Source organism: Pseudophryne corroboree, chromosome 5, assembly GCF_028390025.1.
Source record: "Pseudophryne corroboree isolate aPseCor3 chromosome 5, aPseCor3.hap2, whole genome shotgun sequence".
Taxonomy (NCBI): Eukaryota; Metazoa; Chordata; class Amphibia; order Anura; family Myobatrachidae; genus Pseudophryne; species Pseudophryne corroboree.
Genome location: NC_086448.1, coordinates 594,241,666 through 594,818,381, shown reverse-complemented (window position 1 = coordinate 594,818,381; position 576,716 = coordinate 594,241,666). Strand labels below are relative to the sequence as shown.

The following is a 576,716-nucleotide window of genomic DNA, read 5'->3' as shown; positions in this document are numbered from 1 at the left end:
CTCCCCCTTCGTCAGGATTAGTGCCAAATGTCAAACAGTGCAAATAAATACCACTTACCCCCAATCAGAACATCCCCGCATGCTGATGCCGCTGGCCGCAGCCGCCGGACCTCCGTTCTGACGGAGTTGTCCGGTTGTCCGGTTGTCCGGTTGTTCTATGGGCAGTAACGTCTCGCCCTCATTCGCCAACAGTTACATGTTGCTGGTTGAGGACGAGCTGTTCCTGTCCAATGTTACTATCAAACCTTTTGTTTTGTTATATTTGCGTTACATTGATGACCTGCTTATGCTGTGGTCTGGACCACGTAATGTACTTGAGTCATTACTTGATTCTCATAATTTGTCTGATTCCCCAGTTAAATTCACGTACACCATACATGATAAAAGTATCAACTTTTTGGATGTACAAATTTCAATAAGTGAGGGTCATATCATTACTTCTTTATTCACCAAAGACACTGACAGGAACAACCTGTTACTGTCATCTAGCCACCATCCCATCGCACTACGCAAGGGACTTCCCTATTCCCAGATGCTGCGCCTTAAACGTATCATCAGCGATGAACATCAATTTGTTGTGGAATGCGATAATATGATTACCAAATTTGAACAGAGGGGTTATAATCGATTTGAACTGTTAGCGATTAAAGAAAAGGTGCTCAAAATACCGAGAAAAGCCACTCTCAATCCTGTCAAACAAACTGATCACATTAACCGATTAATTTGGGTTAATCAGTTTAATACTTTGAGCCCTGAGATTAATAAAATCACTAAAACATTCTGGCCCATCATACAAACTGATAAGAAAATTGGCCTCCAGCCTAATACGCGGATTATGCCAGCTTACCGCAGAGGCAAGAATATTCGTGATTTTGTTGTTAAGACAAATATAGAAAGTATACCCAAAAAAATCCCTGCAACCACTTTTCTTAAGTCCTCTTGCCCAGGCTGTTTTAAGTGCCTGGGCTGCACTACATGCAGCCACATGTTGACAGGCGATTCATTCTACCATCCCTTCACGGGGAAGAAATTTAAAATTAAATATCGCGTCACTTGTACTACTAAATTTGTGGTATATACACTGAGCTGCCCGTGCGGTCTCCACTATGTGGGGAAAACGGAGTGCATGTTCAAAGAACGGATGGCCGGACACCGTGCCTCCATCAGGGCTGCCATCTCGTCTGGTCGAAGCGACCAACCTGTTGCTAGACACTTTCTGCAGGCCAAACATTCTGTCGCGGTTTTGCGACATAGGATTATTGATCATATTCCCCCATTAAAACGAGGAGGAGATAGGGCTCAAATTTTACTCAGAGCTGAGGCTAGGTGGATTTTTATACTGGATACCCTATCCCCTAAAGGGTTAAATGAACAAGCTGGGTTATCAGCTTTCTTATAACGTATTTATCATTAACTACTGTATGTTGCTATAATTATTATCAGCTTCTTACAACATTAGTTTTTTATTCTGTTACTTTTTGCTATTGTTCATCTTGTATGTTTGTCCCACTTTAACGATTTTGACATCTGATGGGTGCCACTAATTGTGTCTTGTGCATTCCTCCCATTCAAACAGTACGGGTCAAACATTTTTCTTGTTATTTATCATGATGTATCGCTCCTTATTCTAGTTGATACATAGTTTATTCGAAGTATCACTTTTACTGTGCCCGTTACTGCCTTGATGGAGTTTAAATGTGTGCTTTGCATGTAACACTTAATTGTATCTCTGTCTGTCTTAAGGTGATTTTGTGTGCTCCGGTCCGTACTCTCCATGACGCCGCGGCTGGCGTCTCGTGATGACGTCATCAGTTGGACAGAACGCGACGCGGCTTGCAGGAGGCGCCATGGACCGTCAGACGGAGTTAAAAGGGTGAGTAAAATATTGCATTGTTATCCTGACGAAAATGTTATAAAATACATTGAAACGATCGCAACTCTCAGACTTGCTTGTCTGTTTTTTCTGCGCCGTGAGTGCCGCCCAAACTCTGCATTGTATATTTGGACACAGCCTTGCTGTAACCAGGGAGGGCACCGGCCATTTACGTGGAGTCTTCAAGCACTTTTGGGAATCGGGAGTGCCGTGAATTGGGCAACTACATTTGGACCACTACAACCGTGTAGGTTTATGGTCATACTCAGGCACCCATCCCTGCTTATTATTACGTCTGGACTTTTGGTGTGGAGCACAGCAGCACGTGTCACTTGGACACATCACTATTTTTCTGCACCATTTCTTCTCACGGTGAGCCTTGCACAGACCCATGATGTCGGCACCCACTGACACAGAATTGGATGAGATGTTTTCTGCTATCGATCTGACACCAGGTGAAACCTTTAGTTATTCCGATGTAGATGCTGCCAGACTGCGTTTTAAGGAAGACCTTGCGGCCACGGGGGCCATTTCTGATAACATCCATCTTTTCCGCGAGCTATTCAAACTCAAACGCAGAGAAAAAGACTTTTATTATCATGGGGTCACCTTATCGGACTATCACCGCCAAGGAAAAATACCAAGGGGCTTCCGCATTAAGAACATCCCTACCATCGGGAGATTCAACGCAGCTTTCTGCAAAAAATGGGTCTCGATATTGAACAAGTGTTCTTATGACCTAATCCTCCTGGTCATCAAGGAGGTTACTCGTGAGCTTGCATCCATACGGGCTCAAATTGACATTTTTGAGACTGCACATAAACCAACCCTGGTAAGTGATACTTCCACGGATTGGTATGAGAAACTTACCACACAAATGGAGAAGTACCAGAAAGACCTGATTTCATACAAACGGAATAAGCTAGACATTGTAAATAACGATTATGCCAAGAGACAGGTTTATCCATGGATCTCTGGCACTCAGACCACCAAACGACCAGTGAGACGACGCCCCTTTAATCGCTTTAACGTACACCATCTGGACACTGATTCCTCCACGGAAGGCACTGCAACAGCCAGTGAAGCCGATGTTCCTTGCCCCAGCCAGGGTTTACCCCCTTTAGGGGTTCGCACCCCAGCAGCACCCACAAATCCAGGCGTCAATTCACGCGGAGAGGTGGTCAGTGCAACAGGTCGGCGACAAAGGAAAACAACCTACGCAAAACGGAGATAATATTTAATTTATCTGACCGACAATTTTCTCCTACTGAATTACAAGTATTGTCTAAAGGCCTTAATTTTGTCCCTACCACCAAACCAGATCCTTTCAATTTGAAAATTGAGCAATTCAAGCTAGAGCGACAACTTCGCCTTAAAGAATATTTCCTACAGCATCCAATTCCTCCTACTCATACAACTATGCCTCCTGCCCTTCGGGTTAAATCAAGATTTGATCCTGTGTCTCAGAATAAATCGATCAAAGTATTTTCCAGGACAGTGGACCATCAAGTTCAAAACACCTTTAAACATGCTAAGCGCACGCACCCTAATTTATCTAAGAGTGAGTGGCAAGCCCTTAATGACCTGAGCAAATATAATGACATAGTCATACGTCCGGCAGACAAGGGGGGAGCCCTTGTAATACAAAATACCTATGATTACATAGCTGAGTTGGATCGCCAACTAGCAGATCATACTACCTATCGAAAGTTACCGTCTGATCCCACCACATCGTTTAAAAATGAACTGGATAAGGTTTTGTCCCAGGCAGTCAGTGAGGGTTTCTTAACATCAGTACAGTCTGAAGCTCTAATCACCAGATTCCCTGTAGTACCAATACTGTACTCAATACCGAAATTACATAAAGACAGTAAATCTCCTCCGGGACACCCGATAATTTCGGCAAGAGGGTCGTTGTTTCAGAAAATTTCCATTTTTCTAGACCACTATCTGCAACCCTGTATTCAATCAATTGATCACTGCCTTAAGGACACTACAACACTTCTTAATAAACTTGCAACTATCCAGTCTGTTCCAAACGGCTGCTTATTGGTTACTATTGACGTTAAAAATCTTTACACATGCATCCCTCATACGGAAGGACTCAAAGCTGTCGAAACCCTGATCCGTAATAACCCTTTTTTTTCAGGACCAAATATTGAGTTGTTTATGACTTTATTACAATTAACCTTACAACGTAATTACTTTTTATTTAATAATGATTTTTATTTACAGTTGTCTGGTTGTTCTATGGGCAGTAACGTCTCGCCCTCATTCGCCAACAGTTACATGTTGCTGGTTGAGGACGAGCTGTTCCTGTCCAATGTTACTATCAAAACTTTTGTTTTGTTATATTTGCGTTACGTTGATGACCTGCTTATGCTGTGGTCTGGACCACGTAATGTACTTGAGTCATTACTTGATTCTCATAATTTGTCTGATTCCCCAGTTAAATTCACGTACACCATACATGATAAAAGTATCAACTTTTTGGATGTACAAATTTCAATAAGTGAGGGTCATATCATTACTTCTTTATTCACCAAAGACACTGACAGGAACAACCTGTTACTGTCATCTAGCCACCATCCCATCGCACTACGCAAGGGACTTCCCTATTCCCAGATGCTGCGCCTTAAACGTATCATCAGCGATGAACATCAATTTGTTGTGGAATGCGATAATATGATTACCAAATTTGAACAGAGGGGTTATAATCGATTTGAACTGTTAGCGATTAAAGAAAAGGTGCTCAAAATACCGAGAAAAGCCACTCTCAATCCTGTCAAACAAACTGATCACATTAACCGATTAATTTGGGTTAATCAGTTTAATACTTTGAGCCCTGAGATTAATAAAATCACTAAAACATTCTGGCCCATCATACAAACTGATAAGAAAATTGGCCTCCAGCCTAATACGCGGATTATGCCAGTTTACCGCAGAGGCAAGAATATTCGTGATTTTGTTGTTAAGACAAATATAGAAAGTATACCCAAAAAAATCCCTGCAACCACTTTTCTTAAGTCCTCTTGCCCAGGCTGTTTTAAGTGCCTGGGCTGCACTACATGCAGCCACATGTTGACAGGCGATTCATTCTACCATCCCTTCACGGGGAAGAAATTTAAAATTAAATATCGCGTCACTTGTACTACTAAATTTGTGGTATATACACTGAGCTGCCCGTGCGGTCTCCACTATGTGGGGAAAACGGAGTGCATGTTCAAAGAACGGATGGCCGGACACCGTGCCTCCATCAGGGCTGCCATCTCGTCTGGTCGAAGCGACCAACCTGTTGCTAGACACTTTCTGCAGGCCAAACATTCTGTCGCGGTTTTGCGACATAGGATTATTGATCATATTCCCCCATTAAAACGAGGAGGAGATAGGGCTCAAATTTTACTCAGAGCTGAGGCTAGGTGGATTTTTATACTGGATACCCTATCCCCTAAAGGGTTAAATGAACAAGCTGGGTTATCAGCTTTCTTATAACGTATTTATCATTAACTACTGTATGTTGCTATAATTATTATCAGCTTCTTACAACATTAGTTTTTTATTCTGTTACTTTTTGCTATTGTTCATCTTGTATGTTTGTCCCACTTTAACGATTTTGACATCTGATGGGTGCCACTAATTGTGTCTTGTGCATTCCTCCCATTCAAACAGTACGGGTCAAACATTTTTCTTGTTATTTATCATGATGTATCGCTCCTTATTCTAGTTGATACATAATTTATTAGAAGTATCACTTTTACTGTGCCCGTTACTGCCTTGATGGAGTTTAAATGTGTGCTTTGCATGTAACACTTAATTGTATCTCTGTCTGTCTTAAGGTGATTTTGTGTGCTCCGGTCCGTACTCTCCATGACGCCGCGGCTGGCGTCTCGTGATGACGTCATCAGTTGGACAGAACGCGACGCGGCTTGCAGGAGGCGCCATGGACCGTCAGACGGAGTTAAAAGGGTGAGTAAAATATTGCATTGTTATCCTGACGAAAATGTTATAAAATACATTGAAACGTTGATCGCAACTCTCAGACTTGCTTGTCTGTTTTTTCTGCGCCGTGAGTGCCGCCCAAACTCTGCATTGTATATTTGGACACAGCCTTGCTGTAACCAGGGAGGGCACCGGCCATTTACGTGGAGTCTTCAAGCACTTTTGGGAATCGGGAGTGCCGTGAATTGGGCAACTATATAGATAGATAGATAGATAGATAGATAGATAGATAGATAGATAGATAGATAGATTATAAGCTCCCATGGGGCAAGGACTGATGCGAATGGTAAAATATTCTCTGTAAATTGCTGCAGAATATGTGTGCATTATATAAATAACTGGTAATAATAAATAAATAATGGCTTCATTGGAAGGGGGCATTATACCACACAGTAGTGTCCATTATTCAAATTACACCACACAGTAATACACCTTATACACATTTTGCCAGACAGTAGAGCCCCTTGTACACATTACGCCACACAGTAAAGCCCCTTATATACGTTATACTAGGGTTGAGCCCCTTATACACAATACACAACAGTAGAGTTGTTATGGAAGTAGCTGTATTTAACTATTTAATCATTTAATTCAAATAAATTAAATACACTATATATACCCCAACTGACCTGACCTTTCAATCCCCCAATTCCTTAATGAAAATAAAGCACCAAATATGACCCCCCCAGACCTGATAACCCCACCAATTTCTGAATGAAAATAATGCCCTAAAACTTACCTATCCAGATATCATAATCTTCCAAGGCCTCAATGAAAATAATCCCCCAAATGTGTCTCCCCCACAGACCTGAAACTCTCAATTAAAAATAATGCACCAAAATTGCCCCCCCCCCCCCACTGCCAATTTGATAATCCCCCAATGTGATGCCTCAATGAAAACAATACTCTAGAACTACCATCCCAAACCTGATAATCCCACTATGCTTCAATGAAAATAATGTCCCAGAATTACCTGAGGGGCAAAGAGATTTATGCTGCAGTAGCCTAAGGGGCAGCTGTACCGCAGCTCCCTGATGTGCAGAGAGAGGTGCTGCAGCAGCCAGAGGGTCAGAGAGAGCATCTGCAGCAGTCTGAGAGACAGATTGAGGTGCTGCAGCTTCTAATGCAGAGAGGTGCTGCAGCAGACTGAAGGGCAGAGTGAGGTGCTGCAGCATCAATGTAGAGAATGCTGCAGCAGCCAGAGCAGAGAGAGGTGCTGCAGCAGTTGCTGCAGAGAGAAGTGTAGCAGCATCAATGTAGAGATGAGTGATGCAGCCACTGGGGCAGAGAGAGGTACTGTAGAAGCCGGGGCAGAAAGAGGTGCTTCAGAAGCTAGGGCAGAGAGAGCTTTTGCAGATCTGAAGTAGAGATATGTGCTGCAGCTTCCAGGAAAGAAAGGTGCTACAGCAGTGGGGGCAAAGAGTGGTACTGCAGGACAGAGGTAATCCTGCTGCACAGCTACAAGCACACAGTGAGACATTTAAAGAGGGCGGGCAGAGCTCTGGCATGTGCCATTTGGTATTGTCTCCCACTGTCATCTCTGGCCTGCCATGTTCCCTACCTAGTCTCCGAGTCAGTGTGCACCCCCATTGCTTCTACTCCTCCTGCTCTGCAGCTGCCAGTACAGTGTCTCGTAGTAAGGGGTAGTGGGCGGCTAAATTTTTCCGCACCCTGATTTTGCGCTCCACCCTTGCGACACGCCTGGCGCAGACCCTATGGATGTGGCCGCTGCATGCGAATGCAGTGACTGCATCCATCTCTGAATAACCCCCTATAAAGTATATTGCATGTATTTTGGGCAAATAACAAAACTACAGGGGATACTAAAGTTGCTGCTGCTATGGTTAAGGAGGTAAGTTGGAAATGCAACTGTCAAGAAAATTAGGAAATTGCTCACTTGCATTAAGGTACAGTATGTTATGCCAAGATTTGGCATGATGCTGTGTTATGTCGGCTAGAAAGTGCATTTATAGCAGACACAATTTTCTGTTGCAAGTAGAATATATTATGCAACTCCCTTTGATATTAATTGTTTTAAGGTAGCTACTGTTGTTATGTTCACTTCATAATTTAATTTGTGTTATTATTTGTATTCTAAATTGGTAAAAATTGTAAAAATACAGAAGAACTCTTCTAGGAGTAAGTGAGTCAACATTTGACTGCTCCTGTAGTTTACAAACTACTTGTGAATTTGTTGCCTTTTTACTTTTGTTTGTCATTCTTGATGTCTTTGCTGTGATCTTTTTTAACGTTAAGCTCTGTTTGTACTAATTGTGTATTCATTTGGATGAATACTTACTGACATTCTGGGAGGCAGATGTGGGAGATGGACATTATGGAGGTCATGTACCACACATTGCATTATTGTGGCCCACCCCTTGTGCCATTGAGTAAAAGACTGTGTGGATATTCTGGCACAATTCACAGTGAAATGCCAAATTAAGCCTCTGGGCCACCTGCTTCACTGGTAGATGATAGGAATCTTTGAGGTGGGTCTATTCTCTTTTGAGTCCTTGTAAGCAAAATTTCTGAATTCACTGACATTCCCTAAGAATTGACAAGTATTGTTGAGTGTGAATGATACTGAAGTTAGCCTGTTGTTTTCTGTTTACTGTGTGTTTCTTGTTGGTGATGGCTGTTCTACTCCTTCAGGACACAGGGTGCCTGATCCTGTCTTAGATGGTATTAAGTGGAAATGCAAACTGTGGATATCTGCAAACTGTGCATATGCTGTTAAAATAGGTGCTGACTGAGCATAAGCACCATGCATTCACACATAGATTGATATTAGTAGTACAGACAGATTTATTTATCATGTGTTTCTGAGTTTGGTATTTGGATGTCTCCAACCAGTGACAAAGGCACTGAAATTGGGAGTTGATCTGTATCAGAAACTAGCTGGTTTGAGGTAGATCCTACACATTGGATAGCGCTAGTCCAGCGGAGAGTCAGAAAATACATCAGCCACTAACATCAAGTAGCTGACTAGACCCAGAGCAGGGGCATGAAGTCTTACTCCACCTGTAGTCTTCTCCAGAGAAACCCTGCAAGGGGATTTTGGGTCTCGCTGCGCTCAACAGGCCGGATGTGATTTTATGTTTGGGTCACCTGGTAGTACTAGAGGTTCAGACAGAACCTGGAGGGTGAGGACTGAACTACAGAAGAAGACTGAATTCAACTGTGCATTCTGTTTGGAGTTAGGTAATTGATACAGATAATATCAGATTGGGACCGAACTGAAGTGCTGACCTAGCTGGAACCGGAAGGATGATACTGATGATGTCGGACTGGAACTGAACTTAAAGTGCTGACCAGGCTGGAACCGGATGGTGACACTAATGGTGTTGGAATATCAGACTTGCACCAATGGTCTGGAATATCAGACTTGCACCGATGATCTGGAATATTGGATTTGCACCGATGATCTGGAATATCGGATTTATACCAATAGTCTGGAATATCGGACTTGCACTTATGGTCTGGAATATGAGACTTGCACCGATGGTTTGGCATAATGGACTTGCATTGATGGTCTAGATTATCAGATTTGCAGCGGTTGTCTGGATTATATACTGGGTAAATGCTGACACCGGGTTTAACACTGATGGAGACTAGGTCATGGTAAGTGTTCTCAGGAGCGGACTGGTTCAGCAAGGGAGCACAACTACAATGCTCATACACAGAACTGTGTTACCTATGGAACTGTCAACCTTGGCCCTGTAAAGCAGGAAGCTTTATACCCAAGTATAAATGGTGTCCTCGCAGCACTCACTTTGCCAACTGTCACAAGGGTGTATTATACACAATGGTATTTTCAAATTTCAAGTATTTATATCGTTATTGTCTTTGCATAAATTTACAATCATATAAAAGTAAGCCTAAAAATGTATTAATTCTGAGCATACAATAAATGCACTGTACAAATTGTTCTTGTTAAAAAATGTAAGGATTTATTTAATTTAAAATAACATATACATAGTATGATCACATGGTTAGCTGCAGCTCTGCACAAAGATTTTACAGCACTCTTCCTAATTCTGATATTCTTTAACAGTGTAAATGGACAAACAGAAAACAACAAAACAAAATATTAAAAAAAGGTAAAAAACTGACAATGATCTACCAAAAAACCCCATAAAAAACATACATCCAGTAGGTAGGTAAAAGTAGGTAATACTTTGTGTATTTTACTCTCCCTTGTGCAAATGTGTATTATCCTCTACATAAGGTACCCGGTGTAGCTCAAGTTTAGCTCCAGTATACATGCAGTCCGCAGTGAGATGGAGTTTAGTCTCTTTTGAAGCAGTTCATGACAGAATTCTAGTTACAAAGCTGCTGGTAATATGCCTTTTTGTAGTCTGTGGTGGCTTGCCCTTTTATTCTCACCACTGGTAGTGTGGTCTTGCCAAAACTGAACTTTACTGTGCCACTCTGGGATGGAGCTTTGGTGTCTGCCGGCAATAAATTAGCTACGGGATCAATGTATTTCGTCTGGCTGAGCAGGCTTCATCAGGATGCCAGAGCCGAGTTTCAGTCCGGGGTTTTATATAATCACTTCATTGGAGGCGGCGCATCACTTCCACCCTTCTCTACAATCATGGTTGTTCGTCATTTCCCCCTCACCTAGCGCTATCACTCCTCGGATTAGGCCAAGGCACTGCTGTTTCCATTCGAGGGAAGGTACTTTTGGGTTTCTTCTATGTGCCTCTGAAACCTTGTTTTGGCAGCAGTCATTCTGGTGTACCCTCTTAGTTTCTTAATTGTTACTGGGTTTTTTTTTATATGAAAATCAGCACAGTGGCTGTATGTATATACACCAAAATAAACAACATTGATGACATACATATAACAAGTAACAACATACATTAAACAAGTTGTGCATTAATGATAGGCTATTTTAATGATAAATTTAATGTGAAATTTACATAGTATACTCATAAAGGTAAACATTGTGTAGACATGGCGCAGAATGCATATGCGTACTCTCTTGTATAATTTATATACTCCCTTGTAAAATTTAAATTTATAAACAATACTGACACCAAGGTATATAGTGAAAACAAAACAGTTTTACTAAAGCATAGGTTCTTTTCTACATAAAACAAAACCAAGTTGTTCACACCACAACTTGGGGTAACTACAATCTCCCTGGCTGTTTAACATCACACAGCCGTCAGGTGGTTATAGACACAGCATACAGTCTACCAAAACAATGAATCAAGCAGTGAAAAGCTTTTTGCCAACAGCACTACAAATAAACATTCACAACACAGTGTCTTGGGTTATAGTCACCAATGCGTGCAGCGTCCCATTTCAGTAGAAATGCGTCCTGACCGAAACCACTGATACCGAAGAACCTTCAGACATTCACAGTCTTACAGACCCGTGACACTAGCCCCCTTACAGGCCCTAGCTTCTTGCTGCTAGTCAGCATCAGTGGTCCTGCACCTGTGTAAGCTTCAGCCCTTTTAGGTATCCTACAGGTGCACAATTACTCAGCCATCCTGGCTGCAGAATCCACAAGATCTGGACTGACATTATGGATGGGGCTCACCCTCTTCTCCCATCAACCCCCAGGGACCCTTACTGGTTTTCTATCAAAACCAAACTACAGGAGCTAAAATAGTTCCTGCTGTCTCCCTGGGATTTTCTAAAGTCTGCTGTAGGCATTTTCCAGGTTGTCACAAAATATGGAACGGATCCCATTTTCTTTTTGCGAGGCTCCTTTGGACTGGTCTGGTACTCCACTTCAGACCATCTGGTGTCTCTCTCCTCACAATATATATATACACACACACACGGACATACATTAGTAAAAATTTTATATTTAGCAAGTTGTGCATTTATAATCAACTATTTAGATTGGTGTTCATAATAAAGATTTTTGTATTAGATATACATTTTACACTAAAATGTGTAGAAAAAAGATGCAGAATAAATATGTATACTGCCTTCTTTATTGGTTATTATTTCTCATATGTCTGTATACTGTATTTCTAATTATGGTAGTATGTAATCCTAGGTAAGCTGTTATAGGTATCGTGTTTCTTGTTGTTAGTTTGTCTTATTCAAAGATTGTTCTTGTTTCTTCTTTTAGGAGGTCATTGTTCCAGTCTCCTCTTCTCCAAGATTTATTTATTTGTTTTAATCTGATAAAATCCAGAACTGATGGAACACTGTTATGTTCAGTTCTAAAATATTCAGGGATGCTGTGGTTTTCCATGTTATTTTTAATATGGTTAAGATGTTTGTTTATTCTGATATGCAATTTCCAGAATGTTTTCCACAAGTAGTGTAAACTGAAGGGACAGGTTAGTACATATATAATCTCTTTGGAGTTGCAGGTGATTCTTTCCTTGATTCTAAGTTATTTTTCTGTTGTTCTGGAGATGATAATTTTTATGGGTTTAGTAGATCTACTGGAGGTTTTTTGAAGGCTGTGCAAATCTTTCATTTATAGAAACCTGGGCATGTATTTCCATGCCAGGTTACTTTTTCCTCCTTTCCTTTCTTGAGATTACTTTTCACTAAGTAATTCATGATGGTGGGTGCTCTACTATACATTATTTTTGGCACCAGTGGTGTATGGGATTTAAGTTCTTCGTCCATCGTTAAGATGTTCCAGTGTCTTTTTAAGCTCTTCTCCAAAAGTTTCATTTGGTTCGAATAGTTCGTAAAGAATTCTACGTACTGATGGCAATTTTCTCATTTGTTTTATACTGTAAAAGATAATCCCTGTCAATACTATCCACTTCTTCTTTGTTTCTGGTGAGTTCTTTCAGGTTATACTTTATTTCTTGCAATTGTTGAATAAGATTATGGATCTGTTCTTTACAGTCTTATTTTCTTGAGCAGTTTCATTTTATTTGTCTCATTTGACCTTTAGGTATATTGGACATCCAGTTAGGGTGGTGATTACTTCTCAAGTCCATATAGCTATTGCAGTCAACTGTTTTTGACTAGGTTCAATATTTCCATCTTGAATAAATATAGTTAGGTCCAGAAAATTGATTGTGGTCTTACATATTTCCTTTGTGAACTCCAGGTTTAGTGTGTTGAGATTTGTCTGCTGAATGAGTCTTTCAAGAGCTTTTTCTGGGCCCAGATTGTAAGTTTATGCATGCAAAATAAGTTTATACTTGAAATTTCTCAAATACCATTGTGTATAATATACCCTTGTGACAACTGGAAAAGTGAGCATTGTGAGGATACCATTTATACTAGTATATATAAGGGCTAGAGGGCCCCTTCCCTTCAGAGCTGCTATTTTTCAAATTCCCGAGACAAGCACAATCTTTCACCCATCTCACTATAGCTTTACACACAAGGATTGTTCTGGGTTGGCTGGATGTGTCGGCTGATCACTAGACTTGGCAGGACTGGTCAGTAGAGAGTCAGCTGACTGGAACTAAGATGGTGAAGTCCATGACTGGTTTTGGAAGGAACTTTGGTTTAGGCCCAAACACCGGGAAGGGGAACGCTATGGAGGATCACACTAGGATTATAAACAGAATGCTGAAAGCGCTGTACAGAAGCAGCATGTATAGAATTCAATGACAACCAAGCACAATGAGCAGAGAGACCAGCTGCTGAACACAGGTGACTAATCAGGAGTTTTCAGCAGTGAGTAACACAGACTGCAACTTGTATGCTGAACTGAAGGAGTGATGATAGAGCTAAGACACAAAACATGAGAAATTTAGTAAGGATTCTGACAGTTGACTTTTATTCTCATTGGTAGCATTTGGACAGCAATGGGATGCCTGCTTCAGATGGATTTTTTGCATCCAGCATGAGGTATAAGTCCCAATACTAATGTTAACAGCTGTGGACAGAAAAGCAGTGGGCAAGGGACTGAAAAACAGTAGGTGGGCTGGCCTTCTGCATGCAGACACACGAATACTCAGTATAGATTTAGACATACATAACAGGCAACTCCTCCACTTGTCTTTTTTAGAAGCTGTAGTAACTCTGCCTCGCAGTATACATACCTCACATGAAGTAACTTGAACACCTGTGGTCGAGGAAACCATACTTCGATAAATGTTACCCTTGGAACAATTTTTTATTTATTTTCAATTCATAATATTTATACATTAATGTTATTTATTGCTCCTGCTTGTGAATAAAAATTCCTGTGTTATAAAAAATAGTATTGTATTCTTTTATGCATGTAAAATAATTTTTTTATAATGAGCTTTAAGAATACTGTAGTACATTTTCAGATATATATAGAAGGATATTGTACATCATACTGTATGCATAACATCACTGTCAGCTACGTAGGAAGAGATGCATCATACACATAATTACTGCTACGATCCAACATTAGAGTCTATGCAATGCCTGTGTTAGTAGAATTTAAAATTAGGTTGGATATATTTATTTTCTGCATATGGATAAAAATGTGGTATACATTTTTACATGGGTAAAAATTGATAACAATTTTTAATAATGAGATTGATTTTATAAGCATGATTTAAATAAACATCCTGTTTTGTAATTTTTCAAAATTATTTTGCAGTGACAATTAATGGTCACCTGCTGAGAGTCTCAGGTGCGGCATTCCTATGAATCTATGCCCCATGTCCATGGAGCCACACACACAAATTCCAGGTGCACAACTACACCGTTTGCAAAGGTCCCTCTTCCTCAAGTAAAACTTGTAAGGTATGCAAATAGCCAGATAATGTCTGATCCCTAAAAATAAACAAATTATAAAGGCAAGGTCACAAGGTGCTCGTGGTGATAATAGATACAACTTATTCATCAGCACATATACAGAGGAAGAATTCTGTTTTTTTGCCTTGTATTGTGATACTGTAAACACTTATAAAAATGTGTAAAGTAGTCTCATCAATGGCTCCTAGGATGGAGTTATCATTTGTAAAACAATCTGCCATATTCACTTTGAGAAATGCAGGGCATAGTTTGCGTGAAATTGCTCTCATGGGGAAGGTTTTTCTTGGTGGCGTGCAGTGCACTCTCAAGAGTTATGCCATAAACAATAGTGTAAGTCATGGGTCTTCAACCTGTGGACCCCCAGCTGCTGTGGAACTACACATCCCAGCATGCCCTGCCACGGTTTGGCTTTTAAGGCATGCTAAAACTGAGGCAAGGCATGCTGGGCTGCATAGTTCCACAGCAGCTGGAGGGCCGCAGGTTGAAGACTCATGGAGTAAGTGATCACCCATGACCAGGACAACCATGAGTGACCACAAATAAGAAGGGCAATTTCATCAGAGTATGTTCCACTCAGCACAGATTCCAAATAGCTCATTAGATACATGCTGCTCTGATGGAAATGAGGAAAAAAAGCATGTCAAGCACAACCATCAAATGCAACCTTGTAGCTGGTGGCTTGAAGGTATCTGCTGCAGCCCGAAAACCATTGCTTAGGCCCATAAATAAAAAGAAAGGCTAATGAGCTAAAAAGCACAGGAGCTGGACCACTAGTCAGTGGAAGTTCTTTTCACAGATAAATCGAGCTTTGAGGGGTTTGGTTCCAAGAGGAGCAAGTTCTTTCACTGTGCGACAGAGGAGCACATGATTCCTGCTTGTATTCAGTCCACAGTCAAGCATGGAGGAGGTTCCATTATGGTCTGTTGATGTTTCACAAGTGGTGCGGTTGGTGAAGTTGTAAAAATAAATTGAATCATGGATTTCAAATGCTACTACAACATCCAGGTGCGCCATGCCATCCCTTCCAGCACCTACCTTATTAATTATGGTTTCACATTACAGGTGAAAGATAACAACCCAAAACATACCTCCAGTCTTTGCAAAAAGTATATTCGGTTAAAACAATGAAACCAGGTGCTTAAAAACATTGGCCCTCATTCCGAGTTGTTCACTCGCTAGCTGCTTTTAGCAGCATTGCACACGCTAAGCCTCCGCCCTCTGGGAGTGTATCTTAGCTTAGCAGAATTGCGAACGAAAGATTTGCAGAATTGCGAATAGAAATTATTTAGCAGTTTCTGAGTAGCTCCAGACTTACTCAGCCATTGCGATCAGTTCAGTCCTTTTTCGTTCCTGGTTTGATGTCACAAACACACCCAGCATTCGCCCAGACACTCCCCCATTTCTCCAGCCACTCCCACGTTTTTCCCAGAAACGCCAGCGTTTTTTCACACACGCCCAGAAAACGGTCAGTTTCCGCCCAGAAACACCCACTTCCTGTCAATCACACTACAATCACCAGAACAATGAAAAATCCTCGTTATGCCGTGAGTAAAATACCTAACTTTTGTGTAAAATAACTAACCGCATGCACTCTGCGAACCTTGCGCATGCACAGTAAGCGACTAATCGCAATATAGCAAAAATCGTCAACGAGCGAACAAATCGGAATGACCACCATTGTTTGGCCACCCCAGAGTCCTGATTGCAGTCCAATTGAGCTAGTTTTGGATCATCTGGACAGGTGTGTATAAGATATGCAAGTGATGAGCCAAAATCACCTTCAGAAGTTGCTACAAGACAAATGGGATGAAATAGGAGGTGAAACTTTAGATCTGTTGACTAACAGAATGACTCTCATTTACACTATTGTAAATGCTACTAAGGGTGGAAACTTTTATGAGCTATAAATTTAAGATAATTAAAACTTAATTTATTTGTAAACAATGTGCAATGTATATTTGCCAAAATAAATATATATTCATTACAAACTGTCTTATTTTGTTTATTATTTTAAAAAAATTCAATAATTTCAGTGGTGTATTGAAACTAGAGATGAGCGGGTTCGGTTCGTCGAGATCCGAACCCCCCCGAACTTCACCTATTTTACACGGTTCCGAGGCAGCCTCGGTTCTTCCAGCCTTAGTCGCAAAACCCGAACGGGGGAAAACGTCATCATCCCGCTGTCAGATTCTCGCGAGATTCGGATTCCATATAAAGTGCCGTGCGTCGCCGCCATTTTTCACTCGTGCATTGTAGATTGAGCAGAGAGGACGTGGCTACGTTCTCTGCCTGAATAGCCCAATATCAGCTAAATATCAGCTCAATATCTGTGGTCAGTATCAGTGCTGCATTGTGGTGACTAGTATATAGTACAGGCATTCCCAACCACGGTCCTCAAGGCACACCAACAGTGCAGGTTTTAGTGATATCCAGGCTTCAGCACAAATGGTTAAATCAAAATAACTGAGCTACTAATTAAGTCACCTGTGCTGAAACCTGGATATCACTAAAACCTGCACTGTTGGTGTGCCTTGAGGACCGTGGTTGGGAAACACTGATATAGTAGTACAGTACAGTAGTCCATTGCTGTAGTTTACTGCTCCGTGTTAGTTCTAGTATCCTGAACAGTGCTCAATATCTGTGCTCATTATCATTGCTGCATTGTGGTGACCAGTATATAGTAGTACAGTACAGTAGTCCAGTGCTGTTCTCGCGGCCCAGTGTCAGTTCTAGTATCCTGAACAGTGCTCAATATCTGTGCTCAGTATCAGTGCTGCATTGTGGTGACCAGTATATAGTAGTACAGTACAGTAGTCCATTGCTGTATTTTGCTGCTCCGTGTCAGTTCTAGTATCCTGAACAGTGCTCAATATCTGTGCTCACTATTATCATTGCTGCATTGTGGTGACCAGTATATAGTAGTACAGTACAGTAGTCCAGTGCTGTTCTCGCTGCCCATTGTCAACTCTAGTATCCTGAACAGTGCTCAATATCTGTGCTCATTATCATTGCTGCATTGTGGTGACCAGTATATAGTAGTACAGTACAGTAGTCCAGTGCTGTTCTCGCTGCCCAGTGTCAGTTCTAGTATCCTGAACAGTGCTCAATATCTGTGCTCAGTATCAGTGCTGCATTGTGGTGACCAGTATATAGTAGTACAGTACAGTACAGTAGTCCATTGCTGTATTTTGCTGCTCCGTGTCAGTTCTAGTATCCTGAAGAGTGATAAATATCTGTCTTCATTATTATCATTGCTGCATTGTGGTGACCGATATATAGTAGTACAGTACAGTAGTCCAGTGCTGTTCTCGCTGCCCAGTGTCAATTCTAGTATCCTCATCAGTGTTCAATATCTGTGCTCAGTATCAGTGCTGCATTGTGGTGACTAGAAGTACAGTGTCTTGTGCTGCATCTAGCTGCTGTAGGGTGCTGTGGTAGTGTCCTGTCACTGTGCATAGGTCATCATCATTCCAGTCACAGTGGGTTCTGGTATCTATCTAGTGGTATCTAATTCCAAACATTACTGTCGTGTAATTCCAGATATAGTACTGGAATATAATTCCGCACATTAAAAAATGGAGAACAAAAATGTGGAGGGTAAAATAGGGAAAGATCAAGATCCACTTCCGCCTAGTGCTGAAGCTGCTGCCACTAGTCATGGCAGAGATGATGAAATGCCATCAACGTCGTCTGCCAAGGCCGATGCACAATGTCATAGTAGAGAGCATGTAAAATCCCAAAAACAAAAGTTCAGTAAAATGACCCAAAAATCTAAATTAAAAGTGTCTGAGGAGAAGCGTAAACTTGCCAATATGCCATTTACGACATGAAGCAGCAAGGAACGGCTAAGGCCCTCTCCTATTTTCCTCATGACTAGTGGGTCAGCTTCACATGAGGATGGAAGCACTCATCCTCCCACTAGAAAAATGAAAAGAGTTAAGCTGTCAAAAGCACAGCAAAGAACTGTGCATTCTTCTAAATCACAAATCCCCAAGGAGTTGTGTCGGTTGCAATGCCTGAACTTCCCAACATTGGACAGGAAGAGGTGGCTTCTTCCATCATTTGCATGCCCCCTGCAAGTGCTGGAAGGAGCACCCACAGTCCAGTTCCTGATATTCAAATTGAAGATGTCCCTGTTGAAATGCACCAGGATGAGGATATGGGTGTTGCTGGCGCTGAGGAGGAAATTGACAAGGAGGACTCTGATGGAGAGGTGGTTTTTTTAAGTCAGGCACCCACGAAGACACCTGTTTTCTCCATAGGATGAATAAGGCCATTGACATGCATGGTCAAAATAAAAAAAGATCACCTCTTCGGTGTGGAATTATTTCAACAGAAATGCGGACAACTGGTGTCAAGCCGTGTGTTGTCTTTGTCAAGCTGTAATAAGTAGGGGTAAGGACGTTAACCACCTAGGAACATCCTCCCTTATACGTCACCTGGAGCGCATTCATCAGAAGTCATTGACAAGTTCAAAAACTTTGGGTGACAGCGGAAGCAGTCCACTGACAACTAAATCCCTTTTTCCTCTTGTACCCAAGCTCCTGCAAACCCCACCACCAACTCCCTCAATGTAAATGTTCTCCTTAGACAGGAACGCCAATAGTCCTGCAAGCCATGTCACTGGCAAGTCTGACGAGTCCTCTCCTAACTGGAATTCCTCCGATGGATCCTTGAGTGTAATGCCTACTGCTGCTGGCGCTGCTGTTGTTGCTGCTGGGAGTCGATCGTCATCCCAGATGGGAAGTCGAAAGACCACTTGTACTACTATCAGTAAGCAATTGACTGTCCAACAGTCCTTTGTGAGGAAGATGAAATATCACAGCAGTCATCCTGTTGCAAAGCGGATAACTCAGGCCTTGACAACTATGTTGGTGTTAGACGTGCATCTCGTATCCGCCGTTAGTTCACAGGGACTTAGAGAATTGCTTGAGGTAGTGTGTCCCCGGTACCAAATACCATCTTGGTTCCACTTCTCTAGGCAGGTGATACCAAGAATGTACACAGACCTCAGAAAAAGAGTCACCAGTGTCCTAAAAAATGCAGTTGTACCCAATGTCCACTTAACCACGGACATGTGGACAAGTGGAGCAGGGCAGACTAAGGACTATATGACTGTGACAGCCCACTGGGTAGATGTATTGCCTCCCGCAGCAACAACAGCAGCGGCGGCACCAGTAGCAGCATTTCGCAAATGCCAACTCGTTCCTAGGCAGGCTACGCTATGTATCACCGCTTTCCATAAGAGGCACACAGCTGACAACCTCTTACGTAAACTGAGGAACATCATCGCAGATTGGCTTACCCCAATTGGACTCTCCTGGGGTTTTGTGACATCGGACAACGCCATCAATATTGTCCGTGCATAACATGTGGGCAAATTCCAGCATTTCCCATGTTTTGCACATACAATGAATTTGGTGGTGCAGAATTTTTTTAAAAATGACAGGGGCGTGCAAGAGATGCTGTCGGTGGCCCGAAGAATTACAGGCCACTTTCAGCATTCAGCCACCATGTGCCGAAGACTGGAGCACCAGCAAACACTCCTGAACATGCCCTGTCATCAGCTAAAGCAAGAGGTGGTAACGAGGTGGAATTCAACCCTCTATATGCTTCAGAGGATGGAGGAGCAGCAAAAGGACTTTCAAGCCTATACATCTGCCTACGATATAGGCAAATGAGGGGAAATGCACCTGACTCAAGTGCAGTGGAGAATGATTTCAATGTTGTGCAAGGTTCTGCAACCCTTTGAACTTGCCACACGCGAAGTCAGTTCAGACACTGCCAGCCTGAGTCAGGTCATTCCCCTCATCAGGCTTTTGCAGAAGCAGCTGGATAGATTGAAGTAGGAGCTAAAATGGAGCGATTCTGCTAGGCATGTGGGACTTGTGGATGGAGCCCTTAATTTGCTTAACCAGGATTCACGGGTGGTCAATCTGTTGAAATCAGAGCACAACATTTTGGCCACCGTGCTCGATCCTAGGTATAAAGCCTACGTTGTATCTCTCTTTCCGGCAGACACAAGTCTGCAGATGTTCAAAGACCTGCTGGTGAGACAATTGTCAAGTCAAGCAGAACGTGACCCGCCAACAGCTCCTCCTTCATTTTCTACCGCCACTGGAGCTGCCATGAAAAGGATAACATTTCGAAAACCACCCACTGGTGGTGATGCAGGGCAGTCAGGAGCGATAGCTGACATCTGGTCCGGACTGAAGGACCTGCCAATGATTACTGATATGTCTACTGTCGCTGCATATTATTCTGTCACCATTGAAAGAATGGTGGAGGATTATATGAGTGACAGCATCACTGTAGGCGTGTCAGACAGTCTGTACGTATACTGGCAGGAAAAAGAGGCAATTTAAAGGCCCTTGCACAAACTGGCTTTATTTTACCTAAGTTGCCCCCACTCCAGTGTGTACTCCGAAAGAGTGTTTAGTGCAGCTGGTAACCTTGCCAGCGATCGGCGTAGGAGGTTACTTCCAGAAGATGTGGGAGAAGATGATGTTAATCAAAATGAATTATAATCAATTCCTCCATGGAGACATTTACCAGCAATTGCCTCCAGAAAGTACACAGGGACCTGAGATGGTGGATTCCAGTGGGGACAAATTAATAATCTGTGAAGAGGGGGATGTACACAGTGAAAGGGGTGAGGAATCGGAGGATGATGATGAGGTGGACATCTTGCCTCTGTAGAGCCAGTTTGTGCAAGTAGAGATTGATTGCTTCTTTTTTGGTGGGGGTCCAAACCAACCAGTCCTTTCAGCCACAGTCATGTGGCAGACCCTGTCGCTGAAATGATGGGTTTGTTAAAGTGTGCATGTCCTGTGGGTGGTAGAGCCCAAGGACAATTCCATCTTGCACCTCTTTTTTTAATTTATCTTTGCATCATGTGCTGTTTGGGGACTATTTTTTAAAGTGCCATCCTGTCTGACACTGCAGTGCCACTCCTAGATGGGCCAGGTGTTTGTGCCACCCACTTGGGTCACAGCTTAGTCATCCAGCGACTTTGGTGCAAATTTTAGGACTAAAAATAATATTGTGAGGTGTGAGGTGTTCAGAATAGACTGGAAATGAGTGGAAATTATGGTTATTGAGGTTAATAATACTATAGGATCAAAATTACCCCCAAATTCTATGATTTAAGATGTTTTTGAGGGGTTTTTGAAAAAACCCTGAATCCAAAACACACCCGAATTGACAAAAATTCTTAAGGGAGGTTTTGCCAAAACGCGTCCGTATCCAAAACACGACCGTGGAACCGAATCCAAAACCAAAACACAAAACCCGAAAAATGCCCAGTTCACATCTCTAATTGAAACTAATGAGCTGTAGTGTATGTGAACACATTTTAAATAAACATACGTATCGACGAATGTATTTTTTAATTACAGGTTGAGTATCCCATATCCAAATATTCCGAAATACGGAATATTCCGAAATACGGACTTTTTTGAGTGAGAGTGAAATAGTGAAACCTTTGTTTTTTGATGGCTCAATGTAAACAAACTTTGTTTAATACACAAAGTTATTAAAAATATTGTATTAAATGACCTTTAGGCTGTGTGTATAAGGCGTATATGAAACATAAATGATTTGTGTGAATGTACACACACTTTGTTTAATGCACAAAGTTATAAAAAATATTGTCTAAAATAAACTTCAGACTGTGTGTATAAGGTGTATATGTAACATAAATGCATTCTGTGCTTATAATTAGGTCCCATCACCATGATATCTCATTATGGTATGCAATTATTCCAAAATACGGAAAAATCCCATATCCAAAATACCTCTGGTTCCAAGCAGTTTGGATAAGGGATACTCAACCTGTATATGCAAATTTCCACATTACTGTATTTTAAATAAATTGCCTTATCAGTGAATACTGTTTTATTTGTCCTGTCTGAATTATCGAAGTTTATATGAGTATTATTTTGCCAATACATAACTGAGTCTTAGGCATGCAATTTTTGTAAAAACACAAAAATAAGTGCATTAACAAAGGCATAAGGGGTTAATATTCTTAAATCACTTTGCTATATGACTTGAGCATTCACAGTAAAATACCTACAGGGTGTAATTTTTGACATCAGTGTGACTGACTAGTCTAAAATTCTCCATATAATCAAGACAGCCCAGAGCCGGCCCTAGCCAATTTGATGCCCTAGGCAAAATTTTGTCTGGTGCCCCCTAGCTCCGCCGCTAGTTCTGCATCTGTACCTGCAACACTCAGGTAGTGGGGCCCACCGGGGGGTTACCCTGTGGGCCAGTTCAACTCTGCACAATGCCACTCAGTAATGACCATAATACATATAATTCCACACAGTAAAGGAACCTTACACATATGCCCCACATTAGTAATGCCCATAATACACATAATGCCACACAGTAATGCACCTTACACATATGCCCCACATTAGTAATGCCCATAATACACATATACTGCCACAGATACTGCCACACTTGCTGGTTATACAAAAAGACCAGTATCAAACATGTAGAAACTGTCCATTCTCTTCACTATTCAGTGTGTTTGCTGGTGTCTGTTACTGCATGCCCTTTACTTTATACTGTGGGAGCTAAATGCTCTGCCCTCCAGTCTGATGTGTCCGAAAGTCATGCTGCACTGATGTTTCATATAGAAAAGCACAACGCAACTTACTGACCACGTTACAGTGCTGGGTGGCAGGGGAATTTTAAGGCATGGACTGACTAGGAAATAAAGTGTGGGGAGAACATTGCCCATGTTATGTCCCTGCAGACACCTGGGGTTTGCACAGGGATAAGGGACACAGGATAACAGGGTCCCCCTCCCCCATGTGCACAAGCAGTATAGGTGATGTCAGGTTTCTGTGAAGCAGTCTTCCAAAATACACATGTGTTATAGAAGCCATCCAGTAATAACCTTATATAGTCAGTGAAAATGTCACAGGTCAAGGAATTGCATTTACTTGGCTTCTGCTGTCTGTCTGAGGTCTCACAAGTCAGGGGCATTCAAGCATGTCAGAGGAAGTTTAAGGCACAGTGTGCATTTTTTTTACTAATGTAAACAGCAGTGTATACAAGTACTGATTGAATACATTTGGAAAGTAACAGTTAGTTTGCGGACTGTCCCTCCCAGCATGAGATACTGCAGGGACATGCTTGGATGCCCCTAGACATGCTTGGATGCCCTAGGCAAATGCCTAGCCTGCCTATAGCTAAGGCCAGCTCTGAGACAGCCACATAACTGACATCAGACTGTACATCCATGTAAGTGTAAATATGAATCTACAGTACACTACATTTACAAGTACTTGAGTTAAGATTAACTCCTTATTGTACAAAGCTTCATTTCATTAATGTAGTGGAACTCATAATACATATTGCAATTAAAGAACTCAGAGTATATTACTAAGGATTTTCTTTCTTGTTTTCACGACTTATCTTTTCTTCGTTTCTCTTTTACATAAACAATCATTGGTCTTTACTGATAATTGTATCCACTTCAGTACTCTATAATGTAGAAAATTCATTGGAACACAATTTATGTGTGTCTTGAGTTTCTTTTTCTGCAATGTAAAAGATAAAATATGTGAATATGATTTGTGCATAGTCTTTGACACCTATTTCAAATGAATGATCCCATTTATTCGTTAACTCTCAAAAAATGTCTATTGTTGCTATTCAACTGAAGTATGTTCCAAGAAGCCTTTTATCCATGTAAAAAAAAAAAGTAAATGGAGGAAATTTTAATTCTTTCGATATTCATGCATCGTCAAACTTTTACATTGCTCTTAAAAATATGACAATAAAGAAATTAAGCTGGAAAAGAAGTTGAACATAACAATATATACACAAACAATTAAATATGTTTTACAGATTAAGATTTGGGTTTGATTCCAACCAAGGATTCTTTCTGCACAACTTTTTTTATGCTCTCACTATGTTTTTTTTCTCAGATTATCAAGACATACCTGAAGGTTATTTGGTTCATGGTTAAAAGCTACTCCTAATAAGTCATTCTATTGTCAATGTATCTCAGCAAAAACCTACAACTGCTTCATATCAAAATGCTGTGACATTTGCCAATCAAATCAGTTTACCAATCTGCACTGATCAGTAATAGCTTCTTTTGCTGTGATCGGGATGTAGTTGGAATCCCACCGGTCGGAATCCCGATGGATAAAATACCGATTCTGGAATCAAGACTGACAGAATAGACTGCACAGGCAGTGTAGCCACAGATATTCCCACTCCTGGGAGTCCACGACACCCATTGAGTGGGAATAGAACCTGTAGCAAGTGAAGTAAGCCACTGAGCCCACAAGGTACCCATTCCACTCATCCCCTTGTTGGCATTCTGATTCCAGCGTCAGTATTTTGACCGCCAGGATTCCGTACCCTACTCCTGTGATCAGTAGAGTTAAATTACCCACTTTTCAGTTTTACTTCCTTGAGATGTCTTTTCCCGTAAGGGCATGTTGAATTTCTCAACAGCAGGAGAGCAATAGGTGGTCTAAGTCTAGGTTAGATTGGTAATCTTTTCTAAGGAAGACCACTGCATACCAGGGGTTGGGGTCCATTAATATTCCCAATCCAATTGAGGTTTTTTTTCCCACCATTGGATGCTTTTTTCCAGTGATGCTTTCTTATTGTTGCTGGCATCACTAATGGTGCATAAACTAGAAAGGTGAAACTATATGTTCATAGAAGACCTCATTTGCACATGCATAAACATCAGCCATCCATTGCATATGTGCACTAGCATACCATCTACCATGCTATAGCATGGCATTTTGCAATGGTGCAATGCTGCAGCATATCATCACCACTACTGAAGGCCAATCGAATCCTGTCTAAAATCGAGGTATATTAGAAAAATAAATAATTTTGGTTTCTAGTAAGAAGACGCATGGCATGATTAGTATTTATTTAGGATATTGATTCAAGATGCTATAATTTCACAGTTTTATGCTAAGTGCCATTCAATTTACATGATGGAAACTATGGGAAAAAATATGATCCAGTGAGCAAAGAGTCTTTGAAACATTCACATTATAAATGCCTTACAGCCATCATGTGGCCATCAAGAAGCTTGGGGAGTGACAGATCCAATTAAGAGAACAGGTTAAACTGCCCTAGAATAAGAAATAACCATATGTGTCAAAGAGGGATACATCCGTTAGCATTGTTAGTCACATAGTTATATGGCAAAAAGAACAGTGATTTATAACTTCATAATGAAAAGGTGTCACACCCTGGGTCCCTGTGTACTCAACTGGTGATTCCTGGGATGAGATTACTGAATCAGAATGCCACAATAAACAAGGTGGACAAATATAGAACTTCCTCATATACCGCTAGAACCAAGTGTTGGTGAGACCTGCCTAGAGATGCAGAGTCAAACCCACTAGAATGTTTTCACCAGGGGTTAAAGTGGGCCGGAATGGGGCGGAACTGCGTTCCGTCACCTCTAATTGCAGGCGGAACCAGTTCCGCCTCCGTCCGGCCACAGCATCAGGTCCCGGCTGCATTGTAAAGTTTGCAGCGTCCGCCAGCCAATCCCGGCTTGCGGACCAGCTGCAGATCCAATTAAAAGAAGGGGCGGCTATTTCAAAAGCTGGCATGAGCCAATCATGGCTCGCGGACCGCCAGCCAATGAGAAGCTACCTAGTGGCAGTTTCTCATTGGCTAACAGTCCGCGATATGTGATTGGTGCTAGATTCAAAAGCGCAGCCCCTTCCCCTATACGGATTCTGGGACCGGCAAATCTGTCTCCCCGCAGCACAGCGTAATGGGACCGCCGGAGCCCGTGACAGTGGGTCCCCCCGCACACATGCATAGGATGATAGGTGTGCGCACCCCCCACACGTGCCCTACATTTATTGCTGCACATTCCTGTGCCCTTCTCCTGCTGCGCCCGCTGTCAGGTCATGTGAGTGAATGAGTGTGCTTTCTTTCCTCGTCGGCGGCCGCGCACTTGAATCACCCTCTTGGACTCGTCCCACGATGTTACATGATGACGTCACACCACGTGTCCTCCCTCTCCACCTGCCTGCACTCTCTCCTCGTGTGCCGACATGCGCCATGCCAATGCTACAGCCTCCCGTACCGCAGGCCTGCAGTTGAGGTCAGTTTCTGCAGGGGAAAGAGAGGGGGCCTTCCAGTGTGTGTTCCCCAAGACAGCACTCCTCATAAAATCAATATGATCATTATTTAGGCATACATGTTTCTCCAGCGGCACACAATAAGGACAAGAGTTGGCTTTAGTCACTAAAGCCAACTCTTGTCCTTATTGAGTTCTGCTGGAGAAACATGAGATATATATATTTGTTTACTTATTTAATGGTGAGCACTACTGGGGGCATTCTGTAAGCATGTGGGGCGGGCAATGTGAATAAGTTTGTGCTACAGTGAGGCATTATTTTGAATTTGGGGTACTTTTGTGTGGCTACGCCCCTTCCTTATGAAACCACACCCTTTATTGCGGCACGCGCGCCAAAGGCGCGCTAAGGGGGAGGGGTTGTGGGGGAGATGAGTTCCCCCACCTCTCCAGGACCACTTTAAGCACTGGTTTTCACCAATGACCCCCTCCTATGGGGATTTGGGCTTCAATGCTTCTGATATCCAGGTTGTTAACCCCTGGACAGATACCCGGAAATAGCTGAGGAATCCTACAAAGAAATAACTAATGGCAGAAAGAGAATGAGAGTCTTTGATGAAGCTGAACTGTAAGAGTAACTGCTGAGAAAATCTTGAAGGTTAATGAGAATAAATCAATGTAATCGATACTACTCAATACTTGGGAACTGGAGACCTTGAAAACACTTGAAGACACAAACGATTATTAACCAATGGCACTCAGTGCTTGAGAACTGGTGAACTTGAAAACACTTGAAGAAACAAATTAATTTTAACTGTTGGCACTCAGTGCTTGAGAACTGGTGAACTTGAAAACCATGAAGAAACAAATGATGTTTAACTGATGGCATTCAGCACTTGAGAACTGATGAACTTGAAAACACTTGAAGAAACAAATGATGTTTAACCAATGGCACTCGGTACTTGAGAAGTGGAGAACTTGAAAACACTTGAACAAACAGATTATGTTGACCGATGGCACTTAGTTCCTTGAGACAATGGAAAACATGAAGATAATGAAATACCAATCGATAATAACTGGAGAACACATAGAGTAATCCGATGGTAATCGGCACTGGAGAACACGTAGGGACACAGATTGGAGCCTGGAACCTGGAGCAGCAACACACAGCACCATGCACTAAAGAAATAAGTTGTACAGGACCTTTCCTGTTCCCAGGAGACCTGATTTATACCCTTAGGTAGGCTGCCATTGGAGGAAGGAGTCAGCTGAGGATTCTAGCACTCCTATTGGTAAACAGTCTGGTCAGCTGACCAGGTAACATGGCTGGAAACAATGGACAAAGAAACATAAATGCTGTACATAGGATCTACCCAGCTACTCACACAGAGGAATCCCCACACAGGTGGTTTAATCAGAAATGAGCAACACAACACATGCTGCAGCTGAAAGCTGAGAACTGCATGGCACTTTGTTGGACTGAGAAAAATCCCTGCACATCAGGGGGTAAGCTTCAGAGAACACTAGTACATGCATGAAATAGTCCAGGATCCTGACAAAAGGTAAATATATTACTATTTAAAAAGGTCATGTGGTTTTACAGCACTAATGTATAAACAATGAATGTACTGTACAATGTATGTACTGTGATTAAAAATAAAGCTGCAAAACACACACACTCCTACAGACATGCCTATCAACCTTCAATTTCTACAAACTCTTAATCTTGCTCTCCAATTTAGTCCCATCAAAGATATAAGACATTTCCCCTTGTAACTGTATTTACACCTAACTCTAAATAAAAATCATTGGATCTCAGTCATCTTAGTGCAAATAACAACCATACCCCATCTGGTAAAATCATTCCTCAGAGGAAGAAGTCTGCCACATATCCCCCCGATTAAAGAATGGTCTTTGATCACCCAATGTGGAAGATACAGTAGGTTCTCAAACTGGCCTGAACAAAAAGATAATAAATGTAAACATCCCATGCAATGCACAATGAAAGAAAAAGGCTGGAGGGCAAGCTACCATAGCATGAAATAGACAGTAGAGCCTCTCATAAAGTAGATCCACCTCAAAGAAGCATGATCTATGACTACCTCAAAACAAATCCACAATAAAAAATAATGGAGTGTTTCTGTAGCAAACTTTAACACTAGACAATTTTTCTCAACTATAGAACAACAGGCTTAATGAGAATTAAGCTTTAGGCTGAGCTGCAGGATGTTCCATACACTCAGACTCTTGACATATTACAGCACCTAAACCCACATTAAAACATCTATATTTAACACAAATTGTTGTGTAAAATCAGAAGCTTGCAACAAAGGAACCTCACATAGAATGTAACTCACAATAAGAAAAACAATGTGACATTTAAGACAATAACTTATTTGGTGACAATTTTTTATTCTGTTGCAAGTCCACCTGCTGAACAGAAACATTAACTTTACAGCTTCTTATTAAAATGTACTGAGGTGTTATTGAAGATCTGAACCTTATCTATCAGTGGCTTAAGATAGCCATTACCTACAATGTACCCCAATTATTTAGTCAATTTCTTCCTAATGGCACACTTCTTAAAATTATCTGTTAAACCCACCTCTCATAAACACTGTAACACAGTTCAGAGATGATTTAAATGTTATTTGCAGTCTACACTATAAATTACAGAATCATCTAGGTACAGGATGCAGTTATGTGACCGGTGGCCAGGAGACCGCCGGTCACAGTACCGGAACCTACATCCCACCCCCTCACAATCCTGGCAGTCAGCATGATGACTAACAGGGACTACTCCCACTCATGGGTGTTCACTACACCCATAGAGTTGAAATGGAAACTGTGTCTTTGTTGCGCTCACCCCCCCCCCCCCCACATACACACACACACCAGGCATCTCAATACTGGGATATCAGCATAGTGACTGGTGGTCTCCCGACCTCCAGTCAAACAATACACACAGTAGACATCAGCATAAATTAGTTGAGGCTATATAACCTAATCATTAAAGATACAGAAAGATCATGGATGTGAAAATACATGGTTACAAATTGGTGCAAACTCAAGGATTAGAGAACACAGCCTTTAGTTTATACATTTCAGTCATCTCTATCAATAATCTTTTGTTAGATAATTAGTAGAGATATGTTTGGCACAACACAGCCAATCAAGGAGCTCATCAACTCTATAGTCAGTAGTATAGGGTATACATTGAACTTAGATACAACGTTCACCTAATGAATTTCAACACAAAAAAAATTACTTCTTTCATACATAAGTATAAACACAATTGGGCTACATTATTTCTCTAAAAGCCCCAAAATTCAGCATTTATTGTACTTATTTCAGCACCTGTTCCCATCTTCCTACAAGAAGTATGTATAGTCTTTGGTGAACCACCACTTTAGACAGGGCAATAATGTTATGTTAGACCAAAGAACCTAATGACACTTTCTGGACTAAAGTTAACATTGGTTGAAGGCTCCAGAAGTCCTGCACTAGAACACTTTCATTGGCAAAAGGATACACAAACACCTCACATCAACTTACTCATAGGTAAATTCCCATATGTTCTAGATATCATTACCCACCACTCTATGACATTTAATACCTTGAACTCTCTGAAACTATGCCAACTCATCACAGTTGAACCTATACAGAATTACATTTATTAAATTCATGTATAAGCAACAGGAAATAAGCATCAGGGTGGCAGAAACTGAGGGTTAGGTGCCATTGTAGAGAGCATGAAGTAGATGATAGACTATGCTTGTGAGAGCATACATTCTAATGGGGAGGGGCAGACTTGTGTTAGGATCAAGTGTAGGTTTATTTAGAATGGGGAGACAAAGGCATGCTTGAAGGTAGAGATGACAGTGTCTGATGAGATGGAGAAATTGAGAAGTATGCAAGATAGGAACAGGTAGAAGGAGAGAGGTGGCAAAGGAGGTGGGAGGAAATAAGGTCAAGTGGGCAGGTGGAGGGTGGGTGGACTGGATGATGGACATGATGTCCTATCCATATACAGGGGAAAAATAAGTCTGAGTTAGTAAGATGGATGAGGAGGGGTAATCAAGGAAAGGAGGGGGCAGTTTGATGAGGGTCTGGTGGGATGTGATGTCCTGACATATGGAGTAAATTTTGTATGTGAAGTAGGTGGCAAAGTCAAGGGCAGAGTGTGAGGAGAGCAGTCAAGGTGGGCGAAAGAGGGAGTGGAAAGTGCTTGTAGTGCTGGGCTGAATATTGAATACATGCTGCAGCCTGAATTCATTATATTTGGGTAATTACATTGACAATATTTATAGCAGCAGTTATTAATTTGTACTAGGCTAAAAATGTATTTTAACATCCTGAATATTGGTAAACTGAAAACTCAATGTTTGTTTTTATTGGTGTTTTATTGCAGGTTTTGTAGATATGGGTGGGTAATTGGGCTTTGATTGGAACTACTGAGCACACATGTCTAGTATCCATTCTTAAGGAGAACTACTAAGCTGATCAGCCATTTAGTTTTTCAAGGTTTTTGGTATTAAAAGGTTTTTTTTAAGGGTTGTTACATATTATGAAAATTCAGGACGGAAACAGCTTTGCAGCTAAGGAACTACCAGAAAATCAACCCACCTTTTACCCATGCCAACTCATCTGTATTTTTAAATGTATGTTCATACAGTATATTTCAATTTGAAATCCTCAGGCTGTCTGAGAACACTATGCGACCAATTTGTATATATATGTGAAAACAGTTTGATTTGCTTGCAATTGTAAATAACTGTTTGAAATTTTGCTCAGTAATGCATAGTCTATGAAGGTATACTAGACTGATGTTTTCATAGTCATCATCTAAACAATGCCACTCTGGTAGCCTGTATTAATTAGACATAGTATTGCTTTAGATGTAATATAGGGTCAGCTGTGCTGGTCAATGTGCGTTCACATATACAAATTGCTCATTACACTAAGTGTTTGAAAATGAACAGCTGAACAACGTCAGTAAACAGGTATTTGAATCTTTTACTTTAACAATTTAAACTTCATTACGCTCTGCACCTAAATAACTTTTGTTTTATTTCAGTTTTACTTCAAACACACAATGTACCACAGATTACTTTTCTTCATTTCACTCCATGGTATTTACTCAAAAGCAATTACATACTACACTCTCCTACACTCTTCCTGCAACTCTCCCCTCTGAACACATTGCCACTTCAATTATACACTTATATACTGTTTTTAATACTTATGAGCTTTTTTACTTATCGTTATACATTAACAATAACATGCACAACCTATCACCATAAAAAACATTCACAAACCTCCTACAAGTATATTTATTTCTCCTGCTTCTATTTACTGGTTACATTTCACCAAATCCAAGCCCCAACCACTTGCCCCACTCATATTCACCTGATTCAAAGCAATATATAAATCCAGCTAAACTCATAAACATCACATGTCTCCCATCACCCTACAGATCACTAAAATGTGCCTTATGGAATGCACACTCTGTAACAAATTAACATCCATTCATGACCTCTCCATTTCTAACAAATTCAACCTGCTGGCTATGACAGAAACTTAGGTCAAATAATCAGACATGTCCTCCCCTGTAACACAGTGGTCTCTACTTCACACACACCTCTATGCCTGTAACAGTACAAGAGGTGGGGTTGTATTATTACTATCCCAATATTTCACATACACAATTCAACCATAGTTTCCATCACTCGCATTTACATTAATCTATCTATCTATCTATCTATCTATCAGGATTTACACTTCTTTCTCTTAGTGTGTTGCAGTAATCTATCACCCAACTGGGCTACATAGGCAATTTTTGGAAGATTTTTCTACTTATCTCCCCCACTTCCTATCCTCTGAGCTCTCCACCATTATCATGAGTGATTTCAATATCACTATTGATAGTCTGAAATCTGCTGCTCATGCTTCCAAACTACTCTCTCATCTCCTCCCTCAGCCTCTCCCAATAGGCTGACTCCTCTACTCATCAGAAGGGTAACTGCCTTGATCTTGTATTTACCATATTATGCTCAGTTTCTGAACTCTGAAAAACACAAATTTTCCTCTCTCAGGTCAAAAACCAACCTTTTCTCTGACGTCCTAAGTGGATGCTGGGACTCCGTAAGGACCATGGGGAATAGCGGCTCCGCAGGAGACTGGGCACAACTAAAAGAAAGCTTTTGGTCTAACTGGTGTGCACTGGCTCCTCCCTCTATGACCCTCCTCCAGACCTCAGTTAGAATCTTGTGCCCGGCTGAGCTGGATGCACACTAGGGGCTCTCCTGAGCTCCTAGAAAAGAAAGTATATTTTAGGTTTTTTATTTTCAGTGAGATCTGCTGGCAACAGACTCACTGCTATGAGGGACTAAGGGGAGAAGAAGCGAACCTACCTGTTTGCAGCTAGCTTGGGCTTCTTAGGCTACTGGACACCATTAGCTCCAGAGAAATCGAACACAGGGCCCGACCTCAATCGTCCGGTCCCGGAGCCGCGCCGCCGTCCCTCTTACAGAGCCAGAAGCATGAAGATGGTCCTGAAAATCGGCGGCAGAAGACTTCGGTCTTCAACAAGGTAGCGCACAGCACTGCAGCTGTGCGCCATTGCTCCTCATGCACACCTCACACTCCGGTCACTGATGGGTGCAGGGCGCTTGGGGGGGCGCCCTGAGCAGCAATATTAATACCTTGGCTGGCAAATATTCACAATATATAGTCCCAGAGGCTATATATGTGAAAAATACCCCTGCCAGGATCCATAAAAAAGCGGGAGAAAGTCAGCCGAAAAAGGGGCGGGGCTATCTCCCTCAGCACACTGGCACCATTTTTCCCTCACAGCTCCGCTGGAAGGATCGCTCCCAGGCTCTCCCCTGCAATTTCAAGCTACAAAGGGTAAAAAAGAGAGGGGGGGCACTAAATTTAGGCGCAGCAATATATATTTAAGCAGCTATAAGGGAAAATCACTCAGTTATAGTGTTCATCCCTGTGTTATATAGCACTCTGGTGTGTGCTGGCATACTCTCTCTCTCTGTCTCCCCAGAGGGCTTTGTGGGGTCCTGTCCTCTGTCAGAGCATTCCCTGTGTGTGTGCGGTGTGTTGACATGTTTGATGAGGAGGCTTATGTGGAGGCGGAGCAGATGCCGATAAATGTGATGTCACCCCCTGCGGGGCCGACACCTGAGTGGATGGTTATGTGGAAGGAATTACGTGACAGTGTCGACTCCTTACATAAAAGGTTTGACGACATACCAAATATGGGACAGCCGGCTTCTCAGCCTGTGCCTGCCCAGGCGTCTCAAAAGCCATCAGGGGCTCTAAAACGCCCGCTAACTCAGATGGCAGACACAGATGTCGACACGGATACTGACTCCAGTTTCGACGACGATGAGACTAATGTAACTTCCAATAGGGCCACACGTTACATGATTGAGGCTATGAAAAATGTGTTGCACATTTCTGATGTTACCCCAGGTACCACAAAAAAGGGTATTATGTTTGGAGAGAAAAAACTACCAGTAGTTTTTCCTCCATCTGAGGAATTAAATGAAGTGTGTGAAGAAGCGTGGGCTTCCCCCGATAAACTGGTAATTTCTAACAGTTTACTAATGACGTACCTTTTCCCGCCAGAGGATAGGTCACGTTGAGAAACATCCCCTAGGGTGGATAAAGCGCTCACACGCTTGTCAAAGAAGGTGGCACTACCGTCTCTGGATACGGCCGCCCTAAAGGAGCCTGCTGATAGAAAGCAGGAGGCTATCCTGAAGTCTGTATATACACACACAGGTATTATACTGAGACCAGCTATTGCTTCAGCATGGATGTGCAGTGCTGCAGCTGCGTGGTCAGATTCCCTGTCGGAAAATATTGATACCCTAGACAGGGACACTATATTGCTAACCGTAGAGCATATTAAAGACGCAGTCTTATACATGAGAGATGCACAGAGGGATATTTGCCGGCTGGCATCTAAAATAAGTGTATTGTCCATTTCTGCCAGGAGAGGGTTATGGGCTCGGCAGTGGACAGGTGATGCAGATTCTAAAAGGCACATGGAAATTTTGCCTTATAAGGGTGAGGAGTTGTTCGGGGATGGTCTCTCGGACCTCGTTTCCACAGCAACAGCTGGGTAGTCAGCATTTTTACCCCATGTTCCCTCACAGCCAAAGAAAGCACCGTATTATCAGGTACAGTCCTTTCGGCCCCATAAGGGCAAGTGGGTTAAAGGCGCGTCCTTTCTGCCCAGAGGCAGAGGTAGAGGGAAAAAGCTGCAGCATACAGGCAGTTCCCAGGAGCAAAAGTCCTCCCCCGCTTCCTCCAAGTCCACCGCATGACGCTGGGGCTCCACAGGCGGAGCCAGGTACGGTGGGGGCCCGTCTCAAAAACTTCAGCAATCAGTGGGCTCGCTCACGGGTGGATCCCTGGATCCTTCAAGTAGTATCTCAGGGGTACAAGCTGGAATTCGAGACATCTCCCCCCCGCCGTTTCCTCAAATCTGCCTTGCCAACAACTCCCTCAGGCAGGGAGGCAGTGCTAGAGGCAATTCACAAGCTGTATTCCCAGCAGGTGATAGTCAAGGTGCCCCTACTTCTACAAGGACGGGGTTACTATTCCACAATGTTTGTGGTACCAAAACCGGACGGTTCAGTGAAACCCATTTTAAATTTGAAATCCTTGAACACATATATAAAAAAATTCAAGTTCAAGATGGAATCGCTCAGGGCGGTTATTGCAAGCCTGGACGAGGGGGGTTATATGGTATCACTGGACATCAAGGATGCTTACCTGCATGTCCCCATTTACCATCCTCACCAGGAGTACCTCAGATTTGTGGTACAGGATTGTCATTACCAATTCCAGACGTTGCCGTTTGGTCTATCCACGGCCCCGAGGGTATTTACCAAGGTAATGGCCGAAATGATGATACTCCTTCGAAAGAAGGGAGTTTTAATTATCCCGTACTTGGACGATCTCCTGATAAAGGTGAGGTCCAGGGAGCAGTTGTTGGTCAGGGTAGCACTATCTCGGGAGGTGCTACAACAGCACGGCTGGATTCTAAATATTCCAAAGTCACAGCTGGTCCCTACGACACGTCTACTGTTCCTGGGGATGGTTCTGGACACAGAACAGAAAAAAGTGTTTCTCCCGGAGGAGAAGGCCAAGGAGCTGTCATCTCTAGTCAGAGGCCTCCTAAAACCAATACAGGTGTCGGTGCATCACTGCACGCGAATCCTGGGAAAAATGGTAGCTTCCTACAAAGCAATTCCATTCAGCAGGTTCCATGCAAGAACCTTTCAGTGGGACCTGTTGGACAAGTGGTCCGGATCGCATCTTCAGATGCATCGGCTGATAACCCTGTCTCCAAGGACCAGGGTGTCTCTGCTGTGGTGGCTGCAAAGTGCTCATCTTCAAGAGGGCCGCAGATTCGGCATACAGGACTGGGTCCTGGTGACCACGGATGCCAGCCTTCGAGGCTTGGGGGCAGTCACACAGGGAAGAAACTTCCAAGGACTATGGTCAAGTCAGGAGACTTCCCTACACATAAATATTCTGGAACTGAGGGCCATTTTCAATGCCCTAAGTCAGGCAAAACCCCTGCTTCAAAACCAGCCGGTGCTGATCCAGTCAGACAACATCACGGCAGTCGCCCATGTAAACCGACAGGGCGGCACAAGAAGCAGGACGGCGATGGCAGAAGCCACAAGGATTCTCCGATGGGCGGAAAATCACGTGTTAGCACTGTCAGCAGTGTTCATTCCGGGAGTGGACAACTGGGAAGCAGACTTCCTCAGCGGGCACGACCTCCACCCGGGAGAGTGGGGACTTCATCCAGAAGTCTTCCAACTGATTGTAAACTGTTGGGAAAGGCCACATGATGGCGTCCCACCTAAACAAAAAGCTAGAAAGGTATTGCGCCAGGTCAAGAGACCCTCAGGCGATAGCTGTGGACGCTCTAGTGACACCGTGGGTGTACCGGTCGGTTTATGTGTTCCCTCCTCTTCCTCTCATACCAAAGGTACTGAGGATAATAAGGAGAAGAGGAGTAAGAACTATACTCATTGTTCCAGATTGGCCAAGAAGAGCTTGGTACCCGGAACTTCAAGAAATGATCTTAGAGGACCCATGGCCTCTGCCGCTCAGACAGGACCTGCTGCAGCAGGGGCCCTGTCTGTTCCAAGACTTACTGCGGCTGCGTTTGACGGCATGGCGGTTGAACACCGGATCCTGAAGGAAAAGGGCATTCTGGAGGAAGTCATTCCTACGCTGATTAAAGCTAGAAAAGAAGTGACCGCAAACCATTATCACCGCATTTGGCGAAATTATGTTGCGTGGTGTGAGGCCAGGAAGGCCCCAATGGAAGAATTTCAGCTGGGCCGTTTTCTGCACTTCCTACAGTCAGGGGTGACTATGGGCCTAAAATTGGGTTCCATTAAGGTCCAGATTTTGGCTCTATCGATTTTCTTCCAGAGAGAACTGGCTTCACTACCTGAAGTTCAGACTTTTGTTAAGCGAGTGCTGCATATTCAGCCCCCCTTTGTGCCTCCAGTGGCACCTTGGGATCTCAACGTGGTGGTGGATTTCCTAAAGTCACATTGGTTTGAGCCACTTAAAACCGTGGAATTGAAATATCTCACGTGGAAAGTGGTCATGTTGTTGGCCTTGGCTTCGGCCAGGCGTGTATCAGAATTGGCGGCTTTGTCATGTAAAAGCCCTTATCTGATTTTCCATATGGATATGGCAGAATTGAGGACTCGTCCCCTGTTTCTCCCTAAGGTGGTATCAGCCTTTCATCTGAACCAACCTATCGTGGTGCCTGCGGCTACTAAAGACTTGGAGGCTTCCAAATTGTTGGACGTAGTCAGGGCCCTGAAAATTTATGTTTCCAGGACAGCTGGAGTCAGAAAGACTGACTCGCTATTTATCCTGCATGCGCCCAACAAGTTGGGTGCACCTGCTTCAAAGCAGACTATTGCTCGCTGGATCTGTAGTACGATTCAGCTTGCACATTCTGCGGCTGGACTGCCGCATCCTAAATCAGTGAAAGCCCATTCCACGAGGAAGGTGGGCTCTTCTTGGGCGGCTGCCCGAGGGGTCTCGGCTCTACAACTTTGCCGAGCAGCTACTTGGTCGTGGTCAAACACATTTGCTAAATTCTACAAGTTTGACACCATGGCTGAGGAGGACCTAGAGTTTGCCCATTCGGTGCTGCAGAGTCATCCGCACTCTCCCGCCCGTTTGGGAGCTTTGGTATAATCCCCATGGTCCTTACGGAGTCCCAGCATCCACTTAGGACGTCAGAGAAAATAAGATTTTACTCACCGGTAAATCTATTTCTCGTAGTCCGTAGTGGATGCTGGGCGCCCATCCCAAGTGCGGATTGTCTGCAATACTTGTATATAGTTATTGTTTAACTAAAGGGTTATTGTTGAGCAATCTGTTGAGAGGCTCAGTTATTGTCATACTGTTAACTGGGTATTGTATCACGAGTTATACGGTGTGATTGGTGTGGCTGGTATGAGTCTTACCCGGGATTCAAAATCCTTCCTTATTGTGTCAGCTCTTCCGGGCACAGTATCCTAACTGAGGTCTGGAGGAGGGTCATAGAGGGAGGAGCCAGTGCACACCAGTTAGGCCAAGAGCTTTCTTTTAGTTGTGCCCAGTCTCCTGCGGAGCCGCTATTCCCCATGGTCCTTACGGAGTCCCAGCATCCACTACGGACTACGAGAAATAGATTTACCGGTGAGTAAAATCTTATTATTACCTGCATGCTCTCAAATCTGCAGAAATATTAATCATATTCATTTAAGAAAAAAACTTTCTGCTGCGGGGTACACTGGGCTCCACAAGGATAGACATAGGGGTGTAGAGTAGGATCTTGATTCGAAGCACCAACAGGCTCAAAAGCTTTGACCTTCTTCCCAAGATGCATAGCGCCGCCTCCTATATCACCCCGCCTCTGTGCACAGGAGCTCAGTTTGTAGTTGGTGCTTGCAGTGGAAGCATGTAACAGGAAGATCTGCTCACATCAGTTCTAGAAAAAGCTTTTTCTGAGGAAAAAAGAAGACTACAAGGACTGCAGCAGAGGCACAGATTGTGCTGGATGTCAGTAGACATTGCCTGCTTGCAGCTCCATCTCTCCCCCAGCGGCGCTGTACACTCCCGTGCCCTGGTTGCCAGGTACCTACAGCTGGAGGATCCGGCTTTCTTCCAAGTTAGTCACACATGGCTGGGGCTCTCCGGGATCGTGTGGCCGCACTTCGGGAGGAGGTAAGTGGAGGTAAGAGGAGGTAAGATAAGCTCATGGGACCCACACTTTAGCGTGATCCGGCGCGGCCGGTGGGAGGCGGGCCACGTGTGCTGGCGGTGGATACTGTGGCAGTACAGGCGATCCCACTAGATCACCAGGGCATGGGTGCAGGTCAGGTTTTCTCTCTAAACCTTTTTTACAAGTAGCCTGCAGTACCCGGTGGTTTTGCCAACAGAGGGGATAAGGCTTAGACATGGAGCCCATCCCCCAGCCCCAGGGCGCCATTTCCTGCAAATGTTTCCACTCTGGAGCTGCATATCTGTCTATCCCTCACTCCCTGGCAGTGTCTGCGGTGCCATTATCCCTCAGCTCACTATTCCTGGGATTGCTTGGGCAAATCCTCCTATGTAAAGCTGCCTGGTTGTCAGTGCTGTGACTTTACAAGACACTTAAGTATTCTACCTGCCTTTTTTTAGTCAGTGTTAGTAAGAAAGAGTGCACTTAGTCAGGGTTTCCTAGTACAATTACCCTGTGATATACATCCAGTTCTTACTGTGTACTGTTATATCTATTGTTATATATCTGTGTAAGCTAGTCCAGTGCAGTATTATTGTTAGTAATAACCTCTGCATTGTACAGACTGTGACTATTTGTTTGTGCATTAGATAGCTGAGTGGTGTCCATTTCGTGTCTTTCACTCAACCTGCTATCCCTATATTCTATAACTTGAGGGGGCTTGGTGCGTCAGGTTTTATCTAATATAGGATTTTCACAAAGATATACTGTATTACGTATATTTCTCTGTGATTTAGTCACCATATCTCTCCTTTATCTCTGTTGGTGCTGACTACACTGCGCAGGGGTTTGGGCTAGAGGTATTTTGCTGCTGACAAATTGTACTGTGTAACCTGATACTGCAAGTTATATCATGTCTGCTTCTGAGGGTAACGGTTCTGGGGCTGAACACACTGCCGGTGTTGCTGAAGCTGCAGATACCTATGAGGAGAATATAGCAGCTTTTGGCTCTGGTTCTGGGGGCTCCTTGCCCCCCAGTGGGACGGTGGCAACGGGGGCAAATAATGACCCGCTGTGGGCAGCTTTATCCAGGCTTCTGCATACGCTAGTTCATAAACTAACACCCCTTATGGGACCCCCAATGCCGGTGTAACCGTTTGTGGTCCCTGCAGCTAACCTGCCATGGGCAGACGATTTATCTGCTCAAATAAAGAAGTTGAACCAGTCCCTGACTACTAAATAGTCTGACTGTTGCTCGCCTAAGTCTAAGAGGTCCTCTAAGTGAGCACTTGTCTGCTGTCACTGACACCTCGTCGGATGAAGACGGCACTTACACTGACCCCACAGGTTCTGACTCAGATACGGCTGATGGGGAGGGTGGTTCACATGTGGATGTTCCTGATCTTTTGGAGTCTATTAAGTTAATTTTACATGTACAACAAGCAGGTCCGTACTTCCAAACCTGGTAAGCCTAAGCCCAAAAGAGCCTGGGTGGCCCGTCAGCCAGCTTCCAAGACAGATAAGCCTGCCGCATGATGGGGTGGGCCTCCCTCTAGGGGATCCCAGGGTGGGGGGCCGGCTTATAGGGTATACCCAGGAATGGTTGAAGACCACTTCAGATGCCTGGGTACGGGAAGTCGTAACTCTAGGTTATGCCATAGCCTTCAAAAATCGACCCCCTCATCGATTTTGCCAGACAGATGTCCCATTGGACAAGACAAGGGCAAACACTCTACATTCGGTGGTACAGACCCTACTGGATACAGAAGTTGTAGTACAGGTGCCTCTTGCACAGAGGGGCCGGGGGTACTATTCTCCGCTGTTTCTATTCCCGAAACCGAATGGGTCCTCCTGGCCCATTCTCAACCTCAAGGCATTGAACAGGTTTGTGAAGGTTTCCAAGTTCTGGATGGAAACCCTTCGCTCTATAGTTCTGGCCTTGGAACCTGGGAACTTCATGGTCTCCCTGGATATACAGGATGCTTACCTGCATATTCCTATAGCAGTGTCTCATCAGCAATACCTGAGATTTGCAATTGGCAACTGCCATTACCAGTTTTGGGCGTTACCTTTTGGTTTAACAATGGCTCAACGAGTCTTTACAAAAGTCATGGCGGTGATGACGGTGGTACTCCGCCGTCAAGGGGTCAGGATACTGCCATATTTGGATGACTTGTTAATCCTAGCAAATTCCCCAGAACTTCTCCTGCGTCATCTAGATGTGATGGTCCAGTTTCTGAAAGCCCACGGGTGGCTCATCAACTGGAAGAAGTCATCCCTGATCCCTGCTCAGAGCATGGTGCATCTGGGAGCACTATTGGACACTCTCAACCAGCGGTTGTTCCTGTTTCAGGAGAAAGTCCTGAAACTTCAGGACAGGATTCGTTGCTTCCTATCTCGTCCACAAGTGTCAATACATTCGGCAATGCAGGTGCTGGGCCTCATGGTGTCAGCATTCGACATGGTGGAGTATGCTCAATTTCACTCTCGCCCTCTCCAGAGGCTGATTCTAGCCAAATAGGACAGCTTGCCTCATCGGATCAGGTCTCAAATGATCTAATTGACTCTGGAGGTCCATCTGTCGCTGTTCTGGTGGCTGCGGGACCAACAACTGTGCAGGGGCCGTCCGTTCTGGATATCCGACTGGGTCCTGTTGACAACAGATGCCAGTCTAAGAGGTTGGAGCGCGGTGTTGGAGCAACACACCCTTCAGGGGCGGTGGACCAAGGAGGAGTCCCTCCTCTCGATCAATATTCTGGAGTTGCGGGCGGTCTTCAATGCCTTAAACCTAGCCCAGCATTTAATTCAGAACCGTCCTATTCAAGTACTGTCGGACAACTCCACCACAGTGGCTTACATAAATCATCAAGGCGGCACTCGAAGCCGCCTAGCAATGAAGGAAGTCTCACGGATTCTACAGTGGGCAGAACGCCATCTACCGGCCATATCGGCAATATTCATTCCGGGAGTCCTGAATTGGGAAGTGGACTTTCTCAGTCGTCAGAACGTGCATGCCGGCGAGTGGGGCCTCCATCCAGAAGTGTTTCAACTCTTAGTGGAAAGGTGGGGCCTTCCAAACGTAGATCTGATGGCGTTCTCGACCCAATCACAAGGTTCCGGTCTTTGGAGCAAGGACAAGGGATCCTCAAGCAGCATTCGTGGATGCGCTGGTGTTACCGTGGAGGTTTCGGCTGCCGTACGTGTTCCCTCTGGTGTCACTCCTGACCAGGGTAATTCGGAAGTTCAAGCAAGAAAAAGGAATTCTACTTCTCATAGCTCCAGCGTGGCCCAGACGGCACTGGTTCTCAGACCTGCAAGGCCTATCGTCAGAGCGTCCAATTCTACTTCCACAACACCCAGACCTCCTCGTTCAGGGCCCCTGTGTCTACCAGGACCTAACCCGGCTGTCTTTGACGGTGTGGCTCTTGAAGCTTCCGTCTTAAGGGCTAGAGGGTTTTCTGAGGTGGTCATTCAAACTATGTTGCAGGCCCGGAAACCGGCTATGGCTCGGATTTACTATAGGGTCTGGTATTCTTACTTTGTTTGGTGCGCATCTAATGATTATGATGCTTCCAAGTTTAGAATAGCCAAGTTGTTGGCTTTTCTTCAGCAGGGCCTGGATTTAGGCCTGCGTTTGGCCTCCCTCAAGGTTCAAATATCTGCCTTGACAGTGTGGTTTCAGAGAAAAAATTGAGACCTTACCTGATGTGCATACCTTTACTCAGGGCGTGTAGCGTATCTAACCTACCTATGTCCCGCCTGTGGTTTTTTGAGACTTGTCTGTGGTTTTGGAGGCGTTACAAGAGTCTCCTTTTTAACTTTTTGGTTTAGCTGATCTTAAGTGGCATTCCCTTAAGGTGGTGTTTCTGCTGGCTATTGCTTCAGCTAGAAGAGTATCGGATTTGGGTGCCTTGTCCTGTAGTTCCCCATATCTGATATTTCACCATGACCGGGCGGTTCTTAGGACTCGTCCCGGCTATCTAGCTAAGGTGGTTTCTTCGTTCCACCTTATTCAGGAGATTGTAGTTCCGGCGCTTGGTTCTCCTGATCTGTCTTCCAAATAGCGGTGTTTGTATGTGGTACGGGCTCTCCGTATCTATGTGAAGAGTACTGCTTCTATTAGGAAATCTGATTCTCTTCTTTGTGCTGTTTGGATTTCTCAAACAGGGCTGGCCTGCTCACAAGCTAACTCGGGCCAGATGGATTAGAATGGTGATTGCACATGCTTATGTGAAGGCTGGTCTCTCTGCTCCTGATCACATTAAGGTCCATTCTACTCTGTCTGTTGGACCTTCTTGGGTGGCCCAACGTGATGCGGCCCTTGAACAATTGTGCAAGGCGGCTACATGGTCCTCTGTGGACACGTTCATGAGGTTCTATGCCTTCGATACTGCCGCGTCCCAGAATGCTTCCTTTGGACGCAGGGTTCTTGTGCCCGCTACAGTGCATCCCCTCCCACAAGGAACTGCTTTAGGACATCCCCTATGTCTATCCTTGTAGAGCCCAGTGTACCCCACAGCAGAAAATGAGTTTTATGGTAAGAACTTACCTTTGTTAAAACTCTTTCTGCGAGGTACACTGGGCTCCACATGGCGCCCACCCTGACGCACTTAGCTTCTTTGGGTTGGTATGGCATTAGCCGCAGACACTTCTCCTGTCGGGAGAGTGTGGTGCTTGTGGCAACTGGCAGTTGTCGTCTCTTTTACTTGCTACTGCATAGGGCTGGTTAACAAAACTGAGCTCCTGTGCACGGAGGCGGGGTGATATAGGAGGCGGCACTATGCATCTTGGGAAGAAGGTCAAAGCTTTTGAGCCTGTTGGTGCTTTGGATCAAGATCCTACTCTACACCCCTATGTCTATCCTTGTGGAGCCCAGTGTACCTCGCAGAAAGAGTTTCAACAAAGGTAAGTTCTTACCATAAAACTCGTTTTTCACATCTCTGCAACAAAAGCTCTCACAAATTTCTGCATTCACTACTCAGATGGCTGTTTCATACCTGAAACAGATTCTATAAATAGTCTTTGATGAAGTGGCTCCAGTTACCCATCACACTCCACATTGGCCTAGATGTCAACCATGGCACTCTAAATGAACAATGCACCTACAAAAACTCTTATGAAGGAAGAGTTGAACATTAGTGGCATAAATGTTGCATTCCAAGAGATTTAATCACATATCACATTATTTACCACTCATATCATAATGTCCTGGACTCTGCTAAACAAACTCTTATCTATGCTCAAGCCTCTAACCCCAAGAAACTTTTTAATACATTAAAATAATTTCTCAACCCTCTCTCACCCAATCCATCAGCCACTGTCAATTTGCAAGATCTTTTTTCTACTTCAAGAACAAGATTGAAAAGATCTGAGATGAAATGCATGCTCTTTTTTAGTCAGTGACCTGTTCAACTCCCTACCTGAACCCTCCGACACCTTCTCTTCTTTTGATCCTACAAATGAAGATGAAGTATCAACACTCTTATCATTCTCCTATTCTACTGCCTCTCCTCTTGATCCTTTACCCTCACAAATAAGTAAAGCTCTGTCTCCTGTGCTCATCCCATCCTTAACTAAAATCTGTAATCTCTCTCTAATGGAATCTTTCCTTCACTATTTAAGCATGGAGTGATTACTCCCATTCCGAAAAAAAACAAAACACAATTCTGACCCAAACTCTCTCAAAATACTGTCCCATCTTTTAGCTCTCATGCTCCTCCAAGCTAGTTCAGAGACTTGCCTACACTTACCACACACACTTTCTTAGCTCACACAACTTTGGGATCCAGGTTTTCATTCCTAACACTCCACAGAGACAGCACTGACTAAAGTAATGAATGATCTGGTCACGGTGAAGTCTAAATGCCATTACTCACTTCTTATTCTTCTAGATCTCTCTGCTACTTTTAACACCATTGACAACTCTCTTCTTAGAGAAACACTACAATCCCTAAGTCTTCATGGCACAGCTATTTGTTGGTTCCCATCCTACCTACTTAATCACTGTTTCACTGTCTGCTTCTCTGAATCCACCTCCTCTTTGCTACCTCTATCAGTTGCACTACCCGAAGGCTCAGTCTAAGGCCCCTTGCTTTTCTCAATATATACCACTCTCTTGACAAACTAATCAGCGCTTTTGGATTTCAGGCTCATTTGTGGATGATACTCAAATATACCTGTCCTCTCCAGATTTGTCTCCATCTGTATTGATCACTGTCGCTGAACGTCTTTCTGCTGTTTCATTATGGATGTCCTCTAACCACCTCAAACTTAATATTTCCAAAACAGAATTAATTATATTTCCACCATCCAATAGTAGTTACCAACCTGATAACTCTATCACTGTTGGGAACTCAACAATCAATCCTACCCCACAAGCTCACTGCCTAGGCATCATGCTTGACTCTGAACTTTTCTTTGTTCCCTACGTTAACTCTATCTCAAACATTTGTGCTGGCACAACCCTCCTGGGGAACACAGAACTTGTGGCAATTACCCTTGGGCTGGTTAGCATCTTGGTGTGGGGCCCAAACTGCTGGTCCCCCTTTTATAATTCCAGCAGTGTCTTACTGGAGCAGGAAGGGTCCATCAGGCAATGCAATATCATGAGCCTATGCTTAAGTGATGTGGTCATCCACCAGAGGTGGTATGCCAGCCACCACAGATGCTTGGCTAACCATTACGTTAATCTTGGAGCATTTTCTATAAAGTTTAAACAAGTCCCCATGTTTATAAGTGGTCCTGCTCCACCAAGTAACTTCTTATCATTCTAGGCATTGGTTAAAACTTTTTATACCAATACTAGTTACCAGCCTGTCAAAATGACAGAACAACATATCAGTTATGTCAGCACCAGTGGCTGTGCGTGGCCAAAGGAGCAATACTTTAATTGCTACTTTGGGCGCCATCTAGTGGCCTCTGGAATGCAAAACACATCAATTCTCCTCATAGAGGTGAGTAGCAGCATTAGCAGTTTATTACATATGATTCCAGCAGGTCCATTTCCTGCCAACAATTTTTTTATGGATTGTTAATAGATTTTCTCCTTCCATTGAATTGAGTTACGGAGGTAGTTTTACTAAGCAATAGGTTTAGTTTTTGAACAGGATTGTGGCATTTTAAAAGGTGCCATTGTCCTATTTACGGAGGCAAAATTTGCTGAGAAACCACAATTTCAAATATAATTTTTTTACCAAAGCACTATTAATGTTTCTTCTCTTATAAATATGGAAAACCACATATTTATTAATAGACCTGTTGCAGCAAATATGTCACCAAATGGGCCAAATGCACAGCAATACAGGGAAAATCCCCAGTGAATCTTACTGCCTATAGGCCCACTAGTTTCACTTATGACTTTTGTAACACAAACAGTCATAAGTAAAATGTGTGAATTAATCTACATATGGATGGACGTTTAATAAAAAAGAACACCTTCACCAAAACACAGGCATTGGGCAATATTTACTAATATTCGTGTTTGAGTCGGTTTGTGTAGTGTTTAAACTCGTTTTGTATCGGGTGCATTTTCATGCAACTTTTTGAATCCATATACGCAAAGTTACGAAGCAGTCGACTTTATGGTTTTCGTCTTTTCCGATGTCGATGCCAGTCGTTTTTTTTGGCACATTTACGGCCGTCATTGTCATTTGCGTACGTGTTTTTGTTGGATTTGCTGGTTTTTTTCCTAAGTTAAATGCGGCAGGGTTTTTTTTTCCCGCGGCCGCATTTTCACTTTCAGTTTCGATTTTCATCCCCGTTCGTGATTGGTTGTGTTTCAGATGGTAGGAGTGTCTGTGTGCAACCATATAAATACGCCCCAAACTGTCTGCACCTCGTGGGTTTAGTTAGTGGTGAGGAGGAGGGAGGTTGTGCTGTGGAGGTAGGTGAATTTGTGGTTTGGTGAGGAGTGTTGGTAGCGATTTCTGAGTGTGGTATTGTGTTTGAAAGTCGTCTTGTCATTCTTGTTGTCTTGCATTTTGTGGTTTTGTCTCATTTTTAGTCCAAGTTATTTTTCTTTATAGTCCCTTGTCAGTGTTTGTGTGTGTGTGTGTGTGTGTGTGTGTGTGTGTGTTTGTGTGTGGTTGTGTGTGTGTGTGAGCTGTGTAGTGGTAGTGGAGGAGTGTGTTTTGTCTGTCTTTTTTTTCCCTGTATTAACTGTTTAGACACACAATTATGTGTGACTCAGAGGTGGAGGGTGTAAGTGAGGGGGAGGAGGTCGGTCAGGTGGAGGAGGTAATTGTTAGTGAGGTTAGTGAGGTGGAGGAGGTGGGTGAGGTTGCTGCAGCAGCCTCAAGTGACAGTGACAGTCAGAGTGCTCCGCAGCCACGCACCACTACTAAGACTGGAATGTTAAGTTTAGTTTTGCAGAAAATGTGGCATTGGTGCGTGAGCTGATGAAGTATCAGAGGCAGCTATTTGGCCCTGAGTCTGCCAAGGTGTCAACACGGAGGAAGATGGTGTTGTGGTCGAAAGTAGTTGCTGCTGTCAATAGTGAGGGGGTGGTCAAGCGGACGGAGGACACATGCCGCAAACGGTACTATGACATAAAGCGACGTGTCAAGTCCAAAAACCGGTGGTGGCCAGCCCTATATTGCAAGTTATCTGGAGTATGAGGAGCCCATGCGGAGTGTAATACCTCCTGAAGTTGTCTCTGCAACCCATGTCCGGGATTCAGATAGGCCAAGGAAGAATGGTGAGCATGTGTATTTTTTTTTGTGTTAAAATGTTTTATTTTGTAATCTGTGTCATGTGACGTTGCATATTACTCCCATCTTCAAGTGTGTGTCAGCAAATTCATTGTTTTGGGTCATGTGTTAGCTAAAAGCCAATGTAACATCTTACTTTATTGTATGTCACGTGTTTTTCAGACAGATATTTAGCATGTGTAGTTTAGACTTGGTGTGTCTCTGATTTGTCTTGCAATAATGTTTTCCTTTTGTGCGTTTTTTTTTTTTTTAGATTATGACTATGTTTTATATATGTGTTCCATGTTTTTTTTTTGTAAAAAAAATTGTTGTCATGTTATAAGCTGGAGTACTGGAAAGTGGTTTTTAAACCACTTACATGTGTAATGTCATCTTTAGAGAATGTTATTGTGTTTTGTTTTGTGTTTTATGTTGTTTTTTTTTGGCTTGTATTTGTACCGTAACACCATACTGCATTTAAAAAAAAAAATAGTTTTGGGTTTTTTTTGGTCATATACTGGTAATGTGTCTTTGGAGTGCCACATCACAGAGCAAATTAGATATTGCATCTGTAATATTTTTTAAAACAATACAAAATGAAGTTGTGTGTTTAAAAAAAAAAAAAAACCTTTCCTTGAACTTGTGGCCTATGTCAGTGTCCTATACATGTTTGGCTGTCTTGATGTTGCCATAGTGCATATGTGTTTTGGTTGTTTTTTGTGATAACTTTATTTATTTCTGGTCCTTATGTTTGTTTAAATTAAAAACCAAGCATTTCTAAATGTAAAACTGTTTATAAGCATAATGGGTGGATGTATACACAATAGCATGATTTATGAATATATCTCATTTTATACAGTGTCTGAAAAAAGCAGTACTACTCGGCGGCCAGTAAATCCTAACACATCTGATGATGATGACACTGCGGAAGCAGGTAAAGTGTCCATTGTAGTATAGGGTATGCTTGTAAAGGAATGGCCATAACAAAAATGCACTTTCATTAAAAGGTCCATCAAAAGAAGTATGGAGCAGCAGAAGTGGCTCTTCTGTAAGACATCACCACAAGAAACCTGTGGCCGAAAAGAAAGCAAGGTCGTCTGTCCCAGCACAAACACAGCAGGCTACCCCGCCACGAAGATTATAGTCCGTATGTTCTGTCCCCCCCACTCCAAATTTTGGACACACCTCCAAGACGTCATCCACACTCCCCTCATCTTGATTGTGAGTATCAAACTGAAAAAAAAGTGAAAAATGTCAGAACATAATCATAATCAGTCATAACCGCATTAAGTCAAAACACTTCCAAAACAAAAATACTTACCGCAGTAAGTAAAAGCTGAAATGGAATCCAAACTAAATGGCCTTGTCCACATCCAGTAAAGATATGTATGTCCACTTGAGTCATACAGTATGACATTGGGTATAAGATGCTGCAACAAAAAAGCATGTTGGTTTGTTTGTAAAAAGTTTTTTTTCTTTCTGAAAATCTCATGTGTGCTTGAGGTAATATTGCAAAATACATACAAAAACATTACTATGTTTGTTGGAACAAAGCTATAAGGTAACACATTATGCATTACAATGTTTTTTTATGGTGGAGCTACAATAAAACTAAAGTGTTTGCTTTCACAATTAAGTAACCAGACACATTTGCCACAAACAGGCATATGTATGCATTTAAGCTATGAGTGATGATGTTGCTAGGCAGAATAGTTTAAAGCAACAGTGAATGACATGTGTTCCATGTGTAGTGATTTTTTTATCATTTCACAAACATATGGATAGCTAACGTAGATATGTTTAACATTTCAGCTTCGAGTCCTGGGAACAGCATCCCTCCGCAACAACACCAACACAGTGACATGGGGAGACAAACATCTTAGAAATGCAGCCATTAATGCAAGGAATGAGCCCCCCAGCACCTGTGAGTACACCACCACCACCACCACCACCACCACCACAGCAAAGCACACCACCACCACAACAACACAGCCTAACAACACCAGAAACACAAGGCCCTGATCAGTTGTTTTGGACTATTTGGGCTAGACAGCAGGCCACTAATGAAGATTGCCTGCGTAAGCAGACACAAATGTTTGCAAGCCTACCATCTCACCTCAGAAGAATCTCAAGAAATCTGAGTCGACAAAATGAGCAAACAACCAGAATAGGCAATACCATGGAAATCATGCGTACAGACATTACACAGGTCATGGGCAACTTACAGCACATAATGGAAGAACAGCACAGACTAATGGAAGAACAGCAAAGACTAATGGAAGAACAGCACAGGCAACAGCAAAGTTATATGAGCATTTTTCAAAACAGTCAAAAGATTAATGAAAGTTTATTCAGAATAGTAGACAATCAAAATGCTGCTACACGTGAACTCAATGCCACCCTCACTAACATGAATTAAACTCTCAGATGCATGCACCAACAGCAAACAACCAGCAGTTCTGGTACGACTACTCCAAATATCACGCCAGTCTCATCACCACCAAGACGGTCCACCAGAGCACGCCAACATGACAGTGCTAAAGGCAAAGGCCAGGACAAGCAGCCACCCAAAAAAACATAAAAAAACAAGTTAGACATTTGTGATAATTAACTCAAAATAGTTAGCAAGTGTTTTTGATGGTTTACAAAATATCACACTTAGCTCCTTGACCCTTTTTTTAACATCATTAATTATAAGTGGGACAACATAATAGAAAAAAATAGTACGCACATGTATTCCTTTTCATTTTTTTAGGGTATTGGAGGAGGAAAATGTTGATGTAGCCACACATACATGTTAGCAGGAAGTAAACTGACCACTTGATTTTTTTCTAATCATTACTCTTTCTAGATTCCAATCATTCTCTTTGCCTGCAGATACAATAATTGCCAGCTAGGCAGAATGTCTTTAGCAGGAAGTAAACTGACCCCTTGATTTTTTTCTAATCATTACTCTTTCTAGATTCCAATCATTCTCTTTGCCTGCGGACAATCCAAATTACAATGTTAGTGATACATATCTTAGCTATCTTATCTATACAACATTACAAGATGAACTCAATTGAGTGGCATAAAAAGCTTGTAATATGTTGCCTTTGTTTTGTTTGTAAAATATTGTCCAAATGAATGTCAGTATTGTTGGGACATGTTTCTGTGTTAAAAATTATTAAGCATGTTTTTACACATGATGCAGAAACAAACAAATATGTACTTTTAAAAAAAAAAAATGTGTGCAATAATGTATATGTGTGGCAAACTGTGTATTTACTTACAAATCATCAAGTTTACAGCATCAAACATTAGGAAATAAATTATTCCTGATTACAGTAAGTTTGTGAGTATTAAATATGATGGTGCATCACACATAGGGACACATGTATTCCTCAAGGCTAACATATTATATGTTGAAGAGTGTTTTTTGGGCACACAGATTCTCAAACTAAGCCATCAGGAACCCACACAGTGCATGTTTTGCAGGTCTACTCTCAGAATCACAAATGACATAATTAGCTCCACCTGTGAACCTTTTAACATATGTCTGTGAGTAATTCATACATCTGTGCTTCTACTGTGTTACTTGAAAAACATGCACTGTGTGTGGTCCTGAGGGCCGAGTTTGTGAACCTGTGCATTAGGACATTACACACAATGATAAAGTGAAATACTAAATGGATGATGTGGGCTTGTAAGAAATTAGCACTGCAAGATTTCGAACACTTATCCAGACTTAATGCATGCCACTCATAATCTGTTGTTTTGATATTAAAAAGACACACAATACACATGCAACATTTTTTTTCATATAGCGAGGGTATGTTTGTATGTGTCAAGGAGACACACATTCAGAGTAATGGATTTTGTCAAAAAACACAAAACATCTATTTATGAAGACACAACAAATGAAATAAGCAACCCAAGTTTACCTTAGAAATAGCGATTTATGATCTGTTGCCTAACCTGCCTCCCTACATCAGTACTCCAAGTATCAGCAGATGTCTCTAATTCCTCTGCTTGCTGGCTGCTTTCTTCCTCCTCCTCCTCCTCCTCCTCAAAATGTGGCAGATGTTGTTGCAAACACATGTTATGAAGAAAGCAGCAGCAGAACACAATTTGAGTCACCTTGGAGGGACTATACAACAAAAGGCCACCAGACTTATCCAGACACCGAAACCTAGATTTCAGCACAACAAAACATCTTTCTATCACATTCCGCGTGGACTTATGTGCATTATTGTAATTGTGTTCAGCAGGGGTATCAGGTCATGACAATGGAGTTAGAAGCCAAGAGTAACAGCCATATCCTCCATCACCTAAAAGACAGATATAGTAACGTGATTCATGATAAGATACAGCAACACATAAGTAACACACTGTGGGGCAGATGTATTAACCTGTAGAAGGCATAAGGAAGTGAAAAACCAGTGATATGTGCAAGGTAAAAAAGGCAGCAGACAATCTGTTCCTAAATGTTAATTTACATATTGGAGCAGATTGGCAGGTGCCTTTATCACCTTGCACAGATCACTGGTTTCTCACTTCCTTATGCCTTCTACAGGTTAATACATCTGCCGCTGTATTTGGACAAAGTATACGCAGGCCTACACATATCAAATTACATACCCAGCAGCCATCCATCTGGCATTTGTCCGGTCTCAAACTTATCAAAGAGGGATGACTGACTGAGGATGAAGGAGTCATGGCAGCCCCCAGGGTAACCAGCAACAACACTCATTATTTTGAGATTTGCATCACAAACCACCTGCACATTTGTGGAGTGTTGAAAATGGCGGTTAGTATATATGTGCTGCCTGCCCCTAGGTGGTCTCAGCTGAATGTGTGTGCAATCTATGGCTCCAAGCACATTGGGCATGCCAGCCAGCTCATAGAAATCTACCCTGACGGCATGCCACTGAGAATCCTGGGTAGGGAAGCAGATTGAGTCCTCGATGTGGGGCTGCAAAACAGCCAAAACCTGTGTGAACATTTTAAAGAACAATAAACTTGAGATTTTAGGACAGAACTGGCCACCGAGAAATTAAAACAAACACAAACAGAAGAGGTTGTTAGGTATACATCACCTGTGTTAAGATTCTTGAAAATGAGGGCTGTGAGATTCTTATGACATCCCCAGACACAGCCTGAAAGCTGCCAGTAGCCATAAAGTGCAACACAGCCAGGAGTTTGTGCAGGCCTGAGACAGGGCGAGAGCGTGCTGTCTCAGGGTCTAGGCCCAGTTTGACAAGGTCATACAGATGGAAAATGTTGTTACGATTTAGACGGAACATCTGTATGATCTTATCATCGGACAATGCGTTCAAGTTTAAATGCCCCCTAAAAAAATGAGGCCTGCGCAGCCTCCGCGGAACCTGTACAACCTGCTGACCATGTTCAGTTTCTTGGCCCTGGGTACTTACAGGCTGATGTCTGAGTCTGAGGAATCCCACAGCACACAAAAGATCACTGGCCCACAGTCCTGCTGCCATTTCTGAGTGTAGGTGTATTGAAATGGGCCTAACATCCTTTTATAGGCATCCTAATTCAGGTGTGAGTGATTTTTTATTTGCAACACATGTAAACACGACTGAAAAAAGCAGGTCTATTTTTTTGCCGCTTTTTTTAACGAATCGCAAAAAAATACGACCGCATTTGAGCACTCAGAGACTAACACCCAAATATGAATGAATAGTGAATTCCCGTATTCTATGAAATAACAGCCGCGTTTGACCGATGGTCTATTCATTCGTATTTCGGGACGTTGTCATTCAAACCATTATGAATAGACCAGACACTGCCGAGATTGGTGCTTAGTGAATTCCCGGATTGGGACTTAGAAAAAAAAACACAAATCGACCAAACTCGGATTTTTAGTAAATACTGGCCATTGTGTCTATAAATTACTTGCAATCTGTGTATTATAAAGAACCACAGGTATCCCAAGAATAAATGAGTAATTGAAATTCAAAACTGAATATAGTTTGACCCATAGTAATGACAACACTTAGAAGTGGCAAAAGGTTGCATAAACTAACCACCAAACATCAGAGAGAGTTGATGATTTTTGAGAATAATCAAATTTCAACAAGTTACCTAAGACTATAGACTATAAAGAACAGTATGTATAGTCTCTCAGTTAATAAATGTACCAGGCACAAACTCTAAACTAGAGCTGTCCCTAGACTCCTGTGTTTTGATTTTGGTTCTAGATAATCATTGTGTTTTGCTTTTTACAAAACCACCTCCAAGTATTTTGGCTTTGGATCTGCATCAGGATTTCTTTCAAAATTAATAAAAACATCTAAAATAATGTAATTTCTGACCAACTTTTATTCCTACAGTATTATTAACATCAATAACATTAACTTGCAGTCATTGCCAGTGTGAAATGGCATATGTAATCATGAGGGAGGGAGTTACATGCAACCCAAAACACACAAGAAAACCAAACATGCTAGAAATTAAAACTCTACCACCTCTATACATTTTGCAGTACATGGAGGCATTAAGATTATCAGCCTGTTGAGCTTGTACTATATGTTAGCTAGTCAGATGCACATTACAGTATGCAATCTACGGCCAGTGTAAGGGGCATTTCATCACTCTTGCACAGAGTATAGAAACAGACATGACCTATTGAGTGACTTTCTCAATTGGCAAGAAGAATTCATATTTTGGCACACATTTGTAAGTTTGCATTATAAGTGATGTTTATATTATACAAAATATTTAGCTGCTATAAAATCTCCGTTCCAATGAATGACATTTTTATAACAGCGCCTTAATTGTAATTAATAAGATGGAAATGTAATACAATGGATGCATGTGCTTCAGCACTGCATGCACTTAAATAAATACATATAGGGGGTCATTCCGAGTTGTTCGCTCGCAAGCTGCTTTTAGCAGCTTTGCACACGCTAAGCCGCCGCCTACTGGGAGTGAATCTTAGCTTATCAAAATTGCGAACGAAAGATTAGCAGAATTGCGAATAGACACTTCTTAGCAGTTTCTGAGTAGCTCCAGACTTACTCGGCATCTGCGATCAGTTCAGTGCTTGTCGTTCCTGGTTTGACGTCACAAACACACCCAGCATTCGCCCAGACACTCCTCCGTTTCTCCAGCCACTCCCGCGTTTATCCCAGAAACGGTAGCGTTTTTTCACACACTTCCATAAAACGGCCAGTTTCCGCCCAGAAACACCCACTTCCTGTCAATCACACTCCGATCACCAGAACGAAGAAAAAACCTTGTAATGCTGTGAGTAAAATTCCTAACCGCATAGCAAATTTACTTGGCGCAGTCGCACTGCAGACATTGCGCATTAGCGACTAATCGCTCCGTTGCGAGAAAAAAATAACGAGCGAACAACTTGGAATGACCCCCATAGTACAGCCACCTGCATTTATCATACTGTGCTCCCACACCTTATACATACTCTTGGTTTGCTACTATCATCATAATCAGTGCTCACTTACACCAGCCCTAAGGTAGAGGCAAAACAAACAAATGGTAACATATGTACAATATACAGTTTATGCTTATGTCCAACTCTACATTTTCAGCAGTTTTATGCAAATGTACTCACTATACTATGCCTACATGAGAATGTCCAGTCATGTTGCTTAAGTTGTAAGTGGAGATGCATGTGTAGCGTGAAAACATGACATGCTGAAAAAACAAGCAAACAGTTTCAACCCCATAACAGTCTGCAATAAACAAGCATACTGTAACTTTAAGATTGTGTTGTTAAAACATTGCAGCTATGTGACACAGCCAATTACACTAAGAATCTAGATTAAAGTGTAATTTTGCAGCAAAATCTCTAATTTCAAGTATGGGGCAACAAAGGCATGTTTCACTATTGTACATAAGTTACTCCAGTGTACTGTATATAAATATTACAAAATACACTTGAAATACATAGGCCTACATATATTGTACTACCAGAGGTATTGATTTAAATGAACTTGCACCATCCATTTTTTTTCTACATTTCATTTTTCATGCAGTTCATATTGCTGTTGAAGCAACTTTTACAGCTATTGGGATATAGATTTTTGAAGCAATCAATTACTAATCCATACTATAAATAACAAAGCAACCAAAAAGCATACTATAAATTGCAACAGTAATTGTGAAATGTTAACACTTAATAATCAATAGAGCCTTCAGCATTTCTGCTTCCAAAATTAATGATACAGTACCTCATCAAATCTTAGAAAGAAAAGTGATATATTTTTATTACATACGTTTCTTGGTTCGAGCTGAATAAAATAAGTAACCCACAATTTTTCATACATACTATTCTAAATTTCATTTTAACAGATGTTCATTAAAATATCTGTATTTAGGTATGAATAAAATGTACAAAAACAGATCCATCAAATTAATCACATTAGCACAGCAATTAAATATGGATTAGCATTTTACAATGTAAATAATTATATAATTGTCCTGTTCATGCAGAGAAGTTGGCATGATTTGATATATTTCTTTGGTAATCAAAACCACAAGCACTTACTTAAATGTTCTACTTCATTAACTTGAAATAAAAGACATTTTATGCAAGTAATTTCATCCAGATATTGGTTGAGATGCCTAGCTTCAGGACCCATATTTCATCCCAATTATGAGAAATAGAATATCACAAAGTTGACAAATGCATCAGATTTTTTTTTGTCATAGACCTTATTATTTATCCACAGACATTTGCAATGATGTCCCTAAATAAGCAGTTCACAGAATAAATGGCAATATTATTGTTTACAATGCAAATGCTAGCTAATTACAGTATTTTAAAATAGACAGCATATAGACCTATATACAAGCATACACATCCCAGTGAGGAATATCAATAGCAAACAATTACATAGAAAGATAATGGACTCATTCAGAGTTCTATGCAATCCTGGTGGTTTGCAAAAAGCCTATAGGCAGGTGTCTGCGTACTGTTCATTCTGGTCCTGTTCTGTGAGCTTACATGGAGTGCCCCCAAGCTACAGCTTGACATGCTGTCACCATTTAATGGTGGGAGGAGTGCAATGAAGGTGGTCTGATGCCTAGTCTCCGGATGTAGCACTCAGATCTGTGATGATATGAGGAAGGTCTTTGGTCCATGGACACCTCCTACAGCATTCAAATATTTTCTCAACACTGCTTCATTCAAAGATGCAACAGCAATGAGAATAGAGATGCGTGTTGACCCATTTTTGCTGGGTTTGGATTTGGCTCTGAATCATCGTCTGGATTTGGATTTACCAAACCACCATGACTGGTTTTGGATTTGGATTTGCATTTTTTTTAAATTGACCAAAAAAGCTAAAATCACTTTATTTGGGCCTTTTTTGTTCCTAGAGTGTCATTAACTTCAATAACATTAATTTCCAGTCATTACCAGACAATTTTGACCACCTCACAGCTTACAATTTTGTTTTCACCATTACTGGGCAAGGTCTGCAATGACCTGGTTGGTTACTAAGCAACACAAACACATGGCAGTTTATAGCACATCTTTGAAACGTTGAAACACAACAGTGGCGGAAATGAAAGTTGGTGCAATATGGAATTGCCCTTTTGGCCTCCCACCCTATGTTGGATATTAAAAAGGACAAGCACAGTTTTAGAAACCGAGCACTTCAGTGACAGGGACACTTTTGTGGCTGAAGTGTGTACTTTGTTTGGGCCTCCACAAGACAACTTTTTGGATGGGCTACCTCTGACCAATAATGAGGAGGTTGATGATGAGGGTGTTAATTATATTTTAATCTTGTAAAATACATTTCATAAACTCGCTGCAAATTATGTAATATGGAGGAGATGCCTAGATGGCTAACCACCCTACCTCTACTAACTTTGGCCTCACAAATGGAGCAGATGCCTTCACAAACATTGTCAGGATTTGGTTAAAAATAATCCCACACCACAGAGGTGGCTTTTTGGTATTATGACCGGGCATCACAATAGCTTTCTTTTTATCATAGGCAAGAACTGCAGCCGCTGGTAGCTGACTTACACACACAACATCATCAACATCCTCAGTGTCAGAAAGTAGTAGTATACACATATCCCCCTCATCCTGTTCCACTTCCACACATGAATCCTTAATTCCTTTTATGTCCTCATCACTATCTTTACGTGTACTGCTCCCCACATGTGCAGATGGTGAGAAATGGTGAAAGGAGGTGGAAGCGGCTTCTGTATGAAGACAATGTGAGAAATGTCAGACTCACACATAGCTAATGTGGATACCTCTAAATGTTCTTTGGTAATGTGTTATTTGAATGCACAGTTTGTTCTGCTGCCTTAGTGATTTTAATTTTTTGACACCTCTACTAGACTCTGAGTGAAAAGTTCTTGTATTGTCAGGAGAGGCAAAAGAAGATGCCTCACTGACAGTTGCAGAACCTCCACTCAGAAATAAAGGCCAAGTCCTGAGGCTTTCCTTGCCACTGTAAGTGGTGAATAGCATGTTGGCAATTTTTTGTTTTTCTGCACCAAACCTTCCCTTTAAATTAGGTGTCTTTTTCTTTAACAGTGTACATTGGATTTTTTATTTTAGATCCCTTGAGTTAGACCGGCTTTAGTAGATGACGTTGCTGAACTAGCATTGTCATCATGACTGGTGGCAGCAGCTGCTGTAATATTATTTTGTTGCTTTTCTCTAAATGGATAGTTATTCATTTGTCAAGTTGCAGAATACTGCGTGGATCATAGGACTAATAGATGCATCTGAACAAAGCACACTTTAGTAAAGCACAGCAACCAACCAGAACAAAACCAATAAATATATATTTTTTATTTTTCTATTTTTTAACTTGCAGCTCGATTCGAACAGTATGGTTCGCAGGGCTTATAGAAATACATGAACAAAGCACACTTGAATAAAGTGCACCAACCAACTAGTACAAAAACAATATATACAGTATATATTTTTTATTTTTCTAATTTTAAACTTTGAGCTTGTTTTAAACTGTGCAGCTCACAGGGATTATAAATACACGTGAACAAAGCGCATGTGAGTGAAGTGAACCAACCAGCCAGTATAAAAACAATAGATTTTTAGTTTTAGTTTTATATTTTTAAACTTGCAGCTCAGCTCGAACTGTGCAGATCACAGAGCTAATAGATGCATGTGAACAAAGCGCACTTGAGTAACACACACCAGCAACCAGTACAAAAACAATATATAAGTAAATATTTTATTTTAAAATTTTTAAATTTGCTGCTCAGTTCGAACTGCACAGATTACAGGGCTTATTGGTGCAAGTGAACAAAGCGCACTTGAGTAAAGCACAGCCAATACAGCAGAGTACATCACAACACACAGCAGCATGCCCCAATATTCCCATTCACTATACTGCAAAGCCACAATTAGTCTGGAGTTTCTGGATGGACTCACAGCACAGCCTAAAAGCATAGTACATCACAGCATGCCCCTATAGTCACTATTTACTGCACAGTTGCAATTATTCTGGAGTCTCTGGATGGACACAACACAGCCTAAACAGCAAAGTATAGCACAGCATTTGTAAGTGCGCATTAAATGAAATGGTGCCAAGACCTGGCCGAGGCACCTCATATGGAATCCAAGTACCGCAAGAATCTCAAGTCGGGAAGATGGTGTTCGTTCTCGACGTGGAATCTGAGTAGGGTGGGAACACCAGAGCTGCAGCTCAGCTGGACTTGGATTAGCAATGTTTGGCGCAGTTTGTATTCCAAGCAATCTGAACTGCTCATCTCTAAATGAGAATAGTGTCCATCTCTGAATCAGGCCCTAAATTATTACTGTATTTGCATATGATTTACTGTATTAAAATACACAGCAGGGACAGAGGCTCTGAAAGGATCATGTCCCTGCAGTGTGTTACTGCAATCTTTTAACTTCTCTATAGGGACCCCACAGTGCTAATGTACATGCACAGTCTGCTGACCATGTAATGTGCAGCATCCATTGCTGAGGAGTGTTCTTACAGAACCATCTCTTGGTATCTTTTGTGGCATGCATCCTATATGTTACAGAGGCAAACACATTCTGGAGCTTGGTAAATCTGACAGCCCAGCAGTCTCCATAGAAGCACGGGGGGCTGCTTCTGCTGTTGGAAATAATAACAATAAATAATAAATAAAGTGGGCAAGGTTAAGTAGATGTTAGAGATAACTGCTGCAGTCCCTCTTACATCTTAAGGATCCTTAATATTTACAGGTAAACAACTCCCCCCCTCACATACAAACATATGGGTGTTTTCAGGGGATATCCCACAAATATAATTAAATGAAAGACAGAAAAAATAGAAAAAAAAGTCAGTACATTAACCTGCCATTACACAAACCACAAGTATATAACTCCACTGTTCCCCTAGTACAGCAAACAGATATTCATGAAAATTTCATCTCAGACCATGCTACTGTATTAGTTTACTTAACGTCCTTTTGTTTGCATGCTCCTGATTGTCTTTGGTGCTTTCTGCATTGTTTATCTAATACAGAGAACTTTAAATCTTCTATACATTATTGTTGGGTGGATCATTGATCATTGGGAAAATCTGCATCTTCTCTGGGAGACCTCTAAAGCAGCCATGCAGCACCATATTATTAATTATATTGGCAAAAATAAAAAAGGTAACTGCAGATGACTCCAGGTGTCTATTGCAGAATTCTTTCATGCTTACATTTCTCAGCCAAGTAACAACTCCCTCCATGCTTATAAACATGCCAGGCAACTTTTGGCCAGGACATACAGTAGATATTATAGATGGGATAATAATACAGGTAGATTACTGGCAGTTATGTCCAGACCTGAGAGGAAAAGGCATTATATAGTGGTTATTAAAGACCCTCCTACACACAAAGTCCAGACTGATTCATGAGATATGGATATTCTTTTTCTTTTTCAAAGCTATTGTAAAAACTTTTATAAAGGAGCTTTGATAGGCAACACAGCACAGGCACATCTTCTTAGGGAAGAAAAACTAACTTTAACTTCCTGTCAATGGGAATTTCAATGGGAACTTCTATCCCAAGACATATCTTGGTCGAGACCGAAGTCATCTTCCCGGCGTCAGATTCTCGCAGTACTTGGATTCCATATGAGGCACCTTGGCCAGGTCTTGCCACCATTTAATTTAATGCACACTGACAAATTATGTGCTATACTCTGCTGTTTAGGCTGTGTTGTGTCCATACAGAGACTCCTGTAGGAGGCCTACAGGAGCAGAGACAGGGATCAGTACAAACTGACCAGAAATTCTCTGTCACGTAAAATTAGGCAGGCAAAAAGGCAGTTTTCCAACAAGCTGACAAACAACCTCTCAACCAATGACCCTGCATCAGTGTGGAGAAGCATGCAGGCCATGACTAATTACAAGAAACCCCCAAACCCCACTGTCATACAGCAAAATCTGGTAGATGAGCTGAATATCTTCTATTGTAGATTCAAGTGGAAAGCCCCCAGTCTCATTTCTATTCAGGATCTGAGCACAGCACCCTCTGCATGGCTCTCCAGGAAGACACAGTAGAGGTAGAAGTAATATTCAAGAACAAAAAAACCCAGGAAAGCCACAGGCCCAGATGGTGTGTCGCCATCTGCCATGAAGACCTGCGTGTTCCACTTTGCACCCATGTTTACCAGGATCTTTAACACCTCTCTGGAGATGTGTAAAGTTCCCTCCTGCTTTAAATGCTCAACAATTATCCTGGTTCCCAAGAACTAAACCGTAAAAGATCTGAATGACTAAAGGCCAACTGCGCTTACATCTGTGGTCATGAAAGCATTTGAGCGACTGGTGCAGAACCACTTGATAGAAGCAACTAACTCTCAAATGGACCCCCTGCAGTTCACCTACCATGCTAACAGGAGCATCGAGAATGCAGTCAACTTGGGGCTGCACTACATCCTACAGCACCTGGACTGCCCAAGTACCCACGCGAGGGTCCTATTTGTGGACTTCAGCTCGCAATTCAACACAATAATCCCAAGTATCCTGCAGCCGAAACTTCTCTCCTTAGGTGTTCCTGCACCAACATGCTCCTGGATCGTAGATTTCCTGAAAGCAAGGAGACAGGTGGTGAAAGCAGGGAAGCTTTCATCTGATGTGTACTCGATCAGCACAGGAGCCCCCCGAGGATGTGTCCTTTCCCCCCTGCTCTTCTCTCTATACACTAATGACTGTACCTCGGCCGAGCAATTGGTAAAAAATATAAAAATTTGCTGACATCACCATCATTGTTCTAAGTGAAGATGGGGATGAGTCTACATACAGACGTGAGATTGAACAGCTAACACAGTGGTGCAGAATGAATAACCTGGACCTAAACCCCCTCAAAATGGTAGTGGACTTCAGATGGAAACCTGCTGCCTAGCCCCCACTCGTGATTGCCGAATGAATGGTGTTGTGGGTCGACTCCTTTAAATTCCTAGGGTCAAAAATATCCCATGACCTTAAATGGGGTCCAAACACAAGCGCCATCACTAGGAAGGCGCAACAGTGAATGTTCTTCCTAAGGCAACTCAAGAAATTCAATATCTCACAGAATCTGCTGCATATCTTCTACACAGCCATCGTAGAGTCTGTCCTATGCTCATCGATCACAGTCTGGTATGGATGGAGCTGCCAGAAAGTGTGAAAGATGAAGGCTACAGAGGGTGGTGAGGACAGCTGAAAAGATTGTCAGGACCGAACTCTCCACTGCTCAGAGTCAAAAAGCGTGCAGGGAAAATTCTGGCAGACAAGCAACACCCTGGCCATGACCTGTTTTAAATGCTCCTATCAGGCAGGCGTTACAGGTCCATTCCCGCCAGGACGACCAGAACCACTAAAAGCTTCTTCCCACTAGCTGTTCATCTACTAAACGATGTCTAAAATGTCTGGTGCTACATATTGAGATGCAATTTTACACAGTATTCCCATAGTAAAGCATGTTATGTATGTATGTATATATGTATGTATGTTATGTATCATGTTTGTATCTCCCCTTTATGTTGTTATTTGGTGATGCATTATAACCACAAACAATTCCTAGTATACATGAGTATACCTGGCCAGTAAAGCTGATTCTGATACTGATTCTGATTCTGATCAGTAGAGAAGGTTAATATGGCAGTTGCAAGCTTACAGCTTCATAAATCACCTGGACCTAACAGACTATCAGGTGATTTCTATAAACTTGTGCACTAAGATATCGCCCCAACTCACCTTTTTTCCACCTTTAATGATTTCCATACTGTCTTGATACCAAAACCTGTGGCAGATTATAAACTACATACCTCTTATCAATTTACTAAATACAGACTTTAAGGCTCTTGCCAAAATCATGGCCTGCACAAGTGGCTAGGAACAAATAGTATAAGTACAGATGTGCGGTGGACACTTTTTGGGTTTTGTATTTTGGTTGTTGATCTGGATCTCTGCTTGTGTTTTGGATCTTGATTGATTTTTCCAAAACCACCCTTTCATGTTTTGGTTTTGGTTTTGGATCTGGATTTTTTTTAAAACATAAAAACAGCTAAAATCACAGAATTAGGGGGTAATTTTGATCCTACGGTATTATTAACCTAAATATCATTCATTTCCACTCATTTCCAGTATATTCTGAACAACTCACACCTCACAATATTGTTTTTAGGCCAAAAGGTTGCACCGAGGTCGCTAGATGACTAAGCTAAGCGACAAAAGTGGACAGCAGAAACACCTGGTCCATCTAGGAATGGCACTGCAGTGGCAGACAGGATGGCAGTTTAAAAACAGTTTTTAAAACAAGGCCGCAAAGAGCACTTAATGCAAAGAAAAAAAGAGGTGCAAGATGGAATTGTCTTGGGGCCTCCCACCCACCCTTATGTTGTTTAAGCAGGACATGCATAGTTTAATAAACCCATCATTTCAGCAACAGGTGGTCCCCCTGGAAAAAGCTCACCAAGTTCTCAGAATCATAGCTAGCTACAAACATACCACCTCCATATTTGATGACTTTTCATATTATGAGAAGAGGCAAGAGGAAGAGGAAAGTGTCAAGAAGGTGATTAAAAATTAGAGAGGCACACGCAATCAGGAACTACACACAGGCTTTTACCTCCACTCCTATATTGGTATGGAACGGAAAGGACTTCAATCAAGCAAATATCTAAATACCGCATTACTGGAAAAAAAACTGAAAAACTAGGGGCCAAAGCCTTCAAATTTGTATCCCCTTCTCCATGTTCAGGGATTAAGATAATCTCAGATTTAATGCTGGGATGCAAATACACTGGTGTATACCACAGGATCAAGATTGGATATGTTCCCCTTCATGGAGTCTGGAGACGTATTTTGTGAAAATCTCGTGTGTTTCTTTTTTCCATTTTTTTATTGCATTTTTATTTACATATTTTGTGACAGATGCCTTATTTTTGTTTTTCACAGCTCCCAGTTACACGCATGTGAGCATACCTGTGTGTCTTATTTATTTTATTGATATTTTATTTTAAAATAAAGCAGCCCCTTAGATGTTTTAGCAGCCCCTCCTGAGCCCCCACAGCAGCCCTGGATGGGGCAAGTTGAGTTCGGGTGTGTTCGGTAAAGTACTAAGCAGGACTGTGCAGTGATTTTTTTTTGTTATTGGGCCCCTGCCCTAGTGGAGCTTACCACTCTACAGTCGAAACTTATTTCATACTATTTATCTTCTTGATAAAGCCCTTTTGATGTACATAAATAATAGAAAATATTATGCAATTCGGTCTTTGACAAATTTGGTAATCAACATCCAATAAGTAAACTCGTTTATGAGCCAAGCAGTTCTGGCTCCTTGATTGGCTTACGTAAAAAGTTAATGTTGGCTGAGTTAAAGTATGTGGTCTGCAATAATTTGTCTGTAATGCAGGTATTGTTAAACATGTCTTGTAAGGTGTCACATATTCTACCAGACAAAATCTTATAGAATTCCACAGATAATCAATCAGGCCATGGAAAAATGTGAGATATTTAATAAGAACTGCATCACTCCCAGTATGTACAATAAGCAGTGACTCTTAAGAACTGAGTAGCAAAGGCAGGCAAACCTTTGTATTCATAAAATGACTAATATTTCCTTAGCATCCAGTGCTTTCCACAATTCTATACTAGCATTACAGGTTTTTGGAGATGTTAACAAAATAGATATCAGGTTGTCTTGCCTAGCTTACAATACAAAGTTGGATTTTTTTCTTAATAAAAAGTGTACTAAGTACCCAGTAGGTGGAGTATGGTATAAAAGTAAGTTTTAGATTTAAGTTAAATCCTTCAGTGAGTCAGATCAGGAAGATTTAAAACTCATTTATGTCTCAGTCAACTCAGACTGGGTTTGCATACTTTATACTATATTTCTAAATAATGTATCTAATGCTCACAAACATAAGATAGATATTCACCCACATAACTGATTTAACAGCTTACCAAAATAATAGTGAAGACAAATATGCCAACTAATTATGTAAATATTAATGCCACTTGAATTCCAACATACTGTATTAAAAAACTTAAGGGAATGGGAGAGGTATGAGGAAAATCAACACTGTTTAAAAGAATACCTATCAAGATATGTAGAGCGTATAAGCATATTAAAATATGCTTTGAAATACTATTGCTGGCTCAGTAACTCAGGGCAATACTTTATCCAAGGAGGTAATCGATATGTGATAGCTTACCAGCAGCAGCAGCAACAGCAGCAGATAAACATGTACGTTCCTTATGAATAAGAAGATGTATCTTATTATAATCCATCAAATGTAGTTGCTTAGCAAAGTAAATACTTCCTAGAAATAAGAGGAAATAGCAAATAGAGACAACGTATATCTTTCTCTCTATGGGTTGATACATGTCCCCCATACAATGAGATTTCCAACACATGAAATTGAAAGATTAAAATGCATACAGATAGGCCAACAATCATTGAAAAAATTACTTCTTATATACTGTATATTTTTTGGTCATATAAATTACAGAAAGTAAACCTTCCTCTCAAAACTGAAGGTCTAATATAACACTGGTTAGTGCTAAAAGTCCAGGAAAACATATGAAGAGAAAGTCAGGTATCTCTTATAGGAGTATCCACAACTGAAAGGGGTGACTCAAAAATCCATCATTGATTTTGTTTCACATCTAGTTGTCCAGCTTGATATTACAAGTTTAACTCCTGTACCACACATTCTATTAAAATGCATGCACTATAGACTTTAATAAATAAATAACTTTGATTTAAAAAGAAATATGTGATAAGGGGTATCTGGATGACAGATCTACACTGTCTAGTTAGACAGACAATATGTTGACACCATAAGGTAAATACAGTAGCTGCAGAAGGTTGACAGATGAAAATTAGACAGTGCTTAAGGTTGACAGGTACAACATGTCTACAGGTTCAAAAAGTTGACATGACATGACAATGGTCAACACAAATGGTTGACACATTTTTAAGGGGTTTTCACATATATTTTCCAAACATTTGCTTGATTTTCTATTCACGTGGACAATGATTTGGAATAGTAACTTTGCTCGAAACGTGTTGAGCCAATGTTTCTACTGATGGTGGTCGCAGAACATAATATATAAAATATTGTAGCCAAAAACAAAACACGTGTCAAACATTTTTGTGTCGACCACTTTCATGTCAATCTTTTGACCCTGTCAACCTTTTCTACCTATCAACCGTAACCACTATCAAACTTCCATCTGCCAACTTTTTGTACCTGTCAATCTTTTGTACCGTCAACCTAATGCATGTCAACCATATGTTGTCAACCCATTGACTATCTAGATAGTGCAGATCTTCTATACCACATCTGTGATATAGAAGATAAAATCAAAAAGACAATACTCTTAAGTACAATATAAATTAAAACGTGTCATACTGCAATTCTGTAATGTTTGTGTTCTAACTAAATTTTCTGGTAAATTACTATGTAATTATTATTTCATCTCAATAAATTTCAATCTCCAAACTGATTTTTATTTAGTATTGCCATGCTGTCGCATAGTGTTAGCGTAATGAATGTAGCACATTGCACTTATTTAAACGCATCCTGTGTTAGTTATTAAACAGAATAATGGTTTTGTTCAGTGTTTTAATTTTTGTTTGTTTTTTAAGACTTGCAATGCTCCGGGTCTGATTGAGTGTAATGTCTGTTGCACAGTATACAGTGCTGTATTCAGTGTAGGCACTTCATAAATAAAGAATAATGATAATAATTGACATGTCAAAACAAAATAATTCTTTATGCAAGAGTAGCTGAACATGGATAAGTAATGCAAATGGGGTTGTTGAATAGTATTACTTATATTAATCATTCAGCTTGGAATCTTATCATACATTATTACCCAAGCTTTATAATGTCTGTTTAAACATCACTGAATACTTTATTGATATCATTCATTTTCTGCCATGTTCACATTTCTATTATTTATTTCTACCTGTGTTCAATAAATTAATTTGGTGTAACTTAATAAATGTTTAAGTGTCATTTTTCTTGTATCTTGCTTTTAACTGTCTTGTAGTTTGTATTGCCATCATGGTTGCTTTTCAAAAGAAAATGCTTTAGTCTAAAGTGTATCAAATCAGATCTTATGGTTTATTGTAATAAGCCCCAGTTGGTACTTTTCTAAGGTTTTCGTCCCCTTCTGAAGAAAAAAAAATACACTGACACTCTGCTGGGGGTTTGCATCATATCAATTTGTGATGGCAATTAGAGGCAGCTGCTCCCTATGAAAAGAGTCTGGACCACTGAACAGAGCATTAGGCCTGACCTCAGGCTGAATGCAAAAGACACAGTCTATTCAGTAGGGTCATTCGAGCATATGTAAACAGATTTTCTGAAGTTGAAAATGGTCCAGCGAATTCAAGTTTACTTGATTCTTTTTATTCTGCCTTTTCAATGTGTACTATTTTGAACAGGAATAAAATAACTTAAAAGAAAGACTGCTCAGAAACTTACAAACATCTGTTCCTTTTCATCAAGCTGTTTGTAGAGAACAATATCTTTAGAGAGAAACAGTAACATTTCAATGAAAGAGAAAGTAAAGTTTGAATAGAGAAACATTTTGGGCATGTTTCCCGACAAGCAAAGCTAACGCTTTTTGTAGCTGTCAGTAAGAATACATTTTAATAGACAGTACATTTTTTTCTGGTAATAAAATTATCTGAAAACAAATATGCTGATTTAATAGCTTACTAAACTTAAAACCAATTAATGCATAGTAGTTCTTTTTGAACTGGATTTTAATCCTAGAAGTAACACTTTAGAGTATGATCTTGTGTAGAGGATTGCTTTCTTTTATCATTTATTTGTTCAAAGTCAAAACATTGTATGCATCTTATACCCCTTCCCGGATCCAACCAGAGAATTTGAACATGGGTACATCTGGGCATCCACCTGGGTCAGACCGCTTTCACAGTGCACTTCAATCTGGGTTATTCCCACATTAACCCCTTTCACACTGTTAACCCGGGTCAGCCATGCAAATCCAGGCTTTGACCAGGATGCTGGCTGCTGACATCATCAGAGAGTCACAGGAACATGTAACATGTATCAGAAGTGTCTTGTGAGTCCCAGGTTAGATAACACGGGTAACACTGCATTACGACCCAGGTCAGACCTGTGTATAATCCTGCTTTAAAGTTGAAATGTCGGGTTGCTTGACCCAGGTTATTTTACTTTGGCACTTTCACACTGCACCTCGACCTGGGTCAAACCGGCAATAAGCGAGTTATTTGGTGATGTGAAAGGGGTATAAGTCACATCTACCATTGGGTTTGCACATAGGAAAAGCATCATGTGAGTGTGCCATGGACATTTGGACAGTGTTGCCACCTATTTTGAGCTGAGTGTATGCAGAGTTCACAGTATGTGTAAATGTTGTTACTAGTGAATATTGGTATTCTGGGGGTGGTGCTGTTGTATTTCACACAGAATACAGTCAAATGAATACATCATTCTTCTGATGAGTGGACATGGCCAGAATTGTGCCTGTATCACATGCAAATTAGAATCAGACTCATAATATGTAAGATTAATTTACTTCTCAGAAACCAAGCACCAAGTGATCTATTGCTCCATATTCCTTACAGTGTATGCTATTCACATGGATCTTTATTATTATTATTATTATTATTATTATTTGGGAAAACTTCATTAAAAAAAATAATGGTGAATTTACAGCACTTGATAGATTTAAGTTGGTTCTCTTGTTGTCCCTAGAAGATTATACCAAAATGAGGTGTCCTTCCTCATGTATTATTTTAGATATAAATTATTGATTTGACACTCTGGGTCACAATTAGCATGTAAAGGGGGGTACTCACGGAGTGATCGCTGCTTAAAATCTAAGCAATCTGACTAGATTGCTTAGATTTTAAGCAGCAATCACTCCATGTGTACCCCTCACAGCGATAGCGATGCGCAGCCCCGCGCATTGCTATCGCTGGTGCTAGATTGGCCTGCATGCAGGCCAATATAGCAGGTCGCTCTCTTCACCCACTGGGTTAAATGAGCGCCCCCCCCCATCTTCCCCCACATGCTCAGCACACATCGCGCTGTGCTGAGCGGGGGGAGAGATGTGTGCTGAGCGAACCCAAATCGGCCCGTGAATATGGCCCTTAACTGAATCTCTTGCAATGTTTTGTTTAAAAGTATATGAAAAGTAGGGAAGAAAAAAAAAGAAAGAAGTCTCTTTTTTTCTAAAGTTAGTTGAAAAAAAAATCCACTGTATCACCCAAGAAGTCAGATTGCAATATTTCTTCTGAATATAAAATAGCACACTTATTCAACACAGTGAATCATTTGCCTTTGTACAGTAATCCACGGTGCTCCTAAATATGTTTATAAGGTCTGATTCAGAAGTGGACACAGTCTGGGTTGGTGATCACAGTGGACATGAGAATTTATGCAAATGCCGCAGGAAGTGTTCTTTCTTAAAAAGATGTCCACTGATGGCTTCTCAGATCAGCTGCTTGCATCCAAAGATGCAGCATTGGATCACCATCATGACCACTGTATGGGCCATTGGACTTCTGCTAAGGTTGCTCAGGATGCCCAGCTACCGAGGTCACTAAATCTGCATCTGCTGGATTCAGCATGCTTCAAAAAGGTGACAACATGTTCCCATTTTCATAGATGCTCTCAGTCTATGTATCCCAAATACTTACTGCCTGTCAATCAGGCTATGGATAATGCAACACTGTGGCCAGAGCTACAGCATCATCACTGCACATGCACACAAAAAAATAAAAAGAATAAAACATTGGTCAGTTGGTCCGAAGCATCCAGAGCATCCGTGTCTGAATCAGGTCTTGTTTAGCTCTTTAGTCCCCTGAGATTTTCAAATTCCCATTATTGAACCTCAAATATCACAAATATTGCAACATCAAGTACTTCTAAAACACAATTTTGATTTTAGTTAAGATAATGTTACTTACCTGGATTCTACAACTCAGATTTGCTGGTCCTTGAAAGCAGAAAATTGCTGCATTGATGTGTGTGCTACAGTATAAAAGAGCTGTGTAGTAGGAGTGTTATACAATAATACATGATTTCTTGACTTGATGTCCTTTATAATAGGTATTTTTATTGAATATTTTCCAGAAGCAAACAAAGTAGAACAGAAAGAAGATATATTTGTATAACACATCATAGAATATATCTACTATAAATATAATCAACATTTTACGTGAACAGTGGCACAACATAATGTATATGGAATGTGAGTACATATAAATATAACAGATCATTCATGCATATTAAAAAAACTACAGTATATACAGCAGAAGAGGTAACATGGACTCTGAACTCACTAACACTCCTTTCCATCTCTCAGATCACAACCTTATCACCTGCATGCTCTCCTCCATTGCTTCAAACTCAGTGTCCCTAAAGTCTACAAGGACACCTCTTACCCACAGAAATATTAAAGCTATTAATTTTCAACAACTATCTACCTCTCTGCAACCACTACTCTCACCAATTTCTACATTCACCTCTCCTGAGACTGCTGTGTCACACCTTAACCAAACTCTAGAAACAGCACTTGATGAAGTAGCTCCAGCTACCCATCACACTCCACGTAGACTTAGATGACAACCGTGGCACTCTAAATACACTATACACTTACAAAAACTCTCACGTAAAGTAGAACGCCAGTGGCGTAAATCTCATAGTTCAAGTGACTTTCTCACATATAAGACCACCTACCACTCTTATCGTAATGCTCTGGACACTGCCAAATAAACATATTTTCAATCTCTCATCTCTGCTCAAGTCTCTAACCCCAAGCGACTTTTTAATACATTTAAATCACTTCTTGTCCCTCCCTCACCTAACCCACCAGCCACTGTTAGTGCGCAAGATCTTGCTTCCTATTTCAAGGACAAGATTGATAAGATCTGAAATGAAATGGTATGCTCTTCTACAGCAAGTGACCTGCTCAACTCCCTGCCTGAACCCTCTAACACCTTCTCTTCCTTTGATCCTACAAATGAAGATGAAGTATCTGCACTCTTTTCATCTGCCTATTCTAATACCTCTCCCCTTGACTCTATACCCTCACAAATTAGTAAAGCTCTGTCTACTGTGCTCAACCCAACCTTAACGAAAATCTGTAATCTCTCCCTGTCTACTGAAAACTTTCCTTCTCTATACAAGCATGCAGTGATTACTCCCATTCTGAATAAAACAAAACTCTGACCCAAACTCTCTCTCTAACTACCGTCCCATCTCTCAGCTCCCATGCCCCTCCAAGCTACTTGAGAGACTTGCCTACACTCGCCTCACACACTTTCTTAACTCACACACCCTACTGGACCCACTTCAGTCAGGATTTCGTGCCCTACACTCCACGGAGACAGCACTGACTAAGGTAGTGAATGATTTGGTCACTGCTAAATCTAAAGGACATTACTCTCTACCTATTCTCCTTGATCTCTCTGCTGCTTTTGACACTGTTGACCACTCTCTTTTCATACAAACACTACAATCCCTAGGTATTCAGAACACAGCCTTTTCTTGGTTCTCATCCTACCTATCTAATCGCTCCTTCAGTGTTCGTTTCTCTGATTCCACCTCTTCTTTGGTACCTCTCTCAGTTGGAGTACCGCAAGGTTCAGTCTTAGGTCCTCTGCTATTCTCTATCTATACCACATCTCTTGGCAAACTAATCAACTCTTTCGGATTTCAGTACCATCTGTATGCAGATTATACTCAAATCTACCTATCCTCCCCTGATTTGTCACCATCTGTATTGGGCCGTGTCACTGAATGCCTTTCTGCCATTTCATCTTGGATGACATCTCGCCACCTCAAACTTAATATTTCCAAAACAGAATTATTATATTTCCACCGGCCAATAGTAGTTTCCAACCTGATATCTCTATTACTGTTGAGAACTCGGCAATCATCCCTACCCCACAAGCTCACTGTGTTATGATTCCAGCACTCTGGTCAGAGGAGATCTTATGGCAAGGACCGGAGCACTGGAACGGAATGCTGGGGAAGGGAGCAGGACAGGAAAATAGCCCCTTGCGCCCTAACTCTGTTGTCTCACCCGTGTTGTCAGAAATCCCCTGCGAGACTATGGTTTCTTGAGCCCTTGGCAGCTGCGTTTGAAGGGCGGATTATGTCTGCCCAACTTCGATGCCCCCCAGTCTTAATGAGAGACAAAGGGAAACCCGAGACAGGGTGATAACAAGAGGCCCTCTAACTAAACAACCAGGCCAGGGGCTAAGCAAACTCAAAACTATAATATGTGCGGAGAAACCGCCAGGGAAAAGGACAACCAAAATATCCACTTGTCCAATTCTCCTACCCGGCACCGCCGAGTACCAGAGAGGACTTGTGGAAGCGGAACCCTCCGCAAATGCTCCAAACACAAAATATAAAAGGTAAAGCGGCTGAGCCGCGACACACGGCAGAGCCGCAACTCACGAACACCACTGGATATAAAACGGTGATCAGTCAGGACTCCAGGGAACCAAACGACCTCTTGGGATGAGATGACAACTCCCAAATACCGGACTTCTGAGGACTGGAATGACCGGATACAGCAGGACTGGAAACAGACTCTCAGCAAACAAAGGCAGCATGCAGGAAGCTATTACCGGCGTCTGTGAGAAGCCCTGGGAGTGTATTTAACAAGGAGTCCTCCAATCAGCTGCTAAAGGCTGATTAGAATAAATTCCGTGCAGCTGCCTTGCTGCACGGCCAGAGAGCAGGTGAATACCTTAATTTCCTAAAGCCTAGCAATGGGGAACGTGGTCCGCCAGTGGCGTCCCCGTTGCTAGGGTCCGTGTGGCTCAGCGCGCCTGGCGTCTAGCGTTGCTAGGGAGCCGGCGGCTGTACGCGCACGGCGTCTCTAGTTGCTAGGCGCCGGGCCGCGCAGACAAGCGGACCCCGGCGCCTAACAGTACCCTCCCCTTGAGGAGGGGTCAAGGAACCCCTAAAGCCAGGTTTCTGAGGAAATTCCCGAAAAAATGCCCTCTTGAGCCTCGGGGCATGAAGATCCTTTACAGGACCCAAGACCTTTCCTCCGGACCATAGCCTTTCCAGTGAACTAGAAAATACAGCCGACCCCGGGACAATTTGGAATCGAGAACCTTCTCTACCAAGAACTCCTGTTGTCCCTGTACATCCACTGGAGATCTACCCTGAGAGATCTTCCGAGGAAATCTACTGGAAGAAACGTATTGTTTCAACAGGGAACAATGAAACGTATTTCCAATCCTGAGAGATCTTGGTAAACGTAACCGAAAGGCAACTGGGTTGACTCTTTTAATAATAAGAAATGGCCCAATAAATTTGGGTCCCAGTCTAGCCGAGGATTGTCGAAGCCTGATGTTGCGAGTCGACAACCACACCCTATCTCCCACCTTAAAAGTGCAAGGACGTCAGAGCCTGTCAGAAAATTTCTTCTCTCGAAAGGCCGCTTTTCTGAGAGCAAGGTGCACCTTTTTCCAAATGGCTCTGAGATGGGAGGTTAAGGTTAGCGAGGAGACTGAGGAATGATGAAAAAAAGAATTAGCTCTGGGGTGAAAACCAAAAACTGAAAAGAATGGAGACTCTTTAGTGGAGGAATGACAAGAATTATTGTAAGCAAATTCAGCCAACGGAAGAAACTCGGACCAATCATTCTGGAGTTTGGCTGAATACAAGCGCAAATATTGTTTCAATGATTGGTTAACTCGTTCGGTTTGCCCGTTGGATTGTGGGTGGTAACCGGATGTTAACGACAATTTCATCTTCAATGAGGCACAAAAACATTTCCAGAATTGTGCAATGAATTGTGGACCCCGATCAGAAACAATATCAGTAGGCAACCCATGAAGCCTGAATACATGGCGGAGAAACAAAACTGCCAACCCTTGGGCAGAAGGCAATCGGGGAAGAGCAATAAAATGAGCCATTTTACTAAAACGGTCCACTACCACCCATATGACTCGGAATCCGGCTGAAAGGGGAAGGTCAACCACAAAATCCATGGAAATATGAGACCACGGCCTGAGAGGAACATTTAAGGGCATAAGTTGCCCGATGGGCAAGGAACGGGGAACCTTATGCTGTGCACAAACCTGACATGAATAAACAAATTCCTTGACGTCTTTAGAAAGACCAGGCCACCATACTGAGCGAGAGACTAACTCCAATGTCTTAGAGACTCCTGGATGCCCTGAAACTTTGTTATCATGGAATTCCGTTAAAACAGTAGCTCTCAAAAACTCAGGGACGTAAAGACGACCAGCAGGAGTAATTCTAGGAGCTTGGTGTTGAAGCTGTTTTAACTGGGTAAATAAATCTTGTGTGAGGCCCGCCCAGATGACCGAAGATGGAAGTATGGGGGTAACAGGATTGTTATTGTGAACCGGAAGAAAGCTACGTGACAGGGCATCAGCCTTAGTATTCTTGGAACCAGGCCTGAAAGTGATTATCAATTTGAAACGCGTAAAAAATAATGCCACAACGTGCCTGCCGGGCATTAAGCCGCTTAGCCGATTCAATGTATTGCAGGTTCTTATGGTCAGTCAATACCGAAATAGTATGTTTTGCTCCCTCCAGCCAATGCCTCCACTCCTCGAAAAGCCCACTTTACCACCAGTAACTCCCGATTACCAACGTCATAGTTGGATTCAGCGGAGGAGAATTTCCTGGACATAAAGGCACAAGGATGTAACTCCAGAGACTCCGGATCCTTTTGAGAAAGGATAGCCCCCACTCCAACCTCCGAGGCATCAACCTCCACCACAAAGGGCAATTCCGGATTAGGATGTCTGAGGACTGGAGCTGAGATAAAGGCTTGTTTCAAGGCCCGGAAGGACAACTCAGCTTCACGCGACCAGTTGGTAGGATCCGCTCCTTTCTTTGTCAGAGCTACAATGGGAGCAACCAGGTCAGAAAAAGAATGAATGAACCTCCTATAATAATTCGCAAACCCTAAAAAGCGCTGAATTGCTTTTAAATTGGTGGGTTGCGCCCAACTAAGGATGGCCTGGAGTTTCTTTGGTTCCATGGAAAATCCCTGAGGGGAAATTATGTACCCTAAAAAAGATACTTCCGTGACATGAAACTCACACTTCTCCAACTTGGCATATAATTGATTCTCACGTAACTTTTGAAGAACCAGACGCACCTGGGTAACATGTTGTTCCTTTGATTCAGAAAAAATCAGGATGTCGTCTAAGTAAACGACCACAAATTTCCCTAGGAAGTCACGGAGCACATCGTTAATGAGGTCTTGAAAAACTGCCGGAGCATTGGACAGGCCGAACGGCATCACCAGGTATTCGTAGTGACCCGACTGAGTACTGAAGGCCGTTTTCCACTCATCTCCAGATTTAATTCGGATGAGGTTGTACGCTCCTCTAAGGTCAATTTTAGAAAAAATCACAGCAGAACGTAACTGATCAAAGAGTACAGAAATCAATGGCAAAGGATAGGTGTTTTTAACTGAGATCTTATTCAGGGCTCTAAAATCAATGCAAGGTCTAAGCGAGCCATCCTTTTTCTCCACAAAGAAGAAGCCTGCACTTAAAGGAGATTTTGATGGTCTAATAAATCCTTTCTCAAGGCTCTCCTTTACATAATCATTCATAGCCGCAGTTTCTGGCCCGGATAATGCATATAATCTTCCCTTTGGCAATGCGGCACCAGGAATTAACTCAATAGCACAATCATAAGGCCGATGGGGAGGCAGAATGTCCGCATTGCCTTTGGAGAAAACATCAGCAAACTCCTGGTATTCCACCGGAATGAGTTCTGGAATGATAGCTGCTACTCTGACTGGAAACGTGATACATTCCTTATCACAAAAAGTACCCCAATGTGAAATCTCCCCCGACCGCCAATCAATGGTGGGATTATGAAAGGCCAGCCAAGGGTGACCCAGAACAACTGGAACTGCTGGGCAATGTGTAAGAAAGAACTCGATTTTCTCGGAATGTAGAGCTCCTACTGTAAGTAGTACAGGGGGTGTACGGAGAGAAATAATCCCATTAGACAGCGGACTCCCATCTAAGCCATGCATGGTGACACACCTACCCAAAGGTAACTGAGGAATGCCTAAGGCCTTAGCCCAAGTTAAATCCATAAAGTTTCCTGCAGCTCCACTATCAACAAAAGCCGACACCGAAGAACTGAGGCTGCCAAAGAAAACTTTAACTGGGACTAAAAGGGAGTTATTCGAGGAGATAAGCTGCAGACCTAGGTGAACCCCCTCACAATTCACCTGGTCAAAGCGTTTCCCGACTTGTTCGGACAATTACGAGCAAAATGTCCCTTACCCCCACAGTACAGACAAAGACCAGAATTTTGCCTTCTGGCTCTTTCTTCAGGAGACAGCCGGGAGAGACCCATCTGCATGGGCTCCTCTACGTCTTTAGGAATGGAATATACACACGGACTTGACCTTACAGGTGCTCCTTTTTCAGCCCTCCGCTCTCTGAGACGACGATCAATCTTAATAGAAAGCCCCATGAGTTTATCGAGAGTCTCAGGAGCGGGGTACTGAAGGAGACTGTCTTTTATAGACTCTGATAAGCCGAGGCGAAACTGACTGCGCAGGACTGGGTCATTCCAGCCACAGTCGTTCGACCAATGGCGAAACTCCGTACAATAAACCTCCGCAGGATTTCTACCCTGTCTGAGAGCGCGCAACTGACTTTCAGCGGACGCCTCTCTATCAGGGTCATCATACAAGAGCCCTAAAGACTCAAAAAAAGCGTCAACTGACAACAATGCCGGATCCTCTGCTCTTAAACCAAATGCCCAGGTCTGAGGATCCCCCTGGAGCAAAGAAATAATAAACCCGACCCGCTGAGATTCAGTACCCGAGGAAGTCGGTCTTAAACGAAAATAAAGTTTACAGGATTCTTTAAAATTAAAAAACTCTTTTCTATCACCAGAAAAACGGTCAGGCAAATGCATCTTTGGTTCAGGGATCACCCTTGGGGAAGCTCGCAAAAGATCTTCCTGCGACTTCACCCGAAGAGAAAGATCCTGAACCATCTGAGTAAGTTATTGAATCTGGCTGACTAAGAGCTGACCAGGATTTGGCCCTAAACCTGTTGGATTCATGAGGCCGATAAACTCTCACAAAACTGAATGAGAAAAAATTAAACCCCGTTTAATTTTAAGTTTTGGTATGGCCGGTAATAATGTTATGATTCCAGCACTCTGGTCAGAGGAGATCTTATGGCAAGGACCGGAGCACTGGAACGGAATGCTGGGGAAGGGAGCAGGACAGGAAAATAGCCCCTTGCGCCCTAACTCTGTTATCTCACCCGTGTTGTCAGAAATCCCCTGCGAGACTATGGTTTCTTGAGCCCTTGGCAGCCGCGTTTGAAGGGCGGATTATGTCTGCCCAACTTCGATGCCCCCCGGTCTTAATGAGAGACAAAGGGAAACCCGAGACAGGGTGATAACAAGAGGCCCTCTAACTAAACAACCAGGCCAGGGGCTAAGCAAACTCAAAACTATAATATGTGCGGAGAAACCGCCAGGGAAAAGGACAACCAAAATATCCACTTGTCCAATTCTCCTACCCGGCACCGCCGAGTACCAGAGAGGACTTGTGGAAGCGGAACCCTCCGCAGATGCTCCAAACACAAAATATAAAAGGTAAAGCGGCTGAGCCGCGACACACGGCAGAGCCGCAACTCACGAACACCACTGGATATAAAACGGTGATCAGTCAGGACTCCAGGGAACCAAACGACCTCTTGGGATGAGATGACAACTCCCGAATACCGGACTTCTGAGGACTGGAATGACCGGATACAGCAGGACTGGAAACAGACTCTCAGCAAACAAAGGCAGCATGCAGGAAGCTATTACCGGCGTCTGTGAGAAGCCCTTGGAGTGTATTTAACAAGGAGTCCTCCAATCAGCTGCTAAAGGCTGATTAGAATAAATGCCGTGCAGCTGCCTTGCTGCACGGCCAGAGAGCAGTTGAATACCTTAATTTCCTAAAGCCTAGCAACGGGGAACGTGGTCCGCCAGTGGCGTCCCCGTTGCTAGGGTCCGTGCGGCTCAGCGCGCCCGGCGTCTAGCGTTGCTAGGGAGCCGGCGGCTGTACGCGCACGGCGTCTCTAGTTGCTAGGCGCCGGGCCGCGCAGACAAGCGGACCCCGGCGCCTAACACGCTGCCTAGGTGTCATTCTTGACTCTGAACTGTCCTTTGTTCCCCACATTCAATCTGTCTCAAGATTATGTTACATACATCTAAGAAACTTATCCAAAATATGACCATATCTTACTCAAGACACAGCAAAAACTCTAATACATGCTCTCATTATCTCCCGCATTGATTATTGTAATAGTCTCCTGACCGGTCTTCCCAAACATAGGCTCTCACCACTACAATCCATTTTGAATGCAGTTGCGAGGCTAATCTTCCTCGCCAGACGTTCATCGTCTGCAGATCCACTCTGTCAGTCCCTCCATTGGTTACCGGTATTCTACCGTATTAAATATAAAATACTTTTACTCACATACAAGGCTATTAACCAAACTGCACCAACATACATCTCTTCACTCATCTCAAAATATCTCCCTACCCGACCTCTCCGCTCTGCACAAGATCTACGTCTCTCATCCACACGCATTACTTGTTCACAATCAAAATACAGGACTTTATCCGGGCTTCACCCACTCTGTGGCATGCCCTCCCATGCACAGTAAGACTCGCCTCTAGTCTCCAAACCTTTAAACGTTCCCTGAAAACTCACCTCTACAGACAAGCCTATCAAATTCCAGACCCACCCACATAACCTTCAGTGCTTCCCTGTCACAACTGAGGGCCTGAGCTGACGGGAGGCAGCCTCAGTTGTAGGGGCTGAGATGTACCGGAACCTGGGAGGTTGTATCAGACCCCTGGACATGTAAGTAACATGAATAATAACTGCCCGAAGGCGTGACCACGACAACTTAGATAAAAGTCAATGATGTTTATTATGACAACTCCGCATCACAGCAGCAATAAAGAAAACGTAAAAGTCAGCAAAGAATAAATACAGTTCCTGAGTACTACAGCATGGCAGGAGCCACAGGGCACTGGTAGTGTGAGATAGTTCTTATGATCTTCTAGATGGAAAGTCCTTACCAGGCCCGGCTGTAGCAATGGAGATAACCCAGGATTGTACCAGCTGGTGTTCCAGGAAGAGCTGGGTTGCTGAAGGTAAAACAGCTGCTGTGGATACTGGCTGGAACCAGACTGTTGTTAGCACGGAGTGGATACTGGCTGGAACCAGTTAAATAATAAATGAACTTTGGGAGCGATGAAATGTGAACTGAAATGTAGAACTTGAGAGCGGAGAAATAATAATTCCGGTGGAGAGTGGTAAAGTGTAGAAAGGACACCGGCCCTTTAAGGGAAGCTGTATTCTGCTGGAAGCTGAGGCTGGAAGCAGGTAGTGTTGTAGCTGGAAACAGATGAATCCACAATGGATTGGAGTGTCAGGCTACACCGCAGGTGGAATGCTGGTGCGGGTCTCTATGGTGGAAGTCTTGAGACAGGAGCTGGAACCTGGAAGACAATCATAGAAGAGAGACAAACAGGAACTAGGTTTGACAACCAAAGCACTGACGTCTTCCTTGCTCAGGCACAGCTTACTTATACCTGCAGCAAGGAAGGGGTTGGCTAGGCAATTATGCAAATCAACAATACAAACAGCAGATTGGTGGAAATGATCAGATGACAGAATCCAAGATGGCTGCGCCCATGCAGACACTTGGAGGGAAGTTTGGTTTGTAATCCATGTGGTCTGGGAAACAGTAATGGCGGCGCCGGCCACCGGAGACAGGAGACGCCAGGCTGATAGATGCACATTTAACCACGCGGGCACAGCGGAGGCCGCGGCTGATGAAAACACCACTCTGACACTCTGCATGTGGAAACTCAGGAACAGCGGAATCTGGTCCTGGAACGCTGAGCCCGCCTTAGGAGGCATCTGAAGGGTAAGTAATGGCGTCCAGATACCCGGATCGTGACAGCACCCCCCCCTTTAGGAGTGGCCCCAGGACACTTCTTAGGCTTTAAAGGAAACTTTGCGTGGAAATTTCGGACCAAGGCAGGAGCATGGACGTCAGAGGCATTGGTCCAAGAGCGTTCTTCAGGACCATAGCCCTTCCAGTCAATGAGATACTGAAGTTGACCGTAACGGTGACGTGAGTCCAGGATCTTGGCCACTTCATACTCAACGCCTCGTTGAGTTTGGACTTTCGGAGTTGGTGGAAGTGAGGAATGAAACCGATTCAAGATTAGCGGTTTCAACAGGGAAACATGGAATGTCCTGGGTATTTTTAAGAAGGGAGGTAACTGGAGTCTGTAAGCAACAGGATTGATGACTTGATCAATTTTAAAAGGACCGATGTAGCGAGGTGCAAACTTCATACTGGGAACTCTTAACCTCAAATTCTTCGTGGATAACCATACCCGATCACCCACCTTGAGAGCAGGAACTGCTCGACGCTTCTTATCCGCAAACTTCTTGTACCTGAACGATGCCTTGAGCAGAGCTGATCGTACGCTCTTCCAGATATTGGCAAACTGATGCAAGGTGATATCCACTGCGGGAACAGAAGTTGCTGGAAGCGGTTGGAACTCAGGGACTTTAGGGTGGAATCCAAAGTTGGTGAAGAATGGTGTTGAAGAAGATGAAGAATGATACTGGTTGTTATGACAGAACTCGGCCCAGGGAAGTAATTGAACCCAGTCATCTTGAGAGGAGGACACATAGATGCGGAGGAAGGCCTCCAAGTCCTGATTCACCCTCTCAGTTTGACCATTGGTCTGAGGATGGTAAGCCGTGGAAAACTTTAGCTTGACTTGGAGGACTTGACATAAACTTCGCCAGAATTTGGCTGTGAATTGAACTCCTCGATCTGAGATAATTTCTTCTGGAAGACCGTGGAGTCGGAAGATCTCTTGTATGAATACTTGAGCCAACTTGGAAGCTGACGGAAGACCGGTGAGAGGAATGAAGTGTGCCATCTTGGTGAACCGGTCAACTACCACCCAGATGGTATTGAACTTGTTGCACATGGGCAAATCTGTAATAAAATCCATCGACAAATGGGTCCATGGTCGACGGGGAACAGATAGTGGAACCAGTTGCCCCGCAGGCGACTGGCGGGATACTTTATGTTGAGCACACTTTGGGCAAGATGCAATAAACTCCAAAACGTCCTTTTTCAGAGTTGGCCACCAATAGGACCTAGAGATAAACTCCAGGGTTTTTTGGATACCTGTATGTCCGGCAAAACGGGAAGCATGGGCCCAATGCATGAGCTTCTTCCTTAGTGTCGGCTTCACAAAACTTTTCCCTGATGGGGGCGTAGAGTCCATCCCTACCGTGGAGAATGCCAACGGATTTATAATAGGATGCTTGTCTGAAGACTCTGACTCATTTTCTTGCTCCCATGAGCGGGAAAGGGCATCGGCCTTGCGATTCTGAGAGCCCGGACAGAACTGGAGTTTAAAGTCGAACCTGGAAAAGAAAAGTGCCCATCTGGCCTGACGAGGGTTGAGACATTGTGCGCCTTTTAGATATAGAAGGTTCTTGTGGTCTGTAAGGATGGTGATTGAATGAGAAGCTCCCTCCAACAGATATCTCCACTCCTCTAGAGCGAGCTTGATGGCTAGCAACTCCTGGTCGCCAATGGCATAGTTGCGCTCCGCTGGGGAGAACTTCCGTGAGAAGAAACTGCAAGGATGTAAATGACCATCTTTAGCCCTCTGAGATAACACCGCTCCTACTCCAACGGAGGAGGCATCCACCTCTAAGATGAAAGGAGAGTCGACGTCAGGCTGTTTCAGGACAGGTGCAGAGATGAACCTCTGTTTTAAAAGATGAAAAGCTTGCATGGCTTCTTCAGACCACTTGGACGGGTTAGCACCCTTCTTGGTGAAAGCAGTAATAGGCGCCACAATGGTGGAAAAGTCTCGTATAAACTTTCGGTAATAATTGGCGAACCCTAAGAACCTCTGGACCCCTTTGAGGGTTAAGGGTACTGGCCAATTCTGGATTGCTTGTAGTTTCTCAGGATCCATCTCTAGTCCGGAACCGGACACAATGTACCCTAGAAACGGAATGGACTTGACTTCAAAGGCGCATTTCTCTAATTTGCAGTAGAGATGATTGACACGGAGACGGGACAGAACCTCCTTTACCCAGAAACGATGTTCCTCTAAATTGTTGGCAAAAATGAGGATATCATCTAGATAGACCACGACATGACGGTATAGAATGTCTCTGAAGATCTCATTGACGAAATGCTGGAAGACAGCTGGAGCATTGCTCAATCCGAAGGGCATGACGAGGTACTCATAATGTCCGTCACGGGTGTTAAATGCGGTCTTCCACTCGTCACCCTCACGGATCCGGATGAGATTGTATGCACCTCTCAGGTCCAGCTTTGTAAAGATGGTAGCTCCGCTAACTCTGTCAAAGAGCTCAGTAATCAGGGGTAAAGGATAGCGGTTCTTGATGGTAATGTCGTTCAAACCTCTGTAGTCGATGCACGGCCGCAGACCACCATCTTTCTTCTTTACAAAAAAGAAGCCTGCGCCGGCTGGAGAAGAAGAAGGTCGAATGAACCCCTTTGCTAGGTTCTCTTTTATGTATTCCTCCATAGAATGCGTCTCGGGGAGAGACAACGGATAAGTTCGGCCTCGAGGTGGAACCTTCCCTGGAACGAGATCAATCGGGCAGTCCCATTCTCTATGAGGGGGAAGGATATCAGCAGAAGCTTTACTGAACACATCCGTGAAATCTTGATATGGAGGAGGTGGAACATCAGACGACCTGGGGGAGGAGGAACAGACAGGCAACACTTTAAACAAACATGTCTTAGTACAGGAGGAACCCCATGCCAGGATTTGCGTAGTCGTCCAATCAATTGTAGGATTGTGAAGACGGAGCCATGGAAGGCCCAGGACCACAGGATGTGTGGCTCTTGGAATCACTAAAAGTGAAATAAGTTCGGAATGAAGAACTCCCACTCTCAGACGAACTGGTAGAGTCCTTAGAGAAATAACTGTATCAAAAATTTTACTGCCATCCACAGCAGTTAAGGAAAAGGACGAAGGAAGTCTCTCGGTGGGTAGGGACCACCGTTTAACATAGGCTTCGGTAATAAAGTTCCCAGCTGCTCCGGAATCCAGGAGGGCAATGACGTTCTGATAACGTTGAGCAACTTGAAGCGAGACTGGGAGGTTACAATCTTGAGGAGATGGAGAGGAGATCATTACTCCTAGCCGGCCCTCTCCTTGGCGAGCTAGGATTTGGAGTTTCCCGGACGTTTGGGACAGGCATTAATGGTGTGAGACGGAGCTGCACAGTACAAACAGAGAAACTCGGAGAGACGTCTTCGGCGCTCAGCAGGAGTTAAACGGGAACGGCCAATTTGCATGGGTTCATCTTTAGTTGGTGACAGTTGGCGAGGAGGAGGAGCAGAAGATTTTGGAGCAGATGATCTTCCACGCTCAGTTGCTCTCTCTCTGAAACGTAAGTCAACTTTCGTACAAAGTGAGATTAACTCATCTAACTTGGAGGGTAAGTCTCTGGTAGCTAACTCATCTTTAATACGCTCGGATAAACCATGCCAGAATGCAGCATACAGGGCCTCGTCGTTCCATGCCAGTTCGGATGCCAGGATCTGGAACTGTATAAGATATTGTCCTACAGTACGTGATCCCTGGCGTAAACGGAGAATCTCAGACGAAGCTGAAGTTACCCGGCCTGGCTCGTCGAAGATGCGCCTGAATGTTGACACGAATGCAGTGTAAGAAGATAGCAGGGTGTCGGACCTCTCCCATAACGGTGATGCCCAATCGAGGGCTGAGCCACTGAGAAGAGAAATAATGTAGGCAATTTTTGTACGGTCACTGGGGAAATTGCCAGGTTGTAGCTCAAACTGAATCTCACACTGGTTGAGAAATCCCCTGCAGAATCTTGGAGATCCGTCAAATTTTGCTGGCGTTGGAAGATGAAGACGTGGAGCAGGAATGGGTAAGGTGGGTGGGGTTATAGCTGGAGTCACTGTGGTTGACGCACCAGATGCGCCTGATCCACGGAGAGTGGTCTGAATCCCATCCAGCCGAGTAGAGAGATCCTGGAGACAGCGGATGATGTGGCCCTGTGCAGCCTCCTGATGTTCTAGTCGGGCTGCCAGTTCTTGCATCGGCCTGGCCGCTTGATCCTGGTCTCCGGCTGGATTCATTAGGTCAGTGCTTACTGTCACAACTGAGGGCCTGAGCTGACGGGAGGCAGCCTCAGTTGTAGGGGCTGAGATGTACCGGAACCTGGGAGGTTGTATCAGACCCCTGGACATGTAAGTAACATGAATAATAACTGCCCGAAGGCGTGACCACGACAACTTAGATAAAAGTCAATGATGTTTATTATGACAACTCCGCATCACAGCAGCAATAAAGAAAACGTAAAAGTCAGCAAAGAATAAATACAGTTCCTGAGTACTACAGCATGGCAGGAGCCACAGGGCACTGGTAGTGTGAGATAGTTCTTATGATCTTCTAGATGGAAAGTCCTTACCAGGCCCGGCTGTAGCAATGGAGATAACCCAGGATTGTACCAGCTGGTGTTCCAGGAAGAGCTGGGTTGCTGAAGGTAAAACAGCTGCTGTGGATACTGGCTGGAACCAGACTGTTGTTAGCACGGAGTGGATACTGGCTGGAACCAGTTAAATAATAAATGAACTTTGGGAGCGATGAAATGTGAACTGAAATGTAGAACTTGAGAGCGGAGAAATAATAATTCCGGTGGAGAGTGGTAAAGTGTAGAAAGGACACCGGCCCTTTAAGGGAAGCTGTATTCTGCTGGAAGCTGAGGCTGGAAGCAGGTAGTGTTGTAGCTGGAAACAGATGAATCCACAATGGATTGGAGTGTCAGGCTACACCGCAGGTGGAATGCTGGTGCGGGTCTCTATGGTGGAAGTCTTGAGACAGGAGCTGGAACCTGGAAGACAATCATAGAAGAGAGACAAACAGGAACTAGGTTTGACAACCAAAGCACTGACGTCTTCCTTGCTCAGGCACAGCTTACTTATACCTGCAGCAAGGAAGGGGTTGGCTAGGCAATTATGCAAATCAACAATACAAACAGCAGATTGGTGGAAATGATCAGATGACAGAATCCAAGATGGCTGCGCCCATGCAGACACTTGGAGGGAAGTTTGGTTTGTAATCCATGTGGTCTGGGAAACAGTAATGGCGGCGCCGGCCACCGGAGACAGGAGACGCCAGGCTGATAGATGCACATTTAACCACGCGGGCACAGCGGAGGCCGCGGCTGATGAAAACACCACTCTGACACTCTGCATGTGGAAACTCAGGAACAGCGGAATCTGGTCCTGGAACGCTGAGCCCGCCTTAGGAGGCATCTGAAGGGTAAGTAATGGCGTCCAGATACCCGGATCGTGACATTCCCTATCTAATTACATCCTCTGTACAGTATTCATAACATCACATATCTTGTCTTTCTTTAGTCTCACACCCTCCTGACACTTGGCCAACTTTGAGGGGTATCATCATACAACCCATTAAGAACCTAGCAATCTGGTTGACCATTTTGCAATAGGTAGCATCTATCCTTGTGTATCTATGCCTATTTTCCTATAGATTGTAAGCTTGCGAGCAGGGCCTTTCTACCTCTATGTCTGTCTGTTTTTACCCAGTTTTGTTCTATTACTGTTGTTCTAATTGTAAAGCGCAACGGAATATGCTGCGCTATATAAGAAACTGTTATAAATAAATAAATAATGGACACCAAAAGACTATGGCAGGTTCCGGATCCAAGCAAAATGAGAAGACTGTCCATCAGATCAGACCACACTTTATCAAATTTGGCAAGAATTTTTCACTTAGTGTACATGAAACATTCATGTGAGACAGTGAAATTCACCAATCCAATCCAGGCAAAAAAAAACAACAACAACAAGTTTTGTGGAGCCATCCAAATTCTAGCAATCAGCACTTTGGCTAACATTAGGACAGCAGAGACAAAGAATTGTAAATAATGATTTAATGAATCTCTAAGAATTTATCCAAATATGCTGATTTTCAGCTACAAAAGATGAACCCTCATCCCAGTCCCACCTACACATTGTACTACAACAGACGAAAACTCTGATAAAGCTAAATATTTATCTTACTTAAAACCCTTTAAGAGGCCAAAGAACACAGTACGCTATTGGCGTATGGAATACCGTAAGGGTACGCACGTTGCGTAACAATCGCTTAGCCGTAGTCGAGACGCTCAAGCGTCACGTTCGCTCACGGCCAAGAGATCACAGGTGGGCATGCTATTGGCTGCCGACTATTGTAATGATACGCTATTAGCGTAGCGGACGCTTGGGACCACGAGGAGATCACAAGCGGCGCTGATGCTCACAATGTTAAACCTTTATAACTATACCATAAACAATGTATCTATGCAATAAACCTTGGTGTAGTGATAGGGTGTAAATGTAACACAGTGTAACCTTATTAACTTAAAAGCTGTACGAGCGTCTCCGACGCTCAGAGAATACTTAGAAATATAAGAAATACACAGATACCGATCTTAGGTTCTAACACCTTATATGAACGTTCTATTTGCAAAAGAATAATACAATACAAGTCATACACTACCAATATAACATAGACTAACTAACCAGATAACTACACATGAAATACAATAACAGCACAATAACACTTTAAGAGGAAAAGAGAGAGAAAAGGGGAGAAGAGAGAGAGAGAGATATGGCTCACAATAACAACAAAGACAATATGATTGCGGAGAAACTTACGCTCAAGGGAAACAATCGCATGCGCCTCTGGATATCCAGCTCCCGATTATCAGCAATGAGAACCGTTGAAGAGAATAGAGAGCTGGCCCAGAGTGGCTTGTCCTTTTATACCCTACACATAATACAGTACAATGGTCCCTATATTCTTATTGTTCATTGGACACAGGAATTCGTCTTCGCATTATAACAAAAGGTCATAGGTTGATTCATACAGGTGGGCTGTGACTATTTCCAACTGCTCAGGTGGGTGGGAAACTAGGTTTTCCGCCGCATGGATAATAAAGTGCAAATAATAGTAAAAGTCCATAAACTACTTATGTCCATAACTATTCGCACGAGCGATTAATCCGCTTCAAACCAACACCGGAATATTGCTAATTAAATACTCTTCCGATGGATACTAAACACCACTGTATAACCCTTGTCTGACCCTTCGTGTCAAACAAAGAGGGTTCTCTTTGTCTATGAATATGCTACCTTAACTAAACTTTCAGATTCTATCAAAGGGACCATAATCTACAAAATACATTATACAGTTAAAATATGTTATGAACGAGTCGCCCGCTAGACGCACATAAACTTTACCGTAAATGCGCACACTGTGCGCCTGCGGGTGCCCGCAACGGCGAGTATGCGCACGCACGGCAGGGCTCATGAACGTGCAACAGTCACTCGCATGAGGTGCAAATATGGCAGTGTGTAGCGTGATATTTTTCAGACTTTGACAGTCCACCCTTTGGCAGTCACCAATAACTGCTACTTCCTAAAACATTTCAAAAAGAGAAAAATATATGTCATGTGTAAATACATTTCCATGGTTGGGTAGGGGAGGAGAGAAGAAGGTGTGAGAAGGGTATGACCTAGTGAGATAGCAGAAGCATGTGTGTATGAATCCATGTTTGGGGGGTCATGTATCATCGTGCCGTACGTGTTGTAAATCAAGCTTCGAGGTATTGCGAAGTATACATTTGAATTCCTTCTTATCCTGTGGTACGGGTCTGTGGATGGGCTGTCAAACTTTACCGAGCTCTTTTCGGCTTTTAGTTGCAACAAAATGGGGGAGCACATTTTAGTTGATGATACATGAATGGGGGGGGAATATGTGAATGCTGATATTTGTGCCTGTATTCCCTATCGACTATGTGTGTCATTACCTGAAGGTTGTAGAGATGAAGATAAGAAACAATTATGGTAAATGCAGTGGTATTCTATGTGAGGTTAATATGCATTTGTTGGTTTAAGTCTTGTCTGAAGTCTTGTCTGAAGTCTTGTTTGAAGTCTCCTTTGGGCTTTTGCTATTAACGGTAAGCAAAAAGCCTTGTCAATGTCCATAGACTTACAAAAAAAGTTGGGCTAGCATAAATTTAAAATTTCTAGGGAAACTGGGGGTCTATGGCATAGTCCATCTGTTGTTTGTGTACAAGGTTGTCAAACTTCTTCTTTAATCCATCTGTTGTCTGTATATAAGGTCATCAAATTCCTCTTCCAAGCGGGTCTTTTTATCTTGGAGAAAAGGAGAAACAGGTGAAAGAAACGGACCGTAGAATCACATTTTCATCACATCATTGTCTCTATCGTTGGGTCATAGATCAAATCCATTGGAATTACAATTTCCTCACTCCTTAGACTCATTACCCTGGTACTCCGTTTGCACTTCGTTAAAGCCTGACCGCATCTAAATATCAAGCCAATCGATATGACAACACCTAAGATACATAGAAGAAACTTCCCTACATCCATTATGACTCCTTGAGCCCATTCTCCTAAACCAGAGAACCAATTTCGCGGGTTCAACCATGACACCCAACTGGACAGCTCATTACCCACAGCAGCAAGGGTGAGATTGTGTCTCCTGCGGAATTCCCACTTTAATTGGAGAATGTCGTCCATCTTTTGGTCTATGACCTCGACCGGGTCCTCGGTGCTATTCGTAATATAAGTGCAGCATTTTACGCCGTACTGCGTTGCCAGTGTGACACAATATTCGCCTGTCACTGCTGTGAGATAATTGAGAATCATCCTATGCTAAACCAGTTCTGTTTTATAAGCTTGGAGCTCCCTTCCAGTATACCTGAATGTGTCACCATACATTTCAGTGATATTGTCTAATAAATTTGCAAGCGCTGATATATATTTATAATTTATCACTCCTCTGGCGGTGCGAGTGATATCTAACGCGATTAGGAATTGAATCCCGGTGGATTCACTGATCAGGTCAGAGGCCGGATGCTCTGTTCTCTCTATCAGGTGCCGTTTAACGATGTGCTCGTAATGAGTGTGGGTATAAGGAGCTTGGGCACTGCGGTGAATATCTTTCATTTTAGTATGTGATACAGTCATTACCTCAGGAAGTACTTTTCCAATATAACACAACCCTTCTGAGTTTGGGGCAAGCCATTTATACGCCTTCCTCCCGCATATGAAATATGCATCATCGGGGAGAACATATGGGACGGAGTAGGACATAACCATATTACACATCTTCCATGTGAAATTTCCTAACCCTAGATCTCCCATCTGTTTACTACACGTATCAGTTTGTATGATATGTGCACAGTATCCTGGTGATACCTCTCCAACTCTCATGGACCTACTTCCTAGGGTATACCTATATCGGAAATATTTTTCCCTACCGGCTATGTGGCGTATAAGCTCTGTATCTGTAGGCATTCTATCTGCTCTATATGAAAAGGTCATGGTTTGGTTACTCCATGACACTTCCCAATTTCCCGGCTTTCAGGGATTGGAAATGTTGAAACATATTAGGGACCTATCCACATGATATTGGTGGAGCTTCAAACTAGGAGGGCTGGAGATATTAAACCTCCTGTCCACCGGCCTCCCACCACTTAGCTCAAGTACCTCCCCTACCGTTAAAGGGAATGGTACTAAGCCTGATTTACTATGGCCTTGAGGTACTTGAGAGCATACCCAACAATCTGTCTGATTTAACAATTTACCCACTAAGGGGTGGTAGTCACTCAATGGATGCCGGTCCATGTGGATATTAAAACTGGATTGGCATTTATTGATACACCCATCCTCAACTACACTGTCACAGAGCCTACAGATACAGTTCTCCTCAGCTAACAATCCTTCACAATTTCTTCTATTGTCAATGCTACCAGATCGTTTTCTGATACTCGCCTTTACTCAGTGATTATGTTGTTCTTGGAAATCTACGCCTCCATCTCTGTCATCAGAACCCATTCCAGAACCTCTCTCGACCTCCATGGTACTCTCGCCGGAACAGACTGCTCTGGTCAACATCATGGTCAACAGAAAAATCCGAATCACAGTCTCTTGGGGAAAGTCCATCTTATAGGAGGAAATGGAGAAGAATGAGAAGGGGGAAAGAAATACTTGAGGGAGATGGGATGGGAAGTGGAGAAAAACAATAAAAGGGAACAGGGGATCGACAACTGCCTCCGATCTTATTATTTTCAATGCTCAGGTGCCGTCTCAGTTCTCCTGAAACAGACACTCCAGTGATACAACTTCCTCTACCGTCTGTTCTTTATCACGAGACCTCTCTGGATCAGCAACCTTCTTACAATGGGACGAATGAACCCAAGTCTCTCTCTCGGCAACCTTCAATGCTGTAGTGCTAGTCAATAAGACTTGGTATGGTCCTTCCCATCTGTCAATAAGGCAACCTGAACGTAGAAAATTCTGTATCATTACATAATCCCCAGGTTCAATGTCATGACAATTACTATCTGGCAAATCAGGAATCACTAACTTCAGATTGTCATTTTGATTCCTTAGCTGTTTACTCATGTTAACCAGGTATTTTACAGTCACTTCATTGTTACACTTCAAATCATCCTGAGGGTTAATCATAACATGCGGTTGTCGACCAAACAAGATTTCAAAGGGGGACAGATTAAGAGGGGACCTGGGAGTGGTTCTGATACTGTATAGTACAATGGGTAAAGCTTCTGGCCATGTCAATCCTGTCTCTGCCATAACTTTACTCAGTTTATTTTTAATAGTGCTGTTCACTCTTTCCACCTTCGCACTCGCCTGGGGGCGGTATGGAGTGTGCAGCTTACTATCAATTCCCATCAACTTACACATTCCTTGAAAGACATCACCTGTAAAATGGGTACCCCTATCACTTTCAATTATTCTAGGGATACCATATTTACATACAAATTCCTGCACAATTTTCTTAGCAGTAAACATAGCGGTATTTGTGGCCGCTGGAAATGCTTCGACCCAATTTGAAAACACATCTATACAAACAAGTACATATTTCAAATTTCGACAAGGGGGTAATTGTATAAAGTCAATCTGTATTACCTGAAAAGGGCCGCTTGTAGGTGGGATATGAGATGGTTCTGTTGGTATTGCCTTTCCGATATTCTTCCTCAAACAGGTAAGGCATGACATTGCTCTCTTACCTGCATGAGATGAAAATCCTGGGGCGCACCAATATGCTCTTACCAACTTGCACATTCCCTCCTTGCCCAGATGAGTCAGCCGGTGTGCTGCCTCAGCTAAGCATGGAAGATATGCTTTGGGGGCCACTGGTTTACCTTGTCCATCCGTCCAGAGTCCTGAGGACTCCTGGCCATATCCTTTTGCCTTCCAGACTGCCTTTTCCTGTGTGGAACACAAATTTAGAATTTCACACAACTTCTGTGTGTTGATGGTATTAAATACCATCAGTTGTGTGGTGTCTGTCTGTCTGGGGGTACCGGCTGCTAACTTAGCAGCTTCGTCTGCTTGGCTGTTACCAAGTGATACTGGGTCTTGGCTATATGTGTGTGCTTTACACTTGATAACAGCCACTCTGTCGGGTTCCTGTATCGCTGTTAGAAGCCTTTTGATGTGAGCTGCATGCGCTACCGGTGTACCAGCTGCCGTCATGAAATTTCTGAGGCGCCATAGGGCTCCGAAATCATGGACTACCCCGAAGGCGTATCTAGAATCGGTGTAGATATTGGCTGACTTGCCCTTAGCCAATTCACATGCTCTGGTTAGGGCAACCAGTTCAGCAACCTGGGCTGAGTGAGGTGGGCCTAGCGGTTCTGCTTCTATGGTGCCTTGGTCATCTACGACTGCGTATCCAGTACACAAGTCTCCCGAGTCCGACTGTCTGTGACAACTACCGTCAGTGTAGAAAGTAAGATCTACATCTTCCAGTGGGTTGTCACTGATGTCAGGCCTTGCCGGGAAATTTTGGGTCAAATATTCAATACAATCATGCATGTCATCCTTTGTATTAAATCCTCCTTCCCCATAGCTCTCATCCTCCACCCTTTGTGCCTGTGCAGGCACACCTGGGAGATATGTTGCAGGATTTAATGCACTGCATCTCCTTATGGTGATGTTTACGGGGGCCATTAGTGCCAATTCCCATCTTGTAAACCGCGCTGATGAGACGTGCCTGGTTTGGGCAGAATTTAGCAAGGCTGACACTGCATGTGGTGTATGGATTGTGAGGTTGTGTCCTAGCACTACATCTTCGCTTTTCGTTACTAGCAATGCTATCGCAGCAACGCTTTGCAAGCATGTGGGGAGGGATCGCGCTACCGTGTCTAGCTGAGCGCTGTAGTATGCTACCGGCCTGCTGGCATCACCGTGCTTTTGGGTTAGGACGCCTGCTGCGCAACCAGCACTTTCTGTTCCGTACAGCTCAAAGGGTTTCCCATAGTCTGGCATACCTAATGCTGGTGCCTGCGTTAGGCACTGTTTGAGTTTCTCAAATGCCATCTTGGATTCGTCTGTATGCGAAATCCGATCAGGTTTGTTTGATGAAACCATCTCCTGCAAAGGTAATGCTAGAATGGAAAATCCTGGGATCCAGTTACGGAAATACCCACACATTCCTAAAAATGTTCTGATTTGTTGCTGGGTTTGTGGCAGAGTCATGTCTCTAATTGCTTGAATTCTATCAGCGGTCAGGTGTCTCAGTCCTTGTGTTAGACAGTGTCCTAAATATTTTACTTTAGTTTGGCATAATTGCAACTTGTCTTTGGAAACCTTGTGTCCTGTGTCTGAAAGATGAAACAGGAGCTGTTTCGTATCCTTCAGGGACGCTTCCAATGAATCTGAACACAGTAGTAAATCATCCACATACTGTATCAATATTGATCCACTCTCTGGTTGGAAAGACTGTAAACAATCATGCAAAGCCTGGGAAAATATGCTTGGACTGTCTATGAAACCTTGTGGTAATCGAGTCCATGTGTATTGGACTCCTCTGTATGTAAATGCAAACAAATATTGGATGTCAGGATGCAGGTGTACCGAAAAGAAGGCGGAGCAGAGGTCAATAACAGTGAAAAATTTCGCAGTGGGAGGGATCTGCATAAGGATGACAGCTGGATTTGGCACTACGGGGAATTGACTCTCAACTATTTTGTTAATCCCCCTTAGATCCTGCACTAGCCTGTAACCCCTCCCCCCTCTCTTTTTCACAGGGAAGATGGGACTATTGGCAGTGCTGGATGTTCTTACCAGAATGCCCTGTTGTAGCAAGCGCTCTATTACTGGGTATACTCCTAACTCCACCTCTGGCTTCAGAGGGTATTGTGGGATTTTTGGAGCTATCCTACCATCTTTTACTTGTACAACTACTGGAGCTACGTTTGCCATTAATCCAGTGTCTTGTCCATCTTTTGTCCAAAGTGACTCTGGTATTTGGGATGTCATTTCTTCTACCTGGGATGGATTCCTATTTAATATAACTGTGTGGGACATTAATTTTGATGGGGAGTCTAACATGTCTCGCACTTCCTGAGCGTGATTCTCAGGTATGTCTAAGAATACACCTTCAGGAGTACAATAAATGACGCACCCCATTTTACACAATAAATCTCTTCCCAGGAGATTAGTCGGTGCCGATGCCGCCAGCAAAAAGGAATGCTTGGTATGCAAAGGCCCTATTGTAATCTCTGCTGGTTTGCTAACAGGGTAGTGCTGGACTACTCCCGTTACTCCCATGGCTGGAATTGTCTTACCAGTGGTTCTCATGCCCACTGTCGAATTTATCACTGATTTGGCCGCCCCCGTATCTACAAGGAAGTTTAATGATTTACCAGCTACATCAATTGTGACCTCGGGTTCACTTCCAAGGCTTGCAATCAATTTCACTGGCTGCAGATTACAGGTGTGGCCACACCCCTATTGGGTATGGTGACCTCCCTAAATCCCGCTGGCAGCAACTACTTGAGAAGGGGTTAAATGGGAACTGCCTGAAGCTTGCCAGTCTCCTTTTGGGGGATATCTTTTTGTTTCCCCTGTATGTGGCTCATAACTCCGTCTCTGCGGACCCTGATCCCAATTCCGTGTGTCATGTCATTGTCTAGGGGGTTGGTATGATTTTTGTGAATTTTTCGCTCTACAGTCTCGTGCCATGTGTCCCTGTCTATGACAAAAATAACAAGTTACCACATTTGACTTACCCACAGGGGTCGGAGGTTTATACGAAGGTTGCCTTGTGGTCAAAGCCTGTATACTTACGGCCATTAACTTATCACCTTGTGACTCCCTGTGTCTGGTGATATTTCGATCATGATCAATAGCAGCCTCTCTCAAAGTAGCCACCGACAGACCTCGCCAACATGGTTGCGTGGTCTGTACCCTTGCTTTCAATACCTCTTTTAAACCATCCATTAACACAGATACTGCTACTTCTCTATGATTTGCATTGGTCTTAATGTCTTCTATGCCTGTGTATTTTGCCATTTCTAGTAGTGCCCGATGAAAATATTCAGCAGCTGTTTCTGACTCTTTTTGTTTAATGGAAAAAATTCTATTCCATTTGACTACAGCTGGAAAATACTCCTTCAACTGTAAATTTATCCTCTTTACATTGTCTGAGTTGTACACATCCGTAAGGGGTACCTCTCCATCTAATTTACAGTCAGCTAAGAATTGTGCTGAGTCGACATTGGAGGGTAAACATGCCCTCAGCAATATCTGCCAGTCTTTGTTATTGGACTCTACCGTATTCCCTAGGTCTCTAATGTATTTCTGGCTAGCAACTAGATCCTTCCTAGGATCAGGGAATTCAGACACTATTGTTCTTAATTCCATTCGGGAAAATGGACAGTGCATAGCAATGTTTCTGACAGGAGTGACTCCTGAAGTGTCCGTTTTCCCATTTGGCACTGCTATTACCCTAACGGGATTAAGTCTGCTTACATCATTCTGAATAGATTCTACAGCTTGTGGTGACATGGTTTCAGCATAGTGTATGGTGCCGTACTTACCCGTTGATACGACCTCACCTGTCCCTTCGCTAGGGGCTTTTGATACTAATCTCGGGGGTTGGGACGTGCCCACTGCTGTTTCTGATATGGTGGCTGCTAGAGAGAGCGCCGATATTGTTGCCGATTCTTCCTCTTGATCACATTCCTGGGGAAAGTTTAAAACAGGGTACAACTTGCATGGGTTAATATTTGCATTAGTTAACTTATTAACATTATCCTTAACATTTATACAGTTGCTAAGTGCCTGTTTATTGCACCCTAGTGCGTCATTCTCCGCAACCAATTTCTCTCCCGTTATGTAAGGTGGCGGTGGTGCCGTAGCTATCAGTTTCCTGATAGGGTTAGATCCCGCCGTCTGAGCCAATCCTCTCTGTATTTCACCCTCCTGTTGCCATAACTGTAAATAATCATAATGTTTGATCCGTCTCTTTGCTGATTTAATGAGACATATCCTTCTCCATAGATTTAGTAACACATCTGGGCTAAAGCTGCCTACTCTTGGGAACTTCTCCCCGTCATGTACAGTCATTCTTTCCCATTCATCACATAAAACCTCTGTGTGTGAACCGTATTTTTCACACATTACATACCTTGCCGACCCGATTGGTCGGTTTACTGAATCAACCCGAACCGAGGTTGATCGCCCCCTACCTGAACAACTGGCCCCCATAACTTGCAGGTGTTGCTTTCACTACCTCTGACCTTTATATCAGGGTCTTCAGCGAACCCTTACAAAAACCAAGATGTTCAAGATAGGCCGACGGTGGCGGTTTACCGAGTACCCCACTCACTCGCCCACGCCGACCAATACGCCCACACACTGTTTTAGCGCTGGCGTACTCGACCCAGGGCCCCTATGAACCTTTGTTTACTGGAACATGCGAGTGTGATCCAAAGAGCATTAACCCTTTCCAGTAACTGTTGGTTGTTGGATAATTCCTGAGTGACCAGCGAACTTCCCTTAAAAAAATAAAAAATTACACAAATCACGTTAGAATGTACAAATAGCGTTTATGACCCCTTCCGTACGCAAATGGTACTGGGTCAAATTACTAACTAATGCACACAATTACGTGCGGTACAATCGTTCAGCACATAAGCAACTAATCTTATGTGCGGAGCGACCAGTGGAATTGAAATTTAGCAGCTGCGAATTCCTTCAGCCTGAGCTTTATGGCCTATATGGGTTCCGCACCAACCCTTCCTGGTGTTGTGCTACTTGTCTCTATAGCGGCTACTTGTCTCTATAGCGGACTTCTTTGTCTGCTGTACCTAGACCTCCTGGTCTGTTCCGGACCTCCTGGTCTGCTACAGTATGACCTCCTGGTCTGCTACACTCTAATGCTCTTTATATGTTTAACAAGGGATGCCTCCCTAGCCACCATGTATGTCACTTACACGTATGTACCTCATGAGAACTCAATGATTTCCTGTGGTTCAATCCCAAAAATTGTAGAAACTTTATATATGCAAACACTCACTCACCACATGTACACTTTACTTTTGTTTCTATTTCTTTCTATTTCTGCGCAGAAATTTCTTCCCTTTAGACCAGATGAGTCGTAAATTGGAGAAGGATCTATTAGCTTAAATTTCGGACACTAAAATCGATTTGCGCTATTTATCGCGTTGCCACCTTTTCGCCTGTTTAAAATAACACTATCGTGTGATTTGTTACGTGGGCGTACCCAGACGCTCCGTTGCGTAATATACGCTGCGTGCGTCGGCCTTTGGGTTTCGCACGCGGGTCTCAGCCTTTTGTTAGAGACACGTGTACGCAAGGCAGATATCCACCGTAACACAATTAACACGTTTATCAATGTAGGTGATCCTCGATCATCTACCGAGCACCACACCGGTCTCTCCTTGTATCCTTAGGCAGAGCTGTGTGCGTGCTTTACAATTTACCCCTTAATGTATTACTTTTACTTTTTAACTGTTAATAGCGACAAATATCTCTTAGCACGTTTATCAATTATAAAATGGCAAACAGGAGAGTGATATGAAAATACACGAATAAAAAAGAAATGCAGATATATGCGTGCGTGTGTGCGTACGCAAAACAGAAAAAAACAGTCTTAAAAGACACTAGCGTGTTGTTCTTACCTCCGGTTCCGGATTCCTTCAGCACCCTTTACTAAGCGAAGCAGACGCTTATCCAGGCAGCACTACGAGGAATATGATCTCCCGCCCTTTGCTGATGGATAATGTCTGCTGAAATTACCTAGTACAGATATGTGAAGGACGGACGAGCCTCCAATTGATAAAGCTAAATATTTATCTTACTTAAAACCCTTTAAGAGGCCAAAGAACACAGTACGCTATTGGCGTATGGAATACCGTAAGGGTACGCACGTTGCGTAACAATCGCTTAGCCGTAGTCGAGACGCTCAAGCGTCACGTTCGCTCACGGCCAAGAGATCACAGGCGGGCATGCTATTGGCTGCCGACTAACGTAATGATACGCTATTAGCGTAGCGGACGCTTGGGACCACGAGGAGATCACAAGCGGCGCTGATGCTCACAATGTTAAACCTTTATAACTATACCATAAACAATGTATCTATGCAATAAACCTTGGTGTAGTGATAGGGTGTAAATGTAACACAGTGTAACCTTATTAACTTAAAAGCTGTACGAGCGTCTCCGACGCTCAGAGAATACTTAGAAATATAAGAAATACACAGATACCGATCTTAGGTTCTAACACCTTATATGAACGTTCTATTTGCAAAAGAATAATACAATACAAGTCATACACTACCAATATAACATAGACTAACTAACCAGACAACTACACATGAAATACAATAACAGCACAATAACACTTTAAGAAGAAAAGAGAGAGAAAAGGGGAGAAGAGAGAGAGAGATATGGCTCACAATAACAACAAAGACAATATGATTGCGGAGAAACTTACGCTCAAGGGAAACAATCGCATGCGCCTCTGGATATCCAGCTCCCGATTATCAGCAATGAGAACCGTTGAAGAGAATAGAGAGCTGGCCCAGAGTGGCTTGTCCTTTTATACCCTACACATAATACAGTACAATGGTCCCTATATTCTTATTGTTCATTGGACACAGGAATTCGTCTTTGCATTATAACAAAAGGTCATAGGTTGATTCATACAGGTGGGCTGTGACTATTTCCAACTGCTCAGGTGGGTGGGAAACTAGGTTTCCCGCCGCATGGATAATAAAGTGCAAATAATAGTAAAAGTCCATAAACTGCTTATGTCCATAACTATTCGCACGAGCGATTAATCCGCTTCAAACCAACACCGGAATATTGCTAATTAAATACTCTTCCGATGGATACTAAACACCACTGTATAACCCTTGTCTGACCCTTTGTATCAAACAAAGACTGTTCTCTTTGTCTATGAACATGCTACCTTAACTAAACTTTCAGATTCTATCAAAGGGACCATAATCTACAAAATTTATTATACAGTTAAAATATGTTATGAACGAGTCGCCCGCTAGACGCACATAAACTTTACCGTAAATGCGCACACCGTGCGCCTGCGGGTGCCCGCAACGGCGAGTATGTGCACGCACGGCAGGGCTCATGAACGTGCAACAGTCACTCTCATGAGGTGCAAATATGGCAGTGTGTAGCGTGATATTTTTCTGACTTTGACAACTCCAACACTCATGGACATGACCATAGCAAATGCCGAAAGTCAGCATAAGAAATTCTACATTTAGGACAGCAGGTAGAGGTCCATCATCCAAGCTGAGCAAGGCAACCAGAGTCCAGTAGACCATGTGTAATAAATATAGTTGTATCTGCTGAAATGAAACATAAGTTGTGACCACACGGGGAGAGCCAAGCAGAAATATCCAATCTTCATCTGAGAGGGGGACCAAATCACTCTCTTACCACAATCTCAGAGGCTGCATCTTCCCAGCCTCAAAGTGTAACACCAGTTAGGAGTAAACAAAGTACATTCACTTTCTTGAAGCAATTTTAGGAGGCAAGGTATGTACAGGAGACCCAGATATAACTAGCACAACAGCCCTCCACTGAGCATAAAGGGCATGACGGAGCTGTAGAAAACTAAATAATAAAACCTAGCATTCATGAGACCAAAGTCAACACTGAGCTGAGAAAATTACTGCAATACACAATCCTACTAAATCTGACCTGCAGTTCCCACCCCACAAGACAGCCAAAGAGACCTACATTTAAGAATAAGGAATTCTCCCAATGTCAGACCCACGTCTTGCACATAAATAGGTGGACAGCATCTTAAGGAAGATGTAAGAAGTAAAATTTGAGTATGTATAACTGTAAATCAGCCCCATATTTTGGTTCAGAAACACATTCTTGAAGGTGTACCAACTGAAAAGCCAAATATTATAATCTCATACCAGGAAGCACCAGGCTCCCTGGGGCTTACATAAAATGAGCACGCTTATTTTCCCAAATAAAGGACATCACAGAGCGAGCTCTAGAGGAGTATAGGAAAACAGGAAGGTAAACTAGAGAATGTTGCAAAAATGTTTTGCTTGAATGACCACTTTCACCAAGTTTACTCTACCAGTGACTATCAGAGGAAGACTCTATCACACAGGTAACCTAGTCTTAATTTAGGGGAACACAATATGCTGCCTTATGTGTAAATATTTAAATTGCCAGCACAAGTAAAGAAGAAAATTACAGGACTACTTCATAATAAAAGAAGAGCAAACAGTGAAGACTACCGCATGTCTGACCTAAACAGCAATATAAATTATCATCAGCACAGAGTGCAAGTTTTTCCTCATGACCCAGGTTTATAAGCCCACAGATAGTGTGACACATTTAGATGGCATTGGCTAATGGCTCAGTGGCAACAGAAAACATGGAGGGAAAAAGTAGGCAGACCTGCCTGGTGCTGCTCCCCAAAGTGAAGAACTGTATCAAACCCATTTACAGAGTCTCTGGAGGTGGGACAGAAGTACAGCACAACAATCTATAAAACCATCTCCCACCATAAAATTTGAAAACACAGCCCACAAGTAGGCCCATTCAACTGCGTCAAATGCATCAAGAGGCATAACCAAAGTGTCCAACACTCTTTCATGAATAAGTAGCAAACATGTAAATTAACAACAGGAATTAATGACAGTCACTTTACCTGGCATACATCTAGATTAGTCAGAGTCAACATATTCTAAAAATCACCTAATTTAAATGAATAGATAGAATTTTGGCGAGTATTGTTAAAAGAGTGGATAACAGGGTAACTAAACAAAAGTGGATGGAATGAGTCTCCAAGAGACAGGCAATACTTGGATCATGTGCTTTAACATGGCACAGAAGTAAAGAGTGCTTTATTTTTACCAATTAGGCCATTACCAATCCATGATAAAATCTTCAGCATAGAGAAAAGATAGGACAAGTAATGGAAATAGAGGAGACAAAACCTGTTCCCCAAAAAGTAATGGATGAGAAATGGGCCTGCAGGTGTCCTGCCAAGCTCAATAACAATTGTAAAAACACTGTTATGCAAAACAGAAAAATAAGTATAACATATATATAAAAGCCCAGCAGAGGTTGTACTTCTTACGACAACTTAGGAAGTTCAAATTTCCGCAGGAACTTCTGATCCTCTTTTACTTGGCAATTATTCAATCTGTTCTCTGCACCTCGTTAATAGTGTGGTTTGACTCGGCCCCAACCCATGACAGGAACAGACTACAGCGAATCGTAAAGGTAGCGGAAAAAATAATAGGGACAAACCTCCTAGCCTGCCCTTCCTCAAGCGGGTGAGCAGGATCATTGATGTCTTCTCCCACCCCGCTCATGTCCTGTTCCGTCAGTTGCCATCTGGCAGATGGTACAGCTTGAGGTTGGCGAGAACTGCTAGACACAGGAATAGTTTCTTCCCCCAAGCAACTATTTTGGTTAACTCGACAATTGCCTAGCCCATTTCATGTCATATATGTAACATGTACTCAAGTATCTGTCATGCTTCTCTTCCCTATGTTATGTCATGTGTTGTATCTTGTCTGAGATGTGGTCATCGGAAACAAATTCCTTGTGTATTATGTACTGATATACTTGGCAATAAACTGATTCTGATTCTGATTCTGACATACTGTACTGTACTGTACAAGAAAAATAAACAATCCAGAAGCAATGAGCCAGCTGGAGTCAATCTTGATAAATGTCAGGCTGAACTCTGGAGATGTAGGCAATACATGTAACACCAAATGGCAGTGACACACATGCATTTTTGCCACCACTCCCCTGTCCACAACCACAAATGGTGCCTATCAAGCAATCTGCATAAAGATAAGTGCTGCAAGTGGCATTGCTATTAGACTTTGGCACATGCACAGTGCAAAACATATGCATGTGTAATTTACCAATAATTGCTCAATTGCAAAAACATCAGCATAGCATCTATCTTTTCTACTTTTATAGGCATCTTAATGAAGGTTTAGGAAATAGAATATTGTTGATGCTAAAATTGCCTTTCTGTGATTAGTCTATTATTTTGGGGATTTATATGACTATTTGGTGTTCAATTTTCAAATTGAATCTTAGTAAATCAGGGTATTCTATATTCATTTACAGTATGTAAAAGTACCAATGTTTTACCGATATTCTATTTTGTATGGCGTTTGGTTTTATATTAGATTTTACATCAGGTTTTGCCTTAGTAAATTTCCATATCGCAAAATTGAATGCAGATTAGAGATGTGCACTTGAATTTTTTCGGGTTTTGTGTTTTGGTTTTGGGTTCGGTTCCACGGCCGTGTTTTGGGTTCGACCGCGTTTTGGCAAAACCTCACCGAATTTTTTTTGTCGGATTCGGGTGTGTTTTGGATTCGGGTGTTTTTTTCAAAAAACCCTAAAAAACAGCTTAAATCATAGAATTTGGGGGTCATTTTGATCCCAAAGTATTATTAACCTCAAAAACCATAATTTCCACTCATTTTCAGTCTATTCTGAACACCTCACACCTCACAATATTATTTTTAGTCCTAAAATTTGCACCGAGGTCGCTGGATGACTAAGCTAAGCGACCCTTGTGGCCGACACAAACACCTGGCCCATCTAGGAGTGGCACTGCAGTGTCACGCAGGATGGCCCTTCCAAAAAACACTCCCCAAACAGCACATGACGCAAAGAAAAAAAGAGGCGCAATGAGGTAGCTGTGTGAGTAAGCTAAGCGACCCTAGTGGCCGACACAAACACCTGGCCCATCTAGGAGTGGCACTGCAGTGTCACGCAGGATGGCCCTTCCAAAAAACACTCCCCAAACAGCACATGACGCAAAGAAAAAAAGAGGTGCAATGAGGTAGCTGTGTGAGTAAGCTAAGCGACCCTAGTGGCCGACACAAACACCTGGCCCATCTAGGAGTGGCACTGCAGTGTCACGCAGGATGGCCCTTCCAAAAAACACTCCCCAAACAGCACATGACGCAAAGAAAAAAAGAGGTGCAATGAGGTAGCTGTGTGAGTAAGCTAAGCGACCCTAGTGGCCGACACAAACACCTGGCCCATCTAGGAGTGGCACTGCAGTGTCACGCAGGATGGCCCTTCCAAAAAACACTCCCCAAACAGCACATGACGCAAAGAAAAATGAAAGAAAAAAGAGGTGCAAGATGGAATTGTCCTTGGGCCCTCCCACCCACCCTTATGTTGTATAAACAGGACATGCACACTTTAACCAACCCATCATTTCAGTGACAGGGTCTGCCACACGACTGTGACTGAAATGACGGGTTGGTTTGGACCCCCACCGAAAAAGAAGCAATTAATCTCTCCTTGCACAAACTGGCTCTACAGAGGCAAGATGTCCACCTCATCATCATCCTCCGATATATCACCGTGTACATCCCGCTCCTCACAGATTATCAATTCGTCCCCACTGGAATCCACCATCTCAGCTCCCTGTGTACTTTGTGGAGGCAATTGCTGCTGGTCAATGTCTCCACGGAGGAATTGATTATAATTCATTTTAATGAACATCATCTTCTCCACATTTTCTGGAAGTAATCTCGTACGCCGATTGCTGACAAGGTGAGCGGCGGCACTAAACACTCTTTCGGAGTACACACTTGTGGGAGGGCAACTTAGGTAGAATAAAGCCAGTTTGTGCAAGGGCCTCCAAATTGCCTCTTTTTCCTGCCAGTATAAGTACGGACTGTCTGACGTGCCTACTTGGATGCGGTCACTCATATAATCCTCCACCATTCTTTCAATGGGGAGAGAATCATATGCAGTGCAAGTAGACGACATGGCCGTAATCGTTGGCAGGTCCTTCAGTCCGGACCAGATGTCAGCATCAGCAGTCGCTCCAGACTGCCCTGCATCACCGCCAGCGGTTGGGCTCGGAATTCTGAGCCTTTTCCTCGCACCCCCAGTTGCGGGAGAATGTGAAGGAGGAGATGTTGACAGGTCGCGTTCCGCTTGACTTGACAATTTTCTCACCAGCAGGTCTTTGAACCCCAGCAGACTTGTGTGTGCCGGAAAGAGAGATCCAAGGTAGGTTTTAAATCTAGGATCGAGCACGGTGGCCAAAATGTAGTGCTCTGATTTCAACAGATTGACCACCCGTGAATCCTTGTTAAGGAATTAAGGGCTCCATCCACAAGTCCCACATGCCTAGCGGAATCGCTCTGTGTTAGCTCCTCCTTCAATGTCTCCAGCTTCTTCTGCAAAAGCCTGATGAGGGGAATGACCTGACTCAGGCTGGCAGTGTCTGAACTGACTTCACGTGTGGCAAGTTCAAAGGGCAGCAGAACCTTGCACAACGTTGAAATCATTCTCCACTGCGCTTGAGACAGGTGCATTCCACCTCCTATATCGTGCTCAATTGTATAGGCTTGAATGGCCTTTTGCTGCTCCTCCAACCTCTGAAGCATATATAGGGTTGAATTCCACCTCGTTACCACTTCTTGCTTCAGATGATGGCAGGGCAGGTGCAGGCGTTTTTGGTTGTGCTCCAGTCTTCTGTACGTGGTCCCTGTACGCCGAAAGTGTCCCGCAATTCTTATGGCCACCGACAGCATCTCTTGCACGCCCCTCTCGTTTTTTAAATAATTCTGCACCACCAAATTCAAGGTATGTGCAAAACATGGGACGTGCTGGAATTTGCCCATATTTAATGCACACACAATATTGCTGGCGTTGTCCGATGCCACAAATCCACAGGAGAGTCCAATTGGGGTAAGCCATTCCGCGATGATCTTCCTCAGTTGCCGTAAGAGGTTTTCAGCTGTGTGCGTATTCTGGAAACCGGTGATACAAAGCGTAGCCTGCCTAGGAAAGAGTTGGCGTTTGCGAGATGCTGCTACTGGTGCCGCCGCTGCTGTTCTTGCGGCGGGAGTCCATACATCTACCCAGTGGGCTGTCACAGTCATATAGTCCTGACCCTGCCCTGCTCCACTTGTCCACATGTCCGTGGTTAAGTGGACATTGGGTACAGCTGCATTTTTTAGGACACTGGTGACTCTTTTTCTGAGGTCTGTGTACATTTTCGGTATCGCCTGCCTAGAGAAATGGAACCTAGATGGTATTTGGTACCGGGGACACAGTACCTCCAACAAGTCTCTAGTTGGCTCTGCAGTAATGATGGATACCGGAACCACGTTTCTCACCACCCAGGATGCCAAGGCCTCAGTTATCCGCTTTGCAGCAGGATGACTGCTGTGATATTTCATCTTCCTCGCAAAGGACTGTTGGACAGTCAATTGCTTGGTGGAAGTAGTAAAAGTGGTCTTACGACTTCCCCTCTGGGATGACCATCGACTCCCAGCAGCAACAACAGCAGCGCCAGCAGCAGTAGGCGTTACACGCAAGGATGCATCGGAGGAATCCCAGGCAGGAGAGGACTCGTCAGAATTGCCAGTGACATGGCCTGCAGGACTATTAGCATTCCTGGGGAAGGAGGAAATTGACACTGAGGGAGGTGGTGGGGTGGTTTGCGTGAGCTTGGTTACAAGAGGAAGGGATTTACTGGTCAGTGGACTGCTTCCGCTGTCGCCCAAAGTTTTTGAACTTGTCACTGACTTATTATGAATGCGCTGCAGGTGACGTATAAGGGAGGATGTTCCGAGGTGGTTAACGTCCTTACCCCTACTTATTACAGCTTGACAAAGGCAACACACGGCTTGACAAATGTTGTCCGCATTTCTGTTGAAATACTTCCACACCGAAGAGCTGATTTTTTTGGTATTTTCACCAGGCATGTCAATGGCCATATTCCTCCCACGGACAACAGGTGTCTCCCCGGGTGCCTGACTTAAACAAACCACCTCACCATCAGGATCCTCCTTGTCAATTTCCTCCCCAGCGCCAGCAACACCCATATCCTCCTCATCCTGGTGTACTTCAACACTGACATCTTCAATCTGACTATCAGGAACTGGACTGCGGGTGCTCCTTCCAGCACTTGCAGGGGGCGTGCAAATGGTGGAAGGCGCATGCTCTTCACGTCCAGTGTTGGGAAGGTCAGGCATCGCAACCGACACAATTGGACTCTCCTTGTGGATTTGGGATTTCGAAGAACGCACAGTTCTTTGCTGTGCTTTTGCCAGCTTGAGTCTTTTCATTTTTCTAGCGAGAGGCTGAGTGCTTCCATCCTCATGTGAAGCTGAACCACTAGCCATGAACATAGGCCAGGGCCTCAGCCGTTCCTTGCCACTCCGTGTGGTAAATGGCATATTGGCAAGTTTACGCTTCTCCTCCGACAATTTTATTTTAGATTTTTGAGTCCTTTTTTTACTGATATTTGGTGTTTTGGATTTTACATGCTCTGTACTATGACATTGGGCATCGGCCTTGGCAGACGACGTTGATGGCATTTCATCGTCTCGGCCATGACTAGTGGCAGCAGCTTCAGCACGAGGTGGAAGTCGATCTTGATCTTTCCCTATTTTTGGAACCTCAACATTTTTGTTCTCCATATTTTAATAGGCACAACTAAAAGGCACCTCAGGTAAACAATGGAGATGGATGGATACTAGTATACTTATGGATGACGAGCGACTGCCGACACAGAGGTAGCTACAGCCGTGGACTACCGTACTGTGTCTGCTGCTAATATAGACTGGATGATAATGAGATAAAATTAAAATATATATATATATCACACTAGTACTGCAGCCGGACAGGTATATATTATGTAATGACGGACCTGCTGGACACTGTCTGTCAGACTCATCACTGCAGACTCCTAAAGTAAGCTACTAGTATCAAGAAGATAGAAAAAAAAACACGGGTAGGTGGTATACAATTATGGATGGACGAGCGACTGCCGACACAGAGGTAGCTACAGCCGTGGACTACCGTACTGTGTCTGCTGCTAATATAGACTGGATGATAATGAGATAAAATTAAAATATATATATATATCACACTAGTACTGCAGCCGGACAGGTATATATTATGTAATGACGGACCTGCTGGACACTGTCTGTCAGACTCAGCACTGCAGACTCCTAAAGTAAGCTACTAGTATCAAGAAGATAGAAAAAAAAAACCACGGGTAGGTGGTATACAATTATGGATGGACGAGCGACTGCCGACACAGAGGTAGCTACAGCCGTGGACTACCGTACTGTGTCTGCTGCTAATATAGACTGGATGATAATGAGATAAAATTAAAATATATATATATATCACACTAGTACTGCAGCCGGACAGGTATATATTATGTAATGACGTACCTGCTGGACACTGTCTGTCAGCACTGCAGACTCCTCAAGTAAGCTACTAGTATCAAGAAGATAGAAAAGAAAAAAAAACCACGGGTAGGTGGTATACAATTATGGATGGACGAGCGACTGCCGACACAGAGGTAGCTACAGCCGTGGACTACCGTACTGTGTCTGCTGCTAATATAGACTGGATGATAATGAGATAAAATTAAAATATATATATATCACACTAGTACTGCAGCCGGACAGGTATATATTATGTAATGACGGACCTGCTGGACACTGTCTGTCAGACTCAGCACTGCAGACTCCTAAAGTAAGCTACTAGTATCAAGAAGATAGAAAAAAAAAAAACACGGGTAGGTGGTATACAATTATGGATGGACGAGCGACTGCCGACACAGAGGTAGCTACAGCCGTGGACTACCGTACTGTGTCTGCTGCTAATATAGACTGGATGATAATGAGATAAAATTTAAATATATATATATCACACTAGTACTGCAGCCGGACAGGTATATATTATGTAATGACGGACCTGCTGGACACTGTCTGCAGAATGCGTTTATAAAAACACCACACGACGAGTGTTTAACTTTTTCAGGCAGACAATCACAATATACTGGTGGTCAGCAGACAATCACAATACTGGTGGTCAGTGGTCACTGGTCAGTCACACTGGCAGTGGCACTCTGGCAGCAAAAGTGTGCACTGTACTTAAAATATGTACTCCTGCTATAACTGCTCCCCAGTCTCCCCCACAATTAAGCTGTGTGAGCAGTGAGCACTCAGCACAGTCAGATAATGATATACAGTATTACATATGATGCAGCACACTGGGCTGAGCACAGATATGGTATGTGACTGTGTCACACTGTGTATCATTTTTTTTTCAGGCAGAGAACGGATTAATTAAACTGGTGGTCACTGGTCACACTATCAGCAGCAAGTAGTACTCCTCCTAATAATATGCTCCCCAAAATTTGTGTCTCTCTCTCTAGTACTCTAGTCTAAACGGAGAGGACGCCAGCCACGTCCTCTCCCTATCAATCTCAATGCACGTGTGAAAATGGCGGCGACGCGCGGCTCCTTATATAGAATCCGAGTCTCGCGATAGAATCCGAGCCTCGCGAGAATCCGACAGCGGGATGATGACGTTCGGGCGCGCTCGGGTTAACCGAGCAACGCGGGAAGATCCGAGTCGCTCGGCCCCGTGTAAAAAAACCTGAAGTTCAGGCGGGTTCGGATTCCGAGGAACCGAACCCGCTCATCACTAATGCAGATTGAATGTAAAATCACCAAAAAGGTGATATCTGTTCAACTAATGGACTAGTGGTGTGCACTGCTCATGTTTTCACCTGATTGGTAGAAGCCAGTATAAATTACCATTCACCTGAGAGTTCATACTGTACTGAACATTAATGCTTTTTTATAAACTCCTGTGAAGGGGAAAAAAGCGTCAAGGATCCATAAGAAGTTTTTTCATTGTGAACTGCCTTGTCTTATTGCCACTATCTGGACAGCTATTATATGCTGCTTGCCTCTGCTACTGATTAACTGCAAAGTACGGACCCTGTCCCTATCAGAATTGATCCAGATATTGCCAGCATTTGATCTCAGGCAGAAGGACCATACTACAAGTTTTGTTCTATCAGCTTATACACATAGCTACTCCAGCCTTGCTATTTAATGGACAGCCTGAGAAGATTTGCTCACCGGGCTCCCATCTGTCCCAGGTGTAGCCTCTCTTACAGAGAGGGGAGGGCCCAGGCCGCTCATGGCCTAGGCCATCCACCCACCGCCATCTGTCCCCTCCATACACCTCTGTTTGCACACAGCGCTCTATTGAAAATGTCCCTCCCAAAATGGCCACCACCTGAGAGGAGACAGTTATTCAGAGATGAATAAAAAATAAAAAAAACTATTTGTAAGCCTTGTTTTTATTTAAAAATTATGTATTTAGAGATGGGGTTGCCTCCCCATTCCTCCAGATTATGAGAAAAGAGATTTTAAAGTGTTTAAATGTTAATTTTAAAACTAATTACAGACAGATGCTGATCATGCTAATGTTGCAGGATATTGATACCCTTATATAAATGGTGTATGGGGCACACACTGACATCTTTGACAAAGCTGGCAAAAGACAGTGAAAATCGTTAGATGGCCAGTCCCTGACCTCGGGCATAGCCAGAAACTTCACCTTGGACATCTGCTTATATATCCAAAATGCCATTGGGAACTCCAGCCACAGCATTTGTGGGCAAAAAGGAACATCCAATTCTCCTTCTTTGGGCTCCACCATTGGGATTTGGACCATCGCTATTTAGAACAACCAGCCACATCCACAGAACTGATAATTATATACCTAAAGACTGGATTATTATACCCAAAAATGCCTTGTTATTTTGCACAAAATTGTTCATTTCATAACTGGCAGGCACTGTGCCCAAAGGGTCAATCAATCTCACTGGATCAGAGACTGGCCAAAATGCTTTTAGTTTTTAGCCATTTTATCTAATGTTCTTAGATTACTGTATTTATATTAATGTTTGCATTTATTCATCTATTACCATTGATGTGTGAATAAACTTTCCATTTAATTTTTTAAAGCACCTTTCTGTTTAGTCTTAGCACTGTTCTTGTATATTTGGTTGGTGTTTATGTGTAGGAGAGTACCTATCTCCAGTAAACAGCAGTTTGGGAAAACAAGCCCTGATAAATGCCGGATTATGTTTTTTGAGGCCTCTAGTATCTTTGGTAACTGTCTCCTCTGAGTCAGTGGCCATTTTGGGAGGGTCATTTTCAATAGTTTGAAGCAGGCAGGTGCAAACAGTGGCCCCCGCCTTGATGGCAGACTAACAACGATGGTGACAGTAGCGGCAACAGCGGTGGTGGAAGCTGTGGTTGGGGGATATACCCTGACAATGAGCAGATCCCTTGAAAATGAACAGCTTTACATCCGTGAGCAAATAAAGAGGATCATTTACATGAGGTGGGGAACCCCACTACTATTGTTTTTGCAAAGACTTTTACTACGGTTTACATCAGCTGGATCCTACATATGTGTCTTCATACATATTTTCTGCATTCATGACAAACAGCCCCATCTTGGCAAACCAAGGTGCGTGAGAATATTCTAGCATTAGGCATCTTTTTTGCTTCTTTTTTTTTGTTGCTGAAAGTGCACTTATTTGCAATGCAATGTGACTGGGATGCACATAGAGACTGTGCTGATTAATTTAATATACAGTATGACACTTGTATATCTGTGTGCGACTGAGTCTTTGTATCTGTACACAACATGCTACAATGTAGCAGCTGCAGCTTTTTGCAATACAAGTTCTGTTCTGCTCCATATACAGTATAAGTCACACAAAATATACAAGTGGCATAAATCAAATTAATTAGCACAGTCTGCTGCATGTCAAATAAGATATATATTTTTTTAGGTAAGAAAATAGGTCCAACGTTAGCAGAGTTACACGGAACTTTACAGCTCATTCACGCCAGGCATTTTGTGGTGCATGGCTTATTGAGGCTGGATGAATGAGGACACATCTGTAATTAGGTGTTGGATATATATATATATATATATATATATATATATATATACTGAGATGACTATATCCACATGAATATTTACTAGTGGCTAGGGTGCTATTTGAAATCATTGGAAGATAGTTTAAATGCATGTTGTGTAAGTAATGAACTGCAGTTTAGTTTTTATTGCTATTTTTAATAAATTGTTACAGTAACATCCTTGGTGTTTTTGTTTTTTTGTGTTATTATAAGCACAGACATCTAGAACTCTTTTTCCAGAAATAACATAGAGTAGGGTAATTGTAATCCCACAAATGTATCACCAGCACAATTTGTGATCTAATTTTATGTATATGTGCAGGAAAGTTTTGGAAAAAAAGCAACTTGCTGTCCATTAAATTTCAGAAGGCTTTTGGTCCTGCAGGCCATAAGATTGTATCATGGTATTTCTAGTGCAGAACCTTAGCAATGAATATCTTTGGAGGAGCCCATAGGGGAAGAGGTCTTTTGGGTATACAGTGTACTGTTTCAATGCTAAACAGAGTTTTTGACATTGAGAGAGCATTGCAACTAATTATAGCTTTGTAAAGATAAATGCTTAGATAACCACATTTCAACTCTTTTGCAGAGCATTGCAACTAATTACTGCTTTGTAAAGATATATGCTTAGGTAACCACATTTCAACACTGCTATACCGTAGGTATCAGACATCTGCTATTGACCAAATGTGCCTTTAAATTTTAATTGGCAAATCTACTATTTGCAGACTCTTGTCTGCGTGCAGGGATGAAATTATTTTAATTCTTAGATATACAGTATGGTATGCTGAAATGCCATGGTTGTTTATTTAAGACATAAAATGCATTGTGTGTAGAATCCAATTATTGAGAACACATGCATTGTATCTCTATTTAAGTTTCATTCTATAGGCTGTGACTATTTAGGCTGTGCATATTTATCAAAATGTGATTAAAATTGAAACATACCTTTAGCATTATACTGGCTTTAAACTGAAGGAAAACAAAATTAGAACATTCCATCAACAACCAGTAATACAGAAGGCCTGACTTAAAACCATGAATGTGAGATCACTTACTTTTCACAACAAACACCTTGGGAGGAATGTAATAAGGCATGAGAATCCGAAAGTGAGGAATTTTGTGAGAGTTCTCCTGCTTTTTTTTCCAAAGTGGCAATCATTTATATGTCAAAACCAAGTTGGTTTTACCATGTAAATGATTGCCACCTTAAGAAAAGGTGAGCTCTCACAAAATCTCTCACTTCCTGATTCTCATACCATATTACACTCCCCCCTCCTGTCTGTGTAAACTGGACTCTCAGCACTGAACTCCCTGCTTTGACTCTACAATAACTTTCAACTCCACTAGCAAATACTTGTATTTGTAATTCTGCAAATCTACTGCTCTGTCTCTCTCTTACAGCCTCCATTTTTACTTCCAGTTTTCCTCCCCCTATTTACCTCATCCACACTACAATACAGTATGTCTAGGTTTTCTTCAACTCCCCCATCACTCAGTGTCTACCAACATCTTTATTTTGCCCCCTTTACTCATCTATATCCCCATAGTCTCCTCCAACTTTTCGCACTCTCTCTCCCCTCCCCTGTCTGCCTTCCTCAGGGTATATTTACTAAAGTCCCGATTTTGGCAGATTTTTTTTGTTTCACAAGAGTGACCCCAATTAACTTTGTGGTTTACAGCAGACTGCAAAGTTCCCACCATTGGGTAGAATGGAGCTGTGCTAAGCTCCATTCTAGCCAGTGCGCTTCTCCTGATTGACATGCTAGGAGCGCACAGCCAATCAGGAGAGTGTCATGACGTGGCACTCCCTGATTGGCTGGTGGGACCTTCAGTGACAGAAGTCACAGGGGGTCCCGGCATTTGGGGAAGGGGGTTCCATGTGTAAACATGGAACCCCTTTAGGTGCGTGGATCGGGTTTTCGGGTTCTTATTTTATTCAAGTCCCTAGATTAGTTTGTGAAAGAAGAGGACAGATCTTCACTGGATTGGGTGTAAATATAATTTTATTTTTACAGGCACCCCATGGATTCTACACAGACAAGTGGACATGATGTTCAGCGTTGGATGTAGGTAAGTATGTGAGTGTGTAAGTGTCTGAATAAAATTTTACTTTCACGGTGTGTGTCTTGTGGTTTTTTGGGGGTATTTTTCTTGTTGTAGAACTACAGGTACCAGCGGGCCTATTATTTCCCCACATGCTGGTACTTGTGGTTCTCCAAGTACTGGATTGCGGGGGAGGCTTGCTGGGATTTTTAGTTCTATGACAAAAAACAATATTCTCTTTTTACACAAACAAAGGCTATCAGCCAAGCACCCACCGCCCATGGGTGCCGGAGACAGCCTCTGGCTTCACCCCTGGCCCTTGGGTGCCTGGATGGGGGATCCATTGATTTAAGGGGTCCCCACTCCTCCATGGAACCCCAGCCAGGGGTGACTAGTTGGGGTGGTAATGCCACAGCTGCAGGGACCTATATAAAAGTGTCCCCCAGCTGTGGCATTATCTCTCTGGCTAGTGGAGCCCGGTGCTGGTTTAAAAAATATGGGGGACTCCTACATCTTTTGTCCCCTGTATTTTTTGAACCAGGACCAGATGCAGAGCCCGGTGCTGGTTGTATAAATATGGGGGGACCCTACGCATTTCTTACCCTGTATTTTTTCAACCAGGTCCGGCTCAAAGAGCCCTAGGCTGGTTATGCTTAGGAGGGTGAACCCCACACAATTTTTTTAATTTACTTTAACACTTTAAATACTGTACACAATGAAGCTCTGCACGGATCTCACTGATCTTGCTTGGCTTCATTGTGTGATGTCCGGCAGTGTTTTACTAATCACTTCCATAAAACACTGCCCGACAATTTGAAGGACATCGACATCGGTGAGAAAAACTCAGCAGCTTAGTAAATTCCCGGAAATTAGTTCAAAAAGTTGTTGTAAAATACTTCCGATAAAATTCAAGATTAAACTCCCATCAAATTGGCACAAACACAAATTTTAGTAAATATACCCCCTCCACTTTCTTCTCTTCCATTACCCTACTTTCATTCTGTTCTGCTCCATTTGCTTCTTAAATTGCCTCCCGGACCCTCTACTGCCTGTTCCCTTCCCAGATCGGGCACCTGCACCATCACTATACTCTTTTTGCCATCCAAATTAATTTAATCTCAATCCTACAGCAACCCTGATAATCTCATTCACAGCTCTCCCACAAACTTTCTCCCTATGTCCTGAGCCCTCAGGAATGACAGATCTGTTTGTAATAAACTGGTCCCCATCCATTAGCATTTCATCTCCAACTCATTGAATCTCCTAGCCATTACTGAATCCTATATTTCCCCTTCTGACACTATTTCTCCTGCTGCTCTCTCCTCTTGGGGCCTCACATTCTCACAAACATCCTGACCCGGGGGTCACCATGGTGGTGTTGTTGGGGTATTTCTAGTCTCCAATTACTTCTACCAACTCCTACCCTCAGAAACATCCCTAACATTCGGGTAAATTTACTAAGGTGCGAGATTTTTTTAAAACTGGTGATGTTTCCCATAGCAACCAATCAGATCCTAGCTATTATCTTTTAGAAGTAGGTAGATAAATGTTACGTAAAATCTTATTGGTTGCTATGAGCAACATCACCATTTCTAAAAAAATCCCACCTTAGTAAATTCACCCCACTCTCTACATTTGATGTCCATGCTACAGTCTACAGCTCTTCTAACTTGTTCACCTTTGAGTAGCTGTCATTTATAGTCCCATTGGCACTCTCCCAAAATTCCTCACAAATTGTGCTTCCTTACTTCCTCTTTTCAGATCTTCCCTCCATCATCCAAGGTGACTTCAACATCCCAATTGATATCCCCACAGAATCCTCTGCCTCTAAACTCCTTACCCTCACATCATCATTTGGTCTCTACCAATGAACCTCCTCACCCTTCCATATGAGTTGGCACTAATTTGATCTTGTCTTCACTCACCATTGTGATATTTATGACTATGACAATTCCCCATTCTCCCTCTCTGACCATCACCTGCTCTCTTTTAACTAACCCCTTTCCCACCTCTACCTCTTAAAGCTACAATCACTATGCATCACCATCACTATGCATAACATTGAGGCCATCAACAATATTTTCTTATACTCCCTGCTTGATTCATTTCTCTTTACTAATTTATCTTCTGCCCTTAACAATCCACTTCCCTATACTCTATGCTCCAGCAACCACTATTCACCCTCTCAGATCAACACCTTAACCCTGGCATTCCAAATGTACCTGTTATCTGCAAAAGTGTTTGCAAACTGCTGAGCAACAGTAGAGGAAATAAAACTCTAAAGCAGACTTCCTCCTGTTCACATTTTTTCTCTCATCCTACAGTGCTGCCCCTTCCCTCTTTAGACAGTTATACACTATTTCATGAAACTCATCTCCTCCAAGTCCTCAATCCCCTGGCATCTCTTTCTTACTTTCTTTTTTTTTTATAATCAATTTTTATTAAGGGTTTTAAAATACATATACAAAGAAAGGAAAACACTTGTGCAGTTGCAAAAACGGAAACACCAATACAAATACAACTGATAAACACAGATCAAATTGTACAGATGTCAAAAGGAAATTTAGCAGCCCTGCAGAAGTGACTGAACGCGTCAGAGGTAATATATACCAAGTGTTTAGAGAACTGTGTTGCACAGCAGTAGCTAAAGGTGTTCTCATACATAAAGAACAAGAAAATTAATAGAGGAAAAGAATAGGAGCGCCGGAAGGCAACAAAGTAGAAGTGAAGAGAAGTAGTAAGTAAGAAAGGGGGAGAGAAAGAAAAAAAAGGGGGGTAAGAGAAGTGGGAGGTACCACTTAGCAAGTTTATGGGAGACAGAGACATAAGGATTTTAGTTACTATCCATGGGAGTGGCTAAGTAGGCCCGGGAAATCTTGTATTCCAGCCAGGGGGACCATGTGGAATCAAATTCACGAGATTTGCCTATCGATGAGAGGAACAGATCCTCCATTCTCATGAAATAATCTAGTTTAGTGAACCCTGCACGACTCGTAGGAGGGAGGTGGGACCTCCACATGGATGGGATCACAGCACGTGCTGCGTTGCTTAAATGTCGCAAAAGGGAGTGTTTGTGTTGGGACATTGGAATTGTGGAGTGATTGATAAGCCAGAATACTGGATCATGTGGGACTTGAGTCTTAAGGATGAACTGAGAGATATGTATAACTTCTCGCCAGAAGGGTTGGATCAGTGGACAAGTCCACCAGATATGTAGAAGGGTGCCAGATGGGGAGGAGCAACGCCAACAGAGGGCTGATGAGGAGGGATACATAGCATGGAGAAGAGAGGGGTGCCTGTACCACCTTGTCACAACCTTATATTGAGTCTCTCTGACCTGGACACAGACAGAGCTCGTGTGGGTTTTTAAGAATTTTTTTCCCCAGTATCTAGGCGACAGGGAAATGCCAAGGTCCCTCTCCCACGCCGCAGCAAAGGATGGAGCATCGATAGGTTGGGAATGGCAAACAATCTTGTAAAGTGTGGAAATAGTGTGGGTCGGATCAATTACAGCAACACAGAGTTTCTCAAAGAGGGTCAATTCTCTAGCGGTGTACTGGAGTCTAGTGCCAGTTATCAAAAAGTGTCTTATTTGCAGGAACTTCCAAAAGTCCTGTTGGGGGATGTCCCACTTTGCCCTCAGGTCTGAGAACTGTTTGACTACAATTGATGACACCATCTGACCGACCCTGAAAAGACCTGTTAATGCCCAACGTGAGAAGTGGGCAGGGTTGACACCCGGGGAAAAGTCAGGGTTGGCCAGAAAGGACGTCAAGGGACCGAATTTAGAAGAAATATATGGTAGTGCACGCAGTGACTTCCAGGCGGCAAGTGTAGGAGTTATAGTTGGGTGGGGAAGGAGCAGCTTAGGGGAGGAGGGGAGCCAAGGAAATATTTCTGGGAATTGCTGTACGTACAGGCTTTCCAGCTCCACCCATTGTTTAAGCTCACGGTGTCTCGTCCAGTCTAAAATTCTACTCAAAAGAATGGCATGGTAATAATTTTTTATATCAGGAAGCTGAAGTCCGCCACTCACAATCGATTTGGTCAACTGGGAGCGTCTAATCCTAGGCCTCCTCCGCTGCCAGATGAACTGCTGGATCAAGAGTGAAATAGATCGGAACCAGGACTCCGGGATGTGGATCGGGAGGGTCTGCATTACATATAATAATTAAGGGAGGGTGTTCATCTTAACTATGTTTATCCTCCCAAACCAGGATAGATATTTCATATTCCATCTAGAATAGTCATTCCGAATCGTTTGCAAGAGAGGCAAATAATTCAGTGGGAACAACTGGGAATCGTTAGCACTCAACTTAACACTGAGATAAGTTATGTGGGAAGATTGCCACGAGAAAGGGAAAGAGCGTTTAAGGTCCGCGACAGAATCCACAGGGGTGGAAATGTTAAGAGCACTAGATTTAGCATAATTAATTTTAAAATTGGAAAGGTGTCCAAATAGATCTAGTTCTTTCATTAGGTGCGGAAGGGAGTCAGTGGGATGGGATACTATGGCCAAGAGGTCGTCAGCAAACAAGGCTAGCTTATATTCACCATCACCCACGGTGAAACCCCGGATGGCTTGATTGGCCCGAATAGACCTGGCCAACGCCTCAATACATAGCACAAAAATCAAAGGAGATAATGGGCAGCCCTGCCTGGTACCGTTGCTTATGGTGAATGGATCAGACAGGGTGCCATTTACACGGACCCTTGCCGTCGGGGAGTCGTACAGGGCCATTATCCTAGTAAGTGCATTGGGACCTAATCCTATATGCTCCAAAATGGATTCCATAAACTTCCAACTGACCCTATCAAATGCCTTTTTTGCATTGGTAGAGAGTAGAATAGTAGGGGTAGTACTGTGGGATGCTAAATGGATGAGGTTGAGGATTTTGGTAGTGTTGTCTTTGGCCTCCCATCCTATCACAAAACCCACCTGGTCATTGTGAACCAAGAGAGGGATCAGCCCACTCAGTCTATTTGCCAAAATCTTTGCGTAGATTTTAAGATCTACGTTGAGGAGGGAGATGGGTCTGTAGCTGGAGCAGGCCGAAGGGTCTTTGCCCTGTTTCGGTATCACCGAAACATGGGCCTCCAGAGAATCCCGGGAGAAATGAGAACCAGATGCTATTTAGTTAAACGCACGAAGGAGAAGAGGGAGCAACCTATCCTTAAACACCTTATAGTATGCGATAGTGAATCCGTCAGGGCCAGGACTTTTTCCCGATGGCATAGAGGAGATGGCCTGGTCTATCTCTTGGGCTGTGAAAGGGGCTTCTAATATACGAAGCTTCGAGGGTGGGAGAACAGGGCATTCAATGGACACTAGATAATCCCTTATTTTTTGTAGTGAAAGGTGGGGATCTACAACAGGGGAAGCACTCTCTAGGTTATAAAGCAAGGTGTAGAATTGTGCGAAGCAAGCCCCAATCCCAGGTGATTTAAATTTGGGGACCCCTATGGCGTCCTTCACTGAACCAATAAATGAAGCCGAGTGTTGGGCTTCTATAGCGTGAGCCAGGACTCGGCCAGGCTTATTGCCCCATTGATAGTATTTCTGTTTACATTTACGGATGGAATGAATTATATTGTCAGAGAGGAGTTTATTCAGCTGAGAGCGGGCTTCCGACAATTCTACTAGGGTCACATCTGACAGTGATACTTTGTGAGATGTCTTGAGGGCATGAATTTTAAGTAAAAGTCCTGAGATCAGAGACTGCTTCTGTTTCTTTTTGTGAGTGCCCAGTTGTATCAACTTGCCGGGAAGGACACATTTATGTGCCTCCCACACAGTGAGGTGGAGACATCATCCGTAACATTCGTGGCAATATAATCGTCTAGGACCTTGTCTAAGGCATCCTTACAGAGTGTGTCATAGAGAAGAGACTCATTGAGTCTCCAGGTCCATTGTTTATGGGAACCAAGAGGGAGGGACAAAGTCAAAGTTACCGGGGCGTGGTCAGACCAGGTGATAGAGCCGATAGTGGCATCTATAAGAAGCGGGAGATGTCTATGGCTAAGGAATAAGTAATCAATGCGGGAGTAAACCCGGTGAGGTTTTGAATAAAAGGAGTAGTCATGTCCTGAGGGGTTAAGGGTTCTCCAGGAGTCAGCTAGTTGTTGTGTGTGAAGTAGGCGTTTAACACGGCGATATTTGGATGCAACAAATCTAGAGGTTTGGGATGACGTGTCAGTGCTAGGATCTAATGTCCAGTTGAAGTCACCACCTAAAACAGTGACGCCCTGGAATAGAGAGTCTAACCGCGGGAGGTGGGAATTAAAGAAAGACAGTTGGGCCTGGTTTGGGGCGTAAATCACTGCAAAAGTGAACAGTTGCTCATAGATTTTGCAAGTCAAAAGAAGGAGTCTACCCGGTACCAACCTATGTACGGTAACGTCCGAAACACGCAAGTCCCTGGAAAAAACAATAGCCACTCCCCTGGATTTGCTACCTGGGGTGTTACAGTAGAACGCTGCGGGGAAGTAGTAATTGGTAATAGAGGGGTTGCGAATTCCAACCTTAAAATGGGTCTTCTGCACTAATGCTACATTTGGTCTTTCAGATCTCAACAGACGTAGAAGGCTAGACCTCTTCTCCGGTGAGTTGAGACCACGCACATTGAGGGACAGCACTTTAATCTTCCCCGGATCACTCATGGTGGAATGAAGTAAAACGTGTTCCTACAAACCTGAAAGTGGAGGGAAAGAGAAGGGGGAGAAGGAAGAACAAGCATGGAAAAAGAGACAAAAAAGAAAGGAATACAAAAACAATGTAATAACATCAGCAAAAGACCCGCAGGAGAGAGACTGAACTGTATCACCGTCAGTCTCCCTACCGGTATGGAGCCAAAGGCGGGTATAAAGGGGGGGAATGGGAGTGAACCACAACAGGAACCATGATAAAAGAAAAAACATATTTAAAACTGACACAAGAAAAAAGGAGAGGAAAAAATCCTACAGTAAGAAAAGTGGCCAGTGGGGGGACCAGGGCAGCAGAAAAGTCCACAGCCCCCCCCCCCCCCCACCGGCCAACATGAGCACGGATATTAACCATTTATCAATAACCTCCGTAAACAGCTAGAAGTTAACACTTAACATGTGTGAGAACCCTTCGAGAAAGAAAAAATACCCTCCAACATTGCGTTGTCAGCAAGAGTTTCTGTAGGAGGAAAAAAGAGCAGGGACAACAATATCAATCAGAAGGGTCTTTTACAGCAAATCGGTCTTGGAGGGAGATGTAGTTAACTGGGCTCCCCTCCAGGCACCCCGAACCTCATGCCATGGTTGCGAGCTAAGAGCCCGCTTAGGGAGAGGAACATCAGGAAGAGGAAACTCCCAATCTGGAATAGACAATGGAGGTAGACCTAGTGAGATGCAGAACAGGGTGAGGTCTGCATGGGAAGATAGGATATACCATTTCCCGGAGGAACAGGCTTGGAGGTTAAAAGGGAAACCCCAACGGTAGCGTAGCTGACGTTTCCGTAGCTCGTCCGTCAGGGGCTTCAAGGATTTCCACTGCTGGAGTGTGTACCAGGAAAGGTCTTGATAGAGGCTTATAGCACAGCCATTGAAGTCGATACCATAAAATTGCCTAGCCTTGGACATAATCTCCTCCTTCTGGGCGAAGTAATGGAGCCGGCAAATGACGTCACGAGGCCGGTCAGTGGATAGGCCTCTCGGCCGAAGGGCTCTGTGGGCTCTGTCAAAAGTGATGACGTTATCCGAATCCTTTTTCAAGAGTTCGTTGAATATCTTGGTCAGAGCATCCACTAGCCCAGATTGGGGGACTTCCTCCAGGAGACCACGGACACGGATGTTTTTCCGCCTGCCCCTGTTGTCGACATCCGTCATTCTGGACTGCAAAGCTCGGATTTCCTTGGATTGAGCAAGGACAGAGTCCCTCAACAGGGACACACAGGAAGCGCTAGCCTCTTGGTCTTCTTCCAGAGTTACCACGCGGTCAGACAGGTGTGAAATGTTGTTTTTGATGGAGGCAAGCTCATTCCTAATAGTGTCTTGGAGGTCTTGCTTTGCAGGAAGGGACCTCATGAAGGTCAGGATTTCACGGAGCTCGCGACCGCCAGCTGATGCAGGGTCAGCCATATCATCAGCCGGATTCGAAGTCGAGGAAGCAGAGGGAGAGGTCGGGGGCGGGGGGAGGAACGGTTCTCCAGCTGTGGGGAGGTCGTGGGGTGGAGGAAGGGCCTCAGGTCTGCTTGAGACCTCGTGACTTTTCGAGGTTGGTTGTTTTTGCTCCGCCTAGAGGATTTCGAGGTACGTCTCATATTCCGGGGGGACAGTGAAGAGGATGTTTGCAAGTAGCTCAAGATGTGTCAGGATCAGCAGGATACATACAACAGCATAGTTTCCAGGGAGCGGTTACCCCCCGTGGCCTGGTCTCAGGTGGCCATCAGGTGGCCCCGGGTAGATTAGTAGAGAACGAGAGTTCAGGGCAATGCATGTCAATGCGAAGCAGTAACGTTGGCAACTAAGAGCAGCGCCGCAGATAGCACGGGGTGGGGGGGGACGAAGCGCCAATCAGCAAAGAGGAGCAAGCAGGAAGGTAGGGGGCCCCTACGAACGGGAAGGGTTTCTGTGGTTGTAAGCGGGAGTAAGCTGCTTAATTATATCTCACCTGGGGTGGTCTATATCGTGACCCTGGGAGATCCCCTGGCCCAGCACAGGGCAGGGGAACAGGACCCCCGTAGATCTGGCCTGCACAGACCCAAGTGGGGCCTTATCAGTGCCCACAGGGGCAGTTTAGTGCATTAAAGATGGACTAAGGGCCACAGTTAAAAGGCCTCCGGGCTGTGAGTATTCGCCACAGGGGGCGGGGAGTAATTATGTGGATTGCAGAGAGGCAATGAGGAGAGCCCCCAGGAGCACAGGGGGCGCACCTCCAGAACACTGCTTTATTCAGCTAGCAGCGTGGTGCGCACCTCTACACAGGGATCGTGAGGGGGAGAAGAGGGGGAGAGCAGTCACCCCAAGCAGGTCGGCGCGGCTGGAGAGAAACCTCCGAACACCGCTTATCACCGCCGCCGGGTCTCCGACCACTCTCCTTCCGCCTGCCACTAACCAAGATGGCCGCCGCTGTAACTTCGGAGCTCCCGGCCCGGCTCCAGGCGGGTCCTGAGTCGCTCCTCTCCACTCGGCGAACACAGCAGCGACGGCCTGAGCAATCCCAAGGCAAGGGCAAGGTGAGAGCAAGGTGTGGGATCAACGGCGCTGCAGCCCGGGGAACCCTTCTCGCGGCAGGGGGACGTTCACAAATTGAGGCCCCGGCTTCAGGGCAGTCAGTAGGCCGCAATCCGCAGGAGTCAGAAAACCGGCTCCCTGACTCCGCGGCCCAACTCACTGCTATCCCAACCTATAAATGAAGCAGTCCAGGGCTTTCAAATTAGGCAGCAAGCGTGGAGAGGCCGTTTTAGGTTGTGAAAACTCCCAGGTCACTGGGAGCTCATAAAAAGCACTGCCTGCCTGATCAGCCTCCAGGCCACGCCCCTCTCTTTCTTACTTTCAACTTTTTCACTGCACACTGCCACCACCTTTTCTCCCCTCTTTAAACTCTACCATTGTTTTTGCCACCTACATCACATCTAAGATTTTCTCCACAACTCAGAACATAACATCCCTCCAGGCACTCAGCACCCCACTCCCTCCTGTTCCCATCTTGCCCACCTCCTCATGTCTCACTTTCACCAGTCACTGTCCCCTCTGCCTTCAAGCATGGCCTTGTCTTCCACATTATTAAAAAAATCTACCCTAACACTCTCTTTTACTACTAATCCATCTTTCTCATCCTTTTTGCCTCCAAACTCCTTGAGCATATTTTCTACAACTATCTTGCTGCCTTTCTTTTCTCACATTCCTTGATTGATCCATTTCAGTCTGGCTTCCATCCACTGCACTCCACTGAAAGTGAGCAATGACCTTCTTGCTGCCAAGTCAAAGGGCCACTACTCTCTACTCATTCTCTTCGACTTCTCTGCTGAATTTGACACTGTGAACAACCCTCTCCTCCTGAAAATACTTTACTCCCTTGAATTGTGGGATACTGCTCTCGCCTGCTATCCTCTTACCGTTCTGACTGTTCTTTCTCTGGCTCCTCTCATGACTCCACTTCACCCCCACTTCCACTGTCAGTAGGTGTTCCACAAGGTATTGTTCTTGAAACTCTCCTATTCTCCCTCTTTGCATCCTATCTAAGTAAGCTCATTTGCTCTTTTGACCTCTAATAGAATCTCTATGCTGATGAATTTCAGATCTACCTGTCCTCCCTTGATCTTTCTCATCTCTTTTAAGTCATGTCTCTCTGCTATCTCTTCCTGGTTGTCACAATGATTTCTAAAACTTAACATGTCTATAACTGAGCTGATTATCTTCCCATCCTCCTCCATAAGCTCATTTCCCACAATTTCATTATCAATTGATGGCTACTGTATCTCCTCTAGCCCTTAAGAGTGCTGTTTTGGTTTTATCCTTGAATACTCCATCTCCTTCAAATCACGCTTTCAGCACCTTTTACAGTCCTGCCATTTCCATTTCAAAAATATTTCCAGGATCAGGGCCTTTCTCACCCAGGATGCTACAAAGATCTGTATCCACTTATACCTAGGATTGGTCACGGCAAGATGGAGGAAATATCTTGCTGAATGGGATATAAACTTGAAGGATAATGGGATTTCTTTGGGGTACATGGTGGATATATTGTTCAGCACAGTGAGAGCGAAACTGGCAGAGAGGATGCAGTTCCATTTACCGTTTTCCTTTACCAGATCTGTTCTGTTGGGATTTTAATCTGTACATTGATTTATATTTTATAAGAATGATTTCTATTTCTTTTATCCTACTGCCTCAGCTGTAAGTTAGGAAGCTAGCAGTGTTATCCAGCCTGAAACATACAATCAATAAGGTAGCTTTTGTTCTTTATAGCTACATACATGGGCTACAGACACTTCTGTATTTGCTTACCCCTTTAAGAAACTCACATTTTAAATTGGTTTTAATAAAAAGGCACGCTCCTTGGTCAAGGTATCAAGAAACAGTGTGACTAGCTTTTTTAGTATTAAAAAAATGAAAATTTTGACCATCTAAACACTCCCCCTCCATAATAAAAGAAATAATATATACAGTTTTATATATAGCAAAAAAGTATCATTTGGCACTCCGTGGGTTAAAACAGATCAAGGGTACCCAGTTCCATCCAATGCAAAAAGAAGCTTAGATAGTTTGGTATTTCTGGTGGCACTCATAGGACTTTTGTAAATAAATCACAGGCAGTAAAAAACCCTGGACAGTGAAAGCAATGTTTTGATTTAATGAAAATCGTCATCAGGCAATAGTGATAAATAAAACATAACATACCTTTATAGAGAAGAGCTGACACCCAGTACACGAGTTTCGCCCGTTTGGCCGTTGTGAACTTTCGTTTTCGTCATCAGCGCAGGTCACTGCTGCTGACTAACGTAGAGAGAGAGTGAGAGAGGTCCATCTCCATGGAAACCCTACAACAGATAGCAAGCTGCGTGGTAACAAGTCTGATAGGGAAACTAACATCTGGACAAATGTATCAAATATCAATATACAATAGTTAGTCAGTTGATGGTGCTGTGATTGCAACAATTAGATAGTTTAAACAGGCAACTATTATCTACTGTATTTTTAGTTACATGGCACTTTCATTAGTGAACACAAGAGCATAATATGCTATATATAGAATAAAGAGCTGATTTCTATCACTTATGAGCATTAGAAATGAAAAAATGACTAGTACATTAACGCTGTGTTAATATCAAACAATAAGGAAGCAGCTTAATCAGAACCAAATTATATAAGTGTCAATGCTTAAATGAAGCAATTTAATGAGAGTACTTCATTGAGGTCATGTGGGGGCAATGGTGTTTAACCAAAAGATCCACTGTGCTTCTAACTGAAGCAAAGTCCTCGCTCTGTCTCCTCTTTTTTTTTTGTTCGGGTGCATGATCCAGCATCTTGTAGCGTAAGGAAGCAAGGCTATGGTTGGCCATCTTTAAGTGTTTGGCCACGGGTTGGTCGACAGATTTACCCTCTAAAATAAGCTTAATGGCACTCCTATGTTGTGCCATCCTCTTGCAGAACTGGCAGTTGGTCTTCCCAATGTAAAGCAGTCCACAAGGGCAGCGTATGCAGTAAACTACAAATCTAGAGGTGCAAGTCAATGGATAATTAATTTTAATTCTCTTACCCGTCTGTGGGTGTAGAATCGAATCTCCAGTCTCCAAATATAAACAAGTAGTACAGCCAAGACATTTGTAGTTGCCATTCCTTTGTGTCAAAGAAATGCTTAATCGTAACAGCTTTCAAGTTTGAGATGTCAGTGTGTACTACTTTGTCTCTGATATTTCGGCCACCTCTAAAGCATGGCACTAATTAGGCTCCTAAAGGCGCTGGTAAATCAGAGTCATTTTGGATGACCAGCCACAATCTTTTTGCTCGAGACACAATGTGTTAAGATGCCGTGGAGAAGCTGTTTACAAAAACTAGAGGGTTAGGGCCCCCTACTTGGTTTATCATGCTCAGTTATCACTGTGTCGGTAGTGATTCTTGGATTATCTATGGTTCGCTTTCTTGCTGTCATGAAAAGGGATTTAGGATAGCCTCTCTGTAGAAATCTATTAGTCATCATGTCGAGTTGTTGAGCCTCATCAATAGGGTCACTACAAATTCAGGGCACCCTGAGAAATTGAGAATAGAGGAGTCCTTGTATAAGTGGAGCTGTTGATGGCTGGATGCTAAAAAAAGATTGTTACAGTCTGTGGGTTTGCTGTAAAGTGATATCTGTAAACGACCATTGAGGTTTGTGACATGAGGAAGTGGATGCTCTGATCTTGGATCTCGTAGTTGAATTTAATATTGGGGTCTTGTAAGTTCGCATCCATCATCATAGATACAAAGTCTTCCTTGGTACCAATCCAAGTGATTAACACATCATCTATGTAATGCGTATAAAATGCTATTTTGCGTTTAAAGTGTACATTATTGAAGATAAGGCTCTTTTGGACAGCAAACATAAAAGAGTTCACTCTGTGAATGCGGGTGTAGCTATCTGCGCAATGTCGGGTGGAGATAGCCAGCCATGTGGAGAGAGTTAGAGCTCCCAAAATGGCTCAAAAGGAGGTAAGTCTGAAAAAATATGTGCTCTATCCTATTTGGCGCTGATCTCTGAGTTTGACCTGTGTTTGCTTAAATCAACAGGTAGGTGGGTGTATAGTGAAATACACTGATGTCGTGCTTATAAATAAAATACAAAATTTAATAAAACACAATATTCACATGGATAAAATAGACTGAAACAAGTTGTAAGGGAGAATGAAGTCCTACCGATGTAGGTGGAGGAGCCACAGGTGTGGAAAAGGCAGGGTACCCTGGGAAAATACCCTGCTAGTGGCTCCTCTGATCAAATTCCCTCCAAGGCAAACAGGAAACAGTCCAACAATGTCCGGCCGTATGCAACGCCACAAGGTATTTCCAATGCATTTCGGGACAACCTGGTACCTTCCTCAAGGCTGGATACCTTTGTGGCAGTATCCTGTGTTATTTAAATGTCCTTTAGACAATGGAAAACATCTGGGAATTGTGGGAAATTGACTTCCGGTCCAGACTGAACCGGAACTGGAAGTGACATATGCATTCCAACCGGCGGATGTTTTGACCTGAAGCGGAAGTCTTAATCGTTGCACAGCATTCATTACTGTTCCATAAAGATATAATGACTGGAAAAATGTCCAAAAATGAAGAATAAGTAGATATTTTTCATGATAGTTGCTAGAAGATGCCCACTTGGTGAGGATGAAGTCTTTCCAAGGTATTCCCAATCATGGAAAAAAAATAAAAATAAAAATGAATTAATGATACTGGTGTATATATGTAATTAGTATAAACAGATGATATTTTTAATTTTTTTCCATGATGGGGAATACCTTGGAAAAACTTCATCCTCACCAAGTGGGCATCCTCTAGCAACTATCATGAAAAATATCTACTTATTTTTAATTTTTGGACATTTTTCCAGTCAGTATATCCTTATGGAACAGTAATGAATGCTGTGGAACGATTAAGACTTCCGCTTCAGGTCAAAACATCCGCCGGTTGGAATGCATATGTCACTTCCGGTTCCGGCTCAGTCCGGACTGGAAGTAAATTTCCCGCAATTCACGGACACTTTGGCTAAATGACATTTAAATAACACAGGATACTGCCACAAAGGTATCCAGCCTTGAGGAAGGGACCAGGTTGTCCCGAAACGAGTTGGAATACCTTGTGGCGCTGCATACGGCCGGACATTGTTGGACTGTTTCCTGTTTGCCTTGGTGGGAATTTGATCAGAGGAGCCACTAGCAGGGTATTTTCCCAGGGTACCCTGCCTTTTCCACACCTACATCGGTAGGACTTCATTCCCCCTTACAACTTGTTTCAGTCTATTTTATCCATGTGAATATTGTGTTTTATTAAATTTTGTATTTTATTTATAAACATGACATCAGTGTATTTCACTATACACCCACCTACCTGTTGATTTAAGCAAACACAGGTCAAACTCAGAGATCAGCGCCAAATAGGAGAGAGCACATATTTTTTCATAAAAGAGTTTGCATATACAGGTGCTGCAGCAGAACCCATGGCACACCCAAGGGACTGAAGAAAATCATTTTTTTTTTACAGAAAATACATTTCTCGTTAGAACCAACTCAAGGAGAGAAATGAAGAACTTTGTTTCTGGTCATTTATAATGAGGGTGATCCATGATCAGTGCTTCCACCGCAGCAAGACCTCTGTCATGTGGGATGTTTGTATATAGGCTAATGACATCAGCCGTGCATACAGAATGAAGACGGGAAGTTTTTTAAATTACAAAGTTTTTCAAGAAAAATGCCAATGTCCTAAAAATAAATGTCCTGGCTTTGCACCACAGGTTGTAGGAAAAAGTCAATATAGTGGGATACCACTTGAAGAATAGAATTATGGGCTGAAATAATGGGACGTCCTGGCAGTTTGACCCTATTCTTATGCAGCTTAGGTATAAGGTAAAATTCTGGTACACGTGGTTCAGTGATTAAGAGCACCCTTTTGGTATCAGTATTAATTATGCCCCGGTCACACACAGACATCAACAAAATCTGTAAATTCCTTCACATAGAAATTCGTTGAGTCCCTAGATAGTTTTGAATAAACTGTCTCATCATCAAGGTGTCAGTGAGCCTCCTGTTTATAGTCATTGAAGTCCTGTATAACGATACCTCCCCCCTTGTCCGCGGGGCAGATAGTGATGTCAGTGTAAGAGGAGAGGTTCTTCAGGACAAGGGATTATTCCTTAGACAAATTATAGTTCCTTTTAGGAGGGTTTTTTTCCAATGATTCTATATCATGTAACAAGGTTTTAGTAAACATTTTAATACCTAAATTATTGCACATTGGGTCAAAGTTGGACTTAGATCGCACAGGGCTTTTTTTCAGTACAGTAGAGGTGATGCTAAAATATTCTTTAAGGTGTAATTGACTACTAAAGCATGTTAAGTCAATGTGGCTGGTCAAACCGTCAGACAGTTTTATATATATATATATATATATATATATAAAACGTCACTTCATAATTGTAACGTGCAATACTACTTTCTGTCCACCAGATGTTGCTTTTTCTAAACTGTACAGTGCATGCCTCAAATAGCTAATGGATCCTTCCTAGCACTTCCTGCTGATTGGCTGACATTTATTGTGACAATAAAGGACCATTATTCACTTCTCTTTATAAAAAAATATCTTCTACAAAATACAATGCCACGCTGCCGCCCTATTCATTCATTTTTTCATTACATAGCAAACTAAGTTCTGGATTTTATTCACATAAACAGCTTTATTATTTCAGAAAGCATTCCAAGTTTCGTTCCTACAAAATTTATAGAAACATGTAATCCACTGTACCACTTTGTTCCCATCTCATTATTATGACTTCCAGATGATCTCCATTGTTGTGCCACCATTCACATTATGCTGTATACTGTAGTACACAGGACCTGGAAGAAACCGCATTCCACACACAGGACATGGGGTGCCTACTCCTATCACAGACAGCTGTGGCCTAGCGGATATAGTGAGCGGCTTGCAATGCGTGCTCCCTCGGGCTCCCCAGTGGGGCACACAATTATTTTGGGTTTTTTATGTATTTATTTATTATTTTTTTATTCTTAAAGTTATTTGGTGTGTCGCTTCTTTCCTTTATAAAAAAATAAATAAAAATTATCTTCTACAGTACTCAATGCCACGGTATCCCTAGGCGCTATTCACACTGAATTGTTCCCGGTCTAGGCAGCTCCGTACACTACAGTATGCAACTCATTGCAGGCTTCTGCATTACCCTCCACGATCACTCATTAGTATTTATTCCAACTGATCTCAAAAATGAGTCTTCCTATTGGAATATGGTTCTCACAGATTTGCTAACTCTGCAGACAAAGCGGCCACACACTTACAGACACCTCACACAAAGCCTCTTTAGATACCAAGACTCAATATACAATGTATCTACAAAATCAATAGTGTGATAGGGCGGCAGCGTGGCTAGGGGAGGTGCTTTGGTACAGGCATACAGTGAGCTCAGTGGGAATGCAAGTGTGCACTGTGTTTTTTTATGTGCGTAGATATTGATGTGCTGAAATGTTTTTAGATTATTTTTTTATTATTATTTTTTCCTATATCTATCCACGTGCTTAATGGATAACAAAAGATACCAAGATAGGAACACGAGTCAGAAATAACATGTCAGTGTATCTCTAATTGAGTTAAGTGTGATGAGTTACCAAGGTTTAAGAAATTGCTACACGAATGAGAGGTAGAATTTTAATGTGTGAGTCTACTAAGAGATAGAAGAAACCAAATCAACCTAGGAGGAATATTTCTCATATGGCTATATAAAACAGTCGCACTTGTTATTCTATAAAAAAAAATTCTCTGTGTACATTCCAGGTTTTCAGGTGTAACCTTTAGAACTGAGCAGCAGCTGTGGTTGTTTAAAGACAGCACAAGGTTAAACTTTTCTCTCTGTGAATGCCAGTTGTTGCTTGTCTCCCACCATCTGAGACTCCAAGGAGGTCAGCTTAACAAGAAAGGGTTCAGTAATATTTTACTGCATGCAAAAGATGCAGAGATGGGAATCAAGAGATCCAACAATATAGACCCATACAACAGAGGGGAAAAGTCATGGCACAGACCCAGAAGTAACAGATGAAAGAGTAGGCAATCAAGCAACACCATAGAGTAAGTGGCTTCAGACTTGCAGGTAAGAATCTAGGACAGAGCGAGGCAGGCAGAAGATCATTGCTGGTAGCAGGAGCTAAGAACTGGATTATTTGGCTGGAGAGCTAGAGTATACATGTCTTAATCCATTACCAACCAGCCCATGCCCTTGACTTGATGTCCAGGCTTTATTTGTCAGTGGTGTCAGGTGCTTACAAATCTGTAGTTGTGGTGTACCTATAGTAAAAATAATATGAAAACAAATGTTTGTGAGGCTGATTCCATCTCAGATCTCCTGGTTCATAGCCTTATCAGAAGACAGCTTTTCCTTTTTGTTAAATTAGGCATTTCCTTGTTTCATAATTAGAAAAATAAAAGCAGCAGTGTTTTAAAGATTTAAAGTTTCATAGTACTCTGTGGTATAAAGGGTATACCCATTGCATTAAAGTAACATGGTTATGACCGTGTGATCTCTTGCTTAATAACTACATACTCAATGTTAGAATACAAAGGTTATAATATCTTTATTGGTTGAATCACTCAATTTGAGTGTCTGGTGACCCATTAATGAGTACCAGGTACATGGGTTTACCATACTATCCCTTTAAACTGGGACACTCTTTAATTACACATGTTCTCTAGGTGATAAAAAACCAGGTGAAATGCAGGCTTGAAGTTACAGATGTAGCCACCTTCATTGTGGCAAGGTCAAGGGTGCAAATGCAGCTCATTTACTGCAACTTGCATGAACGTCACTGTGTGTGTGCATTCTAGATGCGCCCCGCCCAATACAAAGTATATGGGGTGGCAAAAGATGGTACAGCTTAGACCAGGTGCGCCGAGCTGGGAGTGCAAGTAGCGCTCATAGCCTCAATGACTTTGTAGCTATCCTCAGAACCTGTGTAATACCCGGTTTAAACGGATATTATGGTAAGCCTACATGCACACATTGTTCCTAATGTGCTCTGAATATATTCTAGCACAGAAGTTCCCAAACACAATCCTCAAGGCATCCTGTCAGTTCCAGAATTTATGGTGGTTGGATCTCGTTCCTTGTGGTAGGGCTGTGTGGTGCTGAGTTTGAGGGTGGCATGAAGTTTGGAGGCTTTATATATAGCAGTTTCTTTGCATCAGACATTGAATTGCTAACTACTATGTTGAAGTAGTAGACCGAGTACATAAACTAACACCAGGTAGTTGACTAAGACTCAAGACAGGGGCATTGAGTCTTACCCCGTCGATGGTATTCACTACTAGATTGTTAGCACCTCAGAGCAGGGCCCTCTTTCCTCTTGTAATCAAAACCCTCTTCTTGACACATTTCACTCACAGCCCTCTCCTACTCAGCGACCATCTTTACCCACTTTTTCTCCTGCTGGTAAAGGCTCATCTCTATCTATGGCCACAAGCTCCTAGTAGTACGCTGATCCCTCACTCGCTACTTACATCTAAGCTGTATTATGTTTTGAGAATTGTGGTGCTCTTTGTTACCTGTTCTCTTTTTTTTATTTACTGTAATGTTAAGATTTGTCTCCCTGTGCTGTAATTTGTATGGTGCTGTAAAACACTTGTGGCGCCTTATAATTTTTTTTAATAATAATAATAATAATAATAATAATAATAATAATAATATACCTGCAAGGGAATTCGGCCTTTGCTGTTCCCAACAGGCCTGTTACTATCCAATCTGGGTCACCATATCCATGCTGATGGTCTGGCAGGAACTGCACCATGTGGGTCACCAGCAGAACACTCTGAACACCTTTATGCACATATACGTGCACCATGCGAGGTCATCCTGGAATCCTGCTCTGTGCACCACAGCGTGGCATCCTGGCTGTAGAAGCAATCACTGCTGCATGGATCCTGCATCTTCTGGTTGTTACAGTGCACCGGCGTCTGACCAGAGACCAAACAGGTAAGAAAAAGGTTGGATTTTGGGGGCATTATCCTGAGCTGTGACAAACAGTTTAGGTTTTAAAGATACTGTATTCATGCTTCGGCACAGATGGTATATTCAAACTGACTGAGGTAATAATTAAGTCATCTGTGTTGAATCGTGGATATATTTACAACATTGGCTGTAGGGGTGCCTTGAGGAATGCATTTGGGGACCACTGTTCTAGTTTACAGATATTCTCCCCTTGTGATCTTTCAGGGTTGCTCAGTACAGCATTGCCTGCTTTTACTCTATCTGTGACTTCTGACATCTGCTAATACCTGAGCCTTTGTGCTTGATATCTTCCTGGGACATTAGACTTATATCCTGGCCTATTGTTTCAGGCTTTTGATATTGTATATGGCTTTATAGTTCAATAACTGCATGTAGTGTCAAACTTTTGGTTTTTGGTTTTGACTGCAAACACTTGAGATATTTCAAGATTATGTTTTGATTGTCTAGTTATAATTTGTTTACTGTGTTTATTGTGTTTTTTTGGCAACCAGATGAAGAAATAACCCCTGTTTAATTAGTTCTAGTTAGCTACCCAAATATTAAATGAGATTTAGAACATAATTTCTCGTCAGATACTGTAAAAGATTTTTAAGTTGGGACAGTTTGACTATGTGACAAAATCAGTTATTTAATTTTGCTATGACATTTTGAGCAAGTTGTTTGAATTCTTAGACACATAACTGGTGTAATCCACTGAGGCTAACAAGTAATTGAAAAAAACTTGATAATGCCTTCTGGCTAGATCTGGACTTTAGTGAGCTAGCATCCATCATCCTTTAAAAATCGGTTCTCAAAAGATCAAGGTGCTTAATTTACTTGTCTCTGTTTTAAAGTACAAGCAAATTTTGTAATTGTCAGTATCATTTAATAACTATATTAAGAGTTCTTTATCTGATGTCAAACTCTTGGGATTATAAGATTTGTTGTCTACATGTAATGTGTTGTTTGTTTTGTGAATGCATTCCAGAATAGGTGTAAAGGCTTCTAACATGACATTAGACTGCATTCATTTTACTAAACTATAGGTACCAGAAGTCTCTAAAATCAGCTTAAAATAATTTAGACTAAACTAAGCTATTATTTTAAGCAGTGCTCCTCCTCTTGCAAAATGATATTTGACTGTTCTGCTACCTTAATATGTCTTGCACTTTAAACATAACATGTAATTTATTCCTTGCTTACAAATAGTAGTTTGCATTACTCACCTATGGGTACAAGTATTTGCTGTATATAGCAGAATTTCAAGATTTATATTCCAGTCCATACTTGCCAACCCTCCCTGAATGTCAGGGAGACTGCCTGAAATAGTAGGAATATCATTGACTCTCTGAAGAATGAAGCAACCTCTCTGATTGTACCTTACCCCCATTATACAGCTGTTATGTAATTTTAAAAAAAATCAGATCGACATTCAAATGGGATCATCAGTGCAATTTCCCTACATTATTTATAAATAAGGATGTGCACTGGCCCTTTACTCAGGTTTTCATTTTGGATATGCATTTGGTTTTGCCCTTGGATCTGTATTTTTTTTTAAATCATAAAAACATCTAAAATTACAGAATTTTTACCTGTTTTTGTTCCTAGAGCATTTTTAACCTCAATAACATTAATTTTCAGTCAAATTTTACCACCTCACAGCTCAGAATATTGTTTCCATACAGTTTAGGCTAAAAGGTTACTTGAAGTAGCTGGATGACTAAGCTAAGCTAAGGCAGTGGGTGACACAAACATGTGGTGCTCAAACTTCCAACATGACACATTTAGTAGTGGCACTGCAGTGGCAGACAGGTTGGCAGTTTCATAAACTATGTAAAATAAACAGTCAGCAATGCTCCAAATAACACATAATGCAAAGAAAAGAGGTGCAAGATGGAATTGTCCTTAGGCCCTCCGACCCATTCTTGTTTTATATATATTAACAAACTAGTCACTTCAGCGACAGGAACTGCCACTTATGGCTGAAATGATTGGTTTGTTTGGCTCCCACAAATCAAGCTGCCAATGGTCTCTGCATACACAAACTGGCACTACATACTGTAGAAAAGATGATGTAATTGTCACCATCATCTGATTCATCATCCCCATCAGTGTGTACATCCTATTCACAAAACATTAAATTTGTCCTCGCTGGAATCCATTGTATTAGGTGGCTCTGTATATTGTGGATGTAATTGTCGGTAAATGTCTTCCTCATGGAATTAGTGATTCATTTTGGTGAACATCACCTTTTCCACATTTTGGGGAAGTAACCTCCTACGCTAATCGCTGATAAGGTTCTCAGCTGTGCTGAAAACTCTTTCTGAGTACACACTAGAGGGTAGGCAACTTAAGTAAAGCAAGGCCAGTTTGTTCAAGAGACTCCAAATTGTCTTTTTCCCTGCCAGTATAAAAAATGGGCTGTCTGACATGCCTATTTGGATGCTGTCACTGAAATAATCATCAACCATTCTTTGAATGGTGACTCTACCATATGCAGTGATAGTAGACATGTCAGTAATTGTAGTCAACTCCATCAATCCAGACCAGATGTTAAAAGTTTTTACTGACATCTGCATCATTGCCACTGGGTTTATTCGGAAAATTTAATTTATTCCATGTAGCTGCGGTTGCCGGATAAACTGAAGGAGGAGATATTGCCGTGTCATGTGCTGCTTGAGCTGACATTTTTCTCATCAACAGCTCTTTGCATCTCTGCAGATTTGTGCATGTTGGAAAGACAGATACAACATATGATTCAGACCTAGTATCAAGTATGGTCTTTAAAATAAAGTGAGCTGATGACCTTTGAATCCTGGCAAAGAGAATGAAGGGCTTGATACAAACATACTTAGCAGAATCACTCCATTACAGCTCCTCCTTCACTTTTTCCAGCTGCATTTGCAAAAGTCTGATTAGAGGAATGACCTTATTCAAGCTGGCCATATCTGAACTAACTTCACTTGAGGCAACTTTAAAGGGTTTGAGAACCTTACATAATATGGAAATTATTCTCAACTGCACTTGACTAAGGTGCACCCCAGCTCCATTCCCTGTGTCACGTCAATGTGTAGCTTTGGATGGTTTTTCTCTGCTCCTCCATCTGCTGAAGAATATAGATGGTTGAATTACACCTTGTTACAACCTCTTGCTTCAGATGATGGCAGGGCAAATTCAACAGTTCTTGCAAGTGCTGCAATCTTCTACATGCACTTGTAGAATGACAAAAATGTCCCAAAAAGCCTCTCCTGTACACCCATAATTTTACACAAAATTATGCACCACCAAGCTAATTGTGTAAGCAAAATATGGGACATGTTGGAATTTGCCCAGATATAATGCTCTCACAATAGTGGTGGCATTGTCAGATATCACAAATCCCGAGGAGAGTCCAAGTGGGATAAGCCATTTTGCAATGATTCCCCTGAGTTTTTCTAAGAGGTTGTCAGCAGTATGCCTTTTAGTGAATCCGGTGATACACAGAGTAGCCTGCCTCTGAATGGGCTGAATTTGTGAGATGTTGCTGCGGTTGGTGCTGATGAAGGCAATACATCTACCCAGTGGGCTGTCACATTCATGTAGTCTTCAGTTTGCCCTGTTCTGCTTCTCCATATATCCATGGTTAAGTGGCCAGTGGGTACAAAAACATTTCTGAGGACACTAATAATGCTTTTTTTAATGTCCTTGTACAAGCTAGGAATTGCTTTTCTAGTGAAGTGGAATCTAGATACGATTTGGTACCAGGGACACAAAACCTCAATTAGCTGTTTAAAATCCACTACATTAATAGCGGATACTGGATGCCCATCTAATACCAGCATAGTTGTTTGGCATCAGTAATCCACTGTGCAACTTGATGACTGGTGTCATATGTAATCCCCCTTGCACAGGATTGTTGAACAGTCAATTGTTTTGTTAAACTGCTACAAGTAGTCTTTCTTGTCCCCTTCTGTGATGAAGATCCCCATCCAGCACCAACAGCAGCAGCAGAAGGTGAAGCACTCAAGCATCCTTCTGAGGAATCCTGGATAGGAAAGGTGTCAGTCATGATTATGAAATGTTGATGCAGGACTTTTTCCAATCATGATTGAGGATATTGAGGATTAGGGCATTAGTGGTGGAGTTTGCAGGTGTTTGGATCTGACAGAGAGAATGGAGCTAGGTGACACTGGACTGGTTATGTTTTTAGCCAAAGTTTCTAAATTTGTCAAAAACTTTTGATGAATGCACTGTAAGTGACATAACGGAGTGGAGGTTCCTTGGTGGTTATGGTGCCTACATCTACTTACTATGGATTTACAATGGCTACATATGGATTGACAGTTGTTGTCCAGAAAGATGTCCACACATAAGAGGTGGATTTTTTTGTCTTTGCCCAGGCATAACAATGGGCTTTTTCATATCATAGGCAAAAATTGTTTCCACTGGTGCTTAATTTATAGAAACAATATCCTTATTATCAGGGGCAGTGCTAGGGTGTTCGGCGACCCCCTGCAAAATATAAATTTGCGCCCCTTCCATACTTTACAAAGGGACAGCGCACATAATGCTTTTACACATAATGCTCTCTGTAGTAGTGCCACTTACACTTGTAACGCCCCCTGTGGTAGTGCCACTTATACACAATGCCGCCTGTAGTAGTGAAACTTACACACGTAATGCCCCCTGTAGTAGTGATGCTTACACATGTAACGCCCCCTGTGCCAGAGATGCTTATACAAGATGAAGCTATGCTTACACACGTAATGCCCCCTGTGCCAGTGACGCTTATACAAGTTGCAGCAACACTTATACATGTAACACCCCCTGCAACAGTGACGCATATACACAAAACACCCCCTGCAGCAGTGACACTTACACTTGTAACGCCCCCTGTGGTAGTGCCGCTTATACACATTTCCCCATGTAGTAGTGGCACTTACACACAGAATGCCCCCTGCAGTAGTGATGCTTACACATGTAACGCCCCCTGTGACAGAGATGCTTATACAAGATGCAGCTATGCTTACGCACGTAACGCCCCCTGTGCTAGTGACACTTTTACATGAAAAGCCCCCTGTACCAGTGATCCTTGCATACGTAACGCCCCCTGTACCAGTGATGCTTATACAAGATGCAATGCCCCCTGTACCAGTGACGCTTACACACATTATGCTGCACAGTCACACATACAAAGATATATATACACAGATACTGTATACATATATACACACACAGATACTGTATACATATACACACACACTTTCACTTATGCTTTCCAGCCACTTACATAAATAAATCTGGCAACTCATCCTTCTGTGTTGCAGGCAGCAGCCTGACTGTGTAGCTCCACCCCTTATCCCTGACTAGCTCTGCCCTTTTTAGATCCTCCCAGCACACTGCACTCTGAGGCGAGTCTGTGAAAGGGGAGGGGGAGAGGAGGCTTCATGATGCCGGCACCACTGCCTTTCATAGAGTGTGTTAGGCGCAGCAGCCGGCATCAGCAGGGGAACTCTGCCAAGGGATTCAGAGCAGGGAGAGCACCTCTCTAGCCTAGCTCCTACCTGCATTGCATCCCTTTGCTGAGCGGTAAGTGCCGGGCCTGCTTATTATCAACATCCTTTATAATGTCAGCTATAAAGGTTTGGAGAGAAAAAGAAACAGAGGAATCTGTAATGTTGACGCACTAACTAGAACTAATATTAAAATATAACCTTTATTAGATATACATTAAATTGTATTATGAATAATTGGTCCAGACTACAGTGAAACATAGAATTAAAAAATTGACAATGACTAACATATATGTGAATTAAAGAGATGAAAAGATGTGAATAAAGATTTTTTTTTAAAAAGTGTGTCCACGTGTGTTTTGGTATAGGATCTTATTTGGTAACCGTATGGGCATATGTATTGCCAAAATCTATGATCTTTATTGTCCCAAATGATCTATCCCCACTGAGTCCGTATTTCTAGATCATAAATCACTGGACTGCCATTTAAGAGTGTATTAATTCTATTTTTACATACATATATATAATAATAAATGATGATTAGGATCCTGAAATTGAAGTGATATTTCTTCACTTTGAGCTGATGGGAATATGGCAGTTCCCGTTTTCAAGTCTCACAGCTCACAATTATACCTGTACTTGGCTAATGTTCCATTATGCTGGGAGTATCAGCACTATATATTGCTTTCTTTAGAGGTATGCCAACCCCAATTGTATTAGAAAGCCAACTGTCTGTCAGCACAGAACATCACTTACATAGCCCACACTGTTAAAGGGAGTAACCCTTATTTTTTACAGTGTGATTGGACTACCCCGTAGGGATATAGTGATCCTACTTCTTATATATATATGTATGTATATAGTGATGATGATCTTGGTTCAGTGGTTAATAATATGGATAGGATCATTCATTAGATGGCAACATATGCCCTCCCACTTATGTAAATGAGGAGGATTTTATTTAAATTCTAATGCCAGGTAATTCAAATCTGTACACATTGAGTATAATAGTATGTGGAGAAATAGATCTAACCTATCAAAAAGGATGTCAGCTATACAAATATCGTCCTCATCCTGGTGCAATTCTACAGTAGCATCCTCAATTTCTATATCAGCATGTTAACTTGTGCTACTCATCCACATATTTGCAGATGGCGCACAAAAGGTGGAAGGAGCCTCCTCTTTCAGTACAGTATTGGAAAGTTTAGGCTCACACATGGTACCTGTGGACACGATTTGACTCTCCTCAGTGATTTGTGATGTTTCAGAGCACACAGTTGGTTTCTGTGCCTTAATAAGTTAATTTTTTCTGACACTTCTACAGGTAGAAGGGCTTACATCATAAGAGAAAGAAGCACCAGTCATAAATAAAGGCCAAGGCCTCAGCCTTACCTGGCCAGTGTGTGTGGTGAATGGCATGTTGGCAATTGTATGTTTTTCTGCACCAAATATTCCTCTTATTACATGTATTTTTTCTTTACAACTGTATTTTGTTGTCTTGATTTGAGATGCACTGACTTAGATCCTTTATTCCCTTGAGCATCAAATTTAGTAGATGGTGTTTAATGACTAATGTCATCATCATGACTGGTGGCAGCAGCTGCAGTGACAGCATTTGGTTGGTCTTCTGTAAACTGGTTGTTATCCATTTTTCAATTTTCAGATCACTGCGTGGAGTCACAGGGCATTTAACAAACTGCACTAGGGTAAAGCACACAGTGCAAACAAAACAATAGAAATATTTTTTTTTCTATATTTTTAACTTGCAGTCTGGTTCACACTGCATGGAATCACATGGCTTATAGATTCAGGTAAACACAGTGTAATAGGGTAAATCACACCAAACAGTGCAAACAAAACAATACAAATAAATATATATATATATATATTTAGATTTTTATAATTTTGATTTTAATTTACAGCAGAGGCACAGTACAATATACAGCCATGTTCCCCCTATACACAGTGGCTACTATACATGCACAGCCTTATGTGAGTCTGGAGTCAGACACAGCACAGTTGTACAGTATCTGCACTGTGGGCACATCTACTGGCACAAACGTATTGCAGCACTCAGCAACCTTGTTAGTGTTATGTCACACAGATTGCTGGGTGCTGCACACTTGGTGGTAGCTACTCTCCCCCAAGGCACCGGGCTACTGGTTTATCAGCATGCCCACCTGTTGAAGCATCTGGCTGCTGCTCAGGGAGTGTGCTCCCTTTGGTGGGCTGCTGGTTCCTGAGTGTGCTCCCTTGCTGAGGCAATTGGCTGGTGCATAATGCGGCTCTTCTGATGAGTGGTGGCTCTGCAGTGCTATGGGCTCTCCCCTTCTGAGGTAAAATACACACTCTCACTCTCTCTATCTCTCTCATTCACTCACTTGCTCACTCTCTCTCACTTTCTCCAAGGTAATTAGACAGACACAACCCCTCCTCCCTCCCTCTCTCACTCTCTCTCTACCTAGCTCAGTATGTCTTATGGGCTCTACCTGGAATGGTGTATCTAAGGGGCTCTACCTGGTGCAGCGTGTTTAAGGGGCTCTATCTGGTGCAATGTGTTTAAGGTGCTCTACCTGTGGCAGTGTGTATAATGGGCTCTACCTGGCACAAAGTATCTAAGGGGCTTTACCTGTTTGCAATGTGCCTAAGGGGCTCTACCTGGCATAGTGTGTCTAAGGGGCTCTACCTGGCACAGTGTATCTAAGGGGCTCTACCTGGAACAGTGTGTCTAAGGGTCTCCTCCTGGTGCAGTGTGTGTAAGGGGCTTTACCTGTCGCAGTGTGTATAAGTGCTTTACCTGGTGCAGTGTTTAGAAGTGGCATTACTGTGTTGTGCAATGTGAATTGGTACTATTATGTGGCCATGCCCCTTACCCATGAAGCCACACCCGTACATTTTGTTGAACGCTGAAGGAGTGCACTGTCCCTGTTTTATGTACGGGAGCACCAATTTTTCCCTTTCTGGCACAGGGCACCAAAATGTTTATTAACGGCTCTGAATATGCCCGAATAATAAGTACACAGCTATGGCTTGTGAGTCTGGAGTCAGACACAGCACAATAGTAAAGTATGCCTCAGTATTAAGTGCACAGCTACTGTATGGCTTGTGAGTCTGGAGTCGGACACAGCACAGTAAGCGTGCCTCTTAAACACAGCCACTACAGCAGAGTAAAGCCCAGATCCTCAGAATCAGTATGTTCATGTGGGTTTGGTTTCCAAGAAACCGAACCCGCTCATCTCTAGTTATAAGTAGGCTATACTATCTCTTTAAACTGGGACACTAATTAATTACACAGGTTCTGTGGCTGGCTGACTTCAAACCTGCATTTCACCTGCTTTTAATCAGCTAGAGAACCTGTGTAATTCATGAGTGTCCCAGTTTAAGGAGATAGTATGGTAACCCTAGTTATAAACACTAGATACTTCAACACTGGTAGTAACTGAAACTAGAACTTCTGGCACTGTTAGAAATTGGCATACAGAAATATATATATATATATATATATATATATATATATCTATACAAAAAATGTCTAAATCTTGCGCTCAGAACACTAGCAGCAATTTGGAAGGAGCCCCTGTTAGTGGACTCCTAAAACTTAATTTCTACAAACAAAAACCAATTGCGCTTAGTATATAGCCTTAAGATATACTTGTATTCAATTTCTTAGTTTCATGTATATTCTAGAGAATTTTCTTCATGATGTGGGTTACTTTGTGTTAATGCCTGTAAACATACCCTCACACTAAGAGATCACTGAAAGAGATGGCCAAAGGCCTAATTAATAAGATACCAAATAAGCTTTTTATTAAAAGAAATACATATACAGTTAAAATAACATCACAATACAGTTTAGCAAATCTGTCAAATCTCAACAGTTGGAACAAACACCTTCACCTTCACGGGTGTGAGCTCAAAGGTGTAATGGTGAACTAGACAGAAGAACGTAACTGATTTGACCTAATGCGTTTCGTCAAGGTGACTTCTTCAGGGGTTAGCATATGGTATCACTACAACATAAAACGGGTGATCAGATGATTTACAAAAAAGATGTATATTTATAAGTATAATTTTTCCTTTTTTTTCCATATTAGGGGAGGAGGAAGATACATACCAAAGGGAAAAAGATCCCTCACAAATGATGGCATCCATATTCCATGTATATAAATTAAAATTGATTGGATCAGTTGGTTCACCCAGAATTGATAATAGGGCAGTGGAACCTATAAACATTATTTTTATATTAGTAATCAATCATTTTTCTGGGAGCTATCAGATACGGTGTCCTTCACAGCATTAATACATACCAAGCAACATAGAGCTTTCTCTTATGAGTATTTGGCTATACATATCTGTGAGAGGGAGAACAAATATTTATGCTAACATTTACTCTGAAAGCTTGTATATTATTTCTTGTGACTTGTTTTGTGCAAATGTGAGTTTTATTAAATGTGATTATATTATATGGGCCTTCTTAAATATTCTTATTAATTACTACATTTGGAGGACCACTAGTTTTATTAAACAACATTACATCTAAATACAACATAAAACCTATGAGAAATAGGTATCCACAAGTGCAGTAATTACACACTTGTAACCTAGTTATAACCCTTTCTCTGGAATTCTTTACCTCTCCCCCTCAGACTCTCCACCTCTCTACAAAACTTCAAACGGGCTCTTAAGACCCATTTCTTTACCAAACCCAGCCAAATCTCAACATAACCCTCTGTTCCACGCTCTCTATGTACCCCATCTGTGTCATCCCTGTCTGTCTACCCCTCCCCTTAGAATGTAAGCTCTCACGAGTAGGGCCCTCTTCCCTCATGTGCTTATACTTTTCTTACTTTAATAATCCTCAACTGCCCAGATCCCACAGTTTTTTGACCACCTGGAACTTATCTCTATGTTTACTGGTGTAGTTATGCTTAGTTGCCCTGTACTTGTCCTATATTGTATTCAACTGTAAGTCACTGTTTTCCTATTTTTTATGTGCATTTGTACTCTGTAATTGGGCGCTGCGGAACCCTTGTGGCGCCATATAAATAAAGGATAATAATAATAAGGCACAATTATCCCTGTTGCTACATGCATTTTCAAGTAGGTATTCTTGTGGACACTTACTGGATATGGTATCACATGTAATACATCATGATACATGAGCAAGCCCTGAATGTATCAGTGTCTTTTTGTAAGCAAGTAAATTTGACTGGGCAACAATGCAGCAATGCTCAGATGCAGCATTAAATGGGCACTTTAATATTGCACTCATAGGAGGTCATTCCGAGTTGTTCGCTCGCAAGCTGCTTTTAGCAGCTTTGCACACGCTAAGCCGCCGCCTACTGGGAGTGAATCTTAGCTTATCAAAATTGCGAACGAAAGATTCGCAATATTGCGATAAGACTTCTCTGTGCAGTTTCTGAGTAGCTCGAGACTTACTCTGCCAGTGCGATCAGTTCAGTGCTTGTCGTTCCTGGTTTGACGTCACAAACACACCCAGTGTTCGGCCAGACACTCCTCCGTTTCTCCAGCCACTCCCGCGTTTTTACCAGAAACGGTAGCGTTTTTTCACACACTCCCATAAAACGGCCAGTTTCCGCCCAGAAACACCCACTTCCTGTCAATCACACTACGATCACCAGAACGAAGAAAAAACCTCGTAATGCCGTGAGTAAAATACCTAACTGCATAGCAAATTTACTTGGCGCAGTCGCACTGCGGACATTGCGCATGCGCATTAGCGACTAATCGCTCCGTTGCGAGAAAAAAATAACGAGCGAACAACTCGGAATGACCCCCATACTGTAGGTGTTGCTTTCACAATCTCCCTGAAATTTCAAAATTTCAAAAGTAAGCAAGTATTTTCCAGCCCTTTGCTGATCATCTTTGGCACTGCTCGGCTCTTTCTGTTTTACTTGAGAGATCTGATATAGAGGTTCTATTGCATTCAGCATGGTGGAAAGTAGGCCCTGTACTATCCTTCCAATGCCTTTTAGCACCTTTAAATGGTAAAGTGTCTTTTAGTAGCATGTCTACCAAGGCAATAAACACATTCAAACATACTGTATGATAGCGACACATGTAACAAGCACATTGCAAGTGTTCTCTAACTGGCATGATTTAAGTCCTACTGTAAGTGACGCTTAACCTCTCTGTTAATCTAAATCTCGCTGTACATGTTACATCTGCCTTACCTGCAGTGCACATGGTTTTGCCCATTTGCTAACTTTTTTGGTTTGCTATCAAATCTGAACAAGGCCTTCTGAATGGTTATTTTTACTCTTTTCCATTTTCACAATGTTCTTTTTCAACTGGTAACCATTCCAAAAACTGGAATGAGGTTGTGCTTATTACTCAAGGCAAACTATAAAGCATATTTGCCCAAACCAAAATTACCACCAAAGCCAGTTTGTTAATTATCTCCATTAAATTAGCAAAACTGTTAGTTCTATTATAGTATGAAAAGGAAGGTTTACAGAGTAGTTTATTGGTGCATTACCTTATTAAAAGTTCAAATTTAAACAGTGTAATCTGAAGAGTTCTGAAAACCAGACGAAACTATACATTTGTATTATTGTAATGGCAAAGGCACTACTGTTTGCAAACAAATACAATTATCTGAAAATAGCAAACTGCTGGTAACAGGTGCAAAATGTTCAAAGGTCTTTGTTCCCACTAAGTACTGCAGATTGCTATTGGGCATGACACAAGTGCATGTATATTGATTTTAAAAATAAACTAAAAAGAATATGCCATTTAAATTAAACTTGTACTGTAAGATAGCAGAAATCAACTTCACAAATAAATATATACAGTAGCTTTAAACTGTACTCCTAAAGGTATCATTTTTTATGATTTATATTTTACTGTAATATGTTTTGACAATATAATATATTTACAGTTCAGTATTCTTAGTGAAATAAATATAAATTACAGACAACAACTCTAGTAATGAACAGCTACATAAAATCACAGTAAACACCACCAAAAGGGTCATAAAGGCTGGAAAACATTTCATATCTGTCAATGGTGAGGTGACATTATCATGTCAAAGTGTCTTGAAAAACATACACACAAATGTCAGCCTTGGAACCCCTGGAGACTGGAATGTCCTTTCTCCTTTCAACCTATTCCTCTTTCAAGAAAAAATAATGTGTTTACTGTACGTAATATAAATGCACACATTTGTTTTAAACGGAACCTTGAAACTAACATATTATGCTAATAATATTTATTTTCTAAATAGCTATAAAGGGGCTGATATAGAGTTGGTAGAACAATGGAAATAAAATAACTATTGATATGAACACAGCTCTACATCTATGGATTATTCGCTTAGATAACAATATCATCATCATCATCATCATCATCAGTATGTACAGTACTAGCACCTGCCCTGTGTCAAGTACTAAATAAATGCCACCCAACAGGCATGACCAGACCGCAATCATCTGTGTCTTGAAAAAGACCCACAACAGGGTTGAAACGCGTTGGCTTGAGGTGAAAGCAATCGTTAATAGAATGTTTTTAAACATTTTTTAATTAGTTGGATCTCCTTCTGAATGTGAAATGGGAAAAGCTGCAGTACGGAGCATCAGAGAGCTGTGGTGGGAGTGCAGTGGAAGGATGCATATACCGCACTCAGAAGGGCTATAGGAAGCAAGACCACTATATTGCATGCCGCGGTGAGAGAGCAGCTCCATCTTGTGGTCATACGCTAAACACCGGAAACCCAGAAAATCAGTGGTGCAGCCTAGCAGGATCCCAGGTTTACATCTTGTTCTGCAGAGCATGGTAATATCACATATAGAGAAATTCCAGAGGTCCGGTGAGCCCTCTCCTGTTAAAACTTGCTAACCTCGTTGCATGTCATATACAGAAAAGAGACTACATGTACTGAACAATTTAAAGTGTTTTATGATGTAGGACTTTGCTGATCTTTCATGAGTTTTATGGGAATAAAAAAAAAAAATAGGATTCTAAAGGATGTTTTTTTTTCTGTGGATGGCAAATTGCATAAGGTTTTATTCTTAGAAAGTTACTTTGGAAATTCATTTTTGCCACATAGGAGCAGATACAAAAGGAAACATTGTTGTCATAACTTGTTACAAAAAAGGAAAATTATGTCCTTTTACTGAACATTAACGTCAGCGCTGTGGGAATCTCTATTGCTGGCCTACATCATGTGTCTTTGTGTAAATATGGTTTTGTTGAACTTTACTGAAGTAAAAATGCTCCTGCCAATGCACATTGGGGGTCATTCCGAGTTGATCACAGCCAGCAACTGGGGGAGTGTATTTTAGCATAGCAGGGCTGCGACCACTTGTGCATCCCTGCTATGCTTAAAAAGTTTCCTGCAAAACAAGATTAGCCCTGCTGCTACTTACCCTGTGCGATGGATCCAGCGATGAAGGTCCCGGTCCTGACGTCAGACATACGCCCTCCATTCGCCTGGACACGCCTGTGTTCTTCTTACCACTCCCCGAAAACGGCCTCCAACGGTGAGTATCCGCTCCGGAACACCTCTCCTCTGTCAATCTTCTTCCGTCCAGCGCTGCGTCTTTTTTTCTCGCTAGGTGCTCTGTTGTCTGGCAACGTCTGCATGCGCAATTCTGATCCGTTCGCACCACAGCGAACAACCGCCGCGTGTGAATGGGTCAGAATGACCCCCCATTTTGCCTTTCTGGTCATTGAGTTTGGTACTTTGAACTTGCCTGCAGGTTGGCAGTCACATACAGATGTGTCCCCTCTCATTATTTCTGTGATGAGCATGAATATGTGTACGAATCACGTTTGCGACTTTCTGCAATCAGGTGTGAATAGTCACACCCACAATCGCATAATGCATTTTCTATGGATCGCGGGTTCAACTATTCACATGCGCCTGTTCTCAGGACAAAATCGTATTATACAAATTTAAGTGTTATCAGGCTTAATGAGGTAGGGCATATCTGTGTGTGTGCACTTTGTGTATATGCAAATAAAATCATGTAATATACACTATGCAAGCTGGAGTGTATTGATTCTGCGTCAGTCGCTAAAGCTTCTATCTGGAATGCTTGTGACCAAAGTTTTTCATTTCCATTATTTGATGAGCTATGCCGAAAAAGATTTAATTATTACTCTTTTCATTCACCCAGACATTCTCCTCCTAATTATTTTGTATAGTAGCACTGCATTGAAGAACGCACTTATTGAACATACAGTATCTATGTATATGATCTTAGCAACAAGCAGCAGAAATAACTTTCCTTTTTCTTTCTGATATTCTGAACTTTCTAGATAATGTGTTTGTCAAATAGAGATCCTATAACAATGTATCAAAATTTATGTGAAACAGTTTAAAAGATAAAGTTTTATTTCTAAAACAGTCTTCATCACTACCTGTACTCTCCTGCTTTAAATTAGCAGAGGTTGTGCTGGCCTTTAATTCCACGTCCAGAGATGTCACAGAAGTATCTATTTAAATACCAGGCCATTTACAAAATGTCTTTCTATAAAACCAAAGATGGATTTGGAGGCTGCATTACCCAGTCTATGAAAATCATCAGATAAAATCATATTCCAACAAGAGATTCTCTTGCATGGATCGTTTAGTTATATTGTCCTCTGTGATACCTACTCTAATACAAGGAAAATGTATATTGTCATACAAACATGAACTGATCTTTCAGCTGCAATCATGCATTTGGAGGACTTTGTAACCCCTAAGTGATATTGACAGTGAAAACATTATCTAGGTGAAAATTAGAAAATACTTTAAATATTTTTGAATTAATTTATTCTGAAGTCTTTAAGGTTATTTAATTAAGATAACTTCAAACCTTACCCAAAAATGATAATAAAAAGACATTACGTGCTGTAGATTACTAGCCAACAAGGATTTCAGTTTTGTTTTGGTTTTTTTAACCCAGCAATTTTAGAAAAAGCTTTTCCCAAAAGCAAATTGTATCTATACATTACACACATTGCTAAGAACTAATGATTATTTGGATTGCAATCTGGAAAGAAGTGAATATTAAAATACAATTACTGTAACTGTTACACTGTGATTAACAGACAAAAAAAAAAACAGATGTTTGTATACAACACATAATGGTGCCCCTTTTATCAGACTGAATTCTAACAAGTCACCCAATATGAACAAAACAATGGATTCCCATTGTACAGTCACATGGAATTAGCAAGAAATAAAAAAAAAATATCACATGTCTGTAGCTTTGATAACATGGCTCATAATGTAATGCTAGCACTCATTCTTCCTGGATTCATTTTTTTTTTATATAATTATCTTTATTAGACAGCCAAAGGGTCACAACACAAGGTACAAGAGAACAACATAATAGACATGCAGCGGTGACAGACAATCATGTGTCAATATATGAAATGCAAGATAATAAAGGCTGCACAGGTTTTTTTTTTTTTTTTAATTTGTGCCAACAATAAAAGAAAGTTAACAGTAAGTCACATCAAGTAATGCAAGCATTGCTGACTAGCAACGGTGTAAAGGGGCATAAGTCACCGAGGTGCACCGCTGTCCCAAATAGTAAAATTCACAATCATAAACAAAAAGAAAAACAAAATAAGCCAAGTCACGCAGCTGGTAGAGAAAAAGAGAAATAGAAAAGGAAAGAAAGAGAAAGAGGTAGAGAAGAAAAAGAGGCAGTATAGGATATTGTAGGTAAGTGAAATATATTGCCGGGGGGGGGGCATTTTTTTCTGGGGGGGAAAGATGAGTCCTGGTTCTGGAGTGAACACGGTGTCAAAAGGTGGGGAGTCGATGTCATGAGAAGGGACTACAAAGTCAACTGACACGTCGAGTCACACCCAGTCAAGTGATGGTTCCTGCTATACGGCTAGTCAAATACCATGTTGTATCCCTGAAAACTTTCCAGATACAGTCCCGTCTATCTATAGGTAAACTATCTATATAGATACCCCATTTTTTATGGAAAAGCATCACCCCAGTTTCAATTTGGAAAGTGGCCATTCGCCTCTCACAAAATAATACATCTAATAAAGCTGATTCCCATTCTCCCAGCGATGGGGCCGTTTTATATATCCAATGTCTTAGTATCACCTTCTTTGCTACCGTGACCATCACAGTCAGCAAAGGAATCACAGGAGTGAGGTCAGATCGCAACCCCCAGGATGAGAACTCCGCGAAAAGTAATGGACCCACGTCTCTAGCGAGGTTTATTTTGAGTTAGCGGGATAAATATTGGAGAATCTTACACCAAAATCGCTTAATTTTTCCACAGAACCAGAGATTATGCGCAAGAGTAGCTCCACTCACTCCACATTTAGAGCAACTTCACGATTCACCAGGGCGGAAATGTTGCCTTTGGGAGGGGGATATATACATTCTATTCACAATCCGCAACTGTATTTCCTGCAACGCCGCAGATTTTAGAGCCTTTAAGACTACCTCGGTGTTCGCGGAGATCTTGCCCATTGTGGGTGCCCCTGGGAGTTCCCGTTGCCATGTCTCAGAGAGGCGTGTCCATGAGGGGGCTGACACTTCGATTAGGTCACTGTACAGATAGCGAATCTTGAACGGATTATATCTACAAAATGTAAGAGTATCGAGGATAGCTCGATTAGAGATCCTCTTACCCAAGGGGTCACCAAGTGAGTGGATATAATGACGTGTCTGGAGATACATAAAAAAGTTGGAGTGGGGTAAGGAGAATTTGTTTCGTAGTTGCATGAAAGAGAGCATCTGTCCCCCAGGATCAAAGACATCCCTAATTGCTTGTATACCCTTAGATTTCCATGTATAGAAATATCGATTATCTAAAGAGGAGGGGAAATTGGGATTGCCCCATAGGGGTATGTATGGTGAATCAAAGGGATCAGTATTAAACATCTTATGAATGGAGATCCAGGCCCTATAAGTGTTCCAAAATAAAACATTAGTCTTAAATTCCTGAGGGAGTTTAGATAGGGGGGTGTGAAGCAGTGCTGCTGGGGAATAAGGGGAAAATAGTGCCTCCTCCAGTTCTAGGTTTGTAAATAAATCTGATCGAAGCAGCCAGTCTGAGGCAATCTTAAATAGTGCAGATCTAGCAAATATCGTCACATTAGGCATACTAAGACCACCTTTACGCTTGTTGAGGAAGGTTCGGGCTTTGGGCATACGAGGTTTAGCATTTTTCCAGATAAATTTAGAAAACAGTTGAGAACAGAGCAGGGAATCCTGTTTGGAAATTGTAATAGGGAGCATTTGGAGTAGGTAAGCCAGTTTGGGAAAGATAACAGCCTTTATCACCGCTATTCTGCCCAACAGAGAGAGTTTGAGGTCCTTCCAAGTTTCTAAACGTGTTTTGATTGTTTGGATAATGGGAGTATAGTTAAACAGATATAACCGGGAGAGTTCCGAAGGGATATATATACCTAAATATTTTAGTTTATCTTGGGTCATAGTAAATTGTGAAGAGAATTCAGCGTATAAGAGGGGGTCATTAATATTAGTCAAAGGAAGTAGTTCGGATTTATGGGAGTTTATACGATAACCAGCGAAGGTGCTAAAACAATGACTAGTATCGAATATAGCCGGGATGGAAGTACGGGGGTTGGAAACAAATAAAATCATATCGTCTGCGAATAATCCAAGTTTAACCTCCCTCCCTCCCACTGAAATCCCAGAGAAAGCCGGTAACTTTCTCAGCGCTATCGCTAATGGCTCTAAAGCTGCCGCAAAGAGCAAGAGGGATAAGGGGCAACCTTGCCTGCTTCCTCTATGGATCACTAAGGGTTGAGAAAGAAATCGATTAGTAAAAATTTGTGTAGATGCGTTATGATATATGGTGTGTAGTATGGCTACAAATTGGTCGGGAAATCCAAAACGTCTGAGTGTCTCAAACAGGTGGTCCCACGTCACCAGGTCAAATGCCTTCTCAGCATCTAGTGATAGTAGAAAAGTGGGTCCACCTGTTTCCATACCGCCCAAGGACTGGAGAACTGTCAGAACTTTGCGAATATTAGTCACTGAGTGCCTGTCCGAGATAAACCCGGTTTGATCTTCATGGACTATCTCAGGCAAGATATATTTCAAACGGTCCGCCAACAGTTTAGTGAACAATTTGTAGTCCACATTAAGTAAGGAAATAGGGCGGTAAGAGGACGGGAGGAGGGGGTCCTTACCAGGTTTGGGTATAACCCTAATCAGGGCCGAGTTAAAGTAATGCAGGATCGTAAGAGTAGAAAAAATAGAATTAAAGAAGGCAGTCAGGGAGTCGGTTATTTTAGGGGAGAGCAATTTAAAGAACTCCCCAGATAGGCCATCAGGGCCCGGGGTCTTCAAAGGCTTAAGTGCTTTAATAGCTTCCTCTACCTCAGTGGCAGTAACAGGAGCAGTCAGGGAATCGGATTGAGCAGAAGAAATCTGGGGCAATTGCAATGTGTCCCAGAAGGAGTTCTTATTAATTTGGTCAACCTCACTATGTGAATAAAGGTCATTGAAAAAGGAGTAAAAAATATTGGTTATCGCCTTTCCCTCAGATTGTGTTTTAGAGGTAGTGTCCCCCAATGCCGTCACATGATGGGGGGCCCTGTCAGATCTGAGTAAGTTGGAGAGCATGCGGCTAGGTTTATCCCCTTATTGGAAGAATTTATGTTTTCCCGCGATAAGGAAGCTATTATCCATATTTGTTAGAGTATGGTCAAATTGGGTTTTAGCATCTCTATACACTTGTTTGTTAGCTGGGGTAGGTGAGGATTTAAAACGTTGAAACGAGGATGTGAGTGTAGCTTGTGCTTCTCTATATGCGATATCCCGATCTCGTCTATACTTCGACATGTATGCAATTATGTCTCCTCGCAAAACTGCTTTAGCAGTCTGCCAAAACAGGGCAGGGTCAGATATGTGATCAGAGTTGTTAAGAGAGTAAGAGTCCCAAGAAGCTAGCAGCATGTTTTTAAAGTCTGGGGAAGCCGCCAATTTGGCAGGGAATCTCCAATGTGAATTAGTACCTAAAGTGAATTTACCTTGCAATACAATCGGTATAGGTGCGTGGTCTGAAATAGTTATAGGGTTGATAGTTGCCTCAATGATCCTGGGGGACAGGTCAGTGGATACAAGAAAATAATCGATACGAGAAAAAGAATTGTGAGTTGAAGAATAATAGATGTATTCTAATTCTACAGGGTTATGCCATCTCCATACGTCTACCAAGCCTTATTGCGTAGACATATAGTCCAGATTGATCTTGGGAAGCCGGGACCTCTGAGAGGAAACACCCTTCCTGTCCAAAATCAAAGAGGACACCAAATTCATATCCCCTCCAACAATAAGAGAGGTCTGAGAATAAGGTTGGAGAAGATTCGTCATCTCTAAGTAAAATGTTTTATCATAAACGGCCGGGGCATAGACATTACATAGGGTCAGTCTGGTTCCCTCCAAGGTGACATCTAGTACAATATATCTACCCAAGGGATCAATAATCTGATGATGGATGTCAATCTCAACCCCTTTACGGATGAGGATCGCAACCCCCCTCGCCTTAGAAGAAAATTAGGAAAAGGCTACAACTTCTTGTTTAAGCATAGAGAGCTTACCATGTTCAGCAGGGGTCAGGTGCGTTTCCTGGAGCAGAGAGACATCCGCTTTCACTTTATTCAAGTAAGTGAGGATATGTCTCCGTTCAATAGGAGAATTGATGCCCCTAACATTCCATGACATTATGCTAAGATGGGACATCTATCCAACAATAGGGGAATACAAAGAGCCAATAGCATTTCTTGAAATGGGGAACATTAAGAAGTATAACCCGGAGTAACAGAGACATAAATGCTCCCCCCCTCACCTGGCGAGGCAACTGCAGGAAGGACAGAAAAGAGAAAGAAGTAGGAAAAGACAGAAAAGAGAGGAGAAAATAGAAGTAAGAACAAAGACAAAAACAGTACATGAAAACATCTACAACGGTAAACATCGGTAGAAATAAGCAGCCTGAACCAGCTGCAATGTAAAGCAAAAAAAAAAAACAGTTGAGAATTAAAATGAAATAACCAACGGGCAATACCGGGTTAGTATATTTAAACAGACAACATTTTGACCCTTACGGAAAAAGAATGGAGCATCATCTACACCATCGTGTTAGGCGGCAAACCAAATCAAACCCACCCCGCAATAAGGTAGAAATATTAACAATATCACCCAGTAGAGAAGGAATGGACAAATCACGGTATCAAGCGTCACTCATCCTCGGCTCTGGATGGGGAGGATGGCTGCGAAGCCGAGGGTAATCGTATGGTTCCCTAGAGTTCCATTACAAATTCTTTAGCAGAGTCCACTGAAGTGAAGTCCTTCGGACCTTGTGGGGTGAAGATGCGCAGCCGCGCAGGGTAGAGGAGAGAGAATCGGGTACCACTTTTCACTAATTGAGAGCATATTGGAGACATTTCTTTCCTAGCTCTAGAGACTTCCGCGGAATAATCTTGGAAGAGAAACAGCCGTTGGCCATCCCAGTGAAGCGGACCTTTGCTCCGATCCGCCGACCATACCATTTCTTTGTGTCGGAAGTTTAAGCATTTAAAGATAACCGGGCGGGGCCTGGACTGGTTAGAGTTCCGTGGCGGACCCAGTCTATGCGCTCGCTCAATTTCCAATGAGGAAAGGTCTTCCGGGATACCTAGGAGATACGGTAAATCAGAGAGGAAAAATTTTAAAAGGTCGGGGCCTTTCAGCTATTCTTTAAGGCCTACGATTCTCATGTTATTTCGCCTCGAACAATTCTCCAGGTCATCTATCTTCATCATCATGTGTTGGCGAGAAGATGTCAAGGATATAACCTGTTCTTTTAGATCTTCAATTTATTTAAAATTAGCTCCTATCCTATTTTCATTTACTGAGATTATGCGTGTCATGGACCCGAGTTCCGATTTCAGGTCCGATACTGCTGTCATGAATTTATCTGCCTGAGTTTGTAGCAGAGGTTCCACAGTCTCCTTAATCGCTTTCACTATATCCGAGTAAGAAGGAGGTGCGGGGGGAGCCTTCGAAGGCATGGTAGGTGGGGAGTCAGCTGTAGTGTCCAGAGAATCAGAATTAGGTGACGGTAATGGAGAATCAGGGCTTGGTTCACCACGCTTACCACCACTTCTATATCTTTGAGGTTTCGGTGCAGAAGAGCTTAAGAATTTGTCCATAATAATTATTATGAGCTGATGAGGGTCAGACAGATGAGGCGGTATGCCGTTGGTTAGAGAAGCAGGGGAAGCTCTACATCACAGCCGCGTGAGGTGAGTATTCACATATTGCAGACAAATGTTACCAGTCTGAAGAGGCTGAAATCAGACGTAGCTTACTATGCCGTCAGAAGGACAAAGCTGTGAGCAGCAGGTATAGTTTCAACACCACCAGCACATATGGGAGGGCGGTCAGCCAGATGAAAAGAGCATGGCAAACAGTAATAATAATATTGTAGTATGTCGAAGATTACGGCAATCCGACCGGCGGCATCACCGTGTAAGCACGCCAATTGAGGGTATATCAATAAGTATTGGGATAACAACTCTCGCTTCCCACATGCGGTGGTAGGAAGGGGGGTTAGGAGGTGTAATTTACTTTGTGGCAATGGACTGGAGAGAGAGTCACCGGCATTGAGGGTCAGCTGTAAGGGTAGTAAAGGTGTTCAATCCCACTGTTTTACAGTCCACCAGATAATAGGCGTAGGGTGAGGAGTTGTCCCACAGGGGTAGGGGGAGGAAGGGCTCAGTATGGCTGTGGGGTCCCTGTAGGTGGGTGTTTATTGATATATAATGTTTAATGACCCCCTCACCTCCAGCTCTCACTCCTCCGTCCTCCAGGTCCAGTGCGGGATGTGTGCTGTGGGTAGAGTGGCACAGGGAGAGTTGCTCCGGCGATAGAGCAGGGAGCAGCAGAGATGCGCTGGCGCAGCACCGGAAGTGCGCATCTTTCCCCAGCTGCGGGATCCAAGCTCCGTTCCACAGGCCACCAACGTTGTTGCGAGGGGGTCCCAGAGGGTAGACAGCAGGCCCCGAGGTAGACGAGGGGGGATGAAGGAGCTCCGATGGTTGCAGGCGTCTCCGTATTCAGTAGGCCCCACGGAGCTTCTCGGCGGACCGGAAGTAGAAATTTAGTCTGTGGCTTCGGCTCCCGGCACAGGCCGCAACCCGCAAAGACCGAGGAAACGGTCTCCCGGCTCCGCGGACAGGCGTACAGGTACCTAGGGCCGTCGGGGGTACAAATTGGGCACAGAGGGGGCAATATCTCCAGCGGCAGCCGCTATTTAGATGTGTGGAAGCAGGAGCTCTAATTCCCTGCATCCAGCCGCCTCTCCAGTCAGGCCACGCCCCTTCCTGGATTCATTTTTAATAAACTGTAACCCCCTTTTTTATGGACTGGACATCTGATTTGGTTTTCCTGCTTTTGGTATAATGAAACCTTGATGCGAGTACAACAGTTATTAATACTGTGAGTTGGGTATGCACATCTTTATTGAATACCATTACCAATCATTTCCAATGTAAGGGGACTAAAGATACCTTTATGGGCCCATAGCTACAGTGCTAATGTATGCACATGTATACACCCTTCATTACATGATTGGGGATTCATTACATCTAAACCAGGGAGCTATCCATTTAAGAGTGGGTCTGATTTAAAGACACCGCTTTATATTTAGTTACCCTTTCATTTGAGTGAATACGGTATGCCATCTAGAATTTATTGATTTTCTTCATTCAACACGAACCATTTGGAGTCATATATGGGACATTTATGACTCCAAACTTTATCATTCATGTTGTGGACATATTACACTATGATGTGTTTCTGTTCTGTTTCATATCTTTTTGAGCATTGAGGACCTCATCCCAGGTTGAAATTAAACACAAAGAAGAATTATCTTCATTATATTTACACCACCTTCTCCATACCAGAGGGAAGTATTATCCTTTTAGAGCACCTGTGACTTTTATCCACTGTATTTGTGTATCATTCTTACTGTATTTAGCCTTATAGTGACCCAGGGGTATATTTACTAAAGTGCAGGTTTTTAGAAGTAGAGATGTTGCCCATAGTAACTAATCAGATTCTATCTATTATCTTCTAGATGGTGATAGACAAATGATAAGTAGAACCATATTGGTTGCTAAGGGCAACATCCCCACTTCTAATATCCCGCACTTTAGAAAATATACACCTCATAGTCTGTTGGAGACTTAAACTTTTGTGCAAGTTGTTTTATTTGATGGTATATATTGTAACATTTTCAATTCCATTCTATTTCATTCAGTATTGTAATATTGCAAAATTTATGCTTCCATATTCATTCTTACTAGAAAAGCCAAAAGGGTTTCAGTAAACTTGAAATTCAACAGCCTTAAATGTATTTTGTTTGTTCCTGATTTGGGACCTGTTAATTTGTGGTTCCCCTTAAAATGAATATGCAAGCAACAAGTCAAAAAAAGGATAATTGAAAGTGTTGTTTGAACATTGTGATTGATTTTATGTGTATTCATTAAAGGCACTCAAGCAATTGGGAATGGGTTCAATGTTAGATATGACTTACAAATACATAAAGTGCATAGAAGTTCAACAAATGTGTTACACTTTTGGGGGAAAAAAGCAACCAACCACTATAATGTTAAAAAAATATATAATAATCAACCATGGTCAGGCTTGCAATAATACCTGCAAATTTGTAAACTTTTTACTAAATTCAATAAATTAGGTTGTGAACTCATTTATAAATGGTTTAAAGATCTCCATCCTTATTATATAGGTGTACATTGCTATACATTCCTTGCTATCACCCACAGCTTTATTTATTACAAACAACCACCAAGAAAATTCACTCTATTCAAAAAACTGAGAACCATACAATCAGAAAGACACCATTGCAAGATAAAGATTGTCAGTTTGAAAAATATTTTAAGATTTACTAGGATAAAATGGCACTACTAAAATGCATAGTTTGCATTCATGGTCAAGTCAAGGTCACCAAGAAAGAAAAAAAAATGTCAACCTTGATCCAACATACATATAGTCATATTAGTTTTCTATGAGCAAAACTTGACAAACCAAATGGAAGTTTAAATAATACACATGTAATAATGATAATTTAAATAATACAAATGTAATAATTCCAAAAGACAATTTCACACCAGTCAAGACATAAGCCACCAACTACTACTGTTGTAAGCATGAGACATGTACAGCAGTGCACATCTAAGAGCATTCACCATAAAAATACATTTAACAAACTTGATCGTCTTAGAAATAAATGCTTTCTGGTGTGTTGCATCCTATTGAAGAGACAGCTTGTACTGTTAAGTGCTCTCATTTTCTTTTTACTGTTGTGTTGTCCTGTCCGCTGCTACACAGATATTGTAGACTAATGATCTGACGTAGAAGGGGCAAGTTAAAATTGTAATTAAAATTTGAAGGAATGAAAGCAAATTACAACATACTGTACTAGGAGAAATTAAAAAAGTAATGAGTAGAAATCATGTGTATCGAGGAGAAGAAAATATCTGGATGTTACTGTATTTAATTCTACCTTTAACCACGTAATATGTTCAAAGAGATAGGTATCATATTAAGGGTCCCCCATTCCATTTATATGTAGTTTTTATGAATTAGTACTGACCAACAATCTTGTTCAATACTGTGAGTGTTATTATAGATGTATTCTTCCTCATCATTGCTGCAGTCACATTAAACAGCCTTTCTAGTTGTGACTAGTCGTGAGTGCATTTATAAATGCTGAGTGTCTTTTTGTCTATCCCTCCCTCTCCTCCAAAATGTGTCTAATTAGCATTACTATGCAAATAAGACAAACAAACAGACTATGATGATTAAAATGATATGACTATAATCTGTGTGCAACTGCAACAATATCCGCATATGAAATTCTACGTTACAGTGTTTTCAGGAAAACCTTGTCAGTAAAGTTCTGGCTGTGGCTGGTGGTTCCAAGCTGGGTTGCGGTTGGGAGTCGGACTCTCTGGGATGGAAGTGACCTGGAGGGTTAAAGTTCTTAGGTGCCCCTGAGGTGGCTACTGTAACTGGGATAACTGATCTGAGTTCCAATTGGGATGCAGTCTCTCCAGGATGGAAGCGTGCTGGTTGAATAAAGTTCCTTCGCATGATGTACTAAAATACTTGAAGATGAGGATAATGAAGAAAAGAAGACTGAAACGGGTACTGATGATCTGAAAGAGAATCCCTGGATGACCTGGAACACCAATATGTTGTGATCTAGAGCCGGATCACCCCCTCACAGACTGGAGCCGTGACAGAGACAGCTGTAGTGGAGCGGCATTAGTGGTTGGACTTACACAGTGCCAGTACAGGACAGGGAGCATGTGAGCTTAGACAGATGGAGACTGTGAAAACAGAGCTGCAATTAACAACAAGAACCAGGAGCGAGAGCACACTCTGGAAACTGGGAGCACAGAGCACTATCATGCAGACTAGGCTGTGTGAGATGTTGCAATGGAGTCAGAATGCCGCAGAATGCTCCCAGAAATTCCATGTACCCTCCTGGGATGGGTGCACCCGAGATGACCTGAATTAGGGCTCTGATTGATCCCCCCAGTTATGTGATAGAACCGAGATGGCGGCGCTCTGAACCTGGTGCCGACAGGACTCCAGCCACATGGAGCTCCCTTTTGCTACCTGCTTGCCCCCACCTGCCTCCTGGACCTTCAGCCACACATCCGCTGCCCGCTCCCGCTAGCCACAGCGCTTGGACTGGTAAGTGCCGGCTCCCTTCGGTCATGCTGCCGCTGGCTGTGACAAACCCTTTAATTAAGTATTTTGTTTGTGGATACTGCTACAGTCACACACAGAATATAGTCCTGCCACATATCATTTTAATCAGAAAAGTCTGCCTGTGCATCTTATGTGCAAAATAATAGCTGTTTAGGCTAAAAATTTGTAGATGAGGCCTTTGCATTATACAGAATGCTCTAGACATTTACAGTAAATTTACTTAGAATCGCATTTGGCCGAGATCAAAACATGCTGGGCATTGTTGGGCTGTGTGTAAGTTTTTCTCAAATGCTCTCATTTATAAAACATCATGTTTGATAGAACTGGGTCTTTCCTTGTCTAAAACAAACAATAAAGTGCTTCACAGCGCTGCTCCTACACCACGTCTCACAGGGAATATATAGAAATAATCCATATACTCTGTCCACTTCAGTAATGAACCTAGTTCTAAAAGCACTTCACAATGTTGTTTTTATACCCCATCTCCGGAGCATACCACGCTCATCATAAAAGAAGCAGTCTATTTGTATATCCACTGCAATAAAGGATTTTCCAGTGCAAGTGTAAAAGAACACACATTTTATTCAAAAGGTCCACTGTTAAAAAGTTCACACTCTTAAAAAGTTCACTGATGGAAAAGTTCTCCTCTTTTTTTTATATGTAGCAATTTTAGTTACATTTGGTTAGCAGTTAGGTCTGGCATAGATGGATGTTCCCAGGTGGGAGCTCACCAAATCCGCAGGATGCCGATATTTTTAGAGGGGGCTTTCTGATCAGGAAATGCGTTACCCGTGTACACTACCGTTCCCTCCGCTGGCTGTCCTCTGGCTGTGAACCTCCCAGCGCTGCATGCGCTTCCAACCGCTCTGCTCTCCTCCCGTCCCTGACTGCTCTCTGCTGTTTTACAGATAGTGACCACGTCCACCTGCTGCCGCCGATGCGTTTCTACCCTAATTGGGTCTTTGTCAAGGCACAGGTGGGCATGGTCTGGTCACTCCCTTTATACTACTTACAAAGTATTTCCTATACTCGCTCCTGGGTACATCCATCCATAATCCAGGGTTCTATTAAAGATACATAACTTGTAACCGGCACAAATTTACCAATTAGCATTAATCAATCCATATAATCCTTGGTCTATGGAATCATGTTTAGTCATATCATTTAGTTGCTACAAACTCTGCCAAACATCTCTGTTTATGATTCACTCTGCAAAACCAAAATACTGTACAGTAGAACATGAGCAAACATGAGCAAACACTAAAACCACATCCTATCATTTTTTCATTGGTAGAAGGATAACATATAACAGTCATAGGAAAACCCATATAAATTTGCCCCAAACTGATTGGACCTCGTGGGTTTTGGAGTTACAGTTTACATTGGTATAGGAACAGCTAGGAGTATTGGTGGTTTTGCAGGAAGTTTTGTGGTTATTTTTTGCTTCATTTTTCAATCTTCATTGTCTTTTTTTTTTGTCCATACATTGTATGGATTTTCTTCCATACAATGGAAGCAAATCCATTGTTTCTGCCACCTTGGTACTTATTTCACTGTCCTGTCCCCTGATGCAGAGATGTTTATATACCATGTAATTGTCCTACATTGTCTTGTACTGTAAGCCATTGTTTTCTTGCTTTGCTCATATTTTTATGCAGGTTGATAGATGTTGCGGAACCCTTATGGTGCCATATAAATAAATAAATAAATAAATAATAATACTACAATGCAGCAGTCATGTTCTGTTGTGTTTTATATACAGACTTAGCCACAAGTTAATCAGTACAGTCTCCTAGTTGTGACTAAGATGCATTTTTTGCACTAGTGGGATTACACATTACCTGTCAGCTCACTTACACCATGCATTTACTGCTGTTTGGTGTATTGAGACTAGATGTATAAGGGAACATCTGTACACAAGCTACTGGTCCTGTATCTTGTGTTTCACCTTTGTCACTGAATGAGGGCTTAGAAACTTTCCTATGGCAGGTGCATTTTCTCCATCTGAGTATGGCATCCTGTATAAATGGTTGAAACACTTTCACCCAATCATCTATATGCTAACCCAAATCCCTGACACTATCCAGGAATGCCCACTACATTTTCCATACAGCTCTCTGTACATGCTTCTTAAATTGTGATTCTGTATGGACTCAATTGGGATGCAAGTGCAGTGCAACTTTAATGCATGTACTCCATTAAGTCCAACTGTGGCAGTGCATCCACATCTTAATCAGACATTGGGTGTCATCCTATGTTTAAAAGGAATGCATACTATACCTTCTAGCTATGAATTTTCTTATACTGTACACTTTGACCTACAGTATATGATAAAACATTCCAAACTAATCACCTTTAAAACACAAGGTAGGTTTCTAGCACTCAATAATAGTTAATAAACAGTGATCTAACAGTTTCTTCAGAGACTGGGTTCTAGAGCATATATGAAAACAAAGACAAATGTGTGTTGCAATTTCAAAAGAAAAAAGAAAACCATACTCAGATTTGCACTCGGTTTTTCTGGGCATGGTGGCATGGCACGAAATGTAGGACCAGACTTAAGTTTAGAATTGATCCTACAAGCCTGACACAGAGCAAAATGCTCCCAAAGCTTTAATCAACTGCACCCCCACCCCTCATAGTGATATCATCACTAAGTAAAGTCCCTGATGACTGTCTGGCTTGTTATTTAATCGATGGAACATACCAAGACTCTGTAATATTCACATTTAATATGGTATCCTCACATTTCTACTATTTAAGCAATCGAAATATTTTAATCAAGACTGTTCTGGGAGGTGTGATTGATTAAAGACTTAATTTCTCTTAAACCATAAGACACAGATGCCCTCAAATAGCACCAAACCAGCACACAAATGACAGGTATAGTTCTATAATTTCAGAAGCTCCTAGCCATTGTAGCAATATTAATTTGACATCAAAGTATATAACATATGGATTTGGTCTTTGTTTGGTCTTTCTTCCTGTTTAACGTCTGAATTAGTGATGAGCGGGTTCGGTTTCTCGGAAACCGAACCACCCCGAACTTCACGCTTTTTACACAGGTCCGAGGCAGACTCTGATCTTCCCGCCTTGCTCGGTTAACCCGAGCGCGCCCGAACGTCATCATCCCGCTGTCGGATTCTCGCGAGGCTCGGATTCTATCGCGAGACTCGGATTCTATATAAGGAGCCGCGCGTCGCCGCCATTTTCACACGTGCATTGAGATTGATAGGGAGACGACGTGGCTGGCGTCCTCTCCGTTTAGAATAGAAATAGATAGTGAGAGTGAGACACTTGATTTACTGGAGCTTAGGAGTACTCAGAGAGTGCAGAGTTTACTAGTGACTGACCAGTGACCACCAGTGCAGTTTGATTATTATTTAATATAATCCGTTCTCTGCCTGAAAAAAAACGATACACAGTGACACAGTATACCATATCTGTGCTCAGCCTCAGTGTGCTGCATCATCTATGTATATCTGACTGTGCTGAGTGCTCACTGCTCACACAGCTTAATTGTGGGGGAGACTGGGGAGCAGTTATAGCAGGAGTACATATATTTAACAGTGCACACTTTTGCTGCCAGAGTGCCACTGCCAGTGTGACTGACCGGTGACCAGTGACCACCAGTATATTGTGATTGTCTGCCTGAAAAAGTTAAACACTCGTCGTGTGGTGTTTTTATTCTATAAACGCATTCTGCTGACAGTGTCCAGCAGGTCCGTCATTATATAATATATACCTGTCCTGCAGTAGTGATATATATATATTTTTTATATCATTATCATCCAGTCTATACTAGCAGCAGACGCAGTACGGTAGTCCACGGCTGTAGCTACCTCTGTGTCGGCAGTCGCTCGTCCATAATTGTATACCTACCTGTGGTGTTTTTTTTTTTTTCTATCTTCTTCATACTAGTAGTTAACTTTAGGAGTCTGCAGTGCTGACAGTGTCCAGCAGGTCCATCATTATATAATATATACCTGTCCGGCTGCAGTAGTGATATATATATATATTTTATATCATTATCATCCAGTCTATATTAGCAGCAGACGCAGTACGGTAGTCCACGGCTGTAGCTACCTCTGTGTCGGCAGTCGCTCGTCCATCCATAATTGTATACCACCTACCTGTGGTGTTTTTTTTTTCTCTATCTTCTTGATACTAGTAGCTTACTTTAGGAGTCTGCAGTGCTGACAGTGTCCAGCAGGTCCATCATTATATAATATATACCTGTCCGGCTGCAGTAGTGATATATATATATTTTTTATATCATTATCATCCAGTCTATACTAGCAGCAGACGCAGTACGGTAGTCCACGGCTGTAGCTACCTCTGTGTCGGATGTCGCTCGTCCATCCATAATTGTATACCACCTACCTGTAGTGTTTTTTTTTTTCTATCTTCTTGATACTAGTAGCTTACTTTAGGAGTCTGCAGTGCTGACAGTGTCCAGCAGGTCCGTCATTATATAATATATACCTGTCCGGCTGCAGTAGTAATATATATATATTTTTTATATCATTATCATCCAGTCTATATTAGCAACAGACGCAGTACGGTAGTCCACGGCTGTAGCTACCTCTGTGTCGGCAGTCGCTCGTCCATCCATAATTGTATACCACCTACCTGTGGTGTTTTTTTTTTCTATCTTCTTGATACTAGTAGCTTACTTTAGGAGTCTGCAGTGCTGACAGTGTCCAGCAGGTCCGTCATTATATAATATATACCTGTCCTGCAGTAGTGATATATATATATTTTTTATATCATTATCATCCAGTCTATACTAGCAGCAGACGCAGTACGGTAGTCCACGGCTGTAGCTACCTCTGTGTCGGCAGTCGCTCGTCCATAATTGTATACCTACCTGTGGTGTTTTTTTTTTCTATCTTCTTCATACTAGTAGTTAACTTTAGGAGTCTGCAGTGCTGACAGTGTCCAGCAGGTCCGTCATTATATAATATATACCTGTCCGGCTGCAGTAGTGATATATATATATTTTTTATATCATTATCATCCAGTCTATATTAGCAGCAGACGCAGTACGGTAGTCCACGGCTGTAGCTACCTCTGTGTCGGCAGTCGCTCGTCCATCTATAAGTATACTAGTATCCATCCATCTCCATTGTTTACCTGAGGTGCCTTTTAGTTGTGCCTATTAAAATATGGAGAACAAAAATGTTGAGGTTCCAAAAATAGGGAAAGATCAAGATCGACTTCCACCTCGTGCTGAAGCTGCTGCCACTAGTCATGGCCGAGACGATGAAATGCCAGCAACGTCGTCTGCCAAGGCCGATGCCCAATGTCATAGTACAGAGCATGTAAAATCCAAAACACCAAATATCAGTAAAAAAAGGACTCAAAAATCTAAAATAAAATTGTCGGAGGAGAAGCGTAAACTTGCCAATATGCCATTTACCACACGGAGTGGCAAGGAACGGCTGAGGCCCTGGCCTATGTTCATGGCTAGTGGTTCAGCTTCACATGAGGATGGAAGCACTCAGCCTCTCGCTAGAAAAATGAAAAGACTCAAGCTGGCAAAAGCACAGCAAAGAACTGTGCGTTCTTCGAAATCACAAATCCACAAGGAGAGTCCAATTGTGTTGTTTGCGATGCCTGACCTTCCCAACACTGGACGTGAAGAGCATGCGCCTTCCACCATTTGCACGCCCCCTGCAAGTGCTGGAAGGAGCACCCGCAGTCCAGTTCCTGATAGTCAGATTGAAGATGTCAGTGTTGAAGTACACCAGGATGAGGAGGATATGGGTGTTGCTGGCGCTGGGGAGGAAATTGACCAGGAGGATTCTGATGGTGAGGTGGTTTGTTTAAGTCAGGCACCCGGGGAGACACCTGTTGTCCGTGGGAGGAATAGGGCCATTGACATGCCTGGTGAAAATACCAAAAAAATCAGCTCTTCGGTGTGGAAGTATTTCAACAGAAATGCGGACAACATTTGTCAAGCCGTGTGTTGCCTTTGTCAAGCTGTAATAAGTAGGGGTAAGGACGTTAACCACCTCGGAACATCCTCCCTTATACGTCACCTGCAGCGCATTCATCATAAGTCAGTGACAAGTTCAAAAACTTTGGGCGACAGCGGAAGCAGTCCACTGACCAGTAAATCCCTTCCTCTTGTAACCAAGCTCACGCAAACCACCCCACCAACCCCTCAGTGTCAATTTCCTCCTTTCCCAGGAATGCCAATAGTCCTGCAGGCCATGTCACTGGCAATTCTGACGAGTCCTCTCCTGCCTGGGATTCCTCCGATGCATCCTTGCGTGTAACGCCTACTGCTGCTGGCGCTGCTGTTGTTTCTGCTGGGAGTCGATGGTCATCCCAGAGGGGTAGTCGTACTCGTAAGACCACTTTTACTACTTCCACCAAGCAATTGACTGTCCAACAGTCCTTTGCGAGGAAGATGAAATATCACAGCAGTCATCCTGCTGCAAAGCGGATAACTGAGGCCTTGGCATCCTGGGCGGTGAGAAACGTGGTTCCGGTATCCATCATTACTGCAGAGCCAACTAGACACTTGTTGGAGGTACTGTGTCCCCGGTACCAAATACCATCTAGGTTCCATTTCTCTAGGCAGGCGATACCGAAAATGTACACAGACCTCAGAAAAAGACTCACCAGTGTCCTAAAAAATGCAGTTGTACCCAATGTCCACTTAACCACGGACATGTGGACAAGTGGAGCAGGGCAGGCTCAGGACTATATGACTGTGACAGCCCACTGGGTAGATGTATGGACTCCCGCCGCAAGAACAGCAGCGGCGGCACCAGTAGCAGCATCTCGCAAACGCCAACTCTTTCCTAGGCAGGCTACGCTTTGTATCACCGCTTTCCAGAATACGCACACAGCTAAAAACCTCTTACGGCAACTGAGGAAGATCATCGCAGAATGGCTTACCCCAATTGGACTCTCCTGTGGATTTGTGGCATCGGACAACGCCAGCAATATTGTGTGTGCATTAAATCTGGGCAAATTCCAGCACGTCCCATGTTTTGCACATACCTTGAATTTGGTGGTGCAGAATTCTTTAAAAAACGAGAGGGGCGTGCAAGAGATGCTGTCGGTGGCCAGAAGAATTGCGGGACACTTTCGGCGTACAGGCACCACGTACAGAAGACTGGAGCACCACCAAAAACGCCTGAACCTGCCCTGCCATCATCTGAAGCAAGAAGTGGTAACGAGGTGGAATTCAACCCTCTATATGCTTCAGAGGTTGGAGGAGCAGCAAAAGGCCATTCAAGCCTATACAACTGAGCACGATATAGGAGGTGGAATGCACCTGTCTCAAGCGCAGTGGAGAATGATTTCAACGTTGTGCAAGGTTCTGCAACCTTTTGAACTTGCCACACGTGAAGTCAGTTCAGACACTGCCAACCTGAGTCAGGTCATTCCCCTCATCAGGCTTTTGCAGAAGAAGCTGGAGACATTGAAGGAGGAGCTAACACAGAGCGATTCCGCTAGGCATGTGGGACTTGTGGATGGAGCCCTTAATTCGCTTAACAAGGATTCACGGGTGGTCAATCTGTTGAAATCAGAGCACTACATTTTGGCCACCGTGCTCGATCCTAGATTTAAAACCTACCTTGGATCTCTCTTTCCAGCAGACACAAGTCTGCTGGGGTTCAAAGAACTGCTGGTGACAAAATTGTCAAGTCAAGCGGAACGCGACCTGTCAACATCTCCTCCTTCACATTCTCCCGCAACTGGGGGTGCGAGGAAAAGGCTCAGAATTCCGAGCCCACCCGCTGGCGGTGATGCAGGGCAGTCTGGAGCGACTGCTGATGCTGACATCTGGTCCGGACTGAAGGACCTGACAACGATTACGGACATGTCGTCTACTGTCACTGCATATGATTCTCTCAACATTGAAAGAATGGTGGAGGATTATATGAGTGACCGCATCCAAGTAGGCAAGTCAGACAGTCCGTACTTATACTGGCAGGAAAAAGAGGCAATTTGGAGGCCCTTGCACAAACTGGCTTTATTCTACCTAAGTTGCCCTCCCACAAGTGTGTACTCCGAAAGAGTGTTTAGTGCCGCCGCTCACCTTGTCAGCAATCGGCGTACGAGGTTACATCCAGAAAATGTGGAGAAGATGATGTTCATTAAAATGAATTATAATCAATTCCTCCGTGGAGACATTGACCAGCAGCAATTGCCTCCACAAAGTACACAGGGAGCTGAGATGGTGGATTCCAGTGGGGACGAATTGATAATCTGTGAGGAGGGGGATGTACACGGTGATATATCGGAGGATGATGATGAGGTGGACATCTTGCCTCTGTAGAGCCAGTTTGTGCAAGGAGAGATTAATTGCTTCTTTTTTGGTGGGGGTCCAAACCAACCCGTCATTTCAGTCACAGTCGTGTGGCAGACCCTGTCACTGAAATGATGGGTTGGTTAAAGTGTGCATGTCCTGTTTATACAACATAAGGGTGGGTAGGAGGGCCCAAGGACAATTCCATCTTGCACCTCTTTTTTCTTTCATTTTTCTTTGCGTCATGTGCTGTTTGGGGAGTAGTTTTTGGAAGGGCCATCCTGCGTGACACTGCAGTGCCACTCCTAGATGGGCCAGGTGTTTGTGTCCGCCACTTGGGTCGCTTATCTTAGTCACACAGCTACCTCATTGTGCCTCTTTTTTTCCTTGCGTCATGTGCTGTTTGGGGGGTGTTTTTTTGGAAGGGCCATCCTGGGTGACACTGCAGTGCCACTCCTAGATGGGCCAGGTGTTTGTGTCGGCCACTTGGGTCGCTTATCTTAGTCACACAGCTACCTCATTGCGCCTCTTTTTTTCTTTGCGTCATGTGCTGTTTGGGGGGTGTTTTTTGGAAGGGCCATCCTGCGTGACACTGCAGTGCCACTCCTAGATGGGCCAGGTGTTTGTGTCGGCCACTAGGGTCGCTTATCTTAGTCACACAGCTACCTCATTGCGCCTCTTTTTTTTCTTCTTTGCGTCATGTGCTGTTTGGGGAGAATTTTTTTGAAGGGCCATCCTGCGTGACACTGCAGTGCCACTCCTAGATGGGCCAGGTGTTTGTGTCGGCCACTTGGGTCGCTGAGCTTAGTCATCCAGCGACCTCGGTGCAAATTTTAGGACTAAAAATAATATTGTGAGGTGTTCAGAATAGACTGAAAATGAGTGGAAATTATGCTTATTGAGGTTAATAATACTTTGGGATCAAAATGACCCCCAAATTCTATGATTTAAGCTGTTTTTTAGGGTTTTTTGAAAAAAACACCCGAATCCAAAACACACCCGAATCCAACAAAAAAAATTCGGTGAGGTTTTGCCAAAACGCGTTCGAACCCAAAACACGGCCGCGGAACCGAACCCAAAACCAAAACACAAAACCCGAAAAATTTCCGGTGCTCATCACTCGTCTGAATACACCTTTTAGTCACATGGCTATTTCAATAACTCTGCTGTTTTGGTACCCAGAGAAAGCTTTCACGTACAATCTAATCAGCTCCTCATCACTTACATGCAGACATGGATGAAAGGGCTTTTGTTCACCCATTTCTAGCCAAGGTAATTGCTTTTCCTGCTCACATGGTCCAATCAGAGATGTACATACTAATGACTTCACAAGCTCCCCTCAGGCTTCATAAATGTAATTAAAGCTCCTGTTTATCTGTGTGAACAGAATTATAAAGAAACAATATAACACAACCTGCAATATGCCCTGATACCTATAATCTCTACATTACCTATTGCACTTAGAGGGCCTGGACAGGATATGAGGGGCAGACTGGGTGCAAGAATCATGAGCATGGGAAAATGGGGCATAATCCACAAATCAAGTGAGCTTTCTGCAAGCCATGGCAGCACGGACTTACAGCCGACCCCATATCAGCATGGTGGTTGAGCATAGCGCCATGAGATGGAGCTGTTTGGCCAGACCTTCAGAAGTATGCCTGGCACATCAAGCCATCTGCCCTTCTACCATTTGACAGAAGTGACAGATGGACTGTAATTCCGGTTAGAAGACAGATATTTTGTAGTAGCTTAATCCTTGGGGCAAAATATATACCAGTGATCATTAACAATTTCTGATTGGTTGAATGCATCTGAATCCATTCTATTTATTCTAATACTATAGTAGTTTTGCTCTTTTGATTTATTCACGTTATAATAGTGACTTAACTGATTATTTCACAGTAATAGAGCACAATTATATTTGATACAATAAAGGTGAAATATGCTCTTATAAAAGGTGAAAGATATATGTATTGATGTGAAGTTAATAAAAATGATAATTTTTACTTTGCAAGTTCTAACTTATTTGTCATGGTGAATGCAACTGTTTTGGTTATTAATAACAATGTCTTACCATGTACTGTGCTTTGCAGGCCCGCCATCAAGGGGATACGGTTGGGACTTCCAGTCCAGGGCCCGGACCGATATGGGACCCAGATGGCAGCAGTGTGGATTGGGGGCCTGGCCAGCTTCACACTTGCAGGCAGCAATGGAGGGACAGAGCCTCAGTGGTATTATGATATTATGGTATTATGGTATTAGAGCTGGCCATGCACCAATCAGAGCTTGCGGACTGACAGCCAATGAGGAGCAGTGAGCATAGTCACAGGGCTCATTGTAATAGCCTGCCTCCTGCACATTTTTCTCTGCCTGCTGACAGAGTAAGCTGAGCTGAGACCCAGCAGTGTGATCAGCTATGTCTGTCCAACGGACAAACAAGCTGATCACAGTGTTAAAAAAAAAATTATATTCACCTACAGTACATATAGGGACCTATGATCAGAGTTCTGGTGAGGGCTGCCAGTCATCAGGTTCTCCGGCACTGCTGCTCACTTTACAGCATCAGGGGTCACAGCAGAAAGAGGATCTGAAGACCGGCAGTCCTCCATTCACCAGTCCCTTGTTTGGTGAGTATGAGCAGCGGTGGGGGTGTTGCAGTTTGGTACACAACCGACACCACATACTGACATCACACACACAAACAAATATCAATTTAACAGCATACTGTATGATTTTATTATATTGTATAAATAGCAGAATCTGTGTTTAAGTGGCTGGAAGGAAAATATATGTATTGTGTATATGAGAGTACAGTAAGTCACATGTCTAACTGTCTAGCTCTGTTAACTTAGGGAAGAAAATGTATTGTATTCATTGGATTAAATTGGAAACTACCTGAATAAGTAGTTAATAATCAGATCATCGATAAATAGTTATCAATGATTATAGCACATTTGCCTAATTATTAGACATACAGGGTGGGATTCAATTATTTTCACCCCTTTCCACACTCGTTCTGTTTCCGCCTTCAGGGACGTCGTACCATTATTTCAGCTTGCTACCCCCGGAGTAGCGAGGCACCCAACCCTTTACACAGCTAAACCTGATTACTATGGGCGCAATATGTGCAATAACGGAGATCATTTTAGAAAGGAAATTGGGCGTGATATATCATTTGAATCTCATCCACAGTGTAAATTAGAACTTTCTTTAACATTATCAATTTACAATGTTAGTAGTTACTCACCTGTAGCTTTTACTGCATCTGATCACCGTGGAAAATTATAATGAGGGCATTTTATAAGATTGGCCAAGGTGCAGGGTAGTAAACCAGCCAAAGCTGTATGACCTTGGCAATAGATAAATCCATCTTTGGCATGAGAGGTTTGACCTAAACCTACGCTTTTTATGTAAAAAGTGATCCAGGTTAGGTATTAAAGAATGGCAATGGGTTATGAAATTTGGGCCATATCTTACTTACTTTATAGAAAATGACCAAAACATTGTTATAGAGACTGATGTTAAGATTTTGTTTGCATGACAAAGTTTTTTTATTTTATAATAATTTAAGCTACTAAGAAAGTAGAAAGAGGAGATACACCACCCCAAACAATAAAAATGTTCTTCATCAAATCACTACAATTTACATCAGCTCAAAAGCAACAAAATAGTATAGTTTATTGCTATCTATGGTGACTGTTGACTAAATATGCTTCATAAAGTTCATATCAAATAGCATTGAAGTGGTTAAGAATGTATAACTTTTTTATATATAATCACTTCAGGTGCAGATGTCTCTAATAGCGCTTTATTGATTGAAAATTGCTATACATTTACATAATTTGTGTAACAAATATCTAGGCAACTGACTGCATCCCCTAATGACATATGAATCATGCTGTATGTGTTGTGAAGATACAAGATGCCTGCTGAAAAACTGACATTATATTAATTGGGAAGATTTGAACAATTTTCTCCTAAAGCAGCAATTTTCCTTTCTGCAATGAAAGTGAAGTAAACGCATGAGAAAAGTATTTCCAGATAAAACTTGTTTTATTTTTGTTTTTGTAAACTTCAAGCAGCTACTTCATCCCATTTCATGCAGTTTCAGTTTACAACTATTTTTTGGCATACGCAATTCAGACCATTTTACTATGCTGCCAGAAATGTACTGGTACTTTAATGGGCTATAAAGTATCTTCCGTTATTTTAAATTCTCATAACACAGTACAGCTTTAACCCAAACATGCATTGTATGGATTTATAATTGTATTAAACATAGCTGAGCTAATGAATATTTATTTATCCATTTTATTTACTAAACAGCAGGGTGAATTTTATGTTTTACCCTTTCCTTTTCCTACTGAGAAGAAGACTCCGTTAACATTTGTTATGATTGCTTTTAAGTGTTTGAGGGGGTATATATTTTTTTGGCTAATTTCTGCCCTCTTTTCTTAAATATATAGCTTTATCTTTGTTGTTTAGTCATTTGTTTGTACCATCAGAAACTGACGTTTTTGTTGTCCTCCAATGACCCATTTCTGTTCTGATCTTTTCATTGGATGAATTTGTATTTGTTTGCAGCATTGAGTTGTATCCCATGGTAAATAATGTCTAATGATATAGGCAGTGATCTACTGTATCAAGCATTGGAAACAGTGGAGAACTGGGCAGTGTATACATTTATTTTTCATTTATTTATTGTTATTTATATAGTGCACACATATTTTTCAGCATTTTACAGAGAATTTTGACATACGTTTGTTGTGACACAATGATGGGTATATTTGTCAAAGGAAGAATTGCTATTTTCTCTGTCTATCAAAGACTAAGGGATTGATGTACAGTATGTATCAATCAGGGTAAAGAGTGGAGAAGTTTCCCATAGCAACCAACAGTAGCATTTATTAAGCACATTCTATAAAATGATCAATAGATGTGATTTGTTGCTACTTGCTATGCACATCTTCTCCACTGGTCCTCTCCTCCACTCTTTTCATCACTGCTTGATACAACAACCCCTTAAAGATATATATGAAAAATAAAGATGGAAGCTAGAAACAAAAGCTATTTTTTTTGGTAAAAGTTGCAGTGGGAAATGTTTGAATAAAGGGCACAATTCATGTTTGTAATTAAAGCAAAAAAGCACACAACTGGGAAACCATGTTGCACAGCTGGTGGGACTGACGTGCAGAGAGTTATAGAATTGGGTGGATTATATTGTTTCTTTGCAGGGTAAATACTGACTGTTTTTGCATGTAGCCCATAAATGTTAGACAGCTTTATTATTACACTGCAATTTTAATTTCAGTATGAACACACCCCACCCAAATTTAAATCTCTCTGCGCATTATATCTGTTCGACCTGCAGTGCAACATGGTTTTGTCCAGTTGTGTGCTCTTTTGCTTTGCTTACAAATATGAATCAGGCCCAAAGTCATGTAAATATTAGAGATGAGCGGGTTCGGTTCTCTAAGAACCGAACCCTACTGAACATCACATCCTGAACCCGGATTTGAGTCCGGCTCGGGTTTTCCCACCAGACTCGGAAACCAGAATGAGGCAAAACGTTATCATCCTGCTGTTGGATTCTCGCGGGTTTTGGATTCCAAATAAGGAGCCGCGCGTCGCTGCCATTTTAACTCCAGAATTGGAGAGTGTAGCGAGAGAACGTGTTTCTGTCCTCAGTGTCTGTGCAGGAAAGTGGGGTGGCGATTCCAGTGCTGTCTTGTGCTGCTCAGTCCAGTCACAGTGGTGGTGTCCTCTGCTGCCATATGTCCAGTGTAGCTGTATAAGTCCAGTGCAGTGGTGCTGTGTTGTCCTGCATCAGTACAGTGGTAGTGTCTTGTGCTGCATCAGTCCAGTCACAGTGGTGGTGTCCTCTGCTGCCATATGTCCAGTGTAGCTGTATAAGTCAAGTGCAGTGGTGCTGTGTTGTCCTGCATCAGTACAGTGGTAGTGTCTTGTGCTGCATCAGTCCAGTCACAGTGGTGGTGTCCTCTTCTGCCATATGTCCAGTGCTGCTGTATAAGTCCAGTATATTGAAGTGGGGTTGTGTTGTTCTGCATCAGTACAGTGGTGGTGTCCCTTTGCTGCCATATAATCCCAGGGGTACTGCCGTATAAGTCTTGGGGTACTGCCGTATAAGTCTTGCGGTACTGCCGTATAAGTCCAGTACAGTGGTGCATCTGTATAAGTTTAGGGGTTCTGCCTTATAAGTCTAGGGGTACTGCCATATAAGTCTTGGGTTACTGCCATATAAGTCCAGTACAGTGGTGCAGCTGTATAAGTCTAGGGGTACTGCCGTATAAGTCCAGTACAGTGGTGCAGCTGTATAAATTCAGGGGTACTGCCATATAAGTTATGGGGTACTGCCATATAAGTCTTGGGGTACTGCTGTATAAGTCTTGGGGTACTGTCATATAAGTCCAGTACAGTGTTGCAGCTGTATAAGTTCAGGAGTATTGATGTATAAGTCTGTGGGTACTGCCGTATAAGTCTTTGGATACTGCTGTATAAATCCAGTACAGTGGTGCAGCTGTATAAGTTCAGGGGTACTGCTGTATAAGTTCAGGGGTACTGTCGTATAAGTCTTGGGGTACTGCCGTATAAGTCCAGTACAGTGGTGCAGCTGTATAAGTTCAGGGGTATTGCAATATAAGTCTAAAGGTACTGCCATATAAGACTTGGGGTACTGCCTTATAAGTCTTGGGGTACTTCCGTATAGGTCCAGTACAGTGGTGCAGCTGTATAAGTTCAGGGGTACTGCCGTATGAGTCTTGGGGTACTGCCGTATAAGTCTTGATGTACTGCCGTATAAGTCCAGTACAGTGGTGCTGCTGTATAAGTTCAGTGGTACTGCAGTATAAGTCTAGGGGTACTGCCGTATAAGTCTTGGGATACTGCCATATAAGTCTTGGGATACTGCCATATAAGTCCAGTGGTACTGCCATATAATTAAAGTGATACTGCCGTATATGTTCAGCAGTACTGCCGTATAAGTCCTGTGGTACTGCTGTATAAGTCCAGTGGTACTGCCATATAATTCCAGTGATACTGCCGTATATGTCCAGTGGTACTGCTGTATAAGTCCAGTCCAGTGGTACTGCCGTATAAGTCCAGTGATACTGAGGTATATGTCCAGTGGTACTGCCATATAAAACCAGTGGTACTGCCGTATAAATTAAGTGGTACTGCCATATAAATCCAGTGGTACTGCTATATAAATCCAGTGATACTGCCGTATATGTCCAGTGGTACTGCCGTATAAGACCAGTGATACTACCGAATAAATCCTACCCAGTGGTACTGTTGTAAAAGTCCAGTGATACTGTCATATAAATCCAGTCTAGTGGTACTGCCATATATGTCCAGTCCAGTGGTGCTGCCATATAAGTTCAGTAGTGCTGTCCTGTGCTATATATAATTTACTCCAAATAAAGAGGTTATTAATATTTAATCCAAATCATTTTTACAGGGTTTGCCCTGTGTAGTGTACAGGTACACTCTCCTGTGCTGCATTTTGTTATATAACTCCAGAAAAATAATGGAGAACAAAAATTTGGAGGATAAAATAGGGAGAGATCAAAAACCACTTCCTCCTACTACTGCCGCTGCTGTTGTTGCTGCTGCTGGGAGTCTATCAACATCCCAGAGGGGAAGTCGGAAGACCACTTGTACTACTTCAACTAAGCAAATGACTGTCCAACAGTCCTTTGTGAGGTAGATGAAATATGACAGCAGTCACCCTGTTGCTAAGCGGATAACTGAAGCTTTGACAGCTATGTTGGTGTTAGACATGCGTCCGGTATCCGCCATTCGTGCAGTGGGACTGCAGTGCCACTCCTAGATGGGCCCGGTGTTTGTGCCACCACACTTGTGTCGCTTAACTTAGTCCTACAGCTACCTTGGTGCAACGGCCTAAAAACAACAGCTACCTCTTTGCACCTCTTTTACTTCCTTGCATGATCTGCTGTTTTGGGATTCGTTTTTTTTAGTGCCATCCTGTCTGCCACTGCAGTGCCACTATGAGATGGGCCAGGTGTTTGTGCCGCACACTTGTGTCGCTTAGCTTAGTCACACAGCTACCTCATTGCACCTCTTTTACTTCTTTGCATGATGTGCTGTTTGAGGACTAGTTTTTTTAAAGTGCCATCCCGTCTGCCACTGCAGTGCCACTCCTAGATGGGCCAGGTGTTTGTGCCGCACACTTGTGTTGCTTAGCTTAGGCATACAGCTACCTCGGTGCAACGGCCTAAAAACAATATTGTGAGGTGTGAGGTGTTCAGAATAGACTGAAAATTAGTGGAAATTAATGTTATTGAGGATAATAATACCGTAGGATCAAAATTACCCCCAAATTCTGTGATTTTAGCTATTTTTATGTTTTTTCAAAAATCATCAACATCCAAAACCAAAACCCGAATGGGTGGTTTTGGCAAAACCTATCGAGATCCAAAACACAAGACGGGATCCAGATCCAAAACCAAAATACAAAACAGGAAAAGTGCCCGCCGCACCACTCTATTAAATAGCAGACACTTCCAAGTAGATTAACTGTAAAGTTCAGCCTTTACCATACCTCATTCTGCTCTTAACTTTCATTAACTTTGATTCTGAAATATACAGAACACAGTACAGTTTAGTACATTTATCTGCAGATATTAAGGAGGTTCTGTGGATGAGGCTTAGGCACACTTATTTGGCAGTCCACAATGTTTGCCAGTCCATCCTTTATATACTGTATAGTATGCAGCAGGGTTGGTTGGTTTTGGAGCTTATCTTGCGGGAATGTAAACAGTTTTTCCTTGGCAGAAGTTCTGGAAATGAGAATGATTGACAGCAGTTGGACTTTCATGTTAGTTGTTGCATTGGAACTGCTATCAGGCATTTTGAATGAGGAAGCTATTGTTTTCTGGTAGTATACACTGGAGTTATTCATGTGGTCAAAAAAAGAGAGCTTCCTGTCCTCTATCACTAGTCACTAAGGGGGTAATTTAGACCTGATAGTAGCAACAAATTTGTTAGCAGTTGGGCAAAACCATGTGTACTGCAGGGGGGGGGGGCATATATAACATGTGCAGAGAGAGTTAGATTTGGGTGGGGTGTGTTCAAACTGAAATCTAAGTTGTGGTGTAAATATAATGCAGACAGTATTTACTCTGCACAGAAACAAAATAACCCACCCAAATCTAACTCTATCTGCAAATGTTGTATCTGCCACACCTGAAGTGCACATAGTTTTGCCCAACTGCTAACAATTTTGCTGCTACCATCAGGTCTGAGTTATCCCCGAAGTCTTCTCCAGTATTTAGTGAAGCTTTCTCCAAGGGTAAATAGGATACATTTTGTGCATTTGCAACTGAGGCCAAAGCTCAACCTGCCATTCCTATATTTGGCATATTATTAAGGATTAGCAATCATTTGTAGCTAGTCAGGACCAAGTTGGTAAGACCACTCACAAGCAATTTTTTTTTGTTTGTTTTTTGAGGCATTATGTTCTGGGCTCGTCGATAATGGCAATGGCTTTTGTCTTATCTGATATTTTGTATTTTTCTAAATTCCATGGGGAGTGAGACTTAACCAAGTTGTCCATCTTGAACAAGGTCCCCCATGAATGGGCTAGGGAGTGGGAGGTTCCACTGAAGGCCTATCAATATTGGAATGCTGAAGTCATAGAAACATAGAAACTCATGGCCCACCTAGTCTGCCCTTTTTCATTTATCCTTTGGCAACTTCAACCTTATTTTTTCCTTAGGTTTTGTGAGTACAAAGCAGACCTATGATTACGACATTACACTGACATTATTTCGAAGGAAAACAGAAGAACACTCTATCCACAATCTAGAACACTAAATGGACTGCTTTCAAACAAATGTGAGTCCACTTAATCTACACATCAAACTACTTCAGTGTGAGTAACCTGAACACTTATAATTTAAATCTGTATATGGGCCCTTATTCCGGGTTGCTCGCTAGCTGCCGTTGTTCGCTGCGTAGCAATCATTTAAAAAAAACTGCAAAACTGCGCATGCGTATGCACCGCAATGCGCACGTGTTGAGTACGGGTACAAAGAGCATTGTGGTTTTGCACAGGTTCCAGCGACGCTTTTAGTCGCACTGGCGAACGCAGGGAGATAGACAGGAAATGGGAGTTTCTGGGTGGCAGCTGACCGTTTTATGGGAGTGGTTGGAAAAACGCAGGCGTGGCCGGGTATTTGCTGGGCGGGTAACTGACGTCATTACCGTGTCATTCGTCGCAGCAATCATCGCACAGAATAAGTAACTACAGGGCTGGTCTTGTTCTGCACAAAATGTGTTTGCAGCCGCTCTGCTGCACAGGCGTTCGCACTCCTGCTATGCTAAAATACACTCCCCTTTGGGTGGCTACTATGCATTTGCACGGCTGCTAAAAGTAGCTAGCGAGCAATCAACTCGAAATGAGGGCCATGGAACGCTGCAAAACCTTTCCACTTCATCTGCAACTACTCACATTTATGTTTTTAGCTTACCAAACACATCTGATTTCTAACCTGTACCCATGTAATTTTACTTTTACATATTCTTGTAAGTCCTGTCTGAATTACTGTACCATTGCTTTTTCCCTACTCTTACAACCACTCTCAATTCTAGCAGTCTACTTTAAAACTCAATTTATGCAATCTTATAATCTTCACTTCAAATTTTACTTTTATATCAATTATTGTTGACTAACCTACACATTTACCAACACAATACTTTTACCTGAACCCTAGCAATTCTACTGCTCTGTCTTTATCATACAGACTCCACTTCTTTTTCCAAAATAGATATTTATATATATATATTTTTTAATGTTTTACACCCATTTACCTGACCCATACTATGTCCTATTTTCATCAGCTGCCTTCATAACCCCTTGTCTACCAAATCCTTTATTTCCCCCCTTCCTTCTGCCTCTGTCACTCCCCCCAGTCTTCTATATCTGCTACTCTTTCCCCTTCTCTGTTTACCATCCACCCCTCTGCTTCCCTTACCCTCCTCCCTTCCTGTCACCCTACTTTCAGTCACTTCTGTCCCACCATGGTCCTACTACCCCACCACTTAGCCCAGTTCTCTCCCTCCATTCTCTGTCACTTCATCTCACCTACATCTGCATCACACTGCCCTCCCTCCCTGTCCTCCTCCTGCAGTTCCATCTCCTAGCTTAGAAGCCAGCACAAACACTATGCCCTCCTTATCCCTTCCATACAAATATCACCTCAACATAACAGCAGCCCTGATAATTTCATTTGCATTTCTACCTCAAACTCACACCCCCTATCCTGTGCCCTATGGAATGCCAGATCTGTTTGTGAAAAAAAGGTCCCCACCCATGACCTTTTCATCCCCAACTACCTGCATCTTCTGGCCTTTACAGGAACCTGGATTTTGTCCTATGACACCACCTCTCCTGCTGCTCTCCCTGTGGGGGGCCTCAATTTCTCACATACACCCCATTTCGGGGGTCACCAAAGCTGTGGTGTTGGGATCCTTTTCCATCTAGCTACTCCTACCAACTCATACCTCCATAACTATCCCTTACATTCTTTACATTTGAGGTCCATGCTATACACCTCTTCCAAGCTGTCCATCTTTAAATAGCTGTCATTTACCGCCGCCCTGACATGCCCTCCAAATTCCTTGACAACTTTGCTTCCTCTCTTCTGAAATTCCCTCAATTTTCTTAGGTGACTTAAACATCCCAATTGATATCCCCAAAAAATCCCCTGTATCAAAACTCCTTAATCTTACATCTTTGCTTGGTCTCTCCCAGTGGAGCTCCTCCCCCTCCCATGTGAATGGGAGCTCACTATATCTGGTCTTCACTCACCGCTGCTCTCCTTTAACTTATCTCTCTCTCTCATACTCCATCTCTACCTTCTAAGGCTACCGTAACTAAACATAACATTGAGTCTATCGACACCACTTCCCTATCCTCCATGCTAGAATCAATTGTCTCTCCTATACTGTATCTCTCATGCCCTGAACAAGCCACTTCCCTATACAATGCTTCCAATAATTCAGCTCTTGTCACTCCACTGACCACTATTCACCCTTGCAGATCAACACCTCAACCCTGGCACTCCAAATGCACCAGATATTTAAAAAATGCTCATGTACTGCTGAGTGACAGTAGAGGAAATCAAGCTCTAAGGCAGACTTCCTCCATTTCAAACTTATGCTCTCATCCTTCAGTGCTGTCGTTTCCCTTGCTAGTCAGTCATACTTCAATAACCTAATTTCATCTCAGTCATCGAACCCCCTATTTGCCACTCTAAACTCCCTCCTCTGACCACCCCTACATCATCTTCCCTCCACACTCTCTGCTCTTGGCTTTGCCACTTACTGCACATCCAAAATTGACTCCATATGTCAGGACATCACATCCCACCAGGCCATCAGCAACCAGCCACCTCCTTTCCCTTACCAACACTCCCCATCCCTCTTACCAACTCTGACATCTTTATCCTATGTATCTGGTGAGGACATCATGGACCTCATCCATTCCTCACCCCCCACCTCCCCACATGACCCTATACCCTTCTGCCTCCTCCACTACCTCTCTCTCTGCCTGCTTCCATCTTGGCCATCCCCTAAATCTTTCCCTCTCATAATGCACTGTCCGCTATGCCTTCAAGCATGCACTTGTCTACTCTATTCTTTTGCACGTGCTGCACACTTTCTCTGGAATTCTCTGTCTCTTCTCCTCAGACTTTTCCCTCTCTAAAAAACTTCAAATGAGCTCTCAGGATACACTTCTTCACCAAACCCAGCCATCTCTCATCCTAAGCCCCCTGTGGCCCACATTCACTTTCTACCCCATCTGTGTGCCACAAGCAGGGCCCTCTTCCCACATGTGCTTTAACGTCTCTTAATTAACCTATTTTCTTTTTAATATTCCCTTTGATGGCACCATATCGCTCAGTTTTCTGCTGGCCTGATACTTATTTAAGTGTTGTCTGCTAATGCAGCTTTGTTTATATACCCTGTACTTGTCCTATATTGTACTGAATTGTAACTCATTGTCACTTGTTTTGATTATATATTTATGTACTCTGTAATTAGGTGCTGCAGATCCCATGTGGTGCCATAGATTAAAGGATAATAATATTAATTCTGATGAATTTGTGAGTACTGGGCTCACCTATGTCATCCCAATTTTAATGCCATTTTTGGCACCTTTCGGATTTGTTAGATAGAGAGAGTACAACTTGCAGCTCACATTGTGGGTGTAAAGGTTTTGTACCCTAAAGGGAGACAAATAAAAAAATTGTTAACCTACCAGTGGTGTTTGTGAGCTTTCTCCTTCACCAGTTTAGTTTTATTTTCTTTCTCCTTCCACCTTTGTTGTCTGTTTTTAGTTCTGTGGTTGTTGCTTTCTGCTTTACTCTGATTGATTTGATTGTTGTGCTATGCTTTTACAGAATTTTCCTGGGATTCATAGCTCTCATGGTTGTTGAGCCATGCTTTTATTTTTGTGGCTGAATAAAATGTGGAGGGCATGGGAATTCATTCCTGGCCCCAAATGACTCAGTTCGCTGGCAGCGGATCAGTGGGATGAGATAGCAAGGTATGTTTGATTATTTGGCTAGAAAGATAATTAGATGAGATTTCTGGGCCAACCATTATTTTGTATTTGGGGGGTAATGCTTGGGAACATGCTGGCGCATTGACTTAATCATGTGGTCAGACCTGTCCAACATTTCTGTAGGTTGGTTTGGTCAGAACTTGTCCCGAGAAGGGTTTGGAGGGGTTCTTATGGGGTAATGGCAATGAATGGTGTGAATAAAACAGTTAACAAGGTGGTCTCCTGAATTTCCTGTCCATCAACAGGTCTCAAATTTGTTTGTGCATGTTAGGACTGGCAGGTTTTGCACTTGGCAGGTGGTGGTCTGGGGTATTTAAAAGACTCTGGCAGTGTCAGGAAACACTAGTTGCCAGTGGCCATTGTGGGTATTGTGGCGCCTTGTCTCTTGCTCCTTTGCAGGTTTGTTGCATCCATCTGAGGGATCGGTGGAGACTTGAGGTAAAGGTTCAAGATAATTTGAAAGAGGGAAGTGTATTTAAGTGTCTTAGCCTTACCAAGGAACGTACAATGAAGGAGTGCACTATATGGCATAGTAACCATTGCTTGCAGCATCCCAGGTTTGCCCTACTAGGCAGCAGCTAACTCAGGTTGAAACAAGTGAATAGTATTGAGACAGAATTTTCTGACTTTAAGCAACTATAGATAATCAGTAGGTAAATAGTATTAGCATACAAGGTAGTCAGCAAACAATCTGAGTTAGTAACAAGTGAACAATAACATACTGTAATATTAGTTATACGATTTACTCTAAATTAAGTGGTCTTTTGAATCAAGTACCTATTAACATGAACAGATGCAAACCCAATGTCTGAGCACATATCACAAGCACAAGGTAGAAGATGTGTGGGCATGTCCAAAGTTAAGATCTCGGTCACCCAGAAAGACCATATTGCCTAAAAAGTGTATGCAGAGTACATAATGACCACTCTACTCACTAGTAGGCTAGTGATTATAGACAGGCTATTTATGGTTTTGGTCTTTTGCAGATCTCTAAAGTGAAGCTACAGTACTGTAATCCCCAAAAAAAATATGACTCACACAGGAAGCAAAACTTATAATGGACATCGAATTTATGCCAGTCCAAACTTGTATAATACATAATGTACATGTTAATATTTTTGAACACATGTACACACTCAAGAAACTGTGCATGCAGGATCCAAATGAGGAGGACTAGCCACAGGTCATGAGGAGCAACTGACAATAATCTAGACATATATTGTCTATATTTGATGGATCAAAGGGGTGATATGACTATATGTCTCTTCCACTTCTTAAAATAACCACTGCATATCCAATTTCTGTATTTGTTATCTATTAATCTGCTGCTAAATAAAAGCAGGGGGTAAATGTAATAGGGTCCGAGATGCCGGAGGTACAGGAGTTTTCCCAAAAATGGCCACATTTTTATAGCAGCAAACACTTACAAGGCAAAACCAGGTTGGTTTTACACTTACCACTTAAAAAATATGACCATTCTCGGATGAAATACCAAAACTCCGGCAACTCTGACCCTATTACATTTACCCCCAGGGCCTGGAAACCCCAATTACTATATTACTATAGTTCTCTAATAGTGACAGAACATCACTTCAGACCATTCATTCAGTTCTGTTCATTTCTTGTACAGTATTATTTCATCTTATTGAGTGTAATAAAGGGCTTTGACTTTTTTTGTTGCTTTTTTTTTGCAAAAGCAGAAGTACAATACTTGCATTCAGTGAATTGCTAAATTATCTATAGTTAAGAAGAAGTAGTTACAATCCCATGTTATATAAAAATGGCATTTTTTATTGTGAAACCTTTTAAAAAATAGTCTGGTAACTTTCAAAATTACGTCTCTGAAGCTCTGTATAACTGAGATTTATAACACCTTAGAACTTAATGAATCTTCTTCCTTTTCTCTATTTAAATCTTATATCAGAAATTGTTATATCAACGTAACAAGTACATTATAATCCTTTTGCTGAAGAAACAGGATCTCAGACATTTGCAAACTTAAAGGGTTGTGCTGATTTGCATGTATTGTCATTACCTGCTAGATGAGAAGGATAGAAGCAGACTATCAATCTAGACAAGATGTTTTATTTTTCTATTTATCATAACTTTGGCATATATCTGCATGGGTATGGATCATAGGGTCGACTTGCATTAGGTCGACAGTCATTATGTCGACCACTATTGGTTGACAGTGACTAGGTTGACACCTGAAATAGGTCGACGGTCATTAGGTCGACATGAACATGGTTGACATGGAAAAAGGTCGACATGAGTTTTGTTACTTTTTTGGTGTCATTTTCATCATAAAAGTGACGGGGAAGCCCAATTAGTGCACCGTGATCCCTTGCAAGGTGCATCGCTCCGCTACCGCTTTGCTCAGCACAGGTTACTATTCCCAATCGTAGTCCACGTAGATTGTAAAGTATGGAAGAGTTCAAAAAATGAAATAAAAAAATGGGAAAAATGCATGTTGACCTTTTTCCATGTCAACCTAGTACATGTCGACCAAATGCATGTGGACCAATAGTGGTCGATCTAATGACTGTCAACCTAAGGGGGTCATTCTGACCCATTCGCTCGCTGCTTTTTAATGCAGCAGAGCGAATGGGTCCCTACTGCACCTGCGCCGGCGCCGTAGTGCGTCGGCGCATGACAGACGGCCAAAGGCTATAGCAGGGATACGATCGCCTCTGCCTGATTGACAGGCAGTGGTGATTGCTGGGTGGGAGGGGGCGGAGCGGCGGCGTTCAGCCACCGTTTCGTGAGTTTGGTCCGGCCAACGCAAGTGTGGTTGGACCGAACGGGGGGTGGGCCGCAGTGGCTGCGTGACGTCACACGCAGCCGCTGAGGGCCGGGGAGCGATGAGTAGCTCCCAGTCAGCACGCTAAAGCTGCGCTGGCCAGGAGCTACTCTTGAAAGTGCAAAGGCATCGCCACTGTGCGATGCCTTTGCACTTCTGCGAGGGGGGGCCGGACTGACATGCGGGGCAGACTAGCCCTGTGCTGGGCATCCCCCCACATGTCAGGGAAAAAGATAGTAGCTGTGCTAAATTTAGCACAGCTACGATCAACTCAGAATGACCCCCTAATTGTGGTCGACCTAATGACCGTATCCCATCTGCATTATGACAAAATAGATTACAAACAACAAATGAAATTTAAAAGTTTAACTACTTTGTGCATCGAACAGGTTAAGAAAACTGTGTGCTGTTGCATTTGTTTTGTTTACAACCACAGGAAGACAAGTGATTTGCTCTTACAACATGAAGGATCCAATACACTTATTGTTGTACTGCCTAAAGAAGCACCTGTTGTACTTATCAATAAAAGAAAACTATTTGTTAAGGTACTGTTGTTTGTGTCAGCTTAAAAAAAACAAACTTGTAACATCACTAAGAAAAAGTAGATGTGAGCTAGCCGGCAGTATTACACTTTTGAATTTGTACAGCTCTATCAATAGCGATACAATAGGAAACTGGAGCAATGGTAACTGTGTTTCCAGCAACACTAGTACATGTAACCTATCTATTGTGCTATCGTGTTTGGATGCAGGACCCCCTCTTCAAGATGAGTTTCACACTGAGACTAAATCATACACTGGGATTTTACTCCAGATAACACAGCGGGGTGGAGAATATACAGAAGTAAAGACTGTGTAACTAGGGCATGCTGGAGAGATTGAAAGGGCAAAACTATAAAGCAAGAAAACTCTAAGTAGTGATTCGCTCTGGCTTTGTGCCTTGGGAGCTCAATTGATCATGGTTCCTAATGACAAGCTAAAAAAAAAAAAATCTTAAACTCTCTCCTGAAGCTCTTTCAAATGCAAATGCTTCAAAGCAGATAGACTGGTTGCCACCCCACCCCCTTTTCATAGCCCTTTTCTGATTTTATACTGAGGACTCCATCTGTACCTCCTGTCAAGAAGGATGTTCTCATTTTGGATTCCTTTTTAATAGCAGCTGTGTTATCCAGCAGAAACAAAAAAAGAGAGAGAGAGAGAAAGAGAGAGAGAGAGAGAGAGAGAGAGAGAGAGAAAGAGAGAGAGAGAGAGAGTGTGTCACCATGCTGCTTTTTCCTATTCTCAAATGAAGAAGTGAACTAGTCAGAGGCCACGGAGCATGTTCTCATTGCAGTTCAGAGCCCCAGAGACCCTCATATCACATAGCTGCTGCTACTACTGCACAGTCTGCCCAAAGCAGAGCTCCGCTAACTTCTCTCTCTGACATCGGAGGAGGCACATGTCTTCAGGAGCAGGTACCAGTTTAACATAAGGCACGGGAGATTTGCATAAATCTTTCTCTGGCTACACAAGGAGAGAATAAGGTAATATTCTTCTGCTATATTTTAACTCTTTTGTGCAGTGGATTATTTGTAAGCAATTTATTCCAGGGAATTGTATCCTAGGTTTCTGTCTACAGCCACAGAAAGATGTATCATTTGCATGCTGCATCAATGACATTTAGAAGTTACTTCCATTCTAATCAGAGGTTGCTTTGAAAAGAGATAAAAAGACCTGCTGCCAGTAAGCATATAAAAAGGCAAGTCTGCAAAAAAAAAAAAAAAAAACATGCTTCAAATGGGAAAGCGCAGAAGGGAAGGAGGGATAGACGGGAATAAGAAGATATCAGGAGAATGCCTTTCAGGCAGAGCAGCCAATTTAAACAGGACTTGCAAGGATCCAAAATTAGGAGTAAGGTAAATATTCCTACTGCAGTGCTATTGATGCCTGGCATGTGTATTATAAGGTGTGTGACTGACTTTGCCTTAGACTCTACTGTTTCTCTATTGACTGTGTGTGATAGCTGTCATTCTAATGCTCATCATATAAAGATGCAAATGTTAATGATCCAGTGTCTTGCTTGTCTTACATAGGTTAGGTGATATGCTTCATGACTCCTGTTCTCTTAAGCGATCAGGGTTTCAGTGTGTGTAGTATGGTACTTTATCACTGTGTTCCAGGCAATTCAAGCTGTAACTAAGGTCAGTGAGGGCTATGTTAAGCATGACTCTACTAGGCAGTGTCAGGACTTGGAGACTTGGATAACACATGCTATGCACTGATCTCATCAAAGATGGCTTGTGGAACATGTGCATGTATGTATGAATGTATGAATGTATGTATGTATGTATGTATGTATGTATGTTTGTACATATGTATGTACGTACGTGTGTGTGTGTGTGTGTGTGTGTGTGTGTGTGTGTGTGTATGTGTGTATGGGTGTGTGAACATCTAGCCACTACAGTAGTTAATTGACTATCTGGCCATACAAGTGAACAAATTCATATTCCCTGTATGACAACCAGGTAATGAATTCATAAGGAGATTGCAAAAGAAAAAAATTGCTCTGCTAGCAAATTTGTTAAGAATACAAATGACCCATTCTATCAGATTATAAAGGTCATGTGCATCTGCTCTCTATTTTTTTTAAACAAAATTGGCTTGACTTGCATGAGCAATACTGAAGGTATTATGTTTCATCACATTGGCTATTTATTATCAATGACATCTCATATTTACAGTCATTGTAGAAGATGCTTACTAGTAAAACACCTTGATCAGGTCAAACATTATGTCTCATAAAGCATTGTGTTACTGAGGAAATCAATGTTGAATGCATTAAGCTTTATCAGACTTCTTGATAATGACTTAGAAGGAACAGGTAAATAAGATAACATCACAACTAACTTGCAGTCGCCTGAGCCAAACTTGCATAGTACCCACAGTTTATCCACTTATAACTCTACCCATATTTGTATTTCATTAGATAACGTTATTTACCCATAAAAGAGGAAACTAGAGAAAATTTTGATAAAGTGATAAACTATATTTCATCCCGGATTCATTTTCAAGCAAAGGTAAAACACAAGAAACAAGGACTGAACAGTGTGACTCTACTAAAGTACATATGTAAATATGATAATAGATGTCTAACAACCAAAATCTTATGTTTTACCATTTGCCATTATGGCATATACATTTACTATAACCTGATAATCCTGTTTATGCCACCTTTACATTGTTATGCAACTGTTGCATGACAGAACAGTGCAGATACTGGTTATATAATGAAAATATAATTTTAAGTTGTATGTAAATAGTGACAACACAGTTGTATATTATGCTTGTATGCCATACAACACAACACAGACCTGGGACACTGATAAATAGCAAAGCACATTTTGGTTTCAGGTGTTTTTTGAGGAACAGTAGGATGCTAAATAACCTTCAGTGTCACATTAAGGTTACAGCAGCATAGGAAGCATCTATAGTATCCTAATATTAACAGTGAACACTGAAAAGTCTGTTAAGTCTTAGAATTTGGCATTTTTCCACACAGTAAACTACATCTACATTTATTTAACCAGTAATTGTAAAGACAATACCTTTGGTTGTATGTTTTTTATTTGTATGCGTGTGTGTGTGTGTGTGTGTGTGTGTGTGTGTGTGTGTGTGTGTGTCTGTGTGTGTGTGTGTGTGTATAGAAAGTTTTTTTGTAGTGTAGAATATTATATGTTATGAGCATAGCAATATGGTCTAGAAATAACTGCATTATGACACGTAGAATGTCATTTCCCTTTGCTAATGTGAATGTCAATTTGCAATAAAATAATTGACTTGGACAGAACTGCCAAGTGTCATAACCTATTAATCCTTAGTGAGTAGTGTGAAAGTAGTAACCTGATTACAAGAATATTAGAATCCTGTGTGATGTGTAATATATCATACAGTACTGTGGATTTGTAACAGATGCTGATTATCATGTGCTTGTGTTATAATTGTTCATACTTTCAGCTTTTCTATTAGCAATGACCTATACAGATATATAGATATTTCAAGCATCTTGAAGTGTTGCTATATTTATACCAGAAACAATAGGTAGCTGCTGACCAGTTGGCACACCATGCATCATTTGCCTCCTTACTCTACAGCTACTGCATACAGTATGTTAGTTGTAGATTACCACTTTACTTTGTTAATTATCCTGGCCCATTCATCCTTTATTTGTCCCCAATTATTTATAAAGTGATAAAGTGAGCAATAAGTATGTATATTTATATACAGTACTAAGAAAGAGTAAGAAAGAAAGAAAGAAAGAAAGAAAGAAAGAAAGAAAGAAAGAAAGAAAGAAAGAAAGAAAAAGAGAGAGAAAGAATGAAAAAGAGAAAGAAAAAGAAAGAAAGAAAAAGAGAGAGAAAGAAAGAATGCAAATAAAGACAAAGAGGGGGATGCATTATAAAGACAATTTGCTCTTAGTTTATGATTGTAATTCAGACTTTTTCCCAGAATTATCAAACCTTGGAGAGTGATAAATTGTGCGGTGATAAAGTACCAGCCAATCAGCTCCTGTCATTTTCAAACACAGCCTACAACATGGTAGTTAGGAGCTGATTGGCTGGTACTTTATCACCGTGCAATTTATCACTCTCTAAGGCTTGATAAATCAGGCAAAAATTTGGATGTACGAATACCTAATTGGTTTTTGGCTTTTTGCTGAATTACTTTATTCCTAGATCATATATAGTCTGGTGTGCTAGTGTTTTAGATATTTATTTGTATTCAAGAGACATACTGTATATACTTTTTAAAAATATTTCCAAACTGGAACAGATACTAAATGCAATTCTGCATAATGATATAACTAGCACAGTACTGATTCCTGATGTTGAATGTTTTAGACACATCTGAGAACCCTAACCCTATGAAGTCCTAACGTAACGCTTTACATTTTGATATCTGTTTTTAAATGTTCCTTGGTTTTAAGAAAAGGTCATGTTAAACAGTTTCAGCATACAAATGAAATACCAAGACCTGAGAAACGACTGCATTAGGTAAAGTCCAATTATGTTCAGTTCCTCTCTTCATTATAAACTTTAGTACAGTGGTTCCCAAACTGGGTGCCTTGGTACCCTGGAGTGCCTCAGAGGAGTTGCAGGGGTGCCCCAGGTGGGTGGTCTAGAATAAATTCAAATTATGGTTAATGTAATAGGCAAAACCCATGCTTGTGGCTTCCAATCATAAAAATAATAATAAATATGTGGACAAACAGAGGCAAATCCTATCCATCATCACGTAACTAAACCTAAGGATGACATAAACACAATGTATTTAAGTAAATATTCTTTTCTGAATATCTCAATAAGAATCTTTGGCCTAAGTGTACCATAAAAATTTTCTGATACCCTAGGGAGCAACGGTTCAAAAACATTTGGGAACCACTGCTTTAGGATATAGGAATGTGCACCTTGAAGTGAAAAAGGTAACATTAGGTAATTACTATTAGTTACTGGGCTCTATGTGGGAAATGTAATAGGGTGTGAGAATCAGAAAGTGAGACATTTTGGTAAAATTCTCCTGTTATTTTAAAGTGGAAATCATTTACATGGCAAAATCAACCTGGTTTTCCATGTAAACGATTGCCACTTTTAAAAAAAGGAGAATTTTTCCAAAATCTCTCGCTTTCTGATTCTCACACCCTATTACATTCCCCCGTATAGCTCTAAAATTTGGATCAGTGCAGACATATTGTAGCAATTAATGCAATGTACTAAAGATATACTGTATTAACCAAATTTAAGCAGTAACTTACTTTGCATACTCAGCTTTAAATTTTGCATGGCAATCACATGTGCATGTATTTCTATGGTTGTGGTGCTACATAAAGTTGTTGTAGTATTCATTTTGTTATCATTGATTTGTACAGCGCCACAAGTTTATGCAGTGCTTTGCAGAGAATATTGAATCATTATGGCCTATTTTGTCAGAAGTCAATTAACCTACCTTGGTTTGTGGTGTTAACTCACATACACAAGGACTGAATATTCAAACTTCATAGAGATACTATCCTGATCAGAAATTAATTAGTGGCCCAGTACTGATACGCACCAGTGCTAATTATTGTGCCAAGATATTGTTTATGGCAGATTTAACAGAGAACTTCAACTGCACTAACTTTTGCCAGTTTTTATACTTTCTTGCCCATAGCTATACTATAGATAAGCTTTGGTCTTTGTATTGGACAAAAATTAGACCTTTTTTTTCCAACCAAAAACCTTATTGTGGCCCATATAATACTTATTGCAAATTACTTATCATGCAATGTTTTATCCAAAACAAAAGGTGTAGTTAAAAAAAGCATTACACAATATTATGCAATTAAAATGAAGCATTGAGACATAACAATCTTTTTTAAAGAAGTGATGCATTTTTTAAATACACAGTTCATATATTTATATTTATTTGTTTAAAAATGAAAATTTGTAGTTTGTGTTTGCGATGCCAGTCTTATTATTGTGACCTGTTGAATTTTAATATCCACTCTTAAGAAGCAAAAGCCATGGAAAAATATGCTTAGTTATATTTTAACAGAGGCCAAGATTTTATAACGTATGTTTAGCAAAAAACTGTTTAATGCTGATCGAATAACTGTATCCTAAAGATCTTCCATAGCCAGTAACTTACAGAGTCTCTGGCTGATCAGGACTGTCAAAGCTAACCAGTGGGTGTCACTGTCGTACTGGCAAAGGAGACACTAATTGAGCAGAGAAATAGGTGAGGAAATAATATGGTTGTGCCTCCTACACATGCAGCATGTATTGGCTCCTTTAGTAATTTCTTGTTTCTGAGCTTAACTCTGCTTTTGAACAGACCATAGTTCAGCAGCGAAAAATATCTTATTGGATAAGGGCTTTATTGGAAAAATACTGCTGTTCAAAAAGTTATTTTTTTTAAGAAATAAAATGGAACATTACAAATAAAAGTCTTACCATTAATGTAATAGAGCAATGTGCAGGTGAGAGAATTGGGGAAATATAGCTGTTCACTATATGATGGTGCTTTATGCAACATCGCTTTGTTCCCAGATGTGTTAAAGACATATTTAAACAAAAGTTCTCCAAAGAATGAAAATGGGACATAGCTATTACGATAATGCAATGAAACATGTGATTTTGTATTAACTATGAGCAAAATATGACACAGATGAAGATAGAATATGCCTTCTGCCCTTCGCACTTGCTGTGTATAAATCAAAGTACTTGACAGAGTTACATACTGTATTTTAAGTATTATATTATGATGTTAGTATATCATAAATATTCTTAGAAAATCTTTGGATGACAGAATTTGCTTTTAGCTGGCAGTGTATGCTGTGACTTGTAGTTCTTGCTCAATATTAAGAAAATCTTTCAGACTCTCCCCAACCTACCATACCTGTAAATTTACATGAGAGTATGAAAGGCAAGGCTGAGGCAGAGTTTAACACAAGTCAGTTGGAAGAGTTTCTTGCTTATTTTTGCTCTGCACATACTCCAGTACCTTTAATATGTTATTACAAGCAATGCTAGTTGTACGTATCTCTGTAGCATCCCCACTTGCAGATGTGTGTAAGTGGGCAGTTACATGGCATACAGTATTTACATAGCAATCTATGGTTAGAGCTGTGCATAAGCATAACGATGCCTGTTTTCTGATAGCTCTTTTGCACCAATCATAGGGCTGGTGTAAGTGGTTGCCGATATGGATGAGTGCTATGAAACCAAGTACATGAATAGGGGCGGTCTAGCTGTAGAGAGAGATGTATGCAACATTGCTTATTGGTGAAAATACACTGTAAGTTGAATGCAAGCAAATAAGGGATCCATTACATCTGACTTTAATTCTACTCTGCCACAAAGGGCGGTATTCAAATGATATATCACGCCCAATCTCCTTTCTAAAGTGATCCCCGTTATCGTGCCAACAATAATCAGGTTTAGCTGCGTAAAGGTTTGGGCACTACCCCAGGGGTTGCGAGCTGAAATGATTATACCACGCTCATCAGCAAAAACAGAACGAGTTTGGAAGGAGGTGAAAAGAATTGAATACCACCCAAAGTGTGCAGGACACTGGCCTAGGAAGAGATACCACATCAAAATATGGAACTCACATCTCTAATTTCTCAGTAAAGAAATTACTCTGCTGTCACTATACTGTAGTATTTTATGCTACTTTTTTGTGACAACAAAATAATTTTTAATAATAATAATAATAATAATAATAATAATATAATTAGACATTTTAATGGATAGCTAGAAAAGTAAACATAAATGTAATTAGAATATGTAAGATTCCAGTACACTTTAGTTTGTAAAATGTTCCTTAACTGGTAGAGTACAGTACAGTATATTTTGTTTATGTGCAGACTCTGAATAACTAGCTAATCAATTCTGGGGCTACAATTAAAGATGAGTGGTTCGGATTTTAGGAAATCTGAACTGCACTGAACTTCCGGGATCCGAGGCAACCTGAGCCAGAGATCAAATCAGCCCTGCTACCTCAGATCCCAAACTGAGGCAAAACCCTGTACTCTCACTGTCAGATCTCAGATTCCAAAGTTCCATTGAAATCAATGGGCTGACCGCTGATTGGCTGAGAACATAATCTCTCATGGCTCTCAGCCAATCAGCGCTTCCGCATTGACTTTAATGGGCACAGCAGACAGAGCAGCAATATTTCGGCATCCCCCCACACTGCTGACACTGCCGGCACCCACACACTGCCAACACCAACTGCACCCCTCGCACTGCAGGCACCACCAGCACCCCTGCACTGAGGACACAACCAGCACTCCTGCACTGCTGAAACTGCTGGCACTCCCGCACTACACACAACTGGCACCCTCATACTGCTGACACTGCTGCCCCCCCACTGCTAACACCATTGGCACCCTCGCACTGCCACACACCTTTACCCCCTCATTGAGAAAACCATCAGCACCCCTGCAAAACTGACAATGTTGGCACCCCTGCACTGCAATCACCACCTACAGCCCAACACTGAGGACATCATCTGCATCCCCGCACTGAGGACAACTCCTGCACCCTCTGTCACAGTAAGTATTGGTGTATATAAGCTGCACTGTATCCAGCCCTCAATGTATTTGTCCTGCACTGTAAAATGCACTGTCTCCATTCTGCACTGTAAACTGCACTGTAACTGACCAGTGCTGTATCCAACCTGCACTTTAAACTACACTGCATCCAACCAATACTGTACCCGATCTATAGATCTGCTCTAAAAAGGTCCACGGCCAATGTGTAGACCACTAATGGTCAACATATAAGCAAATTGTCGACAAGAAAGGAAGATCAAAAGTTTGACAGGTTCAAAAGGTCTATTAGGTCAAAAGGTCAATATGACAATGGTCAACACACATATGGTTGAAACAAGTTTTTTTTATTATTTTTATTTTTTTTCTGCCTGTCATACTTTACCATACACATGGACTACGATTGGGAATAGTAACCTGTGATGAGAACAGTGGTAGCAGAGCGAGTCACTTTGCCTGAAGCATGACGAGCAATATGAGCCATGTGAGGGGATGCGGCACACTGATGGGGCTTGCTTGTGGCAGAAAAGTGACAAAACACCCCCCATAAAATTGTGTCTAGCTTTGTTGTGTCAACCATTTCCATGTTGACCTTTTGACTCTGTTGACCTTTTTTACTGTATCTATTCCTTGTAGACCTTTTGACCCTGTCAACCCCTTGCATATCAACCCATAATGTATCCAATGTGAGCAATGTCCGACTAACACTGTAACAATGCTGCAATGTATCAAACCCACACTGTAACCTGCACTGTATCCAACCTGCAGATTGGGCACTGAGAATAGACATGTGCTTGGGGCATTTGCACTTGTGTAGGGGGCATCCACATCTGCTGTTGCTATGTTACACATGTTGTTTTTTTCTTTGCTGTTTTGTTAACTACAGTACTACTACTTTAGATCAATGAAATTCTGCACATGATGCTTAGTAAATTTCTTTGTTGTTTTGTTTTCTATTAAAAGTACTTGCAAGTTTGTTCTATTGGTTATTGCTAATAGATTACTAATTTGCAAAACATTTTAAACAGAAATAACTGTTGTGTGTTTGTGTTGCTGCTCTGTTGCTTAGTTTAACCAGCCAGCCTTTGGCCTATGTTGGTGAACAATATTATGAGCTGTGAGGTGGTTAGTTGAGTGGAAATGACTAGTAATTAATGTTATTGAAGTTAATAATGCTTTAGGACAGTAGTTACCAAACTGTGCACTGTGGCACCCTGGAATGCCTTGGGGAACTTGCATGGGTGCCGTGGATTGGTGGTTCAGGTCAATTGAAATTATTTATGGTCAATGTAATAAGCAAAACCAGTGCTCGTGGCTTTCAAAACGTATCTGGACAAACAAAAGCAATTCCAGTTCCTCTTGCTACAGTAATTGTGTGAGATTAAATGGTATGGTAAACTTGGACAAAATCAGTATGTTTTTTGTGTATTTGTTTTACAAAGGGAAAGCTTGAGGTTTGTCATAACTGGTCCTGTAACCTCAGAAACTGCACTCTAAAACAGTTCTTCCTCAAATCCAGCACTGTGTGCACAGCTTATTAGGTTATGACTACATGAACAAATAGGAAGCTATAAACCTGAGTGGTTGATCTTACCAAACCAGTCGATTAAGCCAGCCCTCAATTTACAGAAATGGAGAAGACCAGATAAAACCTGCATCAATACTATAGCACTTCCCTGGGCTCTGTTGAGAGGAAACAGCAGCTCAGTTAAACTAATGTTGAAATAGGTGTTCTCCTTTAGGGGCAGATACTAAGCTTTAGGGAGTGATAAAGTGAAGAGAGATAAAGTCAGTGGTGTCACAAGAGGGGTGCTGCCTGCACCTGGTTGTCACCCGTTGAGGGATGACACGAAAGTGCTAGCTCCTGATCAGTGACAGGAGTCAGGTTCTGCACTGTAACATTATGTGCAGCAACCCGGCTCCTGTCACCCTGTAGAAGCCAGCACAGCAGGCACACCAGTCTCAGGGGGCAGGACGCATCTCCTGAACCCCAGAGTGACAAAAATGGGGGGCAGGATGCTTAGCCTTGCCCCTCCCACAAAGCTCCACCCCCATAAACCATGCCCATTTTGCTTCCGCAGCCACACTGCATGTCATTTGGGTGACTGACACTTCTGGATAAAGTACCAGCCAATCAGCTCTTGTAATGTTTTCAAGCACAGCCTGTAACATGGCAGTTAGGAGCTGATTGGTTTGTAGTTTCTAGTTCTCCACTTTATCTCTTTCCAAGTTCTAGTACTTATCCCCTGTATGTTTTCTCATATACTGCACTCATATTAAAATATGTTAAATGAGTATGAATCCACCAACCTCAGTGTGTCTGTGATAAACTCAGATTCTCCGTTAGCAGTTATAAAGCGTGTGTGTGTTTGTGTGTATATATATACCCAATTGCAGTACAGCACTCTTCTTACAAATAGCTCAGGTCTCTTGCCTCGGTGCCTTTTGATGTACAGTAATGCATATTCAAAAAGAAAAAAAGAAACAGCGTTACTCAAAGGCTTGTGAAAATGGCAAAATCCCGTATTAATAGCATCACATTGATTCCAATGATTAAGGGCATATAGCCCCTTTGTCAAGGTGTCAACAAAAGTGCAAAGTATATAATTCTTACCTTACAAAAGTGAAAAGCCCACCAGTGTGAAACAGCATTGCCTGTGCTGTTTTACACTGGTCGACTTTTCATCTTCATATGGAAAAATTTATTCACGTTGCACTTTTGTTGACACCTTGGCAAAGGACTACATGTCCCGAAACATTGGTATCAATGTGTCACTGTTACTACATGACTTTGGACATTGCCATTTTCACAAACCCTTGAGTGACTCTGATTTCTTGTACGAGTATATATATATATATATATATATATATATATATTAGAGATGTGCGGGTTTGGTTTTACTCGGATTTACTCAGGGCTCGAAACGGCATCTTATTGGATCAGGATGTAACGCGTTTTGGATAGCTAATAAAAAGCAAAACCCGAAATACCTGAGTAAATCCAAGTAAAACAGAACCCGCTCATCTCTAATATATATATATATATATATATATATATGTATATATATAGTCCAAAGTAGAGATACGGTACTCCGGGGCTTAATGAAACATGCCAGAAGCAAATTCAAAGAAAGCTGTCAGCACAGCATAAATAACTTGGTCAACGTTTCATTTAATTTCTTAAATTTCGTCAGGACAACATAAAATAACAAACAAAAGTGCTTACCTTATATAACAACACCACACACAGACTTGTCCACGCAGCATGAGTGGGTCCCGGACGGGGACTGATGATGTCACCGTCAAGCGATGTGCACTCTCCAGCGCCGTTGTCATAGTAACCCGCCGGGCTTAGCCGCACCAATGCTGAGGGTCAACAAAGCAAAATTCAATAAACACATAAAAAAGGAAATAAATAATTTCAATATAACTAAACATGAGCAAATGTGACTACATTACATAAACATCCCTAGGATTTATATCAAAGATTATATGCATCTGGAGAATGCACTTTTTATGTGCCAATATCCCAAGACGCATACAATGAAATAATTATAAATAATGTATCAAACAATTATCAATATAATGTGCAAGAGATCAATATCAAAGGCTGCTAAGACACAGAAAATTAGGCATAAAGACAGTCACAGAATTAATCACAAAAAACATCCCAAATTAATGGATTCATTGAGCCCGTACGGGACAAGTGTGCGAAGCTCAAATATCCAGCGAGCCTCCTTACGAAGTAGAAACGCACCTCGATCACCCCCCCCCCCCAAAGATTGCTGGGGACATGGTCAATGACCTTATGACGCAAACTGGCTAAAGAATGTTTAGTCTCACGGAAGTGACGGGCTACGGGTTGTTCTTGAGGGGTACCCTCTAGGGCAGAATGTATGGCCTGGGGATGTAGTGCCATCCTTTCCCTGAATTGTCGAATGGTTTTGCCAATATAGAGCAAGCCACAGGGGCATTTGATATAATAAATGACAAAAAAACTCTGGCAGGATAAGACATGCTTAATCCTGATCTTAGTGCCTGAGTGGGGGTGATTGAAGGTGGGACCACATTCTATCGACCTGCAGGTAGTGCAGCCCAGACAATTGTAGCAACCCGGTTGCCAAGTCAGGAAGGTCTTGGGGGTTGCAGTGTCCATATGTGAAATGTCATTTTTGACCAAAATGTCTCTAAGGTTTCGTTTTCGTTTGTAACTAGGCATTAATTTGCAGTCCTTGATGGATTTAAGGTCAGGATCCGCTGTAAGTATGGGCCACAGTCTTTTACCCATCTGCATATTTTTATGATTGAATTGATGATACTCCTGTACAAAGGGAACCCTATTGTCACTACTGTGACCTGTTGACTTGGTGGAGAGAACCTCATGTCTTGGTATATCCAGGACCTGCTTTTTAATAGCTCTCAAACGGGCAATCTCATAGCCACGAACCACAAAGTCCTGTATCATAAGATCAATGCGTTTTTCAGCCTTTTCCAAAGTGTCGCAAGTGCGGACAGCCCACAGAAATTGTGATTTTGGTAAACTGCAAGCGACAAAACTAGGGTGTTGGCTATCTGCACTCAAGATTGTGTTGCAGTCTGTAGGTTTCTTGAAAATATCAGTGGTGACCTTTCCACCTTGTAGAGATACCTCAACATCCAAATAATGGACCATTTTATCACTTATATGATAGGTGAATTGTATATTTGCATCCATCGTGTTGATGTGCTCCATCGCTAAACTGAATTCCTGGCTGGTGCCAGACCAAATGATGAACAAGTCATCTATGTAATGTGTTAGGTACAACATTTTTGATTGCATGCTGGGGTTTAAAAGGAAAAGATTTTTGTCAATATCAAACTTAAAAATATTAGCCAGGGACGGCCCCATGCAAGACCCCATGGCACAACCCCGCAGTTGGACATACCATTGCCGATCAAATAAAAAATAATATCTCATTAGGGACAATGTCAGTAGCTCACAGAAGAAATTAATGTCAGGGCCCCGGTATGCCAGATTACTTGTAAGGAATCTACGGACAGCTTGCACTACTCTGGTGTGGGGAATGTTGGTATATAATGATACCACGTCTAGTGTGCACAAATTACATTCATCTGGTAGAGTAGGTAAGGTGACCAGTTTTCTGAGAAAAGTAGAAGAGTCCTTGAGATAAGTTGGTTGATCCTGAATAAGTTCCTGAAGGAAACTATCAAGATACTGTGAAATAATATAGTAGATAGAATCCCAGGCACTGATGATGGGCCGCCTGGGCGGATGTGTAGAATTTTTGTGCAGCTTTGGAATTGAATATAAAACAGGAGTCCTGGGGTGGTTTATGGTCAATGCTTGACATACTTTATCTGTGATATAGCCACTGTGAACAGCATCTAGTAAAACAGTGTCAAGTTCCTTTTTAAATGTCATGGTAGGATCCAACGTCAGTCACCTGTAAACCTCTGTGTCGTTCAATTGCAGTAAAATTTCTTGTCGATAGTATTCCAGATCCAAGACGACTACGCCTCCGCCCTTATCAGCATGGCGGATGACTATATCCTTATAGCCTTGTAGGTTCTTTAGAGCTGCTTGTTCTGCTCTAGTGAGATTGTTCCTAGGGGGAGTAGAATTGTTTGCCTCCTCTATGACACATTGATTAAGAGTATATATATATATATATATATATACAAATCCACAGAATGAGAGGCATATCTCATAGGAACAGTTTATGCAGGTGCCAGGTCAAAAATAATTTTTAACGAAATATCCAAAACCAGAGAAACCACCAGGGGGCTCAAGCTCAGAATAGACCAGCACACCACTTGCTGATCAAAAATGCTTTACTTATTCCAACATAGGTGAAATTTAATATGCAAGCATAAAGCACAGATATGAAGCAGAATAATGTAAATAAACAACTGATACTTAACATCCCAACAGCTGTTTAGTTAGCCTTTGTCACGGGTATAGTTACAGCGTCATTGTGCAAGCGCACTGCTCACTCAGAAGTGCAAGACTGCAAAGTGCCATGTGCTAAACAATAGTACCAAACACAACCATTAATAGTGTGCAAAGTGTTACCTGAGAGCTGTTTGTCCTGCCCAGCCGCATTTGGATGCCAGTGACATCACCCGGAAGAGCTGCTCAAAGCCGCACACTGGAAGTGATGCCAGGAAACTGGCATGTCAATACTCTACAGTGTAATACACCATGTGGAGCAGGTTTGCACAAAGCCTCCGAGACTGCAGACACACAGCGCATGACGTTACACCCTGTACACCGCTGCTACCAGCACACAGGAAGCAACGTCATATAGGGGGTGTGTCACCTGTCACTGGTCGACAGAGAGAAAGTTGGTGACTGGGAAGGCAGGGGTGACAGGGAGCTAGTGGGTGACTGGGAGATAGTCTCTAATTGGAGGGATAAGTGACAGGGACAAAGTGGGTGACATGGATATAGTCAGTAACTGGGGAGGCAGGCTGACACAGCATACCTCCCATGGGGGTGAACCACAAGACCATACCCCCTTCCTCTGAGGTCTCATCCCCAAATTTAATATTCAAAATGGTGAAAAGAAACATGGATTTTGATGGCAGATAAGAACCACTTGGCCTATCTACCCATGTACATGCACAGACTACATACTAGGGCTATTTCTTGTCCGAAGCTAATTTACCTACCAGTATATTTTTGGAGTGTGGGAAGATACCGAAGTACCCATAGAAACCCACACAAGATCAGGGACAACATCCAAACTCCACAAATTTAGGGCAATGGTGGGAATCAAACCGAGGCCCTCAGTGCTGTAAGGCAGTAATGCTAACCATTACACTATTGCACTGCTATGTAAGTGCATGTATAGGTGTCAGCAGGGACATAACTACGTGCGTGTCAGCAGTGCCTGGCACAAAATGCAGTCACCCTGTAGGCTCAACTGCCCGCATCCCCATTGTGCCAGTTATTGAGCCAGTGGCTGAACTTGCCTAGCGCTAGTAAGGGTCCCAAAGTCTGTGGCATTGTAATGAGTCAGACTGACTCATTACAAGCTGCTTGTGCTGTGTTGCTGCCAAAGTAAGGAGAGTAGCAGAGATGCCTCTCCAGGGGCAGGGGAGGAGGAGGAGGAGGAGGAGGAGGGAGGGGAACCTGGAAACCACAGCAGCTCACTGTAATTGTCGACAGTGCTGCTGCAGCTGTCCCTCTTATTCCATGTTGGCTGGCTGCCTCTGCTGTGAATTCTGGGAGGTCGTAAGGACAGACAGGATCTGCCAGTAGCTGCATCGAGGAGACTGAGCCAGTGGAAAGAGAGAGACATTAAGTTACTATCTATCTATATATGGGGGTCATTCCGAGTTGTTCGCTCGCTAGCAGATTTTAGCAGCATTGCACATGCTAGGCCGCCGCCCTCTGGGAGTGTATCTTAGCTTAGCAGAATAGCAAACGAAAGATTAGCAGAATTGCAAATAGAAATTTCTTAGCAGTTTCTGAGTAGCTCCAGACCTACTCACAGATTGCGATCACCTCAGGCCGTTTTGTTCCTGGTTTAACATCACACACACACCCAGCATTCGCCCAGCCACTCCCCCGTTTCTCCAGACACTCCCGCGTTTTTTCCTGGCACGCCTGCGTTTTTCCGCACACTCCCAGAAAACCGCCAGTTTCCGTCCAGAAACACCCACTTCCTATCAATCACACTCCGATCACTTCAACGATGAAAAATCTTTGTTCGGACGTGAGTAAATCTACTAAGTTTTGTGCTAAAATACCAACCGCATGCGCACTGCGCACCATGCGCATGCACATTTTTGCCTTAATCGATCCGTTGCGAAAATCGGCAACGAGCGAACAACTCGGAATGACCATCTATCTACTGTATATCTATCTACCTACTGTATATCTATTTATCCAGAGCCGTAACTAGGTGGCACACAGTGCATATGCCTACCATAATGTGTAAAAGGGGACTCTGCTGCCATAATGTGTAAAAGGGACTCTGCCTGCCCGAAAATGTAAAAGGGGACTTTGCTGCCGTAATGTGTAAAAAGGGACTTTGCCTGCTATAATGTGTAAAAGGGGACTCTACCTGCCGTAATGTGTAAAAAGGTGACTCTGCCTGCTGTAATGTGTAACAAGGCACTTTGCCTGCCATAATGTGTAAAAAGGGGACTCTACCTGGCGTAATATGTAAAAGGGACTCTAACTGCCATAATATGTAAAAAGGGTACTCTACCTGGTTTAATGTGTGTAAGTGGTGCTACTGTGTGGCGTAATTTGAATAATAGAATCTACTGGGCAGCATAATATGAATTGGTATTATTTTGTGGCCACAGTACTTCCCCATGAAGCCATGGCCCTATATTTGTGGGACACGCTCATGGCATGCACGGGCACTATTTTAAATAGGGGAAGGGCTGATGCTGTTTCTTGCACACAGCACTAAAAAGTCTAGTTACGGCACTGGGTGTCAGTGTATGCATAGGTGTCATTGTATGTATACAGATGGGTCCTCCGTTATCTTGGCTGGCTGAGGTGTTAGCCACAATCAGGCATATGTTGCATACCGGGGCACAGGTAAGCGTGCCTAGTCACAGAGAAGCGTGCCTAGTTGCAGGGAGGCGCATAGAGCGTTTGTCGTTAGCTTTAAGTGTAATACCTGCGATCATCCACCAGATGTCGCCTTTTACAATCACCACTACGCATGTGTGTGGTCTCCCGTAAAATACAATACTGAAATACATAGTAAGAACTACTTTACTAGTGCGTCTCATTACGCGACATTATTTCATACAGTATATAACAGTATATACAGTATAGACGCAAATAGTACAGCATATGCAGATGCAAACAAACATGATAAAGCCACAGTATGGTCCATTTAAAGTTCTTTAGGTCAGATAAATCAACATTAAACCAGTAGTATACACAGATGCAAACAGACGTCTTACATGCACATTGTTGCCTATTGATGTTAGGGATATTGTATGTTAGCGTCCTAATCCCATAGTCTTTACGGCATAATCAAAACCAATGGACTTATTCATCTGTTGGTGGTGAAGTGTCCGAGTGGAGAAGTGTTCCGCATCCTATGCTTAGAGTCCCGGGTTCGATTCCTTTAGTACGAATGCATGTTAGTTTCTTCCAGACACTTTATTATTATTTTTTATTTTTATATCTATCGTACTGTAGTATACTTTCACATTCAATACAAGTGTGCACAAAAGTTTTACATAAAGCAGAGCAAATCTGCAGGAGCATTTCTACTGCTAAGGTTCTATGCACTGTCCAGTACACATACTGTACAATTCTGTAGCAGGTCAGACTCAATTAAAATGGCTACCGCATGTGACTCCTTGCCCCATGGAGGCACTCGGCTACGGAGCAAGTAACAGCACAGGTTTTGCAGGCTCTGGGCTGATGCTGAAGAAGCGTCACAATCCCCAAGCTAAAATACAGTACACAGGGGCAATAGGGATAAACGAGGTCTATGCACATAACGATACACCGGGCTCGATCACATCGCAAAGTGACAAAATGTCCGAGACACGTGATCCCCCGCCTTGTGGCCGCACTCAGCTATGGAGCCAGCGACGGCATAGGTTTTGCAGGCTATGGTCCAATGTTGAAGGAGCGTCACAATCCCCTAGATAAAATACAGTACACAGGGGCGATAGGGATAAGCAAGGTCTATTCATATAACGATACACCGGACTCGATCGCATTGCAAAGTGACAAAATGTCCGAGGCATAGGTTTTGCAGGCTATGGTCCAATGCTGATGGAGCATCACAATCCCCTAGCTAAAATACACAGGGGCAATGAGGTCCCGTAGAATGATCAATTAATAAATACTGTATAGTGTACAGTATATAGATGCAAAACAAGGAGTTTAAGCAACAGTACGGTCTATTGAAGTCAGGGATACAGTACAGTACAGTAAGTGAGCGGCCAAGTCCCCTAGCCATTAGGGCTTAATCCAAAACCAATGGCAAGGGATCACTGCTTACTGTACTGTACATTTAGACATGAGCTTGTGTATCTGTCATGAGGTGGTTTTTTTGCATGACACTATTTTTTTCTATTGTAATATACCGAGATGGCCCTAGGCATAGGTAAACTAGGCAAATGGGGCACAAGTAGCTTCTGCTGATTAAAATGATATGCAGCATGCCTGTACTCTGTGTGAGACTGCGGCTCTATGAAATGAAATATGAAAATTGAAATATGAAATGCATTACTAATGTGCAGCATTATGTGTAAAAGGTGTACTATAGTACTTTGTGGCATAACGTAAAGAAAGGGCACTACTGCATGGTTTAATGTGAATAAAGAGCAATATGGTGTGATGTAATGTGAATAAGGGGCACTACTGTGAAGAGTAATGTGGTACTACCATGTGATGTAACGAGAATAATAGACACTATTGCATGATATAATGTGAATAAAGTTGCAGTACTGTGTTGTGTAATTTCAACTGGGGGTATTATTGTGTGGCCATGACCCTTCACAGCAAGACCATGTACCATTTTGGGCTGGCACTGAATGTGCACACTGTTCCTATTTAAAATATAGGAGATAGGAGCACCAAAATGAGGACAGCTATGGGTTAGGGGTGATGATTTGTTACGTCAGTTCTCCTTGTTTTTTTTAATGCCTTTTCTTTGAACACAGTATTTTCCACTGCCTCACCCTTCCCTGATCCCACTTTCCCCTTTCCCCCTGGGTGCCTGCACAGTTCATGCAGTAGACAAGGAGGGAGCTCAGATCAGGTTACAAGACATGTGCAACAGTATACTGTGTAGGATAATAACATAGAGAACTGCAGTCACGTTGATACTTTGTAGATGTGTAAATGGTAGCAGTGATCCCTTCTCATTAAGTACAACACAGATTCTCACAACACAGATTCTCTAACGCCGAGGATATACAGTACTGTGTTGCTCGAACAGTTAGCTGCGTCAGAAAACACTAATTTATATTTACTGGTACTATATGTCTATGGGTGTTCATTACCGCTGTGTATTGTATATAGTGGAATGAGTCGATCCTGCAGATTTACTCTGATTTATGTGAAACCTGTGTGCACCCTTCCGTTGAATGTGTTACAAAAATCGCTAGCCCACAATGCTTCATGTGAGATTGACAAGTTCATGTGTAAAAGTACTGCAAAGAGCGATTCCTTCCCATTGGTTTTGGTTTATGCCGTAGGAGATTCGGACGCTCATACAGTACATGTATTTCAAAGGCACGGTATTTATCACCGCCTCCCCCTACCCCCATCGCCCTTCCACCCTGGGAGCCTGCACAGGTCATGCAGTAGACAGGGAGGGAGTTCAGGTCAGGTACAATACACAAACATCGACGATCTACAGTACTGTGTTGCTCAGTTAGTTGCATCAGAATACACTCATTTATACTCATTACCACTGTGTATTGTATATAGCGGAATGAGTCGCTCCTGCAGATTTACTCTGATTTATGTGAAACCTGTGTGCACCCTTCCATTGAATGTATAGCAAAGAAAAAAAATAAAGTGAATGCCACAGGAACACATTTAAAAAAAAAAGTTGGCACTTTGGAAATCGAACCCAGGACTCTCAGCATGGGAGGCGGGAGCCTTTATCGCTAGCCCACAATGCTTCATGGAAGATTTACAAGTTCATGAGTAAAAGTACTCCAAAAAGCGATTCCTTCCCATTGGTGTTGGTTTATGCTTTAGGGCAGTGGTTCTCAAACTCTGTCCTCAGGACCCCACACAGTGCATGTTTTGTAGGTAACCCAGCAAGTGCATAGGTGTATTAATTACTTACTGACACATTTTAAAAGGTCCACAGGTGGAGCTAATTATTTAACTTGTGATTCTGTGAGGAGACCTGCAAAACATGCACTGTGTGGAGTCTTGAGGGCCAAGTTTGAGAACCTGTGCCTTAGGGGACTTGGATGCTCATACATGTATTTCAAAAGCACGGTATTAAGTGCACTGTACATACTTTAAAGTCAGTGAGCTACATTATTCCTTTCACACATTAGTTGCATCTGCAAACACAATCTTGTGTCTGCATACATAAGTGTTTTAACATGTTCATTTGTGTCTGTATAAACTATTTTTTTTAACTCTCTCCGTCTGACCATTGGTCACCATCTATTAACATTACAGTTGTCATTGACCATTTGCCAGAGCTTGTAGATAAATCCGCTGCTATTCGATCTAAAGTACTGGATTAGTGGAGCATTAGCTACCCAGTGGTGATGTGTATTGCATGCTGAGTATCTAGTCACGCCTCAACGCGCCTGTCCGTGATTAAACTCAGCAACCTAAGCTATCGCCTAGGCATGACTAAACCTCCGTCTAGGTGCAGAAACAGTCAAGATAACTGAGAACCCATTTGTAGGTGTCAGCATGTGTATGATGGCGTATGTATAGGTGTCAGTTTGCATATGTAAGTTGGTGTATGTATAGGTGTCAGTGTGCATATAGGTGTCAGTGTGTGTATATCAGTGTACAGATGTAGACACGCTCCTCCAGTCTGCAGCATGGCTGCATGGGCACAAGTGCCACTTCTAGGCATGCATGCATCTTAGTATTCCACCAATGTATTCCTATTAGAGTGCGTACTTATACGAACGTGCTAGTTGTGAACACGTGAATATAGCAAGCTACAGACTAGATGAGCCTGGCTACATCTGTATGTACAGGTGTGAGTGTGTGAATGCCGGTGTATGTACAGATGTCAGCATGTGTATGTCGATGTATGTACAGGTGTCAGCATGTTTATGTCAGTCAGGGCCAGATTAAGGGCCACATGTGCCTGGAGCTGAAAATATTCAATGGCCTATAGTGAAAAATGGGGGAGGTGTGATCACTGCTGTGTGGGTGTGACCAGAACCACGTGGGCATGTTCATACCCTACACTATCAGCTCCAATGTCTTCCTAAATACTGTATGTAAAAATATAAACAAATTGCATAATTTTGTAAGAAACAAAGGCCCTCATTCCGAGTTGTTCGCTCGTTATTTTTCTTCACATTGCAGCGATTTTCCGTAAACTGCGCATGCGCAATGTTCGCACCGCGGCTGCGCCAAGTAAATTTGCAAAGAAGTTTGTTATTTTACTCACGACTTAGCAAAGATTTTTCTTCGTTCTGGTGATCGTAGTGTGATTGACAGGAAGTGGGTGTTTCTGGGTGGAAACTGACCGTTTTATGGGTGTGTGTGAAAAAACGCTGCCGTTTCTGGGAAAAACGCGGGAGTGGCTGGAGAAATGGGGGAGTGTCTGGGCGAATGCTGGGTGTGTTTGTGATGTCAAACCAGGAACGAAAAGGACTGAACTGATCGCAGTGGCAGAGTAAGTATCGAGCTACTCGGAAACTGCAAAGAAATTTCTGATCGCTATTCTAATTGCAATTCTGCAAATTTTTCATTCGCTATTCTGCAAAGCTAAGATTCACTAACAGTAGGCGGCGGCTTAGCATGTGCAAAGCTGCTAAAAGCAGCTAGCGAGCGAACAACTCGGAATAAGGGCCATAGAAATTTAATCTTAATAGCTATGATTTGTGACTGACCATGTGGCCAGCTTGTAACTTTTGATCATCATACTGCCATAATAATGGGCCTATTTTTAAAGGGGGGCTGGAGCTGTAGCTCCACCTGCCCCATTGTTAATCTGTCCCTGATGTTAGTGTATATATAGGTGTCACTGTGTGTATGTCAGTGTATAAATAGGTGTCAGCATGTGTATGTTAGTGTCTGTATAGGTGTTACTGTGTGTATGTGGTGCTGTGTTACGTGTGTGTGTGTGTGTGTGTGTGTGTGTGTGTGTGTGTGTGTGTGTGTGTGTGTGTGTGTGAAATATACAGTGTACTGTATAAGGGACAGTAACACAGGTATGTTATACACAATAACAGCCCCCCGCAGAACATTATTACATATGATATAAGAATCCCCCTCACAGGGAGCCTCATAGATCCCTACAGTGCAAAGTACATCTTATGCATATTATCTGTCTTTTTAAACTATGATAAGACATCCTCAATCTGCTCACTACAGTTTTGTTTTATGCAAACTCATGTATGTTTTTTGATGTAATGATTTGCTTGTAATTGGCATTGCATGTGTGGGGAAGTTGCTCAGTGAAACATAGTTTATTACTGCATGCTGTCTGGTGTTTACCTCCTTAGATCATTTGGCCATTGTGGTCAGGTGTACTACATCTTTACATTTAGTGAGGTGTAGTCGGGGTGTAAAGGACAGAGTGTGATTTCTGATTAGTAAAAAAAAACACTGAGCAACGTCACCAAGCAGATAATTTCAACTTTAAACTTGTCATTTATTTTGTTCTGTCTGGACATGGCTTCTAATAACAGATACACAAACAAAATTTTTAAAGCTATGTGTGAATATGCTAGGAGCTTAGGAGACAAGATTCCAGAGATAATTGCGATAATGACAAGGAATAACCTGGATATTGTGGCAATTGCAGAGTCATGGTGCAATGAGAATCATGACTGGGACATAGCTACACCAGGATACAATTTATTTAGGAATGCATATTTTCACTCCAGTCCTGGAGAGTGTAGGGAGAGGATGTGTCTCTCTTCTCAGTGTCTGTCAGTGTCTGTCTGTGGTGTGGAAACCTGCTCTGTCTTATGTGTGTCATTCCAGTGCTATGTTGTGCTGCATCAGTCCAGTGGTGGTGTCTTGTGCTGCATCAGTCCAGTCACAGTGGTGGTATCCTCTGCTGCCATATGTCCAGTGCTGCTGTAAAAGTCCAGTTCAGTGGTGCTGTTTTGTGCTGCATCAGTCCCGTGGTGGTGTCTTGTGCTGCATCAGTCCAGTGGTACTGCCGCATAAGTCCAGTGATACTGCCGTATATGTCCAGTTATACTGCCATATAAGTCCAGTGATACTGCCATATAAATACAGTCAAGTGATACTGCTATATAAGTGCAGTGATTCTGCCGTATATATCCAGTGGTACTGCCGTATAAATCCAGTGGTACTACCATATAAATCCAGTCCAGCGGTACTGCCGTATATGTCCTGTGGTACTGCCATATAAATACAGTCCAGTTGTACTACTGATACTGCCGTATATGTCCAGTGATACTGCTGTATAAGTCCAGTGATTCTGCCGTATTAATCCAGTGATACTGCCGTATAAGTCCAGTGATACTGCTGTATAAATCCAGTGATTCTGCTGTATATGTCCAGTGGTACTGCCGTATAAGTCCTGTAATACTGCCATATAAATCCAGTCCAGTGGTACTGTCGTATAAATCCAGTTCAGTGGTACTGCCATATAAATCCAGTGACACTGCGGTATAAATCCAGTCCAGTGGTACTGCCATATAAATCCAGTGATGCTGCCGTATAAATACAGTCCAGTGGTACTGCCATATAAATCCAGTGAAACAGCAATATAAGTTCAGTGATTCTGCCGTATGTCCAGTGATATTGCCGTATATGTCTAGTGGAACTGCCATATACTGTAAGTCCAGTGATACTGCCATATAAATCCAGTCCAGTGGTAGTGCCGTATAAATTTAGTCCAGTGGTACTGGTGTATAAGTCCAGTTATTCTACCGTATTACTCCAGTGATACTGCTGTATATGTCCAGTGGTGCTGCCGTATAAGTCCAGTGATACTGCCATATAAGTCCAGTGGTACTGCCGTATAAGTCCAGTCCAGTGGTGCTGTCATATAAGTTCACTGGTGCTGTCCTGTGCTGTATATTATTTACTCCAAATAAAGGGGTTATTAATATTTAATCCAAATAATTTTTACAGGGTTTGCCCTGTGTGGTGTAGAGGTATGCTCTCCTGTGCTGCATTTTGTTATATAACTCCAAAAAATAATGGAGAACAAAAATTTGGAGGATAAAATAGGGAAAGATCAAGAACCACTTCCTCTTACTGCTGCCGCTGCTGTTGTTGCTGCTGGGAGTCAATCATCATCCCAGAGGGGAAGTCGGCAGACCACTTGTACTACTTCAACTAAGCAAATGATTGTCCAACAGTCCTTTGCTAGTAAGATGAAATATGACAGCAGTCATTCTGTTGCAAAGCAGATAACTGAGGCCTTGACAGCTATCTTGGTGTTAGACGTGCGTCCGTCATCTGACATTAGTGCAGTGGGACTGCAGTGCCACTCCTACATGGGCCAGGTGTTTGTTGCGCACACTTGTATTGCTTAGCTTAGACATCCAGATACAGTACCTCATTGCACCTCTTTTACATATTTGCTTGATGTGATGTTTGGGGTGTAGATTTTTTTAAGTGCCATCCTGTCTGCCACTGCAGTGCTACTCCTAGATGGGCCAGGTGTTTGAGCCGCACACTTGTGTCACTTAGCTTAGTCATACAGCGACCTCAGTGCACCTCTTTTAGGCCTAAAAATAATATTGTGAGGTGTTCAGAATAGACTGGAAATGAGTGGAAATGAATGCTATTGAGGTTAATAATACCGTAGGATCAAAATTATCCCCAAATTATGTGATTTTAGCTATTTTTATGGTGTTTTTTTTTCAATAATCACCCAGTTCCAAAACCAAAACCCAAAAGGGTGGTTTTGGCAAAATCTATCCAGATCCAAAACACGAGCGGGGATCCAGTTCCAAAATCAAAACACGAAACATGTCTAGTTTTAACAAAGTTCAGGAGGAAAACATTCTTCAAAGTAAGAGAAGTATTTGAACTCGAGGACATACACTGAAACTGGAGGGAGGCGGGTTCAGGGGAAATTTAAGGAAAAATTACTTCACAAAAAGGGTAGTGGATAAGTGGAATAGCAACCCATCAGAGGTGGTAGAGGCTAAGACTGTAGATCAATTTAAACATGCTTGAGATAGGCATATGAATATCCTCACAAAGAATGAAGGTTCAAAAAGGGTTGAGATTACCTAAAGGATAAAGAAAAGGGGTAGAGTAGATGGGCCAAGTGGTTCTTATCTGCCATCAAATTCTATGTTTCTATGTTACATGAGACACACATACACACACAAACAAACAAACAAACATGATATATACATTACATCACACGTAGTACATGATACATACAACATACATGATACATACATTACATACACATTTTTGATAAATGCAGGAGGCACACACATGTGACAGACCTGGGCTGGTGATGAGGCCACTGGCCTCCATGCAGTGCTTTAGGGGCCCTCTCCAGTGCTGAAGTCGGCAACACTCACCCTCAGCTTGTCCAGTCTGAACCAGGCCTCCAAGTAGCGGGGCTTATTCCCCAGCAGCAGGGCCACCATGTCCCTGGGGCTGAAGCCGGCCAGGAAGAACACCGCCGCAGCTCAGGAGTTCACCACCTCCAGCAGCTTTTATGTCCAGAAGGCTGCAGAGCTGCAGTAGGAAGATACGTGGGAGGGAGAGCGCAGCCTACCCATCCAACGCTGCACACTCCCTTCAGCCAGGAGGCACTCAATGCACTCTGCACATCTTCCAGCAGCAGCTGCAGTTGTGCCTATGGCCAGAGCAGTAACAGGAGGGAGCCCAGCAATGCAGAGCAATGGCCCACATCTACATATCTGTGCCCAGGCATTACCAAATATGAATGTGGTCAGTACAGTACAGCTGATGTTGTAGACTTCAGCTATGTTCTGCATTTTAGTGCTGAGTGCCAAAGCTCAGTGACTGTTTGGTGGCGGAATCCTCCAGCGGCTGGGGTTATAATGAAAAAATGCTTAAGTGGATACACTGTCCTTTTGGTGCCCCCCTCTGCTGGATTTGCCATGGCACCCAGGGCATGTGCCCTGATCACACACTGCTAGTTATACCACTGTGTACTGACCTTTCCTTTCCATGATTTAAATACTACTGTTTTGTTCATTTTCTAAATGGTATTTCTGACATAGCCTGGAGGTATGTTTGGGTCAATATATTGCTGTATGAGAAACCACTGACCAACTAGGTGTAAACCAGAGGGTATTGCATTGTACCGCAAAATGCTGTGATGCCATTTTTCCTTCAAGCTGTAAGTCACTTTGTGCAATCGCTGACTCTGTATCCAACCAAAGAGCCCCAGTCTGCCAATCTTCCTCCTCCAAGTTTTATAGTTGTTGTCACAGTTATTTACTGATCAACATTTTGCAAAATCTGTCACTTCCATACTTAAGCACAAAATTTAAAATAGGATTATTTTAATAGCTAATCATTGAGTACTTTACTATTAAAATCATTGAACTTTGAAATTTTGGGCGTAAACATTAAAGTTTATGAGTTGCCACTTTCAGATGTATCCTCATACATATAAACTAAATATGCCACGCAGAGTTAGATGCCTGCCACTAGTGACTCACCAGGTCCCATGCAACTCTGCAAGAATAGGACTTTTTTTTTACTGAAAATGCATCTTAAGGTGCATACACACTTGATGATGCCCTCCAAAAACGATGTCGCTAACGATTTCCCTTGAACTGAAGGACTGAAGGAGTGTCCCTGAGCAAATCATAATGAGCATACACACTGAACAATTTGCAAATGATGAACAATCATTGTTCAGGCACCAAGCTAAGCAGATAATTTAAATTGTATGCCGTTCATCGTCCACAGCGTACACACAGAATGATGTGCACAGTGTCATTAACTTTGTAGCCAAAATTGAGATCCATGCACAGGCGACAGTGAGTCTCTTTAGCAACACGTTGGGCTGTGTATCGTAAGTTGTTTGTGCATTGTTGGGAGCATATACACTGGGCAATATAGTTAACAATATCGCTCATGAAGGTGAAATTGAGCTATATATTTAACTATCTCATCAAGTGTGTATGCACCTTTATGCAACATGATGCAGCTAGGATGCACCAGGAGACTATGCTGATTCATTTGATGTGCAAAACTTGTATATTGTGTGTCACTGAGTCTGTATACGGAGCACATTAAAACTTGTATTGGAAAAAAGCTGTTGTTGCTACATTGTGGCATTTCGTATACAGATTCAGAGACTCAGTTGCACATAGATATTCAAGTGTCACATGTCAAGGTTTATTAGTACAGTCTCCTGGTATGTCCTAGCCACATTGCATTGTGACTTAGATGCATTTTTTGAAAAAACACAAAAAAACTGTGCACTGCTAACTGCAGTTTATGGCTTACCATTGCACCATTTCAGGATTTTCATCTGACTTGAATTGCTTAAATTTCAATGAAAACTGGAAAAATGGGGGTTTTCTTTTGAATTTTTGATGGGTCACATTAAATAGTACTAAAGAGGTATGCAGTCAATTTGCCTGCTGTCAGGATCCTGGCGGTTAGGATACTGACGCCGGAATCCAGACAGCTTGAAATGCCACCAGCCGGAACCGTGGTGCAGCAGAACTATTCCTACTCGTGGGTGTCCATGACACCCGTAGAGAGGGAAAAGATCCTTGCACTTGCTGTCAGGATATGGACAGCTGACATCCCGTCCACCGATAAGGCATACTGAATCCGCTAAAGAAATGTTAGTAATAGAGTTTCCCAAATGCTGCCATTACAGTCAAGGTTTTAAGGATGGCCATGCTTGAGCATAATTGACTTAATCAGTACCTCTGTCAATTTGATTGTAACTATCTAGCATCAAGCATGGAAATCCTAAAACCTGGACTGTAATGTCAGAGTTTGGGAAACTGCAGTAATATATTTACTGCACTTGACTAGGAATCAGATTTATATATAAAGAGTAATTAACACAACATTGTTTTAAATACTATTATTTTGGAACTTTATGTACAGATTATCTATACAAAATAAAACTGTAATGGTTGTGTCTGTAAATAAAAATTGTATGGAGAAATATACTTCTAGGGACTGTTTATGGCGATAGAAAAGAAAATTTTAGAATTTGTGTCTGTCTGTTCATTTCTGAATCATGCAAAAACTACTGGATGAAATTGGATCCCGTTTTCTCGATTGTATATCTTGCACCGCATCAGATCGCAAACCCAGGATGGACCCATCTTTTAAACCCAGGTCTGACCCGGGTCTGAGCAGGCTCATGCGCTTTCACATTGCAGTTTCGACCCGGGTTGGTGCCTTACACACTGAACCCGCTTCACCTATGTTGACCACTGTGATGTGATTTTAAATGGACTTTTCTTGCTCACATTGATGAAGTTTCAAAGGAAATAAAAGGAGGGGCTGGGGACTGCTCTGAGCAGACAAATAAACAGCCAATCAGCACCTTTTTTTGAGACCCGGGATAAATATCTCAGGTCAGAGGCTTTCACACTGCACAACAACCTGGTTCCGAACCCATGTTTAACCCTCTTTAAACCTGGGTTGAAATGGTGGGTTGCTCGACACGGGTTATTCACTTACACACTGCACCTCAACCCGGGTCGACACAGCAATAATCAGGGTTATTTGGGCAATATGAAAGGGGTACTAAAAACCTAGAAAGAAACTGAGGTATGTTTGATCTCGATGTGACATCAGGGAGTGGAGCAGTAAAGGAATGCTTGACACTTGGCATGCAATGTCCAGCCTCCTCATGTCTTTAACCACCTAACTGACGGGTTTTTTTCCTCTCAGAAATTGTCAGGTTATTTATAAGTGAAATAGGTGAAGAACATGTATTTAACTTATACAAACTGATTTTAGTTAAAATCACCATTGGAACATTGGAAACATCACAACCATTGCGCTTTTCATTTTAATAGCCCTAGCAGCCACCAGGTATACAGGGGGGCCTAGGGGGATTGATTTACACTTCCCCTGCAGCTGATATAGTCTGCAGATGCTGGGTGGGGGGTCCAGCTGTGTTGACCAATCAGCAGTGATGCAGGGAGTGTGCAGAGAGGCAGGGGGACCTTTTGGTCCCTCTAAGAGCAGCAGCGGAGGGAAGTTTCTCTTCCCTACCACTCCAAACAGTCTCTATCTGAGTGGTCATATCCTGCACGACCAGGTCAGATTAAGCACTTGCTAGTGTGGTCGCATTTGATGCGACCATGCCAGGAAAGTGGTTAATGACTATATGTATATAAATATATATGTATATATACAATATATATATATATATTACACACACTGAACACAGAGTTATATATGTATGCATATATAAACACATAAATATATAGATCTATTTTGCAAGAAAATCCAACTATGGGCCTTATTCAGCTGCAGTTGCAGTTTTTACTATTTTAGTAAAACTGCAAATGCTTGCGATTGCATGCTGGGGGCTGCTCAGCACAGTTTAAGGCCACCCAGCATGCAAATGCCCAGTAGTGATGCAATTGCAATTCAATTGTGATTGCTTCACTGTATTGTGGATGCCCCCCTGCCTCCACAGCCTGGCTGCGAAGGCAGGTACACAATTACCATTTTTCATGTTGCAGCATCTGCAACGATACTGCCCCCTTTCTGACAGGATGCCCTTGCAACACCAAGTCAATGCCCCTGCAACACCGCATTTCAGCCCCAGATTGGCCTGTGAACACCTCTGCCTGTCAATCAGTAAGAGGCATTCACATAAGTGAGATGCAATCTCATCTCACTGTTGGGGTAATTCAGAGTTGATCGTAGATGTGCTAAATTTAGCACATCTACCATCATTTACTCTGACATGCGGTGGGATGCCCAACACAGCAGTGACGTGCGGTGAGGTAAATGGCTGGGGAGGCACTGGCTTGTATCAGAGCCAGATTTACACACGCATATATGAGCCCAATAGAGGAGTACTGTACCCTAACCCTAAACCCTCTTCTGACGGCTAAACCTAACCCCCCCTTTCCCCCCTCCCACGTGATTGCATCCCGCTGAAAGAAGGATCAGGATTACGGGCATCGGTATTTAGATGCCGGGATCCCGAGTCCTGTCTGGATGTCAACGCCGGTGTTCTAGCTGCGGACGGGATTCCGTCGTCAGTTTTTCCAGTGCCGGGATCCCGTCAGTCGGTATCCTCACTGCATCCCTTTTACCAAGCATGTTGTGTATGTATTACAGTCAATGTAACATTTTGGAGGGTTTGTCTGTCACTTAACTTGCAAGCTGGTATCGCTGTATGGTCAGAACCGAAACCTCAGGATGATTTACAGAATTAAAAAGTCTGGGTAGCAATAAATATGTAAAGTCTGTCCTGCCTCTGACGTTTACTATAAATCATTACTGTATTTATCCGGTTACCAGTCTGACACACATACAACTTTTTCACATAAAACAACTGCAGCATACCTAAATGAACACACAAAACTAGATGTGACCTTTTTGCAGGCTTTGTAAGAGAAGAGTATACAGGAACCTACACACACTTTGGAATCTGGAGAAGTAATCATTAGACAGCAATATTAATGACCCCTGAAACACCCAGTGAGTGTACAGCACATCAGCAGCTGATCATCTCACAGCCAGCATGCAGTGATACCTACGCTAATATAATACCAGACAGAAAATGAAATTACCGGATGAAGCAGTTCCACCCGGTAATTTCATGAAACACCAGGGTCCTTTTTCTGTCTGAAAGGGTCGACCCGTGTAGTAATTCCCGAGACTTCAACCCTGGAATCTACCAGGGTCGGAGACACTGGAATTTCGACACGGGTTGACCGTTTCACACAGACAAAATACCCGTGTTGATCTACAAATTACCGGGTTGAAATTCTCGAACCGGTAATTTGCACGTCTATGTGAAAGGGGAGTCAGGCAGGTCCCGGCAAAATGACCCGGCACTGAAGAGAGGAGGAGGGAAGAGGGAGCATACAAAGTAAAGTTACAGTACTTTTTATTCCAGTACTGCTGTGTAGATTAAAAAAACAGTACATGTTGGCAATTATGTGATAAAACCACACACAAAACTAAAAATAATACCAAAAATTGCAGTTAATGTTATTCCAGTTTCAGAGGGCAACACTACAAAACAACAACTTAAAGTGTTCTATACACACAATAACTGCATTCTATATTAAATACACATACTGTAGCTAAAGGTCCCACCTGGGCAATTCAGATTGGTCACTGCCACTAATCACTTACAGTATAAATGTGCAAAGTATGCTACATGTAGTACTGTATATACCAGATTACAGTCAGGGCAGCTCCTGATGTGCAGATTTTTATCAAAATAACAAGATGGGTGAGTATGATATTGCAGAGCCAAAGTCCTGTGGTTCCCCTGTGCAGAGCTCTCAGCCAGCAGCATCACACAGAGACTGCTGCATGCTGTGCACAGGGGTGGGCTGTCAGTGCCCATGAGCCTTGACCTCTGCACCAGTGTAGGGCAGCAGGCAGGCTCATGTCACAGAGGAGAGAATGATTGATCAGCTGTGTGCTAACAGTGCACAGCATACTCACTCACTTTGGGGAACTGTGAGTACACAGAACTGAGGCACACAAAATGTGTTACAGGACCTTACCTAGCCAGGGCACAGGAGGCTTAGGAGCATCACCGCAGCAGCAGTGCTCTGTCTCTGAAGTGAGCTGTCTGAAGTCTGAACTTCCTGGTTACGTCCTGGACAGGTCACCTGATCATCATTGAGGCAGATGTAGTAGCTGCCTCTAGTGGTCCGTTTTCTCTGCGGGATTATTGGCTGCTGTGGAGCCCCGCCCCCCCTGCACCAGGCAGTTCTTATTATCACAGTGGAGGCTCCGCTGGATGTTGCCTCACGACTCTCTGTGTCTTCCTGGAGCAGTGCAGCATTTGTGAGTTTACACTATACAAATGATTTGAAGACTACAAAGATTATATATGATTATATTTATAATTTAGAAATAATTACTTTGTATTTTCCAGATTATTTTTATAATAAAAACTGTGTAGTATGACAGGTGAGGCACTGCCTCCCCTGCCTCCCCTGACTGCACGTCCCTGCAACACAGGGCTAGTCCTCCACGCATGTTAGGCCCTATCTCCCCCCCAACAAGTACAAAAGCATTGCAATGCTTTTGAAGTTGACAAGTAGCTCCCTGACAAGGAGCTGGCAGGGAGCTACTTGTCGCATACCCGGTCGCAGCGGCTGCGGGTGATGTCATGCAGCCGCCATGGCCCATCCCCCATATAGTTCGGGAATGCCTGCATTGCCCGGACCGCACCCCAAAAACGGCTGCCACAAGCCACCAGCCCATCCCCTCTGGCCCAACGAATGTCTCTGCTTGTCAATCAGGCAAAGGCAAACGCTGGGCAGAGATGCCGATAGCATCTCTAGCATGGACATGCACACTGCGGTGCATGTGCAGTTCAGATCTGATCACCCGCTGTGTGAAAATGCACAGCAGCAATCAGGTCTGAATTAGCCCCTGTGTGCGCACGCGCAGTACATCTCCTGCACGTGTGCACTGGGCATAAAGAGTTCAGTATGTGATCACAATGCTGATACGATCTATACTGAATAAGGCCCTTTGTATCAATCAATAATCATGCAGGTTATGTTGACTCATGAAGTTTTAGTTTACACGTCAATCCAGTAGATGGTGCGCCAAGACAAATACTACATGCTATGGTTACACACAATGCAAGCTGATATAAAAGGTGGTCCATAAGTTTGGAAATACCCTTATAAAAATAAATGGGTATGGAAATTTTAATCCAAAAAAATGCAAATGAAAGCTCACTTAAACTTGAGAATAAATAAAGATTTGTTAAATGAAGAATAACACTGTTTTTCTTATGAAATTCTGCATATGTTTGATATGTCATATGACTACCTTCCCAATTAAAAAATTAGAGTTGTATCCAAGATGGCTGACTTCAGGATAGCCACCATACATACCCTAAAAAGTTTTCTCCCACTCCTATATCATATATGTAGACACTGGAATAATATTTCCTTACTCATTTTCTTTTTATAAGGGTGTTTCAATACATATGGACCACCCTGTATATCATAGTGTTGCTGGTCATGTTGCTCGCAACCATTTAGTGTTAGGTTAATTACTGTACAGTAGCAATGGATTTTTCATCTATAAAATAATATTTGTTTAACTAAAGTGAACTGGTCTTTGTAAAATTAGTTCCGCTGAGCAATATAAGACAACTACAACAGTAAAATAAATAAATTATTCAAAATGTTTTCTAGAGTGTTAATGAACCAGCAAGTTTGTTACTAAAATCAATGTTAAATTAGTAGGTACCTGAATGTTTGTTGGAGGGAATAATAATGATCAGTAATAAATTGCTCTAGATTGGCTTTTTTTGTTGAAATAACCATTTTTTTGTTCATGAAAGCTTAGGTTAGTTCCTTGATTTGTCCTTTGAATGTTTGAAAAGACACTGCAATTTAAAGCAGTGATATGGTCAGAGGGGTTCGGTATGATTTACAGAAGGCCAGGATGCCGGACGTCAATAAACTGACAGCGGCATCCCAGACACCAGTATGACGGCAGCAGGGCAGGTGCAAAGAGTGGGCTCACCACAGGTTCTATTCCAACTCTATGGGTGTTGTGGACACCCATGAGTAGGAATAACCCCTGAGCGCTGGGATTTTGGATGTTGGAATTGTCGGCTGACAGGATTCCTGCACCAGTATCCGAATTTGCAGACAGCAGGAAATTTAACTGCATCCCGGTCAGAGATGTATTTTGGCAGTACAGTAACTGATGAATGACAAGGAAAACTACCCAGATAATATAAAATTCAGTACATTTCCATAACATATATTGTTGCTCACATCAGGAACTGTACAGTACTACACGTCTATACGTACATTTACAGTAAATGTTGAGTAAGCCATGGTACTGTACGTACAATTAGATAATTAACTGCAGGTTTTCAAATGTCTTTTTATTACACTAATAGTATACCCACAAATATTTCTAGTGAATCATTTTAACGCCTTCTTAAGTTTCATCTTTTTTCCATTTACATTTCTATTTACAGTATTTACAGAATTACTGTAATTAAAGAGCGACTATTGGCTACACAGAAAAAGGAGGCAGGCAAAGTGGGCTATAGCAATATTCAGGAGAATGAAGTTCAATATTAAAATAGTAATAAGAGCATCATTGTGGGTATTGGCATTTGGAAACAAAATAGTGCTTAGTCAATCAATAGCCTGCAATTCTTAAAAAATTTTTCACATTATGGGGGTATTCAAATTGTGAGGTTTTTTTTGACTAGATAAAAATAACAGCACTTTTTGCCAGTTTGCAGGTCGAATTTACATCCAACTATTCAAAGCCCTGCCTGGTTTTTCGACTGGTCAAAAAATCCAGCCGGGAGAAGACCATGTGGATCGACAAATTCACGGGCATTTTCGATAGTTTTTTGGTCCATTTTCACCCATGCAGATTTGATTTTAAAAAATCGAAAAGACATGATGATAATGGATCAAAAACCTGGCGAAAACGGCCACTATTGAATAGTCAACTGTCAAATAAGTGCCGGTTTTCTGACTGTCAACAAACTTGGCACAGATTGAATACCCCCCAATGTAGGAATGAGGGCTCGTTATAACATCAGTTGATTACACATTACATTATCGAAACAATAATTGTTATTAATTGTATACCAAACTGAATTAGTATATTCTATACTAAGTACTGTGTGTTTTGCACAAACACTGAAAGTTGTGCAAAGTCTTTCTTACAACGTATGTTTTTTGTAACATTACTCTTGTTTGTATGGACGTGTGAATTTATTATCATGGCTGTATTGTGTGGATTATAGAAGGCTCAAATGTTTGCTTTATCTAATGTTTAAAGCAGGTCAACTTTAGTAGGATTGGACATGGCAATATGACATTGATTGTGGTAGAATCAAATGTTTGCTCCTTATGATGGATAAATCTAATCACTCATGGGAGTATTGTGTTGTTCCAAGCTGAATGTGGATTTCTTCAACATTGCAACCATTTTGGAGCCATAATTCAAAAATAGAATTTTCTTCTTGAGCATTCAATTCTCCAATGAACCGCATATTTGATTATGTAAAAATATACAATTCAATATGACGAAATGCAGTAATTTGAAAGTATCTGCATAGTCAGAGCCATGAAAATATATGTTGCCCTAATGTTTGTACTTAATTGAAAGTAGATTTATTAGTGCAATAGAAAATATAATTGATTAAATTAATACAATAATCAAACTATTGTCACAATTCTTGTCAAGTTTTTATTTTATTTGTGAATTAAAATCAGAGATGTGCAGTTTGATTCTCTAGAAATCAGAATCCACACAAATTTTGGGGATCCGAAATTAACTAAAATGCGATACAGATCTCCCGTGGAGATTCAAATGGAGTCCTGGATGGGATCTACCCACGGTTCGAAATTCAGACTTTAAATCTAAAATTTGGGTTTTGTATTGTAAAAATTACATGATTTTAGCTGTTCTTTTTATCAATTAATATTTTTTTTTATTGATTATTACTGAACCAGAAATTTAATCTGAACCAAAACCCATGAGGGTGGTTTTAACAAAACCAAAGCACAGGGGTCTGTGCACATCTCTAATTAAAAAAATGACAACCATCTCCAATATCTGTAATGACCTGCAATGAATAGCGCTAGATAGAGTATTTGCTGTTATATAGCAAATTCATGCTTAAATATTTTGCAGATGTATAAGGCCTCCCAGATTATTTATAATGTTTATAGACATGTTATTTTAAGTATTTTCTCAATAATGATGAAGAAAAGGAACTGGAGTCAATTTTTTCATGACAGTCAATATTGCTGTTGGTAAAAGTATTATGCAGAGAAATTGGAAAGTGTAAATGTTGCCATCATTACTTTGGGGGCAGTGGCATAACAAGGGGGTTGCATATAGGGCTCTTTGCTCTGTGTGCCATTGCAGAGGGGGATTGTCATCAGTCCTACATGGGTGCAGTACTGTATGTGCAGTGTCCAGCAGGACGCACACGGTGCACCCGGTTTTATAATACTTAACCTGCAAAGTCCCACGTCGGTGGCAGCAGCCCTGCAGAAACCACTGGGAAAATGGTGCAGCTGCAATTTTCCCACAGTTTTGCACATGTTTTGCACATGTGCACTATACTCTGGGACAGCACTAGCATCTTCTAGTGACCCTAGTGCCCAGAGTCTATATGGGTAAGTATAATAGCACAAAAAACTATGTGTGACATCACATGCTACAGGGGGGAGCTGTGAACACTGCATGGGGGTGCCACAAGTGCTGCAGGGTGAGCTGGGTATCTGTGGAGTGGTGGCCCCCCGGTGTGTCCTCTCTTTCTGGAGTCCCTATTTGATAATCTGCTGTGCTACCTCTCACTCTGTCACATGATCCCTGGCTTCAGATGTATGGCCAATGAGGTCCATGGGGGGAGGGTCTAAGCTGCATTGTAAAGGAGAACAATATGAATACCCTTCAACAGAAAACAGCTCTCTAATTCATGGCACTGTCAACTCCAGTCAGTGGCGTAACATGCCAGGTGTGGGGGTGCGGTCCACACCTGGGTGTCACCCTCAAAAGGAGTGACACCAAAGTGACAGCTCTTCTGCAGTGACAGGAACTGGGTGCTGCAGTGTGATATTCTCCTGCAGCACTCGGTTCCTGTTACACATGAAAAGCCAGCACTGCCCTCAGCCCAGTCTTTGGGGGCAGCCATCATCTTTGAGGATACTAGACACACCAAAAGATGCTGAACACACCCCTCGGAGTGAAGATATGGAGACCTCAGTGAGACCATGCCCCCTTTTGTTAGGCCACATCCCTTTTTATGGCGGCTGCGCCGGAGGTGCGGGGGGAGCAGTGCAGAGTGCCCACCGGCTGTCACCACACCTGGTGATACCTCTGACTTCAGCACTGCTGATTTGGAGAAATGTCCCCCTCTGCAGTCCGGGCCCATATAAACAGTACATGCTCACCCCTCTTGCCTACTCTGATTGGGACTCAAAGGTACAGTAAGCAGGAGATATCCATGTATGTTAATTTTCACCTGTTTTTGTAGAAATAAAGGGATAATGACTATACCCCTAACTGTGGCTGTAGTTACTATGTTTAGTTGACTGTATTCACTGGGTTCAGTAGAGCAGCTCCCCCCTGTGAATTGAGGGGAAGATAAACTTCTGCTGCTGCTTCTTCTTCCTGGCCAGGTGGATAATTGTCTGAGTGCAAGCAAAATATTAATTCCCTGGAAACTATGGAGGTAAGTGTCTCGCTTGATGTTTTAATAGATCAGATTTATTGTTTGTTCAGGTGTTAGTAAAAGAATGTATTTTAAATAAAATGATTTTTCATTCCCTGAGGTTATGTCTAGGACTGACTGTGGTTGTTTTGATGAAACATACAGTATGTTTGAGTGGGGTTGTGTATACGTGACCAGAGGTCAGGAGACCACCGGTCACCATACTGACGCCGGGATCCCAGCTTTTAAATATCCATGCGGGGGGGGAGAAGCGCAACTAAGCCCCTTGCAGGCTTGCTGCACTATCCTCACTGTGGACTCGGTGGTGAGCTGAGCTTGCCACAGGTTATATTCTTGCTCCATGGGTGTCATGGACACACAAGTGGGAAGAGTTCCTGTTAGTTGGCATGCCGACTGTTGGGACTGTAAAGGGGCAGGATTCTGGTGCTGGTATTGTGACCGGCAGTCTCCTGACTGCATTTCACATAACGACATCCCTTTGAGTGTTTTAGGTTGAATATAAATGATTTAGGGTTGGTAGAGGAACATAGAGATGATCTGGTGTTTTAGGGTGACTTTGGAATATAAATTTTGGATAATTTGAGATTTTATTATATTATCTATTATTTCTATAGTTATTTTTTATGTAACACTTTACATAGAATACAGATGTATCCACATACATATTTGCTATTTTGCTCAATTTGGCACAACATGCAAAACAAGGCTAAGCTATTTTCAGCGAGTAGCGAGTGGATGGATTTTAAAAATTTTATTTGCCATATTAGAATTACAGATGTGCAGTGGGAACTTTTCGTGTTTTGTGTTTTGGTTTTGGACCTGGATGCTTGCTCATGTTTTGGATATGGATTGGTTTTGCCAAAACCACCCTTTTGGGTGGTTTTGGATCTGGATGATTTTTAAAAAAAAACAACACAAAAACAGATAAAGTCAGAGAATTTGGGGGTAATTTTGATCCTACAATATTATTAACCTCAATAACATTCATTTCCACTCATTTCCAGTCTATTCTGAACACCTCACTTCTCACAATATTGTTTTTAGGCCAAAAGGTTGCACCATGGTAGCTGGATGACTAAGCTAAGCGACATAACTGTGCGGCACAAACATCTGGCCCATCTAGGAGTGGCACTGCAGTGGCAGACAGGATGGCACTTTTAAAAACTAGGCACCAAAGAACAAATAATGAAAAAAAGAAAAAGAGGTACAATAAGGTCAGTGGGTGACTAAGCTAAGCGACACAAGTGTGCAGCACAAACACCTGGTCCATCTAGGAGTGGCACGCAGTGGATGAATGTCAAAAGTGGCCAGCAATTTTTCGGGCCACCGACAGAATCTTCTGCATGCCCCTGTCATTTTTCAAAAAATTCTGTAACACCAAATTAATTGTATGTGCAAAACATAGGACGTGCTCGAATTTGCTCAGATGTAATATATGCACAATATTGGTGGACTTATATGGCAGTACCCCTGAACTTATACGGCTGCACCACTGGACTGGACTTATATGGCAGTAACCCTGGACCTATACGGCAGTATCTCTGAATTTATACGGCAGTACCCCTGAACTTATATGGCTACACCACTGGACTGGACTTATATGGCAGTACTCCTGAACTTATACGCAGTACCCCTGGACTAGACTTTTATGGCAGTACTCCTGTACTTATGCAGCAGTACCACTGGACTAAAATGGCAGTACCCCTGAACTTATAAGGCTGCACCCACAGGACTGGACTTATATGGCAGTACCCCTGGACTTATACAGAAACAGCACTGGACATATGGCAGCACAGGACACCACCACTGCACTGGACTTATGGCCGCACAGGACACCACCACTGGACTTATGGCAGCACAGGACACCACCACTGGACTGATGCAGCACAGCACCACAGCACTGAACTTATACAGCATCAGCACTCGACTTATTGCAGCACAAGACACCACCATTGTACCTATGACAGCACAGGACACCACCACTGGACTGATGCAGCACAACACATCTAAACTGCATTGGACTTATACAGCAGCAGCACTGGACTTATGACAGCACAGGACACCACCACTGGACTTTTGTCAGCACAGGACACCACCACTGGACTGATGCAGCACAACACAGCTACACTGCACTGGACTTATACAGCAGCAGCACTGGACTTATGACAGCACAGGACACCACCACTGGACTTTTGTCAGCACAGGACACCACCACTGGACTGATGCAGGACAACATAGCACCACTGTACTGGACTTATACAGCAGCAGCACTGGACTTAAGACAGCACAGGACACCACCACTGGACTTATAGCAGCACAGGACACCACCACTGGACTGATGTAGCACAAGAGAGCAGCACTGGACTGGACTTATAAAGCAGCACTGGACTTATGGCAGCACAGAACACCACCACTATGACTGGACTGATGCAGCACAAGACACCACCACTGGACATGCACCACAAGACAGCACTGGAATGACACATGAGAGCAGGTCACCACCCCACGCACCACACCATTTTCCCGCACAGACACTGAGGAGACACATCCTCTCACTACACTCTCCAGGATTGGAGTGAAAATGTCAGCGGCGCATGGCTCTTTATATGGAAACCAAAATCCGCGAGAATCCGACAGCAGGATGATGACGTTTTGCCTCATTCTGGTTTCCAAGTCTTTCGGGAAAACCTGAGCCGTACTCTGATCTGGGCTCGGGACGTGATGTTTGGTAGAGTTTGGTTTTCAGAGAACCGAACACGCTCATCTCTAAATAGAATATGTATAAAGTAACATATTAAAGAAGCAAATTAAGAAAAATCACAAGGCATGACCATGCCATACATGGCGGGATATAGCAAAGATGATTGTTGACACATCTTTATTTGTAATTTACAGTTTATGTCCTATAGAAACTTACAGTTTAAATTCTGTTACATTTCGTCAAGGTTCATGACTTCAAGCTCCTGGTCTGAGCATGGCACTACTGCACCCTGATCCTCATTCAGATGTGGTTACTAAGTTGCTGAAGTACTGTATGCAAATTGGTCAATGTTTTCTGACTGCGCATATGTCTGAGCTTCACTCTACATGCACAGCAATTGAACTGCAATTGTGGTCACAATAAGGGATTATTTTTGAAGTGAGTGACAGGTAGACGGTGTTTGGGAGTGGTAATAGTGAGTGATTTGCCAAACACAGGTGTGTCATGGCCATTCCGACAGCATTTTCTGGGTGTGCAGATGAGATCTTGCTACTGGAGAGAACTCTGCATCCCAGCAGAGCAGATCAACATACAAGTCAACAGATGCCGGCTGAACTCGAACATTTTTTAAAACGGGCAAACATGTACAAGGCTAAACCATTCCTTGTACATGATTGACAATTTAAAAAACATCCAAGTTTGGCTTGCATTCCACAAGCCTGACAAACTTGAACTTTATTACATCCCAGCCAATGTCTGCATTTTAGAGTATCCAGGCATTTTAATAACAGGAAACTGCAGCAGTTAGGAACTGCAAAAAAGCCACACTAACCAAGTTTTACAGAGCTTGACCGTACTAGCTAACACAATATTGTAATCTATAGTCTAGAGGAAAACTGATGGCTAAGCACACTTACTGCATTGAAGTAGCTGGGTTTGAAACTGGAAGTATAATCTATACTTTTCAAATGAAAAAAAAACCCCAAAGTAATGTTACTTATTGGGGTATTACTATTTATTCATAAATGGGATCCTACATTTGACACTAGATAAAAGGGCAAATGTGTGCAGGCAGACAACCTCATGTACCTAGCTACTGTATATTACTTAAAAAAGATTCTCAGTAAGTATCAGTGACAATAAATATGGAATAATATGAAAAGTTTTGTTAAACATTTTCTATTGTACATTATGCAGAGCAACCTGACTGCAGATTCTGATGACAACATCACAAAAATGAGATGAAAAACAACAGACATTGTCTATAAACTTCATGTGAAGAAGTTGTATCAAGCGGTGATGATGAAGACAGAACAAAATGAGAAACAGCAGGCACATGATAAGCATAAATATTGCATGATCCTCCAACCTCATCTGAGAAACAAAAATAAAAAACTAAATTCTTCCCCCAAATGTCAATAAAAAAACTTTTTTATTGTAAGTGAAACCAGTGATCCAGCTCCACAGAGTTCCATGGATCCTATTGTACTACTCTAATTAATTTACATTACATACAGTAAATGCAGTGTTGGACAAGGCATCAATGACCCACAGGTGGAAACTAAGGGCAGGGGCTCATGGAATAATGTGTGTTCTCGATTTAGTCTAATAACAATATGCACCCCCTTTAGTTTTGTAACAATAACATTAAGTTTCATAAGAAAATATGTGCCACCGTTAGTGGAATAATAATAATAATAATAATAATAATAATCACCCCTTTAGACCACTAACACTGCTCTGTGTCCCTATTAGTAAAATAATAAAAAATCTGTGCCCCTTAATAAAATATTAGTAAAACTGTATGTGCTTTTTATAGTCAACTATTTATAAGAAAATTAAATATTATGTGCTCCCTTTAATAAAGTCATATTAATCATTGCTCCCTTAATTCTAGAATAATAATATTTGCCCCTTTGGTAGAATAATAATTATTTGATCCATAAATATAATAAAAACAAAATGTTCCCATTATTATACTAGTAAATACAGTATATTGTGTCACCTATTTTTTTGAAACATTTAAATAAATAGTGCACCAATATTAATAATAAATAGTTCCCCTCATGATTTCTGTTGTTTAAGGCAGAGGTTCTCAAATGCGGACCTCAAGGCACCCCATCTGTCCAGGTTTTAAGTTAGCTATGCTTGGCTACCACTGACTTAATTAGTACCTCAGTTAACCATAGGTGTTGAGCCATGGATATACTGTGCCTAAAACCTGGACTGTTGGGGTGGCTTGAGGACCACATTTGAGAATCTTTGATTTAAGGGGTTACCTTGAACATCTGCAGTAAATTACCTACCTTAGGGCCTCATTCTTCTGAATAGAGTCTCCTGCTGCACAGTATGTTAAATGGTCATACTTTGGTCAGCTGTTTTTAGCCACTCCTACCCTTTCCTGGATTTTTCTATATATCTCACTGCACCTACTGCAGACATGTCACCCATCAGTCACTGAGGTGTCGTGCAGTAGATCTGGGCCACCATGTAGACAGTCTATTTCTCCTGATCTGTATTAGTGGGTAGAGCTTTGAAACAGTAGGGCCCAGCAGGAGTATCCCTGTCTCCCTGCCAGGCCAATATGAACATCCAAACAAGCACCATGAAATAAATAAAATCTGTTGATTATTTACAAGGACAGTCAACATCCTTATTGGAAGATTGTTGCTGTTGCAAACATTGTCATAACTACATTTATTATAAAGCAATTGTGAAGTACATTGTGGGTTCAAAAAAGGGTCAGTCAAGGTTGTCATGAAATAAAGATCTTACAGTCTGGATAGCAGTTCAAAAAATTGATAATTGTACACCTAGGGCAAAGAAGCTGCATGCAAAAATAGCAATGTTGAGGAGTATACAAAGAAAATACACCGGTTTATGGGTCTAATTCTGACCTGATCGCTTGCTAGCAGTTTTTTTGTAGCGCTGCGATCAGATAGTCGCCGCCTACAGGGGAGTGTATTTGAGCTGTGCAAGTGTGCGAACGCATGTACAGCCGATCAGTACAAATAAACTTTGTGCAGTTTCTGAGTTGCCCAGGACTTACTCAGCCGCTGCGATCACTTCAGCCAGTTCAGGACCATAATTGAAGTCAGACATCTGCCCTGCAAATGCTTGGACACGCCTGCGTTTTTCCAACTACTCACTGAAAATGGTCAGTTGCCACCCACAAATGCCTTGTGATCGGCTATGCGAATGGATTCTTCGTAAAACCCATCGTACAGCAACTATCTGCTTTGTACCCGTGCGACGTGCCTGCGGATTGTGGTGCATACGCATGCACAGTTCTGACCTGATCGCAGCATTGCAAAAAATTCTAGTGAGCGAACAGGTCTGAATTACCCCCATGTCAGGTAATAAGCACTTACCACATTTTAAACCATTTGTTTTGCTTGCAAAATATTCATTCGCTATCATGTTTTCTATAAAAATTACAATCCTCTCTAATGTAGCAAGTATAACTCTACATTTCTTGTATGAAAAAACTTTTTAAAAAGGGCTGTTTTATGAGTAAGCACAGAATCATTATTGGCTTTACTGTATATACACTTATGTATGTTCAACTTAATATCAACTCACTGGTGTTGTCATTACTGATTGTAATTATGGTGTTCTTGATGATTATGATGATGTAAAGAATATGTGCACTGTAAAGCCGCAACAGATGACATGCAAGTTGTACGTTCTCAGTCTTCTACATTTAATGTTCATATTAATTCCACATGAAAATTCAGTCATGGCTACTGCTGCCTCTACTCTATGCATCATATTCAATTAGCCATGGTTTTTTCCCACTCACTAATTGTTAGCACTGCCCGATTCAATCAGCTATGGGGTGGTGATGTTTGGTAAGTTAAATGGCTGGGGAGGCACTGGCTAGTATTAAAACCAGATTTACACACACATATATAAACCCAAGAGTTCTTGTGAGCATTATACAAAGGTGCAGCAATATAGTATATAATGCTGGAAATTTGATACATTTTGATCAAAGATATGTCGACAAGGTAGACAGAGTAAGCACTGCCTCACATGTCACAGACCAGTGTACTCCAGAGTTTTGTCAATAAAAATTATTAAAATAATGATAAGATATTTATAATATCTACTTTGTATTTTTAATTAAATTTTTATAGTCAAAACTGGAGTATACTGAAGTATGACAGGAGACACTCTGCATCACCTGCCTCACTGCACGTCACTGCTTTGGGAACCCCGCATGCTAATTACAAGAGACAGAAATATTTCTGCATTTTAACATGCAGGTAAATACATTTATTATTCATTTTACATGGATTCAATGTGTTAGCACACATTATCCAAGTGATTACTGTGCGTCAAAAGGCATATTAATTGAATATATTTCCCCAATGTAACATGATAAACTGCAATGTAAATCCTGTGGCTAACTGAGTATGCCCCTATGAATTTTTTGTTAGTAGATTTCAAGTTCAATCCCTCCTTCAAGCATGCATAAATAATGAAAAAAATATGGTAATTTCTGACAATGTTTTGTGTATATAATTTATTCCTAGTACAGTAACAATCCAATAATAGCCAAAACTATAACAAACATGCAGATACAGCAATATGTAAATTGTTTTTGGAAAAATGAGCCAGATGAGAATCTTTCTGGACTGGGAGACCTGGCAATTTGATTGATACCTAAGAATTAGCAAGTACAATAAATACACTTGCACAATGGAGTAAAAAAGACACCCCTTAAGAGCAAAGAAGGATAGTTAATGAATGCAATTAAAATAACAGCATAATGTGAACCACCTGTAATAAAATAAAATAACTACTGTATTTCATATGCAGTTCATGTTATATTAACTTAGGCTAATACAATTTTTATGTTTCATTTATGTAAGTTAAATGCTTTGGAATTTTGTGATTTTCAACCATATGCATATTTTCACAAAGGAACCCACAACCACAGTACTGTGAGGCTGCAGCGCTGAACACAGTGTCTCAGTTCTTAGACAGGTCCACACATGAGGATAAAAAGTCACTTGCCAGATATTTGGATTCCCTCTTCTACTGGGCCCAAAGCCCAAATGTTGTACTGTAGAAAGACACCACAGATATGAACCATAAAGAGTAAATAAAATAATTACAAAATTGTTACACTGCATGTGCAAATTCAGTTATTCCATTGAACCTGACATCTTTGAAGATCAGTTGAGTCACATAGGGATTCTGCATTTGGGAAATAAGTGAAAAGAACTGTAATATATAATTATTTTAACATTTTATAAAGGTCATATTGGAAGCTTTAAAACTAAGTTGAATTTGTTCTTTTACGAGTATGTATTCACATATGTAAAAAACATTCACCCAAGAGTAACTTCTTATAATGCTTCCATTATTAAATAACTGGATTTATTAAATACAGAATTTAGATGCTGTGGTGTAAGTAATAGGATAGTTTTGTCCATTAGTGCCTACAGTAAATGTTAACATGAAAAATTCACATGTGTTGCTAATTGATACACCTGTTATTCTGCACGTACAGTATGAAACAATTACATAATTGTTTGGCAATTTTAGTGCCATTGAAGCCCACTTTAATAGCTAATAAAGGTTTTATCTGAAATGTGAAGCTTTGATATAAAAGGCCAAATAGAACCAGGTCATCCAAGAGATAGCTGTCTGGTTATTAGCTTAACACTGATCTTCTGGCTGTATTGATCTGGTCTTAAGTAATGAAAGGATAATAAAAAAAAAAACTTTAAACCATTTAATTAATTAATCCAAGATAAATCATTCAGCAATGAAATTGGTCAAGTTGACAATTCAGTATTATGTTTTCCAGTGCCCTGGATCTCTTTTTGCACTTCATTATACATATATACCTCTAAAGAGTGAGATGTTTCCTGCCTTGATATAATACAAGATCAAAACGTTTTTAATAGTGGCAGTGAAGGAAATCTCAAATATCTATTTGAATTGTTTGCAATGCCTTGTTTTGCCATGGCTCTTGGGTCAGCCATCCAGTAACATATGAAGTACACATACTCTACTGCAAATACACAACATCAGTGCTTCACGTTAGAATGGAAAACTCTGTCTAAATCTTTTTTGTCTTCATTTAGATCTAGCACTTTAGCTTACTTATCAGAAAACATTTAAAGCATCCTTTATAGGTAATTGTTCTTGAATATGTATATAATGTAATATAAAATTATAGCATTTAAATGAATAAATCTCAAGCAAAAAATACTATTTAATCTACATTAAAACTGAACATACTGCAGTGTCTGGCTTAAATGTAATTTCACATTCCACTGGTGCCTATTGCTCTGCACCAATAAGACATATCAACACATACTGTATATTTTACCAATGTTATTAATCTGTTAATGTTGAATAAAATTGTAATTATACAACGTTGTTGCTTTACTGTAACTGCAAATACTGTGATGAAGTAGGAGAAGCAATAGTAATGCTTGTAGTTAATCCTATAATTGGTTTTACAATAAAAAATAGCTACTACAAAGCAATTCTTATCTTGACCCCTTCTACTATAATTTATTCCCCAATTTAATGCTTCCAAAATGGTAATTAGGTAAGTTTTTCTTTCTGGTTGAACATGCTGCTACAACCATTGTAAGCCAAATTCCTGCTGACACATGATGGACCTGTGTCGGATATACTGTACTGCCAATGTCTGATGCAGTTCAGTGATGATTTTTTTTTAAATCTGTGCACACATCTAAGTCTCACTGCCCATGCATCCAGAGTCCGTGCACACAGTGTCACAGTTGCAATTGAGACACGTGAAAAACACACGGTCCCAGAAATGCCATGAAAATGTATTGGTCATTCTTGCACAGTGACAGGGAGATAGCTAAGTTCATACACAGATATGGTTCATCCCATGGGCATGTTATTGGTGTGTCATAGGTGTGTTGCTGTAGTGGCTGTGAAAGATTTGATAGCACGGCTGTAGTGGCTAGTTTCGATGATATGGTGCACCAAGTGACATTTGTTCATCTAAAGATGCTCAAAGTGGGCATCTCAGTACTTGCTCACTTGTGCACCAGGGGAATGGCTTTTACTAGCATTCGTGTATAGATGCAGTCGTAAAAGCAGAATGCGACTCAGAAATGGCCCCTACTGCATGTTGGTTTGTTTTCATTTCTAAAAGCTGCACTACTACATTAATCTACTGTATGATATGATCTACTGGAAACTGCAGAGTAGCTTTTGACATAAAGGAGTTTCATTGGTTAGCTGAAATGTTATTTTACATTTTGCAACATGTTGTATTTGTCTATCTCTACCTTGCAAGGCTCGCTATTTGTATTACTAGCCCATCTATATACATCTACAGTATGATGAGAAATTACACCAGAACTTACAGTAGATGTTTTATATTTATCTTGTGCTAGATATACAGAAAATTGAATAACTATTTTGACAAAGCTTCCTGTCCTTTTTCTTTTTTTTCCCTTAGGCATTTAAGTCTTTTTCTGTGGATATATCTTTCAAGTAACTTTCCACCTTCGACACTAAAACTCTGTCTGGAACAGTATTGGATTTTCTACTAAGACATTTGGGAACTGTTTAACACTTTTATTTAAAGTCAGAAAAATGAAGATGGGCAAACATGAAATGTGTCATTATCTTCAGCTTATAGCTATTTTATTTTGTCTTTCTGGAATAAGCCAAGCTGAGCTCTCAATGTCTACATCTAAGCCTTACATTCAATCTGGGAAATCAAGAACAAAGCGGAGCTGGGTGTGGAACCAGTTCTTCGTACTGGAGGAATACACAGGAACAGATCCTTTGTATGTGGGGAAAGTAAGTACCATAAACATATAAAATACATACTGTAAATAGATAACCTATCTTTCTTTATCTGTATTTGGATAACTGTGTTAGAGAACAGAGCACTGAACAATATTGGTGGGATATTCAAAATAGAAAGTTCATATATCCTGTATCTAATCTTCAGATTTGTCACTGACAAATCCATCTCAACAATAGTATAAACTACAATTTAACATAAAACTATTGTTTTGTAGTGTTTTTAATGCTCTTGAATTAATAAAATGCAGTATTAGCTAATGAAATGAAAATGTACAATATCAGGAAATGTTCCAAAATAAATATTTTTAGACATCCATACCCATGATCAACAAGTCTAATGTAAACATAAAAGCTCTTCTAAAATACCACTAACCATCAAAGATTTACATTCAGTACAGTAGAATAATACATAGGTTAACCAGAGACATGCACCTAAGAAAAATAGTGTATAAATAAAATTAATATAAAAATAAAGGCAAAAGTTATTTTAAATATTTTGCATGTCATATTAAAGATTTGTTTGAGTAATATGTAAAAACAGTCAACATATGATGAAAACATCCTGTTTAGTACTGTAAATGTAAAATATCATAATGTGCATGTACTAGACACAGTATGTAAGTGATGTTTATGATGTTATTATAACATATATTTGTATGCTAATGAATAATGAAAGGTAGTCTGAATTATATATTTATTTATATTAAAACTTTTAATTTTAATACCCCTAAATAATTTCAAAGTGAATACTTACATCTGTACTAACTCTATATTGGAAAGGAAAGCGTTGTATTACAAACTTTGTAAAAAAAAATCTTAAAATTTTTTGATATTCAATAATAGATTTTATATGTGCAAAATAAATCTGATGTCAAAAATGTATTATTGTATGAATGTACTTTGTATTTAAAAAAATTGCATAAAGTGATATTTCAGAGAATAGTCAGAGGAAATTAATATGTTACATTTGGACTGCATAAATAGCCACATTGACATTAATCTATCACTATTTCTATTTTGTTAAATATAAATCCCATAATTTCATGAGATACAGTAGAAAAACATTATTTGCATGGTTGAAGCTAATATATATATACATATATATACACACACACACACACACACACACACACACACACACACACACACACACCCCCACACACATAAATTGCATATGGATACTAGTTACACCTATTGTAGAAAAACATAAAATGCACCCTATTATTGTTTATGAAAGAAAAGGAGAACATTTATAAAACATACAAGGAAAAAGTTTTTGTGATACTCAATTCTTCATTTATAATATGAAATCCATTAAGATCACTGGTGACCTACATATTAGTGGTGAATCTGGTATGTTGTTAAGGAGACTCGATAATCTAACATATTTTAGATTACATATCTAACTCGTGTTTCCTTTACGCTACTATTAGTAATATTTTTTTTTAAGTCTACATACTGTATATTCCTTTATGCTCTATATCTACTCTACTAATATGAATAATATATAAAACACATCCCTCGTCATGTGCTAAACAAGTTTAATAAAGTATTAATAACCATATGAACAACTGCTCCTCCTGTTACATCCAAACATGGACAAAATCTTGAAATGAACAAAAAACACAACTGGAAGGCACTGATAGTGGAATAAATGTAGCAACAATTTTAGTGATTTGATTCCTGAAGAAGTTGCCTAGGAGTGAGCTATGGTGCTGTCCTTTCCAACAAAACACTTTGGAAGGATAGATTTAATCATGGATGGACCTCAGTGTGACAGCGTGCACTGCAAACTCACATCTGGAATTATGTGACTGCACATTCCAAATGCATAAAAGGGTTGATACTACCAAATGATTGAAAACATTGTTTTTATTTTGCAAGGATTTTCAATATATTGTTTTAAAACAGTAAATCTTTCATACTACACAATGGTTGACTTAGAGGACTTTTTTTCTTGAATGTGTTTACTGTATGTGGTTAAGTTAATATATAGCAATTATAACCTTTGTTCAAGTCTGATGTTTCATATGGTGATTTGATAAGCTGTTTAAATAATATCAAATACTCATACATTTAAATTCATGTGTAATTTATTGCTACACTATCAGTGTTGTGTTTGATAGAGAATATATTGTTAAAATTCCCTTTGCATTTTGAGACAGTAGTAATATTTACATTTTTTCTATATTATGTGCTTTCAAAAAATATCTTTAATGGATTGTATTATTCCAAATTTAAATAGTTTAGCAAATGTGAAATCGGTATATTATGGGGCCGATTCTGTGTCAATTGCATCTGCATTTGTTTTTTTTGTATGGCCATGGCAGCCTGCTTACTAAGTTATGTTTATGTGAGAACACACCTTTGTAGGAAGCCTGTGTGGAATCCCACCATCAACAGCCACAGTCATCATCCTTAGCATTAGGACACACACCAGCCCCAAGCTGTATTCAAAAGATGCAACTGAAACAGACTTCCTATCTCTGTCTGCATGTTATCAGTGAGCAAGAAAGATTGTTTGCATACCTATGACAATGCCATGAGACAGAACAGTTCAGTGTTACTGCATGGTTTCCACTAAATTACGCCTCAGAAACACCCATATCACGGAAACTGTGGTATGTTGACAGACAGATCAATCAAGTGATCTCCATCTGCGTGTGCATACCTGATTAATCACATGTGCAGAAGTAATTTCTTCCTTTAGTACAGGCGTACCATGTTGAAATCCACAAAAGCTGTGTTCATTTTGACTTGAGAATCAGTCCCATATATTTTGATGCACACTTTCAATAATCTGTTTACAACAAACATACAAAAGCCTCAGCGCAACGCCATATTAACTAAATAAATAGTGTTGACCATACACTTTAAAAATACAGATATGGCTTAATTGATCCTGTGTTTACTGGCAGCTATTAAATAAACCTCTTTGGGGTTTAAATAGATATCAGAACATAGATAAATAAAAATAATAGTGCCTGAATGCACAAGAAAAAAACCCCAATATAAATCAAGGACTATATATATAGTATGGCCTTCGTCCAGATTATTTTTCCACATAGTCCACAAGGTTGTCCAAGCATTTGTTCCAGTGGTACACCAAGGCTTCTATTCCAGCATAGAAGAAATGTGTCAAGTGCCTGAAGCCAGGACATGATGGCAACCGTTAATTGTGATTTGCCAGGACATGATGGCAATTGTTAGAATATCATAATTCTGACCCAGCGACATTGTGTTTTAAAGCCATTGAGCATATATGTATGGGACCGGGATAAAAAAATGGCACGAAGGGAGATGTATTGGAACTATACTCTAAACACCATGGGACCACATGGGTTAAATGAGTCATATGAAATTATACCTTTCCTCTAATTAATGGTCAGGGAATATGTTGTGCCCTTTTAGCTTATTTACTTAAGATTATGTATATAAGTCTCTATTGTTTGTTTATTTTAACTGTATATTCTAACAATTTACTGTTTACTGGGTCTATACATATACTGATACCATCCTTAGTAAATATCTCTGTACATGCAGTGTTTTTAACTCTTTTTGGAAACTTATAAAACCTACTTTCAATATATGATTGTATCTTAAAAAATATCTTATTTATATGTTATACATGAATTTTTAGTCCATATTCCTGTGAATGCTGTCTGACAATGGGGAATAATAGACCCCGAAATGCTGCAAAGAACCGAACCCTACTGAACTTTGCCTTCCGAGCCTGGATCAGAGTCCGGCTTGGGTTTTCCCGCCTGACTCAGAAACCTAAATGCGGCAAAATGTCATCATTCCGCTGTCAGATTCTTGCGGGATTTGGATTCCATATAAGGAGCCGTGCGTCACGGACATTTTCACTCCAGTCTCAGAGTGTGTATAGAGAGGACGTGTCCTCAGTGTCCAGCTCCAGTTCATAGTAAGTCCAATAATTGAGTCCCTGGTTATAATACAGTGTGCATCTTCACTCCAACCCATGCAGACCCCATTCAGTCACTGTTTTTAACTAACCATATAATCCCTCTTCAATGGGTTGCTCCTCGATTTGTCTCATGATGTCAGCATCATGGAGAGATATACAAAGGAGCTGCCAGCAGACGCGATCTCAGGTCACCTAAGGGGAACATGGGGAGCAACTTCTCCAGCAACAATTGCCACAGTGCTTATTTTAGCAACAATGCCAAAAGTGACTTGGATGTGGGGGAGGTGGGTCCCAGAGTCATGCACAATTGTTATGCCACTGTATATGTGTGCATTGTAAACAGGAATATTTGGCTCGATCAATGTAAGTACAGAATAAGATTGTGTTGATATTGTGCTTTTTTTGCTATTTGACCAATTTTTTTAATTAAAATGGATTGACAGCGCTGTAGTTACTGTAGCACGATAAGGTGCATCCTCATCATATCAGCAAGGATTGAATTTTGCTGTTAATTCAAGTATGTATCAATCTGAAGCAAATTTACTGTGAACATTTCCTACTTGTGGAATAGCATTTTATATTAATTTGTTTTGCTTTCAGGTGTTGGACTTCATTTAACATTTCTATTATTATGCAGTTTTGGTTATCATCATCATCATTGTTATCATCTACACGTATGTATATTTTGTGTGTTTTATCATCATCTACACGTATGTATATTTTGTGTGTTTTTTTCTTCTTAGCTGTGAAAATTATTATTTCATTTGTCAACTGTCATTGTCATTATGTAATTTTAGAATTGTTATAGAACAAATCTATCTCTGCTCATCATTACATAGTAACTGTCAGTTGTGATTCAACAAAACTGAAATATAACGAAAGCAAAACAAAAGGCTAGGCAGCTCTAGTACTTCTAAAATGTTCTTAGTATAAAATCATCAATACTTCAGAGTGGTCTCACATAAAATCACATACAAATAATGCTTGGGTAAATGCAAATGTATTGCTGTCCCTAACCATTTCTACTGTATGTACACCATTTAGTTATGTTTAAAATGTGCCTCCTACACTATGGGATGTATTCTGAGTTATAACAGCCTGCATCTTATGCTAACGCAATGGCCGATATCATTAGTACTGAGGCACCCACTTGCTGCACCTTGCAGTGGTGGAGTTACATCATGGTGCATATTTAGATGCACCATCAGTTTATAGTGGATGCAACATCAAAACTTTCACCAGTCCTATGGAGGTGAGGTTTCACCGTCTGACCATGGCCACCTGTGTTAGTGATTGTGCATACAGTACATGGGTGCAGTTGTTTACAGCAACACACTGCGACTTACCAGCATCTAGTTACCCACCCCTCTGCCATTTTCTTACCAGACTCGCTGCTATTTGCCATCCCATTTTTTTTACATTGCAAATAATGAGAATCTGCTCCTGATTGAATGCCAATCTATAAAGTAAGTGCTCTTGCCAAAGGTAAGCTTATTCTCCATACCAAAGGGTCCACTCTGCTTGCACTGGAGATATTTTTCCCCCATTGGAATATATTGTATAAAGTCACAAAGACAACAAGATGGAAGGTAAGTATTTTCTGCAGAATATTACAGTAGTTGTTTTTTTTAATTGCAAATATTCATTATTATCATTATATAATTTAAATGGTCCACACAGATTATGTATTCTGTGGGGGGACATATTTTATAAGATAAAGGTCATACATTATTTTTAATAATTTAGTAAGTGGGCACACATTCATTTAAGCAAACTATAGGGCATACACTTACTTTAATTTTACCCCTTTTTGGTTTAAAGTTTTTTATTCATTTCAACACTTATAGGCATTATATAATACATCAAGAGAGAGCTATAAACAAAATTGTCCATGTGGACAGATGTATAGTGACGTTGCAAAGTGAACATTCATAAAGTTATACAAGAATTAAACATTTCAAACAAATATATAGGTATTTGTACAATGCCATAGTAATCGGAACTATTTGAGTTATACATTAATGAAGTAACATGGGTGGGTGTATTCAATAAAAGTCATAAACAGAAAAAAGAAAAGAAAACCAAATGGGAAAAGACGAAGACAGTGAAGGGGGTATGGGAGGGGAGAAGGGAGAGGAGTAGAAGGCCATGTTGCATTTACAAGCATATATGTGCACAACAATCAAGAGAGTAGGTGAGACTATAGTTGTGGATTGTCTGGAGTAACAGTAAGATTATACCAAATACCTTTTCTAGTCTCAGCATCAAGAGAGGAGATGTATCTTCCCCATTTTTGTGTAAATTAATTGACTTGACTATTTGAATTGAGAAGAAGGGCTCTCTTGTCAAAATAGATCAGTTGTAAGAGTTTATGTTTCAGTTCTTGGATGGATGGAGAGGATTTCTCAATCCAGTGAATTAGGATGAGTTTCTTTGCCATAGTTAAAGTGATAATAAGAAAAGGAGAGAGATTGTGATCTTTTGTAGGAAGGCGCCAACCCTCGAAATTTAGACATAAACAAGCTAGAAGATTCAACTCTAGTTTCACTTGAATAGATGAGTTAAGGAAAGCTAGAACTTTACACCAGAATTTCAAAATTTTTACACAGGCCCAGAAGGAGTGGAAAAATTTTGCATTAGTCATAGAACATTTAGGGCATATGCCAGACTCTAAGTTTGATAGATGTATTCTTTGAGCAGGTGCTATATATATTCTGTGTAATGATTTGAAGTGAACTTCCTGTAGATAAACTGACTGGAGAATGCTCATTATCTTAGGGGTCCGAGTGTTGAATAGATCATTTCTTGATATTGTAGGAATATCAGCACTCCAGGCACGGGTTAGTGCGTAGAGATTATTATCTTTTTGGGGTGTTGTAAGAATAAGATAGAGTGATTTGGACTTAAAGGCATGTTTGGAGAGGGAGTTGAGAAATGTGTCTAGAGGGTGGGTTAGAGTGAGCATTGAGTTATTTGGTTTTATAGATTGGGCAAAGTGTCGTGCTTGTAAATATAAATAAAAATGGGAGTTAGGAAGATCATAGGAGTCTTTGACGGAGGAAAAAGATAGAACAAATCCTCCTGGGTCAAATAGTTTTGTGGCTAGGTTAAGACCTTTCTCGGACCACTGGTGAAAAGTAGAGTTAGAGAGGGACGGTGTGAAGTTAGGGTTACCCCAGAGAGGAATGAATGAGTTCTGGTATATGAGGATTTAAGGGTTTTATTTATTTTAATCCTGCTATTATAGGTATCTCGAAATAAAATATGATGTAACATATGTTTAGGTATAAGACTGGTTGGTGTATGGAGAAGTGCTCTGGGAGAGAATGGATGGAAGATATGTTGTTCTAGGGTTTTATCTGTGTGGGTGGATGTTTCCATGAGCCAATCAGCAATATAACGGAAATGGGTGGTGAGAGCATATAAAGAAAAATTTCGGAGATTTAGGCCACCTGAGGTTTTTGATTTATAGAGTTTTTTTAAGGCTAATCTCGATCTCTTACTATTCCATAAGAAGGTGGAGATAGCTTTTTCCAGATTGCGTATATCATGTTTAGTAAGAAGACACGGCAACATTTGTAAGAAATAGTAGATTTTAGGAAAGATAACGCTTTTTAAGACTGCTGCTCTACCAAATAGAGATAACGGAAGTTTAGACCATGACTCTAGTTGAGAAAAGATTTTAGAGAGAAGAGGGGTAAAATTAGCTGAGTAAAGTGTCGATGGGTTATTAGTAATTTGGACTCCTAGATATGTGACTTGTGAGGGTTGAATATGAAACTGGGTCAAGACAGAATGGGAGCTAAGCTTGGGGGATAAAGAATGGATGGGCAAGATCACTGACTTGGATATATTAATTTAATATCCTGAGATGGGACTGAAAGAGGCAATAATGTCCAGTATTACTGGGTGGGATTTTATCGGATTAGAGATAAAGAGGATCATGTCATCCGCAAATAAAACTTTTAACTCTGAGGAGAAAATATGTATACCAGAAAATTGTGTGGCTGAGCTGAGGGCGATTGCAAGGGGTTCGATTGCCAGGGCGAATAGAAGGGGTGAAAGGGGGCAACCCTGTCGTGTTCCTTTCTGTATTGGGAATGGAGGAGAAAGGAACCCATTACAGGCTATTTGAGAAGATGGTAAAGAATAGATTGTCTTAAGGAAAGCGATGAAGGTGGGAGGAAATCCAAAGCGTTCTAATGTAAGGAACAGATGCGTCCAATGTACTAGATCAAAAGCCTTCTCAGCGTCTATGGAAAGGATGATTTTACCACCGGACGCATCTGTTCCCTCCCTTCCAGCCTTGACTGCAGCCAGAACCTTGCGAATGTTCGTGACTGAATGTCTGCCTTTAATGAATCCTGTCTGATCCGGATGGACCATTGCGGGAAGGAGTGGATTTAACCTAGTTGCAAGAATTTTAGTGAGAAGTTTGTAATCACAATTTAATAATGAGATGGGTCTATATGATCCTGGGAGAGCGGGGTATTTTCCCGGCTTTGGTAGTAATTTAATTATTGCTGAATTGAAGTATAAAGGAAGAGAACTATTAAATAGAATATAGTTAAAATGACGTTAATATTGGGCTGAGACGTTCGATAAATAGTTTATAAAAATCCCCGCAGAATCCATCAGGACCAGGCGTTTTAGCTGGCTTTAAGGACTTGATAGCCTTTCTAACTTCTTCAACAGTAATTGGCTGTATTAGTGATGGGATTAGGTCTTGAGGAACTTGGGGGTATGGCAACTCATGCCACATGGATTGAGAAATATCTAAGGAAGAGGAGGAGATAGAGGTAGATGTATCAGGAGACATGTCAGAAGGATTAGAGGGAGGGGTGGGCTGGTTAGAGGCATAGATATCTGCAAAAAAGTCTCTCATTATTTGGGTTATCTGTTTATTCGAGGAAGTGTGTGTTCCGTCAGGAAGGAGTAATGGGTGGATTCTCATTGGGGGTCTGGTACCATTTAAAATATTAGTTAAAAGTTTGCTGGTCTTATTTCCGTATCTATGGAAACGAAAATTAGATGAGAATTGATACTTATCTGATAGTGATTGTAGTAATTCATCAAACTTTACTTTAGCCGCTAAGTATAAGGATTTATTGGTGGTGGAAGGGTTTAAGCTATATGAAGAATAGGCATTGGAAAGTGTTTGTTGAAGAGATATATATGACTCAGAATTTCGTTTCTTTTCCTGAGATTCATATGACATGATGGATCCTCTAAGAACTGCTTTCGCAGTCATCCAATAAAGCGACGGATCTGAGGCAAGAAAGTGTTTGTTGTGCTCATGGTAATCTTCCCAAGCTTTGTTTAAGTGAGAGTTAAATTTAGGAGAATTACTCAGTTGTGCTGGGAATCTCCAAGTTCTGTGTGTGGAAATTTCATTTTGAGATTTTAATGTTAGCCATACCAGAGCATGATCCGACACTATTATTGGCTCAATACCAGAGTCTGTGACATGGGTAAAGAGGGTATTAGATAAAGTGATATAGTCTATACGGGATAGGGTATTGTGAGCGGAGGATAAAAAGAGCTCTCCACACATCAACCAGTTGAAGCATAGATAAATAGCAGGGTATACCTAATTTAGGTAAAGGCTGGAGAGATTTCTTATAATGGAATTTGTCTAGATAAGGGTGAGATATTAAATTAAAATCACCTCCTAAAATGATATTAGAGGAGGCATAGGGTAATAACTTCTGAATTAAAGTGTGAAGGAAAGGTTTGGGGTAGGAATTAGGAGCGTATAGGGAACATAAAGTGTAGGTGGTGGAGTATATTTTAGCCGAGACTATGACAAACCTACCCTCTGGATCTATTTCAGTGGATAAAACTTCTAATGGGAGGGTTTTAGAAATCAGTATAACAACTCCCCTAGATTTAGAAGTAAAAGGAGAGGAGGCTAGGAGTCGCCAATTTAGCATCTGTAATTTGACAGTTTCCTTTGCAGTGAGGTGAGATTCTTGAATGAATACTATATCTAATTTCTGTCTATTTAGATAAACCAATGCCTTTCGCCGCTTTGCTGGAGAGTTGAAGCCTCCCACATTGATCGAGCCAATCTTTAGAGAAGTCATGTTAAGTCGTTGATAGAGTACTTCAGCTGCACAGTATATACTTTAGTAATCTTGCTGGGAGACCTGGAAGTAGTGGAGACACACAAAAAGGGAAGACAAGAAGGGGGGGGGGGTAAACAAGACAACAAAGCAACAAAAGAAAGTACATTTTTCATTGGTATGGACCTCATGACATATGAAGATTCAGAATGCCATGTGGCATATTGCTTCCGCAGTATGTGAAAACATAGAAAAAAACAAACAGCACTTTTTAAAGTGCTTAAATAACCAGAATTAAACATATCGGAACATGACAGGTGTTCTAGCACCGTGAACAATAATTGAAAAGACCTCTTTGAACTTATAATAGATGACAATTGAGTAGTTTAAGTATGAGATTAGATAGACATCAGTAAAAAAAAAGGGGAGGGCGGGTGATACAGTGTATTCTGTAAAGCTAGTAGCAGTAGAAGGCATTTAGTATAGGATAAAAGAGGGGGGAGAGGGGGGGGAGTGTGTGTGAGGGGGGGATGAGGGAGGGGGGGTGGAGGTAGCCTAGATATTCAGAAGACCTGGTGGTTATGTAATAGTGAGGGTAACCTGCCTTGGGAGGATGTGTAGAACAATGTAAAGAAGGTTTGTTATAAGAACTTGCTTAAAAAACAAACAAAAACAAAACAAAGCTGAACATGGGTAAAAGAGCAAAGTCTATTTTTGTGAAGGAGGTGGGTCTGAGATATCTTCAGGCATCAGGAGACTCTCTTCTCTCAGAAAGGCTTGAGCATCATCTGGGGAGTTAAAGTCATAGTGCTTGTCACCAACAAAGATGCGTAAGCGTGCCGGGTACATGAGAGCAAATCTTCTTTTCTCTGAGACGAGGGATGAGCAGATCTGAGAAAAGGCTTTTCTCGCCGTGGAGAGCTCGACTGAAAAGTCTTGAAAGAGACGAATACGTTTGCCCTCCCATGTCAGATCTTGAATCTGTCTGGATGCTTTCCAGATAGCAAGCTTGTGTAGATAATTTAGGCATTTGAATATAATAACCCGAGGCCTCTTGTCATGTGGTTTAGGCGGGGGACCAACTCTATGGGCCCTTTCGATCACTAGGTCTTTGCATTCAGCTTCTATCTTCAGGAGTTTTGGAAGGGTGGTGGTTATAAAGGATGTTATAGCAGGACCTTTTACTGACTCTGGGACTCCAACTATTCTGATATTGCAGCTTCTAGATCTGTTCTCAATATCATCAACTTTATTCCAAAGCTGGTGATTTTCTTTTTGGAGCCTTAAAATATGACACTGTGCTTCAGATAAATCATGGGATATTGTGCCAATATGGTTTTCTGTATCAGAAACCCTTCCCTGTAGATGTTGTAGCTGCTGAGTAATTTCAGACACTGAATGTGTCAGTAATGGGGTCATGGTGTTTTGTATTGCATCCACTATATCCCTGTAAGTAACAGAGGAGTAAGGGGAGCGCTGTACCTGAGGAGAATCAGCATCCCCTGTTGCTGCAGCAGCAGCTTTCTGATGTGCAGGGACACTGGGCGCTGTGTCTGTGTCCGGCGCCATGATGGGTTCAGCGCGGCGCTTCTCCTGGCAGGGCTGCAGCAGCTTGGCAGCGGGCGGAGAAGCCAGAAACTTCTCCATCTGGATTCACAGCAGACGTGTGCAGCAGGGGGAGAGGTGTTGGAGGCTTTTGACTGCCTTTTAAAGGCGAGATCGTCGGGTGTAGAACGGAGCAGCGAAGTTAAGCTGCGTCCTGCATGGATCCGGAAGCGGAAGTCTAGTTTTACCCCTTTACCCATTGACCAGGGAGAAGAGTGGCTACGAATTATGTTTGCCACCCCCTTCAGTTTCTGCTATTTCCCATAGACCACATGTGTTCTACCTTAATCCTCATCAGGGATTGAAATAGCCAGCAATTTAACTTTTAACTCTCCAAACCTATGAATAATAAATCCATTATATTTTAATGTACCATCAGGACTGTCAACATTGAAGTCTGTTTTTTTTGCTTTCTACAAAGATGTTTTCACATACTATACAAAATTACCAAACTTTACAAATTTGGTCAATATTAAAATATTTGATTTATGTTATGCACCAAATTTCTTGAGACCTTATGATTAGTCATTGGTGAGTACAGACCCGTATTATGCAGAATATTTAGTAGATAAATCTAACAATGTTAAAAAAAATATGGGTAGGTCTTTTGAAAAATACATTTGGTACATAGATTTGATAATCAAACTGCAAGGTAATTAAGGTGTAGAAATGAAATGTGCAGAAAATATGAAAATAAGTTTAGTAGCTTGACAGACAGCATCAACAAATACTTAAAGTAATATTTTTATTTGATTTTCCTCACCTATATTGTTATTCAAAAGTACACTATACAGTACAATATTATATTACTTTTTGGAATATTTTTTCTATTGTAAACTTAGCAATGCCACAGAGCACAACCAGTAGCAATTAGATTTTTTTTTAAGAGTGCCTGAGCTGCTAAACACTGGACATTTCTACCAAGTTGTTCGTAACTACCATGAGGTTATGACATTCTTAGAGTCAAGCATTTTCTAAGCATTTATCAAACTCAGCAATCTTTATTTTTAGAAATGCTTCCAATTCATTATACAATTCTGTACATTTCTGATGAGTTTCTTCTAACAAGACATTTCTCCTGGTCTTCAAACACAGGAACAGTTAATAGCAGAATGTATTCATAATACTAGTCTGATTGTACAATGTACAGTATGCTTACACAGCTATTTGTATTCATGCACAAACAAGTCTCCTATTTTTTATTTATTTTCATTAACTGAATATTTATTGACTGATATGAATAAACAGAAAAAAAGCAAAAACACACTTGAAAATATGGGGAGAAAACATGATTATCAAATAATATTTGAATGTTATCATAAATGCTGCTTTAAGATTAATAAAATAATCTATTTAATTATTGAAATATAATTTCTTAATACTTTTGCAGTATTCTTGATGAGTGTGGTACATTACATTGATATTGAGATTGTTGGTATTCAGAAAGTTGACACCAGAATATTGAAATGGTCTGAATGTTGACATTCAGGATGTCAATGTCATGGCATTGTTGACAATATGAATTTTGTCAGTGACCAAAGACTAACCCTAACCACACTTAACCTTAACTCCAGCTTAACATTAACGCAGAGGTGTAGTGTGGCGTCATGGTGCTCAGGGCTAGTGTATACTATGGAGCTCCCCCGTAGTTACCCTTATTCATATTATGTGACACAGTAGTGCCCATAATTCACATTATGTCTACATGTATTGGACTCTATACACATTATGCCACAGTAGTGCTCCTTATTGCCATGTGGCGTCATGGCACTGTGACCCAGGTTCCAGCAACACACCCTTCTCAGACCTCCCATAAGCAGAGAGGGACACAGCCGCCATGTTCTGTCCTTCTGCATGACTGATGCTCAAACCATGCATCCTGGATTGGCTGACATCAGGTCCAGGGTAGAAAGTGGGACCTAGCTCAGAGGAGGCAAAGAGGGGGATCTTGATGCTAGTTTAATCCTTACACGATGCAGGTATGAAACAGCGTGGAGAAAGGGGGTGCACTCAGTGCAGAAAGGAGAAAACTGAGAGCTGCTAATTTATCTGCTCAGCTATGATTTAGACTCACAGTTGAGCAGTAGCCTGTGGAGCATGCTACAGAGTGGCTGGTCCCTAGAGTGTGACCGTCAGTTGCTCCACCCTTGTTAGGCATAAATCTAACTGTAACCATAACCCCTAACCCTAAACTCATGAGTTCATAATGTAAATATGCATAAAATGTACATTTTAAACATGTCAACCTTTTCAATTGTCATTATCAACATACTGAATATATATGTTGACATCCTGAACCTGCCAACATTACAGTATGACATTCTGAATGTCATCATTCTGAATGTCCTAGAGGCATAGCAAGAAGTCACTACACTTGGAGAATATGTATGCTGTGGATCTCCTCCAGTGGTACACCTTATTCAAGTTACACCACACAGTAGTGCCCACAATTCACATTATACCAAACAGTAGTGCCCCTTATAAACCTTATGCCACAGTAGTGCCCCTTATTGCATGTGGCTTTAGGGCAGTCACTTTGAATTGACATTATAACTGACTAATACAGTATATTGTCATTCTGAATGTCATTATTCTGAATGTCGACACAATAACATGTATTTGGAAAGCAAATATAGAAATGATAGAATAAAATAAGAAACTCTAATGAGTGGAGAACAGTTTTTAAACTGTTAAATGCATATAGTCAATAATGACTATTACCCCAGATGTGCTTTCCATGCAGTAAGCTATTATAAATATACATAATCAAAATACAATTTGCAAAGACTTCAAAGTTTTTATCTTCATTTTTTTTCTTCTCTCTTTGTTGAGGTAATTTTTTGCCAGACATTACAATTCAGTCAAAAGTGTTATCAAACATACGACAAATTTGGTTGTGGGTGCTTAGGACTCTATTTATGAAAAATAGCTGCACGTGGCTACTATATTATTATTACCAGTTATTTATATAGCGCACACATATTCTGCAGTGCTTTACAGACAACATTTGACCATTTACATCAGTCCCTGCCCCAGTGGAGCTTACAATCTATATTCCCTACCGCATGTATGTGACACATATTCATGCTAGGGTTAATTTTGTTGGGAGCCAATTAACCTACCAGTATATTTTTGGATTGTGGGAGAAAACTGGAGTACTCGGAGGAAATCCACGCAAGTACATGGAGAATATACAAACTCCACACAGTTAGGGCCATGGTGGGAATTGAACCCATGACCTCAGTGCTGTGAGGCAGTAATGCTAACCATTACACCATCCATACTGCCCCATATATAATGTATTGTGTTGCTGCTGCACAAAATACAAATACCAAATGCCTTAGGATGTAGCACCAATTTCCTTGCATTCATGTCCTGTATTATCAAAAGTATATGCAGGTAATGGTCATACATTACTTTGCTCTTATGATATGGGAAGATAAACTAGGCAGATTTTCAACTCACAAGCAGGCATGCAGTGCTTTCCCGGAAAGGTAAGAGCTGTCTTGATGCAAATACTCTATTTATAAATCATAGTTATCTACAGATATGTTTGTGCATCACTTGTATATATTCATATATGCCTTTTATCACAGGATGTCAAATACACTCCCAAAGTAAGGTAGATACCCTTTAGTAGTGTTTCATAATATGCTTGGTAGACTGCATGCCTGCCTTCAATGGGGGTATAGACATAGGGCCTGATTCAGAGTTGGATGCTGTTTGCATTGTTGCTGTGTCTTTGGATGCAGCAGCGATGCAAGAACATACTAATGCCACAGGAGGCATCGGAGGACATAATGTGTCCATTGTGAGCTTCGCAGATCCAAGTGCTGTATCCAGAGATGTAGCATTGGATAACTATAGTGACCATCGGTCACAGAATCAGCCATCTATGTGAGCCTAAGGCTACACAGAAAGGCTGTCTCATCTCTGTAACAGAGGTCAGTAAATCTGAATTGGAAGACACAGACATTGGCCTTCCCACTGTCAGAAAACAGGGCTAACAACCACCACTTTTGGAATACTGGCCATCACCACCCATTCCCTGCCCCCAAATGGACACAACATTTCAGTCATCAAACCAACACTATTTTTTGCAGTACCTGTGTATAATTAAAAAAGACAATGTTGTTTTTTGGACCTATACTATATTGTCCAAAAAGCTAGATGCAGTACTTGGTATACGTTCACCCCTATATAGGAGTTGTGTATTGCTCCTAATATAGAAAACTAAACAAGAAAATATTAATAGAGGTGCTCATATGTCCATGTGTACTGGGACCCATCATTCGTTAACATACTCAGCGGCTTTAACGCTTTGATAACAAATACGGTCCGAATACTGTTCATATCAACAGCGCTGAATTGTCGGGTTAATTTCCTGTAGGATACAGTTGTACACATCTGTGGGGAGATCTACATCAAGCTTATTATGGCCCCATAAACATCAGAACAAACGGCCTATACTCCTGCAGCTTCATGCTGATATCCACCTGAACTTGGTAACTATAAGCTACCTAATGTTAGCGACCAGTTTAATTGTATTCATTACCAGCAGCTTACAAAGCCAATTGAATCTAAATTCTGGGGATGCCCGGTATGGTTCATTAGTCTTATTGTTTCTGAACATTATATTGTTACTAAATATTATATTGACATACAGACTTGGTTTTTTTGAATGTTGAATTTTTATTATATTATTGCTATATATCTATATAAGAATATCCATAAACGGTTATTATATATACCTGTAGTAATAAACAAGCAAGAGCTTGGTTTTAATAAAGTATATTTTTAATTTATTAAATTGGACTCCTTGGCTATTATATTTGAGATACAGTACACATGGACATATGAGCGCCTCTATTAATATTTTCTTGGTTAACATTTCAGTCATGCTGCAGCTTAGGGGCACTTGTGACATAGTCGCAGAAAAATACCTGAACATGTAACCTAGCACAGCTCACCTCATTGGACACCATGCTACCAGTGGCATAAAAAAGGTATTAGCATCATTATACAGTATGTTTTAATCTACTAACTAGAGCAGAAAAAAAGGTAAAAATGTGTTTATTACATTTTATTTATTTGCATGTTTACAATCAATAAAATATCATAGAGCAATAATTTTCATGAGAATTACAATATACATAGACATTTCAAAATTATAGACAGGACACTGGAAGACAAATTAACCATTAAATAGGTAAACCAGTGGATAGGTAAAACAGATAGGTTGTGCTTAGAAAAACGTGGCATATACAGTATGCATTGGGTCTACATATGTTTAGCTCTTAAAATGATATGAAAATTGAAGACCAAAACACAGTAAAATGTTTGTTCTTTCTTATTGCCCAATTACTTAATGTGTTTAAATTGAAGCACATAAACAGGCTCTCACTTCTGCACTGTACTTGTCATGTTGACCTAGAACTGTGACTTAAGCTCACATAATTGACACTCTGTATAGTACTTAGTATAAGAGTCATTTCACAATGCAGCAACACTTTACATATTAACTAAAACATGTGTCGCAATTAAAATACAGAGTTGTAAACTAGTCTCAAAGATTAAAGTTGTTGCTGTTTCAAGAGGTATGGGTTCAAAATAAAAAAAACATGACTTCAACGCATATTTTTCCAGCCTCTAATGCACTGTGTCATCTACATGTGTAAGTATTAAGTGAAACAATATATTATTAAAGACACCTTTGCTGACAATGCTTTGGAATTTACAGTGAAATTACAAGAGGCTCAAATACAACCAATGGGGGTGGGGAAGGGGGGAGAAGAATAAAAGCTTTTAAATTATACTGGAAAGGGAGTTGGTGATAAGATATTAATTAATAAAAATCCCCAGTCATGGGGTATTGGGTGGGAGGGGGGGGGGAGATGGTATTTTAATGGTGTGTGTTTGGGGTGGGGTAGTTATAAAACATGTTCTGTGTTTTTTTCCTACTAAGGGGTTGTGGTATTTGAGACCAGTGGGGGTCTATTACTAATGGGGACTGATAAGTTATTTTAGAATATGGCCTGTTGATGTGGGGGGGTACACAACACCCCAATATATTTCTTTCTTTTCATATTTTAAAATATTATAAAAAAAATTAAACTCTAATAAGTAATTTAAAAAAAAACATATTTCTGAGCAGTTTTATAGGGGAAAAATTTCAGTAAAGTGGTTAATAGGCATCACTCCTGAATTCTATTAATAAATGTAGAGCAGTTATACAATATATAGTCCATTATCGGCTTAAACAACATCACAACAGACACTGAAATACTATAACTGTTGCACAGTTTCTTCTTGTAGCAGACAGCTAAAGCATACCTCCCAACATGACCCTCTCCAGCAGGGACAGAATGCTCTGCTCCTGGACTTCCCTAATAATGTTTGATTGCCAGCACCTGTGGTGAAACCACTTTCTTATCCATTTACCTGTTCAACACAGGTGCCGACAATCATAGAGAAAGAGAAAGTCCAGAAGCAAAGCATTGTGTCCCTCCTGGAGAGGGTCATGTTGGGAGGAAGGTATTATGGATATAAAACATACTTGCCTACCTGACCCTCTCCATGAGGGAGAAAATGCTCTGTTCCTGGACTTTCCTGGTAATGTATGATTGCCATCACCTGTGGTGAAACACCTTTCTTATCAATTACCCAGCTCACCACAGGTGATGACAATCATACATTAACAGGAAAGTCCAGGAACAGAGCATTTTCCCCCTCATGGAGAGGGTCAGGTAGGCAAGTATGATATAAAATACCTCTCAAAACACATTTACTGCAGGCAGGTAAATGCTGTTATGTTACAGATGGCATTGCAGGTGCCAGTGAGCAACTTTGGTGCTAATACTGTACTTAATGGAATCTTTCTAAAACAAAACAAAAAGATCCAACAAAGTTATATGTGTTGAAAATTATATAATTTGCATTACAGAACTTACTAAAAGAGTAGTTCTGCTGCAAAATGAGCAAATGTTTATGCCAAACATGAAATGACAGTGTGACTGCAAGAAAGAGCTGTACGCTTGTTATCAACACTGAAATGGTGCTGAAAGAACACAAGCTATTTCTTGCTGTTATGGCAATACTTGCCATGGAGAGAATAGCAGAAAAAGAAATTATTTTCTGAATAAACAGATCTTGCCTTTCAGTCAAGAAAAGGTGAGATAGTAAAGTGCACATTACATGTAACGCCTTGCAAAAGAGTTCACAGCTGAGAAGCATCACCATTATAATTAGAAATGAAGGCTGATACAAGCACTCTTCACTCACCATTGACTTCTTTCTACTGTATGTACAGGTGTGAAAGTGGATGTACTATGTAATTGTCCTTTCTGTGACTTAACAAACTTACTTCTAATATATCAGGGTATTGATTTCATAAGCGTTCTTTACATATCCTTTAAATTGGTTGCATTAAACTAACTTTTCTCATATTCTTCACAACTGTCTTGCTTTGTTTGCAGTAGTTGGCACAAAACTGTAGTAAACTCCATACTGATTCTTTTTTTAAGGCACAAAATGCGGTGATTCGGTTCATCAATATGTGAAAAAAGTCCTGCTAAACTTGTGAGCAATCTAAGTACCAACAGATGCAAACAAGTGATTACATTGTTTAGCAATATAATTAACTTCAGAGATTATTTTTCCTTCAGTTGTTAAGAAGGCAATCTGTTGGTTTGGGTAATGGCTTAGTGGTATCTTCTGCCTTTTTCTATGCAAATTGTCGTAAGTAGCAGCAAAAGTTTTGTGAGACTTTTTTTAAGTGGTTGGCAGAGTTTCAAACATCAAGAGACAAACTTATTCCCTGCCAATTCTTTACAAATTAGAGTACTATGTTTAAAGTATGTTGTTATAAAAGATACATTCTGCATACCTACTGTACATGTATCAAATATATTATTCCGCCTTCTGTGTGGTTCTACTTAGAATGATGAATCAGGGTTTTTTTTTTTAAATCAATATATAATCTCTTGCAATGGTACTGAGTATATTATTAAGTAAAGTTTGGGCTTTTTTGGCGCCATTTAATAAAATTAAGGAAATGTGATCATGTCGTTTTGTTCTGTATTACACGAACAACACTGTTACACTATTACAAGCAATTTAGCTACAAAATACAAACATTAGCAAAAGGAATGTCAAAAAATATTTCTGAATAGATCATTTATTTTATATCTCTGTATGGGAAGGATATAAATAAATAAACAAACCACTACTGTAAACAGCTAAAAATCCACAATAAAGTGCCACTATACATTTTGAAATCAACAGTAATAAATAAGGTGATTTTACATTTGAGAAAACAGAATTTTATTTATCCATTTGTATAATAACCCTTTTCCAGTACCGCTAAATCCCAGGTTATTGCCATGTGTCAACCCAGGTCTGGGCTCAGTGAAAACAGCTCCCCCCCAAAAAAAAAACTTGGGTCCAGTTACCAAGCAATCCTTCCCAAATAGCCACCAAGGTTGAACACGGAAACAACCTGGTAATGCTGCAGTGGAAACAGGGACAACCTGGGTTTACTGGGGTGCTCTGACATGATGTCATCTGCCAGAGCCCTGCAGAGCAAACGCAGCAACAGCATGGCTAATTGATCAGAGGAGGAGATCAGAGAGCTTCTCAATAACCATTGGGGTGGAGGAAATCAGGCTACAAGTGACTGAAATAGTAAAACGTGTCACTGTCTACCATAATATCTCAAAGATCCTGAGATCCAAGGCACTCAAAAATTACAGCAGCATAGATAATAAACTAAAATCGCTGCACAAGATGTTCACTAAAGTCCATGGCCATCAAAGAAAAATATGGTGCTGCAAGGATAGACTGGCTATACTATGACATCTGTTACAGCTAGGGATGAGCGGGTTCGGTTCTCTGAGAACCAAACCCTACCGAACTTCACGTCCCGAGTCCGGCTCAGGACTTCCCACTAGACTCAGAAAGCAGAACGAGGCAAAACGTCATCATCCCGCTGTCGGATTCTTGTGGGGTTTGGATTCCATATAAGGAGCCGCGCATCACCGCCATTTTCACTCCGAAATTGGAGAGTGTAGCAAGAGGACATGTCTCTGCCCTCAGTGTCTGTTTGGGAAATTAGGGTGGCGATTCCAGTGCTGTCTTGTGCTGCTCAGTCCAGTGTAGTGTATTATGCTGCATTAGTCCAGTCACAGTAGTGGTGTCTTCTGCTGCCATATGTCCAGTGTAGCTGTATAAGTCCAGTGCAGTGGTGCTGTGTTGTCCTGCATCAGTACAGTGGTAGTGTCTTGTGCTGCATCAGTCCAGTCACAGTGGTGGTTTCCTCTGCTGCCATATGTCCAGTGCTGCTGTATAAGTCCAGTCCAGTGGGGCTGTGTTGTGCTGCATCAGTACAGTGGTGGTGTCTTGTGCTGCATCAGTCCAGTCACAGTGGTGGTGTCCTCTGCTGCATATGTCCAGTTATGCTGTATAAGTCTAGTCATTGCAGTGGTGCTGTGTTGTCCTGCATGAGTGCAGTGGTGGAGTCCATGTGCTGCTGTATAAGTCCTGTGGTACTGCCGTATAAGTCCAGTGATACTGCCGTATATGTCCAGTGATACTGTCGTATATGTCCAGTTATACTGCCGTATAAGTCCAGTGATACTGCCGTATAAGTCCAGTCCAGTGGTACTGCTGTATATGTCCAGTAATACTGCCGTATATGTCCAGGGATACTGTTGTATTAATCCAGTGATACCGTCATATATGTCCAGTGGTACTGCGATATAATTACAGTGATAGTGCCATATATGTCCAGTGGTACTGCCATATAATTACAGTGATTGCCATATATGTCTAGTGGTACTGCCATATAATTACAGTGATTACCGTATATGTCCAGTGGTACTGCCATAAAAATCAAGGGGTACTGTCATATAAATCCAGTCCAGTGATACTGCCGTATATGTCCAGTGGTAGTGCCATATAATTCCAGTGATAATGCCGTATACGTCCAGTGGTACTGCCGTATAATTCCAGTGATACTGCCGCATATGTCCAGTGGTACTGCCGTATAATTCCAGAGATACTGCCGTATATGTCCAGTGGTACTGACATATAATTCCAGTGATACTGCCGTATATGTCCAGTGGTACTGCCATATTAATCCAGTGGTACTGCCGTATATGTCCAGTGGTACTGCTGTATAAATCTAGTCCAGAGATATTGCCGTATAAGTCCAGTGATACTGCCATATATGTCCAGTGGTACTTCCATATAATTCCAGTAATACTGCTGTATATATCCAGTGGTACTGCAGTATAAATTCAGTCCAGTGGTACTGCCGTTTAAGTCCAGTGGTACTGCCGTATAAGTCCAATGGTACTGTCGTATAAATCCAGTCCAGTGATATTGCCGTATAAGTCCAGTGATACTGATGTATATATGTCCACTGGTACTGCCGTATAAATCCAGTCCAGTGGTACTGCCGTATAAGTTCAGTGGTACTACCATATAAGTCCAGTGGTAATGTCGTATAAATCCAGTCCTGCGATATTGCCATATAAGTCCAGTGATACTGACGTATATGTCCAGTGGTACTGCTGTATAAATCCAGTCCAGTGGTACTGCCGTATAAGTTGAGTGGTACTGCCGTATAAATACAGTAATACTGCCATATATGTCCAGTGATACTGCCATAAAAGTCCAGTGGTACTGCCATATAAGTCCAGTGGTACTGCCATATAAGTCCAGTCCAGTGGTACTGCCATATAATTCCAGTGGTACTGCTATATAAATCCAGTTGTTCTGCCATATAAGTCCAGTGGTAATGCCGTATAAGTCCAGTGGTACTGCTGTATAACTCCAGTTATTCTGCTGTATAAATCCAGTGGTACTGCAGTATAAATCCAGTGGTACTGCCATATAAATCCAGTGGAACTGCCGTTTAAACCAAGTCCAGTGAAACTGCCGTATATGTCCAGTGGTACTGCTGTATAAATTCAGTCCAGTGGTACTTCCATATAAATCTAGTGATATTGCCATATATGTCCAGTGGTACTGCCATATAAATCCACTGAAACTGCCGTATATGTCCAGCAGTATTGCCGTTTAAGTCCAGTGATACTGCCGTATAAATCCAGTTCAGTAGTTCTGCCATATAAATCCAGTGATACTGCCGTATATGTCCAAAGGTACTTCTGTATAAGTTCAGTGATACTGCCGTATAAATCCAGTCCAATGGTATATATGTTTAGTGTTACTGCCATATAAGTACAGTGGTACTGTCATAAAAGGGGTTATTAATATTTAATCCAAATAATTTTTACAGGGTTTGCCCTGTGTGGTGTAGGGTTACACTCTTCTGCATTTTGTTATATAACTCTAGAAAAATAATGGAGAACAAAAGTTTGGAGGATAAAATAGGGAAAAATGCAGAGCCATTTCCTCCTACTGCTGCTGTTGTCGCTGCTGCTGTTGTTGCTGCTGGGAGTCGATTGCCATCCCTGAGGGGAAGTCGGAAGACCACTTGTACTACTTCAACTAAGCAATTGACTGTCCGACAGTCCTTTGTGAGGAAGATGAAATACGACAGCAGTCATCCTGTTGCAAAGCAGATAACTGAGGCCTTGACAGCTATGTTGGTGTTAGACGTGCGTCTGGTATCCACTATCAGTGCAGTGGGATTTAGACAATTGATGGAGGTAGTGTGTCTCTGGTACCAAATCCCATCTAGATTCCACTTCACTAGCAAAGCGATTCCCAGACTGTAGGGGGACATTAAGAAAAGTGTCCTCATTGTCCTGAAAAATGCGGTTGTACCCAGTGTCCACTTAACCACGGACATGAACAAGTGGAGCAGGGCAAACTAAGGACTACATGACTGTAACAGCCCACTGGGTAGATGTATTGCCTTCCTCAGCAACAACAGCACGGCACCAGTAGCAGCATCTCACAAACACCAGTACATTCCTAGGCAGGCTACACTGTGTATCACCGGTTTCCGTAAGAGGCACACCACTGACAACCTGTTATGGAAACTGAGGGATGTCATCACACAAGGGCTTACCCCAATTAGACTCTCCTGGGCATTTGTGATATCGGACAATGCCACCAATATTGTGCGTGCATTACATCTGGGCAAATTCCAGCACGTCCCATGTTTTGCACATACAATTAATTGGGGTTGCAGAATTTTTTGAGAAATGACAGGAGCATGCAGGAGATGCAGTCAGTGGCCTGCAAAATTGCAGGCCACTTTTGACATTCGGCCACTGTGTGCCGCTCCTAGATGGGCCAAGTTTGTCGCTAAGTTTAGTCATACAGCAAAATCGATGTACCTCTTTTTTTTCTTTGAATCATGTGGTGTTTGGGGACTAGTTTTTAAAAGTGCCATCCTGTCTGTCACTGCAGTGCTACACCTATATGGGCCAGGTGTTTGTGCCACACACTTGTGTCGCTTAGCTTGGTCATACAGCTACCTCATTGCACCTCTTTTACTTCTTTGCATTATGTGCTGTTTGGGGTTGTTATTTTTTTTTAAGTGCCACCCTTTCTGCCACTGCAGTGCCACTCCTAGATGGGCCAGGTGTTTTCGCCATACAATTGTGTTGCTTAGCTTAGTCATACAACAACCTCGGTGCACCTCTTTTTTTGTTTGCATCATGTGATGTTTGGGGCCTAGTTTTTTAAGTGCCATCCTATCTGCCACTGCAGTGCCACTCCTAGATGGGCCAGGTGTTTTTGCCACACATTTGTGTCACTTAGCTTAGTCATACAGCAACCTCAGTGCACCTCTTTTTTTCTTTGCATCATGTGCTGTTTTGTTCAAGTTTTTTTAAGTGCCATCCTGTCTGTCACTGCAGCGCTACTCATAGATGGACCAGGTGTTTTTGCCGTACACTTTTGTCGCTTAGCTTAGCCATACAGCAACCTCAGTGCAACTTTTATGCCTAAAAACAATATTGTGAGGTGTGAGATGTTCAGAATAGACTGAAAATGAGTGGAAATGAATGTTATTGAGGTTAATAATACCGTAGGTGTGCAATGACCATGAGATTAGGATTTGAAACCTTTTCCAATAGAATATATTTTCAGTTGGAAATGTAACAATATTTACAGGTAGTCATATCAGCAATTAAAAATATATACTGCGAAATACAAATACTGGGCATTATCTAATTTTCTATTTCTAAGTAATAAAATTCAATACATTTTTTACCTAAACCATACAAATTTTGGTATTGTCATTTTGATCAGTTATGGACATAGAATGTGTACTGCATGAAAGAAGTGCTGAGATGTTTTCTAATACATTCTGCCATATAATAGTGCCCCAAAAATTATTTTGAATAATTGTTGGGCTCAACACAGATACAACATTTCTGCATATTTTTTAAGTCAAAGATATTGACAATCTTTACTAAAAATAGCATATACAGTACTTTGCATTCATTTATTACATACTAGTGTTTGCCTGTAGCTTCACTCACGTGGATGTCTGTTATTGCTTAGTAGAACTCATTTTACAAAGACAGTAGTGACATATAATATTGTGATGTATATTTTATATGTATATGTATATTGTGATACACGTTCCCACTTGACCCTTTCCCCTCCTGCCTCCTCTGTTACCTATCTCTTTCTGCCTGTTCCCATCTCCTCAATATCTCCTATCATCTGGCACTGTCCACTCTGCCTTCAAGCATGCACTCATCTCCACTATTCTTAAAAAAAACATTTCTCTTCTCCCTTTTGCATCCAAACTCCTTGAACATATTGTCTACAACCTCCTTACTTCCTTTCTTTCCTCCCACTCACTGCTTGACCCATTCCAGTCTGGCTTCTGTCCTCTCCACTGAAACTGCCCTAACGAAAGTCTACAATGACCTCATTTCTGCTAAATCCAAGGGCCACTACTCTGCTAATTCTCCTTTACCGCTCTGCTGCTTTTGACACTGTGGACCACCTGCTTCTTCTGCAAATCCTTCACTTCCTTGGTCTGCTTGATACTATACTCTCCTGGCTATCCTCCTACATCTCTGATCGTTCCTTCTCTGTCTCCTCTCATGACTCCATCTCCCCCCACTTCCACTAGCTGTAGGTGACCCCAAGGTTCTGTTCTTGGTCTGCTCCTTTAATCTCTCAATATGTCCTCTTTAGGTGAGCTCATTACCTATTTTGACTTGCAATATCATCTCTATGCTGATGACACTCAAATCTACCTTTTCTCCCCTGCTATCCTCACTCATGTATCCAAGTGTTTCTGTGCTATCTCCTCCTGGATGTCCCAGCACTTTCTAAAACTTAACATGCCTAAGACTTAGCTTATCTTCCCATACTCTCGCACTACCTCATCTCCCACAATTTCATTATCTATTGATGGCACTACTATCTCCTCTAGCCCCAATCCTTAACTCTTCCCTGTCCTTCAAAACACACATTCAGCACCTCTCTAAAACCTGTCATTTTCATCTCAAAAATGTTTCCTGGGTTAGACTCTTTCTCACTCAGGATAACACTGAGATCCTTTTCCAGTCACTGGTCATCTCCAGACTGGACTACTGTAACCTTCTATCTGGCATCCCTGACAAATGCCTCTCTTTACTCTACTCTATCCTCAATGCTGCTGCCCGGCTCATCTTCCTCACCAAACATACTACATGCACCTCCCCTCTTTTGGACGCGCTTCACTGGCTCCCCTTCCCCTTCAGAATCCATTTCAAGCTTTCCACACTCAGCCTAGAAAGCCCTCATCTTCTCCTCTCCCACTTACCTCTCTGACCTTATCTCCGTTCAAAATCCTGCCCGTCCTCTTCGCTCAGCTAATGCACATCGCCTCTCCTGCCTACTGATTACCTCTTCCCACTCCTACCGCCAAAATTTTGCATGAATTCTGTACCTGTCCCTCTCAGACTCTCCACCTCTCTACAAAACATCAAATAGGCTCTCAAGACCCACTTCTTCACCAAAACCAGCTGTCTCTTATCCTAAGCCCTCTGTTCCACGCTCACTTTCAACCCCATCTGAGTCACCCCTGTCTGTATACCCCTCCCCTTTAGAATGTAAGCTTTTACGAGCAGGGCCCTCCTCATGTACTTTTCCATCTTTGGCTTAAACTATCTTCTTTTCAATACTCCCTTCAACGGCACCAAATCCCCCAGTTTCTGCTGCCCTGATATTTATTTCAGTGTTGTCTGCTGACACAGCTTTTACATACCCTGTACTTGTCCTATATTGTCTTGAACTGTAAATCACTGTTTTTTTGTTTTGCTTATTTGTTGATGTACTCTAACTGGGCACTGTGGTTCCCATGTGGCGCCATATAAATAAAGGATACTGCTAATAATAACAACAATAATAATACTACTACTACTACTACTACTACTACTACTAATAATAATAATAATATTGTAGGCTTTGATCACAAACTGTCTTTTTAAACAAGATTTGCAATTTTCCTTCAGGGATTAACAAAAAAAATGCTTGGGGTTACTAACTCGTGAGGAAGCCACATAAAACTGCCCATAGGAGAAGCAGCCAGTCCTGAAATCTACTCATTCAGCCCTGAGCATGTGTCCCTGTGACAGTACACCAATAAGCAATAATCCACAGTTTTCTATTTTTTTATGTAAATGACAAAATTAAATTCAAGGGGCAATAAATCTTACAGTCCAGTCTAAGTTTACTTTAGTCAAACAAATATTATCTTGTAGATTCCAAATCCATTGCTACTTAACATACACTGAAAGGTTGCAAGTAACATGACCAGTAACTCTAAGATATGTAATTTTTGTATTGGTACGTTATCTACTTGATTGACATGTGATTTCTACAAACTTCATAAGCTGCCTGACAAGTTATTAATATATAGTTAGATTTTAGTGCAAAATAGAGATATAGAGATATAGCTATGAATTTATATATAGGCATACAGTACATATATAAATGTGTCTTTGGGATGTGCAATATATGTATATATTGTATATATCTATATATCTATATATCTATATATATAGATAGATAGATACATAGGTATATATATATATATATATATATATATATATATATACCTAACACATTGGAATAAATAAAATTCTTGCATCTTACCCGCTGTCACAAGTCTCTGAGTGCCGCCGCATGCTGGTATTTATGTATATACATGTGTGTGTGTGTATATATATATATATATATATATATATATATAGTATATACATATAGTAATTTTGAACTTGAGGAGCTTGTGCTGCTGTATCTGAGAAAGGGGTGCTCTGCCTGCTGTATCTGAAAGGGGTGCCCTGTCTGCTGTATCTGAAAGGGGTGCTCTCTCTGTTGTATCTGAAAGGGGTGCTCACTCTGTAGGCTGTATCTCAAAGGGGTGCTCTCTTTGTCTGCTGTATCTGAAAAAGGGGTGCTTTCTCTGTCTGCTTTATCTCAAAAAGGGTGCTCTGTCTGCATTATCTTACAGGGGTGATCTTCTGTCCATCCAGGGTCTCTGCCCTAGTGTAAAATTAAAATAATAAAAAGTAAAAACAAAATGCCTAAAATTAATATTATAAAATATATATATATTTTTGGTTGTGCTGTACCCCAGTGTACTTAACAATTTTTATTTTATTTTATTAAGTACTGTGACACTGCCGGTCAGACTGCAGTATATTATTTCCTACTCATACAAGTATTGTGCAATGCTGTTGGTGAATGTCAACTGCAGTGTTTGACTACCATTTCTGACTCATTCACATATTGTGTGATGCTGTCAGTGAAGCTAAACCACAGTGTGTAATAATATATATTTCTGACTCATTTGTGCAAAACTGTAACCCCGATGCATGATATAAAATGTAATACATATTTCTGACTCATTTGTGCAACACTGTTAGTGAAGCTATACCACAGTGTGCAAAAATGTATATTTCTGACTCATTTGTCCAATAGAACCGTCAGTGTGTGATATAAAAAATATGAAAACAGATTTCTGACTCATTTGTGTGACACTGTCGGTGAAGCTAAACCGCAGTGTGCAAAAATATATATTTCTGACTCATTTGTGCTACACTGTTACTGTCGGTGTGTGATATAAAAAATAATAATACATATTTCTGACTCATTTGTGTGACACTGACTGTGGAGCTAAATCACAGTGTGTAAAAATATACATTTATGACTCATTTGTGCAACACTGTAACCAAAGGTGTGTGATATAAAAAATAATAATACATATTTCTGACTCATTTGTGCAACACTGTTGGTGAAGCTAAAATGTAGGGAATAATAATATATATTTCTGACTCATTTGTGCAACACTGTAACTGCCGGTGTGTTATATAAAAAATAATAAAACATATTTGAATAATTTGTGTGACCCTGTCAGGGAATCTAAACCACGGTGTGCAAAAATATATATTTCTGACTCATTTGTGTGACACTGTAGCCACTGGTTTGTGAAATAAAAAATAATATTACATAATTGTGACTCATTTGTGCGACACTGTCAGTGAAGGTCACCTGTAGTGTGCAATTATGATATATTTCTGACTAATTTGTGTGACACTGTAACCGCAGTGTGTGATATAAAAAATAATACATAATTTTTAATCATTTGTGTGACACTGTAACCGTAGTGTGTGATATAAAAAATAATATATATCTTTTGATTTAAATTGTGTGTTGTGTAATTATTGTGTTAATATATGTTGCATCAATATTTTGTGCTGTGTCATCACATTATACATCCAGAAACTGCAGCTGCTCCATTCATCTAGGGGTGTTCTGTCAGTCCACCCAAAATAAAATACTTTTTTTTTTATATTTTGTGCTGCAACTTCCCAGTATACAAGCAGGCATGCTCCGTCCAATTCAGGGTGCTGTGTCTGTAGCTTATATTCTTATGTTATAACTTATTGTCCTATTTTCATAATTCTTATCACAACATTGTAATTTATTCAAATTAATATTATGAATAATAATTATAAATTAACTAAATTTAAATGAATTTAACATAACTAAACTCTCCACACTTGAATAGCGAACCTTCCGCATGTCGAATATATCTTTGAGGAACATAAGAACTTGATCTTAATTTTAAAATAATTTTAACAGATGATTACAACATTTAAAAATATATTGTTAACTGCCACGTGTTTGCAGCCCACTGCTGTCACTTAGCTTAGTCATCCAGCTACCTCGGTGCAACCTTGTAGCCTAAACTGGTTAAAAACAATTTTGTGAGCTCTGATGTGTTTAAAATAGACTGGAAATGAGTGAAAATTAATGTTATTGAGGTTAATAATACTGTAGGAACAAAAGCACCCCCAAATTCTGTTATTGTAGCTGTTTTTATGTTTTTTCCACAAACATCCAGATCCAAAACCAAAACCCACAAGGGCAGTTTTGGCAAAACCAATACAGATCAAAAACACGAAGGAGATCCAGATCAAAAACCAAAACACAAAAACCATAAAATGGCCCGGCACACACCCCTAATATAAATGAATGTTAAAAATTTGGTAAATATATAAAGATGTAAATGTAAGACATCTTAATGTAAGTAATTATTGATCCATGGTTCTTGGCATTACCCAAGGAGCAACCATAGCAAATATGGTAAAAAACAGGACCATTTTTGTAGTTTATTAAATTCTACACACTGGATGTGCAATCCAAATTATTGATGCGATTGTCCGTTGGGTGTTATCATTCACACAAAGCAAGCCATGCCTTGGTAATTACATCATTATGTCAACTCCCTTTTCATCCACTTAGGGGAGGTTTATTAAAATTCTAATTAAGTAGTTTTCCTATTTTCCACCATATCGGGAAGTAAGAGAATTAGTGAGGAGTCTGTGAGTGAGTGAGTGAAGGCTTTCACACATATATGACAAAATGTATTTAATAAATGAAACGTTGACTGGGTTGAAGTTGCCTGACTGCTGTAACCAAGGTTTTATGCTGCAAGACCCGCGAGTGCCTCCATCACCTCTGCTAATGTGTGTGTGTATATATATATATATATATATATTAGGGTTCCCTGCAGTGACCCCCTTGCCTATTTTAAAGCTAAGTTTTTTACCTTGTTACCTTTTTACCTGATTCGGATATTTTATGACCTTTTATGTATTTTATCCATATGTACTATTAAAACTGTTTGTTCGATTTTATTTAATTTTTGGCTCATGAATCATAAGCTTTTAACAATAACTATTTGCACATTTACACAACAATAGTCGCCGGTACCCTTATCCCTCCACTATATATATATATATATATATATATATATATATATATATATAAATATATAAGTTCCAAACTGGTAGGCGCTCCCATTCATGATAGTCATCTTCCATGGTGCCAGAAACCAATAGGATGATACAGTAACAACAATTCGGCACTCAGCGGTCTTGTGGTCAAAAGAATAAATCATGGCAAAAGCATCTGAATTTGCAACGTTTTGGGTATTTTATTACCCGTCGTCAGGCAGCACATACAGATATACATACAGTGTATTATTACCTTAACTAGCCCCTGAGGTCCCACCATCCGTTGCCGGTCCGCTACGCTTCCCCGCTGTCAGAATTTGGATGTTCGGGAAAGACGCAACTTCCGGTAAGCAATGGCATCAGGGTTGCCATTCATTGGACCACAAGAAAGACCACTGAGTGCTGAATTGTCATTTCTATGTATAGTACTCTGAAATCACCCCCATTTTATGTCATCTCTTCTAGCGGTAGACTATTCCACTCTGGGTAATCCTACACTGTGCGCCCAAGATGGCTGCCGCACCTGGTACCTTGTGAGGGTGGAAAACAAAACCCTTGGAAGTTATTACCCAAAATGCCTACAACAATCATGCATTATGCTTTCTGTGTGCTTAAGGTTTTCTTTTATGTCTGTGTTGCTTATCTATTGCTGTATTACTTAGATCATCTGTATTATGGCCCTCATTCCGAGTTGTTCGCTCGCAAGTGAATTTTAGCAGATTTGCTCACGCTAAGCCGCCGCCTACTGGGAGTGAATCTTAGCATCTTAAAATTGCGAACGAAGTAATCGCAATATTGCGATTACACACCTCGTAGCAGTTTCTGAGTAGCTCCAGACTTACTCGGCATCTGCGATCATTTCACTGCTTGTCGTTCCTGGTTTGACGTCACAAACACACCCAGCATTCGCCCAGACACTGCTCCGTTTCTCCGGCCACTCCTGCGTTTTTTCCGGAAACGGTAGCGTTTTTTCCCACACGCCCATAAAACGGCCTGTTTCCGCCCAGTAACACCCATTTCCTGTCAATCACATTACGATCGCCAGAACGATGAAAAAGCCGTGAGTAAAAATCCTAAGTGCATAGCAAATTTACTTGGCGCAGTCGCAGTGCGGACATTGCGCATGCGCATTAAGCGGAAAATCGCTGCGATGCGAAGATTTTTACCGAGCGAACAACTCGGAATGAGGGCCTATGTGCAATGTTTTTGATATCTGTAAAGCGCCTTGAGTCCTGTTGGAGAAAGCACAATATAAATAAAATGATTATTATTATTATTAGTATATATCCATACAAAATCTAGAAATGGCCCCCAGTGGTTTCGGGTTCATAAAAATGAATCACGGTAGCAGCATCAGAGTTTGCAACATTTTGGGTCCTTAATACCCATTGTCAGGCAGCACATACAAAAATACAGGGCATTCATACAAAAATAATAACATCAAACGTCGGAACTAATCATCAGGACAGAAATTAAGTTCCCAGGTGCCAATAACTAGTTCCTGTAAGTGAAAAAAATCAGTTGTCCATAGATACTATACGAAAACAGTGTGCTGCACACACATAAATCACACTTGCTTGTAATTAAACCTGTTCTATGCAACTATGTGTAGATTATATGCAGCTAATGTCAAATGGCCATCAACCATAAAAAAAGAAACAGCAAAACCACCTAAAGACAAGAATACATAAAGTGACATCAAGAAATTTCCCATTAATAAAGTCCACTGTATAATAAACATCATACCTCTAATACATAATTCATATATGTACTGGATTCATCAGGTATATTTAGCAACTGCAGAAATTCCTCAGTTAGACCTATTGGTGACATAGAACTTAAGTTGTAGATCAGGGGTGGCCAACCAGTCAGAGGCAAAGAGCCAGAAAAGATCCATAGGCAAGGGCAAGAGCCACTATCATGTGCAAAAATGGGTGTGTGGCCTAGTTGTCACAAAGCAACGCCCCATTTTTGTGTGCACACCTTTCGGTATGACGTTTGTAGGAGTGTGACCTTGTGTCATAACCCCGTTTAGTCATGTTGTACAGTGCCACATACATATAAAATGCTAAAAAATGGGTGCCCCCACAGTACTAGATACATATATGCCCCCACAGTGCCAGATAAATATATGCCCCAGTGCCAGATGCACATGCCCCCACAGTGCCAGATACATATATGCCCCCAGTGCCAGATACATATGTCCCCACAGTGCAAGATACACATATGCCCCACAGTGCAAAATACATATATGCCCCCGCAGTGCCAAATACATGTATGCCCCCACAGTGCCAAATACATGTATGCCCCCACAGTGCCAAATACATATGCCCCACAGTGCCAAATATATATGCCCCCACAGTGCCAAATACACATGTCCCCACAGTGCCAGATACATATATGTCCCCAGTGCCAGATACACATGCCCCCACAGTGCCAGATATGCCCCCAGTGCAGATACACATGTCCCCACAGTGCAAGATATGCCCTTAGTGCAGATACACATGCCCCCACAGTGCTAAATATGCCCCCAGTGCAGATACACATGCCCCACAGTGTCAGATATGCCCCCAGCGCAGATACACATGTCCCTACAGTGCCAGATATGCCCCCAGTGCAGACACACATTCCCACAGTGACAGATATGCCCCCAGTGCAGATACACATGTCTCCACTGTGCCAGATATGTTCCCACAGTGCCAGATACATGTCCCCACAGTGCCAGATATGTCCCCAGTGCAGATACACGTCCCCACACAGTGCCAGATATGCCCCCAGTGCAGATACACTTGTCTCCACTGTGCCAGATATGTTCCCACAGTGCCAGATATGCTCCCAGTCCCAGATATGCCCACACAGTGCCAGATATGCCCCCAGTGCCAGATATGCCCCCACACTGTCAGATATGCCCCCAGTGCTGATACACATGCCCACAAAGTGCCTCATCCACCCCAAAAAAAAGTGCTGCTCAGCTGCTGCTGCTATGAGAGAAAGGAGTGCGTGTGCCTCTCCTACCTCTCGGTCTCCGGAAGCAGTGTCTATTTTCAATTCAGCGCCAGCCTGTGAGCCAATCAGGGCTCGCGGTCCGGCAGCCAATAAGGAGCCTCAGCTGCCCATCCGTGAGCTCTGATTGGCTCATGGGCTGGCGGCAAATTGAAGATAGACACCGCCGCTTGAGACCTGTCTGTGCGCCAGCCTGTAAGTGTCAGGCAGCAGTGGCCGGGAGAGGATCAAGCTGCATGCGGAGGATGAAAAACCTGCATGCGGCTCGAGAGCCGTGGGTTGGCCACCACTGTTCACTGAAATTCAGGCTTTAATAAAAAGTTATGTCTATCTCTGCCTCTACAAAGCAGCAAAATATGATTAATGGCATGAACAAAAAAAATCTTTCATTGTATGTCTATGAGATGCAAAGTGTCTTGTGACTGGTGGTGTGCTATTTTCAATCAATATTACTGCCTTTTTGATCATGGACCAGTGCATATCTATGCATTCCTTTTGCAATTGCACTGTCTTGCCTACATAGAGGCATTTACAGTCGCATACGATCATGTATACTGTATAATGTATTTTGTTTTGAAATTCATTTGATGTTTCAGTTGGTATTCATGTCCTGCTGCTGGGTGTTATATACTGCTAACTGTAAGAATATAATGGCAGTTCATGCAACCCGTTCTTTGTTTCAAATTATTACTGCATTTATAGCAGAACAGTGGAGCATGGCCACATGCTTCACCAATGGCAGGATCAGTTTCAATGATATGCCAGTGTTTGAGTATGGTTGTTCTTAAAGCACCTCAAGTGATGGAGTAAGTATTAGTGAACACTAGCCATCCCGGTATCCTCAGTTTTTTTACTAGACATCAGCAATTGTTTTCTGTCAAACTTAGGCCATTTTTTTTTGCATCATGAACCTCCTTAGCATCATATTCTCTATCCAGGAAATTTTTGTCCGTATCATGTATGGCTCTAACCAATTAGTCTGGATTAAATGTGATTTTCGATGCACGAATAAGCTGTGGGAAGGGGAGTCCTTTTTTAAAGGCCACGGCTTGAAACTTCATGCTTGGAGTAAGGTGTTTTTGTCCTTTAAATTCTTAAACAGTCTACATTTGCCACCAAAATGTCCACAAATTGAATTGAGTAAAAACTATAGTTACATGTAAACCTTATAGATGCAGGGTAAGGCATTGAGTGAGTCAATAAAGTCCTCTAGTTGCCAAACAGTGCTGGTCCACACAAAAAATAAGTTGTCTATATATCGCATATATCTAATCACATATTTTGAATACATAGAATCTGACATACTGTAATACATGTTCTTTCATATTGATACATACATACATACATACATACAGTAAATTGGCATATGATGTGGCCATGTTTGACACCCATCATGGTGCCCTTTAATTGAAAAAACAATTTCAAAAAGAAAGTAATTCTTATGTAGAATTACCTCAATTAGCAGCAATAAGAATTCAATTGGAGGGCCCTTATAGTGTGGACTTGCACTGATAACCTCTTGAACTGTCTCAATGACTTCCTCATGCTTTACAGTATATTGGTATGTAGACTGGTGACATCAAGTGTCACCAGCAGATAACCAAGTAATTAAAAAGTCATTTGTATCCCGCAACCAATACGGGGTATTCTGTACTACAGATTGTAAAAAGAAATCCACATATTGCGAGATAGGCTGACACAGTGATCCCATAGATGATATTATTGGTCTCCCAGGAGAGAAGAACACTGATTTATGGATTTTGGGCAACACCTAGATTAAAGATATTTTGGGGAAATCTTGTGTTAGAAACTGAACCATATTTATGTCAACCAGCCATTAGTGAACCCTAGCTGTATAATGAAGTCAATTTCCCTTTAGTACTTGTTAGTTGCATCAGATAGTAATTTTGTATAACATGATAAATCTGATAGTTGCCTTATAATCTTGCTAACGTAATCATGGTGACTCAAGATTACAATTCCTCCGACCTTGTCGGCGGGTCAAATTATAATCTCACTGTTGGTTTTTAATGACCGTTTCACCAACAATTCATCATGGGTCTCATTGGAATGGTACATTTTAGCCCTGTTGATATGTGGGGTAATATCTCTCTTTACAAGCCTCATAAATGTCTCAATATAGGAGTTGGTAGATAGGGGATCAAAAGTACAGTTGTTTAAATGGAGCAATAGTAGTATGGGTAGCTGTACCTGGCTGTCTGGCAAAGAAATCTTTCGGTGTGAGCTGTATGTGGAACTTATAAAGTTCTACTTCACAATCAAAAGGTTTTTGCTTATATGTTTGTACAAAGCTCATACCTTTATTCGAGATGTAGTTATGTGACCGGAGGTCAGGAGAACCCCTTAGAATCTCGATAGGTGCCATGCTGACTAGCAGGGACAATGCCTACTAGTGGGTGTCCATAGCACCCATAGAGTGGGAATAGAACCTGTGGCGAGTGCAGCTTGCAACCGAGTCTGCAAGCGGCTTGTTGCGCTTGCCCCCTGCCCACATTTTGCTGCCAGGATCCCGACCGGCGGACGCATACCCAACCCCTTTATTCAATACAGACTATTCAAGGACAGTGGGGGGTGTAGTCTGATAAATTTAAAACAACTACTTCCTTCCTCCTTTCTGCCCCCTTCCTTTTTCTATATTTGATGCCCACTCTCCTACAAGGTTTTTTTCTTTCCGTCTGCTCCTTGCATGTATATGTTCTTCTCCTAAAAAAAAATAATTTTAGTCATTTTGAGACATACAGTATAAGAGACTATATCAGTCTATATTTATACTATATATATATATATATATATATATATATATATATATATATATATATATAAATGCAAACATATTATAGTGGCACTCCCATAGACTTTTAAAGACAGCTTTATATTTACACTGAAATTTAGATTTCAGTTTGAACACACTCCACCTATGGGGTCAGTCCAATTTAAATTTTGAGCAAATCCAGGCAGAATTCAGGCTGCGTAGAGTGCGAGATTAAAACGCTGCAGTACCGGCACTTTGCACCATTCACAGCTAATTGGATTGACCCCCAAATCTCTCTGCACATTTTACATCTGTTTCACCTGCAGTGCAACATGGTTTTGCCTGGGTGCACAGATATTTGCTTTTTATTGCTTTTCTTACAAATTAGAATCACAGTGCTGCTTTACTATGTTTAGTTCTCTGCATGGATTCTTCCATTAATAGGGCAACCAGGCAAGGTTGTTCTGATGTGTAGTGATGGTTCTCACCTAAACATTAGGGATCCAAGGTGATCTGAGACACAGCTCAGATCTCTTTGCCTGCCCTGGATCCCAAATTGATAGCCAGTCCAAAGTGTCATGGGACTCAGCCAATTAGCGCTTGCCGCAGAGTTCAATGGGAACAGAGTGAAACATACCGGCCGCCACCTTCCCCACAGAGGACACCACCAGTACCGCCACGCTGCCAACATCGCCAGCAGAGGTTAAAGTGAGCCGGAATGGGGCAGAACTGCGTTCCATCAGTTCCAATTGGAGACAGAACGCAGTTCCGCCTCCTCCGGCTTACCTAACCCAGAACATGAGCCCGAAGCTGCATGGGGATGCTGGGTGCCCGCTGAGGTTGTTTTACCACCGGGCGCTGGCACCTTCTCCTCAGCGGCAGCCGGAGCTCAGTCTGAGCTCCAGCTTCCGGTGTGTGCAGCTGTGCGCGGCTGTACGGTGGTATGGGAGAGACGTCATTGCAGAGGTCAGCGGTCCGGAAGCAGAAGTGGGGCTGGTGAGTATTGTGTGTACTTTTTTTTTTGTGTATGAAGCTGCGCTACTTGGGGGCAGCTTCTACTGGTGGCAGCTGTACTGGGGTCATAACTATGGGGGGCATCTGTACTGGGGGCAGATTCTGCTGTTGGCATAACTACAGGGGGCAGCTTTTACCAGGGGGCAGATTCTACTGTTTTTGCACAAGCCTGGAGTCGGTCGTTGGTGGAATTTTTGTAGCAGAGCACATTATAGGAAGACTTGTGTTGCAATATCTATATATATATATATATATATATATATACAGTATACATACGTACAGTACAGCATATATATATATACATATATATATATGTGTATGTATATATATATATATATATATATATATTATAGATAGATAGATACGCGCATGCAAGGTGCTCAGTCATTGATTTCGGATCTGTCATTAAGCTTCATATTTAAATGATTGTAAATGGCTCAAATATGTACAGTTTTTATATTCTGCATACAATCATTTGTGTCTTGTTTTTCTGTTTTTTATTCCTGTATCTATGGAAGGTTTCCTCTGAAAAAGAGTGACGTGACCCTTCACATTCCACTTTGTATAAATCTGTCAACATAATTGAATGTCATGCTTTTTATTCTTTGTAGCCATGTTTTCACCATATAATCAGTGTATTTGAAAAGCAAACCTATACATAATTCATGCTATGCCTTTGGATTTACTTTTTCCCTTTTGATAATTTCAAGTTATGGACTTCTTATGCATTTCAATAATGGCAGTAATGTGACTGGTTGAAAGACAGCAATGCTTGTAAAAGGACATATTCTGCTGAACTAAAGGTATATAATACTGTTTTCTCTGCAATTTAAAAATGCTGTTTATTGAAAAGAGATATATATATATATATATTAATAAAGAAATGAATATATATATATATATATATATATATATATATATATATCTATCTGGGAAGGGTGACAGTAGGCGCTACTCCTTTCTCTGTATATGGATAATCCCTTTTAGTATATCGTAAATGTTGAAATTCTTGAAAACACTCCCCCTATCCTTTTTAGGGGTGGCCACCTTTTTTCCAATAGGTATGTTGTTCAGACAGTACCTCCAAATGTCTGAAAAAAACAAATGAAAATAGGCGCCTCCTAGTGTAATATTGTCAAATCTTAGGTACCCTTCACCAATAGCCACACTCTAGTGTATTGAAGGAGTACCGTATTAGGTGGAATTCCAACCACCTGATGATAAGTTGTGTATCACTCTGTCATGAATCTGTTATCTCCCTTGGTATCAGTATCATCTAGGCAGGAAATAACTTGGTGGTGTTCTGACATATGACCAGTCTCATGCATAAAAGATAAAAAGCAGGAGTGCCAATAGTGTAATACGTTTAAAAACACATTTATTGAAACAAAATTCCTAGGTATGTAGTTGCCCGTACCATATGAAATAATAAAATCAGCTTATCTGTAAAATGTAGTCTCAGTCCACAGGATAAACCTCACTCAACGCGTTTCGTCCGATGCATGTAGCTGGACTTCCTCAGAAGTGTAGTGGACTGTGTCCACTGTGCATGTATTTATACCCTGTTAATTAGTCCTAATAATGGGCTGGACCAGAACCTTCATGTTACAGGACGTGACATCACTTCCTGCCGGGAGCGACATCACTTCCGGACGGAATTAAAATAATATGTGTATAGGAATAAATTGAAAGGGAATAGATAAATGTATTCGAATAGACATTAGGTATCCCATGGCGCTAGTGACCCGCGCCGCACTACTCTGTAGCCATCAGTGTGGGCGATCATTTCCCCTGGCCCGCCGCGACTGCCGGAAGTCACGGCCGGGCCGTACGTCACTTCCGCCCCCACTGCTCCCGACTTCAGAGCACCCATGGCGCATGCGCCGGTTCGGCCGGTCACAGTGCCGCCTTACCTCGCCGCGCCCGGACACTTCCCCGGAAACAGGATAGCTCAGGATGTGTGTCAGCACAGGAACAGCGTCATGTTTTTGGAGACCAACGAAACATGTTAGAAACACTAATAGGATTGGGCAAAAAATAGCAGTGCTAATTTGACAGTAGTCACCGTAATTGTTTAAGTAAAGAGATGCCCAAGTTCAATTATATACTGTAAACATAGATACTCATTATTGTGCAAAATAACACATGAAGACTATTAATTAAAACAAGCTGAAAATTTGCTATGCAGTAACCTCAGTAAACATTAAACAAGACAATATTGTTGTGTAAATGCATTGATCCTGAAATATGTGTACTCGCACAGTTCTAAGCTTGGTTTTTCATAGATTAATGGATGTAATGTGTCAAGATGAAAAATATTATAATAGAGTGAAATATAAAAATATGTAATAATGTAGAAAGGAAGCATAATTAGTTAGTGAGACAATACATAACATATATAGGTTAGTGAAGGTAAAAATATTAGTGGATGTATAAACATTCAGGCAGAGTAAGAATTGATCACAACTAAAAAGCCAGGCACATAAAAATACATATAAAATTATATGAATATATAAAATAAACATATAAGATCTGGATAAAATTTATAAAAATGGAGCAATTTCATAATTGTCATTTAGTCCTGTAGGCATTAGGGTTTTAAGTTTGTGTATCCAGAACATCTCTCTCTAAGACAATTTCTTCTCTCTGTCGCCTTCTCTTGGACCCAATTGGACATTTTCAAGAGTTCTGACTGTAAAGCCCTTGACTTCTGAGCCGTGGAAGAGTTTAAAATGTTTTGGGACAGAGTGAAAGTCTTGTTTGTTTTTAATGCTTCTTACATGTTCCTGTATGCGTAGCTTTAACTGGCGTAGGAGGCAGAGTGATGTTGAAGAGGGAAACACTGAGCAGCACAGAGAGAAGGAAACTGTGGTACAGACAAGGCACAGGTGCGGAAAGACAGATGGTACAGATAAGTTAGTAAAGACTAGCACAGATGGGAGAACACAGCAGTAGGGATTAGGGAAGACAGAGTAGCATGGGGGTGTATAGGGGAAGTAAGTGTAGATGCATAGACCGTAGATGGGGTATTATAGTTTTAGCAATTAACCAAGATGTTTGAGGGAGCTAAATGTGTATACTAAATGAGATGGATGTATGGAGTTAGAAGGATGTTGTAACAAGGTGGGATTGTTGTGGTGACCGAATGGGATGGTTGTGGGCACTGTGTGGGATGGGAGCACCACAAAACTGCTCAGACCTTCAGTTGCATAGACTGCATGTGTGTATTCCAATGAGCACACAAATCTGTGAATTAGCAGCTCCACCATTGTGTGAGTGACAGCAATCTCACTCTGTGAGAGTGCTGAATCTGCACTTACCCACAGGCTGTGATGGCATACCATATCTGTATTGCACAAGAAACACGTCCATTAAGGCGTCAGCCTTAATGATCGGAATTTCATTGCTTTTTGACGTTTGATTGGAAGAGTTACAACAGGTTTCTGAAATTTTGATCATGTCTAAGAAGCCTTAATAGGACATGTGAAACCGTAAGGTTTTTTGTCTATGAAATTTCATAGCTTTTTTTCAATTTATTTTTTTAAATTCAGAAATGTAAAAATTTCACTGTAAGAATAAACATGTGATTTTTTAAATGTTTAATGAAAATGTTCGTGTAACATCACTGTTCAATACAAAATGCAAAAATAATTTTATTTACCAAACAGAATTGTTATACTTTTAACTTCGGTCAAAAAACTTTGCTGCCTTTGCGGATGATGCAGGGAGGGAGTAGACGGCAGCAGTCTGTGACTGAGGCTAGAGGCATGTGTGAAATGCATTGCGTGTACATGTGAGGTGCCATGCGTGTACGTGTGTGTGTCAGGTGCCGTGCTTATATTTCTATGTGTGTTTGTCAGGTGCTGCGCGTATATATGTGTGTGTCAGGTGCTGTGCATATATGTGTGTGTGCTTCAGGTGCCGTGCGTATATATATGTGTGTGTCAGGTGCCGCACGTATATATGTGTGTCAGGTGCCACATGTATATATGTGTGTGTCAGTTAGCGCACGTATGTGTGTGTGTGTGTCAGGTGGCGCGCATATATATGTGTGTGTCAGGTGCCGCGCGTGTACATGTGTGTGTGTTTGTTAAATGCGACATCTGTGTATATGTGCATGTGTGCCAGGTGCTGCGTAAATGCTATGTGGGTGTGTGTTTCAGGTGCTGCGTGTATATGTGTGTGTGTGTGTCAGGTGCTGCATGTATATGTGTGCGCGCGTGTGTGTGTCAGGTGCTGCGTGTTTGTGACGACCCCGGGTTCATGTGTGCATTATTCTCGCCTTTTGCTATCTCTGCCTTGAGAAGGCAGCGTTTAAAGCTCTGCACTGCGCCCCGAGGTCGCTACCGAGTTCCCAAGATCACACAGTAAGAACGCAATAGCAAGGTACAACGGTACCTTTATTTTCATACACACTAATTATACAGGAAATTCCGTAACACACTTTGTACAATATATACAGGTAGCATTAATAATGATTACGATTAAGATTATATCACAGAAAGAACCACACACAGCAACAACTCCTGCCCCTACACAGTCACTAGCCACCTCAGGGAATACTTGCGTTTGGTGACTCCTTGCGGATACTGGTTTGCTGATCCCGGCCGCATGGCCTGATGGTCCTCTACCATGCAGAGGTAGGGTGTGCTGACCAGTCACACACCTGGGACAGCTCCCGATGGAGCTAACGCTTAACTGTGTAGACTGGACCCTCTCCGCAAAGCCAGGTGTCCACACAAACAGGCTGACAGGATCTCTCGACTCCTGGCAACAGCCTGCGTTTCCTTAGTCAGAATCCCCCTCCAATCTCTCTGCGGGCCCTTTTGAAACCTCCTAAACTCCCACGATGCTTTGCTCACCTGGTGATGCGGCAGGGTGCCCTGATTGGAGGGATTTTCAATACTAATATTTAAACGTGTCCAGGGACACCAGATGGCCCCCTGTGGCTTTGGAGTCACTAAGTCTACTGGAATGCCATCCAGAACAATGGGCACTAATTATGGAGATAAGAAGGTTGGCCGCCCTAAGGCTATAACCTGAGTTGAATTTAACCCCGTATAATCATTTGTGATGTCACAGCCTCCTCAGCTAAGTGATGCTTCCTGTGAAGGGGGGCTGTGACAGGGGGGGGGGGGGTCAGCCCTGCACTTTTGGTACAGCACATAGCCAGATGTCCTTGACCGTTTACCTGGCTGGGCACGCACCTGACACCAAGCACGTACCTCCATTAGTGCAATACAATACAATACAATCACACATATACATTTCATAGGCATTGTGTAGGGAGCAAATCAGGGCTAGAAAGATACTCACAGAGAGTCACAACCCTATAAAGAAAAGGGACAATTACCTAAATACATATGTCCATTGCATACAGTAGTATTAGGGTATACAGCTCAGATACGGATAACAACTGGGTGTTAAACAGGATAAAATACAGTTATCTCTGGCATTCTGCCATCACTACTGAAGCGCAGGACCAGGCTGGCCAAAAAATACGCGATGTGACGTGGGTATGCCCACGTTCCGTCACACACTTCCCCATTTTTTTCCAGCCACTGCGATTCAGTGACCACAGCTACCCAGTGGCCCTGGGTAAGATTTACACCTGGAACTCCTATGTTCAGCAACCGTGGGCTCAAAGTGTCCTCTGGGTCTGGGCTCCGCAGTTCACAGTTCTTAGCACAACCTCCAGTATCCCAGGTACTCGGTTTGTCCCCTTCCTGGGGAAATTGTCTTTCCTTTATGGGTGATCGCCCTCCATTCGCCTCTGGCGCAACCGGTAGGGGCCGAATCTGCGCATGCAGACCAGCAAAAGGGAACCTGGCTGGGGACTCTCCTTCTGCTCTTAATGACAGTGCCGATGTTGGCTGCAGGGGAGCAGTGGGTATTAACAATGCGTCTCCCCATGCTCCCCCCTCAACAGCCTCTACTCCCTTTCAGGGGCTTACATTTACTGACCCCTTAAACAATAATCGCTGGGTCTCACCTGGGCAACTCTCCATCTCTTCCTGCTCACCCACCTCCCAGGGTCTGAGCATAATCCGCAACCCCCTGCCACCCATCATAGGCAGTGGGGGGTGGGCTCCTCCCACACTGGGCAGCAAGGGGGACAATGGCTGCAGAGGAGCAGGGAATATCAGCAAATCTCCATGTGCTCCCCCCTCAAAAGCCTCCCCAAATCCCTCACTTGGGCCTAGCTCCTCCCCTACCCCCTTAAACAACAACTGTAGGGTCTCACCAGGGGGACCTTCCATCTTCTCCAGTTCACCTGGTTTCCCCAGCCTGACTGGCATAGGGACTGGTGGGACGACACGGTACATCGGTACTACTGACACCTTCCGGCCGCCTCCAGGTGCATCCTCCCCTTCTCTCGCTGGAGCAGTGCTGGGTAGTGAGGAGTCCTCCTCTGAGAGGCAGGGGGATTGTGTCCTGTGCCTCTTACCATCCACTTCTGGCTCCGATCTTGTATTAGCCATCTCTGGTACCCATGTCTCTTGTAGCTTCCCGAGTACATACCATGTCTCTGATTTCAGCTCCTCATTGTCTGACTCACTAAATGGGAACAATACCGCAGAATCCTCCTGGGTTGTTAGGGGGGCAGAGTACACACAGGGCACCTCCATCTCCTTCTCTCCCAGCCTAGTACCTGGGGCGACAGCTTGTAACAGCTGCAGGCAGAAGCCCTCTGCCTCTTCTGTATCTGGCGCTGGAGTCTCTGCAATAACAGGCACATTCTCTGGGCTCTAGTCAGCTATGGGGCTATATTCTGGTGCAGCACTCACCCTGGACCCTGGCTCTGCTTCATCCATTGCATGCTCTGGGTGCATCGGTCCGTCCTGCAGGGTCACAGCGTCCAGCTCCACCATACTCTCCGGCACCATGTAGGGCGAATAAATATCCTCTCCCAGACTTTTATCTGCCCCAGCCCCAGTCTCTGATGTTAGGGCTCCTTCTGAGTCACGGGGTCCTGGTGTCACATGGCAGGGACACTCCACAGCTAGCTCCTCATTTTCCAATTCACTAAATGGGAACAGTTCTGCTATTTCTCCTTGCGTCAGTGGGGGGTCTAGTTCTGCCGCTTTCTTAGTGTGCATAAGCTGTAGCAGACGGCGCTCCTCAGATTGCCCCCTGCGACACTGGTCCAGCCAGTCTTGGGAATTCAACTGTCCCTGTGCCGCTGCGACCTCCTCCGCATCCTCAAAGCATTGCAGGAGACACTGCAGCTGCTCCCAGACACTTCTCAGTTCTCCTGGACACAGGACCCATTTCCTGTACACACTGAATGCATGTAGTGGGTCCTCCTGTTGCTCATACACCCATCGGATAAGGGTGAGGTGTGAGCCGCCTTCGGTGGGGGTGCTGCATCGTAGCTTCCATTCTGCACGTAGGTCCTCTAGACTCATTCGTGTTAACGGATCTCCCGATTCTGCACGCCACATTTCCTCTGCGGTGGACCCCTCGGTCGTCCACCCAGATGGCACCATCAACTCCTCCTCCCTCTGGGTTCTCTTCACTGGCTCCTTCCCAGGAGCCAGATCACCCGGTGCTGGCGCGCTGGCCTCAGCGATCCGGCTTCTCTGCATTAACTGCGACATGGAGTTACTCACTTCTGTAACTAATGCTCTCCACTCCAGAGTTCCTAGCAGATTGTCCACAGCAGCATCACTTTCATACTGCAGAAATTCCTCTGTCAGGTAGGCAACTTTCTCCTCTGTGGTAGCTCCGGTCCACAAGCTAGTCCACAGGCATGCTGCCTTCCAGTGCTCCCAGAAGCGCTGCATCTTTGTGGATGGACTCCTCAGGTCCCATTCCTCAGCCAGCCGACTCCATGATGATTCCTCATCCACGAGTTGTCCTGCTCTGGGAGACTTTGGGCACTTCTTGCCTCTCCGAAGGCGCTTCTTTCCCGGCGCCATTCTTCCAACGGGCTGCACTAGTAGGGCTCGGTCAGCCTCACTTGCTGGACCCCCCTCACTTCAGCCTCCGTTTCTGGGCTACAGCACACACTCTGCTGCTCCCTCGCTTGCAGGGAATGTCCCCCTAGACAAGCGGACACTTAAAAAGAATTTTGCCCTCGCTTAACGCCCTCACACATGATCCATTTACTTCTCCCTGGCATCCCTGCTAGGTTTACAAGAGCTCTTCTCTGTGTGGTTCTATACTACTGGGTTACGGGCTATTGTGCCTTCAGAGCTTGGCCATATATACCGTTACGGACCCCTGGCTCTGCCTGTACGTCAGGACTGTATGATCACACCGCTTGCCACCATTGTGATGACCCCGGGTTCATGTGTGCATTATTCTCGCCTTTTGCTATCTCTGCCTTGAGAAAGGCAGCGTTTAAAGCTCTGCACTGCGCCCCAAGGTCGCTACCGAGTTCCCAAGATCACACAATAAGAACGCAATAGCAAGGTACAATGGTATCTTTATTTTCATACACACTAATTATACAGGAAAATCCGTAACACACTTTGTACAATATATACAGGTTTCATTAATAATGATTACGATTATATCACAGAAAGAACCACACACAGCAACAACTCCTGCCCCTACACAGTCACTAGCCACCTCAGGGAATACTTGAGTTTGGCGACTCCTTGCGGATACTGGTTTGCTGATCCCAGCCGCATGGCCTGATGGTCCTCTACCATGCAGAGGTAGGGTGTGCTGACCAGTCACCCGGCTCCAGCCGGCACACCAGTCACACACCTGGGACAGCTCCCGATGGAGCTAACGCTTAACTGTGTAGACTGGACCCTCTCCGCAAAGCCAGGTGTCCACACAAACAGGCTGACAGGATCTCTCGACTCCTGGCAACAGTCTGCGTTTCCTTAGTCAGAATCCCCCTCCAATCTCTCTGCGGGCCCTTTTGAAACCTCCTAAACTCCCACAATGCTTTGCTCACCTGGTGATGCGGCAGGGTGCCCTGATTGGAGGGATTTTCAATCCTAATATTTAAACGTGTCCAGGGACACCAGGTGCCCCCCTGTGCATATATATGTGTGTGTCAGGTGTCGCGCGTGTACGTACACGTGTGTGTGTCAGGTGTCGCGCGTGTATGTACACGTGTGTGTGTGCCAGGTGTCGCGCGTGTACGTACGCGTGTGTGTGTCAGGTGTCGCGCGTGTACGTATGCGTGTGTGTGTCAGGTGTCGCGCGTGTACATACGCGCGCGTGTCACGTGTCACGCGTGTACGTACGTGCGCGTGTCAGGTGTCGCGCGTGTACGTACGCGCGCGTGTCAGTTGTCGCACGTGTACGTACGCGCGCGTGTCAGCTGTCACGCGTGTACGTACACGCGTGCGAGTCAGGTGTCGCGCGTGTACGTGCACGCGCGCGTGTTAGGTGTCACGCGTGTACGTGCACGCGCGCGTGTCAGGTGTCGCGCGTGTACGTACACGTGCGCGTGTCAGGTGTCGCGCGTGTACGTACACGTGCGCGTGTCAGGTGTCGTGCGTGTACGTACACATGTCAGGTGTCGCGCGTGTACGTACACATGTCAGGTGTCGCGCGTGTACGTACATGCGCGCATGTGTCAGGTGTCGCGCGTGTACGTCAGGTGTCGTGTGTGTCAGGTGTCGCGCGTGTACGTACACGCGCGAGTGTGTCAGGTGTCGCGCGTGTACGTACATGCGCGCGTGTGTCAGGTGTCACGCGCGTACATACACGCGCGCATGTGTCAGGTGTCGCGCGTGTACGTCAGGTGTCGTGTGTGTCAGGTGTCGCGTGTGTACGTACACGCGCGTGTGTGTCAGGTGTCACGCGTGTACGTACACGCGCGTGTGTGTCAGGTGTCACTCGTGTACGTACACACGCTTGTGTGTCAGGTGTCGTGCGTGTACGTACATGTGCGTGTGTGTCAGGTGTCGCGCGTGTATTTACCTGCGCGTGTGTGTCAGGTGTCGCGCGTGTACATACACGCGCGTGTGTGTCAGGTGTCACGCGTGTACGTACACACGCGTGTGTGTCAAGTGTTGCGCGTGTACGTACACGTGCGTATGTGTCAGGTGTCGCGTGTGTACGTACACGCGCGTGTGTCAGGTGTCGCGCGTGTTTTTACACGTGTGTTTGTCAGGTGTCGCGCGTGTACGTACACGTGTGTTTGTCAGATGTCGCGCGTGTATGTACACGTGTGTTTGACAGGTGGTGCGCATGTACGTACACGTGTGTTTGTCAGGTTTCGCGCATGTACGTGTGTGTGTGTCAGGTGTCGCGTGTGTACGTACACGTACGTGTGTGTGTGTGTCAGGTGCCGCGCATGTACGTACACGTGTGTGTGTCAGGCGTGTACGTACACGTGTGTGTGTGCCAGGTGTCGCGCTTTTACATGCACGTGTATGTGTCAGGTGTCGCACGTGTACATACACATGAGAGTGTGTGTGTGTGTGTGTCAGGTGTCGCTCGTGTATGTACACGTGTGTTTGTCAGGACTCGCGCGTGTACACGTGTGTGTGTCAGGTGTCGCGCATGTACGTACACGTACGTGTGTGTGTGTGTGTCAGGTGTCGCGCGTATACGTATGTGTGCGTGTGTGTCAGGTGCCGCGCTTGTACGTACACGTGTGTGTGTCAGGTGCCGCGCGTGTACGTACACGTGTGTGTGTGTCAGGTGAAGCGCGTGTACGTACACTTGTGTGTGTCAGGTGTGTACGTACACGTGTGTGTCAGGTGTCGCACATTTACGTACACATGTGTGTCAGGTGTTGCGTGTTTACGTACACTTGTGTGTCAGGTGTTGCGTGTTTACGTACATGTGTGTGTCAGGTGTCGCGCTTTTTCGTACACGTGTGTGTCAGGTGTTGCGCATTTACGTACACGTGAGTGTCTGGTGTCGCGCGTGTACGTACACGTGAGTGTCAGGTGTCGCGCGTGTACGTACACGTGAGTGTCAGGTGTCGCGCGTGTACGTACATGTGAGTGTCAGGTGTCGCGTGTGTACGTACACGTGATTGTCAGGTGTCGCACGTGTACGTACACGTGAGTGTCAGGTGTCGCGCGTATACGTACACGTTAGTGTCAGTTGTCGCGCGTGTACGTACACGTGAGAGCGTGTCAGGTGTCGCATGTGTACGTACATGTGTGTGTGTGTCAGGTGTCACACGTGTACGTACACGTGTGTGTGTGTGAGGTGTCACGCGTGTACGTACACGTGTGTGTGTGCCAGGTGTCACGCGTGTATGTACACGTGTGTGTGCCAGGTGTCGCGCTTGTACATAAAAGTGTGTGTGAGGTGTCACGTGTGTACGTACACGTGTGTGTCAGGGGTCGCGCATGTACGTACACGTGTGTGTGTGCATGCTCATCAGGGGTCACGCATGTACGTACACGTGTGTGTGCGCACGTCAGGTGTCGCACGTGTACGTACATGTGTGTACGCGTGCGTGTCAGGTGTCGCGCGTGTATGTATACGTGTGTATCAGTTCTGTGAGGTGCCACGTGTTTGTCAGGTGCCGCGTGTGTATATGTGTGTTAAATGCTACATGCATGTATATGTGTGTGCCAAGTACTGCATGTGTATAACAGTGTGTCTGATGCTGTGCCTGTATTTGTGTGTGTCTGGTGCTGTGTGTGTATGCATCAGTTGCCGTGCGTGTGTGTGTCAGGTGTTGTGCGTGTATATATGTGTGTATAAGGTGTTGCGCATGTATATATGTGTGTGAGTGTCAGGTGCTGCGCGTGTATATGTATGTGTGTCAGGTGTGTGTGACTCGCAAGGTGCAGGATGCATGGGACTGTACGGGGTGGTGACACGCAGGTGCAGGGGACAGTAACGGGTGTAAGCGACATGCTGGGTGCAGGGGACTGTACTGAGGGGGTCGACACGCAGGGTGCAGGGGACTGCACAGTGAGGGCAACATGCAGGGTACTGTAAGTAGGGCAACATGCAGGGTGTAGGGTACTGTGAGTGCGGCAACATGCAGGGCCAGGGGACTGTACAAGGGGGGGAGCGGCGACAGAGAGGGTGCAGGGGACTGTAAAGGTGTGGGGGCAACATACACGTGAATGTACGGTGGTAGGGCGACCTGCAGGATGCAGAGTACTATACGGGGGGGGGTGACTTGAAGGATGCAGGGGACAGTATCGGGTAAAGCAACACGCAGGGGACTGTACTGAAGGGGGGGGGCGACATGCAGAGCGCAGGGGATTGTACACGCAGGGTGCAGGGGACAGTACCAGGGGAAAGCGACCCTCAGGGTACAGGGGACTGTACTGAAGGGGGAACTGTACGGGGGAGCGGCATGCAGGGCGCAGGGGACTATGCGGGGACTGACACGCAGGGTGCATGGGACTGTACATGGGACAACACGGAGGGCGCAGGGGATTTTACAGGGAGGGGGGTAACGCAGGGCACATGGCGACTATTCGGGGGAGGTGACACGCAGAGCACAGGGGCCTGTACAGGAGGTGACATGCAGGGCTCAGGGTACTGTACGGGGAGGTGACATGCAGGGCGCAGGGGACAGTACCAGAGGAAAGGAACACACGGTGTGCACGGGACTGTACTAATGGGCACGACACAGAGCACAAGGGACTGTACTGAAGGGGTTGACACACAGGGTGCTGACTGTATAGGGGTGGGCAACATGCAGGGGACTGTATGGTGGGAGTGACACACATAGGGTGCAGGGGACTGTACCAGGGGAAAGGGACACGCATGGCACAGGACTGGGTGAAAACGACATGCAGGGGACTGTACGGGTGGGGTGACAAAACGCAGGGGAGTGTACGGGGTTTGGGCGACATTCAGGACGCAGAGGACTGTACGTGCAAGGGGTGGTGGCACGCAAGGGACAGTGCCGGGGAAAACAACACGCAAGGCACAGGACATGGGGAAAGCAACACGCAGGGTGCAGGGGACTGTACTGAAAAGGGGGCCACGCTGGCTGCAGGGAACTGCGTAGGGGGGGACGACACGCAGGGAGCAGGGGACTGTATGGGGAGCAACACCTAGGGTGCAAGGAACTGTATGGGGGCAACATACAGGGCGCAGGGGACTGTATGGGGTTGGCCAACACGCAGAGGACTGTATGGTGGGGCAACACACAGGGACTGTACAAAGGAGCGTAACGCAGGGCGCAGGGGACTTTATGTGGGTAGTGACACGCAAGGAGCAGGGGATTGTACAGAGGGCGACACACAGGGAGCAGGGGACTAACTGGGGGAAACATGCAGGGGGCTGTATGGGGGGGTCACATGCAGGGCGCAGGGGACAGTACTGGGGGAAAGCAACATGCAGGGTGCAGAGGTCAGTAGAGGGGGAAAGGGTAATGCAGGGCGACATGTAGGATGCAGGGTACTGTACTGAAGGGGGTGAAACACAGAGCACAGGGACCATACAGGAGGGGAGACATGAATGGCACAGGGGACTGTATGGGGGGCAGCATGCAAGGTGCAGGGGACTGTACAGGGGGGTAACATGCAGGTTGCAGAGGACTGTACTGGGGAGTGACACGCAGGGGGCTGTATGGGACAACACGCAGGGCATAGGGGACTGTACTGGGGGGCGACTTGCAACAATCTGGGCAGCACTCACCTGGTGAGAAGGAGCAGGAACAGGCATGGAGGAGTACACTGATGGTCATCCCTCTTTAGAGTGATCCCAGGCGCTGGGTACACAGACAGAAAGGGGAGGCAGTCAAAGGCGAAGGGCTGTCAATGAACATATCCGAGCGGCTGCAGGGTGGAGCTGGTCACAAAGCACAGGGGGAGAAGCGGGGGAGCCGAGAACTCAGAACGAGGGCAGGTGCGGGGGAGCCGGGCACACAGAACAGGGGGGGGGGGTTGGCCGGACACACAGCGGGGGGAGGTGGGTGGCCGGACATACAGCAGGAGGGGTGGCAGCCGGGCACACAGGGGGTAATTCCAAGTTGATTGCAGCAGGAATTTAGTTAGCAATTGGGCAAAAACATGTGCACTGCAGGTGTGGCAGATATAACATGTGCAGAGAGAGTTAGAATTGAGTGGGTTATTTTATTTCTGTGCAGGGTAAATACTGGCTGCTTTATTTTTACACTGCAATTTAGATTGCAGATTGAACACACCCGGCCCACCCAAATCTAACTCTCTCTGCACATGTTAAATCTGCCTCACCTGCAGTGCACATGGTTTTGCCCAATTGCTAACTAAATTCCTGCTGCGATCAACTTGGAATTACCCCCACAGTGGGGGGGGGGGGGGGGTGCTGTCAGAACTCACCCAGTGCTGAGCTACTGGTACTGTGTCTCGATGTCCTAGGACAGAGGTTCTCAAACTCGGTCCTCGGGAGCCCACACAGTGCATGTTTTGCAGGTAACCCAGCAGGTGCACAGGTGTATTAATTACTCACTGACACATTTTAAAAGGTCCACAGGTGGAGCTAATTATTTCACTTGCGATTCTGTGAGCAGACCTGCAAACCATGCACTGTGTGGGCCCCCGAGGACCGAGTTTGAGAACCTCTGTCCTAGGACTTCCGGTGTTCGAATCTAGTGATGTAGTGGGTGCTTGTTCTAGCTCTCTCGCTCTTCATTGTGATGGTGGCAGAGTGCGGCTGTGTCACACTGCAGTGCCGGGCAGTGGAGACTCTGTGCCTGGTAGAGTGCACTGCAGATATAGCATGGGAAGGACACAGCGGGAGGAGAAGGGCTGGCTGGACACATAGCGGGAGGGGAAGGGATGGGGGGTGGTGGCTGGACGCACAGCGGGAGGAGGGGGGGGTGGCCGGACGCACAGCGGGAGGAGGAGGGGGGTGACCGGACACACAGCGAAAGGGGAAGGGAGGGGGGGTGGTGGCCGGACGCACAGTGGGAGGAGGGGGGGTGGCCGGACGCACAGCGCGCAGGGGGAGTGGCCGGACTCACAGCGGAAGGAAGGGGGGGGTGGCCGGACTCACAGCGGGAGGGGGAGAGCCCCTGTTGAGCAACACGTAAAGAGACCCTCGGAGGGAGCAGCTGCTAGGGAGACCCGTGTCGGACAAGTTGCAGCAAAGAAGGGGGAGGAATGTCACAGAACAGCACCAGCCCAAGTCAGAGGCAGAAGGGAGAACCAGGGAGCAGGAATTGAATGAGGGGAAATAATTGATGGCTCGCATTTATTGCGCAATCGTGTCCAGTCTCCTGGCCAACTCCGAGGAACAGAAAGCTGATTCATGGATCACTGGTGGCTTACTGTCTCCTCCGTACCTCCCGCATAGAATGCTGCCTGAGACTGTGCTGTGAGCCAGCGCCGCGCTACCGTAGGCTCCTGTCTTAGCAGTCACCCTGGCGGCTTGGGAGCCCTGGATGCATCGCTGCGCCTGGGAATCACTGTGCTACTTTCTGGGGGTGTAGCAGGGGCACTCAGGGGAGCAAAAACTGGGATGCTGGGACCTTTATTCTGCACAGGATAGCGTGCCCTGTTTGGCGGAGCTGCAGGGACGGCACGTCTGCTCTGGTATAAAGCTCGGCATCGCACCACTTGGATGTGCCCTTGAGCATTGAGATCCCCACCGGGGATCTGACATCACACTAGTCCCCGGCGGCAACAGGCACACAGCAGCTCAGACTGGAGGAGTGGAGCAGGGAGAGAAGGTGCACGGAGGGACCCGCAGCCGCCGGCATTCCCCATTATACTAATACAGGTCGAGTATCCCATATCCAAATATTCCGAAATACGGAATATTCCGAAATACGGACTTTTTTGAGTGAGAGTGAGATAGTGAAACCTTTGTTTTTTGATGGCTCAATGTACACAAACTTTGTTCAATATACAAAGTTATAAAAAATATTGTATTAAATGATCTTCAGGCTGTGTGTATAAGGTGTATATGAAACATAAATTAATTGTGTGAATGTATACACACTTTGTTTAATGCACAAAGTTATAAATAATATTGTCTAAAATAACCTTCAGGCTGTGTATATAAGGTGTATATGTAACATAAATGCATTCTGTGCTTATATTTAGGTCCCATCACCATTATATCTCATTATGGTATGCAATTATTCCAAAATACGGAAAAATCCGATATCCAAAATACCTCTGGTCCCAAGCATTTTGGATAAGGGATACTCAACCTGTAATGAGTTAGTGACTCATAGTGCACCGAAGCCAGCCACGGGCAGTAACAATGAGGGACGCAGAGAAATTAGACAGCCTGGTCCGTCTCCTCCAACCATACTGCTTAATTTCTCTGCTTCCCTCATTGTTACTGCCCGCGGCTGGCTTCGGTGCACTATGAGTCACTAACTTATTATTAGTATAACGGGGAATGCCAGCGGCTGCGGGTCCCTCCGTGCACCTTCTCTCCCCGCTCCGCTCCTTCAGTCTGAGCTGCTGTGTGTGCCTGTAATTGAGAATGCTGGCGGCTGCGGGTCCCGTCTTTATGGTAAGCCTAGGGCTCAGCAGTGCGGCAGTCTACCGAGGGGTCTTGGCTGGCTTCAAAGTCGGACATATTTGTACACCCATATGAGGCATCTCTGCGTACACCCCCTGCTGGCAGCCACTGCGCAGGCGCAACAAATTGAAAAGCCCTATCTTTAAAATGAGGCATATTTTCCTAAATTAAAAAAAAACTATAACGTTCTGAAAAACCTTAACCCCAAAAGGCACTACACTGGGACAAGATCTATCTAATAAAACAAACCCCAAGTCTTAATTCGTCCTCTATCCTGAGTTATGCCTTCCCAAAAAAGTTTCCATAGACTACATGGGAAAATCATCCTCAAAAGTGCCCTGCAGTGCGGATATCCTGGCCCTTAGGATTATATTCCGGCACATATGCAGGTGAGACCCGGGCCACATTTCCAACTGGCCCCGTGAATACCACTCTGGCATTTGACCAGCTCACCGAAAAAAAACCTCTTAGGCCGCACCAATCTTCTTTATCAACAGAACATATTGATGGATTGTCACTGCAAATCTGATCCGACTCCGGATCCTCAGACCTCTTTCCACAGGAACACACAGGACTTCAACCGTTCTGTATCTACTCTGATATTCCCAACGACGCAGACGTCGGAGGTGGGTAACAGGTTTCCCCTGTGTTGAAGAACAGTCAGAGAGAAAACAACGATTTGCACCACTTGTGTCTTGACCTCGCATTAATCAGGAGAGTGTCCCAATACAAAGTAACGACGGCTCTTACTATTGAAAAAATACCATCCTACTGCCATCACTCCGGTGAAATGGCAAAGACAATCCTGGATATCCACCCATGTAAGCTGAATGCGGAGAAAACGCATTTAAACCCCTTTCTATCTTTACGTGCTGGAGCTCCCTGGTCTGAGAGATTCCATCCTGTAGTTTAACTTCGTAAGGAGAAATCTTTGTTTTCCTTTCCTTTTTTTTTTTAAACAGGGACAGCAGGACAATGCCCTGAACCTGACGCAACTCTGGTATGGCGTTGCGTACTATCTCCCCTTCCAGAGGAGAAACGGCAAGATCTATTTGAAAAATCAGTGAGGGGAAACATCTGTAAACGCCAGAATGTCCCCTTTGGATTCTATAATTAACTCACAGGTCCTAGTCCATTCCCGGACTGACTGACAAGTAGATGAGTACCCACCGGAGTGGGCTCCAGCCAGATAGACCCAGTGACATGTGATGGATGTGGTAGAAAAAGAAACAGTGATCGCGCTGAGCCAAAAAAAAAAGTGGGTCCCAGGGACCCCTCACTTTTGAAAATTGGAGTCCTACCGGTCTTTTTCTGGGTCCCATCGGAATGAAGGTTCTTTTAAACTTAATCTTGTTTGGATACTACAAAAGTGTTGCAAGGTGGGGAGGATGGGGTGACAATGCTGCTGGGCTGTGTAGCATGCAGGACACCCTGCACCAGAGCTGTAAATAGACATTTTGTGGCCTTAGGCAGAAAGTGAATTGGTGTCCCACCTCCCAGAACGCAAAGTATAGGCAATGGGCACCAAAGGCGCGCCACAATATTTAGGGGCGTGGCTTCATGGGGAAGGGGCGTGACCACATAATAGTGCCAATTCACATTACACCACACAGTAGTGCCGCTTATACACATTGCACCAGGTAGAACCTCCTATGCACACTGCGCCAGGTAGAGCACTTTATACATATTGCACCAGGTACAGCACGTTATACACTTTGCACTAGGTATAGCACGTTATACACTTTGCACCAGGTAGAGGACTTATACACTTTGCACCAGGTATAGCACGTTATACACTTTGCACCAGGTACAGCACGTTATACACTTTGCACCAGGTACAGCACGTTATACACAATGCACCAGGTACAGCACGTTATACACAATGCACCAGGTACAGCACGTTATACATAATGCACCAGGTACAGCACGTTATACACAATGCACCAGGTACAGCACGTTATACACAATGCACCGGGTAGAGCACGTTATACACAATGCACCAGGTAGAGCACGTTATACACAATGCACCAGGTACAGCACGTCATACACAATGCACCAGGTACAGCACGTTATACACTTTGCACCAGGTACAGCACATTATACACTTTGCACCAGGTACAGCACGTTATACACTTTGCACCAGGTACAGCACGTTATACACTTTGGACCAGGTACAGCACATTATACACTTTGCACCAGGTACAGCACGTTATACACTTTGCACCAGGTACAGCACGTTATACACTTTGCACCAGGTACAGCACGTTATGCACTTTGCACCAGGTACAGCACGTTATGCACTTTGCACCAGGTACAGCACGTTATACACTTTGCACCAGGTACAGCACGTTATGCACTTTGCACCAGGTACAGCACGTTATACACTATGCACCAGGTAGAGGACTTATACAAATTGCACCAGGTACAGCACGTTATACACTTTGCACCAGGTACAGCACGTTATACACTATGCACCAGGTACAGCACGTTATACACTTTGCACCAGGTAGAGGACTTATACAAATTGCACCAGGTACAGCACGTTATGCACTTTGCACCAGGTAGAGGAGTTATACAAATTGCACCAGGTACAGCACGTTATACACATTGCGCCAGTTAGAGCGTGTTATACACATTGCGCCAGTTAGAGCGTGTTATACACATTGCGCCAGGCAGTGCGCGTTATACACATTGCGCCAGGCAGAGCGCATTATACACATTGCGCCAGGCAGAGCGCGTTATACACATTGCGCCAGGCAGAGCGCGTTATACACAATGCGCCAGGCAGAGCGCGTTATACTCACTGCGCCAGGCAGAGCGTGTTATACACAATGCACCCGGTAGACCGCGTTATACACAATGCGCCCGGTAAAGCACGTTATACGCAATGCGCCCGGTAGAGCAGGTTATACACAATGCACCAGGTAAGAGCACTGAGGCACACTGCACCAGGTAAGAGCACTGAGGCACATTGCACCAGGTAAGAGCACTGAGGCACACTGCACCAGGTAAGAGCACTGAGGCACACTGCACCAGGTAAGAGCACTGAGGCACACTGCACCAGATAAGAGCACTGAGGCACACTGCAGTAATCACCGTCGTCGTCCTCCTCTCTACCCCCCCACCCCACGGGCCGTAGCGGACACAGGGACACGGACAGGGAACGCACCACACGTGCAGGGATCGGCGTCCTCCGTGATCTAGTGGGTAAAGCTGGGCTTTGTGACTGGGGCTTCCCGCGGTGCCATCTGAGGCAGTGGCCGCGCTGCCGCTCTTGCTTCGAGGGGTTGAACACCTCAAAGCAAGAGCGGCAGCGCGGCCACTGCCTCAGACGGCACCGCGGGAAGCCCCAGTCACAAAGCCCAGCTTTACCCACTAGATCATGGAGGACGCCGATCCCTGCACATTGCCAGCACCCCCCAAGAGACGCTGTGGCTGGCAACCCCCCCCCCCCGTAACCCATCCACCAGCCGCAATATTCACTCACCGACACAGAGTCACCCGGCCTCTGCAAGCAGCCAGGCGCCAAAGAGGGGAAACTGGCTCCACCTCCTCTTTATATCATTCAGCCCGAGGCCAGCGTGTAAGTTAAAACAAATCCCCATTAGGGATTGGCTAATGAGGAGCGCGTCCCCGGGGACCCTCCCACTTTGTAAACTGGAGTCCCATGTCTTCAAAAATGGGTAAAAAACGCACCATAGCGCGTTTTTGCGATCACTGAGAAAACGACATCCGCTTCTGCAAACCTAACAAGGCTGCAGAACTCTTACCTTTTCACCTTCCACTATCTGCACCGAAAGGGAAAAAAGAACAGTATCGAACCGGTTTAAATGACTGCATCCCACAACAGAATGCGTCACCAACCGTTGTGAAGGAGTCTAACTCACGAAGTTAGATTTACCAGTGGTATCTGCCGAGATTGACTGAACTGAGGAATCCCCAAACAGCTGTACACCGTCCCAGGAAGAAACTCCAGTATCTCTTGGAGTCAGCCTCAGCATTCCTCCGCCCACACCTCCCTGCTGCAATGTTATAGAGAAGAACCAACATAAGGAACATCCCCTCTCTCTTTGGGGTAATTCTATCGGATGCCTTTCCGAATATAAACACTCCCCCATGTGCATGTAATGCAAAGAACTCCAAAGCATAGAAATAAATATCACTTAGCTTCCTGTGTACGATCCTTTGTGAAAGGGCCGCGTGTCGACCAGGAGTTTACTTTCACAGTATTCTATCCGCAGCGGGAAAAGAATCAACATTCGGACCAACTCGTCACGGCCGACCTAGAGCTTTATCAACAGAGCGACCAGCACATGAGAAGGAATACTTTTATTATAAATCATAATATGAATATACATAATGTAATACACAAATACACATATATCCTATATATATATATATGGAAAGGGTGTAGACCTAATTATGCGCTACGTGAAAGCTCCAAACCTTAATGACGTACTCCCTGTTAGATAGAGTACAGAAAAGGGATACAGATACAAAATGTCAAAAGGGAGCTAGATGTATTGTGTACATACAATATCTTTCCAGATTATGACCGCAAAGTGATAAAAACAATGGATTTTATTCACATATTCTCTATGCACAATATACTTTTAGTGAACATAGATTATCACATAAAAAATTCAATGGTGAATATAATAAAAATGCAGTTTACAATTTTGTTGAAGACATGATATAGACAGTATATCCCATCAAGTAGTATATTATATAGGATGTCTGATGTTTTCACAAGAAACCATACCCGACGCGTTTCGTCCCCACGGACTTCATCAGGGGTTCATGTCTATATAATAGATATGAATCAAATAAGAAATTTTTTCTCAATATACCATGGTGATCATAATCTGAAATGGTGTTTATATACATACCAATCAAAGTAGGGGCCAAAAACCGATTTTAGCGGTATAGTTAGTCCCACAAACAATTTCTGAAAGAGCCATATCATAATGAAAATTAATTAATTACATAATAAGAGTAATTAAGTAATCCGCTACTATAGGGGAGGGGGGGAGCGGTAAGTAAACTTTAAATGGATCAATTTAGATTGAATAGATCTCGTTAATATTCAAGGGAACAATTATATATGGACATAGGTCTCGTTAATATTCATGGAAACAATTATATATGGACATCATCAACTTGATAATGAATTACCACCAACACATATGATATTACCTACAATTATACAAATATTGGAATTCCTAAGGTTGATATAAGAGACCATATATATTGGTAATGCATTGTTACCAGTGTAAACAATGATGACATTATTAGAGGATTTCCATACAAATTGTGCCTCATATAACTACAGAATAATTACAAATGATCCAAACTGGTATTAAAATATTCATATGTACATACCAAAAAGGATTTAAAATCAAATGATCACGCTGAATGCATCAGTATTCACCATAGGTCCAGCCTATAATATAAATATCAGCTTCATAGGTCAATTAGTCCTCTATATAAATAGGGGATGACTCACTCCAAAGGAGGGCAAGAAAAATAATTAATTATACATACCCTCATAAGAGTGCAAGCTGTAAGTTTGTGCTGTTGTGATCCCTAATTTATTATAACCACATTTATAATGTTCCAGCCTATAAAACAATTAATAGTGATCTTATACTATTTTCCAAATGTATCTCAGGCTCACACATTTCAATGGAGCTACATTCGCATCATTTCATATGGCAGAGAATGATTCATTGTTATATTACATTATATAATAAACTGGGACATTAAACATAAAAAAATTTCCATGATCTATCCCAATTGCTACATGATAACAAACATAGTTATTATGAACCAACATCTATGTATCAACTCAGCCCTCCAGTGTATAAATTCTCACTAAAGAAAAACTGTTACAGAAACCAGAAAGCAACATTGTAACTTACTTTGAATAGTGACAGGCTCTCCTGAACAGCAGTGTAACAACGTGCTGGGTAGGGGGGTTTAAATACCCTAAGCCTGATATGCTCACTTCCTGTGTATGTCATAGTTGTTAATGCTTAATATCATCGTTCTACTTTATTTTCTGTTAGTCAGTTAGAATCAATGGATAGATGTCCTCATTTCCAATTGACCAGAAATCATTTCTTTTATTATATATTGTTTTTCAGTAACTGCTGCCCAGGGCGCTCCCCCCCAGCGCCCTGCACCCTGTTAGTGCCGTTGGTGTATGGGAGCATGGAGCGCAGCACTACCGCTGCGCTGTACCTCCTTTACTGAAGTCTTCTGCCGTCTGAAGCCTTCTGTTCTTCTAATACTCACCCGGCTTCTTTCTTCTGGCTTCTGTGAGGGGGCTGACGGCGCGGCTCCGGGAACAAGCAGCTAGGCGCACCAAGTGATCAAACCCTCAGGAGCTAATGGTGTCCAGTAGCCTAAGAAGCAGAGCCCTTGAACTAAGAAGAAGTAGGTCTGACTTATCTCCCCTCACTCCCACGATGCAGGGAGCCTGTAGCCAGCAGGTCTACCTGAAAATAAAAAAACCTAACAATAAAGTCTTTAGAGAAACTCTGTAGAGCTCCCCTAGTGTGTGTCCAGTCACTCCTGGGCACAGAATCTAACTGGAGTCTGGAGGTGGGGTATAGAGGGAGGAGCCAGTTCACACCCATTTAAAGTCTTATAGTGTGCCCATGTCTCCTGCGGATCCCGTCTATACCCCATGGTCCTTACGGAGTCCCCAGCATCCTCTAGTACGTATGAGAAAAGGGAAATGGAATATTTTTAGACCTGCTGGCAGAACATAAGACAAGCCGCACTGTGGGGAAGATGTATTAAGCCTGGAGAAGTGATAAAGCAGTGATGTGCAAGGTGATAATGCACAAACCAATCAGCTCCAATATGTAAATTGACAGGAGTTGATTGGCTGGTGCGTTATCACCTTCCACTTATCACTGCTTTATCACTGAATTATCACTTCTCCAGGCTTAGTACATCTGCACCTGTGTGTTCTACGCTGTCAGTCATTCTAGAGCACAGTATAACTGCCCTTCTCACCACCTATATCCGCTTCCTCAGGCAGACAAGTGTCTGGAAGCTCACTCATTCCCTGGTGATAACTGCAGCTTGTCTACCTTCTAGGGGTATTGCCTATTAGTGTTCCAATGCTCAGAGACCAGAATTCACAGGGAAGAGGAGTCACGGACCGGTGCTAGTGCTACTAGTGTGTGGAGCATGAGGTTGACAGTGTAGGGAAGAGCAGGAGAGGTATGGGGGATCCGAGGGGAGAGCAAAGGTGCAAGGGATAGCAATTATGAAGGAGGGTGCTCAGGGGAAGGGTCACAGTGAGGGGGATCAAGGGAGAATCAGAGCCGAGGAAGAAACCAGTGTGGTGGTAAATGCATAAGACTATAACAGTTTAGAGATGGGCAACTCGGCTCTTTTCCGTGAGCGGCTCTGAACGGTTCAGCTCATGGAAAAGAGCCGGTTCTTTTGAACGGCTCATGGCTCACTAATTACATTATATTGGTATTTGGTATTAAAAAAAAATTCTGTTTGGTTTTCTTACAAGACCTTACATTTGTGCACCTGGGAAACCCAGACCAAATTGATGGGAAAGTGAACTTCTCTAAATGGTCACGGTGGCAACAGCTCAATTAGAGAAGTTCACTTTCCCATCAATATGGTCTGGGTTTCCCAGGTGCACAATATCCTGACCTGGACAGCATGAGACCTTGAGACGTTTCTAGCAAGTGTAACTAGTGATATGTATTATTATTACTTCACTTTACACTATTACCTGGCTGCTACTCGTAATAGCGTAGCGAGCACGGCGTCAGCGGGGAAACTGCCTGCGTCAGTCACTCACAACACCGGTGGCGGAGGCGCGCATTCTGCCCTGGCCTGTTGAGAGATCATGATGACTCATGAGAAGAACGGACTCTCAGCGCTCCTCCCGGCTCCAGGCAGGAAGTGGAACAGAGCCGGCGCAGTGAGCTGTGGTTCTTCACTGAGTCAGTGTGTATAATGATACACTGACTCAGTGAAGAACCGCAGCTCACTGCGCCGGCTCTGTTCCATTGACTCAGTGAAGTACCGCGCAGCTCACTCACTGTGCCGGCTCAGTTCCACTTCCTGCCTTGAGCCGGGAGCGAGTCACTCACTCTGTTCTTCTCATGAGTCATCATGAATCAATGTCATGCAAATTAGCTACAGACAGATGGAGGGGAGCTGCTCAGCTGACACACAGCCTGGTGAACTGGTGAGTGAACCGCCGCTCACTTGAAACGGCTCACGGCTCACCCAGCTCACTCCGTAGAGCCGGCTCAAAAGAGCGGCTCAAGAGTGAGCTACACATCTCTATAACAGTTACCAGCACCAGAGCTGATGATGCCTGCAGTGCCCACACATCCTTCCCCAACCAGTGACACAGAGCAAATAGCGCCCATTAGAAGTATCTGCTGCTGCCCGGCAGCCTGCCACACAAGCCCTCACATACCTCGCTGATGGGGTGACTGAGGTATAACTAGTACTGTGATGGTATCCAGGCCAAGAGAGCAGCGTGACTCGGTGCAGGGGGAGTGGCGGGCACCTATGTCAGCACTGGCTGAATGTGCCGGGAACTGCGCGTAGTGATGACACCCAGAATCCATATCACAGAATCCTTGTCACTTGGGTGTGCATAGAGCCCCGGCTGCTGATGCCGCTGCTGTTCCTATCTCCCCGACCCCCCCCCCGTTACCGTGCTGAGGCCGTGTCGTGTTCCTGTCTGCTGATCCGGATGTCTTCCTCCGTGCGGCGCAGCTCCAGGTACCTCCTCTCCTGCCGCGGGTCCCGCTTCGGGTAAGGGGGGAAGCGCTGTCAGGACCAGATGTCTCCTCCTCCTGCGGTGCTGCTCCGGCCATTCCTCCTGCTGCGGCTCTTGTCCGCTCTGTAGGGACTTGAGGAGAACGCAGCAAGCACACACCCAGGGTACCGCTGCCTCTCCTCCCGCCACCAGCAGCTACTTTTATAACCTCTCTTCTGCCTGCAAGAGACCCCTTCCCTCACTCTCGCTCTCCTGGCGGCCACTGCGCAGCCGCAACAAATTGAAATGCCCTATCTCTATAATGGGGCATATTTTACTTAATTAAAAAAAACTATAACTTTCTGAAAAACCACAACCCCAAAAGGCACTACACTGGGACATACTCTATCTAATAAAACAAACCCCAAGTCTTTCTTTGTCCTCTACCCTGAGTTATGCCTTCCCAAAAATCTTTCCATTGACTATATGGAAAACCATGCTCAAAAGCCACACAGGAAGTCGCAGTAAAAAACTGACAGTTGGAAATTTAGGTTACTCCCAATTCCTCATTTTTTATTATTTTGCCCTGAAATTTGGCATGCAGCACCGGGTGACGATTCTACGCTCCCATGCCAAATTTCAGCTCAGTACATCCAATCACTTTTGAGGTGTAGCCCCTCAAACACCATGCCCCCATCTCAGAAGTTCCCTATGGGAGAATTCCGTTTGTTCGATTCAGCCTTAATATAAGGGCACGACCGTGCCCTTATAAAATATATATATGTATATATATATATATATATATATATATATATATATATATATATATATATATATATACAAACAGAAAATTCGGTACACACACATATATATAACAGAAAATTCAGCACTCACCATAGCAGGCTCACTTATTCTCACAACATCAATAAATAAATTATGGGGGCTTTGTTAGTGAATTGGCCAATGCACGGAAGCCTGCAAACCGATCGCTAAGTGGGCATATTTGCAGTTATATTATGTGTGATACAGTTGCCAGGTTTTAATTTTTAAAACTCTGTGATAGTGTAGGACCTTCAAGAAGGTGGGGTACCTTGGCGATCGGTTTGCAGGCTTCCGTGCATTGGCCAATTCATTATCTAAACCCCCATCATTTATTTATTGATGTTGTGAGGATAAGTGAGCTTGCTATGGTGAGTGCTGAATTTTCTGTTTATATATATTTAAGTAGGTGGCCATGGGCTACATGCACCCCACCCTATACGTGGTGAGTGCAGACATTACACCCCGCTTATGGGGTGGCGAGTGCTGTGGTTTTATATTTGTTTGTGTGCGTATACACACATATATATATATATATATATATATTCTACACCCCCAGGGCGACTTCTTTTGCCACTCCTATAACTAGCAGCTTACTTTTCCAAGTCTCAGCAGCCATTTGCAGAACATTGTGCAATATGTGAGATTAGACTATTTCCTATCTCTCTACTGACTATACTCCTCTCAAGCTGTCAGTCACCCTACTAAGGTAATTGTTAAAAGGAGTGTTGGTTGATGCTCCTACCAGTGATTACTGTTACATGGTTACTGACAGCATGAGAGTAATCAGTTATCAGTAGCTGCTGGACAGAACATTGTGGTGAGGACAGTCAATTTAACAGACAAGATTTGAGGTGAGAAACCTTTTTCTGCTGTACCTTGACCCCTGGCAGAAATGAACCACTTTAAAATTTAAAGTCATTTTGAAAATGCATTGTTTGCATTTAACTTACCAACATAGCAAACAAATATTATTTTTACATCTACAGTAACTAAATACTGTATTTTGGTAAAAAGTATTTACCAATACTGTAAATAACAACTGGCACCATATGGAAAAAGACATCTAATTCACTTGTTTAATACCTACAGTATGGTTGTTTTCAAATTACCATTAAAATAAATCGGTCCAAAGATACCAATTTGAACAGTCACTATTTGGAAACTTGCAATTTCTTTAAATATTCTGTTGACGTTGTCATCTATTTACATCCTATAACCAAATAACCCAATGATAATCATAAATATCATAAATGTTGACACAGACACAAAGATTTCACCCTTATGCAAACTCATCTGTCCATTTAAATGTATGGTCTTAGCTTTCTCTCTGACATCCTCATGCAGTCTAAGAACAGAATGCAAACATTTTTTATGTATGAAAATCAGTTATTATTTTCAGTCACAAGCAAATCATGATATAGGATTTGCTTGCGATTGTAAATATCTGGGTTTACAATTTTGCTCAGTTATGCATAGTTAATGAAGGCATGCTGGCCTGGGTTTTGCATAATCATATACAGTGTAATTTTTCACCTTTCACCAACCAAACATTTGCCTCACTGGTAGTCTTTATTAATTTGCCAAGTATTCCTTTAGATGCAATCTAGGGTCAGCTGTGCTGATCAATGTGCGCTCACATATGTAAATTGTTCAAAATATGAAATCTTTGTAAATGAAAAGCTGAACAACACCAGGAAACAGGTTTTTGAATGTTTAAATTTAAATATTGCAAATTATTTACACTCTAAGCCTGCAGAACTGTACTTTTATCTCAAATAAACCATGTACCACAAATAGATTTTTTTCATTGCACTCCATAGTTTTTTCTCAAAAACAATGACATCCTTCATTCTCCTTGAAGCTCACCCCTCTGTACACATTGCCAACTCAGTTATCTACTCCACTCTTATCAACACTCTTGACATTTTTACTTATCTTTCTACTTTGACAATGACATCCACAATCTGTAACCATAATGAATATTTAAAACCTCCCACAACTGTATTTATCTCTCTCTCTTGCTTCCACGTGCCCCAGTCACATCCACCTGATTCACAGCAACATAGAAAGCCAGTCAACCTCATAAACATCACATGTCTCCCTACACCCTCTAAAGCACTAAAATGTGTCCTATGTAATGCACACTCTGTTTTTAATAAATTAACATTCATACATGACCTCTTCATATCTAACAACTATAATCTGATGGCTATAACAGAAACATGGCTCACACAATCAGACACAGCCTCCGCTGCAGCACTGTCACATGGTGGTCTCCACTTCACACACACCTCCAGGCCTGGTAACAGTAAAGGAGGTGGTATTACTTTCCCAATATTTGAAATAAACAGTTCTACCACAGGATCCATCACTTAAATTCATGTAATTTGAAGTACATTCCATCAGGATTTACATTCCGTTCTCTCTGCATGTTGCAGCTACAGTATCTATCACTCACCTGGGCAACCCAAACAATTTCTGGAAGATCTTCCTGCCTGGATCCCTCACTTCCTATCCTCTGACATCTTAACCATCATCATTGGTTATTTCAATATTGTAATTGATATTCTGAACTCTGCTGCTCACGCCATCAATTTATTGCCTGTAACCTCCTCTCTTTGCTTCTCCCAATGGACTGACTCCTATACACATCAGGTGGCAACTGCCTTGATCTAGTATTTACCAGACTATGCTTAGTTTTTGAATTCACTAACATTCCTTTCCCTCTCTCAGATCACAACCTTATCACCAGCATACTCTCCACCATCAAACTCAGAGTCATTGAAGTCCTCCAATCCTCCTCAAACAAACAAAAATATTAACGCAATTCATTTTCAAGAATTGTCCACCTCTCTGCCACAACTGCTCTCACTTATTTCTGCATTTACTTTTCCTGAGACTGCTGTATCACACCTGAACCAGACTCTAGAAATAGCCCTTCACCAAGTGGCTGCAGCTACCCATCATATTCCATGTAGTACTAGATGTCAACCATGGCACTCTAAATTAACAAGACACCTACAAAACTCTCATGGAAAGTTAAACATCAGTGGCTTAAATCTTGAATTCCAAGCAACTTCATCACATATAAAACTGTGTACCATTCTTATCATAATGCCCTGGACCCTGCAAAACAAACTTATTTCCAAACTCTTATCTCTGCTCAAGCCTCTAACCCCAAATGACTTTTTAATACATTTAAATCACTTCTGAACCTTCCCTCACCCAACTAATCAGCCACTGTCAATGTGCAAGATCTTGCTTCATACTTAAAGGACAAGATTGATAAGATCCAAGATGAAATGGTATGCTCTTCCTCAGTCAGTGACCTGCTCAGTTCTCTACCTCAACCCTCTGGCACCCTCACTTCATTTGATCCCACAAATGTAGATGAAGTGTCAATACTCTTCTCATGCTGCTACTCTACTACCTCTCCTCTTGAACCTATACCCTCACAAGTTAGTAAATCTCTGTCGCCTGTGCTCATCCCAGCCTTAACTAACATCTGTAATGTTTCTCTCTCTACTGGTATCTTTCCTTCACTGTTCAAGAATACAGTGATTTCTCCCATCCCATCTCTCAGCTCCCATGCCATTACAAGCTACTTGAGAGACTTGCCTACACTTATCTCACACACTTTCTTAATTAACACAACTTATTGGACCCATTTTAAGTCAAGCTTTCATTTTCAACACTCCACAGAGACAGCACTGAATAAAATAGTGAATGATCTAGTCACTGTAAAATGCAATGGCCATTACTCACTTCTTATTCTTCTAGATCTCTCTGCTACTTTTGACACTGTTGACCACTTTCTTCTCATACAAACACTACAATCGCTAGGTCTTTAATACTCAGCACTCCCTTGGTTTCTATACTACCTATCTAATCACTCCTTCAGTGTCTTCATCTCTGCATCTACCTCCTCTTCACTACCTCTATCAGTTGGAGTACTGCAAGACTCAGTCTTAGGTCCTCTGCTTTTCTCATCTATAACTCATCTCTTGGTAAACTTATCAGGTCTTTTGGATTTCAGTATCATCTGTAAGCAGATGATACTCAAATCTACCTATCCTCTCCTGATTTGTCAGCATCTGTATTGGTCTGAGTCACTGAATCTCTTTCTGCAGTTTCATATTGGATGTCATCTCGCCACCTCAAACTTCTTATTACCAAAACAGAGTTAATTATATTTCAACCGGCCAATAGTAGTTACCAACCTGATATTATATCTGTTGAGAACTCAACAATCAATTCTACCCCACAACCTTGCTGCTTAGGTGTCATACTTGACTCTGAACTGTCCTTTATTCCCCACATTCAATCTGTCTCAAAATCATGTTACATGCATCTAAAACAAACTATCCAAAATATGACCACACCTTACACAAGACACTACAAAAACTCTAATCCATGCTCTCATCATTTCTCGCATTGATTATTGCATAGTCTTCTTACTGGTCTTACTAAAAGACTCTCACCACTACAACCCATTCTTAATGCAGCTGTGAGGCTAATCTTCCTTACTAGATGTTCATTGGCTGCAGATCCACTCTGTCAGTCCCTCCATTGGTTACATGTATTATACCGCATTCAATATAAAATACTTTTACTCACATACAAGGCTATTAACTAATCTACAGCAATGTACATCTCTTCGCTTATATAAATATATCTTCCAACCTAACCTAATCGCTCTTAAGAAGATATTTGTCTCTCATCCACACTCATTATTTGCTACCATTCACGATTGCAGGACTTTCTTCAGGCAGCACCCACTCTGTGGAATGCCCTACCATGCACACTAAGACTCTCCACTAGTTTTCAGACCTTCCAGCGTTCCCTGGAAACTCACCTCTCCAGTATACCTTATCACATTCCAGAACCACTCACTCAACCTTCATAAGCTTTCCTATCCAGTTACATCCCCTCTGTACAGTCCAACCATATCCTCACATATTTTCTCTTTCTTCACTTTCCCATCCTCCTGACACCAGGCCAACATCACTGTGTGACCTTATCATACAGCCCACCAAGAACCTTTTCAATCTTATGGACAACTATGCAATAGATAGGCACTGATACACAAGGATAGGTGCTATTTCCAAATGATTGTAAGCTCATGAGCAGGGCTTTTCTACCTATATGACTGTTTGTTATTACCCAGTTTTGTTTTAGCATTGTTTTTTTCCAATTGTAAAGCGGAACAGAATATGCTGCACCATATAAAACTGTTAAGAAATAAAATTTTGTCGAAAAATTATGTGAGCTGTTTATTTAAAATATATATTAAAGACAGAAAAGGTATGGTGGCAAAGAAAAGATGGTCAGCATTAGCACAATCCAACAATCAGCACCATAACAGGGTGGCAGTGCGCCTTGTGCAGGTCCCTCCTCCTAACCCTATGACATCATTATGTCACATCTAGGGGGCAGGCCTAACAGACTCTGGGAGCTAAAGCTCTACCCAGAGCAGCTCCACAGGCTGCACCCTGCCTGGAGTATTGTTCTGAGTGGCTCTGTGGTAGTACTAATGGTTGCAGGGTGCTATATCAGGCACCCTGCAAGGAACATGTAGGTGCCATACAGGGCTGTTTCTAGCCAATTTGGCAACCAGTGCGAGATTAAAAAATGCACACACCCCGCTCCATTGACAGAAAAAAATGCGCCCCCCCATAGATATAGAAAGAAAAAGGATGCGCGCACCCCAGTTTTTGACCTTGCACCAACAGATCACGGCCACCACAGGAAAAATAGATATATCTATATTATGCCATACACTGCAATGCCCTTGATACATTAAATCCCCATTTTACACATTACGGCAAGCAAGTGTCCCCCCCATTTTACACATTACGGCAGGCAAGTGTCCCCATTTTACACATCACGGCAGGCAAGAGTCCCCATTTTACACATCACGGCAGGCAAGAGTCCCAATTTTACACATCACTGCAGGCAACAGTCCCCATTTTACACATCACGGCAGGCAAGAGTCCCCATTTTACAATTAACAGCAGGCAAGTGTTCCCATTTTACACATCACGGCGGGCAAGAGTCCCCATTTTACACATAACAGCAGGCAAGTGTTCCCATTTTACACATCACGGCAGGCAAGTGTCCCCATTTTACACATTACGGCAGGTAAGTGTCCCCATTTTACACATTACGGCAGGCAAGAGTTCGCATTTTACACATTAGGCAGGCAAGTGTCCCCATTTTACACATTAGGCAGGCAAGAGTCCCCATTTTACACATTAGGCAGGCAAGTGTCATGTGGGCAGGAGGAAGGGGGAGAGAGAGAGACTTATTTACATGCTCACCCGCCCCAAGAAACGGCACTGGTGCCATAGGGCAGTGATGGTGCTGCTCAAGGTACCTGCCAACAATGTACGGTAACCAACCAAAACAGTGCATTACAGGCAGATAGCAGCCAAGGTGCAAAAACACAATTAGAACACAAACAGATGTAGGGTGGTGATACCGCACCAGTTAGGGTGGTTTAGCCAACTAAATTTTATACAATTTCAGTTTATTTTATATATGGAAGACAAAACATACAGTATATTCTATGAAGCTGAGAGGAGTCACACAGTATGGACCAGTATGAATAGAAACAAGAATAATAATAATAATAATAATAATAATAATAATACAGCATCAATCATTAATTAATAATATTAAATAAATGAAACAACTCACTGTGGAATAACATAAAGGGATTTCACAACATTAATTTTTTTGATCTTACCTTGTTTTATATATAACATATCCCCATTTCTGCCAATATACAGGTACTTCTGTTTGTATTCTCTCATATGAAACTTTTTTCCCTATTTTAGGTGGTATAATTCAGCTGCAGGCAATTACAATATTGAAAGGTATATCAAACATAGAAGGTAGAATATAGCAGAAAATATAAGGCAATACTAGTACTTGGAAATATCCTGTGTCTCTGTTGGTGTTTAGAAATCCAGATTAACTAGACAAAAGGCCCAATGTATTTCTCAATAATGTGAAACTGGTTTTGAAGTAATGAAATCTGCTTGCTAGTATACTTCAATCAAAGACTCCTGATTCACATAGTAACAGTCCAGTGAAAGAAGGAAGCATGTTAACAGTGCGTATGCTTAAGCCGCTAACAGTTCTTTCAACACTCCTATACTTGATAACATCAAATGGATCAAGGGCATTCACAGACAGAGATAGCATCCCATATAATGATAATAAAATTAGCATTTAGCTATCTTTCAAGCAACGTAACATGTTTAATTGAAGTGCATACAATTTCATCACAGGGATATAAGGGGTTATTCAGGGATGGATGCAGATCTTGCTTCCGCAGTAAGATCTGCGTCCATCTACTCACATACTGGGGGCTGCCCAGCACAGGGCAAGCCACCCAGCATGTGTGCTGCATTGTTCTGTGATGCGTTCGCAATTTAATAAAGGATGACCCCTGCCTGTGCACGCTGGCTGCGCTAGCAGGCGGTGTGGCACCATCTTCTGTCTTGCAGCGGCTGTATCTGACATCATCTGGACACGCCTGCGTTGTCTGGACCACATCCACCAAATGCCTCGCTGACATCCCCCCAATGGCTGCTGCTGTCAATCACTATGTTATCGCACTCTTCCATCCATGTTGAGGTGTCGCACATGCGTACTATGGCCGTTGCGTGTTCCCAGACCATATGGACACGGCTGCAGCATACAAATGCAGTGACTGTATCCATCTCTGAACAGCCCCCATAGAGTCCATACTGATAGGATTTAGCCATGTATGTGTACAGGTATTACATTAAATATTGTCATTGGCAGGTGAAGAAATCAGAGTAGCAACTTATGCAATCAGCAACTTGCAAGATAATTACACATACAAAATGTTAAAGCAAGTAAAAAAAATATATTTAATTTTGTTTATTCTTTAATATAAAATGTAAATCATAGAGAAGACAGTAATAAGAAGGAAGAGCTATAGATATTTTTAAGTAGGTCACAAAAAAATGAATGTGATCTTAGTTTAATATAGCCTTTCATGCACAGAATAACCAGCTATAAACTATAGTTTCATTTAATCATGCCCAAATTGTGAATGTGTGGATGCCAATACTGTATATTGCAGTCAAATTTGTCCACAGACATAATTAAAAAATAAAAATAGAAAAAAACTATTATTACAGTACCATCAGTAAAAGTATCAAATAACTGATATCTCTTAGTATATGATGACAATGATGAATGAACTACTGTAGCTCATTGTAATGATTAGTATTTAAAGATAATAAAAATACCAGAACAAAATCAAATCCAATCACAATATATTAATCAGTACTATACTGGTACTATAAAAACAGTATCTAAATTAGAGATGAGCGGGTTCGGTTTCTTTGAATCCGAACCCGCACGAACTTCACTTTTTTTTCCACGGGTCCGAGCGACTCGGATCTTCCCGCCTTGCTCGGTTAACCCGAGCGCGCCCGAACGTCATCATGACGCTGTCGGATTCTCGCGAGACTCGGATTCTATATAAGGAGCCGCGCGTCGCCGCCATTTTCACTCGTGCATTGAGATTGATAGGGAGAGGACGTGTCTGGCGTCCTCTCCATTAGAATAGAGATAGATAGATTAGATAGAGAGAGATTGTGCAGAGTCGCAGACAGAGTTAGTTTACCACAGTCAGTGACCAGTGCAGTTGCTAGTTAACTTTTATTTAATATAATATATCCGTTCACTTCTCTCTGCTATATCCGTTCTCTGCCTGAAAAAAAAACCGATACACAGCACAGTCAGTCACACAGTGTGACTCAGTCTGTGTGCACTCAGCTCAGCCCAGTGTGCTGCACAGTCATCAATGTATAAATTAAAAGCTTATAATTAATTGTGGGGGAGACTGGGGAGCACTGCAGGTTGTTAGCAGGAGCCAGGAGTACAATTATATTAATTAACAGTGCACACTTTTGCTGCAGGAGTGGTGACCAGTGCCTGACCACCAGTATAGTATTGTTGTATACTACTAATATCTCTTTAAATATCAACCAGTCTATATTAGCAGCAGACACAGTACAGTGCGGTAGTTCACGGCTGTGGCTACCTCTGTGTCGGCACACGGCAGGCAGTCCGTCCGACCAGAATTGTATTATTTATTATTATATACCTACCACCTAACCGTGGTTTTTTTTTCATTCTTTATACCGTCATAGTGTCATCCTAATTGTTACGAGTATACTACTATCTCTTTATCAACCAGTGTACAGTGCGGTAGTTCACGGCTGTGGCTACCTCTGTGTCGGCACACGGCAGGCAGTCCGTCCGACCAGAATTGTATTATTTATTATTATATACCTACCACCTAACCGTGGTTTTTTTTTCATTCTTTATACCGTCATAGTGTCATCCTAATTGTTACGAGTATACTACTATCTCTTTATCAACCAGTGTACAGTGCGGTAGTTCACGGCTGTGGCTACCTCTGTGTCGGCACACGGCAGGCAGTCCGTCCGACCAGAATTGTATTATTTATTATTATATACCTACCACCTAACCGTGGTTTTTTTTTCATTCTTTATACCGTCATAGTGTCATCCTAATTGTTACGAGTATACTACTATCTCTTTATCAACCAGTGTACAGTGCGGTAGTTCACGGCTGTGGCTACCTCTGTGTCGGCACACGGCAGGCAGTCCGTCCGACCAGAATTGTATTATTTATTATTATATACCTACCACCTAACCGTGGTTTTTTTTTCATTCTTTATACCGTCATAGTGTCATCCTAATTGTTACGAGTATACTACTATCTCTTTATCAACCAGTCTACAGTGCGGTAGTTCACGGCTGTGGCTACCTCTGTGTCGGCACACGGCAGGCAGTCCGTCCGACCAGAATTGTATTATTTATTATTATATACCTACCACCTAACCGTGGTTTTTTTTTCATTCTTTATACCGTCATAGTGTCATCCTAATTGTTACGAGTATACTACTATCTCTTTATCAACCAGTGTACAGTGCGGTAGTTCACGGCTGTGGCTACCTCTGTGTCGGCACACGGCAGGCAGTCCGTCCGACCAGAATTGTATTATTTATTATTATATACCTACCACCTAACCGTGGTTTTTTTTTCATTCTTTATACCGTCATAGTGTCATCCTAATTGTTACGAGTATACTACTATCTCTTTATCAACCAGTGTACAGTGCGGTAGTTCACGGCTGTGGCTACCTCTGTGTCGGCAGTCGGCAGGCAGTCCGTCCATCCATAATTGTATTATTATTATAATATATACCACCTAACTGTGGTTTTTTTTGCATTCTTTATACCGTCGTCATAGTGTCATACTAGTTGTTACGAGTATACTACTATCTCTTTATCAACCAGTGTACAGTGCGGTAGTTCACGGCTGTGGCTACCTCTGTGTCGGCAGTCGGCAGGCAGTCCGTCCATCCATAATTGTATTATTATTATAATATATACCACCTAACCGTGGTTTTTTTTTCATTCTTTATACCGTCGTCATAGTGTCATACTAGTTGTTACGAGTATACTACTATCTCTTTATCAACCAGTGTACAGTGCGGTAGTTCACGGCTGTGGCTACCTCTGTGTCGGCAGTCGGCAGGCAGTCCGTCCATCCATAATTGTATTATTATTATAATATATACCACCTAACCGTGGTTTTTTTATACCACCTAACCGTGGCAGTCCGTCCATAATTGTATACTAGTATCCAATCCATCCATCTCCATTGTTTACCTGAGGTGCCTTTTAGTTCTGCCTATAAAATATGGAGAACAAAAAAGTTGAGGTTCCAAAATTAGGGAAAGATCAAGATCCACTTCCACCTCGTGCTGAAGCTGCTGCCACTAGTCATGGCCGAGACGATGAAATGCCAGCAACGTCGTCTGCCAAGGCCGATGCCCAATGTCATAGTACAGAGCATGTCAAATCCAAAACACCAAATATCAGAAAAAAAAGGACTCCAAAACCTAAAATAAAATTGTCGGAGGAGAAGCGTAAACTTGCAAATATGCCATTTACCACACGGAGTGGCAAGGAACGGCTGAGGCCCTGGCCTATGTTCATGGCTAGTGGTTCAGCTTCACATGAGGATGGAAGCACTCAGCCTCTCGCTAGAAAACTGAAAAGACTCAAGCTGGCAAAAGCACCGCAAAGAACTGTGCGTTCTTTGAAATCCCAAATCCACAAGGAGAGTCCAATTGTGTCGTTTGCGATGCCTGACCTTCCCAACACTGGACGTGAAGAGCATGCGCCTTCCACTATTTGCATGCCCCCTGCAAGTGCTGGAAGGAGCACCCGCAGTCCAGTTCCTGATAGTCAGATTGAAGATGTCAGTGTTGAAGTACACCAGGATGAGGAGGATATGGGTGTTGCTGGCGCTGGGGAGGAAATTGACCAGGAGGATTCTGATGGTGAGGTGGTTTGTTTAAGTCAGGCACCCGGGGAGACACCTGTTGTCCGTGGGAGGAATATGGCCGTTGACATGCCAGGTGAAAATACCAAAAAAATCAGCTCTTCGGTGTGGAGGTATTTCACCAGAAATGCGGACAACAGGTGTCAAGCCGTGTGTTCCCTTTGTCAAGCTGTAATAAGTAGGGGTAAGGACGTTAACCACCTCGGAACATCCTCCCTTATACGTCACCTGCAGCGCATTCATAATAAGTCAGTGACAAGTTCAAAAACTTTGGGTGACAGCGGAAGCAGTCCACTGACCAGTAAATCCCTTCCTCTTGTAACCAAGCTCACGCAAACCACCCCACCAACTCCCTCAGTGTCAATTTCCTCCTTCCCCAGGAATGCCAATAGTCCTGCAGGCCATGTCACTGGCAAGTCTGACGAGTCCTCTCCTGCCTGGGATTCCTCCGATGCATCCTTGCGTGTAACGCCTACTGCTGCTGGCGCTGCTGTTGTTGCCGCTGGGAGTCGATGGTCATCCCAGAGGGGAAGTCGTAAGCCCACTTGTACTACTTCCAGTAAGCAATTGACTGTTCAACAGTCCTTTGCGAGGAAGATGAAATATCACAGCAGTCATCCTACTGCAAAGCGGATAACTGAGTCCTTGACAACTATGTTGGTGTTAGACGTGCGTCCGGTATCCGCCGTTAGTTCACAGGGAACTAGACAATTTATTGAGGCAGTGTGCCCCCGTTACCAAATACCATCTAGGTTCCACTTCTCTAGGCAGGCGATACCGAGAATGTACACGGACGTCAGAAAAAGACTCACCAGTGTCCTAAAAAATGCAGTTGTACCCAATGTCCACTTAACCACGGACATGTGGACAAGTGGAGCAGGGCAGGGTCAGGACTATATGACTGTGACAGCCCACTGGGTAGATGTATGGACTCCCGCCGCAAGAACAGCAGCGGCGGCACCAGTAGCAGCATCTCGCAAACGCCAACTCTTTCCTAGGCAGGCTACGCTTTGTATCACCGCTTTCCAGAATACGCACACAGCTGAAAACCTCTTACGGCAACTGAGGAAGATCATCGCGGAATGGCTTACCCCAATTGGACTCTCCTGTGGATTTGTGGCATCGGACAACGCCAGCAATATTGTGTGTGCATTAAATATGGGCAAATTCCAGCACGTCCCATGTTTTGCACATACCTTGAATTTGGTGGTGCAGAATTTTTTAAAAAACGACAGGGGCGTGCAAGAGATGCTGTCGGTGGCCAGAAAAATTGCGGGACACTTTCGGCGTACAGGCACCACGTACAGAAGACTGGAGCACCACCAAAAACTACTGAACCTGCCCTGCCATCATCTGAAGCAAGAAGTGGTAACGAGGTGGAATTCAACCCTCTATATGCTTCAGAGGTTGGAGGAGCAGCAAAAGGCCATTCAAGCCTATACAATTGAGCACGATATAGGAGATGGAATGCACCTGTCTCAAGTGCAGTGGAGAATGATTTCAACGTTGTGCAAGGTTCTGATGCCCTTTGAACTTGCCACACGTGAAGTCAGTTCAGACACTGCCAGCCTGAGTCAGGTCATTCCCCTCATCAGGCTTTTGCAGAAGAAGCTGGAGGCATTGAAGAAGGAGCTAACACGGAGCGATTCCGCTAGGCATGTGGGACTTGTGGATGCAGCCCTTAATTCGCTTAACAAGGATTCACGGGTGGTCAATCTGTTGAAATCAGAGCACTACATTTTGGCCACCGTGCTCGATCCTAGATTTAAAGCCTACCTTGGATCTCTCTTTCCGGCAGACACAGGTCTGCTGGGGTTGAAAGACCTGCTGGTGACAAAATTGTCAAGTCAAGCGGAACGCGACCTGTCAACATCTCCTCCTTCACATTCTCCCGCAACTGGGGGTGCGAGGAAAAGGCTCAGAATTCCGAGCCCACCCGCTGGCGGTGATGCAGGGCAGTCTGGAGCGACTGCTGATGCTGACATCTGGTCCGGACTGAAGGACCTGACAACGATTACGGACATGTCGTCTACTGTCACTGCATATGATTCTCTCAACATTGATAGAATGGTGGAGGATTATATGAGTGACCGCATCCAAGTAGGCACGTCACACAGTCCGTACTTATACTGGCAGGAAAAAGAGGCAATTTGGAGGCCCTTGCACAAACTGGCTTTATTCTACCTAAGTTGCCCTCCCACAAGTGTGTACTCCGAAAGAGTGTTTAGTGCCGCCGCTCACCTTGTCAGCAATCGGCGTACGAGGTTACATCCAGAAAATGTGGAGAAGATGATGTTCATTAAAATGAATTATAATCAATTCCTCCGCGGAGACATTGACCAGCAGCAATTGCCTCCACAAAGTACACAGGGAGCTGAGATGGTGGATTCCAGTGGGGACGAATTGATAATCTGTGAGGAGGGGGATGTACACGGTGATATATCGGAGGGTGAAGATGAGGTGGACATCTTGCCTCTGTAGAGCCAGTTTGTGCAAGGAGAGATTAATTGCTTCTTTTTTGGGGGGGGTCCAAACCAACCCGTCATATCAGTCACAGTCGTGTGGCAGACCCTGTCACTGAAATGATGGGTTGGTTAAAGTGTGCATGTCCTGTTTTGTTTATACAACATAAGGGTGGGTGGGAGGGCCCAAGGATAATTCCATCTTGCACCTCTTTTTTCTTTTCTTTTTCTTTGCATCATGTGCTGATTGGGGAGGGTTTTTTGGAAGGGCCATCCTTCGTGACACTGCAGTGCCACTCCTAGATGGGCCCGGTGTTTGTGTCGGCCACTAGGGTCGCTTATCTTACTCACACAGTCAGCTACCTCATTGCGCCTCTTTTTTTCTTTGCGTCATGTGCTGTTTGGGGAGGGTTTTTTGGAAGGGACATCCTGCGTGACACTGCAGTGCCACTCCTAGATGTGCCCGGTGTTTGTGTCGGCCACTAGGGTCGCTAATCTTACTCACACAGTCAGCTACCTCATTGCGCCTCTTTTTTTCTTTGCGTCATGTGCTGTTTGGGGAGGGTTTTTTGGAAGGGCCATCCTGCGTGACACTGCAGTGCCACTCCTAGATGGGCCCGGTGTTTGTGTCGGCCACTAGGGTCGCTTATCTTACTCACACAGCGACCTCGGTGCAAATTTTAGGACTAAAAATAATATTGTGAGGTGTGATGTGTTCAGAATAGGCTGAAAATGAGTGTAAATTATGTTTTTTGAGGTTAATAATACTTTGGGATCAAAATTACCCCCAAATTCTATGATTTAAGCTGTTTTTTAGGGTTTTTTGAAAAAAACACCCGAATCCAAAACACACCCGAATCCGACAAAAAAAATTCGGTGAGGTTTTGCCAAAACGCGGTCGAACCCAAAACACGGCCGCGGAACCGAACCCAAAACCAAAACACAAAACCCGAAAAATTTCCGGCGCTCATCTCTAATCTAAATACTTCTCTATGCACAGACATCATGTAACTCAAAGCAAGCATTCATAACATTTGCAAGAGTGATCATATAAATTGCAGTTATTTGTATAAAAATATGAATACATTAATTGTTGCTTTCTAATTTTCATCATTTAACTATAAAAATTGTTAAAATAGCCGACTAATAAATGCAGATACATTAATAGACAGTTGAGCAGTTCTGTAATGGTTATATAAGGCAGTCAGTCAAAACAGAGATGAGTAATTTATCTATTATAATCTAAGTCTTATGTAACAATAGAGCTGGCATATATTGTTATAATAACTCCTCTTTAGAGGAAAGGGAGAAAAAATGTTTTGATCTCCTGCTGCTTATATGTAGTAATGCCTAAAATCTGAGTTTGAAAAAATGCTCATAAGGTTCCAATGCATCATTATGTTGTAGACGGCTGCTTACCTATCTGGCCGGAGGGGTCTGTCTGCTGGCTCCCTGTCCTCACAACGATTAATGGCTGACATCACTGGGAGGAGGGGAGGAGGGGCTTTAGTCCAGTGTCATTAGAGCGGGGCTTAAGTCTGGAGCAAGGCATAACCCTGGCACTGCTTGCAGACAGCTGGGCTACTATGGACTGCATCATCTGCAGCCCATAGAATCCAGGAATGGCTGACGTATTAGCAGGGGAGTGGCTTCTTATTGGAAGTGCTCTCTGATATCAAAGTCTAGACTGGCAGTCCCAAGAGGAGAAAACACCTCTCCCTGTGACTGCCTGTCTGACTATAATTAGCAGGGACTGCTTTCTATAGACAGGGGTGGTTTAAGGGGTCAGGCCACCCCGAAACACATTATTGGATGTCACCCCCCCCCCTCCCCATCACGTCATTGCCCTCTTAATTTTGGGGACAGTCTGAATGCCTTGAGAACACCAAAGCAGCTCCAACCTCACCCTACTACCACCTCCTGAACCACAATTTGCTGCCTATTGTCCTACTCCCATCATTTGTTAAAGAATATATAAAATAAAAGTCAAAATGACAACATGACACAAAAAAAGAATCACCTGGCCTCATCAGCCTGGTGTGCAGCCCCCATCAAGTGCCAACCCTAGTGCCTCACGTGACTAGTGGGAAATCCAACACTGACTATAGGAAGTCACTGCCTCTGCTAGTCAGTCCCTGGTGTGGCAGATTTTATTCTGGTGGCTGCAGTATTACAGTCCCTAGGTAGAATCCACCATTTAGTGACCATACTAAAATCAAATGTATAAAATTTTATTTAGATTTGTTGATTTCATAAATCCATCAGAATATACAGAAAACAGTTGTTACACAAAGTACCCTTCTTAACCTCAAAGATGTCTGAAACCAGCCCACTCCTGGCAGTTACCTGTATATCTCCAATGCCAGTGCCCTTCACTATGGTCATAAGTGTACAGTAGATTATTTTAAAGTACATCTGACTGTGCATTTCTCACATTTACATGTGCTTATTTTCTGAGCACAAAGAGAGCAAATTGATGCAAGGTGCGAAACAAAAATTCTTGACTATTCCACTCTGCACCAGCCCCTTGTGTTTAGTGAATCTCAAGTTTACTGTACTGGTCTTGTGGCTCTGACAATGTACTATACAGTAGATTCCAGCTTCATTATAATAGAAAAATTATAAACTTTGTGGTATAATTAATAAAAAATACTTGTACAATTTAAAATATATGTATACAATGCTCTCTTAAATCACAATAAAGCAATCTGATGTGAAAATCATATGTGCTCAAATGCAATATGTACACATACAGTATAAACATTGGTGGGGAAAAAAGAGAGAGAAAATATTACATCCATGTGGCTGTGAATAAACCCCAAAGTGAACACACAGTACTCTTTGTAACTACTGATGATATTGGTAACAAGTAATTACTTACAGTACATGGTATTCTTAAGTAGTATACTCTGAGAAAAATACATTACATAGTGTGCTACTGTATAAGGTATCTACCATGGATCTAGTCAATATGCCACTACCCATTAAGCAGGGTATATAGTGTCTCAGACACCACCTTGGAAATAAGGCATCCAACTGTAGACAAACTTATTTATTCACATAGAGTAATATTGTTCCCACTATTAGGTATATTCAATCAGTGTTGGTTCCACTCTGACAGAGAGGATCTGACACTTCACTATTCAATTTGCGGGCATTTCCAACAGGTTTTTGCCCATTTCCGACAATGCTGATGCAACTTTTTTTGAAATCAAAACAGCATTATTGAAAGTGGGCCAAAAACCTGTTGATAATGTCCGCAAATTCGACAAACCAGGTGTATCGGCAGCCGAATTCGCTGATCCACCTATATTCTGACAAGTCGGAATTTCCGACAAGTCAGAAAAAAAGTGCTGGACTTGAAAAAATAGTTTTTCCAACTTGTCTGAAATTCAGACAAGAATTGAATAGACCCGTATGCAGGAAAATTAAAACTTCTACCAGATTAGAGTCTCTAGATATTTCCGATTAGCTCTCCTTAGGGTATCTGGATTATCCCAAAGTGCCATCTTTCCTCAGAGAACTCCAATAGCAATGTCCAGAAAAGTAGCAAGTTCTGAGTGCTCCACCAATGCATTTCTACTTTGAAAGGCTTTGCAAGGTACACTGTGGGCTCTGCATTCTACTTTTATACCTCCAGTTCTTATCCCCCTCCTCTATGGGAGCAGGGTTACAAAATTCATAAATTGCTGTCTAAATTTAAAAAACAACTTTAATACTTTATTATACATTCAGAACAATTCTACCAAAATATCCCAATTCAAGACCTTTGTTTATATTTATAGACCTGTTAAAACTTTACAAAACCACTAATTGTTGCCATGGGTTCCATCTCTGGAACGCATTGTATTTCCGCTGGAATTAGTTTACCGTAAGTAGGAAGTAAAAGTTTTCTCACACTCCGGAATTCTCTGATGGAGATATACTGTTAGTTCCGCCTTTGGGAAATAGGCAATATATAAAATAGGGAAATAGACTCTCCTAAGTCTAAAGCATCGTGAAGTACCAAGTGTGTACTCTTGGAGCTTCTGTGTCCCTTTATGTCATGGCCCTCCTGCAGGAATGCAGTGCACATGTGCAAAAATAATCGTGCATTCCACCGGACCCTGCTATACTGTTAGGGAACTCCAGCACTATGTGTGATAGAACCCTAGAGCTGGTGAGAGGGTCTTCTACCAAAAACAGCCCCCCGCTGTTCCCTTAGTGCACAACACAGACACCGGTACTTAGGGGCAATCTAGGCTTAACCCTCTAGCAGTAGGGGCTCACACAATAGGCTGGTGACCACAAGGTAATAAACCTGGATTGTTTCAGCTGGCAGGGCAAGAGTTAATTGCAGGCAGACAGGATACTAAAAACAACATACAATTTGTCGGGCGCTAGATTAAATACAGATGTACTGATTAAAATTAAATAAAAAGACAATTATTTGACTGCCTTCACAATGACAACCTGGGAATCCACCTGGAATGTGTAAATAAACAAATAGAATTAATGAAGGCACACAGAAAAAAAATCATCAGCTGCTGTTTTGATACAAATGCATATAGCAATTTTAATAAAAAGTACAATTAAGAATTATTTTAAAATGATCAATCTACAACATACAGTAAGTAACGTGTGAAACATGGAAAAGCATAAATGTTAGTGGCTCCACACAGACTGACGCTTTAGTTAGTGCAAGAGTTCTTCAATAAAGAGCTGAGTAGCATGTGCATGCATAAATCACGCGTTAGTAACTCCACACAAACTGACAGTTTTGCTTAATGAAGAGGTTCTTCAGTCAGAGCTTATTAGCATAAATATGCGGCCAGTGAAAGGGGATAATTATGGTTATTTCTCATACACAAAGTATGGGGTGCTGGAACTTATACTTCACCCTTCCAGTGTGTGTAGGAGTGCTCCTGTAAAATGTACAGTCTCGTGTATCCTCCTATGTGTCCTCCCTCTTGATCCACTATGGCTTAAGAATCCCAGTGCTGGGTGCAGGGGGTTGGGGACTTTAGCTGTATCCATGGGACGCACACTTCGCAGTGGCTGTGTGAGGAATGCCTGTGTGTGTCACGTGCCGCGACTTCCGGGTTCAGGCTTCCGGCTTCCGGAGTGTGCGTTCCATATGCGGTCCACCTGTGTGAAAGTCACTGATGCATTTCTCCACCCACAAAGGTGGCGGTTTTATCAGAGGGTGAGTTACTCGCTACCATAGTCTCTTTTTATCCCCATAAGGAGATACCACTAGGAAAACCTTTAATCCATCTCCTGGAGAATGCATTAGATGATACCAACAAGAAAGATAGATGTGCGCTTCTTACTGGGAATAGAAATAAGAATAAGGATAGAAATACAAATAAAAATGCTATTCAAAACAAAGATGAACATACAAGAGGTAAAGAAGATTCACCCAAAGATACATTAATTTTTATGACACAATACAACACCCATGCCATGGATATAAGAAGAATAGTTCATCAAAATGTGTCTATTCTTAAAATAGATCCTTTATTAAACTCAGGATCCAATATGAGTCTCAAAGTGGTATATAGGAAGTCTGACACTCTACAATATAAACTTGCTCCTAGTCTGTTTAGTAAAAAGTTGACAAAACAAGAAGCTATGAAAGAGAAGAATATAGGTGCTTTGGATTGGAAATTAGAAAAGCCAAAAGGTTTTTTTAAGTGTGCTAAAAACAAATGCCTCATTTGCAAATACGTTGGTTCAACAAAAATTAAAAGTTATCAGTCGACAATTATAGAAGTGTTCCCTATAGAAAGTTTTGTTAACTATGAGTCTTCATATGTTGTATATCTCATTGCCTGTGGGTGTGGCCAACAATATGTTGGTCGCACCATCAGGAAGTTTAAAATACGCTTTCTGGAACACAGACGAAATATTTTGAAGAAAAGTTCACTACATAGTCTGTCTAGACACAAAAGTCAATGCAAACAGGGTGAATTAATTAATTTTAAAACATGTATACTTGAACAGGTTAAGGTAACTGAAAGAGGGGGGATAGGTTCAATCTGCTATGTAGAAGGGAAGCTTATTGGATATTTCAATTGAAAACATTGGAACCCTTGGGACTTAATGAGAATATTGAATTAAATAATATATATAGGAATTGTAATATTTTCTTATATATTAATTATCTAAAAGACTGTTTGTTGTTTGTACTCTATATTCTTTATTTTAATCTGCGTTTTCTCAATGAATTATATTCACCACAGATCATTATAAACGGTCATTACTGAATGTGTGTAATTATTTACAAATGAACGTATGGTGAAAACAAATAATCAGCCTCCTTCACACTATCTCCTTCTGTTTAGAAGAGAAAAACATCTCTTTATATATATATATATATATATATATATAGAGTGCATTTATGCACGATCTCTGTCTCTATCTCTATAGGTTCTAGCTATAAATATTTCTGTCTCTATAATTTTTAGATTTCTATATATTTTTATTTTATATTGTTTATTTTTTGTGCATATATAAATTCTGCGAAATGTGTGATAGTATCGATATTTGAGAATCTGAAACTTTCCGATATATTATTTTGTTATATTGTTATTTTATTATTCTATTATTATTATCCCTAAATGGACTTTAGAGTATATACTTTTTGATCTTTAATAAAAGCCAGGCACCTCAGAAATGACATTAGTTCTGTATGGGCTACATGTTCATAGAGAACATAGTAGTTTTTTTTTAAATTACTTATTTAATAATTGAATGTTGCTGCTATAGAGCAATGTTGCTGAGTTATAATGGGAACATGCCCCTAATCTGGATTATTAAGAGTTAAAAAAGATTCATCCAATCAGGAGCTCCTTATTGGGATAAAAAGAGACTATGGTAACGAGAAACCCACCCTCTGATAAAACCGCCACCTTTGTATGCGGAGAAACGTGTCAGGTGACTTTCACACAGGTGAACCGCATTTGGAATGCAAAGTCTGGAAGCCGGAAGCTCGAACCCGGAAGTCGCGGCACACGACACATACAGGCATCTCCATTCCTCACACTTACGCTGTGAAGTGTGCATCCCATGGATACAGCTAAAGTCCCCCACCCCCTGCACCCAGCACTGGGATTCTTAAGCCATAGTGGATCAAGCAGGAGGACACATAGGAGGATACACGAGACTGTGCATTTTACAGGAGCGCTCCTACACCCACTGGAAGGGTGAAGTATAAGTTCCAGCACCCCATACTTTGTGTATGAGAAATAACCATAATTATCTCCTTTCACTGGCCGCATATTTATGCTAATAAGCTCTGACTGAAGAACCTCTTCATTAAGCAAAACTGTTAGTTTGTGTGGAGTTACTAAAGCTTGATTTATGCATGCACATGCTACTCAGCTCTTTATTGAAGAACTCTTGCACTAACTAAAGTGTCAGTCTGTGTGGAGCCACTAACATTTATGCTATTCCCTGTTTCACACATGTTACTTATGTTGTAGATTGATCATTTTTAAGACAGGATACTGGAATGGTAACTGCAGACAGGCTTGACAAGATACTGTATGGTGACTGAAGACTGCAGGATTGGAGATAAACTGGTAGCTGAACAATGATAACTGAAGTAACAAAGTGTTTTTTGCAGGTGAACACAGCCAGGCTATGGTTAACTGCTGGGAAGCAAGCAGATGCTGGGTGTGTACTGTGATTAAAAGCAGAGTGCTGGCAGCATGAACCTAGTTGCAGAGAGACATGCTGGATGAATAGTGACTAGGCCACAATCTGTTATAACACACAGTAGCAAAGCGGTGACTTGGGTACAGGTTCAGGTCTAGTGGAAATACTGCATACTTGCAACTATTGGCATGACTAGCATGAATATATTTTGCTGAAATGGGAAACCACAGACACACAGACTGGATCTGCACAGATTTAGGGCTGGCAGTATATATCCACAGAGAGTTGCTGGTACTGGAAATGGAACAAGACCATACAGAAGAGTATTTAAAGGGCCACAGCAAAGCAAGGACACAGAGGAGGGACATACACAGGATAACAGGTACTAGGCAGAATCCTACAGGGCACAGGTACAGGACTAGCAGGTACAGCACACTGAGGACTGTGGTAGTGGTTATAGTGGGATACAAGGGTGCAGGAACACAATGCCAGGACACCAGGACACAGGAACTGGGAGACTGGGAATTGTACAGGAAACAGCGACCGCGTGACAAGCTCACTAGATGCTGGAGCAAGGGAATATCACTGGCAACAGGAACTGGCTTGAGTGCCTAAATAAAGTGGGAGAGACCAATCACAGGAATAATCAGGCTGGAGTCAGGTAACAAGGCATTCCAAACAGGTGTGCTGCTGCATGGAGAAGCCAGCATCCTAGTTGCTAGGATACAGTCAGAATACATACAGGAATGAGCCACAGTGGCGACTCATAACGTATACAAAATAGCAAATATAAACAACAAGGGCCAAATGTAATAGAGGGAGAGTTTCAGAAAGTGAGAGATTTGGTAAGGTTTTTCAGTTTTTTTTAAAGTGGCAATCATTTACCAGGTTGATCTAGCTGTGTAAATGATTGCCACTTTAAAAAAAACTGCAAAACCCTACCAAATTTCTCACTTTATGAAACTTGCACTATATTACATTTGGCCCAAAATGTGCTTTCCTCTACTGATACTTTAATAAAATGTCTGTGTGTTTCAACTAAAAAAATACTTTTTATAATATCAATCTATGCTTTAATATAAACTTCAATGTAAACTAAAAAGCTAGTACTTGGATATATAAATACATACATAAATACATATAAGAAATGTTAATATGTAAAATTCCTTTTTTTTTTTTTTAAATACTGTATGAAATTACTCATGCATAAACTGTACTAAAAATCTTACAAACTATGTGAATTTAGAGAAGCCATTTTGCCTCAAAATATAAATTCTCTTAAATCATAATTTAAGTAAGTTCAATACAATGGGAATGTGAAGGAGGGCCTAATTCACTAAGGAAGGAATGCAGCAGCTTTGCAAAAGTAATCCTTTGCAATGCAAATGCAGGAGGCGGTGCGTACCACCTCCTTTGTAAATATGCAATGCAATCACATATGGGATGACCATCATGACCATCAGTCGCAATGTTCATCTGCGATTGCAGGCATAGTAAGCCTGAGCTTACTCAGACTTGCCGTCTCAGGGTAGCTTGCTAGGCCAGGGAAACTGCATCTTGCTACAGAGTCCTTGGCCTCACCACTCTCTGAAAACTGGGGGCGGCACATTCCTATATCCAGAAATGAAAGCCGGCCCTGCATCTCCCCCCAAATGCCTCTGCCTGTCAATCATGTACAATACAAACCTACAGTACCTACACTATACTAATAAATTTTACATGGTACATGTTAAATGTGGTTTTATGCTCACGAATTAGGAGTAAATATCTTAGGGAGACTGCTGTTTTTCCCCATTGAATATTGGGTGGAAAAACAACCCAAGTGCACCCATTCCTCTACTGGCACATATATATATATATATATATATATATATATATATACATACACTGCTCAAAAACATAAAGGGAACACCAGTGGCGTAACTAGATATTTTTCTCCCCCAAGCCAAAAAATTCTTCGGCGCCCCCCCCCCCCTTCATGCTCCATAATTGGGAGCAAGAAAGGGCTAAATATGCGCACGCCGAAGGTGCGCGCGCCAAAAAAAGGGGGCGTGGTTTTGTTGGAGTGGGCGTGGTTTCGCATAAAGGGGCGTGGTATTGCAGGAAAAGACTTCCTTATACCCAAGTTTTGCAACCTGCACGCCCAGACGTTAGCCACCACTGGAAAGAAAAATAATCCTGATTCATGCCCCTTACATTATTTGTCATTTTTCCTCCTTATAGTAATGCCCAGTATACATTATGCCACATACTGCAATGGCCCTTAGACATTATGCCGCACACAATAATGCACGACACAATATGCACACACTGTAATGCCCCCGACACATTATGCCACACACCGTAATGTCTGTGACACATTATGCCACACACCGTAATACCTGTGACACATTATGACAGGAATCGCAATGCCCGTTATACATTATGCTACACACTGCAATGCCCCTGATACATTATAGCACATACAATGTCTGTGACACATTATGACACACACCGCAATGTCCGTGATACATTATGCCACACACTGCAATGCCCGATACATTATAGCACATACAATGCCTGTGACACATTATGCCACACACTGCAATGACCTTGAGACATTATACCACAATGCCCGTGATATAGTATACCATACACCGTAATGCCTGTGACACATACCGCAATGCCCTGCCCGTTATACCCTATGCCACACATCGCAAATGCCCGTTATGTATTATGCCACACTGCAATGACCCTGAGACATTATACCACATACCACAATGCCCGTGATATAGTATACCACACACCGTAATGCCTGACACATTATGACACACACCGCAATGTCCGTGATACATTATGCCACACTGTTGAATTCTCTTGGATTAACTAAATTAACCATCTTGTTGCTGTTTGGGTTGTTAGGTAAAAGAATGAATTGAAAATGGATTTATAAAAATCAATTATTATTTATTCAAAGGGCCACGCCCGTATACAGGGGAGAGGTAGCATTCTCTCGTCCTGTGTCAAATCATTTAACAACAACATACACGTATCAACAATGAGTTTTATATAATACACAGTTACGCCCCTTTTGTATATTCCTCCCATATGATTTCATACCTCAGGAATACAATGTTAGGCAATAGAGTTATGCAATATTGGGACAATTGTCAAGAATACTAAAAAGATACTCGTGAGCTTCAACTGTGTCCATATTAGGAATTACATCTGTACTCTATGAGCTTTTAGAAAGTGCATATGTGGAAACAATACTTAGCCAACAAAGTTGTTTTTCTCTCAGGGTGTGTATAAAGTTCAAGATTAATTTGCTATATCATCTAGCTAGAATCAAAATGGATTCTGTTATGCTTTCATATTATACTAGTGAATATGAGAACCCTTTGCTTATTGGACGTATACATAATATACGTACTATCCCGTAGTGCACACACATAACAGTTAGGCCTTCAGCAGGTTGCCCCAGTCACAGTATTCGACAGCTCCACCCTTTGATCAGGGACATTATCCATGTGCCCTGTCATCTCAGGAGAATTTCTGGGAACGTATAGGTCACTAATAATCATTTCATGTAGTATTGCTATTCTGCGTCTGACAGTAGCCTTCTAAAGACAACATAGGCCGCACCTGTAAACAGTGAACATCAAATGAATGTCTATAATCACATCGGGGTTACCAAAGAATAAGCCTCATCACAGAATACATCATCATATACAATCACATACAATGTACTTAAAAAACATTTTCCTAATCCTGAAAATTGAATACTAGGATTTAAACATTTATCTTTTCCAGTCCATATCATAATGCCTTGGTTAAAGTTCTTTTATATCATGGAACTCCTTTATATATTTGGCAATACACGTATCAGGATCCGTAATGTCTTTGGTCAAATAAGCACAGCAGTGAGCTCAAAGTGCTGTTTCCTGAAATCAACAATATCCTCCAATTTGTGGTATTAAAAAAATGTAGAACAATATGGTATCGTAATAGTTCATGTCCAATGTCCTGGAATCATCACAAATGTCCACAGTTCTGGAATATCCTATCATAAATATCAATCATGTTATCAATAATTTAATTAAAATAAAACGTCAACTTCCAGTTGATTAATCATACGACTTCATTAGCCATAGGAGAACTTATTAGCCACCTTTACCACTTCGAGGTTTTATTGATACTCTGGTGGCAGGAACATGTTTCCTGATTACTGAGTCAATTACTCTTTTTAGGAATAGTTCATCCTGCAAGAAAACTTTTCTCAAGTTAATATATGTTTGTTTGTTTTATAAAATTGCTAAATCAATCTTCTTAAATAACAAACATTTTTAGAATTAATAGGTAACCAATTATATATCATATCCTAAGGACATGGTGACAACTACCATTCCCCGTTATGTATGATATCTTCTTTTAACCTTTGAATCTACTCCTAGTAAAATACATATTACATCATAAACTTTAATGAACATCATATGTAACCATTACTATATATATACCTAACTCATTATATCTAGCACATCTAGAAACCTTAAGTTAGTATATTGTAACAATCCTTTCACATTCCCTTAAATCAACCTTTTCTATCTACATAAGATAATTTTTTTTTCCTGTATTATTGACCTATTTTATTTCCACTAACTGAAATACACCCGATATGTGTAGCTAATATTATCACCAGTGGTTCTTTCTTGAGATACTGTTGTATCTATACACATGTACCGTGTTTCACTATTATCACGAGTCACGACTCTATAAAGTTTTGGTAATCACATCAAATGTAAATTGCATAGAGAACTTTGGCCTGCTAGTGTCTATGTATACATATCTAACAATTATAATAGTCTTAAATAATGATTAGCAATACAATTTATATAGCTGCAGTACTTAAAATCTTTCCAACAATTAATGGTATTGCTGGACTGGATACTCCTCAGAATAATATCCTAAATTATTTAAATTATCCATGCATTAATCTATACATCTGTCTTCAAGTGGAGTATAATACTCACAACCACGTTTTTCAAAGTGTGTGTTCGTTACACCGGTCATAAATCCCTCTGGATTTCCTGCTTAGAAAAGAAAAGAGGAAGGAAGGGTCTTATTGAAATAATTCCCATCCACAGTAATGGATGAGTACTCATACCTACACCACACGTTTGCTTGCTCTCTCTTCAAAGAAAAATAAATAAATTAAGTCCTAATGCTGTTATAAATAACGTCGCTCCCGTATACTTTCAGAAATGTTAAAAGTTCTGTAGGATATTAGCTTATAAGCACATAGTCTATAATCAATGATCATAATCATCTCTATATTGATTGAAGGGTTCATTCAAATACAACTCTGTGGTAGTAACAGTAGTAACAGTCTCTGTATTGTATCTCCATACAATAGTTTTTTAGCTTTAGGTTCCTTTAAGCTCTGGTCTCTGACCTTTTCATTTCATTGCAAGCTCATGGATTTAGGTGTCCTTCTTCTGCAGCCTTTGCAACGGCTGTATCAGAGTCAGCGGTACTTGCCAAGGACCATCCTATGCGATCTGTAATGGAACCAAAACATAAGCAACTTCTCACCATAACACCGTCTTCACTCTCTTAGTGATTGTCCTGTGCCGGACTGTGTGTTTTCGTGTTGGTTAAATATCTTTCCAAGGTTCTTGCAGCTTTTGATATTCTTGTAACTGTTTAAATAATTTGTGTGACACATTTGAATCGTCAAATCATTTTGTAGTTTTGAATCAGTCTCTGGATAATATATCTTTGCTGGATAACATATCTTTGCTGGATTCCAAAAAGAATAACAAAAAAATGATATAGAAGAGAGACTAAGCAGAGGCTTAGGTGTAATTCTACCACTATTGAACCAACGATTGGACCATGCCATGATTCAAATTCTGCCTTTCCTGTCTCTTTTGTAGATTAATAATGCTTAATTCTTTAACTTTCCTTGTCACATTATGACTTTTTATTCTCAACATTACACATATTAAACACAAAATATTCTTCAAACTCCTATAAACTCTATCTATCAGTAAAGAAACTTTACTGTCTTTGAAACAATAGCTCACACCTCTGGCCTTATTATTCATTTCTCAAATAACCCCTTAACACCTGTTACACATACTATAGTTCCTTTTTTTTGCATTAAACTATGTTGTATTAAAACAATGTTGTTTTTAATCAACCCAACCATCTGCAGTAAACATGCTATAGCTTTCTTTATCACCATCACGATCCCTCTTATTATCACATAAATTATTTTGGTCCCATGCCAAAACACAATGTACACTTCTCCATTAAACTTCATCCCACCATAGAAAGCTTGTGAATCTATTTCATGTTAATTACCCTTAGAGTTGCATAACTCATGACATTTCCCCTTAATTAAAATTGGCAACAACACTTTATTATTAATAATACTAATTCACTAATTCACCATCCCATTATCCCCTATGGATGCTCAAGAAATGATTCTCCTGTTAATCAGTTTTTTTTTTTTTTTTCAATTCCTTTAAATGCAATGTAAAATGCGATGTAATCATTATAATTGTCTTACTCATCCACATTATATTCCTTATACTCCCCACTTTTGGGGGTGAGGAAGACAAGTATGCAGCTGTATCTAAGTTGTGGTGGATCCTGTGACTCATCAGCAGGAAACACTCTGAGCTGGGCATCACTGTGCCACCAGAGGAAACCCTACCAGGATAGGTTCTTGGACAGGGGAATCGGGTGACGAGGGTCAGTGAAGCAAGTAAAAGGACTGATACGCTGAATAAACCATCTGCGGTGGTGCCTAGGCTATTTTCAGCCTCGGACCCTTGTTGCTTCTTTAAGCTAGCCCACCGCAATCCCATTATATGGTGAGAGATTTACATCTATTGCACGGTCACTTTAACTGGTCCAGATTCACCCATGCACTTTATGTATGTAGTATGTCAGTGAGTTTATGTGTCCTAATAAACACATTTTTCATGGAACAAATCATTTGTTACAATTTCCCTGTTGGTTCATATATCCCCTATTGAATGAAGGGATATATCTTTAAATCTGAAATCCTTCCGTAAGCTACACTATTGCTATATTATATCTAAGTTGTATACTATCAGAGGTAAAATGTACACATCATATAAAATCTACTGCTTAACCTCAGTATTAAACCTATATACTCAGTATTAAACATATTTGTTCTTGCTTATGCATAAGTGGATGGTTTGGCTCTGACTGTGTATCTATAATGTTTTATTCATGATAAAGTGTAATATTGTATTACCTTCTATAATTTCTTTGGTTATGAACTTGAATGTATGCATATAGCATTTCCAAAAAAAATTACTGTATCTAGAGATTTATCATCTGGTCATACATATCTATCTATCAATAAATGTATACCAAGGCTCCACCCTCTAAGGGTTTTAACTATCTTTGGCCTAGCGCCAAATAATGATCTAGGTAGTTAACTATGTCAGCACACCGTTGACTTTTGTCTTGCAACACCTTGTGGTCTTTTCTGTAAGAAAACACAACTGTTTAGTATCTGACACCAATACTTCAAATAATTTATAACACAAAGGTATATCATCCACATACTGGTTACATTTCTTTACTTATCTCAACATATCATTCAGACTGGCCAGTCCACACAAACTCTAAGTTTTTTTTTTTTTTTTTCATGCACACTCTTATTTGCTTCCAAGCAAACTTTCCTTGGACCGTATCCATTTTATGGATTGTCTTGGCACATATACGTATTCACAGAAAACTTACAAACTTAACAACGCTCCTGCTCACATTTCTATCTGTATAACTATTCTATACAATCATATCCCCACACTTCCTGGCTACGGAACCTGGTTCATCACTGCATATTGTGCAGTCCACTAAGAACTTTTGGAATGTATTATATCGATGCCTATACAATGAGATGGATTTTAGCAAGCATATTTTTTTACCTCACGAACCCAGGGTAAGTGATATATAGATATGCTATGCATCCAACTTAATCTGTTCCTACTTTATTCTTCCTGGAATCTTTAGAAATACCTCATCCGTAATGTAGTATATTTTACACTGTAACTTTTACATTAGGTTTCTTCCAAATAACTTTGAAGAATTGTCTAAAAGTATGTTAATACTGGAATCGTAGTGATTAATTGCTTGTCGCAATGTTTGATTTACAGCATATACATTAAAGAATACGTATTCCTTTATCTTTCCCTATGATTTTAGCTGCTGCTTCGAAAACTCTTTTTTTTTCCCGTCTAGCCCATCAGAGAGAGGGCGTTGTCTTCTTGACTGTCTGCCAGATGCAAATCTGTTAGCTTTAACGCTGTTAGCGCATCTCTAGCCCATATCTGTTGCTGGGATTTTTTTTTTTTTTTTTCTGATTACAGTTATGCTGTAGAAAGAAATTGGCAGCATTTTCTACAGGTTATCTGGTTAAGATATTAGTTCTTATATTAAACTAGAGTAGATAGTTTGTATAACAAACATTTCTAGAGTATTGCTTATGCAGAGGTTCCCAAACTGTGTGCCGTAGCTACCTGGGGTGCCTCGGACACTTTCAGGGGTGCCCTGGGTTGGTCGTCCAGGCCCAATTCAAATTATCCAGTGCTGGTGGCTGCCAGTCATAAAATATGTGACCAAACAGAAGCAAATATCCCTCACCACACAACTGACTCTAAGGATGACATATAAATGCAATCTACTTAATGTAATATCTATTTTTACATTTCTCAATAATACATATTTTTCCTAGGGGTGCCGTGAAAAAAAAATTCTGATATTCTAGGGCCACATGATTAAAAAAAAAATTTGGAAACCACTGACTTATGCTTATTATGATCCATCTTATTAGATGAAAAAAATCAAAGCTCACTGAACACTTTTTTTTTTCTTTACTGCGTCATGGCTTACACTGCTGCTGGAAAGGAGGGGGCACGTTTCTGCGCTTTTGCAGCCCACTATCTCTCCGTGCTACACAGCGTTGGAAACTGAAGGGGTTTTCTTTTTTTTTTTTTTCTGCTGGCAGACCTTCTCACAATATATTGCATTAAAGAATATTTGCGTATTAAACAATACCATATGGAAACTTCACTTCATAGTTAGATAGTAACATTAGATAAACACATATTTTTAACTACGGATCTGCCAAAAGCCATTTGAACATGGACATCAACTTTTGTTTCCTCCGTTCACAAATATATATATATATATATATATATAAACCTTATTATTTCAAAACTTGTAACCATGCCAATCACAGACAGAAGGTTTCCATTAGACACAGATCTGAGAATATACTTAACTGAACATTATGTTCCACACACAAAACCATAACACAAAAATTTAAACACAGTTTGCAAACTTCAATTTCTTGCAGATTTCAACAGTTTTGCCGATTTCAAAATACGCTTAGTATTGGTTGATCAGGCCAATATTATACAGCATGATTGAAATGCAAAACATATACGGTACCCTTTGTCACAGTACTATACAAAATTTGTGCTTCTATGGAATATTTCTTCCATACATGATATGCACACTTAGGGTTAATCCTCCCTGCCCTTCCCATACGCTGGAAAAATTCGCAATCCCTGCAATTTTTCACACACGCGACACGTCTGTCAACTGGGAAGCTGCAGTAGATCCTCTTATCACAACTACTATCACAAAGCAACATGCCATGTTATGCTTAAAACAACCAGCAGCTCTTAGCAGCTCAGTATTGCAATATATAGTTACACTCAAATACATATAATCCCTATAACCTCGGGTTGTTCACTCTATTTATTTAAAGTACTCTTCATTCACACGTGTAGCTGACTAACAAGGGGAGGTGGTCTATGTGCTTTTTACTTTATTTGGCTCTTGGTCCAAAGTACTTATTCACGCAATCATTCATAGAGTGAAAAACACAGGTCACTGTTTCTTTGCTCAAATCTTTGAATTAATTTTGGTATTCTTATTTACATGCAACAGCATCTGTCAATCATCATTTCCGAGTTACTTGGTCCTTCAACCGATTTGGACATAATTTTGGTATTAATTTTACAAACAAGCAACAACAAACAGGTCCCTGAGTTATTTTACTAGTTTTGCCAATCTCTCCACTCCTATTCTCATATTATAAAAAATACAATCACACAGACAGCTGGCAGGTATAGAAACAGCATGTACTGGAATACAGCACATACCATGGTATTCTATACTTACCAGTGCTGTAATGACTTGGGATGTTCCTTCCATCATCAGCTGCTGGCTGGCTGGCACACCCCTTTGAGAATTTGATGAAGAGATCGAGATCTATAGTTCCAACGATTACGAGCCCCCATCTGTTGAATTCTCTTGGATTAACTAAATTAACCATCTTGTTGCTGTTTGGGTTGTTAGGTAAAAGAATGAATTGAAAATGGATTTATAAAAATCAATTATTATTTATTCAAAGGGCCACGCCCGTATACAGGGGAGAGGTAGCATTCTCTCGTCCTGTGTCAAATCATTTAACAACAACATACACGTATCAACAATGAGTTTTATATAATACACAGTTACGCCCCTTTTGTATATTCCTCCCATATGATTTCATACCTCAGGAATACAATGTTAGGCAATAGAGTTATGCAATATTGGGACAATTGTCAAGAATACTAAAAAGATACTCGTGAGCTTCAACTGTGTCCATATTAGGAATTACATCTGTACTCTATGAGCTTTTAGAAAGTGCGTATGTGGAAACAATACTTAGCCAACAAAGTTGTTTTTCTCTCAGGGTGTGTATAAAGTTCAAGATGAATTTGCTATATCATCTAGCTAGAATCAAAATGGATTCTGTTATGCTTTCATATTATACTAGTGAATATGAGAACCCTTTGCTTATTGGACGTATACATAATATACGTACTATCCCGTAGTGCACACACATAACAGTTAGGCCTTCAGCAGGTTGCCTCAGTCACAGTATTCGACAACACACTGCAATGACCCTGAGACATTATACCACATATCACAATGCCCGCGATATAGTATACCATACACCGTAATGCCCGTGACACATTATGACACACACAGCAATGTCCGTGATACATTATGCCACACACCGTAATGCCCATTACACACTAAGTCCTACAGTAAGGCTTCTAATTACTTTTCAATTACCTGCTCGTTGCCAGGGGTTTCATGCTCTTGGTTCCATGCACGGTGCCAGGGGTTTTCATGCTCAGGGTGTCATGCTCGTTGCCAGGTGTTTCATGCACTGGGTGTCATGCTCGTTGCCAGGTGTTTCATGCACTGGGTGTCATGCTCGTTGCTAGGAGGTAGTCCTTGTTGCTAGGGCTGTGCTCCCAGTGCCACATATGTCCCCAGTGCCAGATATTCCCCCACGGTGCCAGGTACTTACATGCCCCAGTGCCAAATATAGTCGTCGTCCCCATGTGCCAGGTACACATATACCCCCCCAGTGCCACATATGCCCCCAGTGCCAGATATTCCCCCCCAGTGCCACATATGCCCCCAGTGTCAGATATGCCCCCAGTGCCATATATTCCCCCCCAGTGCCAAATATGCCCCCAGTGCCATATATGCCCCCAGTGCCAGATATTCCCCCCTAGTGCCAGATATTCCCCCCGTGCCATATATGCCCCCAGTGTCAGATATTCCCCCCCAGTGCCAGATATTCTCCCCGTGCCATATATGCCCCCAGTGCCAGATATCCCCCCAGTGCCATATATGCCCCCAGTGCCAGATATTCCCCCCCAGTGCCATATATGCCCCCAGTGCCAGATATTCCTCCCCAGTGCCATATATGCCCCAGTGCCAGATATCCCCCCACCCCCCAGTGCCAGATATTCCCCCCAGTGCCATATATGCCCCAGTGCCAGATATCCCCCCCCAGTGCCAGATATTCCCCCCAGTGCCATATATGCCCCAGTGCCAGATATCCCCCCCCAGTGCCATATATGCCCCCAGTGCCAGATATTCCCCCCAGTGCCATATATGCCCCCCGTGCTAGATATCCCCCCCAGTGCCATATATGCCCCCAGTGCCAGATATTCCCCCCCAGTGCCATATATGCCCCAGTGCCAGATATCCCCCCCCCAGTGCCAGATATGCCCCAAGTGCCAGATATTCCCCCCAGTGCCAGAAATGCCCCAGTGCCAGATATTCCTCCCTCCCCCCCCCTGTGCCATATATGCCCCCAGTGCCAGATATTTGCCCCCCCCCCCCGCGCCGTCGCTTTTTGGAGGGACACGAAGGGCACACAGCTCGTCTCTCCTGTGTCCCTCCTGCTGCATCATCTCCGGCGGCCGCGGGTCTAATAGGGGGAAGTGCCGGTTCGTGAGCCAATTAGAGCTCACGGACGGCACTTCCCCCTATTAGACCCGCGGCCGCCGGAGATGATGCAGCAGGAGGGACACAGGGAGGCACGCTGTGTGCCCTCCGTGTCCCTCAAACAAGCGGCGGAGGGAAGGAGACTGCAGACTGACATGCGGACGCTCGTCCGCATGTCAGTCTGCTGTAAATCAGTGGCGCCCCCGCAGCCCCTCGCCCCCAAGCCACCGCGAGGACTGCGGGGGCAGTAGTTACGCCACTGGGGAACACTTAAACAACACAATGTAACTCCAAGTCAATCACACTTCTGTGAAATCAAACTGTCCAGTTAGGAAGCAACACTGATTGACAATCAATTTCACATGCTGTTGTGCAAATGGAATAGACAACAGATGGAAATTATAGGCAATTAGCAAGACACCCCCAATAAAGGAGTTGTTCTGCAGGTGGTGACCACAGACCACTTCTCAGCTCCTATGCTTTCTGGCTGATGTTTTGGTCACTTTTGAAAGCTAGCAGTGCTTTCACTCTAGTGGTAGCATGAGACGGAGTCTACAACCCACACAAGTGGCTCAGGTAGTGCAGCTCATCCAGGATGGCACATCAATGCGAGCTGTAGCAAGAAGGTTTGCTGTGTCTGTCAGCGTAGTGTCCAGAGCATGGAGGCGCTACCAGGAGACAGGCCAGTACATCAGGAGATGTGGAGGAGGCCGTAGGAGGGCAACAACCCAGCAGCAGGACCGCTACCTCTGCCTTTGTGCAAGGAGGAACAGGAGGAGCACTGCCAGAGCCCTGCAAATTGACCTCCAGCAAGCCACAAATGTGCATGTGTCTACTCAAACGATCAGAAACAGACTCCTTGAGGGTGGTATGAGGGCCCTACGTCCACAGGTGGGGGTTGTGCTTACAGCCCAACACCATGCAGGACGTTTGGCATTTGCCGGAGAACACCAAGATTGGCAAATTCGCCACTGGCGCCCTGTGCTGTTCACAGATGAAAGCAGGTTCTCACTGAGCACATGTGACAGACGTGACAGAGTCTGGAGGCGCCAAGGAGAATGTTCTGCTGCCTGAAACACCCTCCAGCATGACTGGTTTGGCAGTGGGTCAGTAAAGGTGTGGGGTGGCATTTCTTTGGGGGGCCGCACAGCCCTCCATGTGCTCGCCAGAGGTAGCCTGACTGTCATTAGGTACCGAGATGAGATCCTCAGACCCCTTGTGAGACCATATGCTGGTGCGGTTGGCCCTGGGTTCCTCCTAATGCAAGACAATGCTAGACCGCATGTGGCTGGAGTGTGTCAGCAGTTCCTGCAAGACGAAGGCATTGATGCTATGGACTGGCCCGTCCATTCCCTAGACCTGAATCCAATTGAGCACATCTGGGACATCATGTCCTGCTCCATCCACCAACAGACAGTTGCACCACAGACTGTCCAGGAGTTGGCGGATGCTTTAGCCCAGGTCTCGGAGGAGATCCCTAAGGAGACCTTCCGCCACCTCATCAGGAGCATGCCTAGGCATTGTAGGGAGGTCATACAGGCACGTGAAGGCCACACACATGACTGAGCCTCATTTTGACTTGTTTTAAGGACATTACATCAAAGTTGGGTCAGCCTGTAGTGTGTTTTTCCACTTTAATTTTGAGTGTTACTTTAAATCCAGACCTCCATGGGTTAATAAATTTGATTTCCATTGATAATTTTTGTGTGATTTTGTTGTCAGCACATTCAACTATGTAAATAAAAAAGTATTTAATAAGAATATTTCATTCATACAGATCTAGGATGTGTTATTTTAGTGTTCCCTTTATTTTTTTGAGCAGTGTATATATTTATATATATATATATATATATATATATATATATAAATCCAAAAAATGAGGAGCACTCACCAGTCTTCAAAGCAGCCTTTTTCTTTATTTTCAAGAATTCATAAGAAAGGGGGTGTCGATGTTTCGGTCCCAGATGGGACCTTTGTCAAGATCCCATCTGGGACTGAAACGTCAACACCCCCTGTCTTATGACTTGTTGAAAATAAAGAAAAGGGCTACTTTGAACACTGGTGAGTGCTCCTCATTTTTTGGATTTACATTGGAATTGATGGGTCAGGGTTATCTATCAATACATGGAAGTCACCCCAGCATATATTAACAAGGCCAGAGTGTGGACTGTTTGAAATTATATATATATATATATATATATATATATATAAAAACAGATAGGATGGCACTCACGAAGTTTGTCAGATGAATATAGGGCCTACTTCAGAGTTGATCGTAGCAGCAAATTTGTCAGCGGTTGGGAAAAACCATGTGCACTGCGGGGGAGGGGGGCGGTTGCAGATATAACATGTGCAGAGAGACTGTTTATTTTAACTACTGCAGTTTAATACACTGTGACCTAACCCCTAGCATTACAGGGGTTCCACAAATTACTGTAAGCTCAATTTAGCATTATTCTCAAGGAGTACACATTCCATCCCATACATAGACATTGACACAGAGAACTTTCAAAACTAATAATTTATAGGCCCCAAATTAGTAGCCGTAATCACACACATAACTCTACAAAATAAAACTAGAAATAATTTCCCATTTCATTATGTACAAAAATAGGGACCCTGCACACAATTACATTTTCATCAATCATCCTCAAAATTCTTATAATAGCAATATCCATAATAGATTAAAATATTAAGCTCAATCATTTAACATTTATAAAATCACAAGAAGCACCAGATATTCCATATCATATATACAGTAGAACACCCCTTATAGAAATAAAATGTACTGTAATATAATACTGCACAGCAAAACCATTTACCATGTATACATTATGGAAAACCATGTGGCTATTACAAATACGATATTAAATGTGTATTTACAGTATAAAGTAAATTGAATACCCTCAGATGTTATTAAGCTCTATGCCCAATTAGACTTTTGGGAACAATATCCTCAGGGCCGGCGCTTCCATTAGGCAGCTTTAGGCAGCTGCCTATGGGCGCCGGGACCTGAGGGGGCGGTACGCTGAGGCTTCCAGGAGCATTTTGGTCATTTTGACAGTAAGCCGCCCCCTCCCTCTCCCCCCACTCGGCCCTGTAGCCATGCAATAGCAGCAGCAGCAGCAGGGCACCCGGCGGCATGGACACACATAGCAGCGCTGCGGGTAGTCCTGCAACGCTGCTAAGCTGACTGACAGTGACAGGCAGTTGATGCACTACCCACTACCCAGAGTCCCGGCCGGGATCCACCAGTGAGTCTTTTTTAATTCACCACCGCACCGCTATTATGCAGGGGAGCAGAGAGGTGGTTTCCCCCTCGCCCGGTCCCGTGTCCCCTCTCTGCCGGGCCGGCTCCATGCTGCTTGATGCTTTTTTGTTTTTGTTTTAAAGGGGCGTGGCCACACCTCCGTGATTAGGCCACGCCCCCAAGTATGTCAGGTCCTCGACGGTCTGTCTGTGGCTCTGCTGCCTGGCATGCCTGCTCTTTCAGAGACTGGCTCTTGTGACTTAAGCTGGAGGTAACTACTGTGGTAGACTATCTGTGTGTCTCAGTATGAGTGTCTGTGTGTCTCAATATCAGTGTGTGTGTCTCAGTATGAGTGTGTGTGTGTGTGTGTGTGTGTGTGTGTGTCTCAGCATCACTGTGTTTCTCAGTGTGTGTGTGTGTGTGTGTCTCAATATTAGTGTGTGTGTCTCCATTATGAGTGTGTGTGTGTGTGTGTGTGTGTGTGTGTCTCAGCATCACTGTGTGTGTCTCAGTATGAGTGTGCGTGTGTGTGTGTGTGCCTCTACCTCAGTATGAGTGTCAGTGTGTGTCTCAGTATCACTGTGTGTGTGTGTGTGTGTGTGTGTGTGACTCTGCCTCAGTATGAGTGTCAGTGTGTGTGTGTCAGTATGAGTGTATGTGTGCCTCTGCCTCAGTATGAGTGTCAGTGTGTGTGTGTGTGTGTGTGTGTGTGTGTGTGTGTGTGTGTGTGTGTGGGCCTCAGTATCACTGTGTGTGTCTCGGTATGAGTGTGTGCCTCTGCCTCAGTATGAGTGTCTGTGTGTGTGTGTGTGTGTGTGTGTCTCAGTATGAGTGTGTGTGTGTGTGTGCATTTGCCTCAGTATTGGTGTCAGCGGGAGTGTGTCTCAGTATCACTGTGTGTTTGTCTCAGTATGAGTGTGTGTGTGGGCCTCAGTGTGGGTGGTTGTGTGTGTGTGTACTACAGGGCTCATTGTGATACATCCAGTACCTGTATTGCCATACCTCACACCCTGTTAAAAAAGTTCCCTGCACACATACTGTATCACTAGAGGCCTGCAGTTGGGGAGAGTATAGGCAGATTCAATGGCAGCACCGAGCACCCCCCCTCCCCCCTGCTGTTTAGGAGGATCATTTTATTTTATTTTTGTAATTTTTAATACAGCAACAGGCTGCTCGGGGTGGGGTGTAGGGGGGGGAGCAGGATGTCACATACCCCCCAGGCCGCTCTGTCACTTATGTCCTGGGCCGCCTCATCTAGAGGAAGTGCCCTGGTAGTCCAGTGGTTTATGCATCTGCAGCCTGCTCCCACCATCACTGTGAGACCAGCACCAGCATGTGATACTACTACAGCCTTTTTTTTTTTACTTTGTACTACAGAGCTACGGAAGACCTGTAGGTCCATAGACTGTGATGGATGCTGACTTATTGCCTCTCCATCTGACCGTTTCTCCTCCTTGCAAGTAGGTAGTGTTTTTTTTTCCATGTGTCACCTGTAGCTGATATGAAACTACATTTTCCAGTATGACATGCTACTTTTTGGCAGGATATGCTTGGACTTGTAGTTCCACATTTCCCTATATTTGCAACATAAAAACTGTTTGTTAACGAACCAACATAGTACATCACAAGATAGTGTACTGAACAAGACATCCGTACCTGCTGCTCAGAAAAAGTATTTGTCAGTTTGTCATGTTCTATTTTTTTGCCATATATTAGTACTGAAATCTAACGGCACACACTAAAAACGCGCTGCCCGGCAACGCTCAGAATCCCGATACCGGAATCCCAAGAGTCAGCATACCGAATGTAAGTGTGCCGGGGAGGGTTTCAGTTAGGCGGTGGGGGGTATGGGGAGGGGGATAGGGTTAGGAACCAGGGGAGGTTTAAGGTTAGGTTGTAGGAAGGGAGGGTTAGGCTGCAGGTAGGGGAGGGTAGAGGGTTAGCATACTTTCCTATGAGGTGTTGGGATTCTAATCAGCAGGATGCTGCTGTCACTCTTCTGACTACTGGCATCCTAACTGCCAGGATCCCTTTCCCTACCTGCTGTAGGGTGTATTCTCCATACAGCCTGCAACATTTTTTATACGTTATAATCCAATCGGTGGGTCAGTGGCATAGGGTAAGCATTACTGCCTCACAGCACTCAGGTCATGAGTTCAATTCCTGGTCATGGCCTGTCTGTGTGGAGTGTGCATGTTCTTTTTATGTTTGTGTGGGTTTCTTCTGGGTATTCCTGTTTCCTCCCAGTCTCCCACACTCCAAAAACATATGTGAAGGTTATGTGGATATATGTGTGTGTGTGTGTGTGTGTGTGTGTGTGTGTGTGTTTGCTTTTTAGGGACTATCACTCCCATTCCAGTGGAACAGGGAGTGATATGAATTCTGATGTTATGTGTACAGCGCTGTGCAAATTAGTGGCACTATATAAGTAAACAATAATAATCATTTTAATACTTTAAGATAGGGCCTTGCGCATATGTTGGAGAAGCCATCACATTTCCCCTTTGTACTTAGCAGGAGCACATTAATTTGCTATTCTGTCAGTAATAAAGGGGTAAATGCTAATTATGTACTGGGGAGCATAGTGGGGTTTTTTCCTGTCAGGGCAAATGTGTGTGTTTTTTTTTACCCTGTGGAAGCCAAAGTGTTTTTTTTTCTTTTTTCCTGAAAGGGGCCAATGTGTTTGTCATTATTTTTCCTGTGGATGCCAATGTGTTTTTTTTTTAATTTCCTGTGTTGGCCAATGGGGAGGGGCGTGGAGGGGGAGGGAGGCTGAAGTTTTGCCTAGGGTGCTGAGAAATCTTGCACCGGCCCTGAATATCCTCATGGTAAAACTACAGTTAACTTCCCTTTCACAAAGCATCTGAAAACTTTCATCCACTCCAGGGGGTTATTTACTGAATACCTGGTTCTCAAACTCAGTGCTTCTGATCATGTTCATGCCTGAAATGTAAATGCTGTGTTTTGCTAGTAAAACTATTGTTTTAGAACCTGATGCTCTGTAAATAAACCCCTGGTTTACTTTGAATTTGCTAAAACAAATTTTAAATCCAAGGTCAGTAGCCAAGACAGGTCTGTCTCTCACTGACTAATACCCCTTTTACACTGCCAGCTTTGAACATGGGTTATTGCTAGAGATGTGCGTCAGACACTTTTCGTGTTTTGTGTTTTGGTTTTGGATCTGGATCCCCGTTCATATTTTGGATCTGGATTGGTTTTGCCAAAACCACCCTTTTGGTTTTTGGTTTTGGTTTTGGATCTGGATGATTTTTGAAAAAACATAAAAACAGATAAAATCAAAGAATTTGAGGGTAGTTTTGATCCTACGGTATTACTAACCTCAATAACATTCATTTACACTCATTTCCAGTCTATTCTGAACACCTCACAACTCACAATATTGTTTTTAGGCCAAAAGGTTGCACCGAGGTAGCTGGATGACTAAGCTAAGCGAATCAAGTTGGCGGTACAAACACCTGGCCCTTCTAGTTGTGGCACTGCAGTGGCAGACAGGATGGAAGTTTAAAAACTAGGCCCCAAAGAGCACATAATGCAAAGAAGAAAAAGAGGTGCAATGATGTAGCTGGATGACTAAGCTAAGCAACCCAATTGGGCGGTACAATCACCTGGCCCATCTAGGAGTGGCACTGCAGTGTCAGACAGGATGGCACTTTTCAAAACTCAGGGACATCAGTCAAGGGAGGCAGGGGAGGCAGTGCCTACCCTATCATTAATGATGAAAATAATACAAGGAAGATACTTATGACACAGAATATGTGTCATAAGTATCTTTGTTATAGTATTATATTAATTTTAGGACCTGAAAGTAGTTTAGGAGGCACTGATAAGAGTGCCTCCAGTTGTGAATGGGATTGGGATAAAGTGGGGGGCGGGGCCAAGGAGTGGGCTGTAAAAGCCCATTGAAAATCAATGAGAAAGCGGCACTAGTATAAGTGCCTCATCGATAGGGCCAGATGTGATTGGACAGTGGATCCAGGGCTGGATCCGCTAGTCCAATCACCCAGACGCTGATACATGAGTGCTCACCTCCCTCTTATCCCGGCACTGTAACCCCGTACCCGAGGCGGCTGCTTCCTGGTCACCCAAACCTGCCGCATGTTACCCCTCTTGTGTAGTTCGCTCCCCGCGCCAATGCTCAGAAGAGATGCTTGCAGACCTGCTCCCTCCGGCAAGAGAAGGAGCAGCTGGAGGTCGATAGCTGCAGCTTTCTCTGAGGTTCGTGCTCTCTCACTCTTCCCTTGCCCCCTCCAGTGGATTACTGCAGAAACAAAGTTTCATTTTTACAGGTACCCCTATTGGATTCTACTGGACAAGTGGACATGATCGACGTAGGATGTAGGTAAGTAATCTCTCTCTCTTTTTTACAGGTACCCCTATTGGATTCTACTGGACAAGTAGACATGATTGGCGTAGGATGTAGGTAAGTAATCTCTCTCATTTTTACAGTTACCCCTATTGGATTATACATGGACAAGTGGACGTGATCGGCGTGGGATGTAGGTAAGTATGTGTGAGTGTGTAAGTGTGTTTTAATAATTTTTTACTTTCAAGGTGTGTGTGTTGTGTTTTTATTTGGGTATTATTTGTTGTTGTAGAACTACAGGTACCAGAGGGCCTGTTATTTCCACGTATGCTGGTACTTGAGGTTCTCCAAGTACCAGCAAGTGGGGTAGGCTTGCTGGGACTTGTATTTTCACAACAAAAAACAATATTCTATTTTTTAACACACTTATGGCTATCAGCCCGGCATCCACCACCCAGGGGTGCTGGGGACAGCCACGGGCTTCACCCCTGACCCTTGGGTGCCTGAAGGGGGGGACCCCTTGATTTAAAAGGGTGCCCACTCCTCCAGGGAACCCCGGCCAGGGGTGACTAGTTGGGGGGGTAATGACACGGGTGCAGGGACCTACATAAATGTGTCCCCAGCTGTGGCATTATGTCCCTGGCTAGTGGAGCCCAGTGCTGGTTTTAAAAATTCGGGCTACCCCTACATCTTTTATCCCCCATATTTTTGGGACCAGGACTGGACTATGAGCCCAGTGCTGGTTGTCTAAATACGGGGAACATCTGTCCAATTTTTTCCCCAGTATTTCAAAAACCAGGACCATCTCAAAGAGCCCAAGGCTGTTTATACTTAGGAGGGGGGGCCTCACACTTTTTTTTATTTTTTTTAACCCATTCAGACCCTTTTCTATTAAGTTAATGGAAGCCATGGACAACAAAATTGCATTGATGTCCTCCTCCCACTCCCTTCCCAGTCCCAAACACTAATTTTTATTTTTTATCTATACAAACTTAAAATATATCACAAGTATGATGAGCAGGCAGGCAGCAGGCATTTGCAGCATCGGACTGAGATTCAAATTAGTGGTGGAGGGCTGTGTCAGTTGATGGTGGGCGAGTTTGTAAACCATTGGTGGTGGCAGCGAGCATCAGCTCAGGGGCAGTAGCAGCCATTGGCTCGGCGGAGGTAGGGGTCATCGGCAGGATTCGGCGGACATTATGGTTGTAGTGCTTCACCAGCCACTGACCTCACTGCACTCCACTGTAAAAACTAGGCCCCAAAGAGCACATAATGCAAAGAAAAAAATGAGGTGCAATCAGGTAGCTGGATGACTAAGCCAAGTGATACAAGTGGGCAGCACAAACACCTGGCCCACCTAAGAATGGCACTGCAGTGTCAGACAGGATGGCACTTTTAAAAACTAGGCCCCAAAGAGCACATAATACAAAGAAGAAAAAGAGGTGCAAAATGGAATTGTCCTTGGGTCCTCCCACCGACCCTGTCCTTGGGTCCTCCCACCCACCCTTATGTTGTATAAGGACATGCACACTTTAACAAACCAATCATTTTAGCAACATGACTGTGGCTTGAAATGATTGGTTTGGTTGGGCCCCCAACAAAAAAGAAGCTGGCTCTACAGTGGCAAGATGTCATCCTCATCCTCAGATTCCCCCCTCCCCCCTTCAGTGTTTACATCCTCATTCTCACAAAGAAATAAAATTCAAACAAACAAAACCATATCATTTAGGTGTCAGTGGACTGCTTACGCTATTACCCAAAGTTTTTGAACTTGACAATGACTTATGATGAATGCACTGCAGGTGATGTACAGTATAAGGGAGGATGTTCCAAGGTGGTTAAAGTCCTTACCCCTACTTATTATGGATTGACAAAGGCAACAGATGGCTTGAAACCTGTTGTCCGGATTTGTGGAGAAATAATTCCACACCGAAGAGGTGGATTTTTTGATATTTTTCCCAGGCATCACAATGGGCTTTTCATCCCATGGACAACAACTGTCTTCCCTAGTGCCTGATTTAAACAAACATGACCATTGGAATCCACCTCATCAACTTCTTCCTCAGCACCAGCAACACCCATATCCTCATGCTGGTGTACTTCAACAGTGACATCTTCAATTTGAATATCAGAAACTAGATTGTGGGTGCTCCTTCCAGCACTTGCAGAGGGCATGCAAATGGTGGAAGGAGCCACCTCTTCCCGTCCAGTGTTGGGAAGGTCAGGATTCGCAACTGCCGACACACTTGTACTCTCCTTGGGGATTTGTGATATCATCTTAGAACACACAGTTCTTTGCTGTGCTTTTGCCAGCTTAACTCTTTTCATTTTTCTAGTGGGAAGATGAGGGCTTCCATCGTCATGTGAAGCTGAACCACTAGTCATGAACATAGGCCAGGGCCTTAGCTGTTCCTTGCCACTCCGTGTCATAAATGGCATATTGGCAAGTTTATGTTTCTCCTCAGACGATTTAAATTAATTTTTTGGGGTCATTTTCCTGAACTTTGGCTTTTTGGATTTTACATGCCCTCTACTATGCCATTGGGCATCGGACTTGGCAGATGACTTTGATGGCATTTCATCGTCTATGTCATGGCTAGTGGTAGCAGCTTCAGCACTAGGGGAAGTGGTTCTTGATCTTTCCCTATTTTATCCTCCAAATTTTTGTTCTCCATTATTTTTCTGGGAGTTATAGTTTATAACAATATGTGGCACAGGAGATCATTGTCCACACAGGACAAACCCTGTAAAAATTATTTGGATAATAACTAGAGATGTGCACTTGAAATTTTTCGGGTTTTGTGTTTTGGTTTTGGGTTCGGTTCCGCGGCCGTGTTTTGGGTTCGACCGCGTTTTGGCAAAACCTCACCGAATTTTTTTTGTCGGATTCGGGTGTGTTTTGGATTTGGGTGTTTTTTTTCAAAAAACCCTAAAAAACAGCTTAAATCATAGAATTTGGGGGTCATTTTGATCCCAAAGTATTATTAACCTCAAAAACCATAATTTCCACTCATTTTCAGTCTATTCTGAACACCTCACACCTCACAATATTATTTTTAGTCTTAAAATTTGCACCGAGGTCGCTGGATGACTAAGCTAAGCGACCCTAGTGGCCGACACAAACACCTGGCCCATCTAGGAGTGGCACTGCAGTGTCACGCAGGATGGCCCTTCCAAAAAACACTCCCCAAACAGCACATGACGCAAAGAAAAAAAGAGGCGCAATGAGGTAGCTGTGTGAGTAAGCTAAGCGACCCTAGTGGCCGACACAAACACCTGGCCCATCTAGGAGTGGCACTGTAGTGTCACGCAGGATGGCCCTTCCAAAAAACACTCCCCAAACAGCACATGACGCAAAGAAAAATGAAAGAAAAAAGAGGTGCAAGATGGAATTGTCCTTGGGCCCTCCCACCCACCCTTATGTTGTATAAACAGGACATGCACACTTTAACCAACCCATCATTTCAGTGACAGGGTCTGCCACACGACTGTGACTGAAATGACGGGTTGGTTTGGACCCCCACCGAAAAAGAAGCAATTAATCTCTCCTTGCACAAACTGGCTCTACAGAGGCAAGATGTCCACCTCATCATCATCCTCCGATATATCACCGTGTACATCCCGCTCCTCACAGATTATCAATTCGTCCCCACTGGAATCCACCATCTCAGCTCCCTGTGTACTTTGTGGAGGCAATTGCTGCTGGTCAATGTCTCCACGGAGGAATTGATTATAATTCATTTTAATGAACAACATCTTCTCCACATTTTCTGGAAGTAACCTCGTACGCCGATTGCTGACAAGGTGAGCGGCGGCACTAAACACTCTTTCGGAGTACACACTTCTGGGAGGGCAACTTAGGTAGAATAAAGCCAGTTTGTGCAAGGGCCTCCAAATTGCCTCTTTTTCCTGCCAGTATAAGTACGGACTGTCTGACGTGCCTACTTGGATGCGGTCACTCATATAATCCTCCACCATTCTTTCAATGGGGAGAGAATCATATGCAGTGCCAGTAGACGACATGTCCGTAATCGTTGTCAGGTCCTTCAGTCCGGACCAGATGTCAGCATCAGCAGTCGCTCCAGACTGCCCTGCATCACCGCCAGCGGGTGGGCTCGGAATTCTGAGCCTTTTCCTCGCACCCCCAGTTGCGGAAGAATGTGAAGGAGGAGATGTTGACAGGTCGCGTTCCGCTTGACTTGACAATTTTCTCACCAGCAGGTCTTTGAACCCCAGCAGACTTGTGTCTGCCGGAAAGAGAGATCCAAGGTAGGTTTTAAATCTAGGATCGAGCACGGTGGCCAAAATGTAGTGCTCTGATTTCAACAGATTGACCACCCGTGAATCCTTGTTAAGCGAATTAAGGGCTCCATCCACAAGTCCCACATGCCTAGCGGAATCGCTCTGTGTTAGCTCCTCCTTCAATGTCTCCAGCTTCTTCTGCAAAAGCCTGATGAGGGGAATGACCTGACTCAGGCTGGCAGTGTCTGAACTGACTTCACGTGTGGCAAGTTCAAAAGGTTGCAGAACCTTGCACAACGTTGAAATCATTTTCCACTGCGCTTGAGACAGGTGCATTCCACCTCCTATATCGTGCTCAGTTGTATAGGCTTGAATGGCCTTTTGCTGCTCCTCCAACCTCTGAAGCATATAGAGGGTTGAATTCCACCTCGTTACCACTTCTTGCTTCAGATGATGGCAGGGCAGGTTCAGGCGTTTTTGGTGTTGCTCCAGTCTTCTGTACGTTGTGCCTGTACGCCGAAAGTGTCCCGCAATTCTTCTGGCCACCGACAGCATCTCTTGCACGCCCCTCTCGTTTTTTAAATAATTCTGCACCACCAAATTCAAGGTATGTGCAAAACATGGGACGTGCTGGAATTTGCCCAGATTTAATGCACACACAATATTGCTGGCGTTGTCCGATGCCACAAATCCACAGGAGAGTCCAATTGGGGTAAGCCATTCCGCGATGATGTTCCTCAGTTGCCTTAAGAGGTTTTCAGCTGTGTGCGTATTCTGGAAACCGGTGATACAAAGCGTAGCCTGCCTAGGAAAGAGTTGGCGTTTGCGAGATGCTGCTACTGGTGCCGCCGCTGCTGTTCTTGCGGCGGGAGTCCATACATCTACCCAGTGGGCTGTCACAGTCATATAGTCCTGACCCTGCCCTGCTCCACTTGTCCACATGTCCGTGGTTAAGTGGACATTGGGTACAGCTGCATTTTTTAGGACACTGGTGACTCTTTTTCTGAGGTCTGTGTACATTTACGGTATCACCTGCCTAGAGAAATGGAACCTAGATGGTATTTTGTACCGGGGACACAGTACCTCCAACAAGTCTCTAGTTGCCTCTGCAGTAATGATGGATACCGGAACCACGTTTCTCACCACCCAGGATGCCAAGGCCTCAGTTATCCGCTTTGCAGCAGGATGACTGCTGTGATATTTCATCTTGCTCGCAAAGGACTGTTGGACAGTCAATTGCTTGGTGGAAGTAGTAAAAGTGGGCTTACGACTTCCCCTCTGGGATGACCATCGACTCCCAGCAGCAACAACAGCAGCGCCAGCAGCAGTAGGCGTTACACGCAAGGATGCATCGGAGGAATCCCAGGCAGGAGAGGACTCGTCAGAATTGCCAGTGACATGGCCTGCAGGACTATTGGCATTCCTGGGGAAGGAGGATATTGACACTGAGGGAGTTGGTGGGGTGGTTTGCGTGAGTTTGGTTACAAGAGGAAGGGATTTACTGGTCAGTGGACTGCTTCCGCTGTCGCCCAAAGTTTTTGAACTTGTCACTAACTTATTATGAATGCGCTGCAGGTGACGTATAAGGGAGGATGTTCCGAGGTGGTTAACGTCCTTACCCCTACTTATTACAGCTTGACAAAGGCAACACACGGCTTGACAAATGTTGTCCGCATTTCTGTTGAAATACTTCCACACCGAAGAGCTGATTTTTTTGGTATTTTCACCAGGCATGTCAATGGCCCTATTCCTCCCACGGACAACAGGTGTCTCCCCGGGTGCCTGACTTAAAGAAACCACCTCACCATCAGAATCCTCCTGGTCAATTTCCTCCCCAGCGCCAGCAACACCCATATCCTCCTCATCCTGGTGTACTTCAACACTGACATCTTCAATCTGACTATCAGGAACTGGACTGCGGGTGCTCCTTCCAGCACTTGCAGGGGGCGTGCAAATGGTGGAAGGCGCATGCTCTTCACGTCCAGTGTTGGGAAGGTCAGGCATCGCAACCGACACAATTGGACTCTCCTTGTGGATTTGGGATTTCGAAGAACGCACAGTTCTTTGCTGTGCTTTTGCCAGCTTGAGTCTTTTCATTTTTCTAGCGAGAGGCTGAGTGCTTCCATCCTCATGTGAAGCTGAACCACTAGCCATGAACATAGGCCAGGGCCTCAGCCGTTCCTTGCCACTCCGTGTGGTAAATGGCATATTGGCAAGCTTACGCTTCTCCTCCGACAATTTTATTTTAGATTTTTGAGTCCTTTTTTTACTGATATTTGGTGTTTTGGATTTTACATGCTCTGTACTATGACATTGGGCATCGGCCTTGGCAGACGACGTTGCTGGCATTTCATCGTCTCGGCCATGACTAGTGGCAGCAGCTTCAGTACGAGGTGGAAGTCGATCTTGATCTTTCCCTATTTTTGGAACCTCAACATTTTTGTTCTCCATATTTTAATAGGCACAACTAAAAGGCACCTCAGGTAAACAATGGAGATGGATGGATACTAGTATACTTATGGATGGACGAGCGACTGCCGACACAGAGGTAGCTACAGCCGTGGACTACCGTACTGTGTCTGCTGCTAATATAGACTGGATGATAATGAGATAAAATTAAAATATATATATATATATATCACACTAGTACTGCAGCCGGACAGGTATATATTATGTAATGACGGACCTGCTGGACACTGTCTGTCAGCACTGCAGACTCCTAAAGTAAGCTACTAGTATCAAGAAGAGAGAAAAGAAAAAAAAAACACGGGTAGGTGGTATACAATTATGGATGGACGAGCGACTGCCGACACAGAGGTAGCTACAGCCGTGGACTACCGTACTGTGTCTGCTGCTAATATAGACTGGATGATAATGAGATAAAATTAAAATATATATATATCACACTAGTACTGCAGCCGGACAGGTATATATTATGTAATGACGGACCTGCTGGACACTGTCTGCAGAATGCGTTTATAAAAACACCACACGACGAGTGTTTAACTTTTTCAGGCAGACAATCACAATATACTGGTGGTCAGCAGACAATCACAATATACTGGTGGTCAGTGGTCACTGGTCAGTCACACTGGCAGTGGCACTCTGGCAGCAAAAGTGTGCACTGTACTTAAAATATGTACTCCTGCTATAACTGCTCCCCAGTCTCCCCCACAATTAAGCTGTGTGAGCAGTGAGCACTCAGCACAGTCAGATAATGATATACAGTATTACATATGATGCAGCACACTGGGCTGAGCACAGATATGGTATGTGACTGTGTCACACTGTGTATCGTTTTTTTTCAGGCAGAGAACGGATTAATTAAACTGGTGGTCACTGGTCACACTATCAGCAGCAAGTAGTACTCCTCCTAATAATATGCTCCCCAAAATGAGTATCTCTCTCTAGTACTCTAGTCTAAACGGAGAGGACGCCAGCCACGTCCTCTCCCTATCAATCTCAATGCACGTGTGAAAATGGCGGCGACGCGCGGCTCCTTATATAGAATCCGAGTCTCGCGATAGAATCCGAGCCTCGCGAGAATCCGACAGCGGGATGATGACGTTCGGGCGCGCTCGGGTTAACCGAGCAAGGCGGGAAGATCCGAGTCTGCCTCGGACCCGTGTAAAAAGGCTGAAGTTCGGGGGGGTTCGGATTCCGAGGAACCGAACCCGCTCATCTCTAATAATAACCCTTTTATTTGGAGTTATTATACTAATATGCAGCACAGAAGTGTGTACCCCTAAACCATGCACACAAGGCAAAGCCTGTAAACATTATTTGGATAATACTCCTTTTATTTTGAGTTATTAGAATAATATGCAGCACAGGAGAGCATACCCCTAAACCACACACAGGGCAAAGCCTGTAAAAATTATTTGGATAATAACCCTTTTATTTGGAGTTATAATAATAATATGCAGCACAGGAGAGCCTAACCCTAAACTACACACAGGGAAAAGCCTGTAAAAAATATGTGGATAATAACCCTTTTATTTGGAGTTATTATAACAATATGCAGCACAGGAGAGCATACCCCTAAACCACACACACGTACAGCAAAGCCTGTAAAAATTATTTGGATAATAACCCTTTTATTTGGAGTTATTATAATAATATGCAGCACAGGAGAGCATACCCCTAAACAACACACAGGGAAAAGCCTGTAAAAAATATGTGGATAATAACCCTTTTATTTGGAGTTTTTATAATAATATGGACAGCACCACTGGACATATATGGCAGTACCACTGGACTTATATGGCAGCACCACTGGACTGGACTTATATGTCAGTACCGCTGGAGTTAAACAGCAGTACCGCTGACTTATTCAGCAGTACTGCTGGACTTATACGGCAGCACCACTGGACTGGACTTAAATGGCAGTACCACTGGACTTAAACAGCAGTACCGCTGGACTTATGCAGCAGTACCACTGGACTTATATGGCAGTACCACTGGACTGGACTTATACGGCAGCACCACTGGACTAGACTTATATGACAGCACCACTGGACCAGACTTATACAGCAGCACCACTGGACTTATGGCAGCACAGGACACCACCACTGGACTTATGGCAGCACAGAACAGCACCACTGGACTGGACTTATACAGCAGCACTGGCCTTATGGCAGCACAGGACACCACCACTGGACTTATGGCAGCACAGGACACCACCACTGGAGTGACTGGACTGATGCAGCACAAGACACCACCACTTGACTGGACTTATACAGCAGCACTGGACTTATGGCAGCACAGGACACCACCACTGTGACTGGACTGATGCAGCACAAGACACAACCATTGGACTGATGCAGCACAAGACAGCACCACTGGAGGGACTGGACTGATGCAGCACAAGACACCACCATGCGACTGATGCAGCACAGAACAGCACCACAGGACTGGACTTATACAGCAGCACTGGACTTATGGCAGCACAGGACACCACCACTAGACTTATGGAAGCACAGGACACCACCACTGGAGTGACTGGACTGATGCAGCACAATACACCACCAGTGGACTGATGCAACACAAGACAGCATCACTGGACTGGACCTATACAGCAGCACTGGACTTATGGCAGCACAGGACACCACCACTGGACTTATGGCAGCACAGGACACCACTGTTTTTTTGCAGCTATTCACCACTCAGCTTTGCAACCTGTCACTGGATTTGAAAAACAAAAAGTACTGGTTACTGTCACTTTGTCTCAACTTAAAGTATTTTTAATTAACTAAATATGGAAGTGTATTTGAGTATTACATATGATAGCAAAAAGAATTTCCGCATAAACCGTATCAGTAATAATTTTAAATGAATCCAGTAACACTAAATCCTTTATTATTCATAGGTTTAATGTACAGGATTTCATTATTCGTAAAGCACATAGCATTGCTCTAATGCAATAAAAATTGGCATAGCATATTGCCTAAATTTTAAAATGAGCAGCTGGTTACAAACAGGGCAGTTGAGAGCCTGGCTGGGCCCAGGTACTTTTCAGGGGTGTGATCTAATAACAGGAGGCATTGTCATGCACCCTTAGAAACAAATACTGAAAAAAAAATGGTATTTTAAGTGCCTTCATGGCCACACTGCAGCCCAGCACACAGCAGCATGTGCTGGGCTGAAGAGAAGAGCTACAGCTTCTGCTACCAGGTAAGGGGGAGTGGGCCCGGGCCCCCACTGGGCCCCTCCATCAGACCTAGGCCAGGGTAATTTGTACCCCTTCTCCCCCTCTCTCAGCACCACTGGTTACAAAAAGTAGCTAGTGTACCTCCCTCTTCTGAATATTACTTAAGTATATAAAAAGCAAAAGCCAAAAATGAACATGATGACAATAAAATGGCCGATGACATATCATACAGTCTTTAGATATTTTATATTTCTCAGGCTACAATATAGAGAGCAAAATGAAGCTTTTGTATTGTAATGTACTACTAGTACCTTTCTGAATGTGCCAATACAGCTAAGAAGAAAAAAGCAAAACAAAATGTAGTAATGTTTAGAGAGCTTACATTAACAACTTCTGGGATTGCATCTTATTATTCCAAACTATTATTTCTTATTTAAAGAAAAAAATAAATCACTTTACTAACTGGTATGTACAGATGGATTAGTCTAGAAGCAAATGTGGTGCCAAAATGAAATTGGGATCTGTGCCTGTTATCTAGTAAGGAAAACATGTGGGATACTGTCTAAGTTTAACAGAACATTTCTTAAACTTTTATAATCTATTCCCCATGCCTTGGTTGACATTTAATTAATATAACAGAAAATGTAAAAAGGTTAGTGGAAGTACTATCTGAATTAAGGTATGTATAATATTATAATAGACTTTAAGAAAAGTTTGAAATAAACCGTTAGGTAACACAAATGTTTGATAATAATACAATTAGCATAAATAAATATTAATTTATGAAAATTGTTATGTCAGGTACAGTAAATCAGCTTGTATTTTATGACTGAGTATAACTTTACACAGTAAAAGAGCAGTGGATATGTTGCAAGTTCAAAACCCATTTAGTGAATAGTATGGAGCATTACAGTACATAAACTGGACAAGAAGTTTAGATGATGAGTCTATAGTGTACGGTATTAATGTGCACACTCCTGCACTAGTAAAGAAATATCACCTCCAGTTCCCAGCTCAATCTCAAGCCAAGTGTCCTGTGGCCAATCCTAGAAAGGTGTTACTGACATACACTAGACTCTGGTGCCCTGTTACCAGGTCTGCTGATGACTGTTGCTGTCTCCAAGCCAACCTTCCCACATACCTTTGAAGTTCCATGCTGATGACTGGATGGCATACTTAGGTACTGCTCCTGTGGCTACAGATCATAGTCACCACCATCTTAAAATTTTGTTATGCCAGTCTGAAGTTCCAATGTCCCGGTCACATAATTAGCCAGTCCAATTAGCTACAAGAGTGCCCTATTTAAACTTGCTAGAGCTGGTAATAGATTGTCAGTACTAAATATTTCCTCACTGGATTGTGTGCCTTGGTTTCAGGTTCCAGATTGCTTCTTGGATTTCTGTATCTCTGTGATTCTCCATTGTTGGTCCAGCTCACTGTGATTCCTACTGTAGTTCTACAGTATTGTTCTAGCTCACTCTGATTTTAAATTACCCATTATTTTCCAACTCACTGTGATTCTGAATATTTCAGCATTGTTCTGGATCACTGTATATACCACCCACCATTATTTACCAAATCACTGTGTGATTGATTTTCTAAATCTTCTAAAAATGAAAATCAGTGATGTTACCCATAACATCCAATCAGATTATGTCTATAATTTTGTAAGATGCAATAGAGAAATTATTACTCAAATATGATGTGTTGCTATGGGCAACACCACTGCTCTTTATAATTATAAGGTTTTGTAAATCTACCCCTTTGTGTTCACTCTCTAGAATATACCACTTATGTGTGATTTTCAGTTGCCAGTATAATGCATCCTCTCTACATATCCTCAAGCTGCTCTCCTTTTTGCAGCCATATACAGCAGTATCAGCACTTGTGCAGTCATTTGCTGCTTCTGTCTTCCTCGGGCAACCTGTAGCTTGACAGCCACTGTGATCAGCAGTCTACAGTGCAGTCATCTGATTCATCCACTCCAAAAAAAACTCTTCCAATTCCAACTGTAATCAACAAGCTTAATGTCCTACAACAACTGTTTCTACATAATTTACATTATTTCATTAGCCAAAGAAAGCCTTAGGTGTCCTGACCCAAATCCCAATACTTCTAATACCATATAGTAATGGTCAAGGATTTAGCATGACAACTAATCCCAAAAGAGGAACCAGTCCAGTACTTGGTTAGCAGACTGAAAAGTTCAAACAAGGCCAGTTCATGTAGTTACTTCAGAACATATCTAATCCCATGTAAGGTATTCAGGTCACATTGGCAAAACAAGCATCATCGACTCCTATACAAAGGGCACCCAATATTGTTCTACATTTGCCAACCCCAGTAAGATATGACAGAGACCCTAAAGCTTGTTGGGGTTTCCTAAATTAACATAGAATCCATTTTGATTTACAGTCTGGAAATTTCCCACTGGCAGGATCAAAACCGCCTATAGCCTCTCTTTCCTCTCTGGGTATGCAGTCTCACCCCAAACTTACAAATTATGCTGACTATCCATCTTTTGAAGAATCTTTAGGGAGATTGGCAGATGATGTTCTCAGATCTTCTGGCAAGGATTATCTGATAGGGCAAAAAATTAGCCATTTGTGAACTTCACAATAACATACATATGCTAGAGATGAGCGGGTTCGGTTTCTCTGAATCCGAACCCGCCCGAACTTCATGTTTTTTTACACGGGTCCGAGCGACTCGGATCTTCCCGCCTTGCTCGGTTAACCCGAGCGCGCCCGAACGTCATCATCACGCTGTCGGATTCTCGCGAGGCTCGGATTCTATCGCGAGACTCGGATTCTATATAAGGAGCCGCGCGTCGCGGCCATTTTCACACGTGCATTGAGATTGATAGGGAGAGGACGTGGCTGATGACCAGTGACCTGACCACCAGTGCAGTTTTATAATTTATTATTATTTAATAATCCGTTCTGTTCTTGTTCTCTGCCTGAAAAAAACGATACACAGTGACTCAGTCACACTCACATACCATATCTGTGCTCATCCCAGTGTGCTGCATCATCTATGTATAATATCTGACTGTGCTCACACAGCTTAATTGTGGGGGAGACTGGGGAGCAGTTATAGGTTATAGCAGGAGCCAGGAGTACATATTAAACAGTGCACACTTTTGCTGCCAGAGTGCCACTGCCAGTGTGACTGACCACTGACCACTGTGACCAGTGACCTGACCACACTGACCACCAGTATAGTATATTGTGATTGTCTGCCTGAAAAAGTACACTCGTCGTGTGACTTGTGTGGTGTTTTTTTATTCTATAAAAATTAAAAAACTCATTCTGCTGACAGACAGTGTCCAGCAGGTCCGTCATTATATAATATATACCTGTCCGGCTGCAGTAGTGATATATATATATATTTTTATATTATTATTTATCATCCAGTCTATACTAGCAGCAGACACAGTACGGTAGTTCACGGCTGTAGCTACCTCTGTGTCGGCACTCGGCAGTCCATCCATAATTGTATACCACCTACCCGTGGTTTATTTTTTCTTTCTTCTTTATACATACTACATCTCATTATCATCCAGTCTATATTAGCAGCAGACACAGTACAGTACGGTAGTCCACGGCTGTAGCTACCTCTGTGTCGGCACTCGGCAGTCCATCCATAATTGTATACCACCTACCCGTGGTTTTTTTTTTCTTTCTTCTTTATACATACTACATCTCATTATCAACCAGTCTATATTAGCAGCAGACACAGTACGGTAGTTCACGGCTGTAGCTACCTCTGTGTCGGCACTCGGCAGTCCATCCATAATTGTATACCACCTACCCGTGGTTTTTTTTTCTTTCTTCTTTATACATACTACATCTCATTATCATCCAGTCTATATTAGCAGCAGACACAGTACAGTACGGTAGTCCACGGCTGTAGCTATCTCTGTGTCGGCACTCGGCAGTCCATCCATAATTGTATACCACCTACCCGTGGTTTTTTTTTCTTTCTTCTTTATACATACTACATCTCATTATCAACCAGTCTATATTAGCAGCAGACACAGTACGGTAGTTCACGGCTGTAGCTACCTCTGTGTCGGCACTCGGCAGTCCATCCATAATTGTATACCACCTACCCGTGGTTTTTTTTTCTTTCTTCTTTATACATACTACATCTCATTATCATCCAGTCTATATTAGCAGCAGACACAGTACAGTACGGTAGTCCACGGCTGTAGCTACCTCTGTGTCGGCACTCGGCAGTCCATCCATAATTGTATACCACCTACCCGTGGTTTTTTTTTCTTTCTTCTTTATACATACTACAACTCATTATCATCCAGTCTATATTAGCAGCAGACACAGTACAGTACGGTAGTCCATGGCTGTAGCTACCTCTGTGTCGGCACTCGGCAGTCCATCCATAATTGTATACCACCTACCCGTGGTTTTTTTTTTCTTTCTTCTTTATACATACTACATCTCATTATCATCCAGTCTATATTAGCAGCAGACACAGTACAGTACGGTAGTCCACGGCTGTAGCTACCTCTGTGTCGGCACTCGGCAGTCCATCCATAATTGTATACCACCTACCCGTGGTTTTTTTTTTCTTTCTTCTTTATACATACTACATCTCATTATCATCCAGTCTATATTAGCAGCAGACACAGTACAGTACGGTAGTCCACGGCTGTAGCTACCTCTGTGTCGGCACTCGGCAGTCCATCCATAATTGTATACCACCTACCCGTGGTTTTTTTTTCCTTTCTTCTTTATACATACTACATCTCATTATCATCCAGTCTATATTAGCAGCAGACACAGTACAGTACGGTAGTCCACGGCTGTAGCTACCTTTGTGTCGGCACTCGGCAGTCCATCCATAATTGTATACCACCTACCCGTGGTTTTTTTTTCTTTCTTCTTTATACATACTACATCTCATTATCATCCAGTCTATATTAGCAGCAGACACAGTACAGTACGGTAGTCCACGGCTGTAGCTACCTCTGTGTCGGCACTCGGCAGTCCATCCATAATTGTATACCACCTACCCGTGGTTTTGTTTTTCTTTCTTCTTTATACATACTACATCTCATTATCATCCAGTCTATATTAGCAGCAGACACAGTACGGTAGTTCACGGCTGTAGCTACCTCTGTGTCGGCACTCGGCAGTCCATCCATAATTGTATACTAGTATCCATCCATCTCCATTGTTTACCTGAGGTGCCTTTTAGTTGTGCCTATTAAAATATGGAGAACAAAAATGTTGAGGTTCCAAAATTAGGGAAAGATCAAGATCCACTTCCACCTCGTGCTGAAGCTGCTGCCACTAGTCATGGCCGAGACGATGAAATGCCAGCAACGTCGTCTGCCAAGGCCGATGCCCAATGTCATAGTACAGAGCATGTCAAATCCAAAACACCAAATATCAGTAAAAAAAGGACTCCAAAACCTAAAATAAAATTGTCGGAGGAGAAGCGTAAACTTGCCAATATGCCATTTACCACACGGAGTGGCAAGGAACGGCTGAGGCCCTGGCCTATGTTCATGGCTAGTGGTTCAGCTTCACATGAGGATGGAAGCACTCAGCCTCTCGCTAGAAAACTGAAAAGACTCAAGCTGGCAAAAGCACCGCAAAGAACTGTGCGTTCTTCGAAATCCCAAATCCACAAGGAGAGTCCAATTGTGTTGGTTGCGATGCCTGACCTTCCCAACACTAGACGTGAAGAGCATGCGCCTTCCACCATTTGCACGCCCCCTGCAAGTGCTGGAAGGAGCACCCGCAGTCCAGTTCCTGATAGTCAGATTGAAGATGTCAGTGTTGAAGTACACCAGGATGAGGAGGATATGGGTGTTGCTGGCGCTGGGGAGGAAATTGACTAGGAGGATTCTGATGGTGAGGTGGTTTGTTTAAGTCAGGCACCCGGGGAGACACCTGTTGTCCGTGGGAGGAATATGGCCACTGACATGCCTGGTGAAAATACCAAAAAAATCAGCTCGTCGGTGTGGAAGTATTTCAACAGAAATGCGGACAACAGGTGTCAAGCCGTGTGTTGCCTTTGTCAAGCTGTAATAAGTAGTGATGAGCGAGGTTCGGTTTTACTCGGTTTTACTCGGTTTTACTCGGTTCTCAAAACGGCATCTTATTGGCTATCCAAAACACGTGACATCCGTGAGCCAATAAGATGCCGTTTTGAGAACCGAGTAAAACCGAGTAAAACCGAGTAAAACCGAATCCGCTCATCACTAGTAATAAGTAGGGGTAAGGACGTTAACCACCTCGGAACATCCTCCCTTATACGTCACCTGCAGCGCATTCATAATAAGTCAGTGACAAGTTCAAAAACTTTGGGCGACAGCGGAAGCAGTCCACTGACCAGTAAATCCCTTCCTCTTGTAACCAAGCTCACGCAAACCACCCCACCAACTCCCTCAGTGTCAATTTCCTCCTTCCCCAGGAATGCCAATAGTCCTGCAGGCCATGTCACTGGCAATTCTGACGAGTCCTCTCCTGCCTGGGATTCCTCCGATGCATCCTTGCGTGTAACGCCTACTGCTGCTGGCGCTGCTGTTGTTGCTGCTGGGAGTCGATGGTCATCCCAGAGGGGAAGTCGTAAGCCCACTTGTACTACTTCCAGTAAGCAATTGACTGTTCAACAGTCCTTTGCGAGGAAGATGAAATATCACAGCAGTCATCCTACTGCAAAGCGGATAACTGAGGCCTTGGCATCCTGGGTGGTGAGAAACGTGGTTCCGGTATCCATCATTACTGCAGAGCCAACTAGAGACTTGTTGGAGGTACTGTGTCCCCGATACCAAATACCATATAGGTTCCATTTCTCTAGGCAGGCGATACCGAAAATGTACACAGACCTCAGAAAAAGAGTCACCAGTGTCCTAAAAAATGCAGCTGTACCCAATGTCCACTTAACCACGGACATGTGGACAAGTGGAGCTGGGCAGGGTCAGGACTATATGACTGTGACAGCCCACTGGGTAGATGTATGGACTCCCGCCGCAAGAACAGCAGCGGCGGCACCAGTAGCAGCATCTCGCAAACGCCAACTCTTTCCTAGGCAGGCTACGCTTTGTATCACCGGTTTCCAGAATACGCACACAGCTAAAAACCTCTTACGGCAACTGAGGAAGATCATCGCAGAATGGCTTACCCCAATTGGACTCTCCTGTGGATTTGTGGCATCGGACAACGCCAGCAATATTGTGTGTGCATTAAATATGGGCAAATTCCAGCACGTCCCATGTTTTGCACATACCTTGAATTTGGTGGTGCAGAATTATTTAAAAAACGAGAGGGGCGTGCAAGAGATGCTGTCGGTGGCCAGAAGAATTGCGGGACACTTTCGGCGTACAGGCACCACGTACAGAAGACTGGAGCACCACCAAAAACTACTGAACCTGCCCTGCCATCATCTGAAGCAAGAAGTGGTAACGAGGTGGAATTCAACCCTCTATATGCTTCAGAGGTTGGAGGAGCAGCAAAAGGCCATTCAAGCCTATACAATTGAGCACGATATAGGAGGTGGAATGCACCTGTCTCAAGCGCAGTGGAGAATGATTTCAACGTTGTGCAAGGTTCTGATGCCCTTTGAACTTGCCACACGTGAAGTCAGTTCAGACACTGCCAGCCTGAGTCAGGTCATTCCCCTCATCAGGCTTTTGCAGAAGAAGCTGGAGACATTGAAGGAGGAGCTAACACGGAGCGATTCCGCTAGGCATGTGGGACTTGTGGATGGAGCCCTTAATTCGCTTAACAAGGATTCACGGGTGGTCAATCTGTTGAAATCAGAGCACTACATTTTGGCCACCGTGCTCGATCCTAGATTTAAAGCCTACCTTGGATCTCTCTTTCCGGCAGACACAAGTCTGCTGGGGTTGAAAGACCTGCTGGTGAGAAAATTGTCAAGTCAAGCGGAACGCGACCTGTCAACATCTCCTCCTTCACATTCTCCCGCAACTGGGGGTGCGAGGAAAAGGCTCAGAATTCCGAGCCCACCCGCTGGCGGTGATGCAGGGCAGTCTGGAGCGACTGCTGATGCTGACATCTGGTCCGGACTGAAGGACCTGACAACGATTACGGACATGTCGTCTACTGTCACTGCATATGATTCTCTCAACATTGAAAGAATGGTGGAGGATTATATGAGTGACCGCATCCAAGTAGGCACGTCACACAGTCCGTACTTAGTACTTATACTGGCAGGAAAAAGAGGCAATTTGGAGGCCCTTGCACAAACTGGCTTTATTCTACCTAAGTTGCCCTCCCACAAGTGTGTACTCCGAAAGAGTGTTTAGTGCCGCCGCTCACCTTGTCAGCAATCGGCGTACGAGGTTACATCCAGAAAATGTGGAGAAGATGATGTTCATTAAAATGAATTATAATCAATTCCTCCGTGGAGACATTGACCAGCAGCAATTGCCTCCACAAAGTACACAGGGAGCTGAGATGGTGGATTCCAGTGGGGACGAATTGATAATCTGTGAGGAGCGGGATGTACACGGTGATATATCGGAGGATGATGATGAGGTGGACATCTTGCCTCTGTAGAGCCAGTTTGTGCAAGGAGAGATTAATTGCTTCTTTTTTGGTGGGGGTCCAAACCAACCCGTCATATCAGTCACAGTCGTGTGGCAGACCCTGTCACTGAAATGATGGGTTGGTTAAAGTGTGCATGTCCTGTTTATACAACATAAGGGTGGGTGGGAGGGCCCAAGGACAATTCCATCTTGCACCTCTTTTTTCTTTAATTTTTCTTTGCGTCATGTGCTGTTTGGGGAGGGTTTTTTAGGAAGGGCCATCCTGCGTGACACTGCAGTGCCACTCCTAGATGGGCCCGGTGTTTGTGTCGGCCACTAGGGTCGCTTATCTTACTCACACAGCTACCTCATTGCGCCTCTTTTTTTCTTTGCGTCATGTGCTGTTTGGGGAGGGTTTTTTGGAAGGGCCATCCTGCGTGACACTGCAGTGCCACTCCTAGATGGGCCCGGTGTTTGTGTCGGCCACTAGGGTCGCTTATCTTACTCACACAGCTACCTTATTGCGCCTCTTTTTTTCTTTGCGTCATGTGCTGTTTGGGGAGGGTTTTTTGGAAGGGACATCCTGCGTGACACTGCAGTGACACTCCTAGATGGGCCCGGTGTTTGTGTCGGCCACTAGGGTCGCTTATCTTACTCACACAGCTACCTCATTGCACCTCTTTTTTTCTTTGCGTCATGTGCTGTTTGGGGAGGGTTTTTTGGAAGGGCCATCCTGCGTGACACTGCAGTGCCACTCCTAGATGGGCCCGGTGTTTGTGTCAGCCACTAGGGTCGCTTATCTTACTCACACAGCTACCTCATTGCGCCTCTTTTTTTCTTTGCGTCATGTGCTGTTTGGGGAGGGTTTTTTGGAAGGGACATCCTGCGTAACACTGCAGTGACACTCCTAGATGGGCCCGGTGTTTGTGTCGGCCACTAGGGTCGCTTATCTTAATCACACAGCTACCTCATTGCGCCTCTTTTTTTCTTTGCGTCATGTGCTGTTTGGGGAGGGTTTTTTGGAAGGGACATCCTGCGTGACACTGCAGTGACACTCCTAGATGGGCCCGGTGTTTGTGTCGGCCACTAGGGTCGCTTATCTTACTCACACAGCTACCTCATTGCGCCTCTTTTTTTCTTTGCGTCATGTGCTGTTTGGGGAGGGTTTTTTGGAAGGGACATCCTGCGTGACACTGCAGTGCCACTCCTAGATGGGCCAGGTGTTTGTGTCGGCCACTAGGATCGCTTAGCTTAGTCATCCAGCGACCTCGGTGCAAATTTTAGGACTAAAAATAATATTGTGAGGTGTGAGGTATTCAGAATAGACTGAAAATGAGTGGAAATGATGGTTTTTGAGGTTAATAATACTTTGGGATCAAAATGACCCCCAAATTCTATGATTTAAGCTGTTTTTTAGGTTTTTTGGAAAAAAACACCCGAATCCAAAACACACCCGAATCCGACAAAAAAAATTCGGTTAGGTTTTGCCAAAACGATGTCGAACCCAAAACACGGCCGCGGAACCGAACCCAAAACCAAAACACAAAACCCGAAAAATTTCCGGCGATCATCTCTAACATATGCTAATATCTTTATGTAACTGGGTATATCTACACTTCAGAGAAAGGGGTCAGGAGAGGAGTAGAGTGAAGCATCTCAAGATCTGACTGGATCCATGTTTGCAGCCTCCATCAGCCAGCACAGAAGAAATCATGCAAGTTAGATGATCTCACTTTACTCTTGAGGAAAAGAAGCATCATTTTTGAGACGCTATACCTCTACTGTGCCAGCTCCAACCATCTGATAAGTTCATGTTGTAAGAGGTCAGGAAATGCCTGTTCCTAATTGATGACAGAGAGATCAAGCTAGAAGTGTTTATTCACTCCTGTACTCCCATCTAGCAAGATTGTGACATACCTATGTATTTGCCTATTTTGATTGACTCTGGAATAGCAGGCTGTTTCATTTCAGCCGCCTAAGCAAGCAAGTTAGTGCTGCCTCTGACCTATATATATATATATATATATATATATATACTCCCATTTATCTCACAGCAGTGGACATTCACCAAATACATCATTCTTCAACAAATCCTTCTGGTAAACCCCTCTGTAGGAGCTGTCCACTCCCAGTTTATATATCTTCTAGTTATTCCAATGGCCTCCAGTAAACTCAAACTTGGACTGCCATGACTGCAGTTACATAATCTGCAAATTTACTGGGCATCCCCTCAAACATTTTCCTGGGGATACTGATTGGAAGTCAGTATCTTCAACCTGTCCTTCATCTTCATTCAGCACCTGCATTTTCTATGAAGAAGCCATCCATTCCTACCACTTTTGCAGAGTTCCAGGATGTGTGTAATAAACAAGCTGCTGCACTGTTACCTCCTAACCTTGATTAGAACTGTCTAATTGATTTAATGGAGGAAAATGTCCTCCTGAGGAACGTTTTACCTGCTATACCTTCCCAATACCCAATCCATGTCAGAGTACATTAAAGAGAAATTTGAGGGAGAGTTAATTCACCTATACACATTCAAGGTTATTTCACTGTGGTCTCCTCATCATATCCTTCACACAGAAGGGTTCCTACACTCTATGGTGACCAAACAGTAATAATGCAGCATTTATTCGACTTATTTCTGCACCCATACTTAAGCAGCCTGACATCTAACTTCCATTTTACTTATAGGTTAACAAAGACTCTATTTCTCAGAGGGCTTTAGATGGCAAGTTTCACCTTTGCGAGTTCTTTTCTAAAACATTTCTTCACCCTTAAAAAAACATCATTGGTGAAAATGAGTTGCTTTCCATAGATTTAGTTTAAGAAGAATTAAGATATTTAATTGATAGTGTTTAGTTTTCCATAACCTTCTACATTTGTAAAGGAAAGAATACGTGGATTTTTTTGTCCAGAAGCGCTGTCAAAGCTGCCAGTAATGGGGTTGTCTTTTCTAATAAGTAACAACCATTAAAAAAAGAGAACGAACTGGTGCTGAGTTGTATTTCCCAATTAAAACATTAGATGGATGGATTGTTTTAAGAAAACATATAATATAAAAATTACTAAAATCAATACAAAATAAACATATAATGAATGATGCTGAGAATCATGCGAATTGAACTCTCTGCCAAATAAATGTTTCCACAATAAGATCCTGGACTAAAGGTAAATCAGGACTCCTATGAAAAGCACTGCAAATGATTAGCTGGTGTTACCCAATCGTGACTGGTGTAGATCCAAGAAATGGAAGTTCTTTTGAGTCTTAACGTGTTTACCTGGACATGGTCAACCAGCTTCATCAGAAGTGATTCTCAGTCTTAGCAGAGGGTCTATTTAAACCTACCTAACAAGCTAACTATTGTCAGCTGATCACATAATAATTAGATAATCTCTCCATCAAAATACTATAAAAAAGTAATATAAAACTAAGTATATATAGAGGCAATCTTACATATATTGTCACATAGTTAATCCCATATTATTATGGGTAATAGTCAAAGAGAATTGCATAGACAAAACTATTAAAAGAGGTCACATGACCGTATCAATACTCACTCTCATTATTAGCTGTTTATGCACCTGGTGTGCAGCCCTGGTTCACATTCTAGCACTGAGCGGGCGCTCGGGTAGCCAGAAGTTCTAAATTGATAAGAATGTTCTGTATCTTAAGTCAACCCAATTCATGAAGCCTTACCAAGTGTGCTGGTTGTGGTTGCTTTTCTTCTCGTGCTTTGACTTCCTTATCTCCATCCATCCAGACCACAAAAACTGCAAGGCGGATGCACTCTCTGGTTTAATGCATAACAATGAAGAAGAAACAGCAGAAGAGAGAAAGCCCATTATCAATAAAAGTGTGTGGCAACTAGATATTCAGAAAATAGATAGACAGTGTATAGTTTGACAGTCAATAGACCTATACCATATGGTCAAACATTCAAGATTTGACAAAAAAAAACTTGTGTCGAACATTTGTGTTTTGACCATTGTCTTGTTCAAACTGCCAACCTTTTGTACCTGTTGACCTTAACCATTTTGTACCTGTTGACCTTAACCATTTTTGATCATTTATCTGTCAACCATTTGTACATGTTGACCTAATGCATGATGACCATTTGGGGTGGACCTATTGCCTGTTGACCTAAACACTGTAGATCTTCTATACCATACCCAGCAGCCATTATCCAAATCTCCAGCCCTACTCTGTGTAAGACCTTCATCTCTACAAAGTTCTCTAAAAAGGTCCTTCCATAGGCATACTGGTCTCTGTATTTAGTAAATGAGGTGTGGAAGACTCTGGAACCTATCCTTTGGGATAATTGATGGCCATGCTCACTTGCCGCTTGCTCCATATGTGATCAACACAAGGTACCAGGCAATCTCCTGTAAGGCAATTACTTCTTTTATCCATTCCCAGTATACCCTGGACTCAAATTGGCATGGACTTTTAACTGATCTGCCCCTTCAAATAAACACACCACTTTCTGGGTAGTGGTAGACCATTTTCTTTAAGATGGCAAATTTCAAACCACTCATAGATCTTTAATTGTTTCAGACCTAGCTCAAATTTTCATCAAAGAGATATACCGTCTCCACGGTTGTCTATTTGATATTGTTTCTGACAAAGTAATGCAGTTCGTAGTCAAGACCTAGAGATCTATGTACAAGGCTATCTCAGATTGTCTTCCACTTGAAATCCACAGGCCAACATCCAAAAGGAGCAAGTTAACCAAGACCTCAAAACCTTTGTTCTTACTGTATGTCACCTTAATGGCCTAACCTCCATCCATGGGAAAAATGTATCCATAATAATCACTAACACAAGTCTTCCTCTTCAACTCCATTTATGTAGACTATTGTTTGCACATTTTGGTTTTTTCACTCTCATATTTACCTACTTCATCGGCTCTGGCAGTTGTATCCTTACTCCGGGGCTTTGTAAAAAATTTGCATCAAGTTAAAGCTTGCTACAAATTCTATGCTGACAAGCAAAGGAAGATAATCCCAACCTGCAACCTGGAATCACGTCTGGTTATCCATATGAAACCTGCATCTTCTAGTAATCAACCTTGTTTCATACAATCATCTCTTATGTCCATGCAGCACATTCCTATTCTTTACATATTCCACATATCTCTTCTCAAATTACTCATAATTTTACTGGATCTACAATCAAAATCAATGCTCTCCTAAAATTCTAACTAACTATGAGAAGCAGTTAAAAGAATCCTGGACATTGTGCATGTTCCTGTACTAGTGATGAAATTTCACCACCAGTTTTCAGCTAAACATCAAGCCTAGTGTCCAGTGGCCTCTTCTAGTAGGGAGCTACAGTACTATCCTGCACCTGACTCTGGCCCTCATTCTGAGTTGATCACTCGCTAGCTGCTTTTAGCAGCTGTGCAAACGCTAAGCCGCCGCCCTCTGGGAGTGTATCTTAGCTAAGCAGAAATGCGAACGAAAAGTTAGCAGAATAGTGCTGACATTTTTTCAAGCAGTTTCAGAGTAGCTGCAGACCTACTCCTTCCTTGCGACCACTTCAGACTGTTTGGTTCCTGGTTTGACGTCAGAAACACGCCCTGCGTTCGGCCAGCCATTTCCCTGTTTCCCCAGGCACACCTGCATTTTTACCTGACATGCCTGTATTTTTTAGCACACTCCCGGAAAACGGCCAGTTACCACCCAGAAACACCCACTTCCTGTCAATCATTCAACGATCAACAGTGCGACTGAAAAGCGTCGCTAGACCTTGTGTGAAATTGCATAGTTTTTTGTGAAAGTACATCGTGCGTGTGCACTGTGCCCTATACGCATGCGCACAAATGCCGATTTTTAGCCAGATCACTGCACTTTGAACAACGGTAGCTAGCGATCAACTCGGAAGGAGGGCCTCTGTTGCTAATGGCGTAACTGTAAATTTTGCTCCTCTCTGCCAAAACAAGTTTCTGGCTCTCCCATTTCCCCCCTTATGACATTTTGGTAAAAAAAATGAAAAAAAATTATTGTGATAAAAAATTTTTAATATGTTTTGAAAAATAACATTTTACTCATACACTGCTACACATTTCCTTCCACAGTTACACTTTTGACTTTTGGATAACTACAGTATCTGAATTTCTTTTTCCATGCTTCAGATTCAGTAAAGTCATCGAGAACTTTCTCCATGTTCATTTTTCTAGCCGCCTCATATTTGATGCTTAAGATTAATGGACCTTGCAGCTCCTGAGACATGTTGCTTTGAAGGTAATTCTTGACTAATTTGAGCTTATAAAATTATCTTTCACATGAAGTAACTGTCACTGGTATGGTCAAGTGCAATAGAAACGCTGTACATACGTTAAAAAAGCAGCATATGTGCAAAATCAGTTATGTTGTTTATCTCCTGAATGTTCACCTATAATGCAGTTATCAAGGTTAGCAACTCTTTGGCAATTTTTTTAACAAAAATTTTGTATACAATGCTACAAACTTGTTGGCCGACTTACAACTTCTTCGCCTTCAACATGTTGGCAAGTATAAGAATAACAAACCTGTCTACAACTTCCTTCATATCTTTAAACATATTTTAGAGTTGTGTGTTAACTTCATCAAATGCGGCATAGAATCCATTAACTCTAAAAGCATCTTCAGGGTCTTTGAAGGGCTCATGTTTGGCCAAATCATCAAAATGTTTTAATACAGCAGTTTTTGCAAAAACTGGCATCAATCTTCTAAGTTTTTGCTAATGCCACAGCTTCCTCCTTGGTTGGCTGAAAATTCTTTCTTAGTTCAGTCATGTCATTGGTAGACTGTGCCAGAAAATGCACAGTTTTTAATAAGTCCACATCTTTTGCCTGAAAGGAGTTTGAACTGATTTCAGGATCTTGTACAAAATGACAATGATGAAAATAAATTCAAAAGATTCAAAAGCTTTTTTCAGGCTGCTAGCCTCAGCTCTTTCATTTGTTTTTTTATTCCAAAATTATCTTTGTTATTGCCTACATTATTGCAGCAAAGTGATGCAGCAATGTCATTACAGCATCAAATATACTAGCCCACCGAGTAGGACACAATTTGTTCAATGACACATTAGGATGACCCTGTACATTCAAGTTTTTAAATGCCTGGTATGGTTGTAGAAGGCTCCAACACTTGCAGCTAAAAAAGTGTACAACTTCTGCAAGATGTCAAAGACGTTTTGAACATCTGGAATTACAGCATCATTCGCACCCAAATTCAGATTATGGGATGCACAGTGGACATACAGTACCTACCTTTTTAATCTTAGTTTGGACATCATTGAAGATGCAGCTCCATTGTACTCTTGGCCAACACATTTTGACATATCACAGTTTTTTGTTGTAAACCATTCAGAATTTTGTCAGACAGCCCAAGGCAGTTTGATCAGTGATCCATCAAAATTCCAAAAATATATCTTTAGTCAGTACTTCCGTTGGTCTGCAACTCTCATCCATATTTACAGTTACATGTCTGAAAATGTCACTCATCTGATCACACTTATAAATGTCTTGCCTTGTGCCCATACAAATTAAATAGAATGGTTTTTCAGCAATCTCATTCACCAATATCTTCTCCAAATGTATGGAAAGCACCATAATTGTTCCCCAAAAGTTCGATAAGAACAGGATCGTATCCCACAAACAGCTCAACAATTGCAAGAATATTTCACTGTGCAGAGCTGCCCAATAACTTCACGATGATCATGGAATGGCAAATTACATACTGCCAATGTCAATGTTACATTTAGCAGACAATCCAAGACTCTCTTTCAAAAGTTTTTCTCATTATACATTCCTCTCTTTAATTATGTGTCTATTCTTCAATGCAACCTCCATTGATGAAACTTGCAACAGGCACTTGTAAGTATGGAGCTATGTGCATGATCTGTCACTTTTTGAGACAGTCTCTTCTAATCAGAAATTCCTGATGCCCAGCTTTCTTTGTATCCTTTCTAATTACGTTCCGCAAACAGCCAACAAGGTTCACAGTCCACCTAGTTTAGTATTGGTGAATAACATAACCACATTCTTGGTATTATTAATCCACAATCTGACAGTTTCTCATAGTAGAACTCAGAAAAACTTCTACTGTTTTTATTGCGTGGAAATGGCCCCACAGGTCTGCAGGATCCATGTGCAATGATAAATGCATTAATGTCTGGATCAACAATGTTTACAGGGTAGTGTGCTTTGTCTGTGGGATATGCTGTAGTAACTGGTAATTGAAAGACTATATTGTCATCCTGATGAGGCTGTGTTTGTTCAGGAACTTGACTTATTTCTGAATTTGTATGGCTAATTGCTGGCAGCGGCATACGGGTGTCTTTATTATTAATATTATCTGTGACTAAGGGTCTAATGCAGACCCGATTGCTGCAACGGCAGCGATCGCAGCCTGAAGCCTGCACGTGCGCACTCAGTGCAATGCAAAAGCATCTCACTGCTGCGAATGCCTCAGACTGATTGACAGGCAGAGGCGGTCGCTGAATGGGAGGGGGCTTGCCTGCGGCATTTCAACGCCTTTGGTGGGGTGCGGTCCGGATAATGCAGACATGTTCGGACCGTTGCTGGGGCAAGTTGCGGTGACTATGTGACGTTTTCCATACACTCTGTACTTTCCGATGTTTTCACATTTTGTGTACCCGAAGGTTGAAAAAACCTATACAATTTGAGCAGGTTTTTTTAACAACTTCTTGTTCCATCTTGCATTTTTGTCTATTCTGTGCTTCATTCAGTTTTTTTGCTGATGTGCAACATTTTCTATTTGCTTCATCAGAGGACAATGCAATCCTGCAATTGATTCTACTTTTGCCTGCAATATCAAGCCATATACTGCTGTGAGCAGGGGGCTTAGTGAAAAATTACCAGCCCTCTGTATTGTTGCCAACTGAGAATGAACTAAATCTATCTCCTCTCTAATGCTTGTTCTAACATGCTGTGTTGTTGCTGCATCTAACAGGAGGACAAGTGCAGGGGAGTCACTGCTGGGACTTCTCAGAAAACCATGGCGTTGTTCTTCATTTTAACCACTTCACTGCCAAAGACACCTGCCAACAAATGCTCATTACACATGGAGAGATATGCACTAACTTTCTGAGCGATTTTGACTATATAGTCAAAATCACTCAGTTTTATTTCTCTGTGTGTATGCACCTTTAGTGTCAGAGATTCCCATTAGGCTTTGTACTGGACATTTGTTTATTCTTTGACCTTCACTAAATTTGTTTCTTAGTGATACTGGACAATCTTTAACAGGTGGAGACCTAGAGATCACAGTCTAACCATATATACAAAAGTTCACACAAAAGCACATTCTTCACAATGTGAATAATATACTGTACATGTGCTGTTATTTTAACAAATGTCAGTTCTTGATAACTAAATACAAGTGTTCAGCAAATATCTACAAAATCTCTTAAGTAATATTATTCTAATAATTGCTTAGCAATGTTATTACTACCCTTTTGTCTTAAGTATAGGGACATGGTCACCTTAAGGATAACGCAGACCTTATCAGGTCATTATTTATGCTGGTACAATGATATTACAACTGCGTGTGAGTAGTCAGGAGTTAGGCAGTACAGGATATGCTGGTTTGCCCATGGATAGGTGGTGCAAAAAGAATGTGGCAAAGAAGGCATGGCCCCCCTCCATGCACTCTAATAGTGGGTCACCTGGTCAGGACTAACTTTTAGACCAAACAATTTGAAATCCCACCAAGTAAGGACTCTTCATTATTTTCCTTTACAATATTATGTCCTAGTAATAAACCCCAGGCTAGACAAGTATGAAAATGAGAAAAACTAATAATAAGGACATTGAGAACCCTTACTAAAATTATGTTAGAAAACTGGCATTGTCTTATATTACATAATTGTTTCCCTATAGAAAGTGTCTATTCATTGCATCTCAGTCTCACAACACGATAAGCTTGGATGAAATGCTGTTATGCGCAGAAAATCCAGTTAGAAGATACTCAACATCTATATTGGATTGGCATTTTCTGTTGCTTTTCATACTAACAAACCGCCATGGGACAATATGAGCACCAAATATCCTGTTTCTGTCTGAACTGACCTCTCTAATGTGTAGCATAAGAACAGATGCTTTTGGCAGAAAACATCACAGGCATGTGTGTGTGTGACCAACAGTTCCCCTTGATATCTATCACCAGATGTAGCCAGGCATCCATCCAATCCTAGCTTTAGTGGAACCAAGGGACAGGGCTGCAAGTGAGCTCGACATTATAAGGGATATATCTGTAGTGAGATCTATTACTGATATGCTTCCTTATAATCTGCACACTTGCATAAGCTGGTATTATGCTTACAGGTACTAATCAACGTATTAAAAATGTCATGCCAACATGCCACACTATGGACAAGGCTCAGGGGGCAATAAGGAGTTAAAATTGCACAAAATCTAAATTACATACTGTACATATATACTTACTGCCACTGAAAGGACAATAACATTCCATGCTGTCCAGAGTTGCTCAATTACTGGGTGGGTTCTTACCTAAAAATAAGATGTCACTTTACCAGCAGAAACTTTTCAGGCCCATGAGCAGCAGCACTTCCTCTCACCCCTTGATAGGTGCTCTTCCTGGTCAATGCAAAGCAGCAGCAGACTGTATAGCTCTTTTCATTATCCCTCTGGACTCATCTAGTGCCTTTTCATCACCTCCAGCTTCCAGAACTGGGGCTGTCACAGGCTCTCCCTCCCCTTTTTTTATTCGTGTGACCTGGAGGGCTGCTCACTTCTATAGTAGTTGGAAATGGTTAATCCTATATGGGAGGCATCTAGGCCACCTCTGCTGTGTGGACATTCTCCGGTGCGCTGCAGTCTGAGCAATGACAGAGGCACAAGGAGGAAGGCGACACTGGAGAAGAGACTGCAAGAGACAGAGCCTTGTACTTTCATAAAGTTAATCAGGCAGCAGCATGTCAAATCAGATGCCAGCAGTAGCACTCTCTCTGCTTCTCAGTAAAGTGGCGATAGTCTCTGCTTAGCAGCCAGCACCCACCTGCCTGTCCTCTAAGCAGCATCCTGGCTTCCACATCACATTATTCTCCCTTTCCCTCATTGAGGACCAAATAGAAGCAGACTCTGCCCTCACCTCTTGCTGATTCGGTGTCACTCATGGCTGCTGCTCTTGTGCCACCAAACCATGGCTGGGTTTGCAGTAACCAATGTTTTGCCACTGTCTGTTGACATATAACCGGGTCCAGAGGTGTTTGGTTTTGCCCCCAATCACCTGCTACTATTTATCTTTGAAGTGTTTGTGGGGGCTGAGCTAGCCTGTGTTTCCAGATTGTGGGCACTAGCATCTTGAAATTACATCAGGTGACCGACCAACCAATCTGAACACTTAATTGTCCAAGCCACCTCGGTCTGCCCAAACCCCACCCACCCAGTGCTTGCTGCACCTCTTGCTCCCTCTGGGCCCACCCTCTATTTCATCTGCTCTGCACCTGCACAGACTACTGCTTGTCCTGTCTCTCCCCACTGCTCCGCCCCCCCCTCCACATTGCAGCCCTCTCCCCCAGTGTGTCTAGCTTTTGTTTTGTTCAGTGATCATAGTATAAAAATGTTGGTGTTTCTGACTTCATCTGGCATTTACACAATTCATTAATGTTAAATATGTAAATACAAAAGACTAGAAACCATATTCCGATTTCTCAACCCTAGGACATACTGTACACGTAGACCACTTTTTAATTAAATCTAATGCGTAATTAGTTATATGACCACTCATGTTGTAGAACAGACAGGCTGATGAAGCACAATGTATGCCCAGTGTTCCCATGGGTCCACTGGAAACCTCTAGGTTTTTATTTTTTAAAGAGTGTTTTTTTGTGTCATTTATAACTGTCCCCTGAATGTATTATTTTTTCTAATGCATCTAAAATGCACATATAATACATTAAAATAATGACCATGTTTCTTAATCTGACAAACACACTTGCAAAGTGCAATACTTTTCATGATTTTTGTGTGAAAATAGGGTGTTAGGCATCCTTAAGAGAACTGTAGGACTTAGGCATGATATGGAGGAATCATTGGCTTGACTTGAGTGACACAAATTTACAGTTTGTAATGTTGACAGGCAGTTGACAGTTATGGTTGCATGTAGAGATGCTTGACCCTCTAACAAGCCATTGTCAACTATACTGGAGTAACAAGTGAGATTGCAGATAATGTTCTCTAGTATTTGTTTAATACTTCTATTAAGTGGTTGCTTCTTGCTGAAAGCAATGGTATGGTTGCATTTTAATCTCAACATGTTGTTAATACAGTATATGTTTTTACAGTGCAACCTGATTTGTATTTTAAGTTTTGAAATTATGGCTCAGATTTATCAAGCCTTGGAGAATTATAATTGCACTGTGACAAAGTACCAGCCAATCAGCTCCTAACTGCCATGTTACAGGCTGTGTTAGAAAAATGACAGTTGTGAGCTGATTGGTTGATACTTTGGGGGGTAATTCAGATATGATCGCTGGGATACATTTTTTGCTGTCCTGCGTTCAGATAGTCGCCACTTGCAGTGGGAGTGTATTTTCTGTGTGTGCAGTCTCTGGCAGCCCAGGACTTAAGGGCCCCATACACTACAACAATATGTCTGAGGTTGAAGTCGGATGCAATTTCCCTTGGGACCTTCCCAGGAGTGATTCCATACGATTTTGTACTTTTGTGCTATTTTTGCATAAGATATATCGCATGCAATTGATCTAGCCATGATATTTTGCAAGGCATACAATTGTACCATAAACTATATCTGATGGGCTGGGTTAAGGGCCCCATACACTAGGATGATTTTACACGATTTCATACAACTCCGATATATCTGTCTGATATATTATATGAAATTGTTTACAATTGTATGTGTTTTAGATCATATCCAATCTGATGCACGTCCCCGTGGCTTTTGGATAGGATCCCCTAGGTCGTTGGTGCTGCACTAATGATATATCGGAATTGGATGGAATCGGATGAAAAAAGTGTGTTTTTTGTGCATGTGATATATGGCATGCGATGTATCACAGGGAAGTTTTACTGGCATTCTCAGGACACTCCCAGCCGCCGTAGCCCTTTATCCAGCCCATCAGATATATCTCATGGTACAATCGTATGCCGTACAATATATTGCATGCGATATTTAGTGGCTTCATCTATCGCAGGCGATATATCTTATGCAAAAATAGTACAAAAGTACCATATCATATGGAATCACTCCCGGGATAGTGCCTGGGGAGTTCAAGGAAAATTACATCTGACTTCAGCCTCAGACATATCGCTGTAGTGTATGGGGCCCTTTACTCTTCCATTGCAATTGAATCAGGCTGACCGGGGCCGGAGCTGATGTCAGACACCCTCCTTGAAAATGCTTGGGCATGCCTTGGTTTTTCCGGACGCTCTCTATAAACGATCAGTTGCCACCTACAAATGGCCTCTTCCTGTTAATCACCCTGCGACTGCTCGTGCATTTGTTATTTTTGCACCATCCGGTCGCCGACAGCGATGCCTGTTGTTGTCTGACACTCATGCACATTGCTTTGCATGCACATGTGCTGTTATGACCTGATCGCCCGCTGTGCAAAAACGCACAGCAGCGATCAAATCTGAATTACCCCCTTTATCACAGTGCAATTTATCACTCTCCAAGGCTTGGTATATATGGACCTATTATGTGTTTTCTACGGTTACCTACTACAGTATGCTTATGATCCAGTTCCACTTACCTAGTACTGTAAATCTCTTTCCTTTTATTTTTTAATGTTACTTCATATATACCGTAAGACTTTCTATGTATTATATAGACCCCAGTGCTTAATAGAATTGACATATATTCACTATAATAAAAAGCTTAATGTGAAGAAAAGAAATCATTGTTGAGCATATACCCAATGAGAAGGACACACTATCCAAGCATTGTATTCATTAAACTGGAATACCCAGGTGTAACACAACAAAGGGCCTTATTCAGACCGGATCGCTTGCAAGGTTTTTTTTTCACTGCTGCGATCAGATAGTCACCGCCTACAGGGGTAGTGTATTTTCGCTTTGCAAGTGTGCGAATGCATGTGTAGCATAACTGTACAAACAGATCTTGTGCAGTCTCTGAGTAGCCAGGACTTACTCAGCCACTGCGATTACTTCAGCCTGTCCGGGACCGGAATTGACTTCAGGAACCCTCCCTGCAAACGCTTGGACACGCCTGCATTTTTAGAACAACTCCCAGAAAATGGGCAGTTGCCACCCACAAACGGCTTCTTCCTGTCAATCTCCTTGCGATCGCCTGTGCGAATGGATTCTTCGCACAAACCCATCGCTGAGTGGCGATCTGCTTTGTATATTTGCGATGCATCTGCGCATTGCGGTGCATACGCATGCGCAGTTCTGACCTGATCGCAGCACTGCAAAAAACGCTAGCGAGCGATCAGGTCTGAATTACCCCTAAAGTTCACTATCCTTTCAGTGCTGAATAGGTCAAATCTATTAAATCCAGGCATAAAAAAGGACTGGGATTTAGAACATTTGTAACTTTCTTTGAAGGAAACATATGTATCAAGCACACGTGTACTGACAGGAATCCTGGAAATAGAAACATTTGTATCTTTATATTGTTGCAGAATATATATCTTCTGTGAGGAAGAATACTACCGATACTCGTGTGCTTATTCTTGAGATAATCCTGGAAATAAATACATTTATATTTTTTTAATGCTGCAAAATAAATATCCTTTGCTAGTGAGGATGAATACTACCAACACTAGTGTGTTTATGTATATAATAACAGAAATACTAATCTGCATATAAAGTTGAATCACTATAATATAAATACATTGTTATAGTATAACACAAGTTTGTATGTGTGATAATAACAATTTACTAAACTAACACACTTATATATTTATAATTTCATGTGACAAAAACGTCCTGAGGGAGTAATACCCTCAATGGTAAATACAAGGTAACATTATAGCAACACTGACAACCTGGAATGAAAATATGCTAACCTTTATTAAAAGGTCTAATATTGGAATATAAACACTAATGTGATAGTGGAACTCACACACATCTGTATGGAATTGGGAGGATGTACCATATTCCCAATAAGAAGGTCACGATATCCAGGCATAATATCTATTAAAATATAGTATCTAGGCATAATATAATAGAGCTCACTCTCCTTTCAGTGGAGAACAGGGGGAATCAATTAAATCCAGGCATAGAAAGAAGACTGGGATTTGGAACACTTGTAACCTTGCCTGAAGGCAACATGTATCAAGTGCATGTGCACTGAAGGGAATTTTGGAAATAAATACACTTGTATCTTTACATTGTTGCAGAATAAATAGTTTCTGTGGGAGAGGATGATTACTACCAATACTGGTTAGTTTGTTCTGGAGAAAATCCTGGAAATTCACACATTCATACTGTTACAGTGTTGCAAAAAAAATCCTTTATAAGAGAAGAGGAACACTACCAATACTTGTGTGTTTATGTATATAACAACAGAAATATTAGTCTGAAATCAGTATGGGATCCAGATGGTCGGGATCCCGGCAGTCATACTACCCATGCTGAAATCCTGACATGCGGGATCCCGATGGTGAGCACAGTGTGTCCACTCGCCATGCTTCAGGCCCATTGGTGAGCGTTGCTAGCCACCCCCCGAGTGTGGATTTGGGACCCTGGTCGGGATTTCAACCAGGATGTTAGGATTCCAGCATTAGTATTATGACCACTGGGATCCCAACCATTGGGAAACTAACTGCTTCCCATTAGTCTACATATAAGGTTTATTCTCTATAATATGGATACTTTGGGGGGTATCCGTTTGGATAGAATTGAGCAGATATACGCACAGATATTTAAGAACTCTAAGTTGAATAGGCGAAATAGTACCAACATACTAAACATAAAAGACCAACACTCAGCACTGATTTTATTAACTCTTTATTTCACAAATATTTTTCTTTTTCATTTCACATTATTCTTTGATCTATCTATTTTATACTTTGCTGACCATTAACCCTCATACAGGATAAATATATTCAATAAAAAAGACTTTGTTGCAAAAGAACATGTAAGATTTGATACCTGGATTTTTAAGAATGTTATAATAAAATTTGGTTTTTACAACACATTATGATAGGGAATTGGTGCATCCTGAAAGAGCTGATTTCTGTTTTCTCCTGTTGTGTATGCATTTTTCATATCAGCGGGTAAAGACATACTGAATATTGTGATGTAGGTATCCATTTCATGATAGGTATTTAATATTTAATGCATTTCCTTGGTGTCTAAATATTCCTTGGTACGGGAAACTCTTTCCATAGAAATGTATTTAGATCTGATTATAATTTGTTTTATAATATACTGTATTCTGTGCAGGAATCACAAGTTTTGTGTCTATGCCGACCATGTTACTCTTTCAACGTGTACAGTACATCTTATTCACATAAAAAAAAACAACTTGGAGTGACAAAACTACATCACTAGATTACACTGATCACTTTGATCATACAAAAGCAAAGAAAATTTGGTGCTTCAAAACGGAGTGCAGCTCTATCTTAAAAGCCCACCAGTAGGGCCACAATGTAGAAATATAGAAACATGTAGATACAGCGCAGACTCCTATGGGAATAGAGCAGGGTATATGTAAAGTTAATTCACCAAGGGTGTTCGTCTCAGTAAAAGTGTCAATTCAAACTGACCCAATTATGGTCACAAAATCCATGTAGATTGTCCTTAAATTTCAAAGTCAAGCCCAAGAAATCTTCTATATCCTCAACTTTTGAACTGTATAACTTCTCCACTCTCTGTTCCAATACTCTCTGTGATTTATTATCTCAGATAGGAAAAACAGAGGGGACAAACATAGTGTAATACAGCTTTTATTGAGGAAAATTTAAAAACATAACCTTTAGCAGCGTACCTTAGGTGGCGATGTATAACGCATACCAATTCACACAGAATAATGTAGATTCTTTTCTGGTATCTCCCGCAAGCAGGGATCCCCCCTCAGAGTCCTAGGTAGGCAGCGGTTAGTATCCTTCACCAACCTGTTTCGGCTCCTTGGAGCCTTTGATGTTTGACATTTGTTCATCTGTGTGTTGTCTGAGCCTGAATCTGTGCAAAAGCAGCGGCCGCAGGTAATTATCATGCCAAGTTCTTAATCTGTGACTTTGTGCATGTCTGATAGCAATTTCTGTGCTGTTAATGCCACAGCCCAGTGTCTCCAATACACATATTTAAAAAAACAAACATGCAGTTTCCCCCCCGTACCCCCTCCCAAAAAAAAAAAAATTGAATAACTTGTATTCAAAGTTAACACAGAAACCCATTTCCAATTACACTAGCTTGACATTAATAAATGTATTAATAAAAGTAGTTAAGTACTCTCCACCTCCAAATTAATTACTTTACCACAACAAACCCCCCTGAAATACATAAAAAATCCTATCCAGCCCACCTTAAATAAACTGGAACCACCACCATGTCACTATTACGTTAAATTATCCCCACCAGCACCATCAAATAAATTACACCCACCAATAAAATAATATGTCCCACCAGTTAAAAAAATAGCATACACCCTCACCATTAAATTAGTAATACTCCCTGTCCACCCCCACAGTAATTCCTTATGAGCCTTCCCTCCCACACTTACCTTTTACCTTGGTGCTCGGTGTTGAAGAGCAGACTTTTCTAACTGCAACTAGAGTTAGGTAATGATTATTGTTTCACAGATAAGATGTGCAGCTAATTGGAGGATTGGGGGATGGGTACTCTCAGACTGAGGGCAACAGTTGGTGGAATGGACCACAAAGATTTGTTTCTCCCATCACCTGTGGCCTCTGGCAACATAAGTATCTGGCAAGGAGAGGTTCATCATGGTGTCAGCGAAGGAGACCCCACCAGGTGCCATCCAAAACAGCTATGCATGCCACCCTGTGTCACGTGTGCCAAGGGTTGTCAATCCCTCTGTTATCTTCACTTTACATGGCTGATTGCAAATATACAATAGCAGATATATTATAATTCAAAAATATTTTATTTATTAAAATATTCTATTTTACTGATTTCACACAATCTTTTCACCTGCCCCCTTATGCAGTGACTTTGTTATTTAGCTAAATGTAAGCTACTGACTTTTGATATGTACTGTAATCTTACATTGTAAGCCTTGAGTGGCAGTTATGATCTTACTTCATTATTATGTGGTCTGAGGTTTCCTGGGTGTATCCTTTCAGTCTCTGTGCACATTATCCTGGTAATTACTGATAAAACTACTTATGGCAAGCAGTGCCATTCAGTGTTTACAGGTTTGGTGTGAAGGTGAGTTTGTTATTGTATATAATAAATTGTTAATCTTTGGTAGGTTTGCAGAGCAAAATCTTGTTTTTTTATATTTTGTATGGGGTGGCCAAATAAAGCTGAATTAATGCCACAATGGTTTAACTCAGTGGCACTATCAAAATAACCAATTAAGAACAAGTACTGTACAGCAAATACAAGTAAAATCATTAAAAACATATATGTACTGTAAATGATCTCAATAAGTAAATCCCTGTTTGTCTGATAGATGGTATAGAAGTATTTCTCAAGGGCACCTACTTCTGAAAAATCTTTGGTTCCTCCAAATGGCTTTAGCTCAGTCTCTCTCATTTCAAACTTTGGTGGTTATGTCAGCAAACAGTACATGCACATTTTTATTTAAAAAAAGTAAATATATAGAACATTAAGGGGAAGGATTATGGGATTGCTGATGGTATCCGGACTCCAGGTCGACAACAAAAAGGTTGACACACCTTAGGTCGATGCCAATTGGTCGACACACCTTAGGTCGACATGAACAAAAGGTCGATAGGAACAAGGTCGACATGGAAAAGGGTCGACATGAGTTTTTCACAATTTTTTTCTTTTTTTGAACTTTTTCATACTTAACGATCCATGTGGACTACGATTGGAATGGTAATCTGTGCCGAGCGAAGTGGAGCGGAGCGAAGGCACCATGCCCAAAGCATGGCGAGCGAAGCGAGCCATGCGAGGGGACGCGGTGCACTAATTGGGGTTCCCGGTCACTCTACGAAGAAAACAACACCCAAAAAACATAAAAAACTCATGTCGACCTTTTTCCATGTCGACCTTGTTCCTGTCAACCTTTTGTCCATGTCGACCTTTTGTCCATGTCGACCTAAGGTGTGTCGACCAATTGGCGTCGACCTAAGGTGTGTCGACCTTTTTGTTGTCAAACTGGAGTCCCAGACCCTTGCTGATTATGATACTGTACATTGAGCATAGGATAGTCAGAAGAAGAATGATGTGTGACAGTGCTAGATGTACAGCAGGGACATACTTAATTCTGCTCAAGCACACATCTCTAATAAAACTATTAAATACATCAGATATACATTGAACAGTCGGACAGAATGCCTTTTATCCTGGGGACCCGTGATACATTTAAATTATAATTACAATTTACAACTAGCAATATGAATGATATTTATTTCAAACATTATGCCATCATTTATAAATAGGCCCCTGTATTAGGCCCTCTGTCACATGACATACTGCACTGTGACAATTCTAAAATTCATATATACAGTATATTTAATCAGCACACAAATGATCGCTGTAGTTTTGCACTGGTACTGTATGTATAGATTACACACAAAGTACCATATTCATGTTGAATTGCAGACTCTGCTAAAAAGCAGAATTCGCAATGCTTTCTATCACATGCTGCGGGCTGCCCAGCGCAGGTCAAGGCCACCCGGAATGCTGACCATCCTGCCCAGTGGCTGTGACCGCAATTTAACTGTGGTCACAGCAACTGTGGATGGCCTCCTGTCTTCGCAGCCTGGCTGCATGGGCAGGCACACTGCCGTCATATTTTCATTTAGAGCAGCTGCATGTGATGTCACGCAACCACCCAGAAAATGGCCACACCCCATCCTCATTTGTAGCATCCTGCCCCTGCAACGCTGTGTCACTGTCCTGTGAATGCCTCTGCCTTTCATTCAGGCAGAGGCATTTGCAGCCAATGCAATAAAATCGCAATTGGCCGGGCGCGCAGGGTGGGACCTGTGTGTGCACATTGGCACTTACTCAGGCAAATTACTGTGTCTTTACGATAGTGATGCGACCTGTATAAGGCCCAAAGTGCACTTTAGGGAGAACAGCTAATTAGTGCTCTTTAGAAACACTACAAATTTTCTATTTTCCTAATTAAACACTGACTGTGTTAGCCTCAAATATAGCTGTAAACATTTTTCAAAGTGAGGAATCATCATGGTTATATTTATTATATGTTGTATGTGTGAAATATTTGTTTTTGAATTGTTCTAAAAATACAGTGTGCAGCTAGATGGTGCTAAGTGCATAACATTGAAAATATAAAATACTGCCTCCTGCTTTGAACTAGTGTAAAGTGCTTTTAGAGATTGAAAATGAATGTTCTTAAAATTGTGCTAAGTCCACTTCTGTGCTATATTTCAAAAATCTTGCTCCACAAATGGAAATGTAATGTGTGCACTGCTTCACAAAACTGGACAAATCATTGCCCCACTACATACTTAGGGGTCTTTATATTAAGCCTTGGAGAGAGATAAAGTGGAGAGAGATAAACTACCAACCAATCAGATCCTAACTAATGTGCCCACGGCCATGCGTATGCACAGTGCACACCCGCGATCGAGAAAAGGGTTGTAAGCTGGCACGGACAATTTTATTCGCAATGTGGCAGAATTTGCAACCTGTTCACAAGTAGGATGAGCTAGAACACATCTGTATGTACTAGGGGCATTGATTTGCCCAGTATTTTAAAGTAGTACAAACATTAGATTTTCATTTGTGGAGTAACATTGCCTGACAAATGTTGACAATGGGCCTTATTCAGGTTTGTTAGCAAACCAAAAAAGCACTCTAATGAGCAAAACTATGTGCACTGCAGGTGGGGTTGATGTAACATGTGCAGAGATATTTAGATTTGGGTGGGTGTGTTCAAACTGAAATCTAAATTGCAGTGTAAAAATAAAGCCACCAGTATTTACCATGCACAAAAACAATATAACACACCCAAATCTAGCTCTCTCTGCACATGTTACATCTGCCCCCACCTCCAGTGCACATGGTTTTGCCCATTAGGGTACTTTTTAGGTTTGCTAACAAACCTGAATAACCCTAATGACTGCTACTTAACAAACACTTCCATCTTGCTCAATAAACCCATGTGCTTTTCATGAAATCATGGTACATCGTTAAAAAGTGTAATGAAAAAGGTTTCACAGTGCACTTTGGCTACCTGTACAGTGTACTTCATCTCCATTGTCATATGTGAAGTCTCACATAATGGCTGTAAACATGTCATACATGAAAACAAAAAGTGTATTTAATATAGCTATAAATGTGGAAATGAAGCAATAATATTCTGAAATGTAACTGGTTTATAAGACTTAATTAGAGCTCTTGATATGACTAATTGGAGAAAGTTGTTTACAGACAGTATTTGGATATTATAGAATAATTAATGAACTGGCCAATTTAAAATATTAAAAATATTTAAATTAACAACATGGGAGGAAAGCAAAAACCCTGAAAACAATATAGGGGAATGTTAGAAAATTATTCAATTACTTCTGATGTTCATGCATGTGAATGAATGGACATACTGTAGTTTGAGTGTTGTGCCTGGTTATTCAGAAAATACTGGGGTGTTAAAGTGGCAACAGCTTATTCTCTTGCTGAGTGCTAAATGTGGGTAGAGGATGAAAACAGTGGGAGAAATTCTTGATAAGATTATGTGGTCCCAAGTAAGGAACAAACTGTATGGGGTACTAATCCAATAGCAGAGCAGTATGTGAACTGCTATGCAGCAATGAATGCAACACATGGCCATACCACCAATGATGAGTTAATAATAATAAAATTTCTATTTATTTAGCGCTCTTTCTCCAATAGGACTCAAGGTGCTTAACAGATACATAGCATAATATAGTAAAGAAAATAATGAAGTACAGAAAAGCTTTTCATAAAATACAGAAGCATGAAGATACTAAAGGGACATTATGGAAATTCTTGAGTAAACAGGAAAGTCTTGAGTCTACTTTTAAAGGATTCTATAGTTGGGGCCTCTCGCACTGCATGGGAAAGTGAGTTCCATAGAGTCGCAGCCGCATGACTAAAAGCTCGACCCCTAGATGAATTATGGGAGATTCTAGGTACTGCTAAAAGTCCTTCATCTGCAGATTGCAGTAATCGAGTGGGGCAGTATGAGGTCAGAAGCTGCTTCAGGTACCTTGGGCCCTGGTCATGTAGTGCTTTGAAACTCAGTAAGCCAATCTTGAAGATGATTCACCATCTTACAGGCAGCCAGTCAAGGGAGTAGAGTATGGGTGTTATGTGGCTAGAATGGGACTGGTTGGTAAACAGCCTGGCAGCTGTGTTTTGCACCAGCTGTAAGCAGTGCAATTATTTTGCTGGGAGACCAAGGTAGCGGGCATTACAGTAATCTAATTGAGATGATACAAATGCATGGATGACTTTTGGCAGATCATTTGAGGGAATTAAGTGCTTGATTCTGGCTATGTTCCTCAGGTGAAAGAATGAGGATTTGATTATGGCTGATATCTGATGTTTTAGTGTAAAGCCACCATCCAGGACAATGCCAAGATTTAGCACATGATCAGTGGTTTTTAATTCTGAAACCCCTAAGTGTAAGTCCAGTTGGCTAGCTATGCTGCAGTCTTGTCCTTTGATGTTGCAGTCCTATCATATGGACCTCTGTTTTATCCAGGTTCAGTCGCAGCCAACTGGCACTCATCCACTCCTGGAGTTCAGCTATACAGCCATTTAGGGTTGCTATTGGGTTATCAGTGCCCGGAGCAAAGGACAAGTACAGTTGTGTATCATCTGCATAGCAGTGGTAGACCTGCCCATGGCAGCTGATTATTTCACCCAGTGGGAGCATTTATACTGAAAAAAGTACGGGGGACAGTATAGAACCTTGTGGGACACCACATGGAAATGGCACTGATGGTGATGAGCATACTCCAGATGATACTCTCTGTGACCTGCCTGTGAGAAATGATTTGAACCAGCTTAGGACTGTGCCATCCAGTCCATGAAAATGTATCAGTTGCTCAATCAGAGGCCCATGGTCCACGGTATCAAATGTTGCAGAGAGATCAAGAAGGATTAATATTGAACAGTCACCTCTGTCAATTGCCATCAGAAGATCATTTAACACACACCACAGGTCTGTTTCAGTGCTATGTCTTCTCCTGATTCATGATTGGAATGGATCATAAATATCCATTATTTTGAATGTGGCAACTGTGTTTGTGAGGGAGCTATCAGGGTTTACATGCATGGGCAGAAAACCTTGGATACAAATTGCATAATTCCTATCGTATGGGCTACCTTTGTGTAGGTGAAGAATCTATACCAATGTAGGAGTGTCTGAATTGTGGATGAATATAAGGGTCTGTGTGATAACAGCATGAGGATTCTTTGTACAGGGCTGAGGAGATACAAGAAATTCCATCCAATAGGACAACCAGGGTCTTATTCAGAGTTGCAACTTATTTGGCTGTAATTTGCATGTAGTATCCTTACATACATGTCTATACATCTATTAAGCTTTTTAGGCATACACTGATCTTCTTTCCATGCCATTACAGATGCTAGAATGGGTGTAAAGATCCAAGTGGCCTACAGATGCAGCTAAAGTACAATAAGGGCATGGTGAGGGTGTGTAATTGCAAATTGTGGTCAAAATAACACTAAAGAAAAATAATAAGCTTAGCTGACTGGAGTGTTCTGACTTACGAGTGCTACAGCCCTGGCATAAGTTACACATAGATGATGACAACTGTGTCTGATCACAAAAGTAAAAATGTATGCAAATATCAATTTATGCAAATACAGTTAAATTTTAGGAAAGTATACTTTAAACTGCAAGGAACACAAATATGGGATGTTTTGTACTCAGATGGGGACGGAGAAGAAGGAGAAGTCTGCACATATGTTAATAAGTGTTTTCAATATATATATATATATATATATATATATATGTGTGTGTGTCTATATATTATATATATATATATGTACATATGTATATATATATATATATCCACAGTTAGGGCAGCACTCCCAGTAGAAAATTACATCTGCTCCGGTGCCCTCCAAGGAACCCCAAATAGGCCCACAAAATACAACCTGGTATGGCGGCACTCAGATAAATTCACAGCTCAAGGCAGAAGTACAACGTTTCGGAGACTTTATTCACACTCCGTCATCAGGTAAGATTACCTGATGACGGAGTGTGAATAAAGTCTCCGAAACGTTGTACTTCTGCCTTGAGCTGTGAATTTATCTGAGTGCCGCCATACCAGGTTGTATATATATATATGTGTGTGTGTGTTTGTGTGTGTGTGTCTATATAATGTATATATACAGCAGTGGGACTCAGTAAAAAAGACAAGCAGAAAACTGGTCTCCTGGTCAACATTTCAATGAATGTATCATTTTCGTCAGGACGCTCATTGAAAGCTGACCAGGAGACCTGTTTTCTGCTCGACTTTTTTCCTGAGTGCCGCTGCTGTGTGTACAGTTTTTCCATAATACTTTTTCTACTGTGTGATTAGAGGGCACTGGGACTTGTTTATAACTTCAAGTTCACCAATTGAATGCCAGATTAATATATATATATATATATACATATACAAGACTGGTATGGTCGGCACTCCCTATAATTAAAAAGCTGCCCCGGTGCCTTCCTACTGTAAGATATATGGAGATGATGTTCTTCTAGAGAGGGGTGTTCCTCAACCCACACTCAATCCTGAAAGAACAGGCGGCACTCCAAGGACTTGATGCAAACATGTGTATTAAGCAAAAAAGTCAAACAAGTGGCATAACTGCGCCAACGTTTCAGCGCCGCGCAGGGCGCTTTTGTCAAGGCTGTATGCAAGTGACACAAAACAAACCAAAACAGTGTAAAGACGTACCTTATATCTTTGTGTGAGAGAGAGAAAAGACCGCATCTCGGAGCTGCGGGAGCTAGTGTCCGGCGGGGTTTCTGGTGGGTGTGCCCGTCGCATTGCCAGGAAGTGATGTCACTGGTAGCCAGGCAACCCCGGGCGTCCCGGCCGCTGCTGTCAACCCGCTGATCCTAGCGGAAGTAAAGTGAGAAAGTGTAAACAAACTGAAAATGCTGTGCACTGTGAAAATATACTTGCTTGCACAACTGCAAATATTGCGCTCAAATGTGAAATGAGAATGTGAATGAATTGTACCCAGTGTAAGTGCATGGGAAAATAGTGAATGATATGGCACAGAGTGATTAAAGGCTGTATATACAGTATATACATATTATTCGGCACTCTGTCTGGTATTCAAACAATAGCCAGAGGTGCCTTCTTTGTGTGAGTGATATAATAGCGATGGTGTTTTCTTGTATTTGACTTGATCCGGACTTGAAGTTCAATTTACGTATTGATGCATCTGGTTAGCTTCTAATTTCTGTGTGCTCCAACTCAATTGCGTACTTAGTATTTGTGTACTGCAATTTTTCTTATACACACAGTGAAGCCACACCTCCAGTTGAATTTCAGCTATATCCAACCCAACAACATTAAGGGGAGCCACCCACAGTTGCAGACCTGCATGTGCAAGCAACTCTGAATTTTGCATTTTTTGTTTTAGTTATAGTACTTTATTTCAGTTTACGTCAGTTTATTTCAGTTTATGACCAACTTTGAACAAGGAACTCCATGTTTTGGAAATATTCTAAATTTAAAATAAGCATAAATAATGTGATTTAAATATATCTGTAATTTAGTCAACATTTAGTTTGAATTAGTTTCTGCAATCCAGAAGGAGATGTATCACCCCGGCAACAGTTGAAGCATAATAATGAAATGCTTACTACTGTATAACAAGGTGCATAACATCATTATACATCTCTATTTTATGCATACCAATATTTGCAAATCTAACTCATCTCTTTTTCCTTACACTTCTAACAACTTTAAAGAAATAATTAGGTTTTTTTCTTCTTTTCTTTTGATTGTTTTATTTTTCCTTTTACAAAAGTAGGTTACAAAAAAAATGTGGTTTTAAAAAATTTATTTTATTTTTTACTTGAGGGAATAAATGTCAGTATATATATTTAATTGGTCCCTTAGTGTTACATTGTAACCTATACAGCTGATGGCTATAACCTATTAAATGCCATTTGAGAAAGTTTGAAAGTTTCACAATTGCAGTGAAGCCTTTGTTGATTTTTATGACAGGGCATTTTGTACTGAAAAAATGAATTTAAAAATTGTGAAAAAGTTATTATTAGTAATGCTTACAAATCAAATAGCCTACAGTTTTACTGCCTGAAAATCAAATATATCAATATGCTGACGAGAATGAACATCCAAAAAATGATAACAATACAAATGAAGCTTTGGGAAAATGAACGCCTCCTACCTGACCACAGGATGGTTTAGATGGCATAGGCTCCTTTGGTTGGTAAAGGGGAACTGCACCAAGGAAGTTAGAGCCAGATTCAGACATGGATGCAGGAGACACATCAGCTGCATCCTTGGACTGTTAATATGTTAATGACACTTCTGGCATCTTGTGTAAAAACACCTCCTGATGGCTTCTGTGATCCACTGCTGCATGTGATGATGCAGTATTGCATCATCTGCATGATCAAAGGTCATCTGAGTATCCCTAAGGTATTTTCATGCTGCCATAGTGAGTGAAGGTGTTTCCAAGGATGCAGTCACTGGCCTCAGCATGCCAATAAAATGTATGACATACCACAATTTTCTGAAACATTGACCATACCCGCCACATATCCATCCCCAAACGTCAAAAAGATGTCCATCATGCTGCAGCTTAAGGATCACTCTGACCATCATGCAGACATAGATCTGCACACGCGCATTACAGGTTCTGCACATGCTCAGAGCTATGACCATTGTACATGTTTGCAAACCATTGGCTTTGTGTTAATTTCTACATTAGGCTATTATTCCAGTAGTTAAGTTATCAATACAGTTGCTGTAGCTGTTCATTTGGTTAAATGCAAGTTTACATGACTATACAAATAGTGAACCACTGCACCCTTGTGGCTGCAGTGAAGGTCGACTCTGGGTGTCACTCAACACCCCAAATTACAGATCAAAAAAGAAAAGATGAGTGTTTCCTCAACTGCGCACAACCTACTGTCGCAAATGAATACCATATATGTGGGTCCAGATGAAAGTCAATCTACTGTGGAATCAATGTGATGGATTTTATTTTCCAAATTCTTTCAATCATTCTCCGATGACGTTTCTTTTATATTAGCCCAATGTCCCTCAAAAGAAGAAGAGATGGAAGAACAATATCGTGTGATTTGTTTCTACTCCAATGATATTCCAATATAGGTCTCTGAAGTGTGTGCAGATGGTTCGTACCATACTCATGTCTTTGTATGTAGCTTTCCTCACATAAAGGTTTCTTTTCCATTCAACGTCCTCCTATCTGAATGGATGATATAATTCTCAAGATACTGTATTCAAAGAGGGAGAATGTAAAAGGAAAAACACCCAATGTAAATGAAGACACAGAATAATATGTCATAAATTCTATCACACAAAGGGATCTTATTTGGCGTACCTTACTTACAGTCCGTAAGTACTGAGAAAACTCATAAAGGTATCTTTAAAACTCCATTCAATATATATTCCTAAAATTGCAATGAACCCTGGGTATAGAAGAGGCACTGTGAAAGGTGAGCGTACCCCACTTACAGTGTTCCTATTGGTGATGTGTCCATAGCGGTTTCTTTAAACTTGATCCTGAGTTGTGGATCATCAATAGCCAATATTCCCAATCTCGGTGTAAATAAAATTATGTATCAGGAATGGGAATATAGTTAAAAATAAATGTATTCTTTAAAAAACATCAACATAGAAATGTGTGTATCACTGGGGCAGGAACTGATGAAAAAGGGGCAAATATTATCTGTAAAGCTGTGCAGAATATGTGTGCACTATATAAATAACTGGAAATAAATAAATTAATTAATTAAAAAAGGTAAGGATTTATAGAAGTGGAGATGTTGCCAATAGCAACCAATAAGATTCCAGCTGTTATCTTCTAGAAGGTGCTTTATAAATAGGCAGAATCAGGTAGCTATGAGCAACATCTCAACTTCTATAAACCTGCACTTAAGTAAACATACCCCCAGTTTTCTTGACATACTGAAAATAAGATCAAAAATGATCTGTTAGTAAATGTGGAATTTAGACCCTGATAAACATAATCCATCAAAAATCGACCCAACATTGTACCTCATTCCGAGTTGATCACTAGCTTCCATTGTTTGCTGCGTAGTGATCAGTGAAAAAAATGGCTAATCTGCGCATGCGTATGCACCACAATGCGCACGCACATCGTACGGGTACAAAGTCCTTTGTGGTTTTGTACTGGTTCCAGCGAGGATTCCAATCGCATAGTCGAATGCAAGGAGATTGACAGGAAGTGGGAGTTTCTGGGTGCCAACTGACCGTTTTCTAGGAGTGTTTGGAAAAACGCAGGTGTGGCCGGGCGTTTGCTGGGAGGGTATCTGACGTCATCACTGTGTCATTCGTCGCAGCAATCATAGCACATAATAAGTAACTACAGGGCTGGTCTTGGTCTGCACAAAATGTGTTTGCTGCCGCATGTCTGCTCAGGCGTTCGCACTTCTGCAAAATGAAAATACACTCCCCCGTGGGTGGCGACTATGCATTTGCACGGCTGCTAAAAGTAGCTAGCGAGCTATCAACTCGGAATGAGGGACATTGACCAAAATTTACTCTTAACAAATATACCCCCAGATCTCTGCAAGATGCCTAATTGAAAGCTCTTCTTGTCCTAAACTATCTGTTACCAGTGTACTGTACCATTTTATGTGTATTATAAAGTCAGCATGCACAGTGAATGCATCCTAACACTCAGTTTAAATTGTTTGACACTCATTAGTACAGGGATGTGCGGTGAGGAAAATGGCTGAGGAGGCACTGGCAAGTACTAAAGCCAGATTTACACACAATACAGTATATGAGCTAAAGGGTTCATGTGGGCAGTATACACAGGTGAAGCAGTATACACTGCTGGAAATTTGGTGATATTTTATCAGGGATGTGCATAAAAGATAGGCAGGTGAGGCACTGCCTCACCTGTCATAGACTTTTTACTCCAGAGTTTTGACTATAAAAATGATTAGAATAATACAAAATAGATATAATATAGGGTGTGGTATACATGACCGCTGGTATCCTGCAGTGGAATGCCAGCGGGGGGCGAGTGCGCAACAAGCCTCTAGCAGTCGCCACGGGTTCTATTTCCACTCCACAAGTGGGAATAGTCCCTGTTGGTTGGCATGCCGACCATCAGGATTTTGAGGGATGGAATGTAGAGGGAGGTATTGTGACCAGTGGTCTCCTGGCTGCCGGACACATAACTACATCCCATAATATATTATTTGTCTTTTTCAAATACTTTACATAGTCAAAACTCTGGTGGAAACATTATTATGACAGGAAATGCTCTGCTTTGCCTGCCTCGCTTCACCGCACATAACTCATTAGTACAGGTTCAATGTAAGGTTTCTTGGTGCCCTAGACAAAGCTTCAGTCTACTGAGCCTTCTTCCTCCAGATCCCACTTCCCAGTCCCTCACACACTTAACTTTTGCAAAATGAGAACTATAATTACTTCCTGTTTCTATCTGGCTTGCAAGGCTGTGGTCCAGAGGCACAGATGTCCAGAAGCAGTGACCTCTGATAGGGAATGTTATCAAGGATCCACTGCTAATAAGGCGCAAATGCTGGGTTTCAAGAAAAAGTTGTGTTATTTACGTGTACGATTTTGAAACAGAGCAAAAAAAACTGCACTTTAAATTGCATGTTTACTTTAAATCAAAGAAAAAAATTGTGAAAGCAAGAATGAAATACTGCATTTAAATCAGCTGAAGGACATACAATACCACTCACAGGCCCTTATAGCTAAGCACCTTCTCTGGGAGTAGAGCTTTTCTGGATGGGAGGGGTATTGCTAAACTATACTACACACCATACAACAGCAACATACTCTTACCATACTTCACTACATAACACTATAGCATGCACCATACTACACCAAACTTCTTACTATACCATATATGACTATATTGTATTATCACCAATTTAGAGCACAATACTGCAGCCATGCTACATGATACCTACACCAAACATTACTATATCACCATAATTGTGTGAAATGCTAGAAGTGTACTACACACACACACACACACACACACACACACACACACACACACACACACACATACTACAGTATTTCACTACATTATTTTACCAGCCATACAACACAGAGTAGTGCCATACAATTAAGCGTGTATCCTAGTGCCCAACATAGGATAGAGTGTATTCTACTGGATTGCAATAAATAGAACATCTAAATGACAAACAAAATATAAAGTGAGTATCCATATAATACAGAGAACATTATGGTGTAAAACATAAAGAGAACAGGGACCATCCCCTGGTGAGACAGTCAATAGGATTTCTCCTCAAAAATGTCTGCTTGCACAAGCATAGTCGGCAGATCATGTATGCTCCGTAACAAGGCTGAGTCTTGAACCAGGAAGCAAAATGATTGCATTAGCGATCTCATACATTGAAGGAATGGGCTCTTATCAGAGCCCTTGTCCCTCTGTCTGTTTTTTCATACTGTGATGAGGAGTAAAAAGAAATTATAATTATCAGAACCAAGCTCCAATAATTAATACATATGTCCCTTAAAATTGTGTTCAAAAGATACTGGGGTCCTGGAGCCCCTGGCAAAGTAAAGAACTTGACATCACCTTCCACACCTCCCCATAGTCCATATAATAATATTTGCTAATAACTTGACCATATGAGTGGTATAGGGTATATTATTGAAGATCCCATCAATAAAAATGTAATACAGTAAGTAGAAGTAAACTAAAATACATTAGGGGGTGGTACAGTAAAGTTAGTGGTCCTTAAGGGAGATTGAGGAGGCTTAGACTGTACAGTAACAGTGGTAGGAAGGTTAGGGTGTTGGACAGAAAAAATGGGAAAAAATGCTACTGGAGACCTTGTGTCCCCTCCACCTAAAATGACAGATGACATACAGTAATGCCATTTTATACTCCCCCTAAACAATATTCTGCAAGGTATAGTCAGTACAATATCAGCTTTCTCAATACTAACAATACCAATACAAAATCATTAGTAAGTAAGCTCTCCCCCATTGTAGTGACAGGGTGCAGCTCCTGGCATACACTGTCCACTTCTAACAGTGACAAGGTCCCAGATAGCAAGCTGCTGGCTTCTTATTTCTATATCTTCAGTGCTGATGTCCCTTCCATCATCATTGACAGAGCCTGACCTCCCTGTGATGTGCTGTCTGAACACAGAATCTGGACACTGCTGAAAGCAAATGAAGCTCAATGTAATGAATGATAATTAAGGTTTAGCATAGATCACCCAGTTTGCAGACTGGGCAATTAGGGAATGGCAGGCTAAACCAGGTGGTGGCACCCCCATGACCAGTGCCCTTGGTGAGTGCTATCCCGGCCAACCCTTATAGTAACAGGTCTGCTCTCTAACTCAAGCTGCACACTGCACATCAGCAATATATCTCAACAAATCTCACAATTTCTTTTCATTTCTATCAGTCAAGGTGAAATACTACATTTAATCCAGATCACTATAGAAATGTGGCTAGGAATAATTACAGATTAAGACAAATGACTTAATTTACTAAATGACAGATTGTTAATCCTGGAGGTTCTGTGGTGCTTCTGCTGACAAAAAAAACTAGCATCAGGCACATGTGTTTGCTAAAAGACTAGGTCAATTGATTTTAAAAGCAATATCTGTTTAGGAATATCATCTAATTGGGCCATGGACTATTATGATGTGTCTCACCAGGCATGACTGGTCTTTAACAGAAATACACAAACAGAAATGTAAAATAAGAAAAATAAAGTACACATACACTACACTCACAAAAACATAACAAAACAAATCACACACATGACTTTAAAAAGAAAATAAGATTATGGAAAACAAACCTCAAATCGACAAATACAGAACAAGAAACATAACAACTTACATACAGTATAACAAATTTGGCAATTGTTAGTAATCAGTAATCACTTTATATATTTATACTTTTCTACAACTTTCTCCTTCTCTTCTTAAACTCCCCAAAAAACTAAAATAACTGTCTATTCTATAATGTCAGGTGAAATTTGTTTCTATCAAAGCAACATTAAATACTTTGGACTATGTGTGTCCACGGGTAGCGGTGTTATGGCAGAGTATATGTACACACCAGTGAATGCCCTGAGACAATTAACAGCCAAGTACTTAACAAAGAAGGTTGTTTATATGGTAGCAATATGACAATACAGCCGAACTTAAAATTTTGAGCAGTACTAGGTTTAGTGGCCAACTTGGTAAGGGATTGAAGCCTCCCTAAAGGATCCAACATGGAGTATGCACAGTAGCGCTTTCCATCTTCAACATCCCCCAGCATTATCAGAATCTCTATGTTACACAAATGTATACTTGAAGCTTGATTTTAGCAACCTGAAAGCATTACATAAGTAAGAAAACATCTACAGTACATTTCAAGTGACTTTAGTCTACTCTTCTTGGTATTTGCATTTCAAAATACATCTTTTCTGTGATTTGAAAGGTATCTTTAAATATGACATCACAAGACTTCTAGTATTTGGATTCCATAATCTGTAACCTTTACTTTTATGATTATTGTTAAGCATGATGCACTTTACGGATTTGAATCCAGCTTACATCTTCTTTCCTTTGGTATATACACAAAGACAGTACTTTCAAATGTTCTGAGATGTTTTACACTTGGTTTTCTCTTTGACCGTATAGATGTTTTACCCTTCAAGGTGACTGTGGGTGAATGATTTTTTAAGTAAGCTGCTGTGAAAATGTCTTCTGCCCAAAACTGTTTCTCTATGCTTGTGTCCTTTAGCATCTTCCTTTCTGCACTAGTACTGTGTACAGTTCACTCACTCTCACCGTGATACTCAGTAGTATAGGCAATGGACAATTGATGCTCAATTCCATATTTCTTTAGGTGGAAGTCAACCTACATATTCTCCATGAATGATTATCAGATCACAGAGTTTTGAGTCTGTGACCGGTTTAATTCTACTGTATACATGTTTCTTGTAGCATGCAATCTTCTTCACTACTACAGACTTCTCTTTGATTAAGTGTATGTGTGTCATTCTGCTGAAGTCATCAATGAATGTCATGAAGTATCTGTAGCCACTTATTAATTTGACTTCCTTTGGATCACATACATCCATATGTACTAACTCAAGTGGTGATTCAGGTATGCTTACTGACACATGAAATAGCTGATGACTATCTTTTCCTGATATACAGTTTTCATATATAGGTTTCTCTGTATCAGTCACTTACTTTCCTGTGAATATAGTGTTCAGTAATTTTTGCACACTGTCATATCCATGGTGACTAAACCTTCTGTGCCAGAGATCTGCAGCACCTTACAAAGTACATACACAAATCAGTTAAACAAGAAAACCATGACTTACAGTACAAAAAAATGAAGTACATGTTTTATAAACATGACAACATCTGTGGTCATAACACTCAAGTAATCAGCAGGGGGCAGCAATAAAGGGTTAGGCACCATTGTAGGGAGTATGGAGTAAATGATGATAATAATAGGGAAGGAAAGCACATAAAGAGATTACATTAAAAAGGGGAGGGACTGACAGGCAGTGGTGACACAGTGGCATAAACAATGAGGAGGAAGCAAGGAGCAGTGTGTAGGATAAGATCTGGATTGCAATAGCTGGTGGGTCTTATTCACTGAAGTTTTGAAGAGAGGTGAGGTGTATGATGGGGATATTATTTCAGAAGTAGGCAGCAGCACAAATTAAATCTTGGAGGTTGGAGCAGGAGGAAATAATCTGTTGGCAGAAGAGGCAGAATTAATTTGTGGAGCAAAGTGGTTGGGCAGGAGTGTGAAGGGAGATTATGTCAGGTATATCAGTAAATAGGAGAGGACATGGTGAGGGCTTTCTTAGTGAGATTTGAAAACTTAAATTGAAGTCTCACAGACAAGGGAAACAAGTGTAGTGAATGGGGGATATGCTTATATAGGAAGTTGAGCTTGGCAGCAACATTAAAAATTGAATTGAGTGCAGAGAGGTGGGAGTCTGGGAGGCCAGTTAGAAGGTCAGTTAGGAGGTGGTTACAGTAGTCCAATCTGGAGATGACCAGTGGATGGATGACGATCTTAAAATAAAGAAATGAATACTACCTCAACTCACATCCATTTAAATAGGTGAGGTAATCAGGATCTATCTTATCCTTTTTGACTGTGTTAAACAACTTTGGATGGTCCATTAGGGTTTTTGCCCATTTGTTTATTGGAATGTTACAATAAAAATTCCCTTTTACCTACTTCCACTCCTGATACATATTTTATTATACCGAGATTGGAAATACTCGATTATTGGAGATTATTGGAGTTCCACTCCCTGGGAAGGAAGTGGTGAAAGAAACTGCTATTACAAGTCAGATGACTGTAAGTGGGTTACGCTTGCCCTTATATTTTCTGACATTCATTGGTTTGTCTGATTGTGGTAAATTGTTAAAGATACCTTTGTGGGCTTATTCAACATTCTTGGCGTGTAAGTATGGTATGCTAGTCTATCTTCTTCGCTGTCAGTGGGATTGGTGGAGTGGATTCCACTGTGGTGTAGTAATTCGGGCTATCTTTTCCCCATTATTCTTTTACATTGGGACACCACTCTGGGAGAAATCCATAAAGTGTGAGCAACACTTCCACCCAGTTAGAAGAGGTTCGGACCAATAAAGATACCTTTATGTGTGGAAACTGATCAGATTTAGACGTGAGTACGGTACGACTCAGCACGATCAACCACGAAAGCGATATTGACCTATCAACTTAACATCTAGGATGTACTACACGATATTGTTCTTTTACTTTCTCTTTTGAGGAACATTGGACCCACTTAGAGGGATTTCCTCTACCTAACAGACCAAAGGGAAAAAGATTGGAAGATTACCTCCTATCTTTTTAAAGACTGACACGTTCCGGATTTTGTAAGACAACTGAGTGGACATTTTAAGCTGTGCGCAGTTGAGGTAATACTCATTTCTTTATTTTATGTTCATATTGCCGGGTGTTGAGTGACATCCAGGGTCTACACAACTGCAGCCGCATGGAGCGCAGTGGTTTACTATTTCTATATTTTCTGGATGACAGTCATAGTTGTTTCTATGGTGAGAAAGTGTCTGACCCTAGAAATATTTATGAGATTGAAACAACAGGACTGTGAGAGGTACTAATTGTATGGATTGAAGGAGAGAGAGGAGTCAATGATAACTCTTAGACTGCACACTCAGGGGCTAGAGGAAATGGTTGTGCTGTCAACAGATATTTAAATAGTGGGAGGTAAGGTTATGTGGGAGGGTGGGATATGATTATCTCAGTCTTAGACATGCTAAGTTTAAGAAAGTGCTGGGACATCCAGGAAGAGATAAGAGAAAGGCAGTTGAAGATATGAGTGAGAACAGAGGGGGAGAGGTCAGGGAAAAAAGGTACATCTAAGATTCATCAGCACAGAGACAATATTAAAGGCAGACAGAGCTGATTAGCTCACCTAGAGAATATGTATAGAGGAAGAATAGGAGAGGTCTCAAATCAGAACCTTTGGATATTACTACCTTAAGTGAAAGTGGGGGGAGTGGAGTCATGAGACTAGATGGAGAAAGAGCGGTGATAGGAGGACAGCCAAGAGAGGACAGTATCACACAGACTCAGATAGTGTAGGATTTGCAGGATTTGTTTTTTGTGAGGGCTGTTTGAGTGAAGTGGAGAAGACATAAACCTGTTGAAATGGGTCATGCAGTAAATGAGAGGATAGAATAGAGTTAAGACAGTTGTAAACAATACAGAAGTTTGAAGGCAAATGGGAGGAGAGTTGGGTCAATAGTTGAAGAGAGTGCTACAATCATGGATAGGTTTTTAGGAATGGGGCAACAAGGGCATGTTTGAAAGCAAAAGGGACAGTGCCTGATGTGAGGGAGAGATTAAAGAGATAGGAACAGGCAACTAAAAGAACAGGAAACAGGTTGTGAGTGCAAATGTGCTGCAATTGCCACTATTTACACCTGTCTGCGATCCGTTTGTGGAAGTGAGATCCTATGAATCGTGCGTGCAAGTGCAGTGCATGCACACATCCATGGACACTCTATTTGTGGTAAATGTTTGCCACAATTAGACTGTAAGAGCCCTGTCACATCTGTACAGCCTAATCAGCCTACAGTCTATTTAATGATATTTTAGTAAGGATGACAATTGGTGCCTGTAGCTTTTATGGTCCATTTCCGCACAAAGAAGTATTCTTTAGCAAAATGGACACTGATGCCTATAAAAAATGTTCCCATCTCTGGTACATACCTTGGATTTTTGTAACTTTTGTTCTAGTACCAATTTTCAAGAGGGCATAATTGTTCCAACTTTTGAACCACTCCTTATTACAATTCAGATGTCTTTTTGCACCTGATACCTACAATCCTGTCTGTGGCTTTTTGTGACACTTATGGCTGATTCATCTTTAAGGTTACACTTCTTATTCTGTATAACATTCACATCCTTTTGCTTGCAATAACATGCTTTGTGATCTATTTTATGTCCTATGTAGCACTTGAACTTGAATTTTCTGAGTTGTTCACACTTTATGTGCAATACAGTACTCTCAGGGGTCAGCTAACAGGGCAAAAGTTCTTGGAACTTCAGTAACTTTTCTCTGATGGTGTCTGTGGTCAGCTTGGATGTATGTGCTTCCAATGTCACAACTTGGAAGTCAAACTCAGGAATTAAGTTCTGTAACACCTCTGTAGCATTTTCTTCATTATCTACAAAATTCCTACATTACTATATAAAATAGTCACTAAAAAATGGACATCATTTTGTCAATGTACTGACTCATATTGCTGCATTAATATAACTTGATATTGTATAATACAAATTTGAGATTCATTTTTCTCATAAGATCCCTTTTGTTATGCTGTCTGTAGTGCTATTCATGTGTCTTTTGCAGACACCTTTCCATGTATGATAGAGTACACCAGTTACCAGACACTCAAGCCAATTATTCCCATGGTTCTCTCTATATCATGTAGGTTTGGACTGTTACCAGGATCCCCTGTAACCTTCCACAACCTTTCAATCTTTAGATGCATCTTCATAGCAAACTTCTATGTGATATAAGGCTCTACACTTTTTTGATTTATAAACTCCTTTATGGTTGTAGCTTCTGTGTTCACACTTCTCACATGCATATTTGTACAGCCATTGGGGGTAATTCAAATGTTTGAAAAGTCAGTTGGGTGTCTGTTTTTTCCTATCTAATAGACAGGAAAATACAGACACCCAACCGGCTTTTCAAACATTTGAATCTCCCTCTTTGTGCTCTAATTAGCTTATGTGCTGACACAATGCACTGGAAATACTCCATGCTGTCTTCACTCTGTGTTTGATAGCAGATTATGCATTGCATGTGTCTAAGATGGCATCTGTGTGCTGCTTGGCATAATAGTATCTTGGGGCCTGTGTAAAGTACTTCTAACATGTGTGCCTGGGGATATAACCTGTTGGGATATGTATGTACAGTTCGCAGTGGTATGGCAGAGTGTTTGTGTATTCCCTTGCTTGCCCTGAAACTACGTACAGCCTAGTACCAAACCAGTGAAGTGGTTTATTTGGTGGTAAAGTGACAGTGCAGCCATACTCAGAGTAAAGGCCCATATTCATGGGCAGATCTAGGGAGAGATGTGTGCTGAGCGAACCGCTCAGCACACATCTCTCCCCCCGCTCAGCACAGCGCGATGTGTGCTGAGCATGCGGGGGGAGACAGGGGGGCCGCTCATTTCACCCAGTGGGTGAAGTGCGACCTGCATGCAGGCCAATCTAGCACCAGCAATAGCGATTCACGGGGCTGCGCATCGTTATCGCTGTGAGTGGTACACATGGAGTGATTGCTGCTTAAAATTTAAGCAATCTAGTCAGATTGCTTAGATTTTAAGCAGTGATTGCTCCGGGAGTACCCCCCTTTAAACACACACTGATAATTGAGAAGACACGGTAATTGACTGAGGATATAGGGTAGTAGAGCAGCATCTCAAGAAGGTTGTATATAGCAGATAATCACAAGTCTATTGGTGCTAAGTGGAAGATATCATCTTCCACTGTGGTGCTCTAACACAGTCACAAGATTGTGCTGCACATGCACAGTTCAAAATTCATGGTCATCTTGGTACGTAAATGAAGCCTCTGTTGAAGTTCCGACATGGAGTGTGTGCAATAGTGCTCTCCATCTTCAACAAAATGTATATTAATAGCTTCTAATATGCAGTGGTTTCAATAGAAACCACCACCAAATAGAGCGTGCCACAGAGGATTGTCATTTAGGTGGATTAACGACCTAATTCAGACCTGAGCGCAGCAGCAAATTTGTTCTCTAATGGGAAAAACCATGTGCACTGCAGGGGTGGCAGATATAACATATCCAGAAAGAGTTAGATTTGGGTGGTGTATATTGTTTCTGTGCAGGGTAAATACTGGCTGCTTTATTTTTACACTGAAATTTAGATTTCAGTTTGAAAACACCCCACCCAAATCTAACGCTCTCTGTACATGTTATATCAGCCCCACCTGCAGTGCACATGGTATTGCCCATCATGTCTGTGATCATTTGGAAAGGGGGATTTTGAGATTATGAGCAATAAAACCTTCAAGTGCAGCTACACTCAGTGCAGAAATGGAAATCCACAACCACTCAAAAGACAGACAAAAAATAAATAAAGCACAAAGTGATATAGCGCGCTCAAAAATAACATGCATCCAATTAGCCAATAGTCACAAACAAATGATAACATAAAGGATTCACCTTTTGTTTTTGCTTGAGTCAATAAGTTATTAAACAGTATCAACTTGGTGTAGTCCAAACTCCAAAGGATCAGATCTGAAAAATTAGTGTTTCTCTTGTTCCACACTCTCTCACAGTGTTATGGATCAGAGAAAAACAAAATTAAACAAATATAGTGTAGTAATCCTTTTGGAACCAAGTAGGTATAATTTCTAATTGCACATACAAAGTACAGGAGAAATAGGCATATGGTGTAACATCGCAATAGGCAATAGCTGCTCCCAAATGTTGTCTTCCTCCATATACTTGTATCTTAGTCAAACAAAGACCTAGGATGATATAAACTTCTAATCTCTGGACACTGCTGAGTGAGCCAGAGTTTAAGAGGTATAAAAGATAATAGTGCAGTAGTTCTTAAAAACATAACGAGCTTTAATAACAATTGCACTTACAAAAAATTAGAAAACAACAGCATGATAAAATACTCCATCAGTGATAACACAGCAGACAAGGTAGAGCTTCTGCCACCTTCCCAGTTGGAACAACAGTGAGGAAAGAGGAGGTGAAGTCCGGAATTTCAGCCCTTGGAACAGAATATCATGATGTCCGCTAGTTGCCTGGAGTCACCCCGGTAAACTGTCCTGCTTAACGTGTTAAACAAGTGTCTCTATAAACTGTATACCCTAACCAGAGAAATAGCGCAGCTGTTATCATTCACTGCTAACCGGCATTTCAATGGGCGTGCATGTGCAGATCAACCAGAACCCAGAAACCGGTAGTTGCATGTGTTCCATCTGCAATCCAGACGGCGAGGAATCCGGAAGTTGAGAACCTCACTTATTCCTCTCACATATGTTGTCCTCAGTACAATATTTCAGTACAAAAATTATCTCAAAATCCCCATTAAGTCCCTTGGGAACAAGGGTTCTTAATTCGTAAATCCACTTCATTTCAGATTGTGACAAACGTTTATCTATGTCCCTGGTACACCATTTTGGTAATATTTGCTGGGTTCCACAGAAGTTTTTAATACAGCACTCTTTACTTTATGTATTTATTTTAGTGAGCTGACACTGTAATGGTCTCAAGGGAATTGTGGATATTATATACATGCTCCTCAAGCCAGACCTTGAGACACCTCAAGGTTTTCCCTACATACATAAGACCACATGCACACTCCAGCACGTAAACTACATTTCTGGAGTTGCATGTGATAAATTCCATAATTGAGTATGTCTTATTAGTAGCCTCAAAAGATTTAAAGGTGCTCTTATTTGATTTCACTGTTCTACATAAAAGGCTCATGCCACATCTGTGGAACCCCTTAGTTCGTATACTTTGTCTAGGTTCACCATCAAGAGTACTTGATATCCAATTTATCCTTTAAGGCAGGAGCCTTTCTATAGATGAATACTGGTAGTTCTGGGATTGCAGTTCCTATCACAGGATCTTGTCTCAATAAATTCCAATTATTTTTAACAACTTTCTACAGCTTATGGCAAACATAATGCTAGCTTTTTGTAAAACATCAGGCATATAACCTCTTGCTAAAAATCTCTTGTTAAGATCGTATAACTGCTGTTCACAGATAATCTGTTCCGAACAGTTCCTTTTTATACGAGAGAACTGGCCAAAAGGTATGCCATCTAAACAATTAGCGTAATGATGGCTAGTCCGCTAAACCCATTTGAATCAGTAGGTTTTTTGTACGTCTTAGTATTTAGCTTTCCATATTATATATGAAGGTTTAAGTCCAGAAAAGATACTTCATCTTTACTATAGGTAAAGTACAAATTTATAGACAAATTATTAGAGTTTAAATCAGTGCAAAATTTTAAAAGGGAGGTCTCATCACCATGCCAAATAGATTGTCATCAATAAAGCACTTCCAGGACACCAGGTTTGCCACATGACCATCATCTTTCCATATCTGTTGATCTTCCCAGTATGCCATAAATAGATTTGCATAACTGGGAGCGAACCTGGTGCCCATGGCAGTGCCCACCAAATGAATATAAAAAGAGCCATCAAAAATAAAAATAGTTGCTTTTTAAAATAAACTTAATACTTTCCAAAATAAAAGATTTTAATTGGTCACCCAGGTTACTTTTATCCAAAAAATATGATACTGCCAAAAGACCAGCATCCATCTCTATGATGGTATAGAGGGTGCTTACAACTGCACTACACAGCAAGTCACCCTTCCTCCATTCATAGGTGGAAAATGTTCTTAAAATGTCACTTGTATCCTTCAGATAGGCTCTATTAGTGTTAACTAACGGCTGTAAATAAAAATCTACTAATGCTGATAAGTCACTTATTAAGATATTGCAACCCAATATTATTGGGTGCCCAGGTGGGTGTACAGGATCTTTGTGCATCTTTGGTAAGACATATATAGTTGCTATTGATGGCTGTGGAATATTTAAAAAAATCAAACTCATTTTGAGAAATAATTTTATTTTCTAATGCTTTTTTGGTTAGATACAATAGATCTTAAGATATCCTTACAGTAGGGTCACTTTTGATTTCTGAAAGGTCTTACTATCGTTAAGTTGCTTAATTTTTTTTCCATATATATATATATATATATATATATATCTTTATCCATCAAAACCACTCCCCCTCTCTTATCAACTGGTTTTATAATTAAATCAACATCATCCTTCAATGCTTTTACAGCTTCTACCTGTTTCTTTGTTAAATTTCACTGTCCTTTTTTCCTATCCCCTTTTGGTTATCATGTCTATTTCTTCACAGACTACCTTATTAAAACAGTCTATACAGCTTCCTTTTGACTGTATAGTGTAAAAAGTGGATGGTGCTCTAAAATTAGCTTTAATCTATGTTTCCAAAGGTGGATTACATTTATACATTTATGCTTTTTTTATTCACTGCAATTTAGATTTCAGTTTGAACACACCCCACCCAAATCTAACTCTCTCTGTACATGTTATATCTGCCCCACCTGCAGTGCACATGGTTTTGCCCATCATGTCTGCAATCATGAATTAGCTCTGAGTTTCAACACCAAAACCATTGCTTAGTAAATTCTATCAATAGACACAGAAACCACCATCAGTTTCCATCGATTTCTAAATGACACCAAGACTGCTGCTTACTAAAATAATATTTTCCCAAAATGTACTGTATACAAGTGGTCATTTGCAGGTCTTACGGTCCTGACCCAGTCAAATGCAAACACTGTAACTTCTTATGGTACTTCACTAATGAGAGCCAAATTCAAAAACATTCCTTAAGCTTAATGGAAATTATATGTACAGTATGTCATTGACAATTTCACTGTTTCACATATTTGTAGCATAGAGAATAAAAAGTTATGAGGTAAAATGCTCTATTTTCTTAAGAGTAAATTCTTCTTAATGAAAGGCATTGCTTTGAAAGTTTATACATAATAATTCTGGAAACATAGAAACATAGAATTTGTCGGCAGATAAGAACCACTTGGCCCATCTAGTCTGCCACTTATTTTTTTTTTTATATTATTTTTTATCACTAACCTTATTTGATCCTTATTTCTTTGTAAGGATATCCTTATGTCTATCCCATGCATGTTTAAATTGCTCTACTGTTTTAGCCTCTACCACCTCTGATGGGAGGCTATTCCACTTGTCCACTACCCTTTCTGTGAAATAATTTTTCCGCAAATTTCCCCTGAACCTCCCCCCCTCCAGTCTCAGTGCATGTCCTCGTGTCCTATTGCTTCTCTTCATTTGGAGAATGTTTCCCTCCTGGACTTTGTTAAAACCCTTCATATATTTGAAAGTTTCTATCATGTCTCCCCTTTCCCTTCTCTGCTCCAAACTATACATATTGAGATTTCTTAGTCTTTCTGGGTATGTTTTGTGATGTAGGCCATGCACCATTTTAGTTGCCCTCCTTTGTACAGTTTCTAATGTATTAATATCCTTTAGAAGATATGGCCTCCAGAACTGAATACAGTATTCTAGATGAGGCCGTACCAATGACCTATACAGTGGCATTATTACTTCTTTCTTTCTGCTGCTGATTCCTCTCCCAATGCAGCCAAGCATCTGACTAGCCTTCCTCGTTGCCTTGTTACATTGCTTACCTGCTTTTAAGTCATCTGAAATAGTGACTCCTAGATCCCTTTCCTCCTCAGTAGTTTCCAGTATAGTGCCATTAATACTGTATTTAGCTTTAGGATTTTTGAGACCCAAGTGCATGATTTTGCATTTTTTGGCATTAAACTGTAATTGCCAGACTCTTGACCATTCCTCTAGTCTACCTATATCCTCAATCATTTGTTTTACCCCACCTGGTGTGTCTACCCTGTTGCATACCTTTGTGTCATCTGCAAAAAGGCATACTTTCCCTTTAATGCCATTTGCAATGTCACCAATAAAGATATTAAAAAGCACTGGTCCAAGTACAGATCCCTGGGGTACTCCACTGGTAACATTTCCCTCCTGTGAATGCACTCCATTTACCACAACTCTCTGTTTTCTATCCTTCAACCAAGATCTTATCCATTCAATAATCCTAATATCCAATCCCAAACTTTCAAGTTTATTTAGCAGTCTGCGATGTGGAACTGTGTCAAAAGCCTTACTAAAGTCTAGATAAGCTATATCCATGGCTCCACCTTTATCCATCACTTTAGTCACACAATCAAAAAAGTCAATAAGATTTGTTTGACATGATCTCCCCCCAGTGAATCCATGCTGTTTGGGATCCTGTAAATTGCCGGATTTGAGATAATCTACAACTCTTTCTTTTAAGAGTGTTTCCATCAATTTCCCTATACTGATGTAAGACTCACTGGTCTGTAGTTGTTTGCCTCTTCCTTGCTTCCACTTTTGTGCAGTGGGACTACGTTTGCTCTTTTCCAGTCCCCTGGAATTTCTCCTGTAGCTAATAACTGGTTGAATAATTCTGTCAATGGTGCTACCAGCACCTCTTTAAGTTCTTTTAATATCCTTGGATGTATCCCATCTGGCCCCATAGATTTGTCCACTTTCAGCTTTGAGAGTTCTGTTAGGACCTTCTCCTCTGTAAATGTACTTGTTTCATTTTCCTGACTATCCCTGCAACTTAACTGTGGCCCCTTTCCCTCTCTTTCAGTAGTAAATACTGAGCAAAAATAATCATTAAGATGATCTGCTATTAAATTGTCTCCTTCAACAAGACTCCCAGTGTCCGTCTTTAGTTTTATAATTCTGCCTTTTGTTTTTCTCTTTTCGCTTATATACCTAAAAAAAGTTTTGCCTCCTTTACCCACTGACTGGGCCATTTTCTCCTCAGCTTGTGCCTTTGCACATCTGATTACCTTCTTTGTCTCCTTCTGTCTAACAAAATATATCTTTTTGTCTTCATTATTTTGTGTCTGCTTATATTTCCTAAAAGCCATCTTTTTTGCTCTCACAATATTTGCTACTTCTTTTGCAAACCACACTGGCTTCCTTTTCCTTGTGTTTTTCCTAACAGTTTTGATACAAAGGTCTGTTGCCTTCAATATTGCACATTTGAATGTTTCCCACCTCTCCTGCACTGTTTCCAAGTTCCTCCACTCTGCCAAAGAATCACTTACACATTTTCCCATCCCTACAAAATCAGCCTTCCTAAAATCCAACACCTTTGTTTTTGTATGGGACGAGTCAGTCTCTGTCTTAATGCTGAACCATACTGCTTGATGATCACTGGATCCCAGGTTTTCACCCACTTTTACGTCCGATAATCTGTCTCCATTTGTAAGTATTTGTAAGTATTCCATTTGGAATATAGTATACTTTACATATTGGCCGACATAATAGGATCTACTTCTTTCTAAATTGGTCATTAGATGTGGGTTTAATTGTAAACTGGTAAAATCATGGGGCTGCATTCATTATTAATCAGAATGTGTTGCATTATTTTACTTTATATGTCTTTTAATTTTTAAGCACTAATATTTGCTTAACTATTGTATATCTTAGAAATTAATGTGTTTTATGCTTATCTTCATTTTTGTATTTAATAAACTCTACAATGTATGAAAAATGAGATACAGTACTCTGTAGCATACCGTGGGCATCCTGCTGAGTAAATGTCCATATGATTAGTGTAAAATCTGCAAATTGGTTTTGTGCATGTCTACATCTGTATAGACATTTGGTACTTATGCCTTCTTCTTGAGTACAGTAAGGACATTATCTTGTAGTTGTAAACTGTGCACAATTGCAGAGAGACACAGATGCACCCATCAGTAGCCATATCAATTCTGCATGCCTCACAGTATATTGGAGTAGGGAAGAAGGACCACCTTGCACATGCTGATGGCACATACCCAAAATGGGAAGTGGCAGTCAAAGTGGCAAGGTCTTTTTACAATCACCCATTCCCATTACTCTTGGGGTGTGCCCAGTGCTCCCCTGAGCAGCTGAGCTGTCCCCCCAGACTCACAACAGCACAGTTTAAATACTGTGTGCATGACATCTGTTCCCCCTTCACCTTTGGATACTGCAGCCAGCAAGTGGGAGGACAGGACAATGCCTGAAAAGTGGGACTGAATCACAAAAAGACGGACAATTGGGGGTATGTTTCTGTCTCTGAGTCCTAGTGCATAGTATATTTTCTGATAATTATGATGTTTAAATGTGTTATCTAGCATCTGATTGGCTGATTGCAGGTTCACCTATGAAGTTGAAAGATTGCTACATGATTTTTTGAGCATATATAAGAATTTATTTTTTGCTACTTTCATTTATACTTTACATGTAAAGGAAGTTTATTTGTGCTATATTATAGTTACAAAAAATAATAATAGTGAATGTGTTTTTCACTATCAAAATAAATGTAAATGTTCTGTAAACCTATAGGTATGTAAGAGTGCTTAACATTAGCCTGGTGCAATTTCATACTAATTCAGAGCTATCTGGATGTATTGTGGATAAGGAAATATGTGTATAAATGTGCTATATTTATGAGTATTTTTTAAAACTTATTTTTTTATGTATATGGTGGTATGCAAAGTAAGTACTATATCAGTATGTGTAGTCAGTGATGTGCAGTCAGAGTAGACAGGATAGGCAGAGCTTCCCATGTCATAATCCCTGTCAAACTCCTGAGATTTTATGTAAAATGATTAGAATAATACAAAGAACATATTATAAACATCTTTTTTATAGTTAACACTAAGCAGCTTTGTGGAGATCCCTGGAGCTGCAGGGAGATGAGTTGTGACCAGGACGTGCACTGTAGTGGGAGCTCAGACAGTGCAGCAATAGAAGACAAAGGGATGCAGTTAGGAGTCTCAAGGGATATTGTAGCTTAGTGTACAGTAAGGGGTGAGACAGGCTCCCAGCATTCAGACCCATCCCCATGTGAGCCTACCCAGCCATTCACCTCACCACACATCACTGTGTATAGTGTATATTGGGTACAATCACTCTGCACCAGCTAACTTTAAATAAAGACAATAGACCTCCGCATGAGCGCTTCCAAGTTCCTGCTGCTGCAACTCTCCCATTAAACAGTTAAACTTTCTGCTTAAAATAGCAGCTATAATATTAATGGAAATTAGAGTTTAGACAGCGCTGGTACTTCAGATTCCGCGGTATAAGTTCATCCACAACATAAATGGGGAATGGTCAAATATCCTTATTTACTCATTTGCCACAACGTGTTACAACTAAAAATAGATTCTAAATCCAAACATGAAAAGGGAAAGACTCCAAGATACTTCTCCAAACTTATGAGCTCTGTCTCAATCAGAAATGCATATGAGTTAGAAAAACACAGTCCTCCTCATTAGGAATATAATATATTTTTCTTTAGTCCAATAAAAACAAATGTAGTCAGTTTCCATAAAAAATACTCTCAATGAGCATCCAAATTGCCAGTATAATGGATAATCAATTTTTATTATTCCTAAAATGTTCCATAAAAAGCATCTCACTGAGAGCACTTGTACTCCACACTTGAGCAAGTATTTTGAGCCAGAATATATTAAAAGAGCTCAAGAACCTTTGGAAGACAAATCAGTGTGGTATATCACAGCTTACAGTTTTCTGACATCCCATGAACTGCTAGTATTCTGATATGATATGATCACCCCAAGCGCATAGGCACCGCCAGCTATCCCATTCCTTCTATGGGATTCCTAAATCTCTATTGTCATTAATGACCATTTCTTCTGCTGCTGATGAATTTTAACCCTGAATTGGGTCTTTGTAAATGCACAGATGGACTTGGTCAAATTACTAATTTATACAGTAGGTCTACAAAGCTCCAGGATGCTCATTCATGGCTCCTTATTACATATTCACATTCACACACAATAAAAAACATTCTGATGACAATAAAAGGGTGTGTAAATGTAAACAATATTCTGAGTATTTAAAGAAACCATTTTAATTCAAACTCGCCATTCAACCCTTTTGGCTGTAAAGTATCTAATTTGTATATCCAAAGCATCTCAGCTTGAGCCAATGCTGAGTTCACATAACATTCCTCCAGTTCCCCCAAATTTACTCAATTACTGTAATGCTCACCATATCATTAACAGAACATGCATATTGAGCCTTAAAATTAACCAACATGCAACGATTTTCTACAACATTCCAGATATTTCTTAAGTGCTCCCCCAGACACACTCTGAAAGGTCTGTGAGTCCTACTCACGTACTGTTTCACAGTGCCGTAACTAGGCTTTTTAGCGCTGTGTGCAAGAAACGGCATTGGCGCCCCCCACCATATGGAAAACATGGGCAGTGCACACCTTAGGCGCGTGCAAAAATTTAGGGGCGTGGCTTCATGGGGAAAGGGTGTGGCATGGCCACAAAATAATACCAATTCATACTATGGTGCACAGTGGTCTCCATTATTCAAATTACACCGCACAGTATAGCCACTACACCAGGTAGAGCCCCTTTTACACCTTACAGCAGTCAGCATCCCATTTTTATACATTACGGCAGACAGCATCCCCCTTTTTACACATTACGGCAGACAGCGTCCCCCTTTTACACATTACGGCAGACAGCGTCCCCTTTTTACATATTACGGCAGACAGCATCGAGAGAGAGAGACAGACAGACACTTACCATCTCTCACTTGGATCCTGAAAACTATGTCTTTTTACATGTCACCCCCTTCCCAACCACACCCTTAGGGATGGTAAGAGTGTGTTTCTCCCACAGTATTTTTTTCCAGATTGTAAGTCATATGTGTACCAAGTTTGGTGTAAATTGCTCCAGGTATACCAGATTTATGCCCGAAAACTATGGATTTTTACATGTAACCCCCTTCCCACTACCACCCCTAGGGGTGCTAAGGGTGTCTTACCCCCACAGTATTTGTTTCCAGATTGCAAGTCATATGTTACCAAGTTTGGTGTAAATTGATCCAGGCATTCCAGAGTTATGCTGGAACATATATACACAAATACATAGACATCTATATATATATATATATATATATATATATAATATAAAACAATTCAGTACATGTAACAGTTACAGATGATGTAAGGCAAATGGACAGTGGAAGGGCAGATTTGACTATGGTGTGCATCATCAATATCTGGGTAATAGAGCAAGCATTCATATAGTACAGTATATGTATTTATTTTATCAATAAACCTGTTAATCTCCAACCATGACAAAATTCATGCTATTAACGTAAGTGAAAAGTTGAACATATTTTAAAACGCTCTATTTAGTGCAAGCTGTGAATCACCAAATGCTGTATAACCTTTAGAAGTTTTCTCTTATTTTTCTTTTAGTAGCTTATTCCTGTTTTTTGTACTGTAGATTACATTAAAAAAAATATTTTTCACAAAACAATATTTCACTCTTGTTGTATGTTTGTCAGTTTAATTATATGTATTTAAATTTGTGAAAATGTGAAAATGTTATATTAAACAACTGTACCGTAATTTGTATTTTTACTTGCAAAAGTTAAATGTTAAATGGCTTTTATTTCCAAGTTTACAGCATAAATATCATAGAAAATATAGACAAAATTATAATTAATGCGCAATATAAATTTAAAAGTAAGATCAATTGTTAAAAACAATCGTATTGAAATCTTAACTTTTGTACAGATATTTTTATTTTAGAAACTACCCATATCTCTTATAATTTCAGAATAGAAGACAAGACCGAATTAGGACATACACGTAAACATAGTTCTCAAAAGCAGTTACTACTGAAAAGTTTACCTGTATGTTTTGAGCTTGGGTTGCTTAAAAACAATACATATAAATAATACCAGAATAATCACAATAGTTCAAAAGATTATCATTTGAAAAAGCTATGTCTTCAAAATAATTTAACTATTCCGTCAACTTTTAAGATATAGGAGGAGACATGTCAAAGCTTGGAGAGAGATAATGTAGAGAGAGATAAATTACCAATCATGCAGCTCCTAGCTGTCATTTTAAAACACAACCTGTAAAACGGCAGTTAGGAGCTGATTGGCTCTCTCTCTGCTTTATCTTCTCCAATCATTGATACATCTCCCCCATAGTCTACCATAGTCTATAACCAATGTCTACTACTTGCATGAGAATGCAGAAAAAAAGCATCCTTTGCACAGAACATCATATGCCTTACTGCTTTGCAGAACATTTCCGAATAATATTATTAAAATTAGATATGAGCGGGTTCGGTTCCTCGGAATCCGAACCCCCCCGAACTTCAGCCTTTTTACACGGGTCCGAGGCAGACTCGGATCTTCCCGCCTTGCTCGGCTAACCCGAGCGCGCCCGAACGTCATCATCCCGCTGTCGGATTCTCGCGAGGCTCGTATTCTATCGCGAGACTCGGATTCTATATAAGGAGCCGCGCGTCGCCGCCATTTTCACACGTGCATTGAGATTGATAGGGAGAGGACGTGGCTGGCGTCCTCTCCGTTAGAATAGATAGAGACACTTGAGTTGATTACTTAGTAATTTTGGGGAGCATTAGGAGTCTCAGAGTGCAGAGTTTTGCTGATAGTTACTAGTGACTGACCACCACCAGTTTTATTTATTATTTAATATAATCCGTTCTCTGCCTGAAAAAAAAACGATACACAGTCACATACCATATCTGTGCTCAGCCTCAGTGTGCTGCATGATAATATCATCTATATGTATATCTGACTGTGCTGAGTGCTCACTGCTCACACAGCTGAATTGTGGGGGAGACTGGGGTGCAGTTATAGCAGGAGTACAGTGCACACTTTTGCTGCCAGTGTGACTGACCAGTGACCACCAGTATATTGTCTGCCTGAAAAAGTTAAACACTCCTGTGGTGTTTTTTTTTTTATTCTATAAACGCATTCTGCTGACAGTGTCCAGCAGGTCCGTCATTCATTATATTATATAAATATTTACCTGCAGTAGTGTTATATTTTTTTTGTTCATCTCTATCATCTTTATCATCTCTATATTAGCAGACGCAGTACGGTAGTCCACGGCTGTGGCTACCTCTGTGTCGTCAGTGCTCGTCCATAATATAATTTTTCTATCTTCTTCATACTAGTAGTTTAGGAGTCTGCTGACAGTGTCCAGCAGGTCCGTCATTATATTATATATACCTGCAGTAGTGATATATAAATATTTTTTATATCATTATCATCTCTATACTAGCATACGCAGTACGGTAGTCCACTGCTGTAGCTACCTCTGTGTCATCCATAATTGTATACCTACCTGTGGTGGGTTTTTTTTTTCTATCTTCTTCATACTAGTAGTTTAGGAGTCTGCTGACAGTGTCCAGCAGGTCCGTCATTATATTATATATACCTGCAGTAGTGATATATATATATTTTTTATATCATTATCATCTCTATACTAGCAGACGCAGTACGGTAGTCCACGGCTGTAGCTACCTCTGTGTCATCAGTGCTCGTCCATAATTGTATACCTACTTGTGGTGGGGTTTTTTTTTCTATATTCTTCATACTAGTAGTTTAGGAGTCTGCTGACAGTGTCCAGCAGGTCCGTCATTATATTATATATACCTGCAGTAGTGATATATATATATTTTTTATATCATTATCATCTCTATACTAGCAGACGCAGTACGGTAGTCCACGGCTGTAGCTACCTCTGTGTCGTCAGTCACTCGTCATCCATAAGTATACTAGTATCCATCCATCTCCATTGTTTACCTGAGGTGCCTTTTAGTTGTGCCTATTGAAATATGGAGAACAAAAATGTTGAGGATCCAAAAATAGGGAAAGATCAAGATCCACTTCCAGCTCGTGCTGAAGCTGCTGCCACTAGTCATGGCCGAGACGATGAAATTCCATCAACGTCGTCTGCCAAGGCCGATGCACAATGTCATAGTACAGAGCATGTAAAATCCAAAACACAAAATATCAGTAAAAAAAGGACTCAAAAATCTAAAATAAAATCGTCGGAGGAGAAGCGTAAACTTGCCAATATGCCATTTACCACACGGAGTGGCAAGGAACGGCTGAGGCCCTGGCCTATGTTCATGGCTAGTGGTTCAGCTTCACATGAGGATGGAAGCACTCAGCCTTTCGCTAGAAAAATGAAAAGACTTAAGCTGGCAAAAGCACAGCAAAGAACTGTGCGTTCTTCGAAATCACAAATCCACAAGTAGAGTCCAATTGTGTCGGTTGCGATGCCTGACCTTCCCAACACTGGACGTGAAGAGCATGCGCCTTCAACCATTTGCACGCCCCCTGCAAGTGCTGGAAGGAGCACCCGCAGTCCAGTTCCTGATAGTCAGATTGAAGATGTCAGTGTTGAAGTACACCAGGATGAGGAGGATATGGGTGTTGCTGGCGCTGGGGAGGAAATTGACAAGGAGGATTCTGATGGTGAGGTGGTTTGTTTAAGTCAGGCACCCGGGAGACACCTGTTTTCCGTGGGAGGAATATGGCCATTGACATGCCTGGTGAAAATACCAAAAAAATCAGCTCTTCGGTGTGGAAGTATTTCAACAGAAATGCGGACAACATTTGTAAAGCCGTGTGTTGCCTTTGTCAAGCTGTAATAAGTAGGGGTAAGGACGTTAACCACCTCGGAACATCCTCCCTTATACGTCACCTGCAGCGCATTCATCATAAGTCAGTGACAAGTTCAAAAACTTTGGGCGACAGCGGAAGCAGTCCACTGACCAGTAAATCCCTTCCTCTTGTAACCAAGCTCACGCAAACCACCCCACCAACTCCCTCAGTGTCCATTTCCTCCTTCCCCAGGAATGCCAATAGTCCTGCAGGCCATGTCACTGGCAATTCTGACGAGTCCTCTCCTGCCTGGGATTCCACTGATGCATCCTTGCGTGTAACGCCTACTGCTGCTGGCGATGCTGTTGTTGCTGCTGGGAGTCGATGGTCATCCCAGAGGGGAAGTCGTAAGCCCACTTGTACTACTTCCACCAAGCAATTGACTGTCCAACAGTCCTTTGCGAGGAAGATGAAATATCACAGCAGTCATCCTGCTGCAAAGCGGATAACTGAGGCCTTGGCATCCTGGGCGGTGAGAAACGTGGTTCCGGTATCCATCATTACTGCAGAGCCAACTATAGACTTGATTGAGGTACTGTGTCCCCGGTACCAAATACCATCTAGGTTCCATTTCTCTAGGCAGGCGATACCGAAAATGTACACAGACCTCAGAAAAAGACTCACCAGTGTCCTAAAAAATGCAGTTGTACCCAATGTCCACTTAACCACGGACATGTGGACAAGTGGAGCAGGGCAGACTCAGGACTATATGACTGTGACAGCCCACTGGGTAGATGTATTGACTCCCGCCGCAAGAACAGCAGCAGCGGCACCAGTAGCAGCATCTCGCAAACGCCAGCTCTTTCCGAGGCAGGCTACGCTTTGTATCACCGCTTTCCAGAATACGCACACAGCTGAAAACCTCTTACGGCAACTGAGGAAGATCATTGCAGAATGGCTTACCCCAATTGGACTCTCCTGTGGATTTGTGGCATCGGACAACGCCAGCAATATTGTGCGTGCATTAAATATGGGCAAATTCCAGCACGTCCCATGTTTTGCACATACCTTGAATTTGGTGGTGCAGAATTATTTAAAAAACGACAGGGGCGTGCAAGAGATGCTGCCGGTGGCCAGAAGAATCGCGGGACACTTTCGGCGTACAGGCACCACGTACAGAAGACTGGAGCAACACCAAAAACGCCTGAACCTGCCCTGCCATCATCTGAAGCAAGAAGTGGTAACGAGGTGGAATTCAACCCTCTATATGCTTCAGAGGTTGGAGGAGCAGCAAAAGGCCATTCAAGCCTACACAACTGACCACGATATAGGAGGTGGAATGCACCTGTCTCAAGCGCAGTGGAGAATGATTTCAATGTTGTGCAAGGTTCTGCAACCTTTTGAACTTGCCACACGTGAAGTCAGTTCAGACACTGCCAGCCTGAGTCAGGTCATTCCCCTCATCAGGCTTTTGCAGAAGAAGCTGGAGACATTGAAGGAGGAGCTAACACTGAGCGATTCCGCTAGGCATGTGGGACTTGTGGATGGAGCCCTTAATTCGCTTAACAAGGATTCACGGGTGGTCAATCTGTTGAAATCAGAGCACTACATTTTGGCCACCGTGCTCGATCCTAGATTTAAAACCTACCTTGGATCTCTCTTTCTGGCAGACACAAGTCTGCAGGGGTTCAAAGAACTGCTGGTGAGAAAATTGTCAAGTCAAGCGGAACGCGACCTGTCAACATCTCCTCCTTCACATTCTCCCGCAACTGGGGGTGCGAGGAAAAGGCTCAGAATTCCGAGCCCACCCGCTGGCGGTGATGCAGGGCAGTCTGGAGCGACTGCTGATGCTGACATCTGGTCCGGACTGAAGGACCTGCCAACGATTACGGACATGTCGTCTACTGTCACTGCATATGATTCTCTCACCATTGAAAGAATGGTGGAGGATTATATGAGTGACCGCATCCAAGTAGGCACGTCAGACAGTCCGTACGTATACTGGCAGGAAAAAGAGGCAATTTGGAGGCCCTTGCACAAACTGGCTTTATTCTACCTAAGTTGCCCTCCCACAAGTGTGTACTCCGAAAGAGTGTTTAGTGCCGCCGCTCACCTTGTCAGCAATCGGCGTACGAGGTTACTTCCAGAAAATGTGGAGAAGATGATGTTCATTAAAATGAATTATAATCAATTCCTCCATGGAGACATTCACCAGCAGCAATTGCCTCCACAAAGTACACAGGGAGCTGTGATGGTGGATTCCAGTGGGGACGAATTGATAATCTGTGAGGAGGGGGATGTACACGGTGATGAATCGGAGGATGATGATGAGGTGGACATCTTGCCTCTGTAGAGCCAGTTTGTGCAAGGAGAGATTAATTGCTTCTTTTTTGGTGGGGGTCCAAACCAACCCGTCATTTCAGTCACAGTCGTGTGGCAGACCCTGTCACTGAAATGATGGGTTGGTTAAAGTGTGCATGTCCTGTTTATACAACATAAGGGTGGGTGGGAGGGCCCAAGGACAATTCCATCTTGCACCTCTTTTTTCTTTCATTTTTCTTTGCGTCATGTGCTGTTTGGGGAGTGTTTTTTGGAAGGGCCATCCTGCGTGACACTGCAGTGCCACTCCTATATGGGCCAGGTGTTTGTGTCGGCCACTAGGGTCACTTATCTTAGTCACACAGCTACCTCATTGCGCCTCTTTTTTTTTTCTTTGCGTCATGTGCTGTTTGGGGAGTATTTTTTGGAAGGGCCATCCGGCCTGACACTGCAGTGCCACTCCTAGATGGGCCAGGTGTTTGTGTCGGCCACTAGGGTCGCTTAGCTTACTCACACAGCTACCTCATTGCGCCTCTTTTGTTCTATGCGTCATGTGCTGTTTGGGGAGTGTTTTTTGGAAGGGCCATCCTGCGTGACACTGCAGTGCCACTCCTAGATGGGCCAGGTGTTTGTGTCGGCCACTAGGGTCACTTATCTTAGTCACACCTCATTGCGCCTCTTTTTTTTCTTCTTTGCGTCATGTGCTGTTTGGGGAGTATTTTTTGGAAGGGCCATCCGGCCTGACACTGCAGTGCCACTCCTAGATGGGCCAGGTGTTTGTGTTGGCCACTAGGGTCGCTTAGCTTACTCACACAGCTACCTCATTGCGCCTCTTTTTTTCTTTGCGTCATGTGCTGTTTGGGGAGTGTTTTTTGGAAGGGCCATCCTGCGTGACACTGCAGTGCCACTCCTAGATGGGCCAGGTGTTTGTGTCGGCCACTTGGGTCGCTGAGCTTAGTCATCCAGCGACCTCGGTGCAAATTTTAGGACTAAAAATAATATTGTGAGGTGTGAGGTGTTCAGAATAGACTGAAAATGAGTGGAAATTATGGTTATTGAGGTTAATAATACTTTGGGATCAAAATGACCCCCAAATTCTATGATTTAAGCTGTTTTTTAGGGTTTTTTGAAAAAAAACACCCGAATCCAAAACACACCCGAATCCGACAAAAAAAATTCGGTGAGGTTTTGCCAAAACGCGTTCGAACCCAAAACACGGCCACGGAACCGAACCCAAAACCAAAACACAAAACCCGAAAAATTTCCGGTGCACATCTCTAATTAAAATACATCCTACTTAATGGTCATAGCAAGGGTGTTTCTGTCATCAATATATTAAAATACAGACCCATCACTCTAATGGCATTATGGAGAGGCATTCAATGCAGTATTGGACTGGCCCACAGGGGAACAGGGGAAACCACCTGGGAGCCCACCTCTTCCTCTAGGGATCAGGTTCCAAACTGTGTACTTAAAATACTCATTATATATGTTACCTTATACTGCACAGGACTATGGTATATTTTCTACAGTGCATTACTGTTAATAATCTGGTACATTATCATGCATGCACTGGTGGTATTTACTATATATATAGTTTATACCACCCCTGACGAAAACCACGGAGAGTTGAAACGGACGTCGGGCTGTAGTACTAGGATCATGTCCAGATGTTTCTTCTGTAAGGAATAAACCCCTTTTTTCTTTTCATCATCAAAACGTGAGTGCTGGTATTTTTTTTTTCTTTTGCAAAAGTGAGTGTCTATATATATATATATATATATATATATATATATATATATATTATCAAGGGGCCCTGACCATGCACTCTATAATAGTTAACCAAGGCTATGTGGCAACTGGCTACACCCCCTCTGGAGATTGGCCACACCCCTAAACATGGGCCCGTACTATTGCATTTCCCGGGTGGGCCCTTCATGCCCCAGTCCGACACTGATTCAATGTCAGCTTAATGCTAAATATTACAAGTACACTGTCATGTCTTTTGACTACAAAGGTAGCTTACTTTTCTGTAATCAATGAAATATTAATAGGAAATAAAATTGTGCATGTCATCTCTCAGCACATCATTGTAGCTTTATTTAATCATATACTGTTTAATTAATATAATGACTGTTGCTTAAACTACTGTACCTGGACTATTATCAACTTGGACTCTCACCCACACATTTTCTTTACTTGTCATTCTTATTTTGAATGTTTTGGGACACTGAAATATAAATTACTGGCCCCTCAGAAAGCCAATCAATTTGTAGAATGTATTACCCTCAAATACTGTATATTAAGCAACCAACTCCATTATCTAGATTGGTTGTGTCATATACATCTGCATTGTTTCTGCATGTTATTGCATGTTCTACTGTATGCATACATTTTAAGTGACATGATTAGAAATTGCATTTTAATATGTATACCCATATTTACATATGTATGCTAGTTATGGAATATCTGTGTACCCCAACAGTACCCCAACAGCTTGAGCCTTGTATTGACCCTTTTCTTTTGCATCTGTTTCAACTGTATGATATAAACTAGTGATAACAAAACAGCCTATTGCTCTTATCAAAGTGGAAAATAACATTGCATCCTGCTGATTTACTGAAGCCCAGACTAACGGCAATCAGCAGAGAATCCAAACTTTAGAATATAATAGCATATTAAAGCACCATTAAAGTTTTTACTGTTGATAGTATTAAAAAACTGAATAAGCAGCAGCTATAGAAACTGCCAAAACATCACTGACAAACCAGCCTCAATAAATGATCTGCCTCATGGAGGTATGTTTTTAGAAATTACTGCTCAGATCTCTGGGGTATGTGCTAAACAAATCCACAGCTGACTGTAGGAAATAAAATTGTAGTGTCCTCTTCAATTGATATCCTGCTCTAGGCATTTATGCCTAGATGCAAAGGAAAAAACACTGGTGGTGGGCAAACGAGTGTGGGGTCCCCATGATTTTTTTTACCTAGCAGCACTAGGTTTGACCAGCCAGAACTGGTGATCCCATAATGGTTAGACCGATGGTGCTGGGTTCCCTTTACCATAGTTTCAATCAGTCTCAGGCCAGTTGGCACCAGAGCTATATTCCCCTAAGGGTTTAGGCCAACATACAATTGTGTTGGACCCCTCCTGTGTGTAAACAGCCTCACTGCCAATAGCTCTAGGGCTTTTCCAGCACTTGGGTAACTGGTAGGTGCTGGGCAGTGTTGGCTCCAGAGGTGGGGCTGCAGCGCAATCTTCAAATAGAGGAGCCATAACAACTGTCACCCCACCTTTGGAGCTGCCACTGGTGCTGGGTAATAAAGTTTTACTAAAATTATTGATATTTTCCTTTGCTTGTGAATTACAGGTCCTGATAAGCACTTTCATGCCCAATTTAAGGGGTGCCTGGAAATGCTGACACTTAGAGAATCACAAGTGCCAGGAATCCTTGGCAGACATGGCCTGCTGACACATGTGGTGCACTTGAAAGATAGTGTGACCATTCACACTTTATCCCCCCAATTCTTTTCACTTCAAGCCTAAGCGTATAGTAATGGGTCTGGTTAACATTAAAAAAAGAAAAATCACTATTCATTCATATAAAAGCCTGCCAGAGACTGTAGGGAATTGTGCAGTGCTTGCAAACTGTGGTGGATTTGTGGCAGATCTGCAGCAGGTTTACAGTATTTTGAGGCAGGATAGGGGGTGAATAATATAGAGGTTTATGAGCATCTACTACAGTTTTCAACACACAGTACAAAAATGCTGCTTGGTTTTGAGCACTGTAGATGTCCAATGATTTTGAAGGGTTGACAAAAACATTGCTTAGCAAATTTACCACAGAGTGGTAGACTACAGCTGTATTTTTATCACAGGAAATATTTTTTTTTAATTTAGATCAGTGTGCTTACTACCATGTACGATGCTGCCACCTGATGTCCTTCCGGGATGCGGTCAAGATGCCGCCGGCCAGAATCCCGGCGGTCGAAATACCGACGCCGGAATCCCAACCTCCACAATCCCGACATATTCTCCCTCCGTGGGTGTCCACGACACCCATAGAGGGAGAATATAATAGTGTGCCGAGCGTAGCAAGGCACCGAGCCCGCAAGGGGCTGCGTTTTGCTCGCCACCCCTGTCGGGATTGTGTGGTCGGGATTCCGGACGGCGGCATTTAGTCCCCCTGCATACATGCGAAAGCATCACACAGTGGTGGTGCTTTAGAATGTTTAGGGTAGCCCTCTGCCTATGCAGCCTAGCTGTGAAGACAGGCAGCTACCCGCAATGTTTCGGGTCACAGAGGCTGCGTGTGCTGTCACGCAGCCACCACAGCCCGCCCCAAAAACGGTCCGTACACGCCTGCATTGTCCGGCCCATGCCCCCCCAATGCTGCCACAATGCAGTAGCGCACATATTATGCATTAATTAATCAGTGAGTATTTAGTGTGTTCCATATGTACCTTACATATTATGCATTAAATCATGGGTGGAACTTTACAACTGACAGCATTGCTCCAGACACTACAACTAAATATTTTAACCTTTTAATTCTATGCCATTATTATTAATAGAAAAAACACTTAGAATCAACAGAAATGGAACCATTCATTTATAATACTGTATAGAACTACAAGTACCCAGATTTCCAAGTGTATTCAGTGTCCATGTACTAGGGATGGCCATCGTCCAACAATTGTTGTCAAACATTAATGGCTGACTACCGATGGCCGATGGTTTTAGCATCAGTAGTTCTCTGCCATCAATGGCTGAGTGGAACCAATTTTTTTTTCCCTGCACGGAGTTTAGCTCCTCTTCTAGCTACCCACTAAGCCCCACCCCCATTTTTTATTGTCTCTTGGCAATGCAAACCATTGATGGATTATCACTGATGGTTTATGTGCCATCAATGGTTATTGCTGATGGCACCATTGCTGGTAACCATCAATGGGCAGCCCACCGATGACCATCCCTACCATGTACTCTTTTATATTGTTCTAACGTGCAACATTTAAAAGCATTCAGAATAGTTTTTTTAATCAACTTGAAACGCCATTTGTGATTCCGTGACACTAGTGACCTCTAATTGGCTACTGGAGATCATTAAATAAAAAATGTGGTGCATATCTGACATTACTTGTTACTTGCAATTACCTGTGTGATCGAAAGATAGGAGTTTGAATTATATAAAATATGCAGAAGACACGCAGCATGTGGTGCTCAGGAGACAAGGAAAATGTAGGGTACAGTACAGTTTGTGAGACTATAGAAATCTAGAAGGAATTTAACATAGAGAATAAAATAGGCAATTTGTATACATAAATGTATTTTGCGTGATGTATAGTAGAATACAGCTCAACTGTAGTATCCCTTGCATTGCATATACAAAACCAATTGCATATACAGGTTGAGTATCCCATATCCAAATATTCCGAAATACGGAATATTCCGAAATACGGACTTTTTTGAGTGAGAGTGAGATAGTGAAACCTTTGTTTTTTTGATGGCTCAATGTACACAAACTTTGTTTAATACACAAAGTTATTAAAAATATTGTATCAAATGACCTTCAGGCTGTGTGTATAAGGTGTATATGAAACATAAATGAATTGTGTGAATGTAGACACACTTTGTTTAATGCACAAAGTTCTAAAAAATATTGTCTAAAATGACCTTCTGGCTGTGTGTATAAGGTGTATATGTAACATAAATGCATTCTGTGCTTAGATTTAGGTCCCATCACCATGATATCTCACTATGGTATGCAATTATTCCAAAATACAGAAAAATCCCATATCCAAAATACCTCTGGTCCCAAGCATTTTGGATAAGGGAGACTCAACCTGTATTGACTCATAAGCAAAGTTGTACACATCTCTCTGACAGGTCTGTCACTTTCCATACCCTTGGTTTTATAGCCATCATAATTATTGGTGCACTATTACACAAGCCTAATATTGGTACAAAAGAAACATTTGAAAAAAGGCAAAACTATGCCTATTAGAGATGAGCGCCTGAAATTTTTCGGGTTTTGTGTTTTGGTTTTGGGTTCGGTTCCACGGCCGTGTTTTGGGTTCGAACGCGTTTTGGCAAAACCTCACCGAATTATTTTTGTCGGATTCGAGTGTGTTTTGGATTCGGGTGTTTTTTTCAAAAAACCCTAAAAAACAGCTTAAATCATAGAATTTGGGGGTAATTTTGATCCCAAAGTATTATTAACCTCAAAAAACATAATTTACACTCATTTTCAGCCTATTCTGAACACATCACACCTCACAATATTATTTTTAGTCCTAAAATTTGCACCGAGGTCGCTGTGTGAGTAAGATAAGCGACCCTAGTGGCCGACACAAACACCGGGCCCATCTAGGAGTGGCACTGCAGTGTCACGCAGGATGTCCCTTCCAAAAAACCCTCCCCAAACAGCACATGACGCAAAGAAAAAAAGAGGCGCAATGAGGTAGCTGTGTGAGTAAGATTAGCGACCCTAGTGGCCGTTTTGTCTAGGAGTGGCACTGCAGTGTCACGCAGGATGGCCCTTAGTTTGGTGGGGTGTGGATTGGTGCAAAGAAAAAAAGAGGCGCAATGAGGTAGCTGTGTGAGTAAGATTAGCGACCCTAGTGGCCGACCAAACACCGGGCCCATCTAGGAGTGGCACTGCAGTGTCACGCAGGATGGCCCTTCCAAAAGCTGCGCATGGTCAGTCAGCACATGACGCAAAGAAAAAAAGAGGCGCAATGAGGTAGCTGACTGTGTGAGTAAGATTAGCGACCCTAGTGGCCGACACAAACACCGGGCACATCTAGGAGTGGCACTGCAGTGTCACGCAGGATGTCCCTTCCAAAAAACCCTCCCCAAACAGCACATGACGCAAAGAAAAAAAGAGGCGCAATGAGGTAGCTGTGTGAGTAAGATTAGCGACCCTAGTGGCCGACACAAACACCGGGCCCATCTAGGAGTGGCACTGCAGTGTCACGCAGGATGTCCCTTCCAAAAAACCCTCCCCAATCAGCACATGATGCAAAGAAAAAGAAAAGAAAAAAGAGGTGCAAGATGGAATTATCCTTGGGCCCTCCCACCCACCCTTATGTTGTATAAACAAAACAGGACATGCACACTTTAACCAACCCATCATTTCAGTGACAGGGTCTGCCACACGACTGTGACTGATATGACGGGTTGGTTTGGACCCCCCCCAAAAAAGAAGCAATTAATCTCTCCTTGCACAAACTGGCTCTACAGAGGCAAGATGTCCACCTCATCTTCACCCTCCGATATATCACCGTGTACATCCCCCTCCTCACAGATTATCAATTCGTCCCCACTGGAATCCACCATCTCAGCTCCCTGTGTACTTTGTGGAGGCAATTGCTGCTGGTCAATGTCTCCGCGGAGGAATTGATTATAATTCATTTTAATGAACATCATCTTCTCCACATTTTCTGGATGTAACCTCGTACGCCGATTGCTGACAAGGTGAGCGGCGGCACTAAACACTCTTTCGGAGTACACACTTGTGGGAGGGCAACTTAGGTAGAATAAAGCCAGTTTGTGCAAGGGCCTCCAAATTGCCTCTTTTTCCTGCCAGTATAAGTACGGACTGTGTGACGTGCCTACTTGGATGCGGTCACTCATATAATCCTCCACCATTCTATCAATGTTGAGAGAATCATATGCAGTGACAGTAGACGACATGTCCGTAATCGTTGTCAGGTCCTTCAGTCCGGACCAGATGTCAGCATCAGCAGTCGCTCCAGACTGCCCTGCATCACCGCCAGCGGGTGGGCTCGGAATTCTGAGCCTTTTCCTCGCACCCCCAGTTGCCGGAGAATGTGAAGGAGGAGATGTTGACAGGTCGCGTTCCGCTTGACTTGACAATTTTGTCACCAGCAGGTCTTTCAACCCCAGCAGACCTGTGTCTGCCGGAAAGAGAGATCCAAGGTAGGCTTTAAATCTAGGATCGAGCACGGTGGCCAAAATGTAGTGCTCTGATTTCAACAGATTGACCACCCGTGAATCCTTGTTAAGCGAATTAAGGGCTGCATCCACAAGTCCCACATGCCTAGCGGAATCGCTCCGTGTTAGCTCCTTCTTCAATGCCTCCAGCTTCTTCTGCAAAAGCCTGATGAGGGGAATGACCTGACTCAGGCTGGCAGTGTCTGAACTGACTTCACGTGTGGCAAGTTCAAAGGGCATCAGAACCTTGCACAACGTTGAAATCATTCTCCACTGCACTTGAGACAGGTGCATTCCATCTCCTATATCGTGCTCAATTGTATAGGCTTGAATGGCCTTTTGCTGCTCCTCCAACCTCTGAAGCATATAGAGGGTTGAATTCCACCTCGTTACCACTTCTTGCTTCAGATGATGGCAGGGCAGGTTCAGTAGTTTTTGGTGGTGCTCCAGTCTTCTGTACGTGGTGCCTGTACGCCGAAAGTGTCCCGCAATTTTTCTGGCCACCGACAGCATCTCTTGCACGCCCCTGTCGTTTTTTAAAAAATTCTGCACCACCAAATTCAAGGTATGTGCAAAACATGGGACGTGCTGGAATTTGCCCATATTTAATGCACACACAATATTGCTGGCGTTGTCCGATGCCACAAATCCACAGGAGAGTCCAATTGGGGTAAGCCATTCCGCGATGATCTTCCTCAGTTGCCGTAAGAGGTTTTCAGCTGTGTGCGTATTCTGGAAAGCGGTGATACAAAGCGTAGCCTGCCTAGGAAAGAGTTGGCGTTTGCGAGATGCTGCTACTGGTGCCGCCGCTGCTGTTCTTGCGGCGGGAGTCCATACATCTACCCAGTGGGCTGTCACAGTCATATAGTCCTGACCCTGCCCTGCTCCACTTGTCCACATGTCCGTGGTTAAGTGGACATTGGGTACAACTGCATTTTTTAGGACACTGGTGAGTCTTTTTCTGACGTCCGTGTACATTCTCGGTATCGCCTGCCTAGAGAAGTGGAACCTAGATGGTATTTGGTAACGGGGGCACACTGCCTCAATAAATTGTCTAGTTCCCTGTGAACTAACGGCGGATACCGGACGCACGTCTAACACCAACATAGTTGTCAAGGACTCAGTTATCCGCTTTGCAGTAGGATGACTGCTGTGATATTTCATCTTCCTCGCAAAGGACTGTTGAACAGTCAATTGCTTACTGGAAGTAGTACAAGTGGGCTTACGACTTCCCCTCTGGGATGACCATCGACTCCCAGCGGCAACAACAGCAGCGCCAGCAGCAGTAGGCGTTACACGCAAGGATGCATCGGAGGAATCCCAGGCAGGAAAGGACTCGTCAGACTTGCCAGTGACATGGCCTGCAGGACTATTGGCATTCCTGGGGAAGGAGGAAATTGACACTGAGGGAGTTGGTGGGGTGGTTTGCGTGAGCTTGGTTACAAGAGGAAGGGATTTACTGGTCAGTGGACTGCTTCCGCTGTCACCCAAAGTTTTTGAACTTGTCACTGACTTATTATGAATGCGCTGCAGGTGACGTATAAGGGAGGATGTTCCGAGGTGGTTAACGTCCTTACCCCTACTTATTACAGCTTGACAAAGGGAACACACGGCTTGACACCTGTTGTCCGCATTTCTGGTGAAATACCTCCACACCGAAGAGCTGATTTTTTTGGTATTTTCACCTGGCATGTCAACGGCCATATTCCTCCCACGGACAACAGGTGTCTCCCCGGGTGCCTGACTTAAACAAACCACCTCACCATCAGAATCCTCCTGGTCAATTTCCTCCCCAGCGCCAGCAACACCCATATCCTCCTCATCCTGGTGTACTTCAACACTGACATCTTCAATCTGACTATCAGGAACTGGACTGCGGGTGCTCCTTCCAGCACTTGCAGGGGGCATGCAAATAGTGGAAGGCGCATGCTCTTCACGTCCAGTGTTGGGAAGGTCAGGCATCGCAAACGACACAATTGGACTCTCCTTGTGGATTTGGGATTTCAAAGAACGCACAGTTCTTTGCGGTGCTTTTGCCAGCTTGAGTCTTTTCAGTTTTCTAGCGAGAGGCTGAGTGCTTCCATCCTCATGTGAAGCTGAACCACTAGCCATGAACATAGGCCAGGGCCTCAGCCGTTCCTTGCCACTCCGTGTGGTAAATGGCATATTGGCAAGTTTACGCTTCTCCTCCGACAATTTTATTTTAGGTTTTGGAGTCCTTTTTTTTCTGATATTTGGTGTTTTGGATTTGACATGCTCTGTACTATGACATTGGGCATCGGCCTTGGCAGACGACGTTGCTGGCATTTCATCGTCTCGGCCATGACTAGTGGCAGCAGCTTCAGCACGAGGTGGAAGTGGATCTTGATCTTTCCCTAATTTTGGAACCTCAACTTTTTTGTTCTCCATATTTTATAGGCAGAACTAAAAGGCACCTCAGGTAAACAATGGAGATGGATGGATTGGATAGTTTACTAGTATACAATTATGGACGGACTGCCACGGTTAGGTGGTATAAAAAAACCACGGTTAGGTGGTATATATTATAATAATAATACAATTATGGATGGACGGACTGCCTGCCGACTGCCGACACAGAGGTAGCCACAGCCGTGAACTACCGCACTGTACACTGGTTGATAAAGAGATAGTAGTATACTCGTAACAACTAGTATGACACTATGACGACGGTATAAAGAATGGAAAAAAAACCACGGTTAGGTGGTATATATTATAATAATAATACAATTATGGATGGACGGACTGCCTGCCGACTGCCGACACAGAGGTAGCCACAGCCGTGAACTACCGCACTGTACACTGGTTGATAAAGAGATAGTAGTATACTCGTAACAACTAGTATGACACTATGACGACGGTATAAAGAATGGAAAAAAAACCACGGTTAGGTGGTATATATTATAATAATAATACAATTATGGATGGACGGACTGCCTGCCGACTGCCGACACAGAGGTAGCCACAGCCGTGAACTACCGCACTGTACACTGGTTGATAAAGAGATAGTAGTATACTCGTAACAACTAGTATGACACTATGACGACGGTATAAAGAATGGAAAAAAAACCACGGTTAGGTGGTATATATTATAATAATAATACAATTATGGATGGACGGACTGCCTGCCGACTGCCGACACAGAGGTAGCCACAGCCGTGAACTACCGCACTGTACACTGGTTGATAAAGAGATAGTAGTATACTCGTAACAACTAGTATGACACTATGACGACGGTATAAAGAATGGAAAAAAAACCACGGTTAGGTGGTATATATTATAATAATAATACAATTATGGATGGACGGACTGCCTGCCGACTGCCGACACAGAGGTAGCCACAGCCGTGAACTACCGCACTGTACACTGGTTGATAAAGAGATAGTAGTATACTCGTAACAACTAGTATGACACTATGACGACGGTATAAAGAATGGAAAAAAAACCACGGTTAGGTGGTATATATTATAATAATAATACAATTATGGATGGACGGACTGCCTGCCGACTGCCGACACAGAGGTAGCCACGGCCGTGAACTACCGCACTGTACACTGGTTGATAAAGAGATAGTAGTATACTCGTAACAACTAGTATGACACTATGACGACGGTATAAAGAATGGAAAAAAAACCACGGTTAGGTGGTATATATTATAATAATAATACAATTATGGATGGACGGACTGCCTGCCGACTGCCGACACAGAGGTAGCCACAGCCGTGAACTACCGCACTGTACACTGGTTGATAAAGAGATAGTAGTATACTCGTAACAACTAGTATGACACTATGACGACGGTATAAAGAATGGAAAAAAAACCACGGTTAGGTGGTATATATTATAATAATAATACAATTATGGATGGACGGACTGCCTGCCGACTGCCGACACAGAGGTAGCCACAGCCGTGAACTACCGCACTGTACACTGGTTGATAAAGAGATAGTAGTATACTCGTAACAACTAGTATGACACTATGACGACGGTATAAAGAATGGAAAAAAAACCACGGTTAGGTGGTATATATTATAATAATAATACAATTATGGATGGACGGACTGCCTGCCGACTGCCGACACAGAGGTAGCCACAGCCGTGAACTACCGCACTGTACACTGGTTGATAAAGAGATAGTAGTATACTCGTAACAACTAGTATGACACTATGACGACGGTATAAAGAATGGAAAAAAAACCACGGTTAGGTGGTATATATTATAATAATAATACAATTATGGATGGACGGACTGCCTGCCGACTGCCGACACAGAGGTAGCCACAGCCGTGAACTACCGCACTGTACACTGGTTGATAAAGAGATAGTAGTATACTCGTAACAACTAGTATGACACTATAACGGTATAAAGAAAGAAAAAAAAATACCACGGTTAGGTGGTATATATTGTAATACAATTATGGATGGACGGACTGCCTGCCGAGTTCCGACTGCCGACACAGAGGTAGCCACAGCCGTGAACTACCGCACTGTACTGTGTCTGCTGCTAATATAGACTGGTTGATAAAGAGATAGTATACAATACATACAACAATATACTACTATACTGGTGGTCAGGCACTGGTCACCACTAGTCACACTGGCAGTGGCACTCCTGCAGCAAAAGTGTGCACTGTTTAATTTTAAATTAATATAATATTATGTACTCCTGGGGGCTCCTGCTATAACAACCTGCAGTGCTCCCCAGTCTCCCCCACAATTATTATAAGCTTTGCCTTTTATACATTGATGTGCAGCACACTGGGCTGAGCTGAGTGCACACAGACTGAGTCACACTGTGTGACTGGCTGCTGCTGTGTATCGTTTTTTTTCAGGCAGAGAACGGATATAGCAGAGAACGGATATATATTAAAATAAATAAAAGTTAACTAACAACAACTGCACTGGTCACTGTGGTAAACTCTGTCTGACTCTGCACAATCTCTCTCTCTCTTCTAATCTAATTTCTAATGGAGAGGACGCCAGCCACGTCCTCTCCCTATCAATCTCAATGCACGTGTGAAAATGGCGGCGACGCGCGGCTCCTTATATAGAATCCGAGTCTCGCGAGAATCCGATAGCGTCATGATGACGTTCGGGCGCGCTCGGGTTAACCGAGCAAGGCGGGAGGATCCGAGTCTGCTCGGACCCGTGAAAAAAACATGAAGTTCGTGCTGGTTCGGTTTCAGAGAAACCGAACCCGCTCATCTCTAATGCCTATAGACATCAGTGCATAGACTTCAAATATAAAAAACCCTCTCTGGAAATGCAACATTATTGACTGTAATTGTGTACACTCAGCTCGGGAACATGTGCAATGTGAAAACACTGATACACAGAATCTTAGTTTCTGAAATCAATTTATTTGCCCATCATAGGTGCATTTAAGGGAGGAGTTGATCTAGGCTAGAAAAAACAGTTTCCCCCAGCACACCACAATGTACCAGCAAAAGAGACATGCATCCTACATGATAATAGTAATGCAGAGATCTTAATTACATACATTTGCCAACATATGGTAAGCCACCAGCCACAAGGAACAAGTAACTTTGCAAATTTGCAATATCATGTTGAACTGAAGGTACAGTTCTGTGGGGAGATTTAAAATGTGCACTAAGATACAGTGAAATCTAAATTGCAGTATAAGAATAAAGCTGTCCAGCATTTGTGTACTACATGCAAAAGCAGACAGTATTTACCCTTGTAGGCAGAAACATACAGTACATGTATTTTCACCACCTTGCATTGCAGCATGGTTTGTCCAGGTGCAAAGTAACTTGCTTTTTCTCCGTAGCTCCCAACTCAGAATCAACCCTATAATGTGTAGGAATAATATGATAGCCCATCTAGGCATACCATACTGCATCAAATGAAGATATCCCTGTGTATATTGAAGCTGGAATAGGGAAGGTCTAGGCATTAACCCCCATGCCTGCAATACTTAAAACCTTCTGTTGTTTAAGGTGTTATTTCTTAGTATACACCTGCTTATACTATAGCTACAAGTGGACACATCGGGACATATGTAATAGGGTCCGAGTTTGCAGAAGGTGTGGGATGCCAGCCCAAACATGTATTAAATGCACCAATCATTTACAATGCATGGTTTTACCTTGTAAATGATTAACACTTTTAAAAAGACTGAGATTGTCTGGCATACCGCACCTTCGGAAAACTCGGACCCTTTTACATATGCCAAATAATCTCTCAACTGAGTATGCTCCCATGATGGGGAATATCAGGTACTTTTAGTGCCCTTATTCCCTTCCCTTGCTCTTTTAGTATTTCTACAGTACAGAATATAATTGTTACCAGACAATAACTACAGATGTGTCCTCATACATCATTGCTACAGTTGCACCAAACAGCCCCTCTCAGTCTGCCAAGTCCCGTGAAACTCTGCAAGTCTCAGACATCTTTTTTGCATCATTTTTGCAAAAAATGAGTCTTAGTCACAACGCAATATGATTAGGATGCAGCAGGAGACTGGGTTGATTAATTTGATAAGCAACACTTGTATGTATGTGTCTCTGCATCTATATTCAAATTGCTGCCAAGTTCAATACAAAAACAGATATACATATCAAATTAATCACAACAGTCTCCTGGTGTATCCTAAGATGCATTTTCAGAAAAAAGAAACCAAACCAACCGACGCTAGTAGAGTTTCATGTGACATAGGGGTACATTTACTAAGCAGTGATAAGAGTGGAGAAGTGAGCCAGTGGAGAAGTTGCCCATGGCAACCAATCAGCACTGAAGTAACATCTATAATTTGCATACTATAAAATGATAGAGAGCTGCTGATTGGTTGATGTGGAAATATCTCCACTGGCTCACTTCTCCGCTCTTATCACTGCTTAGTAAATGTACCCCATAGTGGCTCACTCTTGCTAGGCATCTTGCAATGTGTGGTGTGCTGAGGCTAGATGACTGAGGACATACCTGTGCTATGGTGTTCTCTCATTTTAAAGATGGGACTCACCTCTTTCAAATAAGGGTGCCCATGAGCTTTCTGATGCCAGGAATGATCCTTCCTAATCCTTGCGTTTCTAATGACTTGTGTAATGTATGGGGTTGTAAACACCAAGAGGATGATTCCGCACCAGCAAAAGAAAAACATTTTTTTTAAGAAATAGTCAATAGCCAGAGATATCAAATCAATGAGTATAACTCATAATTATCAGTTCTGGTGGTGCACCCAAAGTCAAACGGTAGGGTTACCATGAAAGTTTTTAGAGAAGAATGGGGGGGGAATCAAACATTTTTAGTGTTCTCCACCATCTTCAGAATCTGCACTATTCTCTGTAGTCTGTAGTAGAGATCACTAAGCACCATCAAGTTCAGTGACATCTTCAAGCAGGGGCATTTTAACAGAGGAGGAGGAGGCCCGTGTGCAACCTCCTCCCTCAGCGCCCACTCCTCTGCTGTGGGCACCTGGTAACCACAATAGAGTCTGAGCACTAGAGGGGCACAGACTCTATTGCGTATGCACACATCTCCGTGTAAATGGTGTGGCACCCATTTTCCCAAAGATTTCCTTACTGCGCATGCACAAATATCTGGGAAAATGGCCTCCGCACCATTTACACAGAGATTTGTGATAGATGCTGCCACCAGCAGGGAACTTCAGACAGGTGAGTTTTTAAAAAATGGGTACAGGGTGTGTGGTGTGGGGCCCCCTGGAGCCTGGGAACCAGTGTGTACAGCACACTTTATAGATATGCCACTGTCTTCAAGCAATGGCATAATGATGTCATGATTTTGTATCTTTTTACCATTTTTCCCCCCTGGAAGTCATTAATGGGGAGCAGTTACAGTAGAACTCATAATTTGCTAAGAATTAGTGGGACTGTGGGGGAGTATATCTAATACATTCTCTAAAATGATAGGTAAAATGTGTTTGGTTGCTATGGGCAACTTTTCCAGTTATTCAATTTAGTTACATGAAGAGCTTATCCTTTTCTTACTTTAATAATCTTCGACTGCACCAAATCCCGTGGTTTTCTTCCACCCTGATACTTATTTCAGCTTTGTTTATTTACCTTGTACTTGTCCTACTGTATATTGTGTTCAACTGAAAGTCACTGTTTCCTTGTTTTTATTATTTGTTTATGTACTCGGTAATTTGGCGCTGCGGATCCCTTGTAGCGTCATATAAATAAAGGATAATAATCATAAATAGTAGGTTTTATACATGTAGCCTGAGTCCAGCTCATCCTTAGCACTGAAGAGGTTAAGCAACTTTTGCCGGATGGTATAAAATGATGCTAAAAAGCACAGAATTAAATCAAAGAGATAAAATAAATTATATAGAAATAATACAAGTAAGATATATATAAGCTAAGTTAAAAAGCACAATTTAGTTTAGATTAATACTATTATAAAGTACCTGTCAACAGACTCACTAAGCATGTTTTCCTGGAAAACACTGTAACGTAGAATTTTGTATGCAGATGCAGCAACAGATGCACACAGAAAATAGGGGGACATGTACTAAGCGGTGATGAAAGTGGAGAAGCGAGCCAGTGGAGAAGTGGCCCATGGCAACCAATCAGCATTGATGTAACATTTATAATTTGCATACTATAAAAGTATACAGAGCATCTGATTGGTTGCCATGGGCAACTTCTCCACTGGCTTACTTCTCCACTTTTATCACTGCTTAGTACATGTCCCCCATGGTCATGCTGCATATAATTTTAAACAGCAGAATCTGCTTGTGTATCTTATTCATATAGTGATGCAAATAAGATGCATCTTTGTGGGAAAAATGCACAAAAAGATGTCTGCTGTCAGTAAACATGCTCACAGATAGGCGTGACTAGAAGGGCTATTTAACATGACTGCAGTAACAATGTAGGGGGACACATCTGTAGTGTATTTTTATAATGGTAAGGGTGCACAGTAATGTGCCATAATATGAAATAGGGCACTGTAATGTGGCATCATTTGAACTGGAGGGCACTTTAATATGGCACAGTACGAACAGGGATCACTGTAATGGGGCATAATATGAACTGACAACACTGTATATCATAATGTGAATTGGGGACACTGTGTCATAATGTGTAACTGCAGCCCTACAATGTGACTTCCTGCAAACTAGGGAAATAATGGTGGTTCATAAAAAAACTAAGGAACTATTATGGGGCATGATATTAACTAGGCCACTATTATGGTTTAGAAAAATGAGCCAGGGCACTATTATGCAGCATAAACTTAATAACTGCTGCAGAGGAGTGTCTCTCAAGAAGCATTGTCACAGTGGCCCCTTCAATATGTTGCTCTATGGCCCACAAAGTATTGTTTACACCCCTGATTACTGTGCATGTGCCCAGGGTTGTATTTTAGTATGGACTCAATGGGCCCTAGGCTGATAGCTTAGGGTCCCCTTTTTCCAGGGGTACCAGATTTTTTAAAATTGGCTCTGGGCAGCCGGAGGTGTCCGACTTCAAAGCAGTGGTCCCCATCTGATGCTGTTAATTGCTCTTCCCAGCCAGATATCTCGGGTTCTGTCTGACTTATGAGGATAATCTCCAGGAGCTGGGACTTTCCTCTTTCAGTTGACACTGGCATCTTGTTTCTACTATGCTCAGAACCATAGATATCAGCATTCTAGTAGCTGGTCCCTACTCCAGCTCCACACACCTGGTATGCAGTTTTATATTTTCATTGTTGGATTGCTCTGGCTCCTGAACTCTGATCCCCAAGTCCCCAGTACCTTCTTAAAGGTCGTTTTTTTATCCCATTGAAAGCTAAGAAATCTACTTCCAGTAACTAGAGATATCTGCAGTCAAGCAAGCTGCCCTCCTACCAGAAAATGATTACTTATTTGCCAACTCCACTATCCACTCCTCCCCTGCATATTAAACACCCCCTAATACCCTGGAAGTCATGTACCAGGACCCCCTTATTCAGCCCAATGCCCCCTTCTACAGATTAATGTTCTCCCTTCCGCCCCATCTCCCACCATCTGTGCAGTAAGGGAGTAATTAGCAGAAATAACTGCTCCAGGTCCTACATGCTGAGAAGAAGGCAGAACACCCCCTACCATCTGCAGGATATCAAAGCTGCTGCTGACAGCACCCCCACCCCTACTGCTGGAGAATGGGTAGGGGCCCCAGTGCATTGCCTTGCCCGAGGGACTACACTGCTGTTAAGATGGCCCTGCATGTGCCACTGGTTACCCTCCAGTGCTCTCCTCTGCCTCCAGTGTTCTCCCCTGCCACCACCACCCCACTGCGCTGCCATCCCCCCTGCCTTTTCTCCATAGTTAGAATTAATAAAATTAAACTTACTTGCCTCAGGTTCAGTGATTGTTGTCTCCTCTGTGACCCAGTCAAGTGATCTGAGGTGAAGTGCCTGCCAGGGCCTCAGCTGACTGCACAGATCAGGTGACCCAGTCACAGAGAACAAGTTCACCAATCACCTACAGTATCCCTGGGTGCAGGTAAGTTTTATTATTTTATTTATTTTCTATTTTAGATATTTATTTTCAGTCAATTTTCAGTCAATTAAACCCCAGAAGCAAGCTCCGGGCTCTGTTCTGCATGTCAACAGAGTAAGAGGAAAGCCTGCATAACGCCATCTGAATATGGTACTATAATTGCAATGCTCCCTTACCCCCCAGTATTAGTTTTCATTTTTATGATCACATTTCCCACTACAAGTATTTATGTGATCCGCTCACTAAAAAAATGCAAATTTAAGGGCTTGAAGGAGTGTTTTTTTTTACAAACATTTAGGTGATACTAAAATAATGTACAAAGGGTGTGAAAACACACATTTTCACATTATTTTAGTTAAAAAAAATGGTAAATAGGTCACAGCGTTTACCTAGCTGTAGCAATATTCTACAAACTTATATAAATAAGATGATGATTATCTTGTTGTTATTACACAAAATTTTACAAAGTGCTGTATACTGTACAGAGATGATCATGATACATACTACAGTAATTACAGGCAATTTACAGTACAGTACATAAAATATAGTAGAAGCCAAAGATGGCCCATGATATATTATGATAATAACAAGCTTATTCCACAGGACCAAATATCCTATAGATTATGTAAATTAGCCGTGTCTTCAGTAAGTTATTGTTAATATGTGGTATTACATGTGACAACAATATGAAGTTGCACAGTTTACTAATTAGTCCATGGCTCAGTAATAGACATGTTGTGGATCATTAAATAGCTGTGCAATGATGTCTGCAGCTGTGCGATATGAAATATATGCAAATGACTTGTTATAAATGTAGCATGCAGAAATGTCAGTATGATAATAATGCAGCTGAGAACATATTTAGTGTACTTGGCAGAGCACATGTTACTTATAAAGACGTGGTGCTGTGTGATTAGTGGGATGTAAGCCAGGTGGTAACACTTATCTACTGAAAACGACCATGTGACTCACTAAGGGTTATTGCAATCAATTGCGATTGCCTAATTAATATGCTAGCAGACACAATACATCACCTACATGGGTAATTACTGTACAATAAAACTTCATTGACTATTTCAAGGCTTCTTATATGTAAGCAGTTAATTAACACACTTCTTGGCTTGTAAAAAACTTATAATGATAACTGCAACCAAGCAATATAAAACATTGCAAATAGTAACACAAAAGTGAAATATGTATAATTGCTAAGCTGGGTAAGTACTGTAAACAGGAAATCAGATCACTTCTTGGTAGAAACATTGCACTTCTTTGAAACAATTTATGTAGGAATCAGCAGCTCCATACCTACTGTTAAAATATTGTAAATCTAAGAAGCTGAAAGGGTACAGTGTACAGGGTTGCCTACCCTCCTGCATTTAGCGGGAGGCTCCCGATTTTTAAGTGAGCCTCCCGCTGCCCCGTTTACCTTGCCTGCCCTCCCAGTTTTTAAAGCAGCTCTCTGTAAATCCGGACAGCGCATGCGTGAGTCAGGAAATATGGGGGGGGGCCTGCACGGAAGAGGTCACAGATGGCCACCATGGGTTGTGGATAGCGGTGGCCTTACTGCTGTGCACACTGAGCTGGGCAGCCTGAGCAGAGGCAGGAGAGTGATCAGCAGAGCAGCTGGTCTACTGACAGCCAGTGCTCTGCTTCACTGCTGCGGCTGGCACCGCCCACCTCACTCAGAGTGGGCTGCATGTAACACACAGCCCAGCTTACCTTTTCCTGGTCCTGCAATCTTCTCCTTATGTGCCTGCACAGTGCTGCCTACCCCACCACACTGTCCTGGGACAGCTCCCTGCTCTACACAGGAAAAAGCAGCAAAGCCGGCAGGTGGGTGCTGTATGTACTAGGGGTTTATATGGGGAAGGGGGGATGTTTGGGCTGTGTATAATACAATGTTATGTGGTACTTTGTGTAATATGGGGGAGGGCTGTGTATAATGTGGTATTATGAGTAATATTGGGTGGGGGCTGTGTGTGCTGTGCATAATGTAATGTGGTAGTGGGTGTAATATGGGGAGGGGGGCTGTGTGAAATGTAATGTGTTACTAGGTGTAATATTGGGGGGCTGTGTATAAAATAATGCAGGCTTGCCTTCCCTCCCGTTGCCCCGCAAACCTTGCTACCCCCCCCCCCCCCAGTTTTCAGTGTCCCACCATGAGAAATCTGGACTGTGCATGCTGTAATCTGGAAATGCCAAAGGTGGGGCCTGTATAGGAAACTTCATGATGGATGCGCTATTTTACCCTGGATGTATGTGCTCCAGGAGAGAGGGTCAATCCGGCTCCTGCAAGTGTGCTGTTTCCTAAATTCCATCCTCAGTGCTGGGAGTTGCTGGTGAGGGAAGGGCATTTGTCATTTATCCCAGGCACTCAGCGCCACCTTCCCCATCACCTTCCCTCCGTGCAGCCAGTGCCTGAGCAGAACACTGACAGCTGGCACTGTTGCTGGGCACTCTCACATATAGAGTGTTACCCGCTCACACCAATCACACACCCCAAGCCTGAGGCATTACTGCTGGCTTCATTAAAGCAAGCTATTGTATGTGTATCGCAATTGTGTGTCACTCTGATGTTATACAGCAGCGAGCATTCTACATTCCACCAGATACAGAAGGGATGTAGTCATGTGACCAACGGTTGCATAACCTCCCCTACTTCCCGCCCCCTCACAATCCCGATGGTCGGCATGCTGACCAACAGGGACTCCACAACACCCATAGAGTGGGAATAGAACCCGTGGCAGGATCCCTTCTGCCTTGCAAACCTTGCTAGCCCTCCTGGTTTTTCAGTGTCCCTCCATAAAAATCCAGACTGCGCATGAGCGAGTCTGGAAATGCCAGGGCATGCATGGGTTGTGGGTAGCTGTGGCCATCTCGCAGTGCATACTCAGAGAGGCAGTCTGAGTGGAGGCTAGTGTGCTCGGTGGTGGCAGCAGTGGCAGTATTAGCAGCAGAGGCGGCAGTGTCAGCAACAGTGGCAGCATCTTCTCCCCCCACAGTGGCCTGTCAAAACGTAAGTGAATTGAATAAACTACACTGCATCTAGGTACCATGGTGTCTGGGTTTGGCATGAGAAAGGGAAGAAACTGGGTGCTGGGTGTCACAGACAATAACTGCACTCTGAAAGTGCACTCACTGACAGCCAGCTATAGCTGTCAGTGAGTGCTCTCTCTGGTGGTAGGTAATGTCTGTGACACTCAGCACCCAGTTTCTTACCTTTCTCCTGTCAGCATTTAGGTCTTGGGTTAGTGTAAAAGGAACCAATCTCACAGTGGCCTCACTTAAAAGGAATAAATGTTATTTGTAAAGTTGTATATGCAAGTTCTCATTTGTTGTGTATAAGTTACCAGGGTAGATACAGGTAGGAGCAAAGGTGTCCAAGGTGATTTTTAAATTAAATTAAGTGATCTCACATTGCCAACAAACCAGCAGCCCAGCTGCAGGCCACACCCCTGAGTGGCAATATATACGCCCATAGGTGGAGCTAGACATGCCTTTTGGGTGGAATATGACAATCCCCTTCAGCGTTGCATGGCGCATTCTGCTACCGGGTGTAGTACTGGTGACCGGCGGTCTCCTGACCGCCGGTCACCTTACCGACGCCGGGATCCTGGCAGCATACCGACGCCGGGATCCCGGCGGGGAGGGGCGAGTGCAGCAAGCCCCTTGCGGGCTCGGTGGCGACCTGTGGTCGCCACGGGTTCTATTCCCACTCTATGGGTGTCGTGGACACCCACGAGTGGAAATAGTCCCTGTTGGTCGGCATGCCGACCATCGGGATAGTGAGCCGTCGGGCTCACGGAGGAGGTCATGTGACTGTCGGTCAGCTGACCGGCGGTCACATGAATACCACCCCTGCTACCACCTGCAATCTCCCTGAAACTAGTTTTCAAAAGTAGGTAAGTATGGTATAAAATTACCACAACTTATACCAACTACAATGTAGACTAGTAAGAAAACTGTTAGAATTAGTAAAACCTAATCACCAATCGTACTACATAAAATTCTATATTGTGTTTTACCTTAAAATTTCAAAAGTGTCACTTATCTACAAAAAATATAGAATGATTAAATATTCCTCTATCATGAAAAACATAGCTTAAAATTCCAGTATTGATGCTTCCCGTAAAATATCAAATGCAAATTGAAAGATGATAATACATTTAAACATTGGGTTGGATGTATTTCCACCCAGGTTCAACAGCCGTTCGGCACAGTCATGCCTTGTAAATGATTGCCCCTTTAAAAAAAAAGTCTGAGTTCGTCCAACAACTCGGGTGGCATTACTGCATTGTTGGTCCATACTCTCGCTAAGTCTAATAATGTTAGTTGTAAAATTGACAATTGACCATGACTTGAATTTGTCATTTTACATTTATAGCTCACAATTATTGATCACAGTTCTGATGTGTGGATTATAGTACAGATTTGTGGTTTGCATTTACCACTAATTTTTTTATGTTTGTTGCTTGCTTTTATTGTTCACTGTTCATCATTCACCTTTTAGGTTTACCATTCTTGCGCTGCAGAAAAATTAGTGTTAAATATTTTTATTTTTAAAAACTGAATTAGATTTTTTTTCACAATAGTTTTTATTGAATTTTAAGAGACAAGTGGGGGTACATAAAAAGGGGGAAGGCGTAAAAACAAGGTTAATAACACATGAGCAGGGACATAACCCAGACAAATACTACACAGCTGGAACAAATAGACAAGCAAAAATACAAATCATCAATTAGTGCTGGATTGAACACACAAATCAGATTGAGATGAACATAAAACCATCATGTTGTTCATAGTGCTTCAGATGGTATTAAGTCCTTGATCCTCCCGATACTCTTCCAATCAGAACCATTTTATGTGGATGGAGGAAGCAGAAGGAGAATATTTTAGAAATGAGCGGGTTTGGATTTAATGCCAGATTTAACGCTAGTTCAGTTTTATCCGGATTTTTCCTATTGGCTATCCAAAACACATAACATGCGTGAGCCAATAAGATGCCGTTTTGAGAACTGAGTAAATCCAAGTAAAACTGAACCCGCTCATCTGTAGAATATTTACACTCCGTTGCTTCAAATAGAAAATGCTTGTGATCTTTATTTTCAATAGTGACAATACTAAGCAATAAAGCATTCTTTCACAACTAGACAATGGAAGCTTTCGTAGCTATCAAGATATGACTCATAATAATTCTAACTCCACAAGATAATTATCCAGGGTAAAAATGAAATAGAGCAGTAAAAGGGTCTTCAGGGATATTCACCCTCAGCACTACACTGATGTCCAAAAGATATAATAAATACCCCCTCCTGTTCACAGTTCCTCCAACAGTATTGGGAGACTGAAAGCCAAATTTTATGCTGCCATTCTGGAGTGAAGTAAGCCCTCTGGACCAGTTTATTAAACATCTCAGAATTAATAATACACTTGGAAATTGCAGGGGCATAAAATTATATTCCAGTCCTCATCGGAGAGTCTTAGAAAGGTTTTTCATCCATTTGATCTGATATTCCAGTTTTCCCTGTTTGCTTTCCAATACTTGGTATTGGCACCACCATGTAATGCACTTTCATGAGTAGAAGAATGAAAATTGGATTTCAATACCTGGAGAATGGACAGTTTCCTAGCTGAGGAGGGAAGATGACTCTGTAGCCAATGTCGCAGTTATAGTTACTTATAAAAATCTTATTTTGTGACATCATAAGCTGTCCTCTAGCATAATGTCGCCAAGGGAGGAGAGGTCACCCCTGTTTCAAGACTCCAAATGCAAATCCAGAATACGATTAGCTATGGCTGTTAGGGACAGGGCAGGGGAGGGTAAAAATAGTCCCTCACTGCAGGATATGAATCTATGCCAAACTAGTAATGTCATTTAAACTGCCTTACAGGGACCAGACAGGGAGAAATTGCAGAAGCTGGTAACCAATACAAATCAGAAAGAGCAAAGGGGCACATCAAATCCCTTTTTTATAACCAACCAAGGTTTCGGCATGTCAAGTTCAAACCAATCCCTTGCCTGACTTAAAAGACAAGCTGTGTTATACTTTTCAAAATCTGGAAAGACTACTCCACCACCACATTCAGGAAGGGAAAGAATACCTCTAGCAATATTAAGTTTAGATCCCATCCAAATATAACATACAAGAGCCTGATAAAATGTATTACACAAAGACTTAGGTAGGTGTCTAGGTATAGTATGAAAAAGATACATGAGTTTGGGGTGAAGTACCATTTTAGCTGTAGAAAAGTGATCTATCCAGAATATCTAATGTAACATCCACTCCCCAGTAAACCTCTCAAATGCATGCAAATGGGGGCCATAATTACAATTAATAAGGTCACCATCTCTCGCTAAACTAACCCCTAAGTATCTAATGGACCAGGAATGCCAGGCATATCTATAATTTTCCTTCAATGTCTTTAAGGACTCTCCTGGCACATGAAGAAGGAGAGCCTCAGTCTTTGTAGCTTTCAGTTTATAGTAAAAAAAACTGGTGCATTATTATCCAGAATAGAGTGTACCACTGGGAGAGAGGGCTCTGAATGGAGCAGACATAATAAAATATTGTCTGCAAATAAGCTATTCTTATGTGACATGCCTCCAATAATAGGAGTACATATAGAATCCAGGGTCCTAATCTTTTCAGCCAAAGGCTCATTTGCCAGGGCAAAAATAAGTGGTGAAAGGGGACACCCCTGACAAGTGACATTATCAAACCCCAAAGAAAGGCAACCATTAATAAAAACTATAGCTGAGGTAGAGGTATACAGGACCAAGATAGAGTCTAGAATTCTACCTACCTTCAAAGCCAAATCACCTTACTGGCTTGCAAGTTACCCCAATGGAGTCTGTCAAATACCTTTTCGGCATCTAATGACAGAACTAACACAGGGGCCCATTGGTGCTCACAATATTCTATAACATTGATAACTCTGCAAGAGTTGTCTGGGGCCTGCCTGCCAAGCACAAACTCCACCTGTTCTGATTTTATCAAAGTAGGCAATAAAGGGCATAAATGATTTGAATCTATCTTAGCAAACAATTTGACATCTGTATTCAAAAAGGCTGCAGGATAATATTTTTGCACAGAGGAAGGAACTTGACCCGGTTTAGGAGTAGCCACTATCCAAGCCTCCAACATCTCCTTTGGAAACTGCTTATATTCCAAGGCTGCATTAAACATGGTCAAGAGAACCATGGCCAGATCAGCTTTATACATCTTAAAAAATTAGAGGGATAGCCATCTGGTCCAGGTGTTTTATCAAGCTGCAAAGAGTCTATAGCTTACCCGACCTCTTCTAATGACCAGGGAGAACCAAGGGACAGGCAGGCCTCTGGATCCAAATAAGGAAGTGAAAGGCCATGTAAGAATGTACCAAAATTAGACACAGTGAACAGGGGGATAGCTAAATCATCTTTAAGGTTATTCAACTGTAAGTAGTATTTAGCAAACGAGTTTGTAATCTCTACCAGGTCAGACACCTTAACCCTATTTTGAAGGTATAAACATTCTGAACCCTACCAGAGCTACAGCAAAATCATACGGGCTGCTATTGGAGACTGTTTCAGGGACACCACATATTTAATGTTGTTGCAATGGGATCTGTCCTATAAATTGGTGACCTTATCCCTGAGACCTGTAACCTTCACTTGTAAAGTCTCTTCTGATAAGTCTATAAGTCACAGGGAGCACAAAGAATATCTAGCGCACTCAAAGATAACATGCATCCATACATCAATTAATTTAACAATAAAGTAAAAAAGGATTCACCCTTAGTTTAGGCTTGGGGGTGTCAACTTGGTGTATTCCAACTTCCAATGAATCAAATCTAAAAAATGTGTTTCTCTTGCCCCAAAAACTTCTCACAATAAAGTGGGTTTTAGAGAAACACAGAAATAAAGAAATATAGTGTAATAATTTTTTTTACAACATTAATTCAAGATTCCAAATACACACTTACAAACGTAAGGAGATAATCAGCATATATAGAAGTATCCAAATAGGCAAACTGCTCCCAGATGGTAGGTTCCTCCTACTTCTCAGATATTAATCCAACACCAACCTAAGAGGATATAAACCACTAATCCCTGGGCACTTTGCAGTGTATCCAAGTTTAAGAGGGATAAAGAGATAATAGTGCAGCAGTTCTGAAAACATAGCAAAATTAAATACCAATTGCACTTACAAGAAAAACATAAAATGACAGCAGATTAAAATACTCCACTAGTGGCAAACAGCAGTCAGACAGGGCTTTTGTCACCTTCCCAGATGGAACCAGAATGGGAGAGAGTGGATGAAGTCCGGAATTTCAGCCACTCAGACAGTATCTCCTGGTGTCCGTTTTCCGCCTGGAGTCACACACATAGATAGTCCCCCTTAATGTCAGACCGTGAAGGTGTTTCTTCAGAATACTTCAGATTTCAGCCTGAGGGAGAAGCTGCAGAGTCCACAAGACAGCTCTCACCTCACACCCTGCACCAGGGAGTTTTCCCAAGTATGCAGCCATCTGCTTTAAAGCTCTGGTGACACCCCCAGCTAAACTCAGTCCCAGATGGTCATGGAGCCATGCACCAACAATTTCAATGTTTATGGAGGCCTACTTGCAGAATTCACAGCATCCAGAGCTAAGCAGCCGCGGACAGGTCATCAAAAAAGGCTGCAGTCTCACCATGCTGACTTGGCTGTAGCCTGAGGAGGGTCACAGGGAGCGCCAGTGCCATCAGAACCAGAACTCTATGAACACTGGAGGCAGAAGAGCACTGTGGGAGATCAGGAAAATGCTGCATGACCTGCCACTATGGTTGCATTTTGGACTCCAAATGAAATACTCCTAGGGTAAACTGTCATTTAAAATCAGTTACAGTACTTGACTATGTTGTGCTCTTTACAAACATTAGTTACTTTATGTTATATTGCCCAGTTTCTGACATTGAGCTTAAAGGACCGAAATGTGATCAAGTTCTTTTCTTTAGAAAATTCAGCATTTTTTTTGGGGGTATGTTCCATGTTGTAAACAGGTTCTAGTGCCTTCTAAATTGAACTTGAAAAGTTTATATTTTAACCTTTTATTTAGTAAATAAAAATGACTACATTCCAGATTAGGCAATCTTTCTTATATAATAAATCTTCCAAAATGTAAATGTCCTTGCAGTGCAAAGCATTAACAATAGTTATAGTATTACATTAAAATGGTTATGGTCCAGTAGTTTATAGTGTTATATAGTGACAATTAGTCACAGTTATTAGTTTAGCTAGTTTACATCTTCACCTTTTAAAGTTTGAAGTATTTTATGATAGCAATTATTCTTTCCTCTAGCAAGAGCTGTGATGTAAAATACAGGTATAATGTATTGTAGTTGGGACTTCAGATTTCACATGAAAGGAATAACCTTCAAGAAACTCATCAATATAACCACTTTAAATTATTTGATTAATGGTAATATTTGAAGTGAATCATACCTGAAGCCTTTACTTTTTAACATTTAAATTATAACTGGCGTGCAGTATTGGAAGGTTATGAAGAACTGCAGTATATAGTAGTAGTGTCATTAGGGTCTTTAAAAAATTAGACAGTTGACAATTTGTATAACATTTTTATCATTGTACAATTCTGCAAATAGTACACAAACAAATTAAGTTAGTAAAAACACTGACACCTACAATGACATCTTTCAAAGACATAAACTAACCATCAGAGGAAATAATAAGAGATTAAAGGGAAACCTATAAACGCAAATTTTTGTCTTAATGGTTTCCCAATTGTGATTAAAATACTTAAACTGTCTGCCCTAGTGGAAATTCAAGGAGTGACTATCGACCCATCATATCTCTCAAAATACTAAAGACCAAATTTGAATAGTCTTGGTGGTTTATGTACTAAGCCTTGGAGATAAATAAAGTAAATGGAAATTAAGTACCAGCCAATCAGCTCCTAACTGCCATTTTTCAGGCTGTGTTTGAAAAATGACAGGAGCTGGTTGTTTGGTACTTTACCACCATCTACTTTATCTCTCTCCAAGTCTTATTACATAGACACCTAGGTCTTGTTTCTTATTGTGATAAGTCTATTCTTAAGTACATATAATATGGATCAGTGCTCGAAGTGGGCCGTTATACAATGGTATGGCATACATTCACTTTGAGCACTGACACCCCCTGTCCTTTGATGCCACTGCCACATTTCAAATTCTGCGCTGTCAAGTGCTGGAACTGGCAGCTTTTAAATGGTAGTGCCGCGGTCATAGGGACCGCGGTGCTGCCCCAGGCTTTCTCCTATTCGCCGCTGCCACTGCCATCCACATCCTCCACCGCTGCCGCCCATGTCATCCTCCGCACCACCACCCAGGGCCTTCTCCTGGTCACCACCACTACCCAGGACCTTCTCCTCACCGCCGCTGACTTCAGCCTCTGCACTGCCTCCGACCACAGCCCCGTCCACTGCTCATTAGAACTGTCACTCTGTTACTCTTCTGTCCCTCTGTTACTGCTGTCACTCTCCCTGTCCCTACTGTCACTCTCTCTGTCACTGTACCTACTGTCACTCTCTCTCTCTCTCTGTCATTGGCCCTGCTGTCACTGTCACTGTCCCTGCTGTCACTCTCCCTGCTGTCAATCTGTCACTGTCCCTGCTGTCACTCTCTCTGTCACTGTCCCTGCTGTCACTCTCCCAGTCCCTATATTCCTGCTGTCACTCTCCGTGTACCTGAATTTTGGCTCATACTGTGTGGTATAATGTAAATTCCGACTCATTCCATATTGTATATTGTGAATTTTGGCTCATTCTGTGTTGCATAATGTGAATCTTGGCTCATTCCATGTTGCATAATGTGAATCTTGGCTCATTCCATGTTGCATAATGTGAATTTTGGCTCATACTGTGTTGCATAATGTGAATTTTGACTCATAGTGCATAGCACATTGTGAATTTTGGCTCATTCTGTGTGGTGTAATGGGAATTTTGGCTCATTCCACTGTCATTTTTTCTCATTCAGTGTGGCATAATGTATAAGGGGCACCAGTAATAGATATTGTAAGGGGTCCTACTATTGTGATGCATAATGTATATAAGGGGTATATAATGTGGTACACTACACTTAAGGACATGCCCTCTTTTGAGTGGCCATGCCCTTTTTTCTGGAGGACACAATCGCCTTCGATGCAAGCATCATTATAACCTTCACTTCCTCATACCCCCACTTCAAAATTTCCACTTCGACCACTGATATGGACAATAAGATCATGCAGTAGGGGAAAGCGTTGTAAAATACAGTAAGCCAGTTTTTAATGATGTTGTCCCCTAGTCAAGGAAAAATGGGGCAGAAGTAAAAAAAAAAAAACCCTTTATTTCAGGATGTCTCCTATCAATCAAAATGATAAGACTGTATCTATAACAAAGGGCTGTGAAAATATTACTTCTCAAAAAAAGTGGTCTTGTGGCTCAATTTACCCCAGAATAGGGTTAAGTTGATCCAAGTAAATTGAGCCATCTGTGGGTAAATTTACCAAGTGACTTTTTAAGGTTTAATTACGAGCATAAATAAATAACAAAAAAACAAACATATTTTCTTAAAGTTAACTTTAGATGTGATAAAACCAACCAAGACAAGTTTACCATTCAACAATGAAACAATCTTCATACATCATCTGTTTGGAATTTCACTGACTATTCAACATTTTACCAAACAATGTTGCATGGAATACTGTATAAAGTGCTTCTCCCTCATTGCTGTTCCTTTAGCATTTTGAGGTTGAGGTACAGTAGCTTCTTCAGCAAATCACTTCGGGGGAGATTTCTCAAAACTTGGAGAGAAATAAAGTAAAAAACTGTTTTCTACCTGTCATTTTACTTGTTGTGTTTGAAAAATTACAATTAGGAACTGATTGGTTTGTACTTCATCTCTCCCCTCTTTATTTTCTCTCTGAGCTTTGATAGAGCTCCTCCTTTCACATAGAATTACATTTCTCTTTGCCAGTGCTCCCCTGGATTCTTCTGAGAAATCATGCATTCACTTTGTTGGCCCTTAATTTCCACAGCCACCACTCTGGAATACATCTGAATAGTTTAGTCATTCAAGCAAAACTTCAGCTAAATGATTCACATGGTATTATACATTTGCAAATGAAGAACACATTCAGTATGATATATATCTTTAGACCTGGATAAATTTGCTTTGACATAACAGTCATTATATCTCACATGTAGAAAAACATATCTACCATTTTACATCCATCACAGCCATATATATATATATATATATATATGTTGGTTGGTTCCAGAAATAATGACAACATAAGTGGAACAGTTGCCTAGATACAGAGGGTGGTTGAACTTACGTATTGGCCACTCTCCCTTATACAGACTCCAAAACAAGGGAAGTCTAGTATATTGTACAATAAAAATAGCCTGATTTTTTTTTGTCATTTTCTATCACATTTATCTCTCCCCTGCTTTTATGGGAAAACAATTGTATTCAGCACTTGGAAAACAAATCTAAGTTCAACTTTACATGCTACAGTATTAAAAAAATATTTCTCTCAATATTAAAATATTTTTACATCACAAATTTGGATTAAATGCATACAAATCCCTCTTTCTCACCTTTGTAGATAATCCTGAATTTCAGAATGGGCAGGCTTCCCACTTATTTTCTGGTTGGCAGGCCCGGGGTGTGAAGACGGTGAGAGATTTAGTCTGTGCAACGGCAAGGAGGCCTTCCACGTTCCGGGATGCTGGGGAACGCCATTCCTGGATGGCGGCCCACCCCATTGCATTCTTGCAGGCCCAACATTATATTAGCTTTGTTATACGGCCCCTCGCATCGTCGGACTGGAACAACCCATTAGACACATTACTACAAAATCAAAGCTTGACTCAAAAAGCCATTTCCATAACGTATAACTGCATAAGGCAAGTGTTTATACCAGACAAATCTTCTACGAACCTAGCCCCATGGCTTTCCCGAATTCCAAATATATCATCAAACGATATACTTCGCTCTCACACTAGAGCATGTGCTCTACTGCCTTACTCTCCATATACAACCATGTTTCTAAACATACTGCATAGAGCTTACTTGTCCCCTAACAGGAGATTCTTGATAGGTGATTCACCAAATTCCAATTGTTACAAATGTGGAGCTAACTCAGCAGATTTATTTCATTGTCTTTGGGATTGCCCCGTAATTCGAGGTTTTTGGACTCAGGTCAGGAAATATTCTACCGATGGGTTGATCAATTACATCCCTATGACACCTGAATGGGCCTTGTTTGGTATGCTTCCCCCTAATATCCGTACATCACATGGGGGTAAGAGGCTCTTGTTGGCTATAGGAGCAGCAGCCTGCAAAACCATCTTACAAACTTGGCTACAACCCACTCAGCCACTGTTGGCACTTTCCAAAGCTAAACTACACTACCTATTTAGGATGCAGTGGGTGGAGGTGGTGCTGGATAGAGAGAACAAAGTTGAGAGGTTCTTTCTAACGTGGGAGTCATATATAGCTACCTTGTCACTTCCATTAAGGACCCAAATCCACAATAGCTTTAAGGATACAGTCTGGTATATGTCTCAGGTGGTCGCTAATGCTCCTCCAATCCCTCTGTGATATTAAATTTTAGTTAACATTAGATCTCGTCTGGGGTGTTTTATGTTAAACATGCGGTGGTCGGGGAGGTGGCAGGGGGGAGAGGTGGGGCACTGGTGGCACGGCAGGCATTCACCTTGATTATATTTGACTTGACTTTTGTTGTCATCGGAAACGGGTGGACAAATGCAAATGTACTCTACACCATTACTGTGTAAATGTATTATTCAATGACACAACGATAATTCGATATATGTGGTGCTGCATGTTTGTGGACCTACCTTTTGACGATGTTAAACTGGCTTATCACAATGTTGTTGAACTGACATGATGATGCTTCAATAAAAATGTTTTGAAAAAATAAAATAAAATATTTTTACATCACCCTTTTGGATTACTAACCTTGGATAATTGCTACATAGAGGTATGCAATATCTTCTCCAGAAATCTGTTATAAAGGAAGTTATAAAAAAGAACTAAACTTGGTGATCCACATGAAAATACCTCCATATAGTCTATATAATGGAACCCATATTTGTTCACTTAAATAATGGACTGTTGCCAGTGGTGTCAAGAGAGGGGGGGGGAGGGTACAAATTACCTGGGCCCAGGTCTGATAGAGGGTCCCAGTGGGTCCACGCCTCCTTTGTTTAGGCCATGCCCCCTGAAAAATACCTGGGCCCAGACAGACTCTCTACTGCCCTGACTGGGAGACAACATTTTCCTGCATGAAATGTTATCAACCAGATGGAAATGTATTAGTAAGGATTGAAAACATAAGTCGAATAGAGGCCACATCTTAAGTGCAATATCAAGAGAGGTTTATATGCAAGTTTTTTTCTGGCTATGCTCCGAAAAATGCATTTGTTCTGAAACGTGCAAAGTCCTACACAAAGAGGAAGGGAGAAAATGTACATCTTTATATATATTTTTCTTTGTGTCTGTAGTGACCAGTAAAAGTGTGTGATTTATTTTTCTACACATATTGATTTATACTTTATCTTAAATTATATTACTTTTTTAATTTTATGTAGTCTAGATTACTACTTGTAATTGGCACTTTAACACTGTTGTAATAAATATCCGTAATACTACACTCATATTGTGTTAATTAGTTCAACCTAATTACTACTCAATGTAATCATCTGAGTATAACTTTGAGAAATTGCATCCATCAAGCAATAGATTCACCACTGTTGTGTATACGTTCATGCTCTAATATACGCACATGGCTGAAAGCTCAGTGCATTCAACCACCCAAGGTGAAACATCCAAGAATGGTATAGCTATCTTATAAAATTTCTCCTGTTGTGAAAAAATAGTTCTATGTGTAGATGATGTACTGTAAGAAGAAACAAATACAGAATAGAAGGAAAAATAGTGCATAATAGGCTGTTTCATTTGAATGAATTTTAATGAGTAATCACTTAACTGGATAAAATCATTGTACCAGTCATCTTTGGAGAAGATTGATGTCAAGTCCTTAAAGTTATGTGGTAATTATACCATTTTTTACATTTTTCATTCAGATATTTGTATTTCTGTCCGTGTGAGTCAATGATTTGTTTCATTTCTTTAAGTTGTGACTCTAGGAGTGATGGTATTGTTTACATTTGTGGAGTGATGCTGGAGTGATACTGCTGTGGCTTTGTAATTAGTCACTCTAGTCATTGGGAAATAATGCACGGTTATGTGTTTGAGAGTGTCCAATTATGTTAGTGGGATTTCTGTCATTTTAACACACCATTTTATAATGATTGATAAAATGTACATATTGTGCTGTATATGTGCTTTTGAACAACCATTCACACCAAAGTTTGTGCAATCACCAACTGCGAAAAACTAGCACGGTGCTTGTAATACATAAATGCTTGAAGCCATGAATTAGCACAATACTTGTAATAACAACTGCCAGGAGCTAGCGTTAGTGCATGCAGGCCAGGTACACATAGACCCGGTGACAGGGGGGGATAAAGGGGACACCCGTATGGGGCCCCGAGGGTCAGAGTACAGTACCGTGATTTTCACTGACTTCACGGTCTGTCATTAACAGACGGTGATAATTAGTGTTGAGGACCTGTGCTCCCCCCTCACCTCCTCTGCATATGTAATGAGCGGCAGAGAGGAGTAACATCACGCGCCCCGCTCATTACATATGCATAAACTGGTCTGGGGCGGGAGGGATAGATGCCACTGCCACATGGTGCCGGGCCGGCATGGAACCAGACACATTGGCCAGCCAGGGGTGGGGGTGTCGCATGATGAGGCTGTCTCCAGCAGCCCTGATCAAACAGTCCTTCCCCCATGCCTGGAAACAGGGGGAGGGACTGGGGGATGCAGTGCAAGTGCAGCAGCATCTAAATGAGGGTAAGCTGGAACTGCCCTGTGACAGAGAGAGGAGATTTAGGAGGTATGTTTCTCTGCCTGGCAGACAGCTCCCCCTGCCCAATTGTGTGTGTGTGTGTGTGTGTGTGTGTGTGTCAGTGTGCCAACATACAATCTGTGTGCCAGTGTGCCCCTGGTCCCTGTGTGTGTGTCAGTGTGCATCTGGTACAGTATATGTTTGTGTGTGTCAATGTGCTCATATACAATCTGTTTTTCTTTCAGTGTGCTCTTGGTCTGTGTGTGGGTGTCAGTGTGCCCCCTATACAATCTATGTAATAAGCATCTCCTCCTCTGTGGTGTAACGTGTATAAGCATCTCCTCTGTGGTGTAGCGTGTATAAGCGTCTACTCTATGGTGTACCATATATAAGCGTCTCCTCTGTGGTTTAACGTTTATAAGCGTCTCCTCTGTAGTGTGACATGTATAAGTGTCTCCTCTGTGGTGTAGCGTGTATAAGCGTCTCCTCTGTGGTGTAGATTGTAAAAAAAGCATCTCCTCTGTGGTGCAGTGTGTATAACCGTCTCCTCTGTGGTGTAGCGTGTATAAGCGTCTCCTCTGTGGTGTAACGTGTATAAGCGTATCCTCTGTGATGTAACATGTATAAGCGTATCCTCTGTGATGTAACGTGTATTAGCATCTCCTCTGTAGTGTAACGTGTATAAGCGGCTCCTCTGTGGTGTAACGTGTATAAGCAACTCCACTTACTCTACTGTGGTGTAACGTGTAGAGATGAGCGGGTTCGGTTTTACTCGGATTTACTTGGATTTACCCAAATCTCCTTATTGGCTATCGGACATCACGTGTTTTGGTCAGCCAAAAGAAAAATCCAGAAAATAAGAAATGGCGATAATTCTGGCATAAAGAACTGAGTAAATCCGAACCCGCTCATCTCTAGAAACGTGTATAAGCGGCTACTCTGTGGTGTAACGTTTATAAGTGACTCTACTGACTCTACTCTAGTGTAACGTGTATAAGCGGCTCCTCTGTGGAGTAATATGTATAAGTGGCTATACTGTGGTGAGGAGCAGCATGTATAATTGGCTTTCTGTGGTGTAGCATATATATTGGGCTCTGCGGTGCAGTGTATATATTTCACTAATGGGTGCCAAAATATATATTTGCATGCCTAAAAAATTAGGCTAAGGCTGGCCCTGGATCAGGGACACCTAATACGGAACTGCAGCTCCTATAACTACTTTTTAAACTGCTCTCCTGTCCTCTGCCAATTTTGTAAAAAAAAGCTAATTAAAGACTTTGGATGAACCATCCTCCCCCCTTCCCCCTGCCTGTCACTTGGTCCAGTCCATCCAGTGGCATGTGCTGGTATCGCAACATCATGATGATGACGCTGTGCCAGCCCTTCCCCATCTCTTGCCACGAGGAGCATCCCAGCTTCTTGCTGGCACCGGACACAAGAGTGTGATGGTGCCATTTACAGACTGCAGCAGCCACCTGCAACCCCACAGCTGTGCTGCCTACAAACAAGAGAGCTTGTAGTGATGGTGAGTCCCTCCTGGGTCCTGTCACCCTCCATAACCATTGTAACTTACAGATTGTGTTCTGACATTGGGGTTGAGGAGGGGGAAAAAGGGGAGAGTTGAGCAGGCCTCCAAAGATATTGATGTACGGGGCCCCATGATTTCTGTTATCAGCCCTGGGTACACAATGTAAACATCAACTACCTAGGACCAGTGACAAGAACAGTACCTGTTTCTGGAACATATACTGTATCATCAGCAACAGCCACAATTGTATCACGTGTAGTCCATACCTCTTAGATTGCAAGCTCATAGACATTTGTCCATCTTTCCATTCTGTTTCATGTAATTTTAGTAATTTGTTTGTATCAATGTTCAGTACTTATACTACTACTACTATTACTACTACTACTACTACTACTACTACTACTACTACTACATAATAATAATAATAATAATAATAATAATAATACAGGTTGAGTATCCCATATCCAAATATTCCGAAATACGGAATATTCCGAAATACGGACTTTTTTGGGTGAGAGTGAGATAGTGAAACCTTTATTTTTTGATGGCTCAATGTACACAAACTTTGTTTAATACACAAAGTTATTAAAAATATTGTATTAAATGGCCTTCAGGCTGTATGAATAAGGTGTATATGAAACATAAATGAATTGTGTGAATGTAGACACACTTTGTTTAATGCACAAAGTTATAAAAAATATTGGCTAAAATTACCTTCCGGCTGTGTGTATAAGGTGTATATGAAACATAAATGCATTCTGTGCTTAGATTTAGGTCCCATCACCATGATATCTCATTATGGTATGCAATTATTCCAAAATACGGAAAAATCCGATATCCAAAATACCTCTGGTCCCAAGCATTTTGGATAAGGGATACTCAACCTGTAATAATAATAATAATTTGATGAATATTGCTATGCAAATGAAAGTAAGTTACTTATCTGGAAGCTATTTTGCGGACCTAAATGTGCAACTGTTAATGCTAAGAACATGAAGAGTTTGTTGCTCATTGGGCAGGTACTATTATAATGTATACCAAATGTTCACATATATTGCAGTAAACAGTCAAAAAGTGTACATAATAAATAGCTAAGTCCTATGGATTACTTTACAATCAACTAAAACAAGTTGCAAACATAAAATTGTTTATTTTTTAAATTGTACACTATTAAAATTACCTGCAGCCTTTTACTTCAGAAACTCAATAAGAAACATGCTTTCTTAAAAAAAAATAATAATAATAATAATAATAATGATAGTAAATGAGGTATAAGTAAACTGTTATCCTACTATTAGATTGATAGCAGCCACAGTAATTATGCTACATTTTCATAATTGGGCGTGTCTTAGATTTGTTTGGTGAATCAGATGTAACCCATGACTGTCAACATCAAGAGATTGTAACTGGCACCAGTGCTCAAGTATCCGCAGGTCTTCATACTCCAAACACATGCATTTGCATCTGTTATGTGGCCATCTCGATATGCATTTTGTGTCTACACACCCTTCCCATACTTTGTCCACGTCTGCTTGCACTGTTCAACTCTCAGACTGACTCCCTTGGTACACGGAGCTGTAAGTGTAAAAAGCAGCCGAGTTGTCAGTGCAAGACACAGATGTGTCCACTTACATCTTTGCTTTTTTACATCAATGGCACAACATGCAAAACACGGCTAAGCTGTATGCTTACATACTTAGGGTCTAAATCATATTTGTATATAAATCCAATGGTTTATGTACATATATGATGGCGTAAGACCCAATCTGCACATGTGCAGAATGGGTCTTGTGATATTGCTTGCAACCCCCTGTCAGCCACAGAATTATTGACCTTCTGCAGCATTTGGGGGGCAGAGCGGGGGTCCAACCCAGCACTGTTTTTGAAAACCGGTACGTCACCCCTTTTTGAAAGCATGATGAGTCCAGAGTCTGCATTGTCGGATGCAGACTTAATGGACCAGGGTGTCTGGATCTGACATCCAGCCTGAGAAAGCTTTAGCTTATGCAGGCTGACCAGTGCCTAAAAACAATGTAAATCGCAACCGATTGTCACAATGGTGATCCAAGGCTGCATCCTATCTACTGCATTTAAATTTTAACTACTGCACATGGATATGTCATTTATTCCAAACATGAATTAGGCCCTTAATAAGCATAGAGAAGCAATGGGACATGTAGACTGAGAACAAGCACCATATATGTAAATAAAAGTGTAAAGACCAATTGGGACATTTCAATAAATATTTAATGTAATTGGTGATTCAAGTAAATATTGTATCGTAATGACCAAAATGGCTACATTAGAAAGAATTGTACTGTAAATATTAAAGAAAATTAATAATTTAAAGACAGGAAATTATTCAATATGGATACACAAGCTAAAGTTTTTAGCATGTACAATTGAATCAAGCTCGACAAACTGAAGCTGACAAATGGATTGCTAAAGAGGGATGCAGTCAGCATCCTAGCGGTGTAGAGATCAGTGGTCATGTGACCGGAACCAGAATCCCGACACCACTCAGAATCCCAATGCCAGAACCCGAAGGTAAGTATTAGGCTGAGGGTCCCCTGATGGCATTTAAAAAATTGGGATACCGTGGTTGGTCACGTGACCTCCGGCATCCCGATTGATGGCTTTTTCATATCAAACCCACTAAATATAGCAAAGCTTGTCCCAAAATGTTTTCAAGGGGCCTTTAGAAAACTTTGCTATGGGGCCACATAGGCATAGTTATGGCCCTGCCTATAAGGGTGGTTAAGATAAATTATTCCTGACCTAGTGATGTGATAAGTCTAATATACAGAAATAGCATAATTTCAAAATTGGATGCCAGTCTTTCAAGAAATGATATATAGCTATAATTAGTAGCGGGTAATGCCTGTGATGAAGGGGATGATTGCCAGTAATTGAGTCAGGAGAGATTTTTGACTCCCTGCAAGAGTAATATGGAAATTACAGTTTCATACTGGATATTTTGCTTTCCCTCAATACAATTATAATTTATGAAATGATGAACTTGATGGTCCTTTATATTTTAACAACCCTACTAATTATGTATCTATATAATGGATGAGCAATATGCCTCACTATATGCAGACATGACTTATTCACTGTGCATATAATTATTTCTGAATTATATTTCATTTACTGTTATCCTCATACAGTAAATGAATGTAGTCATGAATTATTGCAGATAAACAAGTAATAGCAATCTATATTCAGGTCAGGACAAAAAAGATTGGGCAAATCGTGAAAATATTGGTCTGTCTTTAGAAATTAGAAATTATTGTTTCCATATGTTTACAATATTTGTTAAATGCAATAGAAAAAATGTACTACCACAGTGGTTTCCAAACTTTCTTGAATCACAGTGCACTGGAGTATCAGCATTATTTTCATGGCACTCGTAGGATAATAGTTTTTTTATTGATAAGTAAATTGTGCCTACATGTCATCTTTAGGTTCAATTACTGTATAAGGTGAAGTACAGTTGTGCTACTTTTGGTCCACATGTATTATTTTTCTAATCACTTTGACCATATACGAGTATGTTGACCAAATGTGATTCGATCCCATGCAAGAGCATTGCGGCACACCAGGGTACCTAGGCACACAGTTTGGGAACCACTGACCCAATGTCACACATAAAAAAGACATCTTAATTTGATGCAGTTTACCTTTCAGCAAAGCGGGGAAAACATAATGGAGTAGTAGTGTCATCACAGCCTCACAGCACTGAGGTCATGGGTTTGATTCCCACCATATCCTTAACTGTGTGGAGTTTGTGTATTCTCCCCGTACATGTGTTGGTTTCTTCCGGGAAATCCGGTTTCCTCCAAAAATATACTGGTAGTTTAATTGGCTCCCAACAAAACTAACCCTAGCGTGAATGTGTGTTTGTGGATTGTAAACTCCACTGTGGCAGGGAATGATGTGCATGGACAAATATTTTCTGTAAAGAGCTGCAGAATGTGTGCACTATATAAATTACTGGTAATAAATATGGCTATACACACGAGGGCACACCTTTTGCCTTGGCCAAATCTAGGAAGCATTATAATAACCACACCAGAAAAATGATTAATAAACTACTATGCATGCTGCTGCACCATGAGGGGATATAACTGCAAAGCTTGCTTTCACCAGCTGCACCCCTCATACAATTTTAGACCGAGGTAAATAGTTTCCCTTTCTCTGTGCTGCTTGCTGTAAAGTATGTTACAAAGTCAAATAAGATTTTGAATCTTGAATTATTTTTTGCTAAATTCTGGATACACAGGCTGAGCAGTAAGGCTACATGGGAACCAGTAAGTGTGATCCATTTGTAACAAATATATTAGGTACTGTGCTTGTTTAAAGGTCACACGTTTGATGTAATAATCAGATGGCACCAATGCTATTTCCATGTACAGTATGCGTCCAATTGAATTACAGTTTGGATTCATATATTATTGTTCATATTACTGGTGTTTAATTAGCACTTTTTGCTTCTATTGTTTGTTTTATAAAACAGTCATTTTTGGTGGCTATCAAAAATTCTGCTCCTGGTACGAGTAGACATACAGTATCCCTGACATGAATAGGTCTGTCCTTGTCATGAGTATTCTGAGTTTGGTGATAGATTTAAGGGTCTGAGAGCCCCTGGCAAAGTAGGAGACTACTGCCCCCCACCCCATACTCACTTTCCTACATTTTTCACCTACCACAGGGTAAAAGCCAAATACTTAAAATACTTCCTCAAATGGAAGATATAAACAGTGAGATATACCATAGGTCAGAGGATATGATGGAGCGGTGACTCCTCTGAAGACAGAAGATATGGGGCATCAGGAAAAGAAGTGAGTAGGGACAACTTCTCAGCAATTCAGCAGTGAGACCTAGAATATGTCAGCTACAGCATGTGATCCATCCCTTAGAGCAGTGGTTCTCAAACTCGGTCCTCAGGACCCCACACAGTGCATGTTTTGCAGGTAACCCAGCAAGTGCACAGGTGTATTAATTACTCACTGACACATTTTAAAAGGTCCACAGGTGGAGCTAATTATTTCACTTGTGATTCTGTGAGGAGACCTGCAAAACGTGCAATGTGTGGGGTCCTGAGGACCGAGTTTGAGAACCACTGCTCTAAGGGATGGATCACATGCTGTAGCTGACATATTCTAGGCCTTAGAGGAATCAGAGACACATACCTGTGTCTGGGTCCAATTGAATTACAGTTTGGATTCATATATTATTGTTCATATTACTGGTGTTTAATTAGCACTTTTTGCTTCTATTGTTTGTTTATCAAAAATTCTGCTGCTGGTACGAGTAGACATACAGTATCCTTGGCATGAATAGGACTGTCCTTGTCATGAGTATTCTGAGTTTGGTGATTGGTGAGAGCCCCTGGCAAAGTAGGAGACTACTGCCCCCCACCCCATACACTCTTTCCTAAATTTTTTCACCTACCACAGGGTAAAAGCCAAAAACTTAAAATACTTCCTCAAATGGAAGATATAAACAGTGAGATATACCATAGGTCAGAGGATATGATGGTGCGGTGATTCCTCCGAAGACAGAAGATATGGGACATCAGGAAGAGAAGGAAGTAGGGACAACTTCTCAGCAATTCAGCAGTGAGACCTAGAATATGTCATCTACAGAATGTGATCCGTCTCTGAGAGGAATCAGAGCAAGGTGAATTCAGGCAGTGAACACCTTTTTTTTTTTTTACAAGGACAAAAAAGATTCCTTAGATCTTGGGGCCCCCTGTGCTTTTCCTCCCTTAATCTGGCCCTGCATACGTGCAGAGAATCTTCTGCTGCACAGAGCAATTTTCATCTCAGTCAGAGATGGTGATATGGGGAGGAGAGAGCTGGCCCGAGGGGTGGGTACCCATGCTTCTAAGCAGTGCATGCCAGTGCATACATGTTAATGCCACAGCTGATTACATTTGTACAGAGATAACGACTTGCTGAATCTCTAAACCACCGCGTGCATACAAAGACACACAATCAGTCGCAGCATCAAACATCTAAGCATCCCTCTATTTGCCCAGAATGTCTTTTTGAACTAAACCACTGTCTCCAGAGCAACATACCTGTGTCTGGGTAGCCACTCCCCTTTAAAATACAATAAATGACCACTAACTGTCACTCTTTCTGCATGCAAAGTTTTACTGTGACAGCCATCTGTAAGCATTTGCGATTCATGCACAGTAGATGCACGTGCATTGTAAAAATGTCCAGCTGCAGAACATATGCATTGCATTAACCTCTGAATCAGACCCACTTTTTTATATTTAAATATAATGACTTAATAGTGGTTATTCATTATGTAGTACTTTATCCAACTTGTTTCTTCATAACAACAATGAATCTGGCTGCATGTGAAACTAATTTGTTATTTTCAGTTGTTAATGTCAGGAGTTAGAGCCATGGAATTTTTTTTCGAAAACTATATTGTTAGCTTTCATTTTTTCTATATTATTAAAATGAAAAAAATTAAATTTCACCGCTATAAATATATATCTTAATTGAATTTTTTCTTAAAAAAATGAAGGTAAAATAAAAAACCAAGCAAGATGGTTTAGCTCTCTATTGTACTGTACTACGGAGAAGCAGCAGAAGCAATGTAATAATTATAAAGCATAGGAAACAATCTCATCCTGCCCATTTAACCTGCACTTTGTCCTCTGTGCAAAGCAAGGAGATAGAAAACAAGCAATAAAACCTTTTTTATGAAATCCATCAAGCCATCTGGAACATGTGTTTCCAGTGCTTTGTTTTTGAGAATAAAGGTATCGACACTTTGTAAAAGATGCCATACTCACCTAATGTTTTGGTGTTCATATAAGGGTGCCATGGCTGGGACTTGTTGCCATTTGACTCCAGGCACACTGCTGTACACGGCGCTGTACTCTGCTGGCTAACTGGTTAAATTGTCTGTGCTGTCCAGACTCATAATGGCTATGTTGTGCATGTGAGTGGCTGTGCTATGGACTCCAAATTCATACAAATGGCTGTGGCTGTGCCATAGTATACAAGTGGCTGTGCTCTGTCCATACTCATAGTAGCTGTGCTGTGTATATTGTTCTAGTTTTTGTACTGATCTGGGACATTTTGCTCCTGTGCATTTGTTATTCACACATATAAAAGGAATACATATGAATTTCTCAGTGGATGGGATGCCGACACCGGCATCCCGATGGAAGAATCTTAACAGGGTCTGGATAAGTATGCATGACCTTCCACCTTTCCCCCCAACCCTCCCTTCCCACAGCCTAACCCTACCCCCCCCCCCCCCCCCCAAAAGAAAAAAACAACTAAAACCAGTCGCAGCGTTTAGGCCAAACAAAAACTAGCAAAAATTGTCTGCCGCACATTTCTAATACACTGTGTGTATGTACAAATACATATGTATATATATATATATATATATATATATATACTGTATATATACACAGTATGTATATATACAAACACAGACACAGAACAGGTTGGATATGAGATCCCGGTGGCTGGGATGACAGCGGTCAGAATACTGATGTCAGCATCTGGATATTTAAGATGCTGACAGGGGTTACAGATGGGTCCACCGTTATCTTGACTAATTTTCTGTGCCTAGTCACAACATGATTTATTAGCATAAACCCTTCATCTATTGTTCTCAGCTGCAATACAATACAGAGAACAATACATCAGGGGATTAAGTCATTAAAGGAGGGGATTAAATCCGACTGGCCAGTCTCACTTAATCCTATTAAAACTCAAGATAAAGGGGGACCCAACTGTAGTTAAGTCTTCTAAATCCCATCTCTACACCACAAACCCTAACCCTCCTTACTGCAGCCTAACCCTAACCTCCTCCCTTAGTGTCTAAACCTACCCCCTTCCCTTGGTAGTGCCTAACCCTAAACCACTCTCCCCACAGAATAAGCCTAACCTCCCACCCCCTGCAGCCTAACCTTAACCCCCCTTGGTGGTGGCTAAAGCTAACCCCTCCCCCTCCACAGCCTAGGTGTCAGGATTCTGGCAACTATATTTAGGCTACTAGGATCCTGACAACCGGGATCATGAACATAATCTCTCAGAACACATACAGATACACTCATATACATGTACACACACATAGAAAATAAACACACACATAGAATATACATACATATGCAAACAGACCTAATACTGTACAACACATACATATAGATACACATAGAAAACAAACATATACACACTTAAACTGACTTCTGGAGCCTGCCCTGAGGAAAGAGGATGCTGCAGCAGCAAGTCATTGACGTTGAGTACTTTTCATCATTAGGCCTTTCACCCACAGCTTAATGCCATGATTCTCATGTTGATAGGGAGGGGGCTGAGCCAATATGATGCGATTGTATGACACTCATGTTATTTGGCTCTGCCCCCTCACTAACAACCAGTGAATCATGGCATACAGCTGCGAGGGAGTGGAGCTCTGAAAACAAGTCATGGAACTAAGCCAAAGTAAAAAAAAAAATATTTGGTCCATCAGGAGTGGTTTCTGGATACTCAGACACCCCTTGTGTGTGCTAGTGGGGCCCACATGCACCATATACCCTCTGCTCATTATACAGTATATATACCAGTAGGTATAGGGGTACATGCAATACCGGTTCTACACAAGTAAAATATAATAATTCCGACTTTTTTTTAATCTATAATTTTTCAATAACAATATTTTTCCACAAAGTCTGCTGGTCTCTTTTAATAAACACTACATACGCAAGTGGTAAATTAAATCAGGATATAGGCTGTTTTAAGAAATTACAGTGCATCCGGAAAGTATTCACAGTGCTTCACTTTTTCCACATTTTGTTATGTTACAGCTTTATTCCAAAATGGAATACATTCATTATTTCCCCAAAATTCTTCACAAAATACTCCATAATGACAATGTGAAAAAAGGTTTTGAGATATTTTGGCAAATTGATTAAAAATACAAAACTAAGAAATCTCATGTACTGTACTGTACATAAGTATTCAAAGCCTTTGCTCAATACTTTGTTAATGCATCTTTGGCAGCAATTACAGCCTCAAGTCTTTTTGAATATGATGCCCAGCAATTTTCAGATCTCTCCAGAGATGTTCAATCGGATTCAAGTCTGGGCTCTGGCTGGGCCACTCAAGGACATTCACAGAGTTGTGCTGAAGCCACTCCTTTGATATATTGGCTGTGTGCTTCGGGTCGTTGTCATGCTGAAAGATGAACCATCGCTCCAGTCTGAGATAAAGAGCGCTCTGGAGCAGGTTTTCATCCAGGATATCTCTGTACATTGCTGCATTCATTTTTCCCTCTATCCGGAGTAGTCTCCCAGTTCCTACTGTTAAAAAACATCCCCATAGCATGATGCTGCCACCACCATGCTTCACTGTAGGGATGGTATTGGCCTGGTGATGAGTGGTGCCTGGTTTCCTCCAAACATTACACCTGGCATTAACGCAAAAGAATTCAAACTTTGTCTCATCAGACCAAATAATTTTGTTTCTCATGGTCTGTGATTCCTTATGGTGCATTTTGTCAAACTTCAGGTGGGTTGCCATGTGCTTTTTACTAAGGAGTGGCTTCCGTCTGGCCACTCTACTATATAGGCCTGATTGGTGTATTGCTGCAGAGATGGTTGTCCTTCTGAAAGGTTCTCCTCTCTCCACAGAGGAATGCTGTAGCTTGGACGAAGTGAACATTGGGTTCTTGGTCACCTCCCTGACTAGGGCCCTTCTCCCCCGATCACTCAGTTTATACGGCCAGCCAGCTCTAGGAAGAGTCCTGGTGTGTCCGAACTTCTTCCATTTACGGATGATGGAGGCAACTGTGCTCATTGGGAACTTCAAAGCAGCAGTACCCTTTCCCAGGTTTGTGTCTCAAGACAATGTCTCGGAAGTCTACAAGCAATTCCTTTGACTTCATGCTTGGTTTGTGCTCAGACATGCACTTTCAACTGTGGGACCTTATATAGACAGGTGTGTGCCTTTCTAAATAATGTCCAATCAACTGAATTTAAAACAGGTGGACTCCAGTTAAGCTGTAGGAACATCTCAAGGATTATCAGTGGAAACATGATGCACCTGAGATCAATTTTGAGCTTCATGGCAAAGGCTGCGACTACTTAAGTACATGTGATTTCTTAGTTTTTTATTTTGAATACATTTTAAAAACTCTCAGAAAAACTCTTTTCACATTGTCATTATGGAGTATTGTGTGTAGAATTTTAAGGGAAAAATTAATTTATTCCATTTTGGAATAAGGCTGTAACATAACAAAATGTGGAAAAAGTGAAGCGCTGCAAATACTTTCCGGATGCACTGTATTTGGAATACATTTGATATAAATGATAAAAATATATGTTGCATAGTGATATCTGTGTTGACTTTTCTGAATATATTTTTGGGAACATTTGTCAAAATTATTTACAGCATGCATATACAGTATGAAAAATATAATACAAATAGCATGGTTTAGATACTGATTATTTGGATGGTTTAGTTGCAAATAAAAATTAGGAAGCACACAACATCTGTCACATACATGAGTGGCTCTCAAGAACAGAATATTAAACAAAAACTGGCTTTGAGAAGGTTAAACTTTTGTTTTTTTTACCAACCTGGTGGAGATACGTGTATGTGCAGAATTGCATGAAAAATTGTGGCTGGATGCAAAATAGGAGTGAGGATCCCAACTCAGAGTAGGTGCTTTCCTTTGAAAGTAGAATACACTTTATGGAAAAACTATGGTATATATGGTAGAATTGTATCTTACTGCAGGCACATTAAAGTACGTAAAATGTGTAGCTTTAGAGGGAGAATAAATTACCTACAGTACTTTATTTTCCAAAATCAATAATTTTAAAGAAAAGTTAGCTCTATTGTATAAATGAGACACGTCACAGATTACTTGGATATTGATGGATGGAGTGTATGTTTCTGATATCTTTCCAGCATTATAAAGGCTACATAGATACCACCCACCGCCCCTTTGGCATACATGAATTAAGCAATGGAGTAAAAATGCAGCTTTTTTTGGCCAAATGTATTCATCAGCCAATGAGAAATGTATATATCCCTTGCTGCCTATAGTACATTTTTTGCTATATGGCTAATAGCAGCCTGAGACATATCCGACACCACAGCTATTGTGATATGTTTAGTGTTGTGTTAATATGACAACAAAGAGCAAAGGAGTCATTTTTAAACTCCCAATATATCAGTGGTTCCCAAACCTTTCTGAATCACGGCTCCTGAGTATATCAGAATTTTTTTCATGGCACCCCTAGGCAAAAAGTTACTTATTGGGACATTTTGAAAAAATATTAAAGTGAATAAATTGTTTTTATACAGTATGTCATCCTTGGTTTCAATTATGTGGTGAGGAACAAGATTTGCTTCTGTTTGTTCACATATTTTATGATTGGAAACCACCAGCACTGGTTTTTATCTATTTCATTCACCACAAATAATTTCAATTGGCCCTGGACCACCAACTCGAGGCACCCCTGCAGGTGTCCCAATGCATCCCAGGGTGCCACGGCACACAGTTTGAGAACCACTGCAATATATCCTTAAATATGCCTGTGAGCAGAGAAAAAAAAATCACCTGGGAGGTGATTCTTCAATAATTAAACAATAAGCAACTACCAAAAGTTGCCAATCATCAATATTGTCAGTCCTCCAGTATGCACTGTTAACTGACAGGTATGTATGAATCTACAATATTTCCATGAAAAACTGCCTCAATTTTAATAAAGACACACATACAATAGTTGGCCTAGGTTAGACTCTGCCATCTGTTTGAACCCACTAAGCATAAACTGCCACAAGTCTTGGATCTGCATGCAATCATTGGCATTTGTGGGAGCAGCACAAATTTGGGTACTTTTGCATCCAATTTAGCATCAGAATACAGTATCTCTCTGGTAGTTCACCTTGGTCAGCTAAATCACATAGGAAACCTTTAGACAAAACTACAAACCCTAACCATATAGCATCAATGCAGAATCCAGATCTGATTGCTTAATTTCCTCTTGTACTGATTTTGCTCAATAAAATTGTCACGATACAAAAATAACAAGGTTCATTCAAAATATCTCTACTCTTCATGCTCCAAACTTTAATTATTTTTAAATGGTACAATAAATATTTTAAAAAAGGCCTTAATTATTCTATTATGGATTCAGTATGCCATAATATTGTCATTAACCTCTTAAAATATTTATTAGGACATTGGTTCTGTAGATAATAACTGGTGATGAGATGGATAGACGATTACCATGAGGCAGAACAGCAATCGTTGTATTTTCTCAAATAACTAAAAGCTGTTGTTTTAAATGATAACTGATTTTTATTTTTTATCAGAAAAAAAAGGGTCCTGTGCATTCTTAATAATAACAATAATATTTTGGCAATGTAGCTTTCACACAAAACAGATTCTGCAAGTTCTACAATAGTTCTCTAACCACTTTATATGCTAGCGAACAGGTTTAGCTTGGCACCCAGGGGAACAGAGAAAACCCCAACAGTGGGTCCATCTCCTCCTCCAGTAATCAGGGTACAGACTGTGCATGCATGCTTTAGCAGTATTTACAACAGTATATATATATATATATATATATATATATACTGTACCAATATCCTTATAACAAAGGAAAGGCAGCACTCATCCGGCCTTGGAGTGAAATGAAATGGTGCTGTTTATTCACAACGTTTCAAAGCTAACAAGCCTTTTCATCAGATGCACCTGATGAAAAGGCTTGTTAGCTTTGAAACATTGTGAATAAACAACACCATTTGATTTCACTTCAAGACCGGATGAGTGCCGCCTTTCCTTGGTTGAAAGGATATTGGTACAGTATACATTCTCATTTGGGAAGGCACCCCAGCATTGCTACAGCTCCCAGAGTGCCACTTCTACATGCCTATATATATACAGTATATAGGGGCCCACATCATGCACTCTCTAATGGTTAGCCAAGCCTCTGTTACAGCTGGCCACACACCCCTCTGGAGATTGGCCATACCCCTAAAAAGAATGGCCCCCCAGAGGGACTTTCATGCTCCAATCTGACACTGCTAATGAACAAGCATCATGGCTCTAGATGACATGGTTACTGATCTAGAATTCTTAGAGTTGTATTTTTAAATTTCTGCAAATATTTTTACTTTGAAAATTGACTAGCAATTCTTAAGCAAAAATGAACATTTGCATGCATTACATCAAGAACATCATCCTTTCACTTAAATTGTTAAAATTCATTATGAAACTCCACAAATTGATGCTGATTCATCTTGAATTGTATTGGGTGATTCAATAGATTTACTTTGAGATCTACTTGTACCCTGGCTATTCTTTTATAATATGTACCAGCCTATTTATCATCACAAATATAAAGGGGTACTATCAACAGCAATTGAAGAAGTGTATATATTGTATATTTACTACATGCTTTAATAAGGTGTTCTGTGGGGAATATATAACAATATTTCTGTGGGGAATATATATAATTTTCAATTCTGACAATAGTGTTGTCAAAATAAATTATATTATTTAGTGGATCTGCAGCTGTTATCAATATAGCATTTTCCTTCTGTTTGGCATGTAACTTTACATTACTGAGAAACTAAGCCCAGCAAAAAAAACTGCTCTAGGTGATCTACTGTACATCTAGCCACACACTACAGTATTGCAGCAAATATTGGACAACATGAATATATAATATATATTTTAAAATGGGCAGGATCACTTCAAGGTACGTGGTTAATGCAGCCAAAAAAATTACAGCCATCAGCATGTGTGTGAAGTCATTTTTTCAATACCACTACCAGGCCAGAGTGAAGTCAGTAGTAATTTCACTTGGCTTTTGAAACGAATGGATGGAATATGTCCAATTTGGCTAATACCATAAAAAAATCTGGACTGAAATATGACCTTGTTATGTGATTCTCGTGTTGAGTTGCAGGATTGACCCATATGTGGGCAATCTAACAGCTGTTCAAAGCTCTTTTGATATACTTTTTGTCTGCATGCACAGTTATTCCAAATCAATACAACAAAAAGAAAAATATTGACTTGACATTTTATATTTGTAACATTGATTGGAAGCAATTACTTTATATTTATTAGTACAGAACATAACAGCATGTTTTCTATTTTGTTTTCTTTGTAATAATGTATCCATCCTCAAATAGTTTACATCTAAACAAATATATACTTCACATTTTTCCATTGATAAACTGATCCCTTTGGTGTATAGGGGGTCATTCCGAGTTGATCGCTAGCTGCATTCGTTCGCTGTGCAGCGATGAGGCAAAAAAACGGCACTTCTGCGTATGCGTATGCAGTGCAAAGCACATGCACGACGTACTATTACAATGGATGATGTAGTTTTACACAGGGTCTAGCGAAGCTTTTCAGTCGCACTGCTGACCGCAGAGTGATAGACATGAATTGGGCGTTTCTGGGTGTTAACTGACCGTTTTCAGGGAGTGTTCGTAAAATGCAGGCGTGCCACGAAAAACACAGGTGTGGCTGGGCGAACGCAGGGCGTGTTTGTGATGTCAAAACAGGAACTGAATAGTCTGAAGTGATCGCAAGCGCTCAGTAGGTTTTGAGCTACTCAGAAACTGCACAAAAAAACTTTGCCACCGCTCCGTTCGTTCGCACTTCTGCTAAGCTAAAATACACTCCCAGTGGGTGGCAGCATAGCGTTTGCATGGCTACTAAAAACAGCTAGCGAGCTATCAACTCGGAATGACCGCCATAGTAACAAGTCCAGTTCCCACTGAGTTGCAAATGATTATCTTACACAGGTTATACAGACAAAATAAAGATTTATTTAGTATGCAAGGAAAACTGTGTGATGTCTTGTACCAGTTGCAGTTTATTTAAGAAAAAATAAATGACTGTATTTCATATGCTGTTTTTTTTTTCAAAAATGTCACCATAGGAAATAAATTGTAAAGTATTTACAAGTCATATTTTTCTACACATTCTATACTACAATGCTTCAAACTCTAAAGTATGAATGTGCTTTTGAGAACAGTATGAAATGAGTAGTGAGTTCATATTGTTTACCAAGAGATATAAAAATCAGTTTGCTTCCAAAAGCAATTGACAATTCTTCCTCATATTTTACAGAGAACAAGAAACTTTTGAAGATTGTTTTTAGAATAATGACAGCCTTTTAACTTAACATCAACTCTTGTCAATTTTTTTAACAGCTTCACTCTGATGTGGACACAGGAGAAAGTGTCGTCAAGTATGTCTTGACAGGGGAAGGGGCTGGTTCCATTTTCAATATTGATGAAAATACTGGGGACATTCATGCTTCAAAAAGGCTGGATCGTGAGGAACAAGCCTACTACACATTGCGAGCACAAGCTATTGACAGACAAACAAATAAACCAGTTGAACCTGAATCTGAGTTTGTCATTAAAGTACAAGATATAAATGACAATGAGCCAAAATTTCTGGATGGACCTTATACTGCTGGTATTCCAGAAATGTCACCTGTTGGTAAGAAAATAAAACATTTTTATACCATAAAGGATTTTATTATTAAATGTAAATGTATTATGTGTTATCTATCGATCTATCTATCTATCTATCTATCTATCTATCTATCTATCTATCTATCTATCTATCTATCTATCTATCCATCTCTCTATCTATCTATCTATCTGTCTGTCTGTGTCTATCTTAATGTTTTTTTTTTCAATCCATTCATTTTAATCCATTTTCAAGTATTGACAATAAGTGAAACAAAATCCTATTCCAACCTTTCCTCATTGCAATGGCAAGAAAAACTTTTTTTATTAACTTACAACTAATCAAATACTGTCCCCACTCCTGTCATTGCCAGTGATTAACCCAGTGCTTGAACAGAAAGCACATCAGATTTAAATATTAATTCATTAGTAGATTGCTCACATCGAAGCTAACATTTGGGAGATATTTTTTTCTTTAGAAAGCTCCAATTCCTACAACCAGTTATTATGTTTATCAATAGGGAAAAAGAACAGAGAGTGCTGCTAAATGCACATTTAGATAGAGATTAAATATAATAGAGCTACTGTATTTGACCGTTTCTCAATTAAAATACATTTATTAAGATACATATATAAGAATAAAAACCATATACATGCTGTAAAAACATATAAATTATGGTAACAATTCTGGCATTCATATTTTTAAGCATCCTGGACTCCCATACTATCAGGGTGTAAATGGACAATGTCTGGAGTGCATGATATTACCCGTATGGTGGTAAAAGGGTTAACTATAATGGTGACTCCAATGTATAATGTTCAGGGTGCCCCAAGGTCCAATTAATTGTGCAGAGCGTTATTTACCACAGGAACGATTAAGTAGTTCCAAAGCAGCGCAACATCAGATTTAAACAGTAATTAATGAGTAGATTGCTCACATCAAAGCTCACCTTGGGGAGATATTTTGTGTTTAGAAAGTTCCAACCACTGCAGCCAATTGTTATGTTTATAGTGGTGTGAAATAGTTTTTGCCTCTTTCCTGATTTTTGCTAATTTGTCACACTTAATTGTTTAAGAAAAAATATATTCAAACAAAATATAATATAACGTAAAGACAACCTAAGTAAATGCAAAATTCAGTTTTAAATGATCATTTTGTTTATTGAGAGAGAAAGGATATCCAACACCAACTGGCCCTTTGTGAAATAGTAATTGTCCCTTAAGTTACTCATCCAACCAATGAACCAAACTTAATTGAATTGGGTTTAATCAGACTACATACAATTAGTCTTTATTATTACCAGCCCAGTGGACTCTAAACATTAAAAGAGAACCTTTTCAGCAATATGAAGTTGGTTGCAAGGTCTCAACAGCACAGTATTCCATGATCAAAAGAAATTCCAGAAGAGATGGGAAAGAAAGTTGTTGAAACCTATCAGCCTGAAAAGCATTACAAAGCTATTTCTAATGCTCTGGGACTTCAGCAAACCACTGTGAGAGATATTATCTCAAAATAGAGAAAACTTTAAATGGTGGTAAATCTTCCCTACAGAGACCAGCATAAAAACATTCTTTCAGGAAGTCACAAAAGACCCCAGATGAATATCTTAGGAACTATAGGTCTCACCCACCTCAGTTAATGACAGCATTTATGATTCCACCATAAGAAAGATACTGTGGAAATATGGTAAACATTAGAGAGTTGCAAATTAAAAACCCATGCTTACCAAAAGGAACACAATCTGGACTATAGGTTGGCTGTGTCTAGACAGACAATCAATAGGTCGACACCATATGGTCAGCATGCACTAGGTCAATAGGTACAAAAGGTCAACATGGTCAAAAGGTTGACAGGTAAAAGGTAGACAGTGCTTAAGGTCAACAGGGTCAAATGGTCGACATGATAATTGTTTAGACACGGATGGTCAACACGTTTTTTTGGGGTTTTTCATGTTTTTTCAGCTTTTTCTTCATTGACAATCCATGTCAGAAATTATAATCTATAGTAACCTTGTGGCAAGTGAAGCAAGTCAACATGCCCAAAATGTGGCAAGAATAGCAAGCCCACGAGGGAACACGTTTCAACAATGGAGGTCACAGATGAGAACTAATTAAAATGTAACCCCCCCCCCAAAAAAAGGGTGTCAACTATTTGTGTGTCAAAGAAAAAATAAAATAAAAAAACAAGAATGTGCTCTTCAATCCGATGTACAATTTAATTCATCAATAAGTAATCAACATACAGATACATTATTGATACCAGCCAGCATCACATAAAAAACATCAAAAAATAAGAATTTTTTATATAAAAGCTCCTCTATAATAAAAAATAGTAATATCACAGTATACAATTTTGTACAACAGACTAGCATATATATTCAGTGCTGCTTCTTGTGCACAGAATTATGTCTGAGGTAGACTAAATATCACAACTATATATCAATCTCAATTTGTGTGTCAACCATGGTCTTGTTGACCTTTTGTACATGTCAACCTTTTACATTGTCTAACTTTTTCATGTCAACCTTTTGTTGCTCTCGAACTTTTGGCCATGTTGACCATATGCATGTTGACCAATTGGTGTTGAGCTAATGACTGTTGATCATTTAGATCTATTGATCCATAACCGAAAGGAACATGGAGGGTTGTTTCACATTTGCAAATAAACACATTGACAACTCCCAAAACTTTTGTGCTAACTTTTATGGACTGACGAGCTAAAAATTGAACTTTATGGAAGACATGGGTCTTGTTACATCTGGTATGAAGCTAAAACAGCATTCCACAATAAGAACATTATGCCAACAGTCAAACATTGTGGTAGTAGAGTGATGATGTAGTGATGCTTTACTGATTTTATGACCTAGACAGCTTGCCATAAGACAACAATTTGTAGTACAAGAGCAAGTTCAACTCTGAATGGCTCAAAAGAAACAAAATGATGGCCCAGTGAAAGTCCTCACTTGAATCCATTTTAGGTGCTTGAAAACTCCTCTGGTTTGGCTGAAATAAAGTCATTCTGAAAGAAGAGTGGGACGAAATTCCTCCACCATTATGTGAAAGACTGATAGTTATTGAAAGTGTTTGGTAACAATAGTCGCTGCTGAAGAGGGCAAAACCAGTTATTTGGTATAGGGGGGCAATTACTTTTTTACATACCTGATATAGGTTTAACACTTTTCCTTCAATAAATAAAATGATGAATAAAACCCTGTATTTTGTGTGTACTCATGTAGTCAGTCATATTATTCAGTTTGGTTTGAAGATCTGAAACAAATACTGTAGGTACGACAAATATGCAAAAAGAGAAGAAATCAGGAAAGGGGCAAAAACCTTTTCATGCCACTGTATTTTGTTAAACATTTCAGGGCTGTTTGTCAAAGTATTATTTTATATTATATATTTTGTAAATTTTATAGAAAAGATGACAGTCCTCAAAGTGTGGTTTGTAGCTGAAATTATCCAGTTTGCTTTAAAGCTATATGCAGAAGTTTAACCGTACACCAATACTACTTGCTGTTAAAATCAAATCCGTGAATTTATAAATATTTTTCATATCAGAGGTATTAGTAATATATTACTGTACAAATAGAAACTGGAAATGTTGCATAATGTTTTTTTTTTGCCAAAGAGTTGTTTATTTTCATAATTTTATTGACTTGAGAGCATACAAAAAAGCAATTAAAATGAACATTTAGGTATTTTAGTGACATACTGTACATTGTGTATATTACATCTACTGTATGTTGTTTTCTTGAAAGTGAAACTAAAACTAGCGACTTCATATGACTTAGGGCCTGATTCATGTTTGTACAGTAAGTACAGTAAAGCAAAAAAAAAAAAAAATGCAAATAACTGTGTCTGGAACAAACCATGTTTCCATGCAAGGAGAGCAAATACATATTTTTTTCTGTGCAGGGTAAATACAGGCTGTGGGCCTCATTCAGGTCACATTGCAACCGCAATTCACTCGCATTATGCCAGTTTTCCATGTAGTGCGCATGCACAGGGCCCAATCTAATTGCATCTCATTGATGTAAACGCCTCTGCCTGATTTACAGGCAGAGGTATTCGCAGCGTGGGGCCATGGTGCTGCGGGGGCAGGATGGTTAAAACAGGGGTGGATCGGTGCCAGTTTCAGTGCTGCAGTCTGACATTACATGCATCCGTAATGATAAAAATATGGCAGCAGTGCGCCTCACTTCACAGCGAGGATTCGCAGGCAGGAATGCGATGTCAAACTTATTGCTGTGCGTTCGCACTTAGATTGCGATCACCTGTCAGGGCAGACCTTCTCATGCCGGTCGGCCATGCCCTGCATTGGGCAGACCCCAGCTGAGATTTTTCAGTCGCAGTTTCAGCTAAGATTGCAGAAACTGCGACTGATGCTGAACAGGATCATGTTTTTGTATGCAGCCCACAAATGTTAGACAGATTTTAGTTTTTACACTGCAATTCAGTTTGAATACACCCCTCTCATATCTAAATCTCTTAGCATGTTACATCTGCCCCACCTGCAGTGCAACGTGATTTTGCCCAGTTGCTTGCTCTTTTACTTAACGTACAAACACGAATCAGGCCCTTAGTTCCATAAACAGTAATAAGGGAATTAACAGACTAAGGGGGGTGTTCAATTAGGGACGTTTTTTCATCTAGGCAAAGAACTGGCACTTTTCGCTATTGTTTAGGGCAAATGGGGTTCCAATGCAAAAAATTCATCAGAGCAAAAAACATGTGGATTGGTGAATCCATGTGTTTTTGCACCTACACCGGCAAAAATGCGGGCAGTTTTTGCAGATTTTGAGGCATTTTTCGCCAATACCTTTTCACTAAAAAAAGAAGTGAAAAGGCATTGGCGAAAATGCCTTAAAAACAGGTGAAAAATTGCCCGCAGTTGAACACGCAGGGGGTTGAATTTCATAGCTCCACAATTGTAGGAGCTAATTGAATACCCCCCTAAGAGGATGCATTCTCTTGACTGTTTATCCAATGCACAAATAGATGCTGGTATTGAGTGACTGATGGGAACTAGTTTTTTAGACAAATATTTCATGTCCCTTTAATGAAAGTAATGTTTTCAATTATTCAACTACCATGGTATCAATTATATCTGTCTTATGTTTGAAGTCATTTTTGTAAATATTTTGAAATGAATCAGATTTTGAAAGCCTTTGTTTATATATACAGAGCATATTTGAAATTAATTTGTACATTTCTGCCATAGTAATTTTTCTAGAATTACAATATTATAAATGTTTTACAATGTACTGCTATAGGTTGAAATCTGCTTAACTGAAAGCCAATACCATTTTATTAAGGAACATCAGTGCTGCAAGTAAAAGCAACAGATGCAGATGATCCCACTTATGGAAATAGCGCCCGAGTTGTCTATAGCATTCTTCAAGGTCAACCATATTTTTCTGTGGAGCCAAAGACAGGTAAGATGATAAGATATTTAATCTCACATATAACATTGCATTATTTGTAAATAACTTACCTATATTTGTAGAAACAAATTTATATTACATGCTCACATTAAATTCGTAAGAGCTATATCTAGATAACATTTTAAATTTTGTGTTTAATATTTTTTAACTGTTATGTGTTAGTTTTCAAACTGGTATTTTGTAAGGGTTGCATAAAGGATGCATCCTATTTAATTTTCTAAAAAACAGCCACTTTTGTTGTAAAAAAAAGTCTAGTTTTAGACAAAAATCTTTTTTACTTTTACCAAAATATTTCTGAAAGTCAAATGTTTAATTTGTATAAAATTTTCAATGAAAAAAAATATTTCTTTCTTATTTTTATTGAACTAGTAGAAGGCAGTGGTTGATTGTACAGGTCTGACTTGACAATAGATATGTACAGTAGATCAAGTCAGATGATTCTGAAATTCAGCTGATTTGTGGGTGAATTAATTTGTAAATGAATCCCTAAACTCCAAAATTTTGGCTAATTCATGCTAGAACTTCAAATCAATCTCAAGAAATGATTGTCTCATTAGAGAAATCGATTAATAACATTACATTGAATATAAAAAGCCAATTACCAAGTATCAACAAATTAAACTTGTCAATATCCTTAGTAAAGATGTTTACAGTTGCTCTGACACTTGTTCTTTATTTGATTGTGTCAGGAGAAAACATCTGTCTATACAGTCTTTGACTTATAGTATAATGAATGTTGTGACTGTCAGTGGCTCTATTAGCTACAAAGCTGTAAAAAAAACACAGTCAATACATAGCATTGTCAGTTCGGTATTTTTTATAACACACAGTAGGCATAATCAGTACTAGGTTCTAGTGAATTCTAGTGAAATGGAATGAATCCTCGGCATAAACAGAAAAATGTGACTTTCACAGTAATATGTGACTTTAGGCTGAATGCAAATGACATACAGTGAAATAATATTAAGGGTCTTAAACATCTCCATATATGAGAGTCTGGAGAATACAACACAATTACGCATTAGGATAAGTGACACGAGACATGGGTATGGATGCTTGTATTGGAATTCTGAATTGTTTACTCAGGTTTTATCCAGATTTGCACACAGAAGTTCATGAAAGAGCAGCACTAGTAGTCAATGTACACTTTCATTGTTCTTTTGTTACATTAGTGATGCAAATAAGATAAATAAGTTGAAAAAAAGATTCTGGCAGGATGCTTGGCATTTTAAAGTTATGGTTTAGTCCATGGTACACCAAACAAGGCAGTCTGGCACAAAACAAAGTGTGCAGCTGGTGCACAGGTTCACCTTGATCTGCAGAGTGGTGCAGTACTGAAGGCCTGATTCATAGATTTATTATTTATTTATTTATTAACAGTTTCTTATATAGCACAGCATATTCCGTTGCACTATACAATTAGAACAACAGTAACAGAACAAATTGGGCACAAACAGACAGACATAGAGGTAGGAAGGCCCTGCTCGAAAGCTTACAATCTATAGGGAAATAGGCATTGATATACAAGGATAGATGCTACCTATCGCATAATGGTCCACCAGATTGCAAAGATTCTTAATGAGTTGTATGATATGATCACCCAGCAATGTTGGCCAAAGCTCAGGAGGGTGTGAGAGTAAAGAAAGACAAAATATGTGAGGTTATGTGTACTGTACAGAGAGGATGAAATTAGATAGGGAAGCATTGAAGGTTATATGGGTGGGTCTGGAATTTGATAGGCTTGTCTGAAGAGGTGAGGTTTCAGGGAATTTTTAAAGGTTTGGAGACTAGAGGTGAGTCTTATTGTGCATGGGAGGGTATTCCACAGAGTGGGTGAATCCCGATAAAGTCCTGTAAATTTGAGTGGGAACAAGTAATACAGTACATGTGGATGAGAGACGCAGAACTTGTGCAGAGAGGATGTAATGTCAATGTTGTACGCAGTTGAGTGATATTTTTGGCACTATGCATATGCCATGATGGTCTTTTGATGTTGGTTGCAGTGTGTGCAGTGAATAATAGTCAGTAAGCATTTGTGGAAGATGGTGACTAGAGCACAGACGTGTCATGAATGTTCGGGGAGCATGTCACAGATTGCAATTGCAATACTGTATGCAGTGAACATTTCTCCAGTGCCTTACTCTGACTGCCATGCATAGCTACTAGGGACGTATCTACTCATTGGCCATGATGGCACTTGCCAGGGGTGCTGAGTGATGGGGGTGCCATCCAATGTTGCCACCAGTGGGAAGGGGGTAGAATCACATAAGAGTTCTGTGACAGAACACCCACCGCACCCCTGCCCAGCTAAACGTCACTGTGATTAAGCAGCTGGGTAAGCTCTCTTAAAGTGACCGCAGTGCGGCTTACTTCCAGGCATCACTATGTGTTATGAGCCACGGCTGTGGCTCATTCCTGTTTTGCAGTTTTGTTCTGTATTTCATGTTATACTTCTGTTTATGTTCCCCGTGGGTGTCATGGGGTGCTCGGAGCTCACCCTTAAGGAGGGGATACTGTTATGAACCACAGGTAGTGGTTCATTCCTATTTTATGTTTATTAAGTTGTCTTGCATGCCAGGATTTCCTGTTGCTCTGTTTTAGAATACTCTTGTCTGCTGCCGCTGGTGAGTCTATGTAATTGCAGCTTGTTCCCATGTGTTCAGCCTCACCTGGCTGCTAATTGCATCTTGTCAGTTTGGAATCATGCAACAGGGCAGCTGCATGGGATTATTAATTAGGCCTCTCTGTTATATGCTGGCTGACTGCAATTCACAGATGCTGGTGATATTCCTTGGTTTGCAGTCTGCTTGAAGTTTGAGCTGGTTCCTGTCAGTCCCTGTGTTGATTCCAGTGTCAGTCCCTGTGTCGATTCCTGTGTCAGTCCCTGTGTCGATTCCTGTGTCTGATCCCGTGTCCTGCTGTGAGGCGTTCCTGCCCTGAGTTCCAGTGGCTTTGCCTGTCCCTGGTCAAGTCTTCTGGCTTCCTGGTGTCCACCGGTCTGTCGTTTGGGATTCTGCCTGTCCTCCAGTTCTGAGAGTCGGTGTTGGCAGCATTAGAAGTTCCTGTCCGTTTGCCAGTATTCGTACCGGTTCCGTGAGTAGCGGCTCTCCCGCGTCCGTTGGCCTAGGCCGCTGTATTCCATTATTGTTTCTGTCCCTGGTGTTTTGCAGAGGGTTCTGCTTATGCTGTCACCGCCGGTACACAAAGGTATTGTGTCGGCGTGTGATCAGCATTTCCTTTGTTGTTCTTTTCCTTTGGCGGTTTCTCCGCACATACTTTAGGTTTTTAGTTAGCTTGTAGCCCCTGGCCTGTTTGCTTAGTTAGAGGTCCTCTTGTTATCATTCTGCCTCGGATTTCCCTTTGTCTCTCATTAAGACCGGGGGGCACCGGAGTTGGGCAGACATAATCCGCCCTTCAAACGTGGCTGCCAAGGGCTCAAGAAACCATAGTCTCGCAAGGGATTTCCGATAGCACGGGTGAGACAACAGAGTTAGGGCGCCAGGGGCTATTCCCTTTCCATTCCCCTTTCCCAGCGTTACGTCCTGGTGCTCTGGACTCACTTCATGAACATCTCCCTTGTTCTGAGCACCAGGAACCTAACATTATCACCAGCCATACCACAAAAAAGAAATAAAACTTTTTTTCTTTTTTGGCCCAGTCCAGTGTCTAGTCTAGAATCCAGTCTTGTCTAGAATTCGGTGTTTAGAATCCAGTCCGGTGTTTAGAATCCAGTCCGGTGTTTAGAATCCAGTCCGGTGTTTATAAAAAAAAAAAAAAGCTTGTTTTGTTTAGCAAAATTTAGTCTTGCCTTGTCTTGCCTTGCCTTGTCTTGCCTTGTCTTGTCTTGTCTAGTTTTAAATCCTCCTATGTCTACTATGCAAGCCCTGCAGGCATCTCTCGCAGCCCTGAACTCTGTATTCAGTGCTTTGAGACCAGAGCGACTAGAAGTTTTGCAGCAATCCCTAAAGCAACTGCAAAACCTTCTGACTAAAATCTTGCTCATTTTGCCAGAAGTCGTTAAGAGTACATCTATCTCTAAAGAGACTCTTGTTCACAGTATGGTGACAAGAGAATCCTCTGGTTTAATTGAAGAGAAAAGGTTTAAAAGTTTTCTGCGGCCCAGGCTCTCAGAAGAGGAGCGTCTGCGTCGCAGAAACTTAAACTTATGCCTATATTGTGGGGGTTTAGGCCATTATCTGCAGACCTGTGAGTTGCGCAAGCCAAAGTGTGGTGACGAGTCTTGCCCTCTGGCCAAGTTGAGTCATGATACAAGACCTACTCCTGTCTCTACTGTGGCAGAGGTACTTGTCACACAACCCACACAAAAAAACTCTCTGTCCTATAATTGGGGTCCTTGGGCAAGGGAGCCCCATTATAGATTCAGGAATCAAAAGAGAATGTTTCTCTCCTCTCTTGAGGTTCCTGTGGAAGCGGAGTTGCAAGTCCCTGGAGTGGTGCCCGATGCCCAGGTTCCTGGAGTGGTGCACGATGCCCAGGTTCCTGGAGTGGTGCCCGATGCCCAGGGTCCTGGAGTGGTGCCCGATGCCCAGGGTCCTGGAGTGGTGCCCGATGCCCAGGGTCCTGGAGTGGTGCCCGATGCCCAGGGTCCTGGAGTGGTGCCCGATGCCCAGGGTCCTGGAGTGGTGCCCGTAGCCCAGGGTCCTGGAGCGGTGCCCGTAGCCCAGAGTGCTGGAGCGGTACCCTATGCCCAGAGTGCTGGAGCGGTACCCGATGCCCAGAGTGCTGGAGCGGTACCCGATGCCCAGAGTGCTGGAGCGGTACCCGATGCCCAGAGTGCTGGAGCAGTACCCGATGCCCAGAGTGCTGGAGCGGTACCCAATGCCCAGAGTGCTGGAGCGGTACCCGATGCCCTAGCTTATAGAGGGACATCAAATATTATAGTTCAGGTGTCCATACCGGAAGGGGTCTCAGAAGCTGTTACCCCAGGTAGGGACTTGAAAAGCGCAACCCTAGATAGGGTCTTTAAAACCATAGTTCTTGAGGGGAACTCGAGAAGCAAAACCCCAGAAGGGATCTTTGAAGTAATATCCCCAAGTGGGGTCTCGAGAGATGCAGCCCCAAAGAAGGGTCTAGAAGTCGCTTCCCCAGGAAAGAACTTAAGAAGCATAGCATTAGTGGAGGATCTGAACATTATTGCTTCAGCAAAAGTCCCGGAAGTCATAGTCCCGGGAGAACTTTCGATAATTATCGACTCAGAGAGGGAGGCCGATGGCCCGATCCCAGTCAGGGAGGCCAACGGCCCGGTCCCAGTAAAAGAATCCAAGGTGCTGGCCCCAGCGGGGTTCCCGGAGGCCACTGCCCCAGCGGGGTTCCCGGAGGCCACTGCCCCAGCGGGGTTCCCGGAGGCCACTGTCCCAGCGGGGTTCCCGGAGGCCACTGTCCCAGCGGGGTTCCCGGAGGCCACTGCCCCAGCGGGGTTCCCGGAGGCCACTGCCCCAGCGGGGTTCCCGGAGGCCACTGCCCCAGCGGGGTTCCCGGAGGCTACTGCCCCAGCGGGGTTCCCGGAAGCCACTGCCCCGGGTGGGGTTCAGAAAGTCACTGCCCCGGGTGGGGTTCAGAAAGTCACTGCCCCGGGTGGGGTTCAGAAAGTCACTGCCCCGGGTGGGGTTCAGAAAGTCACTGCCCCGGGTGGGGTTCAGAAAGTCACTGCCCCGGGTGGGGTTCAGAAAGTCTCAGCCCCGGGTGGGGTTCAGAGAGTCTCAGCCTCGAGTAAGGTCAATAGTGACCAGGTCCTAGCAAAGCACTCCAGTCAGTCAGATAAGAAGGAAACAGATCCTGATATCTCAACATCCATAACCTTTGATGGGGACTTCGCCCAATTTCTGGCGCTTTTCAAACACTATTACACTATTATGTTGTCTAGACCATTTCTGGGCATCACTTCAGAAAACCTTGGGCTCTATCTGATTTATTCTTTTAGAGGAGAGCCTTCTGAGTGGGCGACCAGCCTAATGAAAGCTGAAGATCCCATTCTTCAGGATCCCCTAGCATTCTGTGATGCAATTGTTAAAAGATACGGTTCCAAAGAAATTGGTTCAGGTTCCTCTAAGTCACCCATCTTGTCTGCTGAGAGTCCACCAAATACTGTAAACTCGGCACAAGAGTCCCAGCCCGTTGTTTTGACTGCAGGATGTGCTTTTTTGACTTCTTCTTCTAATAATAGTACTTTACCAGAAAGTTCAGCTCCCAAGGGTAAGAGACCTGTCTCTGATTTGAACGCAGCCTTGCTGGGTGGTACCATCAGTTCAGACAATGTTTGGGGAATTACCTTGGTCAGACCTAAAGAGCTTTGTAAAAAGAAGAAGAAGAAAAAGAAATAATTTTTGACTCTTGCCTTGATAAAAAAAAAAGAGAGATTTTTTTCTCTCCTTGTCTTGTGTCCAGTGGCCACCATCAAGGGGAGGGCACTGTTACAAGTTGTTGCTACAGCTTGTTTTTTGTTTTCTTGTCTGTTAGACCAGTGTGTCAGGTTTTTTTTTTTTTTTGTATCCTTTGTTCTGGATAGTCTGAATTTTGGGGTCTTTTGACCCCTCCTCAAGGGGGGGGTAATGTTATGAGCCACGGCTGTGGCTCATTCCTGTTTTGCAGTTTTGTTCTGTATTTCATGTTATACTTCTGTTTATGTTCCCCGTGGGTGTCATGGGGTGCTCGGAGCTCACCCTTAGGGAGGGGATACTGTTATAAACCACAGGTAGTGGTTCATTCCTATTTTATGTTTATTAAGTTGTCTTGCATGCCAGGATTTCCTGTTGCTCTGTTTTAGAATACTCTTGTCTGCTGCCACTGGTGAGTCTATGTAATTGCAGCTTGTTCCCATGTGTTCAGCCTCACCTGGCTGCTAATTGCATCTTGTCAGTTTGGAATCATGCAACAGGGCAGCTGCATGGGATTATTAATTAGGCCTCTCTGTTATATGCTGGCTGACTGCAATTCACAGATGCTGGTGATATTCCTTGGTTTGCAGTCTGCTTGAAGTTTGAGCTGGTTCCTGTCAGTCCCTGTGTTGATTCCTGTGTCAGTCCCTGTGTCGATTCCTGTGTCAGTCCCTGTGTCGATTCCTGTGTCTGATCCCGTGTCCTGCTGTGAGGCGTTCCTGCCCTGAGTTCCAGTGGCTTTGCCTGTCCCTGGTCAAGTCTTCTGGCTTCCTGGTGTCCACCGGTCTGTCGTTTGGGATTCTGCCTGTCCTCCAGTTCTGAGAGTCGGTGTCGGCAGCATTAGAAGTTCCTGTCCGTTTGCCAGTATTCGTACCAGTTCCGTGAGTAGCGGCTCTCCCGCGTCCGTTGGCCTAGGCCGCTGTATTCCATTATTGTTTCTGTCCCTGGTGTTTTGCAGAGGGTTCTGCTTATGCTGTCACCGCCGGTACACAAAGGTATTGTGTCGGCGTGTGATCAGCATTTCCTTTGTTGTTCTTTTCCTTTGGCGGTTTCTCCGCACATACTTTAGGTTTTTAGTTAGCTTGTAGCCCCTGGCCTGTTTGCTTAGTTAGAGGTCCTCTTGTTATCATTCTGCCTCGGATTTCCCTTTGTCTCTCATTAAGACCGGGGGGCACCGGAGTTGGGCAGACATAATCCGCCCTTCAAACTTGGCTGCCAAGGGCTCAAGAAACCATAGTCTCGCAAGGGATTTCCGATAGCACGGGTGAGACAACAGAGTTAGTGCGCCAGGGGCTATTCCCTTTCCATTCCCCTTTCCCAGCGTTACGTCCTGGTGCTCTGGACTCACTTCATGAACATCTCCCTTGTTCTGAGCACCAGGAACCTAACACTGTGTTGACAGTGGCATCAGATATAGGAGAACACAGTGAGATCGGATGTGTGTGCACAGTGCAGGCAGTCGCCTAGGTCCTGGTAATTATAGGGAGCCCAGCTCATGCATGCACACACCCCTTATTTCATCATATTCTACTATACCTGCTGACACTGTTCACATAGTGAGTTCTGGAAGTCAGCTGCACATTTGTCACTTTAAGTGAGCTTTCCCAGCTACTAAGTCGAAGTGAGTTTCTTGGACATACAGTGTGTCATGAACGCTAATGTAATGATGACATAGCCACTGGCAGTATCAGATACTGTACTCTCTGGTGGCTTCTGTTAAAGGGGGAGTGCAGCTGTTGTAAAATTGTGAGTGGAATTAAGAGAGGTGTGAGGGCTACTTGTGTTGGAGTTGTGGGAGGTACGAAGGTTTAAGTTGATGGAGGTGTGAGGGTTAATATTAGGGGAAGTATGAGGAATAATGGTGGTGGAGTTGGGGGAGTTGTAAATGGAGTTTGGGTTGGTGTGAGGGCTAATAGTGGTGGAGGTGTGAGATGAGTTGAGGGAGGTATGAGGGCTAATAGTGGTGGAGAAATAAGGGTTAATGTTATGGGAGGTATGAGGGCTAATGTTGGTGGAGGTGTGAGAGTTAATGTTGGGGAGGTGTGAGGGCTAATGGTGGGAGAGGTGGGAGTTGTGTTTGGGTGGAGCAGTGAGTTGATATTGGTTAAATCAGAAAGTAGAGTTTGGAGGATTGAATGTATTTAGCAGCAGCAATCATGTAGGTATTTGTAGTGTGTGTGGGCAGAGTGTGCACTTCAAGCATCAGTTGGCCAGAGGGAATCTGGTTGTTGTGTCGAAACAGTGGCTCGTGAAAGTGCTCTGCAGCACCTGTGCTTGAGAGGCAGACTGACCTAAGTGGAAAGGAGGGGCGAGTATCACTGACCAGTGGGAGACCAGCAGTGGGAGACCATGGTGTTGGATGTGCTGGCTGATGCATCACAGGCCAGGGGATGGGACACTGAAGAAGCTGCTGCTGGACTACTGGAGCAGGTAAGCAGAGCAGAGTTAATGGAAAGCTTCATTCAACAGGCAGCAGGGAATACAGCAGGTGGGTAGGGTGACATGGTGGCTAAGAGAAAACACAGAGGGTGTGAAATAAAGAAAAGATGCAGAAAGGGAAAACTTGTAGAAAGGGGGTACAGATAGAGGAACAGGGACAGAAGTGGGCTATGTTTTTAACCTATGGTAGGGGGAATAAACAAAGGGAAGGGAGAATATATTGGGCAGGGGGAATTGCCAGTCCCTTACAATGCCTGTGGTGCTCATACCTCTAGATACACCCATGATACTACCATAGGGTGATTCAGAAAGTCTTAATACAAATCCCAGTGGAAGCAACATTTGTATATTTTACAATATATAAACAACTTGGAACTCCACGTGGCGCTACTTAATCACCTTCAGAGAAAGCTTACATAGTAGGCATACCAAATTTCAGGTCTCACAGCTGTCTTGATTTGAAAATCAACTACAAGACATAAAATATATACAACACATAGTGCAATACTGTAAAATAATTATTGGGTATTTTATTAATGGTCCCACTCACATATAAATGTGAAATAAATTGCATGTAGAAAATCACAAGACACGGAGGGTAGTTTTCACTCCACGACTGAATCCTCCTCCATAGAACTCTTGAAATGAAAAAATAGGGATAATAGTGCAACACCGTCTTTTTTAAAGACAAAAATTTAATAAGGAATGCACTCACAAAACATCTAATTAAAATCAGCATAAAATATCCACATAGAACTGCAAGCCTGATAGGGTCTCCCGGATATAATCACCGCAAAGTCCTCAAGTTCCAGCGTCTCCACCGGTCCCAGGTCGCAGCTCTAATCCTCGTCTGGCTCGTTTGTCATTTGTATATTTTAGCACAGCTGCTGCATATTGTGGGCCTGATTCAGATTTGTATTGAACTGGAATTGCACAGCTGCAGGGAGGCAATGCAAATGCAGCAGGAGACATCTGTAATGGTGGGTACACACTGATAGATATACCTGCAGATCAATGGATCTGCAGCTATATCTACAGTCAGAACAGGCAGTGTGTTGTGCATACACATTGTCCGATCCACTATGACTGACATCACAAACTGGGCAGGCATTTACAATTGCCCAGCCAGTTGAGCCATCAATCACTGCCGGCTGGTGCAGCATGTATATGGGCAGTCGGCTGACCGCCCGTACACACAGATTGATGCACCAATAGATACAGTGTATTGGTCATCGTGTGTGCTGCAGGGCCAATGCGATATTTCTGTGAACGATGGTGCAGTGGCTGATGGACCAGTGATGCATTGGCCATTCAATAGAATGGCCGATATATTGACGAGTGTGTATGCACTTTAAGAGATAGACGCCTCCTGCCAACATCTGCAAGATCCGAGTGCTGCATCTGAGGATGTAATATTGGATCACCACCACAAACTTTGCAACCATCGGTCATAACTCACAATGGTAGCAGACCACAGTTAGTCTGCGTAAACTAAATCTTAGTCAGACTAGCAGTGGGATTCGATCTGCTCCTGTTTTGAAGAACCATCTCAGTTGCCACCCCAGCTTCACCCCCAAATGCCTCAGCATTTCAATCATGCTGAGGCTAAGGGGAGAAGCTGCAAGTGATATTCAAATGTGCAGAATGTGAATGCCCATTTGAATGCACACACCACTCACATGCATAGACCACTCACCATCGGACTTGTATGTATACCATCGCTTTTGCATACAAATCCGAATCAGGCCCTGAGACGCAGCTGCAGTGACATTTCGCAAATTGAGACTGATGAAAAGAGATATAAGGACACATTTTGCAAACAGATGTACTAAAACTGTGCTTACTCAAATTCTATTGCACCAATCGCATTGTGTTTCTTGTCTTTTCATTGTACTGAAAGTACTGTAATTCATAGCAAATTATATTAACCAAACATTTTTTATATTGAATAATAGCAGCTAAAATGTAATATTGTATCTACTTTTTAATATTCTTTTTGTAACTGAAGATTATGCAGGTACAGAATAGTTCATGTTGTACCACAGAATAAAGTACAAAGATATCAGCATCTCTATAATGTTAACCTGGGTTATGTCATGTGCTCTGCATGTCAAGTGACTCACTGTTGTATTGGGTCAAGAAGCCGTTTTATACTATCTTTTCAAACTGTATATTCTGTTAAAACTTACATCATATCTAAAGTTCCAGTTTCCTAATTAACCTTTACCCATCAGATAGAGCCCACAAAATGGGATTTTCATTAACATAGCAGGTAATACTTTTGGTATAATTGATGAGTGTTGTGTGTAGTATATAGATGATATGGTATTTTGTTTGTGTAATAAAGACAATTGTATTGTCTACTGTTTAAAAGGAACAATATTTGTCATGGTACAGTATATTTTTTTAAAGAAGACTTATATGCCATTTAACTAGTCTGCTATGCAATGGGCTGCCATTGTACCACATTCAAAATATTTTTTAATGGTACTGCAAACTCTTACATTGTCAGGTTAGGATGCCTTTTACACACCTGAGCTAGAAAGACCTGCATTGGCAACTGTAACTTGTATTGGGAAAGTCACCACCTATATATATATATATATATATATACAGATTTCCATTACTCTTTTGATAGCTCCAGTAAATGTCCCAAAGTACTCAAAATACTGTATAAGCTATGTAAGAAATGGAAGAAATTTTTTTCAGACCGTACTGTGATTGATAGAAGCTCAATCAGAGACTTTATATAGTCTTCTGAGAATCAATGATTTCTATGCCAAGCTCACGATAAGATACAGGGATGAAGGGGAGCTCTAATAGGTTTTATTTGTGCTACCACCAATTTACCAGAGTGGGTGGTTAGGCAAATCCATCAGATTCTAACTGCACTAGAAGACACTGAGTGCTTTATGTAATTATGTAATTTTTATTTCTAGCACAATTTCCAGGTTCGGCAGCTGTGTTATGATTTATAGTGCAGTTTAGTGGAAGGGACTTCACAGATGACCAGCTTTTATCAAAGTTTAATAAAAAAACAACCCAGTTTCTTTAGCAGTTAATGGAGGGAGACCCAATGATAACCAACCAGCAAATCCATCACTGGTGAAAAAGCAGGCTATATTATTTTATTTTACATTATTTTGTTTTATTAAAACTTTTTAATTCTTCTGTTTCCTCCCCCCTTTTATTTCCCCCCCCCCTTTTGTAGTTTTGCAGACTCAAAAGTGGCAGTCCCTGTCACCGAAGTGCTTGGTTTGTTAAACTGTGCATGTCCTTCATAAAAGTGGGGAGGAGGGTGCAAAGACAATTCCATCTTGCATCACTTTTTTCGTTATGGGCTTTATTTTTGGGGGGCATTGGGGACAGTTTTTACTTTACTAATTTGCATCACATTTTTATCAAGAAATTATGTAGTGACACAAAGAATTTTATTTAATCAATCCTTTAATCAATCGATCATTCTTGTATTCTTTTATGTCCTTTTCTCTTTTAAGATGCTGCAAAATAGAAGTTCGATATATAGTCCATTATTCAAATATTTTTTTAAATAATGAATGAATCAATTAATTGATCATGATTTTACCTGCCTTCAACTATATACCATATATACCATGTGCCAAGTTAGACGGTATACTGCCATTTTTTTTGTGCCAGCCACTGCTGTTGCTTAGCTTAGTCAGCCAGCTAGCTCAGTGCAACCTTTTACCCCTTAACTAGATGAATACAATATGTGAGGTGATTAAAATTGTCTGGAAATGACTGGTAGTGAATGCTATTGAGGTTAATAATACTCGTAGGAACAAAACTAGGCCCAAACGATGCAATTTTAGTGGTATTTTTTACATTTAAAAAAAAAAATACAGATCCAAAACTAAAACATTTGAGGGCAGTTTAACAAAACCAAAACCAAAAGACAAAGTTACTACTGAACCAAAACCAAAGCCAAAACAGAGGGGTCAGAACACATCTTTAGTTCTTACTGATGCTTTGCCCCAGGTGAAAAATTGGCTTTGCCATTAGCTACCTAAATAACTTTGTGGGATGCTACTCTTCAGTGTGTGCTAGAAATGTGGCTAGAATTGAAGTACAAATCAGTAAAGCAAAATATAGGAAATTCTGTATTGTAGAGGAATGTATTTATTCTACAAAAATGTACGGGCCTGGACAAATTTTAACATTCAGCTGGGCAACTAGTACAGTACCAAAGTTAAAGTGGATTTCCAAGCACAGGCTTACTGTATGTAGAATATTTGGAAACAATTATAAATCACAGCACAGAAGCATCTTGTATAAAGTATCTTGTATGAGCTAGTGGAAAATAGCCAAGTAGAATTGCCTTACTTCCAACTACTGTAGAAAGGACTTTTAAATAGTAAGGTTTTTTGTAAAGCAGTCTATATGGTTTGTTGTATAAGGTGTTTTCCACAGTTTTAAGCATAGTTGAACTTTGATAAATTATAGGTAAAAAAAAAAAATAACTTTCTACACTGTTCCTAGGCATTTACCAACTCATTACATTGTGGAGTGATCTTCTTACTGAGCATGGTCAAGACATTATTACCAAGCATCATAAATTATTTTTGTCTACTAAAATACATAATGGCACTTCATTTTTGTCTTACATCAGCCAAGAAGCATCTAGACATCTTATGTTAAGATGTCACTGTTAAACATTTGAATATTTTCTTTCTATTGATACTGGCATGCCAAAAGTTTTCTTTCCCAAAGAAAGTGCTCTTGATTAGTGAACATTGTGTCATATTTTAATTTTATACTGCCCCTTGAATTACCATGTCCAAAGACAAGTATACAGTATATCAGGGGGTCACTTATGGGATTTGTTAATGTTATTCTAGAGCCACTCCTCTTTTACTTAGGATCTGTGCTATCAAGCTGAACATTTACATTTCTTCACATTTAGTTTTAGCTAAGTGCACAATTTGTACATCTTGAAGCTCATTTTTATATCTCTTCTTGCACCACTATATAAGATTATTGCATATTGTGAGTGATGGACTTTTTTCTGTGCATAGACTGAATTTAGCATAGACACTCATATACAGTATAAATGACACATAGACACACATAAATAATATTTCATAGCTTTTATTTTGCAGATAACTGCATGTATGATAGCAATAATAAAATATGTGAGATTGGTGCAGTATATAGGTTCATTCTAAAAAAAAGATTGCATGAATACAGTATATGTATGGCTGAATTGATTTTGCAAATTACAGGGTTTTAATTTTTTTCCTTCAGTTGAAAAAAGCATTACATGTTTGAAGGATATAATATACATTATGTCAATAAAGGATATAAAAAGACATGATATTTATTAATCTACATACAGTAAATTACTTAATATATATTTGGTGACATGAGCATTAAAAAACCTTACTGCTCTACAATGTGTTACTTTACTTTTATAAGTTTAAAACTTTGACAAGTTCCTTTGACATTCACACAAGGTCTGTTATTCTGCTATTTTTTTGTGTCAAGAGGCTTTTAGTATGACAATCTTAGTCTGACAATTGCCTTGTATGTAGTTTTCAGCCTGAGACCTGAATTTACTAATGCATGGTTTTGAGGCTGAAAACCTAAAGTACATGTGCAGCAACCCCCTGTTACTGTACACTAGATGCAAGCAGGGGAATAAATATAGGAGACAATGGAAGGCAGTCACCTCTGGGTGCCAGCCCTGAAGAGGATACCCTGATTTCCGCCATTGTTCTAGGATCTGCTTTATGAGGCCAAGAGAATGAAAAAGTATGTGCTGCAGTCCTCCCTCTCACAGGGCCCTTTATCTCCGTCCACTTTATCTCAGTCCAAGACTTAAGGGGGGTACACAAGGAGAGATCCGTGCTTAAATTATAAGCAATCTGACTAGATTGCTTAGAAGTTAAGCATGGATCACTCCATGTGTAGGCAGAGGTGTAGCTAGGCGCCATGGTGCCCGGAGCAAGGGTATGTTTTGGCACCTCCCTTCTCTGTACTGAATTGGGGGCCTAGCTAGCATGTGGTGGCATGTTACATTTGAAAAGAATCAATATTTCAAAATCCTAAATTGGTGACAGGGCCGGTTCTAGACCATGTGGAGCTCAGGGTGAAAGTTTCCTTTGGGTGCCCCCATGTTTAAAATAAGGTCAGTGCATACCAAAGGCTTACAACAACATATAGGAGCATGGCTGTATGGACAGTGTAATGGTTAGCATTACTGCCTCACAGCACTATAAAGAGGGTGGGCAGAACTCCGGCATGTGCTGGCTGTCAGTGTTTTCTGCTGTCACCTCTGGCCTGCCCTGTTCTTTACCTAGTCTCCTAGTCAGTGTGCTTCTTCTCCTCCTGCTCTGTGGCTGCCAGTGCAGTGACCGGTGGGAATGGGTGTGGCAGGCAGCAGCATGCCCTCTACATTTTTCAGCACCAGAACCTTGCACTCCACTGGAGCCACCCTCGCTACACCCCTGTGTGTAGGCCTCACAGCGATAGTGATGTGCAGCCCTGCACATCACTATCGCTGGTACTAGATTGGTCTGAATGCAGGCACAATCTAGCATGTCACTTATTTCACCACTGGGTGAAATGAGAGGACCCCCTCACTCAGTACACATCGCGCTGTGTGCTGAGCAGGGGAGAGATGTGTGCTGAGTGATATTGACAGATCGCTCAGTGCACATCTCTCCCTGTGTGTATGGGGCATTACATATATAGACCTTTGTATCAGAAGGGTTAGGAAAAGCACCAGGAAAAGGAAGCCAGTGTGGTTCACAAAAGAAGTATCAACTAGTGTGAAAGCAAAAAAGATTGTTTTTTGGGCAATACAAACAGACTCAAAATAATAACGACAAAGAGGAGTATCTTGACAGACTGAAGGATGCTAAGAAAGTGATCAGACGTGCAAAGGCAGAAGCTGAGGAGAAAATGGCCCAGTCAGTAAAGGGGGCAAAACTTTGTTTTAAGTATATAAGTGAAAGGAGAAAATCAAATGGAGGAATAATAAGACTTAAGACAGAGAGTGAGCATTTGGTGGAGGGAGACAAGGCAATAGCAGATCACCTAAATGATTATTTTTGCTCAGTATTTACTACAGAAGAAGGGATGGGGCCACAGTTAAGTTGCAAGGACATTCATAAAAATAAGGTATATGAAAGTACATTTACAGAGTAGAAGGTCCTAACAGAGCTTTCACAACTAAAAGTGGATAAATCAATAGGACCAGATGGGATATACCTAAGGATACTCAAAGAGCTAAAAGATGTGCTGGTTACACCTTTAACAGAATTATTTTACCAGTCACTAAATACAGGTGCTATTCTAGAGGACTAGAAAAGAGCAAATATAGTTCCACTGCACAAAAGTGGAAGCAAAGAAGAAGCAAGTAACTACAGACCAGTAAGCCTCACATCAGTAGTAGCTAAAGTAATGGAAAAATTATTAAAAGAAAGAGTTGTGGAATATCTTAAATCAAACAACTTACAGGATACAAAACAGCAGGGATTTACTGGTGGGAGATCATGCCAAACAAATCTTATTGACTTTTTTGACTCTGTGATGAAAATAATAGATCAAGGGGGAGCTGTAGATGTAGCATATCTAGACTTTAGTAAGGCATTTGACACTGTCCCACATCGCAGACTGCTAAATAAACTTGAAAGCGTGGGGGTGGATTATAAAACAGTTAAATGCATAAGAACCTGGTTGCAGGATAGGAAACAAACAGTTGTAGTTAATGGAGTGCAATCTATGGAGGGAAATGTTACCAGTGGAGTACCCCAGGGATCTGGACTTGGTCCAGTTCTCTTTAATATCTTTGTTGGTGACATTGCAGATGGTATTGAAGGGAAGGTATGCCTTTTTGCAGATGATATAAAGATATGCAACAGGGTATACACACCGGGAGGGGTAAAACAAATGATTGATGACCTAGGTAGGCTTGAGAAATGGTCAAGAATGTGGCAACTATAGTTTAATGCCAAAAATGCAAAATCATGCACTTGGGTCTCAAATACCCAAATGCTAAATATAGTATTAAGAATACTATAATAGAAACTACTGAGGAGGAAAGGGATTTAGGCATCACTATTTCAAGTGACTTGAAGGCAGGGTAGCAATGCAACAAAGCAATGAGAAAGGCAAGTCAGATGCTTGGTTGCATAGGGAGAGGAATCAGCAGCAGGAAAAAAGAAGTGATAATGCCACTGTATAGGTCATTGGTGCGGACCATCTGGAATACTGTGTCCAGTTCTGGAGACCATATCTCCAGAAAGATATAAATACATTAGAGAGTGTACAAAGAAGGGAAACTAAAATGGCCTACATCACAAAACTTACCCAGAAAGGCTAAAAGATCTTAACATGTATAGTTTGGAGGAGAGTAGGGAAAGAGGGGACATGATAGAAACTTTCAAATATATCAAGGGTCTTAACAAAGTTCAGGAGGGAAACATTTTTCAAAGGAGAAATATTAGAACTCAAGGACATACACTGAGACTGGAGGGGGGGAGGCTCAGGGGAAATTTAAGGAAAAATTACTTCACAGAAAGGGTAGTGGATAAGTGGAATAGTCTCCCATCAGAGGTGGTAGAGGCTAAGACTGTAGAGCAATTTAAAAATGCTTGGGATAGGCATATGAATATCCTTACAAAGAAATAAGGTTCAAAAAGGGTTGAGATTGCCTAAAGGTTAAAAAAAAGGGGCAAACTAGATGGGCCAAGTGGTTCTTATCTGCCATCAAATTTTATGTTTCTATGTTTATATGTTTAAATACACCCCTATGTCTGGATGCAGTGTTGGAAGTGAAAGCAGAGGGAGGAGAGTGTGTGTCTGGGTGGGTGCTGCTGAGGTGTTGGCAGTGAAGGTAGTGAGGGCATGTATGTCTTTGTGCTGCTGCGGTGTTGGTAGTGAATGTGAGTTAGGTGGAGTGTGCCTCTGAGTGCTGTGGAGATTTGGGTGTTGGTAGTGAATGTGAGCAGGTGGGAGTACAGAAACTATTTTGCCTCTGGGCACCTGGTGTTAATTTATGCCCCAAGGTGCAAGGTGTATATGTATATATTGTAGTACACCTTCTCTCCAATACATTCTTCTCTCTGGCTTGCTTGTAGGTGGGCAATAAGTGAACAAGGGACCCCCAAACAATGTTATACCATTGTTATTTAAACTATTAACACAGATGTAATTGCAGATGTCCTGTACAATGAACGCAGTACAGCACAATAGTTCTCACAATTTGGAAATCAGACTATCTCCTCTAACAAAATAAACTCTATTTTTCTTCCAGCACAATTCTTTGGTTTCAGAATATAAAATAATTATTATAAACTCCTACTTCCTCCTGCACACCATGGTACATGTTTTTAACAATCAGCAGCTCAGATGTGGTTGGGATGTGATAGATACATCCAAATTCACATTGCAATATTTGAATACATCACAAGAATGTATCAAATATCGCATGCAGAGACAGAGCTTATGAGAAAGCTCTGTCTCTGCAAATCTCTTCCCCGCACTTCTCAGGGTATTTTTCGCAAAAATTACTGATAGTATGACTGCACACGCAGCCCTTTTGTAAGCAGCATTGTGCAATAGCAGCAGACTCAACAATCTCAATAGAGACATCTAAATTTCCTGTCTTATTCATGGTCATTTTATATTTGGCATTGCACAATTTGTATTCTTAATCATTAAGGGGCAATATACATGGAAATTTGCTAAGGTGCATTTTTACATGTAAAATATGAGAAGCAAATTGTGCAATACCAAACTATTATTATAATTATCTGATACATAATAATTAATTAGAAAAAAAAACCCAAATGGATAATGTATAGGTTTGTATTTTGTAACACTGATTAGAACATAATAATGTTTACTTAAAGGCCTGTGTATTAAATATAGCTGAATATCTGGGAAAATTAAATATAATATTGACTAGCATTTTCTACATAATGTTGTTATAGATCTATCAATAGATTTTAATAATGTTATGATTTTCTGTGTAGTAGTTCTTTACACCTTCAGATGAACTATAATACTAACAGCAAAGTTTGCAAAAATTGTTATTTAAATATCTTTTATGTTTTATATTTGGATAATCTCTAAAACAATATAATATAGGTGCATGTTTAATTCTTGATCTTTTTTCTATCAGGCATTATAAGAACAGCCTTACCAAACATGGACAGAGAAGCCAAAGATCAGTATCTTCTTGTAATACAGGCAAAGGATATGGTTGGACTAATGGGTGGATTATCAGGCACAACTTCTGTCACAGTCACGCTTACCGACGTCAATGACAACCCACCAATATTTCCACGAAGTAAGTTCTCAATTAAATATTTGATTTTCATAAATTAATTAATTGATTAAAATATTATTCAAATGTTTATATTAAAATTGAATCAGCTGCAGGGTTTTACATATTATGGGACAAAAATTACTAAATGAAATAGGTTACCCACTTACCAAATTTGTTAGCAAAACCATGTGCACTGCGGGGGACAGATATAACGTGAAGAGAGAGTTAGATTTGGGTGGGTTATATTGTTTCTGTGCAGGGTAATAAGCTGCTTTATTTTTACACTGCAGTTTAGATTTCAGTTTGAACACACCACACCCAAATCTAACTCTTTCTGCACATGTCATATCTGCCCTCCGTGCAGTGCACATGGGGGGTAATTCAGAGTTGATCACAGCAGCAAATTTGTTAGCAGTTGGGCAAAATCATGGGGTTCATTCTGAACCAATCGCATGCTGCAGTTGTTCGTAGCAGTGCGATCGGGTCTGAGCTGCGCCTCGACCATAATGCGCAGGCACGTCGCTGCCTGGCAACGGGAAATGCGGGCAGCGTGGGACCTTACGAAGAATGTGATCGCAGCTGCGATCACAAGGTGATTGACAGCAAGAAAATGTTTCTGGGTGGCAACTGGCCATTTTCTGGGAGTGCCGTGGAAAACGCAGGGGTGTCCAGGTGTTTGCAGGGCCGGTGTCTGACGTCAATTGCGGGACCTGACAGGCTTAGTGATCGCAGTGGCTGAGGAAGTTCAGAGCTACTCAGAAACTACACAAAAACGTTTTGCACAGCTCCCCTGCACAAGCGATCGCACACTTGCTAAGCTAAAATACACTCCCCCATAGGCGGCGACTATCTGATCGCACGGCTGCAAAAAACTGCTAGCATGCGATCAACTCGGAATGAGGGCCCATGTACACTGCAGGTGTGGCAGATATAACATGTGCAGAGAAAGTTAGATTTGGGTGGGTTATTTTGTTTCTGTGCAGGGTAAATACTGGCTGCTTATTTTTACACTGCAATTTAGATTTCAGTTTGAACACACCCCACCCAAATCTAACTCTCTCTGCACATGTTATATCTGCCCACCCTGCAGTGCACATGGGGGGTCATTCTGAGTTGATCGCTCGCTAGAAGTTTTTAGCAGCCGTGCAAACGCTATGCCGCCGCCTATTGGGAGTGTATTTTAGCTTAGCAGAAGTGCGAACGAAGGGATCGCAGAGCGGCTACAAAATAATTTTGTGCAGTTTCAGAGTAGCTTCAAACCTACTCAGCACTTGCGATCACTTCAGACCACAAAAACACGCCCTGCGTTCATCCAGCCACGCCTGCATTTTTCCTGGCACGCCTGAATTTTTCCGAACACTCCCTGAAAACGGTCAGTTGACACCCAGAAACGCCCTCTTCCTGTCAATCACTCTGTGGCTGCTTGTGCGACTGAAAAGCATCGCTAGACCCTGTGTAAAACGACATCGTTCGTTGTAATAGTACGTCACGCGTGCGCATTGCACCGCATACGCATGCAAAGATGTGCCATTTTTTTGCCTCATCGTTGCACAGCGAACTAATGCAGCTAGCGAATAACTCGGAATGACCACCATGGTTTTGCCCAACTGCTAAAAAATTTGCTGCTGCGATCAATTCTAAATTACCCCCATGGTTTTGCCCATTAGCTAACACATTTGCTGCTGTGATCAGATCTGAATCTACTCCAGTGTAGGTGTCTTCTTTAACCTTTAATGCTAGTTGATTGAACTGCTTGTAATTAGAGATGAGCGGGTTTAGGTTTTACTTGGATTTACTTGGTTCTCAAAACGGCATCTTATTGGCTATCCAAAACACGAGACATCCGTGCAGGGCTGGCTCCAGACATGTGGGGGCATTTATGTATCTGGCACTGTGGGGGCATTTATGTATCTGGCACTGGGGGCATATATGTATCTGGCACTGTGGAGACATATGTATCTGACACTGCTGGGGGGCAATTCATGTGTAGCTGGCACTGCCTGGGGGCATATCATGTGTAGCTGGCACTGCTGGTGGGCATATCGTGTGTTGCTGGCATGGCTGGTGGGCATATCATGTAGTGTTCCCGCTAGGCATCTTTCACAGGGCACTGCGCCCTGCCCCTTTTTACACTGCTGAATTATACCCTGCCCATTTGTGTGCACCCTTCCATTTACTACTGACCTTTGGACCCCACCACGACGACGGACCCAGCCGTGCGCCACCAGACCAAGCCGTGCGCCACCAGACCAAGCCGTGCTGACACAGCACGCTGTCTCCCTGCATTAAAGTCTGCCGCTCCCTGCCCGTTGCTGTCAGACACCACTGTTTCAGCCTTGCTGTGCTGACACGATGACTGACAGCAGCTACCCCTCCTCTGTGTGCAGACTATAGGTCTGCTGATGACCTGATGAGACCCGCTCCCCACCTGTTGCTGTCACACAGGAGGGCCAAGGCAAACCCAGCCCTCCTGCATGTCTGAATCTTTAAAAGGAGATGCCAGGGAGGATCAATCAACAGGTTGCCATCTTTACAGCAGCTCCGCAAGTGTGTGGTGATCAGCGCTCCCCATATTTTAAGTGCGTCACCCCCTCATGTGTGTCCTGGGATAAAGCATTTTACCTTGTAAGTAGCTGTAAACTTTGCAGAGTCAGCTGTTAGCAGTTTAGTTTAGTGCTGCCAGAATAAGTTATATAGAACGCCTGGTGCAATGTGTCTCAGTGAAATACCTGGTGCAATGTGTCTCAGTTCTCTACCTGGCTCAGTGTGTCTCAATGCAATACCTGGCACAATGTGTCTCAGTGCTCTACCTGGCGCAATGTGTCTCAGTGCAATACCTGGCACAATGTGTCTCAGTGCTCTACCTGGCGCAATGTGTCTCAGTGCAATACCTGGCGCAATGTGTCTCAGTGCAATACCTGGCACAATGTGTCTCAGTGCTCTACCTGGCACAATGTGTCTCAGTGCTCTACCTGGTGCAATGTGTTTCAGTGCAATACCTGGCGCAATGTGTCTCAGTGCTCTGCGTGGCGCAATGTGTTTCAGTGCAATACCTGGCACAATATGTCTCAGTGCTCTACCTGGCACAATGTGTCTCAGTGCTCTACCTGGCGCAATGTGTCTCAGTGCTCTACCTGGTGCAATGTGTCTCAGTGCTCTACCTGGTGCAATGTGTCTCAGAGCAATACCTGGTGCAATGTGACTCAGTGCTCTACCTGGTGCAATGTGTCTCAGTGCTCTACCTGGTGCAATGTGTATAACGTGCTTTGCCTGGTGCAAAATGTGTAATGTGCTCTGCCTGGCAGAAAGTGTATAACGTGCTCTGCCTTGCGCTAAGTGTATAACATGCTCTGCCTGGTGCAAAGTGTATAACGTGCTCTGCCTGGCGCAAAGTGTATAACATGCTCTGCCTGGCGCAAAGTGTATAACCTGCTTTCTGGTGCAATGTGTAGAACGTGCGCAATATGTATAACGTGCTCTACCTGTTGCAGTGTGTATAGGAGGTTCTACCTGGTGCAATGTGTATTAGCTGCACTACTGTGTGTTGTAATGTGAATTGCCACTATTATGAGGCCACGCCCCTTCCCCATGAAGCAACGTCCCTAAATTTTTGCTGTGCGCCTTCGGTGCGCACTGTCCATGCTTTAGCACGCAGGAAGGGGAGAACCAAGCATTACAGTAAGTACATAATTTTGCCCTTCTAACTTAAAAATGTGCCCTCCCGAATGAAAAATGTGCCCTCCCAAATGAAAAATGTGCCCTCCCCGTGATCAGCACCCTGACCTAAACAAATCCTAGAGTGAACACTATCATGTGTAGCTGGCACTGCTGGGGGGCATATCATGTGTAGCTGGCACTGCTGGGGCGCTATCATGTGTAGCTGGAACTGCTGGGGGGCATGTCATGTGTAGCTGGCACTGTTCGGGGGCATGTCATGTGTAGCTGGCACTGCTGGGGAGCATGTCATGTGTAGCTGGCACTGCTGGGGGGCATGTCATGTCTATCTGGCATTGCAATACTGTAAACATTATGTGTATCTGGCACTATACTGGAGACATTATTTGTATCTGGCACTATACTGGAGACATTATGTGTAAGGAACACTACTGTGGCTGTTATTTGTAAGGCTGCTAATTGTATTTTCCAGGCACGCGCATAGGGTGTGGGGCACTTTGAAATTTTCTCGCTCAGGGTGCTAGTAGTCCTGGAGCCGGCCCTGCATCCGTGAGCCAATAAGGTGCTGTTTTGAGAACCGAGTAAATCCGCGTAAAATGGAGTAAAACTGAACCCACTCATCTCTACGTGTAATGCAGATTATTTGCAGTGGGGAGTGAATTTACTGGGTTTATTTATATTATACAGTATAAATGTTAGTAAATGCTAATGTTAATCTAATTAACATCATTAGTGTTTATTAATGTTAATAAATAATATGTAATAGCTATATTAACTTTACACAACTAAATATTGATATACAGCCTGACTTACACTGAAAAACATTTTATTCAGGAAAAGACTGCTGTAGTATTCTAAATATGTACTGAAATTGCAGTTTTAGGGTATTGTGCCCTACATCCCACATAATCAACTTTCCATCACGTTGAAACAACTAACTGCAATGATGACTAGTGTCATTTCACCAAAAAAGGACTGATCCACAGATATATGATTAGTCTCAGACCAGCTGCTAGAACCAGAGTGTTTAACTGCATATTGTAGCTACAGTATTACCATCTCTGTTCCTCCTTTGCTTTCCGTTGCCTACTTGGGGTCAGCAGATACCGTCATATCTGCTTCAAACATGGGGAACAATTACTTTACCTCATCTCTCGTGAGAGCTTTGGATCCCAGGAATACATTGCATAAATATATCCTGAGTTTAGTTAGCAGCAGTTTCTATATATGATTTATGTGGTTGTCAGAGAGCTGGTGGCAACATTGCCATCACATGGGGGGGTAATTAGGGATCAAATAGGGTTGAGGTTGCCTTAAAGATAAATAAAAGGTGCAGACTAGATGGGCCAAGTAGTTCTTAATTGCTGTAAAATTTGATGTTTCTAATTCAGATGTGGTTGGAGTTGCTTTGTGTGCTGATTATCTGTGCTTTGTGCATGTGCAGTCCTGCGACGTCGGAAGCAATCTGGCATCAGACTGTCAGTGATTGACAGTCTGATGCCATTCGGGAGGGGAGTGGGTGGCAATGGCCTCCATTTCAACAGAGGCATGTCACCGATGTTTAGAGGGAGCAATGAGGCCAGAATCTCCGTCAGATGATGGAGATTTCTTGGCCTCTTGGTAGGTATTGCAGCGGCCAGCTTGCGCGACCCCATGGGTAATGCAGGCAGTTGATAGTTCCGGGGAAGATCCAATACTGCATGATGTCGCTTGTTGCATTACCATATTAGAGAAATCGCTGCTGTATGTAAGCAGCAGCTATAGCAACTTCAACCACATCTGACCTAGCCCCTTGGTATAATTCACATAAAGGTATAGTATATTGGGGCTAATTCAGAAGTGGTTGGAGTTGCTATCACTGCTGCTTACAAGCAGCAGCGATATCACTACATGGTTTCACTGCAGGAGGCATTGTGCCTCCTGTGTGCATTGTTGATCCAAACTGTGTCTTAGGATGCAGTATCAGATAATCTCTGACACCATCGGCCAGCTGCGAGACCCATGGGGTCATGCAAGCAGGCCACCTAAGCTGCTACCTAGAGGTCAGGAAATCTCCATCATCTGATGGAGATCCTGGACTCTTACCTCCCCTGTAATGGCAGCAACATGACTACATTTGGAGAAACAGAGGCTGTTGCCAGCCCCGCCCACCCCCAAACAGCATCAGACTGTCAATCACTGATCTGCATCCATTGTCACAGGACTTCTACATACATGCGCAGAACGGGTCCTGCACATGCGCCAAGTACCTGATAATTGATACTTTAATGCATGTAATGCTACTCCAACCACATCTTAAAGAAGACAGTGTTGCAAAATCAGTGGGAACCAGATTGCACATTGCAGTATGTCTAAGTACAACATCCTGCATGTGGTAATATTTGTTGACTGTACACGAAAAAAGTTGTAATGGCCAGACATCTGGATGTGCATTTTAAGAGAGGACTTTGGTTTAGAACATCTCTGAATTGGCAGGTCTTCTGGGTTATTTCTGGTATGTAGTGGTTACTACTACCAAAAGTGGTCCAAGAAAGGACAACTGGTGAAACAGCAACAGGGTCAGCTGTGCACAAGGCCCACTGATGTGTGTGGGGAATGAAGGCTAGCCCGTCTGGTCCACCAAAAAGGGAACTGTAGCACAAATTGCTCTAAAAGTTAATGCTGGCTATGATATAAAGTTGTCAGAGCACAGTGCATAGCAGCTTACTCCATATAGGGCTGCATAGCCAGACCAATCATAGTGCTCACACTGACCCCTGTCCACCAAAAGCACCTACAATGGGCACGTGAGCATCAGAATTAAAAAGATCAATGGAAGGAGGCGGACTGGTCTGATGAATTATATTTTATTTTACATCACGTTGATGGTCGAGTGCATGTGCATTATTTACCTGGTTAAGAGATGGCATCAGAATGTACTATGGGAAGAAGGCAGTGTGATTTTTTTTCAATATTTTGCTGGGAAACCTTTGGTCTTGAAATGTATGTGGATGTTACTGTGCACAAGTACACCACTTCATGACAATGGTATTCAATGATGGCAGTGGCCTCTTTCAGCAAGATAATGTACCCTATAATACTGCAAAAAAGTTCGGGAATTGTTTGAGAAAATTGACATGGTGCTCATGATGTTGATTTGGCTTCCAAATTACCGAAATCTCAATCTGATTGAGCAGCTGTGGTACAGTATGTGATGTAAATACAAGTCTGAGCCATGGAGGCCTCACCTTTCAATTTACATTAACTACTGCTAATGTTTTGGTGCCAGATTCCACAGGACACCTACAGAGATCTTATGGAGTCAATGCCTTGAGCTGTTTTGGTATATATAAACAGATAGGCAACTTCTCATGCAGAAAATCCCCAAAAAGACACAGTGTAACACAAATTGCATAGGTACATAAAATGAAAAGATTTCCAAATATCCAATGGATTAAAAATAAGGAAACAAGAAAATCATATTATACCAAGTTTATCAGATACAATGTATTACTACTGTAGATAAAAATGTAAATGCACAGTACAATAGTCAACACCAAGTGAAGAAGTACTGTACAGGAGACACCTATAGACTATTAATTGCCATACACTGAATCAAGATATATATGCACTAAGTAGCCCATTATTATGACCACTAGGTGATTTTATGCAAAGTAGCTATTCCACAAATAATGCTGGCATTAAGTCTGAATCTGTATAAGTATAGGAAGGCAAAGTTATACAGAGAATAATAAAGTATATCACTCATTGGCCCTCATTCCGAGTTGATCGCTTACCAACTGCTTTTAGCAGCAGTGCAAACGCTAAGCCGCTGCCCCCTGGAAGTGTATCTTAGCTTAATAGAAGTGCGATTGAAAGGATCGCAGAACTGCTCCAAAAAAAGAATGTGCATTTTCTGAAACTTACTCCTAGCTAGTGATGACTTAAGACTGTTCAGTTCCTGTTTTGACGTCACAAACAGGCCCTGTGTTCGGCCAGCCACTCCCCCATTTCCCCAACCACTCTTGCGTTTTTGTCGGGCACGCCTGCGTTTTTACACACACTCCCCAAAAACGGTCAGTTTCTGCCCAGAAACTCCCACTTCCTGTCAATCATTCAACGATCAGCAATGCAACTGAAAAGCGTCGCTAGACCTTGTGTGAAACTGCATAGTTTTGTGTGAAAGTACGTCGCTCGTGTGCATTGCGCCCCACACGCTTGCGCATAAATGCCGCTTTTTCACCTAATCGCCACGCTGCGACTGAAAGCAGCTAGCGATCAACTTGATTGTTAGAACTATAGTATATCTAACTTGCGTTGTCGGCCTGCAGTATGATTCCTTGACACCAGGGGTTGCCAGTTCTCTGGTTATGTAATTTGCAGTTCTGGAAAGTTCTACAGATGCTGAACTTACAGTCTTTTTTGTGGCCAGGGTTCAGATGTTTAAAACTAATCACTATTATGGTTTTCACATTACATCTTCTTACAGTATTTAAGTGTGCCTGGTTACAGCATTTTTTGCTGGGTCATTAATGTTTCTTAAAGTTACTGTCATGTTTCTGCCTGCTAAGCTAAGGAACTCTTTTCCTGTTAGCTTTTTTATTCCATGCCAAGCCAAGGAACTGCTGTCATTAATCAGGTTACCATTCTGCCATTGATTGACTCACATACATAATGCTACTGAGAGTTACCTGCTAAATCCCAGTGTTTCCCGTGTGCTGCAATTCTTTGATTTATGAACCTTATGCTACAGTGAACTATAGTATCTGCTATGCTTTAGTGTATACACAGAGGGGTGGTTCAAAAAGGATTGGCCAAAAGCTAGTCGTACACTAGGTTCCTTTTGAGGTTCACTTTTAAATGGAATATATTTAAAACATAACTTGTAAACATTAATTGTAACATCAATTACATGTTTTTTTTTAAATAATTATGTATAAATATTTGTGAAAGCAATATTTATAGTACAACAGTATAGGTGTCAATTTCAATATGCGTGGTTAAGTTCTTATATTAAATAAATGGTTAAAATATCATAGAAATATAGTAGAAAACTTTACAGTGTAATAATAATAATCATGTAATATTAACTTTTCAGTGTAATATTAAATTGTATAAATCATTACAGGTGTTCATATCAGAGGATATGCAGCTTAGGGATAGTCAGTTAAATGTAATAATTATACTGTAACTCACACTTTGTAATAGCATCTCAGAGATACTCATGCAGCTCATAATATATGCAAGTATTGGCTGTGGTCAATAGACTAGATACACAATAAAAAGTAAAAAGAGATCCTTAGCCATATGACAAGGTTTACTTCTACTGTTAACTTGTTTGTTGTTAAAGCAGTGAATGAATTAATGAGAGCGTGATTCTGTCATTGAAGATAGAAGGGAAAAGACCAGTAATACTGTATACACTTCTACTTTCAAAACTACAGTCGGCCTGTTGTGTATTCATATTGCAGGGGCAGCATCAGGTTTAACATTTGATCAGATGATGCACTGAATACCTTTAGATGCTGTCTCTAGCAGACAGTGTGATAAAATATAATATGATCCCCTCTGTTATAGCAGGCTATCAAGTAGTGCTGTGGTAACTCCAGAGCTCTGTCCCTCAGATGCTGGGTCTCGTGGATGCTGCTCGAGAGCCCATAAGTGACGCTTGCTGATGTACGTTTCACCAACAGCTTGATAACATCAAGCTCACAGGATATATTTAGAGTTATTGGTTTGATTCCTGAGAAATAACATTAAAAATGATAAAAAAAATATCCATTGCATCTTGGATCTATACACTTCCTTGTCTACCTACTGTATGTATTAGCCTTCCATTCTTCTAGTGTATGTATCAACTGCAAGAATCCTGTATACTCCGAGTCGAGTGCCTGTGTTAACTGTATAAAACCTGCTTCACCTAGCACCACCTTGTGTGTTTTCAATAAAGCCATCAGCTCCCTTATTTCTGTGGTGCTTGCATGCTTTCACCATTAAACACACATACACACATACACACACACACAGTATAAATTCATTGTAAATCATAACACTTGTGAAATAATGGATAAATTACATTGACCTGATTACCTTTGAACATGGAATGATTTTTGGCACTCTCAGGGTGGAAGTTGTTAAAGTGTACACAGAGTGGACCAGCAGATAAGAAAAAAACTGTGTCGGAAGCAGGGCCTGTGTTTGTAAATGGCTACTGGATGCTCGAGCAAAACCCACAGAAAGGTGACTGCATCAAACTATGGTTAATCTGTATTTAGGGTCCAATTCATAGTGAAGCTCAATAAAGACTACACAACGTACATTACAGTACAGTGTATGGGCCATAGAAGTCAAAGGCCTGTCTGTTCACCATTTCTGACTGCTGCAAACAGGGTTAAATGCCTCCAGTTTACTCAGGAACTATAGAATTGGATAGTAAATTATTGGAAATGGGTCATGTGGTCTGATGAATCACTTTTTTTTTTAAATATGCAGATGATAGGGTGAGGATATGAAGACAACAGCACAAATGCATGGATCCTTCTTGCATTGTCACAACTTTTCAGGGTGGCTGCCATCAAACCTTTTGAAACTGTAAGATACAGTTCACCAAATTTGGTATAATATTCCCCATCAAATACCATCAATAGAATCCATGTTTGTTAAACTGCATCATTGGGTGAGTGACAGTCTGCAACTGTTTTGGGGCAGGGAGGGGTCGGCGAAGGAGACCATTTTACAAAACAGTGGCATGTCAGACCAATTTTGAAGGCATGCCAAAGCCAGGGTTTGAGAATTCTGATGCAGCCCCGTCAGCGTGAAAAAAAATGGGCAACCTTATTAACCTGGGGGATACTCAAATGACCAATATTCTCACAGATGTCTCAATGCTGTATCTTCAGATGCAACAGCAGATCACAGAAGCAATCAGGAGGCATCTTTTTACACAAGACACCTCCTGCAGTTTTAGCATATGTAGCACAGCCACTCTGTCTAATGATGCAGCTGCTGTACTGTATGTTCTGAGTTCATCTCTCATCAGGCTCATATTCCATAACATAATATACAATCTGCAATAAATCATTATCTGTTACAAGAAAAAAAACTATGCAAAATGTTGTTTGGTAAATTAGAAAAAAAATGAAGTTATAATTGATGAAACAGACACAAGAAAACAAAACATAACAAAATACCTGATCATGAAGGTTGTTGTAATAATAGTTTGGCCATGAAATAATTAATATGGTACATAAAGTCTGAGGAGTCATTATTATTTTTTCCAGTTTTACTGTAACTAAACGGTCTTGTATGGACAAACATTTTCCTCATGTCCACATGTGCATCATGCATAGAGTGAGAACTTGCCATTATGTCAAACGGAACTTATTTGCATCATGTCAAAAAAGCTTCTTTATTGGTGCCCCTATGGAAAGCTTACCATACTATCCCTTTAAACAAGGACACTAATAAATTACACAGGTTCTTGGGCTGACTGACAATGCCTACATTTCCCCTGGTTTTCATCAGCCACAGAATGAGCATCCCTGTTTAAAGGGATGTTATTGTAAGCCTATCGTACTGTATGTTAAAGCATACAGTACTTGCCTACTTTTGAAAAAGTATTTCAGGGAGATTATGAAAGTAGCACCTATTAGCGCGGATGTGTACTGCTGCATCTAAGAGGCACGTCATGAAAATAACTTGTATCCAAATATAAATAAGCCCCAAAGTTCATAAGATCTAACGGTTGATATAAAGACATTGATATTTTGCAGGAGTTGTTCGTGTATTGTGGTTTTCAAGAGGTTCCATATACTGTAAGTGGCCATGAGAAACCTTATTTAAAATGGATGTAGCCATAGGGATCATTGTGCCTTATAACCAATGCAGGGAAATGTCACTGATGATCCCATTTGAATGTATATATCTTTAATTTATTTTTTTTTACCCCCAAGAATGTAACAGCTGCATAATGGGGATAATGTGCTATCAGGTAGATTGCTGGTCTATTCAGGGAGTCAGGGAGATTGTTACTATTTCAGGGAGTCTCCTGCAGAATGAGGGAGGGTAGGCAAGTATGTGTTAAATATAACTTCTAATTATACATAATGTAAAGCTACATGTATAGTTAAGTTAATACTGTTGAATATTTTGTGGCAGGGAAATATACTGCAGGCTCTATTCAAAAACTTTGGCAATCTTAACTTTTAGCTGCAATATGGAAATCTGTGATGAAAACTTTTGTTATAATGGATAATGGACTTAGCTGTCACTAAAAGGTCAAGATGAAAATACTGAATTCTGCATATTCTTTTGAAAAAATCCTTGATAAAGAACATAGTTGCAGGGATTAAAAATAAAAGGAAAGACAGTGCTAACAATGATTGTAGGGCATATTGAAATGCAGATGAAAATGCATGTAAATGTGATATTAGAAAGTGCTATGAATACTACCGTAGGTTTTCTGAAAACTATTCAATTCTTAACAACTGAAATAATTAGAAAAATAGTGCTATTTGATATTTAACAACAGCTCTTACATAGCATTTTCATAATATTCATTATTGTGTTCCATAATATGAGATAGCACCTTGTAAGATTGCTACATAGTGTCATTTTTAAAGTTTCATGTAATGAAGCCATAGATAATTTCATATTGTAGCTGAATGCCCTGTAACTGAATGCAAACTGTTATTGGTTTGTAGTCCACCACAATGACTTTATAGACTTTTTTTTTATAGGCGAGGGGGAATTCTCCAGAAATGGCCTAACACATTATAGCCATCTTATATTGTAGATGTTAATTAATATGCCTAGCCTACAATTATATATTACAGCAAATGTGAGCTCTCCCATGGCTTGCCTTTGACCTTCTAAGTAAGCTCAAATTTTCTCAAATATTTAATTTTATCATCTAACACAGTTACATACAGGGACAAATGGTTGTAATCTGCCTTACTACTTCATTTTTTATTATACATCCCTTGTGTTTTCACTTTACATTGGCTCCCCTAAGCATGCAGCAATCATGCCCTCTCCCCCCATGTGACATCAAGTTCCAAGAGAGTACTGGAGCAGCAAAATGGGTACTGGATATGCCCTATACCTTGCTATGTAGTGCGAGACCTCCTGGCACCCTACAAGGTAGGGCTTCAGTCAGGGCAGGAACATTCTACCTTCTCAGTCTTACACTTTAGGGTGTGGCACCAGTCACATACCATTTGTTATGGCCCTGAAAGTAGGTTATCAGTTATTTGTTTCTTTACAGATGTGTACATATACACCTATCCTCAAATTGCACCAAATAGACATTTTTGACTCCCCACAGACAATGCACCTCAATATAAACTATTTTACCAAATGTCTTATTGCTAATGTGACAAAATGACAATGTACATTGGACACTAGCACTTGCAATACATGAGCTACTGTATGTGACTCGGATGGAAACACGTGTAAAATGGCAAAAGATGGACGTCCATTATGAGTGAACTGCGTCATGCATTGTGTGCTTAATCTGAGGTTTTATACCAATTCCTTTGCAACTAAAATACTAATCCTAAATATCTAGTACACAGTAGGAGACTTTGTATGCAGCTACTATGCTAATAAAATGCTAAATTTAGGAAAGTAAATCTCAAAATTAATACCTGTGGCGGGGCATCTAAGTCACGTCATGTGTCTTGCATCATATAGCACCAAAAGAATAGGTGTATACAGACAAATCTGTATCTCATGTTCTTCTTATATCTGTTTGATACTAGATGTTCCCACTTTTATTTTACCTTTAGGTTATTATAAATAGAGATGAGTGGGACTGGTTCTCAGAGAACCAACCCCAGCCAAACTTCTGGATCACAAGGAGATCTGAGACAGGGTACCGATCTTCCTGTCTACCTCAGATCCCAAAATGAGGCAAAACGTCATCCTCCCCCGGTCTGCTCTTGCGGGTTTTGGATTTGGCACCAATTTCATAGTCCCATTGAACTCAATAAGATGACCATTGATTGGCAGAGAGTGCCATCTCTCAAGGCTCTCAACCAATAAGCACTTCCCCATAGATATCAATGGGCACAGCACGGCAGAGCACATGGGAGATATTGGCCACCCCCAGCACTGCTGACACAGCACAGAGAACACCACTGGCACCCCACCACTGTACACACTGCTGCCACCCTCGCACTGAGAACACTGCCGGTACCCCTGCACTGAGAATACTGCTGGTACCACTGCAGTGTCGACACAGCTCATACCCCTGCAGTGGCGACACTGCCAGCACTCCCGCACAGAGGACACCACTGGCACCCCTTAAATGAGGACATTGACAACACCCCCTGTCACAAAAGTGCACTATTGGTGTATCCAACATGCACTGTATTAGACCCACATTGTATCTGACCTGCACTGTATGCCGCACTGTATCTAACCCACACTGTATCTGACCTGCACTGTAACCTTCACTGTATCTGGACTGCACTGTATCTGACCCGCACTTTATCCAATGAACACAGTATCTGACCTGCACTGTATACTGCACTGTATTCAACCCACACTGTATCCGAGGTGTATTGTATCTGACCTGCACTGTGACCATAAATGTATCCAACCCGCACTGTATCTGACATGCACTGTATCCATAAAGCACTGTATCCCGCACTGTATCCGACTCACACTATATACAAGGTGCATTGTACCTGACCCTCACTGTAACTTGGACTGTATCTGACCTGCAAAGTATCCCGAACTCTATCTGACCCACACTGTATACATCCTGCACTGTATCTTACACTGTATCTAACCTTCACTGTATCCCACACTGTATCCGACCTGCACTGTATCTGCCACACATTGTATCTGACCCACACTGTATTGAACCTGCACTGTAACCCTCACTGTATACACTGTATATGACCCACACTGTATCCGAGCTGCACTGTATACAATGTGTACTGTATCTAACCTGCACTTTATCCGGTCCACACTGTATCTGAGGTACACTGTATATGACCCACACTGTATCTGACCTGAATTGTATCTGACCCATACTTTCTCCAACCTGCACTTTATCCAGCACTGTATCCAACTCATACTGTATATGGCCTGCACTGTAACTCTCACTGTATCCAACCTTTACTGTATCCAACCCACACTGTATCTGAGGCACACTGTAGCTGACCTGATCTGTAACCCACACTGTATCTGACCTTTTTCAGACCTGCACTGTATCCCGCACTGTATTCAACCCACACTGAATCTTACCTGCTCTGTTTCCTGCACTACATCTGGCCTGCACTATGTCCTGCAGTCGCAGAACTTTTAGTGAGCAGCTTAATAACAAGGGTGATTGATCAGGGCTTTACAAGAACACAGAGTGCCAGTCATCATTGGCACAGGACCCCCAGGAGGAAGGAACAGTTTGGGCACAAGAATAATGCCTATTCTCGGTGCCCAATCTGCTCCTCCCTCCTGGGGAGGGGGGCATCCACGTCTGCTGTTGATATTTTACACATGGTTTAGGGTTTTTTCTTTTCTGTTTGTCAACTACTACTACTACTTAAGAGCAATGATATTCCACACATGATTCTTAGTAAATTTCTGTATTTGACTGTTTTCTATTGAAAGTACCTGAGAGTTGGTTTGATAGGTTATTGCTAGTACATAACTAATTTGTAAAACATTTTTAAACAGATATAACTGCTAAGTGTTTGTGCCACTGCTCTGTTGCTTAGTTTAGCCAGCCTTTGGCCTACAGATGTGTCCACTTACATCTAGCCTCCCTGCATGTTAAACAGCCCTTCAAGTCACGACGTACTGTGGTGTAACTTGACAGCACCAGCCTCTTTAGGTGCAATTTTTTCCATTAAAATGTATCTTATTTGTAAAATGATGCAAATCGGACACATAAGTGGCTAATTTAATTGATATGCGGGATGCCTATAGTCTGTGTGCGACTGTGGCTGCATCTGCATATGAAATGGTACAAACCCGAATCCAAAACCCAACAATGGGCTAGAAACAAAACCAGCAAAATGGGCCAGCACACATCTCTAGTTATAAATTGTATGATTTTTTAAGATGTTACTCTTAATTGAGCATTATTGTATAACACATAGGTCTTCAACCTGTGGCCCTCCAGCTGCTGCAGAACTACACATCCCAGCATGCCCTGCCTCAGTTTTACCATGCCTTAATAGCAAAACTGTGGCAGGGCATGGTGGGATGTGTAGTTCCGCAGCAGCTGGAGGGCCACAGGTTGAAGACCCATGGTATAACAGATCAATATGTGAACCTCATTTATTTCTATTTAAACTACATGTAGGATTTATATGTAAATTAGATTATAATCTAGGCTTGGTTGCACTTTAGCTGAAATAGAATGCACATTTGAGAAGTGCAAAATAATATTTGATAGGAAACCAATGAGTGTTCTCTAATCTTCTCAAAATGATAACTCACCCATACAAACCTAAGAAGTTTTTACATTGACATTGCATTCATTATATTGATTTAAATATCTGGGTAAAGCATTGGCAATGTATTATATTGTCTTATAATGGTATGATTACATTTATAGACAAGAGAATAACCATAAAATCATGTATTTCTCTAATTCCCTGAAATCTAGGAATGCCTAGTATGGTTACTTTTCATACGGACAAGGCTGGATAAAGGCATCTTGGGGCCCAGGGACAACAAAATTGTGGGGGTCCCTTCCAATAAAAATTACCCCTTTCCCTGTCCACAACCCCCTCTTTACCCCCTCCCCCCACATGGCACAGTGCAAATCTAGTGCCCCGCCATCTCCCCTCTCCACACTATCCCTTACCTCACTTGCTTTGCAACCTAAGCACCTGGGACAATACCTGCCACTGCATACAGCACAGCGTAGAGTGGATCCTGAGTCCTGAGTGATATGTCATGTGCTGCTGATGAGGGGACTCGGAAGCCGCTCTGCTCTGCGCTGTGCTGAATGCAGCCTGAGTGGCTGCAGGTGTTGTCCCAGGTGCCAGGTCAAATAACATAGTAGGTAAGTGGTGGCATGGAGAGGGGGTGCTGCTTTGTATTACCCTGCTGTGTGGGATCCCCCTTTCTCTGGTGACCTGGGTGACCACCCCTGTTGCCCCTCCCATAATCTGGCTCTGCGTACGGAGGGCATAACATTTCTGTATTGGACTAACAACTATCCAATCTGTACACTGTTTAGATCACTAGTTTGGAATAGAAAAAAAAACCCTACCCTACACCGAATATTGCTACAGAGATTTGGGATTGTGTAGGAGAAATTAGTTATAAACTTCATATTTCACTAAGAGATAAAGAAATGTTAACATTTTGATTATCTTTCCTTCTTTCTTCCTTCAGAGTCTGATCAGTTCTATGTTCCTGAATCTTTGCCTGTGGGCTCAACAGTGACCAAAATAAAAGCAGCAGATGCTGATATTGGACTAAATGCAGAAATGGAATATAAGATTGTTGATGGTGATGGACATGGAGCATTTAAAATTTCAGTTGATAAAGATACCCAAGAAGGCATTATTGCCATTCAGAAGGTAATACTATGTAAATGTTTAATCAAAATAACACAACAAAATAATTTTAGCAAATTTACTAATCATAGAAAGCTGACTTACCCTACTTTCATGGGTCAAAGAGTTAGATTAAGGCCCTCATAGGATAGAGAATAAAAATGATGATTACATTGTTACCCAATATATCATCATGCTACAAACAAATATTTATACACACAAAAATCAGGAGAGTAAAAGGAGAAAATAAACTACTATAATTTAAGAATTAAAGAATTGTTCCACAGAGACACATATAGGTATTAATAATTCCACATGTACTTACCCATCATAAATTATTTTGACACATACTAATTAAGTGAGTTTCAGCAGAGGCAAGTCTTATGGGAAAAGCATTCAGAAATATTACAATTTTATATTTTTCATGGGTATACACTTTATGTAAATCCACATAAGTACTATTTACTTGTATCTTTACTCAATAATAGCAATCTCTTTTGCCATTCCCAAAATACATGAATGCATTTAATTCCATTCAGCCCCAAATGAGCGTATGTCTCAGTATTACTGTAAAACTGCAAAACAAATCTAAATAATAATGATAATACTATAATTGGATATAAAAGATTATTTCCCATTTTCTGCTGAGAAAGCATATATTTTCTTCAGCTGATTAATCAGAAATATGAGTTAGAATATTTTCCTCTCTAAATGCCACCTGTAATTACTTTTTACAATTTAGTCAATTGTTATCACAACAGATTCTAATAAACTGTACTCAGCAAACAAAAAAACATAAATATGCACTGATTTACACCCAGCTATGAAGAACATATATGCAATGGTAGACTGATCAAATTTAACAGATCTTAAAGGCTTGTTTATTTTGAGCATAGTATTTATTTAATTGACAACCTGGAAGAAAATTAATGTAAAAGCAATTACTTTAGTCATATTATTTTTACTACTAAATGGAATAACTCCATAAAATGGACACCTTCGTTTAACTTTCTTTACAGAAGAAGTGTGACTAACTATGAAACTTTATATTATTGTAGCCAAGCAAATTTTACCGTTCATAAACCATACAAGACTAGATTGTTTATCAAGTGTATTTGTCTACCATTTATGAATTGATGACAACAGGTTCTGTGTATGAGATTTTGCTAAAAGTATCTAATCAGCCAATAAATCTGTTTTTTTTTAAATTCAGTAATAGATATTTGTTTACTTTAATGGTAATGCATTCTGTCAATACATTTCTGTTTAGTTTATTCTATAAGTTGATTTTTTTTACTGAATTCTTCTGTCCTCCTGTGGCAATCAGGAGAAAGTCTTACATATCTGAACACATATTTTCCTTGCTAAATCATTAATTTACCATTGTGATATTTTGGGTGTGGTTTGGATAAGTATTTACAGATGTACTTTGCTTTGTTTCTGATATTGAGTCTGCCTGCTATTGGACATGTCATTTATTTTTGAGTCCTTAAACCTGCTTAGGTATACTCATTTAGTACAGTACATTGGGGGTCATTCCGAGTTGATCGCTCGCTAGCAACTTTTTGCTGTGCTGCGATCAGATAGTCGCTGCCTATGGGGGAGTGTATTTTCACTTTGCAAGAGTGCAAATGCTTTTGCAGCTGATGGCACAAAAAAGTTTGTTGCAGTTTCTGAGTAGCTCTGGACTTACTCAACCGCTGCAATCACTTCAGACGTTTTGGTCCCGGAATTGATGTCAGACACCCACCCTGCAAACGCTTGGACACGCCTGTGTATTTCCAAACACTCCCAGAAAATGGTCAGTTGACACCCATAAATGCCCTCTTTCTGTCAATCACCTTGCGATGGGCTGTGCGAATGGATTCTTTGTTAAATCCATCGCCCAGCAACGATCCTCTTTGTACCCTACGACGCGCCTGCGCATTGCGGTGCATACACATGCACAGTTTTGCCGAGTTTTAACCTGATCGCAGCGCTGCAAAAAGTTGCTAGCGAGCGATCAACTCGGAATGACCCCCATTGTATTTTCTCTGATACGTAAAGCTGGGTTTCCTCCTGAATATTTTTTATTGATGATATACTGTGTTTTGTTACTTCAAGTCCTGTTGCTTTTTTATACTGCACTCTGAGGGTGATTCAGACCTGATCGCTGCCCGCAACTTTGCTGTCCTGCTTTCAGATAGTCGCCGCCCCCAGGGGGAGTGTAAATTCACTGTGCAAGTATGCGATCCAATGTGTACACTGAGCTGCAAAAATCCACCATGTGCAGTCTCTGCGCAGCTCAGGACTTACTACTACAGTGCGTTGAGAACAGGCTGATCAGGATGGGAGCTGATGTCACACACCGTCCCTAAAAATGCTTGGGCATGCCTGCATTTTTCCGGACACTCCCAGTTAAACGGTCAGTTACCACCCACAAACAGCCTCTTCCTGTCAATCACCTTGCAAATGCCCGTGCGATCGGATTTTTCGCACAAATCCTCTCACTGACTGTCGATGCCCGTTGTTGTTGTCCGACACACGTGCACATTGCGGTGCATACTCATGCGCAGTTATGACCTGATTGCTTGCTGTGCGAAAACGCACAGAGTTGATCAGGTCTGAATCACCCCCTTTGTCTTCAGTGCATGGCTGCCAGTGTGAATCCAAGGGTCTTTTTTATTTTTTTGCTGGTGGCACATACAAAGCCCTTCTTAATAGGAAATATGCTCTCATAGTTACAGGTAATCTTACAATATTAATGAAGGTTGAATTTTAAAAATGTATAAACACCACTGAAACTGGTATTATGCAGGCTAGATTTTGGGCTTTCAATATAATAAACATGACATACATTATGTCAGATTGTTAAATGGGCTGCAGCCAACATTCTGACCTATCCAAGATATGGTTTAACATTTTTGAAAATTGTCCAATGACAGAATATTTTCTACTTGCAAGAGCAAAAAGATCTGCAAGCATTATGCAGTTCAGAAAGGGATATGGGTCAATGGATGAATATAAATTCATATTTGACTCTTCAAATAATAAGTATTACAGCTTATCCAAAATTCAAAATCCCAAATTTTTGGGTCCCCTACTGATATAATGACATATATATTATATATTATGTGTATATATAGATATATTATATAGATATATAATATAATATATATGTATATGTGCCACTATCTCAGTAGGGGAACCAAAAATGTGGGATTTTGAATTTTGGATAAGGGATACTCAACCTGTAATAAGTCTCTAATTAAATAAAGTTTCCTTTCTACAGGTAAGCATAGCATATATTATATAGGGTAGCAACATTTCCATCTGACTGTTAAAAAATAAGGTTTGGCCATCATTATTTTATATGGGTTTAAAGGATAGATGTTTAGCCATTGTAACTGGGTACTCAGTACCTGTGATGACTGCCCTATCTACTGTATTTCTAACATTTGTCTTGTGTAGTGTTTCCACCCAAGCCTGCAGTACCATTGCTTTCCTGGAGTAGACTTGCAAACACTCCTGAGTAGGCAGGTGCCCTGAACCTGGTATGGTAAATCACCAAATGCATCCGTACACTTTCCCAACAGATTTACATTAGCAATGATACGCTCAATGGCAATAGTAATACATTCTTCAATAATTTAAAACAGCAAGATTACTGCATCATGTCTTCAAGCTTTAATTGAACACGGTTATAACAGTGCAAGTATAACACAATTACAAATAGTTTAATACACTCTCTCTACAACAATGAAAAGGACCATGTCTATACATTCCTGTTCTATATTTTTGTTACATTATTACTTATCCCAGTGATGGCTAACCTTGACACTCCAGCTGTTGTTAAACTACACATCCCATCATGCCCTGCATCAGTTTTAGCAAGGTCAAATAGCAAAACTGTAGCAGGGCATGATGGGATGTATAGTTCAAGAACAGCTGGAGTGTCAAGGTTAGCCATCACTGACTTATCCTAACTATAATCCAAGAACTTTGAATACATTAGTAATGTTACCCCCAATGACCTGTGTTGTAAAGTTACTTTAAAGTTTTAACCTACTTAGTTACTCCTGTAATGTTTAACTGTTCATAGTTTTTGTGCATGGCCATTTTACAGTGGTGCACATTCTTATTGATCAAAGCAATGAGCTAATATATTACTGTAGTAATATAAACCCCTAAATGCAATTTGATGCAAACAACAAAGTTGTTTTAGCATGTTTGCATATTTCTTATTTCACTACTCCTCTTGAGTCAAATCCTGATTATGCACATCCTGTCTCAAATGATATGCTCAGCTGTAGTTCAACTGGTATATACTATATGATGAACAACTTTTTCCTCATGGAGAGAAAGTATAGTTCTCACTTGAATCTGCATCAGTGTCCAAAGAGACTTTGGGGGTCATTCCGAGTTGATCGTAGCTGTGCAATATTTTGCACAGCTACGATCATCTTTCCTGACATGCGGGGGGACGCCCAGCACGGGGCTAGTCCACCCCGCATGTCAGTCTGGTCTCCCTCGCAGAAGTGCAAAGGCATCGCACTGCGGCAATGTCTTTGCACTTCAGGAGTAACTCTCGGCCAGCGCAGCTTTAGCGTGCTGGCCGGGAGCTACTCCTCACTCCCTGGCCCGCAGCGGCTGCATACGACGTCACGCAGCCGCTGCGGCCCGCCCCCCGTTCGGTCCTGCCACGCCTGCATTGACCGGACCGCACCTATGAAACGGCGGCCAAATGCCGCCATTTTGCCCCCTCATGTCCATCGATCACCTCTGCCTGTCAATCAGGCAGAGGCGATCGCTATCCTGCTACGGGCTTCGGCCGTCCCGCGTGCGCAGCAGGGACCCGTTCGCTCTGCTGTGTTAAAACGAAGCGAGCGAACGGGTCGGATTGACCCCCTTTAAACATAGTTATGCAATTTATTTTAATTAATAGTTATGCTCACTGATAACCCCTCTCTAGCTGGCTGGTACTATAACATTAACCATTTTACAATAAGTTTAGGGCTAAGATGGCATTAGTAGCCAAAATCTTTTTGTATTCTGGGTCAGTAGAGCTTAAATATGAGCTGTCGTGTGGTGCAACAGCTTGTATCATTCTGACAGGAGCAATCTCTCACACTTCCTTTCTCTCAGATTTTCTTTAATACACTCCATCCATATCAGTAACCTCAGTTGCTTTCCAATCTAATTATTACTGCACTTTTGGTTGTGTGCAAATATAATGGTGCATAATAAGAGTGTAGGGATGCATGTGGTCCAGAATAGAGATTGCTTCAGAATGATTCTTTCACCTGAGTGTTATGGTGTTTGATGGGTTAATGCTGGAGTTGCAGACTACAGATGATAGGATGATGGTTACACGGATAAATACAGGAGTTGCACAGATCACAGGTGATGATGGTTTAAAATAAAACTGTATTGAAGCATAATTCCAAATAAGGAATACAGGATAACTGAAGAAACATGACATAGGCATACAGAATCAGGTTAACTTCACCTGAACACATGGATGGCAAGGAAAACAGTCACTGAAATTAGGTGCAGGCAAGGTTCAAGACTTTGGTTACGGCAGGGATTCCGGCACAGGACCAAACAAACAAGGACTCCAAAACTGTGACAAATTAACTGGCTAGGAACAGACTAGGAACAACATAAGTTAACATGAGCTGTAACAAAACTATAGCTGGCCCTGACTCTCAGAACTAGCTCATACTTAACATAGGTCAGGGCCAATCACTAGAGCACACACACATACACACAATGTGCTGCAGCTGGAAAAGGTAATCAGGAGAGAGCATGTTCCACCTGATTACCCCAGCTGGGACTGCTCTTCCAATAGCAGCACCTCTGGCTGCTCAGAGGTACTGCAGGTGAGAGACATAACAGCAGCACCACTGGCTGCCCAAAGGTACTGCACTCCAGAACATCATAGATGGCAGCGTCGTAGCATAGCCCCCCCCTTTAAGGAGCGGATTCCAGACGCTCCTCCGAGGCAACAGTTCACATATTGCTCCGTTGGGACAACAGTCAATTCAGATAAAGAAAAAAAAAACCTCGGGTAGAACAGAAATCTTTGATCTCCCAGGCACAGCGGACCTCGATGAACCCCTCGGGCTCGGCAGACCTCGGTGAACCCCTCGGGCTCGGTAGACCTCGTGAACCCCTCGGGCTCGGCAGACCTCAGCTGGATCTCTAGGCACACTGGGTGACTGGACCATCCTGGAAGAAAACACACACAAAATTGTTGCCGACACTGCGGCGACCTCCCTATGCCCAAAGGCAAGGGCAAAGGGAACCTCATGCCGCGAGGCAAGGGCAAAGGGAACCTCATGCCACGAGGCAATGGCAAAGGGAACCTCATGCCGCGAGGCAAGGGCAAAGGGAACCTCATGCCACGAGGCAAGGGCAAAGGGAACCTCATGCTGCGAGGCAAGGGCAAAGGAACCTCAAACCGCGAGGCAAGGGCAAAGGGAACCTCAAGCCGCGAGGCAAGGGAAAGCAGAACCTCCACCCCTGGAGCTATGACTCTCAAGACCCCTCCTGGGTCTATAGCTCTCGGGACTCCTCCTGCGGCTGCAACTTTAGAGACCCCTCCCGGGGTCGACACCTCATACTCCCCTCCTGCAACCTGTGCACCGGACATAGTTCCTGGAGTCTGAACATCGGATGCAGCTCCTGCAATAAGAACATCAGACATGGCTCCTGCGGTCAGAACATCGGATGCTGCTCCTGGAATCAGAACATCGGATGCAGCTGCTGCAATCAGAACATCAGACATGGCTCCTGCGGTCAGAACATCAGACATGGCTCCTGCGGTCAGAACATCGGATGCCGTTCCTGGAATCAGCACATCGGACACGGCTCCTACGGTCAGGACATCGGACATGGCTCCTATGGTCAGAACATCGGATGCCATTCCTGGAATGAGAACATCAGACACGGCTCCTGGAATCAGAACATCGTACGCAGCTCCTGGATTCAGAATGTCGGATGCCGCTCCTGCAGCCAGAACATCGGACGCCGTTCCTGTGGCCAGAACATCGGACGCCGCTCCTGTGGCCAGAACATCGGACGCCGCTCCTGTGGCCAGAACATCGGAAACCTCTCCTGGAATCAGAACATCGGACGCCGCTCCAGGAATCAGAACATCAGATGTGGCTCCTGGATTCAGAACATCGGACGCGGCTCCTGGATTCAGAACATCGGACGCAGCTCCTGGATTCAGAACATCAGATGTGGCTCCTGGAATCAAAACATTGGAGGCGGCTCCTGGATTCAGAACTTCGGACGTGGCTCCTGGACTTTGAAAATCGGATACCGCTTCTGAAGCTAGGACTAGCTTCTGAGTTCTACCTTGCAGGGATATTTTAACAAGTCTTTCAGTCAAGATCAGAATCTCCCTTACCAGATCCTTAGCAGGACTGACAGAAACAGAATCCATGTTCTTTTAAACTCCAGCAAGTCTGTTTATGGCCAGCTATAATGTTACGGTGTTTGATGGGTTAATGCTGGAGTTGCAGACTACAGATAATAGGATGATGGTTACACGGATAAATACAGGAGTTGCACAGATCACAGGTGATGATGGTTTAAAATAAAACTGTATTTAAGCATAATTCCAAATAAGGAATACAGGATAACTGAAGAAACATGACATAGGCATACAGAATCAGGTTAACTTCACCTGAACACATGGATGGCAAGGAAAACAGTCACTAAATTAGGTGCAGGCAAGGTTCAAGACTTTGGCTACGGCAGGGATTCCGGCACAGGACCAAACAAACAAGGACTCCAAAACTGTGACAAATTAACTGGCTAGGAACAGACTAGGAACAACATAAGTTAACATGAGCTGTAACAAAACTATTGCTGGCCCTGACTCTCAGAACTAGCTCATACTTAACATAGGTCAGGGCCAATCACTAGAGCACACACAAATACACACAATGTGCTGCAGCTGGAAAAGGTAATCAGGAGAGAGCATGTTCCACCTGATTACCCCAGCTGGGACTGCTCTTCCAATAGCAGCACCTCTGGCTGCTCAGAGGTACTGCAGATGAGAGACATAACAGCAGCACCCCTGGCCTCCCAAAGGTACTGCACTCCTGAACATCATAGATGGCAGCGTCGTAGCACTGAGATACTAAAGATAACTCTCTCTTTCACTGCAGTCTGCCATTAGTTGGTTGAAGATCATTTTTATCTCTTCTGAATTAGTTGCCTCCCAGTGGGAGGTAGAACTGGAACCTGTCCCCCTATTTCCAGCCCCCAAGTACCTCCTCACAGTACTGCAGTCATTGTAGAGACACTTCCTCAGCTGCCATCACATAGAGCTGCCTCACAGATGCTGTAGCACCTAGCAAACTAGTTCACTGCTTCCCCCTGTAAGTTAGACCACAAATACCCCTCTGCACAGCTAGCTTCCTGTACAATCTTTACCTCATTCTTCTCTCTCTCTTTCTCACTCTGCCCCTCTTTCTCTGATATTACAAATCACTTCCAGATGTCTCACTCTGGCTCTCTCTGCAACTGTCACCAGTATCTATGAAATGTATATATGGTGCAGCACAAGTCCACTGCCACCAATGATATATGACATACACAGTGTTATTACACTATTTATATATATATATATATATATATATATATAGTATAATAACACTGTGTGCAAATCAAAGTGTTGCATATCAAATTAATCAGCACAGTCTCTCTGTGTCCCCTAGTCACATCACATTGCAACTAAGACACATATTCAGCAAAATCAGGCACCCAATTTATTATTATTATTATTACCAGTTATTTATATAGCGCACACATATTCCGCAGCACTTTAAAGAGAATATTTGCCCATATACATCAGTCCCTGCCCCAGTGGAGCTTACAATCTATATTCCCTACCACAAATACATGCACACACATTCACGCTAGTGTTAATTTTGTTGGGAGCCAATTAACCTACCAATATATTTTTGGATTGTGGGAGGAAACCGGAGTACCCGAAGGAAACCCACAAAGTACGGGGCGAATATACAAACTCCACAGAGTTGGGGCCATGGTGGTAATTGAACCCATGACCTCAGTGCTGTGAGGTAGTAATGCTAATCATTACACCATCCAATGCTATTGGAGTTGGATAGGACTTGTTATATTACTCACGCTAGACATCTCCCACTGCATGTATGTATTGAGGCTAGATATATGTGGACACATCTGTATACCAATCATTTTTGTATTCCACTTTTTGAGTAAGAGTAAATGGAGTGTTAGTGTGTGAAGAAAATGGCTACACCATTATATTTAAGGGGGCCATTAGCCATATATCAGGTAGGGTAATAATGATCCCTAAAATAAGTCGGTGCTACAGAAAAAAGTGTGTCTCCTGGAGTGCCACAATATTTTCTTTATATTGGTGAAGAGTAGACAATGCCAACCATCTCTTGTGGTGGAATTTGAGGCCCTTTACCTTATAGGTAAGTAGTTTAACCACGGGAGATTAAATTAAAAAAGGAAAGCAGAATAGAACAGAGGATGAATCTAATAACTTCAAGGGAACACTTGTATCATGGATGGAGGGGAAGGGAAAAGGGGTACAGGGAAGAAAACTGTGGGGGGAGTAATAAGCACATGAGACTGGGTAGCTGTAGGGCCAGAGGATGGAAAAATGGTTAATATTTGGGGGTTGGCTGCACAAATCCCTCCCATGAGACCAATATACAAACATTTACAAATTAGGCAATAATAAACTATGTAAGAAAATAGAAATCCGATGACGCAGGCAACTAGAGACAACTAGAGTACTTAAAAATAAAAAAGAATATGGGGTAGGAAAGAAATAACAAATATTGTAATGCAAATCAAACTGGAGATGAAGAAACATATTATTGGAGGACAGTTGTTAAACAGGCATAATATCAAGAATATCAAGAAATCAAGAGTCAACAGTGTCAGGGTTACCTGAGGTCCTGGAGACTGTACTCCCATACATGGAAGAGGTGCAGGAAAAAGTGTGATGAAACAGTTCAGCCAGAATGACCACATCATCTGCCACTTAATTATTTATTTTAATATATTTTAAATATTTGCCATTTTTGGGGCAGATGTACTAAGCCTTGGTGAATGATAAAGTGGAGAGAGATAAACTACCAATCAATCAGTTTCTGTCATTTTTCAAACATAGCCTTTAACAAGGCAGTTTGGAGCTTATTGGCTGGTACTTTAGCTCCCTTAAATTTATCACTCTCCAAGGCTTAGTACATTACCCCTATTATTTGTGACTGATACTCAAATTATTTTTCCCAGTTGATCTCATCTTCAGATTTGGATTAATATTTGTGATACCATTGCTGTTTATTTTTCTTTTTGAGACATTGGTCCTTATTGTTTTAGCATTTTATAGAACCTACAGGAGGAAGTTTTGCAGCAACATATGGTATACATTATCAATAAGAACATAGCAGAATATTAAAGGTATGGTATATTATCCAGTGCATTTATTCAAGTTAGTTGTATGCCATTTGTAGAAGCAGACTTTGCTCCAGCTGCAGTTATACAATGTCATGCTTCTACAATGTAATATAAGTGTCACCTCATTTTACTAATGGTCTGGTACTTTAATTCAGTAGCATTCTGTTTAACTGCATTAGTGCAGTACTTTCCTCTTTTGTGTAGTTTATTATTCGTTTTAATCCTCTAACCTATTGACTATTCTATTCTTGACATTCTAATGTATTGATATTTATGTTCTGTATATTTGGTGTGTGTGCACTTCTTTGGTGTGTCACACAGTCATATGTTGGTTTGCTTCTGAACTTTTTTTTGCATGCAAATTGTTGCACACTACTGAAATTGGTAAAATATACATTGATGCACGTCATATCCATTCCCGCTGCCTGTCCTCCACTGAAACCCATGCCTGACCATAGTGTTTATAATGACCTTGCCTCTACCTCCTGACATTTCACATCTTTTCCTGTAATGCTACTGACATTGCCAATGTTACATTGATATTGCTCATTACAATAAGCCCACCATTCTGTGACAGTACCTCATCCTGGGATGCTGCTGTCTCTGGATGAGCTGGAGAACCCTGACATCTGTTTCTCCTGATGCAGATGTGCAATTCAGAAATCCTGGCATTAATAATCTCCACTGCAGGTGCAGAATGTGCAGGTCTTGTTTTCTTCCCACTTGGAAGGAGCTGATCCCATCAGAATATGTGTGTGTGTGTGTGTGTGTGTGTGTGTGTGTGTGTGTGTGTGTGTGTGTGTGTATGTATATATATATATATATATATATGCCCTCTCACCACAATATCACTGTCACTGACCTGGGTTGGGAGTGTTGAGAACTCGGGGGTTCTTCCGATGATCGGGAAGAGGAACCACAGCTGGGCCGGAGCAGGGATGGCCGGATGTAGGTTTTCCTCATGCACAACTTAGCCGTTGTAACCGACGTGTATTGCTAAAGAATTAGTTGTGGCCAAGGCTTGGGGGTGATGCTGAAGTATACAGAAGAATGAAGAACTTGAGAGCGATGTTGAAGAAATGAATGAAGATTTGAGAACGATGTTGAAGCACACAGAAGAATGAAGAATTTGTGAGCGATGCTGAAGAGATGAATGAAGATTTGAGTACAATATTGAAGCACACAGAAGAATGAAGAACTTGTGAGCGATGCTGAAGAAATGAATGAAGATTTGAGAACGATGTTGAAGCATACAGAAGAATGAAGAACTTGTGAGTGATGCTGAAGAAATAAATGAGGATTTGAGATTCAGTGTAACTCTGGAAGTTTGGGAGGCGTTCCACTTAGATAGCACAGGGAATGCCCCACTGAAAGATACTCTGTAACGCTGGTAGCACAGGGAATGTCCCACTGAAAGATTCTCTGCAATGCTGGAACACAGGAGACGTTCAGCTTGAGAACAGGCTGAACGCTGCTAGCACTGGTGATCATTGGAAAAGACGATACTCAGGCGCCGGGGCTCTGTACGGCGTCTGCCTGTGAACTTCCCGCCTTCTCCCGATTGGCGGAAGGGGCCGATGATGTCACCCGCTCACCATGCTCTCGTGGATGCCGGGCGCAATGGCGGCGCCCACACCTCGGGAACCCACCGGAGGCAGCGCCAGCAAGACGCGACGACTCGGAGCCCACCGGGGGCGACGACCGCCGGAAGACCCAGAGCACCCGGAGCGGTAAGTTCGGCAGCCGCAGCGCTGAGAGTGTGACAGTACCCCCTCCTCTAGGAGTGGCCCCTGGTTTCGTTGGATGTTTAGAATGAAAGATCCGGACTAGTCGGGGAGCAGTGACTTCAGAAGCTTTGACCCAGCTCCTCTCCTCAGGACCATAACCTTTCCAATCTACCAGATACTGTAAATTCTTGTGAAGATAACGAGAGTCAAGAATAGTTTTGATTTCAAATTCTGTTCCAGCTTCAGTCTCTACCGAGGTTGGGCTAGGAGACTCTGAATTAAACCGATTTAAAATGAGGGGACGAAGGAGAGAAACATGAAAAGAATTTGGTACCCGAAAGTGGGAAGGCAATCCCAATTTGCAGACAACAGGGTTTAGGACTTGCAAAACGGGGTAAGGATCGATGAACCTCGGAGCAAACTTCATAGCGGGTACTCTTAAACGAAGAGTATTGAGGAGCTGCTCGCCGTTTTCTATCCGCAAAGAATTTGTAGCAGCCAGAGATTTTCTTGAGATTAGCATGAACCCTACTCCAGAATTGACTGAAGTGCCGGAGAGTGGAAGCTGCAGCAGGAACATCCTCCGAAGGAAAAATTGGTAATTCTGAGACTCGTGGATAGAATCCATAATTAATGAAGAATGGGGACTCACCAGTGGAAGAGTGGTACAGATGATTATGGGCAAACTCGGCCCAGGGTAACAGTTCCACCCAATCGTCCTGGAAAGGAGAGAGATAAACGCGGAGAAAAGTCTCTAAATCTTGATTGACACGTTCAGTTTGCCCATTGGTTTGTGGATGGTAAGCAGATGAGAACTTGAGTTTTATTTGTAAGGCTGAGCAGAGGGCCCTCCAAAATCTTGCAGTGAACTGTATCCCTCGATCAGAGATTATCTCCTGAGGCAACCCATGCAGGCAGAAGTGTTCACGAATAAATAGTAAAGCCAACTTGGGAGCCGTTGGTAAACCGGTCAACGGAACAAAATGTGCCATTTTTGAAAAGCGGTCAATAATCACCCAGATTTTATTGTAACCCTTGGAGAGGGGTAATTCGGTAATAAAGTCCATAGAAATATGGGTCCAGGGTTTCTTCGGAATGGACAGTGGATGAAGCAACCCCGCAGGAGGCAGACGAAGAGTTTTGTGCCGAGCACATTGAGGACATGAATTGACATAATCTTGTATATCCTTCTTCATGGTGTCCCACCAATATGACCTTCGTAGAAATTCACACATTTTTTGAACTCCAGGATGACCGGAAAACTTGGAGATATGAGCCCACTGCAGTAACTTTGGTTGAAATTCAACTGGTACAGACATTCTCTCAAGAAGAGGACCCAGAGAGGTGGGAGCTGCTGAAATAGAGACTGGACTGAGAATTAAACTCTTTTCAAAGGAATTCAACTCATCCAAGGCCATTACAGAATGAGACAGAGCATCAGCCTTATCGTTAAGAGTCCCGGCCCGGTACTTAATAACGAACGAGAACCGAGTGAAGAAGAGCGCCCATCTAGCTTGACGGGGATTCAAGCACTGGGCCGTCTTGATATACAACTAGTTCTTGTGATCAATGTAAATAGTAATTAGGTGTTTAGCACCTTCCAATAAGTACCTCCATTCTTCTAGGGCAGATTTTATTGCTAAAAGTTCCTGATCTCCAATGGTGTATTTTCATTCAGCAGGAGAGAACTTATGAGAATGGAAACCACATGGATGTAACTTCCCATCAGAAGAGTACTGTGAAAGGACGGCACCAATGCCTACTGAGGAAGCATCGACTTACAAGAAGAATGGTTTTGAAAAATTCAGTTGTTGGAGTACTGGAGCAGACATAAAGGCTGATTTCAACCGGGCAAACGCTACTACAGCTTTGGAAGACCAGAGACTTGGGTCAGACCCCTTTTTGGTTAGGGCAGTAATGGGTGCAACGATGGTAGAAAATACATTAATGAATTTCCGGTAGTAATTTGCAAAGCCCAGGAATCTTTGTACCGCTTTCAAGGAGAGAGGCTGAGTCCAGTCCCGAATGGCAGTGAGTTTTTCCGGATCCATGCCTAGCTCCATACCCGAAATGACATAACCGAGGAACGGAATTGAAGGGACCTCAAAGATACATTTGGAAATATTGCCGTAGAGACGATTCCTACATAAGCGAAGAAGTACTTCTTTGACATGTACCCTGTGCTCTGCAAGATTCTTAGAAAATATCAGAATGTCATCCAAGTACACCACTACGCTTTGGTATAACATATCTCGGAAGATTTAATTTACAAATCCCTGAAAAACGGCAGGGGCATTGCTGAGGCCAAACGGCATTAACAGATATTCGTAATGCCCGTCCCTGGTATTGAAGGCCGTCTTCCATTCGTCCCCCTGTCGGATACGTATCAGATTATAGGCTCCTCTTAAGTCGAGCTTAGTGAAGACGTGGGCTCCACGCACCCTATCAAATAGCTCTGTGATTAGCGGCAAAGGGTATTTGTTCTTAACAGTGATATCGTTTAAGCCACGATAATCAATACATGGTCTAAACCCCCCATCCTTATTCTTCACGAAAAAAAACCTGCTCCAGCCGGGGAGGTAGAGGGGCGAATGAATCCTTTCAGTAGATTAGATTTGATATAGTCCGACATAGCTTGGGTCTCGGGTAATGACAAGGGATATGTGCATCCCCGGGGTGGCATTTTCCCTGGGATAAGCTCAATGGGACAGTCCCAGGGTCTATGGGGTGGTAACTGATCGGCCGCCTGTTCCGAGAACACATCTGTGAACTCCCGATAGGCCTCCGGAAGAGCTCCTCATCCAACTTGGAAGATGCATGGAGCGGGTAAACAGGAGTGAGACAACTAGAGTGACAAAATGAACTCCAGGTCAATAATTGTGACGACTTCCAGTCGACGTGAGGGTTGTGAATTTTAAGCCAAGGTAGACCAAGATCAAGATCATGAGGCATCTCCGGAATTACTAGAAACTCCAAATGTTATTGATGCAGAGCTCCAACCTGCAACTTGATTGGCTCTGTGCGACTTGTAATAAGACCATTAGATATTTTGGTACCATTGATGGCAGTCAACGTAATAGGTCGTTTGACAGACTGTAACTGTAAACCCAGACTCTGAACACAAGATAGAGAAACAAAATTCCCTGCAGCCCCAGAGTCCAGCAAGGCCTTAACAGGTTTGGCTATACACTCAGAAAACAGAGACATGGAGAGTAAACAATCCACTGTCGGAGAAGATTTAGATGTAACCCCTAACTTGACTCCTCCGGAACAAGCTAGGCCTGCCCGTTTCCCGGACGGGACTTGCAGAACTTGATAAAGTGATATGCGGCTCCACAGGCAGAGTTTACCCTCACGACGGCGCTGTCGTTCCTCCGGGGACAGCCGGGATCGGTTGATTTGCATGGGTTCGTCCGGACTCGGGGTAACTGTTTGCTTAGGCGGGAGGAGCCGGAATCTGGATCGATCCAACCGACTATGTTTGGCACCTCGTTCCTGCATGCGAAGATCCACCTTGACACAGAGTGAGATCAACTCTTCTAAAGGATCCGGCAGATCCCTAGTGACCAGCTCGTCCTTCAGACGGTCAGAGAGCCCGTTCCAGAAAGCGGCCCTGAGAGCATCATTATTCCAGCGTAGTTCTGAGGCAATGGTCTGGAAGTGAACCACATACTGTCCCACAGAACGGGAGCCTTGACGGACTCGGAGCAGGTCCGAGGAAGCAGCGGTCGTTCTGCCGGGCTCATCAAAAATCCTTCGGAATGATGCGATGAAATTAGTGTAACTGGAAACCAATGGGTCAGATCGTTCACACAACGGAGACACCCAATCCAATGCTGAACCTTCAAGCAAGGAAATAATGTATGCCACTTTGGACTGATCTGTGGGGAAATTGTGTGAGAGAAGTTCAAAATGCCCCTCGCATTGGTTGAGAAAACCACGGCAATTCTTTGGATTCCCATTATAGCGAGAGGGAGTGGGAAGCTGAAGGCGTGACCTGGTTCCAGACGAGGATTGAACATTACTGAAGACGACTACTGGAGTGGGTACTGGAGCAGGAGCCAGAACTACTGAAGCCAAGGAGGCCTGAATTTGATCCAGCCGGCCGGATAATTCCTGGAGATACTGCATCACCTGGCTCTGTGCCGCCTCCTGACTCTGAACTCGGGAAGCCAAGTTTTGGATGGCGCTTGACTCTGGGTTCCGATCCCCCGGGTCCATGTGGCCTGAGTATACTGTCACTGACCTGGGTTGGGAGTGTTGAGAACTCGCGGGTTCTTCTGATGATCGGGAAGAGGAACCACAGCTGGGCCGGAGCAGGGATGGCCGTATGTAGGTTTTCCTCATGCACAACTTAGCCAATGTAACCCATGTGTAATGCTAAAGAATTAGTTGTGGGCAAGGCTTGGGGGCGATGCTGAAGTACACAGAAGAATGAAGAACTTGAGAGCGATGTTGAAGAAATGAATGAAGATTTGAGAACGATGTTGAAGCACACAGAAGAATGAAGAATTTGTGAGCGATGCTGAAGAGATGAATGAAGATTTGAGTACGATGTTGAAGCACACAGAAGAATGAAGAACTTGTGAGCGATGCTGAAGAAATGAATGAAGATTTGAGAATGATGTTGAAGCATACAGAAGAATGAAGAACTTGTGAGTGATGCTGAAGAAATAAATTAGGATTTGAGATTCAGTGTAACTCTGGAAGTTTGGGAGGCGTTCCACTTAGGGATATCCTGTAATACTGGAAGCACAGGAGGTGTCCCTCTGAGAGATACACTGTAACGCTGGTAACGCAGAGAATGTCCCACTGAGTGATACACTGTAACACTGGTAGCACAAGGAATGTCCCACTGAAAGATACTCTGTAACGCTGGTAGCACAGGGAATGTCCCACTGAAAGATACTCTGTAACACTGGTAGCACAGGGAATGTCCCACTGAAAGATTCTCTGCAACGCTGGAACACAGGAGACGTTCAGCTTGAGAACACGCTGAACGCTGCTAGCACTGGTGATCATTGGAAAAGACGATACTCAGGCGCCGGGGCTCTGTACGGCATCTGCCTTTGAACTTCCCGCCTTCTCCCGATTGGCGGAAGGGGCCGATGATGTCACCCGCTCACCACGCTCTCGTGGATGCCGGGCGCAATGGCGGCGCCCACACCCCGGGAACCCGCCGGAGGCAGCGCCAACAAGACGCGATGACCCGGAGCCCACCGGGGGCGATGACCGCCGGGACTCAGCGCACCCAGAGAGGTAAGCGCGGCAGCCGCAGCGCCGCGAGTGTGACACACATATACGGAGTATATATATATATATATAGATAGATAGATAGAGAGATAGATAGATAGATAGATAGATAGATAGATAGACAGACAGACAGACAGACAGACAGAAAATCAGGGAGAAGTCTGTTCAGTATCCCCCATGTGCAGTGAGAGTAGCTTCCACCACAACAATGGAGATGAGACAGAACACCATGAGAGAACAGTAGGTCTGGTAAATATAGGGGATGTGGTATGAGACAGGGAGGGGTGGCAGCAGGTATACTGTATATATCTTTTGCTCTCTGTAAGTAACTTTATCGACAATAGTGGGTTAGAGTTAATATTAGAGATGTGCACAGACCCCCGTGTTTTGATTTTGGTTCTAATTCTTCACCTTGTTTTGGTTTGCAAAAACCACCCTCATACATTTCAGTTTTGATTTTGCATGGGTTTTTTAATGATCAAAATCACATAATTTGTGACTATTTTTGTGCCTAATTTAGCATGGATCACTATTCAGCGAATTGGCTAATTGAGCAATTACTGAACCACATGTGTGATGGGTAATAGAAACAGAAAATGTGTACAGATTGTAGTCGCAGTGCAGCAGCTGTTTAACTGACAGGAAGCCAGCGGTTCTGGGTGGAAACTTGCTGTTTTCTGGTGGTGTCAGAAAAAACGCAGATGTGCCCAGGCATTTTTGTGGAGGGTCTCTGATGTCAGCGCAGACCACTTCCAGGTCTTTTCAGTCGCAGATTACTGGCAGCCTCAGATCTACTTATATTTGCTCAGATGGCAAAAAATCTTTGATGTTCCGGAAATTGCGTATTCATCTGCGAATGGTTTGCTATCTGCGATGCATTCGCAAACTTGCAATGGGTGTTTTTTTTCTTTTTGTCGGGGTGGCATATTTCTACTCACAGACAACTGCAATTTTTCAGAATAATGATCCATGTTGAATTAGGCCTTTGGTACTACAGCATTATTAACTTCAATAACATTAATGTCCAGTCATTTTCACTCAGTTTTGACCACCTCACAGCTCACAATATTCTATTCATCCAGTTTAAGCCAAAAATTTCCACAGAGCTATCTGGCTGAATAAGCTACTGTAAGTAACAGTGGGAGGCACAAACACATGGCAGTTCATTTTCAGACAATGCACATCTAGGAAACAGTGGCACTGCAGTGGCAGACAGGATGGCAGTTTAATCAATTACTGTATATGACCCCATAGAAACCAAGAATGTTTACATTAATCAAGAACTAGATCAGAGGCCTAATGGAGGTGGAATATATATGTAGTGGAAGGCAGGTAAAGGAAGGAAGGTTTGATTAGTAAGTTATATTAATTTGTTTGAGTCCGAAAATGCTAATTAATCATTGGTGTTATTGGTGACGGTGTTGCATAGACAAAAACTTGTATTGGGGATATTGCACTAATCCAACATTTACTAATTTGCAACATATTTTTAATAACCAAAACATAACACAAAATAAAGGATGGAATTCCACCTTTACTACCTCTTGCTTCAGCTGCTGGCAGGGCAAATTGAACTGTTCTTGCAGGTGCTGCAAACATCTACATGCAGTTGCTGAATGCCAAAAATATGCTGACATTTTTTGGGCCACAGACAGCATCTTCTGCACAGACCTGTCACCAAATTGAATGTGTGAACAAAGAATTGGATGTGTTGGAATTCCCCCACCTGTAATGCCCTCACAATATTTGTGGCATTATCAGAAATCACAAATCCAAAGGAGAGTCCAAGTGGGGTAAGCCGTTTTTCAATAACATCTCTGAATCTCTGAAGAGGTTGTCACCGGTATGCCTCTTAGTGAAGCTGATGATACAGAGAGTAGCCTTCCTCTGAATGAGCTGGCATTTGTTAGATGCTGCTGATGTTACTGGTGCTGTAGGCAATTTACCCACCCAGTGGGCTGTCACAGTCATGTAATTTATAGTTTGCCCAGTTCTGCTTGTCCATGAATCAGTAGTTAAGTGGACAGTGGATGCAATGATATTTTGGAGGCTAAAATTGATGTTTTTTTTTAATTAACATTCATGTTCAGATAGGGAACTGCTTTTCTAGTAAAATGGAATCTACAGAGGTAGCCATGAATGGGGGCAGCAATAGACATAGGCTGTTACCAAGTGCCTACTGTTACTTAGAAATCATGTGGAACACCACAACAATTAATAAGACAAATACAATATACACAATCAAAACCATTAAAAAATAAATTAAAAAGCCAAAGGTGTCTACCACTAAAGTAAACCCAAAATGATTAGGTCATCAGATATGCATAAAATATTAAATAATAAATATAAGAAAAGAAGAAATGTCAGGAAGGTTATTATAGATGATGAGTTGTCAATACCATTACTGGTGCATAACTTCACAATTAGAGAAACATGCTGAGGGGATTCATCTCACTTAGGCCCTTGGTGGCCAGTGTCTCTATTTGACAGATCCACTTTGCCTCCTCTTTGAGCAAAATAACTGCATGATTGCCAGCACTGGGAAATTATGAGATCCAATCAATCAGTATAGAGCATAAAGGTGATATTTAAACACCGACTTGCCAGAGAAACCAGTGGCATATGGCAAGCAGATAGAAGACTGGTGTTGAGACATTTTTTGTGTTAGTGTTCTAACAGTCTTTCCAACATAGAATAACCAACATGGCAGACCAAATAGTAAATTAAGTGGTCTAATTGTAATTTTAGTCGGTGTCTTAGGTGAATTTTTCTACCATGTTGATTCTTTCACCCAAAGAATTTGTAGCAGCCAGTATTTTTGGATAGCCAGTGTGTATCCTGATAAAATTTAGGACACATGTCGGCTCTCAGTAGTCCTTCAAATTAGGTCCTCTACTCCACCTGCTTGAGCAACATATCAGTGCTGACAACTTGCTTGTCTTTTAATGGCCCTCTGGGTATTCTTTAAGTAGGTGTAAAAGCAAATATTCAATATTACTGTATTGGAGTTCACTTTCTTATTCTGCAACTTTCTGATCATGGCAAAAAAAATTCTTTGTCCTGGTGAGGCATCTCTCAACTACAGTACTATGGCCTTACATCTACATTCCATAAATAAATGATGAATTTAATTCAAATATTCTTCAGCTCTTACTGGGTCCTCAGTGATAAATTGTGAAACAGGCAAGTTCAATTTTAATTAATCTGGTTGATGGCTAATTGCCCAAAGTAGCGTGTTTCTGTCAGTCTATTTTCTATATAAATGATAGACCAATCCAGAGATAGTCTTCAGTATTGGAAAGTCCAACAATTCATTTTATCGGTATTGCATGCAGCAGTGAATTGGAGTCTCCAGAGCATTACAAATTTTATGGAAAAACTCAGAATCACTTTTCTAGATTACAATATGTCATCTCTAAAATGCTTAAAATATACAATTTGGCCATGAAATTCATCAAGTCCATGTATATGTTGGCGTAAACTGTCACCAAATTCAAACCCATGGCTGTTCCCACCAATAGCATATAGTAATTATGCTGACACATAAAGTGATTTAATTCTAGAATATTTAAGCAGTGACACAATAAACTCAACAGGTGGGCCCACATACAGAATAGTCAGTAATGCCTCTTTTACTGCATCAATACCTTGTGTGGAATGACAGTATATAATGAGAACACATTGAGTGTACCCAATAAACAGTCAAGTAGAATACCAATAAACATAATATAAGAATAAAAATAACCACCATCTTCCAGGGAGGTTTTTGTAGATATAACAAAAGACTAAAGATGATGGTCAATGACTTGAGCAATCGGTTGTAATACTGATCCTCTGGTTGATATTATAGACCTGCCCAGAGACTTATTAGTCTCTTGTGCATATTTGGCAATGTATAAATGATCAAGAACTCCAGGTGGTCAGAAACAAACTAGTGCTCTCATCATTCAATAATTTGGTCAATCATAATACAATCAATTTATCTACCTGTTTTAAATCCTGATCATGGCATTAAAATCCACCCTCTGTTAAGTGCAAAGATCAGAGTCGTTACTTTATTTGTTGTAGTCAACAACATTTTGTAAGACTACTGCCCTGGCTTTATCGGCTTTACGTATAACTAGTGACGTTTGATTCTGCAATGACCACAGGGCTTTATGTTCATTGGGACATAAGTTATCAAAACACTTAGTATTAGGGCCCCCCCTGTTTGCATTCTTATCTACTAGTCTCAAGAATGTTTTAAGACTAACGTTAATGAAACCAGATCAAACAAAATTGGGTTTCTGAAAGATTGATTAGAATTCAACACCTGTGTTTGGGGTTTGCTGTCAAAGAATTCTCTAGGTCATAATTTTCTTCCAATCTTAAAACGGTCAACAGACCATTGGAAGGAATTAGATTGATGGGTAGGTACAGTATAAACAATAAATCTTTAGATAATAGAGAATGTTTAGCATTAGTCAACTGGTACCTACTGTAGACAGATTAAAAATTAGCTACTTGTGTCCTTCTTTCCTCTTGGTCTTCCCCTAACTCTTCCACCCTCATTGCCATGGGTGTGGTCCCTTTGATTTTCTTTTGTACCACCCCTGGTTGCTTTTGCACTTGGTTCTAAAAAAGAAGAACCTGAGGGTTGGAGGCCATCAGTAAACCCTGAGAAGGATTTGGAAGTGTAGGTATTAGACCTATTGCCTCCCAAATAATTCCTAGGTCTATGAGCTTGGAAGAAACATTGGACACTTGTTTCACCTGTCAGTCACCTGTACACAGTATGTTTCTGATAATCAACCTCTACTGTTTCAAGTTTATTCCTTAAAAATTATATTAAATCTGTCTTGTATTTGTCTATTTGTGTCTGCATGTGCTCTACCCAGTCATCAGTTTTATCCACTTTTAGAATAAGGATAGAATAAAGTTCACAGTTTTTTATCTTCAAGTCTGACTTTTTGCGGCTCCAAGCTGACCTTCTTGATATTGAGGATAATTAAATCAAGAAACATTATTCAATACTGCACCACACCATTTAACACTTAAACTTGGCCTCCTGCTGCCAATGGTGGGTATATTGCTGATCCTAAACCCTTGTGAAATCCATTTATTGTGGTAATATATGGACAAAAATTGTTAATTCAACTCAATTTATAAAACAAATCTACTGGTGTCTGTGAAGGTAACTGGTGAAATTCTATCTGGTTTAAAATAACTTTTTCGACCTCATCTTCAGTTAAGCTGATCTGCGCATTTTCAGCCTCACTCAGAGAATGATCATCAAAGTGTTCCATTCCAAGAGCCATACCAAAAAATGAAAGAACCCCACTTATATAAATCCTGATTATATCACTATATCAATACAGATGTACCTATCATAAAATCAATAAATGCAATTAATCAACAAACCTAAATATAAATGCAAATAACTAATGACCTAAAACGATTAAGAAAAAAGGTGAAAAAATAAAAAATAATGTTTTTTTATATTCATATAAAAATAACAATAGATGTAATATTGCAACAGTAACAATCCAGTCAAAATGGAACTCTTAATATACTGTATTCTGTTAATGTAATTGTCTATTAAAGACACAAATCCTTGTCAACTGATAGTTAATATTTCAAATGGGTGCATGCTCAAAGAAACCAATATCAGTCCTCTCTTATTACTTATGCATATAAGAGCTGCATTCACATACACTCATAAACATTGATGCTGGGATGCGTAGTCTCAAGGTCATTCATGCCAAATGCCTTAATACAGAACCAGTGGATAATTCAGAGAGCGCTCACCAGACTTTTCATTTGCATATTTAAAAATGTGCGTCAGCATACATCTAGTCTCAATATGCCACACAGCGTGAGATGCCTGGCAGGAGTGAGCTGCCAAGTCCAGTTCAACACTGCTAGCATTGAGCATCTTCTTTGCTGAAAATACATCTTAGTCTCAACTCGATGCGACTAGGTGACTGTGCTGATTAATTTTACATTTGACACTTGTATTCTGTGAGTGACTGAGTCTATAACTGCATCATAGCACTTTGTATACAGATCAAGAGACTCAGTCACACACAGATTTACATGTTTTGAATATCATCCTAATCAGCACAGTTTCCTAGTGCATTGTAGTTGCATTGCATATATATATATATATATATATATGTTAGGGATGAGCACTGGGCCATTTTTGCTGTAGTTCTGATTCATTGGCTGCTTTTGGATTTGGTGCTGTCAGAGTCCTCAGTGTGGGGTTGATGGCAGTGTTGGCAATGGCAGTGGTGTCCTCAGTGCAGATTTGATGGCTGTGTCAGTACTGCTGGCTGTGCTGGCAGTGCGGGGGTGCCAGGGGTGTCCTCACTACATAGGTTCTTGCAGTGTTTCGGCAGAAATGGCAGTGTCCTAAGTACTGGGTTGCCAGTGGTGTGAGTACTGCTGGGGTGCTGGCGGTGTTGGCAGTGCAGGAGTATTGGAGGTGTCCTCAATGTAATGTTGCCAACAGTGTCAGCAACACAGGAGTGCCGGCAGTGTCCTCAATGCTGGGGCATGTCAGCGGTGTTTGCAGTGTGGGGGTAGGGTTTCTTGTTGTATTGGCAGTGCAGGAGTACCGGCAATGTCCTCATTGATAGAGTGCCGGTGGTGTCCTCAGTGCAGGGATGATCATCAGTGCAGGATGGCCAGTGGTATCCTCAGTGTGGAGGTGTTGTCAGTGTGGACAGCGGTGCCATTTGCATGTTGCAGGCCACCATGTTGTCCTATTAAAGTCTATAGGGACACGCTGATTGGCTGAGAGCAGTGACAGATGGCTCTCTCGGCCAATCAGCGTTCAGCCCATTGACTTAATGGGACTTTTAAAACTGGCCCCAGAGCCAAAACTGTGAGATCCGACATATATATATATATATATATATATATATGATTATATAGACACACACACATATATTGTACTCATTTAATCTAATGTAATTTATACCTAGAAATAATTGTATTTCTATCAGTGATGTATCTTTTCAGGGTTTTTTTTTTATATTTCATAACTCATATGCTGTAATTGTATTTTAGTTTAATAGCTCATGCATTGCATTATAATATTTTTTTTAGTTCAATAGCTCATGCAATGCATTATAGTATTTTTTAAAAGGGGTTCCATCTTTACAACACCATACACTATTGGAAATGAACAAATGAGTGAATTAGAGCTGCTGCTTAAAATTGCACTGTAGGATATGTCTCTGCAGCAGTCTTCAGGTAAAAATGCCTATGAAAATATATTTTTAAAATGTGTTTTAAACAATATATGCAAGTACAGTATTTTATTATCCAGGTTATCTAGGTTAATTGGTACTTTACATTTGATTAATGTGGCAGTTATAAAGAATATATATATATTTTTTTCTATTATAGGAACTGGATTATGAAACAAAAACCAGTTATATACTGAGAATAGAAGCATCAAATAAATATGTGGACAATCGATTTCTGAGCGTTGGTCCTTTTATGGATACAACAACAGTGAAAATTACTGTGGAAGATGTGGATGAACCGCCTGTATTTTCGCAACAGTTATACACGATGGTTGAATCTGAAGCAGCAAAAATAGGCACTAGCATAGGTGCAGTGACAGCACATGACCCAGATTCTACAAACAGTCCTGTGAGGTATCAACATTTGTCATTTGTTTTTCATATTTGTTAATTTATATTTATTATGCCAAGCCACAAAGACATTCTAATATCTCGAGTCTGGCAGCCGTGCGGGATGCCGGCTGAACTCTGAAGTTTTTTTAAAGGGACAATCACTTACTAGACATAGTTTTAAATTTGGATTAATTTTCATGTTTTTGTTTTTTAAAACATTCACTCGTGCTTTGGTTTTGGATTTCACTTTTTTTTTAAAGAAAAAAATAGCTAAAATTATGTCATTTCTACCTGCTCGTACAGTATTATTAACCTCAATAACATTCATTTCCAGTCAATTTTGACCACCTCACAGCATGTTTGCGGGAGCCTGGAGAAATCAATGTGATCTGTGCAGTGCTTCTCTGTCTGTAAAAGTAAATAAAGTAAATAAAGTGTTAAAACTCAGACCCCCCCCCAGCATAACCAGCTGTGAGCCAGTCCTGGTTTCAAAAATATGGGGGTGGGAATTAGTAGGGGTCCCCCATATTTTTAAAACCAGCCCTGGGTTCCACTAACAAGAGGGTAATCACAAAGTCATGGGACTCATTTCATTTCCCTCCCTTAATTAGTCAGCCCAGTCTGGGGATTCTTGGGAAAATGGGGACCCCTCAATAAAGGGGTTCCCCCTCTTCAGTATACCCAAGGCCTAGGCTGAAGCACAAGGCTGCCCCCCACACCCCTGGATCTTGGGTGCCAGGTTGATAGCTTCAGTGAAAGTAGATTTGAAATAATGTCTTTTACAGTGGGAAGGTCCCAGCAATTGTTTCCCGCATGCTGGTACTTGGTACCAGCATGCAGGGCATTAAGGGCCCGCTAGTACCTATAGTCCCCCTGTAAAATAAATATTATTTTTAATAATACAATACCACACACCATATAAAGCAAAATTTTAATACATACACTACACTTGCACTACAGTATATTCACCTTTCCCTGATGATTGGTTCTCTTCTCCATGTAGGCACCCCAGGGCTTAAAAAACAAACAAACTGCAATCCCGATCCATGCTGGACTGAGAATTGCTATATGTGTATACACATATAGTGCTTCTCCCTGCAAATGACGGAACCCACGTGTGTTCTGTCATTTGCATGGCCATCAGACAATCAGAGATCACTACCATGGTAACAGGCCACTGTTTGGCTGAGAATGGCTGTTTTTCAACCAATCAGTGCTTCCACTTAGACTTCAAAGGGTGCTTCCCCAAAGATGTCTAATTGGCTGATTGGCTAAGAGACAGCCACTCTCTCTCATAGAATGGTTCCCGTGAGGTGCAGTGTACAGTGACTACATGTGGTGTACAGTAACTGGATGCAGTGTAAAGTGACTGGATGCAGTGTACAGTGATTGGATGCAGTCAGGCTTGAACTGGACTGCTGGGGATCCGTGGGTTATACCGGTGGGTCACATATTTTGCCATGCCCACTTCTGCTAGGGGGCGGGGCTTGCCAGTCAGGAGTTTGCAGAAGAGCATCTGCTGCGCCGCACCACTCCATCAGGAGGATCCTGCCACGATCCTGAGGGGAAGGCACGCACACCCAAGTGTTTTAAGAAACCAACTGATTCTGGGACGTATTTATGAGCTGATAGCTGCCACCATCCAAATTGGTTGGGGTCAATCCCAGATGGTCAGCTGAGAAGAGTGAAGCCCGAAGGAAGAGAATTATGTACAACAAGCAAACATAATGAAAGAAAAATTGATAGCGTCAGCATACCAACCCCACAAATTAGAAAAAACAGTGGAGAAGATTAAAGAAATAGATAGAAAAGGATTATTGGCAGCTAAAATACGAACACCTACTGAGAAATCAATACATGAGTGAACATTTGTCACCACCTTTAGTGGTCAGTACAAATCGCTAGAAAAAATTATCACAAAACATTGGGGAATACTAAGAAAAGATCCAATTATTGGAAGCCACCTACCAACTAAACCCAGATGTATTTATAGGAGGGCGCCTAACATCAGCATAAATATTTTCAAAAGTGCCTACCCTCCAAAAAGATCAGGTTCCCTAGTTAAATCAAAGGGATTTTACAGATGTGGATCCTGTATAGGATGTGGAGAGATAAAAGGAGAGAATAAAAAGTTGACAGAATTACAGATTATTGGTAAAAAATGTAGAATAAATTAGTTCATGACTTGTAATTCAAAAAATGTAGTTTACGGTATAGAGTGTTCGTGCGGGTTATATTATATTGGATGTACTGAGCCACCTGAAAATGTTTTTAAACCACGTGTTGCAGAGTCTGGCCACCAATAAATGCTACACCCCGCCCCCTGCTACCTCATGACTTGGTCCGGTCCATACCACTTCACGCAGCTGGAGCCAAACATGATCAGCGCGCTCCCTCTCCCCCACCGGCACACATGATAACTGCACACCCCTCCCCCTGCTGGAACACATGGTCAATGCACACCACCCCCTTCCCCCGCCAGCACACATTTTAACCTAGCACCTCTCTCCTCCACCAGCGTACATGTCCACTGCACCTCCATCCACACATGGTCACTGTGCACTGCTCTTCCCTGCCGGCACACATGTCCACTGCGCACCCTCTCCACCCCTGCCAGTACACATTATCACCGCACAATCCACCCCACCTGCCAGCACCAGCGACAACCAGCCCTGGATCATAGCAGTAATGGAGGCAGAGCATGATCAGGAGGACTGGTACAGCGGTTCAGCTCTGCTACTAATTCCGGTAGGAGAGTCCTTCTCTCCAGTGCTGACAGTCTGTTCAGCCCAACAGTGCTGCATTATTATATTAGATGTGACCCCCTGCAATTGTATATAAAGGACCCCTGTATAGTGTCAGTGTGTGTGTATGGACCTCTGTATAGTGTCAGTGTATGTGTGTGTATAGACCCCTGCAGGCTCTTACTGGGCCACCGGGGAGCCAGTGAACACACTAGTAGGCCCTGCTGAGCATTAGCCATGCCCTCTTTTGTGTGACGGCGGGGTGGCACTCTCCTACTTGGCTCCCATCCCAGCCACAGGACCAGAAGCTGGTGGGTGATCACAGAGTTCATCTGAGGAGAGGGTAAGCATGTGTTGTGCACTTCTCCCCAGCCCCCAACCCCAGGACCAGCAGCGGGAGCAGCAGGTGATCCCAGGTGGCGGTGATTTCATATGCCAAGTCGCACTGAGGGGAGGAGAAGCATGTGCTGTGCTCTCCTCCTCAGCCTCCAGCCCCTGGACCATCAGCAGGAGCAGCAGCAGTGCCCAGGTGGAGATGGAGGTGAGCAGCACTGTGGGGGCATCTGGCACCATATGGGCAGTGCCTGTGCATATGGCACTGCTGGGGGCATATGTGTACCTGGCACTGCACTACTGGGGGCATCTGTGTATCTGGCACTGCTGGGGGCATCTGTGTATCTGGCACTGCACTACTGGGAGGATCTGGGGATCTGGCACTGCTGGAGGCATCTGTGTATCTGGCACTGCGCTACTGGTGGCATCTGGGTTTCTAGCACTGCTGGGGGCATCTGTGTATCTGGCACTGCACTACTGGAAGCGTATGTGTATCTGGCACTATTGGGGGTGTATGTGTATCTGGCACTGCACTATTGGGGACATCTTTGTATCTGGCACTGCACTACTGGAGACGTGTATCTGGCACTACTGGGGGCTTATGTGTTTATGCCACTGTTGTAGGCATCTGTATCTGGCACTACTGTGGGCATCTGGATATCTGGCACTGCACTACTGGGGTCATCTGTGTATCTGGCACTGCACTACTGGAGAAGTATGTGTATCTGGCACTATTTGCAGTGTATGTGTATCTGGCACTGCACTACTGGGGTCATTATTTGTATCTGGCACTATACTGGGGTCTTTACAGTTTGTGTATCTACTGCTCTCTCCTGGTGTAACCCAGGTGCAGACATTACTGTTTTCTCCCGGTGTAACCCAGACACAGATACTACTACTCTCTCCCGGTGTAACCCAGGTGCAAATACTACTGTTCTCTCCCAGTTTAACCAAGGAGCAGATACTACTGCTCTCTCCTGGTGTAACCCAGACACAAATACTACTGCTCTCTCCCGGTGTAACCCAGACACAGATACTACTGCTCTCTCCCAGTGTAACCCAGGCACAGATACTACTGCTCTCTCCCGGTGTAACCCAGGTGCAGATACTACTGCTCTCTCCCGGTGTAACCCAGGCACAGATACTACTGCTCTCTCCCAATGTTACCCAGGTGCAGATGCTGCTGCTCTCTCCCGGTGTAACCCAGGCACAGACACTACTGCTCTCTCCTGGTGCAACCCAGGCGCAGATACTACTGCTCTCTCCCGGTGTAACCCAGGCACAGATACTACTGCTCTCTCCCGGTGTAAGCCAGGCACAGATACTACTGCTCTCTCCCGGTGTAACCCAGGCACAGATACTACTGCTCTCTCCCGTTGTAACCCAAGCACAGATACTACTGCTTTCTCAAGGTGTAACCCAGGCACAGATACTACTGCTCTCTCCCAGTGTAACCCAAGCACAGATACTACTGCTCTCTCAATGTGTAACCCAGGCGCAGATACTACTGCTCTCTCCTGGAGTAACCCCAGGCACATACACAACATCTTGAAGTGGGCAGCGAGGTATATACTATGCTAGGTGGTGCCTATAATGGCTGGCCACTCATCTCTGGTCATTTGGCCACACCCCTTTCAGCACATGGCAATGCCCCTTAGTGGGCCCCTGTGATTGCATTTCCCAGGTGGGCCCTACATGCCTCAGTCCGACACTGTATACAGTGACTGGATGCAGTGTAAAGTGACATAGTGTGAAGTGACTGGATGCAGTGAGTTGCAGTGTACCATTCTACAAAACAGAGGGTGTAACGCCTTTTTGTAGTGTTTGTGATTTGATCTGCAATGTCCCGGGCAGGTGCAAGGCCTGCAGTGTGTGCACATACTGTAAGTCTGCTTATCATTATTACATAGAACACTTGTGATGATAGAAAATCGGGGGGGGGGGGGATGTGGGAAGGAGTGGTACACTCTTGTACACCAGCTAATTGTTTATTTACACTACATATTTAACTGAGATTTGGAAATTAGTTTAAGACTTATATGGAAATAGTTATAGTGGTCTTTTAAAACAGCGTTAACCTTTTCAATTCTCTCACATGTAATTGAAATATCTTTATAAAATTTTTAGCCATAATAAAATACATTACTTATTAAGAAAAAATAGAACATAGGAAACAGTCTCTGGAGTATGTAACATTGTAGACATTGCTCATGTTTTTACATTTAGGTCACGACCCACGTTTCACATTAAAAACTTTCATTTTTGCCTCATTGATCATGTGCTCATGGAGAAAATTAAATTATTTCTCACTGTGAAAGCTTGCATCTTCACACAAAATGGCACACACATTGACATGTGAAATTGAGAAAAGCAGCAACTGTGGAAACCTTTTACATAGTGTGAAATCACCATATATTATCTTTTACTTTAACTGTGTGATATAGCACAAGATCTGACAGCATAATGAACAAAGGGATTAGCAGGGAAATTGATTCCGTTTAGTCTAAACATCCATTAGAGGCTAGTGTGTAACTGTTTGTATGCTTATTTTTGGTGGTAGAAGGTACAAATTGGATTAAGAAATAGTTATTTCACCAAATTTGTAAGGGTCATCTCAAATGGCATGGAATCTTACTACAAGCCACATCACATGTGGATATCTTAAAAGTAATACACATACAGTATATAATTTTAGACAGGATAACAGAACTTTATTTTTTTAAGTTTCATGTAGGACAGCAATAGCATACTAACCTACTGTTACATATACAAAATAATATATCAGCACGTGAGCATATACAAATGTAAGAATGCAGAGTAAAAGATTCTGATTGAATATAAAATTACAAACAGTAAAGCAGGGATCCACATACAGTAGTGTGTTGCCTATGCCATATTGTCCCCTAGCCCTGGGCTGTTAACATGGGGCCCAATTCCCTTTTCGTAATTGTTCCCTCAAAAAATGTAGCCCCCACCTAGGATACACCAGTCTCATGCAGACAGTGCTAGTGCAATACCCACACCTATGTTGGATTGGTTCTGGAGTAATACAAAATGTAAAAACTAGATGAATCCCTTTTCATTATTTTACTATTTCAACACTTTTTCGGTTGGCCACTTTCCATAATCAATATCAGTAATTATGTATGCAGTGCCAACACATATTATACCATGTTATTTTTTTTAGTAAACTTTGACTATCCAGACAATATCATTAATTTGCTTATTATTGATCACCCAGCAAAGTCCAACTACACAAAATGGGCAACAAGTATTTTTTCAATGATATTGCAAGAAATATAAACAAAAGCAAAAGTGTGTAATTATTAATTTTACTAATAACCACCAAAATGCTCTGCATTTCTTACTTTGGCATTAATATACCTTTTTGATTAGCAAAAGCTGCATTCTATAGGGATAAAATACAATCTACACTAAGAAATTTTAATATATTATTTTCTTTTTTATGTTTTGAATTAAATTAATAAAATATGAAGCTGTAATATATTAACTCAACAAGGCTTGCCATTTTGAAATCAGACATAATGCCACATCAAATGAGGGCCAACTTTGTGTTTATTGTATGGAAGAAATCTGACCATTAGTATCCCACAATAAGCTTTCTGTAATATGAATTGCTATTGTCTAGTAACTACTGTACTGGTTACTTCAAAGGGAGCACATTGTTTGAAAGAGGGGTCTTCTCTCTTACAATTGAGGTTACCCCGCCTAATTGTGTACTTGTCTGGATGAGGATATCATGCATGTTAAGTGATCTCACACATGCTCTACTTGTATTTCTGCTGTACAGGTTGACATGGTTTGGTGATCACCAGACAATAACCACACACTGTCAATAATTTGAATAGGATACTCTCTTTAAGTCTAGTGAAGCCATTACTTCATAATGACTTCTGCAGTGTAGTGTTGTTTTTACATAATCATCACAGAAAACTTTTCAGTTGAGTCCCCCTCCTTCTTAGCATTGCTGGGGTAAAGTGTGCTTTTGCTGTCCAAAGTTTCTTACTTACCAGTCCCATCAAGCCCTTTTAATAATATGGTATTCGGTTATGCTTGCACTTCTATAACTACAAGTGCCAAAATACCCAAAACTGACAAAGCATCCTAAAACTTAAAGTGTCCTATAGCCTGACATACAGAGCATGCTGACACATGTGCCTCAAACACAAACCTCATGAGAAAAGATCTAATAATTTAATAAAGATCCCCCCCAAAAATTACTTTTTTTTTCACTTTCTAGAAGTCTACAAGAAAAAAGTAATCACCATCATTAACATGATGATGATGAGTGGTGTAGCAAAACTTAAGATTTGACACAATTGTCCGCAGCCTAAAGATGTTTGCTGCTCTGCAAATATTGTAGGTGCATATATGTAAGTTTTGAGTATGTTTTATGACCACAAAATACGCTCATATGCCACAAATTCATCAATGGTTCACATATATCTAAGGATCCTGCAAAATAGTAATTATAAATACTTGTGTATGCTACTTCAAACCTCTTATGTGGTATGTATAAACTCTGACTTAGTGTAGTTTATTAAAATTAAATATTATATTACATTTTAATATTAACATTGTGTAATTATTATATTTTAATATCTGCAACATTACCAAATAAATACATAAACAGAAAATGGATTGAAAACATTATAAAAACATGTTTTTTTCCTTAACACAGATATTCAATTGACCGCAATACGGATCTTGAGAGATATTTTAATATTGATGCCACCAGTGGTCTTATCACTATAGCAAAACCGTTGGACAGAGAGACCAATGCTGTACATAATATCACAGTTTTAGCAATTGAGAGCCGTAAGTAAACATATACCTGTATTATACATTTATTTACTTATTTATACATTTATATACCCTGCTAATTAATTTACTGTCATAACTTTAAAGTCTGTTTTAATTTTTATGTTATTTTTAATACTCATTTTTGTCATAGCCACAAGTATTAATAGGTAAATCATACCATACATTTGAGAATGTGTTTGTACACAACTTCCTTAGCAATATTAAATGAAATTAAGAATGACAATAATAGAAATGGGCTAAAAAATAACATATGTTCAATGCTACATCAATCTTAATATGGCCTAACCTGGGCTCAATATCTGTCCCTCAACTAATGTCTCTACTCGTGGTTGACAGCATTACATTATTGTTCTCCACTCTTGCATTGGCATTATCATTGACTCCACCCTCAGCATCACTCTTCACATCCACTCCAATGCACTATCCTGTCATCTCTTCCTCAGCAGCATTACCAAATTATGAACCTTTCTCAAGTGACCAAAACCTTGGCTCCAAAGGACTACTTCAACCTCATCCTTACTGGCCTCACACTTACCTTTCATCTCTGAAATCCATCCAGAATGGTGCAGATGGACTATCGCTGTCACCCAATTTTCTTAAACTGCTGCACCACTCTGTAAATGCCTTCATTAGCTTTTTATTTCTTACAAAATTCAGGTAAAGCTGCTTAATTTCACAGTAGTCCTCATCAATGCTTTCTCTTCATACTGTACATTTCTGGCTCTTCACTTATAATGTAAAAAGAAGTGCACCAAATAGTGCATTGTCACATTACTGCCAGTGATTTCAGATGATCAAACTATTTGTGCCAATTTGCAATTTAATCAAAGTTCATTGATTTGACAAACTTAAACTTTTGAATTAGTTGAACTAATCTTGAAAATATTAATAGTATTTTTTTATTTGACCACCATTGTGTCTATTTTTCAAAACAAATCTTGAAATACCATTTGAATAACATTAATATTATAGAATTAAACTGTATTTGTGTACTGCCAATAATGTACACATTAATGGGGTGATTCAGAGCTGATCACCGGGCTGCTAACTTTGCTGCCTGCATTCAGATAGTGGCTGGCCCAGGGGGAGTGTAAATTCACTGTGCAAGTGTGCGATCCCATGTGTACTTTGAGCTGCAAAAATCCACTGTGTGCAGTCTCTGCGCAGCCCAGGACTTACTACAGTGCAATGAGAACAGGCTGATCGGGGCTGGAGCTGACGTCAGATGCTCTCCATGAAAATGCTTAGAAATGCCCGCGTTTTTCCGGACACTCCCAATAAATGGTCATTTACCACCCACAAATGGCCTCTTTCTGTCAATCACCTTGTGAACGCCCATGCAGTCGGAATTTACGCACCATCCTGTCACTGACCGGCAATGCCTGTTTTTGTCCGACGCACGTACGCATTGCAGTGCATACGCATGCGCAGTTATGACCTGGTCACCCACAGCAGCACAGCAGTAATCAGGTCTGAATCAGCACCAAAATGTCTTCTAAACTTAAAATAGAATAGAATATGTCTTCTAAACTTAAAATAGGGTGCACTGCTGTAGAGCTACCCAGAGCATCCATAGTGTGTAGAGCTTTATTTCCCAGAGCCGGTGGCTACATTCCCTGTAATGGCGCTGCCTTATTGTAAATATGTGAATGTACTAAACCAGTTTATGGGCATAGTCTGAGTCTGACACAATTAACAAAAATTAGTTTCACACAGATTAATTTTATGCCAATATTCACCAGAATGTATTTCAACTCGCAGGATCTAAATAGTCACACAGTGCCTGCATCCTATGGTATGCACACGCAGAGGCACAGTTGCGATTAAAATGCATGGTTCAGAAATGTATTGTAAATGTTCTGGGCATTACTGGGAGGTGACTTTCATGCACAGGGTGGGATGTACTAAGCATTGCTTCCATGATGTGGTACAGCCTGCCATTTGAAGCATACACAGTAATCGCATATGTACAGTACTTACAAATGAGATTGGTATTGCAAATGACAGCTCTCCTGGGTGCCCTTCTCCACATGCACACACAGCGACTGTGGAGAGTGCTAGGAGGGACCATAGGCTTCCATAGGGTAATGCCACCCAAAGATGGCATTACCTACTGGCTCCAAGCTCCAGAATACATAGTATTCTGAAGCTTGGTAAATATGGAAATGCAGTAAAAACATGAAAACTGGATTTTTGGGGTTTTATCACATTTAAGGTTTTTGTACATCCCACGCGGAGATCCAGCGGAGACCCAGATTGACATACTACTCGAGAAGTTTTTGAAATGTGGGTATAACTTTGCTCAGTTACAACAAACTAAAGCTAAGGTTTTAAATATTGACAGAGTGTCCTTATTGCAATCCAACTCTAGATCTTAGAAGACCATTCTGCCCTGGGTTACTCAGTATACACCAGCCAAAATAGCCAAAAGTTTATGGCCAATTATTAAATCTGATCCAGATTGTGGTCTCTCAGACACACAATTGTTGTCTTGCTATAAGCGGGGATGCAATATCCGTGATGTCCTTGTTAAAGCAGACATAACTGAACCCATTCCTGGTATTTATCGTGGTAAAACAGGTTGCATCAGATGCACTTGTGTAACCTGTAAGTATCTGATCCCAGGTGACACATTCTACCATCCGCATAATGGGAATGTGTTACACATTAAACATAGACTCACATGTAATTACATTTTTACAGTTTACCAAAGTATTTGTCTGTGCGGCCTATCTTATATAGGCAAGACGGAACGTCCCTTTAAGGAACGGATGGCAGCACATCGTTCAGCCATCAAAGCTGCATTGTCTACAGGTAAGAGTGACCAGCCTGTCGCGAGACATTTCGCTAAGGCTGCACATAACCTTACTATGCTGAAGTATAGAATGATTGACCACGTCCCACACTCCATACATGGGGATTTTTCGCCTAGGGACTTTGGCCCTCAAGGGCTTAAACGAGCACTCTGGCATTAGCTTATTGGCCTCACACGGCTGATCTACATTTGCATTTTCAATTTTTATTTTTGTTTTCAGTTTTATCTACAGTTTGATTTTTGATCTTCTGTTATTTTGATTTTTCTTTAATGGTTAATTTATTACTTTAGCGCAGCTTTATTCATTATTTTCTTACTTCATATGCGCTAAGTCAAGATTTTCATATTCAAATTTGTGCACATTCAAATTTGTGCATATGCATTGCTGGCTCTTATATTTGTGATCTTATCAGTGTATTGCATATCATTATTCAGATGTCAGCAGATGAGTTGCATTACTGTTATGGTACTTTCTTTTGTCAGGTGGCTTATTATAGCACCTTACTGGTGCTATGTTATGTTCCTATTATGAGCTTAGGAATCAGTCTAACTTTAGGTGCATCGGCAATGTTTTACTTTGTTATTGTATGGATTTGTTGTATGTTTCTATCTGTCACACGTAATTTTACGCTGTCTTCGGCGCGTCATGATATTATTGGTTATGCGCGGCCGCCGGGTGTGCAGTCCCGTTGCGGCGTTTGGCGCCACACGGGGTGGTATGGGTATTTAAGGTAAGATCTTTGAATTGTATGTTGTTACCTGACGAAAAATGCCACTTTGAATTAAAGGCATTGAAACGTTGTTATCCACTCATTGTCAGCGTTAAAATCCTTGGAGTGCCGCACCACCAGTCTTCTATTCGTTCTTACTCTGTGAAGGCACCCAGGTTATCATCGCAATATGTGGCTGTGCTGGATCACCACCTCTGTCTACATTTGAACTCCCCATCTGCAGGAGCTCCGATCAGGGCACCCCTGTTACATTTCAACCAGGTACCACCTGTTGTGTTTCATATCAGAAACAGTTTTATTTTTGCACAGTTTTATTAGAGTTTTGTGGGCATTACTGCATTGTGTGCACATTTTTCTCAATTGCACTTGCGTTGCACTTTATTGTCATGACTGACTTGGAACCTGATCAGATGACTAGCGGCTTTGCAGCCACGTCTTACCCAATTGGTGACACTTACTCATACTCAGAAGCTGAAGCTGAGTCTATCCTATGCTCCGGTGCTTTAAATGAACAAGCTGAAGCCTTGCCGTTGGATGATGTTTATCGTGAGCTTCTTAGGCTCAAAAGGAGGGAGATTGACTACCAATTTCATGCTCTGTCACTTAGTGACTATCATAGAGCCAAAAAAGATCCCTAGGGGCCTACGTGTGCGTAATGGCCCCTCAAATTGGGAAACATGACCCTGCTTTCTGCAGAAAATGGGTCTCAATAGTGAACAAATGTTCTTTTGATCTCATGCTCCTTATAATTGAGTTTTCAACCAGAGAGGTCACCATTATGAAACATAAAATTGAGATTTTTGAGGCTATACACAAAGCCAGTTTGACTGCTGACACTAGTACAGAATGGTATACCAAACTTAACTCTCAATTGCAGGTCTACAAAAGGGACCTGATTAAGTTCAAAAAGACCAAACAGGCCAAAGTCAATGCTGACTATGAACTTAACACTGTATATCAATGGACCTATCCTGCCAGAGGGTCCGACTTTAGAAAACCATTCTTTAGACGTAACAGGAGAACAGGAGGGAGACAAATGGACTCTTCAACTGAATTCAATTCATCTGCCAGCGACACTGACAGAGGTGGTTCCGATACAGCCCCCCGCGGACAGAAGGACCCTTTAGGGGTGACCGCTCAGATACATTATACCCGCGGCAGCGCAAATACACAAGACGTGGGGGCCAAAACAAAAGGCAGGGGACGTGGAAACAAACAGACCACGAAGAAACACTAATCGTTAATTTATCAACTTATGAATTATCCCCTGCAGAGTCTGCTGTTTTATCTAAGGGGTTATCTTTCGTACCTACCACCAGATTTAATCCACTTGAGTGGAGTGTAGAACAATACAGACTACACCGACAGTTGAAGTCGAGTGAATTTCATTGCAAACGCAGTATACCCACCACCGTACAGATTCAGGATCAATCTACTCCTGCTACTTCTGATTTGCCGGCCCAGCTGATAAAATTGGCTCCTAAATCATCCTTTGAACCACAATCGTTCAACCCTTCAATAAAAACATTTATTCGTTTATTACACGATGATGTCCATACGAGCATCTCAAGTCGTCCTCCTCATCGGCATAATTTATCCTCTACAGAACAATCAGCTCTAGCGGACCTGGCTAGTAATAAAGATCTGATTTTCCGCCCAGCTGACAATGGGGGTGCCTTGGTGATCCAGGACTTGGTGGATTATAAGAAACAGGTTGCTCTCCATTTGGAGGACTCCAAGACTTATCGACGACTCCCAGAAGATCCCACTAAATTATTTAAAGGAGAATTATCTACTATCCTTAAACAGGCGGTGGACAATGGGACTATTTCAGATCAATTGAGTAAAGCCTTATTACCTGCATTCCCATTGGTCCCCCTGTTTTATTCCATACCAAAGATACACAAGTCACTTACGGATCCCCCGGGCAGACCGATAATTGCTGCCCGTGGTAGTCTCACACAACCCCTGTCAGTATATTTAGATGCGATATTACAACCATATATAAGAAAACACCTGAGATATTTGCTAGATACAACATCACTTTTATTGAAATTACTAGCTCTTCCAGTATTATCTTCTGATGTCACCATGTTTTCAATTGATGTAGTTAGCCTGTATACCGTCATCCCTCATGATATGGGTTTGACGGCGTTAAGACGGTTTTTGAATGACCAGACGACCTATGATGGTCCTGATGTTTCTTTCCTAGTGGAGATACTTCAATTCATTTTGACAAAAATTTTTTCTTTACAATGGGGCATTCTATCTGCAATTGATTGGGTGTGCTATGGGGGCAGCGGTAGCCCCCTCATATGCTAACATCTTCATGTTTGACGTTGAACAAGCTACATTCTTCTCTGACCCCTCAATTGCCGATAGAATCCTCTTTTTTTGCCGCTATATAGATGACTTGCTTATTTTTTGGTGTGGGGATAGTTGCGATTTGGTCAGATATCTTGGATCACACAACTCCAGTACCAGCCCAGTTAAATTTACTTTTTCCTTTAGTACAACAGATATTCATTTCTTGGATGTGGCCATCTCCATTGTTGATGGCCACATTTCAACTAACCTTTATTCAAAACCTACTGACCGCAACAACTTACTTTTGGCCAATAGTTGTCACCCTGTCCCTTTAATTAAAGGGCTCCCTTACTCGCAGTTCATTCGAGTAATGTGCATAACCTCTGATATTTAGCAAGCGGAGACCCAGATTGACATACTACTCGAGAAGTTTTTGAAACGTGAGTATGACTTTGCTCAGTTACAACAAACTAAAGCTAAGGTTTTAAATATTGACAGAATGTACTTATTGCAATCCAACTCTAAATCTTAGAAGACCATTCTGCCCTGGGTTACTCAGTATAAACCAGCCAGCCCTTGCATTAACAAAATAGCCAAAAGTTTATGGCCAATTACTAAATCTGATCCAGATTGTGGTCTCTCAGACACACAATTGTTGTCTTGCTATTAGCGGGGACGCAATATCCGTGATGTCCTTGTTAAAGCAGACATAACTGAACCCATTCCTGGTATTTATCGTGGTAAAACAGGTTACATCAGATACACTTGTGTAACCTGTAAGTATATGATCCCAGGTGACACATTCTACCATCCGCATAATGGGAATGTGTTACACATTAAACATAGACTCACATGTAATTCAATTTTTACTGTTTACCAAATGATTTGCCCGTGCGGCCTATCTTATATAGGCAAGACGGAACATCCCTTTAAGGAACGGATGGCAGCACATCGTTCAGCCATCAAAGCTGCATTGTCTATGGGTAAGAGTGACCAGCCTGTCACGAGACATTTAGCTAAGGCTGCACATAACCTTACCACGCTGAAGTATAGAATGATTGACCACGTCCACACTCCATACGTGGGGGTAACCGTGGTCTCAAACTATTACAATGCGAGGCCCATTGGATTTTTCGCCTAGGGACTTTGGCCCCCAAGGGCTTAAACGAGCACTCTGGCATTTGCATATTGGCCTCACACGGCTGATCTATATTTGCGTTTTCAATTTTTATTTTTGTTTTCAGTTTTATCTGCAGTTTGATTCTTGATCTTCTGTTATTTTGATTTTTCTTTAATGGTTAATTTATTACTTTAGTGCAGCTTTATTCATTATTTTCTTACTTCATATGCGCTAAGTCAAGATTTTCATATTCAAATTTGTACACATTCAAATTTGTGCACATGCATTGCTGGCTCTTATATTTTTGATCTTATCAGTGTATTGTATATCATTATTCAGATGTCAGCAGATGAGTTGCATTACTGTTATGGTACTTTCTTTTGTCAGGTGGATTATTATAGCACCTTACTGGTGCTATGTTATGTTCCTATTATGAGCTTAGGAATCAGTCTAACTTTAGGTGCATCGGCAATGTTTTGCTTTGTTATTGTATGGATTTGTTGTATGTTTCTATGGTTACGGGCTTATCTGTCACACGTCATTTGACACTGTCTTTGGCGCATCATGACGTTATTGGTTATGCGCGGCTGCCGGGTGTGCAGTCTCGTTGCGGCGTTTGGCGCCACACGGGGTGGTATGGGTATTTAAGGTAAGATCTTTGTATTGCATGTTGTTACCTGACGAAAATGCCACTTTGAATTAAAGGCATTGAAACGTTGTTATCCACTCATTGTCAGCGTTAAAATCCTTGGAATGCCGCACCACCAGCCTTCTATTCGTTCTTCCTCTGTGAAGGCACCCAGGTTATCATCGCAATATGTGGCTGTGCTGGATCACCACCTCTGTATATATATATATATATATATATATATATACACATATATATATATAACTGTCTTGTTTAAAATAAATAATGTAAGATGGCATTTTAAATTTGCCTGCTTCATTTAAAAAAAATGATAATGTAATAGCCCAGCCAACCATAGTGTGTATAAAAAAATCACAGATAATAAATGTTGTTAAACATATCTTTATCTGTACAGTATTAAGAAAAATGTGGTGACAAGATAGAAATTAATGTTTTCTTTTTTTCAATTTTGCACAGAAAATCCAGCACAGATCGGGAAAGGCTATGTTGCAATTAGTATACTGGATATCAATGATAACGCTCCTGAATTTGCAATGGAATATGAGACCAATGTTTGTGAAAATGCTCCTTCAGGACAAGTAAGTCATAATATATACAGTATATAGTGACAATAAATGGTAATGTTTTGGTGAGCAGCACCCCTGGCATTAGTTTAAATAGTCAGTCCATAAACAGTAGTTGAATAGTCAAAAGCAATCCGCTGTTAGTAATAAAGTGCTGACCACTATTAAAGAACCACTCAATCACACTGGTATACACACATTTTAAATATGAGAGAAAGGGGGGTGCCTCAATGTTCAGTATATTTTGTTGACATTCATGATGTAGATGTTACTAAAGTTTGTCAGGTTTGGTGGTCAGCTAACTGTGACTTCAGGAAGATCCAGTGGTGCTTCCAAGGGTGAATGCCCCCAATCACTAAAACTATCCCCAAACTCTCCCTAGTTCCTAGCACTAACAACCCCTCATACTGCCTAACCCTACCACTAATGCTGAAGCCTAATGCTCCCCTCCCATGGCCTAGCCCTAATCCTCCTTTTTCACAGCCTAACCCTAGATGTTGGCAACCTGAGAAGGTCATCATTTCACATATTGACATTTCACAGATCAATATTTTCAATAAGTCAACATTCTGTAACAAGGTCAACATCATAACTGTCAAGTCAAAATAATTATTGTTGACATTGTAAATGTTGACATAATGATAATATTGCAGGACCCTAGAATATATATATTGTATGTGCAATAACTGTGCATACCATGGAGGATCCATAGATTTTAGGGCTTTCCTAATGTAATTCCTAAAAAGTGAGATGTTGATTACAGCATTTATGTTTATGTATCTGTATAACATTAAGGGGTACATTTACTAAGCAGTGATAAGAGTGGAGAAGTGAGCCAGTGTAGAAGTTGCCCATGGCAACCAATCAACACTGAAGTAACATCTATAATTTGCGTACTATAAAATGATACAGAGCTGCTGACTGGTTGATGGGGAAATATATCCACTGGCTCACTTCTCTGCTCTTATCACTGCTTAGTAAATGTACCCCTTAGTCATCCATTAGTTTTATTACTTCATTTTGTAAACTTAACACTGTTAGTAACCGTGTTTATTTGCAGATAGAATCTCATCTGTTACATACTCAATCAGTAGGCACACACTGGAAAGCTATTTGTGTTATAACTATTTGTATAATGAAACTGTTTCGATAATACAAACTAACATTCTGAACAAGACTGGTATATATGAACAGTCATTGCTGCATACTTCTTTTCTCTCCTTCCCCTCCTTCTGGACAGACTTAACACATCAACACAGAAACAACAGCTCCACCTGCTGCCCATCCAGTGTAATTACTCAGCATTGATAACGGCTCAGTCTGTTGTAATGTATCAACAAACACAACTAAAATATAGGAATAATGACACTGACACAGAAGATTGGATAATGGGGTTGCAGCTATAATTCATTGATTAAATCAGTTAATTGTTATGATCCCAGAGAAAAGCAGTGCTAACTAGGCCCAGCATAAGCTGATTTCTGCAGTACCACCTCTCCCCCCCAAATGGCCTAGCATTGATCCCTTCCTGAATTTAAAACCAGGTCCTTCCCTGATGTAGTGACCAACTCGCCACCAATGAGCACTGCTTTCTGCAATGTTGCAATTACTTTTGTTGGAAGAACACTAAGAGATAATTAACATATTGCGATGAAAACCAAAAAGATACAAACCATAAATAAGCCAGGTGGGCGGGGATCGAAAACTGGAAAAAGGCAAAATGCCCAGTGTATTTATATGGCTATCTAAAACCCATCCCCTAATTAATCTGACAGGCTAATCCTAAATGATTTACAACTAACCCAACTACACTAGCTTAGTCATTGAGCCTTACTAAACTGAACAAAGTTCCCATGAAAAACTGACTGCTTACTTATCATTGGGCCTAATGCAGGTAGACTCACAATTGCGGTCCAACCTGCAGTTTCCCAATGGTCAGGAAACTGCACATGTGCAGAATGGGTCCTGCGATTGCATCACAGGAATATGAACACCTCTGCCTAGTTGACAGGCTGAGGCGTTCTGTGGGAGGGATGGGGAGAGGGCAGAAATGGGGGAGCATCTTCCTCATTTTCCATGAGTGGCGAGGCCAAGGACTGCATTGTGAGATGCAGTTTCCTTGGCCTCGCAAACCACGCTGCGATGGCAAGCTGTAATAAGCTCAGGCTTACTCAGCCTGCTGTCGCAGATAAACATCATGCCCAATGGTTGCATCGATCGCAGTGTTGCTGTTGCAAATGTAGGAAGGAGGTGCTATGCACCTCTTACTGCATTTGTATTGCTAAGGATTGCATTTGCAAAGCTGCTGCGAGTAGCTTTGCAAATGCAATCCTTACTGTATTAGGCCCTTTGTTAAGTAGTTGGATAATTAAAGTTTTTAAAACCAAATATATTTATTTGTTTTAGTAGTACATAATTTAGTTGTTTTAGTCATAAAACTAACAAAGTAAACAAATTAAATCCTATTGCCACAATATGATCTTTAATAATGTTAACACAACTACTGTACATAATAGAAAGTAGTGATTACAACAAATATAATACCATCATTGACATTGTCAAAACTGCATGGTCATGTTTACTACTATGCAAAATAAATTGTAGAGCCAGAATTATTAAACAGTCGTGGTAAATAGATGCAAGTTGCTGACTATGCTGCATGTATTATGCATATGATTTACATGACCTGCCTGTTCTTTTGAAATTTTACGGTCTTACTTAACACCTACAGACAAGATGGTAATTTTCCCTGAAACATTGTCTGATCTTTCTTGCTTGTCAAGTAAAGTTAGCTTGTAACCCTTTACAAGACCATGAAAGTGACCTCCAGTTATTTCATCTTCAGCCTTGAGAGTAACTTGCTTCTGTTCAGCTATTTGTTATCAGACACTGTATTTCTCTAGAATTGGGGAGAAATTAATTCACCAAAACCAGTATAAAAAGAGCTGTTGGTAGCAGGTGGTTGAGAAGCATCTTCATAATTGTGTGCAAGTGCTGAGAAAAGGTGTATGTCTGGAGCAGTTCTGTTTTGTATTGGGTTAAATAAACAAGTTTAAAATAATTATCAGAACCCAGGACCATAGACACCATAGAGGTTCTTACAACAATTACACAACCAATAGGAAAATTATTTGAACAATGGCACTATGGGGGTGATTCAGACCTGATCACTGGGCTGCAAACTTTGCTGTCCTGCATTCAGACAGTCGCCGCCTCCAGGGGGAGTGTAAATTTGCTGTGCAAGTGTGCGATCCCATGTGTATGCCGAGCTGCAAAAATCCACTGTGTGCAGTCTCTGCGCACCCCAGGACTTACTCCTACAGTGCATGAGAACAGGGTGATCAGGGCTGGTGCTGGCATCAGACACCCTCCCTTTAAACACTTGGGAACACTTTTGTTTTTCTGAACACTTCCAGTAAATGGTCAGTTACCACCCACAAACGGCATCTTCCTGTCAATCACCTTGCGAATGCCCATGCATTCGGATTTTTCACACCATCCCATCGATGACCGACGATGCCCGTTGTTGTTGTTGTTGTCCAATGCGCCTGCACATTGCAGTTAGTGCCTGATCACCTGCTGTGCGAAAACAGACAGTAGTGATCAGGTCTGACTCACCCCCTATGTTTATGCTGTGTGAATGTGCAGGAACTAATTCAGAGCTTAATGGTAATTGTAATAGTTTATCAAAAATTATTTTGAATATTAGTATTCTTAGTGCTTATTTTTAATATCAGTGTTCTTAATGCTTAGTGCACCTGCATTTTTCTTTTTTCTGTATAATACTAGAAGCCTTAGCATGGTAACACATTTTATTATGTTTAAAATTAGGGTGTGCTGTCCAAGTCGCCACTTTTATCCTGAAAGTAAATTGGGAAGATATTGCTAAAGAAACATGCATAGAAAAACTACATATATTTGCCCATATGCAAAATCACAGTATATGCATCTTAAAATACTATAACATCTGTTCATACATCTGCTTTGCATCCATGCAGACTTGCTAGGCACAAAACAGGCATTCAAACAGGCAGGGCTGCCATCAGAAATTGTGGGGCCGGGGACTGCCAGAATAGGCAGTTCCCCAACCCTACTCACCTACTGCTCTCCCTGCAGTACCCAGAACTTATCGCTCTGGGGGCTGGTTTGCATTTCCGGGACAAGGCAGCAGAACACCAGGTGGTGCCCCTAAACATAACTGTGGCATTCCAGGACCACCGCAGCAGCACAGGGAAGGAGTCCAGAGCAGGCAGCCATAGAAAGACAGCATCTACAGTATTTAAAATTTAGAGCATGCTACGAGCCAATCGGAACTCAAGTTACGGCAGCAAATCAGGAGCTGTGCTGCAAATTCAAAATGCTGCCAGTGCTTCCGCTCTATAGTAGCATGTGGTGCGCTCCCATCCACACTGTTGCCATGTGGACCCCCTTGTGGTCAGTCCTGGGACAGGAGTCATGTCAGACCCCCCTTGATGGCAGTCCTGCAAACAGGCAGCTTTTTGCTTACATCCAACTATGCATAGTCTGCATTCCATGCACATGCCCTCACTGTCCATGCAAAACTATTCTAACTCTAATATTCTAACTACTTCTAATATTATAATTCAGTGTTGCCTGATAGAGGGCAACTGTAAAGGTGATGAAAATGCTTATAACTCTGCATAGCCTGCACTTACTGAGCATTCACTTTGCAAACTCACACAAAGGTCCTGTTTCAGAGATGTACACAATAGTATTTGCAGCTGCGAAATTGTACGCAGCAGCTACATGAAAATATGCAAGTGTCGCAGCCACCTGAATTTGTACTGAGATGCCCACTCACTGGTGGCTTTGCAAATCCCAGCGGCTGCGTACAAAGTTGCAGCATTGGTCATAGATCAGTTGAATAGCCCTATGGTCTGGGATTGCAGTTGTAGCCTCAAACATGTGCCCAACACATTTGTGACACACCTGTGCTTTTGCTGCCACTCCCCAAGCTGTTAATCACTTTGCAAACAAATCCTTTCTGCATCTGCCATCACAAAACCATTATGGCATATGTGCAGTGCAACTTTGACTCATGAGCAGTAGCAAAGAATTGCTCTGCATTCTAAATAAACATTGTGTATAACTGTTAATCAGGCCCAAAGTACTGTCTACAAATGGACATATGTTCAACTCGGTATTAGCTCAACAGTAAATATCTATCTATCTATCTATCTATCTATCTATCTATCATAATTCTTACTCTTCCCTCCTGATTGTTCTGATAAATAACATACAGTATTATTTCAACATTAATGGAAATAAAATTGAAATACATCAATAAATCCTATATTTATAAATGGTAAAAATATAAATAAACTGAAACAAATGCAATGGTAAAATACTTAGTATCATTAATCTGTCTTTAAACTTGTATTAGTTATAGTTTAAAGGGCATATAGTGTATTGTGTTTTATAGGAGTTCATCTTTTATATTTGTAATACTGTAGCTGAGACATTATTAAAAAACAAACAAAAAAAAAAGAGTGCTTTGCCAGATTTTATATAGGCTGATATTTTATTGCTATTACACCATATAAATAAATATAAAAAAAACTTTGACATGTTAGTATTGTGTGAAACTTATACTACGTGCATGTATCTACTCTTTGTTTATTTTTTTAAAGGTTATTCAGGAGATAAGTGCAGTAGATAGGGATGAACCTTCAAGTGGCCATTGGTTTTATTTCAGTTTACCGCCTGATGCAAGTAATATTAATTTCACATTACAAGACAATAAAGGTAAGTATTATGAATGCATCTTATTGATATAGCAATTACATTTTCTTTTTAAATAAAACCTCATAGTAAACATGATTCTTGTCATGGCATATTAAGAAATGTACACAAAGAATTTGGAATAAAGAGGATTTGCCATTATACTCTTCATTATCTTACAGGGCACATTCTTTAGTTTAATCTTTGTTTATTGTCTGCAATACGTAACAAAAGAAAAAGATACCGTATGTTACTACAAAGTGTACAGTTTCAGAAGGTGGTGATAGACAATGGAAAGACCGGGGAGGGTTAGATATCCGTGTATCCCCAATTACATTAGGGTAAGCTTTTGTACAGCAATTAACTGTTCTTACCAACTATTTTGCTGTACAGTTACATAATTATACTCAAACATGCAGTGATTTTAGGGTAAACACTGAATACAATATTTTGACAGAAAAGCATGTTAAAAATTGTTTTGCCATAGCATTAAAACAAATGTATATGTGCAGTTCTATGAATCATTACTTAAGGATCCCTTTCAGTGAATTACTACCTCTGTGTGTGCTCAGGTAGTTTTTGTTTTATGGGAATATTAACTCAAACTTTAATCTTAGCCAAGACAATGATTTTGTTTTTTCATTTTTAAATAATCATCTCTCAATCCAGTCCATAAAGACATTCTATAATCCTTGTATCTATTTATCTTTATATATAGAATTAGCAAACTTCAGCCCTTCATCTGTTGAGTAGAATGACTAGCCTACATCAGCTGATAGGAAAATGATTGAAAAACAATAAAATTGTAATCAATTATGAATTGTTGTAATTTGCAATTAAATTGATGTTTTTAAATAATAATTTCATACTTTAGTGAATTTTTTTGTGTAAAGTCCAAAAATATTCCTACATACAGTATACTAAAAACCAATGTGGAAATAAGTTACATTTATTAAAATGTAATTATTATATATTAATAATAAATCAATTCTAATAAATACTTTTTAGAAAATTCAGATGTTGAAATCATTATAAATATATATTCTTTTGGTGCTAAAGGCATATGTAAATGACAGCAAATAAGGTGAAGGTTATCTGCTTGGTATGTACACAAGCAATTAACAAAACATAATATTAGGCATACCTTTGAGACATATGCTTCATTTGGTGACAAATTTAATTATTGTTTATGTTGTGCTATAATGATATAGTGGAGAGTTCATTAAACTGACATACAAGGGCAGATTTTAAGCACAATTCTGTGGAAGCCTTCTCTAGACACAAAATAACTATGACAGGCTAAAATTATTTAATCAAAAGTACAATACTATTTTTTTAGTGTTCTTCAAGCTGCTCTGCTAACCTCTCCCGCTTAGTCTTTTTCTTTTTGTACAAAAAGCAGTCTGCTCGGCCATATAATAAAGAAATGTCATGGTAACTGTTTTCAGTGCAACCACAGATCAACTGTAGTATATTACATCTTCAAGGACATCATTTTGAAAAAAAAGTCATCACTCTTTCCTTCTTGTCAGTACAATTTATTTTTTTCTCTTCTCCGGCACAGCATAATGTTTGTGTGCTTGAGGTTCTCCTTATTATGAAATGCACATAAATAATCTTTCACTGGCGGTTTTCAAACTATGGTATTGTATTTTGTTGTTTTATTGAGCATATACATATGTAACGTAATGAGTTACCTTAAGAATTGGATGAATCTATCATAGGTTTCATTAGTTTTTTAGAAACATCAAAGTAACATTTCCATTGATATGAAGATTTGACTTGTCGTTTTTACAAGATATGAGCACATATTTCTTTTTCTTGTTCTGTAGACTGTTTTATTAATTCTGGCATTACCAAAGGGTAATACATGGCTGACAAAAAGTGAGAAATCAGAAGTAATGCTAAATTGCCTGTCCCTCTTCACTCCTATTGTTGAGTGAAGATCTACATTGTGACATTTGCTTGACTTTGTATCCTGTGTAGATTTAGACTGGGCCTCTAGTGCCTCTAAATTAACTATACATCATGTTTATACAGTATGCAGCATTTACATGCTAATTTACTATAATGCTTAAAGTAAGCTTATACAGGTGTAAAAAACAGATTTTACTAAATTGTTAACGACAAACACTGTTTTATATTTCCCACCATTTTAGCATATGAAGGCATTAAGAGCAGTAGCGGTGTTGTGCAGCAGAGCTACAGTATATGTTAAATGTTTTCATAGTCCATAAGAATGCTGTGTTAAATGATAATTCTAATTACAAAGTATGTATGTGATATCTTGGCCCTGACTGCTCCTTCAGAAATTCCCCCTAGTGAGCAGAGGCATAAATGAGAGAGAGAGAGAAGGCAATCATGAAGGAAATAGTTGAAATGTGTTACTGTTGCCTTCATATTTGCCTATTACTAGAGATGAGAAGTCCAGTTTTGCTAAAAACTGAATACCCCTGAAGTTTGTTTTTTGAATCGATTTGAATACAGGTCCTTTTTCTTTTATCATTCTGAGTAGAACTGCATGCCAGCTCATGTTTTCCTATCTAGTTTGGATCTCCAAAATGGATTTTGCATGTTTAGGATTGCATGTCAGTCCTTCCTTTGTGATTTCAGGTGTCATTTCACATAATAGAGTGTATGGAGAGGGTGTGGGCTGTAGTTCATTCTGCAATACTACATACTGTACTGACATCCAAGTTACATAAGTTTAGCTGTATTAATATTTTTTTAAAGAAATACAGATCCAATTCCATAGTCAATGCCTAAGGGTGGTTTTGCCAAAGTCAAAACCAAAACAGGGTGAGGATTTAGAACCAAAACCAAAACATTGGCATCCACGTACTGTACATCTCTACTTACAATAGATGTACAGATCCATTAATCGTTGCCTTAATTATAAATTAGGCATTAGCAAACTGAATATTTGTCCATGGAGTTTGCTTTTTAAATCATTACTATTCTTACAACTAGGCTCAGCTCATATATGTTATTGGCACAGATTGACCAAAGTTTAAATCAAGTTCTATATGATTGATAGGCAATGAGACATGCTTAATCTCTACTCTGCCTCCCATCCCATTTATATAATTTCTAATCCTCTATAGACTGAACTTTCTTGGGTACCATAATTGACAACTTTTGACAGAACAATTTGGTTAAAATAGAAAAAACTAAAAACAGACATGTTATTATTAACAAATATAGTAGTTTGAATATTAGGGAAAAGGAGAGAGGGAATAAAAAAATGTAAGTAGGATAAATAGAGAGATCAATATGGAAAAAATGACCTTGATTTTCTTATTCATAGAAAAGGCCCTGGACTATAATCAGAAAGACAAAGAAACCAAAAGATGTAAATTAATATACACCAATTAAACATATGGCATTATTATAGAACTAAATATGTTTTATATTAAAATGTTGAACATATTTTGTTGTTGTAAATGTTCATACATAATATATATCTATATATTTTAACACAGATAATACAGCCTCAATCTTAACAAAGAGAAATGGATTTCGAAGACAAGAACAGTCTATATTTTACCTACCAATTGTTATAGTGGACAGTGGCTCTCCATCACTCAGTAGCACCAATACCCTAACTATTAGGGTCTGTGATTGCGATCTGGATGGAATTGCTCAAACTTGCAATGCTGAAGCCTTCATTTTACCTGCTGGACTAAGTACTGGAGCACTGATTGCAATTTTAGCCTGTGTTTTGACACTGTTAGGTAAGTTTCAGGATTGCATGATCATCAACATGTACAGTATGCATAAGTGTTGAAAAACCTTAAAGGACATGAGACTCAAACCCTTGGTAGTTTTTCTAAATTCAGTCTGTATCATTTATTTGTCAAATCTTTGTATTCATTTATCTGTCAAAACATAACAAAGCAAATTCAAAAAGTCACCATAGCAATCCAAGTACATGAGAAGATTATATTTACATGTTACATGTAACCGTATAGCTCGACACTAGTAGTACCTGAGTCACAAAAGTGCATACAAGAAAAGCAAGTAAGGAGAAATAGATAAATAAGCATTACTCAAATCAACAATATGTGGAATATATCTTATTGATGAAGTATAACTTTAAAGGGGAGGAGGAAAAGATGGGAAACTAACACACACGAGGGGCTTAGGGGACAATGGAGAGTAAGTATTGTCATTACATAAATAAAATATAACAAAGCCTGATAAAGTATGACACATAAAGTATGGTGCTACCAAGAGCTGCCTACAGTATGAAAGTTAAACTCTGTGCTTTCAAAAATTTTATTGATCAGAGACTGTGTTTTCTGGTCCAATTTTTCAATGTATAGGCCAATTTTTTTGTGAAATCTGACAGCTCCATTCTCAATAGTAGGTTGCATGGATTTCCTATCAAAATATAATAATTAGAACATCATCTGCTTAACCTCTTAAAGCAATGGACTAGCTTTAGATAACCATTGAACAAGAATAACTTTTTTAGCTACCGTAACTAGCATGGTAAGAATAGGGACTAGAGATTCCCACCTTGAAAAATTAGCACCTAGAAAAGCCATATGATCTAGCTGTAATCTAACAGATAAAATATCTTCAATAAAAGCTATGAGTTTATGCCAAAAATGTTTGATATACTGTAACTGCATTCCCACATGCAATGATAGAAGGAGGCAGAGGAACAATGACACTTAAGACAGTTTTCTGATTCATTGAGATTAAAGCGGGAATATTGAGCTGGGTAAATAGATGCTCTTTGTAAGCTGCATAAATGGACTTCTTGTAGGTAAGAGGAACTTAAGATCCCCGTGGTGCTATCATAATATTTAAACAACGGGGAGTAAGTAGAGAGAGATGGAATGTCTTTCTGCCATTGTAATAATAATTTGTGTGAGTTAGATTGGGATAGAAAATCAGTAAGGATGGCATAAAAATACCTAATAGGGTAAGTAGTACATTCACAAAGATTTAAAACAGCTTGGAAGTGATCTGTCCCTGGGGTGGAGGAATGAGACTATTATTGCAAGAGGGAGGATATGTAATGTCTCACCTGCAAAAACATGTAAAAATGTGAGTGGGGAAAAGTGTACACTGTATGTTTCTCTAAGATCAGCAAATTGTAGCAAGCAGTCCCTGGGTCAAATACCTTCGAGGTATAATATAATCCTTTGTAATTCCACTGGAGAAAATTAACATTGGAGAGCAATAGAAGAAAGAGAGATTACCCTATAGAGGTATCTTTGTAGATGAGTAAGAATTTTTCTGACGCTTCTGGTTCAAAGTAATCCATGCATTATACATATCATGGAACAGTGGGTTTTGTATGGGGGGGAGTATGGGGGGGGGGGGGATATCAGATGACTTAGAATGCACCTGGGAAATAAAGCTGATATAAGGCTTTCTATAAACTAGAATCTGTGAACACATCCATGTCAAATAGCCATTCAACAGCATATAAAAACAGAGCCACTAGCAAGTATCTCCTATATAATATCCCTGTGATTCTGTGCCTGGGTCTCTAATGCTGGGCGTGGCTAGGAGCTCTCATTGGGTTAGTGGCAGTTCGATCACACCCAGTCCACAGCTGATTGGGCGAGAAACGCCCTCCCACACAGGTTACATCCAATGGGAGGCTCTGCCCTTTGCCTGCTGTGTTTTCACAGAGCAGGATTAACACTGGGACTGATGGAGCTGCAGCTCCAGCCCCACATCCCAAAATAGGCCCACTGCATCTGCAGATTCATACCCTCCAACACTTAACACATAAACATTGATGCAAATTCAAAAGGGGCAACGCCCCTTTTCCTATACTTTCAATGGAGTCTTGGAGAGTCAAAAAACAGAACAGACCATAAAAAAAGGGATTGTACCTGCCAAAAAGGTGCAGCTGGAGGGTATGCCACTGCATCTGCAGCAAGTCTCTGCACTGTAGATAGGCTAAAAAACAATCCTTTTACTGCAGCGTCCTATGGGGGTCATTCCAAGTTGATCGCTGATAGCTGCATTCATTTGCTGTGCAGCGATCAGGCAAAAACTTGGCACTTCTGGCATGTGTATGCAGCGCAATGCGCATGTGCGGCGTACTGTTACAACAAATGATGTAGTTTTACACAGGGTCTAGTGATGCTTTGCAGTCACACAGGTAGCCGCAGAGTGATTGACAGGAAGAGGGCATTTCTGGGTGTCAACTGCCCGTTTTCAGGGAGTGTTTGAAAAAATGCAAGCGTGGCTGGCCGAACGCAGGGCGTGTTCATGACGTCAAATCAGGAACTGAATGGTCTGAAGTGATCGCAAGCGCCGAGTAGGTCTGAAGCTACTCTGAAACTGCACAAAATATTTTTGTACCTGCTCTCCAATCCCTTCGTTCGCACTTCTACTAAGCTAAAATACACTCCCAGTGGCCGGCGGCATAGCGTTTGCATGGCTGCTAAAAACTGCTAGCGAGCGATCAACTCGGAATGACCACCAATGTCTTGCTGCCAGTACACCTGCCCCCTCCGGTATCAACATTCCCCACTCCCTAGCTGCGCTGCAGGTGGAACAAAAGCTGCTGCAGCCACCAGCATAGATGTGTATGAAAGCGGCACAGCAGAAGGCTTTCATATGCCTCCCTGCGCCGCATACTCTCTGAGCCCCGGAGCCTGCTCTGTGTGTGATGTCACAGAAGTGCCTCCCCACCACAGCTGCACCCAGATCCCCAGAGGCCCTGACTCCACAACACAGCACCTGGGCAGCTGGCCTGGAAGCCCTGAGATGGTTAATGTAGCGGATAGAGAGGGTGATATCCCAGAGGGTAATGTATGGATGCTGAATCAATGTAAAAGGTGATAGTGCTGTGCAGTGCAGTGGGAGTGCAGTCTGGGCCATTGCTAGAGTGTTCGGCGCCCCCCTGCAAACTATAAATTAGCACCCTCGCACACTTTACAAATGCACAGCGCACATAATGACCCCTGTAGTAGAGACACTTACACATGTAATGCCCCCTGTACCAGAGACGCTTACACATGTAATGCCCCCTGAACCAGTGATGCTTACACATGTCACACCCCCCTGTACCACTGACTCTTACACAAGTAACAACCCCTGTAGCAGTGACGCTTACACACGTAATGCCCCCTGTAGCAGTGATGCTTACACACGTAACGCCCTCTGTACCAGTGCCGCTTAGACACGTAACGACCCCTGTACCAGTGCCGCTTACACACGTAATGCCTCCTTTACCAGTGCCGCTTACACAAGTAACACCCCCTGTAGCAGTGACGCTTACACACGTAATGCCCCCTGTAGCAGTGATGCTTACACACGTAACGCCCTCTGTACCAGTGCCGCTTAGACACGTAACACCCCCTGTACCAGTGCTGCTTACACACATAATGCCCCCTTTACCAGTGATGCTTACACACGTAACGCCCCCTGTACCAGTGACGCTTGCACACGTAACGCCCCTGTACCAGTGACGCTTACACACGTAATGCCCCCTCTACCAGTACCGCTTACACACATAATGCCCTCTGTACCAGTGCCGCTTGCACACGTAACGCCCCCTGTAGAAGTGCTGCTTACACATGTAACGCCCCCTGTACCAGTGACGCTTACACACATTATGCACCAGTCACACATACACACACAAAACAGACACATATATATATACAAACACACACACATACATACTGTACATACATTACACACATACACAGTCACACATATATACAGTATACACAGACACTGTATATACACACACACAGTCACTCTCTTTCCAGACACTTATCTAATGAAGTCTGGCTGGCTGAAGCTGTAGCAGCTCATCCTCCTGCTGCAGCATGGTCCCATGTAGCTCCGCCCCTTACTCCCATCTATCACCGCCCACTTTGGCTCCCTCCCGGCCACTGAATGTCACACATGGGAGGGGAGGGGGAGAGGAGATTTTGTGCTGACGATGCTCAGGGGGAGAGGAGGCTTTGTGCTGCCGGTGCTGCTGCATGTGTGACAGCAGCCAGCAGCAGCAGGGATAGCAGCGCAGGCAGAATGCCTCTCCTTCCTGGTGCCTCCCTGCACTGCATCCCTTTGCTGATTGGCTTGCGCCGGGCCTGTGTGCAGTGTCACTGACACTGCACAGCACTCTCACCTTTTATACTGATTCAGCGAGTCACTCAGTTCTGCCAGCCAGTCACAATTGTTAGCACCAGTGTCCCAACGCGCCATATTACAGGGAAGTAGACACACTAAATAAATTACAGCTCCCAGCATCCCTTAGCGCAGAAGCATTCTGGCCCTTAGGGCTTCTAGGAGCTGTAGTTTATTGAGTGCATCTTCTTCCCTGTAATGCAGCACATTGGGACACCGGCACTAACAATAGTGACTGGCTGCTGTGCGAGTCTCCGGGAGAGCCACTGCCAAAGGGAGGACAGCAGCTTAGCTGCTGACAGGAGGAGAAGCAGGATAAGCATTACTCCCCCCTCTCCCACTCACAGTACCTCCGGGCCCCATCCGTGGCACCCCAACTCCCTCCCTCCAGCACTCGCGGTAGCTCCGGGCCCCCTCCCCCACCTGTATCTACCCCACCCCCGCCCCTCCCGCCGCACCACCGCATCCGCTCCTTCCCCACCTGCAGTGGCTTTGGACCACCACCCGTGGCACCCACGCTCCCTCCCCCACCTGTGTCACCACCACACCAGCCCCTCCCCTACCTGCGGCACCACCGCAACCGCCCCTCCCGCAGCACCCCAGGGTCCCATCTGCATCTTCCCCGCACCCTCCACTCCCCCAACCAAAGCACCTACTAGGTGATTCATCAGGCTCTGCGTGCACTGTTCACGCCGTTGCAAGGGGCTTTGACCCCTTAACCATTGCACGCCCTTTGTCCATGCAATATTTAATCATTCACACAATTATTATTGGATGTAATACTCCATATAATAAAAATATTGCACACCACAAGGGTGTGCAAGGGTTAAGGGGGCGTAGCACCTTATGACGGTGTGAAGAGCGCCCATAGGGCGCGATGAATCACCTAGTAAGCAGTAATTTACATTTCATGGTTTTCTCAAAGCCATTAGTTTGTCCAATGCAATCTTAGGTTTGGCAGCTCACCATAAAAATGTCTTCATTACCCTATGTAAGAGTACAATATCTTAGATTTGAGAGTGAATGTATATTGCTGATATGCTGCGATCAGGGATGTCTGAATGTATTGAGTAGCATATTTTCTACTAGTGGCAGACACAAATAAGTTTATAATAACCCCTAAAGACAGATTTTTTTCTCCATCTAAAACAATAAATGGTCAGATTTTAGATGGGCAAGATTATTATTTTTGTATTCCTCTTAAGCTGCCTCCAAATTCCTACATTTGATGAATTTGGATAAATGTGAGGTTCATTTCCACATATGTATCATATAAAAAATGCATTGTCACTGAAACAAAGGCATGATCAGATGATCAAATAGTTTCAATCTGCAAATCAATAGCAGAAGGATATAATACTGATGACATGAACACATACTCAATCCTGGGGAGTGTATGGTGGGCAGCTAATAGACAGGTATACTTCCTGTTGGTGGGATGTAGAGCTTTCCATACATCAACAGTTTGGAGATGGACAGAAAGTAGAGGAACCCCCAATTTAGGCAATGACGGAGGGTGAGCAGAGGTCCTGTATATGTACAAGAACTCAGATGAGTTCAGACTAAAATCTCCACAGAAGATAAGAGGATCTGACGTTAAATATCTAAGAAATGCCAATAATTTATGGCAAAACCTGAGAGAATAGATTTGGGCATAAATATTACAAAGGAGATAAATATGACCTCGAAGAGACAACTACATTTTGTCCCTCAGGATCCATATTGGTAGAGATAATTTCAAATGGCATGTGTCGTTTGATTAAAATGACCACCCCACGTATCTTGGAATTATATGAACTAGTTCCCACAACAGACCAATTCAATATGTTATGTTTTGATACTTCAGGGGGAAGTGAATGTGTCTAATGAATGAAAGCTAAATATACAGTGCATCCGGAAAGTATTCACAGTGCTTCACTTTTCCCACATTTTGTCATATTACAGCCTTATTCCAAATGGAATAAATTATTTTTCCCCTCAAAATTCTACACACAATACCCCATAATGACAACGAGAAAAAAGTTTTTTTTTTAGATTTTTGCAAATTTATTAAAAATAAAAAACTAAGAAATCACGTACATAAGTATTCACAGCCTTTGCCATGAAGCTGAAAATTGAGCTAAGGTGCATCCTGTTTCCATTGATCATCCTTGAGATGTTCCTACAGCTTAATTGGAGTCCACCTGTGGTAAATACAGTTGACTGGATATGATTTGGAAAGGCACACACGTGTCTATATAAGGTCTGACACTTGACAGTGCATGTCTGAGCACAAACCAAGCATGAATTCAAAGGAATTGTCTGTAGACCTCCGAGACAGGATTGTCTCTAGGAACAGATCTGGGGAAGGGTATCTTCCTTCTATTAGCTTTGGAGTTGAAGCTCCCCACATTCCAGGAACCAATTTTTATATCAGGTATAGTACAGTGAAAAAGAATAAACACATAAGGTTCAGCAATATATGAAAAATAGAAACAAATGGACATGAAGGGGGGTGGGAGATAGGGGAAAAGAGCAACAAAACAGGGGTGACAAGATTGATCTAGTCACAAACCCTAAGATGTAAAAAAAACGTAGTACAAATAAATATTGTTGTGGACCTGAACTTCTGTGAGGCATGAAAAATTATTTGAAAACAACCATCATAGATACCAACATAGTAGAGTAGGGGAGGGCCCCATTTTTAACCTCCAGGACCTATGATGACAATTATATTAGTCCTCGATAATAGCATGGTAACAATCAATAGGAGCTAGTATTAATTACATTTGGTAGACAAGAGAAAATAGGAAATAAATGAATGTAGAAAACATGGGACCATCTCACATAGTATGGAGTCTCATGAACATTGAGAACAGTTCTGTGACAGGAGGAGAACAAAAGACATCCACAAAATCAAAAGGTAACAGGAAGTAATTCAATGAAAATCAGCAGGAGGGGGATCACTAATATCCACCATTGTTGTGTGGGAGTGCTCATGTAAATAGGCCACAGCATCAGCAGGCAAGGTAAAATCCACATAGAAAAATCCATCATAAATACATAAATGAGTTGGATATAATAATCCAAACTTGTGACACTCTGCAACAAGGTGAGAACAATTGGACGAGATAGCTTTACGAGCCATAGTCAGTTCAACAGAGTAGTCCTGGAAAATGAAAATTTTATGGCCCTACCATTGCAGATCCTTCACTTGGCACGATGCTTACCAGAATGCAAGTTTGTGTAGATAATTCAAACATTTAAACAATGTGACCCAGATGCATGGATTGTTTGGGGTAGGTGTCAGGCCAACTCTGTGGGCTCATTCTATGACTAGATCCTGAAAGTCCTGCTCATTAATCAAGAGAGAGTAAAGTATTACATACAAAATGTGCCAGAGATGTCCTATTAACAGACTCAGAGGCCCACTAGTCTGATATTGATCCTGCATGAGCGATTCTTTAGATCATTAAGCTTGTTCCAAACTTGAAAATTATCTGTGGTAAACTCCTTCACTGATTGTTTTAGACCATCCATATCATGTACAGCAACAACCAATTGATTTTCAGCATGTGCCAGTCTCTGTGTGTAATTGCTGCATGATATCTGCAATAGCCTGTGACAACAGAGGGGATATAAATTATTTAATGGCATCCACTATATCCCCATATGTGACAGAGGAGTTAGCTGAGTGCTCTACATTGCCCTCTGGAGCACCGGCCACCTCAACAGCAGTTTTCTTAGATGCAGAGGAGACAGGGTAAGGATTGGCCACCAAAACCTTGTTGCCAGCAGAACAGCTTTTTTCCAGGTGCACTGGTTGGGGAGATAGCAGTGGGGTAGCAGTGACAAACTGGTCAATGAAGGGTCATCGGATCCACAGCAGTATGAGGGGGGCTGAATAGAGTCTGAGCAGCTTTGAGACAGTATGTCACGGGGATCTTACACGGACCTCAGAGCTTGCCTGCCTTACTCCATAAGCCAGAACTGCAAGTCCCAAGTCTGTATAATATTTTTATTATTTTATTAATTAAATTATTTTATATAGGTGATCATAGTTCATCACATTTGTAAGACAAAAGCTGTATTTATTAGTATTACTAAAAATGTTATTAGAATTTCTTATGTTAAACCATGTGTGTGCATTTTGGGAGCAATTCCAATTTTGGCAAGTCTGTTTGAGGGCCACAACTTTTAAGAATTTAATACTGGCCATACCATGTTAGGTCATGTTAAACAATGATTTACATGTCAACAAAGTTGTCTCTTTTTCGAAAGCCAATAAAGAAAAGAAAGCATGCCAGCTGTAAATTTTTAGATTACAATTGTAGACTAGAAAATATGTCAATCAAGAAAATATATGCTACATACCAGTACTATTTTTCCTACTGTAACGTGTTGTATTCATGAAAAAAACATTAGAAGTTTGGTAAAGCTTTTTGAGTAAATCAGATATTAATTTGATGCTGTTGAATACATTTCTTTGTTTAAAAAATTGTATAATTATTGTAATCATTCTAGAGTGTGCTATAATTTCCTGAAAATTTTAATAAAGTAATTAGATTCTTATATATTATCTTTGAAAGCATTATAATATGTTATTTTTTTAGACCCTTGTGTTGCTGTGAAACAGTAGGCATTGCTTTCCTTTGTTTGAGGGCTCAGTACATGGTGGCCATTGCACATAACTTTGTGCACAGCTTTTGTTTGCATAGTGTACTGAATTGATTTTCTATATCTATTTTTTTAAATTTGGAAAAACAGACATTTTTAAAATAAGACACAAATGTATCTTGTTGGTGGTTCCCCAAATGGGTCCCAAAATCTGTATCTTCTTCAACAAAGTACTGTATCAGATTTGCATAAATCTTTCTGTGAACCACTTTGTTGGGATTGTAGAAATTTGGTGTCTGAACAAGGGTGCAAATTCTCAAGGGTGCAAATTCTGGTCATTAACCAGTCACTATGCCCTCCAAATTGCATGATGTAATAGCCTGAATTTTGGTGTTTCAGAAATCTGCGATAGGTTTGAAACCCATACATCACCTGCAGGCTGTCTTATTGCTGTATGATTTCATTAATTTTGTACAAAAAAATAATAATAAAAAACATTTCTCCCAACCCTTTAAAGTGTCAACATTTCAAGGCTGGTAGCAGCTAAATTGGGAGAACAAATTGTGTGTGGTCCCGTTAAAAAATCCACTAGGGCTAGGGACACCACAGCAGGGAAACTCGCAGTACTGGGTCATCTGTCACTAAGTCCTGCATCTTCAGCTGTTCAGCACAGTGCTGAATTCCTAGTGGAATCAGGCCTGTGAAACCAATGTTCCTGTCCCAGGAAGACCCAGTCCCTTACTATATGTCTGGGAAACAGTGGTATTCCCCCTTTTTGCAGTTTAGTAAGAATTGTACTTCTCTAAAACATATTTGCACTTTCCCTATAAACATAAACTTCATAAGAGCCAGCTGTGAGGGTGCTGTGGGTGTCACAGCACACACAGTATTTATGTTGACAGTGCCATTAGCCACATCTGTGCATGAAATTTCATATGGGAGGAATGGGATAATGTGAACACCCCAAACCAGTTTCAGAGTTTTTATTTACTAAATAATATTGTTTGCAGATTGCCTTACAGATACATAATGTCACATCACATTATTTTTCATGGTATTAAATGCAAATTACCAGCATTTAAATGTATGGCACAACCTTTCTAAATAATGGCAAGAAAATAAGAGTCTGCATATTAACGTAACTGTACCACAGTACTAGCTGTATTAATGTAATTGGTAAGTCACTCATGGAACATTACCTTTTCTTTAATTATAATTGATACAGTCTCTGCTTGTTTAGACTACATAAAACTATTTAAATGTAATTTTAAAAGGTCACACAGATATCTTCAAAGCTTTTCTACATTTTTTTCATGAATATGCCTGCAACCACTGTCTCCTCTATTTAATTTAAAAGTGAACTAGTGTTTACATTGTTTTAAGCAAATATTAAGCCTGATCTAGCAATATTTTACATTTGCAAGACATCTGCTAATATATGGATCATTAGAGAAAAGCCTGGTAGCTACTACTGACAAGCAATTTATTGCTTGTTATATGTGCCAGGGGAGGCTGCAGGAAAAAATGTGCTATACCCTGTCAAACAGACAGATACTGACTTTTAACAGTTTTCACCATAGGCTTAAAGATACTGTAGAATGGAAAATCTGTCAAAAGAGTATGCAGGAGATAAGTATTGAAAATTAGGATAAGTCTTCTCAGAGTGTACAAAATATATATGGAAACATATTAACCTAACCAGTATTTCCCCTTAGAGAAATTCACTAAGAAATGATGGCTTTTTGTGTGAGCAATTATGTTTTAAATCAAAACACATTTTCTGATGCTTTTAAAAGTGTGTATTGTATTAAATATTTAAACACAATGAACCAAACTGATTAATTGTGCATGACAATTATTATTATGTCACTTCCCACCAGCATCTTAATCCATTTATTATAACACAATAACATAATTGTTCTGTTGCCCTCTCCACCATAACAATAGGCAAGCTTGTACAGCCTGGCAGCCTAGGGTCTTTCCGCACAGCGTCAATGTCACCTTGGGCTCTTGTAGATTTTCTGCTTGATAGAGCACCCATCGGCAATATTGTTCATGGACATTAGATTTATCCTGTGAGGTTTGAGCATAATCCCATAAGACAGAGGAGTGTCAGAGTGGAAGCATTGGAAGACAACATTGAAGATAGACAGCTATTTTTAAACAGTTATTAATTTCTAGAAAGTATTGATTTAAAAATAACTCTTTATTTATTTCTTAATTTAGTGCTTGTTCTTCTAATTGTCACCATGAGAAGACGAAAAAAAGAACCTTTGATTTTTGATGAAGAGAGGGATGTCAGAGAGAACATTGTACGATATGATGATGAAGGAGGAGGAGAAGAGGACACAGAAGCTTTCGACATGACAACTTTGAGGAACCTGAATATTATCCGAGACAACAAAAGCAGGAGGGATGTAACTCCAGAAATTCAGTTCTTGAGCAGGTCATCTGTGCGAAGCCCTCCAGACAATTTAATCTTTAGGGAATTTATCTGGGAAAGACTAAAAGAAGCTGATGTGGATCCTTGTGCTCCACCTTATGACTCCCTACAGACATATGCATTTGAAGGAAATGGCTCAGTTGCAGAGTCTCTCAGTTCATTAGAGTCAGTCAGTTCAAACTCTGAACATAATTATGACTACCTGAGTGACTGGGGTCCTCGTTTTAAAAGACTTGCTGATATGTATGGCACCACTGAAGACAACCTGTATTCATAGCATTGGAATAAATACTCCTAAGGCACTGAACAAGAATTCAAAATTGACTGCTGAAATGTACATGTGTGCTCATTTTGGTTTTGTGGAAAAGATTTTTATTTCTCCTGCCCGAGGGACTGCACCAATCACAAATTAGAAATATTTACTTTTATATAGATTGAAAAATGTATAAATTCACCAATACAAGTTTATGTGCATATCTTATCGAGTATTTGAGAATACCTGACCTATATTGTATTTAATGTTTTTAATAGAGCACTTTTTACTGTCTCCATGTTCCACTGATATGCAGAACATTCAGCTAGGAATGGGCATCAGTTGGGTATCCACTGATGGACACCATCAATGTTACTATTGACAGTTAACCTTGATGGTATGGGCCTATCAACAGGGGAATCATCAATGGTTTCAACCATTGATGGGCATCCCTGCTCTATTTCTCACCAGGCAATGGGCCAATCAGAGGTGGAGGTGGGGCTTTACAGGTTACATCAGGGGAAGGGCAAGGCTCATATCTCTGTACCAAGGAGAGAGAAAAAAACCTATAAGGGGCTTTGTGCTAATGATGGCAGATAACCATAGGATCTGTGCAATTGATCGCAAAACCATCTTCCATCAGTGGTTAATTATCGATGACCATGCCTACGTTAAGCCAAATCAAAATGCAACTATAAGCATAAAAGCTGGTCTGAATAAATGAATTAAGGCTGGAAAATAAAGCATGGAAAATATTGCTTAATTAAAAAAGCACTATTTGTTCATTGTGCAGACCAACTTCACTATATAAAGAACAATGTTTGTCTTCAGTAATGTACTGTATGTTCTACTGTATATGCATTTTGATATGGCTAAATGCACCTCTGACCAAAGGAAAATGGGTGCAGAGAAAACAACCTTGCATTCAAAATACAAATAACTATTGAAACCTAGTAAAAGTATTCACATGAAACACAAAAAAGCTCTAAATAAAAATAAAATTTAATAATAATAATAATAATAAATGTACTCTTACAAGAAAATTTCCCAACTTATGCTGAAAAGTCATATGTTATGTATTTTCCATATATCAAAATCAGACAGTTGTGTGCAATGAGAGTATATTAGATAACATTATACGTCTAATCCTGAGATATAAAACTCAATGTTTTGAGATGTATGAGTTGAAATATATTGTACAAGTAATGACTGAGCCACTGAATGATTAACATATGCTGATGCAGTAGTAAACTGTACTGCTTTGTGTCAAAATATAGTGGAGCTTAAAAAACAATGGGCCTGATGCTAGGAGTAAAGCAAAAAGGAACAAGTAATGGTAAAACTTAGTTGCAGGTTGGGCAGATTGAAAATGTGCAGAGAGTTTTAGATTTGGGAAGAGCATGTCCAAAATCAAATAAAAATTGCAGGGTAAAAATACTCTCCAGCATTTGTGGGGTACATGCATAAGCAGACAGTATTTACCCCCACCTCAAATTCATGATAAATGTTCTTGACTAGACACTTTAAGTAAAGATCAATTTAGTATGAAGGGACATAAATAATTAAATTGGAATGTTATACTAGACACTTGCCTAGTGTTAAAATGTATACTGAACATGTAGTGGGTATATGTGTCAGAAGATTGAAAAGAAAAAAAAACAATAAAAAAACCCTCCAAGGCCTTTAGAAGTTCCAAACAAGTAAAACAATAATTCTGTATCACTCATAGTGAGTAATATCATGCATTTTCTAGGCTGACCATATCATACACAGGTCCTATTGTCAGTTTTATTAGAAAGGTAAGATATAAAATACAGATTTAAACTTATTTGTGATATACTGTATGTACTGCAGGTAATACCCTATTGGATTTGAAAGGTACAATTATATGGCTAAGAAACTAGCCATATAACTATAAAGCATATTGTGCTTTGTTTAAGGTATAAAATCCAAAAAATATTTTGTTTCTTTGCATTTATTAATAATTATATAATGCATACTGTACTTTGCATTTGATATTGTCCCCCCCTACAGTAGAAGAATAGGATATAAGTTGGTGCCCAGCTATTTACAACCCCAACATTAACCCCTTTAGTGGTTATGTAATGTTTGCCACTATGTCCCATTTTTCACTTTTTGAGGACATGGGCAGTATTGACTTTTAATACACAAGTGATACTAATCCATGTAAAAACTCCTGCAAAGAATATTTGTATGAACAGTGAGTCCAGATGTCATAGTTTAAAACTGGTCAGGCCAGATGATATCACTTCAGCGTTCATTGGGAAAACTTGTGTATTATAAGTAGTATTATATGTAGTATATTTACAGAACAATTTGGTGACTTCTAACATCCCATGCAACATTTATTTTCCCATATGTACAGTAGACTTCTGTGAATACAATTATAATTTTTTTGGTAATTGATTTCTCCATTTTACTACTATTATTATTATTATTATTATTATTAGTAGTAGTAGTAGTAGTAGTAGTAGTAGTAGTAGTATTAACACATTAATTCCTAACATATCAATTAGTATACAGTAACAGTATTATATATTAGCTTATAAGGTAAATAAAGTCACCAATGGACTTTATATAGTCAAATTGACTTTCACAGTGTTACAGAACTCCTTTATAATTTTAATGCACAAATGATTTATGCTAGATTGCACATTTACTGTACACATACACAGGTATGTGAATGATTTTTTTCAGAATTCTATAGGTTTAATATTTTCCTGAACATTTTTCCAAATTGGAGCACAATGGGGGGAATTCAAATGTTTGAAAAGCCGGTTGGGTGTCTGTTTTTTTCTGTCTATTAGATAGGAAAAAACAGACACCCAACTAACTTTTCAAACATTTGAACAACCCCCAATGTCTAACATATCCTAAAGTGCATTTGTCAGTTATCCAAGTTTTTCTTTTATTAAATGTGTAGCAGTACTCCTGACTGTGCCTGTAGAAAGGAACTTTTGGTTATCATGTTTTTATACAGTACATGATGCTATTACTAAAATGCAGCAATTACTCACATTTCTATCCTTGCATTTGCTTAACCTTTCAGATTAGAGATGCTAGTGTTGGCTTGTTTAAAAGGGGTTGGGTTCATTATTCTGGCGGTTGGGATGTTGGTGGTCAGACTACTGACTGCAGCATCCCCACAGTGAGAATCCCAACAGGACCAAGGTAAGTATACTTACCTTCCCCCAATGCCCCCCTAACCCTCCTCTCCCACAGTCTAAACATAACTCCCCACCCCACAGCCTAGCCTTAACCCTTCCCGAGGGTGCCTAACTCAACCCCCCCCCCTCCCTGCAGACTAATCCTTACCCCCCTTCACACAGCCTAACCCTAACCCTCCCTCACAACATAAACTTAACCTTCCCCTCTGTGGTTTACCTGTCCTGCAATCCAGGAGTGGATCGATCCAGATTGCTGGTCTCAGGATTCCAGCGTTGGGATTCTGATCCCATTTGGTATTCTGGTGTAGGTCTTCTTAGAATAGTCGGGATCCCAGCGTCGGTATTTTGACAGCCGGGATCCCGACCATCGGGATCCTGGCCGGATCCTATTTAAAACATAGAATACAGTACATGGGCTCAATCATATGTCTGGAACTATCAAAGAGACAATCTTAAAACAATAGCTATGATGTTTATAAGGATTGCATCTAAGTTGGAGACATTATAATGGACAGTCTGGTTGTTTTATTACCAATACTGCCTTCCAAATAATATATTATTCTTACAATTACTAATAACACTTAATTAATATATGTTTCAAACAGAAACAACACTAGGGGCTAGATTTACTATTCTACATTTTTTCAAAGCTTCCAAAAATTGATGTCTTTGACCTAAGATTTTAAAGCTGCAACAGAAATAAAAGCCAGATGAGCCTGTTTTAGCCTTTATGTGCATTATTGAAAGTCACAAGGGGTTTGTCCCTGAGAAGAAGTCAGGGGCAAAGAAGAAAACCTCTTTGTGGGGGCACTCCTTGGTAATATGAATTAAACTTTAATTATAATTATAGTTTAATTCATATTACCAAGGAGTGCCCACACAAAGAGGTTTTCTTCTATGCCCCTGACTTCTTCTCAGGGACAAACCCCTTGTGATAATAATTTCATTTCCTCAGGGGAGCACCGCCAACACTATTATTACATGTGATTTATCACAAATTTATAGAGATTTATTGTTGGTCATTGTATCATTGAAATCATTTTTCTAGACAGCAGTGCAGGAACACTCTACCCTCTGTCCTCGCATTATTGAAAGTCGCTGAACACCAGTGGCTTTGAAAAAACGATGTATAGTAAATCTAGTCCTAAGAAACACTACCAATAGTTAAGCTTGACTTTCGGTGGTAAGTTTACTTAGATGGGAGTTCTATTTAAGATGGGATGTTGCCCATAGCAACCAATCAGTTTTTACTTCTCATTTATCTAGCACCTTCTAGGAGAAAATAGCTGGAATCTGATTGGTTGCTATGGGCAACATCCCATCTTAAATAGAACTTCCATCTTAGTAAATGTACTCCTTGGTATCAATTTAAGCAAACATACTGTATTTCATTCTAAGAGGCTTCATTGTACCATAATGCTGGGTATACACTATACAATTATCTGGCAGATAATCTGCATGATCTGACTGGTTGGAATGAAAATAATTCCAAACAGCCAGATCTGGAAGATGATCTGCCAGATAATGCCAGATAATTGTATAGTGTATGTCCATCTTAATATCTTAAGTTAAGCAGTACATTGTTGTTTTTTTGCTCTCATTTTGTTTTCCTTTTGCAAGATTTAAAAAAATAAATAAAACTAAGCCATAAGTGAAAAAAATTGTAAGGAAAGAAAGCATTCTAAAGAATGCTTGTAAAATACTAACTTCCTTTTGTTTCTTTGGCATTAAACCAACTGTTTCCAATGTTGCTTTTTAACTAGAAAATAATATTTAACAATAACTGAAATTATTGGTTAAATAAGTGAATTTGGAAGTGTGCAAGTAAGCAACTAAGAGCCTAAATCAGAGATGGATTCAGTAGGCAAAAAAGCTGAGTCTTTGAACACAGCTGCTGTGCAAAAATACGTTAATAGGCCACAACTACATGATTATGTGACCTTGTGCTCCACCTGAAGAGACAGCATTGGATCGCTCTGTGTGAACATTGGCCATCTGAGTAACTTTGATTTTACTCAGGATTGCCGAGAATTCAAACTGCATATGCTAGGAAATCTGTGTTGGAAGGAGCAGACACTGACCTCAGCACTCCCACAAAAAGGAGGCAACATGTCTCCATTTTGGGAAACACTTCCCATTGCCACGCCATCCCTGCCCCCAAATGGTTGCAGCCTGCAAATCAAACCATGACTTAAGGGACATTGCATCCAACAATGCCCTGCACTTGTGCAGAATGGGCCCTGTGTCTGCACAGTACAGAAAACTGTTTAGATTGACAAACGTTCAAAAACAATGTAAAATTTAAATCCTAACAAGACAATTTTTTTGTATGACTGTTTTGCTTTTACACAATTAGAGGGTTAAATGTTGATATAAGGTACGTCAAGATGGTCCTTGTGGAATGGTGTGTTTCGTGACTTTCAACATCTGTAAAATATTAACAAGATTCCAATATGAATTACCACAAAGTAAATATATTATTATTATTATTATTATTATTATTATTATTATTATTTATTATAATAATAATAATAATAATTATTATTATTTATGTTAGCAAACCAATTGTCTATATACACCTATACATCATGGTGAAAATATAAATCTTAGAAATCTTAATTAGGTGCATTCATTTGTCAATTTAAGGTAAATGTTTTGACAAGCTACTGTAATATAATTGCCTACATTAGGCTTGATCACTCTTTGCAGTACATTTTTTGTGATTGCCTTATTTCCAGAATCTATGTTACAAGTGAAATTTAGAGTGCTGGTTCCTCAGGCGGTAACTTTGACAGTTGCATTTTTTTGTTTTCTTTTATCCTCTAATTTATAAAGGACATTTTGCCTTTTTACTAGATGTGTAGTGTTGCATTACATTTTTGAAGCACTGATCTACATAAAATTCAGGACCATTTTGCTGCCTTGCAGTATAAGTCTCAACAGAATGAGCTGATTTTCCTCTAGACTCCTATGTAAATGAAATGAAGCATGGAAAATGAGAAAGAACTCTAAGCAATTGAATGGCATTGATACAGAGAGAAAACGCTTACAAGGACATTTGATTTCGAGCCATTAATATTTATGAGACATTGAAATCAAATAATTGTGTGCTATTTTCCTTTGGAAAAAAACCTAAAGACAATGAATTGAAGTATGATTTTCAAAAATACATGTTAGATCTGATACTATCACTGAAAACTGAACTTTTTGTGTTGTCAATGATATGCAGTAATAAGGCTGTTTCACATTTCAATCTTATCTGTTGTTTTGCTTTTGAGTTGACCTTGTTCTTGCACCTTAGCAAATTGATTTTGGAAAACATACTTTGTATACTGGTTGATACTATTGAGAAATAGTAAAATTATGTAAACTTCTAAAAATGCATTTTTTTTATTAAATAACTTTTGCAAGACTCAAATATTTACACATTCAAATGTTTTCATTCTATATTATCGATTAAATGTATTTTTCCTTTACTATCATTTGAATTCTGTTCACATTTTATTTCATTTTATTTAAATTGTTGACTTTCAATTGGAGTAGTTGTTATCATATAAACAGTCTCATAGATGGCTAGTATAAAGCAACCAGTATTCTCTGATTTATATTGTATTGATGTTCTCAATGACCTTATACTTTGGTGTATATATTTACTATTTCTGTTTGTAAATAACAGTACTTTCATTGTATAACCAAATTTGGGTTAACAAAATACATTTCTTTTTTAAAATAAACAAAATTAATACATTTTAGATCATTGTTTAACCATTGCTTTCAGGTAGATTCATTAAATTTACACTTACCATGAGCAAGATAGAGAATGTAATATTTAACAAGTGGATACACATTACAAAGTAACCAAGTTTTTTTTTTTAAATGTAAAATGAAAGGTCATTATTTTTACTGTAAATAGAGCAGTCCAGGTTAATTATAGAGGTCACTTCAGTCCACATCCCTGTAATTGTGTTTATCACTGTGCCTTCACATCTCTGTTATACAGTACCTGGACGGCACTCAGATATAAAGGTAGAGTTATACTGTGGTGAAACACTGTCAGGTTCTGAATACCATTAAAGTGAATAACAAATGATACACACAGGTTCTGTGAAAATATTCAGGAATGTCCTGGAATTGTATTAAGCACACAGCAGTATGTTCATGCAAACAGGTGCCACTGACAGGTTAGCAGATTATAAAGTGTAGGAACGCTGATGCAAGTTAGCAGAGTGACCAGTGTAGGAACACTGGAAGGTAAGAAGTATATATATTGGCAAAGGTAAGAAGTATATATACTGAGAGCAAGTTTACAGGAGTGCAGGCATAGGGGGTGATTCAAACCTGATCGTAGATGTGCTAAATTTAGCACATCTATGATCAGCTTCCCTGACATTTGGGGGAACTCCCAGCACAGGGCTAGTCCACCCCGCATGTCAGGACCAAGCCCCCCCTCCCGCACAAGTACAAAAGCATCACACAGTGGTGATGCTTTTGTACTGGAAGAGTAGGTCCCAGCCAGTGCAGCTCCTGCACGCTGGCAGGGAGCTACCCATTGCAGCCTGGGTCGCAGCAGCTGCATGTGACATCACGCAGCCACCACTGCCCACCCCCCATCAGTCCTGGCATGCCTGCGTTGCCCAGACCGCGCACCCTAAATGGAGGCTAAATGCCGCCGGCCTGCCCCCCTCCCGCCCATTGACTGCTTCTGCCTGTCAATCAGGCAGAGGCAATCGCTGGGATACAATAGCCTTCGGCTGTCTGCCATGTGAACACGCACAGCAACGATCAGGTCTGAATAGCCCCATAGTCCAGAGCTGCAGCAATGTAGACAGGCAAAACTAGACAATGGAGATCTTACTAAGTAGTCAGGATAACCAGGAGGTCTAAGTTAAAGTAACCAGATAACATGCAAAGGGTTGTCCAGGAGAGACAATGTCAACCTTTGAAATGCAAATGGGAAGCCAGGAAACAGGAACCACCAATTGGGATCACTAACTTAATACAATGTTCTGGCACAGATGGAACTGTGGAGCAGGATAAAATAGGTGCTGGATCAGATAATTAACACAGGTGGGGATAACAGAACCACTGAAAGAGCAGCAACCATTGCAGGTACTGCAACAGAACATAACATTAACCCCTACCTAAAGGGTAGATTCAAGAAGCTCTCATGAGGATACATAATTACATAGTTATGATTATAAAAGTCCATGGAGGGAACGGTTTAACAATCAGCTTTTTAAGAGTAGATGGCTGCACCACATTGGAAAAGCACAGAGGTATTTCAGGAGCTGGGTGATTTGTTGATGGCAGAGGAACAGACTTATAGGAACAGATATAAGAACTTTGATAAAAACATGATAAAAACATCTGCAATCTTCAACAAACTCTCTTTCAGAAAAAGAGTCCATATCTAGGGTGATGATTTTTTTTTTTTGGGGGGGGGGGAATTCTGTATTGGCTTGAGATGTGAAATCTATGGATCCAAGACTGACTTATTGTCTCTGTGATTGATACAAGGAGGGGAAAGGTTTGAGATGTTTGAGGTTCTGGATTCTACACATGATTGCAAAAAAAAATTATTCACTGTATTTATAGAGAGCTTGACCAAGCAACATTCTTGGGATGAATCTGCAAACCATACATTAGTGGAGAAATTGAGATGTATGCTGAAGAATGCAGACCTAGAGTTTTGGGTGGAAGCCAAGTCCATAGAAGTTTAAATAAAAAAACTTTTTCCAACTATTGTCCTAAAAAACATAAGAGGTATTAATGCCTGGTCAAAGAGAAAACAGAGAATTAAACATCCAAGAATATTTTGAAGTACTGCTTATGTTCATATACCAAAAAAGAGAAGGCATATGCTGTTTCCAAAATCAATAAAGTTCATTATGCTTTGCTATTGCAATGAGAGTAAAGGAAACAGATTGTGGAATCCAATTACCAGATAACTGTCAAGTTAAGGGATGCTGTATTTAAAGAAACAGCACAAGTTACATAAAAGCTGGACTTTGACATGCAGATCAAGTATGTGTCACTGGACATGTCAGTAGTTGGAGATACTGTACATCAGAATAAGAGATTACCAATGTGGAAGTCAAACCACATAAAAGATCATTTGCTAGATCAAATATTAGCAAGCCACCTAGTAGATAAGATGAGGAATTTGTAAACATTGTATTCAGTGAACCTCAGAACATTAGTGAACCAAAAGTTAAAGACTTATCGGTGTAAGTGGAAGCTCAAAGTAGGAAAAAGTACAAAATACGTAAGAGTCGTGACAGTGACAGCAGTCTAAAGTTGGTAAGTCAAGAGACTGTTGCTGAGGTCTATGCTGTCAGTGAGAGGAGTATTGATGATGTACACATTTGTCATCCAACATCTCGCCTTAATATTCCACACAGTGGTAGATGCCTGGCATGAGTTAGTTGGCGGGTCCTGTAAAACTTTACTAGTGCTGGGCATCTTTTTTTGCCAAATATTAATCTTACTCACAACAATGTAGCTGGGACACATCAGGAGACTCTGCTGATTAATTTGATATATGACACATATATCTCTGTGCAACTGCATCTGTATGTTAAGCACAAAGGAACTTGACATGAAAAAAGTCACATACTTTGTATGCCGATAAAGAGACTCAGTCATACACAGATATACAAATGTCACATATCAAATTAATCAGCAGAGTCTCCTGGTGAGTCTTAGTCACATTATGTTGTGATTAAGATGCATTTTTGTCAAAAAAGGTGCAATAAAGGTGCCTGATGCTAGTAGATTCTCACAGGACATGTTGTGCCAAGAGGGGCTGTTTGGCATGGCAGAAGCGAAGAGGCATATATGAGGACACATCTTTAAAGATCCTATCAGATGGTCAAACCAAAGTTTTCTGATATGTTGATTATTTTATGTGGCTAACCTCACCTTTTTTACAGGTTTCTATGTGAAAGCTTTACTTGTCAGTTTGTGTAACATGAAGAAGCTTATAGCGAAAGGGGGTGTTAGAATAGGAGCTACTGCACAGCCTCCAAAATGACTCCTCTGGGGATGATGATTAATTCCAAGATTGCTGCTGGTATTACTACTACACATGCACAGCACCATTTTGTTACAGTGTATGAGTGGCATAGTGGAAAATGGACATCTCCTACTTTGCTCCAAGACACCAGTGACATTTACCCCACAGTGTCACTGTTCCAGCACCCTATACTGCTACCCGCATCCAGGAGACAGTCACTGGCTGGTGAGCTGTTAGATCCATGTTCTGTTGCAAGCTCCACTTCATGCCCCCATACTACCTAGTTAAACATCTGGATTTGTGATTTGGTCAAGTACAAATTCTACTAACGTTTACATTACTCTGCCAAACCACCACTGTGCACACATTTCCAACACTAAACAGTGCTGTTCATGTAACAATTAAATACATACAACACATCAACAAGCAACAGAGAATTTACAAATGCACTATGTCTACTTAAATTAAAATGTAAGGAGCTCTTTATTCATTATACATCGTTATTACAAACATCACAGTATATTGTTTGACAGGAGAGTGGGCACTAGCAGACCTATTTTATGCATTTAATTGCCTTCCGTTTTGAACTGAGTAGAGACAGAACAACCTTTAGACAATCAGATCCTCAGTATATTTCTAACAGCAGGAGATTCATTTCCTGTTCTTGCAGTACACAGTCATTTTACTGTGGGGGCAGACTGGGTGGGCCAAGTGATTTTTATCTGCCATTAAATTCTATGTTTCTAAGTGTGTGATTATGCTAGATGGACAGGGCTATTAAGTGGTAATGGCCATTGATGGCTCTACCATCAATGGTTGATGTTTTTCTTTTCTTTTTTAGAGGTGATGAGCAGTGTTAGCCTATTATTATATAGGACTAGCTGTACTACCCATTCTTTGCACAGGAGTTTCTGATTTTCATGGTTGCAAATATAAATGAGTGTTAAAAATTTGGTAAATCTATAGAGATGTAAATTTGAGACATCATAAAGTAACTAAATATTAATCCATGGTTCTTGGCGTTACCTGAGGAGCACCCATAACAGATTCGGTAATAAGTGACAGGACTATTTTTGTAGTTTATTATATTCTATGCACTAGAGATGCAATCCAAAGTTTGCTCCAATTGTAAGTTTGGGCGTTATTGTTCATGCAACGTAAGCCACACATTGATAATAATACATTATGTCAACCACCTGTTCATCCCCTTAGGGGATGTTTATTAAAATTCTAATTAAGTAGTTTTCCTATTTTCCACCTGCAGAATACCTATGTTAATTGTCATCTTCCTAACATATCGGGAAGTAAGAGAACTAGGGATGAGTCAGTCATTAAGTGAGTAAGTTAGTGAGTGAGGGCTTTTGCATTTATATAGAAAGATTACTAGTTATTTATTTACTGTCTCTTTATTAGAGAGTGATTTATTATTAGAGAGTGATTTACAGAGAGATAATGAAATCAATCACATCAATCCCTGCACCAAACAGGTCTTAGATCAGAGGCGACCAAAACATCGATCGCGATCTACCGGTATCTCGCGAAGCTCCCGTGGGTAGATCGCGACCAACTATAGTCATCTGCCGCCTCCCGGTGATTTGCATCATTCCCAGTGCTGCATTGTGTGTGTGCGCAACTGAAGTTATGACGTCACCCGCGACCTACACTGTGATGAGCCTGTGCGCTGTTGGATGCCGTCAGCAGCGGCGGTAAACGGGTCTCTGGGAGCAGGCACAGCATCACAGGGGGGAGCCAGCCTCTGAAGCAAGCCAGCCAGCTCCCAGCCAGCATTTGAAGCCAGACAGTCAGCAGGGACCCTCTGAAGCACATGAGAGTATCTGCACAAAGGGGGGAAACTGCACACAGGGGGAGGGGGTATTCTGCATGGGGGGTATTGAACAGAGGGGGATTCTACACATGATGGGGGAGTATGTTGCATAGCGAGTTATTCTGTAATTGGAGAGAGAGGGGGGATATGCATTGCACATGGTGCTGTACTGCATAAAGGGGGGTATAGCACAGTGCGTTGTTCTGCATATATGGGGGAAGAGCCGGCCATAGGCATAGACAAACTAGGCAATTGCCTAGGGCATTTGATATGCCTAGGGGCATCAGCAGCTTCTGCTGATTAAAATGATATGCGGCATGCCTATATTCTGTGTGTAGCATTTCATATGCAGATACAGCCACAGTCTCACACAGTATATAGGCATGCTGCATATCATTTT

General features: G+C 41.7%; 1 protein-coding gene and 1 long non-coding RNA gene across 3 annotated transcripts; one reads left to right on the top strand and one right to left on the bottom strand.

Moving 5' to 3' along the window:
- Positions 1 to 183,736: 183,736 nt before the first annotated feature.
- CDH7 (cadherin 7) lies at positions 183,737 to 566,682 on the top strand. Of its 2 annotated transcripts, none has more exons than XM_063923399.1 (12): positions 183,737 to 184,049; positions 230,781 to 231,127; positions 459,951 to 460,245; positions 465,536 to 465,655; positions 484,649 to 484,816; positions 501,809 to 501,996; positions 526,803 to 527,056; positions 534,815 to 534,951; positions 543,036 to 543,157; positions 548,794 to 548,908; positions 552,367 to 552,618; positions 563,819 to 566,682. In XM_063923399.1, exons 2-12 carry the CDS (start codon positions 230,918 to 230,920, stop codon positions 564,310 to 564,312), a joined length of 2,355 nt encoding a protein of 784 aa, XP_063779469.1. In that variant the 5' UTR covers positions 183,737 to 184,049; positions 230,781 to 230,917; the 3' UTR covers positions 564,313 to 566,682. The 2 variants fall into 2 exon arrangements, with proteins under 2 accessions (XP_063779469.1, XP_063779470.1); XM_063923400.1 differs by lacking the exon at positions 183,737 to 184,049 and adding an exon at positions 184,336 to 184,421.
- LOC134929244 (uncharacterized) lies at positions 187,116 to 215,036 on the bottom strand. The gene is made up of 3 exons (XR_010178411.1): positions 214,925 to 215,036; positions 194,820 to 194,959; positions 187,116 to 187,680 (listed from the first exon to the last, which is right to left on the bottom strand). It is a non-coding gene; the product is annotated as an uncharacterized LOC134929244 (long non-coding RNA).
- Positions 566,683 to 576,716: the final 10,034 nt, after the last annotated feature.

Excerpts from the sequence above, each read along its gene's own strand:
- CDH7 (XM_063923399.1), top strand. The coding sequence starts at position 230,918 with ATGAAGATGGGCAAACATGAAATGTGTCATTATCTTCAGCTTATAGCT. Across the intron at positions 231,128-459,950 it reads ATCCTTTGTATGTGGGGAAA|CTTCACTCTGATGTGGACAC; the intron begins GTAAGTACCATA and ends TTTTTTTAACAG. Across the intron at positions 534,952-543,035 it reads AGTTTTAGCAATTGAGAGCC|AAAATCCAGCACAGATCGGG; the intron begins GTAAGTAAACAT and ends AATTTTGCACAG.